Source organism: Micrasema longulum, unplaced genomic scaffold, assembly GCF_059751315.1.
Source record: "Micrasema longulum isolate JH-2025_06_02 unplaced genomic scaffold, ASM5975131v1 h1tg001554l, whole genome shotgun sequence".
Lineage (NCBI taxonomy): Eukaryota > Metazoa > Arthropoda > Insecta > Trichoptera > Brachycentridae > Micrasema > Micrasema longulum.
The window spans coordinates 1-528,777 of record NW_028278737.1 but is presented as its reverse complement, the minus strand read 5'-3'; the positions used below and the strand labels follow the sequence as shown (position 1 = coordinate 528,777).

The 528,777-nt window shown below is 30.0% G+C and overlaps 2 protein-coding genes across 2 annotated transcripts; one reads left to right on the top strand and one right to left on the bottom strand.

Annotated features, from left to right (window-relative positions):
• The first annotated feature begins 48,438 nt into the window (after positions 1–48,438).
• SK (small conductance calcium-activated potassium channel) lies at positions 48,439–148,434 on the top strand. Its single transcript, XM_088236391.1, has 12 exons — positions 48,439–48,465; positions 53,074–53,388; positions 101,901–101,996; positions 112,624–112,797; positions 120,569–120,816; positions 133,713–133,848; positions 137,427–137,537; positions 140,111–140,238; positions 144,411–144,480; positions 145,920–146,021; positions 146,537–146,694; positions 147,797–148,434. The coding sequence occupies exons 1-12, from the start codon at positions 48,439–48,441 to the stop codon at positions 147,966–147,968; spliced, it is 1,737 nt and encodes a 578-aa protein (XP_088092517.1). The 3' UTR covers positions 147,969–148,434.
• Positions 148,435–165,970: 17,536 nt separating this feature from the next.
• On the bottom strand, positions 165,971–453,337 carry LOC148274941 (gonadotropin-releasing hormone receptor-like). The gene is made up of 6 exons (XM_088236390.1): positions 453,282–453,337; positions 353,440–354,264; positions 180,048–180,231; positions 176,643–176,833; positions 170,199–170,314; positions 165,971–166,994 (listed from the first exon to the last, which is right to left on the bottom strand). The coding sequence occupies exons 2-6, from the start codon at positions 354,010–354,012 to the stop codon at positions 166,688–166,690; spliced, it is 1,371 nt and encodes a 456-aa protein (XP_088092516.1). The 5' UTR covers positions 354,013–354,264; positions 453,282–453,337; the 3' UTR covers positions 165,971–166,687.
• Between the last annotated feature and the right edge of the window lie 75,440 nt (positions 453,338–528,777).

The window sequence follows — 528,777 nt, the reverse complement described above, 5'->3', positions numbered from 1 at the left end:
TAAACTAACTGGTAAAAAAAAAGTGTGAAATATTTAATTTGTTAATTTTTATCTTTAAATATATAATTTTTCCGTACGTGTGATGTCACTAAACTTCTCTAAAACGACTTACGTGCAGTTTTCAGCGAAATGTAGATCTTTGCGCTGCGCGTGTTCGTAAATATTTACAATTTCAATCGAATTTGTAAAAAAAAAAGTTACAAGCATAATTTTTATTTCATCGACCTACCAGGGTTGCATTTGACGAGAATGCTTATACAAAAAAATGGAAGGATGTTGTTTATTTGTGCTTCAAAAATTTTTTTTTCAAGTTTACAAACAACATTTGTGTTTATAGATCCCAATCAGATTGTTACCTTACATTCCTTATAATTTCTTTCCATTTATTTCATTTTACTGGATTTTTGGTAATACTAAAATAATATTGCCTGACATTCAATACATTTTTGAAAATCACATTCATTAATAAAGAGCACTTTTGTTGGTGAGAAGAGCCAAATTTGACATTTGCAAACAAAATTCTATATTTAAAAAAGGATTATTTTATGTTTTGGAATTCAACCATAAACAAGTACCTACGTGCTTACTTAAATTCAATATTTGAATATTAATAATTTTCAGTTTTGGAATTTAATCATTAACAAGTTCTTAGTTACCTGCCTATCAATGAAAAGTCTTATTCCAAGGTAATAGCAGGCAAGCCGACGATCGAGCAACAAAACGTCTGCCGGGTCCGCTAGTACCAATATATATAAATATATATATGTTTGGATATTTTATTAACAATTTACATAAATGTTTAAGAGAAACGAAAAAAAAAACAATATTCCAATAATTTTGTAGATTTTTTAATTGCATCATCCATATTTTTTTTTCTTTTAAATGCTTTAAATTTTAAAAAACTAAAGGCCAGTGATACGATTTAATATTTTTTTGAATTTTCATAAAAAAATGAAAAAATAGGTGGTTTTAATTTATTTTTTTCACACAACTTATTTAATTCGTATTGACAAAAACGCCAAAATTATTTATCATTTTTATAAGTCTATTATATTTTTTATACATATAATGTTTGTTGTATTTCTTTTTCTCCTATGTTGCATCCATGTATTTTATGAGTAAGTTAAAACGACTCGACTGCAGGTCTTTATATTGGGCAGGATTACGTAAGCTCTCCACAGTTTATGCAAGTCCTTCGCTGAAAGCGCTTTCAGTCAAGCAGAAAACCTTAATCCTGATTTCACGAAAGCTCGATTCAAGCTTTATCGGAAGCTTTCGCCGTTTTAACGTTCAAGGAAAGAATATATACTTTCGAGTTTTCACGGTTATAGATATTGAAATAGAGTGAATGTGAAATGGCTTAAATGATATTATTTTTTTTATTTTAATATAAATCCATTATTCTGATTTAAATTGACATTATTGTCCGCCTTATGGTCAAATAGTTGACGCAAGTTGGTTTTATGTAGAGCTTTTTTAGAATCATATATTGATTCATAAGGTAGCCAATAAGTTTTTTCGTAAACGCAAAAAAAAACATAATTTATGTCTATTGAATAAGTCCATTTATATTCACTTCACAGTATCACATATAAACTCTCTCACACATAAACACATCCACCTTTTCTTTATCCGATACACTAACACACCTCTACACAATATTATAAAAACTTAAACTTAAACAGTATCACCATCATTATCATAATCCCAACAGCCCTGGATAGGCTTTTATCTGTACCCTGTAACCAGGAGTCTCCTCCAGTTTTGTCGGTCTGCTGCTCTTGGTCTGCAGTTCTTCACTTCCAACGTTACTGTATTCACGCTGATGGAGCCTAACTATCGCATTTTGCGCCTTTCAGGTCTTTGTTGTTCTTGTTGTATGGAAAAACTTCCTGTCATCATCCATTCTGATTATATTGCTAGCCCACCTCTAGCGCCCCTTTGTGATGGATCCAATTACATGGAGCACTTTGTTGACACCACCTAGCTGCTTGTTGTAGCAAAGACGCCAATGGTTGTCTTCTTTCATAGGGTCATGAACAACTCTGATGATCCTTCTCTTGAATGCTGCAATGATCCTTTAAATATTTTTTGTCATTAATCAGATTCCATTAGTGTTTTGTCCAGTATTGCCTAAGTTTTTCTGCGTGTTAATTTGCACAGAAGTTGTTTATAAAGTGCGTAGTAACGCCAATTGCCACAATTATTCTCCTCTTGATTTCTTCTTGTGTTCTGTGAACGAGTTGATTACCTCAAAATTACAGTTTTACCGCTTTGACAGTATAATTGATTGATAAGAGACTTAAAAAGTTGGATCCTATTTAATGCATCACTTTTGTGATAGTAATAAAATACTCATTTAACTATTTTCGATGAGTAGTACATAATTCAATAAAAGAAAATGGAAATCAAGTTGTGGTAGAGTGGGGTTCAAACCTTGGACCTCTGATCCGGGAGTCCGCGTCCTAAGCTGTGGGACCACAACCCAGTAAAGTGGAAATACTTATACTATATTGTAAGATATTTTCACTTATCGTGGGCTCCATGAATTAACTAGATAACTTCAAAATCAGCATTTTTAAATTAACCACTTAAGACACATGTTTGTGTCATTCTCCATGAATGCGTTAAAAAGACCACTGATGTATGAAAATCTTATGACAATGATTTAAATGGAATTCGTTAACTCAAAAATTCTGGTTTTAAAGTCTAGTTGAATCAAATATATTTTGTAATAGTGATAACATTGGTATTCATGTTGATCGGACCTGATACCACTACTGATGTTTTTCATATAAAATTATCTCTTGAATCCAAATATGACCTACCGCTTTCAGCGAAACCCTCCTTTCCCACTCTTTTTTATTTATTTATTAAGAAAAAAATGCGTTTATTATAAACCCAAATATTTCATTTTGGGGGCCATTTTCAACGAGTTGAAAAGTTGTTGTTGGACCTTTGAGCCGTGAGTCTGAGACCTAGCCACGGGACCCCAACCCGTTTTGACAACCACCCGCGATTTTGAGCCTCAACCTGGACTATCAAATGATGCTTTCACCAATTTTTAAGAGTGTACAGCTTATCAAACTCTTTATCATTCTTAAAGGCTTAAATAATCGTTTTCATCACTACAAATAAGATTCATAGCAATAAAATTATTAGTAAAAAGGTATAAAAATAGGGGTGGCTCCCCCGTAAACGTGGTGATGGGGCAAACGGAGATTGTATTCGGATTCAGGAAGTGATTTTAAAAAAGATCAGCAGGAATAGCTCTGGCAAATACATCTCTTTAAGTTGGATAATTGCCATTCAAACAATAAAAAATGTTACAAATATTTTTAAATAATGGAAGGTTTTTCCCCAATATAACCAAAATATTTCTCTAATATACTTAGCATACCCTAATTGAATTTTAATTACTCTACTTATTTTGGCTCGTATAGAAATCCACAAACATAAAATAGCAATTATTTTTAGCATATAGGAAACTTTGTAAATATTTAAGTTAGTTTGTTTGAAAATGTCCTAGCAAGACGAAACGCGTCATAATATACCCTTTGTTTATTTTATAAAAGTAGAATTATAATCCCATAAACTTGTTTAATTTTGGATACATTACCAAATTAAATATGGAATTCTACTAATTGTCTTCATACACAATAAATAATTAAAAATACATTAAAAAATACTGAAGTACAATTTTAAATGACATGTGTTTTGTTGTTTGTAGGAATAACAAAAAATAAAATCAACACACATTGTAATCGAAACAACATACATTATGTAATTCAAATATAAATGATTGTGTGTTTGAAGCTCCCCAAAATTTATCTTACATTTCAAAGAACAACTTCCTTTCTCATATTCTAAGTCAAATCTTAAGGGAAATCAAGTGCGAAGAGTCGAAGGTTATTTTTTATCTTCCGTTCATTTTTCCTCAAACTGTTTTATTTTTAAATAAACCTACATCTGTTTGGACTTTTTGCCAGAGGCCGTAGAATATTTTTTCAGTAAAAATGTATTAATCTAACCTCTTATAAAACAGCATTGAGTCTTGAATAAGAGCTAACAAATTAATATTGTAAATAGTTTTTTGCATCTTGTGTCCAGGTGAAATGAAAAATGCAGTTGTGCATGCGTACATATAGACTTGTATGCTAATGTATTTAACCCAATAACTACTTTCTTAAACAATATTTTTAGGTTGTTCAAATTTTTGTAGACACGGACTGGATTCAACCCCCAAGAGAGTTGTTAATAATAACATGATACAACAGAGATAATAACAATTTAGAGAAGAGAAATAGTAGTCTAGGCATCCACAGGGCTTATGATCTGTCATTGGCTAGTTTAAGTGGCCACTTTACACACTGTGAAACATTCTCCACTCTGACTATATTTGAACATCTATATTCCTTCGATTATTTTATCTGTTGACGTTTGCGATTGCATTTTCGAATACATATATTTCAAAAAATAATTCAAACGTATCAATCATTTTTTTAAAAACGTTTCGTAAATAATAATTTTTGAATGGTAAAACTAAATTATTACAAAACAGTATTCTCGAATAATTGCTAGGCGGATTAATTGAATTTGTGGCTTTACATATTAGAAATTGTCGTATTTCCTAAATTATTTTCAATTTGGAAAACGCATTCACTATAACATGATTCAAATTAAATGCTCAATACTTTAGCATCACAAACCGCTATTAAATCTAGCATGCAATCACCCTGCGGTGAACAAATAGTAATGAATTGACAAATTTATGATAACTGCCATAATTTCTAGGGTATTTCAACCCTTTACATGCCACTAGTGACGTAGTCACCATAGTAGGTAAATTCTGTACAATTCAGTAGTTCATAAATAGTAGATGTTTTTATTTTCTCTCAGAAACGACTTCTAGTGCATTTAAAAGCAAATTAATGTAATATAGTTTGTTCGCCTTAGGGTTTTTTTATGCAATATTTTTAATTATTAGCCAATTTCCCGTAGCACTGAACTTCCTCATTGCCATATGGTCATAAGAAATAATGACAATATATGTCAATAAGCTTTTAATATATTTTGCCGAACTCGCGCTGAAAAAAGCAATGAAAGAAGTGGTTTAAAATTCAATTAAAATGGTGAATTAACTCGTTTATTAAAAAAAAAAAATTTTCGTACTAACGAAGAAAACCGATTGGAAGACATGTTTTTTTCAAATATGAAGAGGGAGTGCTTTTAATGTTAATTTAAAGGACAGAAATAAGAGACAATCGGAGTTCTAGAGATGAAACAGAGTAAGAAAGTCATAAAAATATAGCAGGACTAATCAGATTTAATTTTCTTTTCACTATACGGATATATTAAATTAATTATACATAATCCAATCTATTTAATATATTATGAGGATGTTTAAGATTTTGAAGATGTAATTTAATCCAACTGACTTCTGTCAATATGTTTGTGTAGTGACATTAATTTTGAGAATGTTTTTGTAGGAATTTATTAGTGCATTGATTTTTAAAATAAATTGTAAAATTAACTTCGTCGTCGTATATGTAAGGCACTAATAATTTTAACAGAATTATAAGTTCTCTGTACTAAACGACATTCTTTATTGGTATCTAGAAGTTTGAAGCACATGTACATAATTTGTTTGTTTAATTTGTCTAGTTAAGATAATTTAAAGTAAATATGCATTGGTTGCCTGCAACATAATTGCATTCAAATTGTTCATTTTTTGTTATGTTAATAAAAGTTACCCTGAAACTATCCGTATTCACACTAGGAAAGGTTCTGTTACATTCTTGCAATTTACACGATGAAAACTTAATTACAATGAAAAGAAGAGCTCACAAAAACCACGCTCTAAAAGCTCTGTAGAGTAAATTCATGAATATCTATGTGGAATATTATATAGATAGTGTTCACATTAGTATCTTGTTGCGGTTAAGCCTTAGTCCGTATGAATTGACTCTGTGAATAGAGTGTATACAGTGTTAATTTAATGAACTTAATACTAACTTCGCCTTGTTTGAATTCAACTATTTTTTTCTTTTTTTTTTTCTTTTTTAGTGTGTAATTTTTAGTTTTTTTTAATGTGTTTTTGCTATACTAACATTTGTTATTTTTAGTTTATTTGCTATGTTTTGAACTATATTTCTTGCTTTTTATTTTGATTTTTACTACGTATCTACTGTGTTTTAAACAATATTTTTTACTATGTATTTTACTATGTTTCTTAAAATGTATTTTATTTTTACAGAGTATTTTACTAGATTTTTAAATACGTTTTTAACCATGTTGATGTTTATTTTCATACCATATTACTATATTGATGTGTCAAACATATGTATTTAAAAAAAAAAACATGTTTCTGACCTTATATTTGTGGTGATATACTCATGTGGCTGTATCAACTAATTTCTCGTCTCATCTCAACACAGGACCTTTAATCCCATGGAGTTGAGACTTATGTCTCAAGTAATATACAATAAACCCATATGTGTAAATAAATCAAATAAAAGCTTCGTTTTATAAATGTATAATTGTATATATGCATATAATATGATAATATATAAAATAAAATTTAGCAAACAGTTTTTAAAATGTCAGTAAAATATTATTTTTTACAATTGTCTGTAAATATAAACACCGAGTGGGCATTTTTAAGGACGAAATACATTATAAATAATATAAATAAAAAAAGAATAAAGCAGTTTTACTCGTGAACAAGAATAAAAATTTATTATCGTAGGGTAATTGATACAACTATAAGGTAATTTCAAAATCAGCATTTTCGATTCACCCACTAAAAACACATATTTGCAAATTCCTTCATGGATGCTAAAAATAGGCAAGTTACGATTACATACATGACTTGTCTGTTAGTTGTATTTGTTAAGGTGAATAAAACATGTATTTTAATGGGTAACTCACAAATGCTGATTTTGAAGTTATATATTTCTAGCATTCACCTCGCGTTATGATCATTGATAAACATTAAAAAAGAGATTTTTTATTTTTATTTTATTTTATTCAGAAAACATACAGTCATACATCATAAGTATTAAAAACAGCAATTTTTCAACATAAAAAGACCAATTAAGTTTTCATAAATTATGCAAAAGATATAAACATTAAATGTGACAAAAAAATTAAAAATAAATAAGAATTTCAAGTGAAAAAATAATAATTGTTGACATTTGCGTTTTCCGTGGAGGTAATAAATTGAAATAAATAAAAATACCGAAAGTACACTCCAAGCCATCCACAGACATTTATGAACGCACATATAAAACATATACATACAAACATATACATTACATGCGGCACATATACACAACATAAACCACTCAAGATGCACATTCAGCAACTATCCCAAATAATCGACCACATGAAGAAATTTTCTGTACAAATGCAACGTGCAGTTAAAAATGTCTACATCAATACTGAGTCCATTATAATTTCTACAGGTACGTCTAATGAATGAATTTGAAGTATAATTGTTTTTACAAGTTGGTACATAAAAAAGGGAATTCAATCTAGTATGGCGAAGAGGACAACGAGAACCAATATTTTGTAAAAGATACGGCGAATCAACTATATTATTGAGAATTGTGAAAAGAAAAATTAAATCACATGTAAGGCGCCTTTTTTGTAGTGATTCTATATTAAAAGAAATGGACCAAACATAGGCTTGGTGGGAATGGAAGAGTAAGAAAGATGGTTTTAGTTGAATTTGATTCTGTGATCGCATGAAAGAATACCTATAAATTGTTATCAAATATATCACGTCTAACCAACTGCGCCACGGCGCTTGTCTATTCTTTTAAAATCATTAATCTTTTTTGTAAAATCCAAAAAGTTTATTTTACCTTTTTATCAAGGTAGATCTGACAACTTTCTCATTATTTTTTGCCTCGATACAAAAATTTTTTTTAGATTTATAATTTGACTATTTACCGTTTTCAATGAAGGGAGTTTTTTTTTTTTTTTTCAATAAAAAACAAACGTTTCTGTAACACTTGTAGGCAATATGAGTAGTATTATCAAAGTTTAATGAAGTTATGGTTAACTCACCCCTATGGAAACACTTTAGAAAGATCAATCAGAAGTGGATAAGTACATTGTCTAATTTAGCAGGAGGATTGTAGAAAGCTATCATACTGTGAAAGGGTACATTTAAACTGAAGTTGACCTAAATTTTGATTTGAAGTCACTTGAAATTACTTTTACTTACAAAGGAAATTAGTTGTAAGACTACCAAAGTAAAATTAATTGGTTTCCATAGTGTAATGTCAAATATGGTAAACTAAAGCACTGAAGTTCCACGTTCTATTTTTGGTAGAAATAATATTTTTTTAGCCGCTTTTTCCATTGATTGGATATTTAGACTGCTTTGATTCAAACAATATCATGTAAATTTAATGAGTACATTTTTTATATAGCCATATAAAAAATGTACTCATTAAATGTACAGCACAGCATTTAAATAGCCATAAAATTGTGGTATTTAGGTCAATCAAAGGAACGCAAAGTTCATTTAATAAAAGGGAGAATCAATCAAAATGTGACTGGTAGTGAACAACGGGATTAAATCCCAACAATTATGTATGTTTTTTTTAATATGGAACTTAGGAAGGATGAAAGCAGAGTGAACGCAGTCGAAATGCAATCTTTTAGATGAATACGTGAGAAAGATTGATAAAACAGACATATTTTTGATTGTTTAAGCATTTACTTTGAGGACAATAAAACAGCTATGTATGGGGAGAATGAACAGTAACGTAAGACGTACGAGAACGACAAATAAAGACTTGGCATAATCAGAAAAATAAAAATTTTAAGTCTGGTTATGTCCAAAGTAGACACAACCAGAGGGCATGTATGACAAGATTTATGGTGGTAATTCATCATCTCTGCCTTGCTTATAGGGAAAATTGCGTAATGTTAGTAGTAGTAATAGTAGTAGTACCAGTGATCCCCAGGTATAAAAGTCGAGACCCTTGCCCCAAGTACGCGATTTCCAAGTTCAAATCCTTCATGGATCAATTTTCTTTGATCTTATTCTTATTCATGGAGGTGGAGGTCAGTTTTGCAAGCTGCTGACGTTACTGCAACCTATGAAGATCTATCGTGATAGGTCCCTGTAAATAGTTCATGCTTACAGATGTATAAAGAACCTAGCTACTGTTTCATATATGAATGTTCTCATTCTGCTAAATCTACCCTTTCCAAACCAAGATCATCCTCAGGTTTAACCAGTAGTTCTCCAATAGTGAGGCTCCTTTTATGATGTAAAACATCACATTTACATATTTTTTCAATTTCAATTCAATTCAATTTTCAATTAATTTATTTTAAATTTAACAAATACATTACAAACATATATTCAATACGTACATATTATAAAAAAGAAAAAAAATACACAAAAGAGACTCATGTTAAAGTAGTAGGAGAATTCTGCTCCGGAAAACACCTTTGGATACATGGAGCAGATCAATATCCAGAGCGATGTTGTTCAACATAGCGGTAGCCCTTCCAACAGGCATAACCATAAGCAGGTCGGTCCTAAATATCGGAATATGAAACAACTTATGTTGACGCTGTCTTAGGTTATTATCAGGAACATACAAACCAATGCTCATAGAAATCTCAGAGTAATCGATCATACCGCGCAACAATCGATACAAATGTGTAGTCAAATACACATTCCTTCTAGTCTCTAAACTGTTGTAGCCAAACATATCTTGGAGAAACTCGGTTGTGTAGAGTCAAGGATAATACCCGCATTCTCTCATGTAGAGATATCTCAGAAACATTTTTTTGGATTTTCTCTATCATAGGAGAGTACTTCAGTTCATGTGGCTCCCAAATCATCGAGCCACTCTCGAGTCTACTTCGCACCAAGGTGTTGTAAAAAGTTCTCAGTACGAGGGTATTTTTGAAAATCCTTGCAGTACGCAGAACAAATCCTAACATCTTCAATGCATTACCACCGATTGTCTCTATGTGTTCATGAAATGTCAGAATATAATAATGTGTTTGAGTGTTTCCTCATCTGCACTGCAAAACCTGCATCTAGAAGTTTCTAAAAGGATCATTTTAGCTAGTTGTTTGTTCAATCTGCAGTGCTCTGTAAGGGCTTGATCTTGGCGAGATCACAACAATTTTATTAAGGAATGTGATTTTTATTAAGACTGAAGAATATTAAATAATCTCTTCTCTATTTTAATTTGCGGCTCTTATTTGGACTTTTCGGCCTGTTTTTTGCATAAAATTTAAGTCAAATGCCTTACACAAAAAATACTATAATTCGTTAAGAAAATTATACGTTTTACATTGAACAGTGATATATCTTTTCACAAACCACAGAAACAGGGAATAGGGAGAACAGGTAGGGTATTTTATTTAGTTGATTTAAACACTATCTTGTTGTGGATTTACACTTCTGTTTGTGACGGCGTTATCACATAATTTATATTAAAATATTTATTTACGTATGCAATGAAAGATGTTATTTTCTTCCATAAATATCTCTGCGACCTTTATACGTACCGGAGCGTTAAGAAAAAACATTTTATTGCTGTTTTGGAAAATAATATAATAAAAGGCAATAAATTGAACAAGCGTAGTACAGTATAAATCTTTTTGTGACAGGGGTGGGTAGTACTTTTTATTCAAACGTCCTACGTGTTAACCATAACATCTTTGATATTTGCGTGATATCAGGAAATATATTTATTTGCCTATAATATTATGGGGTTTCATTACGTATGTATGATATTTTATAACAGCCACATAAACATGGCCTTATTAATACCTTATTTTCGGTTTTATTTTCTTTGTTAAACACAAATTTTGTCAATGAAATTTCATTACTCATAATTTCCATATCCAAACCCAGTGGTGTAAAAAGTGCTACATTAAAACTTACATTGCAGTGTTTTTAGATATTTGTTGCATATACAGTAATGTAATTAGTATTATGAATTCAGGCACCAATCCAGGAAAAATAATATATTTAATTTAAATACCATCTTAAAAACAAATCGGTCATCTCCATTCTGCCAATAATTGAACCCAGGGCATCAAACATGCTAAGCTAATGCACCAACCACTTCACTACGAGAGGGACTTATGTCCGCACGATTTGCCTTTTTTGAATTGTCCCTGAGACTAGCCATTGGCATCGAGTCAAAATAATACATCAAGATTTCTGCACATTTATACGTACATACTTTATTTTCCCCTCTTTCGTCGCATTTAAAATTTCCACTTACAAAATAAAGAAAATCGTGTAAAGGTTAATTTGTTATTATTATTAATAAAATATTTAGTCTTCGGGTTATTTCATAGCTTTTTGTGGTTTATGTAACAATAAAACGGTTTGCATCATATCCAACTTGCATATAATATAACACAAATAAAACTTTTCAAGGTTTCAGCTTTCAGTCAGAATAAATCAGAATATATTCATACCCTGAATCACGTGACCTTATAACATATATCATAAATATTAAAGAACCTGGCTGTTAAAGAAACGATCGATTGGATTACATTATTTTTTAAAAGTGTAGATATTGTTTTGAGGCTTAAAAACGTTCAAACTCAAGAAACATCACGCTGTCTCCACGGGGTAGGCAGAGAAGAGACAACTCCACAAAACTATGTGTACTTTCAAACTTAGTCAACTCAATCGATTTATGTATTTTATAGAAACATACAGTCAAAAACTATTAAATTTAAAAATAAAGCTAACGTTGAAAAACATACAAGCTAAGTTTCTAAATAATCACCATACATTAAATTATGGTACATTCTTCAATGTGTGCGAGCGTACATATAATATATACTCGTAAGTATGTAAAGGTGCAAGATAGTGGGCAGGTGTATGTAAGCGTGCGCATCATTAAAATGTAAGTGAGGGTGTATCGCAGTCAAATGGAATAAGTCGTAATTAATTATAAATTAAATTATGAGGCATGTTTAATATATAAATAGGTGAAAAAAAAAATTCAACAAGAACGATAAAAAAAAAAAAATTTGTGCATAGTAAGTGTTTTAGACTAACAGATGGGATAACTATTTATTTCATGTCACGCAAAAGGGGACATTTTGGAAAATAGGTTTAAGGAGTATGCTTTATAATTTTAAAATTGATATGAATAGTAAAATCCAAATAGTTAGTGCAAAGTATGTTATTGTTGTTATAGTCTATATATTTTAAAAATATATTTACACGTCTTTATTATTTGCCTTTCTGTACAATTAAACTTTCACACTGGATAGTGGTTTGGTTGCCTACAAATTTCAATTTCTTAAAATCAACTAATAAAATAAATGTGTTATTTATTTATACTTTTAACCCTTCATTTCAAGTTCATAAAATTTGATACATATCGACAAAATGGCCATAAAATTACTCAAAACAAATTATTTTGTAAAGTTGGGAATTGGATACAAAGCCAAGATATAACAAAAGAGTCGTAAAGGTCCGATGGCTCAGGTTCCAACATCTAAAGTTCACAAAGATGAAACAAGTCATTGGATCCATATGAATTCACAAAATAATGCTGCACATTGCCAGAATTCAAATGTCAATATGTTCTACAATTATGTTTAGCAAAACATAAACATTGTTTTCTTGCTTTGAATCAAAAAATGTAAGTAAAATGAAAGTAACCATCGAATGATGTAGCAAATTTGATACAAACGTATTTTTCCTAAAATTTTCTGTATATTTAAGGATTGTGATCCTATCTAGGATAAAAAAATCATTTTTTTATCCTCTTTTGGAGTGTAAAATATAATTTATAATAAAAAAAACCACTGAAAAAAAATATCGTGCAATGGAGGGAGGGTACGTATGTGAAATAAAATAGATTCTCAAATATACCTAGCTATATGTGTTAATTGAATCAATATAAGTCTTCACTGGATAAATATAAATAAAAAAATAATAACAAGTAATTATTAAAGGAAATAATAAGGTGATTAAGGAAGCAATTTATTTGTTTATTTAATACTTTCATGAACGGCGCGGTGATGTTACTCGCTGAAACTCCCCTTGGAGAAATGGCCAAGACGTTTGTTTCACCCAAGGACTAATTCGAAATTAGTTTTCGGTAATATTACTAAAATTACAAGGAATTTTTCTCGTGTCTTGAGCTGTAATGGACCACTGTTGTCTCTTGGTTCTTTGTGGTGCAGTAAAAATATACAAAATGAACGCATATCGATTACTCTGACATGTCACATTATAAATCTTAGAGTATTTGTTAAATTTGATAATGCCCGATAGGTCTTCTTGCTTTCTGCGTCCATCAATATTTGTATTTTATCGGTATTTTTTGACGATATTTCTTGATAAAACTCCATTGTTAAGATTCAGATGAAATTATAAATAAAATTATCAATAAAACTTATTAACCAAACAAAGAAGTTTTATCGATAATTGTATTTGAATCATAAAAATTCATTTTGTTTGTTTTGCCCTCCATTTGCTCAATTCAATTTGTTTTGTTAAAAATGCTCTTTTTTTTCTAAAAAAATATGTGTCTTTTTAAGGTGTATGAAACAGTTTAAATGAAATATTTTGTTTATCAGGATTTCTGAAAATGACAAAATATTGAATACCTTAGCACAAATATACAAAACATTCATTTGAGAGAAAAAGATGTAATCTAAATAGATATCTTACCAAGACACGCATTTAATTTAGTGAGGCATAAAGAGACAGTTATTATCAAGCTTTCATTTCCTACCCTCAAGTTATCTATGGTTAACCTAAAGTAACCTCAGATTACCACAAAGTGACTCAAGGATTTTTTAATTGGATTGGATCTTACCGTAAGTTGGATTCACCAGTCTAAAAATTGTCACATTTATCATACTCAAAATATGTTTCAATCAAATCATCATTTTAAATAATGATGTAGGAACGCAGATTGCATTTGATAATGCACTTAATGAAAATACAAACACAATTTTAAAAAATAAACTGTTGCACAGTATATTTCAATATATTTTCTAGCAACTGCAAAAATAGCGCTAATTAAACCATAACTTTTTTCATTTAACAGTTTGCTTTCGTGAGTTCTCAATTTAGCTTTTTATTGTGTCACATTTCCCCATAAAAGCACACACAACTTGTTTGCTCACTCGCTTGCAAAGCTAATAGGGCTACTTGACTCAATGACTCTCTGATATACCCGGCGACACTAACTCAAAGTAATACTTTTTACTTTTTTTCATCTCGGGTACTGAAGTTTGTTTCAAATTTCAACTGACATTAACTTTAAATTCATGGGTATTTTTTTAAATAAAGTACAGGCAAACCTAGTAATCACCTAATTGACGAAAAACCTAATTGAGAATGCTCCCTTATAAACATAATTTAATAAAACATTTGAAGATTATCATTTAAGTCATTCGCGGTTATATGTTTAGATACGGACCAATCAAAAATCGAGTTTGCAACGAGCAGGGTCAAAAGCTTTCAATAAAAAAGAGCACAGCTGATTTAGATATAGCATTTCAAACAACAATATTTGAATTTGTTCAAATGTTTGTAGACAAAATACTGGATTTTACTCCCTCGGGAGTCATAAAGATAAAAAAATAACAACAGGGATGGAAAATACCTTAAAGAAGGGAATATACAAGTCTACTCGTTTACAGGGCTTATGACTTGTCATTGGCTGGTTTTAGTGGGCATTTTACACACTGTAACTTTCCACCATTTTGCCTATGTTTGAACATCAATATTTGTTTAATTCTTCCATTTGTTCCTGTAAAATGTCTAGACTTCCATTTTTCCTTCTTTAAGGCATTCTCCATCCTTTTTGTAATTTATTAAGCCTTTTACATGTTCTTTCTAAATTACACGTCTCCACAACGTTTTCAAATTTAACGTCGCTGCAACTCGCCGTTTCAGAGGAGCTGCTGTGACGGACAAACAGACATACAAACACATATAAGTATTTTCAATTTTATAATACCGAGAAAGACGTGAAATAATTATGAATTACCTAAAATTCTCTCCTTGAATTATTTTTAAATATGTAAAAGCTCGCTTATCAATATGTTAAAATGGGCTTAGATGAAAAAATAATGATTTTTTATGTTGTATCCGGGTTTTCGTTTCATATCTTTAATAATACAATAAAACATTAATGATATCTGTCACATGAATGAAAAAAGTTTTAAAATCATTTTCCATCAATCGTTTAGACCATAAGATTTTTATCGTATCAGAAAAATATCGTTTTGTTAATTTTCAGATTGTTTAATTGTTGTAAGAAGAGTCTAAAAATTAGGTTTTATGTTTAGAACCATGTAATTACATTTTTTTTGCTGTTTAAAAAAGAATGTCATATTTTGCGAACTAAACTAGTTGCAAAATAATAAGAAAAAATGGAATTAAATTTTGACTTTAATTAAATGTGACTACTAGTAAAATATAACATTTTTCTTTATTCGTTAAATTTTTACTTTTGCTTTTTCATATTTATTTCACAATTGTATTTTAATCAACATCTATCGTATCTCAACCTGTTTGGTTTGTTTTATTCTATCTTCTTGGCATTATGTCTACTTTTGTTTTAATTGTCTTTCGTTATTTCATTTCAAAGTTTTATTCCGATGATTCATGTAAAAAGATCACAAAAAATATTATTCGGTTCGCTTAATTATTTCAAGTATGCCGATCTCTAAATTAACTCAATATGTACGTAGGGCCTAGCAAATATATTATAAGTAGATACTTTGTTTTTCTAAAGTGTGTTATTTTTTCACCATCTGAAGAAGTTATCAGTAAGTGTGTAACTAATCAGAAAACTTGCCAAATAATATAATTATGCAGCCGATCAATAGTTTAAGTTTAAGATTTTTTTTTGTCTCTTTTTGATTTCTTAGTTTTTCTTATCTATCACAATTTAACGCACCCATTTAGTATAAAGTCGACCGTTTATTTGACTTATTAATTCATAGTTTAAGTTAACTGTTTTTAATAAAAAAATATTTATATATTTTATTAAAAGTTAAATATACTCTAAATAATCTCAATATATTGATGTCTGGGTATATATATAGCATTGGTGAACAGTGATTTTATTTATAAGTAAGTTATAAAAAAATATCATTAATTTGTATCTACATCGTGCATTATCTATTTATAATAGTTTATTTATCATAAGTTACGAGATAGTAAATAAATATTCATATTTTTTTCTGTGGTTCTGTGTAATGCAACATCTCTCATTTATGAAATCAACTCAAATGACTATTATTATTAACTTCTTGATATTTTACATTCCGTAACTACATTATCTTTTACTGTGATTTACAACTAATATAAAAGTTAATTAAAAAAAGCACAATGAATTCAGTGGGTATAAGGTTTTCCCATTACGATTAAAATGTTAACTGGCCAATTTGTGGTTTTAGAAATGAATAATGTCATAAACCGCCACGTCGAGCGCCACCTGTCCTGCGATATGACTGCATAAATGCCACGGTTATTATATGTTCACTGTATAGTTTCAAAGAAAAATAGCTGTTAATAAATAATGCTTGAAATACTGTTTTCCAAACTGAAAGTCTTCAAATAATTTGTACAATCTGCAAGTTTATTCTAAGGAGAAAAAAACCGCGACTGGATTTAAGATGTTGAAAATATAAAAAAATACTTCCATAAATAAAGGTCTTAAATTCACGCAGCAATAAATGTTAATCAAAGGAATATAAATGTTTTAATATATAGGTAGATGGTGAATGTTACACAGTATGTAAAGTGGCCAATGACAGATCATAATCCCTGTGGATGCCAAGACTTCTATATTCCTTTCTCTCAAATTTTTCATCTCCGTTGTATTATGTCAATATATTTTGTGCACAAAACTGTTAACAGGCATAATAATTACTTATATTCATACACATGTAAGAATATGTATGAATGTAGAGGGAATGTAGAGGAAAAGCGAGGTCTCTATGCAAAGGTAGAGTGATATGGCGTTCTATTCTCTCTTTCTACCCCTACGGGGAAACGGCGTGATGGTTTGTTGTTGATGTTGTTGTTGTGTATTTTATGTAACCAATTTAATACGTTCAAACATAACGACTCGTCAAACTCACCACCCTAAAAAAATCTTAATGGTTTGTAGTTTTTTTTATTGCCTAATGTTAAATGTTTATTATGTCGGAATATAATGATAAATTATTATCACTGCTGCCAATAAAAGTAATCATTTCGTATGTTGACTGTAAACTTTAGTATCGTAATTTTAAAAAGCCCAGAATGAAGCCTCAGTAACCAGCGAAATCCAAACTTTATTTCTACGGTGTTTTTATTGAAAGTCATCATTTTTTTTATCACCCACTCTCCTTTGACTTACCACACTTTGAACATTACAAGAAACTTGTTTTCCATTTTCTTTGGGAGCCGGTCTACTTCAATTTTAAAGTAGCATCTACACGAAGACAATACTATACTGTTCTGTCCTAGCATCCGACCTTTTGTCCACGTGTAAACCGAAATTTGAAGGACAGGACAATGGACTGAAACACTGTACCAGAGACAGATCGGTGGACAATTTTCGCAGGACAATATATTACCCCTAACCACGCGGCCGCATTATCCTCATGTGAACGCGCAGGGACAGGGCCGTAGGATAATAACGACTTTCTCAGTGCGTGTGTGTCGCTCCCACGCATTTTATCTGCCGGAAAAAATCGTTTTTATTATTTATTTCGTCCTCCAATAATTCCAATATTTTTTTTATTTTTTATTTTTTATTAATACATTTCATAAAAGGTACATGTTTTTTTAAAAATTCTATACATATCTACTTTTACACATCTAGTAAATGTTATCACTGTAACTCTCCGAAAAAAGAGACTAACTCTTGTGCTTGGAGAGTGACTTATACTGTTGTTGTTGTTTATTTATAAGAGTTTATATAATTTTAAATACGAGTACATTCATATAATACATTCATACTAATTAAAATTAAATCTTTGTATATAATAATTGATATTTTTTCCGAACTTGCTTGAAACAAACTTCGTCGTTTATTCATTTTTGCAGCGCTCACGCGTGAAATAAAAAACCGTTTACACGTGGACAGTAACATATGACAGAACGTTGAGAAAATACGGAAATTTGGCCCCAATTCACGTGAGCGCTGCGAAAATAAATACAATACGGCAAATTCACGAAAAATGTAATTAAATTTATAATAAGATTTATTAAAAACGTTAAAGAAAGAATTGAATCGTAATAATGATTGTTTTCTGCCGCTAGTTTTAAGTTACAATTTTTTTTTGGGAGCGATGCGTTTAAGTGATGCAAATTGCTACTGTCACAAGGTTCTATCCGTGCATGTTCACACGAGGACAATGAAGCCGCTTGTGCTGGCGAGGGTAATCATTGTTCCGTGGAGATAGCCTGCCCGTCTATCTCGGTGGCGATGTTTTTTGTCCTATTAATTCTGTTTGGGCGTGGACAATAATATTCCTCGGTGAAATAACGCTTATTAGTTCATAGTTTACTGCTTCGTTTTCATTCTCAAAGCAACCTATTAATACCCCTCCACAATTCGTCTTTCTCGTTTTATTTATTTTGTTTTTTAATTGTGAAATTGGGCACATATTAAACATATTCTTACGTGTACTCTAATAACAATGTACATTTGTTTCACTCAATAGTTATTTAACACATATTTCTTCACCTTCTGCTTGAATTTTGATAAATTTTTTTTCATCCTTTTTTTTTCCATTTCAAGATATTTTTAACAGCCTTATATTTATTAATTTTTTTCTTTAAATTGAAAGCATAATATATAAAAATTCATATAAAATTCTCAAGGAGTTTTTTGTAAAAAAAAACTCGTTTAGGGACATGCAGATAACAATATTTATTTACAGACGTTTTTATATTTTAAACCATAACATAATTTACAAAACCAGAATAAAAATTAAGATACACTACAAATTAGAAGGGTATGAAAAAAATACAAAATATACATAATAAAAGGTATAAAATTGAATTTCGTAACTTTGATTTTTTTCTAAAAGATGGTCTGATTTTTACCTTTTCTCTTGTATTGTGATTATGTTCATGGTGGTTTTGAATTTTTTTTTTTCAAATTTCTAGATTTTTAAAATAAATAAAATTAAAACTTTACACAAAACATCATCGTATTGTAAAATATTCTTTGCTTTTATGTTAGTACTTTTAATTCATTTAACATCAAATTCACACTTGTATGTTGATTTTTTTACAAAATGCTTTTTAAAGCTTTGTTTTGTAACATGGTTTGTTTGTTTAAATTTTCTTGTCTTATCTTAACTTATATTGTGTTAATTGGCTTGACTTTGGAACCATCTTCTACCCTCTATCAAATATGTTACTACACAATATCTCTGTTTAAATTACGACATAAAATACATCTCTTTTCTCTTTCTTAAATTAATTGTATTCGAGTTGGCTTTAAAGAAGTTTTTTTAAAGTGATAATAATAGTACATAAACATAATTATTCTTTCCTTCAAAACTAGAAATGTGCCTACTGCTGACTGTGACACGGTACAAATTACTAGTACTTAAACACATACATTTCTCTATAAAACACACAGTTTTCCCTGAAGATGGCTCCTGCAATGGTAGCCGAAACGTCGGATCAAATCCAACATACACGGTATCACCCAAAAAAGATACATAATATTGATAATAATAAGTTTATATTTTAATAGTAAGATTTAAGTTAATATAAGGACATCCATATATTATGTTCTTACAATTTTAAGAATAATTTTATTTAAAAATTAAGAAATAAAAAAAACGTCATTGCTTCCTCTTTATTCCCCTTTCCCATTTAGTAATGTTATTGATTTAATGTTATATGGGGATAAACATTTAAATTTATTTTTATTTAAGTATATCTTTAGCTTTATATATATTTTTTTTTTTGAAAATGATTTGTAACATGAATTATATAAATATAACTTTTATTTTATTGGTTGGTTGGAAAAAAAAATGCCATTTGGCATTAAGCACACCAATGAACAATTGACATTTTCTACAAAAAGTTGAATAAATAAAAAAATACATTAGTCGAGTCCTGGGACATAACAATATTGTATTGCCAACGTGTAAACTGTCTGAAAGGCCGATTTTTTGAATTGTTCCGGTGTTGTGTCCTGCGTGGTCGAGGCTGTTCATGAAGCTGGGACAAGACAATATTGTGCTATCTACTGTTTTCGAGTAAAGACTTAAAATCCAATACAAGACATGCAGAGATACAGAGAACGAAGTTTTTTCAATGGATACCAACGCATTCCTTGACGCTTCCTCCAGCAAGCTCAAGCAGTTAGATCAAAACCAGAAATCTTAAAGAAAGGATTTCATCTCCCAGATCAGCGAAATCAATTTATTTTTTTCAAACCTTTCAGACATGATAAATATATTTTTTAATATTGCGTACTAAGAAAATTCTTTAAATCTACGATCAAGCAACAAAGTTTATAAAAAACATTTAAGTTTGTCGGTGAAAATTCTTGATGGAAGTTCATAGGAAACTATTATAAAAATAAAAGACGAGCGATACTTTAATCCACAAATTTGGAATATCCAGTGACTGGTTTCATCGCTTTCGCGACATCTTTGAGACTGGTAAAACTCGAAAATGTCGCAAAAGCGATGAAACCGGTCACAGGATTTTCCAAATTTGTGGATTAAAGTATCTTCCGTCTTTTATTTATATAAAAAACAAAATTTAATAAAAATATATTATTTTCAAACAATACATATTTATTAAGTAAATTAATTTGATTTTAGTGACATACGCTAAAAACTCGTCCTACGTATTATTTAAAAGGATGAAAGAAACTCGTTCCAAAACAAACAACCCAGAAACCAGCAGCTATCAAAGTTAAACACAAACTTTTCTATGTAATGCTGATTACCGACGTTTACAAGAAAAATAGAGACGTACTTTAAAGTTTTTGAATTTCAGCAGGTACAAAAATAAAAAAAGAATATTTATTTATATTTGAATAACGACCTGGTTGAAAAGGTCAAATAATTTAAATGAACCAAATATTATACGAACAATGGTTTACACATGATAAAATTAATTACAATCAAACTTTAGGTTGTACATAAAAAAAATAATACTATTTTTATTTTTAAATTAATTATCAAAAAAAAGACGTGGAATAACCCTATTTTAACATAAGATTAATCAAATCATGTACCAAATTTTCACTCTTAGGAAATCAACGCAAATGGAATCAATCAATCATATTCAATTAATTGTATGTGGTTGAAACTCGTAATTGACAAAAATCAGCATATATAAGAATAATTGAGGCAATGTACTTCTACTACTACTACTACCATCACGCCATTTTTTCCGTAAGGGTAAGCAGAGAGAATAAACCTTCACACACGTCTATCCTGGCATAAATTCCTAGCTTCTTCCACATTCATACATATTGTCATACATGCCTTTCGGTTTTGTCTGCTTGTGACATGACCAGACCTCAAATTTTGGTTTATCTGATCATGCCACGTCTTCCTTGGTCGTCCTCGTTTCATGTTACCGTTCGTTTTCGCCAAAAATACTTGTTTTACCATTTTTTCGTCGTCCATTTGTTTTACGTGACTAAACCATTTCAGAGAACCTTTCTTTTAGCAATATGGATATTCAAATATAATCAAAATGGTGAAGTGATCACAACAACTACCAAAGTACACGTATTTAATCCTAAGACTTTCATATTTCCTACAAAACAGTATATCCATGTGTTTTATAATACCATTGAAGCAGCAAATAATATATATTTTTGAATACGAGATGCTAAAAATATCCATCAATTACTTTTTAAAATACCCACCCCGTAAAATTAAGCGTTAACATGGCTTACAAAGTAAATACCCTATTAATTACACAAAACTGGAAGTACCACAACTCGCCAACGTACAAGCTCTGCATAAATATAACTCGTATCGTAGTGCAAACATAGTTTTGCGTGAGAAATAACCGTTAACTTTTGCGCCACGCAGTTGCAGAATTGCAATAGAAGTATAAAATTGTGTTAGTTAACACCGAGTCAAGTAAAAAGTAGGTCAAATTTAATATTCCTGTTTCAGAATACGCTAAAATAAGATAACTTTGATAGTTAATATGCTAGGATTTTAAATTAAAACCATTCTTAATTTTATTTTATTATTTATTACTCATGAATTAAAAAAAAAAACGTCAAATCCATATCTTAACTTTACTTGAACATATGCACTTAGAATAAGTTCAACTGATAAAGTGGCGTTTCATAGCGGGAAAATAACATTTGGCAATAAAGAAAGAATGGGTTCACCCCAACCTATTTTTTTAGGCTGAAAAGAGGTAGAGTATATGCTTGCTCACCATGTACCGCACTCCTCTTCTGAGAACTTAGCGTTGCCCACATACAAGGAATTTTTGCTCCCACTCTAGGAAGCTTTTTGTAATTTGGTTGTCTTGGCATCTTTATTTTGTAAAAAAGATAAAGGAAAAAAAGGATGTAAATTATTTTCTAATTGGTAAAAAATTGGTTTGACATGGTCAATTCGTTGAAATTATAACAAAAATTTCTAAACCCATTAAATATTTTTTGTCTGATATTTAATCTGATATGTTTATCTAACCAGACCTTTAACAAGGCCATATATAGAAGCAAGAAACTTCATTTGGTATTCGTGGAGAAGGGGAAAGAAACAAAACCACAGGATGTATTCAGAAGATGGGTTAGGATATCTGCAGCAGCACGAATGGGAATCAACAGTATTAAAAAAGGGTAGAGAATATTTTGGAGAGTATCAATTTTTATGTTCCTGATAAATATTTCCGAAACCATTAACACAGAACGTTCTATCTTTTAGTTTCCAGAACTAACCTGCATCCTGTCATGCCGATAGGATGAGCAGTCAAGCAGCTAAACATAATAGGGTATCTATATCCTTTACATCTGTGAATGTGTGTTTAGAGGCAAATACTTTTGATATTGAAGAATATCATGCCTTCATAATATCGGCTTAGAGGGTTCAAAAGATACTGGCCTGACATTAGTGCAGTGCGGTGAAGAAGTGAAAAAAAATATCTTTACTTAGTATTTGACGTCCATGTATACTGCGGAACTATGGAAAAATTATACGCAAGCAGCATGGAATAAGTTAAGAGTCACATATAATAACTCATACAGGCAATTATTTGGACTGCCTAGGTACTGCAGTGTCGCCGAAATATTATTAGCTGGACGGGTAAACACTTTCGCTGCCCTACTTTTCCAAAAAGACTGAATCCTATGGGAATACCTGAAAAGCTCCAACAACGCGCTTCTCCAAGCCACTGCAGGGTTAATCCATTCACCCCTGTTCGAGCGATGGCGAGATATGCTGAGAACACCATAAGTGCTTCAAATATAAAATGTATAAGACAATTTTGTTTTATTTGGTAGAATTGACTCGGCACTATGTTGTCATTTTACAGTAATAAAAAAAATATATAAACATTAGATATATTTTTTTTTTATTTCTCTTTTACATATTATGCCATATATATTATTTTATATTATGCTGTACTTATTTAACGCCTCAAATATTGAGTTTTATATGTAATGCTGTTTTGGTCCAACTAAAATGAATTTGATTTTTTAAAAAAGTATTTGTTTAGTTTTCTTTATGGGAAATGCAAATTCTAACAAACACTCAAAACCAGTTATGGAAAATGTTTTTTTCTCCAGAACCCACAAAATTTCAAATTGACTTCAGAAAATGACTTTACGCCTATTTTTTTTTTATGGCGCGGGCTTCGCATGTGGGGGTCATTCAAGACCACCAACTCAAGAATACAAATCAATCCTGCAAATTTGCAGTATAATACCTGCTACCTATGACGGGATTTTAAAAATAATGATAACTGGTATTAAATATTTACTTATTTATGCAATAAATTTAAAAAGAAATAAATAATTTTCTAATCTGAAGTTATTAATTCTCAATATACTATGACGGACATAGGCTTTTGTGATACCAGTAAATACAGTTTTTGCCACATTTTAAATTTGCAATATGGTCATTAAAATAGATGACAATATACAACAAAAGCCCTCCATTTAATGTTCTAACTACACAGTGAAAGAGGCAATGAAAAAGGTACAGTTTAATTTTTTTAAAATTGCGAAATATATTACTGAACATTTTAAAATAGTAAATCGGTTATTGACAAAAAACATTGCTTTTTTGTATGAGTTCAACCTTTCAGAAGACCCACGGTCTTTAAAATGGTTTGGGGCATGTGGAAGAATTAACTATAACTTAACTTATGAGAGAACGAGTATTTTATTACTACTTATACATATTAGGATTATTTTATTGTAAAAAGGTGAGATGATCAGTCTTACGCTTCAGGTGCCATTTGTGTGACAATGAAATATTAAAAATTACTTTTTTTTTAAACAAACGTTTGTCGAAAACACCAGGAATTGAATCCGAGACATCTTGCATGGTAGGCAAACGCGCTGATCATTAAAATATTAGGCGTATAATCACATTAAATGAACCCAATTACGCAATAACTATACCATTGAACAGAGCTAATCAATACAGATGTGGGTCAAATCTAAGCTACGTATCTAATTTTAATTTGGAATATAAATTATTTTGTACATTTCTAAATCTCTCAATAGCGCAATCAATATGGTCACTGGCTAGGTATGAATTATTTATGCAACAATGTTTTCAGTATGTCCAAATGTTTGTCGATAGGCTGGATTATTTAGACATTAATTTGTTGCAACTGAGAGGAAAAAAAAAATTCTAGAAAGGAAAATGGAAGTCATTGATTAGTTTCGGTGGCCACTTGACATCCTACCGAAAATTCACGATTCTGCCTACGTTTTTTTTTTTAAAAGATGAATTCTTAAGTTCTTATTATTTACTCAAATATTATAATTTCAGATCATTTCCTAAAGGTCGTAAATAACTTGTGCTGAAAAAATGGAAATCGAGTTGTAGTAGAGTGGGATTTGAGCCTCGGACTTGTGATTTTACAATACTACCATGGAATTTCAACCCCTTAACTCTTCAATTTTTTGACTTTTATTTATTTTACTTAATATAAGCAAACAACAGCCATTACAACAAAAAAAAATATTTACAAAAAAACCAAAATTTTAGGCCAATTATAGTTTTTTCTTACATTACTAAATACAATGTCAAAAATAATTAAATAGCCACTCCGCATCATCCCACACGTGAAAAAAAAATATAGGACAATAATAATGAAATAATAAATAAAATAAAAGAAAAAGTTTTTTGTTTACTCAACTTAAAAATCCTTTCGCCGGCGGATCCACACGGAGTAATATGGAGCAGCTATCAGTCCTCCATTTATTTCTTCTTTCTATCAAGAGAAAATAATTACAATATTAAAGTGTACAAAAAAAATTAAAATAAGTTAGATACAGTTAGATTAAATTATGATTATTACGTTTAAGTGTTCTAGCATTTTCTTTTAATTTGTTTAAAGTGAGGAAATATTTATCTATTTCAGCAAAAAACGTGTTATTATTATTTAGAATTCTTGGCAAAGATGCATTCTTATTATTATTCGTGCTTGAAATACCAACATGAAATAATGGTTGCAGCCAAATTGTACGTTGAGGAATAAAAGCTTAATTTTCTCAGGCAGTTGAGGGCAATCTTCGAATCGGAGGGAAGAATTTCGTGAAGTAAAATATCTGAAACCTTTATTGACGTTGGTGAGAGAAAGTTTCACTTATTTGGCAACGCCTGAATCTGTAAACGTTACACAGTGTGTAAAGTGGCCACTTAAACAAGCCAATGTCAAATCTTAAGATTCTCTTCTCAAAAATACACATGTTTTTTCAATCAAACTTTAAATTTCAAATGACATATTACAACAGAGATAAATTCTAGTCATCTACAGTACTTATGACCTGTCATTGGCTGGTTCAAATAGACATTTTACACACTGTTTAACCTTCATCATACTTGTGTGCAAAAATTTAGTTGAACTTATAACATTGTTGCTTAATCCACCTAAGACAGGAAAAAGTATAAAAATTTTAAAAAATGTTTCTTGGAGTTGCCTAGTAAATACGTAAAAACGTTTTTTTTGTAAATAAATCTCAGCTCATTTATTTAACAAACATCAACAGATAGATGCATTGAGGGAATATGGATGTTCATCTAGAATGGTAAATGTTACAAAGGGTGTAAAGTGGCCACTGAAACCAGCCAATTACTGGTCATAAAACCTGTAGATGCCTAAAGTTCTATATAACTGTTTCTAAGGCTTTCTTCATTTCTGTTGTAGTATGTTAATATTAACAGGTTTCTCGGGGGTTGAAACCAATCCTCGTCAACAAAAAATGGACAAACTCAAAACATCGCTAACTTTCAACTCTTGTGTGGCTGTGATGTCACACTAGTCGACATAGGACACAAGACTTAATGTATACATATATTTTTTTAAATTATGAATTTGTATTTTTTGTTATCTTCAAATGGACATTTTCACATCTGATTTGGAAAGTCAAATTTGTATAACTATGCTAAATGTTCATCCGAAAAATATTTATCCTTGCTACGCAAAGAATGAATGTCCCCTAATTCAGCAACACATATATACATATACCTTATACAAGAGAGAACATGAAGATAGAAGTCATAACAAGGAAGATAGAGACGTTGTTCTGCGGCGGATGTTGTTTAAAACAGATTCAGTCTTTATTTGGTTGATGACAGTGATAGAGGATGCACGCGCGTAACACGAGCGGCGTATTTTTGATATTCAATTTATTTTGCTAAAACAAGGCTTAATTATATGTTTGTTTGCATCAATTTTTGGAAAATCAATATTTAACATTATGTTTCCATGTTTTTTTTTTTTAATGTTTGAACTTTATAATATTTCGACTTTTACTAGTGGTTACACGATGTTACATCGCCGCGTGCAAAAGTATTATTTACCACAGTTTTTTAAGAGTTAAAGAGTTATTTTTTTATTTAAAAATAACAAAGTTCGTATTTGTCTCTTGCCAAATGCGTAAAACTTTTCATCACAAGATCAATTTGATGTTTTCAACACCTGAAAAACGTTGAAAAGTTTTACTGTAAAACTAACGTTTTATTACAAATCCGCTTTATGTTCTTCGTGAAACCTCTAGTATTTGGATAGGTATAATACTGTTCTACGTTTTGTTTTTAATAAAGTTTCTGTGTTGATAACTGCTTACGGACCCACTCTGTCATCACCCACTGATGTGTTACGTCACATCTGAAATATGTGCTGACAGCCTTGATTTATTCATAAGACTTTCGTTTAGAAAGGCGGGGAGATTTCAGGATAAAATTGTTTTATGTCAACTGTCACAATAACCCACCCCACCCCAGAAACGTACGTCAAAAATTGAATCAATTTGAGGATATAATTTACGTTTATACTATATTTTCTCACGGATAGTTTTTTTGGTTTATTGCCTGAATGTTGAAATTCAAGTACTTTTAAAATCAAAACGTAATAAAATATCATTTGATATTCACCTCTTAACATTTTTTTTGCTCTAGTTCTTTTAAATACTTTGGTTTTCTTTCTTATTGACTTGAATATTCTTGTCCTTATTTGCACTTGATGGCGTTTGTGAAACTATTATAATATACTCATTTATAAATTTTACTGTAATTCAATCAAATCAAAAAATTAGTATATCTTAAATGAAGGTTTTAAATAAATATTTCAGTGAAATGCGATTATAAAAAGCTAAACGATGATGTGGACTGATATTAAATCGAGATTAAAACCGTTGTCTATCTCACTTTTGTCCTAACCCTAACTCAACAAAGCCCTTATCCACCTATATACTTTCGAGAAAAAATTCAATGCCGGTCAGTTCATGGTTTACTACATATTTCGTTTAAATTCTCAAATCATCCTCTTTATACCCATTCACAATAATTCCTCTTTCTTCTCTTATTCATATAGTGTCAATGCAACTCGACTGTAGAATTATCTCCCACCCACTATCAAAGATGTTACTACAGTATGTATGTTTCAACAATATGTATGTTTCAACCACGTCTGAAAATTCGTAAATCTATCTTCCTTTCCTTTTTATTCCTTTTTGTCATTGAGTAATAGAATCGATTTAAATTTGTTTATATACAAATAAAGTAATTTCTGTTTTTTTTTTTTATGTTTTAAGCTTTTTTTTTATTCTCTATTGAATACGTTTTGTAAATTTAATAATATAAAGGCAACTTATATTTGATTTAATTGGTTGGTTGGAAGAAATGGGCATTTTGCAATAAGCCCGCCAATGTACAATTTACATTATATCATCAACATTATTCCCTTTCCACACCTAATCGTGCATTTAGCACTGCACCGGTATACCAATGGCTGCGTTTTATCATTGCTGTTACATGAAGATAAGATGATCAGTCTTAGGCTTCAGGTGCCAGTCTAGGGACTATAAAATATATTGGTATAAAAATACCTTTCAATCAAAACTTTAATGTCAACCATAATCGAACCCAAGACCTCTTGCATAGTAGACAAACGCGCTGACCACTACACTACTAGGCTTACATGATATTCATAAAGTTGAACAACAAAAAATCGAAGTTACTATTAATATTGGTTTTATATATAAATATTTTTTCATAAATTTAATATGTAAAGCTACTTTGTGGTTATTCATTATAAAAAAAAAATTAAACAATATTGTTTTTAAAAACTTTTTTTTCTTCCACCAACTGGTTTCAAAGAAAACAAGCTTCTTCAAGAAAAAAACAATTAATTGCCATATAAACAATATTTTTTTCAAGTCCACTCCAGTCTAGCTTTGAAAATATGCGTATCAAATTACCACCGTTTTAAGGTAACAAAGACTTGATTTATTGGCTTCTTGTGTAGTATTTAGTAAACATGGAAAAAAATTGAATAAGAAAAAAATCACTAGTTACGTAAGCCTTGACGAAAAAGCTTATTTGCTTTAAAACCGGTCGGTAGAAAAAAAAATATTAAAAAAAAAATAATAACTTTAATGATTATCGTAATATAAAGAATTTCAACTCTAAACGTAGCGATAATTATGATTAAGTGAAAATATTTTACTAGGCCAATAAATTTAAACATTGGCTTTTAATTCAAATAAATAACGCGTACATGTATGTTTATCATGTGAATAAATTGGTGTAGAAACATATTTATATACATTGTTTATAGCCAAGAAACAAAACAAAAGCAATCTCGCTAAAGGATTCATATTCACGAGAAGGCGTTTATGTCTGTCCGTAACAAGGATGCCAAAAAAATACACCGTTGTAAAAAAAACGTTATGTAATATCTCCAAAAACCACAACATTTTATTTTAAAATACCTTTTCATAAGTATGTGTGCTGGAAGTTACCCACTGAATTTGTTCTAGACGTCCAATATTATACATTGGACCCTTTATGTAAGACAATTGTCTTACGCGTCAGAATTACGGGCTTCTGATAATATTTGACTGATCGTGCACATTATTAAAGCTTAATAAAATTAAAAATATTTTACTACTTAAGAAAATTATTTTTTTTATGAGTTAAATACGTTTTTTAAGTGAAAATATTTATTTACTTTGAATATTTCAACACAATTACTTTTTACTTCCCTAGAGTTGAATAGGGAATAAAAAAAACATGCTTTTTATTTTTAATTCCATAAATAATACGTCCAAGAACTAGCTTAGTTCTAGCTTGTACTCTGTTTTGGAATAAACGGTTGCACATTTTTGGTCGTAAAATATTTTTTTTTAGTCTTCACTTAATTGTAAAAAATTTAACCGTGTTTGCCAACCCTGTTTCACAGGGTAGGGGTTGGAATGATCTAAAGCAAGATTCTATTTACTCATGTTTACCCGTTTTGTTTCCTTGTTAATGTAATTTGAAAACCGTATTCATACATAAATGTACATGTAACTGACGTTGTATTCATTATATCATATCAAAACAACTCTACACTTGTACTAATAAACCTGATGTCACTCATAATTTGCTCAAAGTATCTAAATATACACATCATACGTGTACATTTTCCAAGACTCCTTCAGTCTCAGTTGAATTTTGAACGTAAGGTATGAAGTGTGGTAAGGTGCATATCTCCGATGCGCATTTCCATAGAACTTGACTCATATTTTGCACCTTTGGGATGAAAACGACTTAGCACAAAAAAAGCTTAAAATGAGTTAAAATCATAAAACAACTTCAATGAACATTATCCATATTTCTGCATTTAAAAAAACGAAACGTTTGGGTGGAAATAGGACAAAACTCGGTCTCTTTATTACTCATAAAATTAAGATTCCGTGTCAACACGGAAGAAACGCAATAAGTGTTGTATTTACATTGATGTGTGAAGGATGCAATGCAGACAAACATATAACGACCGAAAGCCGGTTAAGTCGATTTTATTCCGATACAAATGGCACGTTTGTTTTATTTTTTTAAATGTCAAAACGACCAATCTAGTTTTGTGATTGTTTTGTTCCGACTTGCTGATAATTTTAGTGACTTTTTTAAGTTAATATCATTTTATTATTTAAATTATCGAAAGTCTAAGTGGCTTTTTTACCTTTATGTCATTTCGAGAAAAAATTAAAACATGTGTTTGGTGACCTGATCTGACCTAATGAAAATTATATCATTTTCTTATTAATCAAAGTGCTTTAGTTGTATTTTTTCAATCTCATAATGATTCAACAAATAAATGTCTCGTTTAAACTTATAATAAAACAAATTTATTTGGCTTTTTTTTCATATTATCATAGTTGAAAGCCTTAGGTATAATTTTCATTTCATTTAGTGCTTACTTCACAAAATGCGAAACAATCGAGGAAAGAATACGAATGTGTCTCCATTTACATTCTTCTTTTGCAATTTCTCAAAAAGTTGATTTTTTTAGTTAAATCGTTTTCGTCTTAAATTTCGTGCGATTTGTGTGTCTTTAAAAGTCAAAATTTAAAATTCTATTTAAATTAAAAATATCTTTACACACGAATAGTAAACTCGCTGAGATTAAGTGAGTAGTTCGTATATTTTTACCTCGATGGGTTTTTTTTTTTTTTTTAATTTCAAAATTTAATAAGAGTTCGTAAATATTGGGTTTGTTAGAAATTAATTTCGGTTTTGTAATGTAAAATGCCTTTTCCATTTTTCTTGCTAATTTCCTTTTTGCAAAAAAAATGAACCAATCGCGATTTCAGATCATTATTGGTGAATGCTATACCATTCAAAGGGTATTGCAAACTTTAAAATAAATGGTAATCAGATGGCACTAGGTCAGAGCTGCATATATGGGGGATTTAAAATTACTTTCTAACCGAGTTCAAATATTTTTACACGAGTAACTAAAGATGTGTGAGGCTTGGCATTGTCATGGTGGAATTCCATTCCTTTGTGGTTTGCTAATTTTGGTCGTTTTTCGTTAATTTTTTGAACCTGTTTTATTAATTGTTTACTTTAAATATCTAAATTGATCGCCTGGTTTCTGGAAAGCTGCTCAAAATACACGACACTCGTGTATTCCTACAAAACTGACAGCATTATGTTTTTATGATACAATTTAATTTTGAATGTAGTTTGTGCTGCTTCATCAAACAATGAAAACATGGCAATAGGTCAAAAAACCTTCTTTGTGCTTTCTTTTTTTTCTAAAATTTTCTAAAATTTTCCAAAATCTTCAGTTTAGATACTCAAAGACCATGACATAGCTTTAATTCTACAGATATGTGATTGAACTTTGTGTATTTTCTGCATGTATTTTATTTTACTTTTTGATAAATATTATTTAAACATTGAACATTCGCTTGTTTATTACTTTTAACAAAATTATTCAACCAATCAAAATTCAAGCTTGTAATAAGACTTCTTCGTAGCTTTGTAGGGCGCAAATAAATAATTTATTCATAAATAATAACCATTTCTTTTCTGCACCTTATGGCACTCCAGTTGTAGCGTACCAACAATTATTTTAAGTTTAGCTGCCATATTTTCAACGTGGGACCTCGGGTTTGATAGGCAAAGATAAAAATAACAATAAAGAACCTTATGCATTACTTGATGTGTATGAGATAATCTCGTTTTTTTTTTAATGTACATTTTAGTTATTAACAATAAAAAGATTGTGGAATAAAAAAAAATAATGCATTCTTATTAAGGACTTCCTCCGGACTAGATAAAAATAATTCCTAAAAGGTTAAGTGACACCATCATATCAAAAGTATGTGTAGACACAATGTTTTTGTAACATAGTTCTTTTGCTAACTCAAAGCACGATCTCTCTATAGACTTTCACGTTCTTACCTTATTTGGAATTTCCTAAACCTGGAAATTGGAAACTGTTCTTGTTTGTCCCAATGCCTATTCAGGATTGAGAAAGATCTTTAAGACGTGTATTGACATACTTATTTGTATGTAATATACTTATGAAACGGTTGCAAAAAATCTATATAATATTTGTCATTTTATGTCCGCTTTCTAATCTAAGCAAGAAAGCAATGGGTTTGTTTTTAAAAAAACAAAATGGTTTGTTATCTACACCATTCCTTGTAAATTGTATAAATGGAGTATATGACATCAGAAATAACGTTAAGGCCTCTTAATTGGTTGCTAACTATTTTGTGTCAGATCCACACGAGCTACCGATGAACTATCACTGTCCAAAAAGTTGAAAACCTGAGTCATTTTGCAGTAGGCCAACGTGGTTGAACTGATAATTCAATAAAACAAAATATAATTCGATACGTTGCAGTTTTGTGCTATAGTCAGGTGCCAAAATTCACAAAACGTAGACAAAAAAAAGACATAATTTGAGGTTGTGAACTACGTTTTTTGGCAACTTCCTTCCGAGCGTGAGTCAAAGGTTTCTCCACTACACCGCGAAGGCCACCAAATGTGTTTTATGTAGTGTTTTCATGTTTATTTTTCAAATAATTAGATTCAAGCTGCTTCGTAACGTAACAGAAGGGTTTGGCATTTTAAATTTATTTATATCCCGTTGTTTTTTTATTTTTTTTATAAAGTGTGCATGGGGAAGTGCATTGGAACCCCAACCGTAGCGTATTAGTTATCGTCTGAATGGTGCAGGATTCAAAGGATGAATGTAAAAAAAAAATGTTTTTAGATAAAACGTTTTTAAGTTTTCAACAGTTTCTTGGAGATTCAAATTAATTGTCCAATATTAAACAACTTATTTAAATTTATTTCAACACAGAGTGTAAACATTTTTGAGAAAGTTATATGGAAATCTAGGCATATACAGGGCTTATGATCTGTTATTGGCTTGTTTAAGTGGCCACTTTACACATTGTGTAACATTTACCATTTTACCCATGTTTGAACATCCACATTTCCTCAACTCTTCATTCTGCTGGCTTTTGTGAAATAAAAGAGCTAAAACCTTTATCACGTGGGTGAGATTCATTCGGCTGAACCAGCCAGTCTGCAAGCGTTTGGACATACTCAAAGATTGTTGATAAAATTACTTGTTCAATGTAAGCTGCTTAAATTTTTGTATAAAATCTAAAATGGTTATCATTAATATGAAATTATCGCTGTATTTTCACTACATAACTTCATCTTCTATCCCCTGTATGCATTTTTTTATTGTTCAACAATCTTAGAAAGTAGAGCGTTTATGTGAAATTTGAATCATGTGAGCTGCCGTCAGAAGTCATTATTAGTTAAAAACACATAATTATCGACATCCCCCCTTAATATCCTGTACCTTTTATTTTTAATAAGCTTCATCATTCGAACACTAATCTAGATCAGGATTTCGACATATTTTAGAAAAAACATTTTTTAAATTAAATATTTGACGTTAATCTTCCTGTTTAATGTATTCAGAACTGAATTGATTGATTCACACAACATTACAACGTGACATTGCGAGGTAGCCTTATATTTATTCAACTCTATATTCCGGAAATTGTGTAGCTTTCCAATATAAATTAGATAAATACTTGTCAAGAGTTTTGATTCTATTTTTCACTAGAAACTGTATTTTTACTTCCATCCGGACTCTAAAAAAAAGGTTATTGTCTTTTAAAAAAGAACACAAAATGATTTAATACGGTTCAAAAACCCCAGGATGAACATTCTAGATACGATTAGTTTCGTATATGTTTATGGAAAAATATATTATCTTCGCTACGTTTGTATGTGAAATTAGTTTATGGAAACGAAAACCTTTATTTTTTTTTAAACGAACGTACAAATTAATTAGTTAAGCAAATACCGAAATGTATTTGTACCGGAAAGTGCCAGATAAACAACATAAACATAGAATTTTAATATTTCTTCCGATACTAAACATGGATTTTATTAAGAAACATAAATTCAGACTATAACCACGAATGTTTATGGTCTATTAACTAGCCAAGAAGAAAATCTTTTTTGTATAAAGCAGCAATGTTATATTTCTTTTCGAGCAATTATTCGAATGACCAATTTCAAGAAAATATTTGCAAGCAAATAGTTGATGTTGTAGCGGAGAGCAAAATACTTAAATAAACATAATCGGGTTGCCAATATTGAAACGCCTTTTTTAGTTGCCAAACCTGATAAGAACCAAACTTAACTCTATACGATGTTCTATATGACACTTTTTTTACCTCACCTGCACGTAGGCCCTTGACCAGTTTAAGCTTTATTTAAATTTAATTTAATTAATTAGTTGTTATTATAAATTATGAAAAGCGAATTATTAAATAGTTTGTCAGTATGTGTTTTTTTTAATATCTGGACTTCAAAATATTATGTCTTTTGCGTGACGTCACACAATATTACAGCACCGCGCCTAAACGGTTTTTTTAGCGCAGCTTTTTAAGAGTTAAACTATTATTTTTTGTTAAGGAAATAACTATCTTTTTTTTTGCTCATAAAAAAACGTTTTTTGAACACTTTATATTGAGTGTAATAGGGGTTCTAGAACAACTAAAGGTTGATGTTTCGAATTTGATGGAAATACAGCGGTTTCCCATAGAGTAGCAAGTAACAATAGAAAAGCAATTTGTAACTCTTATGTTAGTGGCATCTGTTTAGCTTGTCGGCCGTGGTACTCGTTGTTAGCAGAGAAAAATGATTTATTTTGTTTTAGCCCTAGTTATTGCAAAACAATTTTCTCGTCCTATCTTTTAACAAAAACTTGATCGATGGGAATTTTTTTTTTTTTTAAGAAACATAATTGAAAACTTATAATGCAGGAGTATATAATATACTCGGGTCCCGTTCGCAATCCCAGTGGGGTGGTTGAGTCTGATATAGAGCGAGTGTGTGACATCTGAAAGAATCATTTCTGCGGGGTCCTTAATAGCCCACCTCCCTCGGACCTATTCAATATTTCGTCAGAGGTTACTCAAATAAACATCCCTAGAGCAGACAATATCCTTGTCTATTCTCTAACTACTGATAAAATTATCAAAGCGGAAAAATGTCTGAAGAATGGTAAAGCGCCAGGTGACGATGGAATTAGTCTCTAGTTGATAAAAAGTAGTTTGGATGCAACTGTTGAGCCTCTTTATTTTCAAAAACCTGGGATGAAGAACGTTGTCTGAAATATTTGATTAATGATACAATCATTGAACTTGACAAGAAAGGTGATCCTTTAGAGAGCAATAATTACCGCGGAATAACTCTGTTGAGCGTTCCAGGAAATATTCTTGCACATTTAATCTTGGGCAGAATACGAGCTCTTGTACTGCAGATTCTGAGAGTCAAACAAACTGGTTTTATTCCCAGTAAGTCGTGTGTGGACCATTTCCATAACATAAGATGCATTCTCCAACAGGGCAATGAAATGAACTCACCCCTTGCGTGTTGTTTCATTGACTACGAGAAAGCATTTGATAGTCCGCATCGACCATCTCTTTGAAAAATTTTCGATGCATTTATTATTTCTCCTAAGATTATTGCTGTTATAAAAGCGCTCCACATAGATAGCAATTGTGAGAATTGGTGAGAATTGGTAGCTCTTTAACTGATTGGTTCGGGGTCTCCACTGGAATGAGGTTAAGCTGCGTCCTTGCACCGTTCTTATTCATCATATTGATTGATTTTATCTTATGCAAATCAATACAACCTGATAGAGGTATAGAAGTGAACTCCCCTCTAAAATTGTGTGACTTGGAATATGCAGATGATGCAGACTTTTTTGAAAAGTCTGTTGGAAATTGTTGACACACTACAGGAAAACTCAACGCTTCTGGGTTTTAATATTAATACAAAAAATACTCAGATGTTGTGCAACAAATCCTGTCCTGACCCTTATCAGCCTCTCTATAATAATGGACAGAGAATCGAGAAAGTCGACAGCTTAAAATACTTGGGAGTTCACATAACTGTGGATGGAAGCATGTACAAACAGCTCGCAACTCGCCTAAGAATTGCAGGAGCAACTTTTAACACGATGCGTGTTGTCTGGAACTCTAGTCAATATTCGGTCAAAACAAAATGCTGATTATTCAACTCTTGTATAATGCCAGTTTTCCTATATGAGTGCGAATCTTGGCACCTTACCAAAGCTTAAAACACCAAACTTCTGAGTTTTGAGAGTAAGTGCTTGAGAAGAATATTAATTATAAGGTGTTTGGATTTTATAACTAACATTGAAGTCCGAGAATGGACGCAGCAGCCTTCTATCACGAGCGTCTTGAGGATGCGGCGGTTGACCTGTCTTGGACACGTGCGGTGCATGCTTTAGAAGAACCTAAGCTCAAGTTGCTTCTTTTTTAAACCTGCGGGCTCACACAGTCCAGGAAGGCTATCAATGACGATCTTTAGACTTTATTCGGTGGAATTAAGGGGTGCTGGATTGACGTGGAAAGAGGCAAAAATGCTGGTTGGCGATAGGGTCTCCTGGAAGCAACTGGTGTTGTCCACATGCTCCACTTAGGAGTAGATGTGAAAAAAAAGAGAATAAAATAATATTATAAGGTATTGTTTTATAAGCTTCCTTGATACACGTCAAAAGACGTGAAATAAAATGGGGATTTTCACAAGAATGAAACAAAGAGTGGAGGTGATATAAAACGGTATAGTAACTTTTTAAATACGCAACTCCTTTACGAGTATAAAAAAAAAACCGCTTGTAAACCCTTTTTTTTGTTTTTGCCTCACTCTTGCCCGCGACCTACAGGTTAGAAAACACTGCCTTAAATGTTTGAAAATATAAAATGGCTTGCTGAAAAGTCTTAGAACAGTCTCGGAGCATCTTCATTTTTTAAGCAAAAGGCTTTGTTGAGATAAGGATTGTTAGTAAATTTAAGTTAGGTTTATTTATTTAAATTGTTGATAAATTTACGAGAATTATTGTAAAATTGTAAATTTACGAACTAAATTAATACTAATATTTAAAAAAATAATTTTTGTTTGTCCAAATGTTTTAAAATAAGGACTTTTATCCCAGAAAAGTTATTAAGATTAACATATAACAACAGAGATGGAGAAAAATTGAAACAGGGAAATAAGACATTCTAAGCATTTACGTGTCATTGGCTTGTTTTATAAATAAACGCGTTCTTATAATTTACACAAACATTTCAATTTTGGTGGCCATCTTCAACAAATTGTGAATTCATCATTAGAATATGGAAATCAAGTTGGGGTGGTGGGGTTCAAACCTCGTACCTCTGATCCGTGAGTTCGCAATACTGGTCATGAGTCCGCAACCCGATTTTTTAGACGCTTTATACACTGTGAAACATTTATCATTCTGCCTATGTTTGATCAACCATATTCCTTTATCTGTAGATTTTTATAAAGTTAAAACTCTGAAATCTTATTTGAGTCAGATAAGATTCATCTAAATGAATTATTTCACCTAGAAATGCCTGAATTTTTTTTATGTAATTGCACTTACATTTTTCTGTTTGTCGACTGGTACCTGAAACATAAGTTTGATTATCTTACCTGCAAATTAGTGAAAATTTAGTGATATATGCCCTACTGGCTTTGCTATTACTATAATTTTTTTTAAGTAAATGATGGTGATGTTAAAATACCTATCAATTTTGATAAAATATTAAAATGTTAAGCAATACAACTTAACTACAAAAATGTGGACATGCTCAAATTATTGTTGATGAAATAATTTCGTTCCATATGGGCAAGTTATTTTTCAAGAACCTCCTGGGATTTTTGCAGTACTTTATATGGTAATTATTTCAGCATTGCGGATTGTGAAATATCGCCATTTCCACCCCTATTAGAGATGGGGTTGTAAATCCTAAATATGGGGCGGAATAACTTTACTGTTAGAGCCGACAATACTCACTACAAAGGGATGCATTGTCAGGAAGTAAAGCCACTACTTGCAAGATAACATTACATCACGACTGTCCCAGATAGCTGATTACATTTCTAGGCGTAGTTCGAGAAACCAGAACAATAACTTTAAGAGTTCAGTGAAGTCAATAATAACTCAATTTTAAACAAAGCAATGGTTTATATCATAACATTACTTTTCATTTGGTCTTGCTGAGTGCATATTTATTTATTATTTATATTCAAAGCATCAACTTTGTCGTCAAAGATTTTAATTAATGTTAGTAAATATTAGTATTTATCCACATACCAACATTTTATGCCTGCCAGTTTCGAAACGTACCCGTCTCATCTATAGTGAATGTCCTGACAAAGAGACGAGTACGTCTCGAAACCGGTAGACATAAAAAGTCGATAATCACTTAAATACAAACATTTAAATAAACATCTTCATTTATTTTTGTTCATTTATTCGTATTGCTTACCTATTTAAATTTAATTCAATGTCTAATATTTATTTTGTTTTATTTTGTATTGCATGTATTTACTTTTTTTGGCCAATATACGCCGTTTTTTGGCATTGAACCTGAACCTGAACTCTTAAAAGACTGTGGTAAAAAAATTCCTTTGCGCGATGTGATTTAACATCGTGTTACTAAAAAAAAAAGACGAATTAAACTAAAGCTCAGACATTCAAAGAAAAAAAAAATTGAAGGATACTGTTTAATTGAACGTAGTTATGCAGAAAGCAGCCAGTCCGCAATTATAAAAAAAAAAGAATTTGATGTTATCGGACAGAAAGGTGAATTCTATGTTTTGTTAAAAACGGCCAAACCGCTTTCATACAAAAAACTGTATTAAACACCTTCTGAAAATGCTGTTGATCACAAAAAAAGCACTTTTTAATTTGCAGAAAACACCCACATCTCTAGAAAAATATTATGTTTTTTTTAAAAATCATTAAAACTGGTTAAATCCGTAATTAGATTCTTGTTTGTAATATAAAAAAAACTTATGTATTCATTGTTTATTATTTGTTAAAGTCAAAAACATTATAACTGTTGTTTAGATTTTATAATTCACTCAATTTAAAAAAGTGCTATTATCTCAGTTTCATTTTTATATGGCTGGCTGCCTTCTGCATAACTACGTTCAATTATTTTTATCTCAAAATATGATCCAACGTGGGTAAAAAACTTTCTTTTTCAAAAAAAAAATTATTATTTAGACCTAAAAAACTATTTATAAAATTGAAATAGATAACATTAAATGATAATCAATATAAAGCTCTGTTACACATCAACCATGTTATTATTTTTTTCTTAAAATCTTTGTCAACATTTTCTTTTAAAATCGTCTCAGGAATCTTATTAAAAATTTTAGTTTTTGTATAAAGAAGTGTTCTTTGGCCAACTCTTGTGTGGTTAATTTACAAAGTGTTTTATTTTAAATAAATTCAAAATGTTTTTCCACAAAGTAAATGCTGAAACAATAAATAATATAATGGATTCTGCAAATATTCAAATATAAAAAAAAACACAACATGATAAAGCGTACCGGCCTTGGCATATGTGCTTAAAAAAAATATTTAGATCTGTTTTCACAAAATAACGAATATAAAACAGTAAAAAATACAGGTTCCACGTGTATTTTAAATGCCGTTTCTTTACTAAATAGCATAATTTATCAATAATGTTTCAAAACATTGCATGAGGTTGTGGTCATAATATTACTTATTATGTATGAATCAAATTGCACGATTCAAAGAAACTAGGAAATAGGGCAAACATTTGACTATTATAATATGAACCATGTTTTCATGTTTGAATACATGTATTTCTCTACAAATACATATGTAATCAAGTACCATGTAAAAGAAATCGAAGTGTGCTCTGTAAAAAGATGTTTTTGTGGTGATAAAGCATGACCTTTAATAAATAAATTATGTAGGTTTGTGATGTGAAATTTATTTTATGAAATCCGAATACTGTGTTTTGTAGGGTTTCATCGTTTTTGCTTCATCTTCAAGACTGGAAACAGTTTTAATCGTATCGTTTTTTAAAAAAAGTTTTAACCAAGCACTAAAATTAAAGAATAATCTACCAGAAAAATAAATTAACAATAGAGTTCAATAACTTTTACAAAATTTGTTGAAAATATTATCACTAACACAAAAATTAAATAAAAAAATTTATTTTTATTTTTATTTATTAATAAATTTCAAATAAAAAAACAACTTCTAAATGTTTTGCTATATTGTTAAGATGTAATACGTAAGTGCATTAAATTAATAAATGTTAATAGAGCATTTTTATAGGGATTTACTTCACTTAAACATGTAACATAATTTTAAAGGTCTAAATTAAATTACTCTATAGATTAAGTTTTTCTACTGATATTTCTTGGTGGAACTGCATTTTAATTATAATAAAAAAAATACGAATGTAGTTTTATTTATATTTTTTTACCAGTGACCGGGTTTCATCACCAGTCTGACGATGTCAGTCACGATGAAACCCGGTCACTGGCAAAAATTTATAAATAAAAGTGGAATAAAACTATAAACGTATTTTTATTATTATAATTAAATGATTATGTTTTTTTAACTACTTTTTTATTGTCACATCCGACTTGTTTCGGCAACTCGTGTTGCTCTCTTCAGGGTTTGTATAATAACTAAATATACATACATAAAAAAAACAGTAAACAGTGGGTGTGGATAAGGATAGAGGAGGTGGTATTGGTGTTTATGGTAAGGTGGGGGTAGGGAAAGGGGTAATTGTGTTTAAGGTAGGGTTAAACTTTACAAGGAAAATATTAAAAATAGGGCTTCGACTTATGTTAAATTGATTATTTATAATTTTTAAACTTTGTTTGACGGCTTGTTTTTCGAAAATTTCATTTTTTTTAATTGATGAGTTTTAATATTTAAATGTAATATTTTTATTCCATCTTCAAAATATGGTTATTTTTTCTAATTTTAAATTGTCTAAAATTAAATAAATGGTTATTTCTGTAATTCTTTAAAAAAATGGTTCATTAAACAAAGTAATTTTATTTATACCTTTAAAATATAACAATGAACTACAAAAAGAGTGCCACAAACATCCTAAATGTGAAACACAATTCTTCAAGGTTTTTTTGTTTTAGCAGCCATTTATTTAAACCAGTTTAAAAAACTAATTGGAAATTTAAAAGATAAAAATTTATTCTAAAAAAAGATGATAAAAGCAAAAACAGTTTTATTTCTGAATATCTGTCATTTAACGATTTTTACAATTAAAACTTCCGATACGTCTATCAAGTTTAACTTGCCTTTCCTGTGATGTAACAGGCATTGCATGTTGCGCTTAATTGATTTGTATCTTCAAGTTAACCTTAACGCATTTAAAAATTATATATAAAACATATTAAGGCATACTAAATATTTTAAATAAAATGTTTTGTCTATCAAGATCTCCGAAAACGACAAAATATCGAGTAAGTACCCAGAGACAAATATATAAAACATTCATTTGAAAGAAAGAGATGGAATCTAATTAGATCACTTAGCAAGACAAACATTTTTAATTTTGCCAAAATGAAAAGAGAGTGTGGTTATCAGGCGATTTTTTTCTAGCCACGGGTTATCACATAGTGACTCGATGGAATTTTTTCACTAAGTATAATAAATGTTTAAATAATTTTATTTCGTATCTCTTATACAAACAAACTTACAATCGGCTGTAAGTAAGGACAAAGAGTTCTAAAAGTGCTTGAACAAATCCACTGAGTAAAGTTTTCCAATAAATTTCCCAACCTGATCACGCACAGGCGCGCGTCTTCTATAAAATGTCTGGTCAATTTTATATCCAGGTTTTGTAGATTTATATGTAAATTACTAAGTGGGAACTTACGCACGCACGTGACTCAATCCAACACTGCTGTCGTTTTGTATGAGATACTAAACTTGCGTGCGCTTATTGTAACGAAGTTGTTAACGATCGATGATACGAAAGTTCGAATATGGCGCTTTCATTCATTTTTTTTTTTTGTTTTGCGTTTGTAGTCAACTGTTTTCGATATATGTATGACATTGAATTGGACTCACCAGAAGATCTGTTTTAAAAGTCGCGTGTATTAAAATAAAGGATTCATCTACATATTATGTGGAGTTTATTATTGATCTTAAAACCCAGTTGAATATAACAATAGTTCAAATATCAAAAATGAGAAATACAGAACATTTTTTAATTTTTTTTTTTGAAAAAATAAATATTTGCGTTCTTATGATTTACCCAAATATTTAATTTTGAGAGCCATTTTCAACGAGTTGTAAATTATTCACTATTAGAAAATGGAATCAGGTGGGGGTAGAATGGGATTCGAACCACAGACCTTTAGTCTGTGAGTCCGAGACACTAGCCACAGGACCACAACCCGATTCAAATTATAGACTCGTATGTTTATAAATTTGTACAAAACACTTTAATAAAGAGTTGAACTTTGACCGGTTTCAAGGTTTCTACTGGTTTTTGTTAAGACAATTTAGAACGATTAGAAATTAGTTAAGCCATTAATCAAAAACTTCAAATAATAAATAATCAATTAAATTTAACTTCGAGTCCTCTTCTAAAAATATCCCCCTTATGATTTCTTTTATCTCCCTTCTCTCTCTTTCTTTCATTTTTCTGACTCTTTCATATAATATTTAATACTATAAATGTCAACGCGAGTAATTATAAGTTAGTTTAATTCCTGACGATGAGGTAGTAACCTTAAAACCGGTCGAAGTATAGCTCTACATTAAAGTGTTTTATATAAGTGTAAAATGTCATACCGCAAAGTAAAAACAGTTTTTGATTACAATAATACATAATTGCAGAATCTAGTCATTAAAATGAACGCAATTTGAGTCAACCGGTTCCAGCGCTGAACGGAGAGAGTTTGAAATGCGTTTTCGTTTTGCGGCAGTTGGTAACGTTTCAGTTTAGTTTTTACTTGGTGTTACCAGTGCAAATTTGTTTTTGAACAACGAAACTAATGTCCAAACCAGTAAGATTCCAACATCAATCAAAACTGCTTACGAATTTTTTTCTCAATAAAATTATCAATCTATGGTTAAAAAAACTGTTATTAGCACTAACACGTAAATTTTATAAATTTTATTTTTATCTCATAACTTACTTATTTGCTGAGGTTGAATCAAACAGATTTCATTTATTCTTCATAAATATGTCAAATATTTTACAATACACTTTTTGACGAAGGTCAACGAAGTTAATTGTAAACATTATAGCTGCTTGCACTTACTTAAAAAAATGCAAAATTTCTTGCCAATAAATGTTAAGCAAACAGTAGTCCATAACTTACTCTTCCAATCCTTGATTATGCAGATGTATGTTATCCAGGCGCTAATTCTAAATGACTTAAAAAACTGGAACATTTGCAGAATGTTTGTATGTAATGTCCGTTTTATCTTAAATCTTCGCAAATTCGATCACATAATCGAATATCAAACGCAACTACACTGGCTCAGTACCAGGCATAAAAGAAACGTTCACATTCTATCACTTCTTTACAGTATGTTAAATAATCCCAATTTGCCTGTTTACCTGAGAAAGCTCTTCCAACCTATATCAAAGCATGGGCTAACTCTTCGTTCTGGTAACGAAATAACCTTTTAAACACCCATTCACCGCTCTAATATTTTGTCTCCACTTTCACAGTAGTAGCTGCTCGATTATGAAATAATATTACCAGTTTTATCAGAGATTAAATATATTTTTTATTTACTTTCAAATCACGTATAAAATGTCACTCCCGGAATATTTTAGTTTTTTTTCTTTTCCTTTTTGTTTCCTTTCTTCCTTACTCTCTCTTCTTTTGATAATATACTGTAGATATAAAGTTAATTTTTACTTCTTATAAAATAAATATATCAATCAATATTTTGTTTTATAAAGAAATTAATAATATACCAATAATTTGATCATATACCACTTATTTGATCAAATTGAACGGATTGGGTAGGTCGAAAGAAAATTCTTCAAGGTAATATGCCCGCTCTCTTACATATGAATGTAAATTGGATATGTACACAAAGTGTTCAAATGAATAAATCAATAAATTTACGGAAGAAAATTTATCAAAAATAAGGTCTTCTCAAACCAATAAATTCAAAACGTTTTTTTGTGTCTACAATATATCAAATAAAACAAGAAAAATGTACTTAATTTATACTCAATTTCAACAGTTTACCTTGCCAAATTGTAATAAATTTAAGTTTGAATTTTCGTTTTTTGTTTTTGTTTTTTTTTGCACCACAACAGGCCAGGAGGCCCAATTACATTAGTGAATTACATCACAGAACACCCAGGCTTGAGAAAAATCACATTTTTTTATTTTTGTGTTCTCACCGGGAATCAAACACGGAATCTACCGTGCGTGAGTCAAGCGCCTTGACCACTTAACCACGGAGGCCGCACACAACATCAGGGCAGGTGAGCTTCTTTCAGCATAAAATACCCAGGCTTTAGAATAACACATTTAATGTACGACCCTCCGTTCGTTTTTCACCACACTATGGGAGCCGCTTTCATAAAAAAAAAATTGCCTATGTGGTTTAGTAAATTTTTTTGTTAGTTTGATGAAATTTTAAGAAAAATGAATTGGATACGAAAGTTGACATTTGTGTTTTGCGCTCGTTCTCGGCTCCGCGCTCATGCTAGGTCACCAGAAATACAAAGTTTACTGCAAGAAATGTCTTTGGAATAAGTTGGGTAAATACAAGGTAGCAGTTGCTACCGGCATCATAGAGAGTTTGAGAAGTAAAAGAAAATAACCTCAATTTTCTTCCAGTAAAAAACAGCATCTAACGTCAAGGAGAATAAAAGTTGTCAAAAAGATAAAATAAATTAATGAACAATAACGTTGCTCTAAAAATGACAATGGAGTTATTCAGAACGAACTGAAAAGAACGGTTTAAATTTTAACTTTGGCCGTCTCATTTTAATAAAGACGCGGAAAGTTGTAAATTATCATCACTATTTCTCTATCCGCACCAAGTGGTGTATAGAGCACTCAAATTACACTATATCTATTCTTATTATTAGTTGTGGGAGTCAGTGCTATGCAAGCTCCTGACATCACTGCAACCTGTGAAGATCTTTTGTGACGAGTCCCCGTGAATAGTTCTTGCCCTCCAAGCCCAGGTCTGTAAAGAGCTTGGCTACTGTGTAAAAGGCGAGATTTTACATTTTACTAAATCTCCTCCAACAAGCCCAGATCCGTTAACTATCGAGCTATAAAATAAGGGACAAACTCTTTAACATCATTAGGTTTAACCAGTATTCTCCCGAGGTTAAGGCTCTTTTTATGATGTATAGCATCACATTCACATAGAATGTGAGTATGTGATTCCTCATCTGCACTGCAGAACCTACACCTATAAGTTTCGGAAAACTCAATTTAAGAAAGGTGTTTGTTCAATCTGCAGTGCCTTGTGCTCTCTTACTTTATATCGAGATCATTTTTGTTACACGGAAGGTGGGGTGATTGGTATTACGCCTCACGTGCTAGTCTAGGAACTCTAAAAAATTGCAATGAAAAAGCACCTTTAAGACCAATATTCTACGTCAGTTTTGACAGAAATCGACCCTGCAATATCTTAAATGCTAGTCAACCGCGCAAATTACTTCAAAACTAGATGGACTTATCTCCACTCGATTTCTTTTTTCCGGATTTTAACCCGAAAACAGCAATCGAGTCAAAATCGTCCAGGATTCTGGTTATTTTTCATACTCAGACCTGTATTTTGCCCAAGCACATACTAATTATTGCATTAAATGTAAAGTCAATAGGCATTAAGTTTAATTTAACGAATCTTGGCATTTTTAATACGTGAATTTATTGTATATACAGGTCTGCGCATGAAATTTAATCAGAACTCCCGACAAGTGCTTAAAATTTGTCAGACATTTGAGTTACTGAATTATTGTATTTTTTTCTTAAAACTTAAACAGCTGATAAATAAATAGGATATGCGGTGCCGATTAATTTTGATGAATAGGTATTTGAACATTTTTTTTCTGTCACTCTCTCGCAAATGCCTCCCCAACACTGTGCGAAAAACAAAACTGCAAGTCAGACAGATGAATTTGACTAACTTTAATCGATGTCTTGTGTCCCGTTTTCCGCACCCCAAAATTGAACAGTCTTTTTTTTAGAAAAAGCACCAGGATAAAATATTCAGTTCAGTATCTTCCTCATATTATAAAAAATATTTATTATATTAATGTGTATACTGTCCGAAGATGGAAGATAAAACTAAACCTTTTTATGGGGTTAAGAATGATTCTAGCTCCTATTTGAAATAATTTATCAAAAAAACAAAACTAAAGAGACTGGTAAGATAATGATAAAAATCCATTGTGTGTAAAAAAAACTCTGTCCTAGTGTCCAAATTCACGAAGAAAATACGGAAATACGTACAAACATTTTACTTCATACCAATGAAGTAAAATTAGACCGCATTTTCTCTTGACAACCCAATCAGAGTTCACAAGCCGTAATAATGCATAAACTCACATGTTTTGACTTTTGGAAAAAAAATTGTCTCCGTTGAAATAACTGTCAAGATTTTGATTTTAAATTTGCTCTAAATTACAAAGCCCAAATGCAAAACCACCACTGTTCATGATCACTGTATTTGTGAAGATCAACAAACAAGTAGCTAAATAACTATTTTTTTAGGTTCAATATGCCTATTCAACACAAATAAATAGTATTTTTGCTACATAATATACCACACATAAGTTTAACATTGAATTTAAAAGAAAAGTATTTTTTCTGTTGGTTTTATTAATTTTTTCAAAAACAGTGATCATGATAAGAGGTGGTTCTGCATTTAACCCTCTCAATTGTCGTGAATTTGATTTATTTTGATTATTTTTTCCTGTTTTTTAGATAATATTTAAAAAAAATGATTTTTTCACACTATGAACTATGTATTTAAATTTTATTAACGAATTTTAATTGCCTAAAGGAAATGTTGTTGTGTTTCATAAAAAACTCACGAGGCAAGATATTACCTCATGTATTATACAGGCCCGAGAATATATAACCTTTTCCCAGATTCATGGAAATGTGGTGGCATTGCCAGGCTAAGGAAGGTGTTGACTGCATTTTTAATCCATATTGGTCTGAGGGAGTCAGAGAAATTGTTATCCGATGTAAAAGGACGTAAGCTGATTTCTTGTTTTACTAGTAATGACATAGGACTTAGGATATAGAGATTTTGGTATTGTTTATGTTTTCATTGTATATTTATTATTTACTTTTAAGACTGAAAAAACACACATAATAATAAAACTGTAATAACTTTTTAATTTTACTATAAAAATAATAATTTACTACCTTAGAACGGGGAAGCTATCCCTAGTTAGGCAGTTTAGATGAACCACCAGCAAAAATATAAAATGTAAATGTTTACTTTTTCTACTTAATTAATTTGTTGTATAAATAATTCACTGTAAATTGCTGTTATAAATATGTTTAAAAAAAATTAAAAAGAAATTAATTATTAAATAAAATAAATAAATAACATAAAATGTTAGCGAAGGTTTGGAAAAAAATCTGAGGAATCTCTACATGAGAGGAGTATGATAGTTATCCGTGGCTCTATCCAATTGCATTTCTCTTCTGCTTGGCACCAACATTTTGTAACTTAGAAGGGATGGGTTTACTACACTGACCCATTTTTTCAGACTGATAAGAGTTTTTATCGATAACTAAACCATTTAAGAGAGCAAAAATTATTATTTTCCTTATAGTTATCTCCGACAGCGCCAGCACAGACTGTTTTACCTCTCGGCTTCCAGAACCAACCTGCCTCTCGTTATTTTTTATTTTTTTAAGAAATATTTGCGTTCTTATGATTTACCCAAATATTTAATTTTGAGGGCCATTTTCAACGAGTTGTAAATAACTCACTATTTAAAAATGGAATTTAGCTGGGGTAAAATAGGATTCAAACCACGGAACTTCGGTCCGTGAGTCCGAGACACTAGCCACAGGACCAAAACCCGATAAATTATGCTAATTGGAAGAGCAGTCAGCCAGGTAAGCTCACAATAGAGATCGACATCTTTAACATCAGTGAAACTTTGTTTAAGAGGCAAATACTCTTGCTATTAGAGAGTTTTATACTTTAATATGTTGAACCATTGCTTAAGGGTTTCTAGTTCGATATGTTGTTCCAACATAACGCCGTAAACATTATTTTTTATTTGTAATGGTATTTTAATAAAATTAATCAATTGCAATTTCACATTAAACTTCAGTGTCTTTTTTTTATCTATTAATAGACGAATATTATTTCAATTTTTATAAATCGTATTTTGTTTATTTATTATTTTATATATTTATTTAATTTTCTAATACGCCCAAGTGTCATTTACAAAAACAATATAATTAAGTATCAACATAGTAAGAAAGAATTTAAAAAATAAATAACACGTTCTTATTTTTTGTTTTTTTTTTCTAAACATGTTGAAACAGAAAAAGCATGCTACAATGCAAAATTAAAAGCGAAAAAAGAGAAAAAAATGAATATAAGAAAAATGTTAGAATAAAAAGCAAATTGTTAATAACTTGTTTAAAGTTAAAACAAAAAAAAAATATTAACAAATTAATATTTAAAATAAATAATAAAAGTTAATTAACAGAAAATATATAAGATAATAATATTTAACATATTTTTTTTTATATTTTCGTTCATTTTAAAGAAATTTTGCTTTACCATTTCATGCTCTTATTTTTACCGCGCGCAAGAAAACATTTTTTGTATCCAACCCCGTAGGGCTGAACCTCTTCATCATTTAAATATTAAAATTTTATATAATATCTTAACCTACCATTATAAAAGCACCTTATAAAAGCTCGTCTTTTAATGGCATTTTCTTGACGATGTTTATATCAAGTTAATACTTTTGGTTCCAAGGAAATTTAATGAGGTAGATTAAAACTTAGAATTTATGCAATCGTATTTATTGCTTTCTATGGAAATATTAATTTTAGAAATTCTCGTTTGAATATCTAGATACTTGAACATGAAAATCCAATTATTATTCAATCAACTAATGGAATAGCAAGTAAGTTATTTCTTCATTGAGATTCTCATTTTCTAATCTTGAACTGTACGATATTAACTCGATTAAAGTTCTTCATTCGATAAATATTGATGATAAATAACATTATACAGTTAACTCATTTATCGAACACTATAATAATAGTGTTCGATAAATAAGTTTATTAATTAGTAAAGCTTAAATAAATAATATTGTACTATTAATTTATTAAGATAAAATTTGAAATATTCAACACCATGTTTTTATTATGTTTTACTATACACGTTATGACAGTAAAATATAAATACATATATTAGCTCTAAATGTTTCCAATGGCCTTTATGCAATCGTATTTATTGCTTTCTATGGAAATATTAATTTTAGAAATTCTCGTTTGAATATCTAGATACTTGAACATGAAAATCCAATTATTATTCAATCAACTAATGGAATAGCAAGTAAGTTATTTCTTCATTGAGATTCTCATTTTCTAATCTTGAACTGTACGATATTAACTCGATTAAAGTTCTTCATTCGATAAATATTGATGATAAATAACATTATACAGTTAACTCATTTATCGAACACTATAATAATAGTGTTCGATAAATAAGTTTATTAATTAGTAAAGCTTAAATAAATAATATTGTACTATTAATTTATTAAGATAAAATTTGAAATATTCAACACCATGTTTTTATTATGTTTTACTATACACGTTATGACAGTAAAATATAAATACATATATTAGCTCTAAATGTTTCCAATGGCCTTTACTTAATAAATCCGAAATCAAAATTTACGAATATGTGTTCACGAATATAAATAGTAATATGTCGTTTTTAAATCCGGTAACGAGATGTGCAGATTATACATGATTGTACTTTTTGACGGCATATTGTTATGGTTTATAAAATGTATAAAATATGCATTTTAATACTAATAAAAACAATTCATATATTTTTATCACTTATGCACATTAAAATTTGGTTATTTTATACACGTTATTTTTTTTTTCATTCGAAAAACTTTTTTTTGTAAATATTTATTTTATATGTATGTAATTTATAAAAAAATCTGTAATGTAATTTTTTATGTCTGTTTATTCATGTCATTTTTAGTTGTTGTAAATTGAACGAATTAATAAAATGAATTAGAACAACAGGAAAAAAAAGGTCTTCAAATATATAAAATAGAATTCTCAAAATATCTTGCCAATCAGAAAGTTCTGTGGGACAAGAAATTATTTTTTTTTTCTCACGCGTGATTTTCTTACCTCACTGGTTGTCCGAAGTCAACCAATGTCATTGTTGTAATACATTTACGGTTGCCAACCCCCCAGCGGAGTGATTTCAAAATCCCGAAACTTCAAAAGTCCATAGCGCCAATAATATGATACATTTTTTTATATTTTTTTTAATAGGCATAGTTTAATAGTCGGTATTTTTAATTTTATTTTATGAACTTCCTAATTTAGGTAAACTTTAACTAAAATTTACTTTTTTAACAATAAAATAATCTGTCTAAGGTTTTAAAATCTGAAATTTAGTCATGGCATCTTACGCTGTCCAATTTCATAACGCAGAAAATATAACCACATGAATAAAAAATACATATATTAGTTAATGTTATTAAATATTTGTATATAACCACTTACCGACTTTTCTATGTCTACCGGTTTCGAGACGTACCCATCTCTAAGTCAGGACATCAATCAAACCAACATGCAACACCCACTATACACCTTCACTATAGTTGTTTCTCAAAAAATATAAAACCAACACAACATGCATTTTAATAAGCACATACACTGATTAGGACAAACATGAAAACCGAAACACGAAACATGAAAACATGAAAACATGAAAACATGAAACCGGTACACATAGAAAAGTCGGTAAGTGGTTATATACAAATATTTAATAACATTTTGTAAAATGTTTGATAACAAAGTTAAAGCTTTAAATATTAATAATACATTTATAAGTAATAGAAATCGATTCAGTTTAACTTAAAAACATAATGGAGTTAAAAATCAGCTTTCCGTTTCCATAACCAGTATACCAAGGAAGATCAATAAAATGCAATTACGTTGTGATGATACTCTGATAGACAATGTGATGAAAAATTGATAAAATAATTCAGCATTGGTTATTTTTACTTAACAGCCTTGCACAGCAAGGAAAATCTATGCCAACATAAATTGGTGTGAATGGCAATACTAGAATTACAAACGGTAATAAAAATAAATTGTCGACCTCGTGGTGTTATGGTCATCGTGTTTACCTACCATTTAAGGAGTCTTTGGTTCGAATTCCGACATGGTTGATATTAAATATTTATTCAGTTTCAGTGCTGCAGAGCAGTGTTTATTTCATAATTAAAAATACATATAAGAATTTGTTACCAACTAAGTCTAAAGACTTTTCGGTGGGACACATTTTTTTTTTTTTTTATGACAGGTTTATATTACATTTATTTTATTTATATTTTATAGATTTATTTATAAACAGGCAGTATAAAGAATCGAGAAGATATTTTTTCAGTTCTTTTTTTTCATTTGAAGATTTTTCATGTTAATGATGGTTTGTGGGAGATCATTGTACAATCTTGGAACAACGCAATTTATTATTCGGGGAACAAACAGGGAGCCCTTAGTTTTTAATCTAGTGTTGTGAGTGTGGGAAACTCTTTTTTTTTATATATTAAAGGGTGTTTTTAAACCAAAATATTTCATAGTCCCTAGACTGGTACCTGAAGCGTAAGACAGATCGTTTTACTTTCATGTGACAAAAAAAAAATTATATGTTGGAAAATATTTTTTAAACCAAATTGGCTTGCAGTACCTTTCCAAACCAGCCCACAGATCTATTAAAAAATGTACTGACAAGTTTCTTTTAAGGTAACCTACCTACTATTTTCTACCCGTTTTACGGGACTGAACATTTTTTTTCATTAAAGGGGTCACATAGAAATCGTTTTTTAGTTCCAAAAAAGTTTAATGAGGAATCTCCCATGAAACTTTTTCACTATTGAGCTGTTCAAAAACAAACATATTTGAAAATCGGGTTGGAGTCCTGTGGCTAGTGTCTTGGACTCATGGACCAAAGGTCCGTGGTTCGAATCCCACTCTACCCCAACTTGATTCCCATTTTTCAATAGTGAGTTATTTACGACTCGTTGAAAATGGCCTTTAAAATTAAATATTTTGGTTAATAATAAGGACGCAAATATTTATTTAAAAAAAAAAAAAAAATGTTTCAAACAGAAACCGAAACCTTCGGTCGATCACTATTATTTAGTCGCAAAATTAAAAAATGAATGTGCATTTTATTTCGAATGTGTAGTACTCGAACCTAAAGATGGTAGCAAAACGCAATCATCACTATATCATGAGAATGAATAATCAAAGTTGGAGAACAGATATATTTTTCGTTTAATAAATGCAATATTCTTTTGTTTAAAATGCTGGTAAAGGAATATTTTAGCTAGGTATTTCACGTTGATTTCCTGGTTTTTTTGAAAACCGATTTCACATTATTATTCAATCACGCTAATCTGAAACGAATGTGAAATTCTAAGCTGCCATATTTTATTTCAGCTACGGAAGCCCGTGTCGACGCTGTCCATCGCGGGCGGCGCGGCCATGAAAGCGGACCCCGCGCCAGAGGAGGCCGGTATCGCGCTGGTGGGCGTGCACGCCGAGTACCCGCGCTACACTGAGGAGCGTGCTCTCGGCGGAGGCGTTTATAAGGGCCCGCGCCACAAGCCCAACATCGGCTATCGCCTCGGCCGGCGCAAGGCGCTCTTCGAGAAGAGGAAGAGGATCAGCGACTACGCGCTCGTCATGGGCATGTTTGGCATCATCGTGATGGTCATCGAGAATGAGCTGTCGAGTGCTGGAGTCTACACTAAGGTCAGTGAACTAAGCAATCCGTTTTTTTTCTCCACATTTGCTTCTAGTGAAACAGTGGACATCACCAGATGCCTCCAAGAAACCCTATTGCTAGACGATTCTCTCATCTTCTCTCACGCCGATCCCGCGTAACTTGATTCTTTCGACGGCCGTTTAGGACGCTAGGAGCCTACAGTTGTAAAAAATATGCAACTTGGGTTAAGACTCTACCGAGGCATCTTTAGCTAATGTCTAAGTCAGGCTACCATTGCACCTTGAAAACGCTCATTATAGGAGGCTGCTTCGTTAATTATCAGATATCAACTCTGAAATTCAAACACCATGTATCTTATATTCTCCTCAAGCCTTTTATTTCAAAACTCGGAAGTTTTTTCGGTTATTTTCTTTCTTTATGGGTATTTCTATTTGAATTGGGTTGTGATCCCATGATGGTTTTCATGATGATGATCATTATTTTCAAATAGCATCTAGCAAAAAACGTTTTCTGTAATTTTTGTCAATAGATTTCGATCTTTGTTTTTAAACTTTTCTGTTCTTAAAATGTAAGTTAATAATTATATCGTACACAAACATTTACCGACTTTTTTATGTCTACCGGTTAAGAGAGTCTCGTTGTAAGGACTCTAATTGCACCAATATGCAAATCCTACCTTCCCACAAATCCCAACCTTGACCATACTATTAGTTGCATAAAAATATATAAAATATTTCTATGTTTAATTTCGTGGAAGAAATTGTTGAAAAAGGCAAAAAGAGGAAGGGAGGAGTATGAATTTACTATTTTCATTATTGTGTTGGAAGTAGGTACCTCTTTTACCTATGTACATACATATTACTGACTGACTGCTTCCCTAATTGAAAACCTCACTGAACGACCCTGACAGGCATATTTATTTTAATTCTTGCTATCAAAATCACAGGTAGAAACTACTCATATCACTTTCTACCGACATTGCGTCGCCATGTCGTTGATGCGATTTTCGATAATTCCAAGCCGATTTTCGATAGTTTCAAGGCCGAAATGTTCCGACCTAGAATTCTTCATAGTTGAGTACGCAATGTGTCTTAAATTAAATGTTGTACATAACTAGTTATAATAAGGATAATGTATAGTACAGTAAAATAGCTAAAAAAAGCGGAGTCAATTCTATCATAATAAAATACAGAAAATACGTATTTCATTTTCATATAATAATATGAAAATAACTACCTAATGTTTACAAAAAGTAAAAAAAAAAATTATCAAAATAAAAGTTAACATTTTTTTTTAGAAGAGGCAAAATAAATTATAAAATAAAGTCCTTATGGCGGTCTCGGCATTTGCAGCCATCGCTTTAACAAGAGTGAACGAATTCACCCTGCAGTGGTTGAGAGAAGTGTATTGTCAGAGCTCTTTAGGCGCAGCTTTCTGGCATTTATGGGAACCAGAGCCATGATGGAGTTTACTCGTTCAGCCGTAAACATTTTAGAGGCACTGCAGGTAGTCCTAGGCAGTCCAAACAATTGCCTACACGCGTTGTTGAAAGTGCCCATTAACCTATGTTATTTAATGATAGTTATTCTAAAAAACAAACCCGTTATCACATAAATTAACTTTAATATCGACAAAAGAGCAAACATTTCTTTTTATTTGCAATATTGTACGTATAAACGAAAAAAAAATTTCAAATTTCAAAGGATTTTGGAAAATATCTGCCAACGTTTTGAGGGTTTTATTTTATTGTTATCAAATGAACATTTCGGGGAACATTGCACAAAATGTGAATCCGGTCAAAAAAAGGGACTGTCAAAACGTTTTAAACAAGAACACAAGAGTGATCGCTCCCTTTTCCACGCTGACAACCTAGAAACTAATATTTGCCGTCAATCACTAAAGCTCTTGATTGTATTAAATATTGGTAAATAACTACGCACCGATTTTCCACGTCTACCGGATTCAAGACGTAGTCGTCTCTTCGCCAGGACACCAATTAAACCAACATGCAAAATCCACTATATACCTTCACCATATACATCTCGACAAAATTAAATCAAACCAGTTTGTCTTTTGTCATTTCTATTTAAAATAGGCTAAAACTTTTATTTGGTTTAAATTTATGCAGAAATTGACGCAGCCATTGGCTGGCGCTTTAGTAAATTTATAATAATCGGTCAGTAGACTCAATTTAGCAACTTGGCTAATCTTGGAAGCACGTATTTGTTTCCACTATTCTGACCGTACTCTGATAAAGTGGGCATAGGGCTAAGTAATGCTACCGAACCATACTTACGTAAAGATACTTGTAAAATAACCCACAGTTCCTTGCCGTACTTGGTATTAAATTTCACGGCCTTTTACACTTTTAATGGCGTTTTAAGCGTCATTTAATTTGAATAAACTCCCTCCATAATTTTTATGCGTTGAAGTAATTTTATTACAAATCCCCTTTATTTTTAAAACACGCTCTTATTTAATTTTCTGAATACTTTCCTTGGTACACAAATATTTTTTACATGAAAATACCGAAATACACTGAAATTTCGAAGCATTTTTTAATAAACTTTCATTATTATTCTCTTTGTGCTCCTAATGGTGTATACGACACTGCATTGGTACACCAATCGCAGCGTATTTTGATTGTTTTTGTTACATTAAGTTCAGATAATTAGTCTTATGCTTCAGTTACCAGTCCTGAGACTATGAAATATTCTAGTTTGAAAACACCTTTTTTAATAAATATTTCATTTCAACCATGTTGGAAATAAAACCCGAAACCTCTTCTATGGTAGGCAAACGAGTTAACCATAATACCATGAGGCCGACGGTGTGAAGTTTACTGAAATTAACACAATTATACATATTTTTTAAATTGTAGAAAACACTATTTGCGTTCTTATGATTAATCAAGATAAGAATGTAAGATTGTAGTAAATGGAGATAGTTTGAAACAGGTCGAAGAATTTGTATATCTGGGTAGTATGTTTACTAGAGATGGAAATATGGACAAGGATATTGAAAGGAGGGTTAGTGCCGGTAACAGAGTTAATGGTGCCTTAAAGTCTGTCGTAGCAAATAAGTGTCTATCGCAAGAGGCTAAATTAGCAGTTCATAATGGAGTTCTGGTACCAACCCTAATGTATGGAAGCGAAGCATGGAGTTGGAAAAAAAGGGACGAAAGTAGACTGAATGCTGTTGAAATGCGATCCCTCAGGCGAATGTGCGGAAAAACAATGTATGATAGGTGCCCTAATGTCGAAATTAGAGCAGAATGCAAGGCTGAGTTAAGCATTATCGACAAAATTAAGAAAGGTCTTTTGCGATGGTTCGGTCATGTGGAGCGAATGAATGATGAAAGAACGGCTAAAAAGATTTATGATGCGAATGTGTCTGGTTGTAGAAGTCGAGGAAGGCCGAGAAAGACATGGCATGATCAAGTACAACAAATTCTTGAAAGTGGTCATGTGAAAAGTCGGAATAATCGACGTGCGTGCATGAGAAGATGTATGAATGTGAAGGAAGCAAAGGAAGTGTACCAGGACAGAGTGGTGTGGCGTTCTATCCTCTCTTCTAAATGGCGTGATGGTTAGTTAGTTAGTTAGTTTTGTGATTAATCAAAATATATCAATTTTTCAGCTATTTTCAACGAGTTTATAAAAAGATAGTTATAATTATTTTTAATTTTGGGGGCTTAAAATGTATTATTTTGTATGCAAAATTTGTTGATAACATAAATGTTTCAGCGTAAAATGAAAGGTTGTGCAACAAAACTTCTTTACAAGCAGTGTTAAACATTTCCACTAAATTCGGGTTATCTAAAAAGTTAAAATGCATTTAACCCAATTAAAAATATGTATATATATATTTATATATTTATTAAACTTAATAAAAACTCATTTTTTAAATGACCGCAATTTTAATGGTCAATACTTACCAATATTTTACGTCTATCTTGTCAAAAGATGACCTTTAACATCGAAGGCGAACGCGCTTACCAAAATACAACAAGATGGACATTATTTTTTCTTTTTAGAAAATAGCTAATAAGAAACTCGTCCAGAAATCTGGTTGTAAAGGATGGTCCAACTATAACGCACAATGTTAATTGTAAATAAGACAATAAGTTTTCAGAGAATTATCTTTTTTAAAATTATAATAGAAAGATCTATGACAATTATGTGTGAAACAAAATATCAGCCAAATGCTTGCCACGGCTTTGGTGTGGCATACCTCTATCCAATGGTTCATATTTTCAATGATGCTTGGGCACAATTCAGGTTCAATGTCGTTAATGTACCAAGTTTTTTTATCCTTAAGCTTGTGAATTGCTCTTGGTTTATTGGCGTACACTTGTTTTTAATTGTTGATAAGCCTATGCATCCATAAATAGTGACTTTAAGGGTGCGGTTAAGGTAAAAGTGCGGGCTGGCGGCGTCATCGATCCTTACTTCTTCAAAAATGAGGTCGTCCAAGCAGTTGCCATGCATGGTGTTTGCTATTTTGAGATGATAACAGACTTTTTGTGGCCAGAAATTGAGGATATGGATCTGGACAATATGTGGTTCCAATAAGACGGTGCCACTTGCCACACAACCAACGAAACGATGCCTTTTTTGTGCAAAAAATTCAATGGCCGTGTTATCTCACGTCCTGGTGATGTCAATTGGCCACCACGATTATGTGATTTGACACCGTTGGACTTCTTTTTTTGAAGATGTTTAAAAAAAAAAGTATGCATCAATAATCCAAGAATAATTCAAGAGCTTAAAGCTGAGATGATTTGGCATATTAACGACATTGAACCTCGATTATGCCTCAACGTCATTGAAAATATGAACCATCGGATAGAAGTATGCCACCGAAGCCGTGGCGAGAGTTTGGCAGATACTTCAATCTTTCTATCAAAATAAAAAAAAAATCAGATAATTCTCTGTTTTTTTTTTAGTTTTATTTACAGCATCGTGTGTTATGGTTGGACTACCTTTTATTTAACATAGAACTAATTTTTTTATCTGCTCCATTACAGACAGATAAAAAGCCAACAAATAAAATGAAGAAATGTTTAGATTGATTTGATAGGAATAAAGTGTTTGATTTTGATGTCCGCTTCTTTGTTGGAGTATATGGTCCACGAAGAGTCTCTAGCATCATCTCTGGATGCCAGCTCCTATTTGCGTCCGTAGTTCTGACATTAACTGCAGACAAACAGTCGGACGTCCAGAATGTCGAGAACCTAATGCCTCGTTAAGTAGGTAAGCGTGGTGACTCCTCTCAGGAAGCATCCGCAGAAAATAACCCGGCCAATGTATCGCCTCCGCTCAATGACAAATCGCACCTTTGGTGCAACAAAGTCACAATTCAAGACACTTCTTATTTGTTACGTATTTTTTTAGGACTTTTTTTATAATTCAGAATTAGCTTTTGATGTTTAACCATAGCAAAAGCAATTAATTTATTTAAGATTAAAAACCTACTGCAAATAAAAATCGAGTTATTAGGCAATCAATGCGAAAAAAAACTTGAAAATCATCTCCTGTAAAATTAAAAAATATGCTGTTAAGCCTTTGTTGCACCGAAGGTGCAAAATGTCACTAGAGTTTGTCACAAAGTCAAGCCACCGCAAAACTATGAAGAGTGAAAGAAAATTAAATGTTTTTTTATCAATATTTCTACAGAGATGAGGTAGAATTTTTTCAAATTCAGGATTATCGATATTCGAGCGTTCACTTAACCCAGCCAATGACAGGTCATAAGCCCTGTAAACGCTCGAATATCGATAATCCTGAATTTGAAAAAATTCTACCTCACCTCTGTAGGAATATTGATAAAAAAATATATACCTACTCCCCCTCGGGAGAAATCCAGATTTGTGTATGTACAAAAATACACATACCAAAAAATAATGTTGTGAAAATTAAATGTCTTATTGTTACAACATAAAATAATAAATAAGTATAGTAATTTCAATAATTGTAAATATTAGTTAATGTACCAAAAATGTAATTTTAACTGGCAGAAGGAAGTTAAACAAATAAATAATACTTCAATACATAAAATTTATTTATTTATATAAAGATTCATATTACTTGAAGAAAAAAAACATATTCTTCTCTATGAGGCCAAAGGCCTTGTGTTGAGTTGGGATTTAGAAAAATAGAAAGTAGAAGCATAATAGTACTATTTATAAATCCATGCAATGTTTCGTAATGGTCTCTTCCTTTAGATAAAATCTAAACAAGCACACTTCTCTTAAAAACAGTTTTCGTTTTGGAGAAATACAATACAATACATATCGTGGGCATACAAGAGATTTTGACCTAGTGACAAAATCAATAATGTTCAGGGGAGCCATTTTAGTGTTTTTATTGAGTTCAATTACTTCTCAAAGATCAGATTTTTCAAGTAGGTGGTTGGTAATTTAACATGATGTGTACGGTACTTTCAACTTTAATTAAAACTAAAAACAAATTTAAAAAACATTGTCACATTTATTAAAAAAAAAAATAATTGAAAATTTAGTAAATTTTACCTGAAAAATTTGTCATGAAATTTGGCAGATAATCATTTTTGTTTCGTTCATTGAGGGAGGTAGTATTTTGCTTTATTTTATTTTACGTTAAAAATTATGTTTTTGGGATTTTTTATTTAAATAATTCATTTTCTTATATTTGTGAAGGTTAAACAAACACAGAAATACAAAATAAATTAAAAAGAATAAATAATTGAGAAGTGTTATGTAATAATCTAAAAAATACATTTTATTAATGAACTTTTTATAAAAAAACCGTATCTGTCAAATACAAAACGTAAACTAACTTACTAACTACTGACTTCTTACTCTAACTTACTCTTCACTGGTGATATCACTTACAAGTAAAATTTACTAACTGTTACTTAGTCAATTCTTTGGATCTTAAATTTACTAATAAACGTGACTTTGTGTGTTGGTCAGATTTACGTGTCAAAAATCTGTAAGTTTCTATCAAATGGTCACATATTTTACAAATTAAATTCTTTTTAGACTGTCGAATCGACATTTGTTCCAGTCAAGCATTATGCTAAAACGATGTCAAAAAGTCAATAATCTCAATTTCAAATCTTTTGGAAATAGTCACTTCTACTTGTATAACCACGATATTTGAATTAAGAAAGTATTTCAGGGGTGATATTCCAAACGCTCTCGTGGCCGTAGAAAACAGTTTTATCTCGCATTCTCAAACGGTTTAGAATAGCACTGCAGGTAGCATTATTAAAATGTAACGTGTCATTAATTATACTGGCTTAAAACATCACGTAAACCTTATTAAATATATCATTAACGCTTGAAAAATATTTCGTTCTTTGGGGAAACTGAATACTTCCTCGTATTTTTTTCCTTGTTAAAACAAATTTATCTTTGACAAGATTTTAGCTGAATGAGGGAAACATTTATCGTTAAACATGTCATAGTATCCAAATTGCCGCATGTTGGAAGTTGGGATATCGCATGACTACACTGGAATATCGTGACATGGGTGGGTTCATTGGACTTCCGATGGGTCAAACAGTCAGTGGATGAAAAGGGGTTTTAGGAAGCTCTTATCGCGAATACGTTTAGTATTCTTGCAGAATACATATCAAGTCAGTACAAGATTAATAGGAAAATACTGTTGACATCCAACGTATATTGATAGATAATTTTGCTTTTGAGATAGTATATTTTTAATTCAATCAGTGAACTTTAAAATTTTAACAACGTCGAATAAGGTACCTCATTAAAACATTTTAACAAGTATTTTTATTATTATAAATAAAATGCAGTTCCACCAAAAAATGTCAGTAGAAAAACTCAATATAATTTTAACAAGGATTAAATTGATCTTTGGGATTGGAGAAATCATCATTGTCGTTCCCTTTTCGCACCTAATAGTACAAAGGGCACAATATTGGTACATCAATCGCAGCGTATCTTTGTCATTTTTGTTACATGAAGGTAAGATTATCAGTTTAACGCTTCAGGTACCAGTCCTGGGAGTATGAAATAATCGAGTGTAAAAATTCCCTTTTAAATAAATGTTTCATGTAAACCATGTCGGGAATCGAGCTTGAGACCTCTTGCATGGTAGACAGACGCGCTGAACATTTAACCACGAAACCGGCAATCCGAGAAATAGGATATGCTTTCGTTAAAAATAAAGACAGTACAACAAGTAAAGTGGTTCATCTATATTATCAAACTGAAAATACATGCCTGTGACAGGAACTCCTCCAAAACGGTACGACGCGAAATTCGCACACGTCATTTAAAATGCAATTACTAGGTCAACGGTACTATATTATAGGCCATTTTTTTATCCGTATTCTTCTGTACGGAAACGTATGTTGTCAGGATCTGAAATTTCGAATCGATATGTAAAATGTAATTTCTATATCAGCCGGGTGGTTTTTAATCTGATTTTTTTTTAATTCTTTGGTTTATGATTAAACTTCTTGACAGAAAGAAGTAACGTCGTAAAATTTTAGATTAACCATAGTCTTTTAATGATTATTTCTCCCTGCCTTTTTCGGGCAAATCAAACTTTTTACCGGCATGTCATAGTGACAAGGAAATTTAGATTTAACATTTAAAATGCCTTTCTAGGTAAAACAAAGCCATTTTTTTTCGGATTTTTTATGTGAAATTGAAATTTTTAAGGGTTTATTGTAGCAGCGTAAAATTTAGAATTAACATGTCAGATCCTATTTTAAGATCACCTGTTCTATATTTGAGACATTTTTTAAAGCCTTTTTTATACAAAAACAAGTAACTAACGGTAAGTTGTAGCAACGTAAAATTAAAAAATAACATTTAAAATGCCATTTTTAGAGCTGTCATTCTTTTTTGAGAACATTGTTTTCTCCTGCTACTTCGGTTAAAATAAAAATCTACTTTGACATTTCCCAATTGACAACGATTTTTTTATGAAGTTGCCAAAGAAGTTATACAAAATAAAAATATCAGGATTTTTTAAATATAAATAATGAAAAATTATTTTACTTGATCCCGGCAAAGCCAGGTAAAAATGATTGTCCAGAATCTGTGGTACATTTTAAATAAGATTTGAGAAAAGATGGTCAATGAAAATAACCTTGAATGCCGGTTGCTTTTCTTTACAAAAAAGTGTTGGTAAAATATTTTTTTTTTAACCTCCACTCTGCGTTGAGTATCTCATCTCACATTCACAAAATTCGATACCAGGAGGACATGAAAATAAGGACTTAAGACGTATAGTAACGTGCCGGGTGCGAGTTACTACTTAGGCCTAGTGTAATAATGTATTCATAGGATAAGTTGTCAGCGGAAAACCTCCCCAGGATTCTGGTGCCCTGTGACAGGGAAAAGTATGAATGTCATTTGAGAAACCCTTATTATCTGGAGACTGTTCGCCTATCAACTTGTCCCATCCGCGTTTTTACACTCCTTTTCACGTCCTTAGAATTTATTTTTAGAAAATTTGAGAATGCTTACGTATTTGAGGTTTAAATCTGTGAGGGTGTGTATAATGTTTTGAATGATATTTTAAAAGTTTCTATTATAACGTGCTTATAGCTAAAATATGCAGGTTGAAAAGTTTTATTTTGTTTATTTAAATAACAAAGTATGTAATTTAACCGTTGATTTGCCGCGTTTTAAAAAACCACAAAATTAAAAAATAAACCACAATTTCGGTACAACCGATTTAAAATAACAAAAATATGCATATAAAAAAAGACATCAGATATTTTTTGATCAGACAAAATAATAAATGAAAAAACTTTTGTTTGTCTAATGAACCAACCATACATGAATGTTTATTGCTTCACAACAGGCCAGAAGCACAATTTTTAAATGTTATAAATTATAACAAATTACCCTGTCTTTTATGTAAAATAACATTTCCGATAATTTTTCATGTAAATTCTGTACGACATACATATTTGTCTTGTACAATAATGTTTTTACGCGTTTTTTTAAGGTTTTTTTTATATTTTAAAAGACTATGGTAAATAATTTGTGTAGCGTTCTAAAATTCAGATATTTACATAAATGAAAAAAAAAACATGGAAATATACTGTTATATAATTCTTTTTCCATAGTTTACAAAAAAAACGTATTTTTAAGCACTGTTTTAGTAAGAAAAAAAACACAAATACAATATTCGTTAAAATTTGGCTGGCAAAACTCGTGTGAAAATGACCATTTGAAGATAACAAAAAAAAGAGACATTTACCACGCCTTGTATCGAATAAAAGCTAGTGTAACGTCACAGCCACACAAGAGTTATTTGTCACTGATTGATTTGTAAAAACATACTGGACTTAAGAATAAATAAAACATGAAGATGAAAGTATCGGTAGATTATTTTATTTTCTTATTTTTTATCATGTCTGGAACTCAATTTTCTTAGCAAAGGTGGAATATACATTAGATCAAAGTGAAGAAATTTGTATGGTGGTACATTCTCGAGGAAACTTTGTTAACGACTCACTAGAGACGAACTTTGGCTTAAACTTTCACCTTTGTTTTTACGTGAAGTTGAGTGGTTAAAATATTAAGAGCCTTCTCAATGAAGATAATACGTATCCAAGAAAAGAGTTAACTTGTACCTTCTAACTGTGAATGTTCACCGGCTAGTAATGATTAATAATCTTACTGTTAGTAAACTAGGAAAATCGAATAATTTGATGCTACTAAATATTTTTTGTGAGTGTCAAAATGTTTTAACGCAAGAGTGCTGGATTGAATATTTTAAAAAGTCAATTAAGATTAACAATTGTTTTTAACAGACACAAATTTTTCGATAGAGAAAATATGAATTTTTTGTCATTTAAAGGGCTTTTGATTTCCAATTAAATGATTAAGGTGATGACTGTATACACTCTGCAATCTTTACCATTGTGTTAAGGTTTAGACCTGATTTCGAAGAAAAGAAAAATTGATTTAATAACTTACTGGTTTTAATTACTATCGGAGTTTGACTGTTTGTTTTTATAATATTTGCAGATTTATATACGAAGACGTCAAAAGTTTCCTTTTTTATGCCGATTACGCAGTTGTAATAATATACAACTGAGAGTTTTTTTTCATTTGATTTATAAAAAAATCTTCCTTGCTTGTCATTTAGGATTCAAAATAAGCATTGCGAAAACTCATTCACTGAATGCCTAGATGCTCAAAATCACCCAATTGTCAGGTCAACGAAAGGTCAAAAAAGGACGTTTTAAGGTATGTATGCACTACGTAGCAGAAAATAACAGCAAAAAAGTTAGGCTACAAATACGAGACACCGCTCTCTTATTTTAAAGCCAAGTCACATGCATTTTTTATGTCTTATTTTGTAAAACGTGTGTTTTTTTTTATTGAAACTAATGGGAATCGAACCCCAGTCACCGGTTTCACTGTTGGATATCTAACCGGCTGCGCCATGGCGTTTTAATATTTATATTTTATTTAAATTTCAAGTATCTTGATATCGAAATAACTGCAGCTTTATAATAAAAACCTGCGCAAAAAAAGGAAAAATGATGTCTGAAAATTAGAAGTTTACTCTGTTAAAACCATTTTTTACTTCCTTTGAGGGGTTAAATATTTGAAAGTTATTAAAAAATGTTTTTTAAAAAGACTCCTTCACAACACAACCTACGTGGCTTAATTATTTAGAAAGGCACTGAGGATTGATTATCACAAGACATATTTGTCTATTTGCTGCTTGATCTTTATCGGATTCCCTTATTTTCCAAGACCGCTACTCTAGCTCTTTGTGTCGCCAAGAAATTTATAACTTGCCTAATTTGCAACCTGGGGTTGAAAATAGAAACACGCGATGGTAAAAAAGAACGGAAGAAGAATTTGTAAAAACGTAAGCATTTCACTTTAGTATTGTACGTCTTATTCTCATTACTTTCGTGTTAAACAACTTTTAATGAATTTCTTTCATTTGCTTTTTTTTTACAAATATTTTTTTTTTATAGCTGCTAAAAATATATATTTTTTTTTAATAATATATATATTTTTAGAAATTTAATAACATTTAAATGCATGTTTTTTTAAAAAATATTCCATCATAAATGTTATCCAATTTATAAAAATACGTTGGTATGTTACATTTTTCATTAATTTTTTCGATTATTTATTTAATTTGTGAAATTAACTGGGTTGTACCTGTATGAAAAAAAGTCAGTATCAATCTAAATTAATAACACAGAGGGAAAACGGAAAATATGGAAGTCTAGGCATTTACAATGCTTGTGACTCGTAATTGGGTGTTTGATGTCCCTATTTTACACACTGTGTTACATTTACCATTCTGCCCATGTTTTATTCGGATAACGAAATAATTTCAATTAAGGTCTTGATAACTCATTAAGAAAAACAGCCTGCTTATATATATTTTGATATGTAGGATTTAGTAGTTGGGTGTTTGATTGGAGTTCCTACTTCAGTTAGAGATTGACAGAGAAGACACGAAGTTGCTGTTTGATGTTTATTTATGACATGGTGAATAAATAATGAATTATGTCGGACGAGTGTAAAGTCGATAAGGAGTTGAAGAAACTGCACTTGAACTACATGCTGGAACTGTGTGATGTCGTCAAGCTGGTATGACGTGAACTGAACTGACTGACTGACTGACCATATTCCTCTGATAGACCATATTCCTTTGTAGTTCATTTCTTCATAGTAGGGATTTTTTCATGGTAGGGACGATGTGAATGTACTGCAGGACGATGCCCTCCGATTTCATGTGAAATACTCAGAGTTGCATTATACGAATGTACAGGATTCGATTGAAAATTATGACATTGCATTGTCGGTGAATACTCTATTTTAGGTGAACTAATTTAACACGTGTGTGTCATCGACTATGGACTATAGACCCTACAGATATAAAGTACTCAAAATGTAGATCAAATAAAAATCATATACATGTAAAAATAAATATACAGCACAAAATCAACTTGCATTAGATTATACACATAATTTGAAGATACTCGTACCACGAGTATTTAATTATTGTTGTTTTTCTATTTAATATCCTTCTCCTGAAATGAGACATTCAGAGCTGCTTAGTAAAATTAAGGTCTAAATCGGGTTGTGGCCTCGTGGCTAGTGTCTCGGACATACGGCTCAGCCCGTGGTTTGAATTCTACTCTACGCCAGATTGATTTCCAATTACTAATAGTGAGTTATTTACAAATTGTTGAAAATTGCCCTCAACATTATTTTTTTAGGTTAATCATGAGCACGCAAACATTTATTTTATTTTTAAAAAACCTATTAAATTTGGATTATTTTTCAATTAAATGGTCAAATAGTGACTTATTTTTAGTTTGAAAAGGTTTATACCTAATTCCCTGCGGATTTTGGTTCAATACAACCGACACACATTTCTTTCTCAGCGTGTATCTTTTCTTGTCTCTACTAATATGAAATATAAATCCCTTTTTTTTATTTCCCTTATTAATATAGTTACATGAATAATATATGTTTTTTTTTCTATTAAAATATACTTTTATAATTTTTAAATTTAATCACTGTAACTTTCCAAAAAGGGACTAGCGCTTGTGCTTGAAGAGTAACTTACACTGTTATATTTATTTGGTAATTCGAAATTGTACAATTTTGAATATTCATGAAAAAAAAAATTTTACGTGAAATAAAAAAATGATAATGCACTTATACTAATGAATATACAATACTCTTCTTAGTTGGTTTAATTTTATTAAATTTAAATTGGCTTTTTAAAAAAAAAAAAAATTCATAAAAGGTACATGTTTAAAAAAAAAACTATTCATATCTCCCTTTACACCTCTAGTAAATGTTATCACTGTAATTCTAAAAAAGTGACTAACTCTTATGCTTGGAGATTAAATTACACTGTCGTAGTTGTTTATCGTATATTATAAGAGTGTATATAATTTTAAATACGAGTACATGAGAAAAAAATAAAAACGTAGGATATATAAAGAAAAAACAATAATGCATTTATACTAATTAAAATTTAATTTAGTTTTAACACGTGTTCAAAAAATTTCTTTAGATTTAGTTTAAATTTATTTATTGACATTATTTTCAATAGTTTTCAGTTCATTAGGAAGATTATTATAATTTTTTACACCTTTGAAGACAAAGTTTTTTTGACCATGAGTTGTGTGGAATTTAGGAATTTTAATATTATGTTGGTATCTAAGTGACTCATCTCAAATTCATTTATTTTTTCTTTTTAATATATTTGTATAATATAATTTATTTTACAAAGAGTGTCTACTCTAACCTTAAATATTTTAAATAGACTTTCCGTATTGAATGTCGAGGGTTTCTTTAGAATTACTTTAATAATTGATCTTTGTACTATTCTAAGAGGGTTTAATATATTGGCGTATGAACCACCCCACCCTACAATACCATATTGTAATAAAGATGGTACAATTGAGTAATAAGCTATTTTAAAATGATTGATTTTTAAAATATTCCTTGATCTAATAAATATGTAAATACATTTTTTAATTTGTTTAACTAGTTCACTAATATGGTCTTTCCATTTTAAGTTTTGGTTTATGTATACACCGAGATATTTAATTTTATCTGCTATATCAAGTACTGAACATGTAAGATCGCAGTTAGTTTTGTTGCAATTGCTTTGGTGAATAAGTAATTTTACAACTGAATCTAAATTGGTTTTGTTAATAAAAAATGGGATGATTTTTGTCTTTTTTTTTATTTTTTATTTATTTACAATTTTAAAAAACCCGTTAGGGTTACATTAGAAATGTAATATCGTATTTAACGATAATTTATTTTTTTAAAACCATAATTTCAATTTATTTATAACGCCATTAGCTACTAAATTTACTGAGTTCCACTTAACTTTAAATTTATTTACTGATATCATAATCATCGTTCGAAGGTAAGATGATCAGTCTTATGATTCAGGCACCAGTCCAGGGACTATGAAATATTATTGTGTAAAAACACCCTTGTAAATAAATATTGCATATCAACTATGCGGGGAATCGAACCCGAGACCCCTCGCATGCAAGGCAAACGCGCTGACCATAACACCACGAGGCCGACAACTTGATACTCATTTACTGATATATTAGTTATTAACATGTATTTTCCTTTAATTCGCCAGAAATCCTTATAAGGTTTGAATAATCAAAAATCACCGTTTTAATCGCAGAGGAAGAAGAATTTTATTTCGTTCATTTGGCACGTTTCTTTTAAACGAATATTTGCCATTCTTGTAGGTACTAGATCTTAAGTATTGATTTCCGATATTCTTTATGGATTCAAACTCAAGCCTCTTTCTTCTTTTAACTTAGAGTGCAAATCAACGACAATTTACTGCATCATTAGTCGGAGCAAATCATGTTTCGCTCTGAATCACAATCTCAATGGGCAGAGAACAATAATCAACGTCTGAACTTTTTGTCTTGAGTGTCTACAGATGTTTGGTTTATTTGATTTTACAACACTCATTTTTCTAACACATCCAGGCCAAGAATAAAGGATCTTCCGGGGACATATTCTTCTCAATATTTTATTATTAATCATCGTATTGATTTAATTTTTCGCATAATCAAACCCATAATTTTGAAAATGTATCAAAGTTATAAAAATATTTTTGTGCCTAAATCTTGTATTAATTATTGACATTTGTTTTTGTTTTTCTTCCATGTAAACAGTAATCATTACAATTCATTGCTCTACAGTTAAAAAATCTTTGATGGATTTGTCAATTATTTTGAATGAATTTAAAATCAATGTCGATTATCAGAAAGCTTGTTTTTTTTTATATTTTCATTGATAACCATTTTTAAACTAAGTTTATTTTACAAAATACTGTATATTATTTTCATTTTTTATCGTTCATGATTAATATTTGTTTTATTATTTTATTACGATTAGTATTTATTTTTATCTATCTTTTTTCAATTATTAAAAACGATATTTATGCTTTAATTTCAATTATTATTGGTATATTTTCTAATTTATGTTTAGTTTTTTTATTCTTTATGGTGCATTTTCTTTTATTTGATTTTAATTATTTATTGACAATTCTTGATTAAATCTCATTGTAATTTACATATAAGTTACTAATTAAAAATAGTTGCTACACTTCCACTTGTTTGTTTGACCAAATAATTGGTGCTTTCACCCTCTAATGGGCATCCTCAGACTGGTTAACATTATACAGTGTAAGGACTATTTATATAAAACTAAATATAATCTGTAATGTAGGTACATTAACAGTATATTCTCTTATTCATATTTATGTTTCAATTTTTGTTTTTATCGTTTTGTTTTCTTATTTATATTTATGTTTTATATTTAAGTATTAAGGGTATATTTTTATTTATGCTTCAATTTTTATTGTGATCATTGTGTTTTTTAATTAATGTTTATTTTTAATTTGTTGATATCAATATTACTTCTAATGATATCAACAATTATTTCTAATGTTTAAGCACCGTTTAATTTTTTTTAAATACCCATGTTAAGAACAGGCCCTGCTTAAGCACAGAAATTTTCTTGCCAGTCGGAAAGAATTCTCTTTGCATTTTAAAATCGTGAAATAAAGAAATAAAAAAAAAAGAGTTTTGTCAAGATGAAATAACAATCTATTTTCTTTTACTTTTTAAAATTCTAAATGATATTTTTGATTTGCCGTACTTATTAGAATACTCATATATTTGTTTTTATTGTCTTTTTAATCGAACAATATAAAATTATGGTTTTATTGACCAAATTAAGAAATGTATAGAATTAAAATTATTTGTTTATTAGACAAACTTGTAAAAATAACAATTATTTCCTTAGTAAATGCATATGTTTAGGAGATAATTAAAGGAAACCACTAAGTTAACTGATTTATTTTATACACTTTTGTTTTCATTGCCAAAATTTTGAATCTTTATTTGCCAAAAATATTTGTAGGTAGAGTTCCCTTAATATTAATATCCTCTTCAATAGACCAGCTGTAATGATCATTACAAGGCAATTAACATAAAAAGGGTGGTACCCAAAAAAAGGTTCTACATCACTTTAACAGCCTATCTGGATTACAGTTTTCTCAGTTATCGAATTACCATTATTAAACATAGCATAAATCATAAAATTTGAACATTAATTTGTTAGAAACAACAAATAAATAAATAATTTACTTTCCGTATTATGCTATTCTTTAAACACTCTTAAGTTATCATCATTAAAATGTTTTGCATACTAAATAGTATAGTTATATCATTAAGTTCTGTAAAACTCCGTTTATCCGAACCCCAGTCTTCCGGAATGCCAAAAATCCATTTTTGGATTTTCTCACTAGAATTGAAATTTCAACGGTATATCGTAGCAACATGATATTTAGAATTAACATTTAAAATGTCATTTCTAGATCATCCGTACTATATTTGAGCCATTTTTTTTAGGAACTTCTTTGGTATAAACACAACGGATTGTTATCAGGAAATAAAAAATAAAAGAGAAATATTTATATTTAAACTTATTGCAACAGAGAGGAAATACATTTTTGAGAAGGGAATATGGAAATCTAGGCATTTACAGGGCTTATGACCTGTCATTGGCTGGTTTAAGTGGCTACTTTACACACTGTGTAACATTCAACAATGTTTGAACATACACATTTTCCCAACTTCTCCATCTGTTGACTTTTGTGAAGTAAAGGAGCTGAAACCTTTTAATATGCTGGTGAGATTCAACCGGCTGAACCAAATCACCTACTAGGCAACACCTAAAAACAATTTTTCAATTTTTATACTTTTTCTTTTACCAGGTAGTTAATTCAACAATGTCTTAGCATTTGGACATACTCAAACATTGAGAAATATTTAATTTATCAATTTAGTAATTTATTTTGTTAATAAACGCCCAAATGGCATTTACAAAAAATAAAAATGAAATACATGCTAACATATTAAATAATAAACAGAATATACAGAAAAAAATTGTGAAATTAGTTAAAAAGGATATGATAAAAAGTTTTACAAAGTAAAACTAAAATTAAAACAATAATAACAAAGGTATGCAAGAAAAAACAGTAATCATATAAACAAAAAATGCAAAGATATAAGCTTATGAAATAAATTCTGTAAGGCAAACAATAAATAAAGTGTTACGGTAAGCAAGAAAGACATTTTTAAGTTAAATTAATAAACAAGCAAGCATATATTATCACGAAAAAAAAAAAAAAAAAAATGTATCTATGAAATGCTTATTTGCCAATACTACAGTGTAATTAGATATAATAGTAAAAAAATAAAAACAAGTATAAAGTAATAAAAATAAACAAGTAAGTAATTTAATTTGAATTAAATTGGGCAATTAACTTTCTTGGACGCGTTTAAGTATTTTTTGATAAGAATTCAATCCGCACTATAATTTCAATAGAAATAAAATCTGACACTCGTCAATATAGATAATTTAAGTTTAAATATTTTCAATAAACTCAAACTAAAAAACAAATAATTTTTTACGGGTGTTTTGCTTTAAATATTTACAGTATGACTTCAATTTTCCGGATCAATAAGTACCAAACGATACCCGAATATGCAGGATAGTTGGATTAACCATTAAATTAAGGATTTTTTTTGGAAGAAAACATAAAATTTACTTTAAGATCACTTTTTAAATTGCTTGAAATAATACGTGGAATCACATTCAAAACTTACAACATGACCGTTTTAGTTCATTGCTTACAGACAAGAATTTAACAAGAATGTTTTGAATGTCTTTTTCAAAGTCGATATTTCTTCTTGTTCCTGTCAACGCCCTTTTTTATTTGTTATTTTAATATCTTTTTCATTTTTTTATTTTCTAATAACGATCATAATGTTCAGCAATCTCGACGACTAGAGTTCGTATAAACGGAGTTCTAATGTATTATAATCAATCAAATACAAACGGTGAAATACATTACAAATGTTTTTATTTAAAGCTATTTGTAGTTGGTAAATACAGGTGTACCTTTACGTATTTGGGTTTGGAAAGAGAGATTTAGCAAAATGAAAACTCTCGCCTTTCACACAGTAGCCAGGTTCTCAATACCTGGACATGGACGGCGAGAACTATTCACGGGAATCCGTCACAAAAGATCTTTGTAAGTTGCAGTGAAGTAAGAGGATTGTAAAGCACTGACCCTTCCTCCCTCTCCTCTTTTTGTAATCGTCGTACTTTCAAATGTATTACAGCAAAAAATAAATAAATAAATACATTGGTAATATTACCCTTTATCAGAAAATAAAAATACTAGCATAAAAATAACCAAAAATCTTCTGATATCCAATACACCAGCCCCCAGTGGCGGCCTCCATGGTGTAGGGGTTAAGACGCTTGACTCACGCACGGAAGGTTCCGGGTTCGATTCCCGGTGAGAACACAAAAATTGAAATGTGATTTTTCTCAAGCTTGGGTGCTCTGTGATGTAATTCACCACTGTAATTAGGCCTCCTGGCATGTTGTGGTGCAAAAAAAAATGTAAATGTAAAATGTATGAAACTGTTTAATTTTGTTACATGAAGGTAAGATGATCATTCTTACGCTTCAGGTTCCAGTCTAGGGACTTTGAAATATTTTACACACAAACACCTTTTAAAATCAATTTTGTTGTTTCGTGAATTAAATAGCCTAATATTTAAAATTCCACTTCGTAAAAATCATCAATTTTCGTTTATTTTACGGTCAGTATAAAATTTCAGAGCTTATTGTGTCAGGCCTGTTTTCTAATATAAGAAGCCTATTTCACTCCTTTGTTCGACCAGTAATATGATTAAGGTTTATAGAGTAACCCTTTCTCATTTCTCCCTTATCGAAGCTTTCTCTGCAAGTTGCGGTTATTAGCTTTCCGTAAGTAGGTTCTCTGAACGTGAGCTTTATCAGAATATTTCATATTGAAGGGATTATAGTTTATCGGAGAATCCAGTTAATATTCTTTTAGAAACATAAGCCAAGGAAACAAAAATATTAATGATAAATTACAGTCATCATAAAATACTTAATTAATCTTGGTGTACATAGGATTTTTTTTTAAGAGGTTCTGCAATTCATTTATATTAATTACCATAATGGTAATAGATTTTCGCAACTAGATTAGTAATTTTTTTTGTGGTAAAACTCCTGATTATTTATTGGTAAGTTTTTTTCATTCAATTTTCAAGATTCAATTTTATTTTAGTTTTTGTAATTTCCAAAAGTAAACAATGTACGCGTTTCGTCTTGTTAGGACATTATCAAACTAACAAAAATGTGGTTTGATATCTTAACAATCTCTTAAATTTAAATTTTGACAAAACAAAATATATAATATTCAGTAAAACCACAGTGGGACAGCCTTAACAAAACCTTCAAATAAAAATATGCTCTAAAATACTTGAATCGGTACACCATATAAATTTTTTGGGAATAATTTATGATAAATATTTCAAATAAACAGAACACATAGAATATTTAACACAAAAAAAATAGAAAACTTTCTCATCTCTCGATAAAAATTTTTAAGAGCCTTGAAACTCTTTTTAGACGCCACCAGAGCTGTATATCCAACAGGGCCACAAATAGTAGCGAGCAGTTCCATTCGGCAATCATAGTAAGAGGAAAAGGGACAAGACCAAAGAATATGTTCAGAAGATTGATTAGGATATCCGCAGCACCATGAATGGGAATCAACAATATTGAAAGTGACATAGAGAGTAACATATTCCAGACATCTATATGGTCTAAATATGCATTGCTGAGGTTTTGCGTTCAATTTATAGGAGTATTAGATTAATTGAATAGAAATGAATGCAATAATATTAGTTTTATTTTAGACGTCATATCATTTATTAAAAAACTGTTGGTGAAGCCCTGGTATTTTACGTTTTCCTATATGGGGTTGAAACGTAGACAATGCGTGCCTACAAGAGGAAAAGGATAAATGCATTCAAGATTTGGTGTTGGAGAAGGTTGCTGCGTGTGCCTTGGATAGCCAGAAAGACAAATGCATCGATAATAGAAGAGCTCCATATTACAACTCGTCTGTCAGTGGTGTGTTTGAGGTGGATACTGTCTTTCTTTGGACATAATATTGCTAAACGTGAGCCAGACAATCTAAAAAAGGCAATAATGTCTGGCCTGGGGTAAAATCTCTTATAGATGGACGGATAATGTGTCGGTTCGTCAGGCTGAGAACACAGACTAATCAAAAATGATCATGGTGGTCACGATCCTCCGCATTGAGGGACCAACTATAGGCACTGTCTATAACAATGCGCGCAAAATGTTGGGATTTGTTCGCCGAATAGCTAAGGTGTTCTTGAATACACGTGTTTTAAGGATTCTTTATAACTCATTGGTGCGAAGAAGACTTGAGTTTGGATGTCTTATCTTAGCAACCCAAGAATTGTAGTACTTTCTTATGCTGGAGATGGTTCAGAAGAAATTTCTGAGGTATCTTTACTTAAGGGAGTGCGGATATTATCCGTGGTTGTACCCGTCTGACTTCATACTGAAAATTATGTATTTTTTCCAATTGGTCCGGGGTATCCAAACGATCAACATTGGTGTGATGGAGAGTATTTTTCTTTATGTTCCTAATAATTAGCTAAGACATAGACAGCTTAAGCTGTTTTATCTTCCTGCTTGCAGAACCAACCGACCGATAGTAATGCCAGTAGGAAGAGCAATGTCTTTACTCAACCGTATCTCTTCGGATATTGACATCTTTCATATTACTGAAAAAAAGTTCAGAGGAAAGCATTATTTTTCTATAATTGCTGGATATTTTTATTTTACCATATTTTAATATTTAAATTTTAGTTTGAATATTTTAATTGATTGTAATGTACATAAACGTTTATAAAATAAATTGAAATAAATTGAAACTTGAAAGAAAAAGATCAACAATTAGATTAGGAACTTTTATTCTTCTTTCAGAAACGATGATCATTGTTACGAGGTCCTGATGACAAAGCAACCTATGTAGATTTATTGTGACGGGTTCACGTTAATTAGTTTTCATTATACCAGTGAAAAAACAGTTATTGCTACTGTTAGTTTTATTTAAATTTAGTTTCAAGGAAAAATAGGAATATCCGACACAAGCCCATTAAATAGAAAGCAATGAAGTTAAATTCAATTTACATATATCATGGTTAATTATATTTTAAGTGTTAAGATAAAGTTTACCCGTTTTTTTCCAAAATAAAAAATGAGAACTAAAAGTAAAAAAAATGGTCAAGGTTAAGTACATTGTCATCTGAAAGCTTTTTTTTTCAAAAGGAACTTTATTTTTTCTTATCAAGGTATAATAAACTAATGAATCTTATAAAGCCTGTGTAGTTTTGAAACCGGTGGGAAGAAATAAAGTCGTTAAAAAAAAGTATGTTTTATTTATTTTATTTTAATCAGGATACGCTGCAAATTTAGTACAAATGCGTTGTTCTGTGCAACACTCGGTGCAAATAGGGATGTGATGATGATGAATTATATTTTTTGCTTCCCAAAAGGATTATCAAATTGAAAAATATGTTTTACGGTAAAATAAATTATAATTGGTAAGGTATCCAAAATAAAACACTTTGATTGGATTTTATTATATTTGCCTAAATAAAGGTTTCCTACTTCTAAATATTGATTTCATTATTCACTATATTATTTTTTTTAAATTCATAATGCAATATATCACCAATGGAGAAATTCAGATATTTTTCAAAAATACTTTGTAAATTAAATCAATATTAAAATTGAATCATAATAGAAACTCTAAAGTTTAATTCCTATAAATCGGTAGTCAAATGGCAGAAGGGACCATCTGTAATTTTCAAAAATGTTCAGAAGAGCTAAAATACGTCTCAATTTCAAGACCTTAATGATAAATTACCATACTAAATGACGCTGATTTTTTTTTTTTTTCTGTGTGTATTTACTGAAATATTAATTAAAACTTTTGGGAACTAAAACATAGACAAAAATACAAATGGTCCTATCTGCCATCTGACTACTGAAATATTTCAAATAATAAATGGACTTTTCCAATATACTCATATTGTACCTAATAAAACGCTCTCATATGAACCCTAAATGATTTTTAATTTCTTTACTTTTCTTGATCTATATAAAAATTCTCAATACTTTTTTACTTATTTACGTGTATGGTTATTTTTTAACTTACTTTTTAACTTAATTTTTTTTTGACAAAATAATTTTATTGTTTATTTTGTACCTCTTAAAGAAAACAAAAAAATATATTTTTCTTTAAAAATTTGTCTGCACGGATTATTGTTTTTTTTATATCTCAATATGTTCTTTATATGAAACTGCTGTGTTATAGTATTTATTTAACATTATACTTTTTAATTAGAGTTTTTATGTTTTTCACATTATATTGAAGTGTTTATATTATTTTTAATATAATATGAATCTTCGTAAGGTAAAACGCACTGCGTGCCGTGTATATAAATAAATAAATAAATGAATACTCCCATAAAATATTAGCACTATTATACACCTTTATCATTAAACAGCAATTATTGCTAGTAAATAAGGATTTTTTGTGAATATTTTAGTCCGTTTAATAATGTTCTGAGAAGACGAAACGCGTCACATTTATTTTATTTTTTTAAAAGTAAAATTAAATCCAATAAAAGTGTTTTATTTTAGATACCTAACTAAATTTCATTTTGAAATTCTACCAATTATCTGCATACGAAATAAATAAATAAAAATTAATGTTTAAAGCGCTTTGTGATTTTCCAATTTAATAATTTGAATTCGTATTTTAATTGGAACCTGGCGCAATAATCCTATACTATACTCTTACAGCATAGAATCTGTTAAAATAACAACAAAATATTAAAACCGCCTTTTCGACCGTTAACAAACTGGGTGAAAAAACTTTCTAGATTCACTGGGTGGTAACTTGAGGTTACCTTAGGTTAACCTCAGCCAACCTGAAGTTGGGAAACGATCGTCTGATAATCACTGTCTCTTTTCATCTAATTAAAATTAAATGTGTGTCTTGCTTAGTTATCTAATTAAACTGCATAAATTTCTCTACGATTAATATTTTAAATATTTTTCTCAATCTATTTTGACATTTTCAAAGATTCTGATGGACGAAATATTTCATTTTAAATTATCTAAAATACTAACAAATATGATAAATTGTTTTTTTAATGTGTTTAAGGTAGCTAAAATATTACAAAAATTTAATGGTTATATTTATAGTACTTGCAGATATATTTATTGACAAAGTGTAATTTTCTACGCCGGTTAAGTAACGGAAACGGGTGGGTAATAATGGAACTGTGATAAAATTGATATTGACTTTTTAGTCCTTAAACGACATCCAGAAGGAATAACACAACGAATTTCCGAGAAATAACCTTATTTACAACATGGGATGAATTCTACAACTGAAAACAACCCAAATAATACCCGTTTTCCGAAGACCCAAATAAACATATCAATTTTCTTCCTTAATTCGATAGCTTACGCGAGTTTGTTTGGCAATCGCTCTCTTAACCTAATAAATTCCTATTTCCTGGTTTCTCTTTTCAGTCTTGTCTGATTTCCTGGTGACTTCCTCCTATAATTCCTCCTCCTATCTTGCACCCCATTTTACACTCCACCCTTGAACCTATATAAATATTCCTTTGTGGTTTCCCTTTTTATGCTCAGCTTAACACTTTGTGCGTGAGGTGAGATTAGAAAGAATGTAAAAAAGATCGTTTTCGCGTGAACGGAGAAATTCGCTTTCAGGAAACATGTTAAGTTGATTTTAAACCAAAATAAATATCTTATTTACTCACGTATAATAAATAGACAAGGTATTCTTTTTTTGGTTTCATCTTAAATAGAGGAAATATTACGTTTTAACTGAATTTTACTTTGCTAACTCAATAATATTGAATTATTTAAGTTTGCAAGTAAAAATTCTTGATGGGAGTTCATTGTAATTTATTGCATAAATAAAAGACGAGTGATACTTTAACTTTGCTTTTTTCAGAAATCATCATTGACAAAAATCACACTCATGAAGAATGGGACACTAAAAATAAAATACTTAAACTCTTTGACTTTTAAGATAAAAATAACTTTATTTAATTTACTTTCATATGATTTTAAATTATCTATCCTTACCTCTGTTTTGTATAAATACTTTGAACTCCTTAATAAAAATACCAGTCTCGAAGATGTCGTGAAAGCGATGAAACCGGTCACTGGATATTCCAAATTTGTGGATTAAAGTATCACTAGTCTTTTACTTATATAATAAAACAATAACATTGAGTTTTTAAACTCATTTAATATGAGTTGATGCATTAAACATTCGATTCTAAAGGATTTTTTTTCACTACAGCGTCCAACACGAAATGTTCTTTTTTTTTCTCCATTTTTCCCATACAAAGCCATTTGGAATGGGAAAAGTTATAATTAATCATACTCCGCCATTTAGAACAAAGACGGCAAACATGATATTTTTGACATAAAATATTTAGATATCTTTCAATAGACATGACGTACCAATTTTAGAAATTAAGTAATTGTTTACAAAACAAGATATTTTTAACATATCATATTTTGCCATCAACAAAGACGGCAAAATATGGTGTATTTAAAGTATTATAAATTGTTAACCAGTACTCCAATTCTGAAGATGGAATGTCACGTATGTTGTCATGTTGTGTTTGTTCTTAAGTAACACTTTTTTATTTGGATTGGCATTTTTCCTAAGTGCCTTAACTAGTTTTAAGATGTTTATGTTATAATGCGTATTAAAGTAAAAAATTTATAATTTACTCCACTTTGGAAAAATAAAAAAATTAAATAATTTAAAAAAAGATTTTTTTTATTACTGGACTGGCATCTGAAATAAAGGACTGATCGTTTTATTCTCATTAACTTTAAAAATGTTGTGTAATAAATGTGCAAGAATTAATTTTCAATTCATGATTGGAAGCACTTATTGGGCCTTCCTTATAAACCTGGTATAAAAGTATGTCTAGGCATATTATGAGAATAAAAATGGAATACCAATCTTTACTCAACTATTATGATAAGTATGTTATTCCTATACTTATTCTAGATTTGTGCCCAGGATTAATTTTATACCATGCTTTTTATCAAGGCCTAGGTAGTTTAATCAACTTATTAACAAATACTAGTTGAGCTCATGTTTGTAATTGGAAACAAAAAATTAACATAGTTTATTACAAAAGTTACATTTGTTAGTACATTGTAAGTAACGGTTTTCTGGAAATTTTACTAAAAACCTAATTATGTATACAACACAATAATTGAGAAACTACCACAAAAAGTCATTTTCCAAATGCAAATTTGCTTACAAGCGCTGTTCAGAAAAGTTTTGTACAATTTCGTAATGGAGTTACGCAAATTCAATGGTGAGGTTCTTTTTTCTCAAATTCAATTTTTCGGAGTTAGGTGTGAAAAGGACGTTTTCATTGTGTTTTAGTTTTTCACATTTATTTTATACTTTTCAATGTTCGCATGGAACGAACATCCGAAATTTTAAACATTTTATTCGTTTTATTATAAAGATGTCTAAAAGTATTATTCTATTTAATAATACAATATGTTCTGAACAACAACGTCCACAACGACAAGATTTTCACTATATATAAGACATTTTTACATTTTTTATAACCCTGATCGACGCCCAATAGTGCAGAAGATACTTCATTGTAAAAATACATACAATACATCTCGATAGTGAGCTACAAGAAAGTAAGGTGATTAATTCTACGGTGCCTTATCGGGTCTCCCCAACGTTGACGATCACTGTAGCAAAACCTGTTTTGTCTGTTCGGTTCTGTTTTGGAGGCACCAGAAACACGCCTTTTATCCTCTCGTTACCCGCTGTGATCACACTATTTATACAATGATTTTCAGTAAAAATAAAAAGTGTTTAATTTTGATTTTCGTAATTGAATCATAATATTTATCTCCCCTTTTACTTATTTTTCTTTATATAATATTTATTCTCCCCGAAATCATAACATCGTATTTCAACAAATATTATTGCGTGCTGTTTATTTGTATATTATTCATTGTTTCATTCTTATATTTCAAGAATATTATAATATATGGTTGTTCGGAAGATAAATGTATTGAGTAATAATGCGTTTGTAAAAATCTGTTAAAAGGTGTAAAAGAATAAACATTTTTTTTTTATTATGCTGATGAAGGAAATGTTCGAAATATGAAACAACCCGTGATTTGAATTATATATTGGATGAAGCTTTTAAAAGCTAGGATATAAAAAGCTTTTAGCGTACAAACATATATGGACAACTTTGTTATCTTCAGTTAAATTTTCAGGCGTTTGAAAATAATTTTATTTATAAAAAATATATTCAATAAGATCAATCGTCATCATCATCATCATTATAATTATAATTGCCTTTACGCACCTGATGGTGCATAAGACACTGCATTGGTACTCCGATTGCAGCGTATCCTGATAATTTCTTTTGATACCTGAAGGTATGATGATCAGTCTTACACTTCAGACACCAGTACAGAAAAAACGCTCGTTTCAATAAATATTTAATTTCAACCATATCAGGAATTAAATCCAAGACAGCATGGTAGGCAGACGCGCCACGTAAAATCAGTTAATGAAAAAATATATTTCATTAAATCAAATGAATATTTGCGCTTCAATGATGCGTCGAAAATTTGATATCTCGTTTACAAAAAGATATTCAACATTTATTGAAAATTCGGTTCATAGTTTTTTCCAAGCTTCAAAACACTAATTATTGTTCATAAGTGGGGTTAACTTTAAACATACTGTATGAAAAAACACCCTTAAATATTTTTTTTAATCTTATAAAAATTGTATGTGTCTTGCTTAGTTATCTATTTAGAATACACCGATTTCTCTTAATAAATGTTTTGTATATTTATTTATCTCTGAGTAACTCTACACGATATTTTGTAATTTTAAGAGATCCCGATGGACAAAATATTTCATTAAATATTATTTGAAAAACTAAAATTTCTCATTTAGTTTTTTTCTGAATGTAAAAGTTTCTTAAAAGATTTTTTTTAAATCTCTTCTTCTGGACTGAAATGACTGAATTTAGTTACTTGTATCACAATTATTATTATTTTATCTTGCTGATGACATTTTTCATTTATTTGTCAAACTGGTTATTATTATAATGATTTAGGCACATTGTGAAAATGTATTTTTCAGCATCTCCAGTTGACTGAAATGGACTCATAATATGAAAACGTTTTTTTATTTTTATTTTAATGCAGAAAAACACGTTTTGTGAAGCAAACATCTGATTAGACTTAAAATTTTAGTTTTGAATACATATTTTATTTTAAATTTAAAGCATTTTAAAAATTTATTCTTGATAAAAACATTCATGTTTTTATGAATTAAAGGAATTAAAAAATTGAATATATTCATGACTTTAATATTCCACTGGAATAGACAATTATTTAAGGGAGTCAAGAAATATCTGGAAAATTCCAGAAAAGCGCTGACAGTTTATTACTCGGAAAAACAAAAGCAAGCCATGGAACGTTCTCATTAGGCTTTGTGCCAACAAGGGTTCAATTCATATTTATTTTCTTTCTGTGGACCAAATTTATTATTTACTGCTACAATTTATGAATCAAGGGCACCCAAGGCCGTGGCGGTGAAAATCCAAATGACATTTTACGACTTTCAAAACATTCATTTTTAAAGTACCTTATCGTTTTTCTTGCTCTATGCTTAAACTTTGGGAAGAAATTCATTTTCATAAATTTAACCCAAGCATTTAAAGTTTAGAAAAATGTATTTTGTTTGAGTTTTATATAGCATTCTGATTTTTTGTCACCGTGATTTTTATCGGGCTGCTATATAGCCGAGCGAGATGAAAACATTTTATATAATGGTGATATATAAAAAAAGCTTCTTTTTTTTCTTCTTCTTCTTCTTATCAGCCCGTTTCTCTCCACCACTGGCCTCTTCCAAATTTTTCCATGTTTTTCTGTCCTTGGCACTCTGTTTCCATCCATGGCCCACGAGCTCGACGACGTCGTCAGTCCATCTCCTCTGCGGTCTCCCTACTTTCTTTTTACTTTCTTAGGGTCTAGAGTTTAGTATTTTGGAGGTCCACCTATCGACTTTTTGTCTCGCCACATAACCCGCCCACTGCCATTTTTGTCTTCCAACTCTTTCTGCGGTATCGGTCACCTTTGAACGCCATCTTCTCATTCCTTATTCGGTCTCTTAAGGAGACGCCCAACATTTGTCTTTCTCAACTTCAAAATTTGCTTAGCAACAAAATTTGCTTCACTCAACTATAAATCACAACTTGTTTGGTGGTCTGTGATTTATTTTATAAACATTTTAATTTGAATTTCAACGACATTTTTGTCGGTTTGGGTCGTCAAAAGACGTTCAGAGCAGGGTTTGTCAATTAGCATTTTTCCTTTTTTAAAATGAGAAAACCAATAAAACACTTGAGTTATTCTCAAAATATCATATTTGTACACCGTAGTTAATGTTTCAGGAGTTTTTGTGCCAGTTTTCCTAAGCACGAAGCGAAACGGCGAGCGCACAAAACAACTGTCACTCACACTAGTCAAACGGAACCTTCTCCAGTAACGACATATGAGATTCTGACTGATAAAAGATAGTACATGATCTTATCAGCGAGTCCCGTACGGTTAAAACTGTGCCCAATACATTATTAGTTCGGTTTCTTTTGGGTACCCTCTTGTTTATATAAATATATACATTTATATAAGGAAGACCGGGGCTAGTGGACCCACTTTTTACTTAGTGATTTACAAAAGGGGAAAAAAGCATCTTACCGGCGGAATATAAATCAAATATTGTACTTCATACATTTGATTTTGTGATCATACAACAAAAAACTTAAGACATAAGGAAGCAATTATGTTTACATAAAACCCTGTTCGTTGGATCGACAAACCTCGGGTGTAGGGCTGTTGGACTTATTCCAAAATAAAATGTTGATGCAAGATAAATTAAGACATAAATATTAAAAGGAATAATAAATTTAAATTATTTATTGAATAACAGTTATGTTCTTACAGAGTGACCGTATAATATAACTTAACAATAATTTTAAACGTAAATAACAAAAAAAAACTTCCGTTTTGGATTAATAGAAAATGGTAATAGCTAAAATTTAATTTTTAAAAAAAAGTAGACATCAGATATAGGTTGGTTAAGGATATTTCAATTAGCAGTAATTGTGATTATGCGTTGGTTGTAAATGGGGTCTCCAAATTAGGTGAGTCGAGTAACCCCAATGCCACTGAGTCGTCCAGCCCAAGTCGTCAGTTTTCGTCAGTCGTCATTTGAAAGCATTATTTCCAGTAAACAACTGGTCCGACAAGAAAAACAGCCACCGCTATTCACCCACAAAAGATGCAAAATTTTCATTCATTATTCGTAAAATAATAGTTAGCTTAAGGGATAATAAAGAACAATGAAATAGAAGTAAGAAAGTTACTCACCGAAGTAAAATATTAATAATCAGCTCTAAGTTAACCTATTCATGCGTTGCAATCCAAAGAAACACAGATACTAATCCGCACCGGCCACATTCTAGATGAGAAAAACTAAGAACGCCCTCTTTTGAGAACCGGAAGAGTTATCACCGATGAGTCTACTGGGGCCTAAAGACTACTAACCCCGGTCTCCCCTACATTTCAAACGTGAAGTTGTTATATGTAAATGAGCAAAAAAATATTTAAAAATATTGTATTTTTAATATGATAACACTGATTTCGAATAGATAAATAAGTTATTTATTATCATTATTATTATTATTATATTATATAAAGTATTAAAAATATATTTATTTAAAAATGAAGACACGAAATAATTTAAAAATTAATAAAGTCATTGTTTATTTAATCTCTCCACTATAAACTTACTCAATTGATTTAAACAAAATTTTAAAACAATTTGCCATTTTAAATTTGGGCACACGTGAATCTTTGAATGTTTGAATTCCTTAAAAATGTACCTGATAAACTTACGCAGGAGAAAAGGGTTTCTCACTTCCCGATAAAGAATTTGTAGAAATCCAAAGGTCGAGATATATCTCATTAAAAGTCCTTCTGGATTCTGCATAGCTAAGCGACATCCTATGAACGTGACTAAGGATAATGAGATTTCTACGTTTATCGGAAACTGAGAAATTGGTTCCTGTCTAAACGACACAGCACATAATTTTATTCCTTGAAGATATTCAAAAATTAATTTTACGTTTTGCTCTGCGTTTAACAGTTTTTAATTTGCTACGTTGTCGAATATTTTTATTTTGAAAGAAACTAAAGTTGATGTGAAAAATGTTTTGGAAAAATTATATGTATAAAAGGCTTAAAAGATGAGAGGCAATCAACAAAAAAATAAAACCGATCGCAAAAAATATATTATATCTATTGATTGATTTGGTGTTTATTTTGTAGAACTCCATATTAAAACTTATAATTAGAAATCAAACACTGATTTGAGTCTACTGAACAGTTTATTTTATTTTTACAAATATAAACATATAAACATTTAAAAATAAAAACTTCGTGACAATTGTTTCGCCTTATTAGGGCATTTTCAAACGAATGTGAAGATATTTGGATTGAATGTCCTTATATAGTTATATAATTCAAGGTACTTAAGTAGAAAATAAAAATAATCTTATGAACTATAGCATGTACATTAATCATAATTGAGGGAAAATGCCCTTATAAGGCGAAACAATTGTCACGAAATTTTTATTCTTATATTTTTATATTTGTAAAAATAATATAAAGTGTTCAGTAGACTCAAATCAGTGTTTGATTTCTAATTATAAGTTTTTTATATTATATCTCTTATGTTTTTGGTTTGCAAATGTATATTCCCTAATAACACATATATAATATTTTTGTCAATAAAAATAAATACTTGCGTTCCCGTGATTTACCTTAATATTTAATTTTACCGGCTATTTGTACTTAAAATATTGTACACATCACTTGTAAGAAGCATTTTGGAGTACGATTTTACAATCTAGGCTCCTCATTATTCTAGGCACCAAAATTGTATTAAAAAGGTCCAAAATAAGTTTTTACGATTTATTAATTGTAAATTAGGGGTTGGTATTGAATATTCAATTTATAATTTGTTACTGTTTATTTTGAAATTATTAAGACCAAGTGATAGGAGAGTTTTAACTGATTTATTAAATTTATATAAAATAATCCATTCTATGTTTGACATCCCAGCAATTTTATCACTAATTAATTTCCATGTACCGAAAAGGACAACTCGGTAAACCTACCAATACTGTGGCAACAATACTTCGACATCATATGGTAAAAATGTAGTCATCAATAGACTTCACTCTCTAGGCAGTAAGTACCAGGACGTTAGTGACTCATTTCACATGAAATTTAGTACATATAGAACGGCTCTTTTTCTTTATTTCATTGGTAATAGTTATATTTGTTACTATTGTTAAGAGTTGTTTTAAACTTCTTTATTAGTGTTTTTTTTTCTTTTTTCGTCTCTTTTCTTTAATTGATTTATAAGTAGAAAATATTTTTCTTCATCATTTTTTTTACATCATTTATATTTTTATACATAAATATATACTTTTTACCTAAGTATTAGTTTTAAATAATAAAACATATATTTTTTAATTTTTTTTTGATGTTATTCGAAATTGTTTTCCTAGTTTTTTTTTAACTGGTTCAAAGTATTTCTAATACCAAATTATCTTTTTTTATCGATAATTCTATAACTGGTAATATTTTATTATTTTATATAGTTTTTCTTTTTTAGACTTTCTCAATTTGTTAATTAATAATATTGTTTTAAATTCTCTGTATTACTAATGCTTACATGTATGTATATTTAATTGTATTTGTAACTAATATGTAAAAGGCACTGAGTGCCGTTTATTTCAATAAAATAAAATAAAATTTTCAGCGAGTTGCAAATAACTCACCATTAGAAAATGGAATCAAGTTGGAGTAGAGTGGGATTCGAGCCACAAACCTTTGAGCCAAGTCCGAGATATTAGCCACAGGACCAAAACCAGTTTCATACTATGTGAAATTAAAATAAATTAATGAAGTGAATTAATAAATTATGGATTAAATTAATGGTCCCGTTGCGGACTCATGCATCAGAGGTGCAAGATTCGCACCCCGCTCTACCACAACTTGATCATTTTTTGATTGTGGCTTTTTTACAACTTGTTGAAAATGCGCCCCAAAATTGATAATTTGGATAAATCATAAAAACGCAAATATAATTTTTCTAAAGTATTTAAATCTTGTTTATATAAGTGGTAAAGGGTTCACAATGGTAAGCAATGATTTTATTAAAATATTTCAAACCACCGTGATACACGTTTTTTCTTTTTTGAGTTTTTTTTAGGTTTCTGTAAAGTGGATCATTCGTACTCTTTGCCAAAGTGCCATTTTGAATCTTTTCTAGCGTTTCTCATCAGCGTTAATGTCAACCACATGGATAAATTTATAAACGAAGGCAAAAAATACGGCATAACAAGCCAGAAAAAATCAAGGGCATCCGAATGGCAGTGAAAATCTAATAATTTTGATTGAGGTTATTTCATTGTCTTGTACTTTAACAAAAGAAGTATACATTTAATTGAATTTACGCATAGAAAAGCAAATAATCTATCTTTTCAATTTTTTGTTTTTAAACATTCGTGTATAATATTAGGCTTTTTCTCAATTAATAGCAGGCTTTTTCTTTGTGGTATTGTAATCAAATTACCCTGTTTACCCACAGGAGTATCGGGTTCATTTTCTAATAAAATCTCATTATCAATTTGTTAACTTCGACCTGTTACGGTACAAAAAATTAACAAATAATTCATCATAACAATAATTATGAAAACAAAGTAAAATACGAGGGGGTTTGCATTGTGTGAACTTCTTGCATCATCGATGTGCTCAATTTTCTTAGGTATGCACCTTGTAAGATAATATATAACACGTACATACCTTTAAGTGTTGGGCGAACAAACCTTTCGCTGTCTTGGGAACAGTAATTCAATATTACATAAATTGGTGTCATTCACATCATTTGCCATATATCTGATAAGTTGCTAGCAGAAACGTTTTGTGACGCGCGTCACCATTTATGTATTACAAACAGTTATTTATTAGTTTAAGCACTCCCTTGACATCTCCAAAAACCGTTTTAAAGACCAAGGGTCTTCCTTTCAGTTTTGCTCGTGTAAAAAAATATTTTTTTCTCAATAAACGAGTAGGTTTTAAAAGCGTCAATTCCACAAGCCCCTATTAAAATTTAATTGATCTCTACTGCCTTCATTGTCCCTTTTACTGTTTGTTTGGCAAATCGTATGAATGGCTCAAATATTGTATTTTTTACTCATGACCATATATGTTTATTTTATTGCAATTACACGAATGGAAACAAAAACTGCGCTATTTTACTTGTATTTAATTTGATTTGAAAAATCCATTTAAACGATGGAATTGTGAATAAATTTTAGATCATACATTAAGACAATTGTTCTATCGGGCGAATGTGTGGTAAAATATGTATAAAAAGTGCACAAATGTTGAAATTCATGTATCACTGTGACTAGCATTATCGAAAAAAACAAGAAAGTACTGCGTTAATTTGGACGTTAGAGCGAATGGACAATGCAAATGTTGATGAATACAGAGAACGTGTAAAATCGAGCAAAGACATGACATGACTAAATCCTATAAATACTTGAAGATGAAAATGTTAAAATTCGGAATAATAAATGCGTTTATTAGAAGATATATGAATGTTGAGGAAACGAGGTATGTTTACAAAGAAATAGTACAACTATTTTCCATTCTCTCTACCAAACCATACTGTAAAACGGAGTGATGGTTTGTTTTTTTGTTTTATTTTAAAATTTTCAAAATTTCGACAACCTTCATACAAGTCACTAAAACCGTAATTTCATAAACACGCAATTATTGTCACTTATTTTTAGATTATAAACCACATCACTTTTGTATTATAAATAAAGTTATTAATACAATCAGCTAAAACTGAAATAATTCAAATTACTACATTTGATAAAAACAACGTGAGAAAGGCACACACTTCTTCCTTTTGATGAGAAAAAACACAACCATTGATTTGCTCATTTCAAACCCGGTTGATTTTTCAAACATACCTGGTAGTGTTCAAAATAAAATTTAAACAGAAAACAGCAAATTTGAAAAAACGCTGGAAGTGCTGTTAGGAAAAATAGACGCCGAATTTAACAGTAGGTTATTTGAAAATTGGATATTTACGCATCGGAAACCAAGTTCCACCTACATAACGTCTGAATTACGCTTATTCTTTTCAACGAAAATAATACTAATTGGAGTATAACAACAAAATACTTGGTTTGGGGAGTAGGCGTCTTAGTGAAATCATGGGTTTGTGGTGATTTGTCTTTGCTAGAAATGAGGAAATAAAAGAATGGACGCCAAAAATTTTAGGTTTATGAAATAAAAAAACTTCTTTTGAAACCGGCTGTCGTTCGAAAGCGAAGGCAATACGGTTGGCTAAGCCATTTACTGCGGACGCCCCCTAAGAGAGAGCTCTAATCACTCGAGAGACTTGGGAGGATGCAAATGAGCTGCCACCTTACGAAAAAGCTTTAAGGGTCTTTTTGGACTTTTTCCACTTATTACGAAGTGAAAATAAAATGATGACTGTGATGATGATATATTAATAAATATTTCTTAGGGATAAGTTTTTGCAGAAAAAGCATATGTGTTTAATAATTTAATAATAATTCACCATACAACTTAGGTCAAAGCTGTCGTGTGATAATCGCTAGCTCTTTGACTGATTGATTAGAAATCTTCTTTGGAATGAGGCAAGACAGCATCTTTGCACCGTTTTTTTGCATCGTATTGAAGAATTTTATGGTATGCACATAAATATCACTAATAAATTTAACGTATACATTTTACATGATTATTTAGTTGGATGTTAATATTTTAATTAAACTGCTTTAAGAAATTTCGCAAGAGACTGAAAATGATTTTAATGGAATACTTAATTACTTAAAGATACTTTGAATTTGTTTGCATGATTGCAGATAAACTCACCCACCCTCTCACACACTTACACTAACACACTAGCATGTATTGTACGAGTATTTTATGTATTTCTGTGGATATCTGTCATTGGTTTTATTCTCTGTAGATGGAGAGAAAACATTTAAAATCAACAGGTTGAAGAATTAAAGAAATGTGGTCTTCCAAACATAGGCAAATAGTGAATAATACAGTGTGTAAAGTGGGGGTAAAAAGTTATGTGAATGTCCAGACTTTCATATTTTGTTTTACAAAATAATTTCTATCCCTGTTGTATTATGTTAATTAACAACAAAATAAATTGATTGGTTTAAAATCGTTAATTGTAAATTGAAACTAGTACATCTTTTGCACTGAAAGTTATCTATAAGACAGCAAATTTAAAAAAATACGAAGCAGGTTATTCATTTTCTAAGAGTAAAAACTCTTTCAAAAAATATTGGAGGCTTAGAAAATAACTTCATTTGTTCAAAAAAATTGATTTCACTTCAGCAAAAACCGCTCTACATTTCCGTACAGTAAATTATTTAAATTAAGTTAAGTAGATGCTTAGTAAGCGTCTTGGCTGACAAAATATTCCTATCATAAATTTTCCTGACAGATTTACATAACAATGTCATCTATCGTAATACGCTTCACGCTTAAACAATTGAAGCCTACAATTCAATTGGTATTTAAAATAGCGGCAACGGCAAATTTATTATGTAGCCTAAGTTTTTTATAATATAACGTCTCTTTTTTTTTTAAAGTATATACTACCCAGTATCAACATTCACATTCTATCACTTCTTCTCAACCATTTTAATAATCCCACTTTGCTGTTTACCGGAGAGAGCATATCCAACCTCTTATCAAAACATGGACTATCATTTCGTTCTAGTAACGAGGAAACCCTTTTTATACCCATTTATCCTTTTAATTTTATTTCTTTTTCTTTCACATAAGTAGCTGCTCGATTTTAAACAATATTTAAAATTCACTTTCTGAATACTTGAGTTTTTCTTTTCGCCTTCTTTTTTTCTTCTCATCTCCCCTTCTCTTTTCATAGTAAAGTGTAGATTTTTAGTTTCTTTTTTTTTCTGTTTCAAAAAATATATATAAATTTAATATACATTTTGTTTTGGAAAAAAAAAATCTGTACAGATATTTCTAGAATATGCCCGTATATTCCATTATTAAATGCTAAAATAAGCATTATCGACGAAATCAAGAAACGAATTCTGCCTTAGTTTGGACATGTAAAACGGATTGAGCAGTTAAATAATAACTTAAAATATTTGCGTTGCAAATGTTGATGGATGCAGAAATCGAGAAAAACTCAAAAAATATGGCATGACCAAATTCAATAAATATTTGAAGATATATATTTTAAAAGTCGGAATAATTGGCGTGCGTGCATGAATAAAAATGTGAATTTAGAGAAACCAAGATATGTTTATAAAACAAACTGATATGGCGTTTTATTCTCTATACGGCGTTATGTTTTTTTTTAAGGTTTAATTTTGAATAAGGTTTCTAATTATGTTGCTGCAGATAAAAATGCTGTCCTTAAGTATTGAAGTAATAAATTATTACTTAACCTACAAATGTTATTTTTGTTTCGATCTGCTTTTAAGCAGATCAGAAGAGCAGTAATTGGTATTTTAAATTTCAATTTATTTTTAATCCACCTAATAAAATGGAAAATATTTTGAGTTAGTCCAAATGTTTGTAGGCAAGACTAGATGTTACTCCCCAGGGAGTTATCAAAAACGACATTTATTGCAACTGAGAGAGAAAACATTTTTGAAAAGGTTATACATAACTTAAGGCATTTACGTAACTTACGACCGGTCATTGGCTGGTTGAAGTGGTCACTTTGCACACTGTGTAACATTCACAATTTTTCTTACGTTTGAACATTTACATTTTATCAATGTTACCACATCGGTCGGTTTTTTAAAACGGCTGAAACCTTCATCATGTCGATGAGATCCAGCTAATTGAATTGTTTCGAATAATGGCAAAATAATTAACATTACACAGTTTGTAAACGAAAAAGGACATAAAAGGAAATAAAAAAAAGAAGTGTGTAAGAAAAAAAATTAAATGTTTCCCTTTAAATTCCTATTCCTCAGAATTTCAAAATTTTATTGAGATATTTATCATTAAACAGCAGGAAAACTTTAGATGGTAATTATATTTATAGAAACTTCTTTAAAAATTTCGGTAAACTTAAAATCTTAAGTGCTTTGGTTCTTTTAACTTGTTAATTATAACGTTCATTATATTGAAATGCTTTTATTCGAAATCAAATAATCAAATTTTATTTAATGATAAAGTTTGCTGGCAGTATTATTTCAAACTTGACAGAAGAAATGATCAAATAAGTAATTATTTTGTAAATTTTCCAGTAATTGCTTTTACTGAATTCCACTGAATATTTGAAGTATCTACTTCAGTTAAATGAATAGTTATTTCTTAAACTCATTGATTATAAAGGTCGAATGAAAAATGAAAAGGTGATTTTATCGAAAAACAATAAAGACAACTTTTAATTAATGAGCAGTTTTAGCCATTTAACTTTAGAAAAATCCTAAAACTGCTGTAAATTTCTTTTAAATCTTAGAGCACTATCTTTTAAATCTTAAATCACATATCATTATATTTGAAAACAATGAATTAAAAAAAAACTTTAACTAATTTTCCTATAAATTTTCAAAAAGTTGACAAAATGTGAAAATCTACTGCTCATCTTTTACATGTTTGGATCTCAATCCAAGATAAGAAACAAAAAAGGAGAGGAAAAAATATTTATGATGCAAATGGCGATGGACGCAAAAAACGAGGAAGACCAAAAAATTGCTTACCTAAATTCAAAAAGTAGTTGAAGATGGACCTGTCAAATGTCAAAATAATCAACAAAAGGGTATAATACGATGTGTACATGTAGAGGAAGCGAGGATTGTATGTAAATACAGAAATCTGGCATTCTATCCTCTCCCCTACATCTGCGGATATACGGCGTGGTGATTTGGTAGAGGAAATCACTCTAAAGATACCGTCAAGACCTCTGTGTACCGCATAACCGTTCATTACGAGCACTATATATTGGCACCGCTTTCCTATGAAACCAGAGCTTTACTGTCCCAAAAACATACGCGCGTTACGGTATTTTGTAGTCACGATACATGCAAAAAATGAGAAATTTTAAATGGTAAACATGTATCTTTCATAGGCAGTTGCTTCAATTATATAAAGTTATATAATATTGTTTGTGTAATTTCTTAAAACATGAAAAAATATTAGCTCATGCTCGCAGCGCGGGCAAAAGAACCCCCCGTAACGAAACTCCGGGTGGTGCTAACGGGCGTCTTGGACACGTACAATAAACTTTACTGTTTGCACGTGTGACGAATGAAATTATCTTTCTCGTTTCAAAAAAACCTTTATTATGAATAGGGAGATGTAAAAAGTGTGTTAGGCAACTGTATGTTAGGATTACTATTTTATTAAATACTTCGCAACATGCGACACATTGGTAAACTTTCTAGTGTATGGGTGATAAATCTCTGATTTTTGATAAAATACTTTTTCTGTTCCCAATAAACATTTGTTATTGAATTAAAAATATAATTTATTGAATTAATAAAAAAAATTCAAACTGATACGTAAATGTATAAAAGAGGAATACTGAAAATCTTGACCTATAATTTATTGAGTTTATGAGATACTAAAGTTGTTACATGCAATGTGTAGCAGCTACACATTATCGGGAAAAGACAGTAAGAGAAAAATATTTTCTATATTTTTTGATATGTCAATCGCAAGCGCAGGCGCAAGGGCACATTTGGTATATATTTGACAGGCCTAATTTTAGAACGGAGAACGGACCGTAGATCTGATTAGGGTGGAAAAGCAAACATGGGATAAAAGGATTTTCCAGTGTACACTGAATAAATTAAACTTTATATGTCATTTCTTGCTACATACCCAAAAATATGCCTATCATTTTCCAAACAGATATTGCCTTCCTTATAAACAAATTTACCGATGAGATCTTAAGCACTTAAATTTTAACCTTTGTTTCAGTCAAAGCCCAAAAAAAACTATGTTTTTTATTAAGTACCTACATGATATTATTTTACGAGTCTAATACAGTTTATATATTTTTTTTTAGTGTATTTATTTATGTAGTAGGGCACACATAGCATACATATTCTAATAATAACATTGCAAATATATTTAATTCATAAATTGTTTATCACACATGTCTTGACCATTATTTTAAATTTTGATATGTTTTTTTCTTCATAAATATTTTTTTCCATTTCGTAATACTTTTTAATTGCTTTAAATAAAATTGAATTTTGTTCTTTTCTCTAGTATTGTGATCGTGTTCATGCTGGTTCCGATCAATTTTTTTCCAAAATTCTGTTTTTTTTTATTAGAGTTTATAATTTTATGAACAAATATCATTGTATTGTAAAATATTCTTTGTTTATATGTTAATAATTTCATTTCATTTACCATTGACTTTACCCTCGTGTATCTGTTTTTTTTAATGATTCTAAACGCTTTATTTTGTAATACAGTTAGTTTATCTATGTATCAAAGTGAGTGTATCAAAAAACAAAGTATTAGTTTTATTTCTCCAAATTTAATACAGTTAATCAGTGAATCTCACGCTCATCAAAAAAGGTTTAAACTTTTAAAATTCACAAAAATCAACCAATAGGATGGAAGTATTAAGGTAAAACGGATGTTTAAACAAAGGTACAAAGAAATTTTTTACACTATACTATGTCTAAAGTGTAAAGTGGCCAAAATCTTAAGTCTGGTCATGTCAAAAGCAGGCAGAACCGAAGGGCATGTACGACAAGATGTATGAATGTGGAAGAGGCTAGGATTTTATGCCAGGAGAGACGTGTGTGGCGGTCCATTTTCTCTGCCTACCCCTACGGGGAAATGGCGTGATGGTATTAGTAGTTATAAACGTCAATCTACATTATACAATTCAACAATTAATTATCCTTTATATAATAAATTGCCAATAATAATAAAAAAATCACCAATCAGTAAAATTAACTCGAAAAACGAATAAATTAAAATCAATAACACAATTAATATCAACAAACCATAATCAATCAACATGAATTCAATGCTAAGCGGTCTTGTCTAGCAAATATTTTTCGACTCTATAGTAATTCTTTCTTAAAAGTTTGTGCTTGATAAAATCTTCTAATTTTTTTTTGGCAAAACCCTAATTTCAAGAGGTACCTTGTTAAATTCAATGCAGTTTTAGGCAAAATAATAATAATTTTTTTGCTGTTGTGGGCACCACAAGCTTATTTTTTTGAACAATTAAATAATAAATAATACGATGCTTTCCAAAAATATACAAACAGGTGCAGGATTTCAATTATATGCAAAAATACAACAATCTAATTGACAGTTTAATCAGCTGTGTAGATTATTACACCTGCATTGTATAATTATAATGAAAATTTAATATGTGCGCTTACCTTACTTAGTGGGGATTATTTCCGTAGAAGATTGATTAGAAACCGCGGTTTCATTAAACGGAACGGTTTCTCTTCAGAAATGCATAATTTACTAGACATCCAATTCTCTCAAAGTGAAATGAAATTTCACTCAAACTATTTACTGCCATTGTCTTCACGATCCCACATACAAGATATTGGGAACGGTGGGGATCCACTAATCGATCCCAGAACAATTAAAATCAGAAAAGATTAAAAGAAATAACAAGCATTATTGTCTTACAATAGAAAACAGTAAATAACAACATTCAACTTTGCATTAAATAAATAATCACTTAAATAATATGTAATTTATATTTAAATCACTAATTTTTTGGTTAAAAAACTTTATTAAATGTTGATAAATAACTGCCCATAATCACTTACCGATTTTTTTTATGTCAACCCGAGACGCGTTCGTCTCTTCATCGGGACATCAATGAAACTAATATGCAAATTTCACTATACACCTTCATCGTAGTTATTGCACAAAAATATAAAACCAACGTACTGGCACGACACGTGCTTTTTTATTTATTATTAAATCAGACAATTTTTAGTACTCCAAAGAATAACAAAAACCTCATTTTGGGACAGAAAAGTATTTACATAAAAGTTTCGTAATAATATAGTAATAAGTGAAAATATGTTTATAAAACTCAAGTAATATAGCAACTTAAGTAAATATCATATAAAATGCAATGAAATTAAAACAAAACATTTTAATAAACATTTACAGTGAGTTAGAAATATCTAAAGTAAAACAAAAACTTTAAACATTATAATAAAATAAATAAAACAACTTTGTTTTTAACCATTAATTCAAGTGTAAAATTTATACTTAAAACATTATTTCACCTTCTACGAACCTCTTCAAGAAGTTTTTTTTTTTTTTGTATTCTTTAGGATAATTACAATATTAATTATTTAACATCCCTACCAGCAGGACTTTGCGACCTACCGGTAGGACGCATATTTTTTCGATATTTAAAGATTTTTAGACCTGCTGGCAGGATGAAATTTTTATACATTTTTTAATGCGTCTCTTTTTTTCTTAGCAAAATGTTTAATAATGTGCCTACGACCAGTCTAGCCAAAATAGCTGCGAATGTAAGACGTGACGTCTGCGTACGGGCAAAAGTTGCATTTTTCACGAACAAAATGGCGAAAACGCACATAGGTCATAGAAAATGCCATAAGAACGCCCTTATTTAGTTATGCAAATCGTACTTTATAATGACTACTGCTAGCGGGACCCGTTCCCTCAGGCGGTCCCTTCCGGAAGCACCTTACAGAAGGGGTTACCAATGAGGGATTTTGCTTATTGTCAGGGTTGGTCCTGTAAGATTTCCTGGAAGATCGTCGGGTCACCAACGTAAGATTTAGATGTTCGATGTTTGATAAGTGTTTATTACATGGCGAATAAATAATGGTTTGAATTATGTTGTGAGAGTGTTACGGCAATGATGTGTTTAACTGACCGGGTTGACTGACGTGACCATGCCTTGTGGTCTCTATGTATACTGCAATTCTTTTTTCTTAATGTTTTTATAGCCGAAACAAAGTTAACGCACTCAAAAACGTTCCTTTTATGTAGAAAAAAGTATGTTGTCCAAAACTCTTGCTCTTGAAGGATATATTGTATTGCATTCAATATAAAATGTTGACTTGCTTCTTAGGTCGTTGCTATATATTTCGGGTGAAATCATAACACGTATGTGTGCCATTGATCAATGAACTATGAAACCCACATACTTATGATTAAGATACCTACACATATAAACACAAACCGATCAACAACCTCTGAAAACATGATTATTGAATTGAACAAAGAATGATTATGGATATAAAATGTTGTTGTAAAAATGATAGACCAAAGCAATTAGGATGTTGCAGCATAAACAAAATGTTTGCTGCTGCTAAAATTCTCTACTAGGATGGTCATCTGTGACCACAAATAGCGGGCCTCAAAAAAAAGGCAGATTATACATTGATACATTTGAGTTTTTCCCCAACATTTTATTGAAAGCCTGCTTTTCGGTATCGCTACAGTCCGTTCCAGTGACTAATTCTAGCAGCAGCAAATATTTCACTCATTTTAAAGCACCAAAAAAACTTGTTTAGAGCCTATAAACTATTTTTACTTATTGAAAATACAATAATCTTTTCTTATTTTAAAAAAACGTTGAAATACGAAATAAAAAATAAATGTAAATAACAAAATTAAATGGTTTTAAATAGTTTTTTTAGATAGTGCGTAATAGGGTTATATGGTAGATAAAATATTATGGATTGTCCAGAAAAAAGAATGCAAGAAAAAGAAAGATAGTTTTATATTATAGGCTTTAACAAAGCTTTCAACATAATTACATTGTTATATGTTTCTGGTAACAATGCAGTGTTTTACTGTTCCAGAAATCCGCTTTTACCATGACTATTCCATTTTGTGTAGAGCTGTCTTCTACAATCACAATCGTATTAAATTTCATTTTCTTATGTTCTCTGGTAAATGACAAAGAATATCAGAGTTCTTTTACAAATTATATTACTGTAGTGTGTGCATAAAATGTTATATTTTTTAATCTAGCTGTTATCTTTTCTAAACCTAAAAAAATGCACCTGCGGTTTTATTTTAATCTTGGACTTTTTTTTGCGTTCATTATTGGTTTGGTTTTAAATCTCGAGTTTGTGATATTTAATTTCGGAATTAATTTGGTTGTACCTTTTTTTGAAATCCTTAACTTGAATGAATCTAATAAAATATAATAAAAAGCAATTCTACCAATATGTGTCAATAAAAAAAAAAAAAATTAATACAATGAAACTCATAGCATATGCTTAATCTTTTATTTTTGCTTTGGAATTTTTTCTCATTTGAATATAAAAAAAAACTGTCATTGTGACGATTTCTTGTTTTCAATAGAAAATCACATTTAAATAAAATAATGCATAAAACAAACGTTAATTCATTTTAAGATTTGAGACGGTGCAAATAAAAATTTAAAAAAACATATTCATGTATTTTTTTACCTTTTTCTTCAATGTGCAAATAAACTTTTTTTTGACCAGTTTGTTTTTTAATTGCTGAAAGATATTGTATTTAGCAATAATTTCACTAAGTTATATTTATTTTTGTACCTAAGATCTAAAATCTTTTTAAAGAATCTACATTATCCACAATTCTTAATGCGCTTCATTTAAAGTACGATGGTAAAATTAGCAAAGGCGTTTTAACCTCTTTAATTATACCTCTTCTCTCTTTGTAGTTTTAAAAAAGCTTTACATTAGTTTCGAATTAATGGAATATATATGTCAAAAAATTGGCATATATTAGACCCGTGATGTGGTCCCGCGCTAATGTCACGCATGGGTTCAAACCTCGTTCGACCTCAATATTATTTCCGTGTTCAACGTAAGTTATTTTTGACTTTTTTTAAATGGTCTAGAATAATTTAAATATTCAGGAATCAATATAAATTATAAGAAAGCAAATAGTTATTTTTAAAATATTTTTTTACTATGTAAAAAACATTAATTTTATCTATATTTATTAACTTTTGACTAAATCAGAGGTCTACACAAAAAAACTACAAAATAATAATTGTGATTTATGTTTTAAAATAAGGTTTTATAAACAACCAATAAAAATAAGAAACAAAAAAATGTTTTTTTTTACCCTAAACTAGATTATCATTCATTTTGGATTTGTACTTTAAATTTTGTAGGTTCCTATTTAATTATTTTTCAAGAACTAAGTAGGCCAATAAAAATTCCTAAGGCATAGATTTTACAAACAAATACAATTTATTTGAGATAAAGTTATCTTTAGACAAATCGTTTACACTAGAAAAAAGTTTCTGAAAATGTTCTTTAATAAAAAGCTCTGATTTCTAAGTAAAAGGTTTTTTTAAATAATATTTTGTTTTACGAAATAAGAATACGATTTAAACATTTTTCAAACGAATATAAAATTTTAAAAAATTAGCTGCATTATTGTTGGTTGGTAACTGGTTGTTATTGAAATATTAAAATTATTTAATTTAAAATACTTTTTTATTCTATCATTTATTTGCACCACAACAGATTAGAAGACCAAATTATCTTCATCATTATTACGTTTCCACACCTAATGGTGAATCAATTGCAGCGTATCTTGATCATTTGTACTACATGGAGGTAAGATGATCAGTCTAACGCTTCAAATACCTGTCCAGGGACTATGAAATATCACTCTCTAAAAACACCGTTTGAAATAAATATTTCATTTTAACCATATCGAGAATCGAGCCCAAGACCTCTTGCATGGTAAGCAAACGCGCTGACCGTTACACCACAAAGCTGACTTTTACTACTGCTTTCATAATAATTTATTTATATAATTATTATTGATAACCTTTAATTAACTGTGTGAAAAAACTCCCTTGAGTTACTATGTGGTAAAACTAAGGTTAAAAATTACGCTACGATGTCGAATTATAGAGGCCCAATTATGGGGGTGAATTACAACACAGAATATCTCGGCTTCAGAAATATCTTTTTTTTTTCATGATTTTATTTTATTTTGTAGGTCCAATGTAAATAATGTATTTTTATGCTGGAAAATACGACATAAGCGAAATATTCCTGTTATATGCATTAACGCCAAAAAAAAACCAGATTATATGCATTCGCATATGAAAATGCGTGTAAAAATGCAAATTAATGCACGTAATCTGTGAAGGTCATATTCCATTGATCAATGACACAAACGTGTAATAATTTCTTTTCAAATATAGAGTAACGACTGCAAAAGAAATTCTGCGTTTTCCATCGTATACAATACATTATATTCTGCAATACCAACAGTACTGCACATAAGACATAAGAATCCGTCTCATAAGAACAACGTCCTTAAGTACATTTACTTCGTTCTTACAATGGAGACGTAAAACACATAGCAACGCAGCCTGTAAAGAGACCACAGGGCGTGGTAACGTCAGTCAGTCCAAAGAGTCAGCCCAATCGAGTCAACGGAGTCACTCAGTTGCAGCATGTAGTTCAAGTACAGTTAGTTCCATTACGCTCGCGCTTTATAAAAAAGTGTAGTAACTAATTCAACATGCAATAAAGACGCATTAAATATTAACCTCGTGTGTTAAGTCAATCTCCAACTGGGGTAGGAGCTACAACACCCATCACAAATTCTACAAATCTAATGTCTTCTTATTAAAAATAGTTAAGGAATGAATTTCAACCAAATTTTCTGCACTATTTTTTTTACAAACGTTAGTATCCAAGAAGGAAATAGCTTTGTCTCTCCTTTCTTACGGTATAACCATTATCATTTTATACTAAGTCATGTTGTTTTAGTATATTTACAAACATGATTAATTGTGTGTACATATCTTTTATAAAATATTGCTATAATTGTATGCGGGTTTATGAAACCTTTGTCCTTCATTACGTTTGAACAAAATCAAACAAAAAACACAAGTGTTGCTTATTCTGTTAATTTTATTTTAACATCGTCATGAAAATGGACTCGTGTCATTTATTCAAACCGATACATTTTTATTTTTTTTAGCTGGTAAATATAGTACTGTTTTTTTACACAATTTGCAAAAGTTCGAAACAAAAAATATGATTTAAAAAGGCAGAAATAAAGAACGGTGATTTATTTTGTAATATAGCGATATTGCATCAATATACCGAGCCTCAAAAGTACCATTCTGGTAATTTTTACACCACTATCCTGTATTAATAACCCTCTTCATCGTACTCTAGCGTTTGAGAAGTTTCATAAATGACAGTGCTGAGTAAGATTACAAAATCTTTATGTATTTCTCTAGAGACGGGTTTCCGTGGTTATTACATTGTAAGACATATCCCAAAGTTTTGCGTCCGTACGCACATAATACGATTATACTAAGCATCTTTGTTGTTTGAGACTAGGAAGTTCACACTAGATCGTTTAAATAATATCCAATCAAGTTTTGAACGGATGAACGCAATAATTTAAATGACGGTGTCAAAAGTTCAAATCTAAACATAAATTAACATAATTTAAATACATGTCAATAACAACTATCACTTAGTATCCAAATTATACAAATTGGGATTAGATGCGTTGAAAGATTATCCAGATTTGATACAATTATATTATTTCATTATAAACATAAAAAAATATAAAGTTATGATTCGTAAATGATACGCGATGAAGATTATGTGGGATTTATTTTTCACTGAATTTAAAATGGTAATTATAATATTTTATCAAGAACTTCAGAAATTAGGGTTAGTAGAAGAGGATGTCAGCGTTAAATAGAAGGCGATCTGTCAGGAGTTCTTTGTTTCATAAAATTTTGACAGCGCAGTTGTTGACCAGTCTTCATTTCGAGAGATGTTCTGGCACATAACTTCCCCTCCAGCTGATGACGCCAGTTTTAAACACTTTTATTACTTCTTATTGCAAAAGAACTTCAAACCTGATTCATGACTGTTTACTCTTAAAAGGCTGTGGTACAAAATTATTTTACTTGCGAGGATGTAACATCGTATTTTCTCAAGCAAAAGACAGAATATTCTAAATTTCATACATTAAAAAAAAAAACAAAGACATACTCGTAATGTTAAATAAATTTTTATCCATTATTTATAACAATTGTAATGTAATTTAGGCCTGCTTTATTTTTTTACCGAATATGTCAGCAGAAAAAAAAACATTTTTTTTATTTAGTCGTGTATTCATTTTCACAGTGCTCGCGTGTGAACTGCGGCCAAATTTTCGTATTGTCCCAGCCTTCTATCCTACGTGGTCGAGGTTGTTGTATTTCCTACGTGTAAACGATATGTTTTTGATATGTTTTGTTATGTACAAAGTTTACGAAATAATAATATATTTTTCTTTTCTTTTCAGGCTTCGTTCTATTCAACTGCTTTAAAGACCCTAATTTCAGTATCAACGGTCATCCTTCTGGGATTGATTGTGGCCTACCATGCATTGGAAGTACAGGTATTCAAAAATACAAATTCTTAAATTTTTTTTTACCTGCAAAAAATACACTTTGTGACTTGTGACTTGTTGCGTCTTAAAATATTAATCAAACTAATTTCCTCTATTAACTGTAATGTGATACTTTGTGTGAGCTTAGCCCCTATGGTGATAGTCTCAGATGCTAGCCTTACACATGGATTGTTTTTGATCGATTTCCGGTGAAATCATAAAAAAGTAATTTTACTGAAGACTGGGTATTCTATGCTATCATTCACTTCTGAACTTTGGTGTCGTGGCTTGTTGTAGCTTTAGGCAAGTGCAGTGGAGTAGCCACATTCACGTAAAAGCAAATTATATGAAATTGAAATTTTGCATATTTCGTGTATATTTTTAAAAATTGTTTTTTGTCATTAAAATATTTGATAAACGTAAATGACATATTTTAAAAGGTTGACATAAAAAAAAAGATTTACAATGAAGTGTCTAAAGACATATCGGTTGATGTATTCCTACAGCAAAAAGAGGTATACAAAAGATATATAATTAGCTCACTTTTCGAATTATGATACTTACCGAGAGAGCAATATTTTGTCTTCTAAGATAGTAATAGCTACTTCTTTTATGTTATTTTTATATTAAATAGTTTTAAAAATTTTATTTTAGGTTGTTTTGAACCTGATAGTTAAAAAACACGCATACGGCATATAGAGTCGCTTATATGGAGAAAACCCATTCTATAATTATTAACCATGAAGTGAACTACAAAGTACAGCAATTTAATATGCTATAGGTATTCGGGTCAAAAATCGACAAACCAAAACCGTCCGTTACACGTTTGTTGTTGAACTAAAAATCAAACCAAAAACCTTACTTAATAATTGGAAAGCTTTTGTTATAGACAATAGAGCTCAAGCTGACTTTTGGACAGACGTTTTATATCATAAATTATTGAAATGTTTACATACTAATACATAAGGATTTATGTGATAATCTGTCGATTGGCTTAAAAAAAATCATTTTTAGGAGAAATTTAAAATATTGAAACCAATACATTTATATTACATTCTACGATCTCTTGTTATCTGATTTTTTGTATGCCTAAATGTTTGCAGTTAAGTACTGGCATAGTTGAAGAAATAATTCTGATAATTTTACTCCCAAAAATATGAATTTATTTACCTCAATTTATTACTAGTCCACCTCGTGAACTAATAATCAGGGCTTTTACCTAACATGCAAGTGGTCTAAGGTTCGATTTTTGAAATGTTTAATGTATAATATTTATTTAAAAATGTATTTTTAAATAAGTATATTAATTTAACCTAGACGGGTAACAGAAGAGTAAGACTAATCAATTTACATTCTTGTGACAATAAGTACTTTCTTGTAACTCTGGGGGTGGTGTATTAATGGAGTGATATATGCACAATTGTTAGCAAAAGGGAATAAAAATTATTACTTAACCAAACAACTACAAGTAATTTGCTTTGTAAATTTATTTTGTTGACAATTGCATTTATTTTTTTAACTATTGTAGTCTCCATTACTTTACGAGCTATTTAACCATCGCGCAATGCAGACTGTAAATATAAGTTAGAAGTTAATTAATAAATACCAAACTAGCAGACCCAATAGACGTTGTCCTGCCCAAACGTTAGCTTGCCTGCTATTAGCTTAAAAAATACTTTTTATTGATAAGTAGGTACCTAGGTAATTGTTTGTGATTCAATTTAAATACTAAAAATTGATAATATTCCAACATTGAATTAAAGTAGGTACCTAGGTACTTGTTAATGGTTGAATTCCAAAACATAAAATAAATATTTTTTTCAAATATGGCATTCTTTTTGCAAACGGTTTGCGAGGGGTATACTTATGTAAGAATACGATTTTTTTTAATGTATTAAATTTAATATTATTTTAGTATTACCAAACATCCAGTAAAAAAAAATGGGAAGAAATTATAAAGAATCTGATTGGAATCCATAAAAAGCAAATTTTGTTTATAAATATTCAAAAACAAACTTTTTTTATACACAAAAAACACCATCTTTCCATTTTTTGTAAATGCATTCTCCCCAAATGCAACTCCGGTAGATCGATGAAAAAAACACTTATGCTTCTAACTTATTTTTTACAAATTAGATTGAAAAGTTAAATATCTACGAACACGCACAGCGCAAAGATCTATATTTATCTGAAAACCACACGTAAATCGGTTAAGCCGTTTAGGAGAAGTTTGTTTAGGAAATTACATATTTAAAGATAGCTTTTTTACTACCAATATGTACCAAAAAACATTTTCATATTATTTGCAGAAGCCATATTAAGCAAGCGAACTGCCATAGGTATTTAGCCATCAATGGTTATGGGTGAATTCTGCCTTGCATTTGCACGGCTTTCGAGTATGTAAAACAGTGCATAAGATCTCGCTCTAGTATAATTATTGGAAACATACAAACTGATCTCTTTCAGTATATTTGGATTATCTAGCCTTCCAGAAATCAGGTTATAGAAATATTTTTCTAGAAAAGTTAGACGACGAGATTCAAAGGTGTTGTAATCCAGCATCCGTGCAAAAAAAATGATTGATACAAGAATAGATAAATATTATTTTCTCTAAGATATAAGCATCGCAAAAATTCTTTTTGAAACTTCTCTATTTTAAAGGTGTGATTTTAAAGGGTCCCATATTAAGGAACAGTATTTTAGTATGCTGCGGACTAGTGTTTTATACAATGAGCGAATTGCAGTAGTATAATTAAGATATTTAGAGTTGTGAAGTACAAATCAAAGCATTGTAATAGTTTCACTTGTTTGATTTCCTTCGACTAATTTTTTTCATAAACGTTAAGGTATTATTATTTAATTTTTGTAATATTTGAAGCACTAACTTTGTGGTTATTCATTATATGAAAATAAATAACACAGCTTTGAAACCGGCCGGTAGGAAAAATAAGTGCTTAAAAGCAAAGTAGTTTTTATTAATTTAATGTTTATGGTATTTGTCAACCGATTTCCGTAAAAATATGGTCTCTCGTTATACTGAGTTCCTTTGGGAAACTCCAAGTTAATTTATATGCCATTAAACTTCCGATACGTTCTGAAAATGCTTAGCCGTAACCGAGAAATATTATAGTCCACACATATTGAGAGAAGTTATTACCCTGTCCTGAAATACTGCAAACAAATAGTTTGAAATACTGGGAATAACCATTTTAAATAGCATTAATATCACATTGTGACCCAATTTACATTTTAACTACGATTAATTTTATACTGAAAATTTGATTTATGTTATTAACTAACACTTTTTGATAGAATTCCATCAAAATTACTCGTATATAATATCTCTACACAACTTATGCACAACACTCTTTTTTCTTTCGTTCTTGTTCAAATTATAGTTTTTTTTTTCATCTTTTGATATATTAAATATTCCCCATATTTTTTTAAAAAATGAATAAAGACTCTTTCTATCTATCTGCAAAACACTTACACTTGCTTTTTAATGATACACACTAGGGTCCTTATTTTCCGACTTTTAAAAAATTGAGTGAGCTCTCCGTCATATGATTTTCTACCTTAAAATAATGTTTTTTTTTAAGGATTTAGAAGTCGCTACCATAAGTCAAAAATTCAAAAAAAAAACATTGAATGGCCACTTAACTAAAGATCCGGTTTATTGAATCTGGCACGTTTATCACCCTATTTTTAAGTGAAAAAGCATACAAAAAGACTCATTAGCTCTGTACAGTTAACCCCTCTCCATTACCTTCCCCAGCCCTTATTCCTTCTCCAACTTCTTTCCTACGCCTACGCATCAAGATTCGCACCTCATTTTGAAGGCAATCATTAGCTAGAGCGCATGCATTTTCTTTCCCCAGCCATAAATTGAGTGATAGAAAATCTGCTGTTGTTGTAGCATCTACTTAAAAAAGTGCAGGACATGACCCTTAATAATTAAACATTAATAAATCTTTTATTCGCCGGCAGCGTTTAAAAAATCAAAAATCAATAGCAGAGTCACTTAAATAAACAGGTCAAACTTGATTTTCCATTAACGATTCATTGGGATCTCCAGTTAATTGAAGATATAAGCGTTCATAAAACTGTAGATCATCTGTCAATTTTGGTATCAGGACTTGGAGTTGTTCAGCTCTTATCGGTTCCAAAATTGGATCGTGGAACAGGCGAAACACGTGCGCCAGCCGTTAACGAAACAATAAATTCAAATGACTTGAGCGATAAAATAAAAAAAATATGTTTTGACACTACAGCTGTAAACACATGTTTGAAAAATAAAATTTGTGTTCTTTTGGAGCAGAAAATGGAAAAATAAATGATTGGCTGGCTTGTCACCATCATATAATAGAAATTATGTTAGAAGCTAAAGTAAGTCAATCGCTCGGTATATTGAGTTGCCCTGATATCCAATTGTTTAAAAAAAATATGATAAAAGTGATTATAAAACAGTAATTTTTGATACCACGTCCTCAAAAATCATAGAAAATGAAGCTTCAGACAGGATTTCATTTGTTCAAAATCAACTACAAGTATATCAACCTCAAGATTACTATAAAGAGCTGCTGAATGATACGATCATTTACTTGGGTGGAGTTCCAAAAAAAAGAGTTTTATTTAAGAGGCCTGCTGGCCTTCACCGCGCTAGATGGATGGCTAAAACTATGTATGGCTTGAAGATTTTCCTATTTAAACGTCAGTTTAAACTGAGGAAAAAGGAAGGGAAAGCAATAAATAAAATACGTATTTTCACAGTCATCATATATTTAAAATACTGGCTTCAAGCCTCTGTTGTATATTGACTCCCGAGAAACGACTTACAATTATTAGAGGACTTTGCGTCCTTTAAAAATATAAACCGATCAATGGCCAAAGTCTCTATGAAAAAAATACTGGGCCATGTATGGTATTTGTCGGAAGAATTTGTGTCCTTTGCATTTTTCGACAACGAACTTTACAAGATAAAAAAAATAATAGATGTATTAAGAATCAAAAGTAAAGAGGATTGCCCAAAAATAAAGAGCATTAATGTCGAACACACACCAAAAAAAGAATACAAGACTTTGTGACTAGCAATTCTTTGCATTTTTTCCAGATACTGGGTATCTCATTAGAGTTTTCGTATAAAGATGTTGAAACTTGGGAGGAAGACTCTGATTTTAAGGCTGCAAAGAAAATTGTCCAATATATGCGGGAAGTGAATAATATTGCTGAGCGCGGTGTTGCTTTATTGGAATAATATAATAAATTGATGACAATTGATGAAGAGCAAAAACATTGTTTTCTTTTGTTGGTAAAAGAGCACTGAAAAAAATATCCTGATACAAAAAAATCAACAGTTGAATCCTATATATACTCGTAAATGATTTTAACATGAGAAGTGTATCCTAATTTGTAATCTTAACATACATTTTACAGGTAAATGTTTTATTTTAATTAATAAAGTAAGTGATAATAACAGTGTTTAAATTTTTAAAAAGAATAATTTCTTATCTTTGTAGCGACCCTTTAATATATTGTTTTTTAATTGAATAAACATAGAAGTATTCTTTTAGGGTAGAAAATCGAATAAAATGGAGCCCTGTCAAAACTTCAAAAAAAATTGTTTGACCCATATAAGGACCACCCTAATGCACACGCTCACATACACTTGAACACTTACTCTCACACAAATACAAACACCCTCACCTGTAAACTTACTCTCCTACAACTACACACAAATCTACCCTTTTATATAATATAAAGTGTACTCACTTATTTGAATTGATTTAAATTCATTCCACTACGCTTAATAAAATCGTAGAAGCCCTAGAACTTTGCCCTCGCTATTTCGCACCCCACATCCACAGGGAAAATTCGTTTTCCCCACCGCAAATATTTAGTTTAATATTTTATAACAACCATATAGGGAATCGAACTTCAGACGTAGCGCGGTAGGCGTATGTTCTCACCATTATATCACTAGAAAGACAATGTACATACGAGTATACTTAAACCTTAATTTCAGAGAACTGAGTACATAAAATATAAAAAATTAATAGGGCTCTCTTTGTGTAATATAATATGTGACATATTAAAAAGGCCATGTATCATAAAACCTCTTTTATTCAATTTTACAAAAGCATTAAGGGTTCATTCTGTAGGCATCTAAGGATGTCAAGAGGCGGATCTTAATTAATCTCTGCCCCGGCGAACCTCTCCCTTGATCCGGTCCTGAATGACACCGCAAAGAAACTTCTAATGAGGCTCTGCCTTTTACGTGATTAATTACCGAGAAACAAATTATTTCACAAAACTGTAGACACCAATTAATTAGTTGGATTAATTAGCATCAAAACTATGTATTTTGAACTCGTCAGAATTATTTCAGACTTTCAAAGTGATTTGTTTTTGAAATGATTAAACAAAAGTTATAAAAATATTGCTGTAACATAATTATTTAAAAAAAAATATATTTGAAACATTTTTTTTTCCATGTAAAGTATTTAGTTTGTTAAATCTGTTTAATAAATATAAAATATGAATTCTGACATATACAAATACAATTCCAGACAACAATAACACAATCACATAAAAAAGCAAAGACAAACGCTGGACAGTCAAAAATATTATACGGACTTCAATACTGTGAATTGAAAAATAACACTGGAAACAGATTTAAAATCAACCTGAAACCACATAAACCACAACCACAAAAACCACCACCGCAAAACTATTTGATGACTACACTTACAAGACGAGACATTTTAAAGTTAAAAGTTAATCAAATAAATAAATTTAAAAAATAGGCCGGTTAATTTCAGAACAGAATGACCTTTGTCGTTTATTTTTAAGACTTGAAAAAAAAACAGTCGTTTTTTGAAACCAGCCAGTATATTTAATGTTTATAAGTATTTTTGCGCAAACTAAATAGTAAACTTTGTTGTTAAATATTTTTTCACAGAATTACGTAACCAAGTAAATTATAAAAGTATCTTAGTCGAGATATTTATTTATTTATTTTATTAACATTAACGGAAAATCTGCCTTTTACAATCAATTATAATATTAACATATTTGGCTTAATATATATTTTTTTTAAAACATGAATTTTATAAACAAGATTTATAAAAAAAAAAAAAACCAAAAATTATACAAGATTTATATTTGAAAAAATAGCCTAAAAATCTTCAGTAAAACAACAAGAAAATCATAAGTACTGTTTCACATAGCTAGTCAAAGTGAACAAAAAACTGGATATGAAATGCATGAATAAATAAATATAATTAGCATTCACCATCTTTGAAAAAGTTCCGAAGGTTTGTTCCATAGGAACAATACCCTACACTAAATATATCAGATACGTGGGAATAACTATGATTGATGAGTTATGATTGTGAGTTATGAGTTATGATTGCTTTTTAATATTTTTTTTAAACTCTTTATTTTACAATTTATATCTACATAACGGCGAGTATGTTTTCCTAAAGGAATTTCTTACTACCTCCTTAACTGTTCAGTTTGAGAAAATACACCGTAAAGATTAACATGTTCTGTAATTCCGATGAAAACGTGGAAAAGCTGATTGAAATGGTTATAAACGATCACCGAATCACAATCACAGAAGTCGCTGATGATGTTGGCATATCGATTGCCGCATGCCATGAAATTTTTTCGAATGTTTTGGGTATAAAACGCGTGTCGGCAAAGTTTGTTCCAAAATTGTTGAATTTTGAACAAAAACAGCGGCGAATGTTGCTCAGGGCTGGTATTCCGAACGCGTTTACAGCGCGCTATAAATGCGTATTTATTACGTAAAAACGCGCTATACCGCGTTATAAATTTGTTTAGAATACCAGCCCAGGTATCACTAAATGAAGGCATTGATGCAGGATTACTGAAACGTGTTATATCAGGTGACGAAATATGAGTTTATGGATATGACGTATAAACTAAGGCTTAATCGTCCCAGTAGGTGCATTCTGGATCGCCAAGACCAAAAAAGGATCGACAAGTGCTGTCAAACGTGAAAGTGATCCTTACTGTGTTCTTTGATTTTAATAGCATAGTGCATCATGAATTCTTGCCACGAGGTCAAACGGTCAAATAAAGAGTACCAACTACAAGTTCAACGCCGTTAACGTGAAGCAATCCAAAAAAAATACCCGGATTTGTGGCAAAACAATTCATGGCTTTTGCATCATGATAATGCACCTGCTCACACTTCATTGCTAGTTCGGGAATTTTCGGCCTTAAACAATATTGTAACAATTTCCCAGACTCCACATTCATTAGACATGGTTTTTTGTGACTTTTTCTTATTTTCAAAAATAAAAAAAAACCCAGGACCGTCGTTCTACAAGCGTAGGTGACATTAAAAGCGCATCGCTGAAAGAACTACAGGCTATCCCAAAGATCGACTTAAAAAAGTGTTTCGAGGATTGGAAGAAGCGCTGGCTCAAGTGCACATGCTAATGTGGACTTTTTTGAAGGCAACAACATAAATGTAGACGATTTTTTTTTTCTTTCAAAAAACAAACATTTATTTTATTAATTTTCTGAACACACCTTGTTTATTTTATTCATAAAATAATAAAATAAAAAAATTGTCATGTTATTATATTCATGGTTAAGTTAGGTTAGGTTAGGTTCGGTTAGGTTAGATTTAAACTGAGAACTTATGTCCAGGAATTAAACTGAGAACTTATGTCCGCTATGCAAAAGATTTTACCATGGATGGACACAGGAGCAGAGGGGACGCTTCTTCGAACTGCGTGCTGCTTTAGTCACTTCATCAGTGAACTTATTACAGCATTTAGCAACCATTTACAATTGAAGACAATTTTATCTCTGATTCAAATACCGGTGCCAGCTTGTAAACATAAAGTAAAAAATCAACTGAAAACAAGCAATTTTTTTTATTCTTTGAAGAAACATTTGCATTTTTATGATTTTCTGAAATATTTATATTTTCAGAGGTATTTTTAACAAATAGTATATAACTCAATACTAGAAAATAGAAATCCATTTGTCGCTAAGCGGGGAGAGCGAAGCTCGGACCTTTGGCCTGCGATTCCGCGACACAAAACCACTTCCCGACTTTATGCCAATCTGGTCAGGAATCAAAACTGGAACCAAATGAACTGGAGTAAAACGCAACAACAACTATATAAGAGGCTAAAGAATATTTTTTAATCTCAAAAAATAAATTACTCTCAAATATTTTTTTATGTCTTTTATTATATAGGTACTTGGTATTCTTTGGAATGTAAAAATTTGCTTCTGAATGTGACTTTTAAAAGTTAGTTTCTTTTATCAAGGTAATTTTAAAATTTTCAAGTGTTTCAAAGCCATGATAAAGTTTTTATTGCGTGGTTTCAAATCTTCAGTGAAAATTTCCAGATAACCATTTTGTTGAAGCCATATAAAATTTCTGAAAATCAGCAGTTTTTGTTAATGTCGGTTTTTCCGAGAAATAATAAATTTTGGTATTTTTTTTCGGAATAATCTTTTCTGATATCTTCACATCTTATGTTCCAAAAGTCAAAAAAAAAATTAAATTTTGAGTCCTCAAAACTTTTGGAGATTCGGTACGTCAGTCATTATTCCCTTATCCGCACCTAAAAGAGCATAGGGTACTACATTGGTACGACAATGGTATTAGTCATACGTTTAAATAAGGTCTGAGGCTTTAAAATATAACAGATATTTTTTTTTGTTTTTTTGAAAATCGAACCAGGTACCTTACGCATGGAAGGCAAATGCGCCAACTGTCACCCTGAGAGGTGAACTAATCGCCATTTGTTTATTTTTATTTTTACCTTGCTAGATAGATAAAACAAATACCTTGCTAGAATAAACCTTTCCGAAACTTCTATATGGAAGTTCCGTAGTGCAGATGAAAGAACAGTTATACTCATTATATGTGTATGTGATGCTTTACATCATAAAATGAGCTTTATCCTCCGGGGACCACTAGTTAAACCTGAGGATGTTAAAGAGCTTGCCCTCAACCTAAGAGTTTGGCACTTTATAGACCTGGGCTTGGAAAGCGAGAACTATTTACGGAGACCCGTCACTATAGATCTTCACAGGTCGCAGTGACGTCAGGAGTTTACATAGCACTTACTTTTACCTCTAAAAAAAGAAAAAAGTGCATAAAAATTTAGTACGAAGAATTACTAGGATTGTGATTGTAATTTAAATGAATTATTTTAGTCCAAACAAATAACTTAATATTACTGAATAGGAGAATAAGGGTTTTTTTTTTGTACTAATATTATCCTGGCTTTTTTTTATTAAGTCCTTGATTTTCCCATACATTGCCCATTACGACTTCTGAAAAGTAGAGTATCAATAATTAATCAATTAATGTGTTATAGTAGGTACAGCAACGGAGAATAAATATGAATAAGATGTTCATTGAATAATTTTACATAGGTAGTGTTTTTTTTTTTTTTTTTTTTATTTTAAATATTCAAAATTCATCTCATCTTTGGTATTTAGAAGCAACTTGATGGATTCCAATTTGTGCATAAGTTTTCTCGTTTTTTATTATAATAATAAATTACAATGAACTTTCAGCAATAATTTTCAAAAACAAATGAATTTTTTATTTTTATGTGTTTTATGTTTGTTTCAGTTATTTATGATAGACAACTGCGCTGATGACTGGAGGATAGCGATGACGTGGCAGAGGATATCCCAAATCAGTATAGAACTTATAATCTGCGCCATTCATCCAATACCAGGCCAATATTACTTCCAGTGGACCACCAAACTGGCCAACAAGGGTGGAATAATGGGCACTGAGACGGTTAGTAATTATAACCATTACTAATTACCAACATAACGTTTAGAGCCATAGAGCCGTTTAAATAATTGCAGCAATTTAAGACAACGTTTAATTAAGGTTTCAAAATACCACTTTGTCACAGTCAAAAAACGTGCAATCTGAAAAAAAACGGTGTTTTATTGTTTATTTATGTAATAAAATCTCTTGTACTTTGAGACCTCTGACGAGTTTATTTTAGAAATTAAAAATGTATGTTTTTGAATTCGAAATTTTAAATTTCTATTGAAAACTAAATCTGAATTATAATAATTATAATAATAATTATAATAATAATTACGTTTTTAATTTTTTTATTTAGTCTTACAATAGTACAAACATAATACATGAATGTCCTTATATTAACTTAAACCTTATTAAAATTATAATATATGCTCATTATAAACATTTCCAAACAATATATATGCACATTTGAAAGCTATCACAAAAAATATTGCAGAAATCGAAACATTTTAAAGAAATTCACCATATTACAAAAAAATAAATTTAAAATAATCCCGAGAGAAAAAATTACAGAGACACGAGGATAAAGTCAATGCCAAAAAGAAAACCCCTTCAATACAATGATTTTCGTTCAAAAAATCATTAAATTTTTATTTTGGAAAACCCACAAAAAAACTTATTTAAAGCCAACTCGAATACAATTGCTTTTAAAGAGCTAATTTATCTGTTTATTTAACTTACATTTGAATGAAATTATTTTTTTAATGTTCTCTTATTTCTTTTAATACTCTTCTTGTTCTTCCGGTGCCTTGTCGGGTCCCCCCGACGTTGGCGATTACTGCTGCAAACGCATTTTTGTCCCGCCCGATTATTATACATATTCCGCAGCTAGGACGACTGCTTACTGATGCGCTCGCTTTAGTAGTTTCTAAAAAAAATATGACCAGAGTGGTTACCCGTTGTCTTTTCTGGTAGATTTTTATGTTGAGGTCACCTTTCCTAAGCTGGTGGGTTCTGGTTCGGAGGCCCCAAAAACTCGCCCGTCATCCTCTCGTTATCTGCTGTGATGACACCGTTATGAGTGTGGTCTTATTGCTCAGAGTTTGCGATGTGGGCGCTAACGAACTGAACCGGTCAGCTGTGTTGCCGGCGGAGTGCAACTGGGCGTTCGCAGCAATGTATGGAATCACACCCTCCAGCAAGATGTAACTCACTGCGACCCTTCTGATAGTTTATACCCCTTATTTCATTTAAATGCATAATTTTTGCCAGTTTTCGGGTCTATTCGTGATTGACATTGATATACTGGTAAGAGAAATGTAAAAGTCTAGTAATAGTCTAGTGTGGCGATGTCGGTTACGGCAAAATTCAGTAACGGGTGAAAATTTAAAATAAAAGTGGAATAAATCAAAATACAGTATTTTTATTATTATGAGTAAAATGAAGTTCTATCAAGGAATTTCAGTACAAAAACTAACTTTTCTTATTGTAGTTGTAATTTATTTTACTCACAATATTTTCAAAATATTGATTTGCTTAACAAGGGTTCGACGAAATACTGATGAACCTCAAATGATTACTCTTTCTTGTTGTTTTAGGTTCAATCTTTTTTATTAGGTTTTTTAAGAATAAGGTATGTTTAAGTACAACATAATACCTTTTAACATTATAATACCTTTTGCCATTGAAATTTCCTATATTTGTGTGTTAATATTTTTTATGCAAGATCTAATATGTGGTACCTTTATTGCGGAAAAAGGTTTAAGCTTTAATGAATAATTGACTGTGGCATACCCTTCTTTGGTTGGTTACCTCAATTCTTTTCTTCTTTTAATTTGACCTGATCATTTTATCATACCAAAATTACAGGTCTAAAATTGCTGCAATTAAAAAGTATTTTTCCCTTATAATCAAATTATTCCCACATCTGACTGAAGTTTAAATAGATTCTAATTCCCAAATAGCTTAATAAATAAGTGTGACGCCATGCGATGAAACGGCATTGTTTTTGATAGATAAAAAAAGTTTTCTTATCATTTAAATCATTATTAATAAATTCATCACTTATTTTTATTCCGCAATCAAAGCATTGTCTAATAAATGATATCTTCATCTTTTTCTGCTTTTAAAAATGAGCAAGTCTAAAAAGCTTTCATCATGGATGAAAGTGCATTAAACGGTTGTGTTTAATTTTGTAAATGCCATTGCGTTTATGGCAATGGTTTTTGTTTTGCAATTGATACCAAATATTTACATCGACCTATTAATGCGCATAGACGCGTCCTGAACCCACAAAAATGATGACACTCAACTCAAACCCAAACGTTTTGTCTTGCGCAATGCGTATTTAGTTATTGTTTTACCGCCAACCGGGTGTGACGTGAGCTTGACATTTTGAATCAAAACCAAAATGCCTGCTTGTATTGTTATAGCATGTTAAAACTATTCAAATTAACATTGCAGAAAGGAAGGTGTTATTTTTAATTGGTAAGTATGTGTTTGTAAGTGATTAACAAATATTGAAATAATTCATAATTAAATATAAGTATTTTTTTTTTTTTTTTACTTTATTTTTGCACCACAACATATCAGGAGGCCCAATTACAGTAGTGAATTACATCACAAAATACCCAGGCTTGAGAAAAATTACATTGAATTTTTCTGTTCTCACCGGGAATCAAACCCGGAACCTTCCGTGAGTGAGTCAAGCGTCTTGACCACTACACCATGGAGGCCATGTCAAACATCGCCTACCGTTTCCTTACTAACAAGGACGCACTGGTAAGAATACGTTTTCAAAAATTTAATGAATTAATGCGAGTAAATGTTATTTAAGCATCCTCTAAAACCCAGTAAAAAAAAAAATGATAGAAATTATAAGAAATTAAAGAAAAAGTATGATTGAAATCCATAAAAAACTCATTTTGTCTGGAAACTATTAAATATATTTTTTTTATATACTTTTATAATTGTAAGTAGTACCTTTATGCACTCTCGTCAAATGTAGCCCTGATATAAATGAACAAACTGGGTAACTATGCGTACGTTTTCTAGTAACGACTTTTTTAATTATCTTACTAAATAGGGTGCGTTTATGTGTTTGAATAGCTCGATGGATATTTAAAATTATCATATAAAAAAAAAACTCATCTTATTTTTCATTTGCATTCATCTTCACCGTGGTATTCCTTTACCCAATCAATCATTTATGCATTTTTCGAAAACAAAAAATTAAAATCATATTTTTTTACACTGTAGGGAACCATATATAAGCAAATTCAGGTCTGTATTACTATTTGAACTCATGTTGTAGATTCTGTGTATGTATGCATGTGTTTGCCTGTTCATGTGTGCGTGTTATTTTTGGATGTGTATTTCCATAGTCTCTACTAGATCTCTGATACCTATCTAAGTTGTGTTTCTTCTTGTTCTGTATTTTACGTTGACACTTGCAATGTTTGTTTGTATCTTATTGCTTGGTTCATTATCGGTTGAAAATATCATGAGCAACTCCCTCTTCGAAAGTATCATCAACATCTCATATCCAATTTTCTATTTTCAAACAAAAGTTTAGTTTGTTTAAAAGCAAATTTAATTCCTCAAAAGAAATATATGAAAAAAAAATGGTTCAAAAATATTTATGGTGTGTATACGTTTTATTGGATATTCAATGTTGTGTTTTTGTCACACAAGTAAAGACCAAAAACTTAATGTAATTTTATGAAGTACGAAGGTTGTATGAAATGTTTTGGACCTCAACATGAAGATGACAGCACTTGTCAACAAAAATTGGGGATGTGTTTGCGCATGCGTTGAAGGGTACTCATAAAAATTTCGGCCGTTTTAGACGGGCAGTTATTTTTTGACAGTCGTTAGAGTGCGTTTCTATAAGCGTTTTTGTAAAAATTGAGTATTAAGCTGTTATTGAATATTTATTGTTGAAAGACAATACTTCTATGCAAATTAAAGACGAGTTGGACATAAGACACTGTGTGTGGGAACTCTGTTCCATTGTATACCACAGAAAAAAAATTGGCAGCTGAATTTAAATGTGGACGTACTAGCTTGAATGACAATGAACGTTTGAGACGACCAAAATCTGCAAAAACTGAAAAAACATCGCTCAAATTCACCAAATGGTGCTGGACAACCGTCGGATTAAGGTTAAAGAGATATCAAAGTCTATGAACATGTCCATAGAATGCGTTTGTTGCATATTAAAACAAGATATAGGTATAAAAAAGCTGACTGCACTGGGTGCCTCAATTTGGACCAAAAACGTGTTAAAATGAACATTTGCACCGCTCTGTTGGTGCAGTTAAGGCTCAATAATTCAGAATTTTGGCGCCGATTAATGATTAATAAAGTATATGAAATATGCATTTACTATGCTACTCCAAAAACAAAAAAATAATTCAAACAGTGGATTGCAAATGTAGAATCGACCCTAAAAAAGGCAAAAATGGTTTCTTCAGCTGGGAAAGTGATAGCGGCTATTTTCTGAGATAGTCATAGAGTTATTTTCATAGATCACCTAAAAAAAGGAATAACTGTTACTGGAGCATACAACGCATCATTAATTGATAAGTTGAAGACAGAAATCAGGGAAAATCGCCCACATTTGAAAAAAAAATGCTTCACCAAGACAATGCACCTTCTCATACCTCAGCGGTTGCCATGGCAAAAATCCACGAATCACAATTTGAGCTGCTTGACTACTCTCCTTACCCACCAGACCTAGCCCCAGGTGACTTTTTTGTTCCTTAAGCTGAAAATTGCACTTGGATGACAGAGATTGTCATCTAATGAAGAGGCCATCACCTTTGTAAACGACCATTTTACAGGGAAAGACGCTAACTACTATTCGGATGGGTTGAAGAGATTGGAGCATCGCTGGGAAAAGTGTATCGATGTAAAAGGAGACTATGTAGAAAAATAAAAAACAAATTTGAATTAATATTATTTGTTTCATTGTTAGGTCGGAAACATTTCGGACAACCCTCGTAAGAGGTTTTTTTTAAAAATTTAATTAAAAAATATTTGACATGTTGGTTTTTAATTTTTACATCTAAATATTTATTTATATCTCTGTAATGGAGCAAAATGCTCGTGTTTAGACAAGGAGGTCGGTTTTCAATGACACGGATGAGATTTAGATTAATTTTTTAATCGTTAAATAAAAGGAGCGTTTTTAAAATATTCAATAAAAAAGTATCCCTTTAATTTATTTAGTTGGGATTGTGTTTTTAATGCGTTTGTAAAAGAAATGATTTTAATTATATTTTACAACGGTACTTTTTCGGTGCAAAATTTGGCATTGCTTTTTTTTAATGCTTTGAAGATCTGTATTGCTTGGTAAAATTAAAGACACTCAGACACTTGGATTTACTGTGAAGAAACTTTGAATTTATTGTAATATGATTATGATATTAAAAAAACAAGTATCAAAATATATGTATGTGTTGATATTGGTGGTACTTTTGTATGTCAATCAGTTTGAATAAAATACCTAATGGACCAAGTGACATAGTATAGCTGAGAGGTTGAAACACTTTTCTCACATTTTTGAGTGAATATTTAAGTCTTTTAATTCTAAAATTTATATGGTTATGATTTTAGTGATGTAGGATTGTTAACTTCAATTTTAAATTACAGCATATTTTAATTATTGGTGTCGTGAAATAAGAGTAAATTTTTTGATCTTGCAACAATTAGATTAAACTATCAATTACTAATGTAATTTATTTGTAATTTGTATTGTGAAGTAGAGAGCGTCGTTAGTCAATGTTATTTGATTATAATTATTCATTTAAATCTAGACAGTTAAAAATTATTAAAACCCTATTTTGCTTTTTAATATCAAATAATGTATTTTTCAACTCAATGAAAAAATAATTTAATGAACCTCTATAGTTTGATATGTAGTGGAACAGTACTGAGTTGTAAATTAACTGTTTAAATAAATTTCCTAAAAAGAAACACAGTTTAAGTTATCATTTTATTCTTGTTTATTTATATACATACATGGTACTTTTTCTTTCCTTCTGTATGAACACTTTATTGAGCGTAATCGGTGTTAAGGCATTGATTTACACTATGATATGTATTTATTTACCGTCCTGAAATAATATATTTCTAAATATTTCATCAAATTGAATAATCATGAAAACGGAATTTAAAAAAAACTGAATTAAAAAAAATACAACCTTCTTCAAAAAGAGAAACAGTAAAAATAGTTTTAAAAATATAGGAATATAAAGATACAAACTAAAAAAAATGACAGGAACAATGCTACCGAATTTGCTATAATAGAGTGTTACATCTTGAGGCAGTTTTCGGGACTGAAATCATTCACCCATTTTTTAGCAAGAAAAATAAATTGCTCTTTCAATTAAACGTTATGGTGTTTTTCTGAGAGTGCCGTTCCAATTCAGTTGGCATGGTTCGATTAGGCAAGAAAAACGTTTTTTTTTTCTAAGAACGATGTTAGATAATATTACATTAAAATTCGTTTTATCCATCGAAAAAAGTCATAACTCTTCAAAAATCAACCTCTCTTCAATTTGTGTTAGTCGATTTACAAAAACAGGATAAAAAGGTTGTACATAATTATTTGAGGCTTATTCTAAAACAAAGGTGAAAAAGTATCAGAAAACTCGTATGACTAGCGAGGATCCAACTTTGCTTGCTATTTCTCAACATACCCTGTTGTTACAAGCTTTCCAAGTTCTCTTTAGTCCTTCCTAAAACGTCGTCTTAAACCTTTTGATTCAATTATTACTCAACTCTAGAAGACTTTTATACGTTTCCTGCTCCATGGGAGACGATTCTTATCTCTTGCATCGCGCACTCATATTAAAAGCACCAAGAAACTTTTAAGTCTTTACCTCCCATAAAACTTTTCCGGGGAGAAGTTTGAAGAGTTCAAATATAACAAATGCATTCTTTTTAGTGATCATAAGTCTTAATCTTATTTTTTTATGTGTATTTGATGGTTCATTTTTGGTGCTTAGATAACAATAATTGCATTTTTTACATAACAGAATAAAGGGTAACGTAATGCTTTATTATAAAAAAGTCGCATTTTAAATTACAAGTGAGAATATGATTTTGAAAAATTAAAACAGGTAATAAAATATGTGTATTTTTATTAATCATAAATGAATAGATATAACAAATTAATTTTCAAATAAATTTATTTTATTTATCAACAAGTTATTATATTTGTATTATTTCGATATTTTCATTCAGTCAAATAAACTAATATTAGAGCTGCTGTTACGAGTATAAGTTTTTTTAACCTTTCAGTATTTTTTTATTGAAGTACTTTTTTAGTGAAAAATGGTTAATTTTATAACAAAAATCTAATCTTTTTTTTATTTTTATATTGAAGAACGATACTACTTTAATGGAAAAATGGGAGTGAGAAACGCGTTTTCGTATTTTTTAAAACGATTTTTTTTTCCAATAAAATGACGTGAAATTAGTTTTTGTGCTGATAAAATCAGCTATTGAACTAAATTGTGAATAGCTACATCCATAAATATAGTAAAAAATGTATAATGCGTATAAATTATAAATATAGTTGCTAGCTATCTAAATAGGTAAAATGACCTGTTCTGAAATAGCAAGCAATTATTTATTAGATTTTTTTGTATTTTAAAATATATATTTTTTTTAAATCACACAAATAAAATACATCTAAATAACATGCGAAAAATATGATGTTTTTCATAGTTACGAAAATGTCGTTTTTAAACAATTTAAATAACATAACTAATTCCATGATCAGGTCCCTTATGACGTGACTCTCTCGCTGCCAATGTTCCTGAGACTATATCTGATATGTCGTGTGATGCTGCTGCATAGTAAACTCTTCACTGATGCATCGTCAAGGAGCATAGGAGCCTTGAACAGAATAAATTTTAACACCCGCTTCGTCCTCAAAACCCTGATGACCATTTGTCCTGGGACAGTTCTCCTGGTCTTTATGGTATCCTTGTGGATTATTGCAAGCTGGACTTTGCGACAATGCGAAAGGTAATTATCATATTTTTACAAATAAAATATTTTTTTATGGTGTCTATTAATGTTCTTTAAGATTCATCTAAACTCAGTCTTGTTTGCCGATTGCAAAAAATGCGTACAAAATAAAAAATGGTTATGAATTGATATAGGAAATCACCAGAGTATCAGAACTATAAAAAACAGTATTTATCTATTTAAAATATTTAAAAAAAAACGATAAAACTGCTTATAACAAATATTTTTAATAAAAATTAAATTAATACTGTTATTTTCAACCATAAAAAGTATAAATGTTAACAAATGTATTTTCATTCGTTGCCTAGTAAAAATAGAATCAAACCATATGAATTTCACACAAATCACTTTCCCTTTTCGCATCTAATGGTGCATTAGGCACTGAATTGGTACACAAATCGCAGCGTATCTTGATCATTTTTCTTGCACAAAGGTAAGATGATTAGTCTTACGCTTCATGTACCAGTCCAAGGACTATGGAATATTTGAGTGTGAAAACACCATTTAAAATAAATATTTCAAATCAACCATGCCGGGAATCGAACCCGAGACCTCTTGCATGGTAGGTAAACATGCTGACCATTACACCACGAGGCCGACTAAATGAATGAATATAAATCTCACGCACAGCAAAATAATTTTTGATATATTTTACTTTATGTAAGTCAGCAGATGGAAGATTTAAGGAAAATTCGATGTTCCAACATTACTTTACACACCATTTAAACGAATAGCGTATACCAACCAATGACCGGTCATAAACCCTAAAAATGATTAGACTTTAGTATTTTCTCCTCAAAAACGATATGTTTCTCTGTTACAATATATGTAAAGCTATTTATTCTTAAATTTTCGACTTTCCCATGGCCAGATGGAATGAAAAATACATTTTTGTGAAAAAAAACTGAAAAATCAAATCAAACAGAGATTTAAGCGCCTCGTAGTGAACTGGTCAGTGCGTTTGCCTACCATACATACCTGACGTCCTGCGTTCGATCTCCATCCGGAAAATTATAAGTTTTCTTGCAATAATAATTTCATTGCGATTGATGTTCTCTGATACTTTGTGATGGGAGAGCAAATATGCACCATTTTGTGTGGATGAGAGAATGACGATGATTACATTTGAAAATTAAAAAACAAGCTGTCTTAGTAATTTCGAATTTTTAAAAACAATTTTTCTCTCACTATTATCCGAATCAAAAAGTACTGACTTATGTAGCACAAAATAACAATGTTTGTAAAAAATCATGTTTTAATTCAAGTTTAAACAATAAAGGTATATAACATTTTTATTAGGTTCTCACGAACTAAATTAGTACATTTTTGAAGAATGGAAAATATGTTTTCAATATTGAAAATACTACCACACACTTTTACAATTTTAAACTTACAGCAAAGTAAAGGCAAATGAGATCTTATTTTAGAAAAATCTTAATTTTGAACCATAGTGATTTTTAGTAGACATATTTTTACAAAGTACAAATTGATATTTTAATGGATACATTTTAAAATTTGATACATGGAATTATTTTGTTGAGTTACATGCTATGTTTTTTTATTCAAATATTAAAAACATGTATTAAATTATTCCTGCTTGCTTTATGCAAATTTTACCTACCGTTGATTGAATGTTAAAATTTAATGTGACCATTTATAAATTATGTAGATTTGATTCAGCGATCAATGCATGATTGAAGAAAAGGATCATAAATAATTACTGTTGATAACAATTATTATAATAAATTTTATGTTACATATTTCTTCTTTCAAAGCAGTATATTTTATTATTTTTTCCCTCTCTTTCTTGTTAATATATACCCGCTTTTTCCAAAAGTAACTTATTCCTTTTTTTGTAGTTAGATTTTCATTAACAGTGTTTTATTGTTTTTTGCTTTTTGTATTAATTTGACTTCATCAATCTTTCTTCTTATATTTTATTATATGCATGACACTTTTATTTACTTAAATCAATTTTTAACACAAAATCGGACTTATTAATAAACAAACATAAATAATATACAAAAAAAGTAATTAAACGTACGCGTGCACGTAAAAAGAAATCGAATTAAATCTCTTTTTAAAGTTTTATAATATAAGGTTTATGCTACTGCGGGCGAATAAGTTATCAAAGACTGGATCTATTAAAACTGAAATTATAATATAAAGGTATGTTTTATTTTTGAAATATTAACAATTGTATTTTGTGCCATCTTTTGACCAAATACAGCGCTTTCATCACGACAAAGTTGAAGCAATGCTGAAGATAGAGGTAAAAAAAACATATCTTAATTCCTTGATACCAGTCCATTATTATATCCAAATCCACTCAGACAAAATCCTCTGTTATTCCTCTTATCCATCCAGTTAAAAAATACAGCTTGATGTTGAAACAAATTATATTATGTGTGTCAATTCGGAGTATCGTTGTGGTGAATCAGTGTTGTTCAAAACATCGTCCTATTAAAATGCAATATTCAAAGCTTTGCAGTTCAATCATTGTTGCTTGTGTCGATATTTCTTTATTATTTATTTTATTGTTGACAGTCGCTTTCACATTTCGCTTAAGCACATGTTTTATTTTATCTGCCACTACTTCTTGAGTTATTCACAAATGGACGTAACAACGTTGTACATCGGTACACGTTCCCAGAATACTACAACAATCAGCGCAAATTTACAGAACATTTACCAAACAACGTAGTTTTAAAACAAAACCTCGTTATGGCTGGAAATTTATCACGAAAATATCAGTATATTAAAAATAAACACACTTTGTATTTTGAAGCACTGTAGTTTTTAACAAATTTTAAAATATCAATATAAAAACGAATTATTAACCCTCTTAATTTCACTATTGTATTCACTTTTAAGCCAGTTTTAGTTGTTGTTTTTTTTATTATTCAACTCAAAAAGTATTATAAATTGTTTGGTTATATTTCAATTATACATTAAATGCAGGAGCAGGATACGTTTTTTTAGAAGAAGTTCCATTAAAAGCTCTTATTACAATTCTTTTGAGTAATTTTCATAATTTAAAAAATACATTTCTATTGCAAAAAAATATAAAATAATGCATTGAAGTTAGGACGGTGTGAGTTTGGTATTTTTTAGTTTGTAATTTATGAGCTGATCTGGTTATTTGTACATTGTGTAAATAACTGATATTTTTTTCTAAAAAACTTGCGTTATAGTTGCTTTGTAAAAAAATATTGTCGACTATAATATTAACATTAAACTCTTTACGTAAATACTAAATTAGATAGATGCATTCTAGGGTTTTTGGTCGCTGTTTATTTTTTTTTTCTGTGAAACAATCATTGAAATGAAATTTAATTTAAAGCATTCTCCTTCTTCTTAATTTTTATGCTTTTAAATTGATTAAATTACAAATAGTTTTTTCACAGCAAAACAAACATTACAAATAGTTTTTTCAATAAAACATTTTTTTACCTAACAAATTAATATTGACGGTCAAATGTTTATTTGCTGATGCAAATTTGATTTATATATACCACTTTTCTATTTGGCCGTCTATTTTGACGATTGATACTTAGAGTACCCGGGGTCAAATTCTTACCTCAATGCTCACGAGGCCCACTACTTCATAAACAGAGTGATGACGCACACAACGTTGCTTAAGCAATTCAATCAGATTAAAAATGGCAAATACTCGTCCGAAAAAAAAAGGAAACAATGCATCTGAATAAAATAATTTGTAATATAGCAACTGAAATTACTTTAATACATATTGAGTATTATGTACGTTATAACTAGGTGTTTAAGTTTTTTTAAACTATTTTCATAAATTTATTTCATTTACCCATAGAAGGCCAAAATAGTGTTAGATTTTTCATTCTTTCGAGTTTTTTTTTAATTAATAAAATAGATTTTCAGCTTGTAATGTGTTTTTATTTAAAAGCAACATAAAGTTTTTAGATAGAGAAAAATTAAACGTAACCTCCAATTCTAGGAACATGGTCAAAACATAGTATTTTGGATGAATGAGATCAAAAAAAAAAAAAAAGTTTTTTTAAAATTTGTATTGTTTTTAATTTATTCAAAATAAATAATAAACACGCTAATTTTTTATTAAAAAAAACTTACTCTCCTGCAACAATCATTTGAACGTAGTTATGCAGAAAGCAGCCAGCCATAGAAAAATTGAACAGAGATAACTGGACGTAGTTATGCAAAAAGTTATGCAAACCCTCAAAATGCTAAAAATGCGTAATGGCGATTTCAATAACATACCACGATATATCTATGTGATACTTTTTATGCCGATTAACGAAATTTCTAACCCACGTCATGGCTATCACTGTTATATTATTTTTAAAAGCATCAAGCAAAGTAGTTTGACTGTTTTCTGCAGCTCTTTTTTTTTTATTTCTCGCAAACGTTTTCAGCTCATAAAGATATCTATCAAAATCGGCATTAATTTTATTTTTAGCATTTTGAAAGTTGGTCGCTTTCTGCATATCGACGTCCAATTGCATCTTTGTAAAAAGAATAGATAATTTAATCTACGCAACAGTTGGAATATTTTTGACTTTGACAAATGATAAACAATGAATACACTAGTTTTTTCATACATTACAAACAAGAATCAAATTATGTATTTGACCAGTTTTAATGATTTTTAAAGTACTGTTAGATTTTTTTAGTGCTATGGGCGTTTTATGCAAATTGAGGAATGCCGTTTTAAAAAAAACAGACATAGTTGACTTTACTGCACCCGATAACAATAACATCTTAATTTTTTTTTATTGTGTACTGGCGGCTTTCTGCATAACTATGTATATTTTTTAGTCAATTATATTTTTTTCTATAAAAATAAAATTTTTCTTATTGTGAAATATCAGGGGTCTTTGACGTCGGTAATTACTTTTTATAGATATTCCGGAAAATAAAAATCTGAGTGCTTTCCTGTTGCCCTCTCTGATGGTTTTATGTAGGGGTCGCTTTTTCTCGGCTGGGTGGGTCCCGTTATTTGGAGTCGGACAGTCGTCATTTGCTCTCTCACTATCTGGTATGACGCTAATATTTATGACTTAAGATCCCTCATGGACGCTAGGACATGTTGGTTTCGTTATTAATTTTAGGCGGTTTGGTTTTTCGTGCCACTTTTAAAAGTATACCATCCAGCAAAATGTACCTCATCACGACCATACCATCTATAAGAAACAGTTCAGAATATGTATCAGTTTTTTAGTCATTTTTATTAAAACTGTAATTAAGGATTTTCACCTAATTGAAATTGAACTTTAACCTATCTGAAAATTACAATTACCCTGACAAACAATATTGTTGGCCTCAATAAACAACAGTAAAAAATCACCAAAAGCCAATACCAATAAACACGAAAAAAATCACACAATATTGCGTTTAAAATCTTCATGCAAGGAGCAATGGTCTCAGCCATTAAGAAGACCGTTTGTTGACGGATTTTGGCGTTAAACACATGTTTTTCTCCAATCGAGTTTATCTGTTAGACTTCAGTTATTCTTGCTAAATACAAACTGTAGTAATAGAATATTTACATCCGATTTTTTTATTTTCATTAATAAATTATTTAATTCTATAAAAAGGTAAGAACTATTTATTTAAGGATGATATTTAAATAATGTTGTTTAATTGTTTTAAAAATGATAATTGAAGGCATAATTTCACATCTGTTGGTGATCTTCAGAAAATTGTTTACAAACGACAAGAAAATTCTGCTCGTCTGGGTCATAATATGAATTCTAAAAAGACTCAGATTTTGTGGGACAAATCCTGTACCGACTCTGATAAACTTCCCTATTTTAATGGGCAGAGGATCGAAAAAGCTGACAGTTTGAAATATTTAGGAGTTCATATAACTGAAGATGGAAACATGGACAAAGAGCTTGAACCCACTTAGGAATTGGTGAAGCAACTGTTAATACGATGCGTGTTGTCTGGAACTTAAGACTAAAATTGGTCAAAACAAAATGTCAATTATGCAACGCCAGTACTTCTGTATGGGTGAATCTTAGCAACTTACCAAAGCTAAAAAAAACAAATTTCTAAGTTTTGAGCGTAAATGCTTGAGGAGAATATTAGGCATAATGTGGTTCGATTTCATAACTAACATTGAAGTCCAAGAATAGACACAGCAGCCTCTTATAACAAACGTCTCGGGGATGCGGTGGTGGACCTTGCTTAAACACGCGCTGCGCATGCCTCAAGATAAAACCAAGAAGTTGTTTTTTTTTAAAAATATTTTTCTCATAAAATTTTTAGAATCCAAATGAGTTTTCATTTGCTTTCTCGGACACTTTAAAAACGAATATTTTAAAAACTGCCCTTGCTTGAATTAAAAGTGAAATATGATAATTTTGTTTGCAAAGTTCCCCACGGTTTATCGAAAGAAAAGCACCATTCACTTCAATTATTCTATGAGATCCCACTTCACAACCCTCATGAGAGGTTTTAGTGTTTTTAGAATTTTTTTATTTGTCAGCTCAAACCCAACGAATGCATTTTCTTTATAATGAATATCTACCATTTAAAATACCCCAAATAGACCAAAAATAATCGTCATAAAAAATACGCGTACTTTATGAATAAGTTTTACCTTTTCCCCTATCATTTCAAATCATTTCAAATTAATTACATACTAATGGGCCACTTCCAAACGTTTCCACTTCTTTTCGTCTCCTGCTTTTTTATCCATGTTTTACCAGCTATCAAAACAATATCGTCAGATCAAATTTTTTGGCCTTCCAATATTCATACGCATAGTCTCCATTTTATTATTCTGGGTATCCTGTCATCATTTTGTCTTTCCAAGTATCTTGCCAACTGCCATTATAATTTTGCTGCACGACCCATGATGTCTACGACTCTAGTTAGGTGCCTGATTTCTTCATTTTTTTCCATGGATCGTTGCGTGCATTTCCGTTTCTTGCTTCTTTTAGTCCGTATGGCGTTATTGGCAATATACATGGTTCATAAACAAGTTTTTTCATTTATATTACTTTTACAAGTTTTTAATTCCCCACAGTTGAAATGGTTTGGATTTTTATTCTTAAAACTATGTTTGATTCTAATTAAAATCGTCATATAACGCCAGAGAAACAAAAAAATCAAAAAGTTAGCCCAATAATTAAAAAACTTTTGCATTTTATTATTTTTGTCAGTAATATCCGTTATGTTACGTAATTATTAATTTCCATAAAAAAAAAAGTTTTATGATTGTGCTAATTATTGAATGTTGTATGTTTGTGTAAAAAATATTTTACGTTCATTTTATTGGGTAAAAAGTATTAAATTTTAGCCAGATAAATTTGACAGTTGACTCAAATAAATATTTAAAAAAATATTTTATTTTTTGTGTTATCTCGACTACCAACTCCTAAATAAGAAAAGCTTAAAGGAATATGAAGCCAAAAGTTAAATTTATAGATTTTTTTTTCTGGTAGGTACTCGAGTAAATCAATTTTGAAATTTGTGTTTGAATGAACACCCTGTCAGACAGGGTTACCTTGTTAATTGGAATGGAACTTTTAATACATAAAGGAACTCTTATTAATTAACTGTCTCTATTTACTCAAATTCTGTTGAGTTCGCTTTTAATTCAATTCGCATTGATTGTTTATAATCGTCCTTTACCAACGCTTGCCTAAAATTTGGTAAATTATCATTTAGATATTAATCACAAACTCAAACTGATTTACTAAATAAATACAAGCCTGATGAATTTCGATCGTGCTCAGGCTGTTTGTATTTATTCGAAAATAAGATAAACCTACTGAATATTGGATCAAAAACAGAAACTGTAATTTTTTTCATAGAAACAAACAATTTCGGGTTATTTTAAACAAACGCTTGCGTATAAAACGTTTTTTTCTTAATAACATGAAAAAAATGACAAATACTAGAACTATTAATTCTGTACGTTGCAAATATGATTGTTTTATTTCATGCGTGTAATAAAAGTAATAACATATGCATCAATTTGTCTTAATACGTTTTTACAGAATACTTTCTACTCACTAGATTATACAAATCATTTAAAAAATCAAACAGGAATTCATTTTTGTCTGTTTTGCAGCTTTTTACCTCACTGTTTTGCTGTCGACGGTTCGAAGTAGATAAAATAAATGTTATTTTTTGCTGATTGTACATTTTACTTTTGATTTGCACGGTCCTGATTTTTATTTAATTTATTTAAACCTTGTACCCAAATCTCCAAAACCCCTTTTCGTGTTTCTGTGCCAACTATTTAGTGATTGTGTATTTGTCTAACAAAATTATTGAACCGGAATGCTTAGTTATAATAATGAATATTGTTTAATAAGCTTTCGATGTCAGTTTATTCTTGGATTCACAGTTTTGATGTGCAAACTATCTTTGTGTCTTGTTTTTTATTTCGTTCTTAAAATGTTAAAATTTTGAAAAATACACACTTTTAATATTTGAAATTCATTGTTTAATCCCCTTCGTTATAACACAAAATAGCGAAACATTTTTTTTAAATTAACCACAATGACACCAACTGACAATTCAACTTAAATTTCTGTATTTTTTTTGTACAACACATCAAGGGTCATTTTGAAACTACTAAATCTTTTTAAAAATAACATTCATCATTTTTGGGAACTCTCCTATACTTTTAAAAATAAAAAATCACACGACAAAACCACTTCTCGTTTTGACGCCTTGCTTACAGAATAATTTTTAAAATAGAATTCCCCTGCATTGGCTTTAAGCTCCATAAAAGCATCCTTCTGAAAGTTTGTTCTCTCTATTTCTCCATCTCATAGCTTCAAGTAATTTCATCCCCTTTATAACATGCATACAACCTTTGCTCGACTGATTTATTGACTATATAATGTTATCGTTTGTGGTATCCTTTTGCGTTGAAATTATTGCTAAAGGCTTCCAAAAATTAATATCATTTTGCAATATTTGATGTAATATTCTCAAGTTATTATAAAAAATGTTCAAATGATGGCTATAAAATAGTGACGTATTTAGTTTGTCTATTTCTAGTATTATAATAAGATAAAATATTCTATTCAATATTTTGTTACTCCCATATATTATTATGTTTTTAAACGATTGTCACCTGGTCAAAGTGGTAAATATTATAAATTATCCTTCAGTCTGTATGAAATAAAACAAATAAAATTTGTGTTAAACAAAAAAAACGTTACTAAAGAATGCTTTAAACTAAAACCAAAGTTTGAACAGCAATGTGAGAAATAATTTGAACATAAATTATCTAAATATATTGTATTATCTTTGTTTTTATGAATATTTATTAAATCAGTTTGTTTATTATTGAGTTGTGATATATGTATTCCAATGCCACAGTGTCACAGACTATGCACGCTGATATCCGGAGATCAACTCCTCTCTACCTCTTTGATTCCTGGCATTGTTATTAACGTCATGAAAATGTTAAAAATATTTTACTGAATTATTTTTTTTCAATTGTTAACTTTTCTTATAACCCTGTCCTAAATTAATGCAAATTTGCTGTATTTAATTTTTTGAATCTAATCTAAAAATTTTTTTCCCGTAAATATATTTAATTAATCATTTTACTCCACAGTTTAATCAAAGAACCCTTTTTAACATTTTTTTTATTTTTATTATGGTGTTATAACTGCATTTAACCAGTGTTTACTTTTTTTTATTGCCTTCTAATTTAGTAGCAAAATAAAGCAATTTTATTTTTTAACTAGCGTTATTATATTTTTGTTCGTCATTCAGATTATTTTACTCGCGCTCAATTTCAAACTAAGCGGTAATAGAAGACCTTTATTCAACGAGCCGGAATTTGTAAATTCATTTTGGCAAACTATATATCATCACGAATCTAATCTAAGTCATGGATTTGTATGTTCACATTACTTCGCACAATGTTCGGTGTTATTTGTTTTGTCGATGTCGGTCTGAATCTTTCCACCAGTTTCATTCCTTCCCAAGTTGCTTCCTTTCCCTTTCTGTGGACATAAGATCAGAGGATTGTGGACTGATGCTCACGGGCTGATCGCGCAGGTTCCATGATGCGGAGCACGCCAACTTACTTAACTCCATGTGGCTGACGGCTATCACATTCCTCTGCGTCGGCTATGGAGACATTGTGCCCAACACCTATTGCGGAAGAGGAATCACACTAACGTGTGGAATGGTGGTATGTAAACAGGGACATCATGACGGATTTGCTCCAAACAAGACCATTTTGTACTTAAAACAAGCCAAAATAAAATAAGAACGATGAGCCAAATACAATCGCGAAACATTATAAAATAGAAAATCTTGATAACGATTGTTTGCAATCAGTAGCTATTGAATATAACGTATAGTCAGAGCTCTGAGAAGTTTTTTAAAATATTAATTATAAAAACAACTTATCGTCCAATAACGTTATTTCTAAATGGGTGGATATGTACTTATTTTTTAAATTAAAAATATAGTTATTGTTGCTTATAGATATTTGTTTAACTAGGAAAAACGAATTTCTCCAAATTCACTATCAAAATAATGATTTAAAAAAAATTAAATGCTAAGAATAGCAACAACATGTCGTTCATAAAAAAACTTTAAATTAAAAAGAGCTTGAGAAAAAATCACTTATAAATTGAAAATATAAAATAGCGACAACAGGAGCGCTCTTATTTAGGTATGAAAATTTAACTCATATAATTTATTTATCTAAAACACGCTTACTAAAAATGTCTATAATAAACAAACTTGAAACATTTTTGAATAATGCTGTCTGGAATTCACCAAGAATGATATTAAAACCCCTTTAATTTTCTTCGCTTCAATTAAAAAATGTTATTTTTACTTTGTTATTTTTACAGAGAGTGCTATTTTTAAAAATAACATTTGATAAACTTTTTTTAAGAGCGTAATGAGAAACTTGTTATCGAGTTAAATGATTCGTATTAAAAATATATTGACTGACTTTTATTCTTGCTTGTGTACAATTGGAAGCGTTTGCAGTAAAACTGAAATTGCTTTAGTAGTTCATATGTGAAATAGTAGCAATCAGATCTAATTTGGACACAATGGAGCGAAAAAAAATGTTGTTTTCTTAACCCATCCGCCATCTATGGTACGTATCATGATCATTTAATAAGATTTCGAGAGAATCTCCAAAGAAGAACGTTCCAGAATATTGAGGTAAACTTAACAATTATTTAACGGAAAATAAATTATGCCCGACGAATAAACAAATATAAGTCAAAATGAAAGCTTGCACTATTCATTTTTTAAGGAAAAAAATAAAATCCACAATATAAGGGCACTACCGAAAAGTTTTTAGACTGTACCAAATTTTACCTCTTAAGGAGTTTATCGAGATTGACAAATTTAATTATTTAACAACAGAAATGGAGACGATTTTTGGGAAGGGAGTATTAAAGTCTAGACGTACAGGGTAGGAAAAAAAGAGCGTCCCAGTATGGAAGGTTAGTAGAAAATCAATTAAACTACATTTAGGCAAAAAAAATAAAAATCTTTGTACATTGCAGTTCTCATGAATGCTAGATCTAACAAGTGGCGACTATTATTGGCATGCCGATTCAGTCCCTCCCTGAGTTGTTTAATTTCTTCACGGATCATATCTGCCAGAAAAACAGCGACTTCACTCGTTTTTACGTCCTTGGCCCCTCCATTATTCTGGGACGATGCTGACAATGTCAAAAGTCTTTTTACACTTCGACCTGATAACTCAAGTCAGTCACAACTGCAGATTGGAAGCTCGCACTGTATACACATTCGCTGTTTTTGTTGCTGCGCGATGTCAGCTAGAAGATTTTCTTTTCAGTTCATAACCCTTTCCCCGAAACCACTCATCAGTGATTTTTTTTTATCTGGGGTGGGATCACGTCGACGAAGCTCAAAGTCAACACGAATTGCTCGATGCGTGGCGGTTGGCGAACCGCTATTTCCAATATAATCTTCCACAAAAATAGGACAGTGCCCATTTGACCAAGCCATGGTGTTAAAAAAAAACTGCAAAACCACACCTTCTAAATGACAACCTCTTTATTCCTGTACTCCCACTAAACTTCCTGCTACTTTAATTTAAAATTGGGGTAATATTAACACCCCAAACGACCGGTTTACGGGACTTATAAATTTATTATTAAAAAAATTATAATGTCACTTTACACGGTGGGCAACATTTATATTATCTATCTAGCAGTATGTTAATTGATAACTTAAACTCATAAAAGTTATTACTTTAAGACTAAGACTTCCATTATTATCTTTTCAAAAATGTTATCCATTTCTGCCGTTATATGTATGTATCCATATTTAAATTAAAAATATTTAAAAAATCTTTTTGAATCATTTTGAATGATTGAAACAAAATCGATACATAAAAAAAATTAAAATAATGAAAATTCTTCTATAAAATTTTTTTTATTTTTATTTTGCATGTTTATTGCATTATCTTTACTATTTTGCAATCACCACTCTTCTTTGTTTTTAACACAAGCACTTAAGTACAATGTCGTCAGCACTAGTATTTTGTTTATAAAAATAAAAATTTATAATAAAATGTAAGTATTTTACTAAAATATCATACTCTAAAACTTATGTTTATCTCTAAAAAAAGTTTTAAATCATTAACAATTTACAAAAACAGTTCAATGTGTGTAATATCTCTATCCCTTTTATTATCATTTTACATTAATTTGCTGAGATTTTTTTTATTTTGATCAACATTTTCTGTCATCTGTGGACAATAAACAAAACCATGGATTCTTTTTTCAAACGGTTACCAAAATTCTAGTTGAAATAAAATAACCGTACTAATTCAATTGTGTCTTTATTTTATGGACCATTTTTTGACAAACTGAACGTAATCCTAAACAAAATTGGCATTTTAAATTGACTAGATTTCACGACGAAGAGCACGCCAATCTCCTCAACGCGATGTGGTTGATCGCGATCACATTTTTATCCGTTGGTTTTGGAGATATTGTTCCGAACACATACTGTGGCCGAGGAATTGCAGTCAGTACAGGAATAATGGTAAGTCTACATTTTTTTATACCACTATTCATTTAATTACAAAAAAAGTAGGGAACGTTACCATCAATCACAATCGTAAAAATTGAGCATATCATAAGCATTAAATATTTATTTTCTTAATAAAAGCCTGTTTCTCAATAAAAGCATTTTGGTATAAATATTTTTGCATAAGTGTGTCTTCTAAAAAAGTTTTCTTATTTTAAAATGTTAGAATTCGTGTAAAAAAGCATTGAAAATTTCTCAGTTTTCTCAAAGGGAATGCAAAAACGATGAAACGCCTCACCTCTCTTAAGACAAAAAAAAAATAAAAAGAAAATATATTAAAGAAATATTTTTAATAGGGTCAAGTGATGAACAAAATTTATTCAAATATTGGAACCTGTTTAAATAAAGAAAATCAGTAGTACAGGATATAAAATTCAATATTAAATTTTAAAAAGTTCACAAAATACCTATTTAACTAAGATAAAAAATAATCTATGTGTTTTCTTTTATAATAGCTGTAATGTGGACGTTATGGTAAAAAAGATTATTTCAAAACAACATATTATGTTTGAGTATGTCCAAATGCGTACAGACTGGCTGGATTTCCTCCCTAGTGAGTTATTTATATTTAAATTCCCTTCTCAAAAATGTTTTCCCTCTCTGTTGAAATAAATTGAAACATAAAATGTGCAAACTGAATGACAACCGCACGTTGACATTTTAATGAATTTCGTTTAGGTACTACGCAACCTAGGTAGATTTTTACAATTGTGAATTTCCCTTACTTTTCTAAGAAAAAAACCAAAATGCAAGTTCATTGCTCCGTTCATTATCAAAGAAAATAATTTCAAGAAGAACTAAGAAATAAGAAAACCCGCATACACATAACCGTGAATTTTCTTTTTAGGTGTATTTATTAAGACCCTACAAAAACAAAATTAATATTCTGATTTTGACATTATATTAATGGATTCGTTTGCATGTCTAAAATATTCAAAAATTGATTACACAAAAGTTGGTCAGCAAAAAATTATTCTTGCGTCAAAAACAAGTATGGTAAAAAAAATTTTTGATTCCCATTCTTATCAACCTGAAAAACGTTAGTAACTGGAATGTTTTGGTTTAAATAGTTTATTTAATTCTACCTCGAATTTTTTAGAAAATCAATAATTTTGTAACTAATACCCGTATGCAGAGACAAAACTTAAGGTGAGGAAAGTACATTCTAATTTCAAATGCGGAGAATAACCCAAAGGTGGAGACAATAGAATGTACTTTCCTCACCTTAAGTTTTGTCTCTGCATACGGGTATAAGAATTACGAGTTGGATAAAAAAAAAGAATTCGCTCCTATTACTCAATATATCATCAATCTTACCAATATTGTTAACAGTTTATTAACAGAAAACATAAATAGATTATTTATTTATTAAAATCTCCAATAAAAAAGCTTAAACACGACTTTAAAATTCATTTGTTAATATATTTATAGATATAAATATATACATATTGCTCAAAATTCATTTTAAGCGTGCGCCCCAAGGTTATCAAATTTGCAATGCAAATTCTCTAACAAGCTTGTTAAGAGAATCAAAACTTCTTAATATCTCGTTACACAACGATATTGTAATCAAAGCGAATCTTTTGATCTATACCGCAGATTGCTCGCGAGCTCTGAAATTGAAAGAAGGAGGTTTTCTTTAACTTCTAATTTGGTAGAGGCCACATTATTTTTTTAATCAAAAGAAGACGACCGACTTGGTATTTGCGATTGGTGAAAACTTCACATTCCCTTTTCTCTCATTTCTTTTAACTGCCTGATCGCTGCGGTCAGAGTAAAAAAAGCACAGCCTTTGTTAGTTACTATCTGCCTTCAAACAATTTTATTTTGTATGTTGGGATAAAATAATCTAACTGGAAGAGGCGAAGGGTTCAAGTTTTCACGGATCAATTCGAACGCAATGGTTAATGCAGAGCTTTCAATGGCAATACAACCATTATTCATAATAGATTGTAGTTCTTAATATTAATATTAAAGATCAAACTACTTCCGCTTCAAATCAACCTTATCACTTTTAGAAAAAAAACAATACAGTTAGGTGGAAATTCAAAACAAGAATAAAGTTCTACTTAAATGTGTGAAAATATCGCAGTCAAATTTCAAATAAAACTATTGAAAACTTTATTGGGTAGCCAAGGTTTTAAACTTTAATAATTTGATAGGAAAACTTTGGGATGCATCGATATGACTTTTTTTATTTCTGAACTATTTCTGATTTTTACAAAATACAAATGCAAGTTCAAGAACATTTATATGTATTAATTGAAATCATTTACAAAATAAGCGTAAAAAAAATGTTTTATACACACATATTTAATAAAAACGTTTCCACCTCTCTATAGAGTAAAAACTCGTGTTGAGAAAGAGAGTTTGTGTAACATTCATTTTAAATATATAAAACAGGTTCCTTAAAATAAGTTATTTTATTATAAAAGCAACATATTTTTTTACTGTATGGACTTCAAGATATGGTGAGTCTAACGTTTTTTTTTTTAAATTTACATTTATATTTAAATAGTTAACAGCTTGAAATTGATTTTAAGATTTTTGAAATATTATTTAGATTTTTTCCCAATATCATACGTATACTGATATAAAAATGCAGTTGTATTGCATCGATTACAAAATAAATCATTTGGAAACCTAGGGTTTAGAGAATATTATTAATTATTGAGTTTTTTCCTGATTTTTTTTTTTTTAAAGTTAATAAAATGATTTTTTTCTTAAAAATTTCATCAATTGAGGGTTCACCTTGCTCTTTTGGATTCGAACAAAGAATGTGAAAATAATTGTGATTAAGGGTAATTAATTATTATGTTGGTTACAAAGTAATTCTTGTAATAATTGGTGATTTGAAACGTACAGTCAAAATTTGAATTTGAAAAATGAACAAACTGATAATGTATTTTTTTTTGGTTTTTTAATTTGAAAAGTAAGAAATCAAAACAGTATGAATTTACTGATTCTTTTTTATTTTCCTTCCGCGAAAATCTGATTAGATTGCGTATAATTTGTTGAAAAATGAGGGAAACCTATTTACCCGGGGTAAGAGGAAAAGCGAAGAAACATTACAGTGGGAAGAGAAAAATATGCCATCTTTCCTCTTGGATAAAAGAAAATCTTGTATATTTTGAATGCTTTATTTAGGCGAAAAATGCTTTCGGCGGGCGAAAATTCTAGAATATTAAAATATTCATTTTAAAAGCTATATTCTTTTTTAAGTTTGGCATAAAAGAAATTTCAGACAGAAGTGAGATTAAAGCTCTTATTATCCCACTTCAGTTTCCTTTTCATTATACGTTTTAAGACAAATAGCGTAGTAACGGAAAATATATGAACGTATTAAAAATCGATTCAAATCAGAACGTATTTCAGAGGTCGTTAAATTACGAAATAAGTGATAAAGCCCAGAAAAGTGCTAGTAAAAAATAAATGGGATAAATTAAGAAAGGCTTCGTCAAAAATATCAAAATATCATTTGTCAGTGAATCAAAATTTAATGTGATTGTTAAAATCTTAATGCTGTTTATTAGGGAGCCGGGTGTACAGCGTTGCTGGTTGCTGTAGTATCCAGAAAATTAGAATTGACTAGAGCAGAGAAACACGTACACAACTTTATGATGGATACTCAGCTTACAAAACGAGTAAGTTAATATTTTATGTATATTACGTAGTTTTAAAACAATGACGAAAAAACATTGACCTGAAATTATAAATGGAAGTGATCTTAGTATTTTTGTAATTGCTCATCAAGGTCTGCTGTGAGTTTTATAACTAGTTTTTTTACAAAATTTGTATAAGACAAAATGAAAAAAGTACTGCAACATTTATTAAGAATTTCCTAGCAATATTCGCACTCAATGGTGCATAGGGTGTTGCATTAGTACACCAGATGCAGCATATCATGATCGTCTGTCCATACACCAAAAAAATCTATTTTCCAGTAGATAGATTATTTAAATAAATATATAAAAAAAACAAAATAATTTCCTTAAAGTGAAGAATTAAAATTTTCAATGTATTGGATAATTCTTATCTGAAAAAATCATTTACGCCTTCTATGAAGATAATTATTAAGAATAAACAAAAATAACAAATTGCACATCCTGTGTCATCCATACATATACATTAGAGTTGAAAATAGAGATTTTTCTGTTGTGAAATTCAAACAAGGCTTAAAATTTGCATATTTGGATGCTTATTAGTGGAAAAACTCTGAAAAAAATCCTTCATTGCGCAAATTGTTAAACAAAAGCCCTTGGTTTTGAAAAAATAACCAAAATTGGTGAATTTTAACTTTTGGCTCTAAATATAATAGAAAGTTTGTTTTAATCGCATCTCAGAACTATTTTTTTTTTATTATTTCCTGATAAAATTATTTTGTCAGTATTTATTCGTTATGTTGTGATGTTTTTATAATGTGCTAATTTTGACCTCTGTTTGAATTCGATAATTTAAAACTTATTTTTGACCTATATGCAGACATGCATTATATACAAACGTAGTATCTACATACACAACATATACATGCATACATACACACATATAAACATAAACATGTATAAACACACACATATTATACACATACATTACATACCGTAGATAAAAAAATGGTTCATATAAACCACAGAATATTTGTTTTTTTTTTTAAAAAGTTATAACGAAGTGTGTACTCAGATAACAAATCAATACTGTATGGACCATTATAATAATAATGAAAAGTCATTATTATCACTATTACCATTTTTTTTATAGAAATTACTTTATCTTGAAGAAAACAGAATTATAAAATATGGTAGCAAAAAATAACTTTAAAAGATCTATTAACACATTTGTTTTCTTCTGTTGGTTATAAACATTGAATTTTTTTTAAAGACCGGGTTAATTTACAAAATCAAAGTTATTAAGTGATTTTAAAAGACTTGAAGTTTGTTTATGAAAATTTTTCGTCAAAGTTCATTGTAATTTAAAAGATATAAAAGACATAAGATATAAAAGAGTGATACTTAATCCACAAATTTGGAATAACCTATGACCAGTTTCATTGCTTTTGTGTAATCATCGAGACTGGTATCATTATTATAAAATTCAATGTATTTGTATAAATATGCAAACCCTTTTTTTTTATAAAAACAGATGAATTTTTTTTCAATTTATTTCTTCTTATTTCGTTTTTAGTTCTCTATTCTTACTAATTTCATGTAAATACTGTTGACAGTAAAAACTTTTGAATTTGAATTGAATTGAATTGAATTTTGGTAGAATTTGAATCCCGGGGTTTCAATTTTAAAAGCTTTGAAAGTAGGCTCTTGTTATAAAAAAGGAACATTACGGTTAACAAAGGATGCCATCTATCAAGTAAAATGTCAAATAGCTTTTCTCTAGAAAGCTGTTGGTAAGATGCAAATAGAAACGCATTAAAATTTTAGTTGTCACTACCAAAACTTTTCATTTTCTGAAACTAAAATTGTTATTTTTCTTTGTTTATTTGTCCAACCATATTTTAATTACCTACTTTATAACAAAAAGAGAATTAAAAAATGTGGCACAACTTCTTCATAACATTAATGTCAAAATGAGTTTTCTGCGCCTAAACATATATAAAACACTATTAAAAAATTATTTTCAATAATATTATCGTTTGAGTTTTGTGTTTTAAAACAATAGAAAAGCATATTTTCAATGTTTTAAATAAACTTATCGGTGTATTAACACTACCTCCTTTAACTTTTTATTTTCAATAAATTTTAGTAAATATTTTTATTTAACCATTTACAGACTTTTACATATTTCAAGACACCTGTCTCATCGTTAGGACACTAATAACACTAACATGCAAAGCTTACTATTCACCTTCACCATAGTTGTAAAACAAACATGCTGATGGGGCGTATGCTGAAAGAAACACACACCGACATCCACTGTTTTTTTATTATTTTTTTATTGTGATCAGTGCAGGTTGGTATTATTTTTTGCACGTTGGTTTCATATTTTTGACCAACTACTAGGAAAAAGGTGCATTGTGGGGTTTAGATGTAAGTGTCCTACGAGGAAAATTACATCTAAAAACCGCTAGAAAAATATTTACAGACATATTTACTAACGCTGTAGTCTAAGAGCGCTTACGGTACTTTTTCATACGAGTTTATGCGCTGCAAGTTTTCAGATGCCTTTAGTAACTTTTTCTTGTTTCAAATATTTGTTCTGTGATTTTCAGCTGAAAAACGCAGCAGCCAACGTGCTTCGGGAAACTTGGCTGATTTATAAGCACACTAGACTTGTGAAGCGAGTAAATCCTGGTAGAGTCAGAACACACCAGAGAAAATTTTTATTAGCTATATACGCGTAAGTATCCTTTTTTTATCACTTACTTTGTATATTATTATTATTATGGATAACTTATAAATCACCATATTCTTAAAATAATAACTCAAGGCCGCTTTTCAAAGTGATTTTATAATTAAATTAATTTAAGTTTTTTTTTTTTTAATTTGTAGTTTAAGTAAAACAATTAACTTTATTTTCACATGCTACGGATTAATTCAAACGATTGAAAAAACCCGTGGGTTTTCAGTTTTTTTTCCAAAACATCTCTTCACACAGTTTTGCACCTCTGTTGGGAGAGCATTTCGGGCCTGCGACCGCTAATGCGCGTTCGCCAAATTTAGTGCGCTATTTGCGTAGACGTATAATAACTTTTTTTATCGACGTAGATGCAGCTGATCTTAGCGTAAGACGTCTGTCAACTAGTTCATCTTTTATGAAAATTTCCCTTAGGTATGTAGGATTTAATTGCTGAGGGTTTGGTTGGAGTTCCTACCCCAGTTAGAGATTGACAGAGAAGACACTAGGTTGCTGTTTAATGCGTATTTATTACATGGCGAATAAGATACAGCACTTGGTTGTGTAGCACGAGCGTCGCGGCGATGATGGGTTGAAGTAACTGCACTTGAACTACATGCTGGAGCTGTGTGATGTCGTCAAGCTGGTCTGACGTGAACGGAACTGACTGACTGACTGACTGGTGTTGGCTGCGTCCTGTGGTCTCCTTATAGACCATATTTCTTTGTAGTTCAATTCTTCATAGTAGGGATGATGTGAATGTACTGCAGGGCGATGCCCTCCGATTTCATGTGAAACACTCAGAGTTGTATTTTACAAATGTGTAGGATTCGATCGAAAATGATGACATTGCATCGTCGGTCATTAGTCTACTTCGGGTGAACTAATTTAACACGTGTGTGTCATTGACTATGTACTATGGACCCTACAGATATTCTGGAACAGAGTGCAGTGACTTATACATATGCCAAGATATTTTGTATCCCACCATCTGTGAAAAACATAGCCAGTGTAATTACCAAAGTAGTGGAGTGAAATGACTGAAAAATGAGTCTCACTACCTCAATCAAAACAGACTCTAGGCGAATCACTTTATTCATTGGTAGACCTGCGTAGGTACCATAACAAAAATCGACTCTAGACAATACAAACGCATTTATTAATTGACGGATGGCGTAAATTTGCAAATTTTCATTTAATCTGTCTCAGCTTGTAAAAGCGCAAACCTATCGTTCAACTTATTTAAGCGTAAGGAAAAAGGTCAAAATTAAGAAAAACTGCCAGTAGTTTAACAGCGGGTAAAGCGGTACTCAGTTCTTCCGTTTTATATAGGTTTGATGTTAGTCTATTTTCAGCCATCCAGTATCCTTTTTTCTCAATGCATCCATAAATTAAAGTGACAAGCACATTTCTCTCTCCTGGTTTCATAAAAAAATAACACTTATCTGCGTATGAGCATTATCAGGACTTATCCTCCACCCGATGGTAAAAAGAAGACTGCGTTTTAACTATTACAAGTTAACTTTTCCACTATATCACAAAAGGAACATTAATACACTACCAGAAATGAGCTAGAGGATGGGTCATGGAGTCTACCACAATCTCTGATTTTAGGCAAAGAAATTTTAGGTATTTGGGTCCCAAAATATTTTATATGATGTACCGCCCGATCATTTTAAAATCATGACCCAGATCCAATGTTATACATTTTAAAGTAATATTACTGGATTTGGGTAAAGAGAAGTTAGAATATTTGATAAAATATATTTCATTAAAAATAAAAAAAAGGGAAATTAAAATTGTGAACTACATTCACTAGTAGGTAGTCATGTTTTGTTTATCAAGCTCCACAAAAAAAATGTCTGCATTAAAACAGGTTGTACCTAGTACACAAAATCCAGAGATATATATCACCATAAAAATGTAGGTAGTTAATAACGGAATTGTTATTTTGTTTATGAACTATTATTACTCATCATCATTTTTCCCTTTCCGCACCTAATGGTGCATAGGACACAGCATCGGTACACCAATCGCCACGTATCTTGATAATTTTTGGTTATATGAAGGTTAGATGATCGGTCTTACGCTTCAGTTACCAGTCCAGGGACTATAAAAATTTTATAATGTTAAAACACCCTTTTAAATAAATATTCTATGTCAGGAGTCAAACCCAAGACCTCTTTCATAGTAGGCAAACGCGCTGACCATTACACCACGAGGCCGACTATTACTTTTACTTTCATATTTTTTATTATTATGAGTATTAACCTTTAATAAACTGTGTGGAAAAACTCCCTTGGGTCACTGTGTGGTAAACCTGAGGTTAAAAATTGATCACCTTACTATCACTGATCTTTTCGTCTTATCAAAATTATATGTGCGCTTGCTTAGAGTGATCTAATTTGATTGTATCTCTTTCTCTTAAATGAATGTTTCGCTCATTTGTTATATATTTATTCATTTAACTTTTTGTACATAATGTTATTTGTACATTGGCGGGCTTATTGCCAAATGGCAATTTCTTCCAACCAATCAATAAAATAAAAGTTTTATTTTTTTAATTCAAGTTACAAAACATATTCAATAGAAAAAAAAGATTAAAAAGCTAAAAATATATATAAAAATAGAAATAAACCTATTTGTTTATAAATTAACTTAAATCAAAACTTTTGCTCAATGGGAAAAAGGAAAAAAAAGGAAAGAAGAAAAAGGAAAGGAGGAGAGATTAAGGAAGAGAAAATAGATGTTTCTTCAGGCTTAATTTAAACAGAGATAATGTAGTAACGTCTTTGATGGTGGATGGGAGATGATTCCACAGTCGAGCCGCACGTACACTATATGAGTTAGAGAAGAAAGAGGAATTATGGATGGGTATTAAGAGAGTGGCTTGAGAATTAGAACGAATAGGTAAACCATGAACTGATAAGCGTTGAAATTTTTCACGCAGGTATATAGGAGCGTTAGGACTATAAAGTACATTGAACAGAAGTGAGAGGCAGTGATAGTCTCTCCGCTGTCTAATTTTGAGCCATTTCAGTTGCCTACGATATCAGAAATGTGGTCATATTTCCTAAGACCAAAAATGTACCTTATGCATTTATTCTGAAGTCGTTCAAGTTTATCGAGTTGCTCACAGCTTAAATCAGTCATGAAAACATCAGAGTAATCTAGAATGAGTAGTAGTAATGCTTGTACAAGGGTGCATTTAGTATTAATGGGTAAGAATTTTTGCAACCTTCTAAGTAGACTGAAAAATATTTTGCGGATTAATTCATTAGTATGAGCTCTCCATCAGAGATGTTCATCCATTTGTACTCCTAGATTTTTTACGGATTCCCTGTATTGAATGTTGTTACCATTGACAATAAGAGGATCAAGTGAAGGTATGTCTTGCTTACTAAGCAATCTTTGACTACCAGCAAACATAATTTGTGTTTTAGATGGGTTTATTTGTAAACCATACTCATTTGTCTCAGGGTACTCAATCTTTGGTCATTTTCGGAGATCCTGATAGTAAAAATATTAATTCAAAAATAATATTATTTACCTCAACATGTAATTAATTATATATTTTTTATTATTTTTTAAGGTTCACTTGAAGATTCCAAAAAAATCGTGGTAATGTTCGAGTATTTTTAAGATATTTATTTTTTATTTTTATATTAGTGAATAAAGTCCAATTTGCAACGCCGAGTACATTACAGGAACAGGCGGGTTAAATAAATTCATTTTATTTTATTAGTTTATACGGCACAAACGCCTTTAATAAACATAAAAGTTTATACGTTAAACATAACAGTGTTCTGTTACAAAATTATGAAATGATACAAAATTACATTTACATCGTTTTTTCAACTTTGTATTATATTGTTCTACTATGCGATGTATAGTATACTTAAAATTATAAGTATACTTAAAATATCTTTAAAAAAAAGTAATTTAAACATAGTGCAATAAAAAATTTAAAGATTAAAAATATTTTTTAAAAAGCGTACACTCCCTCTAAAGCTTGGCCCTGTGTAGGGATAGAAAAATACATTGTAAATCAATAATTAATTAATATTTTTGAAAAACCCAGAAAAGTTGTTTTTAACGTGCTTAATTTTAATCAAAATTGATTATCTAAATTGCTTGATGTTTTTTAAATTTTATGTTAAATCATGTGATTACAGATTAAGAAAAGTAAAAATGGACCAAAGAAAACTGATGGATAACGCCAACACTATTACAGATATGGCAAAGGTAATATTAATTAGATCAAAAGCTCTTATATAGTACTCAAATTGCATTGCTTGCTAATACAAAAGCTTTGCATACCATATGACACATTGCTAGCTTACACGTGTAGAAAGTATATTCGAAACTTTAGGCTTATTTACACGTGGAAAACATTAAATAAGACGGCTCTCAAATTCAGATATTTGTGTTTTAAAATAAATAAATACTTAGTTATTTAAGCAATGTCTATATTCGTACTATTATTAAAAACTTTTCAAAGGGGTATTTTTGAAATAATTTTATTATCGTTGAATTCTGGAAATCAAATAAACGATGAATTTTTTGTTGTTAAAAATGTGAAATCAAATGTAAATAAGAATTATGCAGATAATTTTATTGAATTTAATTTTAAAAATTTTAAAAAAAAAATAAAATTTTGTAAATCACGATTTTTTTTCAAATAAATCAAATAAGCACCTATAGTTTTATTCAAATAGATAGATAATTCAACTTATTTTACTTTAAATTATGTTAACTATGCAACATTCTACTAGTTGCATTTAAAAAATAAGTATTTACGCCTTAGTTTTGAAATACACCACACCTTAGTGTAGCAAATACTGTATTTTAAAGATTATAATAGTCTTTTAGAAATATTTTTAAATGTGTACGTTATATTTTGGTGAGTAGCACACATTAATAACATTAGATTTTTAAACATTTTTTTATTCAATCATATATGGTAACTGTCATTTTCCGGACTCGGACGGTAGGAGGTTTGAGGTTTGGATCCTGCCCTGCCACAACCTGTTTACCATTTTCTAACGCGATTAACGTTTACCTGAAAAATGGCCCTATTATGGAAAATATTTCAATATTTAGGTTAATCAAAAGAACGTGAGCATTTACTGTTTATTTATTAAATCGTGTTTGTTACTTAAAACACAATAATTGTAATAAAAATATTCCAAATCTCCCTGGAAACATGGAAAAAGTAAAGTCTATACTCCAAAGATTTGTGCAATATTCTCAGGTGTCAACAAAAAAATATATGCTCACACTGAACATATGCTTAAGGTACTTGCAAATATTCTTAATTTACTGGAAACATGCTGAATGTACTGTAAATATGCTAAAGGTAAAATTATCGAACAAAGTCGCTACCGAAAACATGATAAAGATACTAACAACACATTACAGATACTGCAATGCTAATATAATGTATCATAAAGGTACAAACCACGTCATCATGAAAAGTTCTTGCTTGCTTGCTTTTAGTTATTGCGCACGCCGATAGAGGAATCAATTTAAGACAGCATAATCTTTAAAAATACAGTATTTAAGTTTCGTTACTCACCATACGTAGATCGACAAAATTACTGTACAAAACGTTCATGTTTGTAGTATTGCTCGCATATATCGATCGACTGTGCATCTCAAAACAGAACCCTATTCTTTTCCAGACGCAGAATACTGTTTATGAAATTGTGTCTGATATGAGTTCCAGACAAGATGCCGTAGATGAAAGATTAACGAGCTTAGAAGAAAAAATGGTGTCATTACAGGTAAAGCACATTCAGTTTTGGTTTTATGGGAAATTACTTTTTTGAGTCATATGGACTGTCGTGTAAGTATTAAAATACTTCATAACTATATTTTTTAAATGGAAAAAATAGAAAAAGTTATTCTTCTGTTTGAAAATATACCTTATTTTTAAAAATGAAATAAAGTTCATATATTTATGAATATTGTCTTAAAGTATAATGTGCATTTGGTCAATAATACTGTTACCAATAATATTGTAATATTATGTAATTGTATCGATTATTTATTTTATATTCACTCTTTTTTTAAATTGTTCATATAAAAAACTAACCACTTTTAAAGATCGGAAATATTCCATACTAATTGACATCTGAATACTTAACATCAATATTAGTGTTTTCTCTTGTTAGCCGAAGATTTAATAGAAACGAGTGAATTAATTTTTATAACATTCGTAGTGAAAAACCTCTGAAATTTGTTATGTATATGTTTTGTTGTTGGCTGTTTTCTGTCACAAATAAGCGTGTGGTTTCAGGAGCGGTTAGATGCCTTACCGGAGCTAGTGGTCAAGTCTCTTCAGCAGCAGCAGGAGAGATCGGAGCAGAGAAGACACTTCTTGCACCCTGATACCGCCGCTCTCCTACCAACCACTCCTGCCCTTAATGCATCTCCTCATATTTTACCCCACTCTAGGTAAAAGTAAATGTTATTACCAAAAAATACAGTGAAATCGAACAAATTTTATTTTTGAAAAATCTAATCCAAGAACATAACTCAAAATATTGAATCACAAATTTAATAAATAATATAAGATGTAGCCATTAGCTACTGTATTGGTTTATGGGCATGTTTCGTACTGTTGCGTCAGTGTTGTTGACATTAAAACTATTTAAAATACTTGAAAATCACCCACAAACTAAAATACCAAGTAAAATTTGGGCACAAAACAAAAATACACCAATAAAACGCGCAGCTAACAGAGTCTTCCGGGACTCAATGCTCAATATAATATATTTACTCATATATCCTGAAGTGTAGATTTTATGCAGATTGCAGTCTTCGCATTCAATAAAGAACAATGATCAATGGAAAAAATGTAAATTTAATGTTCAAATATAAGCTTCTTGAGTAGTTTAGGGAATGTCTACATGAATTAATTGAATAGTATGCGTATTCACGAAGCACATATAATATAATTTCTTAACACACGCGCTGTTTTATTGCCTTTTATTAAAACTTTATCAATACTTGAAACGCGTTAAAGAAATCATCATCATCATTCCCTTTCCACACATATGGTGCATAGGGCACTGCATTGGTAAACTAATCGCAGCGTATCTTGATAAAAAAATTGTTACATGAAGGTAAGATGATCAGTCTCACGCTTCAGGTACCAGTCCAAGGACTATGAAATATTCTAGTATGAAAACCCTTTTAAATACATATTTCAAATCAACCATGTCGGGAATCAAACCCGAGACCTCTCGCATGGTAGGCACACGCGCTGACCATTACGCCACAAGGCTGACAAGCTGTTAAAGAAATACAAAAATTTATTGAATAACAAATCACACACACACGTTCAATTTTATTTATCGTAGGGGTCATCTAGATTATTTTATTTCATATACCTTCATGGTGTAATGTAAATTAATTGTAACGATTTGTTAAAACTTTTAAAAGCTGTTACAATTTTTATTATGTTTGTATTTTTTGGCTCGATTCCTTTACACCCCTGTGGAAACACGACTAGAACACTATATATACATAATTGCATGCTTTCTCTTCCGCTCAGTTTGAACTTCACGGACTTCCATTGCCTCAACAGCCGGAGTGTCCCTGCGCCGGTTACCCCCGCCTACCCTTGGCCCTCTAGCCCAGTACTACCCCCGGTAGCGCAAAGGACGCCCCACCTCGTCCCCGAGTCCGTCGGGCCACAGGAGAGAAGGCCTAACCCGCCCAGCTGAGTAGAGGTTCTGCATGTCAAGAATGAGCTGCTTTGTTAGGAAGAGGGTCGGTCGCCGCGGTGCAAGTTTAATAATAAGATTAATCTAATCGTCTTAATAGTTATTCGTTTTGAGGGGCAATTATAAAAAAATATATATGTATAGCGCCATCTAACGAATCGCGTGGCAATTATTTATCAAGCAAGATTAACTTTTGGTTTACCGCCATCTATTTAAGCTTTTTGTAATCTGCCGTGTGAAATTTATTGAAAATAGCGAAGGCGCACACTAGTTCAAAGCGCAAAAATTGATTTATTTTTCCTGACACAGATATATGAAGTTAATTCCTTGTTCTGTGTTTCCTGATTTCATTTTCAGAAGTGATTATTTTTTCACTTTATCAGCAAAAAATGCAAAAATAATATATGATTCTTTAAAATGCCATTTTCACCCCTTATTTTATTTTATTTTATTTTATTTTATTTTATTTTATTTTATTTGGGATTTTCACAGCTATTACATAAACAAAATAATTAGAAAAATTTTAACAATACTAAAGCCAATTAAAAAAAAAAAAAAAAATTTAATACAATGTTCATATTATAAGGATAATCTTTGTACATCAAATCTTCAAATTCTTAAAATATTCACGTTGAATTTCTTTTATCCGATAATTCTCAATTTGTGTAATAATCTTTTTATACTTAAAAAAAATTGATAATATCAGCTATTTATTTAAAAATTTTTTTTTTTTTTCAGTTAAAATATATTAAATTTCGGTTTTCTTCTTTTTTAATAATAAATTATTAACATAGTGAAAACCGCACTAAAAACCATATCACTAAAATTAATATTTAATTTTAACGCACCGCGGTTGGCCCAACCTTGAACTTCATTCTATGACATTATATTTTAAAAACTTTTATTAAAATTAATTATACTCCTTTAAAATTGACACTTTAATGATGATCTTCGCAGTGGTATCGAAAATATTTGAACTTTTTAAAAATAATTGTGATATTACGTGTGTAATATAAACTACATTAAAACGTGGATAAAAAAATAGGTGAATTAAATTGACTTTTACGTGAACACTTATTTTTGAGTGATCTATACAATTAAAAAAATAATATGTATAAAATTTTGTGATCTGTGATTGGACTAATGACTTTCATTTATAAGTTATAAACACATGTATCAGATGCTTAATTTGACTAATGTTTAAAGATGTTTTTCTTATTATTTATTAACGTGGCTTTTATTTTGCAGAATGCCATATTAGAATCTTAATATTTAAATCAAGTGCACTTTTTTTTATTTCTCAAAAAAAAATACACAGAATAACAAGATTATAGTGTTTGATTTAAATACTAAGATTTTTGACTTTGTCAATTGCATTTTTTTTTTTCAAAAACTCTCGCTAAATGTTTCAAAAGATTTTCTTATGTAAAATGTAATAATATAAATTACTTTTAAGTAATGAATTTTAGTTTTAGGAATTATTTCACTGCAGTATAAGCGATAATATTTTGAATTGTAAATTACTTAAATTTTACATTTTTAATCGAAATATCTTGTTTGCTTATTGGGTTTTAAATTATTGTTTTTTTCTTAAATTTCGAATTGCTGCTTTTTCGTTTACGATATATAGCATTAGAAATTATAAATGAGTGCTAAATTAACCTTATATATTAACTTTAATATTTACATACACCCAACCTTATAAAGGTCTGGTTACTGTTGATAAACATTAAAATTTTAAATCTTTATATTGTAGCGGTGTCACTTCGTAAAGAGCAGAAATGATAGTTTTGATTCGTCCTTATGGATGTGGGATGAAGATGGATTAAATATAAAGATTATGAACTGACAAAGTGAAGTATGCCATAAAAATGAACTTGAATATTTTCTCGACATTTATCTTCTTGAGAGCAATTCCGACTTTTAGACGAAGACACCAACAGCAGTTAATGATATATATTATAATTATAAATTATATTGAAATAGAATAATTGTTATAAAAGAAACAAGCAAGTTGATAGAATAATGTTTGAACGTGTTTTATTATAACGTTGTCCTGAAATGAAATACCTAGTCTAGAATTACGACTATCATCGTTAAATTTTTACAATAATCCATTAATTATTAAATTGGTTACATCTTTATGTTTGAAAAACGAAATAAGTAATATATGTCACTTTTTATAAAATATGCTTTTTTTAGGGATGGAGATTGACAATTTATGATATGTCAAAACACAGTTTGTTTTGCCGTCATTTTTTAGAGGGCTAAATATTGTATGCCAAACATATTTTGTGTTGTCAACTATTACTCTATTTATAAAAATAGCGTGGCATGTCTGTTGAAAAATCGCTAAATATATGAAAAACACATTTTTTTTAGCGTCTTCGATATAACTGTACGTGATGTAGTTTATAAAAAGTGACATATACTTAGTCATCTTTCCACTGACATCTGTTTGCTGCAAACACAGAACCAAAGATTTTAACAAAAGATACATTCGGTTGTACTGATTGATTAAAACGATTTTTTTGGTAAAATTTCCCCGAATTACCGAAAAACTTTAAATAATATCCTGAGCGAAGAGTTGAATAATAGATTTATTAAGCATAAATTATCACGCTAAACATAAAACATTATATAAATACGAGAAGTATCTCTTTTAAATCATAAAACAATATTCAAGAATTTTACAAATTGGTGCATATTAAATGCATTTTTTACATTTGTGTTTTAAGGGCATTCGAGTAATTATAAATAGATCGATAAAATTTTGTTTTGTTTTCTTATGGATCTTTATTTGTTTTACTTACGTTATGCATAGAAATAAATGTTATTTAAACTTTTTTTAATATAGCCTGAGAAGTTTAAAAACTTGTTTATTATTGTATAAGTGATGTCATTTCTGAAATCAGGATTTGATTTTATGCATAAAAATCTTAATTCTCATAACCTTAAAAATGATTGAAAATAATAAACTGAATGAGAAAAAAATCATTAAAAATTTATTAGCCGACTCTGACAGTTGTTAATCTAGGTAATGACTACAATTACTAAAAAATCGGTTTTTGACTAGCATTGTAGAGAAAAGCGATCCTAATAAAAGTTGAATATTAGTACATAGTTAAAATTAGGCAAAGTTCTGCTCGTTTCTAATAAAATAATCTATAATTAATTATTTTATTGATTTAAACATTATTTTTTTAAACTTTTTACGACTATTTTCGGTTAATTTTGTGTTATTGTTTTACAAAAATCTGGATAAATCTATTTATTACTAACGTTAAAGAATCAATTATAATTCTGTATTCTAAAATTTGGTGAATACTCATATACTTGTAAATATTTCGTCATCTCATCGTCAACCTTAACAGGGTGTATAGTCTTTATTGTATTGTGTGAAATTTTGTCAAGACGGCCTTTGAAAGTTGTATCTCGTGTAAGAAAAGGACCATTTATAATTAAATCCTTTATGCGTATTATTTATTGTATAACTTTTTAATTCACTGCTTTGATCGATATATAACTGTGTTTTAGGGGTAAAAAAAACTTTTTGTTACATCAATCAATCAAAAAATGAAATATCATATATTATAATATTTGAAGTTACTTTTTTAATATTAAATATGATGTATTGTTAATTTTAAAACGCGATGCTTCTTAAAATAGTATTATTAAAACAGTTTAATGTAAATATTTAACGACGTGTTTAGATTCTCCACTTATTTTTTTAGTGGAACTGCATTTCAATTAAAATAATAAAAAAAAACAACAAACGTGTTAAATTATAGATTAATGATAAAAATAGCCCAAATTTTCGTTCAAGTGTACACATTTTTGTGCATAAAAATGTATTTTGTTTTATAGACAATTATTGGAGAATAGATAACTTCGTGGAATTTCATGGTAATAGGGAAATATCAGTTTTTTTCTACATTTTAAAGTAATAAAGATCTAAAAAATATTTTTTAGTAAAAAAAATCTTCCAATTATTAGCAGCATACAAAATATTTTTAAATTTATAATTTTGGATTCCCGCAAAAAACTGTCATTCGATACTCCACGCCCCTAATACGTCACGATTCATGTTTATTTGTTCCTGGCCATTCAAATTTGTTTTGAACATTATCGTGAATCTTGACGTCACAACTGTCAGTTGCGTTTTACTAGCGACGTACTTTTTTTAAAGTTCTTTTTTAAATATATATTGATTTTGAAAATTCAATTAATTTTTCTTAATCTGTATGTGATATTTCCCTATTGGGGCCCAGAATTAGGGAATTTAATAACCAGATCCCTGACCGCTTCCGTTTAATAAGATTCTAGGCATTCTGCATAATATTTTTTGTGATTTATTTACATTAAGAAATATATAAATATATTTATTAAATATATGAAAATTTCAATAATACGTTTTTTACCTCTACTACACAAATTTATATTGATTATCTTTGAACAAAAACTTTCTGCACCATGATGATTGTGTCAAATTATTTTTATTATTTATAATTTACACCCACGAAAATTGATCGAATCTGGGCCATAATTATACTTTTATGAAATAATAATATCTCATAGTACATAGTATTTTCTATATCATTAAAACAACTAATTTATTCCTTATTTGAAGCTCTAATTTGGTAACATAAGGGATTAACAGTAACACCAAAATTAATTCTAAGTACAGTATAGAATGAAAAAATGGATAAATAATTGTAAAGTTTATTACGTCGATTTTTTATTGGAAGAATTATAAATATTGTAGGTAGTGAAATTAAGGGTAATTACATTTACGGCTAATGTGAACACGTTTAAGAAATCGTAATATCAAGTCTTGGCCTATGTTTTTTTTTAAATATTTGTAAGTTATATTTCTTAAATTTTCATTGTACAAAAACATAACGAACTAAACAATTTTCATTTCGTTACTAGACTCTTGAGTAGTATTAAAATTCTTTTGAGATAAAATCTTCTTAACTTAACTATAATAGTCTTGATTTAAAACGTGTGCACAATAGCCAAGTAATATATTTCTAAATATTTTTTAAGTCGTACATTTTATAACCGCTCCATAGTTTTTTTTTAAAAGTAGTTATGCAATTGAATGAAACAAATGCTTACCGTTTGCTGCTACGTTTTATGCATACAATTGTTGATAATTAGGCTATTGAAAATCTTTTATTTTATACCGATATACTATTTTCAAAATATGAGGTATTTATTATTAAGGATTTTTCATTCTACAAAAAAACTATTTAAATGTTATTACCCTTAGCTAGAATGTTGAAAAGATAATAAAGTTTTCAGTGTTTATTTAAAAAACCTACAACTTTTGTAATTAAAAATTATTAGTGTAAGTGGTTTTATTAAAGTTATTTTATTTTTTTCGTACGCATGGATGATCTCAAATATACTTTCTTACATCGAATAAAAATGCCCATTTCTTCAGAACTAAGTTATTTATTATTCAAAAGTAGGTGGGTACACAAATCAAAACAAAATTTACGCATTTTCAGACACGATATAATATTTAAAATTTAATACATTAGAAGTTTATTGTTTGAGTGTCTATTTCAAAATGATATTTTTTTAATACACTTTGTTCATTTTTTATATTGAGAGAATAGAAAAGATCATGATGTTTATAGGGTTGTTTGGAGATTCATTAAATGATATTATATACATTTTTATATAGATTCTAGTGATTACTACTATGGTATGAGAGATCACCAAGTGATTGTTGGAAAGAAAAGAATGAACTTTTTTGCTTTAAGTGACAGCCTTATTTTTGAAAAGTGTTGGAGTTGATTTCAAGTTAATTGTTCATATATTCAGTTTTATAGAAAAAAAACATTTTACATTTGAACCCCTTATTCACTTTATACTGCCAAATATTTTTGAAAAAAATATTTAATATTCTAAAAAATATATAAAATTTAGAGCATTCGTAAATATACGCCAAAATTTATTAGAAAAATACTTAGCCAAAAGCACCAATTTACTGTCCTATGATAAATTAATTATATGCATATAAAATTAATTTTGATTTTTCAAGAAACAATACATAAGCTTAAAAATCAATTAAATTAGCTGAATTGCATAGCTCATTAAACGTTACTAACTTTTAGCTCGGAATTAGTAAAATATTAATAATTATTAAATAGTTTTAACTTCCTCTGTCGAATCCAAATCCTATTGATTGTAATATAATATTATAATGTTTAGAAATAAGTCATGACCAATTTTGTAGATCGTAATAATATATAATTATATTTCAAAATACCATATAGATAGGAGTCTTATATTGAATTTACTATTGAAATTTACCGATTAGACTTGTGTATATAAAACTTACAATTGACCACTTGAGTAAAACAATGCTTATTGTATAAAATTGACATTGCTGTATATAGATATATAATATCCATTGAGAGGGATCTAGATAGTCCTACATTTGTGATTAATACTTGTAAACATTTTCATAATTCACAAGTAGACACTGTTTTAACAAAAATGCATTTTATTTTCCCTTTCTGCATGAATAATACGAATGTAACATGAAATCATGAGAGTTTTCTTTATTTTTTCAGTGCAAGACATAAGACAACTACAATACACACGTTTAGGTTACTATCCAAATATACAAGAAACAGACAGACAAACAAAAATATTATTTAGTATGACATAATGGTACGACAAATACTTAAGTAAACTTTCAAAGACAAGAACAAATTTTTGGCACATTAAATATAGAACAATTTTATTACGGATATCGTGCAGGTGAGTGATTTGACCAATAATAAATTCTATACCCAAAATCAAAATTGGTAAGAGTTTTTTATTTATTTATTTTATGAAACAAGTGCCTTTTACAATATAACAATATACTGGGTTAGTTATATATACGATAATTTAAAAAAACAATATTAAAACATAGGTAAAAAAAAAAAAATATTACGTAAATATATTTTTATATATATACATGTATGTATGTCTGTTAAGTAAATAACAGCATTTATTGATACTATTTCTGGCCGATTACCTTTCGTTCCCATCTTTCCTTTGACCCATCCTTATGGTACCTACCTAACATCAAGATAGAACATATTCAAAATTAAAAGATTCGGATTTAGAACAAAAACAAAACAACATTTTTGACTTCGCATAAAATCGGATAAAAAGTGGTTGGAATCGTTGCGCGTCGTGGAAAACATTATTACATTTAATAGTTTGTTTTGTCATCCAGTGCCAGAAATTGAAGAACATTCAGACCATATTAAAGGATGGTATCCATTCCATATTCCTATCCTTTCTCAAATATGTTCCAAGTCACAAAACTGAATGGAATTCGATTTTCATTTACAGTCCGCCTTTTCGTTAACAATGTCAGCATACAAAAGATATAAAAATGTCGATCCATATTAAAATAAAATTAATTAACACCAAATCGTTAGCATAAGTAGCTTTTGCAAATATTTCGTTAATCGTGACTATAGAACATCAAAAAATATTTATAAAGAGATGATTTTAATTCACAAAGACTCAAGTTAAAAATGTCAATATGGGAGGTACATTTATTTCCTTGACTGTGTATACGCGGTATAGGTGAGTGATAAAGATAGTTAGTTTGAGAAAGGTGACAATAATATGAAGTATTTTGTCTAGTTCTACGTGTTAATATATTAATATTAATAAAATCCATGAGTTTGCAACGATCGAATTTAGAATTAATGATTTTATATAAAATTAGGTCAGTTATTGTCCTGCAATCAAAGATTAACAAAGAATTTACAAAGATATGTTTTATTATTATGAGAGAAAGCAGAGAAAAAAGCAGTATATTTAGTTATTTCTTAGTTTCTCAACACAACTTAATATTTGTAAACGGATACTGCATTTTCTAACTGAGGACTTTGTCAGGATTGACTAATACGCGCGCCCGAATTCTGAATTTAAAAATTACATTAAATATTTTTTCAACCAGGAAATGCAAATGTTTTTTGTAATTTCATTCTCAATAGCAGGTCAACGCGAATGCAAAATATAGTATTCGAAGCAAGCATAAAAATATAATATTAAAGTCAGCTCACTTAAGGCAGAATGGTTAATCAGTTTGTAAAGCGTTCACCCTAGCCGTAAACAGATTATAAGTCAAGACTTCCTTATTTTTAAAAACAACTTTATCTCTTAATTTGTTGCAACAGAGAGGGAAAACATTTTCAAGAAGTGAATATTGAAGTCTAGGCATTCACAGAGCTTATGATCTGTCATTGGCTGGTTTTTACTTAACATACTGTGTAACATTCACAATTCTACCTATGTTTAAACACCCAAATTTTCGCGACTCTTTTATCTGTTGACTTTTGTGAAGTAAAAGAGCCTTTATCATGTGGGTAAGAATCATCCAGCTGAACCAATTTACCTACTATGCAACGTATGAAAAAAAGGCATTTTTTATACTTCTTCAACTAGTTAATTTATTCAACAATGTTTTTGAATATGTCCAAATGTTTGCAAACATGCTGGATTTTCCCCCTAAGGGAAAGAAGTTTAAGCATTAGAAATTTATTTTCAGGCGTTGCCTAGTACATGAATTGGTTCAGCCGGATGAATCTCACCCACATGATAAAAGTTTTAGCTGTTTTACTTCACAAAAGTCAACCGTTGGAAGAGTTAAAGAAATGTGTTTGTTAAAAAATTTCGATCTTAGCAACTCCCTGGGGAGAAAATTCAGCCTATTTAAAAACATTTGGACATACTCAAAAAATTGATGAAGTTAATAAATAAATAAAAAAAATATCCTATGCTTTCGTTAAGTGTGATTCTAAACGAAAGCATAAAACTGGTTGTTAATTTTTTATTGAAAAATGCCATATTTACGAGTACATTTGTTTGAATGAAAATTTTACAAAACTTGGTTTTCGGAAACTTTACACTATATTGATACAAATACCAAAACAATATAATTTCAGTCATTTTTACAAAATGGTGAATTTACAATTTTACCAGAAGGCGATTTTTAACGAAAATATGAAACTAAGATAAAAAAATCTTTATCTTAGTTTCATATTGTCGTTAAGAATCACCTTAATCTCTTAAGGGAAAAAAAAACATGGACACACCCAAAATACTATATAAATCAAATCTTACATAAAGCTGTGTCATTGCGACTATTTTCCCGATTTGAACGTTGTATGCGGGTAAAAGATGTGTGAAAAAACTTTATAATGATGTTTTCTAGAATTGTAAAGTATCAGTGTACAGAATCCCAACCAATTTGTGTGCTTTACAATACTTTATTAAGTCTAAATTTGATCAGTTTTCAGACCAGTTTTCTGTTCCGTGCTTAGTAAATTATTCCAATTTAATTACAATTTATTTCTTTTATTTACGTTTACGTACATTACAAAAATATTTTAATGCATACATAACACGACATTACCATCGGCAGGTTGGTTCTGCAAGCAGGAAGATAAAACAGCTTAAGCTGCCTATGTCTAAGGTAGTCATTAGGAACATAAATAAATGCTACTATAAAGCGAAAGATGTCATTGAATATAATTTCACCCATTTTGCAAAGTGTTGATACGCTTTGGCATTTTAACCATAGATGGTGACGATTAAGTGAATTTGCAGAAGTTCCTTGACAAGACTACAGCCAACTATCCAACCAAATCGTCAAACAAAAACTGGGACAAATTTAATTATTAACTTATTTAAAAAATGAATACGGAGCGTCTTCTGGTTAGGATTGTCTCCATCTAACATGGCTCACTCTGTTCTAAGATGGAGATTTTTGTTATAACATAAAGTGTATCGTTTATAACGTTTTGTTCATGACTTTTTAACTGACGAGTTTAAAAAATATCAGATGTTTTTACTAAACGGTCAAAACAATTTTCAAAACTGTTCCAGTAATTTTTTGCCTACGCCAACATCACCAACAGGTTTTAGAAACAGTTTCACAAAACAGTTTAATTTGTGAAACATTTTCTGTTACTACTACTTTATATGAAAATTATAACCTGAACTTCTATAAAATAGTGTATCATCATCACCATTCCCTTTCTGCACCTAATGGTGCATAGGGCACTGTATTGGTACACCAATCGCAGCGTATGTTGATAATTTTTGTTACATGAAGTTAAGATGGTCAGTCCTACGCTCCAGTCCAGGGATTATAAAATATTCTTGTCTAAAAACACCATTTTAAGTCGATATTTTATATCAACCCGAACCCGAGACCTACTGCATGGTAGGCAAACGCGCTGAACATTAAACCAAAATCAATAAATATATACAACAATAAATGAACTAAAATTATACTTTGTTAAGGCCATATGCCTATAAGGCCTCAAGAGAGAAAAATAATGAGGATATTTAAAGGACAAACTCACGTTGTGACTGAGGTTGTCTCTCGGGAAATAATACTCTGGGCATCAGTGAGAAAATCTCGCCATCAGCTAATCACTACCGCAGCGATTCGGGGGCGGAGAGGAATACAGGTTACACTTACCACGAATATGAAGAAGAAAAATACCAAAAAAAAAGTTTATGACGTGAGCCTTCAATATTAGGAAGACATACACTTTGTGGCTCAGATAAGAAAAATAAAGGTTATGTTAATCGGGAGCATATATATCATCCTAAAGACGCGTTACATTGTCCGTACGAAAAAGGAATATGTAGTACACCAATTGAATGTGGTTATGCAAAAAGCAGGCCAGTCCACAATTTTGAAAAAAAAGATATAGGTGTTATTGGGTGCAGTAAGGTTACTGATAAAAAGAGCCAGACCGCTTTCATACAAAAAAAAACTGCATTGATCACCTTCTGAAAATAGAGTTGACCACAGAAACGGGATTTCTCAATTTGCAGAAAACCCCCAAAGCACTAGGAAAATCTTACGATATAGATGCTGATGGGTAGGTAAGTGCCTCCAAAAATCTAGTCTCTTAAATATTTTTGGTGGATAAACACAAAAGTATTTTAATATTATAGATTCATTAATTTTAGAATAGCTGTGAATGAATTTACAAACTATAATTTTTATTAAATACTTTGAACTTGTTGAAACTTACTGAGAGAAGAAAAATTGTATATTTACTGAATTTATTTAAGATTGTAAGCTTTACGTGGAATGGCCCAAATATATTAGCACTCATTAACTTCAAAATACCTGAACGAATGGCTCGTCAAGTACCTCCGTTTTGTTGCAACAATTCACGAACCGTATACTCATATAATGCTATTCTGAATCGACTTCGTGTACTCGGCAATGACCATTCCGACGTTTGTGATATTTTTCACATAAAGTATAGTTTATTTATATAAACTTTATAGCAACTCTTTTCAATAATTTCAAAGATGGTGAACGTTAATTGATATTTTTTAGATTATAGTGCTTTCTTTGTTTACTTTTGTATGGGTATAAATGTGTACCATATTTACGTGTATACTTATTAAAAAAAAAAATGTATGTTATTTTTTATATTTTTTGTTTTTTTCTTGAGACAAACGAATTTTATTGTTTTTAACATACTTATATTTTGAACCTCTTAAATAAAAAAATATTTGATTTTTTTTCCTTTCAAAATTTTATCTGCACACATTGTTTAAATTTTTTTTATTTCTAAATATGCTATTTATACAATACTGCTGTGTTATATAAAGTATTTATGTAACATTATACTTTTCAATTTAATTTTGAAGTTTTTCACAATATATTATTTTTAATATGTATCTTCTTAAGGTAAAAAGCACTGCGTGCCGTGTGTATTAATATATAAATAAATCAAAAAATATGTTTTAAGGCACAATGTCACCAGAGAAATTTAATATCTGGCTGTTTTCAGCAAAATGCATATATTGAGTTGTGTGGTCAGCCAGACTTTCAAAAATAAATAACATTCCTTTAACACATAATTAAATAATTTAAAAGGTTACATATGAATTGAGTTTTTTATTTAAATTAAATATCCACATTTAAATATAAATTAATATGTTCAATACATAATAACACAACATACATCAGATGTTTACCTGAGAAATTCAATATCTGGCTGTTTTCAGCAAAATGCATATATTGAGTTGCGTGGTCAGCCAGGCTTGCAAAAATAAATAACATTCCTTTAACACATAATGAAATAATTCAAAAGGTTACATATAAATTGAGTTTTAAAAAAAAAATAAGTATCCACATATATAAGTTAATATATTCAATACATAATAACACAACATACATCAGAGGTTTACTAAGACTGGCTGTTTTTTGCAAAATGCACATCTTAGGTTGTGCGGTCAGCCAGACTGTAAAATTAATTACATCACTAGGCCGACATATTTATACGGCTAAAAGGGGAATGAAACAAATTATTGTTTTTCAAAATTGTATTTATTTACATTCAAGGACATTAATTCAATTTTTAATTTACTTTTAACGTTTAAATAAACAGTATACATATTATTTATCAGTTCTTGAATACGAAAGCTTACCAATAAAAATACATTCAATTATATTGAGAAGTTAAACATAATTACGCACATACATAAGGAATATAAAAAGAAATGTATGTACCGTAACTAAATTTATAGATAAATTACAAACATGTTATTTATAACATCTTATTGGTTTACTTTTGTAAGTACATCTTCACACTTAAAAGTAGTTTACATAGCGTCAATATTGTAAAAAAAGTCATAAAACATCTATTATTTTTCTTTTATTTTCTGGAAATTTTTATCAGTTTTTTTGAGCAATGCCATACAATTAAATACACACTTTACAAAAGCAAAGTCATTTCAATAAGTCATTTCACTAAGTGGGTAATTGTAAAATACCACGTACTAAGAATACCGATAAAAGCATATTAATTGGTTTTAGAAAAAAATATTCTGTGTTCAAAATCAATATGGATATTATGGAAAAAAAAATTCATTTATGAAATCTTTATATATATAATTCCTCTCTACATGTGATGTCGCTGAACTCCTCCTAAACGGCTTAACCGATTAACTTGCGGTTTTTAGAGAAATATAGATCTTTGCGCCCTGTGTGTTCGTAGATATTAAAATATTTAATTAAATATGTAAGAAAGAATAAAGGAGCGTAATGTTTTTATTCATCGATCTACCAGGGTTGCATTCGAGGAGATGCAATTACAAAAACATGGAAAGATGTTGTTTTTTTGTGTTTAAAAAAGGTTTGTTTTTTATTGTTTACAAACAACATTTGTTTTTTGTGGATCTCAATCAGATTTTTTTCTTGATTTACTTATAATTTCTACCCATTTATTTATTTTTATTGGATTTTCGGTAATACTTTAATAATATTAAATTCAATACATTTTTAAAAATCGTATTCCAACATAAGTACACCCCTCTGTTGGTGAGAAGACCGGAGTTTGACGTTTGCAAAAATAATTCCATATTTGAAAAAATATATATAAATATTATGTTTTGGAATACAACTATAAACAAATACCTGGTTAGCAACTTAAATTTGACATTTGAATTTAATCAATTTTTAGTTTTGGGATTTAATCACAAACAATGACGTAGGTACATACTTATCAATGAAAAGTCTTTTTCTAATAGAATAGCAAGCAAACCATCAATCGGGCAGGACAACGACTATCGGGTCCGCTAGTTTAAAATAAAATTATTGATCGTGATACTCGTGACGTCGAGATTCAGTTTCATCGACAATATTTTGAATTTTTGCTTACTATTTGTATGAGCCGTTATTGTCGCGTGATAATTACAAAAATTTTTGACGTTCTGAATTACATATTCGCTGTGCACCTGGAGACTTAACCGTATTTATAACTTTTTTTTCCAGACATTATGCATAAAAGGTAGTTTTAAAATCAGTAATATCTGTAAATAAACGCGGATGAAATTATATACTACGGTCTACGGTCTCTTCATACAAAGTACGTACTGGAATGACAAAACGCCAAACTTTAAGGCGATTTGTAAAGTATAAGGGGCGTGGCCAAGGCAATAAAGCGTTTTCACGAGAATTGACAATGATGAATGACAAATTTATAAAATTTTTATACTACTAACAGCTACAAAAAAAAAAACTCAGAAGTATTTTATCAACCCTAATTAATTCAAAATTTGATTGATTAAATACGAGTAAATAAGCTTTAATTAAAAGTACTTTTTTATCATTCTAAAATAAATAAATAATAATAAATCGAGTTGTGGTCCCGTAGCTAGTGTCGCGGAATCTCGGATCAGAAGTCCAAGGCTCGAACCCCACTACCGCAACCTGATCCCATTTCCTAATAATGAGTTATTTACAACTCATTGAAAATGGCCACCAAAATTGAAATATTTAGGTAAATTTTAAAAATGCTTATATTTTTTTACTTAAAAAAAATAAAGCTGACGGCCGATGTCGCGACTCGCGACTATAGCAACAAGCTACGCAAGAAAAGTAATGATGCAAATATTGATTTCTCATTCTCACACAAATATTTGCATGTGTATTTTGATTCTTACATCTTTATTTCCAGTTGAGGACAATGCAAGTAGATAACGTATTGTTTGACTGTACTGACTAATTTTAATGCGATTTTGATTTATTTTCACCTTTTTTTCTAAACGGCAAACTGTGTTTTTTTTGCATTTCTTACAACATAAGATGATACATATATAATATTGATTAATACCACGTTCAGTATTTATATATTGAAATAAACATGTCTCAGTTACCTTCGCCATTTTTAAATGGTTGTTAAGCTCTTTTTGTCTTTCGCAAAATACTTTTGAGTATTAAAATGCAATGTTCAAATACTTTGCAAGTAAACACATATATTCTCAGGTAGGGGAGACTGAGGCTGGATCTCACATGTCCTAGTTGTCAATTATTCAATCATTTATTCCATATCCGCTCCCTTATTGGAGCATAAAGTGTCCACGAAGATCCTCCGGGTATCTCTATTGCCTGCCAGCTCCTGTGCATCCTGCCAAGTCAGGTTTCCGTTCCGTAGTTCTGACATGACCTGCCGACTAACAGTCCGTAGTGGACGTCCAGGACGTCGAGAACCTGATGCCTTGTAAAGAAGGCATTCATGGTTAAGGCTCTTAGGAGACATTAGCAGTGCATAGCTTAGCCAACCGTATCGCCTTCGCTTGATGGCAGTTGTCACGGGAGATTGCTGCATCCGTTTTTTTATTACTTTATTCTTTATAAAGTATCAAACCAACGCAAACCCAAAAATCTTTTGATTCATCTATTCCCGAAACTTAGTTGCCACAAAAGCAATATTTATCTCCGAACAATAATCAAATTCGAAAATACTTTTTCATGTTGTTTCCGAACGTTTGTCCATTCAACCAACCTCAGAAAGTATCATGGCCGCGGGTTCACTGTGTTGTGATATATTGTCCGCGAGACAAAAACGTTGGTATCAAATATTTTCGCAAACTTCGTATTTTCGTTCGATCTTGTATGTAATACTTGACTCCTTAAGGGTCAAACCGCACTGCAGGCGCTGCGTCACAAAATTTTGTATTACTACGACATAGTTTATCGTAGGTATAGAGTTTTTTGTTGTACCCAAAACAATGAAAACAATATTTTGTGTTCCTGCGATGCATTGCGCAGTGGTGCTCTAGTGCTGTTTTACCTTTAATCGTTTTTTATATAGCTTGAAGAGTAAGTACAGTTTTAAAGGTAAAAATTGATATTGCTGCCAGAACTAGTTGGAGCTAGTTTTCACTCAGACAACTCACAGTGAAAATGAAAAATACCTAAAAGAATAGAGGTGAAGCAAAAAGAGACAGAAACGAGTATAAATCGCTATTAAGAGATGAAGACAAATACGACAAAGAAACGTTGTGTTTGATGTGTTGTGAACCTTGGTCCAGCAACAAACCGGATGAAGAATGGGTTCAATGTAGCTTCTGAATGGACGACAAATGCGTTGAAACGAAGGATTTGTTGTATTGTTACAAATTGCGACTCAGATGATGAAAACGAAAACGACAGGGATCTGTAACAACTGGGACTGTATTTTGGGACTTATCCTTGGGGACGGAGTTAGTTGTATCAGTGAACTTGACTTTTTTATTTTCAATTTACAACGCCTTATTGTATTTATAAATAAAAATACGTAATTATTAAACGCTGTATTCTAAATATATATATATATGTGTTTATTTAATCAGATATTGTTTTTTTTAAATCAAATACTGTTGTTTTATTTCTTTAGTTACAAGAATTCAATGAACTTTTTTGACAAATAGTCCCAGTCTTCCCTTTTTCGCATATATAGATTTTAAAAACAGATGTTTTCAAAATAAATAAAATATGTTATATTTTGTACTTAAATGCTCAAAATCCTCTGACTTTACCAAGCCAAGTCAAGTAACGGGTTGAAAGTTTTGACTATCCGGAAGTGTATGTTAAGAAAATGGCAGCTTTCAAAAAGAGCTGAGAGTGTGGCCAGAATTAGCAGACGCCAGCGGTATTAAAACAGATAATTTAAACCAGCCAACGATACGTTATTAAGCTTTGTTTTTTATTCAAGTATATTTTATGGCCTTCCAGAAATTTAGTATAAAAACAAATTTGGTAAAAACAAATGGTAAAAAATTAATATTTTACCGTAATGATATAATTTATCAAAAACAATATTATTGTTTCAAAAAATTTCAACCTCTGCATTTTTCCCATAACTAAAATATTTCAGATTATTTTTAGACGCTTTTCATTAAGAATATTATGTTTCTAAATAATGTTTATTAACCTCGAAGCTGTGCTGAAGTAAATATTCAATTATTCAAATATGGTTTGATTGAACAAATCCGATTTCACATATATTGCGACATCTTCAGATTGGCGCTGTCGCGAGAACGATACAACTTGTTTCAAGCCTTATAAACGAGTTAAAATGCCAACCTATTAATAATAAATAAATAAAATATTATGAATTCCCGGAACTATCATCAACTTATTTGATGTGTTAAATAATTAAATAATAATTAGACATTTTGATACATTTTTAAAAAAGAAAATATAAAAGTCATTTAAAATTCCAATCATTTACAATAATTATGACAAAATATTTATATTTACACGTATTATTAAATGTATACATGATTCTTACAACTTACATATTTACAAGTGTAACATTGAAAATGAGGTATTTTTATGATTTTAGTATTTTAAATATTTTTATTACTTACAAAATTCAGAAAAATATGACAACCTAAAATCAAGTGTTAAAATATTTCAGTCTTTGGTTAAAATAAAGTTGCTTGCTATTTATTTGCTTAATCAGCATTTGCCAGAAGTGATTAAAATGTAGGATTTTTAAACCTTCATTAAGATTCGAGCTTTTAGGCTCAGGTCAGATGACCACGCGGTACCACGCGGTACCACGCAGAACTACTAACCGCGCGGTACAAGATCATACTAAATCGTCTACATGACCGCGCGCAAGATCTTGCACCGCGCGGGTCCACGCGGCACAAGTTCTACAAACGTGTACCGGCCTGTTCAGTTGATCCGCGCGGTTTGAGACGGACATGCGTATAGATCAAATAAAAATGTAATAAGATCTGCTTGTCTCTATTAATGTTGATGCCAGACTGCCGCGCGTACATATCCTGTCATGAACAGGCGCCGTGGCGCAGTTGGTAAGACGGTTAACTGTGAAACTGGCGTCGCGGGTTCGATTCCCGCCAGTTGCAAGAAAAAAATTCGAGAAAGATAGTTTTTTCACAATTGACCAATGTCTGGGTGTATTTTTCATTACCTCCTTTCATATACCCTCTATCCCACATGCTGACAAGCCTCTAAATAGAGGCTTAGCGGGTTATTCTTTAAAAAGTGTGAATGCGAATGCCACCCCCGTGCGTCGATGCGTGACGCTGCGCGGTCTTTTGAACTTAGCCTTAATGTTTAAACCATTTAATTATTTGACTTTCAAAATTATTCGGACAGTAAAAGTTCTGTTTCCAATTTTAAAGGATATTTTTACTAATTTTTGTGACTTGGTTTTTGAAAAAAATATTCAATAATTTACATTATTTTTCGATAAACATTACGATCCATTTATGCAATATGAACAATTTATTTCGAGAAATAAGTCATTATTATAATATATAATAAATTTACGGGATTTTTATTTTAATACTTAAGTTTTTAAAAACACAAATTTATTTAATTTTTCTTGATCTGTTGTTTTTAAAAATATAAGTGAAATAATTTCATAAGCAATTACAATGCAATTCTCATTACTGCTTTATATTTTACACGGCTTTTTATTTTCAATTTATATTGTATATTGGTAAAATATTGCAAGAAATAAAGGTTTTTTAATAAGCAATATTACATAACATTTATTATTATCCAAAAATATTGTTTTATACAATACAATAAACAACAAAGCTTTATAAACACGTATTTTGATTCTGATAAGGACAATATAATACGGATATTGAATCTGATCTTCATATTCAGCAATACGTGAAGCAGTTATAATAAATATGCAAGTACATAACAATTAACAATATAACTTGCAGCGCTAATTGTTCTGTTATGAAAGCAGTAAAATCGGTAAGAGCTTAAAATAATGCGGTCATTTTATATAAACTGTTTACGTTTTTTAATTAAAATACGCATATAATTGTTTAAAATGCACAATAAATACTGAAAAATCATTTCGGACCTTTTGATTTAAAAAGGTATGTATTCAATTTCATACTCTAGTAACAGCTCCGTTTATGCTGTGAGGCATCAAGTTATTGTTTTTATGGTTGTTTATTCCGCTTTTTTTGCAGGAATTGACAACTTTAGATGTGATGACCCTGTTTACGGACGACTGACGCCTCATGTCTCTAGAGTTGCGGCGAGAGTTGGCTCGAACCAGGGTCGTCTCTTCGTCGGCCATGCTTTCGGCATCATTCAGCTGACGGATCGGCAGACGATCTATGACGATACGCGTACTGCCTTGACGCATTATTGATTGTGTCATAGTAGAGCGATGGTTCATAATTGATCCCTCCCTGAAAAAGAAAAGAAAATTAAACTAAATATATATATTTTTTAAACATGTGAGAATTGCGATAGAGATACAACCGAAATTTGTTAACGTTGACTGACTTACTTATTTTTGTAATATTAACATCGATTTATATATTTTCCTATTTGTCCATTAGATTTTTTAGTTGCATTTTTTCCTTGTCTTTCTGGTGAACTGTATATGTATTATTCTTTTTATAAAAAACCCGTACAACTGTTCTAGTTTTCTGTTGTATGTACAGTTAAATATTAGTCAAATTTGGATGAATGTATAAGTTTTCAAAAACTTTTTGCCAGAGTCAAGTTGCGGAAGGTGTTGACCTCGCTCTTTCATGACATTGTGTCGTAGGGAGTCAGAAAGGTTGATGCATGCCGTGAATTGGAGATTCTTACTAGATGTTAAAAATAAAGTATGAAAATAAATAATGATTAAAAAAAAAAAATGCAAATGGCAATTATGAAGTTTTGCATTATATTAAATAAATTGTTTGTTTTATAAAGGTAAGTATGTGTATGCGCATAGGTGTATGTACGTGTGTGTGTATATGTATGTGTGTGCAAATGTCTATATATATATATATATAAATGTGTGTATGTATTTATATGTGTATATGTGTGTATGTATGTATATGTGTGTATGTATGTATGTATGTTTATATGTGTATGTAGATGTATCAAAATGTGAATACAAGTTAGTTTATATTTTATTAGTCTGTGCGTTATATTAATTTGTAAACTATTATCATGTATAAAAATGTAATTGCTTAGCTTGGAACGGGGTATGTACCCTTGTTCGCTGGGCAAAGTGAACATATAAATGTATTTATGATGAAATAAATAAATAAATAATTTTTAAAAAAAAATGAAGCCGTTAGAAATGTTTTTTTAAATCATGGTAGACATAATAAAAAAAAAATTGAAGTACGAGTATGTAAAATGAAAAATACTAATAAGCATATTTACACCGTAAAATACTCCAATACTCCAAAATCAAACAGCGACAATTTTGTTGATTTTATGAAAAAAATGCGCCATTTTTGAATTAAACAAGAAAAAACCAAAAGCATTTAAAACAAAGCTTTTTCCAGTATTTCCAGGACCTAGACGTATTTTTAAAAAAATGTAATTATGTGACACTAGATTTCCTCATCTTTTTTTTTTCATGAATTATTTTACAATTTTTTTAATAAAATTATCAATTAAGGAAATGTCGTGTTTAGGTTTTTTATCTTATTTTGATTAAATCAAAAATTTGTTTAGCAGTCTCTTTTGATATTTTTTTGAAACCGTTTGATATTTGAGTTGGGATTTTAGTTACTTGTTTTGTTCACAGAGCAATTGAAAAGTAAAATAAAAAACTTTTGTCTATTTTCCAAAGGATTATAAATATGTTAATATTCCCGATTTTGAACGAGTTTCATAAATTATTTGAAACCAGTTTGAACTTATTAGGATTTTAAAAATAAAAACCTTTTAACATCAGTAATAAACTAAATTTTTTTATGAAAATTTTTAGTTAGCTTTCAGTTTTATGTTTTAGTTTTATTTTAGTTAGTTCGGAAAATCGTCAACAGAGTTCATTGGTAGACTCATTCTCTTTATCAACAATATTTTGAGTTTGTCCAAATTTTTGTAGACTAGGACTGGATTTTCTAGATTCTCTATAAATGAAATATTTCTTTAATTCCCCTTTCCATGACTAATGGTGCATAGATTACTGCATTAGTACACCAATCTCATAGATAATCGATCTCCAGCTTCATATCACGTTAGTCGAGGAACTTTGCAATATTTCAATGTTAAAATACCTTATTATTTTTAAATCTTAGAAGCACAAATTTTTCGGAACATTATCATTTTATACATTCAAATGAAACAAGTTTACTAAGTATATTTAAAGAATAAACTTTGCTTAAACTTTGTGGTGAAACATTTAACTTCATATTTGTATATAACCCCTAACCGACTTTTCTATGTCTACCGGTTTCGAGACGTACCCGTCTCTTCGCCAGGACAACAATAAACCAACATGCAAAACCAACTATAGCCCCATAGTTGTTGCATGAAAATATTCTATCAATGCATCTGATTATTAAAATTCATGTCGTGTACTTGGTCACGCGATGATAAAAAGAGGTTCTTGTAAAGGTCCACAGCTCAATTTCCCTATTTTTTCCAGTACGATTCAGATAGGAAACAAATTTGTGAAATATAAACTTTGTACATCAAAAGCGTCATATTGTCACCTCGGGGTCGTGGTCGTAGAACAACTACTGATGTGCTAATAATGTGTTTTTTTTTTTTACATTTGATCTTAAAAATATGTTATTCACTGAATTCAGGGGTTTAAGATCGCAAAAACTAAAAAATACGTTTTGCAAGTCAAGCTTAATTTAAGTGATGCCCTTTTCATATTTCTTGGTTTAGGATCACAAGGATGTAACTACAAAAATATGGCTTTTGGATAAACGCAAATATCGATTTAGATCCTATAAAAATCAGAAAATATGATTATTACTCTATTGAAACTGAACCTTACTCACAATTCGAATTTTCGTACTTACCCCCCCTATGATACTCAACTCTCAATTTAATTTTAATAGAGAAGGAAAACATTTTGAGAAGGGAACATGGAAATCTACGCATTTATAGGACTTATGACCCCTCACTGGCTGGGCACTTTATATTAATTGTAATATTCACCACTCTGCTCATGTTGAAACCTCCACTTTGACTTTGAACAGAAACCTTAATTAATAAGAGTAAGATTCATTTGGCTGAATTTATATTTCAGGTTTTAAAAAAAATAAATGTATGTGTATCTATCCCAAGTATCAAAGTTAACTTTATTATTAAGTTATGGCATGAAGCGTCAAAAAAAATTTTGTAACCTCTCTCATGATAATCTGAAGAAAATCACTTGCGTCGTTGTTCTTCGATCATGACGATATGTTTTTTGTATTTAAAAAAAAACACTCAACAGCTCATTCTGTTCTTTTTTTTTTCTTTCTAGCACTTAAAAGTGCACAGTTTTGTCGTCAGTTTATGTCTGAATTACAGTACTCGGACTTGGTTTTTTGAAACCACACAGGAGTTGGCCGCCGCCAGAGATCTGGATCGTATTTACCGACGTTATATGAACATTTGGAAACGGACATGTAAAAATAATATGATTTGCACAATTTTACCTTTGACTTCCTCTTCGCCTGCCAGGCCACATTTGGAAAGCACCATAAATAACCGGATTTACGAGGCTATTGCTCATTCCGAAGAAAAAAATCCCACTCTGCAATTCTTCACTAATCTGAAATCAGAAATAAAAAGCTTTTTACCATATTTTCCCGACTAATAATCCAACCAATGACACTTTGATTTATGATAGGTATCCAATAACGTAATATGACATTTAACGAGTAAATAATGGAAAGTTATTTTTCCAATCCCACTCAGTGGCACATGGAACACTCTTGTCATTCGAAGAGCAGCCAATCGAGATAATTTTTGTTGCATGAAAAGGTAAGGTACGGCAGTCTTACACTTCAGATACCAGTCCTTGGACAGTGAAATATTGCAGTGTTAAACCGCACTTTATTTCAGAAATATTTCTCATCAACCCTCCCAGGAAACAAATCCTGAATCTTATGAATAGTAGGTGAATATGCCAGCTTTTACATTACGAGGCCGATCTTGTCCCACTCGATTTTATTTTTCACATACATAACTATATTTCACATTTGTAAAAAATAAATAAAAATATTTTAAGCCAATCAATAGGTTTAAGTAAGCCCTAATAGATTGACACTTATGAGTCATACTTTATCCAAACATTCTTTAAATCTACTTAAATTAACAAAGTGTATAATTAACAAAATGTATGTACATAGCATAATCTAGGCGAAATGGCAAGTGTGACATCGCGAGTCAGGAGAGACAACAACGCTTTCTTCTTTAATGCCTGCCCTTGCAGTAGGAACACATCGACAGTACCGTTAAGTGAGATTTCGTTCACTGTTCTTAGGATCCTTGGCAGAGGGGAAAAGAATCCGATGTTAGTTTTATAATTTCCCACAGCAAAGACAGGATTGGTACGCAAGTTAAGGCGAGGTACATTAAGGTTTATCTGAGCAAGGATATCATGGGCATCTAAACAGTTATTGTTAATTTGTGCAAGAATATCAAACCAGCCAAAATCATTCAGAATCCTAAACTAAAGATATGAAAGTACTCTAGACGATCATAATAGTTGATTTTGAAAGTATTTGATCTGATTCTAAATATTAACGATTTTAAAAAATTACGTTGCACGTATTCAATCCGCGTTATATGAATATTATAATTAGGAGACCATATTATAGAATTCCGTTCAAGAAAAATATGAACAAATAATTAATACAATGTTTTTGTAATTTTCGGGCTTTTGAATGGCTTAGACATTCGCAAAATACATCCACAGATTTTGGACGCTTTATTTGAAATGTGGTCAATGTGATGATTAAATTTACGTTTGTCATCAAACAGTATCCCAAGATCTCGAGTTGTCTCAACTATTATTATGACCAGTATTATATTGAATCAATGCAGAAAATTTTAAATATTTATTTAAATATATTTTTACGCATTGAACACAGACAGAAAAAAAACAGCGGGGCTGATTAGTTTCAGCATTTGAATTAAGTAATATTTTACAAAATAAATATGTCAAGTAATTTTGATTACATCGTCACCCCTTTTTTAGCACCCAGTGGTGAATCTGTGCTCTGGCACTGCATTGGTAAACCAAATGTAGCGTTGTTTGATCATCTGTTAAATGAAGGGAATGTGTGCAGTTTAATAAATTTTTATCAATATTTCATGTCCACTCTGCTAGGTATCGAACCCAGGGTATCAAAACTGATAGGCAAACACGTCAATCATCTCACAATAAAGTTACTAAAAAAGCGACTACGAAGATTCTGCAAAAAAAACAATTTGAAGATCTAAACCAAATGCAGCCTATTTTACACCTATTCTCATCTATGGATACGAATTGTGACACCTCACTAGGCGTAAAAAGAGTTTTGAGAACAGGTGTCCAAGAAAAATTTTAAGTGAGTGATTGTTTTACTTAATGAGAAAAAAATAAATAAGAAAGCAGACGCTGCAACTTCCGGCAATAAATGTTATCAACCGAAGGCAATATCGGCAAATGCCTTCTAAAAGCCTTCACTACACTTGTCTACTTTACACGGCGTCAGGTCGACGCGACGTCCTGCTGCGATTGTTCGTCGGCAGTTCATGTCGGAACTACGGAACGTGAAACTTACTTGGGAGGATGCATACATGCTGCTGTTTGTGGACACCTTATGTTTCAAATTGGGAGTGGACAGTGATAATGATTGTTTTATTATTTATCGCGCTAGTTTTATGAACATAAAGGTCAAGTGTCCTCCAACAACATTTCTTCTAAATAAATTAATACCATCTTTATTTATTTTTTTTATTTGGGAAACTAACAGTTCTACATAGATATTAACAGTTAATGTCAGAAATCTGTGCCTTGGGTCTAAAAGGGCTAATGTCGTAAATCACAACGTAATGTCAGAGAAATTTTACAGCTGTTTTGTGACATTATAATCAAATGTTTTAAGTGTTTGAACTTATTTTCAATAAAAAAAACACTTCCACGTATGGATGTGTTTTATTAATATTCTTAGAGGTGTATATCAGTTGAGCATTTTTTTATTGATATTAACTATATGCAAAATGTTAGCAAGAAAAAAAATCCAGTATTGCCCCTTATTGACTCAAGACACAGATATATTAAATGAACTCAGAATTAATAATAGGTTTCCACAAATCGAGCTCAGTTAGTAAGGAAATATAATACGAATTATATATTTTAACATACTTATTTATTATTTATTATTGATTCATATTTTTCTCTTAGAAACTTTGATTAAAAATAAAAATAATGTGACCTACTGGGGTTAACCGTGCCGAGGGCACTTAACAATTTACTTTTTTGAAATATTTTACATTTGAGAATAAACAGAAAAGACTAACTTAACAAACAAAGATAATTTATTAAATGTTCAGACAGTTTTCAATACTACGTATTTATGTTCATAATTTATTTATTATGTTTGTTACAAAACGCACAATGAAAGAACAAAAACCTAACATAAGCTATACATTTGTGGAGCAGTTGATTCAATATTTGTTTGGGCGAATGAGACAATCTATTTTTCTTCTACCTTGCTCCACTATTAATTTTTTAAAGCGTTTTTGAATATTTTCTCGTTACTAATTGTTTTAATAGATAGTGGAAGTAGGTTATAGATTTGAATTGAATTATACTCAAAATCCCTTTGTCCGGAAGTAGTTTTAGTTTGTATTTGTTTAAGTTGTTTTTGTGTTGAAGATCCAGTGATTTTTGAGGTTTTTGAGATTTGAGTAAGAGTAGTTTTTGAATATGTAAGTCAGTATTGTTTTAGCGTATAATTGTTTTGGAGTCATAATAATTGTAATATATTTATTCCTAAAAAAATACGGGCAAGCGGTGGGTGCATAAACTGCTGATGGATTACTCGCAAATTTTCGGTCCCCTAAATTCGACGGTTCTATTTATTGACGTACCCATAAAGTTGGTAGTGCGCCTCATCCCTAAAGATGATTTTTCGGAATAATCTCCATCAAATTGTTGATGCTCTATTACCAAATTGTTGAATGTTAGGCGCTGCGCAAGATCTGTTGTCTTAATTTAATCTTGTCAGCGTGCATGTGCAGGGCTTTAGTCAAAACTCGTTGCAAAAACATTCTGGAGACGTCTAATTTTTGACAATGATGACAAATGGAAATATATGGGAGTTTGCAATCAACCAGCACAAGGACGGCCATCTGTAGCTCAAACACAATTAACTATCGACGTGCTAATAAGCGACGTGATAACATTTTTTTACCATGGTTGTTTATCATATTCGCGATCACAATGGAACATCCGTGAATACCTTATATAAAAGGTCATAATATTTACGTTTCGTGACGTATAATTCTGCTGCATAATCACATATTTGAATTTCACCGGTATAAATATGGAAAATATTCCAAAACTGATATTTATATTAATTAATTTATTTATTATTTATCAAACTATTCATTCCATTTAGCCAGCGGTTGGCAAGCCAAATGTCAAGAAAAGCAGGCGCCATGGTAATTGTAATTTAATTTTTACTTTTTTGTAAAAGATACTCCTTAAATTTTTGCAAATACAATAAATTATATTATTTTTTATAGTAAACGCCGATTTTTAAGCAAATGAACTGTATTTATTTACGGGGAAAACTAAAACAAACCAATACGAACGTTGACTTAGAGATTGCACACGCGTCGACTTATGACTGCGGTACCTTAAGCATGTTCATTATTGTTTATTGTGATCGCTCATATGCTTAGCATGTTTTAAATCACGTCGATAGTTATTTGTGATTAAGCTTCTGGTTTAAATTCCTGAAAGGAGCCAAAAATTTCAAATGTATTAATTCAAATTTCCACAGCGGCAAGAGATGGTGCATAATAATAAATCATCTATGTAAAGTTCTCACCATTTCGGAAGTGAATTTCTATGCATTGTCCGACAGTTAAGCGCTACATGACTTAACCTCAAACCTCTTTGATGACAATTGCCGAATATCCGCCAACCGTGTATAATGCAACAAAAAATATTGGAAAAAAATCAATCGACACAATGATATGCCAATCAACTCGTTTCAGGATCATTCCAGGAGATATTTAAACTTAACTAAATAAACCGGGCTGTGGTCCTGTAGGGTTTGAATCCCACTCTACCACAACTCGATTTCTATTTTTCCAGCATAAGTTATTTACGACGTTTAGGAAATAGTATGAAAATTTTAATATTAGAGTATATCATAATAAGTATATCAAGTATTGGTCTTTTTTTTATTTTTAATAATAAAATTTTAATTCATGATTGATATACTATTGTTAAATCTTTTAAAGCACCTTGTTTGGTAATGTATAAAGTTTGCTTTTTATTGATCAATTTACATCATAACTTAGATAAATAATTGATGTTGTTAAATGGCGCTTGTAAAGAATACTGGTTTAGAACAACATCAATTTGCCTAAATTACAGCCGCTTAAAGGTCTAACTAATGTTAGCTTTTCATTGTTTTTAAAAGTATGCCATATAATATTTATTTCGCCACCATGATTTGGTCTGACACACGTTTTGTACATCCGAATAATGTTTCCAATAACCATGTGTTCATTGTACTATACGACATTTCTCAGACATTCAGATGTTTACTAACTGAAATAGATGTGTTCTCATTATTACTATGGCAGCATCATCTGCATTGCATGTGATATTAATGACCTTATCTCTTTTAGTAGATTCTCTACCTTTTTTATTCTTAAAAGCATTTTTTTTATTTATTTATTCTGGGGATGTTAGAAAAGGTTTTTTGGCGTATATATTGTGGTGCTATAATGTGCTAAACTTGCTTTGTTTCTTGGTTGTTCTCAATATGTGTTATTTTCTAAATGTTAATATTATTTATGTTTCGAATTGAGTTGTTGTAACTTCTGGGACTGTAGTTCAACGTATTATACTTGTAAAATACTTTGTGTTATATGGTTTATAAATAAATAAAAATATAAATAAATAATAATGAGGGTACCTACTGAACGATAATTTACAGTGATACCAACAAAAAATTTGGCGTTTTCAGCATATATTAAAAAACTCAATTTTCAATAAGGACATGAAAAAAATGGTGGTAAATTCCAAATAAATAAATAATATGAAAATTTTGTCTGAAAAACATCCAACCGCTCAATCACTAGAAAACGGGGAATAAATCATGGGTCCTGAAAAAGAAAACCCCGGAAAATTTTGTGTTTCTCGTATATTATATTACCTGTGCTGTTTTAAACGAAGCCAAATAAATATTATTTTTTTAAATTTGAGATTTTTATGATTTTTCAGTCATTTGATTAATCTTAACTCTGTTTCAATTCATATTTTTTTTTAGCACCACAAAAGGTCAAGAGGCCCAATTACAATGGTGAATTACATCACGGAACACCCAGGCTTGAGAAAAATCATGTTTTAATTTTTGAGTTCTCACTGGTAATCGAAGCCGGGACTTTCCGCGTGTGAGTCAAGCATCTTGACCACTACACCATGGAGGCCGCCTTTATTTATGAGATGCCTCTGATTTGTTCTTTTTGACTATCATATCTATAAAATTTATGATTTTCAGTAAAAAACTAAGGAGTTAGGTTAAGTTAAGTTAAAGAGAGAAAAAAAACATTTAAAATAAGTTTCACCTTACGAGCGTTTGTAAATTATTTTTCATTTAACAGGTCGATGCTCAAAAAAACTTATCTCTAAGAAATTGATTTAAATTCTAACTCAGGTCGAACAACATTTTTCATTGTGCTTAAAAAATTTAAATAATAGTAATTTTTTTTTATTTAAATGGTTTTTTTTCTTGATATTGTATTTGAGGGAATCCGTTATTTGGGTTTTTGTATGATAGGTCTTTATTGGCACAGTTAGATTTGATTTGTAAATTATTTATTTATTTTTAAACGTAATTCTAATAAAACACAAAAAGTTTCCTTACATGGTCATCAGGATCTACGAAGATAAATATTATCATCATTGTATAGTAAGGAGTCCACCAAATGACAAAGGCAACGACTATAACAACCGATATCCTTAGGGACTTCATTTTTGCTCTGTGGATCAGGCGTCTTCTATTTATATCAGGTCTTCTTCCACCGGCTACTTCTTCTCTGAAGACTTTTTCGCTTTCTGTAAATAATTTTTAAAATCAATAACATTTAAGTATTTAAGAATATTTGTTGATTAGTTTTTGTTTAGGCTCTGTTAATGCGTAGACATTTAAAGTAAATATTTTTCTTAATATTAAAAATTCTGTTGGGTTGTCTTTATATCTTTAAAAAAAATTAAAAACCAGTTTTATAATTTTTCATTTGCCCTTTTATAAATCAAAAATGATTTTTCAACTATTTTATTTATAAAACAAAAATAAACCTTTTCCTTTCAACTTACAATTTGTGTTACATCTCTTGATGTTTTTAAAATTCAAAATCAATATTTTTAACCATCAAAATTGTGTTTTGACGATACTTTATTAAATGAAACATTAGATTTTAATATAAACACTATAAATTTCTTAGAACATTCAGAAATAATCAAATGATACCATCATATCTTATTTTAGATTCGCAGATTTTGATAAAGCACATATTACTGCTATCAGATCTATTAAGTGAGCTCGGGTTTCTCAAAAGATCCTTTATAGAGAGCTTTCTGGTTCCAAGAATAGTATACTTTGTCCGTTATCATCTTACATAAATTTAATTAATTGTTCATTATAAACACCAAATTCTCAAACTGAATTATGTGAACGTCCTTATAATTAAAAATATGCATTATTTGCTATCTTAAATATTATAAAGCTGAGATAAAATTGTCGCGTCTGCGTTATTTTATGTAGAGTTCAAATAAATGGTCTACTATTTAACAAAATGAACTATAACGTAATATTGTTAGTAAATTAAAACTTATTTTAATGAACTATATTTTCAGTTTGCCCAGAATTTTTAAGACAAGGACTAGATTCAACCTCCCGAAGAGTTTTTAAAGATTAGTACATTATAACAGGTATGAAGAATGATGTAAATACTTATATTTACATATAAATTATTAATTTAAAATACTTGGTACAATTTCACTTAAGATGCCCATTAGAGGGTGAAAGCGGTAATTTGTCAAACAAATAAGTGAAAGTGTATCAAGTATTTTAAATTAATATATTATATGTAAATATGAGTTATTACATCATTATAATGGTATTCCATCAATAATTGTCTATAAATAATTTAAATTAAAAAATATGAAGAAGATTTAAGAAAAGGTTGTGTATAAGTCAAGGCATTACATGGCTTATGACATATCATTGATTATTTTTAGTCACCACTTTACAGGCTATGTAACATTTACAATATTTTAACTTCACAAAAATCATCACATTAAAGTTTTGAGGAAATATAAATGTTTAAACATAGACAAAATGGTGAATGTTACACATTAAACATAAAAACCACATTTACCAGCTTATAACAAGTCACGAGTATAGACTTCAATATACCCTTCACAAAAACGTTCTTCATTTCGGTTGTAATAAATTATCATTATTTTAATGATATTTTAAATGTATTAAAATGTTTCTATATAAGCAGATTACAATCAGTATGGTAGTTAAGTCTCGTATTATTGTCAAATCTAGGGACATTTAAACTTTGGTAAATAAAAGAAAAAAAAATCTTTTCTATCAAAAAACAATTTTTAAACTAAAAACAACATTTCTTCATAGCAAAAAAAAATTAAAATTCAATGTCGGTATGTACGAGTAAACTTATTTATTGATTTACTTTTTTAATGTTTAAAGTAAAAAAAAATAAAAAAATACACAATTAACGTTATTTTTGGAAATTGTTACAATAATGACACACGTAAATACAAAAATAAATAAATTCTCAACGGCGCGGTGTAGAATAAAGACATTTATTTATAAGGGTAAGCTTAGAATTTCCGATTTTTCCATCAAAAGAAATACCTATTTATAAAAGTTTCAATGTGACTTGAAAAAATGATTTGTTATTTGTCGGAGCTTTGAAAAATATGTTCGGTGTTGTAGAGTTATTTCTAGGAGAACCCTTTACACACATATGAGGGTATTAAAAGCAAACTTAGAAATCTCCACAAAAGCGGAAAATCAGTTATTGATGCCAAAATAAACTTAATTAAAAAACCATACTATCTTTACAATAGCGTATTTCAAAACCATCTCCTAATCTTGCAAACAGATTTCAAATATACTACTTGAAACCACAAACTTAGCATTTTCCAATGAGTTGGTGAAGCATAATCATGAGAAATCTCACAATTCTTTTTTCAAAGTTTTTCGTCAACATCTTAACAACTCCTTCAATGGTGATTTAAAAGTTTGCTTCAAACACCCTCATATGTGCTACTATAGTTAATGTCGTTTTAAATATGAATGAAATGCAAAAGAAGGAGGAATGTTCTTGTTTGAGAATGCAAAAAAAAAAAAAAAATGATTCTCTTTAAAATCCAGAATCGTTTTTTTTTTTTTCTTGAAAATTAATCAGCAACTTGTGCAATTTTAATAACAAACCTACTCACCCACTCACTCACTCACCCACTCGCTCACTCACCTACTCGCCCACTCGCCCACTCTCCCACTCGCCCACTAGCCCACTCGCCCACTCGCCCACTCGCCCACTCAGCCACTCACCCACTCACCATATCACCTACTCACTCACTCACTCACTCACCCACTCACATACTCACCCACTCATCAACTCACCCACTCACCATATCACCTACTCACTCACTCACCCACTCATCCATTCACCCATTCACCCACCCACCCACTCACGCACTAACCCACTCACTAATTCACCCAATCACCCATTTACCCACTCACCCACTCACCCACTCACCCACTCACCCACTCATCCACTCACCCACTCACCCACTCACCCACTCACCCACTCACCCACTCATCCACTCACCCACTCACCCACTCACCCACTCACCCACTCACCCACTCACCCACTCACCCACTCACCCACTCACCCACTCGCCCACTCACCCACTCTCCCACTCACCCACTCAGCCACTCACCCACTCACCCACTCACCCACTCACCCACTCACCCACTCACCCACTCACTCACTCACCCACTCACCCTTTCACCCATTCACCCACTCACACACTCACACTCTTACTAACTCACCCACTCACTCACACATCAATACAGCTACACACCCACTCTCGCACTCACCCACTTACCGAGTCACTTACTCAACCACATACCCAATTATCTAATCACTTATTCGAATCACTCAATACTAACTCACACACTCGCCCACTTATTTATTGACATATTTTTCAAACAATAACGTTTACTTACTCGATATGGCCTTAAACGTTGCAGCATACGTCACCGAGAGGACAAGCAGGGGTATGACAAACATGAAGAGCAGGGAGAGGGTAGTATAGAGTGGCTCCTGCCACTCTGCTGTGTATACTCCGTAGGTCACGCACTGGTAGAATTCCTCCACGAACGGACCTTTTGCCTCGTGGAACACGAGAATCTGAAATTAAAATTTTTAGCTGAATTTCAAAAGAACAGTAAAACGTGTTTTTTTTAGTAAATGCGTCATCCCTTTAAAAAAGCTCTAGTTTTATTTTCATTAGATACTCTTTCATATGAACTACACATTTTTGGCAACTAGTAGACAAAAAACATTTATTGAAAAAAAAGATTTATTCTGTACTACCCAAAAAACTTGAGATTTTTTTGTTGCATGATATTAAAGGTCATATTTATTAACTATGCTTTTAACTACCGGTGTTTTTATTTAAAGTGTTTTTTTTTAATCATATTTGATATTTTTTTGAGATTATGATATAATTACGTTTAATAAAACATGTTTCAAAACTGTATAAAATGTCTCCCTTAGCACGGAACACCACAGTGATGGAACAATATCTTTATTGTAAAATAAGTAATCCAAAAAAAGTTAAATAACAAATAAATAAATAACACATTTATCAAAAACCGGGTTGTGGTCTCATGGGTAGTGTCTCGGACTCATGGATCAAAGATCTGTGGATCGAATCCCACTCTACCCTAACTTGATTCCCATTTTATTAGTATAGTGATTATTTACAACTCGTCGATAATGGCTCTCAAAATGCAATATTTGGGTTAATCATAAGAACGCAAATATTTCTTAGCAAACAACTACTTGAATCACATAAAAAAACGTACTTAATGAAAACGAACCTAGAACTTTCATTCTCATATCGTTAGAAATATATAAACCATACGTTCAAAAGTTGTCGATTTACATGATTTTTTCAATAAGAAGACTATTGAATGTAAGTAATCAATTGTATTTAACCACTCACCGCCTTCTTGACGTCTGACAGATTTGAGACGTACCCGTCCTTTATTCAAGACGCTTTGTTAAGTTTTTTCACAATCATCTATCCTCCTTCTCATTTTTCTACTATTGCTCCCATAAGCATAAAAAAAAGTTATATATTATCAGTGCACGTTTGAATAAGCAAGTAAAAGCATATGTCCCATCAGCACGTTGGTTTTATATTTTTGTACAACTACTATGGTGACATGAGTTTTGTATATTAGAGTAATTAGTGGCCTGAAGAAGAGACATGTATATTTCAAAATTGGTAGACATAGAAAAGTCAGTAAGTGGTTATATTGGGTGGTTTAATATATCCAAAATCGGGTTGTGGTCCCGTGGCTAGTGTCTCAGACTCATGACTCAAAGGTCCGTAGTTCAAATTCTACCATACCCCAACTTGATTCCTATTTTCTAATTGTGAATTTTATACAACTCGTGGAAAATGGTCCTTAAAATAAAATATTTAAGTAATTCAAAAGAACGCAAGTATTTTTTTTCCTATTAAAAAAAATAAAGAGTATTTTCAATATTTTTATTATTTTTTTTTTGCTTTTTCCAACATATTATGTAACAAATACAAACAACAGTATAACACAAACAAAAAAAATACCAAAACATTGCCTGTGTGTAGGTATACATTAACGATTAATGACATGTTTAACTGCAAAGTAGAGGCTTAAAGCCTTCTCTTAATGTGGTTAAAAATTCTCATATTCCGGTTCTGAGTAGTTAATACAAATACAAAAAAGTTTGTTTTAAAATCTAAAAGTGGAACATTCATATGCAAGTCCTGATAATATTTGAAATACAATTGCTAAAATTATGTTTTAAATCTATTTGGTAATGCCCACATAAACTAACGTTAGTGGAGCTCCGAAAGCAACTGAGAGCAATTGGCGTTTTGTGAGAGTAGTACAAGCTGGCCTGCGTTACACATGAAATTGTCACTTTTGCTCGCAAATATGCCTGTAGCATCGAAAGTGAGACGTAAAAAGTTTTTAAAAAATAAACTAATTTAATGGCGTGCAAGGTGTAAGGTGGCGTAAGGTGTTTTGTTATAAACAGTATTTGAGACAATCGTATATTTTGTACTGTTTTACTTCATCTTTACGACAATTTGACACATCAGAAGCTTTTGACTGAGTAGGTGATTTATCGCCAATTTCTGATAAAATGCTTTCTCTAAACCCATTGAGTATTTATTTTTAATATCAAATTATTTCAATGGATACGTAAATACGTAACAAAAGGACAAAGAGTATTTACAGAGATATAAAAGTTATGATATACAATGTGTACTGGCGACACATTACTAAGAAGGGAAAATTTAATATCTAGGTTATATTTTAATTGTAGATACTTTTCATTTTTTATCAAAATACATAAAAATCTTAAGTTTGTGAATTTTAAATTAGTTCCCACGTCCAATATAATCATGAAATCGGTACATTAAGCAAGGGAAATTGTGGCCGAGTGACGTCATCTCTCTCAGGTTACGTCATTAAACAGAAATCTTCTTGCGAACTTGTCATCGAGTTTTCAACAAGAATTTTCCAAGAAAACTCCTTTTGAAATTGCCTCTTATTTTTAAGTAAAAAAATATCACTTCTGTACTTCTTGCTTCATCTGTGTAAATCTTCAAATTTATGTCTGTGAATTTTAATGAGCCTGCATTAAAATAGAGATAAATAATTATTTTCTTAACCTTATTGTAGTATAAGTGTCTATTTGATTGATGAAACGTAAATTTTATTTATTGCGTAGGATAAATTATAAGGTTTGCGTTTCAATGCTTGTTGACGTTATTTCATATTTTAATTTGAATTATAATCGAAAATAAAATGCAGCGTTCATAAAAAATATTCAATTATAATATTCTTTTGAAACACAATCATAAAAAATTGAGTGACAAGTATTACCGAACGGTCGCGGACTCACCGATCAAAGATCAACCGGTTTGAAACCCGCTCTGCAGCAAACGAATTCCCATTTACAAATAGTTTCTCTTTGAAAAAGCCTCAATTTGAAACATTTGGTAAATCATAAAAACCCAAAATGTTATGAAGATTAAAAAATAAATAGATATTTAAATATTTATTACAGTGCGTACTTTTGTTGGCAAACATTATGCGAACAATCTACCATTTTATTAATGTAAGGTCATGAAAATAGTTAGTATCAGGAGCTAGCGTTGGGGTTAAGGATTAGAGAAGAAATTAATATATAGGTAATTGGTACATCATAATAAACACGGCCCTTAAGAAATGAAAGACCTACTTAATACTTTATACATTTAATCAGAAAAGATAACAGTAATTTTGCATGTTTAGTAATAAATTGTACAAACAAATCAATCAACTTCACTACATATACCATAGTAAATAACTACTTAGTATTTTGAAGCGTTACATTTTATTAAATTTATATTCAGTGAAAGCGAAATAGATACTTTTTTGTTAAAAATCATGACTGCGGAAAAAAATTGGTCATTATTTGAACGAGAAAAAATCAATAAAGTAGATCATAAACCTTTTTTTCATGGCAAATAAACATTATAATTATTGTTATGTTTGAATTGAATTCTTCGTTTTATTTTTTATTCCCCATTCCTCATAAAAAAAATATTATAATGTTATATTTAGTGCAAAAATATCAAAATCGCATCGGCGTTGGGCGGCGCGGCGTTGGGTTGCGGCCGCATCGCGTCAAAACTACATGAAAAATGTACGAAAAATAATGTATTGGTATGTTTCGATTGCTTTCACATCTCTATGAACAGACCGCGCATGGTAAGTACATTTATATAATTTGAATGATCATTATGATGATAATGTTTTTAATTCGAATAACGAAACAAAAAACTGTATTCTCGTAATTTCACTAGAAAAAAAATCTAGGTTGAAAATTTATTCTAAAAATATGCCCGGAGTCAATTTTTTTGGATAAATAATGAATACCCTGCTTTTATTACGTTTGCCTTTTTTTGAATTGTTTACCTTCTAAAAGAATTACTTTGAACTGACAAACATAGCTAGCTGCTTTTGTAAAAATCCGAAATTAAATATTTTAAAAATCAAGTAGGGTAAAGCGGGACAAAGAGTGCGAACAACCAAATAGTACACAACGCAATATATTTGAAACACTTTTTCAAAGTTAAAAACGCTACTATTTTATTGGTTAACATAGTGTTTTTCAACCTTTTTGAATACGCTACCCCCTAACTAGTAAATAAATATCTGGCAATCCCCCCCTCTCCAGGACCAGCTTTTACCTTGTTAAGAGAGGTTGCAGTCAATAGCAATGCAAAGGTTTAATACAATTAAGATCCTGGCGGGGTAGTACCAGATTTCTTAAGATCTAGCCCTACCCCCCCCCCCCTCACCTTACTTTTGCATTCATGAATTCAATTCATTTATTAAAAATAACATAAAATTAAATAAAAATTAATAAACATACATATTGTTCAAAGATGAAGAATACCTTAAAGAAGGGAATATGGGAGTCTAGGCATTTACAAGGCTTATTGACCTGTCATTTGCTGGTTAAAGCTGCCATTTTACCCACTGTAACATTCACCATTTTGCATATGATTGAGCATACACATTTCCTTAATTCCTCATTTGTTGATTTAAATGAATTTAAGAAGCTGAAATCTTATTTTTTGTGAAGGGATTCATCTGACTGAATTATTTTTACATACTAGGCAACGCCTGAAAACAATTTACCAATTTTTAAACTTCTTCTTGGACCATTTGGATTTATTACAATATTTCCAAATATTTGTTTACATAATATTGGATGTAAAGTTTGTTAAGTGGCCACTTAAACCAGCCAATGACAGGTCATAAGCCCTGTTTATGCCTAGACTTTCATATTCTCATCTTTAAGGTATTTTTCATCTATTTTGTAATCTGTTAATCTTCATGACTTCCGAGGGGGTAAAATATAGTCTTTTGTCTACAAAATTTGAACGATCTCAAATATTGTAACCTTCATTAAAAAAAAGAACATTAAATAAATAATACTTTATGACATTTATAATTTCAGAAAAAAACGCATTGTGCATCTGAACGGCCGTGAAAATATAAAAAAAATAAAATATTTCTTTCCTCTCAAAACAATAACTTGTACGAGTATCTATCTAAAACTAGTAAAATTGGGGACTTAAAACTTTGTTTTGTAGGTTTGTTAAAGAAGCTCCTGATGTCACCGCGACGTATATGAAACTATTTTGACAGGTCCTTGTCAATTAATTCTCGCCCCCAAGACTTTCAAGAGCCAAGTTACCGAATAGAGGGCAGTTGTTAGGCAAATGTTCCTCCTAATTTATTTCTAGAATATCTTCAAGGAAGAAAACAGGTAACTAAAATAGACAACGTAATATCTGAACCGGTAGAAAATAATTAAGGAGTTCCCCAGGGATCAGTTCTAGGAACAATCTTGTTTATCATATACATTAACGACCATGGCCCAGACTTTAATACAATGCAAAGTGGAACTATTCTCAAATCACACAGTTATCTACATAGCGGGTGAAGATTTTGAAGAAACTATAAACAAATTGAATGAAGATTTAAACAGTTAATTAAAATGGCTAAAAATTAAAAAATTAAAAGTTAATGTTGGAAAAACTAAATACATAAAAATAGGAAAAGGAATAATTAATTTATCCATAAGAGAAATTGTAATACGAATTAATAAATAAATAAAAAAACAGTTTTACTTCTTTTCTTATTTACAGAAACAAACAGTAAACAATTATATAATAACATAAAAAAGATACAGTTTAAAGACAGACCAGCGAAGTTTCTAAATGAAAATCACACATATTACATTGTGGTACAACAAAAAGGTGTGTTTATGTGTATTTTTATGAGATTAAGTGTAGAGGTGTGGGAGTACGTGTTCAGGTGTGTGTAGGTGTGAACATCATTTAAAAGCAAGTAGAATCGTACCGCAGCTAGAAAGAATGAGTCTTAATTTATTATTAAATAAAATAAAAGGCGTGATAAATACATCAATATTTGAAAAAAAAGCATTATAGCTACGAGGAAAGAGTGTTCTACATTATAAGTACAACAGACTGGCAGATGGAATAAATAAACACGCAAAAGGGGACATGAAAATTAATTTTGGAGAGTAGGTTAAGAGTCTACTTTATTATTTAATACTTTTTATAAAGAGCATAATTCAGATACATTGCGTCTATTTTCAAGTGTAAAAAATCCATTTTGTTTGGCTTATTGGCTGTAATTGTTGAACATTTTCAATCCTTTCTATGTTTGTTATGTATTGTTAGATCCACACAACGGATGCAAACTCCAAATTACTGCGTACAAAATGAATATACAATCTCTTTGCCAATAACTCAGTGTACGATGAAGATGGATTGATTTAGGTTAGCTTGAAGTCTTATATTATATGTTGATCGTGATTTTTAATATATTGAAAACCATTATTTGACTGCCCTCATTTGTCTTTTCTGCATATTTTTATGTTTTTTTGGTTCAATTTATTGTACATACTTTTTTAAAACCGTTGTAATTTGTAAAGGCTGTTAATATATAATAAATAAATAAACATAAAGCTAAATGGGCTATAAGGAAGAGGACGTGTGCTCTCAAATCCTCAGTTTTAACCAATGTTCCTCCAAAGATAGGGCTTTTCATTAAATTTACTTAAAATATGCTGAGATGTTTTATCGCCTGTATAACATTACCTTTACCATGGATTATTAGAAAGATTTATTTAATCTGCAGTGTTTTGTGAGAGTTCTAGTGATAACCATCACTTGATTTTTGATTAGTTTTATCAGGTCAAAAGCAACCTTTTGCCAGTACCCTTTTAGTATATCCTTCGCATTGTGGCTGCTGACCGAGTGATATTTTCCAGTGCATTATACTCTGCTTCCGGATCCAGACACAGTTTTTTTTTTTTTATTATATTGAAAACATATTATACATAATTATATACAATATTCCCAAGGAGTTTTTTTAAAAAAAACTCATTTAGGGACATACAGATAATAATTTTTTTAGAGACGTTTTTAAATTTTAAACTATAATATTATTTAACAAAAGCAGAAAAATTAAAATTATGATATACTACAAATTAAAAAGGGTATGAAAAATACTTGAAAATAACAGAATAAACAGAATACTAGGCATGGAAATAAATTCAAAATAATGTTTACATTATGCAATCTGGGAAAGAAAATTGAAAAAGTTTAAAAATTACATGGATGTATATATACATACTGAACTAGTACAAAATAAAATCATTTTTTTAATTAACAAAATATGCGCACACCCAATACAGGTTAATTTTTTTTATCAAAAACGTTGAAAAAATTGAAATTATGTATACAAGCCAAAAAAAGTATATAAAAAGAAAAAAACACAAATAACATTTAAATAGTATTAAAAATTACATATACAAGCAAAAACGGTGAAATATTAAAAGGTATATGTTCAAGAATGCGCATTCTCTATAAACTAACATTATTTATTCAAAGTACTTCTGGAAAAAATAATTCTTCAATTCGCACGTCCTGTTTCTATATTTTGAAATAGGTACTTTAAATTTTTGTGGCAATTTATTAAATTCCTTGAAACCTATGTATTGTAAAGATCTAGTACCAAACTTCGTAGACTTCACAGATCCAATATATATATTGTTTACTATTTCAAATCAGAATAAAAGCATTTTTACCACCTTTAATGGAAAAAAACTTCAATGTTTTTAATGTTGCAAGCACTGAATTTGTGGAAAATTATAAAAAATAAGTTTTTTTTTCAGTTACACCAATGTGGTTTATGTGCCAATGAAGAACTTTAGCTCTACCGGAAATTGGATTGAAAAAATGTTGTCTTTCGCGCTGTAAAAATTATAGTATTAAATTAATTTTAAAAAAGGGAAAAGAATTGAAGAACAGTAAAATAATAAATATTTTAATAAAAACGTACTGCTTTGATTGACTTAACTGGTTCATATGAACCAACCAATGAAATGAGAACGGTGAAATCTGGTTTGCTTACCGTCAACGAGACAATCGGGAAAGCTGAGAAAAAAGAACTTCTAACGTCGGACACGGAGTTATTTCAGAAACACAAAACTATAAAAAATCATAGCGCTGATAAAACGATATGTAAAACAAATAAAAATCAAATTTTGTCTTAGTTTAAAAGTCTATTTACAAATATATATATTTTTTTAATTATGTAGGGATATTTTGTGTTTTAAGAGTTTTTAATCATCTGGTTACAGCAACACATTACCTTTTTTGGGCTTATGTTTGTGATTGACCCTGAAGAAGGTAATGCGTGGTCAAAACGAGTTGATTTACATATGAAAAAAATTGGTGCTCGACAAGGGGATTTTTGTTTTAATTCATTAATCTCATATGTATTTTTTTTGTATATTGTAATAAAACAATGAAGAAGTTCTGTGATTTGAAAATCTTTCTTAATTGTTAAAAGACAATAAAACTAAGTCCAAATTAAAAAAAAATGTTTTTGTTTATCGTATTATGATCGCCATGATTTTTAAAGTTTTACAATTTTGAAATTACTCCACTCGTGACGTCACGATTTCTCGTTGGTAAAAATACACTAAACGTTAAAAAACAATGGCTACCAGAAACTTGAAATCCATCACAACACAAAGCGATGCTCTAATTGATTGGTTGATTCTGATGAACTTGGAATGAAGTTCAAAGTAGTTATTTATTATTAAAACCGTTTTTTTTATTTTTTAGTTACTTTGCCCTACAATTAAATGGTTTTATTTGTACCTGTATTTGGAAAACTTTTTTGAATTCAATCTCCAATAGCACTAAACTTTCTTATAATTATCTCAATTTTTTATCACCCATGAACCTTGAGATAATTTCTTTTTAGAATACAATTGATTTTATTGATTATGTTGGATGGTGGCTGAAAGAGAATGGAAATAAAGAAAGGAAATAATTTAAAAGAAAGGGCTGAAAAACAATTTGTATTCCGCTGACAAGCGCGTTTCCCACTACTTCGTTCTGGAACGTTAAATAAACAGGGTAGGGAAAATGATGAAAATGAAAAGAGTCTTAAAAATTTCTTAACTACAAATTTGCATTCCTTTAAGTGATCAAAAAAATACGGATTACAACAGATATGGAGAATTTACAATGCTTATTGTCAGTTATTGTTTGGTTTAAGTGGCCACTTCGAACGATGCGTAACATTCGCCATTCTGCCTTTGTTTGAATATCCATATTTATTTTATTTTCATATTTGTAAATAAACACAATAAGAACATTATGTCAGTAAAAATAAATACTTTAAATAAGTCTTATTTAGGTTTTATGAGGATAAAATTTATTGAATGATAAGCTCACTACTTGTATACCTTATTGTATCCGTGTTATTTATTATTGTGCATGTTAATGAGGATGAGTCTTTTATGTATGTGTGTGAGGGTGTGTGCATGTATTTATGAATTTAAGTATGGTTGTGAAAATGTGCAGTGATTTTTTAAATGTTTTTTTAATTTTACAATGAAAACAAAACACAACACTACCAACATATTAAAAGAAACGTTAAAGATCATAATTCTTAGGTATTAAATGTCGTTTTAGTTGTATTCTAATTAGAGATTCAATTTGTTACTAAGTGTGTCAAAACCGTTAAAACAGGGTGTGTATGTATGCGAGTTAGAGAGCGTAGAAGTGTGTGCTTGAGTGAGAGAGTATCATAAAAAAATATGACGTTACAAGTCGTAAAATTATAAATGGACTTATTGAATAGTGATACTCAGAGATTGCTTTTCGTTTTTTTTTACCAAAACTAAGATACCAATCTAACAATTTATAAAAAAAAAACAATTAAAATTTCTTCAATTATTCAATCTTTGGATCAAAGAAAATTTTTTTACTATATTTCGGGATTCTTTGAGGAACAAAAAACTATCAAAATCTCGACAACTAGTGATAAAAAAATATATTCCCGCCTCCGTTCGTACATGACATTAGGGTAAAAAATGAGAGTTAATTATTTTACCCAATGCCGTCATTGTCGGTATCAAAATACACATTAAATAAAGAATTTTGCGTTAAAACTTTAATGTTTTTAATAAAATAAGTAAAACAAATTTGTTTATTACGACATTTTTTTTATTTTATCCACCGACCTGTTCCAAAGCAAACGAGCTTCTTCTTTAAGGTTTACGTAAGTAATGAATTAATTCCTATTTTTTTTATCCATGTTTACTAAATACTACAAGTGGTGCTAATAAGTAATTTTTTCCTAAAAAGGTGGTAATTGAAGATGCATATTTTTGAAATTAGACAGGAGTAGACTTAAAAATAAATTGTTAATTTGGTTTTAATTTTTTTTTTTCTTATTATAAATCGCTTTTTTAATTTCTAAGATTTCGAAAATATGCATCTTAAATAACCACCAAAAAAATATTTATTAGCTCCACGGGTAGTATTAAGTAAACATGGATAAAATTACATAGTAAATAATTCGTTACGTAAACCTTGACGAAGAAGCTTGTTTGCTTTAAAACCGGTAGGTGGAAAAAAATAAAAAATCAGTCGTTTAATACAAAGTTGTTTTATACATTTTATTATTATGAATAATAACCACAAAGTTAGTGCTTCAAATATAAAATTAATTTTATATTTTTATTCTGGATCCATTTTCGTTAAGTCATGATAAACCATGTTAGAAAATGGGAAACCAGTTGTGCTAGAGTGATTTGAACCTAGAATCTCCTGATTCGGAGTCCACAAAACTACTTACACTCACGGGACCGCAACATGTCTCAAAAGCCTTAACAGAGGAACATTCGTTAAATTTATTTTAGTGATTTTAAACAAACTAAATACGCGGTTACATTAGCGTTTTCAGAAATTGCATCACGAAATATTTTGGAGATTTTTCGGAAATCGCATCAAAAGTTTTTTTTCAAGTCAAGATCATTCCAGACATATTTTAAGAATAAAACATCAAATTGCTTATCGTTTTCTTCGGGTCAGATTTTTCTATTTCAAACAAGAAAACATTTGAAAATAGTTTTTTTTTTAAAACAACCAGTTTTGGTAACATTTATTTTTTTAAATAATTTAACGAACATTATTATAATATATTATATAATGTTATTTTCAATATTTTGTCGCCTCTTTTTTTGAAGAAGATAGCCCTGACTTACACTTAAAAGAAGGTTTGCAGGCAATATTTGAGTATAATATATAAAAATTGAAGCTCCAGACAGCATAAAAGCTGAAGAACTCTAGAAAATACCGCGGATAAAGAGATTTACGAAATTAAATTTTATCAATGTTGCTTAGAACTGCTGCCATTATTAAGGCATAAAAACGGGACACATTAAAAATGGATTATTTGGTTTATTACGATAGTATCAATTGAAATATTATGAAAAAAAATTGGTTGATTTGACAAAAATTAATTACCGATTATTCCGTTTTTCAAATATTTACTCGTTAAAAATAATTCCCAACACGAGCAAAGGCTAGCTAATGTTATGTAAAGCGATTTTAAAATATATCAGAAATGTTCTCATAAACATGAAAAAAAAAAAAACTAACAAGTATAATTTACGCTTTGGATTATTTGGTTTATTACGATAGTATCAATTGAAATATTATGAAGAAAAATTGGTTGATTTGACAAAAATAAATTACCGATTATTCCGTTTTTCAAATATTTACTCGTTAAAAATAATTCCCAACACGAGCAAAGGCTAGCTAATGTTATGTAAAGCGATTTTAAAATATATCAGAAATGTTCTCATAAACATGAAAAAAAAAAAACGAACAAGTATAACTTACGCTTTACATAATATCTAAAAAACCTAAAAATATTTAGTGATGCAATATCTGTCACCGCAATTGTTTTTTAATTATTTTTATAATTCGTAGACTATAAAATATAAAAACCACAAAATGTATTTCATAAAACAATCCCAAATACTAAAAGTTATCATTATTATCATCACACCCCTGTCCGATGGTGCAAATGGCACTGCATTGATACACTTAATACATCCTCCATCAATCATTCGTCACTCATGTGAATCCTTCACTCATCCATCAGTCACCTTCATAGGTGATCAGCCGTATGTTTCAGGTGCCATTTTTGTAACATTTAATGCTGCAATGTAGAATCACCTTCTTAGTCAATGTTTCATATCGACCATTACAGGAATCGATCCCGTGACCTCAATAATGATAGGTGAACACTTACCATTACAATATAAGACGGATTTATCACCACTCGATTTTCTTTTGAAGATTTTTATCCAAGAGAAACCCAAAGCACTTGTATTGGAATCAGATATTTTTTTTAATGCATAATCTTAATCCGCCAAATGGGCTCCTTTTTTAGGTCTCAACTAAATATAATCATGTTAATCTACTTAATACTAAGACATATTTTTAAAAAATTCAATAAATGTGTGTGTATTTAAAAGTGGTTTTCTCAATCAAAAGCAAACATACGATTGTATCAATTGAAATCTCTAATGAATTCATTTTAATAGTTTAAATGATACATTTACGTTTAAATAATCAAAAGAATCATTAAATAATAACACGATGTATTCGGTACGTAATATTTTTTTTGCTTTTCTTGAAGACATGCATGAATATAATATTATGACGTGTGCATAATGTGTCATTATGAAATCATAAAATATCAGCTCTAACTGATGTTGCATTTAATTTAAAAGTAAGAATAATAAATCATGTAAAACAAATAAAATATTCAATGCCGTTATTTGATTACAACAACAAAGTAACGACACACACAGTGTTTTCAAAATATTTTAATTTAAGAAGGGTGGTTAATGGTAAGATGACATATTATATCAACATTTAAAATATCACAAATAATTAGTAAATCAATATAATAGACAGACGCAGTTGGTAAAATGCCAAATGTTAAACCTAAGATTTTTTTTCTAAATTGGACTGGGTGTTACCGTTTGATTTTCATAAATTCCTTTCATATACGTTCTTTTCCATCTGTGGTCAAGCCTCTTTAATAAGAAAAGAGAAAATAAAAATAAATTAGTGGCCTCTGTGGTGTAGTGATCAAGATGTTTGACTCAAGCACGGAGGTTCTGGGTTCGATTCCCGATAAAAAAAAAAATGTAATGTGATTTTTCTCAAGCCTGGGGGATCTGTGTTGTAATTCAACACTGTACTTGGGTCTCCTGGTATTTTGTGGAGAAAAAAAAACTTAGTGGCTTATTACTTTTAAAAATATATACAAACGTTTATTTATGATGCTGGTGGCTATTTCATAGAGAAAAAATAGGTTTTTTAAAATATAAATTCGGATAAATTTTTGCTGTCCTATAATTTACAAGATTATTCAATTTAAAACTGCCATTTTCAAATAGCCGACAATAACTGTGCTAGAAAAGTGTTAGAGTAAGGTTTGAACCTCACACTTATGATCCTTAAGTCCTCGACACTATCACAAGACCACAAACCAGCACTAGATTATTACTTACTACTTTGAATGTAAAAACGTTATTTGGAAACTTTGAAATTTGAGTATTTGAAATAACAATTTATATTGAAAATCTACGCCGTAGATAAATTAATATGTTTTCAGTATTTTACATCTCTACTTTTTAACAATTGCAACGTGTATCTTATTCTATCAGCTCCTTTACATATTTAAATGCTGAGAAGGAAATTGTAATTTGTCGAATTTCCTCCATTTTCAACACTTCCGGCAATAAAGCCTTAAATCTCTGAGGATAAATTGAGGGCTCTTGATAAATTCACTCATGAATAAATTACGAAAAAATATACAATGAAACAGAACACACATACTATATATGTATATTTGTTCGGAATTTTCAAGCAGAAATTTGTATTGAATAGCCCTTTTGTTTTTTTTTTTTAAATCATGAATGTTGCATTATTTGTAAAACGCCTTGTTTTCAGGTAATTCAATATGAATGGATATTTTAAACAAGTTTAGAGAATTTGTCAGACTTCGTAAAAAAAAAGGTTATTCTGTTAAAAAAATGAAACGATCCTAATTCAAGGATAAAAAAATAACGCTTTTTTAATTCTGTTTTGGAGCAACATTAAGTCAAATAGGTAATCTGATAAAATTGAATTACATTGATATGCTTCTTCGCCACAGATGATATATCATCAAATAAAAAAGCATTTGATTACAATCGGTAGCACTGAGGTAACCACTCAAATTTTACTAAAAATTTGTTATCCAAACGCATTGATGGTCAAGCAAGGAATCGGAACACCAATCGCAGCGTATCTCGACCATTTTTTTCCATAAAGATAAGATGATCAGTCTTACGCTTTAGGTACCAGTCCAGGAAATATTAAATATTATCGTGTGAAAACACCCTTTTCAATAAATATTTGGATGATATCGCACCTTTAGAACGAATACGACTTAACTCAAAAAAAGTTAAAAATGAGTTTAGATCATAAAACGACTTCAATGAACATTATACATCTTTCCACATTTAAAAAAACCCAACATCTGGGTGGGAATAGAACAAAACCGTAAAACCCGTATCTTTATTACTCAGAGAATTTAGATTCAGTGTCAGTACGGAAGCAACCCAGTTAGTGTTGTGTTTATATTGCTGTGTGAAGGACGCAACGCAGACAAACATATATAGTGACCGAAAGCCGGTTGAGTCGATTTTATTCCGATACAAATGGCATATTTACTATATTTTTTTAATATTAAAACGACCAATTTAGCTTTGTGATTGTTTCGTTTCAACTTACCGATAATCTTAGTGACTTATTTACGTGTCATGTCGTTTCGTGAACATGTGTCTAGTGACCTACTCGGACTCAATAAAAATCATGTCATTATCCTAATATTTAAAGTGCTTTTGATTGTTTTCTTTTCAATCTAACAATGACTCTTTCAATTAATGTCTTGTTTAAACATACAATCATTCATTTTCATAACCCTTTTTTTACCATAGATTCATAGTTAAAAGCCTTTGGTAAAATTTTGACTTAAAATTTGGTGCTTAATTCAAATAATACTAATTATTAATAATTAATTAATTAATAATTTCCCAAAAAGTAGTTTTTTTAAGTTGGGTCGTGTTCGTCCTAAAGGTGCGATATTTGGATGTAAACACAGGCAATATGCTGCAAAGCGTACAACGCGATTTTTAAATGACATGTTGTAACAACTTTTGGGCTTAGACTAATGTATAGATGCGTACATATTTTCTTTTCAGAAAAATTCTCATTTTTTATAAGAATCTTTAAAATAACTTTTTTTTGTAAATAGATACATGAATTAATATAATGTATTTTCAAATGCCCTTAGGGTGTGTAAAAACGAAAAGTAAACAAAAGAACATCTTCTAGAAACAAACCTTTTTGTTTGAAAAAAGCCTTAGATCTTGAAATTTATATGTGTCTTTCGCATTTTGTTTCGTCCGATTTTTTTCTCACAAAACATCCCTTTGAAAAGAAATAACAATACACATACGTTCTTTTTTAAATCATTAATTCACTTTCAATCCAAAATGTCATCTTTTAATGATCATTGGAATGTACTTATCCAAAGAAAGAGCAGTATTACGCTTCGAAATCATTAAGAACTATCATATCATAATTTTTTTCCGATTCACACTCAGTGCTGCATAGGGCACTGATTTGTCTCTCGAATTGCAGCGTATCTAGATCAATTAAATACACAAAAGGTAAGCTAAACAAGGAGCAAATCGTGTATAAAAGCGAGTTTGCGCAGCTTACCATTATATTGGACTATCCATTATAATGTTTTATGGTTAATTTATTTACGGGAAAAATAAACAAACATTCATTTTTTTTTTTTCTCCAAATATTTATAAAGCGTGCCCAGCGCTGACAATGAGCCAAGGAACAAATTGACTACTTCGGTTTATTTTTTCATACAAATAAGTGTACTATATTTTAAACATCTAAAACCCAGTGGCGGGATTTTTCGCCTTAAGTAAACTTGCAGACTATACAAATTCTTTGAAGATTCTTGATTTGGAAAATAGTATTTCAAACATAATTTATTAAGGACTATTTTTCTTTGAGATGGTACTTTTGACATATGACTCGCAATACATGTGACGCTCGATGCGGCTATTTTTGAAATTATTCATTTCTAGAACAAATCAGCCAGTTGACATTTTGATCGTTATGAGAATACCTACGACTGAATTCATAATTTTTTTTTTGTAAATTTTTATATAAGTTGTATATGTGTTAAATTAATCTATAATATCGCTATATAATATTATTTATGACAAAGTTAAGTCGTTTGAGTTGATTTCATAAATGAAAGATGTTGTATCATACAGAATCTATATTTAACTTACATTATATTATGTACCTACTTTTTATGTACAAATAAAAAATATTTTTTTTTACATTACCTCTAAATAAAATCACAGTTTGCCACTGAGGGGAACACTGTAATTTTTTTATAGCTCCAATACCGGCATCTGAAGCGTAAATTTGATTATCTTACCCTCAATTTTCAAATTTTTATTTAATCTAGATTTGCTGCCATTGATAACATATGATCAAACATGAACGGCAATTTTTTATTTGAAAAACCCGCTTTGCCAATCGGTATTCTTCGGATTATTCTATCGGATGCTCAGTATTTTGTCAGCGTCTGTTTAAGTAAGTCGAAAAATTTCTGTGTGGAAATTTTTACGATAGATAAAAAATTGGCACAACGAGCGTGTCTCAAACTTTGTTTTGCTAATAAAATTTCGTGTGTCGAATCATTGAAAATGATGAATAAAGCCTTTGGAGAATCGTGTATGTCATAAATAATGGCATTTGAATAATATAAGAAGTTTTAAGACGTTTGTGAATGCTAAGATGATGAAAAGCAACGTCGAACAAAACATCGAATCAGCTAAGTAAATTGTGTTGAAAAATCGATGTGTACCAACCCGAGAGCTTGCTGTATTATTAAGCATCTCATAATTGAGATGTTTTGGGCATGAAACGCGTCACTGCTTCTCTCGTTCCAAAAACACTGAAGAAATGTGGAAGGATATTTCATGGATTTTACACCACGATAAAACGCTATTTCATACAGCGGTGATTGTTTCAGAGTTTTTGGCCAAAAATTCGACTAATCTCATCAGCCAAGCACCGTCCGTATTCTCCAGACTAGTCCCTGTCTGACTTTTTTCTTTTCTCAAGACTAATATTGCTATCAAAACGAAATGTTTTGAGACGATTGATGCTGTAGAAGAGAATTCGCTGCGAGAGCTAAAAGCCATACCTTTGCAGGCCTATAAAAAGTACATGGAGAATTAAATTAAGCATTGGCAACAATATACCGTCACAAATAGGTAGTATTTTAAAGAGGATAGTAGAAAAACTATAAAAAATATTTAAAAATGCGTATTTTTGCCGTATTTTCGTTTATTTTCGATCATAAGGTATTTCAATGAGGTGAGTTATACTCCATTAGATTTTGACTGCCAACCTTGGTGAAAATCCAGAACTTTTAGCACTGGAGACTTAAGCTTACCACATGTTTTAAAAATAAATAAAAACACATGATTCTAAAATGATGATTTTCAAATATTATGGTTATGCATTAAATTATAATTTAATTAATGTTTTTCATACGACTAGAATGTTTTAAAATAATTCAATGAGAATTGTTTTGTGCATATACCCCCAATTTAGTAATTAGCTCTGTGTAAGATAATTTTTTATCGTTAATATATTTTTCCTTTTATCAAGAAAATAAAGTCTAAATTTTCGTGCGTAAAATGTAAAACCGAACCCCGGACTTATGTTTTCGACTCCATGGCTGCTCTAAGGGCAAAATCTTTTTAAAAAATCAAGTTAATACATATCCGACTCGTAGTGTTGCATTCGCTTTTCGTGTTTGAGAGCCAGTGCAGTATTTCATTTATTTCTCTATTTTACTTAATTTATTCATATAAATATACATATCACAAAAAAAAAATAACGTATCGCTAACTCTATGAGGTCAAAAGCCCTGTGATGAGTTGGGATACAATAAAATAGAAAGTGGAAACATGCATATTTTTAATGATATTCTTAATGGACGTCTTGATAGTCCTGTTCTGGTTTCTAAGTTGGCCCTTAATGTACCTGGCTACCGTACCCGTCACACGAATCTATCTCTTTTCCATGTACCTACAGTTCGCACCAACTATGCACAGAACTCTCCTCTGATTCTCTTGGCGCGTAATCATAATGTATTTTTAAATAACAACAACATATTTAACTGTAGTAAACTCACTTTTAAAACAAAGATTAAAAAAAACTATCATATGAAAAAAAAATGTTTTCAAATAAAAAAAATATTTTTTTTACATTATAAATTTAAGTTGTTTCTATTCACTCATATCAAACACACACTCACCCTTTCCATAAACCCACCCTCACACATATATTCACATAACTACCAAAACCACACTACACTTTTTTACCCACGCATCCTCACATAAAAAACTCGCACACATACACTTCTATGAATTAAATCTAACTGAACTGGATTTTTATAATTGTATTTATGTGGAAAACTGATTTAGATTTATTTTACGTTTTTTTTTAAATGTTGTGTATATTTTTTAATATTGCTGTTGTTTTTCTGAATAAACAAAATATATTTATATTTATAATACTACAAACTGAAATTATCATAATGTTGTGTCTTATGCACCACTAGGGCATAAGTGCACTATATGCATTTAAATATTTTATTAGTTAGAATTAAAAAAATATTGTTGTAAATTTACATTTAAAAGCTCTCAACAAAATCAATTAATAACGAAGCAAATTTAAATTTGTACTGACGAAAAAAGTTTGGAAAATATGTAGTTTGAACGTAGTTACTAGTGAAAACAAGAAACGCACGGCTGTATAGCTTTCAAAGCACGTTGCGCATGCAATAAAAACTCCCGACTCTGTGTAAACTTGTCCAATTTGTTCTTCCGCGCTTTAAGCTGCCGTTGGCTATTGTAATGGCGTTTATGGCAGCCTGTCGAAGATTTAGTATGACAGTTGTATGTTATGTCGTCTCGAGTTCAATTTCGTTAAAGCTCGCGGATTCTCAGGCTGAAATCGAGTTTTTAGGCTGAGTATCAAATCAAAATAAAATTTAATGAAAATAAATTAAACCAAAATTGTTTGTTGCATTTATTTCATTTTATTAGTTTAATGACAAGAGCGTGTAACTGTTATAAATTGAATTCTTTGGTCAGTTTCTGACAGTTAATATTCCAATCAATTATAAAACCACACTTGCACCATTACTCTACCAATCCTGTTTCTTGGAAACGATATGTGGTTCAAAAAATTCAAGTTACATATAACAATTCAATGAGAACAGAATTGATTGTGATCATCACACCAACATTAATTTCATGCTAGATAAATGACATATTTTAGTCATTAAAAAGACTCAACATTCAATATTCTTACTTTCATTAACAAGTTAAAAACGAAAGTATTTAATATGATAAAAATTTCCGGAATCCTAAAGTGCACGGAAATTCAAAACAACCTGCATAATAATATTATAAAGGTTTGAAAATGTTTAATGTTTAATGAATATTTCAATTTTGCTGGCTATTTTACTCACTATTAGAAAATGAAAATCAAGTTGGGGTAGACTGGGGTTCGAACCTCGGACCTCTGATCCGTGAGTCCGCAACACTAGCCACGGGACCACAACCCGAATTTTTCGGGTTACCTCAGGTAAGCTACAAGTGTCTTTTTTTTAAAAGACTTTTCGTTTAGAATGCTTTTTTTAAAATTGGGAATAAATATATTATCCATATTTATAAATGATGTAGAATTAAAGACAAGTTCAAGTAAGGTCGATATATTTATTTTGATAATACATAAAGTGTAACAAAATAGAGCGAATTTACTATTGTAGATTAACAAGCTAAATAAATTAAGATATTACAACAGAGATGAAAAACATTTAAGAAAAGGTAATTTGGAAGTCTAGGGATCTACAGGGCTTATGACCTGTCAATGGCTAGTTTAAGTGGCCATTTTACACACTGTGTAACATTTAACATTCTGCCTATATTTAAACATCTATATTCCTTCAATTCTTTCATCTATTGATGTTTGTAAAATTAAAGAGTTGAAACCTTTGTTTATGCGGGTGAGATTCATCTAATTGAATTTTTTCACCTACATACTAGGTTACGCCTGAAAATGTTATTTTTTCAGTTTCTATACTATTTCATGGACCAAGTCGATTTATCAACAATATTTTGAGTTTTTACGAATTTTTGTAGACAAGGACTGGATTCAACTCCCTGGGGAGCTGTTTATATTAACATATTACAACAGATATGAAGAACGTTTAGAGAAGGTAATATAGAAGTCTAGGCATCTACAGGGCTTATGACCTGTCAATGGCTGGTTTAAGTGGCTATTTTACACACTGTGTAACATTCACCATTCTGCCCATATTTGAACATCTATATTTCTTCAATTCTTTCATCTATTGATGAACACCTCCCCAGGGAATTGAATCCAGTCCTTGTCTACAAAAATTTGGACAGACTCAAAATATTGGAGCTAAATAAATAACCATTGAGTATGGTCAAATGTTTGTAGACAGGCAAATTTCCTCCTGAGTGAGTTATTTAGATCAAAATTTGTTGCAACAGAGAGGGAAAACATTTTGAGAAGGGAATATGGAAGTCTATGCATTTACAGGGCTTGTGATCTATCATTGGCCGATGTGTTCATTGGTTGGACCTGCAAATGACCGTATAAGCCTTGTAAATGCCTAGACTTCGATATTCCCTTCTCAAAATGTTTTTCCTCTCTGTTGCAACAAATTCACATCTAAATGAACAAAAATTATCGTTTTATTTTCCACACTCATTGGTGCCTAGGGCACTGAAGATTGGATAGTCAGTCTTACGCTTCAGGTGCCAGTCAAGAAACAATGAAATATCGCTGTGTAAAACCACATTAAATACATACATATGTCAGTGGACTCGGCTAGAAATCTATCATTAGACATTTTTGCGAACTCGGGAAGATCGTAAGGCAGGAATCGGCCAGCAAGAGAAGACGAGACGTTTTAGTTGGTACGAGTCCGGCACTATCCAGTCAGAATGACTGGATGTCCATGAAAAAAAATAATTTATAGCGGTCAAAACATAGGCATCAGGTAGAATAATTAAATTTTACCTTATGGTACCTGTGTAAATCATGTTAGAAAAATAACTACCACAATTACTGAGGTCTACATCCTTTTCTTTTAGTTATTTCACTGGGCTTCTTCCTGTCTAAATCGCAGATTACAAAAAACACGATTTTCAAAATGCAAACAGTATACATTTTTAAAGTGGCAAAACTAAGGAAGATTCGTAATATTCCTTAACTTTATATTTATTTATTAATTTATAAATACATTTTATGTTTTATAAAATAGCACAAAAAACACTCTGGCAAATTCTGCTTGTACTAAAAGTAGGCTCAGAGTAATATGAAGGGTCGGCAATAGCGCATAATCAAAATAATAGTTTCATTGTTTTAACGATACTGAAAAATAGTTTATATACCATTATTTATGCAGTCCATTATTTTAAGTGTGTAACTTTATTAGGTATTTCAGAGAGCTCATGCTTCTAAAAAAAATATTTTTCTTCTTATATTTTTCACCCGGGATTCGCGTGCTGAGGAATTACTTTTTGAGAAAAAAATGGTTTTTCAAATTGAAATTATACACCAAACTTGTACACATCATATCTTTATGCATAACGCGGTTCCCAAATAAAAAAATAGTAAAATGTTTTGATTTTTATACATTATTAAACAATGCCCTTCTAACGATTTGTTATGCACACAATATTTCTTCAATTATCTTGGCAGGCGGATTAATTATTGACAAATGGAATTAAGTGCTTTCTTGTTGTAAACATTACTATTACTCAAGAAAATATTAATTAATATCAATCAACACTTGTTGAGTGTTAACGATTTTATTTATTTGTTATCAATAATATTTTGCCATTAGATTATTGGATTTCATCATTATTTCGACGTAATTGGTTTTATTACATCAATAAATATGAAAGATAAATCTCTCAGTTGTATTTGGGTTCATAAACCAAATTTATGATGCTGATGAAGAACTCTGTTTATTTTTTCAAAAAGGGTATTTTTTCGCTACTTATTTTTAGTTTGACAAATGAAATAAACTTGAGATAACTTATTAAATACTTTTCTTCCTGATTGACCGTCTCAATGAAATAAATAATAGAATTAAGTAATTAAGTAGAAATTGAGTAGGACGCAAAAAAACATAAATAAAAACAATTTTAACAATTCAATATATTTTAGAGTCAAAGTTGTTTTTTCTTAGAAAAAAATAATAATTGTGTTCTCATGACTAACTGAATAAAATTGAATTTTGGAGCAATAGTCAAAGAGTCAAAGAATGGGCTATACTTATAATCTTAGTATAAACTTACACCTTAGTATACTGGTATAAAACGGAAGGGAATACCATCCTTATTATAGTGTTAGAACTAAAATGGTATTCATTTCCTAACTCTCCCACTATGCCTAGGCGTAACTTTTTACTCGTGCCAGGTTTACAAGTAAGCCCCTATGAAAATAAAGTAAGGGTATAGTGAAGTTTAAACCTCGAGGTCTCGTCAATCCATGACACTGGCCACGTATTTTTATATTCAGCATTTTTAAAGATATAGTTTTAATCCAAAATAAATAGAACTGTACTGTTTTAATGAAGATAGAGAAAAACGTATCCTGTACTTTATAATTTAAACGATTTAATTTTTTGAACAAATTTTTTGCCTACAGGGTTCATTGAGTTGCTATAATATCTCTATTTTTTACTTAAAAATAGAATCATAAAATACAATAAGAAAAAATCACACGTGTAGTCAGCAAAACACAAGTTTCAGATCCATTTATATAACAAATAAATGTTTTTTTTACATCACTAAATCCAAGTCTTTCGTCCATTAAATAGTCATAAATTTGCTTAAAATAAGATTAACGAGTAGTTTTATGAAGATGTAAAAGCTTTCTACTACCTAAGCCATGTTCTAGCCATGTGAAGTAAACAGAAATGAAAAAAATCAAATAAGATCTTTCTCACGAAGATTTTTCTTCCCAGAACTTTTTTAATCTAGACAAAACTTCACTTCAACCTTGTGTTCCAATAATTGTATTTGGAAGGATGGCGACTTGTTAAAAAGTATGATTTAAATAAAATTCAAAATTTTATTTCGTCTCCTATTTCTTCATCCATTTTATGAATAATAATGACGAATTCAATTTGAATCACCAAAATGCTTTTTTGACTCAGCATTACGATGGAATAAAAGGTACGAAATTTCCTAAAATATTCATTAGGTGGTTACGATAAAAACAAAAATTTATCTTGAATTAGTTAGGTAATATCAAACTTTGTTTTTATTTCAGTTCTTACTAGTTTGTATTAACTAGAACATTCTTTGTTCTTAAAACAAAGAATCAAAATAAATTATTTTACCTTCTATATTACGAATTTATAAATTTTTATGAAAAGTGTTTTCCGCGCTACGCCTTTGGTCTTGGGCGCTGATTTGAGGGCATAAATTTTCCTATCATACCTAAATGAGACCATCAACCTGTCTCCTGGGAAACTGCGTCACCTTCTCGATTCTCATAGGAGTAATTCTCATTCGTGTCGCGGGAGTGGCAGGTGAAAGGTCACTTCAGTATGCCGGAGCGTTTGGATGAATAAGTTTGGATAGAGACCCAGTATTGCAGGATATAGTGGGATCCATTGCCCGAGTTTATGAGTGAAGACCTCAACGGCTGTTGTGGTGGAGCACTTTGTAAACCCAAGCATTGGGTTTGAAATAAATCACAACCCAATTCGCGAAAGCGTCTACTACGCATGCAGAAGGGAGACGAACTTCTCGGCGTTTAAGATTACATCACTATGATAGTCCACCGCTGTATTCTTCAAGTTCTGTTTCTTTAGAATTACTTTAATAATTAATCTTTGTACTATTTTAAGAGGGTTTAATATATTGGCGTATGAACCACCCCACCCTACAATAACATATTGTAACAAAGATTGTACAATTGAGTAAATTAGCTATTTTTAAATTATTGATTTTTAAAATATTCATCAATCTAATAAGTTTGTAAATACCTTTTCTAATTCGTTTAACTAGTTCACTAATATGGTCTTTTCATTTTAAGTTTTGGTCTATGTAAACAACGAGATATTTAATTTGATCTGTTGTATCAAGTACTGAACATGTAAGATAGCAGTTAGTTTTGTTGCAATTGCTTTGGTGAATAACTAATTTTACTACTAAATCATCGATTTTATTTAATTTATCATCGAATTGTCCTTATTAACCTTCTATGATTGATCAACTTCTTAATCGTTCTATATATTTCTAATATTTTACCTTTACAAATATAATACTAGAATTATAATTGTGTGATATATTTCTAAGCATTTATTTTTACAATTATCATACTCCGCTACCTAATATTGATCGCCTAGACTGGGTATTTATTAGAATTTGGGGTATGTACATAGGGCCTGATATGAATTATGTTGATGTTGATAAATTTGAATTTACGTGTTTTCTGATTGTTCCCTTGAACTGAATGGTTGCTATGTGTGTAACCTTGTGTCCTTTATGATGATTAATTGACATATGTTTGTGTATTTAATGAAAGCACTATTACATTAAGGGCGCTTCTATTTGAGTTTTGAATTCGGTTTCAAACATTGGTGTTATTCTTAAAAGAAATTTGTCTTATGAATTTACAATACCAGAAAATTTGTGAATTTGGGAAAGATGGCTTGCCGAAAAGTTGCTCGCTTGGCTTAAGCCAGCTGGGAGTTGATTTTTGAAATTTCAACGGTCTATTATTAATCCATTTTCTCAGGTATCGTGTACTGTGCTGCTGGCTGTTGGGCACACCGATGTGAGTTGCAATATTTTAGGAGAATTGTTTTAAACATACAAAGGCAACCTCTTCTGGCTAGAGCATATAAGACATGTTCGACGGATGCACTCCCGGTTCCAACGGGCTGGTTTTCGTTGGATCTGGAGGTCCAGCGACTTTATGCAAATTTCAACTTAGTAAAAAAGCGTTTCTCTCTCATTCCTTGCATCTGTCTTCTCCCAACTGAAGAAATCGAATTTTAAAAAAATGTCTCTTGCCTAGCAATAGCGATGGGAATTTTTCCTCTTTTGAGAGGGTTTTCGTTCTTTTTTTCCCTTCAATCTGTCAGCGCTTAAAATCTTCTTGGGTTATCCCTGATCACTGGCTAATTTACTAAAAGCTAATTTACTGTTCCCATGCAGTATTCTCGTCCGATGGCTGAGAGTCATGAGGTTATATATGAAGGTAATGAGGTTATAGAGTGCTGATGTGAGTAGATGAATACTATATATGTTGCAAGGTAAGTATTTAAAAGATAATCACTACAATACCAGCTGAGAAACAATAGTCAACGGTGGCATCCTCAGCTCCAGAGGGGTCTTGGCGTCAGGGCCTAGATTATGATGGGAAGATAAAGACGTCATACCTTCACATTGACGGTATAGTTGAAGATAAATTCTCTCTAGCGATAATAAAGATATACTACCGATCCCCAACCTTCAAGATTTGGATACAAGCTGCGGAATACAAGAGTAGCGCAGGACCGAGATGCTTTCGCTGTAGTGATTGCCAACGTTAATCAGCCTTTTCAGCGCTGTTGGCAAAATGTATGGAAGAACACTGATTGAGACAGTAAGAAAAGTTACAAAGGATAGAGTGTGGGATATTCAGAGCGGTTTTATGAATGGAAGAGTATGTATAGATCAAATATTTGCTTTGCGAAACATGACAGAGAAATTTCTTGCTAAAAACCAAAAGCTTTCTTGCGCATTTGTCGATCTGCAAAAAGCGTTTGATAGAGTTGACAGAGAAAAATTATGGAAGGTGTTATCGGAGTACGGAGTAAGCGGAAATCTCACACGTGCTATTGCTTCTCTGTATAAAGACAGCACAGCATGTGTTAGGGTACACGGATCATACACATCGTGGTTTGACATTCATAAAGGAGTGAAGCAGGGATGTGTTTTGTCACCATAGCTGTTCAACGTGTATATCGATAACTGCATGAAAGAACTGAAAGGCTTAAGAATGGGAACAAAAATGGGTGATTTAAATGTCAATCGTCTTTTCTATGCTGATGATGCTGTACTCCTTGCTAACAACAAAGAAGATCTGCAATTCTTGGTAACAAAGGTCTACGATGTATGCAAGAGAAGCGATTTGCTGATGAATGTCGATAAATCGAATGTGCTGGTTTTTGAAAGAAATGAAAGTATGACTAAATGTGAAATCACTGTGAATGGAGTTATCCTAAAACAAGTAAAGGAATCTGTGTATCTGGGAAGTATGTTCACTAGGGATGGAATGACTGAGAAAAAAATTGAAAGGAGGGTGAGTGCCGGGAACAAAGTGAACGGTGCACTTAAATCGACCTCGGCAAATAAATGCTTGTCACAAGAGGCAAAATTGGCTGTTCACAACGGAGTCCTGGTCCCATCCCTGATGTATGGGAGCAAAGTATGGACTTGGAAACACAGGGATGAAAGTAGGCTGAATGCTGTCATAATGCGATCTCTCAGGCGAATGTGTGGTAAAGTTATGTACGATAGATGCACAAATGTTGAGATTTATACATTATGTAAGGCTGAGACAAGCATTATCGACAAAATCAAGAAAGGAACTCTGCGCTGGTTTGGACATGTAGAATGAATGGACAGCGAGAGAACGGCTAAGAATATTTACAATGCGAATGTTGATGGATGCAGAAATAGAGGAAGACCGAGAAAGACATGGCATGACCAAATCCAACAAATACTTAAATATGGACATGTCAAAAGTCGGAATAATCGGCGCGCGTGCATGAGAAGATGTATGAATGTAGAGGAAGCGAGATCTGTATGCAAAGATAGAGTGTTGTGGCGTTCTTTCCTCTCTGCCTACCCTGACGGGAAAACGGCGTGATGGTTTGTTTTTGTTTCGATATAGATAGATGAAGATAAGGAAAAAAAAATGATGTACGAAGCCTATGTCAAAAGTAAATTGAGTTACATGATCCTCTTCTGGGGAACTGGTAACAAGACAGACATATCAAGAATACAAAGACAACAAAATAAAATTCTTAAACTAGCATACAACCTACCCTACCTGACCTCTACGACTGAACTGTACAAAAAAACATACCAGTTTGACATAAACTACTTGACGAAATTTGAGACCTTAAAAATTGTGCACAAAATAACACTGGGAAACATACAAGACGACGACATAATATTAGTCAAAAATGCTGACATACACAAATATAACACCTGACAACAACACTGTCATATTGAAAAAGCAAAGACAAACACAGTACAGTCAAAAATACTACATAATGGACTTAAACACTACAACGACCTACCTTACTACTTGAAAACTTTTACTGGAGACAAATTTAAAATCAATCTGAAAAAGTTTTAATAATAATGAGAAAGACTAAAGTGTTATTTTATTTTTATTAAAATCAATTTTTATGAGTAACATTCAGGACTGGATATAAAAAACAAACAATCCAAAGGGTAGTCTTCTTAATAAACAAAAAAATAAATTACGGTTTCGAAAGATGTAAGTCTATTAATATTTGTGTTCATTTAGTTTTATTAAACATTCCTAAATCTCTAATATTTCTTTCTAACTGCTTTATTTTAATTAATGACATACTTTCATCATTAATCGAGAAGGATAAAAATATTTTAAGACTTACGAAGTTTAAAATGTTATTCATGGTCCACTTCTTAAAGTCAAAGTTACACTCATTTTACAATTAAGGTGCGCTTGAGCGCGTTTATTACAACTCTGTAACTCAATAATTAAGTTTTCAAGACGTTATAAAGTTATTCGGAATGTAATTTACTGATTGTAATAAAAAGGAATAAAAAAATTGTATTCATATTAATAGTGGCCTCCGTGGTGTAGTGGTTTAGACACTTGACTCACACACGGAAGGTTCTGGGTTCGATTCGATTTTACATGGGATTTTTCTCAAGCCTAGGTGAACTGTGTTATAATTCACCAATACAATTGGGCGTCAATGCCTGCTGTGGTGAAAAACAAAAACTACAAAAAAAATATATAGTGTGAGCAGATTTTTTTTTTCGAAACACTATAAAACATGGTTATTTACATATTTTAAGATTAAGATTCGTCACTAAAACCACATTGCGTAAGAAAGCCCACGACAAGAATAATTCATTTCAAGCTTTCGGTTTATATTTCTGAAAAACATTACCTGAACGGGGTTCCATTTCAGAATCCTGCATAACCGGTTATTTACATATTTACAAACAGGTTTGTTCAAACCGCATTGGAAATAGTTCCGGTTGGTGCTCCGCCAAGTGCATAATGGTATTGAAAATGGAATTTGATACTCCTATTTCTTATTTCAAATAAAAGAGATTTATGACTGGCGAAATTGAGATTTACAGAAGTTCCACTTCACGTGTAATCTGCAAGGTTCGAAATCCACATTACAGGAGGCCGCGAATTGGATTTAGTCCAAATTCGTTGTATATTGAAGACGGGGTGAATTCGTATTAGGAAAATAATAGAAAAGGAAAAATATTTCACGCTGAATCAGGGAAACATTTGCAAACGTGATTAAACTTGTGAAAGATGTCATGAGAGAATGTGTAGCATTTATTCAGATAAATATTTTGAAATAATTGTTTTTTTTTTAACATAAAAGCTTGGCTTTATTTTCTTGTCTTGACAAAATGCATTCAGTTTTCAAAAAAAATAACTGGTTGAAACATTTGAGTTTGTCTTCTGGCATTTCTTGGAGAAATTGCATTACATTTATAATAATATGAAAAAAAACATATTGGGAGGACAAAGTTGTAATTATCTCCCTAGTTTTTTTTAAACTATTTCAACCAATATATCGCTAAATGAATTCAAAATAAATTTAAATGAGTTTTTGGACACCGAGTAAAAGCAGTTATTCTTTTTTAATAAGTATAACAATATTATTATTTTCCATATTTTCTCTTCAATTCGTATATTTTTTATTTTTTTATAAAGAAATATTTTGCGTTCTCATGATTTACGCAAATATTTAATTTTGAGGGCCATTTTCAACGAGTTGTAAATAACTCACTATTAGAAAATGGGAATCAAGTAAGGGTAAAGTGGGATTCGAACCACAGACATTTGGTCCGTGAGTCCGAGACACTAGCCACAGGTCCACAACCCGATTCAATTAAAAAATTTATTTCTCATGTGCTACCACTTTAAATTGAGTTAAAACTGATTCATTTACAATTTTATGTTTTTTTTTCTAAATTGCGGCATTGTATTCATGTATGTATTTTGGACTTCCTTATCAAAAATCGAAACTTTAAAGTGTAAAAATCTGTCAACTTAATTTTCCCTTTTTTCTGAATTCGCCGTGTTACTTTTTATATATTTTTAGTATTTATAGCATTATTTTATGTTAATTTGTTTTTTATGATAATTTCCTGTTATTTTTATTTTTATTAGAAACGCGTCAAAAAACTTTTATTTATTTTGGCGTGATCTAGATAATGTGAATTTTAGTATAAATTTCAATAAATAAATTAATATTCAAAATAAATAAAAATGTGTAGGTGTATGAATCTATGTATGTAATGGAAAATTAACTTTCAAAAAATAAATATGACATCGATGGTATTATAGACTTTTAAAATATATACGTCATTAATTTTTACAATTAAAAAATATATTTATATATTATCACACGTGCCTCTATCTCATATAAAATTTTATGAATTTTTTAAAATCGGCATGCGTGGGAAGTGTGCCAGAACATAAAGGTGTGGCGTTCTATCCTCTCCGCCTACCCCCTCAGGAAAATAGCGTCATGGTTATTGAGTATGTTGTTAAATTTGCCTAATCCGAGAAAGACTTTGAACTAATCCGCGAAATTTCTTTGTCTGAACCAACGACTTCTAAAATGTGTTTCGTAGAATCCAAGGGTTCTTCCGAAGGGTCACATAAATTCCATGAGTTCGGGAGGCGCGGGCAATCATAAAAACTGTGTTAATATTTCGTTTTTGATTTTCATAATTTTAATTCAAAATACATTTCACGGGTATTATTTTTGTCAATTTACATTTTTGCTGTCAACATGGGGTTCCACATAAAAAACTGCATACTATACGATGAGCGAATAAAAAAATATAAAAAATTTGACGAACGTGATTGCTCCCCGTCCATAAATAAAGAAGGTATCCAAAATAAATAAAAAATATTGGATTAAATTCTCCTTTTGTTTTTTTTTTAATATACCGGACATAATCAAACTATAGAGTTTATAAATATCCTAACAAGACGAAACGTGTTACATTTTATTCGCTCGTTTATGTTTTTATATATCTTTATCGGCCTCGCAGAGCAGTGATCAGCTCGTTTGCCTTCCATGCAAGAGGTCTCGGGTTCGATTCTTGACATGGTTGAAATGAAATATTTACTTAAAAAGGTGTTCTTACACTTGAATATTTCATAGTCCCTGGACTGATACCTAAAGCTTAAGACTGATTATCTTACCTTCATGTAAAAAAATTATAAAGATTTACTGCGATTGGTGTACCAATACACATCCCTATGCGGCATTTGGTGCGGAAAGGGAATGATGATAATGATATGTTTTTAAAAACAAAAATTTATTTTAATCCAATTATACTATTTTATTTTGGATACCTTAAAATGAAATTCTACAACATTCACAAATAACAAAAAAAAAAGTATTACATACCTACATGGGTTACCTACAAACTTATATTTACACTATCTCTCATCTTAATAACTATATTTTACATGGAATTTCTGTGCATTAATTTTCTTATCATTCTTCATACCTGTTGAATCATTCGATTTCATTATTTTTTATATTAAACTATTTTTCATGTAATATTTTTAAAAAATCGGATTTCTATTTTAGCCGTATTTTAAAATTCAAATCTGGTTGAAGTTATTGATTTATACGAATGGGGAACGAATTACTGTGATAAAATAATAAGAAGATAGTAAGGAATAAAATATAGCATTTGATAAATTCAAATACATATTCCTGCATATAACTAGTTAGAAAACGTATTTTAAAAATACACATATGTATATATATAATGATGACATAAATATTGTAAAACATTTGAATAAATCAATTTTTAAAATATTTTTATATAGGTACTCTAATAAACAAATATATCTACAGTGTTGCTATAAATACAGATGTTAGCAGGTGGAAAAGAAAATATACTTTCAAATGTCTTAAATCTGTTAACAAGAACAAAACAAAACTTATAGCCGCAATAAGTACGTCATTTAACTATGAATACCTTTGTTTTATTTAAGAATAAATATGATTTATTTTTGTATTTTTCACATGGTATCATAATCATAATATTATTATGATTAATAAAGATGTACTTTTATTGTTATTCAAATACGAAAAAAAAGGAAATATAAACAAAAAATAAATAACAATAGCAAAATATTTTTTACCCGAATAAAATAAAAAACAATAGTAAAAGACAAAACTATTGTTTAAATAAATAAAAAAGCATATTAATGACTTTTCTAAAAATGAGGTTTCAACAAAAACTTGTTTTTTTTATGTTAGTTTCGTAATTTATTTTTTTAACCAGATTTAAACTACATTTTTAATTATGTTTTTACTATGTTTCCAACTTTTTTATAAATTCATTTTTTTCTTCGTATCTGTGATGGTTTTTATATTTTGACAGTCTACGAGGTTATTTAATTAATTTTCACCACTATTATCCTAGTTAAACAGTCAAAGCACCTTGACATGAATGTTTAATTGTATGTGTTTGATAGTAAATAAATGTGTATACGTGTGTGTGAATATATATATGTATGTATGTATGTTTTATAATGCATTATAAGTGCTCTGACTTACCACGGGTTTCCTAGCGAGTCAAAACAAGTTCATAGGCATGAGTTATTTCTTGTTGTGTTACTTTAAACTGTGTTGCTGTGTTCAACAAATTTTTGTTTTATGAAATAAAAAAATAAGATAATTTATTGTAGAGAATCTAAAATATAAATACAAACACATACAAAAATCTGTTTTTTTTACATTTACTCAGTATTGAATTTTTTTTTTCACTACATTTACTTTTTGGTAACAAATGAACTATTATTTTCGAGAGATATTCTGAAAACACAAAAAAAAACAGCCCTTCAACAATTTGGAGAGAAAGCCTTGAGGGTTGGTTATTTGTTTTCAAGTAGTTCTCTTCTTGTTTCGAGTTGTTTGCTTGTTATATTCACAAGTAGTAAGTTCAAGATTTGATTCTTTTCAAAATCGTTTGATCTCAGACATCCAATGGTAAGTAAAGGGGTGATGTCTCAAATTGACTGAGAAAAAAAAACTTTTTTTGCTAAAAGATCGCAAGGTCATCAGACAAACAACTTTGTTATCTAATTTTACAAATTAATAATTTGTAATGTTATGATAGTGTATACCGCAAAAAACACTTGAAATTCAAAAGTAATTAACTTTGATAATGATCTAAGATCTGATCTCCTTTTGAAATATAACGAGAACCTAGAGATGAGTATTTTCGACTCTATGTCTGCTCTCTGGTAAAAATAATGAAAAAGATTATCGAGTTAAGATGAGTCCGCCTCTTAGCTTTATATGCTCGGGTCCTAGGTTTGATTACTGACATGATCGAAATAAAGTATTAGGGTGTGTTTTTAAGGTGATTCTACACTGCAATATGGACCGGCACTTAAAGCCTAAAACTCTATATAATACAGTGCCCTATGCACCACTTGGTGCCAATATGAGATGATGATTTATTTTTATATACCCTCAGAATACTAAACTCCCCATTTATTTTTATCCCTTATTCTTTCCGTGGTTCCTCTTTCTCTCTCCTTAAAAACTCATAATCTGATTCCACATTTCTCATCATTTAATATGTATGACATAATGTACTTTTAAAAAAATATGTCCCCATGCTTTATTTCCTATTTCAAAAACAGCTGTTTTTAAATTAATTATCTTATTTTTATTTTATGTATCTATATTTTCGTAAATTTTTATTGTTTTTTAGTTCAAAATTTTGACCAACTCTTCATTTGACCTGTTTCAAGATATTGCTTTTGCCAATAAGTCCGCCAAAGCACTATTTCTTTGTGCTTGAAGTTTTTTTAAATGATTATGATGTAACTAATTCAACACTATTTGTTAATGGAGAAGTTAGGTGGTATATTTGAATTTTATTATTTGTTAATAGATCAAACTAAGCAATACATTATTTTAATGCATGATTTTTTAAATGTTTTTTTATTTTGAAATTACTCCGCCAATGATGTAACAACTTCAAATTGGTGAGTTCTGTTAATTGATGACTAAGCTTCCAGGAAACTGGAAATCATTGGTTGATTTGGACGCACTTGAGACGTACCTAGTTAACAGTAGTCCATTTTTATTAAAAACATTTTAGTCAATTTATTCATACATTTTAAAGATTTTTCGCAATATAATCAAATACTTTTTTCCGCGTGTGACAAAACATTTTTACTGTACTTAACTTTCTCATAAGATGCGACTACTTTTTTAAATACATATTTAATAAATTATTATATACTTTATAATTTAAACATATATTGTAATCATTTATTAAAGCATTAGTTATAGCATAAGAACATCGTACTTGTGGTATAGCAGTCATCGTGTTTAACTACCTTGCCAAAAGTTTCGGGTTCGACTCCTGACATGGTTGACATTAAATATTGATTAAAAAAATGTGTTATTACACAATAATATTTCAAACACCCTTCTGGCATTTGAAGCGTTAGATTAATCATCCAACATGATTGAAATACGCTGCCATTGGTGTACCAATTAAATGCCCTATGGACCATTAGGTACCGCAAGGGAATAAAAATGATAATGACCAAATCAGTATTGTTAGATAATTGATAAAAATAAGCAATATTTTGAGAATATTCTCATGTTTTTAGACACTGCTGGATCTTACTCAAGTCCAAAATTAAACAGCTGGAGTGGTATTCCAAACGCTCTCGCAGCCGTATTATCTCATGTATTTACATGCAAAATACACGAATTAAACTGTTTTCTCGTGTCGAGAGAGTGGTTCAGAATAACACCCCTGGAAGAATCGAGAAAATGTTTTTTAACTAAACAAAATCAAGAGATTGAAGAATTGAAGAAATGTTTATTTGAACAAAGATATAATGGTGAATATATTAAACCACCCAAAGGCATGTCGTCTTATCAATGCTTAAACTTCCATATTTCCTTCAAAAAAATTGTTTCTCTCTCTGATGGAATACATTTTAAAAATTGATAATAATACTAAAACCGATAATTTGATACATTCATTTTCACTCAAAATGAATATTGGATATCAAACACTTTCTTAAACCTAAGTGGAACGTTTACGTGAGTTGGCAATTAGTGGAACCTTAAACTAAACTACGGAAAATTAGAACATATGTCGACTATAGCGAAATTCAGGAGCACAATGTGGGGTAAATGATACAGTTAAAAACCCATTACTGCTTGATGATAGTTGTGTATAGAATGAACGCGAGTGTTTTACGATATTAGAATAAATACAAGCTTTAGGAATGTGAGCATGTTGTTGGTAAACACAACATACCATATTTATTTGTTTATTTATTTATGCTTTATTAAGTTAGTTCATAACATCGTAAGAACTAAATAATATTACGCTTTTTTCATCAAAATTTCTCAATAACTTTTTTTTTCAAATTAATTTTTAATATTGAATTTTTTCTATTTCCTTTATTTCTTCAGGTAATTCATTGTACAGCTTCAATTCCTTGTACAATGAGTGTTGAGATTCTGTTTTTCTCCTCATTGGAAATTTTATCTTTTTTACCCCTTGTTTCATATGTATGACATTGTTGGCTAAATTTTATAATTGTTTTTATTTTATTAATCCCCTTGATTATTTTATGTTTAAATTTTTTTACATTTAATTTGATTTGTTGCTTTACTGTGAGCCAGCTTATTTCTTTGTGCATTATTTCTACAAAAGAATAGATATTTCTTTTGAGTATAATCCTCATCGCCTTATTTTGAAGAATTTGTGTATTTTTAATTTCTCTTTTATTGCATAAAAAAATAATGGAAGAACAGTAATTTATGTATGGACATATTATTGTTTAATATATAAGAATACTACTTTATAAATCTATTACATTTTGTAATCTTCCCAAAAATGATTTTTTTTTGTTACGTATTGAGTATGATTTTTGAAATTTTAGTATGATAAAAAATAAATGGGAATTTCTTATTTAAAATGCGCGCGCTGCACTGATTGATATTTTTTTGTAGCCACGTTGAGATCACTGTTTTTAAGAAAAAATCAAATTTCGACGGCTATAGAATGCTCTGCATTCTGTCAAAGTCTGTTTAAGTGCGTCGAAATTTTATTACTATAAATAAAAAATAAGCACGACAAGCGTGTCTCAAATTTTGTGTTGCCAATAAAATTTTGCGTACCGAATCATTGAAAATGTTGAATAAAGTCTTTGGAGAATCGTGTTTGTCGAAAACACGGGCATACGAATCGTATAAGAGGTTGTGAGACGTTCACGAATGCTTAGATGATGATAAACATACTGAACGTCCAGCAACGTCAAATACCAAAAAAATATCGAGTCTGCAAAGAAAATCGTGTTGAAAAATCGATTTATACCAACCCGAAAGCTTTCTGTGTCATTGAACATCTCGTCATTGAGATGTTTTGAGTATGAAACGCCTCTCTGCCCCCTCGTCCCAAAAACACTGGAGGAATGTGGAAGGACAATTCATGGATTTTTCATCACGATAAAACGCCGTCTCATGCAGAAGTGATTGTTTTGAAAGTTTTGGCCGAAAATTTGACTAATCTCATCAGCCAAGCACCGTATTCTCCCGACCAGGCTCCGTCTGACTTTTTTCTTTTCTCAAGACGAAAATTGCTATTAAGAGGAACGCGCTTTGAGACGATTGATGCCAAACAAAATAATTTGCTGTGAGAGCTAAAGGTCATATCTGTGCAGGCCTACGAAAAGTGCATAAACAATGAGATTAGGCGTTGATATCAATATATCGTCGCAAAAGGTAAATTTTGGAATATTTTAAACGGGTATGAAAAAATTTTTATTAAAATTTTGGCGTTTTTTTGCCAAATTCTTGTTTATTTTGATCATAAAATCAACAGTCATTCCATATCCACATACCTAAGAAAGCTCATTCTAGATTTTTCTGTCCTTGTAATCAATCCTTACCTAAGAGCCACATATTAAGTTTTTTTTTTTTAGAGCTATAATAACCCAAAAACAATTCTCCAGAGTTATTATTCAAATAGCTTTTCATAAAAAATATTTCTTAAAATGAGGAATCTATCTAAGATGTTTAGAAAAAATAACTACGTCATTTAGAGGATTTTTTAGCAAATCTTTGTTCGGTAATCTTAATCCATATTCTTATTCTTACCAGTATGCATGATATTTCACATCACAGGAACATATTTATTTATTTGACACTTTATATACATATACAATAAATATACATATAAGAGCGGGCATATTGCTTTAAGGCAATTTCTTCCTACCTACCTAAACCGTTCAGTTTGAGAAAATTATAAGTACATGGACATATTGAATCTTACAATTTTATACAAAAATTAAAAGCAAAGATTAACAAAAATAAATAAATATATATATATAAAAAAAATAACACTATACTATGAAGAGAGGAGAGGGGATGGGAAGGAAAGAAGAAGGATAAAGGAACAATTTAAATATTTAGATAGTGACATTTCAATCTTGACTTAAATTTAAATAATGAAGGGGCGTCTCTAACATTAGTGGGTAGATTATTCCACAATACATAGTATTGGTGCACTGTACCATTGGTTTCATGATGGTCGGTGGTCATTCTTAAGCTTCGAATGCCAGTTAAGGGACAAGAAATAATAACTTATGTTATTAAATATTAGTATATACCACCTACCAACTAAATTATGTATACCGAAGATATAAAATAAGAATCACGTTATAGTAGAGCAGTGTTCTAAAAATCTTTGAAACGTGAGTCCGCAATACCACTGTGAGGCTGCGATGCGACTTAATTTCATGGAATACCATTTTGTGCTTCTAAATAACTTGTTAAATATTATTTGTATCATTAATCGTATAATTTAAACGCGGTTTTGAATTGCACTTTATTTAAGACAGTTGAAAGTTTAGGAATTTGTAATGTCGTTAACTTATTGTAGAGAAACTTTAAAGCTTAGGAATTTAACGTTACGTACTGTCGGGAAATGCAATTTTCTTAGACAAAGATAAAGAACACGCGGTTGTTGAAGTTGTATTGGGTTTTAAAGAATTCTTGATATTCGCAAGTTTTCGGGAAAACTCCAAGAATTCTGAAATCCAGCCACATTTTCTTAAAAACAAAGCGAAATATATTTTTATACCGGTGCACTTGTTAGATTATTATTACGTTGAATTGAAAACATTATTTTCATGTATTCTGTTTTTTTCCTAATAAGAATGTTATTCTGATTCAGAAACTTCTAAACAAAGTACAGATTTTTATGTTAAAACCAATGTTTTATTTTATGTTTTAATTTAATCTGACACATTTTTTCAAAAGTAAGTTTTTTCGTTTTTAAAAATAATCACATAAATCAATAATATTTTCAATATATTTTTTTTAACTATGATGTTCAAGTTAAAATGCCGATTTAAAATTTTATGTTTATTATTGAATTCACGCATATTTAAAAAAAAACCTTTTATTTATTAAAAAACGTGTTCAAATGAAGAATCAGAAGTTAATTGAATAATGTATGTGAAGAGTTTTCAAATAAACTGTAAAACCTTATAGTTGATAAAAATTATAAAATTTTATTAAAGAGAGTTAGTGATTAATAAACATGAAAATTGACATTTTTTTTCTTTTGTTTTTATTAAATTGTGCACCCCACTTAATTAAAAATCTATGTTTATCAAATACAAAATATAAATGAAAAAATATACATCAAGGGTCTCTACGTGTACTATCAAATCAGCATCTTGCAAAGTTGACAGGAAAACCAAAGTTTGATATTTTTTTAAGAAACAATTAGATACTTTAAAATATATACTTGGAAATGTAGTATTTTAAATTATTAGATTTTGTTGTTTAATTCATCAAGTAAATAATAGTTTTGATATTCATCGAAAAAATAACTAGTCTCTATTCACCCCAATACTTGTCTCTTTTTACCCCATTGTCAAATAAATAGGAACAGGATTATATATACTAGTATATTTGTATCTATGAGTAAAGCTCTAGTACAATTTATGCGAACAGAAGTGTGCAGAAAAATCATTGATTGAAAAAGGGTATTTGACAAATGGGTCGATTTATAATGCTAGAAACACCAATGTTCATCCCAATTCACCCCGGATAACCGGGTTGTAATTAGACAGAAACACAAATGAAAAGTAAGTTAAAGTTTTTGATGGCTATTTTTTTGCTGAAAGAAGATGTAATTTCGGATACGAAACTTGATATTTAACTTAAGAAATTCTCGATTAGTTCATAATACGGCTTTCTTTATCTTCACATATAAACATGAAATGTTATCCCCTTAAAGGTTATGTTGCGAACATATATCATGTTACTTAGTTATTAGTTGAAGAAGCTTCAAATTTTAGTTTGTGGGAAAATGATATAGTTTCGGTAAATTTCTCTGCAAAATGAATTCAAGCAATACACTACAAGTTCAAATAAATAAAAATACATCGAAATTGAAATGTGACAAATATACACAGATTCAACGTAATATTTTGACGGTGCTAAATATGTTTTTGGCCAAGCATAAAATGATTGTTAACACAATCATTCTCTTTCTACACCCAATAGTGCATAGAGAAATGTATTATTACTCAAATGGCAGCTAGTATTGATCTGCTTTATGTCACATGAAGGTTAGACAATTAGTTTTTCGCTATACATGCCAGCTTCACGGGGACCATAAATATTTTTGAGTGAAAACATCTTTGTAAATAAATATTTCATATGTCGAGAATTGCATACGGCAGATTTTTATTAATTATTTATCTGTTATAATATTTTTATACGGTTAAAGTTGCGTGGAAAAGAGTATCAAATCAAGGGTGACTGCAATATACTCTAGGTACTCTGATTCAAGTAAAAATATTACCATAAACTTAATTTAAGTTTTTTTATCACTCGATGCTTAAAGTTGAGCAATTTAAATAAATTACTGAAAGAAGGATGAACAAATTAATTTATTTTTCTTTAATCACGATTTGCGGATTCCTGGAATAAAGTTGGGAAATAAAAGTGACTTGCGGCTAATTTAAGATGAGTTTTAAATTTTCTCACCCCTTGTTTTACGAGAGGAAAAGAAGAATATGGACTTGTCATAAATCAACAAGATGGCGTCGAGTTGGACCCAACTTCCGGTTCAAGAGATAAGCGGAAACTCGCTGCCGCCGTGAAGTTGCGTCCTTCCAGTTAATTAAATAAACTAGAAGTTGCTTAGAAGACAAAGCCCTTTACAATTCTAAGACTTAATTTTCGCTGCAGAACATCCTGCACTCGTTATAGTACATATGGTGATTTTTGTTATTTTATAACTATTAAATTTTATATTGTTTATTTCGTTTCTCATCCATAAAAAAATATCAACCCCCTATTTCAAAAGTGCTATAAGTCTAAATGTGTCAAACAAAATTTTTTTTTTTATGCCACGCCGTTTGTTTAAACTGTAATATTATATGAAAAAAATTTATTTATAAACGACTGGTGGACCCAACAGACGTTGTCCTGCCCGAACTTTGGCTTGCCTGCTATTATCATGTAAAAGTCTTTTCATTGATAAGTAGGTACCTAGGTACTTATTTACGATAGAATTCCAAAACTAGAAATTATTAATATTGAATTATTAAATTTGAGTAAGTACCTAGGTACCAAAGTATAAAAAAATATATTTTCAAACATAGATTTCTTTTTATAAATGTCAAACTAGGCTCTTCTCACCAACAGGAGTTCACTTTGTTCATTAAATTAATGCAATTTTCTAAAATGTATTGAATGTCTTAATATTATTATAGCATTACCAAAAATCCAGTAAAAAGAAATAAATGGGGAGAAATATTAAGGAATTTAACGACAAAATCTAATTTGGATCCATAAAAAGAGAATGTTTTTTGTAAACATTCAAGAACAATCGTTTTTAAACATAAAAAATAACATTTGTCCAATTTTTTTTTAAATGCATTCTCGTCGAATGCAACTCTTGTATGTCGTTAAAAAGGTTAATGCTTCAACCACTTGGTAAAGCCGTTTAGGTGGAGTTCAATGATATCACACGTATATAAGAATTAAATATAAAAACATAAATTTTCTTCATTTAAGTGACTTCATATTAACCTGATAATAATAAAAATAATAATAATAATCTTAGTTTATTAACAAAATAACAATTGCTTAATATACTACATATACACTTAGGTAATAGATTTATCTGGATCATGTCTAGTCTGCCTAACTAGGTACAACTGTTTAGGGGCAGACATTTTTATGCAAAAATAATCAATAACATTACTACCTACTAGTTAATTTACTATATAGTTATACAATATCAATTTACCATATATTATTTAAGAATTTTTTTACCCTTTGTTTTTCAGAAATCATTATTTACAAAACCACACTCACGAAGGATGGGACGCTAAAAATAAAATAAAATACTTAAACTCATTAAAATTGCATTATATCAACTCACTAGTTTACCCAAAGAAAATTTTTTGAAAATGATTCTTAAAATAAAAATAACTTTATTTAATTTACTTACATATAACTTTGAATTATCTATCCTTACCTCTGTTTTGTATAAATACATTTAACTCTTTAATAAAGATACCAATCTCGAAGATGTCGCGAAAGCGATGAAACCGGTCACTGGATATTCCAAATTTGTGGATTAAAGCATCACTCGTGTTTTATTTATGAAATATATTTAAGAATGCATGTTGAGAAAATTTTCCATTTTTTCTCGACCTAAACCCAGTAACCAATTCTTTACATTTTTTTTTTATGAATCCGGATCATGGTTTTACAATTTTCGGGTAACTAATTAAACATTTTGGGGCCCAGAAACCTGAAATTTCTTCACCCGAATTCAGAGTTTGTGATAGATCCTATGACCCATCCTCTAGTTTGACTTTTAGTATTGTGGGGGTGTTTCTTTTGGGATTTGGTAGAATAATTTTCTTTCAAAAACACTATTATTCAACAAATATATAATGACCTTATGTCTTAGATCACAAATTTCTCAAAAAAGTTGATGTTGGGGTACCTGAAATGCTTTCTAAAAATTATTTCAACTATATATATATAGGTGGTGCATATCATCATTCCATTGCCCTTTATAAGATCGGTGTACTTCCAAAATCTGTTACATCAAGGTAAAATGATTAGTCTTACACTTTTAGTACGAGTTTTGCAACAGTTAATTTAACCACAGATGAAACGAATAAAAAACAAATGTTTCACATAAACCCAGTCAAAAATCGAACACTCAAACATGTTAGACGAACGCGCAAACCGAGTTCTACGAAGCGGATATATCCCAAACGATTTCCATATTTAGGATTTTTACCTAGAAGTAGCCACCAAGTTAAAAATACCCGTCCAGAAATTATATATTTATTTGAAACATAATATTTGGTGTATTTATTTAGTTCTGGTTCTATTTCATAGATAGAACAGCATTTTTCATCAGTTTAGATACGGAATATAAGTGTACTTTATTCAACATTCTGTAAAATCTCAAACCATATGAAATGATTATTTTGTTTACTTAAATATTTCAATAAAAAAACAGGATACATATTTATTTCAAACAAAGGATCTGTTCTTACAATTCACAATACGTTTGTTTGTGTGCGTTGAAACTTTAAAAGCTAAGCGAGTCATGAAAGGCAAAACTTAAGGTGACGTTTAGCAGTCAAGATAAATCCCCTTAATAGTATTTCCAGTGCAGAAATTGCACTTAAAAACTTGACTCAAAAGATCGGGATGGAGTAAAAAGTTTGTATATAAATTAATAATAAACAATTCTATCAAAAAAATAAAATTAAGGAATGAAACACTCTAAAAGCCTTCTAGATACATATAAAAAAAATCAACTGATAATTCAGTGAAAAAAAACAGAAAATAAATGGACTTAAATAAATATAAAATATGAGGATACACGGGTAAATACAAGGAGTTCAAACTGTCATTAGAATTGCAGTGATTCACATATCTTTAGTTGGGAGGTGTAATTTTAGAAAATGCTGCGAACGCCCAGTTGCATTTCACCGAAAACACTACTGACTAGTCCAACTCGTTAGCGTCCACGTCGCAAACCTTGAGCAATGAGTTTATATTCATACCGGTAAGATCAGAGCGGATAACGAAATAATGAAAGGCGAGTTTTTGGCGTTTTCAAACAAAAACCAATCAGCTAAGTTAAGGTAACCCGGCCGAAAAATCCACCAGAAAAGGAGACAGGAAACCACACTGGTCATTTTTTTTAGGAATTCCTACGGTGCAGCAAATCCATTCAATAGACAAGTTATCCTGACTGCGCAATATAAAAAAATACATTTAGTCATTTGATTTATAATTTATTTTCTTATGAACGGTTTTTAATTTCAATCATAAAAATTACAATTTTTCAAATGTCCGTAAGTATTTTAATTAAGAATTTTACAATTTGTAAAATATATGAAAATATTTATAATCTTGAGTTTACCAAAATGACTCCTTAACGTAGTTATGAAAAGAAAATTGTCTCTCTCCATTTCGTTTATTTTCATTTAAACACAAAGATTTAAATTTTGTAAAATCAATAATTAGTTTGAATTTGCTTTACAAATGGTGAATTTCACTGCATAATTTAACACAAAAAATATTTCGGCGAGTTTGTTTGCTTTTAAAAGGTCATAATTATGTTAACACTTCACGGATTTTTACAATCCTCAGCTCATTTAAATTTACTCAAAAGAAATATTGAACAAAAAATGTTTTAACTATACTTATTTTTCAATATTGCGCCGATTGTTCGTTTTCATTTTTATCTTAAGGTGAATGAAGAGTACAATTTATTTATTTATTAAAATTTATTTAAATAAAATAAACAAACGTTAACTACTGTGCCAATTGATTATGAACTTTTATTTTGTCATTGCGTTTCTAATACAAACCAAAAAATGATAAATATTCAAAGGTACGTATCCCACTGTATCTAAGGTTTGCAGTTAATGACGCCATTTTATAATATTTTGTTTTATATTTATTTTACATTACCTATAAAACGTATTGTGCCTATTTACTTTTTATTGTTTCAGCATTTACTTTATGGAATAACATTTTAAATATATTTCAAACTGTTAGTTAACAATTACATCTGATGATGGGTAATCAAAATACCTGAAACTAGATAAGTTATAGTTTAAATTCTTTTGGTCTTTACACATATGTAAACAAGGTGCTGTATTTTGGATATATTTCTAACTGTTATTTAATAGTTGTACTTGACGATGGATAATAAAAATACCAGAAACTAGTGTTATAATATGTGTGGTCTATACAAACAACGAGTTTTATTTTAAATATAAACATTGTGTCCTTTAACATACGATACTATCGATTCCACCTTAAGTGTCAATAGTACCCTCGTCATACACTTGGATTTTATTTCAGACTTCACTCAGAGTAGTCATTAAGCCGTTAATATATACGAGGAAATAATTCAATGGGGATTTACGTAAAGACTTTTAAAAGAATACAGAAGTATTGAACTTAGATATTTATTTTTTTAAAATTATGTATTATTTTATCAAAGTGTTAATTTTAAAATTGATTGTTAAAAAGTATCCACGCGTTTTTTAAATACATAACTAATATCTGTACCTAAAAGGCAGACGGATGCAAATCCAAAATTTGGATTTTTGTATCTAGTTTACGATCATGTTCATTAATTTTTAAGAAACTTAAGTCTAATAATGAAAGAACCAATGTATTAAGATACTAAAAATACAAATTAATGCTACAAATTATTTGAAATCACTTAAAGAATGTAGATTTTTTTGGTTATCGAATTAAAATCAGTCTATGGGGGATTCGAATCCCTCTTTTCGGTCCGGCTTGGTTAAGTACCCGCATTGATTTAACTGCGGGAAACTATCATAAAAACTAAAAATAAAAAACGAAGAAAAAAAAATCGATGCTCAGAACTTGAAAAAGGAAAAATTAAAATTAAATTCAATGTTTTTACACATTTCTAGATTTTAAATAAAAAAGTATTTGAAAGACCGAGATAGAGGGGGTTGATGAATTAACACTGTGTCTTATGATAAAAATTAAAATGATAAAACATATGCACGGGTTTTTTTCACAATGTTTTTTTTTACGATAAATGTTTTATCTTTCATATACAGTTGTGTTCTCCCCTTTGTGTTTATACTTTCATTAGCCGATCAAGTGCTTTTAGGCATGATTTATGGATTCTATAAACAGTATTGTTTTGCCTGCAATATTACTCTTATAAATTATAATCTATATTACATAAATCAAAAAAGATAGTTTGTTAGAAAACTCTCCTATTATTATTTTGTATTAATTTTAAGAGGTTGACATTAAATATTGATTAAAAAGCTGATACAATTTACTATGTCAGTTAAACTTAGTTAGAATGTAAGTTTAAGTATACAATTGTAAAGCACCCTTTAGGTGATTTTTCACAAAAATGGAGCTTTATAAATCAGCAAATTATTATCGTTATTACTATTGATATTTCATGTTCCGCAAACGCCGATCACCACTAATTGTGTACCACCTCTGAAAGTTTACCCCCGGTCAGGTGGTATATTTTACACCGTCCAACATTACTTTCATTTCCTGATACATGAAGGAACTAAAATATAGCCCTCCCTTTTTTATTAAGATTTCTCAATTTTTATCAACAAAACTTGTGTTTTTCGTATGAGCGAGACCAATAGACATACCCTGGTCTTAAAAAGGGTTTCTGTGTCTGCGGGGGGAATGTTTTCACTAGCATGATAACATTACTTTGTGTAACTGATAATCAATGTTCGCAGCATTTACACCATATTTTTTTTATAAATACGTGATGACGATGATGATATATTACAACTGCTGTGAGTTGTTAGCACTTAAAGATTTTAAAGCTGATTGTGCTGTGGTAAAATGGTGTTTGTAGATATAAGAATTAATTGTTTTCACCCGATATAACATTTTTATAATGAGATAAATAATGAATAAAAAGGGGAATCAGGTAAGGAGTTTGGAAGTAGTAGTGGAGAGGATCCATGAAAAAGAGCTAATATATTGTAAAGTAAGTGTTCTAAAGATAGATACGAGTAGTAATATTTTAGGAGTTTCTAAAAGGTTATCAGCAAAGGTGGATTTTTTACAAAAGCCGTGGTTCATTCTGGGAAAAAAAATACTTTAAAAATGTGATGTTTTAAAGAATAAAAAGTGTTTGTGTGTTTCCTTACTGTTTTTTAATTGGGTGCCAATTTATAAAAAGCCATCTACTGAAAATATCATTTGAAAAAATCGTAATTTGAAAATTTGGTGACCAAGAAAAAACAAAATTAGTGAGTTTTGGAGGTTTTATGTAAAACACATTATTGATTTGTGTGTTTCAACAAATTCCGTTTTTTTTTTTTTCTTTCGGATACCTTCAAAAATATTTGGTAGGATTTTAATAAGGGAAGGCGGCTAAAATTTGGTTAAGTGACTTTTGCTTGTTTATAATCTGAACAATGCAAGCTTTAACAATTGGGTTATAGGAAGGTAATATGAGGAATAATTATTATAATTTTGTGGTTGAAAAATAATTTTAATTTTAGGAAATAATGCTGTTTTTTTTTATGTTTTAATTTATAATAATACGAAGTCACTTAATAAAAAAACAACAATTCATATTTACTTTCAACTAAAGTAAACTTGTTGACGTTTGCTTTTTAAAGAACATGATTTTACGCTTCAAATAGTACATTTAAACCAATACGGTTATTTTTAGGATAAGTGATTTTTGCCGTTACGACGACGATTTTTAGTTTTTTTTTATATAAACTACGAGCTGAACCCGGGAATGCTTTGCTATTGCTAGACCTGAGTTCTTGCTTAATAGATTAAATGTACACAACCGAATGTTTGATTTCAATTATTGTATTTAGTCCAGATTAGATATGAACGTATAGCTTATTATTTTTGTGTTTCGGTTTAGATAAATTATAATGACAGAGAATTTTGATAAATAGGTATTTGAACATTATTTTCCTGTCACTGTCTCGCAGATGACTCCCCGATACTGAGCAAAAAAGACAACTGAATTTCAGAACTTTTATTGGAATAGACAAAATCGACGTTTCGTTGTCCCGTTTTCTAAACCTCAAAACTGAACCGATTTGGATATTTTTTTAGATGAAGTATAAGAATAAATTTTTCTGTATCGGTATGTTTTGCGTTTTTAAAAAAAAGTTATATTTGTATACCGTGCGCCATGCGCCCGAAGACAGCAGATAAAACTGTGTTTTTCAACGGGTTTGGGTGGTTCTAGTTCCCACATTGGTTTTAAAACGAAACCATATTGATACACACCAATAGTAAATATCTTTAATCTGTAAAGAAAAGAGCTCTGCGCTTGACCTGTACAGCGAACATGGCATGACCAAATTTAACAAATACTTGATGATGGATATGGCAAAAGTAGGAATAATCGGTGCGCGTGCATGAGAAGATCTATGAATGTAGAGGAAGTGAGATATGAATACAAAGATTGAGTGATGTTGCGTTCTATCCGCTCTGCTTACCCTTACGGGGAAATGGCGTGATAGTTTGTTGTGGTTGTTGTGATCGAAAAAAAAACTCTTTTGCCATAATGCAGAGAGAAAATACGTTGATCCGTTTGTATGAAGAAAAGTCGGACCGTGTTTAACATATTTAAGTATACATACAGAACTTTACTAAAAAATGTTCAGTAAAAACTGTTCGGATAAATGTAAAAAATATGTTGTTACTTTTCATTGGTAAGTAGATACCTACGCACTTATTTGATTGAATTCCAAATCTAAAAATAATAGATATTCAAAAATTGAATTTCAGTAGGTACCTAAGTACTTGTTTATGTTTGAATTCCAAAACATAAAATAATCAATTATTTGTAACAAAAAAAATATTTTAGTAAATGTCAAACTCTGCTCAAGGATGCACTTGAGTCAGGAATGTGATTTATAAAAATGTAAAGAATATCAGTTGATATTATTTTGGTCAAACCAAAAATCCAGTAAAAAGAAATAAATGGGCGGAAATTATAAGGAATTCAATGAAATAATCTGATTGGGATCCATACATAAACGAATGCTGTCTGTAAACGTTCAAAAACAAACTTTATTTTATAAACAAAAAAAATACATCCATCCATTTTTTTTGTATACGCATTCTCGGCGAATGCAACCCTGGTGATGAATAAAAAAAACATTTACACTCCTAACTTTTCTTGTACTTAATAAATTGAAGATTTTATAAGCTTCAAACCTTCTCGTGGCAAAGATGTACATTAATCACACGTAAATCGGTCCGGTAGTTATTCAGTCCATTGAGGACAACCATTCGATCATTGTCTTTTATATATCGTGGTTCTACAATCAAAAGTAACCATTAATTGAGATTATTTACTTTTTGACATCGTATTAGCTAATGTTGGACTGGTAAAAATGCCAAGTAAATTAATAAAAAAAAAAAAAATTAAAATATGTGATCATTTGATAGAAACTCACAGTTTTTCGACAAGTAAAACTGACCAACACACGTCATTACTTTTATTAGTAAATTTAAGATCCAAAGAATTGACCAAGTAACATTTTACATATGGGGAGATGTCACCAGTGAAGAGTTAGTTAGAGTTAGTAGTCAGTAGTTAGTAAGTTAGTATACGTTTTGCATTTGACAGGTATGGTTTTTTTAATAAAAAATTAATTAATTAAATTTATTCTGTAGATTATTGCGTAACACTTCTTAATTATTAGTTATTTTTCATTAATTTTGTATTTTTGTGCTTATTTAACCTTTATAAATATTTAAAAGTTTCAAAAACATAATTTGTAACTCTAAAACAAAATACTACCTCCCTCAATGGACGAAACAAAAATGATTATCTGCAAAATTTCATGACAAATTTGACAGGCAAAATTGACTAAGTTTTCCGATTTTTTGTTATATAAAAAAGGGATAATGTTTTTGAAATACATTTTGACTTAATATTAAAGTAGAAAGTACCGTACATATAATGTATAATTACCAATCACTTACTTGAAAAATCTGATATTTGAAAAGCAATTAAACTCTAGAAAAACACTAAAATGGCTCCCCTGAACATTATTGATTTTGTCACTCGGTCAATTTTTCTTGTATGCCCCACGATAAATAGATAATTTTACTTAATTAAAAAAAATTAATAATTTTGGGTCATTCAACCCTTTTGTAATCAATGTGTTACAGAAAAGTCATTTTTTATTTATCACTATACCAGTTGCAACGTATCAAGGGTCCTTTGACAGACAACAATAGTGTTGTGGTGGTTTTGTTTTCATTAAATTGAGGGTACCAATTTTTCCATTTGGATCAATTTTCCTTCAGGTGGGTGGAATAAAAACTGGCATTCAAATTTACGATTAAATAGCTTAATACTGACTTATGAAAGTTTGCCCTGACGATATTTATGGCATTAAAAAGTTGGTATATTTATTTACTTTATTTTGTAGTTTTTAGTTCTTCTATGCATGTAAAAATTTATTCTCTCTTCCACGGGAAGAATGTATAGGTTGTTTTATTTTGGTATTTTTTTTCCTTCATTTTTTTAGCGTATCCACCTTTCTTTATGATACATATATTATGTTTAAAATTATTCTAAAAAAACGTCCCGTCTCTTGGCGTTCCATGCGCCCATTCTACCATGATGAATAGGCAAATACAATTTATGCAGACCAGCCGTTAAATTTCCCGCGAGATTTTAAGTTCCGGCTAAATTTTAAAATGAAGAAATAACTTCATAAGTATGTTTCATCAAAATGGTTACTTACGTATTCCGTAGAGCTTATTATAAGCAAACCAATGGAATATTAATGCTATATTTTACTGAAAACCTGATAAAACTAAAACTCCCGAGTTTTTAATATGTTGAAATTACAATCGTTAAAATACGAAGGAAAAAAATTTATAATAAGAAAACATAAAGAAATACGTTACGTTGAAAAATCTAATTGAGGGATTGTACGCAATATTTTCCGCAACAGCATTTTGTTTATAAATAAACTTGAAGATTATTCTAGTTTTATTATGTTATTGTCAACAATGAATATTTAAACTCATCCGGGTCTTAGAAGGTATCTTGAGTCCCTCAGGTTTTTTTTTTTAAACTTTTTCATTTATAATTATAATAAAATATTTTTTTGCATAATCCTACGCCATAATGTTGGAAATGTATAAAATTTCTAAAAAACTAATTATGCCGAATTCTTTCAATCATAATTTGTAACATCACGAATGGCATCACGCTACAAAGTGTGCCGAAAAAAGTACTTGCATACATAAAACTGCTCTATAATTTAGAAATCTTAAATACATTGGTCAGTTTTTATTTCCAAAAATAACCACAAAAATTCGGATTTCATGGGTAAGATTTAATTTGCATTTCCCCTCACAACTCCCCTCTGTATCACTACTCTCTGAGTTTGCGTGACATAAGATCAGTGCTATTTAACGTGTAATAAAGAGCGGACTGCGATGCCATATAAAATTGCAACAGCATTTTAACAGCATTTTCTAAAAAAAATATGAATTCCTTTATATCGAGGCTTTGTTTTTGCGAATGAATGTTAGTTAAATGATTGTTAATGTTTTCCGGTAAAAATGAATTTTTTAAGATGTGTCACTTTTATTCTTAAGATTTATTAAATAGTACATTTTAAATAATAAAAAAAACTTAAGTACATATTAATTTTGTGCTCAATTCTATTGCTTCCAATTTTATATTATTTTTCATGGGATTGCTCATTTTTTCTTATCTCCCCTCCTTAATCTAGAACTTTCCCAACCTAAACAACCCCATAAACAATAATGTATTAACCTTTCCGAGCCTAGGCGTGCAAAAAACGCGAGTTTTGGAGGGAGGTACCAGGAATACCCCTACTAAAGTGCTATAAATATGGAATTTAAAAATGGCATTATTATGGTTATAGTAGTATTTATTAAATTGTTTTATAATTTTTAAAGTTTCTTGCAAAATATATACTTTTATTCGTAAAATACAGTTGCCAAAAAATGATATATGTCATCGCGTTCCTCTTGCTGCTACGCGTTAATTTATGATCTAAAGTCACACAATCCGTTGGCGGGGAGGTACAACGGAGATTTGGAAGGGGGAATGCATGTAAAATCTAACACAAATTTGATTTAAATTAATAACTCAATAAGATTTAGATACTAACAAATATGTTAATAAAAGTTAATACATCATCTAACGCAAATGTTAAGGGGCAAAAGAAAATGAAATATTTTTTCAAAATTCGGCAGAATTATTTTTTAATTATTTTGATACGTATTCAGCAAATCGAAATTATGAAAAAATATATTTATTTATTTTAAACAACACTTGAATAAATTTCTGTGTAACAATTTACTTTCTTCAAATTGAAATACCTAAATAATACTGGGTTAATTAAAATTTTGTACCGTTTATTTATTTAAATCTGTATTCTAAGTATTTTTCGCAACGATAGAGATAAAAAAGTCATTAAGTGGTTATATACAAATATTTAATATTAATGTACTTCTTTTTTTGTATTATATGTTAAGTATTCCCATTTATTTTATTCCAATATGTAAGGATGGATTTTTTCGTATTTTTATTTTTATTTTTCTTCAAAGAATCATTTTTATTTTTTTGGCTTCTTCTGGGTAAAATACATGTCAGTCTTTATTTATATATATTTGTATGTAAAACATGTAAATGTCTACAAAATTAAACAAATTAAATAAAAATCAAAAAATAATAAACATCGTACGTTAGGATTATGCAGACAATTAAATGAATACAAGTTTTATACGAAATTATTTTTTTTTGTAAAAAAATGTTGTGATAGGAAGCTGTATGAAATTGCACTTCACTCTCTATTACACGTTGAGCAGTACTAGATCTTATGTCTAGCAAACCAACAGCGGGATGGTACAGCGGGGAGTTGTGATGGGGAATGCATTTTAAATCTTACCTACGAAATTCAGATTTTCGTGGTTATATCTGGAAACAAACGGCCAAATAGCAGGAAGCACATGTGCAAACTGACCAATGTATTAAAGATAATTAAATTATACAGTGAATTAAAGAATGAAAAATATGAATTATGATAGAAAGAACTCAGCAAAACTATTTTTTAATAATTTCGATACATTTCCAACATGAGAGTTAGGATTATGCAAAAAAATGTAATCATCATGATGGTTAAGAATAAAAACATTGAAAAAAATATACTATCTGGTCCCTATAGACCCAGAAAGGTTAAGATATACAATATTCTGTTTATATGTTTGTGTGGTTGCCAATTATCTGAAAATATAAATATTTTCTCTTTGACGTTTCGATTAAGAGCTTATCCTTTTGTTTTTATAGTGTATCGCCTTATGAAAGAAACAAGATAGAAACTAGTATTTATAAACCACAAATAAGATTTTTTCATCCTATTACACGGACAATTAGAAATAATATTTCAAATTAGGTATACTGTTTGCCGTAAAAACACAGCATTTTTCTTAAGAAGATTTTTTGCTTAGCAACTGTAAGAAAAAAATATTTTTAATATTTTGTTTACAGTTTGCCGTTGCAATACATCGGTATTTTTATTTTAAAGGTTTTTTTGATTTGCTTCTTTAAGATATTGTTTATTTTGTTATTTTATTTCCGCACATAATGGTGCATAATACACTTCATAAAGTGTGAAGAAAACTGTTCGAATTCAAATATTAGTTAAAATAAATCGTTATACAAACAATAATATCTTGTTTTTTGGTTGATGAAAAAGAAAAATAATTTAATGTATGTCAAGTCAGGTTTCTTAAAACGCAATAATATTCCAATTTGACAACATATGAAAAATCAGGAATGTTCTTATATATATTTATTATGTTCAAATAATATTTCATACGAGAAGGCAATTTGGACCATAAAAAGCTAGATCAAATTTGTAAAAATTTCATATAGGATCAAACGTGGCATTATATACAAATTGTTAAATTTGTTATGCACAGATTCTCAAAACTTGATTTCTGCTTATTCATATCGAGTTTAATACAAACACTAATTTCTTATATAGGTTATAATACATTTGACAGCACTCTTAGGGCATTGAGTAATAAAGCCCCATTCGTTGTATCTCAACACTAGTACTGGAAGGTAGGCAGATCAGACTAACGATGCAGGTGTAAGTACAAAGAAAGTTAAATATAACAGTGTTTAACCATAAAAAACAAAGTGAATTAATGATATGCTAATGGCATTTTGAAGTAAAGTATTTAAAATACAGAGACACAATTGAAAGTGACGTTAACAAAAACAAACAATACCTGTGAACTTGCATCGACTCGCAAAAAAAATAATTCATTCTATTTAAGGTATTTTCCTTATTCCCTTATTTAAGGTATTCTCCATCTCTGTTGTAATTTGTTAATCTTAATGATTCCCGAGGGGTGAAGTCCAGTATTTTGTCTACGAACATTTGGACAAACTCAAATATTGCAATAAAACCAACTGGTCCATGAAGAAGATTAAAAATTGAAAAATTGTTTTCAGGCGTTGCCTAGTATGTGAAATAATTCAGTCGGATGGATCTATTCACAACCATACAGGTTTTGACTCTTTAATTTCACTAAAATCAACAAATGGAATAATTAAAGAAAAATGGTAAATGTAAAGTGGCTAATTAAACTAGCCAATGACAGGTCATAAGCCCTGTAAATGCCTAGACTTCCATATTCCCTTATTTAAGGTTTTCTCAATCCCTGTTGTAATTTGTTAATTCATATTGACCTTGCAAAGCATCGAACCCAGAACCTCAAGCTTGTTAGGTGTATGCGCTAACCTCAATCTGAGGCGAACTTACCTTCACTAAATTTCCCTTTTCAGGTATGAAATTATTTTTTTTAATATTCCTTATTAATTTATTTAAGCGTAAAGCTTATCACCTTACCTTCAAGTAACAGTGAAAAGATTCACTAGATGTGGTGTTATACTTCAATGCCCTTTGCACTATTGAGTGCAGTCAAAGGTTATATTAAAATGTTGCTTGTAATTATTATTTTTATTTAATTCAATAGAAATTGTTATGTTACATATGTACGATGTACGCTGCATTAAATGTATTAACAGAGTGCATTATTTATTAGGGGTATGATGATAATCAATTTGTAAACAGGTTTTATATATGATGCAACTTTATGCTACGGGAAAATTCATAAAAAAATATATACCGTAATTTAAAAGAGATTTTATTTTTTTTACTTCCTAAGCATGTGATCTTCAATTAATGGAACCAGTTGCCACTGGCTAGGTTATAACAACAGAAACACTACAAGGTCGAATGAGTTTGAAACATTGCTAAAATACTTCAATCGCAGAAGTAATTATTATCTACTTTAAGTGGGTATTATCATACATAAACATTTATGGTGGCACGATCAGGTTAACGAAGTTAGTTGTAAACTTTATGGCAGCTTGAACTCACTTGAAAGATTACAGAATGTCTTGCCAATTAATATAAAGTAAACACAAGTCCAGAGCTTATTTCTTCCAATCTTCGATTATCCAGATGCTAACTCTGAATTGCCTAATAAGTTGGAACGATTGCAAAATGTTTGTATACGTTTTATCTTTAATCTTCTCAAGTTCAATCACATAACCGAATATTGAATGAAACTACACTGGTTCGATATCAAAAAAACAATAAACTCTCACATTATATTACTTTTTCACAATATTTTAAATAATCCCACTTTGCCTGTTTATCTGAGAGAGCTCTACCAACCTCTATCACTGCATGGGCTAACTCTTAGTTCTAGTCATAAGAGAGCCCTTTAATACCCATTCATCGCTTATTCTTTTCCCTCCTCTATTACATTAGTAGTTGCTCGATTATGGAATCATTTACCCATTAATGTCAGAGACTTATTAACATTTAAATCACGTATGAAATATCACCTCTTAAATATTTAATTTTTTTCTTTTTCCTCCCTCTTTTCTTCCATCTTAATCCCCTCCTTTCTTCATGGTCAAGTGTAAATAGTTAGTCAATGTTTATAAAAAAAAAAAACTTTTATTTTGTTTTATAAAGAGATTATTAATAAACCGACAATACGTTCAGATGCCACTGATTTTTTCAAATTGAACGGTTTGGGTAGGTAGGAAGAAATTGCTTTAAGGCAATATGCCCACCCTTACGCATATGTATGTTATCTGTGTATGTATATAAAGTGTGAAAATCAATAAATAAATCCAATTTAGAAAATCATTGTTTTTATATGTAAAGATGATGAAACTCGTTAACTTATTTTAATTTGAAAATTTATTTTTAGATTATTGCATTAAAGTCGATGATTCAAGCAATTTTAGGTTGATTCAGTTTAAAATAAAAACAAATTCTGTACAACTTATAGACAGAATTCGACAAAAAATCTTATTTTATGTTCTTATTTATTTATTTAACTTTTTGTACAAAATGTAATTTGAACGTTGGCGGGCTTATTGCCAAATGGCAATATGCCCGCCCTTATGCACATGTATGTAAATTATGCAAGTACAAAAAGTGTTTAAATAAACAAATAAATAAGTAGTATAATGCAATGAGATATTTGAAATGAAACACCGACGTTACAGCATATTTTGAATTTATTTTATTTAATTCGGATTTTTTACAGATATTACACAAAAATAAATAATATTCTTTTTCGTTTTTTTTATGGCCTTTTCACCTGTCAACTCGAGTGTTCTGGACAAATAATATGAAAATACTAGAGATAATGGTTGCTGAGTGTGTACTTACTTTCAAATATATGACAGTGGCCGAAATAAATTTGAGTGCCAGAATTGTGACGAATATTCAAGAAAAATTATATATTATCTAATCAGAATATGGATAAAAAGAGGCTGTGTGGAATTTCAACCAAAATTAATAGGATGCTTTATAGATCGGATAGATTTAAATTAATTAAAATTACCTACACGCGATTGCCGTAGCCCGTAGCGTATCTGTCTGGCTTTTTCAAAACGGAAACGAAGCTCAGATATTCCATTCAGCGTATTCCATTAAGCAAGTATTTTTAAGGGGGTTCTCTGGTTTGATGGGTTCAAAAAATTGTTTGTTTTTCCACAAATTGTTTTCATTATATATCTAGAATAATATGTTTTTAAAGCCATTATAAAGATACAGCAGTTAGAAGAGACAGGTATTCGGAGCGCTGGTAAGAGTTGTAACTATACTTGAAACTTCAAGCGTGTTTTTCTTAATACTTAGTGTTTTAAACATTCCTCTTGAGAACGGCTTGGCCGATTCACTTCAAATTGTAAGAGTCAAATTAACATATAAAGATGCACGGAACGGTTTTTATCACTCCAAAACTTAAAATATTTTTTAGTTTCAAATAAGCCAATCAGCTAATTTTGTGGAGGGAGTGAGCGTCCATTGTTTCAAGTGAGGTGTCTTTAGAGCGCTTTGGTTTTCATGAATATATATAGCTTAAAATGTATATTTATACACTTGAAACACTTTTGAATAAATGATTTAAACTTTAATGTTCTATTTTTTCATTGGAAATCACAAAAAAATCCCAAAAAAATGCTTTAAAATCCGACCGTCAAACCAGAGAACCCCTTTAATATAACTAGGAGCATTTTTCCACAAAATGTTACCCATTACAATAATACCTACAATTTCGCAAGTAAAAACAAAAACAAACAACATAATTATCCTCATCATATCCATATTCACTGCCATAAAGCACTGTGTGATCCACTAAATGCTGTGAATTTTGATTTTCAATTACATAAAGGTAGTCTTTCACTTTAGTTGCCAGTCCAAGCATACTGAAATATTCATGTAAACCACCTTTAACATGAATATTTGATATTGATTCTGCAAAAAATTGAACCTGGGACATAAATCATGACGAACTTGCCAACCGCTACACTACGAGATGGAATCACCTCTTCATCCTTATTTTTAAAGATTTTCATCTGAAAGCAGCCATCAAATAGTCGAAGTTACTCGTCCATTCTTCAGGTTCTATCGCATCCACAGAACTGAATAAGTCATTCACCGGGACATAAAAAAAATCTTCTTAAAAAATTAACATATTCACGCGGTTGTTAAAAAAATACCAAATATATTTAACCTCGGTTTGAGCGTTCAGTGAGAAATAATATTTATAGCACTTTATAAATTTAAATATTATATTTTTAGAACTAGTTTTTTTAAATTTGGTTAAATCAACAGTGAAAATAACTGTAACTGTATGAGAGCGTGGGCAAAATATTTTTTTACTTGTGCTTTTAAACACAGCCCTTTGAGTTTTATGATCCACCAAAATTTTAATTTTATTGCTTTTGCAAGTTATAAGATTATAAATAATAAAAAAATATGGTAGATAGGTATTCAAACCGTGTATTTCTAAATCAGAGTCCAATCCGTGACGTTATCAAGGGGTCACAGCTACGAGATTGTCTGTACCAAATACCATACACTTTTTATTGATTGTGAAAGCGGATGATTGAAAGAATTCCGTATTAAAATTTATTAAAGTATCCAAAATAAATCACTTTTAATTAAATTCAACTTCTATTATTTTTTAAATGTATGTCACGCGTTTTGTCTTGTAATGACATTATAAAAATGTTTGTGATTTTTTTTTTTTTATAATGTTCTTATATGACGAAATGCGTCACACATTAAAAAAAATCAAAAGCAGCATTAACTTCAAAAAGTGTTTTATTTTGCACATCTTATCAAATTTACCATACAATTTATCAAATAATTAAATAATACTTGCTCTATCCCCAAAAATTAACATCTCGCTACGTAAGACAGGTAACGATGTAAAATTGAAAATGTACAAAATTTATATGTCATCGTAAACATGTTGATGAAATAAGAATTGCATACAAAGCGTATGATTGTTCATCTTACCCTATAATATGTAATACATAATCGAGATACGCTGCATTTGTTATACCATGCTCTGCTATATGCACCATAAGAAGGGGATGATATAATTATGATAATGAATTAAGGCGTTGATTAACAAGTATCGATTTAATATCAGGGCCACGATTACAATTGGAAGTTCACATTTGTTCTCAATTTTATTTACAACGTAAAATTAATTTTTCTGTATGAAAAGCAGAATATGCTAACATTTTTTTCTTCTTAGCGTGTTCAATAATAAGTTACCGACAAAGATACTTTAAATGTTCATGTAAATATACTCATTTTTGTACACAAATACCGGTTTTTCTTTGACAGTTGAATATAACTCTCCATTATAATAATAAAAATACGTACATAGTTTTATTCCACTTTAATTTATAAATTTTTACTAGTGACTGGGTTTTGTCATGACCGACATCGTCAGACCGGTTGGAGACTAAACAAATTTCTATGTTATATACAAGTGCTAGCAGTGGTTGTCAATTATGATTTTATATAATGGAAATGAAAGAGTTTAAATTAAATTAATTTAAGTATAAAGTAATAACAATTTTATGAATTTAAGTTTTATTTAGATGTATGTAATAAAAGTTGCCGTAATTGCCGTAATTTAATGCAGTTTTAGAATGAGAATGTTTTTAAATTATATGTATTTAAATTTTATTAAAACTATAACAGGGGTCGCTGGTAAGTAGTCCCATCGACAGCTATGTCCCGGACCCGAGGTAGTTAAGTGATTCTCTGAAAGCAAAATTTCCGGCAGTTAATTTTTATCGATTATTTTTATTGTTTACATTTTAATGGCTATAATAATATTCATTTTCGTTCGATATAAATTTATCAGGGCAATTCTTTAAGCGGTTTATTTCTAAAATTCCAAGTTTATCTAATTGTTTACCTTTGCTGCATGTGTGAAAAAATATTCTCCCACTAGTCTGACGATATCGGTCACGACAAAATTTGGTCACGGGTAAAATTTAATAAATAAAAATGGAATAAAACTGAATACGTATTTTTATCATTAAAATTTAAATGCAGTTCCACCAAGAAATGTCATTAAAAAAACTCAATCTATGAAGATAACTCGGTTAACTTCCTATTGCAATCGAAACCCAGTTGATAAATATTGAAGTCTGTTAGTTGTTAGGTTAAAAATACCAATCTCATTTAAATATCTCTCTTCTATTATGTGAATACATAATGCATTCTGCATTTTCTTGAAAAATAAATGTAAATCAATAAACGTAGGATTTTATATAATTCGTAAACATATAATTTATATTTTTATGTATTTCATTGCTTTATATTTGTTTTATTATAAATTAAACCATATTATTTATGTTAAAATAATGTATTCTTGGCACATATATATATTTTATATTTGTATCTAATGATTTTTAATTTCTTACATTTGATTAGCTTGGCATTTATAATTAGTAATTTGAGGTTTTCTTTTTAATGTTATTGTTTTATTATTATAGGACTACTTACGCTCTAAAGATAGAATATCTCCATCTTAGAACAGGCTGTGCCATGTTAAATGGAGACTATCATAAACAGAGAACACTCCGTTTTCATTTTACATTAATTGGTTTTATACAGATTCCCTGTTATTAAGTATGTATATTATTTTTTTGCAATAAATTTATAAATAAAATAAATAAATAAATTAGTGAGCGTGTAATTTCCGGAATCATTTGAATTTAATTGTTTTATTTATTTATTAAAGTTAATGAGATCTTACTACCTAAATGTCACATTAAACACAGAAAATGTACAAATTTCATGATAAAATTATCATCGTTAAAAATATTCTTGTTCGACAGATTCTTATCAGAAAAATTAAATAATGTTTGATCAAAATCTGTTTAATTAATAAATATAACGTGATTGATGTCATTATTTCCGTGTATGTTGTTCATTGTAAATAATTTTGTATTGGCTTCTATTAAAGGGAAGTAGGTTCTTCGTTCCTATCAAACATGCAATTAATTAATTAGGACAAAGTGTCAGGGTATAACACAATTTCAGTATTATACATTGCTCGTCCTAGATCTTAAGATATCTGTGGCATATTGCCCATTTCTGTCAATGGTGTTTATAATACTTGAGCGAATTTAGATCCATTATAAAATTCTGACTTAAGATAATAGAACTGAGGCAACCTCATTATAATATTTATGACATATTAAAACACATTTCATCGCAAACAAATAAACTTTAAAAACCAATAAAGAAATATTGCACTAGATATAATTAATTCTTTGTTCTTCTTCTTCTTTTCCACATCCGCTCCTAAGTGGAGCATGTGGACATCACCAGTTGCCTCCAGGAGACCTTATCGCAATCCAGCGCCCCTCAATTCCGCCGAATGAAATCTAAAGATCGTCATTGACGGCTTTCCAGGACGGCGTGATCCCGCAGGTTTAATCAAGAGGCAACTAGGTAACTTAAAATTGAATGATTTTTTTAATATGTTGTGTGATGACATTTTGCTGCAATTACGGCTTGTATTTATCGCAGCATGCTTAAAATACAGTTTTTTACCGTGTTTCGCAGATCTTCGCTATGGTTCTAAACGAATAATAATCTTTCAATTAATTTTTTCTTGGTATTTATTACATTTTTAGACATTTCTCTTTTGAGAAGCTCCCAAACATTCCAAACGTTTCTTGACCATTGTGGGTGTTAACTTGGGTTTGTGTGCAGGACGACGAGAAGTCAACCCAAATTCTTTAAGGCGTCTCTGCACTGCGCGTTGTGAAATCTTAATTTTCCGTTCCTTTACTTGTTTGGTCAATAAATTAAAAGAATGTTTTCTAATTTGCAAACGTATCTCTACTTTTTCTATTTGTTTGTGGTGTTGTGATCCGTTTTACGCCACAAGCTCTATAACGAGCAGGTTCCAAAGGTACGCCCAAATCCAATTTGTTCGAGAAATTTGAAAAATCTCTGCTATTTTATACTGAAACATCTCAGTTTTATTCAATAATCCACAAATTTTCCCCAATTTTCTCGGAGAAATATCAGCAGTCCTTCCCATAGCTAAAAACATTTTTAATTTATTTAATTTATTTATTTAAAGAAAACAACAGCCATGCCAACAAAAAATACAGTATATACAAATAAACCAAAATTTTAGGCCAATTATAGTTTTCTATATAAAAACTAAATAGAATGTAAAAAAATTTAAAAAAGCGTACCTGTATTAAGCCACTCCGTATCATATCACTTGCAAAAAAAAAAAAAAAAAATAATAACTAAAAGTACAAAATTTAATTTATTATTATAATTTTTAAATAATTTAAAAAAAAAAATCATTTTACAGATCCCCACGGAGTAGCTTCAGATCAGCTTTTCCTCTTAGACATAAATACAAATGTACAAGCATATAACAAATTACAAATGTTAAATAGATAGTACTACTACATAACCTTACATATTATATAATGTAAGGTTATGCAATAATATAGTGAAAATGTATTACTTTCGCTCATCATTGTATTAAAATTACATAAAAGTGTGTATATTTATGTGCACATACCTTTTAAAATAAAAACATCTTATATAAGTTACCTAAGATTCTTAAAAATGGAATATTCCGACGAATTATTTTTTGTTAAAAATCACACATCACAACCCTGACCGCCAATAAATGTCATAAATAGTCACATAAGATAAAAAATTAGAGACAAACAGTGTTGCCATTTATAAATATGTGTTCAACGGTGCTACTAGAGTAAAAAATAAATTTATTCTACCGCATTTGGGGGAAGAACAGATCATTTTTTCTCAGATTTGAGATATTATTCCACTAAGTCTGTTTATATGGCAAGCCGCTGTACTTGTTATAATAAGTTGAATTCAATTTTATGTATTCGTTATGTATCCAAAACGAAATTTTACAGGCTCAAATACTGTAAATATGTGTTTGTTAATAAGCGACATGTAGTAACTTTACGGAAGAGCCAATTATAGTTATTTTTATTTTTTATTGTTAACTAAGAATATTTTGATTTATATTTATATTTTAATTGTGTAGGAATAACGCCAAAATAAAACGTTTGTACGAGATTTTTTCTTAAATATCAAAATAAAAATCGCTCTTCTGTAAAGTTGCCATGAGTCGCTTTGTAACTTTTCCCTTTCCGGCGGAGATATTGATAATGTCAACGCGTTTCGTCGTATAAGAACATTAAATTAATCTCAATCTGTACATATCATCCTTATATGCTAACAATACCCATTGTACATTTATTATAAATTAATGCCAATCCATTAGGACTGTCATAAACCTGTCAATTGGGTCCAATAAAACATGATTATTGCTGTTTTAGAATGAAATTGAAATTCAACAAGGTATCTTAAAGTAGTTTTCTAAAATAATCTTGTTTTAATTAATAAAATGAAAATAACGTCAGAAACTATTTTATTATTAGTATATTTCTATGAAAATAATATGAAGGTTTCATTCTTGCAAAAGTTTACCTCACAAGAAGGGGGAAGCTGTAATAACGTAGAAATATTAAAGGGAGCAAATATGGGAAGGTTGGAAGGAAAGCAGAGTTTCTAAATAACGCCTTCTCACAACAAGATATTATTTATTAGGAAGTTGTGAGTTTTCAATGAGATCCTCACGGGAGTTGGGAACTCCAAACTTGGCCAAGTCCCGCATACATTTTTAAATAGGATTATACATATGTTCAAAGCATGTTCACATAAGGTCCAAGTAAATATAAGCGAATATCCATCGTCCATTTTAAAATCAATGGACAATTCGAATTAAGTTATTCAATTTATTTAACATAAAGATACAAATATTTCATAAAACAGTAACGTATCCCAAACTCCTTGAGATGGAAAGCCCTGTATTCAATTCAGTCACACCATAATGGATATTATTAAAAAAAAATAAAAAAATCGTACTATAGACATAAATTGTGTGTAGGTATATATTTTATAACCTGTGGTGCCGTGGTAATGGCGCGCAAACGTTCCTTTCAAGCACAGTTTTATTTTATTTATTTCTTTAATCGTACTCATAAAAAGTTACATTATTTAAAGTTGATTTGATTGTCATACTAGGGTAAATCACTCCGTTTGTAGACAGTCAAAAAATATTTAAAAAAAAACAAAACAAACAAAGGAAATCAAAATTTATTTCAAAACAGTTTTTTTTTAGAAAAAAGTGGTTTCATGGTAAAAATAACAAAAGCATCTAAATTTCCATAAACAAAAAAAAAATTCAATAAGAATACATGTTGGTCACCTAACAGCCATCATCAACCTCTGTAGGTGACTCTCGACGACCCATCACTGAGAAAAGAAATTAGCACTTTTATAACTTAGGGATCTCATTTTCTTGGTTCTGGAATTACATTATATATTTTTTGTACTACATAGGAGTATTGTCTTTTTGCCAAAAAAATTCTAAGCATTGATTGGGAAATCATTTTATCATTGGAACGCCGCGTATGATGAGAAACCGATGATTGTGTTTTTCTGTTGGTGTGAGTAAGTTACTCTTGACTAGTTTGAAAAAGTCTCAAAGATTTAAGCAAATTGATGTTTATGTTATCAAAACGAGAGTTCCAGAAAGAATGCATCGTGTTAAAATATAATGTATATATATATGTTTGTTATTTCATCGTGATATATTTTGTTGCCCTTTAATAATAAGGATTATTTTTGTGTTATTTTAAAAATATTTTTATTTCCTTTTTTAATTTAAATAAAAAATGCCACATTATCTTATACAGAAAATTTTATTTTTTCTTTCATATGTTACACAAAAATATTATAAATATACATTTTTTATTATAGGAGCAAACATTCATTAACATTTTCTTGTAAACCCACGAACAGGCCATGCCTTTGTGGGATTTTTTTGTTTACTATTAATATGTATATCATTGCTATGTAATTGTGCGTGATTTTTTTAATACTTCGTTTTATCACTTATGTTTATTGTAAAAAAAACATAAGTATAAATAAAAATTTAAAAAAAGCTCTTTGTGCATGCTACCATCTTCAGTTATGTCAACTTCCAAGTATTTACAGCTGTCAATCGATCCTCCGCTCATTACTTTAGGGAAGCTGATCTGGGGCAGGACATAATGAGTGCATACACTCGGTGTCTTTAGGTTTGGATTTTTGAGAATATGTGCTCAAAAATTATATTAGGCATAAGGTGTTTCGATTTCATAACTAACATTGAATTTCAAAAATGGACTCAGCAACCTCCTATAACGAGTTTTTTTTAAGATGCGGGGGTGGATCTGGTTTGGACTCGTGCTGCAAATGCCTCAAAAGAGCCGTAACCTAATATGCCTCTTCTTCACATCTACGGGCTCCCACCATCTAGAAAGACCGTCAATGACGACCTTTTGGCATTATTCGATAGAACCAAGAGACGCGGAATCGACTTGGGAAGATGCGAGAGTACTGGCTGGCTATAAGTTCTCATATTGGCGTTTGGTGACGTCCAAGTGCTCCATTTAAAAGCGGATATGGAATTTTTTTTAGGATCTAAATACCTGTTTTTTTCAACTCGTGACCCTTCTTTGCCAGAGGTCGTGGTGTCGATTCTTGACATGGTTAATATTAAATATTCATTTATAATAGTTTATTTTAAACTGAAATGTGTTATTATTTTGTATTTGCACTGGCACTAAAAGCATAAGATAGGAACGTTCATTCAAACATGGGCAAATATTTCAAAAATAGTAATAACAAAGATTTAAAAAATATGCAAAATATACAGGAGATATTTATTTTTTTAAATTTATGATTATATATATATATTTTTTTTTTTGAATACACGTATGAAGTAAAACGGAGTATTAAAAAAAAGAAAGCAATGATATACATATTTACAGTAAGAATAGAGCCTAGACAAAACAAATCCCACAAAGAAATGGTTTGTGGGTATGCAAGAAATGTTGATAATTTTTTTGGTCCTATAATAAAAAGACATATATGATATTTTTGTATAATATAAGAAAGAGAAAAGAAAATACTTTGTAAATGATTAGGAGGTACTTTTTTATAAAAAAGGAAATAACGAAACATATTAAAAATTTTCTCATTATTAAAGGGAAACAAAATATATCATAGAAACAAGTATAATATATTTTAATAAAAAGTTTACATTTGAAGCACTAACTTTGTGGTTATTCTTTATAATAAAATAAATATAATTATTTTATTATAATATATTTTGTTTGAATTCAGGATAATTAAGAATAAGAATTAAAAATATATTAAACATTGGATTTGCGGCATAGCCTAAAGTATAACTAAGTATTTATTAAATATCTTATATATTCCAGGACAAATAAAATATTTCGGTATAGAACCACCTGTAAAACCGATGTTTTACGTCCACCTTACCAGGAATCGAACCTAGGACCTCAAGCATGGTAGCAAACGCGCCAACCTCTACACTACGAGTGGGACTTATTTCTACCCGATTTTTACTTGAGAGCAGTCATCGAGTTGAAACACTTATCCAGGGTTTTGGTTATATTTCAAATAAATAACTGTATTCTTCATCCTTACGGACACAGAAACGACTAAGGCTGACCTCAGTCAATTATAATTTAAGCGCCCTTCAAGTATATGTACATAAGTTTATGTCTTACGTCACTTAAAGATATTAATTTGTACCAAACAATAGTTCATTTTAATTAATTTTGACCCTGTCACACAGACATTTTGCGTTTGATGAGGGGCTTAATTGATACTTTATTGGTCTGCACAACCTTCTCATACTAATATTAGTCTCTATTATCAATCAAACCTTGATGAAACTTCTTTACAATATTGATTTGTGTTATTAATTAACAATTCTTGGTGGAATTTCATTGTAATTAGTTAATTTTAGTGTAATTCTACTTGTTGATTTACTTATTTTCATAAAAATTGAGATGCTGAAAATTGTAAGCAAATACAAAATTCCGTACAAATTTCAACGAAACAAGCATGTCGATGATCTAACAACAACCAAAAATGCTAAAATATGGTAATATAAAAGCATTTTTATTTGTAAGTAAAAATTCTTATTGGAAGTGCATTGTAATTTATGTGGTAATTTATTTTATAAATAAAAGACTAGTGATACTTTAATCCACAAATTTGGAATGTCCAGACTCTGGTTTCATCGCTTTCGCGACATATTCAAGACTGGTATCTTTATTAAGAAATTCAATTTATTTTTTCAAAACGAAGTCAGGATAAAAAAAATAAAATCATTTGAGAGTAAATTGAATATAATTATTTTTGTCTTAAGTATCATTAACAAAGTGTTTCAGGTTAAATAATGAGTTGATGTAATAATATTTTTAATTAGTTCAAGGATTGTATACATGTTATTTTTAACTATTCCATCCTTCGTGAGTGATTTCTGTCAATTATGATTTTTGAAAAACAAAGGGTTAAATGTCATTAAAATTATAATTTTTACCATTTGTTTTTCAGAAATCATAATTGTCAGAAATCAGACTCTCGAAGAATGGGACAATAAAATATAAAATATATATACACAATACTCATTAGAAATATCATTATTTCAGCTCATAAGTTAACCTAAAACACTTTGTTAATGATCTTTAAGACAAAATAATTTGATTTAATTTATTCTAATATAATTTTGACGACAGACGGGTTTCGAGACGAGTTCGATTCCCGACATGGTTGATATTAAATATTTATTAAGAAGGGTGTTTTTACAGAAGAATATTTCCTGTCCCTGGACTGGTACCTGAAGCGTAAGACTGATAATCTTATCTTCATGTAACAAAAAAATATCAAGAAACGCTGTGATTGGTGCACCATAGTTTGGGGATGGAACCGCAATGGGAATGATGGTGATAATTTAAAATTATCTATCCTTACCTCTGCTTTGTATTAATACATTGAATTTCTTAATAAAGATACCAGTCTCAAAGATGTCACAAAAGCGATGAAACCGGTCACTGGATATTCCAAATTTGTAAATTAAAGTATCACTCGTCTTTTATTTCTGAAATAAAATACAAATATAATACCAAACAACAACACTACCGTAAAAATTCAAATACAAATGCAGGACAATTATAAACATACTGGACTTATGCCATCCAATGACTACGTAAAATATTATATGGTAGATAAATTAAAATTAAAATAAAAAGGCTCATTCTGACTTTCTTACCAGACAAGACGTAGCATGACTTGACCACACCTTACATATTATGCTTATACAGAGTTCGGATTTAAAAAAAAATCTATTATGAAATAATATTTATTATTGAGTTTGTCCAAATGTTAGTAGACAGAACCAGCCAATGACAGGTCATAAGCCCTGTAAATGCCTAGACTTCCATATTCCCTTTTCTAAGGTTTTTTCTATCACTGTTGTAATTTGTAAATCTATTTAGAAACGTTGATAAAAAATCCAACAATGATTGTTATGTACTTGTATATTAAAACTTGAATAAGTTCTCGCTGTTTTTTCGTGATATTTTTTTTATATAGAAGAACATGTTATCATGTTGCCCTTCGCTTGTAACTATTTCCCTCCATCTTTCTGGCAGCATACGAACACTATCTCAAAAGAACCACGAATTTTTCGAGGGTATCCATAAATCGATACTTTTTTTGGCATCTTCATAAAAATGGAAATGTTGCTCAACTATGTCATCGATCAAAACAAGTGGTATTTGGAAGGAGCAATGTCCGAGAAATACGGCACGGTGAGTGGGGTAGGACTTCACATTTGAGCGTTTCTGTATATGTTTTGACTGGCCTTGCAACATGTGTCCGGGCGTTGTTGTGCTGCATTTTTTTAAAATTTCGTATCTCTTTTCGTATTGTGTTCTTAATTTTTTCAATGCTCGACTCAGACGCATTTATTGAAGTTGATGTGATTTTCCGTGATGGTTTCGTTGTATTTAAGGATCTCGTAATACATTATACCCAGCAGTTCATGGTACAGAGCAAAGATAATGTTTGGCGATGTTCTGATAAAACATTGTTATCTTAAGTATCCATAAGAATTCTTTGTGTTTCAGCTGCGGATTTAAAAAAAGTAATGAAGTAAAATTCTCCGCAAACACTGTTTTTGGCACAAAATATGACACGCTTAGCGCTTTAAAAGTGTCATGTTTTTTACACTTCGGCAAAATAATATAAACTGTCATTTTTTCATTAAACAGTAGAGCTTCACGATAAAGTTAACTGTGGTATTGCCCGATATAAATAAGTTGATATAACACCACCTGTAAGGAAAAAGAGAAATTTGATTTAAATGTCTTTTATTTTATTTTCTTGCAAAAAACAACACGGTTTTCGTTGTTTTTTTATTGACATTACTTTATTTTATACACCTAAAATCTCGCCCTAAAATTTCTCGTCACTAACAGAATCATTGCCTCTGGTATTTATGCAATTGCAAGACAAATATCATCCCTTAATTGGCCAATTTTCTTGTCTGTGGCTTGTTTATAGAGATTTCCGTCTTCCATAATGATCCGGTTTTCCTGCTGTGTCAGCCTACTTTAAAATGCTGACAAAAAAAACGTTGCATGGCAGTGACAAAGTCTTAATTTTTTCATTAATTTCTAATCACAAACCCACGATTCTCGCATTCCAATCCACGTCCTAATGGAAAATAAAAAGGCAAATGTCCGGGAAGTCGAAACAATGCCTAAACTTGGTCCATAGTGAACAGTGACTCTGCGGCTCTGATTTCAAAATGGGTAAATCATTCTGCCGAACCGTATTTAGGAACAGATTTTAAAATAATGAATTTATTAAGAAATTATCTATCAAAATCATCTTAATTATAAAACATGATGTAACAATTCAAGACAACACTTACGTACAAGTACTTAAATTTATGTACGTTTTATTCTAAGCCGTATATAAACGAACAAATTAAAACATTTTTATTGAATGTACAAAATAACAACAAAAATATTTCAATGGTGGGTAAATGTTGTTAACAAGAGATTTATCGAAAATTTGCTCTGCTTGTAATGTTGATTTTAATCCTTCAATAAGGCTGAACTAGAAAATCGAACATCAATGTGTTTATCTTTTTGATTGAGAATTACAAGAAAAAAATATTTAATATTACAAAGTGATTACTAAAATATACTACAAATGTACTTTTAAGTAGCAGGGCTTTAAACTATAATTATTTAAACCAAACCAACCTTAACTGTAACAAAATAACACGCAGCATACGAAATATCAAAAATTGTTTATGGGTAACAAATAACCGTTACGAATTTTGTTTATTTATTAAATAAAAACAGATGTAAATAATCACAATTATATTTGCAAGCTAAATTATTATTAGCCTAAAATATCATTTTATTATGTTATTTATGTGTTAATTGAAATTTAAGATTTATTTACCTATTCACAAACAAAAAGTGATAAATAACTCCCTTTTTTCTGTTATTGTAGTGGTCTGTGTATATAGCTGATAGATAGCTGGCTTCCGGTTTATTTATTTGATTTAGAGGGGATTTCCATATTTTTTCTAAATTATATTGAAAATAAATTTTAATTTAATTTAAAAATTAATCAAATGAAACATTTGCAATATTATGAGCTACTCAAATATTTCTGATTTTGAGGCCACTTTTAATGGGTTGTAAATAACTTACAATTAGAAATAAGGAATGAAATTGTGGTAGGGAGGGTTTTTTAACCTCGGATCTCTGATCCGTTAGCCCGCTCTAGCTACGGTATCACAACATGGACCTTTAAAAATATTTTGATTCAGTACATATTATATTGTAAGATACATAGTTAACATGTTTTATAAACTGTTCTCAAATTTAAAATTAATTATAAATTTGAGAATCTATTTTCATTTAAAATAAACGATAAATCAACCAATCAATTAAAGAAAAAAAATATTTTCGAATACATTTTTTTCAAAAGATCCATCAGTACATTTTTTTTTCTTATGGTCACATGCAGGTCTAAAAGGGTTAGTTTTTTACATCATTTTAAAATGAACTATAGTTATCTTAACAAAATCTCCAAAAAAAACATGATTATAATATATATATTTTAAACGTGGTGTACCTACCTGTATTTTAATTGAAGATATTTATTAATTAAATTTCTTACAGTTTGTTTCAATAACGTGCTTTGAATTCTCTGATGAGGATTTTCTGGTTTTCGTGACAGGGGTTAAACGATAAAACTACGGAGCACTCCCGAAGTGAAAATTTAATGTTAAGTTACATTAAAATGAAAAGGAGATAATTTGTCTTTGTCATACGCAAAATTTGAAGTCAAATACAACTATCTATCAAGTTTATTTCAATGCTTTAGTTCTTGCCACTTTAGGCGTTAAATTAAAGCTATTATTTCTAATAATAGTTTATTTTGCAAGATTCTTGTAAAGTTTGTATTCATCTCAATTTTTTAACAAAATTTTATAGACTGTTGAATAAGCAAAAAACAACTAAGTAAATATCTAGGAATTCATATTCCTGTATCATATAAATTTGAGATGCTTTTTAAAAAGCATGTTTTACTTCAAATTAAATTTTCAAACTCGAAACATAAACTTTGATTAAAATAAATAATAGGTGGCATAGCGGGGACTTTGGAGGAAGACAACTATAAAAATCTATAAAAAAAAAAATTGTTATAATTATTAACCACAACATACCTGTTACAAAAAAAATTAAGTTTGGCACCTCTTTTGATAAGCAACTTATCAAATAACTTAGAAATTACTTCTTTACCCAACTCTAAGAAAACCGCATACTGCCTGTAAAAGGCGTTCTAGATATGATACCCTTGCTGACATTTTTGTCCTTTGGTCATCGAGTAGTCCATGTGAGAATACTCTACGGGACCGCGAAACTGACTTTTAGGTAAGGATGCTCATCCAAACCTATCCCTTACTCCAAGCAGTATCTCAATGTCCTCTGCCAATTCAGAGTTGCAAGTGAGGGCCCTTTAGTCTCAGTTGGTTATGTGGGTTCTCAACAACATAAATCTGCCAAGGTGTCAAGTTAATTTTTAAGGGCTGCAAAAGATCCATCTACTCCCTTGCTCAACAAATGAAAAAAAGGCTTTTTACATTTAAGTATTTGATCAAAACGTCAAATGCATCACAAAGAATCATGGTAATGGATACAAAACTACACACATGGTGATAATTCAGTTATTAAACGAACATCCATTATACGCATGTACATTTACAATAATCTCGACACTTAATTTATAATGTTCGATTATAGGATACAGCTATTTTATTTATACAACAAGTTCATATAAGAACATGTCTGAGTAACAAGTTTTAAGGGTTAAATAATGATATTTGTCTAATAAGGTCTTGTAAACATGTGGTAACGTCATGAAATTTACCTTGTAATGTATATATAAATAACATATATATAACATATATGTAATATTTTTAAGAAGTATATCCACAATCGACATTTACGTTTACAAACATTGGTTCCAAATCGTAATTTCTCTTTATAAGTCTATCTAGGTAACATCACGGCATTCATCATTATGAATAAATTAAAATTATATTCTCGAACATTCCCTGACTAAGGATTATTCCTTATATTACAAAACAGACAACACTTCTTAAGTTAAATAAGTTAATTGGATATGTCTAAATATTAAACAGTACAATGTTACAACAATAGTGCGTCGTTGAGGCAGGTTATAATTATGTCACTTCAGAAATAATTTTGTTTGAGATATTCCATGAAACTAGCTGCATATTTTTATATAATGCCAATCGGAAAGGTTAAAAAGACAAGATTAGGACTTGAATCACATATACTAAGCCAACCGTCATTTTGAATGATGTGCAATTATCTCTACATATCGCAGGCACGAACGATTTTGATCAATAATCACCAATAACTATAAGTACTTTGTGAGTTTTTTTTAATAACACGTTGATAAAGTAATATGACAAATAACGCGTAGTTATATTGGAAAGTTCTACAGAAAGAGTTCTTGAAGTAAATCGCGTTTTTTTCACGGGAATGCTTACTAATTTCTGCAGTGGACACGTCCTTGGTCCTCTAGTTTATATCGCGACTGCCAGGGAAGGATGCGTTGTGGGGGGAGCGGGGAGGGGTGAGGGGGGATAGGACATATAAGGATTATAGGCAGGGACAGTGCTTGGGAAGACACAGGGTAAAATATTTAACAGAGTGATGCGATAATGAAGATATCTCTCTCACTTAAAAATATCTAGTTAAGACATCTAATAGATAAATAAAAATAATTAAAAAAGTATTAGATACAATACATTATTTTTGAAATATTTTTTGTATTCTTGGGAAATAAGATGAAATGCGGCGTAAAAATATATTTAATCCATAAAAAACTGCGCGCACTTTCTCCTTTGGTCACTTCCGTACTGAGGGATGAATTTTGATCTTAAATTAACTACCTTTGCAGCACACACCTTGCATTTATACTCCAGTTTGATCTATTTCCCATTGTGTTTTCTGTTTCTATAGTGCTTTCCTTCTCTCCTAGTGATTTAATTTCAGTAAAAAAAACAATTTCACCAAATAAAAATATGAAACAACACATTGCTTTTAAAAAATCTTAACAAACTTATAAAATGAATAAAGAGAGGTTTTTTTTTGTTTTTTTTTTATTTAACATAAAAAATCACAATGCCAGTGCCACAAATATTAATTTTATGCATTAATACAATTTTTCCAATACATTTGATTTTCATATTGAAAAAACAAAAAAGTATTTTTGATGATAAAAAATGGACGCCACACAGCAATGGAGCTATGTTTATGTATTTATAAATAAAATTTCGATTGAGCAAGTGTTATATGTTATTTATAGTGCAGAATAAAAATGAGAAAAACTTATTTTTCTAATAATTTTATACAGTACAACACCGTTTGCTATCAGGTTCCTAGCAAAACTATATTAATTTACTTGATGTTTTTATCACATTTATTTCTAAAGCTCGGTATATTAAGAGAGCGTACCGGTTTGCTACCATTTTCCTTTTCCTTAATGTCCGAAATATAAAAACTTTACCGACCTTTACGGAGCAAACGGATACATTTGAAATAATTACTAACTACGTTTATATCTGGAGTAGAACGTTAAATCATCGTTATTGAAGAACTAAGCAGTAAATCTCACACTTAAGTTTGCGTCTGAGAGCAGAAGAATTAATGGTGGAGTAAGATTTCTACCGTTATTTCACGAGTAATCAACGTATGTAATGTGTTCCACTCTTGCAGTCTATGCTCAATGTTCCGGGTTTCATTTCTAATTGCATTTGTTTACAAGAGCACTATATGCGCTCTTACAATGCGGTTGAAAATAATTGAATGTTTGTTGACAAAGAACAATTTAAAGTCAAAATTAAACTTATATTTTACAGTGAAATCCTATAGCATAATAGCGAACACACTTGACTTATAAAAAACGTTTTCAAGTAAGGCACCTAATAATATGTTTACTTTTGTTATGGTGTCTGATAAACAGAGTTATTTTGTATATTTCCTAATTGTCAGACTTCACTGGCTTGGAAATGAGTATGGTAAAATCAATATTTTTAATTTTGCATTGTCAGTTTGAAGAGTTAAAACTTTTACGGCAGTAAAATTGAAATAATTTGAATTATTCAAAATTTGTAAAAATCACTCTGACTTTTTTCGTTTTGCTTATCTACATTTTATCAATACCTTTTGTAAACTTCTTTTTTTTCCCCTAAAACTGTTAGATTTTCAAAAAATTGAATTATGTTTCTACTAAGTTATATGCACTATTGTATATTTATATATATTAATCAGAATGTCATTTGAAACATTGTTTTTACTGTTGTTTATTATATGAGTACGGACACACTGACTTGGTATATCTAAAATACTTTAATTTGAATTTTATACCTGTCATGTAAAAGCTCATTTGGGCGTTTATAATAAAAGTAATAATAAAAACTCTTTATTTATTATAATATGTTGAATGTGACTAAAATATTTAAAAAAACATACATAAACGGTATACATGCTTAAATGGCGGACTTATTTCCACTAGCAATTTCTAAGTCTGACCAAAAACAAGTTAAAAATTCAAAAACAAAAAAGCAAGAAAAGGGTTTTTTAAAACGAAATATTAATTTTAATAAATAAAGAGTTAAGAAAATACCAACAGTAAAAATATTATATTCGTTATAATGTCTATTGCTTACGTTATTTACATTAAATACATTTTATGTTATTTAATTGTATCTTCCAAACATTCGTTTTCACTAGAGAAACATTTTTTTATTAGAAAAACGTTTAACAATCTTTAGTTTTTTTGGAAAGCATATTATACACGTTGATTGCCGTGCATATACTCGTAGGCCCTCTTTAATAAATGATTGGTAATTCATTTGCTTTTATTCCTGTGTTATAAAAGTGTCTTTTTTATAATAGATTATTCATAAATAATATATCTGACAATCATTGAAATAGAGAGGGAAAACGATACCACACTTTCGTTGAATTTTGTGAAGTAAAAGAGCTGAAAGTTTTTTTAATGGGGGTTAAATTCATCTGAATGAATTATTTCACTTACTCGGCAACGCCTGATGATTTTTTAAATGTATAGATTTTTCCTTGGACCAGTGGGCTTAATCAACAATATTTTGAGTTTTTTACATTTTTTTTAGACCAAAACAGGTAAAGTTAAAGAGCTAAAGGCTTTTTTTATGTAAATGAGCTCTTTTACTTTACAAAAGTCAACAAGTAGAAAAATGGAATAAATGTGGATTATAAAACAATGACAAAATGGAAAATGGTTCACGTTGTAAATGTGGCTACATAAACCTGCCAATGAGGTTATAAAATTGAAAGTTAAGGAGTCGTGAAAAATGTCTCGCACGCATTGATTAATTGAATAAAAATATTTATTGTACCCTTTTTTGGTTTCCTTTCTTCCGTGTTCTTATTTCCGCTTTATATATTTTGATGTTTCGTTTTATTTTTTTATGTTGTTTTAACCTTAGAGTAATAATACGTCACTAGCTAATAAAGTCCCCCATACAGACAAAAACCATTCTATGATTATCAAATGCAAAGTTAGCTACGGTTTTCACTAATACAATGAACTCAGGTCGAGAATTGCAAGCGAAAACTGACAATGCCCGTTGTGTTTTATGGTTAATTTTATTTTATTTTATGTTTATTTTATTTTATTTGAGATTTTTACAGCTATTACATAAAATAATAAATAAAAATATATTAACAATACTAGAGCCAATAAAAAAACCACTGTCAATCTAATAATACATAATATACAAAAAAAGAGTTAACGTAATTGTATGTGTGTGACGTTTGTATTCATGTGTGTACGCGTGAATGAATGAGGGGGAGGGTGCATGTGTGTGTGGGAATGAATGAGGGATAGGGTGCGTGTGTGTGGGTGCGTAAGTATAAAAAAATAATAATTTAAAACTAGTAATTATATTGAAAAGGGATTATCAAAGACCAAACTATGAATTTGGAATGCTTTTGTTCTTTACAGTCGAGTTAATGAGGCTTCTCTAGCGAACTATTACTCTGAGGTTTCAACAGTTATTTTGTTACATCATTGATAACTTTAATTTGTACTATGTATATACTCGAAAACCATATTTAAATTATTATAACAATTACGTGTTTATACTATATTTTATTTATTTTAATATTATTATTTTTATACCGGTTAACGTTTGTTTCTTCATATGAATAATTTATTTTTAATAATATCATACGTTTTTCATGTTGTTTTTTTAAATAAAATAAATAAAACAACTTTGTTTTTAACAACCTTTTTTTACTGACTAGCTTCAAAACTAAACAACTAACTAACGAATTCATTCATATTTTATTTTATCAGTGTGCGGCCAGTAAAACTAATTAATCAAGTCTTTTTGTCTTGAAAATATCTTAATTTGAGATGGATACGTTCGAAACTAGACAGGAGTGGACTAAGAGAAATATAGTTTGTTTTTTTTTTTCTAACGATGAATCGCTTTTTTGATTTCGAAGAATTCCAAGTTGTTTAATTTTATTATTATAATTTTACTATGGGGAACTAATTTGTATTGTTATTTTTAATATTGCATCACATATTATTTTTATAAAAAGTATTTTATGATATTTTTTGTACTAAGATAGTTATTTTTAAATTTTTATATTTTACAATAGGTAATTATTCATAACTTTATGGCTTTACACTGGCACAGCCATAATATGTTGGTGAATATAGATACAAAGATAATTTGAAATAAATACATACATACATAAATGACAAAACAAAATCCCTGTAAGCGCCTCAACTTCCATATTCCCTTCTCAAAAACGTTTTTACTCTTTGTTGTACCTAATAAAACTTAAAATTTACGTGAAAATTTTATTTGAGTGTAGTAAGAATACACTTTTGCATTCACAACTTTTATAGGTAAAGGTATCAGAAATTTACTATTTTAAAGAATATAAAGTTAACCGCTTTGCTAAGAAATTCGAAGGAAATTATTTTGTTCTGGGTCACAAAAAGTTTAAAAGTAACACAAAGAGCGTGAAAATCTTTATGTTTTATGGAAACATTAAGTCCATTTGACAAATTGTTTACATCAATGCGAATATAAAACTGAATAAAATTTATTCAGGTGAAGACAGACATGTTACTCACATTTAAAAAATTATCTGGATATTAAGCTCCACTCATCTAGCAACAATGAGATTAAGAGATTCAAGATGGTTATTAAAATTACTTTAATATCTATACTTCCATGCGAAAATTAAAAAAAGGAAAGTATATTATTTGTTTTTATTTCCTTCGCGTTGCAACAAAGAGACCAATTAACGTGTTTTTTTGCAGTGAGATAGCTGAAGATAGGAGAAGAGAAATAGGCTACTTTTCATTCGAAAAAAACATCACTCTCTCAGGAAAATTATTGGTGTAAAAATGAAATCTTATTTCACGCCGCAAAGCAACGAAGCGATTGATTGACGTGGTTTTTTGGACGAAAAACCAATAAAAGTTTTTTTTTAATCTGTCGCAAAAAAAAAACATCTTGCTTCCTCAGAAAAATTTTCAGTGAAAAAATTAATAAATATTAAAACAGAATAACGATTCTACGTTGACAAAGAATAATGGACCGTTTTTTTTTATTTGGCATAGCGATTTTTGGAAAGCTGGCAATCAATATAAGCTACTTTAATCTGAACACTCATAACAGTGTAATTACAGCATATAACGAGAGGGTGAAAGTCAAATTTCTAGCACCTCCAAACCAAAAATCAACCAGCTAAGGGAAGGTAACCCCGACAAAAAAAATTCACTAGAGAAAGCAACAAAAAACCACTCTGACCATAGTTTGACGACCTGAAAAGGTACCGAAGAAGAAAAAAGCATTCGTTTAACAACAATAACAAGACATCACACCGCTTCTCCGGGAGGATAGGCAGAGAAAATAAAGAGGAATGCCCCTTTAGTCTGTCTTTGCACATACCTCGCTTCCTCTTCATTTACACATCTTCTCACGCATGCACGACGATTATTTTGACTTTTGACATGTCCGTATCAGGTATTTATTGAATTTAGTATGCTTGGTTTCACAAATTTGAGAGCCAGAAGGAGCATTGTCTTGCTTATGATGGCCTTTAAACTTTTGAACGGGGTAATTTACAATTCCAAAATTTTGGAGCGCTTGAAGTTGGATGAACCGAGCAACTATTTGGAAACTTGGCAACACAGACCATTTGTTTTTCCAGAATGTAAGACAAATTTTTCGTGCTTGTGGAGAAAATGATTGGTCTATTGAACAGCCTACCGAGAGAGGTGGATCTTTTCCATGCTGGGATTGTCAGTTTTAGACTCTTACTCTCTAGATATGTACCATGACGTATGTTGGTGACTTGTTTGTCTTTTTTTACTTTTGTTTTTATGGAACTTAATAATCCATTGTGCTTTTCATATTAACATGTTTTTCTAATTACCTAATTTTATATTATTAATGCACATTATAATTGTTAGTAGTGCTGAATTGGACATTTAAATAAATACATTTATGAGAAAACTAAATAAAATTTGGTCATCATACCCTTTCTTCACCTAATGGCGTATATGGCACTGCATTGGCACACCAATTGCAGCGAATCTTGATCATTTTGTTACATGAAGGTAAGATAATCGATCTCACGCTTCGGCACCAGGGAGGATAAAATATTTTTAGAGTAGAAACACGCTTTTAATTAAATATTTCATATCCACCATGTCGGGAATCGAACCCAAGACCTCTTGCGTAGCAGGTAAACGCGCTAAAAAAATCACCACGAGGGCCACAACTTGGTCATGCCATGTCTTTCTCGTTTTGTGCGTCCATATATAGCAAAATTGAATATAAGAAGAAATGCAACATATATTGAACTGCTTCAGGTTTTTTTTCTTTGCCTTATGTCTTAAGTTTTAACATTTAATGTTTGACCCAAAATAACAGTAAAAAAAAAAAAAGAGACTTGTATCTTTTTACCGAAATGTCACAGTGTTTGCGGAATTCGCGTTTGATATATACACGTTCAAAATAAAATGGTTGATCAAGCTCTTTATTCAAAGATTTTCAGTTAAAATAAATATTTTTTAAATCTACACAATTTAATGGAGTATGAAATGCTCAACCTTTTCAGATCTGAATAAATTTATGTTCATATAAAAATATTTTATTTTAAATGTGTAGCACTCATGCGCGGTTACATAAATATACATAGAAGCATTTTAACAACTTTCATTATTTGTGATTTGTCATTACTTATATCTAAAATAACATATTATTGACGTTTATCATATCATCATACCCCTGTGCAAGGAGACTTTATTTTTACACTAAATGCAATGTACATCAATCTTCTATCTAACGTTTCAGGTGCCGGTCCAAAAACATGAAATATTGCAGTATAAATTCATCTTTTTAGTTTATATTTCATATCAACTTTCACAGGAATCAAACCCGGTACCTCAAACATAGTAGGCAAATACACCAACCACTACAATATGAGGTGGAATTATCTTTTGATACCCTTATTCAGGATTTTAAGTTACAAATATAGAATTGAATATACACCAGGATTTAAGGGGTAAAAGAATAAGGGTGTAATAATTTAAATTTTAAAATTAAAATACACTTTCTCGATTCCACTAGAAAAATATCTCCCGATTCCAAATAACGAATATTGTTTCGATAAACTCCTGAAATTATATTTGAATGAGGGTTTACGAATAAACATGCGCCATTGCATTAGGATATGATCGCAAAATAAACAGAGGGTTGCTTCAATTGATTACACACATTCTTTTTTTCTCGAAAATGGTTATATTTTCACAATCAGAAAAAAATTGGAATAAAATTGTGATAGAACGCGGCGCAAACCTCGGACCCTCGATCTGTGAGTCCAGAATACTAGTTAATAACTACGGCACCGCAATCCGATTAAATTTGTTCGATAATTTAATTTATTTATATTGTATTTTATTTTATTTTGTTTAATAAATAGAAGTCATAAATTGTTTAAATATTACTTTATCAGTACATCTCGAGACGGTGTAAAGTAAAATTTATACTTATGTACGAAAATCTGTAGATTTGTAGATTTGAATGAAATTTTTTAAGTATTTTCGTCATTAATCCGTACTTGAAAATGCTTTGTTTTTTTTGCATGTATAATATTTTTCATTAGGAGAGCTTAATTTATTTTGTAGATAAAATTGAAGATAAATGTTGACTTCTTAGAATGCAGAGCTATCAAACCATGGGGCCGTCAAATATATTAGTAATATTAATTCGTGTTGCCATATTAAATATTAATATTTAAATTTATTTCAACAAAGAGGGAAAACATTTTTGACGAGGGAATATAGAAGCCTAGGAATTTACAGGGCTTGTGACATGTCATCGGCTGGTTTAAGTGGCCACTTGACACACTGTGTAACATTCACCATTCTGCCCATGTTTGAACATCCACATTTCCTAAACTTTTACATCTGTTGACTTTTGTAAGGTAAAAGGGCTGAAGCTTTTATCACGTGAGTGAGATTCATCCGGCTGAACAACATCACCTACTAGGCAACGCTTGAAAACAATTTTCCAATTTTCCAATTTTTAATACTTCTTTTACCAGCTTGATAATTCAACAATATTTGAGTATGTCCAGAACAGATGAAAGAGTTGAAGATATGTAGATGCTCAAACACAGGCAGAATGGTGAATGTTACACAGTGTGTCAAGTGGTCACTTAAACCAGACAATGACAGGTCATAAACCCTGTAAATGTTTCATTTTTTTTATTTATTAATTACATTATACATACATTTGTTAAGGACACAGTATAGCGACACAATCAGGAACGACACATGTCTGTGAACTTGCTCCGACTCGCTAGAAAATCCGTGTAAGTCGGGGCACTAGTAATGCATTCATAACTTTACATTCACACACATATATACACATATATTCGCACTTACATATTTATATTATATTTTATACAAACATATACATATATATTAAGTTTAAGTTTAAACAGATCATGGCCTAGACTTCCATATTCCCTTCTCGAAAATGTTTTCTTTTTCTGTTGAAATAAATTTAAATATGAATAACTCACTTGGGAGGAAATCCAGCCAGTCTGCAAGCATTTGGACGTACTCAAATATAGTTAAATATTTATTTTCAAAGGTTTTGAAAATTTATTTTATTTAAACCAAGGAATTTTATAATATTGTGCTCAAGTGCGTATGCAATATACTCGTAACTTCCATTCATATGCATTCTAAATACAAAGGAGTTAGAAGCTTTTAATACGGGGATAGAGTCAATTGCGTACGACCTAATTGTATTTATGAAATTAGAGCACAGCCTTAAACTAGATAACACATTACTAAATATACAGACATAACTTATTAATTCTTATATTTTTTTTGCATTTTTTCCACATCATACTCAAAAATATATTCTTTATCTGCCCCAACAAAAAATAACAAATTAATACTTATTTTTGTATTTTAAAAGAGCGTTTAATACCATTGACAGTAATACAATTCTTAATAAATTAAACAATATTGATATTCAAAACACCGAACTAAAATGGTTTGAAAATTATCTCAGCAATTGTACGCAAATTTAAAAATTAATAACAAAACGTCGGATCAACAAAAAAATATTTGTGAGTTCCACAAGGATCTGTTCTGGGACCACTTTTATTCATTTTGTACATATAATATGACATTGACATTGTCTGTCTGCCAAATTTGACTGTCTGCAGACGATATATTAATTTTTGTAACTGGTAACAAATATGATTTAGAACTAAGGAAATTAATTGCTGAATTGAAAACAGTCTCTAAATGGCTTAAAGCAAATAAGCTTAAACTAAATTAAGGAAATCAAAATGTTTGATGATGGGTATGTTTTAGCAGTAAACACAGTATTAAATAAGATAAAAAGGTTCTTAAGAATGTTGAAAGCATAAAATATCTCGGAGTTTGGATTGACTCTAAATTATCTTTTTACAAAAAATTAAGACTATGCTATTAACAAAATTCAGAAAAAATTATCCTTATTAGGATGGAAAAGAAACATGACCTTAAAACCTTTTCTGAAATTGAAAAGTATTACAGCTCCCCATATTGATTATTACTTCAGTATTTTATATTTATATATTTATTTATTTTGTTCATTAAGGCCTAAAAGGCATTTACAAAAAAATAAAAATGAAATACATGCTTATATACTCAATAATAAACACCAAATAAACAGAAACAATATGTGAAATTAGTTAGAAAGGATATAATAAAAAGTTTTACATGGTAAAAAAAAAAAAAAATTACAACAAAGGTATGGAAGAAAAAACAGTAAGCATATAAACAAAAAATGCAAAGATATAAGCTTATGAAATAAATTCTGTAAAGCAAACAATAAATAAAGTGTTACGGTAAGCAAGAAAGACAAATTTAAGTTAAATTAATAAATAAGCAAGCATATTTTATCACGAATAAATAAGAAAAAAAAAATATGTTTTTATAAAATGCGTATTTGCCAATACTTCAGTGCAATTTATTATAGTATTAAAAAAATAAAAAACAAGTATAATGTAATAAAAATAAACAAGTTAGTTTTTTTTTAATTTATGGAATTAAATTGTCAATAATAGTTTGACGAGCAGCTAAAATAAACTTGATATTGTGGACTTAGATAGTAGTATTGAAGCAATGAGGGAGATCTTAAGAGACTCCAAATAATACAAAACAAAGCAATGAGAATAATATTAAGATGTGGTAGACGCACGAAAGCTAAGAACATCTATGGAACATTTCTATATACATATTATGACAATTGATCAAAGAATCAAATTCAATGTTGCCAATAAAATTCACAAAATTATAAAAGAAACCGCTCTGGGATGTTTCAAAAACAAACAAAAAAATAATGAGTTTTTTCATAACTACGCAACAAAAATATATAATACTGAAAAATGAATAAAAAGCAATGTCCCAGAACTGCATTGTGAACAAGAAAAAAGAGTTATTTGAGGAAATTCTTGAAAACATAATAAATGAAAAAAGTATAAATATGTTTAAAATTGAATGTCAACAATTTACATGTAAAAACAAAATTAGGTTATGCATATTATAAATAGTAAATACAAACATAAAATAATATACGTTGTACATATAAAAAAACCGTTTGAGTGTTACAAATTAGGATAGTAAATGTACAACAGTTATAAATAATGTTCGAATAAGTACGGATGTAAATACATATATTGTGTTGTAAATATTATATTTGACTTCGTTTATCATATAATAAAATAAAATAAATAAATTCACGTTTGTTAAATTTGTACAAAGAAGAACGAGGCAACCATTGATACTTTTTAAAGCAATAAAACAAAAAATAAATTATGAGAAACACGAAAAGGTATTTATCGTTTTGAAAAGGAAATAAAAATGAATATTTATTGGGGGCGTAAGTATCATTAGCAAATAGCTGTTTTTATAATTATGGCGATTTTAAGTGCTCAAGAGAATCCCCTAATGGTCGTTATAAATTAGAGTTGAGATTTGAAAATGTTCATATTAAGAAGGTACATAAATAAATCATTGCGAAAATCAATTCAACCGAAATGTGGTCAGTTGCAGTCTTGTTAACCTACGGACAAGTTAATATTCTTCTATCATTCTTGTTCAAATTACAGTGTATAAAATAAATTATTTTGGAATATACTTTAAAAAATTAAATGAAAAACACATTTTCAGACGTTACAAAAAAAAACATTTATGGGACGATAAATATGATAGATACTAGTGTTCTAATATATAAAACAATGATATTATCATTATGGTTTTTTTTGGGTGATACCGTGTGTTTTGGATTTGTTTCGACGTTTCGGCTACCATTGCAGAAGCCATCTTCAGAGTAAACTAAGTGTTTTGTAGAAAAATGTATGTATGTACCAGTAATTTGTACCGTGTCGCACTCGGCAGAAGGCATATTTCTATTAGTTTTTGTAGTATGTAGTGCTGGGAACTACGTTGAGTTTAATTTAGGCCCGTCGTTTTAGTTAATGTAATTTTTGGGGCACTGTAATTACTGGGTTTATGTATGTATAACTGCCGACTGCGACACGGTACAAACTGTAAGTACGTGAACACATACTTTTTTTCTACAAAACACTCAGTTTGCCCTGAAGATTGCTCCCGTCGAAACAAATCCAACACACACGGTATCACCAAAAAAATTAACATATTGATAACAGTGACTGTGTAAACCTTTCCCTTTTTAATAATATAATCACAAAGAAATTACTGTTCTGCAAAAATGTTTTTAAACTAACTGTTGTTAATTTGGTTAATCAAAAAAAATGTTTAACATAAAATTTAACCAACAACGCCACGCATACGAGTTTAGAAGTAAACAAGATAATGTAACAATTAGAAAAAAAACAGAGTCTTAAAACTCATTGGGTTTAAAATGATTCAAAACCTGAGGAACAAAAGACATGTAAAGCCTTGAATTTTTCAATCAATTAAAAGAAATTGTGTTTCTGATATATTTTAATATTAATATAATATTATATAATATCAGTTCTTAAGACGTTATAAACTCACTTAATACATTATAAATAAATATAGTTTTTTTTTTAATCAAATTGACATTTTTCACATGCCCATTAATTCAAAAACACGGTGACTATCTGCTTTCTTTACATAATAATTGATAGTCATGATATCCCTGCTTGCATTTGAATTATGCAAACATACAACTAATGAACACTTTGTAAACTGCAAGACGCGGTTCCACCTTTTTCCATCGGTTAATAAATGTAAACAATAGAAACGGAGAACTAGAATTCCTAATGCTCATGTCCTCAGTAACTGGATGATTTTATAAAATATTTATTTAAAGTGATTTCCACAAACATATTTCTAACAAATTTTCCAAACCAAATTATTATTTTTATAAACATAACTTTTTACTAATACCATGGCAATGTTAGGGATTTTCTTTCTTAATGGTGACTGAACTAACTAGACTAGACGAGACATAAAATGACTAGACAATATTAAATTTCTAATGTAACCCTAACGGGTTTTTTAAAATTGTAAATAAATAAAATTAAAAAAAAACACTTTCAATATAATCGAAGCACCTAGCACAAAGCTCAAATAATAAATATTTGGTTACGTTGAGTTTTTTGAATAGATTCAATGGATTTTATTCATATCCCAACGGGACATTTTTTGCGTTTTATCTCATCCTTACTTTGCCATAATGAAAAAAGCCTTATTTGATTTCATGGCAAGAAATAATGTGGTTTTGTTGAATTCAACACAAAACAATATTATTTTTCCATAAAAAATGACAACCTTTTTATTTTGCCCTCTTCCTTGTACAGCCGCTTTTCAACAAAGGCGTATTGAATTAAGGAAATCAAGTTTAAAATGGCTTCTCATATTTATTTCGAGGAGAAGAATCGCCTGAGAGAAGAAATTCGGCATTTTCTAACGACCATATAAAGCAATTTCGAGAGGAGTTTATTCCTTTGCAAATGGACGTAAAAGTGATAAATTATTTGATGAAAAGGTCCGAATTACGGATAAAGGATACGTTATAACTTTGCAAAGATTTCACGTTGAAAAATTCTTTAATTAGTTCTACCCTTTAAATGTATAATGGTTGATTTTTTTAAATACTGAAATTTATACGGATAACTTTAAAAGAGAAAATTATTTTTCACATAAGAAATCTAGAAATATAAGCATTTATAGATTGTTTAACTTTTTTTGTGTTAATTTTTTTAATAATAATGAAATTTAAAAAAAAAATATATTTCTAATTAAAATTAAACGAAAATATACATTTTGGTTAAATAAATTTCAAAACGTAAAAAAAAAGATAATCTTATTAAAACTAATATCACAGTTGCGTCTTGCTTTAATACTGTCAACACGTGACTTAAAAGTCAGCTTCAACTAAATATTTTAATTTTACCAAAGCAAACACCTAATTTCTAGATACGATTAAAATTTTAAAAAAATATTAAGTTAAACCATATTTTATTAACTTACTATCAGTAAAAACTATACTTAAAATCTCTTATTGGTTTATTTATAACAGTTTTAATTTGTTGCTTTTTTAATTTCAAATTTTCATAATAATTATGTTTTATTATTTTTACAAAAAAATATATGGACCTTGTAATAAATGTATGTAATGTATTACATATCTATTTCAATTAACAATTTTACCAACGTTTAAATTTTTGCATTATTTCTTTTATTTTTTAGCTAAGCAAACTTTTTTTATTTAAAAAAAATGAGAAAACAATTATAAATAACTAAAAAAAAAAACGAAAAATACTTGCAGAACAATACAAGTATGGTTTTAAGGTTATAAGTACAAAATTATAATAGTTTACAAGGAATTAAGAACGGCAAAAAGCAATTTTTCATTTTACCAATCTGCGTGAGTGTGAAATTCACGGCCCCGTGAAAATACGCTTAACATTTTTCGTGAAAAATATTTTGCTTCAAAATATAAACGATACATAAAAACATACTGACACCGTTATAAGGCAGCACTCAGAAATTATTAAAATGCCTCGTAAACTAAAATTAATGAAATCTATAAAAGACGTTTTGATTTATCACAATTTAGAGTTTTTTGAGAAATAAAATCAAAAATTAAGTTTACTTAACTAGAAATTCAAAGCGAAATTAACTTTACTTTAATAATTTACATTGGGTTTTCGATTAACAAAATATTTGAGTTTTTATTTAAAAAAAATATATTTTAATATATTCACTCATATATTTGTATGATAAAACCGCAATAAACATTGTTCGATTTATTAAAGTTATGAATGATGAAGCTTCCTTTCATAGTTGACATTCACTGTATTTTTATATTAAAATGTATGTATCTATATATATGAAGCGTAAGTATTGTATACGTAGGTATGTACGCATATTCTGTTAATGGTAAATGCATACACATGCCTGCGTATATTAAGCAATTTTGTTTTTTTTTATTGTAAAACGTGTCAGATTTTTTCAATTTTTATTTGCAAATTTCACATTGTAAATGTGTTATTTTTATTCGTTTCCGTTTTTATATTATTTTGTTTACTTGGCAAACACAAGAACTTGACATTTTTTGGCAAGTTACAACCTGAATTGATATATTTAATATTTTTATGTTTTTTATGTGAACAAAGGTTATTTAATAAATAAAATAAAATGTTTATCAGTACCAATAAATAATGAAATCAATCGCCGTTTATAGTAATCTGTTTATAAAGACGAGTGTGTTTTTTTTTAGTCTCGCGCATTCGCTGTCAATAAAAAAAAAAACAACTAACCGACAATCTAATATTTCTTTCCGATCATGGTGCGGAAATAGTAAAAGATTACGTTGTAACCCTCACTCCAGTATTGTCAATATATGATCAAACCAATATGAATTGTGAGTACATTCGCCTAATTTTTGTTTCCCTCTGTATAACAGTGAAAGAATACAGCGTTTGGGTTAGTTAATTCCAGATTCCATGGCCGTACTTCCCAGATCCCGCTTCAAAAGGAAGAAAAAATTAGTAATACAAACCAAATAAACAACCAACCTTTATCCTTATACATCTAGTAAACATCATCAGAATTCGCCCAATACAGCGCGCACTCAAACAACGAAAGAAAATCCATACGCTCGCCTTTTCAGTTGAATACTGTACAGGCAAAACCCTTATCATCGATTCTCTTAGAGTAGACCTAATAGAGTCGCATGGAGAAAAATATAATTTGATTATTGAGCACAAAGTTAACTACAGATTACAGAAATACAAGGGGCTTGCGTTGGGTAAAGGGATACATCACGTACTAAAAACACCGATAAAAATATATGATTCGGATTAAGAACAATCAATTGTATTTTCAAAATCAATATGGATATTGTGGAGAAATGTTTTCATATTTAACTTTAAAAGGGACAATATAAAAAATATATCACTCGAAAAACGCGACATGTTTGGCATTGATAGTTGTGACGTCAAGATTTGTGACGATGTTTGAAAAAAACTTGAATGGTTTGGAACAAAACTTAATTTCAATTTTAATTGAACATAAATTAATGACATATTAGGGGCGTGGCCAATGCAATGAACTTTTTTGTCAGAATTAAATCACAAATTTAAAAATAATTTTTATGCTACTAATAAGTACAAGAAAAAATTTTGGACAGAGTATTATAAACCCTTTTTACATTAAAAAGATTGAAAAAATTGATATTTTCCTATTTCGAGTGCTACCGAAACCGTCCATTACACGTTCTTTGTTGACCTAAAAATTTAATTAAAACCAAACCAAAAATTTGGAAAGCTTTTGTTCTATACAATAGAGCGTAAGGTCTTTTCTAAAGAATTATTGCCATGAGTAATATATAATATGACCCTATTAATATAATATTAATATATCCAATATGACCCCATGGACCTTACCCGAAATTCCCGTTCATCATTTTGGCTTTGATCGTTCACAAAACCAACATCAAGCATATCTACATAAAAGTTACAAATTTAAAATACTTGGTACTTATTTGTTTATTTGCTTCACCAATTAACGCTTTTCCAGTCTAAAGCATGAAAAGAAGAGATAGACACGTTTAAAAAATTAAAAAATAAATTTAAAAAAAAAATATCTTTCAAATAATTTCTGGTTTTGTTATACCAGCATATGTTAATCTTGTTTTTCTATTCAAATTTATTTCATCCCATATTGAAATGCTATGAACTTAAAAATCATTAAAAAAAAGAATGGCTCACGCTCAGACGCTGAAGTCTTTGTGGGCATTTTTTCCAAATTATGTTAAAGCTAAATTTTAAGATATATATTTTATAATGTATTTTTGTTTTTAAAATTATATGTAAATATATGTACGGAAAAAAACAATAAGATGCCTATTAGTGGGTGAATGCGCTAATTGATCGAACGAATAAGTGAAAGTGTACCAAGTATTTTAATTAGGATCTTAAGTATATGTAAATATAGGTTATGAAGTCATTACAATAAAATTCCATCGATAGTTTTTAATAAGTAATTTAAATCCAATTAAATATATCAATAAACAATATTATAAGAAATAGTTTTATTGCATATTGAAACCGTTGAATAAAAAAGAGCAAATTTTTTAAGTATATAAAAGAGGCTTTTGAGATGTCATGCTACGAAAAAAAATTGAGAGTTTCCTGGAGAGATCACATCAAGAAGTGAGGCACCTAATCAAAAGCATATCAGAGAACCGAGCCCAATGGATCGGACACATTATGCGCCATGAGGGTCTCCAGCATGACATAATAGAGGAAATGGCTGAGGGGACTAATCACAGAGGGCGCCCCCGATGGGAGTGATTGGAGCAAGTGTGCGAGGATTTAAATTGCGCTTCATATATCAAGCTGAAGAGGGCTGCATAGAATACAGACCAGTGGATGAATAGAAGCAAGACTTCGCTGCAAACCAATCCCCAGGATTGAGATGGCGAAGAAGAAAGAATAACTAGCTGCCTTAACTTAGAAGCTATTGATCTTCAAAAAAGTAACCAACACAAGTATTTTTAACGTTGTAAACATTTTTTTACAGCATAAAAAACACATTATATGGATGTAAGTCAAGGATGAAATAAACATTTCGTCGACAAATTTATGTCAAAGTTATTTTTCACTTAATTTGCTTCAGAAGATTTCATTGGAGCCCATTAAATTTGCGATTTCACGCCAACAATAAATATTCTGGGCACCCAAAGCCAGTATTCATTTAATTTGAATACTGTTTCTCTTTATAATGGGGTAAGCGTGTTTTTGAAGCTTTTAAAATCACACCAAACGTCAAAAACGTGTTTGTTTTAGAATTACAGATTGTCATTTTATATGGCTGTTTGCTTCCTGCCATTTTTCATGCCTGAATCAAAAGCTTGATTAATGTGGTTTGCAAATAACATTATTTTTTTAGGTAATATTTAAACTTGCATAAACAAGTATCTTTATAATTTTATAAAAAATATATTTAACGTAGGCCCTGTTGTACACAATAAATGGTGACATGTATCCAAAGGCCCATTATTTGTTTGAATTCTTCCAGTTGTTGCTTTCATTGCTTAAGCCACGGATTATTAGTGCTCTGGAACTTAAAGCCACTAAGATGAGAGATAATAATTTACAAATATAACGAGAAATAGTTTAAATGTTAATTTGACTACCAGGCGCGTGCGGTCACTATGATTGGTGTTTAAAATTAGACTTATTATTTTAAGCGATGGTAAAAAAAAAAAATGTTTTTCTTAATTTATGTTGGTACTAGGTAGGTATGTCACATAAATATATTGATATCATTTAAACCATTGCCTGATAGATTCTTTAATATTACATTAAAATCGCTTATTTATCTACACTAGCAGGCAACAGACTGTTACATGCTAGGAAATTTGGCCTTTCAGGTTTCACTTTATGGGCCATGCGGGCCTCAGTTGATGAATAATTGGAATCTTGGGTACTGTGAAATTTTACCCCTTTGAGCCTCACAATTTTTTTTTTGCTGTTAGGAGCAATGTAAATATATTAATAAACCATGTTGTGATCAGAGGTCCGAGCTTCACACCCCACTCTGCCACAACTCGGCTTCCATTTCCTAATAGTTAGTTATTTTCAACTCGTTGAAAATAGCCCGCAATTTTTTTTGCATTTTGGTAAATCATAAAAAATATATATATTAATAATAATCTGTCACTCAGGATAACGCTACCAAAACCACACAGTAATAATATATTTATAATGGCCTCCGTGGTATTGATGTTAAGACGCTGACTCACGCCCGGAAGGTTCCAGGTTCGATTCCTGGTGAGAACACAACAATTAATTGTGATTTTTCTCGTATATAACTGTTATGTATGATATATCGGCTGTAAAATAAATTGTAATTAAGGGAAAAACTGCTCGATTAATTACATTTTTTGGTCCTTTGATTGCATAGATACGCATATCGAGGGGTACTAGACGTGTACCGTGACGTAAGCTTCCCCTTGTTACATATCGATGAACCTACCTAAAACTTTCAGGTGGTCGGTAGTGTATCTTCGTAATCGCTCTAGAGAATTTGTTTTTAACTATGCAGTCATGGTGAAGGTATGACGTCTTTAGCTTCTCATCATAATCGCGACCCTGGTATTGGAGGGCGAGAACTATTCACGGGAGCCCGTCACAATTGATCTTCACAAATCGCAGAGACATCAAGAGCTTAAAGCATAGCACAGACCCCCCCCCCTCTAAAAAAAAAGTATCCTCTCGAAACAACTATTTGGTTAAATCAAATATGCCAGAGCCCGAAGAGAAACGGTTGAGTAAAGATGAGACGTTTGACAAAACGTGATCGTGATACGCCGTAATTACCATAGCAATGTAGTGCTTAATTCAAGATTACGTGCAGATTAAGGAATATTGATGATGGTGATTAGAATTACTTAACGGATTAGACGTTTAATTATATCTACCGTAAAAAAGTAATAATTCAATTGTTTAAATAAACTCTACCTAACATTTCGAAAAATGAAGCTAAAAAAAAACAATTCAGAAATGAGAAAAATTACAGTCAATTAGGTATTGGTTGCTGAACCATTAAAACGAAACGCTTTTTTAAACTTCATCAATACTTGGCGTTAATAAGATTTCACTTATTTTATATAACAAAGGGATGAATTTAAAAATTACCTCTTCTTAACAGTCTACTACATTTGAATAATTTTTCAAGGTATAGTAAATAAAATCTAATTAAAAGGTCATTTTCATTTAAAAAGTCTAATTAAATAAAGGTAAAAATTTTTAATAACAAATTACAACAGGGATGAAGAATACCTTAAACAAGGGAATATGGATATCTAGGCATTAACAGGGCTTATGATATTTAAGGTATTCTCTATTTCTGTTGTTATTTGTTTATCTTAATGACTCCCTTGGGGGTGAAATCCAGTCTTTTGTCTACGAACATTTGGACAAACTCAAATATTGTAGTAAAAATTTCAGTTTATTTATTAACTCATTTCAAAACATATTGGAAACATATAAGCTTTAATTAACAAAACATTTTATCTTAACGTTTACATTTATGTCAACACTGACTAAAACTATACCCAATCACCGGAATCGCTCCACCACACATTCAACGAAGGACGGCTGTAGAAGCAGAGAGATGCAAACAAATCCCACGATCTTAGACATCCTTATACTACCATCAACTAATGGCTTTCCGTCTGATATCTAGAATCAGTTTTATCAAAGCCACCTCCCCTATTGAATCCTCACAATAAGGGAGAGAGAAACTGATAGATCTATACAAGTTGGTGAACATCTATTTTACTGTTTTCAAATTAAAAAATACCAAATTAATTCATTTGATATGAATTAAAATTATTTGTTTATTTCTAAGTCTTGACAAAAAAACAGTCATCTTCTGAAACCGGTCGGCATATAACATTTATTTAAGTAATTCAAAAGAAACTAAATACTATCAATATTTATATCATTTCTAAGAAAAAAGTCTTTGATGAAGGTAACGTAGAACTTAAAAGTGAAATAAGCAGAATGATACAACATATCTCCATTATGTGGAAAATTTCTAACAATATTTAATTGTAAGGAAATCGTTATCAGGTAAAGAATATTTATTTGGAATTTCGAATTATACAAAAGTTTTGTTGCATGGGATGAACGTGTATAAATTAAATATCACATGTACATGTACATGTCTGGAGTTTATTGTTAACCTAATAATTGACTATGACAAAGTAAAAATACAATAATATGGATGCCGATAAAACTGACTTCACCTAACCGTGATATATTGAGGTGATTTTAACAAAAATAGCGCTATATAAATTATCCAAACATATATATATGAATTTAATTGACGTTCAATGTTAAAAGTCGTACACAATGTCTTGTTGAAACAACCGAAATCAGCGCCAAGCGAAGAAGGTCTGGAAAAAGTTTTTCAATTATTGGTGACGTGTTGCGTTGCTCCGTTGTCAGGCTTGGCATCTGGTGTTACAAGTATCAAGTATTGCAAGTGCCCATACAGTCATACGTTACCTTACTCATTTCTGTTTTAACCTTTTTTTAAAAATATATATTTGTTTGTAATTGTCTATTTTAATTACTTTATCCTTTTTTATAAAAACAAAAAATATATATAGAATCAGGTTGTGGTTCTGTGGCTAGTGTCTCGGACTCACGGAGCAAAAGTCTGTGGTTCGAATCCTACTCTACCCCAACTTGATTCCCATTTTATAATAGTGAGTTATTTACAACTCGTTGAAAATGGCCATCAAAATTAAATATTTGGGTTAATCATAAGAACGCAAATATTTCTTTTTTGTAAAAAAAAGTAATAATATATTATTGCAATATTGAAAGTACACGTTGTTTCGTTCTTAAAAATGTTTTTTACTGCTCCAATGATTTAATTTGCTTTCAATTGATAATTTATTAACCTGTTATTGTAAGTAGTGTGTACATAAAAAAAATAGTAAGTCTTTTTATACTAGTACGACTAGACTGTCTGATTTTTCCTATAATCCAAACATAAAAAACTAAGCACCGGAAATACTCTACCATCCTTTGTATTTGCGAAACATTTAACATGAATTTCAACATTCTAGATTTACTATGAACTAAAAATAGCTATCAATTCAAGAATATATATTTTTTTTAAACCAACAATTCTTCTTAACACTGTTCTATATTTTTTTCTCTTTACATTGGATTTTTTTAAATTTATGTTTGTTATACACTCATCTTGTTATTTTTATTCTTATACCAACCATACTTCTAAACAATGTTCCTTTATTTTATTTCTTTATATTGTATTTTTTTTAAACTTTCTCTTTTTTTTATACCAACTTTACTTCTTTACACTGCTCTTTATTTTATTGTTTTATTAAATATCTATAAAACTGAATCATTACATTTCAAATTTACTGCAAAATCAATTCATTGTTTTAGTGATATCATTATTTGACATCAAATTGTCGAACAACATTGATCTAAAAACCCAATCGTCTTAACGGGGTTGTACAGCGGGGAGCTGGGAGTGGTAATGGAGGTTAAATGTAAATAAATAACAATATTCCCATTAATGCGGTTATACATGGAAATATGCACCCAAATAGCAAAAAACATACTTGCAAACTGACTAAAATATCAAAGATTATTAAACTGTTAAGCGATTAATTGTAATGTTTGCTATTTGTGATGAAATATTGTAACAAAAGCAAAGACAAATGTGAATCATTATTGAAAGAATTCGGTAAACAAATATTTTAAAAAATTTGATTCATTATTTACATAATGAAAAAGGATTACGCTAACGTCCTTGCACCGTTTCTTATTATATTTCTCATGGATTTCATCCTAAGTAAGTTAATTCCACTAAATCGAGGAATATCCATCTCCACCTCCAAAAATGCTGTGACCAAGATTATGCTAATTATGCGGTTATAATTAAACGTAGTTATGCAGAAGCAGCCCACCACAGAAAAGTAATACTGAGTTATTAGCACTTTTGTGAAAAGAGTGAATAATCAAATTTACACAATAGTTGGAATGTTTTTAACTTTAAAAAATCGTCGCATTGAGAAAACAAGGTTCTATCAAACAAAACATATTTATTTACACTAAACTTTTATTGTATTTAGATATAAATATCGGTTCTTTCTGCATTCAAATTTAAATTATTAAGTTTATTATGACAATATTAATAGATAAAATAATTTGTTCATTTCAAACATTCATATATCAGAAAAATAATGAATCTACATAGATTTTTGTTTCTCCAAGGCAACAAAAAGATAATTAATGTGTAAATTCGTTTTTTAAAATTATTTTATTATTTTTTATTATGTGTTTGACCAGTTTTGATTATTTTTAAAGGTTGGCTGATCACACAACCCATGATGTACATTTTGCAGAAAACAACCAGTCCTAATAAAACTCTAATATACATATGTTACGTCGTTATGTATTTAACCTATTAATTTATATTTATATAAGGATTGAATTGTAAATAATCACCATATTCATTCGTAAAAAAAAAACTTTAAAAGTAATTTAACTATGTGTTAAGAAAATTTCGGTGATTATTAGTCTAGTTGAACACACACAGCTTAAACTATGGATTTCACATATTTTTTTGCAAATCGTGGCACCTAACTCTAAAACAGCAAAATGCTAAGTTAAGGGAATAGGAGTCTCAAAATTGTATTGAGTGTTTGGTGGTTTGACTTTGCAAGGAATTAAATAATAAGAAAACGGACGCAGCGAAATCCTGTGACAACTATCATCAAGCAAAGGCGATACGGTTGGCTTGGCCATGTACTGCGGATGCCTCTTGAGAGCTTTAACTACGCTTATCTACACAAGGCATCAGGTTCTCGACGTCCTGGACCTCCACTGTTTGTCGGCAGTTCATGTCAGGACGCAAACCTGATTTGGGAGGACGCGCAAGACTGGCAGCCGAAAAAAATGTCTAGTGGACGCCATATGCTCCAAATTAGGAACGGATATGAAATGATTATGCAAAAAAATTCAATCAATCCAACAAATAAATCTCTACAATATTTTAGTTTATCCAAATGTTTTTAAACAAAAGGCTGGATTTCACCCCTAGGGAGTCATTATGATTAAGATGAGAAACCGATAGAAAAATTGAAGAAATATGGATTTTTAAAAATAGACAAAGGGTTGAATGTAACACAGTGTGTAAAATGGCCAATTCAACCAGCCAATGATAGGTCATAAACCTTGTCTAGACTTTCATATTTCCTACTAAAATGTTCTCCACCTCTGTTGTAATGTATTAAAATTTTTTTTGAAAAAATATGCTACCTGCGGGATCCTTACCTCCCTTAAACCCGGAAGCGGTATTAGAAAATAGACGTTTTGTTCTCTATTATTCGTCATCAATATATTGACTATTTTCTTCAGTAAAATGCAATTTCCACTCCTCCTTTCCTTTGTTCATTCTCTACTTCTATTTGTCAATATCTTAATTTTCCTTCCCACGACATCCGTTTCGTCGTTTTTCGTTTTACGTTCATTCGTTATTTGGAATACTGTTTTTTCACGGCACTTTCTATTAAACCGGGACAATGTGTCATGATCAAAATAAATATTTTTTGAAAATTCAATATAGATTTTATTGTTTTGAATTTTGGCTACATTTTCCATAGGGGAAAATAATATTTGCCGTTTTACAGCTCATAGCAGAAGGATATACAGATAATATATGATAGACGATGAATGGGATGTATAATATCATCATGGCTCAGGAAACATCACGAGTGGTTAGGAATATCAGGTGCAGCAATGCTCATCTGAACAGCCAAGGAGTATTAAGAAGGAAATACAGAAGTCTAGATATAAACTGGGATTACGATCTGATTTTAGTGGTTACTTAACAAACTGTGTAACATTCACCATTCTGCCACTATTTTCACACCAGATTCAGGGTTATCTCACAATCATCGATAAAAGTTTCAACTCTTTAACTTCGTAAGAATTCACGAGGTGGAAGAATTTAATGAACAAATATTTGCAGGAACAACAATACAATTATGTGTGCTATTTTATTGTTAGAATAAATAAATAAAAAAATGAAATATTGTTAAATATTCAAATATAGGAAGAATGGTAAATGGTACACTGTAAGTTGAGTGGCCACATAAACCAGCTAATTATAGGTCATAAGCCCTGTTCATGCCTTACCGTCTATAATTTCTTCCCAAAAAAGTTCGTCATGTCGGTTGTAGTGTTATTTGTTTCTTAATATTGACTGTAAATATAGACTACTAAGGTCTGTTAATTTATCTACAAAATGTTTTTTACAAACGTCTCAAATAAATAAATAAAATCCCTGGGAATGATTCAAGTTTTTAAATTAAAATTCTTCAAAGTTGTACACGGGGTCCGAGCGAATGAATAATACAATAATGTGTTTAAAATAGATTCAGAATCCTGGACGAGTGTTTCCAAATCGATAACTTCTTTCAAGTAAAAATCCTGAGACAGGATATCAACTAGAGATAAGTCCGTCTCGTGATATTGTGGTTGGCGCGTTTGCTAACCATGCTTAAGGTCCTGGATTCGATGCATGGCGGGTTCAATGCAAAATATTTATTTTGAAGGGGTTTCACTGCAATATATCAATGTCCCTGAGATGCCACTTGTAGTATACGGCTTTATACTTTACTTTGGTGTAACGGTTGATATAAATACGCTGCATTTGGCGTATAAATGCAGTATCCTTTACACCTCTGGAGGCGGACAAGAGTAGGATGATGATGATTAGATTGAAATATCGTCCTTTTAGTAAAGAAACCGCATAAGTAATTTTTCTTATTTTTGCAGGACGATAAAAAAGAGCTTATTTGATAAAAAAACTGATCTAAACTGCGCCTTAAATCCTGTTTAAAAAAGGTTATTTATAATCTGTCGCCTTTTAAAAATTTTTATGTCTCTTCAACTCAATAAAATAATGAGGATCGCCGTCATGTAAAAAGAAAAAAAATGACTTACACGGTGAATTTGTGGTTCGATTATAATGTGGGTTCTTAATTTATGTTTATAAATAAACCGTACATAAATTTTTTTTGGAATTCAATGACGGTACACTTTTTTTACGTGAAGAGATTAAAAAAAAACAAAAAAAAAGTTGATAGGTTTTCAAGTTATAAATAACACAATCAAAAAAGAAAACGTTAAAAACTCTATTAAATCTATGTTCAAGCATCAAAGGGTTAACTCTTTTGGACCCAAATTAATTCCTGTGTATATAGAAAATACGTTGTATTCTGTGTGGAAACTAATGGAAATATTTAAAAATTTGGGTTTTCAGAATGTTTTTTTTAAACTTTTGTACAAAATAAGTTATTTAACGTTCATTTTCTTTAAACAATGGTCCAACAACTTTTTATTATTTGACAAAATTAATTTTAAACTTGTTATTATTTTGTTTTTTTATTTATTTCTATAAAGGTAAATAAAAAAAATAAATTACAACGTTCCTCTAATTCTATGGGATCAAGAACTTTGTGTTCAGTTGGAATACAACATAATATAAAGTGGAAGCATGCATATTATTAAAGAATACTAGAAATAACAATTATCACATAAAGATAAATTTTAATAAAAATCAACACGCTAAAAAGTACTATAAATATATATATATATAAATCTACGCAATGTCTTGCAGCAGTCTCCTGCAACTATTTTACAATGTTTATGTATAAAAATGTTTGTGTAATCAAATCAATTTTATTTTACTGAAATAAGTTGAAAACTCGCCTTTCGTATTAATTATAAGGACTACATAAATTCGCTTCACAACAAACAAACCAGCCAAGTTTTTTTTGTGTAATGCTTATGTCTAACATACATAAAAAATAAAACGACGCTTTTGAATTTAAGTAGGTACGAGAGTAAAAAAAAACGTGAAATTCGTGGATATTTTAATAAACACCCGCACCAGGTCTGAAAAGGTTGAAGGACAATATCCATGCTCGAGCCATAATATATTAATTGTAAATTTTCCTTGGTATTATTGAAATTTAAATATGAATACTTTATTTTGAAACCAAACCATTGTAATATAGCCTTAACACCGTTTTAAACGTTTGAATGCTTTAGACATCTTTTATCTTGTTACAGTGAGTTTTATGGAAACTGCACAATGAAATTAGGAAGACATACGTGCTAAAGAAGGTCAAATATTTAGCTCCATTCCATACTAAAGTGACAATTTATTGTCCTTTATGTGGCTCGCGATGTTTCCTCGTTTGGACGGTTATTAGATATTCGACAAGCATCCGCACAGCCACGGAAAGACTACAGCATTGACGCAAAATAAAATGTTTTTATTGGTAAATCCCCCGTACCTTTTGAAGTGGGTTTGAGTTTGCTTGCCAAAAGGACGCGAATTAGTTATATCAGAATCGGGATAATGTGTTGAAGCTTGTGTGGAGAACGAAAGAGGGCGCTCGATATCGCATTACGCGGGAATTTTAGGCGGGAAATTGTTTAAATTTGTTTTACACTTTTTTATCTTTTTAGGGTTGTTTTTCAGAATGAAATGTAACAACCAACCCCCGGGCGATAAGAAAATAAGCGTGTAAAACTCGGAGTTTGATTTCAAAAGTGATTAAATATAAATAAATCTGTCAGTACAATATTTTACAGAACCAGAATAAATTTATTTCAATCTAAAAATAACACTTAACTTTTTTGACACTTTTATTGTAATAAAAATAAAACATTTATTCCAAATCCCGAGATGGCGAGTGCAAGTCTTCAGGGTTCATATCAAAGAAAACACACCGTATTTTAACAAAAATATCAAATAATAATTAAACGGAAAAAGGAACTAATTAATAATATTGGATTAAGTTGCTCTGCCGGAGGAACCTTAGAATCTGACGCAAATAGGCCTCAGCGACAAATACAGTTGCCCTGAAGCGATTATGCGCAGCTTAACATTATATTTGCCTAGCCATAATAATGTTTTACTGATACTTTATTTAAAGAAAAAAACAAATAAATAATTACTATTTATTTTAAATCATTTCCACCGTTCGTATTTTTATCCTTATATAAATATGAATATTAATAAAGCGCGCCCAGCGCCTGAAACGCCAAGAAAAGAGCCGATTATTCCAGTTTATTTTTTCATACACATAAGTACACTATATTTTAAATGTCCTAACCCCAGTGCGAGTTTTTTCTTCTAGATTAAACTTGCAGATTAAACAAAGTATTTAGAGATTCTTGATTCGGAAAACAGTATTTCAAACATTATTTCTTAAATCCTATTTTTCTTTGAGATGGTACTTTTGACATAAGATCATAATTACTTTCATGCGTCATATTGCAAGACATATGGCGCTTGACGCAGCCGTTTTTAGCACTTTTAATTTCTAGAACAATTCGGCCAGTTGACATTTCAATTGAATACCTAATATCGACTGAATTCATCGTGCTATTTTTAATGACTTATGTATTAAACTAATTAATAATATATCTATATAATATAATATATCACGAAGTTACGTCGTTTTAGTTGATTTCATGGATGAGAGTTGTTGTATCACACAGAACCACAGCACAATATCAATTTATAGTATATATTACTTACATTATATTATGTACCTTCTATGTTGGTAGAAATATATGATTTTTTTTTATAGCTTACCTGTAAATAAAATCACTATTCGCCACTGAGCGATGATCATAATGATATTGTAACGGTATAAAGTAGATCTAAATATTATTATAGTTAATGTTCTAATGTAAAGAGATGGGTACATTTTGAAACCAGTAGACATGTTAAAGTTTGAATGTGGTCATGTAAAAATATTTAGTAACATTTATTACCAAAATTATACTATTATCTGATTCGTATTCGTCGTACTAAATGCTTTTTTACTATTGTTGATTATTTTAAAACTTGTGATTTCCTTAAAGATGTAAAAAATTTTAACTTTTAAAAGACTGTACTGCAAATTTTCTTTAAGCGCTGTGTTTTCCAAGCACAAAGCATAATTTCAGACATTTAAAAAAACATCGACAGGTACTGTTAAATAAGTATTTTTATTTCATTGATAAAACAATGTGATAAAATTAACGCATTTTATAGCAAATAAATTAAAAATTATAAATAAACCGGTCTTTAAACTCCCGCTGACTACTATAATTATTATTATGTATAACTTATATAGCGCCATTCTCGTAATATAATACCTCAAGGGCGCTTAACATAGTGATTCTATAAATAAATAAGTTGAATTAAAGATTTTAAAGTTGTAATTTATTTTGTTGTCACATGCTACGGCCACATGCTACTGCCAATAACCGACTAATTGAACGATTTTATTATTTTGTTTTTGTCTCTTCCACACAAACACCGGCCACAGAACAGAGTCTATGTCTTCTTGGTTATAAGTTTTTTCTCGGGTTCTTTCTTATACAGTAACACAGATTTATTGTGGTATTGGCATCACTTTCATAAGTATAATGCTTCCTCGCACAGTAAGAATAAATATTTTTGGAATTAAAATCTAGCATACTTAATAAAAATAAAAATAAAAATTTCCATTCGAAAAAACAAAAAGTTAAACTTCACAGTTTAAATAAATAAATAAAAAATATAAAGTCCTGTATCCTATGGAGACTTACGTCAAATCAGAGCCACATAAAAGTTAACAAAACATTCGGCATCGTAATATTTATGTGTACACCATTAATTTACTTGAATTTTCGTCTTATCGTGGATATTACTAGCAGTCCAAATTATTTGGGTATTATATTATTGCTTTAAACTCCCGTGTTTAAGTTTTTCTTCCAAGTACGAAATATATCATGACTTCATCACAACGATAGTTTGTACATACATGTGACGTTGCAGAAACTTCCGGGTAAAAAATAACGTTATTATTTAAGTGAATATTTCGACATAAACTTTGACCTTACGGCGTAGAACCGAAATTGTATTAATAGATTCAACGAACGCGTATTTTGTTCCAAAAATATTACTTCCGACCCATTAGCGAGATGATAAATGAAGAGAAAACATTCAAAATGTGATTTGTCACAGAAATAAACAACAACAACAACAAACCATCACGCCGTTTCCCTGTAAGGGTAGGCAAAGAACATAAAATGCCACATTACTCTGTCTTTACATAAAGATCTCGCATCATCTACAATTATGCATCTCCTACACCGCACCGATTATTCCGACTTTTGACATGTCCATCTTAAAATATTTGTTGGAAAAGGTCAAGCCATGTCTTTTTCGATCTTCCTCTATTTCTTCATCCATCAGTATTCCCAACGTAAATCGTTTTAGCCGTCCTATTGCTGTCCATTTGCTCTGCAAGTCCAAACCAACGCAGAAATTTTTCCTTGATTTTGTCGATAATGATTATTTTAGCCTTATATAATGTACGCATTTCGACATTTATTTATTTACAATTTTTTGGTTTTTGGTTGTTAAATTTTTTATTACATAATATATTACTTTATTTATAAAAACAAACTATTCTCACATTGGCATGGCTTTTGGCCATTTGTGCATTCATCGTACATAGTTTTAGCTCACATTCGCCAGAGAGATCGCATTTCGACAGCATACCCTACTTTTATCCCTGTTTTTCAAAGTCCATACTTCGCTCCCATTCATTAGGGCTGGCAACAGGAGTCCATTGTGGACTGGTAATTTTTCCTCTTGCGACAAACATTTGTTTTCCAAGGTTGATTTAAGTGCACCCGTCTTTCAATATCTTTCTTAGTAATTCCATCCCCTATGAACATACTTCCAAGATACACAAATTCCTCTATTTGTTTAAGTACAACCTTGTTTATAGTGTTTTCATTTTGAGTTATACTTTCATTTATTTTTAAAACCATCGCATTCAATTTAGTAACATTCATGATCAAATTGCTTCCCATTTATACATCGTAGACTTTTAATACCAATAAATGCAGGTTCTCTTTATTGTAAGCAAAAAACACGACATCATCAGCAAACTCACTCATCAAATTTCAGTTAAATCATCCGTTTTTGCTCTCACTCATAAACCTTTCAGTTCTTTAACACAGTTATTTATGTATACGATGAATAACCATGGTGACATCACACATATTGGTCCTTTAGAAATGTCAAACCACGATGTGTATGATCCATTTTCCCTAACACATGCTTTGCTGTCCTTATACAGAAAAGCAATAGCCCATATAAAATTTTTGCTCACTCCATACTGCGATAACACTTTTCATAATTTATCTGTGTTTACTCTATCAAACACTTTTCGCAGATTGACAAATGCGCAGAAAACCTTTTGTTTTTTAGCAAATTTTATTTCTGTCATTTTTTTAAAGCAAATATTTGATCCTTGCATTATTTTTTATTTAAAAAAAACCCTGTAAACCCCACAATCTATCTTCAGTAACGTTTCTATGACAAAAATAAAAAGTTGGATAAATGAATAAAAAAATGTTTTTTACAACTTGTTTAAATGTTTAAATTAAACTTTTGGACACACTTAATATACAAAAAAAACGGGTTCGAATGAATGGTGTGGTTTTTTTCATAGATTTTGATACGAATTATATAAATAAAAATAAAAATATTAAGAAATCACTTTTTGAATGCTTGCTCTTCAAATAATAAGCAAAAATCTGCAACATATTTGAGGAGCATATTTGAAAAGTGATTTGGCACAGAAATATTTATGGTGTTTGAAAATAAAGTAAAACTTTTATATCATTTTTTGAAGAGGCAGATTCGTAATGCAATCATGAAGTAACATTCAATATATACGTATAATCGGGTGGATTAAAAATAAAGTTTTGAGTGTAAAAAAAGATTCAATTATTTTTTTTTTAAATATGTAAGCTTCTAACATAATGTGCCCTATCAGCACGTTGATTTGATATTTCTGTAGAACTACTATAGTTATTATTTTCTGAATCCAGGGAGATGAGAAATACAGTTATGCGTGTGAAATAGATCCAGAACTCTGGACAAATGTTTTCGACTAGTCGAAAATCGAGACAAGTTTGCCTGGTAGTGTAGTGGTTGGCACGTTCGCCTACCATGATTAAAATCCTGGGTTCAATTTCTGCAGGGTGTACGTTAATTTTTTTTTAAAAGGTTCGTGTTCATAGTTCGCGTTCTTATACCAGAAACATAAGACTGATCCTTTTACCCTCTATCTGACAAAACTTATCAAAATACACTCAAATTGGATTAAAAAATCAGTGCTCTATGCACCGCTGGAGGCGGATAGGGTGATAATGACGATATTGTTATTATGCGGAATTTATTCTTTCACAGCGCACCTGATTTTTGAATACTTGAAATATTAAAATAAATAATTAATTATGAATTATCGACTTTATTTTATTTATAAAAACTGATACTCATAAAGTAACATCTTTATAAAAAGTTTAACATTACAGTTTTTTACTTAAATTATTAGGTAAAAAATGTTTTAACAGACTGTACAATTGTAAATGCCAATATTTTGTTATAATAATGTAATCATATGTTTTGGATTATCAAGATTGAAAAATGTTTTAACCGCGTTTTAACAGAAACAGATAACTTTTTGTGATTGAGAAATATGAAATAATCATGTTTCTACCCTTCTCACTATAACAAATATAAATTCTACTACAAGGGTGTCGCCCTGTAAATACATAGTTTTCCATGCCTCAACGACGTTCTTCATCTCTTTATTAACGTCAATAATCAATATATGGATTTCCATCATGTTTATGTCTCCAAAAATGTTTATGTGAACAGTTATTCATATTTTTGTAGAGTTTTATTTTTAGTGTTTTCATACACATATACACTTAATAAAATTCGATATTTATTTTATATGAATAATTGATTATCTTGTAACATGATAACGTCATTTCAGTACTCCTGAATTCGTTAAAAACTTTTATTATTATTATTGAAAAAACAAGCCCCATGGCGCACTTAGTTTGACCGCCAACTGTGAATTTGTGGACGAGATTTTGATTGCCGCCAGTATTATTTTATTTATTTAATTTCATGAGACCAACACAATCATTTTAATGAACAATTCATACAGAATAACAACAAATTACAAGATCGATTCCGGGTTTCACAGAGGAATAACTTTTTCCAATTATGAACATATAATATATTAATTATTTAATATGTTGCCACTTGACATGAAAACATGTCATAATAAAAATAAAATTATGTTTTTATTACGAAAGTGGTTAGTAAACAAAACGTTCCTATATTAGTTTAATATTTATAAAAAACATTTTTTATCTCTCATTGAATACATTTTTGTTATTTTCTTAGGTTAAACTTTTCTTTTATTTCTTTTTTATTTTATTTACTATTTTTAAATTTTTATTTTAATAGGTACTTTTAATTTACTAATAATTTTCATTTTTCTGTAGATATGAATTGAAATTTTCGATTTACTTTGTTTTATTTTTTATCTTGTTTTGATTACATTTATGGGCACACACTATTTTAATACGCGTATGTATGTTTTTACTATATTTACAATCTATTCAAGTCAATGACTGTTATTTAATTTTAATTGTATTATTTTACTTTATTTTCTTACTTTAAAAAAAAAAAAAAATTATACCATTAACATCGGTTTTTTTAAAGTTTTTTTCTTTTCTGTCTTCTCAATAATATTTTTCAAAGCATCAAAAACAAAATAATAAATGCTCATTGTTTTATACGTTAACAGTATTATTTCTGTACTCTTTTATTTGATTATTAATTAAAACTAACGTCTAAGCACCCGATGACAACCTATTATTTAATAGTTCATTGGGACAAAATATGTTTGTAAACTTTGTTTTCTTTATAATGTATTTATATTTTTATAATTTTTATATTTTATTGAACAAAGACTCTTTGAAAAAAAAATAATTATAGGATTCATTGAATCTCTTATTAACGTAAAAAAATTATAACTTCAAAACACAATTCAAAAATTAGTAAATTACACCTAACAAACGAATAAATTTTAATCAACAACACAATTTAAATCAACTAACTAAAACCAATAGATTTTAATCAATAAACATGAATCAGATGCCATGCAGTCTTGTCCTGCTAATATTCTTTGACTCCATAGTAACTCTTTCAAAACAGCCTGTGCTTGACAAGATCTTTAATTTTTTTTGTTGGCAAAGCTGAAATCTCCAGAGGTACCTTGTAGAATTGTATGCAATTTGGGGCAAAATAATAAATAAAAAACGTATTCTAGTAATGTGCACAACTAGCATATCTTTAAATTTGTTGCAACAGAGAGGGTAAACATTTTCGAGAAGGGAATATGAGAGTCTAACCAATCCAGGCCATTTTACACACTGGGTAACAATCACCATTTTCCCTATGTTTGAACATCCACATTTCCTGAACTCTTCCATCTGTTGACTTTTGTAAAGTAAAAGAGCTGAAACTTTTATCATGTGGGTGAGGTTCATCCGGCTGAACCAATCTGCCTTCTAGGCAACGCCTGAAAAGAATTCTTTCATTTTTTTACTTCTTTTTTTTCCAGGTAGTTGATTCAACAATGTTTTGAGTATGTCGAAATGCTTGCAGACTAGCCGGATTAAAGGAAAAAATCCAGCCAATATCTTTATTCTTAGTGTTAAATCTATAGAAATCTCTGTTTCTCCAAATATTTTCAATATTTTAATGTACATAAATCAAGTTAACATAAATATATTGACATGTGACTGTGAATAAGAAACAAAAAGTACAGTTTGTTGGGGGTGAAAGGAAGGGGGATGGGAAAACAGGATAGGAAAATAAAAAGGAGGAAGAACGAGTAAGTAAATGTAAAACAAAGCAAAAGTAAATAACGATGAATCTTAATATACACATAGAACATACATTCATACCCTCACGCATTCATATACATAAATATATTTATACAGGCTGCGCCATATTTTATGTCAGTATGTGAATATAGAATAACTTTTTTCAGAAACACCTGATTTTTATTAATAAGGTATTTTTATTTAATTTGGCCATTATTCATTTATGTGAATGAGTTTTTGAATGTATCATCAATAAAAATGCCGCCTTTATTAACCAAAGCAAAATATGTTTTTTTTGCAGCGTTTCCCAAAACTTTCTTGAGCATCTTAAGCGGTATAGTGATGATTTCGGTACGAATGTTTTCCTTGAGCACGTCAATAGTCAGAGGCCTGCTGATACTTTGTTTTTCAAATAACCCCACAAAAAGAAGGCCAATAGGGTCAAATCTGGAGATATACGAGTAGGTGGCCAGTCAATGTGGTTTTTTTAAAACATTACACGTCCAGGGAATTTTAGTTTCAGAACTTTGTTTAGTTTGCAGTGTGGCACGGCGCACCGTTTCGTTGAAACCAGTAACCGTTCAGAGCTTTTTAATACATTTATGGGCAGGCATAATGAGCCAACGCCCACTGATATAAATCCCCAACGACTGTTTCGCCGTCTCTGAAGAAAAGTGGCCTAGTGATGGTTTTGACGCAAACTCCGACCCAAACAGGTCACTTTTTGGCCATACAATACTGTTTTATGAATTTTGTGTTGATTTTCCGTTTCCCAAATGCGGCTTGTTAACGGTGCCAGAGAGTGGGAAATGGGCCTCATCGGTTATTAAATTTTGCTTACAAAAATCAGGTTCAGTGTCAACCATTCGAGCGACTGTTTGGCCATATTCCAAGCAACGTGGACGGTTTGTTGGCAATATTATTTTAGTCGTTTTCATTTTACATGGAAAAAAATGCAAATCATCATTTAAAATGCACCGCTTAGTGGTTCCACTGACGCCAAAATTCTGAATGCGGTGACGATACGACACATGTGGGTTTTCGGCAACACTCAATCTTACCACTTCAACCAGTTCATTGAGATCATCATCTTAAGCGTTGATTAACAGCATGTAGACAAACTCTTACTTTCTTGTGATCAAGAAAATTCGACCCCAAACGACGAATATTGTTGTCAGACGGTGCTTGTTTGCCACGATATTTTTGACGATATAGGCACGTTGAGTTAACAGAATTGAACTACTTATTTTAATGTACAGCATCACAAATTCAGCGCGTTGTTTTGTTGAGAAGCGATTCATAACTTACATTGTACTGAATTGATGTTTCAAACATATGTTAACTCAAACCAATCGTTTGATAAATTTCAAAGTTATTCAATGTAAAATACCGACATTATCGTTAAACCAACATAAAAGACGGAAAATTTTTGTGCATATATATATATTTATATATATATATACAAAAATATATATGCATACACACATACAGATACATAAATAAATATATTTTATTTTTTTAATGCAATAAACAGGCTTTAGTTAATTGGCAGATTGGCATCAATAAGTAATACTTTATCTATATTTAATCTAAACAGTCTTTAAATGGGCATCTATACAATTAAATATTAATTTGTGCAAGAATACCAAACCAGCCAAAATCTTTCTGAATTATAAACCAAAGATATGAAAGTACTCTAGACGGTCAGAATATGCGCACATATAAGTAATAAAGAAAAGTAAACTAATAAATAAATAATAAAAAAAATAGCAAGTTATTTTTAGCGAGAGACTAAGTTCATTTTTTTTAAATCTTGAAATGTATCTAAATAATAAGGGCAGGCAGTTGTCAGTCTATTTATCGTGATCAACTGAAATACCTGTTTTACTTTCAATTTCAGCCAGAAAAACGAGTTTCGGCCTGTAAAGCGAGTTATAGCCACGGTTTCAATTTCTGCCAAAAACTGCCTGAAACTTTGAGTTAGCCGAAACCTGCGATCGGGATGTATCAGATTACGCTCGGCTGTAGTTGGTTGAAAATAAGCACAATTAAAAACATTGGATTGTTGTCCATTTAAATAGTAAGACATTTTATTCCCATAATTGTTCGACATCAAAAATAAAAGCGAGACTTATTTTCTGATTTGTTGACTACGGTAAGTAGTTATGAGATCTTTTATATATTGTTTTAGTTCCTTTATAGTTAATAAGTTAATGTTCCTTTGGCGTACGTTGAAACACTGTTACATATTAGTTATTTTATTTTATTTATTTATTTAAATTTTTATTCCAGTAAAATGGCTATAAAGTTCAGAGCCAATTCTACCATATGAACATATAAACATGAACATAAATATAAATAGAAACAAAAATATAACAATAAACATAAATATAACAATAAACATAAATATAACAATAAACATAAATATAAACATAGGTATTACATACCTATAAACCAAAAAGCGCTTAATATAAACAAATTAACTCATTAAATGTATGCCATCTATTACAGGTGCATTTTATTAAATATTTATTTCAATGAACTCTGAAGGTTCGGCAGTAGAAACGCCCTATTTTGGGCATTTTAAATCATAATTTAACTTGTTTAAATAACTTTTAGTTCCGGAAAAAAATCTCGTTTCAGTCGGTCAATACTAATATGTCCTTGTCTTAACTTTCTGGTATCTTCACTTTGTATTATTATTTAAAAAGCTGCATTAGAGATATAAACATGTTGAAGTAAAGCCATGTTATATCTTGTCTGGTAAGTGAAATCATCATTTTGCTTTTCAATCTTTATTTTTAATATACCGGTAAACGTCGATTTACGCTGATTTACAATTACGCAGGTTGGTGCCGGCGTGCGATTCCCCGGTTGGGCCGTCACCAGACGACAGTAGGCGCCGCGATTTTAATAGCAGGCACACTTTTACACTTTGTTTTATTCTATTTCCATGTATGCGAGCAGCCTATTAAGAAAAATAAAATGGTTTGAATTTCATGCTTTGATTCTGCAAGAAAGGAAGCAACAATCAAAGCAAATGAAATAAGATTTTTTTTTTCAAGTGTGAGAATTTGATTTCATACCTACCGACGAACTGGTGAGTAAGTATTTATTTTTAAAAAAGATGAGTAATATCAAGATATTATTGTTTATTTTATAAACGAATCTAAACTGTATTTATTAAATACATTAATTATTTATTTTAAATAAACATACACAGGATTTGTAATAAATAAACATGAAAGACTGTTCTTAGAATTTTGTCACGGAACCTAACCTTATATCTTCCATTATATTTGTGTTTATTTTACGCCAATTTTTTTTTACGCCGATGTCTCTCGGAACGGAACCTCCTCGTATAACGACATTTCCCTGTATATTTATTTATTTATTATTATAACCAACAGTCGTAGTAAATTTATACAAGACGAGTCTATATAATAGAAATAAAACATTGTTAATTGTTGTTTCCAGTAGTTTAGAGTAGTGTAGCCATACTTCTGTTTTACTTCCTATTAATGTCCAATTTATTACTTTTATTATTTAAAAAGTTGTGCAGTGACACTTCTTGAAGTAAACCATTCCACTCATCCATAAATTTCTGCAATTGTCAAAATTATTATCTGGATGAAGGTTGATATGTGGCGTCTCTTATTTCAATTAAACTTCAATTTAGTTAAACTTCACCAGAATACATTGTTTAATTAATTAAAAAACACACGGAAAACTCATGCTAAGAAATACATTTAACAATTTTAGTTTAGTTTCATTTTTATTTTTACACAAGTATATACATACGTATAATATACAATAACATACATGACATTTATTTTGTTTTATTTTATTTGGGAAATCAACAGTTCAACTTACATATTTATAGTAAACAAACAGACATAGTGTATAAACTCAGAACTTATAACAGATTTCCACAAAGTATACAAAGTAAGTATTGAATATATATTATATATTGAATAAATACATAAAAGTTTATACATATAAAAATGTAATTTTCATCTACTCATAAATATTTTTTAATAATCAAAGATTTTTTTTTATTTAAGAACATTAAGTTATTGTAAATTGGGCGGGATTAGGACAAGGATGCTTAAAGAGAGGATAAGAAGGAGAAGGAAGATGTATATATGTATTACTATAATGTCTACCAAGTTACATAATGCATTTTTAGTGTAAATTTTAAATCTGACTTTTAAAGAATTATCTAGTTTTATGATGGTATTTTTATAATTACTAAGCGTATTTTACAGAAATACAATTCAGTTTAGCATAAATATTTTATTTATCCAAACGGAAATTTTTCGTACCATAAAAACATGAGCACAACGTATGTACAATTAAACATATACATATATAGGATTATCAAGTAGAACGTCATTAAATGTGGTGGGTCATAATGGTTATTTTTGTTTGCAATATCACGCACGTGTAATGTGTAATTACACGCCATGCGTTACATCCCTAATCAGAGGAACTGTTAGACATTATAAGGGTTGAATTATGACGCAAAAGGATTTCTGAAACCTATAAAGCGAGTTTTAATACGCCGCGACTTGTCTTTTTTACGAACACGATGTTTTTTATTGTTTGCCATGAAAATAAACGGTGAGTGATATTTTCCCTGATTCTACACGGAACGAAGGAACATCATTACAATTGAAGAGGAATATTTTTTAAACAAAAACAAATAAACTAATAAATAATATAAATCAATAGTTTTTAGACCACAATTTGTTATTTCTCCACGTCATGGTGAATTTAAAATTCAGTATGTGCGTGAAATAGAACCAGAAACCTTGACGAGTATTTCTGACTACATGGCCTACTATAAGGTTTAAGGTTTGAACATAAAAAAAAGATAAGATTACCAATGAGAAGAAAAATAGAATCTCAAAACTCATTGTACAAGAGATTGAAACTGTACAATGAGTGACCTGAAGAAATAAAGGAAATAGAAAAAATCGAAATGTTTCAAATTAATTTGAAAAAATATGTTGTTGAGAATTTTTTATAAAAAAATTGTTATATTATTAAAAGTTTATATATATTCTTAAGATGTTAACAACTAACTTAATAAAGCATAAATAAACTAAATATAGAATACTTTATTAACTTAAATGCCAATATTAACAGATTAAATAAAATAAGTAGTTAATAAAGTCATAACAAAAAACATTTAAACCTTAAACTTAATCATGCATAACATAATAACAAAAAATAAATTATTCAGAGTGATTATTCCAACGTATCGTAATATTAACAGATTACAACAGGGATGGAGAATACTTTAAAGAAGGGAATATGGAAGTCACGGCATTTACAGGGCTAATGACCTGTCATTGGTTATCATAATGTATTGTTGTAACTTCATATTAAGGTTAATCAACGCCAGAGTTCACAGTTCAACACATAGTTAAAATATATTGATTTGAAAAGAAATGCTTATAAAAGATAAAATTTTAACAATATTTTGAGTTTTTCCAAATTTCTGTAGACGAGGACTGGATTCAACTCCTGGGGGAGCTGTTCATATAACAACAGAGATAAAAAACATTTTAGAGGTGGTAATATAGAAGTCTATGCATCTACAGGGCATATGACCTGTCATTGACTGGTTTAAGTGGCCACTTTACAACTGTATAACATTCACTGCCCTTCACTTCATTCTGCTCTTATTCAAACATCTATATTCCTTCGATTCTTTCCTCTTTCAGCTCTTTAACTTCACAAACATTAAAAAATGAAAGAATTTTAGGAATAAAGATATCAAATATGGGCAGAATGAGGAATGTAAGACATTGTGTTAAGTGGCCACTTAAACCAGCCAATGACAGATTATGAGCCCTGTAGATGCCTAGACTTCTAAATTACCTTCTCTAAAATGTTTTTCACCTCTTTTGTGATATGTTAAGATGAGTTTTAGTTTGCATATGAATTTATTTCAATAGTTTTTATTACCATGTCCGTTTACTATCATATTAATCCCTGTAAATAGTTTACACATAATACATATTTTAAGCGATTAATAATTACCTTTTAACACACGTAATTTTAATAGTTTTTTTTCTGATAAATAATTATATGTCCTAAATTGAAAAAAATACCTACGATTTTTCATGCAGAGTTTCTTACATTGAAAAAAGGGTGATTTTCGGCAACTCAAAAAGAATCAAACTTTTCTAATGCGGAAAGGCTTTAGTCTGTTTACTTCCGGATGATCCCATAAGTCTTTTTGTATACTGTTTGAAAGGGCTTTTGAAATAATGTTGACTTTCTTATGGTAACTTTGGTCGATTGATTTTAAGAGACATAAATTAATAAAATATTTAAACACTATTGTGTAAAAGTACTGATTCACTGACTACTGAATTATTAAAATATTGAATCAGTTCTCTAACTGAGCGTATTATCTGAGGTGCGAAAAAAAAATCAATTAGACATATGTGAATTAGTAGATAACGATATTGAATGAATGAAAACATTTTCGTTAAACGAGTGTATTTTAAACTGTATGTTAAACTTTTTTTTAAAGAATTTAACGTGCATTTTTTTGTTAGATTCCTGGAAGCATGAATGCGAAATGTACATTTTTTAAATACTCTCGCGCAGCAGTATTTTATTGTTCCCGAAATGGCACCTGACGTGTAAGACTGATCACCTTACCATCCAAACAATAAAAAAATCCATATTCACTACAATTAGAGTGCTAATGCAGCTCTTCAAATACCTTAAGCCCTTGAATTGGAGATGATATGCAATTAATTAAACAATGTTTGAGTATGTCCAAATGCTTGCAAACTGGCTGGAATTCCTCCCCTAAAGAGAGAAAAAACATTTTTAAGGAGGGAATATGGATGTCTAGGCATTTACTGCTCTTTTGACCTGTAATTGGCTGGTTTAAGTGGCCGTTTTACACACTGTGTAACATTCATCATTTTGCCCATGTTTGAACACCCACATTTCCTCAACTCTTCCATCGATTGACTTATGTTAAGTAAAAGAGCTGAAACCTTTATCGCGTGGGTGAGATTGATCCTGTAAATGCCTAGACCTCCATTTTCCCTTCTCAATAATGTTTTTCCTCTCTGTTGAAATAAATTTAAATATGCAATCAATTAATTTAAAAAATACAGTCCACAAAGTTTTATGTTTAAAAATCATCGTGTGGGATTTCAAAGTACCTACATATTTATCAAACCAATTCAACCTGCCACTGAGGTAATCGTTTCATTAAAAGCGTATTTTTGGGACAGATATCGAAAATTCAGGCCACATCAAACGGGCGGGGGTCCATTATACGTTTAAGGGCCGGGCCACATCACAAACATACGCGTCACTAATTTACGACGCCCGATGAGAGCGACGCGCGGCGCTGCGCCGACGCTGGGCGAAACGTAGTTAAGAGAAAAACATATTAGGCACTTCAAATAATGAACACGACTTTTGATAGTACTAAATCACACGCCTGACAAATGATGTATTGGTAAAAAGTAGGGAGGCTGTCTAAAAATAGGAGCATTATTGCAAATAAGAACCATATTTAAACCCTTTCGGCGACGGATCATTACCGTGATATTATTATACGTATATTTTTCAAAGTACATGTGTTATGCTCTGCGTCGTGATACAAACCAATCAAGTGAATCGATAAAACCGAATGTTTTTATTTGTTTGCTATTTATAAACTTTCATTTGGTCTAATCGATAAATTCATTTTATTTTAAAATAACATAAAAATAAAATCATTTCAAAATGTACAAAAATAATTATACTAGTACTAACTTACAATTTACGTTAAATTAAAGTAAACAACTAACTTGCATCACAATATTTAAGTTTGTCCAAATGTTTGTAGAAAAAAGTTTAAAAATTGGAAAATTGTTTTCAGGCGTTGCCTAGTATGTGAAAAAATTCAGTCAGGTGAATCTCTTCACAACAATAAAGATTTTAGCTCTTTGACTTCACTAAAATTAACAGATGGAAGAACTGAAAAAATATGGATGTTCAAACATAGGAAAAATGGTGAATGTTACCCAGTGTGTAAAGTGGCCACTTAAACCAGCCAACGACAGGTCATAAGCCTTGTAAATGCCTAGACTTCCATATTTCCTTATTTAAGGTATTCTCCATCCCTGTTGTAATTTGTTAAACTAACTTGCAGTTTGCTCATTTTTTTCAATTTTTGAAAACAAAGGTAAATATTTTATTTTCATCTGGCATATTTACACAAATAAAACTTTTCAAATCCGGTCTAAAAATGTCAATTTGAAGATTACGCAAAATACAACATCACTATTTTTAAAAAAAAAACAAGAGATATATATTTAGAAGTATTGTGTCGAAATTAGACTAGTGTGACATCACAGGCACACAACAGCTAACGAAAAACAAAAAAAAAACATTTTTAAAGTTCGAATAAAAAAGCGGTTAAATTGCAAAAACGTCTTACGGATTTTAAAAATATTTTGTATTTTTTATTATTTTCGAACGCGTTTCTTTTTATATCCCGTGTTGTATTATTACTTCTTCAGTAAGCAAGTAAAGCAACATTTTTTAAAACAAAAATATTTTTCATCATTTTATGTTCATTTGGTTGAAAAATTTAAATTGCGTTGTACAAAAACTTGATCGTAGAAAAATTTGAATAAGTCGGGTTTTGGATGGTCAAAATATTTTTTTTAAAAATAAAAACAATTTTGAAATTAACATCATTATTCCGGTTGTTAGTATATTTTTTTCTGAAAGGGTCAATGTAATAAGAATTATCATGGATAATCGTTCCAACAACCTGCTTTCATGCAATGATTTTATCGCGACCCTAAATCTTAGCACGAATAATATGAACAAGAACATTATTTCAATTTTTTTTATCTTTCTCCTGATCTTAAGTGCTTAAGGTTATTTGCATAATAGGTTACATATTATCGATCCGAGTTATTTGGTGGAAGTCAAAGGTCATGCTCATAGTTTTCGTGAAATATTAGCTAATGGATCCCATATTTTTTATGAATCGTTTCCGTGCTCTAAAGTGATGGTGTTTTACTGTGCAAATAAGCAAAAAATTACGATTGAGTAGGTGGTGGTTCTGTGAGCAATAAGATTGAAACAGGTGATTCTAAATGTAAACATTGCTTCGTTCATATTATATCAGGGGCGTTATTTTATGATACGGTTTGAGAAATAACTGGTAGACCAAAAGTAAAAGGAAAGTGCTTATAGTAAGCATACTTGTGCCTGTGGGTGGAATTACATTTTATTTTATGAAGAAGTTATTTTAAGTGAACGTTTAAGGTCGAGAAGAGTGATTAAACAAATAGTTTAAGAGTGGGATTGGTTTAAAAAATACATAATTAACTATTATATTTTTGTAATAAATATATTTAATATATTTTTTTTATTGTCTGTATGCTTAACAATTTATATTTTTTAATTACTAATGATAATTTTTCTCGTTTTAATTTATGCTTCAATTTTTGGTATTATCGGTATTTACTTATTGATAAAAATTTTGTCTCAACTTTTAATGGTATTATAATAATAAAAATACTTTATAGTTTAATTCCAATTTTATTCATAAAAAATATAAATAAAAGTGGTATAAAACTTTAAAGTATTTTTATTATTATAATTAAAATGCAGTTCCACCAAGAAATGTCAGTAAAAAAAATTCAATTATTAATAATATATTTTCAAATTTATGTATATGCTTAAATTTTTATGATTATCGGTTTGTTTTCAAATTTAAATTCATGTTAAATATTCTAATTAATAATGATGTATTTTTTTTATATATATTCATGATAAAAAAAATTTAGTACCTGCATGTTTTCTTATTTACATTTATTTTGAATTTTTGATGTCATTATTATAGGTTTTATTTTTTAAGCATCATTTAATGAAATAAAAAAAACCCACGTAAAAAAGAAGGTCTTTCTTAAACACAGGAATTTCCTAACTAGTCAGGACCTGAAACAAAGAGACTTTGTAAATTTTGAAAATGTAAAATACATAAATAAATAAATGTCAAAGTTAATTTATAGAACCATATGTACGACGCACTAAAGGCGCAGTTTTCATCAATATTTTAGAGAAAAGGTAACGCTTACGTTCCCTTAAAGAGGTTTAAAAAAACAAATAATAATGCCATAATTGCGATTTACTTTCATAATTAAAAAAGAGGAGTTAGAAATTTTGTATTGCGAAAAGACACATAGGCTTTTGATAACCTTTTTTGTAAGAGATATTTTATTATTACATTAATCTCAAAGACAATTCTGTCATGACATCAAATCTTTACAACAACCATTTTCAGGAGAAGCGTACAAGTATGGATTTTGTCTAAGGAAAGAGATCATTGCACGAGACTGCTACGAGACATTACAAAGATTTACATTATTATTTTGTTTTTTTAAGTAAGTCTTCTTTGTTTGTTCTCAAATGTAAAAATATTCAAAAAAAAGTATATTGTTAAGTGTCCTCGGCACGGGTAACTCCAGTGAAGTCACATTATTTTTATTATTAATTATAGTTTGTGAGACAAAAAATATGAATATACTATTAAGCGTGTTTTCAATTTTTTTATTTAAATGCTCAACACATGGCTCATGGTTTTATGAAGTGAGGAATACGTTTTTTTTAAATCCTAATCAATTATGTGCATCAATGCTTAGTAGCAAAGTAAATAATATTTTTTTACAGTAAATGAAAAGGTATTTATTAATTTTGTATTATGCAAAGAAGCAACATTGATTTATATATTTATTGTGCATCTTTCATATTTAGCCTTGTACATTAGGAGAGTATATTTGAATATTTGACACTGAAGGTTTGTGGAACATTATTAATCGAAGGATAAAAATTAAATAACTAGGTTTTTTTATGTACGTTAATTAATAATTTATTCATTTATTTATTTATTTAAGTTTTTGTACATAATGCTATCTGTACATTGGCGGGTTTATTGCCAAATGGCATTTTTTTCCAACCAATCAATAAAATAATAGTTTAATTTTATAATTCAAGTTACAGAACATATTTAATAGAAAATAAAGATTAAAAAGCCAAAGATATATTCAAATAGAAATAAACGTATTTGTTTATAAATTACCACAAATCAAAACTATTCCTCAAAAGGAAAAGGGAAAAAGGAGGAAAAAGGAAAGGAGGAGAGATTAAAGAAAAAAAAGGAAATGTTTCTTCAGACGTGATTTAAACACAGATAATCTAGTAACATCGTTGATGGTGGATGGGAGATGATTCCACAGTCGAGTTGCATAGACACAACATGAGTTAGAGAAGAAAGAGGAATTGTGGATGGGTATTTAGAGAGTGCCTTGAGAATTAGAACGATAAGGTAAACCATGAACTGATATGCGATGAAATTTTTCACTCAGGTATATAGGAACGTTAGGACTATGAAGTACATTGATCAGAAGTAAGAAGAAGTGATAGTCTCTCCGCTGTCTAATTTTGAGCCACTTCAGTTGCCTACAACAATCAGAAATGTGGTCATATTTCCTTAGACCAAATTGTACCTTATGCATGTATTCTGAAGTCGTTCAAGTTTATTGAGTTTCTCACAGCATCATAAATCAGTTATGAAAACATCAGCGTAATCTAGAATAGGAAGTAGAAATTTTTGTACCATAGTGCATTAAAATTTGTTTGCCTCGTGGTCACATGGTCAGCGCGTTTGCCCACCATGGTAATATTTCCTGTCCCGATTTATTTGAAATGTTTGTTTTAAATGTGTTTTACACTAAAATATTTTACAGTTCCAGTACCGAAATTTGAAGCGTAAGACTGATTGTCTTACCTGCATACAACAAAAATAAATTAAAGAAACAATCTCATACAGTGGTCTCTACCCCTCGATACAATCAAATTATGGATCTTGATCTTAAATAAAGACGTTGTTTTGGATAACTTAATATGTTCATCCAAGACATTGAACACTCTTGGAGCTATATATGAAAAGTGTCTCCGAGCAAACATCGTACGCGTTCTTGGTATTAAAAAGTTTACGTTACGCGAAAACCTCGAACGGGCATTCTGTTGGAACCTTCTTGCGTAGTCGCCTGACCAGAAAATTGTCAATACATTCTTGATATAGATTTGACGAATATCAAGAACTTTTAACATTTGAATTAATTACATCAATAAAATACCAATAATCTTTAAGGACTACAGAACATTAGGCGTTATGAAGTGCGCACTTTAAAAAACGCGCGTTTTAAGAACGAAGAAATCTATAGGTTCATACACACGTACGCACGTGCTTCTGTTAAAGCGCGCGTCAGATGCGCGGTATTGGATTTTGGCGCGGGCGTCAGCTGCGCGCTTCAAAATTCATGCCTCGCTATTTTGTTGTTCAATTGATCACGCGCTTTCGCGTGTGAAAGCGCATTGGCCAAAATAGAGAACATAAATTTCATACGTAGTATTTATCGATAAATTCAAAAGCGACCAGCTATTTGACACATAAAATGTCCATATTTTAAAAATAAAGTGTGGAAGAAACAAAATTGGAAGAGAAAGTTTAAATTTTCTGTGATTCTAAAGATTGTCATTTAACTGTTTTTAACAAACATTTTTTTTTGTTTGCGGTATATTATTATTATTTTCTCTTGTTTTAAAGGAAAAAAAGCTAATTTGTGGTAAATTCGTGTGGATTTGTTGACGAAATAATTTTCTTAAGACCGAGTTAACAACAAAAAACTTTTTCTTTCTAAATTTGTGAAGTTTTTTTTTTTCCTTTTTAAAAGTGTAATGGAGCGACTTTACACACGTACACGTTTTTTGGCTCTGATTTAGTAATATATAGATAACTTGAAATGGCCTAGATTTTTGTTTTATTAAATGATGTGTTTTTTTTTCTAATGGCTGCTGTTTTCTTGAAATAAATACATACAAATAAATAACGAATAATATTTTTTTTTTTAACTGTTCACTGTGCGCACTCTACTAAAACGTTTGTCGAGCGACGTGCTAAGCGCGCTGAGTGTAGGCTAATAACGCGAGCCGAACGCTATGCCCAGCATTCAGGGTTTACAGGTCCTAAAAGACTAAACCCAAAGAAATGTTCATATTAATTATTAACAATATGGTACCACAAAAATAAATTGCAAAGCTTAAAACTCTCTTATACGCAACCCCATATTTAAGGCGTTCAACGCCAGAGAAGAAAAAAATAATACCCATTTAAAATAAATGCTTTCTCTCGGGAACCTCTTTTTAATGTTGTGTTCTTCTTTTTTTGAAGTGACTCATGTCAGTCAGCTTATGATTAGATCACGGTCTTTTCCTGAATATTTTTTTATAAAGTTATTAAGGAAAATACATCATTTGATTTTGTTTTTAAAAAGATTTTTAAATATGAAACCCTAAAAATGTAGCTCGTAATTCAAAAATTTATTATATATTTTTTTTTATTAAATGAGCAAGATACATTTTTTCTGAAATTTTAATTAGATAATTTTTTTAAAGTTTTGTGTTCTTTACGCATTTTAATTCAGCGTTTTCACCTTCAAACTGGAACCATCCGATTCATCCATCACAAATACTATGTTATGTCAATAACTAACACAACTCGTATATAAATTCGTTTTTTGACTGCACGGTGCATGTTAAGCGTGTTTAATCATTTTGAATGAAATTCCGAGTTAGATTCCTGATAGTGTCCATAAGCAATAGTTTTGTAAATGTGTTTTTTTTTTTTACAACAGTGATTTCATGTTACATGTTCTGCAAGAATGGTCAACTTGCTTTCGTGTTATGATTATTGATTTTTATTGCTTTTTTTTTGCAAAACACAGTCCAAGTGACGCAACGATAGTTGTAAATAGCATAAAAAACTCAGATTTAAGAAAAATCATTTCAAATTAGAAAAGTTCGTTTGATTTTTAAGGCCAGCATTTTCTAAATATGTTTAAAAATATAGCAAAATGAAACTTTGATATCTTAATCATGTAACATGCTACCAAACAGTATTAAAAATAGTGAGTTATACACAGAAGTGAGACGTGTGTCTAAATTATGGCTGAAAAAAAAAAGTTTTATTATTATTTTTAATAAAATGTGGGCGGTGTACCCACTTAAATGATTTATGTAGGTTTTACTGAAAAAAAAATTTTTTTCTATCATCATCATCATACCCTTTTTGCATCAAATGGTGCATAGGGCACTGCATTGGTACACTAATTGTAGCTTATTTTGATCTTTTTTTGTAACATGAAGGTAAGATGATCAGTTTTACGCTTAAGGTATTATTAGTCCATGGACTATAAAATGTCCAAGTGTGACAACATCCTTTTGAATAATTATTTCAAATCAACCATGTCGGGAATAGAACCCGAAACCTCTTGCATGATAAACAAAATCATTAACCATTACACCACGAAGCTGACAAAATATATGTATTTTTTTAATACTTTTTTTGTTTTTACCCCATTCAATTTATTTTTAAAGGAATAAGTATTTTCAAACCTTATTTCAAAGGGTTTTTTCTTATTTATTCGAGGAAAACTAAATTTTTTTTTTGTTTAAATCAAAATTCAATAATATTATTTCATTTACGCGCAAGTAAGGTAAATATGAATTTATATTTTTAAATATGAACTGTTCGTAAACAGGTACGGTAACTAAGAATATATTCATAAAATATTTTCCTGTCGACATGCTTACTAATGTGGCCCCAGAACGAAAACTAACTGGCGTGTTGGCATGCAAATTAAATTATAAACTCAATGTATATTCTAATCAAATAAAATTGTGTTGTAATTGATTATTACCAAGAACATTTGTACGTAATCAATAATTTTAGTTTTGATCGTTAAGATATTTTTATAAACCAAAAAGGCCAAAAAAAGTATAATTTTTTTAAAATGTTAATGATTAAAAAAATATACTTCTTATTCTAAGACGTCACTGAAACCTGTAAACATCTACAATATTTTGAGTTTGTCCAAATTTTTGTAGACAAGAACTGGGTTCAACTCCCTGGGGAGCTGTTTATATTAACATATTACAACAGAGATGAAGAACATTTAAGAGAAGGTAATATAGAAGTCCAGGCATCTACAGGGCTTATGACATATAGGCAGAATGGTGAATGTTACACATGGTGTAAAGTGGCCACTTAAACCAGCCATTGACAGGTCATAAGCCCTGTAGTTGCCTGGACTTCTATATTACCTTCTATTAAATGTTCTTTATCTCTGTTGTAATATGTTAATTACTGTAAAAATCTATTAGGGCGGGTTTTCGTGAATAGTTCTCGCCCTCCAAGCCCAGATCTATACAGAGCCTGGCTACTGCGTGGAAGTCTATTTTAAGACATTTTGCTTAATCTCCCCCTCCAAGCCCAAATCCATAAAGTGAAAAGCTATTTTGGTAGGGCTGAGCTCATTAACATCCTAAGGTTTAATAAGTGATCCCCCCAATATGAGGCTCCTGTTATGCTGTAAAGCATCACATTTACATATAATGTGTGTAGGTGTTTCCTCATATGTACCGCAAAACCTATGTTCATATATAAGTTTCGGAATAATTCATTCTAGTATGGTGTTTGTTCAATCTGGAGTTTCCTGTAACGGCTCTAGTGACAACTCTCACTTGATTTCGGTTGAGCTTTATTAGGTCAAAAGCAAAATTTTTGGGAGTATCCTTTTCTCAGTTTCTTCGCATAGTGCTGACAAGGTACTTCTTGAGAGGGCATTACGCTCTACTGCCTACCCCATGACCAAAACTCATTACAAAGAGCACATTTAGGCAACTCACAGTAGGATTTGGAGCCTATTGGGGCTGTCTTAGCTCCCAGCCTTGCAAATTTATCAGTTGCCTCTTTACCGTTGATATTTGAGTGTCTAGTTACCCAAATTAATGTCACACTGTTACATCCACCGACACAATTAAACGCCCGTAGGCACTCATAGAATAATTTAGAATTAATCTCCACAGAGTTTAGTGCTTTTAGAGCAGCCTGACTGTCTGAGAGAGTAAACATTATTTTAACATATTACAACAGAGATGAAGAACATTTTAAAGAAGTTAATATAGAAGTCTAGGCATCTACAGGGCTTATGATCTGCCATTAGCTGGTTTAAGTGGCCAATTTACACACTGTGTAACATTCACCATTCTGCCCATATTTGAACATATATATAACTTCAATTCTTTCATCTGTTGATGTTTGTGAAGTTAAAGAGCTGAAACCTTTATTAATGCGGGTGAGATTCATATAATTGAATTATTTCACCTTCAAACTAGGCAACGCCTGAAAATGTTATTTTTAAAATTTCTATACTTCATGGACCAGGTGAATTCATCAACAATATTTTGAGTTTAGCCAAATTTTTGTAGACAAGGACTGGATTCAACTCCGTGGAGAGCTGTTAACATTAACACATTACAACAGAGATAAAGAACATTTTAGAGAAGGTAATATAGAATTTTATTTTTGTAATGTAAGAGTATGCGAAAATTTTCACGCGCGCAGGCAAAGGTGGCATACAGTTTTGTTTGGAAAACAGTGAGATAGAGCCCTATGCTAAACGGCTAATTTTGCGGGTCTTACTTTGTGTATCCCAGCACCTGCTTCTCCGTCTTTCTTGAGCGATCGGTGTACCACATAATCTGTCCTTCCCTATGGGGTAGGTTATCGCTGTATATAGCTATAGGGCAGCCATTATTCCGTATCACGTATGAGCACCATAAAATACTTTTGCAAGTTGAATTTCATAGTCATTACATCCTATGGCATAGATAACATCGTATTATTGATGAGGTATTGCTGCGAATTCCTCATAGTTTTGATTTACACTTGGCATTATCCGACTCCATCGCAAGTAGCACGGTCATGCTCGCCTTCATCTACACATGAATATGTAGAGGATTAAGACATAACATCGATTCTATTCCTGTAGTTGGAGTAGAGTACATTGCTATAGGCCATCTTTTGTAGGCTGGATAATGCACCACTGCATACCATTAAAATCGTTTTCCATATTTCAAAAATAACGTGGTAATAAAAAAATATGATTATATCAATCAATAGTTTTTACGTCAAATATATATGTTCGCATATTTGTATTTCATTAGTATGTTTTTATAAAAAAACGTATTTTAATAAGCTTTCCCTTTATTTTACTAAAAACTAGAATTCATCATTATTAATAAATTTAAACGTGTTACCACTATTTTTGTATTAAAAAATTTAAAAAAAAAATTAAAAATAAAAACTTTTTTTAATGTTTGGCTAGTTCGTCTACAATATTGCCACATTGCCGTTTAAAAATAAACCCGCCAATGTAATATATAATATAAGTGTATACTAGGTTAAACAAAAGTACAAGCAACGCTTACATAGACATATACAAAACACAAAATAACTAAACCAGTAATTGTGTATAACTTTCTACAGCATGTTATTATTTGACTTAAAGTACGTTGTTATTTTAATTGCATATTGATCTAGTTATTTATAAATAAGAGTGGAATAAATCAAAACCAGTTTTTAGTATTCTAATTAAAATGCAATTTTATCAAAAAATGACACAAAAAAAAATATTGCCGGCACATGAGCTACAAAAATCAAAAAGATAATTTTTTATGAAGTAAAAAATAAAAAAAATACTTAGAAATATGAACAGAACGAAAACAAAAAATAAGTTTCATTTAAAAAACAAAACAGCAAATTAGAGTTTTTCTGAGCGTCTTTTCGTAATTCGCAATATTGTTTACTCCCATTATAATGTAATTTACCATATTATTACAAGCTTATCTCTAGTTTTCCAATAACCTTGTCCAAATAAATACATCTTTCGGACATGTCAACGGAGTTATGTATTGGAGAAAAGAAAAAAGCTCACTAGTATTAAGTCTTGATAAATCTGTTTGTCTATTTGTCAACTATTTTATAGTGTTTTTAAGGCAGGGTTGATAGGAATCCGTGTGTGTTTATGGCAAGGGTGTAATAAATTATTCCTTTTTTGGTCTGTATAAAACATATCTAAGAGAAATAAATCAGAACATGAAAAATGGTTTTGACAAGATCAACAGTTCACGGGGACCCGTAAATGTGACTAAGATGGCGTCAGCAAACAAATGGAACGATATTTTTACGTGAGGGTAGCTATCGAGTAAAAAACAGTTATAAAGGGTTATGTTAACTCTATTTTTTTACTCTACTTGGACACGAAAATAAATATATACATATAATACTGACATAAAACAATATAGACGGCATGCAGTGACTTTTACCTTACAACAAAACTTATTCAATTGTGCATAAACACTTCAATCTAATGTGGAAAAAAAGTATTATGTTACATAAATACTATAACACAGCAGTTTCATAAAATAGCAAGTGGGAGCGTATTGCAGCCAGAAATAATTATTTTTTGTTTTGGCATGTTAAATATATCAATAGATGAAAAAAAAACATTATGGTTTGAACAAAAACGATAGAAAAAAGAGTGTTGTGCATAGCTAGTGCTACAGACTAGCAGATATAATAAATACTTAAATAATGTTAAAAATATCAACAACGTCAAAATAGTTGTTGCCGAATACATGGAGTCGATTCAGAATAGAATTATGAGAGTATACTGTTCGCGAATTGTTGCAACTAAACGGAAGTAGATATTTAACGAGTCATTCGTCCAGATACCTTGAAGTTGCTAAGCTGAGTGTTGATAGTTTTAGTATGGCAAATATTGCGTTATCCAAAAAAAATTGGAAACGTATAATTTTGTTCTTTTATTATAATACAATTTGTAACCATAGATTAGCTCATGTTTTCAAATTTTGAAAAATGTGTTTAAAAATACATATAATTACAAAAATTTAGTTTTTCCAAATGATTGTGGACAAAATACTAGATTTCGCCCCCTCGGGTGTCATCAGGATCTACAAATTACAACAGGGATGGAGAATACCCAAAAGAAGGGAATATGGAAGTCTTATTTAAGTAGCCACTTTACACTCTGCGTAACATTCACCATTTTGCCTATGTTTGAACATCCATATTTCTTCGATTCTTCCCTTTGTTGATTTAAGTGAAGTTAAAAAGCTCAAATCTTTATAGTTGTGAAGAGATTCATCTGACTGAATTATTTCACATACTATGCCACGCCTCAAAACAATTTTCTAACTTTTAAACTTTTTCTTGGACCAGTTGGTTTTCTTACAATATTTGAGTTTGCCCAAATGTTTGTATACAAAATAATCGATTTCACCCCCTCAGAAGTCACTGAGAATCACAAATTACAACAGTGTGTAAAGTGGCCACTTAAACCAGTCAAAGACAGGTCATAAGCCCTGTAAATGCATATACTTCCATATTCCCTTCTTTAAAGTATTCTCCTTCCTTGTTATAATTTGTTAGTGTATATAATTATCCACTTATTTCAAAAACTAGATTGTATTTTAAAAAATAAAATTGTTCATATGTTTTGTTTGTCACAGTTGCAGTAAAAAAAAAACTTTTTTATCACACACGTCTGATCATGACGAAAATCCATTAAAGAATGAAGAAACAAAAGGCAATTACCCAGAAATTAGAACCGCTCTAGTAAAGTCAATATTTAATTACACGTCATTCCTAGAATATACTTTTTTGCTTCGTTTTAAAGTCGATATAAACATATTGGTTTTATTAGATCAAAATATTTTTCATGTAAGTTCTAATTCGTTTTACGGACACAGTTATTTGTAGTTAATCCAGATAACACAGATTTAAATTGATTAATGTTCTTTGTTACTAAGATTGATTTATTTCAAGTTCCAAGTTAAACATTTAATCCCTTATTTGGGATCAAGGGTCTTATGTTAATTCACTAATTGATTAAATTAAATATGGTTAAACTTAATAATACACAACCTTTGAATTGTACAACATAATCTCTGCAGTATGAATATTGATGAATATTCCAATTCAAAATATTGAATTAAACAACAAATTTTACTCATAATATTAACCTTTCCGAGCCTAAGCATGAAAAAATTCTTGAGTTCCGGAGAGGGGTACCAAAAATACCTCAGCTAAAAAGCTATTAATACGATTTTAACTTATTGATAATATATGAAAAACTCTAGATACCTTAATCCAAAAAAGGTTAAATAATAATAAAGAATGTTTTATTTGGTTGTGGTCCCGTGGCTAGAGTCTCGGACTCACAGACTAAAGGTCTTTTGTACTTATTGAGTATATGACAATACATGAATATTTTTTTTATCCAGGCTAAAAATAATATAAATAGTCCAGGGTCAAAAGCTCTCTAAATGGAAATGGAGAAAAACCTTTGAGGAGAATAAATAAAAGTGAAGGCAATTACATGGCTTATGACCTATTATTTGCTGAGTTAAGTGAAGAAATTTTATAAAAAGTGTTCATCGCATCGAGTCAGAAAGATTCGTCAAGGGTTCGGGTTTTATTTTACCCACAGATCTATTGTACTAAGAAATTGACACTTATGATTTATTTTCGTGTTAGATACTGTTACAGAGATCATTTCAATTGTTGAAGAAATTCAATTATATATGTTTAATTTTTTTTCTTAAAATAAATATTTGCGTTCTTATGATTTACCCAAATATTTCGTTTTGAGGGCCATTTTCAACGAGTTGTAAATAACTCACTATTAGAAAATGGAATCAAGTTGGGGTAGAGTGGGATTCAAACCAGGGACCTTTGAGCCCTGAGTCCGAGACGCTAGCCACGGGACCACAACCCGATATCATTCAAATAATTTATTTTCTGTAAATATTCAGATACTTCATGTTCAATCTATAAAGCTTGGTATTGGTCATTCCAAAAACATGGTTACCTGTTTACCTAAATTTCGGTAATAATTATTTATTGACGTAATAAAAACAGTGTTTTCCGTGTTTTTTCTCTGCCGCTTTAGCAGGAAACATTTTCATCGTGTGTAACCTAAGCATTATGCCTTAGCGTTACTTTTGCTAATGAAAATATGGTTCCATCCATTCAGATGGCTTAATCAACATTCTAAGAAGGTTTGGAATAAATTATACAAACCATTAAGTACTAAGTACTAATAGCCGAGGCGACAAGTAAGAAAAGTTAATCTTTTTATCGATTGTATACGCACTGTGAACCCTTACTTAGAGCTGCCATTTTCCTAATTTTTTTTTCCATATATATATTCACAAAGAAATATAATTAAAAAAATACACTTAAGAAAAATACATCTTAAAATTGAGCAATAACATAAATTGGAAAAAATGCCCACAAAGACTTCAGCGTCTAAGCATAAGCCATTCTTATTTTAATTAATAAAAAGTTTATAGCATATAAATATGGTATGACATGACCATGAAAAGAAAAAAATTTAAAAAGCAAATAAACATACGCTGATATTACGAAAACATGATTTATTTGCAGTATGCATTTATTTTTAATTTTATTTTTTTTTTTTAAAGAAGGTGTCTATTGTTCTTTTTATGCTAATCCAAGACCTCAAACCTACTTTTAACTGTACCAGTGATTTTATGTTTTGTAGTTCCTAAGTTAGAAGATTGAAGGATCTTGAACCAACATGTAAGGAGTGCCTTTGTGTGAACTGAGTTCTGCATCCTGTAACTGACAGTACACGGTGATGTTTAAATAAAAAAAACGCGTTACTTTCTGACAATCTGCCATTGGGATTTTTAAAAAAATACGGTGTTAAACATAACGTATTTGACAAAATCATATTTAAAGATATTATATAAAGATTTTTCTGAACATTAACATTGTTTTTGGTATATTGATGAAGTTGACTGAATTATATTTTTGGAAAATCGTGTTTTAAAGAATGTATAGAATATTTGGTAAATTTTATTTTGTCAATGAAGCTTAGTGTCTTTGGGTATTAACTTAACAAAAATTTTGTTCAGTTTTTACCATTAAAGGAAAGCTGCGTTTATAAATCTTGCTGTTTAAGGTTTTAATTTCAAACATCTCGTGATCTCCTGGTTGTGTCTCTATTTCTTCAATTTTGATTTACATCAAGGAAGTTGTTTTTTGATATTGTTTAAACTGTAACTTCATTTTATTAAAATTAAGTGAATACATATCATTGGATGGCAGACCCTTCTTTGTATTACCCTTTTCTTGAATATTAAATTTAAAAGCTTGAACTACGAAATGTATAGTAAGTTTTGTCCCGTGGTAAAAGATTTTTAAGATAGCAAAACTGTTTTTTAATTTAATAAAATATAAGTAAAAAGGCTTTGTTTTAAACCATTTATTATTTTTTTAATTACCATCCGGTTTCCAAGCTACAGCTCCTTTATCGAGATATAATTCCCATTTTATAGTAAAAACAGTAAATTAGGTGTAATACATATGAAAATAATAAATGAAGTCCTTGTGGCATTTTTTGCATGGACTTATTTCATTGGTAAAAAAAAAAAAAAAAAAATTGTGTTCATATTGAATGAAGGGTGAGGATGGTTAAAATTATGTAGTTTGCATTTGTTCTAAAATTAGACAGGATTAAAATAAGAAAAATTTATACTTTTGTAATTATTTACTTTTTAGAAAATATTATTCATGGTTTTATAAACTTTTGAGATTTTTAATTTAAATCGTTTTGATGTTTTCTTTTCAACATGTAAAGTTTTTATCCCAAAGTCTACTAAAACCATGATTGATCATATTTTACCACACCACAAAGTTAACTAAAGAATTTATTTTATTTGGTAATCATCGTTAGCTACGTATATGATTATTTTTTTTATACCTATATTGGAGAACGTTTTGGACTCGTTGCGTTTTAAAAAAAAAATAATGCAAAACCAACAAAAACTTGATCAATTTAGAGACTCTCAAGATAAAGGTGAAACAATTACCCAATTGTGCGAAAATAAAAATACTTAGCTAGAGTAAGTGTTTGGTTCGAAATAAAGGCCAACTAAATAAATAAATAATTCCATATTAAGATATTCTGAATATCAGAAACAAAGAAACCTGTATTGGAAAATAAACCTTCTTTATGGACGTTTTAAATCTCAATTGTAAACTTATTTAGCAAGGGTTAGACCCCTTGCATAATAAATTTACTGAACCATAACAAAAAGGGTATTCCGATGAGCGCCATTTGGACTATCAGCGCTCCCGTAAAAATAACTTTTATTTCAACAAACGTTTACCACTTACGCTTGAAGTATTCAAATAAATACATTATTCCCACAGCAGTTTGAATGAGTATGCTTGAATATTTGTAGACAAGCTAGAATTTAACGACCTAGAAAGTAAATCGAGATTAACATTTATTAATATTGTTACACTCAACGGTCTATTTAAGACAAGTGACAAAATACATAATAATAAAGAAGGGTGGATCTACATAAAGGTGTTTTTTAAATTCTGTCACATCTGAAACCACGCGGATCAGTATGGGCAAGAAGACATATAAGCATATTTTAAAAAAATATTTAAAACAAAGATTTTTTTGAAAAAAAAAATATCAAAAAAACAAATGGTTGCTTACTTATGCAGGGGAAAAGCGAGAGGGGCGTGACCGCGCGGTTCATGGTGTATCGGACTGCCTCTATTATCGTAAACATTTTTTCGTGTTTTTTTTATAAACGCAGTAACAAGTACCCTATGAGGCCAACTGATTTTTACTACTACTACTACTACTACTACCATCACGCCATTTCCCCGTAGGGGTAGGCAGAGAGAATGGACCGCCACACACGTCTATCCTGGCATACACTCCTAGCCTCTTCCACATTCATACATCTTGTCATACATGCCCTTCGGTTCTGTCTGCTTTTGACATGACCAGACTTAAGATTTTGGTTTATCTGATCATGCCACGTCTTCCTTGGTCGTCTTCGTCTAACGTTGCCGTTCATTTTTGCCATATATACTTGTTTTACCATTCTCTCATCGTCCATTCGTTCTACGTGACCAAACCATCTCAGAGACCCTTTTTTAATCTTATCAATTATACTTGTCTCAGATTTACACTCTCTCCTGATTTCATCATTCGTAACCCTGTCATACATTGATTTCCCACACATTCGTCTGAGAGATCGCATTTCAACCGCGTTCACTCGGCTTTCATCCTTCCTCTGCCAGTTCCATGTTTCACTTCCATACATAAGTGTTGGGACTAAAACTCCGTTGTGCACTGCCAGTTTAGCTTCGATTGACATATTTTTATTAGAAATTACTGTGCTTAGTGCTCCGTTCATTTTGTTGCCCGCATTCACTCTTCTTTCAACATCTTTTTCTACTCTTCCATCTCTTGAAAACATGCTTCCCAGGTACACAAATTCTTCTACTTGCTCGAGACATTCGTTGTTTACATTACTGATTTTTACTCTATTTCCTATTGCAAATTTTTTACTTGAATATATCTCTTTAAGAAACGTATAGTATAATATAATATGTAAATGTCAATCCACCCTAATGTTTCTATGATTTGTAAATTTTGACGATACGTGTTAAATAGAAATGGATATTTTGTTTTTTTTTAAATAAAAGTAGAAATAACTGTTACCGTTTCACAAATTAGGCTGTTTTGTGAAGACGTTTAAAAAATAACAATTTGGTGCATTGTGCGACTTTCTACTATGTGCTTCTTCCTTGGAAGATAATAACACGAGTTGATAGGTATTAATTTTTTGAATTTGTGTGAAATGTTTTTTTTAAATTTACTTCTACTTTTGATAATTTAGTTTTGTTTTTAACGCTTCAATTTATTTTTTTACAATTGTTAATTTTTGTTTTTTTTATTATTTACATACAATATTACATTTTTATTATTTTTTTAAAATATTTTTTTTGTTTACAGGACTCACAAAGCCAATTAATATGGCTTGTCGGTAAAGTTCCTATACATTAAAACATATTATAAAACTACAAAGTTGTATAATAATAATTAGTACTAACTTAAATATAAGGAGCGAAAAAAAGAGTACATATAATTTATGTTTTCAAATAATATTTAGAAAAATGTAAAAAAAAGCAAAAAAATAAGTAAACGACACTGCAAAACCAAAACCACCCATAGTGTGAAATTGCCTAAAAGAAAGACGGTGAAAGGAATCTGTGTGCTAGTGACATGCTCTATTCAAAAATATTTATTTTTACTAATTTTACAATAAACTTTTTATCAGAACCATTGCGATTTAGTTGCTTGAAAAGTTTTTGCATTTTTGTCGAAAGTAGATTTTTCGAATTATGGCGGTCGAGAGATTGCACGGCGCGGCAGGGCAATGAACCACCTTTAAAATAAATATTTCATATTGACCGTACATAAATTGAACCTGCGACTAAAGCAAACATGCCAACACCAACGCCTGAAGAAAAAAAAGAATAATGCTGTAATGAAAATAAATGTGCTTTTCATACTTTCTTTTTTTTATTGCTGTTAAGCCATCGACAATAGGAATCGATTTTGATTTAATGTTGTATTCCATAAAACTCTTTTAATAAAAAATGCACCATACTTCGTAAAAACTTTAGGATTTATTGTAAAACTTTTCTCATTTACAATTGAATAACAACCAATCACTGTCGAACGGAAAAGATCATTTTTAATTTTAATCGAAGTACTTTTATAAAATCAATGTTTATTGAAGTTTTAATTGGTAAAAAGAATTCAGAAATCTTTCATCTTAAAAAATCAAAAGTCAGACAACCGACATCAAAGCCATTTCTTCTTAATAAAACAATCTGAAAAACCAGTGTTGATTACATTTTACATTTACTGGAATTTAAGAAACCGTTTGTAAAATAACGAATTTTGAATGAGCGATACTTATTAAACGTTGCTTAATGAAATTAGAACTATTTAAATAAAGCATCTATTGATCAACATTTGGCAGCCGTAAATTTAACAACAAACGTTTATTTTGACCGTACTTTTAGATTTAAAGATCAGAGTAACTATTTAAAAAAAAAAAGAATATTTTTTAAAGTTTCTCTACTTTAGCTCATGTACTTTAACAAAAAAAAATCTTTTTTGTTGTCTTTTGCTATTCTATCTATTTCTACCACAACAAAATATTTTCTAAGCCTAATTGGTGCATGTAAGGGCTGTTTATTAAAATGCATGACGTATTGGTTATTTTTGTGCAACAACTAACAACAATGGTGAAGGTGTATAGTGGGTTTTGCATTTTGGTTTAATAGGTGTATTGACAAAGAGACCTGTACGTCTCTAAACTGGTAGACAAAAAAATTCAACAAGCGCTTTTTTACAAATATTCAATAATATCAATAGAATTAAACAATAAATAATAATAATGCTTTCAAAGGAACATTTTTCTTTAATCAAATAAACAAAGAAAATAAAAAGTGCATTCAGAAAAACAACATATTTAGGAAAGAAGTTACAAGTTATGTTTTTTATCCTTTATTGTGTAGCACTGATTAAAACCCTTTTTTTGTTTTTTATATGTTATCCATTAAATATAAATATATATTTTTTTTAAATTAAAAAAAACAAACTATTGTTAGACGTCACTCCCCATAATGAACACAAGAATCGTTTTTTCTTTAACGTAATGGGAAACGTTTCTGTAAATACATGTATTGAATTAAAATAAAAAATGTATTAAGTATGTAGAGGTATTATAATTGCATTCTACTTGATAGTAGTTATTTGTTAGTCCATGTAAAACATATTATGATTGAATGAATTTAGCGGATTTAACCTCAAGGAATAAATAAATAAAATCATTTAAGTTAATTAAAATTTTTGGTTTATTACACACAAAAATACAAAGATTACATAAATAATATTTTAGAGTGAATTTGAATACTGGTGAAAACAGAGAAGGGTGAATGACGTGTTACGCGCCCTTATATAGGTCCATTGGGCACTGTGGCCATAGACAACAACACATCCTCGTCTCTCACTCTCTGGTCCCCACAAGTAGTTATATTGTATACTTATATTTATGATCTGAATAAAAAAAAATAAAAAAAACAATCTTTTCTTTTTAAAAAGATTGATCATGTGCATTTGATAAAACAGGATTTACTTTCGCCAAAAAAATGTATCATAATATCATCAATATTATTTATTCAATCGGATCTTTATATTGTTATAATACAGGATATCAAAATCGAAGGCTTTGTGTCTCAAGTTACAAAATCTTTTTATACGTTCTCTCAAAGAGTCTGTGAAGAACCACAGAATCCCAGAATCTCTGCCTCAATATTAAATTATTATTTATGTATTTGTCAGCGCCTAAGCCTATTAGTTATTATTCCATATTTTCAATAAATACGCTTGAATTCTACCATTGTGTATAAGATTGAAACCACGAACAAGTACCTAAATTTTATTTGAAAAAACTTTTCGTTTCATAAAAAATTGTCTTGAAATGTCCTAATATTAGGTATATATTTGTTTACAAAATAAGTCAATTGTATTTTTATGCAAAAAGGTGAGGAAAATAGGAAATTAGTCTGCGTAAATAATATGTCTAATTAACATTACCTTTTTTAAATAAACCAGTTTAAATGTTTTTTTTTTATTATATGCCATTTAAGTTTTAAATGGCCGCAAAGGTTCTTAAAACAAATTATAAAACTTGTTTCTATCTAAATCAAATTGTTAACGCTTTGTTAATATTGTCATTTGAAAACTTATGACAGTTTTCATTAAAACTTTAATAAAACGGATGAATTTAAAAACAAGTAATGTTAAAAGTTTTTGTTAACATTTTGTACACAATCTTGTTAAGGCTTCAAAAACTTTTTTAAAATTTGTATCTTTAATCAGAAAAAGTATTACACAGAAACACAATTTAATGCTTATTCATTGATAACCTTTACATGTATAAAGGTACCTATATAAATATATGCACATATTTTAACGGGTCTCATTACGAAACACATAAAACAACTGTATTTATTTACTTTAATAGGGAGTGACGTCTTATTATGATGTCTTTTCTATTTTTTTCCTATAAATTATTATTTTTTTCTCATGTTCTCATAAAAAAAAATTATATTAATAAATAACTATAACAGTATAAGTCACTCTCTAAGCACAAGAGTTAGTCTCTTTTTTTGTAGAGTTACAGTTATAACATTTACTAAATGTATAAAAGTTAATTTGTATATAATAAAAAAAACATGTACCATTTATGAAACATATTGATTAAAAAAATAAAAAAATTGTGTTGTTTTCAATGAAAAAAAGAATTATTTTTTTTTTTTTTATTCCTCATTTTTTGTATTTCTAACTGCTTTTTGCTATCTGGAAAATGAAGCGTAAGACTACCTTCATGTCACAAAAAATGATAAATTTTCTCTGCAATTGGTGTATCAACACAGTGTCCTTTGCACCATTAGGTGTGGAAAGGGAATGATGATGATGATGACATAATTGTGCTAGGTCTTGTTCTCGCATTTTATGAAACAGAAACATAATTAAATATTTGGTTCTTTATGATTTGACGTTAACAATAAATATTTTTTTTTTTTAAATTATGTCTAGAATCCAAAGTTTCCAATAGAGTTGGACTGTGAGAAAAGAAGACGGTTTTTTTTAATTCATCTTATGTGGTTAATTTTTGTAACATTATAATATTTATTTAAAAATCACCATATCCAATTTTTCTTTACTGTATTGTTTTGTATCGTCGGTCGGCGCGCATAACCGCCAATTTTGAATTTTGACAAAAATGATATTTTCATGTTGGGGGGTTGATAACTCTTATTAGACGTCCCCTAATCATACGATATGCGTGGAACCTATCCATAGGAGGTAAGCTTTCTGAAAAAAAACAGTACCGCAAATCGGGGTTAATAGTGTGTTAGATTTGATTTAAAGATCAGTTATTTCTGTCTTCTGGAAAAAGTTTATTTAGTTAAATTTATTTAAAATAAAGCATTTTGTAATTTAACCACATTAAAGTTTAAAATATTAAAATACATTTTATTTCAGGTATTCTGAATTACCCATCATGTAAAGATGTAAAGGTGAAGGAACTTTTAAAGATAAATTTTTATTCATGGATCAAATGATTTTCCCATTTTAATCAGTATGAAATCCGTTTTTTTTTCCATAAGTAAGTGGTTATATTTTAATTGTAAATATACAGGTTATTGGAAGATGGGTGCAAAACTTTAATGCAAAGATAGAACAGACAATTTTAAACCATTTAAACCATGGTTGTATTAGACGAAGCCTAAACAATTTTTTTGCCTAATATCCATGTTTCCTATCAAAAGTTCCAAAACTTTAAAGGAATTTCCTTTTTTATGGCCAAATAGAATGATAAATGATTTTTTTTTAAATTTAATTTTATTTAAATAATGTGTAGGCAATCCCACAAATCCTATGTTAGGCCTCTGTGTCATTAAACATTTTTTTAAAGACATTTAAGGTTAATAAAATTTCAAAAAATGTAATGATACTTTTTTTAAACCTTATTAAAAAAAACGAACGGTGCTATTTTTGTTTAAACAAAATTTTGAAAACATGCTTGATAATTGATCTTTCTTTTGAGGAATCACTTCCCCAGAAATCTTACAAATTATTGAAATTAGGACCCACAAACCAATTTGAGGGAGAAGCGTATTTGGAACCAATAATTAAATTTTAATTAATTATTTTTTTTGCATTTTATCTCTTATCCGCATTCTATTTTAGCCTGACTGGTTTTTGCAAGCCACCATTCAGTGGTGCTCTGGAAAACCAAGTTCACTAAATAAAGCCTATTACCGAGTAGATGATACGGGAAAGTTTGGACTGTAACATCAGTATGTAGATACGTTAAGTTTAAAGGGATAAATAACACAGTGAATTCCCTAAACGTAGTGTAAATGTTACATAATTGTTTTATCTACGAAAGAGGGTAACTTATATAATGCGTTTTTTGCATGACTATTGTAATAATATTTAATTTATGTTTTTTTATGCATTTCTAAAGCATGCTTACTAAAACAAATAAGTTAAAATAAATTCCCTTGAATAATTAATAGTACTGAACAAATTAAATGGTATGAAAATTTAAAGTTTATATTTGAAGCACTAACTTTGTGATTATTCATTATAATGAAATAAATAAAACAACTTTGTTTTTAACCACTTAGTTACGTAAACCTTGACGAAGAAGCTTGTTCGCTTTGAAACCGGTCGGTTAAAAATTAGTCGTTAAAAACAAAGTTGTTTTATTTATCATATTAGTATAAAATTATTCAGACTTTATTTTATTTGATTTAAGAAAATTTGCCAATTTCCCTTCGACAAAGCTTTATTTGGTCGTTTTTAAGAACGCAATAGTAAAATTATTTTTGAGTTATGATTATACTGCTTATGTTCATAATATTATTACCAAACCTTTATTTGCATGCAGTGGGGCATATAACACTTTAATGGAACACCAAATGCAACGTATTTCAATCTTTTGTTTTATGAAAGTAAGATGATCAGTCAAACGGTTTATAAACTAACTCAGCGACAGTTAAATATTGCATCTTAAAAACATTTAAACAAACGTCAACTCAACAAAAAATCGAACCCGGGACCTCAAGCGTCGTGGACAAGTTTACCAACCATTATTCAACAAAGCCGTCGTATCTCCATTCGATTATCTTTCAGTGGTTTTTGCTTAAGAACCGCTATCGAGTCTAAAAGAGCGTTCACATTCAGGGCTGTGTTTTTTTTTTTCTTGAACCTAGACATTTAGTTTAAAAATATTAGTCTCAGTTGAACGAAGTTATGCAGAAAGCACCCAGCCATAGAAAAGTTAAACTGAGATAATAGCACCTTCGTGAGAAGAGTGAATTATCAAATTTACACAACAGTTGATTCTTGTTGGTAAAACAAACAAGAATCTTATTATGTGTTTGAACAGTGTAAATAAATTTTAAAGTGCCGTAAGATTTTTATAGTCCTGTGGGTGTTTTTTTGCAAATTGAGAAATTCCGTTTTTGTGATCGACACTATTTTCAGAAGGTGGTTTTAACAGTTTTTTGTATGAAAGCGGTCTAGATGTTTTTAGCAGAACATCGAATTGACCTACTGTACTTGATAACACCAATATCATTTTTTTTCAAAATTGTGGACTGGCTGCTTTCTGTATAATCTTTCTTTTACCCCCGCCGCGCCGCTTCGCTCGCGAGATATTACCAAAAAATAGTTAATTTATTAGTTTTGTCGTTTAACAATATTTTTTTGGTATTTTTTAGAAAAATAATATTTATATATTGCCGGTCCTTTAACTATAGCTTTAAAAAAAAACAATGATTTGGTAGAATTTTCCCGAGAGAGTAATATTTTTTTGGGATGAAAAGTAGCTTGTGATACTTGTCAGCTTTTCAGCTATGCCAAAAAATCATGCGAATCAGTAGCTCCGTTGCAACTTTAAAGAGTAATCCATTCTAACACTAACAAATAATCCAAAGGAGTTATATTTTTCCGTAAGCAAAGTAGCTTATGACAATTTTCAGCTCTCTGGCTTTTGCCATGAAGCATGTCAATCGTGTCAATCGGCAGCTCCGTTGCGACGTGCAAAAATATTTATTTTGTTCACTCTTCCAATTTTTGATTTTCTCGAGGGAGTGATATTTTTCTTGGGAAGAAAAGAAGCGTGTTATAATAAAACAAAAACATTTATGATCAAAGCAACAATTAAAAAATAAAAAGTATTTCTAGGTCCAGTAATATTATAAAATTATGAATGTCTAAAGTAGCATTAGTGAAATACACTGCCAAAAAAACTACTTTTAATTATTTATTGTGATCCAGTGGAAACTGAACCCGAAATCTTTGTGCGTAAAACTGCTTAGCTGCCACACAAAAGATGGTTTATTTGGAAATATAAACAACATAAATAAAATATAACATAAGTCAGATAAAAATGCAAATAAACGGAATAAATATGGAAAATTCCAGTACTGGAATTTTCGGAAAAGATTTTTATTTGACCTCAAAGTCATTATTTATGCGGAAGTAAAGATATTTTGTATTTTTGTAACAGTATCCCTTTTTAGTGGTTTTAGTCAAATTTCGAAAATTAATGGATTTCGAGAAATATTTTTTTTGATGATCATTAAAAAAAGATTTTAAGCAGTGACTTAGGGTAAATGTAGCCTAAAAGGTCACATCAATCATCTTATAAAACACCCGTCCTTGGAGACGAAGTATATATTATTTTATTTCCAAAAGCACAATGAGACGGATTAGTACAATTTATTTATGAAAGGAAAAAATATGCTTGTAGAACTCAGTCAAATAAATGTGAATTAAATAAAATAAACCACGACAAACTGATGTATACAAAATATCAATCTACGAACTGCCTAAAAGTAGTTTTAATGATAGTGAAAATATAATAAATAATCTAGCTTTTTCAAAAATAAATATATAGCGTAAACCTAATTAAACCAGAATTAATGAGGTGTTTCATTCAATAACTTCTCAAAATTGAACAAATAGAAAATTTGAACAGAATTGTGGTCCTGAGACTAGTGCCGCGGACAAACAGATCAAAAGTTTGTTAAACGAAACCCACGTAAGGACAATCTGATTTCCATGTTCTAAAAGTGAGTTATTTACAACTCGTTGAAAATATTTGGATAAGTCAAGATAACGGATTTTATTTTTTTATTTTTAAAAATACAGATGTTCAAATATGGTGAAAATGCTTACTGTTACACAGTACATTAAGTTATATCTTTAAAAAAAATAAAAAAATATTGAAAACATTGATAATGATAATGTGTTTACTTGGTTTTAGTTATTTGCTTTGATTGGACCATTTTTATCAATTTTGAAAACATTTTAAACAAGTGAGAGTAACCTTGCTTGAGAATTTATTCAAAGTGGTGTTACGGAGGCTGAGCCTCTGATGCAAGAGTCCGCAACACTACCATAGGATCAAAGCTTGCTATGAACAGTTAGCTACATTTGAGAAATTTTAGATTCGTAGATGATGGGTGCATATAAAAAAATATTTTTTTTTAGTTGAGATAAGATTTATTTATTTTTGAAAAAATACATCGTTTTACTTTACACATAACATTATATTACTTATTTTATTCGTACAGTATATTCCTAATCAGCTGATATGAAAGGGTATATTATGTCATTTAGCTAAAGTTAATCAAATAACGTCACATGTTACTCGTCTCATAGTTTGTAAGAAAAGTTTTTTTAAGGTGTTATTTTAGTATGTTGATGTCTTGTATATCTCAAGGATTTAGTTCTTGAGGGTTGAAGTTCTTACCCCAGGTAGAGATTTACTGAAAAGACACGAGGTTGTTGTTTAATGCGTATTTATTACATAGCGAATAAGATACAGCACTTCGTTGTGTAGCGCGAGCGTAGAAGCGATGATGGGTTGAATAGACTGCACAACTACATCCTGGAATTGTGTAATGTTATCAAACTGGATTAACTGACTAAACTGAACTTGTTCGGCCGACTGACTGGCGTTGCCACGCCCTGAGGTCTCTTTATAGGCGACGTTCTTTTGTAGTTCATTTTATTATAGTAGGGACGATGTGAATGTACTGCAGAACAATGATTCCGATTTCATGTCCAATAATGATAGAAATGAATTGAATGTGATATTGGATTCTACACAAAATTATAACATTGCTTTCTTCAGTCATCACACTATTTTAGGTAAAACATTTAAGCACGTGTGTGTCATCGATTATTTACTATAAACTTTATGTATCTTTCAAATCATTGGAAAGTAAATTGTAAAGTTTTATCGCTGTATATTCAAAACTGTTTCTTTTTCTGTAAGTCGTAGATTGTTTGTTACTTAAATTATTTGACTCTCTTGTATTTCTTGGATGTTAATTGAACGTAGTTAAGCAGAATGCAGTCAGTCCTTAATTTCGGAAAAATAAGATAATGATGTTATCTGGTGCAGTAAGGTCGATTCTATATTTTGCTAAAAACAGCCAGACCCCTTTCATGTAAAAAAAACTGTATTAATTACCTCCGGAAAAAGGTGTGCATCACAAAAACGGCATTTCTCAATTTGCAGAAAACACTCACAAAACTAGAAAAACATTATGGTTCTTTGAAAATTGTTTAAACTGGTCAAATACACAATAAGATTATTGTTTGCAATACATAAAAAAACTTTTGTATCGTTTGTTAAAGTCAAAAACATTCAAACTATTGTGTAGATTTTATAATTTACTCTTTTTACAAAATGGCTATTATCTCAGTTTCACTTTTCTATGGCTGGCTGCTTTTTGTATAACTACGTTTAATTGTAGTTCAGCTTTAATTTTTTATTTGTTTTTATTGTATTATTATTCATCATAAATATCATCTTTACCTTTATACATTCATCCAAATTGAGCGTTTTTGTTATTTTATATAAATCAGTTGCTCTGGTATATTTATGCCAATTAAATGTTTAAGTTCTCTTATTTATTTTAACTATGTCTTTCGTTTGTTAAATTTAAAGTATCGTATTCAGTGCCGTATTACGGCATTATTTTATAATAAAATAAAACAGAATTTAATGCTGTCAGTATAAAGTAAAAAGGTAACAAAAAAAAATTGAGTTAAAAAAACTACAAGGAATATCTATTAATATCACTTTTTTTAAGTTAAAAAGAGCCCGTTTTAAATTTACGTACGAATAAAAAATATATGTTTTTATACCATTAAAACTTTTTTTGTAACAAAATTTTAAAAAAGGAAAATTAAAATACAAAAAAACCTTAACAAACAAAAATTTGCAACTAAACAATCATTGTATTTTATCCAAGTAATGTACTAAAAATCATTAGAAGAATAACGTATGTTTCGCAACATTTATATTGGTGTTCAATAGAAATGTTACGAAATTTATACCTTTAAGTTTTCAAAAGCATTTTCTCTAAAATTTATTCAAATTAAAGCAATAACGCCTTAAATATCCTAAATAAATCAGAATAACAGATATAAGTACCGATCAGGACAAAGGAAATAAGCTCTCAAATACTTTACCACGAATCCGCTTGCGAAATTCAAACACGAAAAGGATATTCAAATATTTCGCTCTAAATTAAATAAACATCTTATTCTAAAAAATAAATTAGAAACAGAAAGGTTTTTGTAAGAATGATATTAGTTTCGTGTATCAAAACTTATAGTCATATAAACTTGTTTGTAAACAGACAGTCCTTATTCAAATGCAAACAATCTTCTAGGTAATATAACTAGGATTGGACAAATTAATGTAATGGCGAACCAATTGTGACAAATACAACAATTTTTTAATTTTTAAAAAATGTTTAAGCCATAGAATTAAGAATAGTCCAGAAACCGCATACGCACATCAAACAGAAGGCGACTCAACTACTCATAAATGGGTAGGTTTACGTTTTGACCCATTAGTTTCTTTGTAGACGTCGCTCAGTACGCAACTCCTGATTCGAATTCAACCATGCCGTGTTGTGTCCTTTTAAAGTGTAGAAATACTGCTAGGATCTTGAAAAAACAGGATGCAATCACATTTACTGTGTGTGTTTGTCACAAATGCATTACTTAAAAATTTAATTATTTTTCCGTCTGTCAGATTGTCGAAGAAACAAAATGGAAATTTCGTAAGTGTTGCCAGGGTAGTAAAATGGTTTACCCTACTTTGCTCAAATAATAAGAGAAATAATGGAAAGTAAACCTCGGATTAAACAACGCCGTGGTGGACATTTTGCCGACATTATCTTTAAAACATAAAATATTATTTAACATGATATACAAATATCCGTTTTATGTAAAATGAAGTTGGTTTTATATTTAAGTTCAAAGTTCATAAATTCAATTACTAATATTTAATGACTCTTTACTTATCTACTTTGTTGTGTCAATCAATGTTTCCGAGTACACAATAAAATTTTAGAAAAATTTACAATTGTTTTTTTTTTACCTTGCATTTATATTATGGTTATATTCTTCGCGATCTGGCAATATTACTCGGTGACTTCAAGTATGCGCGTGGCAAAAGTGTGTCTAAGTGGGAGAATTATTGGACACAGTCCAATGTATTTAAATATGATTCTACGCTCCTTCTGGACTACTCTTAATTCTATGGTTTTAGGATTATTAACACAGCAGTTGTTAGGTGGCGTGTTAGTAACCCATAAAAAAAGTTTTTGTAAAGAACCCAAAGATAGGTGGATTTTAACATATTACAACAGAGATGAAGAACATTTAAGAGAAGGTAATATAGAAGTCTAGGCATCTACAGGGCTTATGACCTGTAAATGGCTGGTTTAAGTGGCCACTTTACACACTGTGTAACATTCACCATTTTGCCTATATTTGAACATCTATATTCAAATATATAATGTCAAATATGTAATTCCATGGGTAAGAACTTATTATCATCCTTCCTTTTCCGCATCAAATGTTACAAACGCACTGCATTCTTTCACCAATCGCAGCGCATCTTGTTCAAATTTTTTAAAATAATGTAAGATGATCAGATATACGCTTCACGTGCCAGTGCAGGGACTATGAAATATTCTCATTTAAAAACACATTTTTAAATAAATATTTCATATCAAATTTGTCGGAATTTGAACCCGAGACCTCTTGCATAGTAGGCAAGTGCGTTTACCAAAATACTTCGAAGCCGAAAAAAAAAACTTAAATCTTATTTCTTAAAATAATCACAATACAAGAGATAATGTAAAAATCAGACATCCATTCAGAACAAAGTCGAAGTCATAAAATTTATTTTATTTAAGGCAATAAAAAAAATTCAGGAAATGGAAAAAACATTTATGAATGAAAAAAATTATCTAAATTTTAACAGAAGGTAAAAAAATGGGTGTTTTATAACCAATAAATGAAATATTATGAACAATGATTTTATTAAAGCACACATCAGAATATGTTAATATGTGCCCTATTTCAAGATTCAAAATAAAAATTAAAAAAATATATAACGTGGATTTGTTCAACAAATACGAAGTAAAATTACTCAATGTTAGATAAAAAATGTTTTATCATCATCATTCCATGTCCGCTCTCTAGTTGGAGCATATGGTATCCACAAAGAGCCTCCATGCATCTCTTTCGGCTGTCAGCTCTTGTGCGTCCTCCCAAGTCAGGTTGTCGTCCCGAAGTTCTGACATAAAATGCCGAGGAACAATTAGCAGTGAACGTCCAGGACGTCGAGAACCTGATGTCTTGTAAAGTACATAGGCAAGTATGGTCAAACCACTGCACACCCAAAATTCTTCTGAGACACCTATTCTCAAAATTCAGTATTTTGCTGTTTTGGGCCCTAGTGAGGTTCTACGATTCGCATCCATAGAGGAGAATAGGTGTTATTCAGGCATTATAAAGTTGGCATTTCATTTTCACTGTGTAAATATCTCAGAGTAAAAATGCGTAACCTAGAGAGAAGCCCTTATCACTATGTTTCATAGAACGCAAGCGATGTTGGTTTTTTGGTTAGAAACCAATTGGTGGCCATTTTGTTTTATTTGACAACATAAACATAACGGTTCTATCGGATGCTTTTGTAGCTGTGCTTGGATTTGTTTGTAAATTACTTGGATATTTACGTTATAATAAGTAAAAATCGACCATGGTGAATTGCAGTATGTTTGGTTGCAGCAGTAGGAGCGTCAAATGCGTTTAAGTAGTCGGTTTTCTCAGGTCATTGATTCCGAATATTTTCCCATGATTGACATTAACTTTAAGCATTTATTGTCTCTACACGTATATTATGTTGCTTAAAAACTTCCTTATATCAACATATTTGCTTCAGATAATATTTTTTCTTAATTTCGGAGATAAATTTGTGAATTAAAGTATGTTTACTGTTGATAATGACAGTTTATTATAAGCAATATGTCAAGACTGCACTAGGCATACATATAAAGTTTGAATTTTATCGAGTGGAGATTAATTGAAATTTTACTCGAAAATAGCAACGTTAACCTAGAAATTGCATCTCAAATGAGGTGTCCAAATTTCAGGCCGCTACGACTAATAAAATAACATTAATATATTTGAATAAAATGAATAAATTATTTTAAAAATACAAACAAGCATGTTTTTTTAATTTTTTCAAAGAAATATAGGCGAATAATAGAAAAATAGATTGGAGTTACCCTGCAATGATAAATACACAGGTACATATTTTAAAGTAATTACAATGCAAATTAATATCCATTTGGCAATTCTCGACCTGAGTACGGCTGATTGTTTTGCTGCAAACTGTAGCTAACTTAATACGCAATAGTCATAGAATGGTTTTCCTCCTCTCTAGGTTACGCATTATTACTCTGAGGTAAATATCCGATCTCCAGACATCCTTCATACTAATGAGTGTGGCGCTTGCTACTCCTAGCTGCACTTCTAGTTCTATTTCAAATGAAATGTTACAAAGTGTTTTTAATAATCACTCAGCTTTATAAACGCCTAAACTTTCATGTAAAATTCTCAAAAAATGACTTCTAATCCGTTAAAATATCCATCGATTATTAATTTTACTAAGTTTCCAAGGAAATTATAACAAGTAATTTTCTAAAAACATTTGAATCTACTGAAAATACTGGTGAATTCCGAAATGATTTAACGTGTGTAAGTGTTTAATGTTTTGCCATGTTTTGATTAAAATCAACTAAAAGCTTGATTGAGTAAAGGTCGAAAATCATACGTAGAATATAATTCAAATCTATTCAAATATTTGCTGTTTAAAGTTTACAAAGGATATAACAAGGGTTCGGAGTATTAAATCATTGCTCGTATCATTTTCCATATTTAATTCAATTCCTAAATTAAACATATATATTTCGTGTTTTAATAATTGTCCATATTTTCTGCTTTATCAACTTCAACTTTTTTGTGTAGAGGAGGCCAGGGCTAAAAGTTTCGATTGTCAAAAAATACAAAATTATCATATCAAAAGAAAGTGTCGCCTTTGCAACTTAAACATTGATTGAAAAAGTATTTATGCATGTTTAAGGATGTGGGTTCATTAAAAAAAAAGTCATTTATCTTCTCTGCAAAAGCATTATTTATGAGAAAAACGGAAGGGAAAAATTGACCCTGAGGTGGGGCTGGTTGAATCGTTGTTAGAGTAAGTTGTTCCGCTTGCATTTTCGACCACAATAAACCAAAATGAGGTAAGTTTTTGTTGAATAAAATACAAGTATTTTAAACCTTAATAGAATTTAATGCTATTTGCTATCATACTTGATAAAAAAGTCAACTAAATATAAATTTCAAAGAAAAGGTAATTTAAAGAGCAAAAATAATCAATTTTACTGAACATAAACTAAATAATTTAAAAAATAAAAACTTTTATTTTATTGATTTATTCATATTTTTTCCATTATAAACTATAATTTTAAAAAAAAGTGTGACCTCACATAGGTTACCCTTGCCGAGGACACTTAACAAAATACTTTTTCAAAAATATTTGTACATTTGAGAATAAACAAAGAAGACTTAATTAATAAACAGAGATAATTAAAAAGATTTTCAGACAGTTTAAACATTACGTATTTATGTTAATAGTCCGATATATTTTTGAACAAAAAAAAAAAAATAATTATTGGTAACTCTCATAGTTTTACAATTTTGTTCTCACTATCATTATTGTCATAGAGATTTATCAACTAATAAACTTATTCATTTTAAACCGCTGCTTTACTATATTCATTTAAAAATAACTTTGGCAAAATAGTTTTGTACATCGTTAGGTACTTCATCAAATTCACAGTTATGGAGGTTGCTTATACAGGCCAAGCTGTTTCTTTCACTATTCCAGGTTTTTTGCATATTGAAATTATTTTCTACGTGTTGAGCGTCTTGGGTTTTGGAACAATATATTTAAAATGATCCATTTACTTCTCCCTACTCTGTCTTGTGTTGGTAGTTTCACATTCTATAATAATGAAAAATGTTTTAAAATTGTTAAATACAAATAAACATCAATCTGGCTGGGGGCTGGTTGTTCCTCGGAACATTCAGCCCCGTGAGAGTGGAACTTTTAACCCCGTCTTCCATTTTACAATACGGAAACATACTTTTGCACAAGTATTGAAATATAAAAACATGTAATAATACAGATTGGTATTTCCAATACGTGTATAGATCAACTAAGATAGACTTCAAAGTTCAAGCATGAAAAAATTTACTGACATGAAACTTTTGTACCCCTATCTACGCACCCACTTTTCCGCCATATTGAGAGCAACTAAAATGACCGCCATACTCTTTTGCAATGCATTTCATACGTTTTGCCATCTCTTTTTCTTTCGTATCATCGGAACAACCTACTCAGGGAACTTCCAGCCCCGTCTTTCCCTATATCTAATACCATTACGAAAAACTACGTTATGTGTTTTAATAAATTATAAAATAACCACGATCAATACATTTTTTGATAGATTGAATATTCTTTTTGAAACTTAATACATTTACAAAAAAGAATGAGTGTAATTTTTTTTTATTGTTTTCCTTGAAAATTTACAAATTGAAATCGAAGTCAGTATTGAATTTCTTCGTTTCATCCATCTCAAAACTCATACCTTGTAAAAATCTGAATATTTAATTATTTTGGTCTCTTACTACTGATGAGTCTCTCGTATTACATCTTTTTTAAGCTAGGTACTCAAATTGTGAACTTTTAATTTATATATATATTTTTTTTTTGAATAAGTCAATGATTAGGGTTTTTTAACTTAAAAGCTAATTAAAATTTTTCATAAGATTATGTTGAAAAAATGATAGAACATGCTTCATCGTAAAAACGATCTCAAATACTAGAATTTATACTCAACCTTTTACAAAATAATGTTTTTAACGAATGTTTTTTTTTTAAGATCGAAGAAACGTTTAAAGTTAGAAAACATCATACTGTATTAGGATGGTGATTCGATTTTTGCAAAAATTTAATTATTATTTTAAAGTTAATTCTTAGGGAATTATGATATATTTTTACATTATTTTATTTTATGTTATTGAAATAATTGCCACTTACTGTTTTTTCCATATAAGTTGCATATACAGTTTAATAAACTTATACAAGTATAATTATAAGTAATTATTTTTAAATGTTTGTTTATTTAAAAACCGCTCAAAAAATATTGGATTAAAAAAAAGAGTGTTATTTTTAAAAAGATTGTTTTAAATTAATGTTCCATATCAAGCACGTACCAAAAAATCGCTCTTTTACAAAGAATATTTTTTTACAGTTATGAGCCTAATTTAAAAAATATAAACATGCATTAGGGAAATACCTTCGAAACTAAGTGAAAATTATTTAATTGTGTATATTTGGTGCGCATTTTTATTTTATTTTTTGTGTTTTGAAAAATAAATAAATGTCAATAATATAAACCAGTTTTTGTTATTTAATTTTCATTACAGTTTTGATTTTAGAATATTTTTTTCAAATATAAATTAATGAATAATGTGCGTTCATTAACATTACATATAACAATTAGTGTTGACACTATATTTAATTTTTTATTATTTTGGTTATTTTACAAAAGGCACTAAGCTGTGTAAAATAAATTAAAAAATGATATTTAGTATCAACCCGGTTTAAAAAAAACTTCAAACTATCAGGACGTTATTTGTTTTTTTTCCAATTGTAAAATTTAATCAAAATAAACTTAAAGTAAAAACTCATTTAAGTTTAAGGAAAAAAATGTTCTTTCTTGCAGATGCCTCCCCAAAACTGTGTAAAAACGACAACTGCATGTCTGATCTATTTGAATCGACCTAGGTACTTGTTTATGATTGAATTGCAAAACTTAAAATAATTCGTTTTTAAATATTGAATTGAAGGAGGTACCTAGGTACTCGCTTATGGTTCAATTCCAAAACTTTAGATAATACATTTTCCGTAAAATAATTATTTTTTGCAAATGTCAAACTCTGCGCTTCTCACCAACAGGAATGCCTGTATTCAGAAATGTAATTTTTAAAAATGACAGTCGATTTTATTTTAACATTACTAAAAATCCAGAAAAAAAAATAGATAGAAATTAAAAGGATTTCAAAAAATAATCTGACTAGGATTAATAAAAAAAAAATATTTTGTTTGTAAACATTCAAAAATTTACTTTTATTATACACTGAAAATAGCGTCTTCCTTATTTTATACTATTTTCATTCTTATTGAATACAACCATGGTGATGGATAAAAAATACATTTACGGTCCTAACTTTTTTCTACTTAATAAATTGAAGATTTTAATAGCTCTCAATATGCTTGTGGCAAAAATCTACATTTCGCTGAAAACCGCAAGTAAATCGGTTCAGTAGTTATTTAATCCATCGTGGACACAAATACAAACATTGTCTTTTAAATATATAGATATGTGTAATTTCGTATGAAGTTTTAGTGAAACTTAAAACATCAAGCTATTTTTTAACCCTTACAAAAAAACATCCCTGTTCTGAAACCTATACATCATCATCATTCCCTTTCCAAAACTAACAGAGCATCTGGCCCTGCAATGGTACACTTATAGTATATTTTGATCATTTTTGTAAAATGAAGATTAGATAATCAGTCTTACGATTCAGATGCCAGTCCAGGGATTATAAATAATAATAGAAATACTTAGTGATTTAAAACTATAAGCTTGAATAAAATACCCGGTATACGATTTAACCTTTAACTTATTTTTAAAACTACAGCCAAATGAAATTTAATGTGCTAGTTTATAGAGCGTTAAAAACTTTACAAAACTGCATCATTAAGTCAAATCCGCATATTTTTGAGTTAACGGTTTTCGCCAGTATACTCACAAAATATTCTAGTCTAAAAACATAGTTTTAAATAAATAATATTGAATTAAAATTATGATATTAAATAAATTTTGTTGATTTAGAAAAAAAAAGCAGTTACTTAATTTATCCTGAAAAATAACATTATTTGTCTTTTAATTATAATTATCAATTCAATTATTAGTTTCTTATGAGATTTATTTACACGATCCCAACATGTAAAACTAAACAACCCCTCTGAAACGTACACTTACCCGTTATGATACCTGATAATTAATTAAATTAGGGAGAATTGCGTAGGTGCCCACATACTTGGGTTTAATTGCACACAACTTTATGATCTGTACATGAAGTCCATATTTACCGTACCTCTCTCAAATGGGTTAATCCCCTGAAGTTAAATATACCGGCGAGATTAACGACACAAATAAAGATTATATTTATGTTACTTTTCGTGACAATTTATTTAAATTATTTTGAAAACTCTACAGAGAATTTATTTGACTTACTCATAAGTTATGAACATAACATAACTTACAATACTTTTATATCCAAATGTTCGTTAACAAAGGCTGGATTTTATCCCTTAGTTGTTGAAAAAATTACGAAGCTTACTTTTTTTCTTTTTTTTTTAAATAAAAAATCAAACTAAGCTAAATATTTTAAACAATATTATTATGTAGGTATACATAATATATCGTATTATCAGCGCAATGATTTTTTAAATATATATGATTTTAAAATTACTCCGCGTGTGAAGTCATATATTATCTTCGGTGAGTTCTGCGGACTGGCAAATCGGCTTTCTATAAACCTGAAATCTATCACAACACTCTATCATTGGTTGATTTTAAAGAACTAATCATGTCGTTCAAAGTTTTTATTACAATACATTTTTAACATACATTTTCAAGAAACTTGGCCGTAAATGTTTTGCCTAACTTTTACTCCGTTATACAAAAAAAAAAAAAAAGATCAAATTTCCGGTAACACTGAACTTCCTCATTCAGTCAGAAAAATCGTAGCAAAAAAAAAAAAATTGTGAACTTTTGCTTCAAAATATTGAATATTGATTGAAATTTGAGTCAAACAAACAAAACATCACGACGTTTTCTCAAAGGAAAAGGCAAAGTGGATAGAACTCCATATCACCCTGTATTTGCATACAATCCTCGCTTCCTCTACACGCATTCCCGATTCCGTCTTTGATTTCTACTTTTGACATGTACATCTTCAATTTATTTGTTTTTAAAATTGTTGACTCCCCTTCGTGTTGCTACGGATATTTGAACCAATCTTTTGAACACATCCTGTGGTCTTGTCCCTTTCGCCTTTTCTATGATTACCGAATGGAGCTTCTCGCTACTATCCGTAGCCCTGTTATAGGTCCTGTCGGATAAACAGATCTGGTGGCTAACAAAAATAATTTCAAGGCTTTTAAAAAGTTTTGTTATCATTTCTGCGAATTGATCATGTCTAATCAATTTAATCCCAGTCAGTGAAGAATTCACTTCTCTCTTTTCTCAATCCAATGAAGTACACATTATGTACTTCTGGATTACTTTCTTTTAGCACAAAGCTGCTAAGGCTACCAGATGACAGAAAGCTCCTTTGGGCAGCTTTTCTTGTTCGACAAATGCGCAAATTTTCCGTGTATGTGGACACCGCCAAGGAGACTTATGTCCTCAGATGCGGTTTGCGGTATGTTGTGCGCAAGCTATCCACCTTCAAGCATTTGGATTTGGTCATGCCATATATTTCTCGGTCTTCTTCATTTTCTGCATCCATCATCATAAGCATCGTAAGTTATTTTAACCGTTTATTCTAAGGATTTGAGAATGATACATATTTAAACATAGACAAAACGGCAAAAACTACATATTGAGCAAAGTGTTCAATCAAACAGGTTAGAATACCTTTAAATACCTTTACTTTCGTTTTCTCAAAAGTGTTTTCTCCATTACGCGCAATAAATTTCAATAATTAATTCGTTCATTATTTATTTTAAGGAAATCCTGAGCAGAGGAAAATATTTGAGAATTTTCCTAAAACGTTTTTGAGGCGCAATTAAGTTAATAATAAAATTTCGGATAAATATGTTAGTGAAATCTTTTTATTTTATACACGCAACCTTGTTACAAAATTTCGGTTAGTCGAAATTTTATATAATTATTATTTTACACGAAAACCGTTTCACTGTTAAGGCTTTTCAGGCTGTACCCGTGTTTAGCCATAATAATTAACAACAACAACAAAATATAAATTAAATTAAAATAATTCATAATTATCCATGATGCAATACAAAAATTACAATCTCAATACAAGAAATAACATTAAATACTTATAAAACTAATAAAACATAAATAATAAGAAGTCAAAACAAAATTTAAATTTGCCACAACAGAGAGGAAAAACATTTTTAAGCAGGAAATATGGAAGTCCAGGCATTTACAGGGCTTATGACATGTCAATGGCTGATTTAAGTGACCACTTTACACACTTAGTAACATTCACCATTCTGCCTATGTTCAAACATCCACATTTCCTCAACTCTTCCATCTATTGACTTTTGTGAAGTAAAATAGCTGAAACCTTTATCATGCGGGTGAGATTCATCTGGCTGAACCAATTCACCTACTAGGCAACGTCTGAAAACAATTTTCCAATTTTGTATACTTTCGGCAGGTAGTTAATTCAACAATGTTTTAAGTATGTCCAAATGCTTGCAGACTGGCTGGATCTTTTTCCTAGGGAGTTGATCATATTTAAATTTGTTGCAACAGAGAGAAAAAACATTTTTAAGAAGGAAAAATCATCTTCTCAAAAATGTTTTCCCTCTCTGTTGCAACAAATTTAAATATGAACAACTCCCTAGGGAAAAAATCCAGCCAGTCTGCAAGCATTAGAACATACTCAAAACATTGTTGTCTAAACGAAAGACTTAGACAACCTTCACAAAAGATGTTAAAAACATTATCATCGGCGTACAAAATAAATTTAAATAAAGAAAAAATATTATGTTTAATGAATATAATCCGTAAGGGTTTATAAATTATTTGATTTCAAATAAATAAATTAAAAAATACAAAGAAAGTTACACACATAAACCAGTGTTTTAAATAAAAATATAAAAATTGAATTTAATATAGCACAAAAACATAATTATTGTAATAATTTTCAAATGGTATGTAAAGTGTAAATTAAAATAATCAATAATGTTACAAAATAAATGTTTAAACGAGGATAACATAAACCAGACAATTACTATTTAAATGAGATGAAAATGTCTAGACTAAATTTTTTCTTTCAAAATATCTTTTTCATGTTCTGAATTAACATGGTTAAATGCTTATTTGATATCTTAAAACTTAACTAAATAAAGCGTTGTCAGATTCCAAGAATGTGTATGAAATTCATCTGTTGGCACCTGGCAAATATAAAATATGCCCAACAGGTTACCAAGTCAATTTATTGTAGGGGATTTAAGGTAGATAGAGTTACTTAAACCAGTTGGGACAGAACCAAAACAAATATAACAAACGTTAGATTAATATCCAGAACAATGTATTTAAGGAAAATTAATTTTTAGCAAAGATCGACATTCAAGATTCTGTTGATTTTGTCCAATTAAATCAAACTTTTTTTGGAATTGGTCAAGAATTGATATTATCTTATCATCTTTTCATTTCTACGCCTAATGGCGCATATGGCACTCTATTTGATGTTTTTTCGTTACATAAATGTAACATGATCAGTTTTGAAATTGACGTGCCAGTCCAGGGACTAAGAAATATTCTTGTGTAAGAAAACCTTTCCAAAAAAATATTTAATTTCAACCATATTGGGAATCAAATCCGAGACCTCTTGCATAAAAAACAAACGCGTTGACCACTATACTACGAGGCTGACATAATGTTATAAAATGGGATAATCCACTTAATCTGCGTTGTTTGAAAGTTAATTTAAACCTGAAAAACGGAACATTTATTATTAAGCGATTGCTTCAATTGACTATATTTGAAGTCAAAATTAATATTTGAAAGAACGCGATGAAATCATTTGCTAACGCTCAGAGCCAAGTTCCGAGAGCAACTAGCGCTTAGGAACAATGGCACAGACGCCTGCATCACTCGTAAAATTTTCTCTCTCACTCGCGAATATGCCTGTAGTATCGAGAGAAAGACTTTGAGAGAGTGCGATACATCAATACATGCGGTACTCTTACTTCATACGCCGTGGCTTACGACCAATTGGTAGGCTTTTGATCGTATTTGTGATTTATCTCCAATTTCCGATGAAAAGCGCTTTCTGTGCCCAATGCGTATTTATTATTGAATCATACATTATTTCAATCAACACGTTAATACTGCGGAGGCATCCGCAGTATAAAGCGCTGAGTCATATACTGTGGGTGTCTCCAGAGAGCCTTAGCAACGCTTGTCTACTTTACAAAACATCAGGCTCTCGACATTCTGGACATTCACTGCTCACTATTTATCGGCAGTTTATGTCAGAACTACGAGATGCAAACCTAACTGGGAGGACGCACAGGAGCTGGCTGCCGATGTATATGCATGGAAGCTTTTTGCAGACACCATATGATCTAACTAAGGAGCGGACATGGACTGATGATGACGAGGATATGTGTAACATTCGTACTAAATACATTATTTATGCACATGATTAATGAATTTCTATACATTTTAAAATCGACGTATTTTAATCACAAATATTTATGACTACTAACAAATAAAAAAAAATACTAAGTTATAAAAAAAATATAAGTCCTGAATGCTTGAAGGTTAAATTTAGAAAAAATCTCAATAAAGTATAAAAATTGACATATCTCCCATACTATAAAAGTTTAGCTAGGGAAAGTAAGATCCAATAATAAATAAACGACCTCCTCTATGTGCGAATTTACTATGGTGGGTTCAGTTCCAGACACTTGTATATATCGATATGGATGGTCGGTAGAGTTCAGTTGTTTTTTATAAATATTTGGACAAACACAAAATACTTTTACTAAATAAATAAGCTTCAAAGTTAAATGAAAGGTCTGGAATTCCTTGGAATAAAAAGGAATGTAATACAAAACTTATGAGCAGTTGCAAAGTTGCTCCAGAATCACAAATTTGATAATAAACTGCGGTGACCATAAATACGACGAGACTCCGCGGGACTTTTCTCATTATACGTATACGTGAGCGCCTTTTTCTTGAATAACTTTGGAGCCTTAATCGGGTTTTCTACGGCAAACCATATATTCTCAAATACCTATGTGTGAGATTTAGTACTAATGGGAAAACGAAGTCTTGAAAGTGTACAGACAAAGAAAACTTATACAAACTATCATCATGCCATTTTCATAATTGCGTGTGAGTGGCTGACATGAATTAAAGATTGACAGATATTTATTTATTATTTTATATATACGGCCTAAGACAATAAAAACAGTTTTATGAAGAGATAAATGTAGTAAAATAAATAAAACAACTTTGTTTTTAACTACTATTTTTTTTTCATAGACCGGTGTCAAAGCAAACTAGCTTTTTCATATGTAAGTTCAAGAAACTGAACAAAAATTACATAAAACAACGTAGACATGACAAACAAACTCATTTCACAAATACAGGAGTTTCTAAATACTCCACCCTGATGCTGCAAAAACAATTTAAGAATAATACAACTTTTGGCCAAAGAGGATTGAACTTCTGCTCAGTAAGGATTTATGGGAAGATTACGAAATGTAATAGATAGGAAAAGTGGTATTCTTATATATGAAACAATTTTTATTTTTTTATTTTGTTAATCTTTGTTTTTAATTTTTTGTATAAGATTGTAAAATTCAATATGTCCATGTATTTTTAATTTTCTCAAACTGAACGGCTTGGGTAGGTAGGAAGAAATTGCCTTAAGGAAATATGCCCGCCCTTAATTAATTAATTATGGATAACTTATATAGCGCCATTTTCGTAATAAAATACCTCGAGGGCGCTTTACATGGTGATTATATTGTTAAGTTAATTTAATTGAAGCTTTTAAATTTGTTATTTAAATAAAATAATTTATTTTGTTGTCACGTGCTACGGATTTATTCAAATGATTTAGAGAACAAGTGGGTTTTAAGTTTTTTCCGAAACATCACTTCACTTTCACAGCCTCGCACCTCTGCTGGGAGAGCATTCCATGCCATAGGGCCTGCGACCGCAAATGCGCGTTCACCAAATTTCGTGCGCTGTTTGCGTAGAGGTATAATAACTTTTCCTCTCGCCGTAGACGTAGCTGATCTAAGCGTGACGCCTGTCAGCTAGTTCATATGGAATGCATAGTTCCCTTAGATATTCCGGAGCTGAGTTGTGCAGTGACTTATACATAAGCCAACAGAGTTTGTATTTGACCCTCTGTGGAAAACGTAGCCAGTGTAGTTCCCGAAGTAGTGGAGTGATATGACTGAACTTAGAAATTCCGAAAATAAGTCTCGCTGCGGCATTCAATACAGATTGTAGGCGAGTCATTTTGTTCATTGGTAGACATGCATAGATACCATTACAATAATCGACTCTAGACACTACAAACGCATTTATTAATTGACGGGCGGCATCAACTGGCAAATTTTTGCGATAGCATTTAATTTGTCTCAGCTGGTAGAAGCATGAACTTATCGTTCTACTAATTTGAGCGTCAAGAGATAGATCAGAATTGAGTAAAACTCCCAGTAGTTTAACGGTGGGTAAAGCGGTACTCCCTACATTAGGTAGAGCCGTATCCTGGATCAAATTCTGTCGTCTGGTAAAGGAGATAGAGAAGTGGTCCGAGTACTGACCCTTGAGGCACTCCTGTAGACACCCGAAAGTTGGTTGAGTTTTATTATATATATTGTATATGTATATAAAGTGTCAAATAAATAAAAAATAATATGTCCACACAAAAATTAAAGTTCTTCTAATCTTTTTTATGTAATGAAGGAGAAATTAAAAATACACAAATCCTTCAAAATAAAGCGATGAGGATAATACTTTTAAAAAAAAAAATACTCTTATGTAGAAAGAATGCACAAAAAAAATTGGCTTGCTTGCAGTAAAGCCACAAATTAAATCAAATGTAAGGTAACGAATCAAATGAAAACAATAATAAAATTTAACCAACAATGTCATACACATTTCATTTCATTTTTCTTTTTTTTTTTTCATTTATTTATTCATATATATGTACATTACAAAATAAAATATCTTAATTCATACATATATAAAAAAACACATTAGTATACATAATATCCAAAGAATAATATGTTAAAAAAGTAAGAGAATCTTGTAACGAAAAACTCCCTCAGAGACGTGAAAAATGTCAATGTCCAAAGTGATATTGTTCAACATAGAGATAGCCCTTCCAACAGGCATAACTATTGGCAGGTTGGTCCTGTATATTGGAATGTGAAACAGTCTATGTTGACGCTGTCTAAGGTAATTATCAGGAACATAAAAGCTAATGCTCCGCATAATTTCAGGGTTGTCAATAATACCGCGCAACAATCGAAAGAAGTGCGTTGTTAAATACACATTCCTTCTAGTCTTCAAACTGCTGTAACCAAGCATACCCTGGAGAAACTCAGTGGGATAAAGCCATGGATAATATCCGCACTCCCTCATGTAGAGAAACCGAAGAAATTTCTTCTGAACCCTCTCCACCATAAGAGAGTACTTCAACTCACACGGTCCCCAAATCATCGAGCCACTCTCGAGTCTACTTCGCACCAACGAGTTATAAAGAATTCTCAGTACTCGTGTACTACCAAAAACCCTAGCAGTACGCAAGACGAATCCTAACATCTTCAATGAACTACTACAAACTGTTTCGATCTGATCATGAAATGTCAGGGAACTCACAAAAGTGATGCCTAGATCTTTAACCTTCGCAATCCGCATAAGGAACATTAACATGAAACAAGGTATAAAAAAAAGATAAGATTACCAATGAGGAGAAAAGCAGAATCTCAAAACTCATTGTACAGGGGATTGAAGCTGTATAATGAGTTACCTGAAGAAATAAAAGAAACATAAAAAAATCGAAATGTATAGAATTGATTTGAAAAAATTGAGGAATTTTGTTTTTTTTATATACTATTAAAAGTTTATTTTAATTCTTAAGATGTTATGAACTAAAATAAACTTTTAATAGTATATAAAAAAAACAATATTCCTCAATTTTTTCAAATCAAGCATAAATAAAATTAGAATAAATAAATAAGCAATCTAATTCCATTGTCCATACGGACAATTTGTAAGTACTCACAATATAAAATTGCTATTAAGAAATGGATAGTGGAGGGGAGTTGCGCACGGATCGATGAGTAGATGAAGGCAAATAGGTAAAAATTTGTGTCCTGGTAATGAAAACTTTGTCAACAAGTCGATATTAATTTACTATGTATTTTATGATAATTTAAGTTTATTTTGCTTATTATGTTAACGATAATAATAAGGTTAATTAGATTAATTACGTTTTCATTTTCTTATTATGTTAACTATGTTAAATAAGTAATTTAAGGCATGTTTCATCGTACTTATTGTAAAATGTTTCCCTCGGCATGGGATACCCCAATGAGAAAACATTTATTTATTTATTTAACACTTTACATGCATTTACAATATACATACATAAAAGGGCGGGCATATTGCCTTAAGGCAATTTCTGCCTACCTACCCAAACCATCCAGTTTAAGAAAATAACAAATACAAGGAGATATTGAATCTAACAATTTTATACAAAAATCAAAAACATTTGTATTGAAGTAAGAAAATTAGTCGAATAATATATTATAATGTGCATTAAATAAGCATCTAATGGCGTCAATTAAACTTTGTCATACAATAAATGGGTCGCATTGTTTTATTGAGCCCTTATTTTCGTCAATTTTAACTATCTCGGCGCTCAACGAAATCAGTTCCGCGAAGTGTAAACTTTTTGAGTTTCGGTAGTTTTAAAACTTGTTCGAATTTTTATATTGATTAAGTTATTTTTTTACTAATGAAAAACTAATTTTATCAATATTGATAATTAACAAAGCACTAATTGGTCAAATTTATAAGTGGAAGTTTACCAAGTATTTTCAAATTAATAACTTGTATGTAAACATAAGTTATTATATCAGTATATGAATGTTTCTTTATTTAAAAATTTTGACCAATCTCTTCTTTTGATCAGTCTGTTTTTTGGTTGGCTGGAAGATATTGCTTTTAGCGATAAGTCTTCCAAAGTACTTATTCTTTGTACTTGAAGTTTTAAACAAGTAAACCTTTGCCATTTTGTTTTACTTTTGAAGTTAATTCTTTAATTTGGAAAAAAACCGACATTGCTAATGTTATTTTAACGCCAGACATATTAAAATTATTTTATTTTAAATATTTTTCCGTTGTAGAATTCATATTTTTTTAATACGACGGGGATTGCTTTTGTTTCCACCCTGCCATTAAATGAAAAATAAATTATAAAAACGGCAAATTTTTGAGTTTCATCTTATGCTGAAAACATTTTGATCTTTAGTTTCTTTGAAGCCGTATTCGAGAAACCATACTCGTAATTAGAAAGATGAGAAAAACTGTGTACATTTTTAATACAAGTCGGTCGAAGGAACCAAAAAAGGCAACTCTAAAAATGAAACATTCAAAGGTTCTTTAGAGGAGGTTCAGACGCTTTTGAGGCTTTTTTAAAAATGAAATAACATGTTTTATTACTAATTTATAGGAATGTTTTACGTGAACTTTCCAATCTCTTTCACAACACGGACTATCTCTTCGTTCTTGAAACGAGAGAACCCTTTTAATACCCTGTCATAGCTCTAATTTTGCTTCCTCTTTCACAGTAGTAGCCTTTCGATTGTGGAATAATCTACTTTCTAATGTAAGAGACGACCCTTCTTTATTTACATTAAAGTCAAGATTGGAATGTCACTATCTGAATATTCAAATTGTTATTTTATCATTCTTCTTTTTTTCAGATCTCCTCTCCTCTCTTCATAGTACAGTGTTAATTTTTTTTTTACATATTTTTATTTTGTTAATCTTTGTTTTAAATTTTTGTATAAAATTGTAAGATTCAATATGTCCATGTATTTATAATTTTCTCTAACTGAACGGTTTGGGTAGGTAGGAAGAAATTTCCTTAAGGCAATATGCCTGCTTTTAAATGTATTGTTTATAAAGTGTAAAAATAAATAATTTTTATTGTGATGTATGGTTTCAAATTTAGAGGGTTAATCTACGTTTACACAATATTTTTATTTAATTTTTTTTTTTGATATTTTTTTTAATAAATGAAATGCATAAATGGATACTCAATACGTTTACAAGATCTAAGATATATCAAATATTGTGATGCATGTAAACAAGTTTCAAATAGATACACCAAATACACTGGCAAACATTCAATTCAGAAATAAATACTAGTTTTTCCTTTAATAACATTTATTTATGTATCATTTTTTATTGAAGATACAACACAAGCAAACAGCTGTCAGTGATAGTATTTACGTACCTCAAAGTTGCAAAAAAAGGTTATTAAAAACATAACTTCTAATTCAGGTGGTTACAGATAATTTATTAATATTTATGTTTTATTACCCACACTAAGCACAAGAGGTTTCCTCATTGCGATGTAGTATTTTTTCGTCTTCTTCATTTATATTTTCGCTTTATCTTATATGTCTTTTGTGGAAATTTTGTAATTTGCTAAACATGTTAAAAAAGTAAATATATACCTTCATACAAACCTAAATATTTTAATGTGTGTTTTCCCTTTTTGTTATGTTGTTTCCCGACTTAACACGGAGTTAAAAATAATTCACTATGAATTATTTGAATTATTGCTTATTTCTATTAATTAACCTACCAACCATAGTTAGTCAAGTAAACAATTCATGGGACAATATTGTACTGTCATAGCTCCGTGGACAGAACCAACCTCGCAGAACAGAACTCTGGTATAACACGAAAATTCGGTCGCAAATCACACGTAAGTGCTGCAAACATGAATACACGACGGTTTTAATTTATTTTAAGCGGATTCAGGGTATTGTTAAAGGACGAACTTTACAGTAAAAAACATTATTCTGGGGACACTTTCAGCAGAAAAAATGCGTGAGAACGACGAACACACGTCGCGCAAATCGCTATTGTCATATGGTCCGGTCTGTGCACGTTCACACGGGAATAGTGCGGCCGCGCGTGGCGGTAGGGGTAATCATTCTTTCGCGTAGATAGTCAGCCTATCTCTGTGAAAAAGTCTCGGAACAATTTCCTCTCCTACAAATTGCTGTTTACACATAGACAATGATCTGACTTTGGAGAGAATAATACTGTATTTTCCAAGATACTTAAGTCCAGATTTAAAAAGGATTTTTTTTTTATCAAATCGGGACGTGAATATGAAAGCAGGTTCGTATATTTACTGTTAATAACCTATTTAAAAATAAAAAATAAATTACAAAATAACTTATTGACCAGAGGACGCTAAGTATTTATTCTCTAATCGAGTTTTATAAAGATTCCCTGGTATCAAATATGTATATTTTTTTATGCAATACACATTTAAAAAAAAAAGGTGTTGTATATGTTTTAAATAATTTCGCAAATAAATTTTATTACATAAGTTAACATTCCTTCCCTCTTTCTCACCTGCTGACAATCCTCTAAAATAAAGGCTTTCAAAAAATATATCGCTCAGCATAGAGTATATTTTATTTATTATATTAAAAATACGTTAATATAGTTTATTTCTCCTTTTATTTATCATTTTTACCAATGACCGGGTTTTGTCGTAATCGACATTGTCAGACCAGAATAAACCGCATACGTATTTTTATAATTATAATTAAAATTCCGTTTTACCAAAAAACCAATTTTTATATTGTACTTAAACTTTAATGTAAGCAACTCTTTAAAACGCATAATATTATATATACGCACGCGTGTATATATATATATATATATATATATATATATATATATATATATATATTTCGAATAACAATAAATTTAAAGGAGTAAAATTCCAATTTTAAAATACAATAGCATACTTCATTGCCTTAAAATCCAATACGGTACTGAATTTAATTAAAACGAAAAATATTCTAGGCTTGTTAGCAATTTACTGTAAATACAGGAAATAAATTTTACAAATTTATAATGCTTTAACGCCTTTATGCCTATCAGCTAGAATCCTCTTCAGAGCCTATTTTTCAAATAATGTTTTTGTTTATCACCTCATTGTTCTAATTTTTGGCATAATCTTACCCCATAATGTTAAAAATGTTTGAAAATTATTAAAATAGTTTTCTGCCAAATTCTTTGATATATAATTAATAATTTTTGTTGTTTTTCCTCATGCGAACATCAAACATTACAATGAGGAAGTTCAGTGTCTTTTTTTATTTGTTAAAAGAATGTTTAACTAAGCCAAATTTTCTTTTAAATATTTTTTAGCGCTATGATTTTTTAAAGTTTTGTATTTCTAAAATAACTCCCGTGTGTGACATCAGAGGTTGTTCTCTGACAGTTCTTCCAATTAGTTCGTTTACGGTAACCAAACCGGATATTCTTCAAAGCTCAAATATCATTAGGTGGTTCATATGAACCAGTGACGTCATTTAAAATAATGCTTCTTTATTAAAATATTTTTTTATTACAATATTTGAGTTTGTCCAAACGTTTGTCCAGAAAGACTGAAATTAAAGGTATTCTTCATTCCTGTTGTAATTTGTTTATTATTTTTTTGTACATTTTTAAGAGATTTTGACTTACAATTTAATGTTTTAATTTTAACGGCGCACAAGAAAACATGTTTTGTATTCAATTTCCCGTAGGTTCTTCATTCATTGCCCCACAGCAAAATTTATATCTTTGAAATAATGGTCGGTTTGCAAGTGTAGTTTTTGCTATTTTGTCGCTTTTTTCTAACGATAACCACTAAAATCTAGATTCCGTTTATTACATTTTTCGTGCATTCCCCCTTCCAACTCCCCACCGTGCCACCACGCTAATGCGTAGTTAGAATTTACGTCAGTGTTGTTCAATCGCTGAACTCAACGCGTCACAAAGAAAGCAGAACGATGTAATAAAGCATCATCTCGCCATAGTATTTTATGATAAAATGTATGAATTTCGCAGAAAAATTGAAATATTAACAACAACAACAACAAAGCATCCTGCCGTTTCCCCGTCAGGATAGTCAGAGAGGATAGAACGCCACATCACCCTATCTTTGCATACAGATCTCGCATCCTCTACATTCATACATCTTCTCATGCACGCGCGCAGATTGTTTCGACATTTGACATGTCCATCTTTGAGTATTTGTTAACTTTGGTCATGCTATGTCTTTCTCGGTCTTCCTCTATTTCTACATCTATCAACATTCGCATTGTAAATATTCTTAGCCGTTCTTTTGCTGTTCATTCGTTTAATATGTCCAAACTAGCGCAGAGCTCCTTTTTTGATTTTGTCATTTATGTTAATCTCAGCCTTACATAATTTACGGATCTCAACAGTTGGGCATCTATCGAACATAGTTTTACCACACATTCACTTGAGAGATCGCATTTTGACAGCATCCAAATTGCTTTAATCCCCGTGTTTTTTTAGTCCATACTTCGCTCCCATGCGTCAGGGTCGGGACCAGGACTCCATTGTGAACTGCTAATTTCGCCTCTTGCGACGTTAGCAAATTCCTTCCCTTGTATGCATCGTCGACCTTTGTTTTTAAGATTTGCAGCCTTTATTTGTTGTTAGCAAGAAACACGGCATCATCAGCATACAAAAGAGAATTATTTTGAATATTTACAGTTATATAAACACTAGGTACCATGATATTCATAATGACATTAATTTGAAGTCGTGTTTATAGCACTTAAGTTGGATTATTCCCGGTAACCTCAGTCCTCAGAAACTCAAGGATTTTTTTCACGTTCAGGCTCTGAAAGGTTAAAATGATCCCCAAACCTTATTTAATTTATTTATTCTTAACAAACGTTAATTGGGAATTGAAAATTTTGTTTATATCTCTACTTTAGAAAACTTCTGCTTTGAATCTAGATAAAATCTCAGCTAATCATTCATTTTCCGCTTATTGAGTGCCAAACCAACCCAAGGCAAGAAGGTCTGTAAATCGCACCTGCTTTTAAAAGCCCAAGAGAAAATCCATTGTTTCAAAATAATAAATATTCGAATTAAATTGGTCTTATTTAATTGAGATGGATTGGATGTTCTGTAAATCTTAAATGAGTTTTGTTTTGAATTTATTCATTATATTAGCATTGAACTTGATATATGTTGTAACTGTCTAAAACTGTTTTAACTACTCTTTGTTGACCAAACTACCCTTATTTATTTATTTATTTATTTATTTATTTATTTATTTATTTATTTATTTATTTATTTATTTATTTATTTATTTATTTATTTATTTATTTATTTATTTATTTATTTATTTATTAACGGACATTGTCCATGTTGTCCAATTATTAACTGTATAATATTGTCCAGTGGTAATTTTGCTTCCTAGTGGGCGCTGGATTTCATGTACTACTTCCTTGGCTGTCAGCAGTTTGATATCCATATGCATAAGCGATTTGGCATCGGGAATTTAGTTTTTCGATAATTAATTGTTTGAATACAGGAAACGTGTGATTTCGTTTCTGCACTGTTTTATAATTTAAAACGATAGTAGATCAGGTGACAATGAGAATTGATTAGCGGATGACTCCTCCAAACATAAAATTAAAAACACAGTAACGGTGTTCAAAAAAGTATAAAATCAAATTTAAAAAAACAATATTATATTAAAAACCGGATGGCAAATAAACGAATTTTGAAAAATCATTAAAATATTATACTTTTCTTCATTCAAATAAGTTTTTCTTTGGAAAATTCACATAACATTAGGAAACATGGAAAGATTTCGTAGGATTTTTATTAGATAAAACTGTAATTACCTAGGTATAAAGTAAACAATCTTTATTGATTTATTTTTTTTTGGATTTTAGAGCTTTGACATTTAAAAAAAGAGATATATATTGACAATACTAGAGCTAATTTAAAAAATCAATTGTTTATCAAATAATAAATATATGAGAAAAGAGTTTACAAAATTGTATGTGTGCAATGTCTGTTTTCGTGTGTGTGTATGTGAATGTATATGTATGTGCGTCTGTAAATGAAAGGGTGAGGGTGCATGTGTATGGGTGCGTAAGGAATAAAAATAAATTTAAAACTTGTATTTATTTATTTATTATTATATCGAAAATGGTATAGGAGAGAACTTGATCAGAGGATCGACTTTTGAGTAAAATAAAAAAAATAGTTTATACCTACTTTTGAAACCTTATTAAAAATATTTTTCTTAAGTAATATTCTGATGCATCGATTGTATTTTTTAAAAGTATGGTTATTTTTAAAACCGTTTATTTGTTGTTTCAATATGTTACTTTCAATTCATTTTATGTTACTTTTATTGTGGCTACTTTCAATTTGCCGTGAGTAAATATTTGTGTTAAACAACAAAAATCGTTTTGTGATTGAGTGATAATTGAACTACATACTTTTTTTGAACCTGACTCTTTAATTTTAGCAAAGAACAAAATTAATGTTCATTATCGTTTTTTTACTCTTAATTGTGTTAAAAATTTACACGGTTATAAAATAAAAATACAAGTTTCTACGAACCATTCTGTTTTAAATAAAGACTCGTAAATATATGTTATTAAAGCAGATATGAAGAAAAGTTTGAACCTGACAACTTGTTCAAAATTATAATGAATTGAACCATTTCATATTTTTTTTCTAGCTTTGTAATTTTCTTGATGATATATTTAATCAATGGCGATAATCTTACATTACCAGCTCCACTTCCCTACTTGAGTTAAAAATGAACTTTGTATTTGAGAATGTTTCCATCGTCACATTTCGACCTCTAAAAATGCTATTTGTGTCTACAAATTTGGGAAAAAATAATGTACTTGAATATTATAGAAAAATATTAAACAAGGTTGTTTTTAATATATTTATTCCATGTTATAAAAGCTGAAGTTCCAAAACCAATATTTTTATGATTTTGGACAAGATAAGGACTTTTTTATATTTTTATATACCAAAAGTCCCTATCTTGTCCAAGATCAGAAAATATTTGTTTTGGATCTTCAGCTTTCATGCCCCTAGGATAATTTTACTCGATAACGAGCATCTTTTCTTTGTACTACATATCCCAAACATATAATTTTTTATAATTAGGGTAAAGCATGCAAAAATTGCGCTCCATCAAGGACTACGCATTGTGATTTATTCGAAATACTTTTCCAAAGTTAACAATACATCAATTTTAATCAATTATCTATAGCCTAAACTATCAATCGGCGTATCATTCACATCACGTGTTGAATTGAATAAAAAAAAATAGTTTTTTAGTATTTTGGTGGTTTCGATCTAAAAAACTATAAAAAAAGATTATTTGTTACAAGACTAGGACAAATGTAGAAAATGATTTATTGATATCACTGACTATAACTTGCTATCTAATTCAGCCCATCGGGCCTCATACCATTAGCTCTGCGGGCCTAGTGAATTTGTTCCTAAGGCCTTGGATAATTTGGATCTCGGATGTTCTGTATAAGTTATCCATAATACAAAAAAAAAACATGTTTATGAATCACTTTGTAAAACGCCCTTGAAGGATAACATTACAATTATGGCACTTTATACGTGGCCCATATCAATAATATTGATGAAATACATGTCGGGCATTACTTATAGACCAAATATAAACTTATAAACGCATAGTGGTAGAAATTCTAAAACCACGCATAAAATTATACTCGGTATAGAGCTTTGAAAACGACCACATTTATTTATTCCACGATTATACCTGGGTTGAACGTGGTTAAGCGCTGGAATAAACCCGCAATCCGTCGTTTGTGTAATTTTTCCTGCGTAAAATGTTTTGTGTTTATCTCAAATTGAAAAAATTTTAGAACAAGGTTTTTTTTTAGAGGTTTTAAAGTAAAACATCATTTATGAGTCTAAAAATGATCATCAAATTAATTTTCATTTCATTCAAATATTTTTTTAAAAATATATTTTAACATTAAACTTTGTAATTTTTTGCCGTATTTATACTTAAAAGATTTATTGTAATACATATTGACATTTTTATTCATCCAATTGTCTAATCAATTGCATATTCGGGCTTGTAATATTTTTTTATGGCAATGTCGATGCTACTTTGAATAATTTGTGAGTGGTGTAATACTTAAGAATTTACTTTCTTTGTTTACATTTAATTAAACGTCTCATGACGCCCAAAATAAATTTATACTTTACAGGTTTTTATTTTATGACAAATTCCGAATGTAAAACACTTCAATTATCAAATAATACGTCAATAAATAAATATCGTTGTCCATTTTTATCGACTGAGATTTTATTAAACGCTTGACACTTGTGTAGTTTTTTTTTGTTACTAATTCGAACAACGCGTTAGTATTTGTAACTGCACATACGCACGCAGCTTGTTCATAAATGTACGCAAAAATTATGCATGGTTAAAAAATAAATAATGGAATAAACTAAGAAATAAATAACCAATTGAAAGTTTAGATATTAAATTGTACTTTTTTTAAATAGCTGAGTGTTAATTATCCATAAAAATAAAAATAATAGACAGCACATTATGGTTTGTATTACTGAGGTTGTTTCCTTTTTTTCGAAATGCATAACGTTGAATCGGGTTGTGGTGCCGCGACTAGTATAGCAGACTCACAAATCAATGGTCCGAGGTTCGTACCCCACGCTACCGCAACTTGATTTCCATTCCTAATAATGAGTTATTTATTACTCGTTAAAAATGGCCTCCCAATTTGATATATGAGTGTTAACAATATAAAAACTTATTAAAATTGTCAAATGTAAATATTTTATTCAAGAGAATTAATTAATAAAAAATATACAAAAGAGAAAAAGAACCTACTAAACTTAAAAAACTGATTCAGTATTATTGTGAATTATTGTATGTGTGTTAGTTAGCATATTAGTAAAATTAGTGTCCTGATGAAGAGACGGGTACGTCTCGTAATCAGTAGACATACAAAAATCGGTGAGTGGTTTTATACAAATATTATCTCACATTTGCCAGTAAAATTGTGCTATTAAATTCAGATTCGTATCATTCGTGTCAAATGCTTTTTTTAATAATTGATTATTTTATTACGTGCAATTTTTAAACAATTACAACAAAACATTTGACAACACAATAATTAATTCAAGTTTATAAGCGTTAAGCATTTTATTTTTGTTTGCCAATTAAACTTTGTAAAAACAATAAAAGTGAGTTAAGCTAAACTCAACTAAATTTCAAAGCAATTTAGTTTATTGTTTATAGAAAAATGTTGTATTTTCTAATAAATTTACCATCATGCTTTTAATACTTGTCCGATAAAAAAAACCTTAATAATATTTTATTATTTATAAGAGTTATGCCGACAAATAAAATGTGTGGCTAAATAAAGGAAATATTTTACCCATAAAAGAAGACAGTTATAAATTATCCAGCTGCTCTCCGTTCCTTTATATACAATGTACAAAATATATTACCGAATAATAATTTTAATACTTTGATTATAATTTTGTAGGTACATGATGGTGACTTATTAAATTTTGAGACCATCATACTTTGCTTGCGGAATCTATTAAATTCAATATATCATTTCAATTATAACTACTCCGGTATAGGACACCTGAATATTTTATTATTATAACTGAGTTATATATAGTATTTTTAAGAAAAATACCTTTTTTTTTATAGGGTATTTAAAAAAACATTTTAAGTTCTGTTTCGAAAATCGTAAGAGCTGAAGCTGGTTACTCGGTCACACACCATAGTCTCCAGACTCCAGAATGTTTAAATAAATTTTATAAAGCCATCTGAAGAGTAGGTAAAAATGCCTTTACCGTATTTGTCAAGTCGATTTTCACTAAAAAAAAGTTTTTTTTTCAGTTCTGATTTTTAAAATTTTATTTCTTTTAGCGCATATTAGACATTAATAAAAATACTGTATAAATACAGGTATTAGGGCTGTTACAATAATTACCCTAATCAAACTAGGCTTAAAACTGAAGTATTGGCATGCTATTTAACTAAAAAATCCTGTATTTTATTGCCAAAGGTCATTTTAAACCATCGAAGCAATAGGCATATTTTATAATATTTTTTTTATTGCTTAACCTTTTTTTAACAAACAAACAATAAATAAATAAATAAAAATCAGAATAATTCAGGTTGCACTAGCAAAAAAAGAGGTAGGTTTTGATTTTGGCATAATATAAAATTGAAACAAAAATGCAAAACCAATAAATTAACAATTAAGAATTGAAAAAATACAACACTTGAACAGTATTAATTAATTAATAAACACAGGTATACACATGTACATAATATGCATATTTATCTATTTAAATAATACGTACGAAACATATATATACTAACATGTATTTTACTATAAAAATAAAGTAAATGTTAATTTATCGTAGGAAGCTTTTCTTGAATTTATTAAATTATTTTTTTTTTTTATTATTAATTCTTCAATTTTTTATAATTTATTTCTTCCCCTAGATTTTGCAGTAAATTACTGAAAAGCTTCCTTACTATAATGGTAAAGTGATGTTTGGCAGTAGAAGTTCGTATTATTTGTAGAGCAAAGCATCCTGTTCTCAATCTTCCCGTAAGGCGCCGTGGCGCAGTTGGTTAGACGTGAAACTGTGAAACTGGCGTCGCGGGTTCGATTCCCTCCAGTTGCAAGAAAAAAATCCAAGAAAGATTTTTCTCAATTGGTCTTGGTGTTGTGGTGTATTTTTAATAGCTTTCTTCCATATCCTCTCTTTCCTACCTGCTGACAAGCCTCTAGAATAGAGGCTTAGCGGGTTATTCCTTTAAAAAATAAATATACGGTCCGATGGTTGGCTCTCCAACGGAGTCGAACATAACATACGTTGTTTATGCTCTAACAATTTTACGATTTATATCCATATTTGTATTGGCGGCTGACTTGTGACAACTGTTTGATGTTAATAAGTAAATGAAGGTTTATTTTTGACTAAAAATTATTTCTAGCAAAAAAAAAAAAATTTAAAAATGCAAAAACGTCCCTGAAATCTGGTTTAAAAAGGCGGGTGTTGCTAAATGGATTAAAAAAAGTCGTTAACAAATAATTTTTTTCAAGCCTTTTTTTTATCTCAGACAAATATTTTTTTGTATGGATTCTGACATCAAATTGTCATTTTCATTTTGTTTTGTTGTTTATACCTGTTTTAACCAATTGCTTGTTGCGACTATGTCACTGATGATTCCATCTTCTATTATTAAACCATTCATTTAGGGCTATCATTGAAATTTAACAATTTGATGTGATACAGTTGTTTTTGCTCACCAAATTATACTCAAAATTATTTGTTAGAAATTAATCGAAATACCCCCTGCTACTATTTATCTACTAGTAAAAATATGAAAATATTACAAAATAAACATAATGAAGAAACATAAAACATAAAAAACAATTGTAAACGTTAACAAATTTCGTAAGAAATACCCAATAAATTGAAAAAAAGACGACGAGATTCACTAAATACATTTCTAACATTCCAGCAGAATAACGGTTTTGGTAAGTAAATAAGTTTTTTGTTTGAATTGTAATAATAGATATATGGACATATTTTATTCAATTATATTCTTGCGATTTTCAATAAATAACGGTCAAAGTGATAGCGGGCAATCACTTTAGTATGTAGGGTCCATAGTCCATAATTGATAACAAACACGTGTTAAATTATTTCACCTAAAGTAGACTTATGACCGACAATGCAATGTCATCATTTTCTATCAAATCCAATACATACGTATAATGCAACTCTATGAGTATTGCACGTGAAATCAGAGGATATCGTTTTGCAGTATATTTACATCGTCCCTAATATGAAGAAAAAAACTACAAAAGAACGTCGTCTATAAAACGACCACAAGACGCAGCCAACGTCAGTCAGCCCGTTCAGTTAGTCAGCTCAACAAGTTCAGTTCACTTCAATCCAGCTCGACGACGTCATTCAGTTCCAGCATGTACTTCAAGTGCAGTCTCTTCAACTCCCTATCGCCGTTAAACTCGTGCAACATAATTCATTATTTATTCGCCATGTAATAAATAAACACCAAACAGCAACCTCGTGTCCTCTCTGTCAATTTCTAACTGGAGTAGGAGCTCCAACCAACCCTCAACAACTTTTTGAAAGAATTACCAATTTTACCCTATGTTTATATCTAATATGGGAACTCTGAATTACACAATTCACAAAAACTTAAGTGAGGAAACCACAGCAATGATGCGGGATGAAACAAGAGTCAGAAGGGGCGAGAACGAGATAAGCTTCTGCTTGATTAATTGAGCATCTAGAAGTACTTTAGGAAATATAGATAAGCTGACAATTTGGTCAGATAATTGGCCTCCTTGAAATAGGAATATGTAAATTGTATTTGCATATACCTGGCTTGTAAATACTATTTTAACCTTAAAAATCATAAATTCATATTTCGACACCAGACCCACAAGGAAGTCGACATTAAACACTGGAAGCTAAATGGTGTGCATATTTTGACTCCATAGAATTGGGTCCAATTTGCAAGAACATATTCAAGAACCAAGCATTTAAAAAAATTGAATATGGAGTTGTTTAATATGACAATATAATTTCTTTAAACGAATCATCTTCAGCTCTTTTTGTAGCTAGAAAAAAATAATACTGGTGGCTTACCTTTTTTGCTGTATGGCTGCAGCTTCGAGCAGATAAGAAACCTTCATCATAAGATGAATTTTAATAGAGAAAATTTCAAAGCTGTAGACATTTGCAAAAATAACAAGGACGCAAAACATTGTATTTTCCTTTGACTTTCTACAAGTTCAAAACACTTTTTACGTCCAATAAGCACGGCCAAATGCAAAGATCCACAACCTTCAAAACGGTTGATGCTTCGAAAAGCAAAGGAATCTTACGGTCTAATTCCGCATAATTTCTCATCAGCTCATGTTTTGGATAATGACTGTAAGAATTTTCGTATTTTGTTTCTCGGGCTATCTTTTATAACAAATAAATGCTGTTGTTTTCAGAAAATATATATTTATTTTTTTTTTAAATATTAGCTTATTCAATTTAATAAATAATAAATTGCTGTTTAATGAAAAAAAAAACAAAAAGTGTCTTGTGTTTTGTCTATAAGACAATTTTTACACGAAAACACAAAAGTCAATAAACTTTAAAAATATACATAGGTTGGGATATCTTTCTTAAATATTCCAAATATGAATTAAATTATTAAATTCACCGTTCACAAAACTCAATGATTGTAGTTATGAAAAAAGAGTTAAAAAGGTTTAAACATTTGGTTGATACAAAAATTAAAATGTGACTATTGTGGTTTATTCTTTAAGGTACAGATATCAAAAATTTTTATTAATTTATTAAGTAACATTTAAAAATAAACAAAAAATAATCACAATGTCATTAAACTAGCATAGCTTAAGTAATGAAAATTATAATGCTATAATCGTAACCTATACAAATGCGAGTCATACCTTATCTTACCGAACCGTTATTGTATTGTAAGCAAAATGGCAAATCGTAAATAAACCATTCGTCAGTAATTTAATATTTTTTGCCGATAAATATCCGTTGAAAACCCTAAAATATCCTTATTAGTGTGTTTTATTGAATCAGTTGGCTGCCGAGTTTTTTTGTAAACGAAGCTTTGAATGGTTGTAAATAGAGCTTCTTACTGTTTAAAATGGCGTTACTGACCGAACCAAGAGTTTGTCTGCGCCAATTTACTGAAGCAATAACTCGTAATTTATTGGAAACTGCACCGGATCCGGATGAAAAATGTTTCCAATACTAGTGAATGTAATAAATATTGTAACACAATCGCAACTCCTACCGATACCTACTACATGCATAATAAATTCATTGCGACATGAAATGTGATTTTGTATTTCTAACTGGTACTTTTTTGTCATCCTTACAATTTTTATATGATTTATTACGATCGACAAAAAAGAGTTGAAATGCGGAATTAAATGAATAATTTCGTAACCGATTTGAAGTAAAAATTTTTTAAACAACATTTCGAGTTTGTTAAAAATTTTATAGACTCTGTACTGTTTATCACCCCCTAAAGCCTAAGGTGCATATTTCCTTTCCTGTTTCCCTGATACTTCATATTGCCTTCTCTGAAGTGTTCACCATTTCTGTTTTTATTTTTTCTTCTTTTTATATTTCCTCTCCCTGATGAGGATGAAAAATCATCCTGGCAATTCTCAATTTGGCAACTGCCTTAAACACGGACCAAGTGCTGCAATGGAACCAGTCACGCAAATTCTTTAGCCAAGAGATGCGCCTTTTACCTGCACTTTTTCCTTCAATCCTTTGATGTAGAACGTCTTGAAAAATGACATATTTTTTGTCTCTCATTCCATGCCCAAAGTATTCAAGTTTTCTTTTCTCCATGTTTTTCAGTACCTCCTTATCATTTTTCATTCGTCGGAAAACGTCATTGTTTCAGACTCTGTACACTCAGAAGATTTTTTATGTCCTCTTGTAGCACCACATTTTAAGCTTAGTTTTTTTTTTAAAGTGTTTTGGTTACATTATATTATTTATATTATGAATAAAAACAATACACAAGAAGGTAAAATCTAGTCTTTTTTCAAAAATTTGAGCAAATTCAAAATATTGTAACTGAACCAACTGAAGCACAAAACTTAGAAAATGGTTTTCAAGCATTGCCAAGTATGTGCAATAATGCTATCAGATAAATCTCTTCACATCAATAAAGGTTTTAGCTTTATTATTTCAGTTAAATCAACAAACGAAAGAATTTAAGAAATATGGATGTTTAAAGATTGTCAAAGTGGTGAATGTTGCACAGTGTGTAAAATGACTGGATAAATTAGCCAATGATAGGCCGAAAACCCTGTAAATACCTAGACTTTCATTTTATATCCTTCTCTGAAATTTTCCCAATACCTGTTCTTATGAGTTTACATTTTTCAGATATTACGATAATTGAAGCCACTGGAAAATCATAATTTGTGAGTCAACTAGTTTGGTAATATCTCAATGCTATTAATAATGCCACTTTTAAAGTAGAATTGTTAAACTACGTATTAACTTTGAGTAAAATTACTAAATGAGAATTGAAACTCCCACCGGTTTTAGAAAAGAACCGCTCCTTTATAAGGGCGTTTAAATAAACTGATCCTTATATAGACATTCATATAACACATTGGTTTGGACATGTAAAGCGAATGGACAGCAAAAGAACAGCTTAAAAGATTAAAAATGAGAATGTTAAAAGATGCAGGAACAAAAAAAGATCTAGAAAGATATGGCATGACCAAATTCAACCAACTCTTGTAGATAAACATGTCAAAAATTGGAATAATTGGCGAAAAAATTGTCATGAAAAGATGTACGAGTGTAGAGAAAGGGAGACATGTGTACAAAGACGGAATAATATGGTGTTCTATCCTCTCTGCCAACCCTTACGGGAAAACAGCGTGATGGTTTGTTTGTTTGATGAAACATTTTTTTTTTTAAGTTATAACTATTATTATTATATTGTTTATTATAACAACAAACAATAATTTTCAATTAATTTTACAAAGATTTTAAATTTTATTCAGCTTGACTGAAAACTTGTGTATTGTATATGTACTTTGGTATTTAGTGGAAAGCTTTAGTAGGATTAAAAATATTTTTCAAAACATAAATACATGGGTATTTATAATAAGTATCTTACTTTCTCTTTGTAAGATTTTTTGCCTTAAAAACAATATATTTCGAAGCAATTATTGAGAAGCGCCTTTGAAGTATTTTCTTGATAAATCCCATAAAGTAAATTAAATTTTTAGCAAATAACAATGATAATACCTACGTTTGTATAAAAAGTATACCGGCATCTTAATGAAAAAACAACGAACTTATAAAAAGAAAATTCTGAGTTTGATAAATAAAATCTTAATGTGTTTGAGTATTGACACATTAGTATTATTCAAGGTTTTACAAATACATAAAATATAATAAATTAATAAATCACTCACCTGGGGTAGACTCAATATTGCACTAAGGATCCACATGAATATAAGAAGACTCGTCCCTCTTCTTGCTGTAGAAAGACTTTTCATTGGATACCTGACCGCTACGAAGCGGTCCACTCCAATCAGAACTAGCACAAACGTACTCAAATACAAGCTAAACATTTGAACGAACTTGAACAGTTTACACGCAGCGTTCCCCGCTAACCACTGCACAGTATAGCTCCACGCAGCTTCACCGGCCAAGCAAAACACAGTTACAAACAGGTCCGCGACAGAGAGCTGGAGGATGAGACTATATATTGCACTGCAAGATGTCCTGGAAAATCTCCTGGCCTTCTGGCTCCGGCGGATACTGACAATGGTAGCCAAGTTCCCGACGAGAGAAAGCAAGGCGAGAATACTGAGGACTATGACTTTGATCCATTTTCCGTAGCTCAGTTGAGGGGCGTGTTCCAAACAAGAAAAGTTTGTCCCATTTATATTCCACTGTCTGTTTGGATTGTATTTGCTAAGGGTGATATTCAATCCCATGTTCTCGCATTCTTCAATTGAATACACAACGTCAGTTGCATCCATTTTAATAAATTAATTGATATAACATTATGTTAGAAGTCATATAAAGACATACTCTATTTATTCAAGACCTATTTAACTTTTTATTTTTATCCCTTGCGAATAATTCCATATTTTTTTAAAAAAAACAAAGCTTTCATTTGTATTTTAGAATATTTACAAATATACACTTCAATATTTGAATTGAGAAAAACTTATTTTCTGGATCATTTTCCAATAAAATAAATGTGTTATTTTAAGTCACTCGGAGTAAACCTGAAACAAAAAAAAAATACCTTTAAAAATAATAATGACTTCCTTGTTCTATTAAAATGAATAACTCAATTATTCTAGCTTAGTCAAGAACATGCGTAATTTGTAATCGTCTGAATATGAACTTAAATATAAATGTTATTAAACCAAGCATAAGTTATCGATACTAATTTATACACAGTTTGTCTTAACACCTGATGATGTGTTTTTCAGAATACCTGAAACTAGTTTTAATATAATGTATTGATCTATATGTGAGAACAATTACAAAGTGTTTAATTTTCAATGAATTATTCACAATTCACTTTGCACTTTTTCTCTCTCTCTCTTTTTCATATCTTCTCTTAAGTGGAGCATGTGGACATCACCAGTGGCCTCCAGGAGACCCCATTGCCAGCCAGCACTCTCGCTTTTTCCCATGTCAATTCAGCGCCCCTTAATTTCACCGAATAAAGTCTTAATATCGTCATTGACGGCCTTCCAGGACGGCGTGATCCCGCATTTTTAAAAAAGAGGCAACTTGAGTTTAGGTTGTCCTGAGCCATGCGCAGCACGTGTCTAAGCCAGATCTACCGCCGCATCCTCAAGACGCTCGTTATAGGAGGCTGCTGCGTCTTTTCTCGGACTTAGTTAAAAAAATCTTTTTTTTTATTTTTTATGATTTGTACTTTTTCAGAACTAACATAATTGCTACGTACGTATTTTTTCAACTTAGATTTAAATTATTTTTTTTTATTTCTGATATTTTTACATATGAATAAATAAATTGTGAATCGACTCAAGTTACTAACTCATTAAATAAATTTTAACACGTGTTTACTAAGAACCTATTTAATTCTCCTAAACGTTTCGATAAATATTTTTTATTATTTCGGAAGCGTTGCAATATCCCGTCAAAATATTTTCCAGTTCGTTTATTTTTTATTTAAAATTATATAATATTGTCGCAACCGCCTTACGACAGAGAGATCTTTTCATATAAGAGGATTTAAATAAAAACACACTTGAGTAAATTTTGTGAAGAAGCGTGAAAAATTGTGAAAATATTCATCCATATTTTTACCTTTCCAGCCATTATTCTGGAGATTATTCTGCTAACACTGGAAAATATGACATTTTTCCTAAAATATCTTTTTTCGTTTTGCAAGCTTTGTTTCAGCCGATGAACGGTAAAATTGAAAACTTAAGACGTTCTGTTGAAGTATACTTGGATACATATAAATATGAACGTAAACTCCCATTTACTGAACCGTAAAAGCTATAAATTCCTACATTCGCTAAAGTTTCAAAGTAAACCTTGACATTATAAAATATTCTGCGACAAAAAAAGTTTTATTTTGTAAATAACTCTTCTCGCATTGAGGTTTATACTCCATTTAAGAATAAACTATGAACGAATGAACTCTCATTTTCATATCTTTATACGTAGCGCGTAATAGATGGCATTTGAATTCATAGATAAATACCTACCTTCCCTTCATTCTCATACGGGCTATAGTCGTAATCAGACGAGACGTTACAAATTATGCCGCCGTGCATGATGAGTCTTAATGACATTGTGACTGAAAAACCGTGCAGTTACATTTGTAAATAAAATTTAATTCATCGTAAAATCAGATTATTTGTTTACTTATTTTAATTTAAAATGATAAAATATTTTGGCAATTATAAAGATTAACATAATATAACAGAAATAAAGCATATTGAAAAAAAAGGAATATGAAAGTCTCAGCATTGATAGGGCTCGTCACCTATCATTGACTGGCATAAGTGGCCACTTAATACATTGTGTAACAATCACTACTCTGCCTTTGTTGAAACTTTCACATTGCTACTTTTCCGTCTGTTAACTTTCGTGAAGTAAAGGAGCGGCAACCTTAATTATTCGTGTAATTCAAATGAATCTAAATGAATTATTTCACCTACTACTAAAATACCTTTCATGAATGATTAAAAGGTTGAGTAGAGTAAATATCGATGTTTAAGAATATGCAAAATAGAGAATGTTATATGGTGTGTAGAATGGCCACTTAACCACCCAATGACGGGTCACAAGCCCTGTAAGTGCTTAGACTTTTTTCTAAATAATGTTTTTCCCATCTGTTGCAGCTTGCCCACCATAAACCGCACACTGCATCTGAGGACATGAGTCTCTTTGGCGGTGTCCACATACACGGAAAAGTTGCTCGTTGCCGAACGAGAAAAGCTGCTCGAAGAAGCTCTCTGTAATCTAGTAGCTTTGGCATATTTGTGCTGAAACAAAGGAATCAAAAAGTGCATATTTTGCACTTCATTGGATTGAGAAAAGGGGAAGTGAATTTTTCACTGAGATTAAATTGATTGGACATTGTCACGGATGGACCTAATTGTTGCAATAAATTTTAATCTTAATAACTCACTAGAGACTGAAATGCAGCTTTGTCTGCACATATTTAAGTACATTGGAAGTAACAATATGTTTCTTTTTTGGGTGATACCGTGTGTGTTGGATTTGTTCCGATGTTTCGGCTACCATTGCAAGAGCCATCTTCAGGGTAACTGAGTGTTTTGTAGAAAAAAAATGTGTGTTTAAGTACTAGTAATTTGTACCGTGTCGCAGTCAATGGTAGCCGAAACGTCGGAACAAATCCAACACACACGGTACCACCCAAAAAAGAAAAATATTGATAACAGTGTTCGTGAAAATCTGCGCACCTTTATTGAAAGTATTTTTAAAAAACGTATCAGTCTTATATCAAGAGACCAAGGAAACAGATAATTAGTTTTTTTCGAATTGAGTAGATAAGTGTCATTCTTTTTTTAATTAAATATTTATTCAGTGCTTAATAAGTACAAACGCCTTTTAAATGTTTTAAGAGCAAAATTAACATAATAAAATTAGATATTTTACCTAAACATGATGCATAATTGTATAGGCGTTCGTTTTCGAATAACGCAAACAACAAATCCTTATAGCAATGTTATTATACTAAGACATATTATCATTATTTAATACAATATATTCGTTAAGTGTTTGAGGCCTAACGACGCATTGTCAGTTCTTGGAAAATAGACAAAGCTTCTAGTTGAGAAATTTCAAACAATAGGCAGAACATTGTCATATGAGCCTTCTTAAAACATTGTCATAGGAGCTTTCTAACGAACAAATCTGCTTCGCGAAGGTTCATCAATAGTAGCAGTCACCTTGTCAAAGAGACACGCCTTGCAGAGATAAGCATATCCTACATAATGGATATTGGATATTTTAAACGGTGGCTGAAGAAATGTAGTTGTAATTTTAATTAATTGATGTTATTTTATTTTTTTATATTTAAATTGGGCACTCATAAACGTACTCTCATGTGTATTTTAAATAATAACAATAAAAATAAATTTCATTATAAATTATTTAACTCATTTTATGTTTGAACTATGATATTTTTATTTCTTCATAAATAATTTTACCCTTTTCATTATATTTTCTCACTGCCTTTTATAAAATTGAATCTTGTGCCTTTTTTTTTTCATAATTATTTAATCCTTATCCTAGAAAAACGATTTTTTAAAATACGTTTAATAATTGAAAGGGCTATTTCTTTGGTTAAATTAAAGATCATTATAAATTGAAGATCGTTTATTCAAAATACGATATTCGAAACAAATGGCAGTTAGAGATTAAAAAAAAAATTAAACACGTATCGAGACATCAATAATTTTTGTATAAACTCAACAAAACACGCCAAAAATCGGCTCACAAAAATATCAAAGTCTTAAACGTTTTTTTTTAACTCGATATTTTACCGTGTGTATTGATTTTAATAATTAATATTTTGTGCTCTTGAAATAAAAAACAATAATTTAAACTGTATATGAATTATAAATAAGATTACCTTCAGGCTAAGTTGTTTGGTGTATTTTTTTAAACAAAGATCGTTCTTGAGATGTTACTTGAATCACAAAAAAACCCAATAATAAATACGTTTTAAGAAAATGTCGAGTTCTCAAAAAAATTCGCAATTTCAAGAATGCAGTTATGAATGAAAAATATGGAAAAGCAATTTTAACTGGATTATGTTTTACTCGTGAGAAAAAATAACACCATATGTATCCTATGATACATTTCCAAGAAAAGGGCAAAATACATTACATTGAGTCAAGCATTTACTTGAATGTAAGTGAATAATTGTATATAATCGCATATCAACTTCTCTATGTCTACCGGTTTCGAGACGCACCCGTCTTTTTGTTAGGAAACAATTTACACCAACATGCAATACCTACCTTCAACAAAGTAGTTGCATAAAAATATAAAACAAACTTGTTGACAAAACACATGACGTTAGTAGTCAACACAAACGTGCACTGCTATTTTTTTAAGAAAAATGTTTGATTCTGTGAAAGAAATAATTAAAAAAATGGTTTATTAAAAAGGAGGGGAGAGAAAGGAAAGACTATGAAATTACTAGGGTAACCGTTACAATAGAACATCGTTTAATGAGCTATATTAAAATGCTTCTTAAATCGATTTTTAAAAAGGCGTCGAAAATGCTCACCTTGTCTACTTGACATTCCACTTTGAAGGCTCGTTATCAAATAAAATAACATATTTAACCTAAAAATAAACACAATATCTTGTAGATCAAAAAAAAACCTTTCGAATGACGTATATTTTTTTCATATATTTTTACTTTGAATGCTAATTTTACATTTGGTAAAAAAGGGACAAAACTATTGTTAACACATTATATTTCATTATCATCATAAGAAGCGCTACACCTTGTCTCCATTCCTCCTTGCACCCTGCGGCTCTTCTTTGGTATGTCAGGCCAATTACTCTCATGCTACTTTCTCCAGTTTCCAGCCATCTTAATTTAGGTCTGCCTCTGCTTCGCCTGCTTTTTGTATTGGTATGAATAATCTTTTTTGCTGTACAATTATCATTTATTCCGTGCACATGGCCCAACCATTTTAATATTTTTATTTTTATTTTTACGAATTGTGCAATGTCTGGTTTGCCAAACAGTTCCTTTAATTAATGATTGAACCATCTCCTCCACACTTCGTTTTGGTTGACAGCACTAAGTATCTCCCTTATTATTTTTCTTTCAAAAAAATTTCCATGTCTTCATCTTTTTTGGTCATAACCCAGCCTTCGGCACCATATGAAACACGGAAAGTTTTGTAAATAGTGGTCGTAGTTATTCTAGAGGGCAAATAAGATCCCAAATTTTTATTTTAATCATATTATATTTACAAATTATAAAAAAAATAAGTGAAAACAGTGATGTTTTACCACTTGGATAACTTTCGAAATAAAATTTAATTCAACAATATTTTGAGTTTGACATGGACTTGATTCAAATTCTTGAGAAGCTGTTAATATTTACATATTACAACAGAGATGAAAAACATTTAAGAGAAGTTAATAAAAAGGTCTAGGCACTTACAAGGTTTATGGCCTGTCATTGGTTCAAAAGGCACACCGTGTAACATTTACCATTCTACTCATATTTAAAAATCTTTATTCCCTTATTTTTTTATTATGTTAATGTTTGTAAAGTTACTTAAGTAATTCACTTCACAAACATCGACGTATAAAAAAAATAAAAGAATATGAATGTTCAAAGGTGGGCAGAATGGTTAATGTTACACAGTGTGTAAAGTGGCCACTTTAATCAAACTAAAGTCATAAATCCTTTAGATGTCTAGACTTCTATATTACCTTCTCTAAAATGTTCTTTATCTCTGTTTTAGTATGTTAAATTTAATCTCAAGTCAACATTTTTTGTGATACCGTGTTATATTACTTGTATTATATTTTTTGTATTACTTTCATGAGCATATTGTTCACTCAATTATATGGTTGCGCAAGTTCGACGGAATTGAGATTTTAACCGCAGAAGCAAAAATTCGAAACCCACTATTTCATATAAATAAATTTGCGCAAACCCACTGATTCGTTGATATCAAATCTTACAATTGTACACTTCGAAAAAGGCAATTTCGAATTTATTTTTCAGTGCTTTTGGTTTAAAAATAATCTTTAATGACTTAAAAACGAGGTGTTATATAAAAAGAGGATTGTAAATTATTTGTTTTAATTCCTTTGCAGTATTTTTATCATCTGTAAACATGAGACAGATCATTTGAACTTGGTAATGCAACAGTCATCTTTAGAAAAGTGAAACTGCGATAATTACACTTTTGTGAAAAGAGTGAAAACTGAAATCTCCTCGATAATTAAATTGGTAATTTACTTTGAAAAACGAAAAATAATTTATGGTTATCCCTTAAAAGACTTGAGTAAAAGGGTTTTTTCTAATCAATGTAAACACGGACATGAAACTAGAAAAAAAAAATAAGTAAGGCTGGTAAAAAGACAAACACACAAAACTCGTTAATGCACCGAACTGTAAAGTTATATTATAAGGAAACACCATTAGGAATAAGAAAACAAAACAAAACATTTCAATTAAATTTAAGTTCAAAAAACACGTATGAAACATATAAGAAGGCTTTTAAAAATTAGGCGTATCTGAGTTGGTTTAAAGATTTTTTTTAATGAACGTATATTGTTAACATTCAATCGGTACGTCTCGTAACCGGTAGACATAAAAAAAGTCGATAGGTGGTTATTTGCAAATATTCAATTATATTAAGTACGTTTATTATTTATTTTATAAATCTATTGCATAAAATCAAATACATATTTAAACATAGGGAATCTATATAAAACTATACAATAGAAAATAAAAACGAAGTGACCTCTGTTTAGGATAGTCTCCATCTTATATGGCTCAGCACAAGCTGAACATAATAAGTTGTTCTATTTCTATATATTAATAACAAAAAAAACTAAAACTACATAATAAAAAATGCCTAGCTAATCAAATGTAAGAAATGAATAATCGCTATTATACAAATATAAAGTAAAATAATGTGCCAAAAATACGTGTTATTTAAACATCAATAATATAGTTTAATAAATAATAAAAACAAAAACCAAGTTATGTCATACATAAAATATAAATAATATGTGAAAAAGATAAAAGCAAATTTTTCACTGACTGAAATTAAATTGATCGGAAAAGTTCAACTCGCCGAATATTACAAAACTTTTTCAAAGTCTTCAATTTTTTTTTGAAATTCACCAACTCTGTTCATTTGACAAGACCTATAAGAAGACCACGGATAGCAGCAAGAAGTTCTATTCGGTAATCATTGAGAGGGGAAAAGGAACAAAACCACAGGATGTGTTCAAAAGATTGATTGGGATATCCGCAGCAACACGAAGAGGAATTAACAATATTAAAAACAAATATTTTTTTATTCAATTGACCATAAACTCATAAAAACTGCATAGTCCGTCGATCAGGGATAAACCAAAAAGATTTAAAATGCCAACAGGTTAAAGGAAAAAAAGAAAGGTAACTGTCTCCGAAGGGGAAGATTCTCATCGCAATTGCCATGGATCAATAAAACACACGACGATAGCTAAACAATTAAAATGAAAAAAACTAATGGGATACAAATAACACCTTCATTTCAGTCATTGGTTGGTATAAACTAGAAACTTTCTCTACCTCTATTATGGTTTTTTAATCCTTATAACTCTTAAGAGGGCAACATCAAGTTTTGTAGACGAATTTTTGGACCTACCAAAAATATTGTAACCAAACCAACTGGTTTAAAAAGAAGGAGTATGTGATTCAATCAGATGTATCTCTTCATAAAAGGTTTCAGTTTTTAAATTTTATCCAAATCAATAAAAGGAAAAATCGAAGAAATGTGGATTTTCAAATACGGATGTTATGATGCAAAAAAGTGAATGCAAATGCCTGAAGTTCAATATTTAATATTCGGTTTTGAAAAATATAAATAAAATCTCCTTATTCTTTTTTTTATGATCGGTTATTAATTAAAAAATTAAATTCAATCACGAATGTAATAAATAATGGATTCAGAAAAAAATACAGAGAAAGAAAAAAATGTACCATAAATCAAAACATCGTTATACTTGGAATTCATGAAAGAATTTACAATTTCAAAATTATGAAGTTGAAAATTGAGAAATTTACATTTTTAAATTGGTCATTGTTTTGAGAAGATGTAAATATTTCTGCTGGAGTTTGTAAGTTTTTTAACAAATGCTCGGCTTACTCTGAATTCTCTTGCATTTTAGAAGAAGGGTTTCTGAATCCCTTAGATTCCTCGAGATTACCTTAAATTTGATGAGGGTGAATGGGTATCTCAAAGGATAACATTTATATTAAATAACCCTAACTATTTTTCTATGGGTAATAGAAAGGTATTATTTTTAAGAAAAGAATTTAATGGTGAATTACTTACCATATTACCAAAGTAACTATTTTTAATATTTATTTTATTATGTAACAGTATGTACAAAATACATTGTCATTATTTGCATTATTAGTGTAGGACACCCATGCACACACCGGAAAAAATGTTTACACTGAAGACAAAATAATTTAAGTTGTGTTAATAAAGTAAATTTAAAAAATCGCAAATTAAATTGATCGGTGTTTCAGGGCCAGACTACGAAACTTCAGAGGAACATTTATAATGGTAACCTTTATACCCTTTTCTACACAGTCTTCCCTTGTCCGCGTCCAGTGTCGCGGAGGTGTTGGAATTTGTAGAAGAAATGTTAGTCTAAGAAATAAAAGTTTTATTACATTTTCAAACCATAAAAAAATCCTTAAAAAAAGAGTTTTTGAAGGAGGAATTTTATGGTGAGAAATGTTTCTCTAAAGTTTTGCAATCTGATCCTGAAACACCGTGTGTAATGATATCAATTAAACTTATATATTTTAATTTAACAATATTTATATAATGTTTTAATTTAATTAACGTTTATTGTCAATTTCACGAGTTTCGCTTGTTAAAAAAGTGTGTAAAACGGCATTTAATAAGTATGCAGCTATTATTTATTGTGTTTTGCTTAATCAGGAGCCAAGTTGAGGACTTTTTTATTTATAATTATTCCTGTTTACACATTAGAGTTCCATAGCAAAACTGGCAACAGCCGTAGAGTAATGGCTTAGATACTTACATGTTGGTTGATAGGATTGGGTGGTTTGTGAGTGAATGGATCGCCAGTTGATGAAGGTCCACCTATCCTATCCATCCTGTGATCTCCCAACTTTCACTGCTAGTTTATTTTCTTTGTCTCTATGGCCATGGGTAGCTACGGTTGCTATGAGAACAATTGTCCATATCCATAGCAACCAATATAAACAATCACATTTTTTCCTATCGATAATTTGTTCTGTCAGCTACCGAATTTTATCTGCCCGCATCTGCTTGTCCTACAATCATCTTTCTGCATCTGCTCACCTTAACATTTTTTGACCGCTGCGCCGTCACATTCATTTATATATTTCCCAAAGAACTTTAGTTAATGTGCTGTGTTCACCAAAAAAGGGAAACACTATCCAGAAGCCAAAACTTGGAGATAGCATCCAGATTCCTGTCCCTGACCTCTTTTCCTGACTTCCCAAAGGTAGGATTTTTGTCTGCTGTAGTTTGTTTGGTCGCATACTGTTTTTTTTTGCATCTGCCATTATCGCGCAAACGCATATTTTCTTTCCCCGAAAAAAATATCACAGATCAACGATTTAGTCAAATAATACCCACGCAAAATTTATAATCGCCACCCCACAAACATTAAAAATAAATAAAAGTAGTTTTATCATGATTGTTTTGAATGTGTTCTATCATCAATATCACTTAAACATCTTGTTTAACAGTATTAATTAACATTTTTGAATACGCGACCCCCAGGATACCAGATTTTCATCGCTTACTTTTTACATTTGCCTAGCCTGTGAACGCACCCCCCAAGCAAGGCTTCCTGATTCCCCAGTTGATCGCCGGGGGTCGGGACCCACAGGTTGAAAAACAACGTTAAATAATAAAAAAATTATATTTGAAGAAGTTAATTTTATAAATTAAAATTTAAATAAAAATTTTATATCTTTGTTTTTAAAAAATATTTTTTGCCGACCGGTTTCAAAACTACAAAACCTTCTTTATTGAGGCATAATTTTGTAATGAATATTATGGTATTTTATTTCGAAAGTGTCGACTCAATATTAAATCTAAATACTTGTAGGTAAGAAGTCAAGTCTATTTGTCCTCTAGTGTTTAAATTTTGTAAGGTAGCAGTGGGAAGGGAGAAAACAAGATGAAAAGATTATAATTAAATTTGTTGCAACAGAGAGGAAAACATTTTTAGAAGTGAATAAGGGAGTCTAGGCATTTACAGGGCTTATGACCTGTGATTAGCTGGTTTAAGTGGCCGCTTTACATACTGTATAACATTCACCATTCTGCCTACGTTTGAACATCCTTTTTTTCTCAACTCTCCCATCTGTTGACTTTTGTGAAGTAAAAGAGCTGAAACCTTTATCATGCGGGTGACATTCATCCGGCTGAACCAATTCACCTACTAGGCAACGCCTGAAAACGATTTTCCAATGTTGTATACTCCTTCTTTTACCAGGTAGTTAATTCAACAGAATGTTACACAGTGTGTAAAGTGGCCACTTTAACATGTTAATTTCTTTTACGTAATGGGATATGTTATTGTAAATGTATATGTATATGATTAATGCAAAATGCAAACTTCAGTTGTAATATTGTATTTTTATTTGTTATTAATAAACAAAATTAAATTAAAAAAAACAACTAATGATAGATCACAAGCCCTTTAAATGCCTAGACTCGCATATTTCCTTCTCAAAAATGTTTTCCCTCTCTGTTGCAACAAATTTAAATATGAACAACTCCCTAGGGAGAAAATTCAGCCAGTCTGCAAGCATTTGAACATACTCAAAACATTGTCGATAATAATTAAATGAAATATTACATATATTCCTTACAAAATTTATACCTTGATAAGGAGGCTCGTGTAGCTTAGAAACCAATCATTAAAAAAAATTATGTTGATGTTCATAAATATAAGGATTTAACAACTTACTGACTTTTTCTGTCAACTGGTTTTGAGACGTATCCGTCTCATCGTCAGGACACTCACTACACCATTATGCGAATACTAAAATACACTTTCACCTTTACCATCACTGAAGTATACATAGTATTTACAAAAAAATACACAAATAACACGTAGAGTGAAAATGCAAACACCACCATGCCTAAACATGCACTAAAATTTCGTTGATAATATTTAGCCAAATGTTGCAGAATGTGTGGGGATCGGGGTACGGAAGGGTACGTCTCGAAACCGGTAAACATAAAAAGTCGGTGAGTGGTTAAGAACTTGTATTTACTTACAATTATTTAAATTTTTGACCACAAAATTAATGCTTTGAATATAAATTATATAAAAAGGTTTTAAAACAAAGGTTTTTTTATTTAATTATTTTTTATGAAAATTAACCTCGGAACGTCACTTTAAGAACTGTACTTCCTTGCTAATTTCAGTTGTTTAACAAACAGATGCGAAGTAGTTCGTACTTTTAAAAAACAGCTAACTAAAAATTTTATGTCTCTTTTGTTTTTAAAACCATCAAAAGTTTTAAGGGAAACAATCAATTTGTGCTTGTAATACATTTCTCTTTAAGATAAAAAGAAGCCTTTTTAATAACTTTTAATAAAGGTTCTTATTCCGTTGCTCAAGTAACGGAAATAAATGGGTGAATCCTGTACAGTTTTGATTTCTTTTAGGCTTTCTGCTAAATGCTTTCTTCCTAATCTTTCTATGGAAACTTTTTCAAATTTATTTTCTAACCTTTTTTTTCTTTACACGAACAAATACGTAATTTCAGTGTAGAACAAATACGTAATTTCAGTGTAAAACAAATAATTAAGGTAAAGTTTATATTTGAAGCACTATCTTTGTGGTTATTCATTATAATAAAATAAATAAAACAACTTTGTTTTTAACCACTAATTTTTATTTTTCACCGACCGGTTTCAAAGCAAACAAGCTTCTTTGTCACGGTTAAAGTAACTTAAGAATTGATTCCTTTTTATTTTATTTCTATCATGTTCACTAAATACTACACGTGGACCCAATAAATCGAGTGTTTTTTTCTAACACGGGTGGTAATTTGATATCCTTATTTTTGAAGTAAGCCAGGAGAGGACTAAAAGAAATATTGTTTATTTGGTTATTAATTATTGTTTTCGTATTATGAATCGCCTTTTCAATTTCTAAGATTTCTAAGTTGTCTAATTTTAATATTTTATTTCAACATGAAGTATTTTTAATCCAGTGTCTTTATTGAAGTTATGATTATTTTCTATCAGATGATTTGCGAATTCAGAAAAAATAATATTATTTAAGCATCTTAAGTGTTTTTTTAATCTTATATTAAAATTTCTTTTAGTTTTTCCAATGTATATTGAATCGCAATAACTACAATTTAATTGGTATATTCCAGATTGATTATATTTATGGACTTAGTCTTTGTGATTTTTTAACAATGTTCCAATATTATTAGTTATGTAGACAGCCGGTTTAATGTTTGATGGTAGGGAATTCAATAATTGTTTTGAAAAAATGTCATTTATAAAAAGAATCCGCCTCCATTGTTTACGTGGGTTTGCTTTATTTACTGTGGAAGTCGAATATAAATATTTGTTTATAAGTTAGCGTTTTTGTTTTTGATTTAATATTTTATCAAATAAGTTTTCATTATATCCATTATTATTTGCAATCTGTTTTATTGTATAAAGTTATTTTTTAAAATTAGTTTCATCTGGTGGAATGTTAATTAACCTTTGTATCATTGAATGGAATGAGGAATGTTTATGGGCAATTGGATGATTTGAAGAATTATGAATAATTGTGTCTGTATATGTTGGTTTACGGTATATATCGAAATCATTTTGTTTATTTTTTTTTTATTGTTTAAGACAAGTGAAGAAAGTTACAAAATCACTCGCAAACGAGTGGAGGCGAAAAAAAAAAAAAAAAAAGTGAAGAAAGCTAAATTTTTTATCTTTTTCTATTTCTAAAGTAAATTTTATTTCTTTACGTAATGAATTTAGGAAATTTAGAAATGTCCAAAGTTCTCGATCCGACCCTGTAAATAAACAAAAAAACATCGTCCTTAAAAAAAATAGTGGTTTAAAACAAAGTTGTTTTATTTATTTTATTAAATAATTAAGGTTTTAGCGAAACAGCTTATGAAAAGTGAAGTTTAAAGTTTCAATGGAAATAAGATTGATCAATACCATCGTTTCCAGAAAATTGAAAGGAGTCGTATTTATCAAATACTATGTACTTTAATAAAAAATTACATACACGTACTGTTTTTTAGCACTTGTTAGATTTAAATTGGCTTGGGAATTTAAAAAAATTGTCATAATTGTAGGTGCCCAATTTTTTTAATAGTTTAATTTTACATGGAAATGAATAACTAAACCATGTACCTTGTTACTCATGACTGCACATTTATTTGGATTTGTTACTGTTAAGTTGAAAATATTCAATTTGAAATTAGTGGATAACGTGGTGGTTTTATTTTTATGTAAATTATATTATTCTTAATATTATTGGTATAATTTAACAACATGTATTTTTTTTTTTATTAAAGTTTTGTATTTTATGAATGAATAATAATATTTTGCTATGATTTACTAGCCGAGAGAGTTATCTAAATATAAGTCTCCAACTTAAAGGTATCAATATTAAGAGAGTGAAACAGTTTAGGTACTTAGGCAGTATCATCACAGAAAATCTAGACCCCGACATTGAGATAAAATGCAGAATAGAAGCAGCCCGAACAGGATTTAACAAAATTAAAAATCTTCTTTGTGACGATAATATAAACCTATCCTTGCTACGCGAAGAAAAAATGTCCAGTTATTCATCAACACATCTATACAGATACCTTATACAAGAGAGAGCACGAAGATATAAGTCATAACAAGGAAGACAGAGACGCTGCTCTGCAGCGGATGTTGTTTAAAACATATTTAGTCTTCAGTCGGTTGATGACAGTGATGGGGGGCGCACGCGCGTACGATGAGCGACATATTTGAATTTTTTGATTTATTTTGCCATAATAGGGCTAAAATATGTGTTATCACATAAATTTTGGAAAAGAAATCATTAAACAGTATGTATCTCTGTTTTTTTTTTTTACTTATAGTAAGTAACACGATGTTACATCACCGCGCGCAAAGGGATTATTTACCACAAGTTCATGGGGGGTTAGTAAAAAAAATAGGCTTATTAAAACAAAGACAGCACTCTACACATTTTTTTATTTGAGTTATATGCAATCAATGTTTTTTAGTACTTTTCCCAGACTGCAAGTATAATTGTTTATTTTAGTGAATAATTGTTGCCAGAAGTTTGTCTGTGTATTTTTAATTGATAAAATATTGACTTTTTAAGAACAAATATAAAGTTGTGGTTTGCATTTTCGTTATTGTTCTGTAACGTAAACGAGACTTTTTTTCTTGTTCCGCAGCTAGATGCATTAAATTGAAAATATACGGAATATTGTCATGTATGGTATGGAACCTTTGCAGAACTCAGTAGTTTATAAGTTTTTTCTGAGTTCATTGTAATATTAAATTGGTTTTAGGCTAATAGTGGAGATTGCCATCTTTGTTTTGATACTCCTTAATTATTAAAATAAAAATAAATCATCGGTCGGCGTATATTATCAATCTACAATTTTGGCAAATATGATATTTATATATTAGGGGATTTTTAACTCCTATTGAAAATTCCCTCATCATAGAATATATAGGCCCAATAGTTGGAGAGTTTTAAAAAAAAAAAAACAGTCCCATGGCGTGGATTGGAGTAAATAACGCGTTTGATTTGATTTTTGAAATGTTTTTACTGTCTTCTGAACAAAGTTGATTGACTAAATTAGCGGTAATGCACGCTGACTGAAGATATGTAATCTTGCAATATAACTTTTTTTTTTAACGTGATTCATTAAATTATATAATTCGTTTTTCCCTTTAGTTGTTAGGCTAAAGACCATAAAATATTTATTTATTGAACAATATATTAGGTTTGTCCAAATCTTTATAAATAAATTATTTGACTGTCTTTGACGGTTATGAAAACGGTATTAGACATTTTTCAACATTTAGGAGGTTGTTGAAAATAAACAAGTCAAGGAAGTGACGTATCACAACATTGTTTTTGGTTTATTTCTGATTGTTAAATACTTTCAGTAAATAATATTAATTACTTAAAAATTCGCGGAGCCACACAAAAAAAAAATATATATATTTTTTAACTTCTTTCTTAAATATGTTGTATTCCTAACTGCACATTTTTTCCTTGTTCGTTTTACTACAGGAACATATTGTTCTGCGAGTAAATAGAAGTGCTTGAATTATTTTTAATTTTGGAATTAAAATGTTAACCAGTTGTTTTAGGTCACGTACATACTTACATTTGGTATGTGATGTAGAAATATTACTTTGTCTGTTACGGTAAAATAGATTAAATACGGTATAATATTTGTTTAAAAAGCACCACCACATAAAATCATTCCATATTGTAATATAGATTATTCGGCAAATGCATATAAAAAAATATACAATTTATGTATTCATTAACTTCATGGACTTATATATACTGATAAGTACACCATTATATTAACAAATAATATTATATACAAGTTTACTGTTTTTGAAATTTCCTGCCTTAACTATATAAATCAACTGTTTTAATAAATGTAAAATTGCATTTATACACAAAACCATACATACGCAGCAATGTACAGACCATTCACACCACACTAGAGCTAACACAAACAAATCCCTCACTGTTCCTAAAGTAAGGACCACATTGGCCCAGCGCCATTGTAGAGGAATAAAACTATAAAATAAACTACCTTCATCAATTAGAGATATAAAACCACTACAGAGGTTTTCAAGAACTGTGACAACGTGGCTCTTGGACAAGGTACAATGCCCTTGAAACAATTTCCATTCATTTCCATGCGAGTAACTTACTTATTTTATTGCGCTTTAAAAACATCGATAAATAAACAACATATTTCGCTTGCCCAAAATCTTTTCTTACTACCCTCTGATGTGAATAGGAATAAAATGCTAGTAAATTACGTGTATTTTCATTTATTTTTAAAATAAATATTTGTGTTCTTATAATTTACCCAAATATTTTAATTTTGGGGGGCATTTTCAACGTTTTGTAAATAACTCACTATTGGAAAATGAGAATCAAGTTCGAGTAGACTTGGGTTCGAGCTTCAGACCTCTGATCCTAGAGTCCACGACACTAGCCACTGGACTAAAACCCGATAAAAAATATAAATTTATGCATTCATAAACAATCGATTATCTTACTAACTCTCCATGGGACTTAAGAAATGCGTTAAGTAGGAATTAATAATATAATTCGAATGAAATAAACAAATAAACAAAATTTACATACAGATCTCGAATTTTCTTCATTCATACATTTTGTGTTTAATTATTCTGACTTTTGAAAGAAATATCCATTTGCTTAAAAGCCCACAAATATACAATTTGCGTTATGCACAAAAAGTAAAAAAAAAAAATCTTCAAGCATTTGTTGGATTTTCTCATGCCATGTCTTTCTTAATCTTCTTCGTTTTCTGCATCCATCAACGGTCATATTGTAAACCTCTTAAGCAGTTCTCTCGGCGTTTATTCGCCCTACATGTCCAAACCAACGCGTTACTTGATCCATTATTTTGTCGATAACGGATCGTTATTTAAAAAATAACACAAAAGAAATCAATGCTACAAGAATAAAACAAACTGGAACATTTGATTAGCACATTACATGCAAGGCAAAAACTCTTGCTTCTAGACCAAAAAGCATTTTAATTTTAAAATAAAGACCAAAAATGATCGTAGAATAAAATTGAATAAAGACCACATTCAGTCTAAGGGTTTCTCCATTTCTATTAAAACCACTGTCAATTTTTTTTAAAGTAAATTTTTGAATACCGATTCGCCACTTTATTTTTTTTACCTCCTCTTTCACAAAAGTATATCTTGTATAAATAAATGTTGACAAAGCATTTTTTCATACTTGTTTGGATTGTCTTCAGATTTCGTAATGAAATTAACATTGGCAGTTACCACTGACTCTTTAAACTCAAATTGTTCACATGGTCACATCATTAGTGATGTTATTTACAAATTTTTAAAACTTTCTGAATTTCTTGTATTACATCTGAGATTGTTGATTGTTTTCTTCAGCGTTAAATAACAATTAAGTTGTGTATAAGCAATTGATTTTTTAATAGAAATTCGGTCTAACGTATAACACAATCTAAACATACTAAAATGAATCAAAAGTAGATAACAGAAAAGTATGGCATTTCTTAAAGTGCAGTGAATAAGCTGATAATTTTTTTGAGATAAACTGGCTCAATTTTTACCTCATGGAAAGAAAAAAAATGGCCAAAAAAGAAATACCACTAAAATAGAAGATTCTTTTTCATAAGAAATCAGTAAAACAAATCCTGTAAAGATCAGCGACGACTTATTAACTATAGTTAGCTGTTTCTGGAAAAAGTTTACATGCCTCAACAGTGCGGAGTTGTATGTTTGAAGTTGGCCGAAAGGCTTGAAAACCCGTAAAGAAACAACTTATGGCTACTGTGGAAAAGAAAAAGAGGAAAACTTGGGCACAGAAGTACTTAGAATGGACACATGACGTTATTTTTAGATAAAAGACATTTTTTCGTTCATAGCATGCATCACCAGATCGTTCGCCGACCCGATAGTGAACTACATTCACAAACTTACTTTCTACAATCAGTCAAACACCCTATGAAGCAAATATTTTGGGGCTGTTTCTCTTTTTTTGGCCCAGGATTATAGTATCTACAACAAAAATGATAGAAAGGATAAATTTAGAAGTATTTTGCAAGGTCGAATAGCCCATGAAGCTTCAAAAATGAATTTCAAATCTAGCACCTTGCCATGCGTCCGAGATAGTGAAAAAGTTCTTTGTTGACAACGGTGTAACCGTTTGGATTGACTTAACAATTGACCAGACCTTAATTCAATTGATAATTTGTAGTTTAAGACGAGATTTAGGAATATCGATCGCTCAATCGAAATTAAGTTGCTCGAGTCGGAGGTTGATGTATGCTACCGAGATTCTAAAATCCATAATAACTGCAAATCATCGGTAAAATATATACCAAAACGCATTTAAGTTATGTTTCAAGCCAAGGCGGTACATATGAAATATAAATTCCTAAAATGTTTTAACATATTGCTTTTTTATATAAATTAAACATATTTGAAAAACTAATTTTCTTTTACAAATTAATTTGCACAAGGGTGTAGCTGTTCTCTAGTATAATTTACTTTCTAATGTCAGAGACTCCCCGTCCTATCTTTATTTACATTTCAATCATTGAAATGTTACTATCTAAATATTTAAATAATTTTTTTTCATCTTTTTCTTTTCTTCCCACCACTTATCTACTCTTTAAAGGAAAGTGAAGAGTTTAAGTTTATTTTTGTTTCAAATTTAAAATAAAATTAAAGATTGTGTTTTAAAATATACTTTAAGGGTATATCCATATACTTTTTAATTTCTCAAACTGAATGGCTTGACTAGATAGAATGAAATTGCTTTAAGGCAATATGGAAAATGTATATGTATTTTAATTTTTAAATAAATAAATAATTTACTCACCCAGAAGCTGAATGTTGATCTCATTAGTTGAATCTGAATCTCTATGTTCTCTACAAATCACATATTTTCATCCCTTGTTCAAATTAAACGAACCGTTCTGAGCACACACACTATTTTAGGACCATCAACCAGTAAACACCTGAGTTAACATGAGTTCTGGCTGTTTCATGGAGACAATATTATATAACATGGGTCTCAGAAAGCAAGATAAATAGGTCGTATTCGACAGACATGAAGAAACTTATGTAATTTTAATTTAATTCAATTCAATTTATCAAAAAAATAAGAAATGTTTATGTAAAGCACTTTCAGACTTCCTTGAAAGTGTTTTTTTTTTTATTTTTTACCTCTTAAATGCATATTTTTTTTTTTGCTATAGAAAAATAGTTTCATAGTGTGTTGTAAGGAGCGATTTTGGGGAAAAATAACTTTTAAAATCCTAATATATTAAAAATTGTTTTATTTTTTTAAAAAATAGCATGATTATTTTATTTTACGTCATACGGTTATTCACAATTACTTTATCAAATTTTACATTATAAACATTAAGTTTATATAATATGTAAATATTTTTCCTCCAAATTTTGATTTTCATTGCTTTTGAAAAGATTATAAATAAATGAGAAATTTAAAAATAAAAAAATTAACAAATCTCCAAAAATAACACATACGCGAGGTCGAAATTTCTATAAACATAAATCATAGACCAAAAGTGGATTTTATTTCCTTTTATCTTAAATCCTTAGACAAACTATCTTTATTATTAGGGTTCGATTCCCTGCAGTTGCAAGAAAAAATAAAAATAAGAATTTTTCTCAATTGGTCTGGGTGTTGTGGTGTAGTTTTCGTTACCACCTTCCATATCTCCTCTTTCCCATCTGCTGACAAGCCTCAAAAAGAGGCTTGGTGGGTTATTCATTTTTTTTTTTAATAAAATAAAAATTATAACTGGTTTAAAAAAGTACAGCACTACTTATGATTCTTAATAATTACACCTAAATAATTCCCATCTCCTGTCCTCTCTTCATAGTTTAGTTTTAATTTTGTATAAAATTGTAGGATTCAATATGTCCATGTACTTGTAATTTTCTCAAACTGAACGGTAGGTAGGAAGAAATCGCCTTAATGCAATAAACCCGCCCCTATATGTTTATAAATTGTAAATGTATATTAAGTGTAAATAAATTTTATGAAAAATGGAATGATGGAAATTTTCATCAGGATGCATTTAAGGGTTAATATCTTAAATTAATATTTTTATTTTTTTTAATAATGGATATTATTTGAAGGTTTGTTGGGATTCAATTTTTTTTCAATCGTTTAAAAGCATTTATTTATTATTGAATTACAAACTGATTTTTGAGCTACTATGCGCTCTTATATCAAGTTATTATAAGTTTATTTGACTTAAAGATTTAATTAAGGAAAATGAGTTTTTTTGTATAAACATGCTAAGGATTTATTCAAATATCATTGTCAGATTAAGGACTTCCAAAGGTGCGCATTGCAAGTATTTACCATATATAACAAAATAAATTGTATTGATTAAAGTTTTTATTTTATAGTTAAATTAAAAACAATGTTCATTTATTTTCAAAGCGCCCTTGAGGTAATAAATTACAAAAACGGCAAATTATAGAAATAATTTTAATTAATGATGTGATGCACATTTTAAAACTTTCTTGTTTGTAATGTTAAAAACATTATTATTTTGTGTCAGCGTGGCAAGAGTAATTTGCATTGATTTAATGAAGACACTACTCACATCTGCTAGGGAGGTATATAAAATATTTTTTATTAATACTGATTAGTAAAAAACGTCAAAACATCTCCATAGCACACCTTAACGCCTATCAAACTTCTCGACTTCGTGATTTTCTTTTATTTATTATCACTTACCGTCACGACGTCGGATCCTAAAGCAGTAATAAACCGCGGCATTTGCAAATGAAACCCAAAACTGGAAAAAAATGTACAAATTTGACCTTTTGAATACGCGTCACCATTGTGAATAAATTGACCTCCAGTAAATAGAAGAACAATTTAACGTAGTTATGCAGAAATCAGTCAGTCCACAATTTTGAAAAAAACAGATATTGGTACTATCGGGTGTAGTACGGCCGCTTTTATGCAAACAATTATAAACACCTTCTGAAAATAGTGTTGGTCACAAAAACGGCATTTTTCAATGTAGTTTCCCACACACATACTAGTATAGTTTAGCATAGTTATACAAATTTTACTTTCCAAATCGGGTGTAAAAAAGTCCATTTGAAAATTACAAAAAATACGAATTAATAATTTTAAAAAATAAGATAGATATTTCAAGTCTTGTGTCCTGTGTCAACTTGTGTAACATCACAAACACATAAGAGTTAAAAATAAAATACTCTTATATAAATACAAAATGGTATTATTAGTACATACATCAGCGTTTTACTAGGACAGGCTGTTTCCTTCGAAATGCACAAATTATGTTGTGTGGTCAGCCAGACTTTTTAATTCGTTAAAACTAGTCAAATATGTAATTCGTTTTTTAAAATTTAAAACATTCCAACTGTTTTGTACTTTTGATTATTAACTCTTTTCACAAAAGTTCTATTATCTCAGTTTCAGTTTTCCATAGCCAGCCATGAAAAAGTGCTTTATGCATAGTTACGTTCGTAATTCAAGCGTCAATGGGAGTTTCTTGCTTCAAATAAATTATATTCTTCACATATTTGAACTAAAAAATTTTTGATTCTAAGATTCCAAACACATAAAGCTGTTTGCAAAAAACATTTTAAACAATAAACCTAACCTCTAAATAACTTTTCAGAAACTATTTTTATTGGTAAGACTATTTTCACACTTAGGCGTCGATTTTTTGTATAAATTCAGTTAGGTACTTGATGTATTTAAGTAAGAGTTTCGTAATTCCAAAACTAATTATTATTTTATTAAAAATCATACAATATCAACAAAATTTACCTACCCGGCTTTCGTTTTGAACCCTTAATTTATTATGTCGTGTGAACAGCAAAATTATATACACCTAATATTACATTGGGTACTGAAAACGTAGACCTATCCATTCACGTTATCATTCTAAGTGCGACAGTTGTGCGAAGGACATATCATATAAAGTTTTGCGAACCTTGTTTTGGTTAACGGCCAGTGGCTGTTTTATTATTTACGCAAAATCTTAGGAGGAAGTAGAAACACAGTATATTTAATTCTTTAACAAAATAATTACTTTTTTGTTACAGAAAATATCAAAACCAAATAATTTTATGAGAATTCTTTTAAATTGTAACACGCTTTAATTTATCGAATAATTAATAATAATTGCAAATAAAAACAAACCGTAGTTTTAACAAGATAGTTAATTTCAAATGGATTCTTTTCGACATGCCGTTTTACTGGCTACTCATTTTAAAAAAAAATGTTGCTCATTGTTGATAGAATATACCGATTTATTTTTTTATTGCATTTTTTTCTAAATTCGGGATAAAAAATTGGTATCCAATTTTACTTCTTACCTCTTCGGCTACCCTTATGCAAAAAATACGTCAATCCGTCGCCCCGCCGTGACGTGAAGGAAACACAAACAAACGTATTCGTGTATATGTTACTAAAAATACTAAATAAACGCTTTTCTGCAGCGCTGAAACTGTAGTAAAATTTTTATCACTAGGTAAATGCTATATTTAGGGAGAGGACATAAATATTAGATTTAGTTAGCATAATTAGAAGTTTATAAATATAACAACGTACTTATTGAAGCATAAAAGGACATAAAAAAAGTTTCTCAAGAGCACTCCTTTCATCTTTGTGTAATACGAAACTAATATTATAAATACATTTTATTATTCAGAGTTTAATTACAGACTCTTTACCACAGTACCTATATTGTCATTCATCACTGTAATTGGGCCTCTGCAATTAATGCAATCCAGGCTTGAGGATAATCCTATTTAATTTTTTAAACCGGGAATTGAACCTGGAACTATTCGTGCGTAAGGCAAGCATATTAACACTACACCACAAAGGTCACCTTTGTTTGTATATTGTCAAAACAGGCGTTTTTGCAACTTTATCAGAAGTTTTATTTCATAGCAATATTCTTGATAATTTTCATTTAAACCAGAAATATTAACAATATAGGTACTATGGTGAAGAGTCTAAAATTATACTTTGAATATTAATATGTATTTATAAAATTAGTTTTGTATCACTCATAGATGGAAGTCAAAGTTCTTATAGCGTACATTAGAGGACTGTTACAAATAAATTATATGTATAACAAAACAATGAACCAAAACGCTTAAAATAAACAAATTAACCGAATTAAAAAATACATATTTTTATCGATTATTGCGCGGTATGGTCAATAATCCTAAGATTATGATAAGCATTGGTTTAAATGTTCCTGATAGTTACCTCAGACAGCGTCAGTATAAATTGTTTCATATTTGAATGTACAAGACCAACCTATAGATGGCTATGCCCGTTGGAAGGGCTATCGCTTTGCTGAACAACGTCGCTCAGGATGTTGATCTGTTCCATGTATTTGAAGGGGTTTTACGGAGCAGGAATCTTTTTCTAATTTGACAAGAGTCTCTTTTGTGTATTTTTTAATTTTTAAATACGTACGTCTTAAATTTAAGTTTGTTATGTTTATGTTATTTTTGAATAAATAAATTTTACTAAATTAATTTCATAATTGCCTTTTATTTCATTTCGTGTTTTATTTTGCACTTATTTTGATAAGTTTGAGCAGTTGAACTATAAAAACGCCTTCTTTTGGGCGTTTACAAGGGACTTATAACTTTGGCCAAAACTAGAACAGAAGCCAAAATTTGGTTTTGGTTTTGACCAAAAATCTTGTTTCGGTCGGTCACTACCAAATGGTAAAGTGTTTGAAGTCTAAGGAATGTGAAAGAAAGTTGATACAAAAAAATTCTTGCGAAATAAATAAACAAAGTCTCTTAAATACTACGGAAAGTAGCAGGGCGTTGAAGTATAAGAAGTCAGTTTCCCTGAGGATAAATCCGAAGGTTCTAGTTTCCTCGGAAAATAAATAAAAAGGACTCGAGAACGTATAAAGGGCCTACGCACAGGCATTAAGTATTGTGAGATTAAGGGGAAGACAATCAAAGAAATTAAACTACCCAATGAAATTCGAAGAAAATTAATTATATTATATGCGATTTTTTTATGTATATTTCTATTTAATTTCATTGTGCGGATTTATCGTAAGAACAAACATATTATCTCTTTTTATATTGTTGGTGAGAACTCTTATCAAGCTTGGCTGGGCCATATACTGCGGGTGCCTCATACTAGTCTAAGCCTCAATTGTCTATTTTTTAATGCGTCAGGTTACCGATGTGCTGGACGTCCTTTGCTGACTATTCATCCGTCGTTCACGTCAGAACCACGAGACGTAAACCTCCCATAGAAGGATACACAAGAGCAATAGCTAAAAAAGAGACCTAGAGGCTGTTTGTGAGCACCATATGCTTAAACAAGGAAGCGCACATGGAATTATGATGATGATGTAGGTAAACATATTTCAAAAACCGCTTTTTTTTTTTAAAAATATATTTTTTTTTACAAAATGTGATCTATGGTAAAAAAAAGATAAGCGCTTAGCCATCAAGGAAATCCGGTGATAAATGACTAAGAAATCGCTAAGGACTCATAAATATATTTCTAGACAGTAACACCAAATTACTCTGGTGTACGACTTTCTCTACCCTTCCGACGTTAGTAACTGGGGGACTTCTTATCACGACATTTTTTATTATGCTACTAACCAAAAATATATTTCTAAATCGGGATAATAGATACTTTACCATGAACTAGTAAACGACGTATCACATGTCTTTTTAAACTTTATATTTTTGTTTACACAAGCAAAAATGGCAATGACTCTGAAACCAACAAATCATGTTATTAATTGTGAAATGTGTTTTGTATTCTCTTTGAAAAAAAAGCTAAATGTAAATTTAATGTGTTTTTAAAATAAAACAAATTAAACATTTCTTAGTAGTTAATAATTTCATATTTCATTATAAATATGTATCTATTCACTCAAATCAAACACACAAACATATATTCAAACACAACTTCAAACGCATACTTCCACATACACACCCTTATACCCCAAAAACCATACACCACTCTAATACCCAGACACCCTCACTAACACACGCACAATTGATTATTTTTAATGTTTTATTTTCTATCTTCACTGGATTTTCAAAATTGTGTTTTTGCAAATCACTGAATTAGTTAATTTTATGCTTTTTTTATGTAGTCAGTTGGTTTTTTTAGTTAAAAAACAACACAATTATTATGGTTACAGAATTTAGAAAAAAATATAAGTCAGATTAACCCATTCACTAAAATAGAAACCACAAGGTTTTCTGTCGATTAGATAATCCATCACTCAATAAGTTCGTAGGATGACATAAAGTTTGCTCCACTATTAATTAATCCATAAATTAAGCAAGCACTAACTTTCAACTTATACGTGTCAAAATTTCGTAACAATCTGACGTTTAGTTCACAAGTTATAGTGGTTTTAGTAATGCTTCATTTGTAGGTTTTAAAACAATGTAAAAAATGAAAATTTCATTGGTGGAAAAACATCCCCTTTTTGCAAAACAATGGCTTAACAAGTGTTATTTGTTATTAAAACACTATCGAAACAAATGTCAGAGAAGTGGTTTGCTGATTTTAAACGATGCCGTAAAGACATCGATGATTCTGAACTTTCTGGTCGCTCAAAGTCAGCAGTTGTTCAAGAAATCAGCGCAAAAAAATGCGAATTAACTTGTGCTTCCGTGGCTAGTGCTGCGGACTCACGGATCAGAGGTCCAAAGGTCAAACCTCACTCTATTGACTCACATTTTCTCAGAGAGATTATTTACAACTCGTTGAAAATGCCTCCCAAAATTAAAATATTATCATAAGAACGCAAATATTTCTCATTCATTAAAAAAACATAAAAAAAGTTGACATAGTACTTTTGGCCGATGGTAAATTAACGTTGCGTAGGATATTTGACACCTTAAAGTTTTCAAAAAGCAGTATAGCCGCTCGATTGTGGAATAATCTACCCACTAATGTAAGAGACGCCTCTTTTTTATTGACATTTAAGTCAAGATTGAAATGTCACTATTTTAATATTTAAATTGTTCCTTTATCCTTCTTCTTTCCTTCTCATCCCCTCTCCTCTCTTCATAGTATAGTGTTAAGTGTTTTTTTATACAAATTTATTTTTGTAAATCTTTGCTTTTAATTTTTGTATAAAATTTTAAGATTCAATATGTCCATGTATTTTTAAATTTTCTCAAACTGAACGGTTTGGGTAGGTAGGAAGAAATTGCCTTAAAGCAATATGCCCGCCCTTATATGTATATATATTGTATATGTATATAAAGTGTCAAATAAATAAATATATTTAATATTTTTCGTAAACATTTGTCCGAGAAAACGCTTTGTTCTAAGTGGATACCGCGTTCGCTCACTTCTGATCAAAAACAACAACGATCGACACTCTTTAAGCATAATAAATGCGGTTTGTGATAAAACATAGATTCATCACTCCAGAGTCAAGTCGGCTTAGTTGACAGCAATCGGCGCAAATATCAGATGGTAAGGTTTCGGCCTCCGAATGTTAGAATGCGCGCAGTATTTTATTCATTAATTAGCGTACCCGACAGACGTTATCCTGCCCGAACGTTAGTTTGCCTGCTATTAGCTGGCTAAGGGTTAGTTTTTTATTTTTACCTCTTCATGTAATTCCTCATTATTTTCAAATCAAAATCGTCCAAAAATCAATGCTTAAGTTCCATAATCAAGGGAGAAAATATGTGAATGCCTGTTAATAAACAAAATTTAGACCACAGTTAACCCTAAACCCCCTAAAATTATGGCACTGAACTCATGCCTAACGTAAGTTTAGTCATTCTTTAACCGCCAGCCGGGTTTTGACGCAATCTTGACATTTAATTCAAAACCAAAAAAAAAATTAAAGAAAAATGCCCGATTCTGTCATGAAAGCGTTCAAAACTGTCCAGATAAAAGAAAAAATACTTTTCATTGATAAGTAGGTACCTAGCTACTTGTTTGTGATAAAATTTCAAATGTAAAAATTGACAATATTTAAATATTAAATTTAAGTAGGTACTTGTTTATGGTTGAATTCCAAAATATAAAATAAATATTTTTTCAAATATGGCATTATTTTTGCAAACGTCAAACTCCGGTCGTCTCACCAACAAAGGGGTGTACTTATGTAGGAATATGATTTTTAAAATTGTATTGAATTTAATATTATTTCAGCGTTACTAAAAATCCAATAAAAAGAAAAAATGCGTAAAAGTTATATGGAAGGAAATAATTTGATTGAGATCCACAAAAAACAAATAAAAACTAAACAAAAACAAACTTTTTTATACACAAAAAAACAACATCTTTCCATTTTTTTGCAAATGCATTCTCCTCAAATGCAACCCTGGTAGATCAATGAAAAAACATTTATGCTCCTTACTTTTTTTTTGCATATTCGATTGAAGATTTTAATCTACGAACACGCACAGCGCAAAGATCTATATTTCTCTGAAAACCACACGTAAAACTTTTTAAAATCAGTCTCATGTTGTTGAAATTTCACTTGTCAATGCGTTTTAAAGCTACAAGACTCTTTGTAATGTAAGCTATCGTATTATATTTATCATATTTCGTAAATGTAATCACTATCAAATATCTAAATTTAATAATTGGGGTCTAGAATTTCAACCGTTCATGCGCTCAGTAGCTGCAAGACTTGTTGTTATCTTACTTCTATTATTATAAATTTGCTTTTTATTTCGTTTTAAAAATATCCCTTAAACTTTAAACTTCACTGTTAAATAAAAAAAATGTAAATAGGGGCTAGATTTCATTCTGTCCATGCGCTTTGTAGCTGCAAGACGTGCTGTTATCTAGCTCCTATATATCATAGTTGTAATATATCATAATTAGAGACGAGGAACTAGAATCCCAACTCTCCATGCGCTCTGTGGCTGCAAAGTGTGCTGGGATATTTATTTATTGTACAGCGCCCTTGAGGTGATTTTCATAAAAATGGCGCTAAATAAATTATCCAAACATATATATATATATATATATATATATGTACAGAGGAATTATATATATGAAGATTACCTAGAGAAAGGAAGAGCCATCAATAGTGAATATATTATTTTTTCCAGTAGTACATAATATTAGTTGATCCAGAGAATGCGCATCTTACACATATTTTTATTTTATTTTTCCGTTTTAGCCTGTATATGTTATGTGTTATACTTTAAAAATAGTTTTTATGCTTTTCAGACTTATTTAGCTTGTTTTATGTACATGTAATTTTAATATGTACATACATTTTGTTAAATTTAAAAGTTTTTTAATTCTTCTAATTTCTTTTTTTTTTTACATATTATCGCTTACTCATTCAGCATCCATTATGTAAATCCATGTAACTTTTAAACTATTTTTTTATAAATATATTATTTAATGTATTATTTTATAGCTTGTGTTATGTGTTGATAATTTTGAATTCATTTCGTTGCCTTACTACCCTGTATTTTGTTTATATTGTAATTTTTGCAACTTTTTTCAAACTATTTTAGGTTGTAGTGTATCTTAATTCGTATTCGGTTTATAAAAATAATATTATTGTTTTAAAATATAAATACGTATGTGAATAAATATTGTTATCTGCATGTCCATAAATGAGTTTTTTACAAAAACTCTTTAGGAATATTACATAAAATTATGTTTACTATGTTTTTAATTTAAAAAATTAATAAATATATATATATGTACATATAATATATTGTTTGGTATTGGCGCGTTTAATGGAAGAAATTGCGGAAAAACGATCTCAATTAAAGAACAAAAAGTGTTCTTCCACCAAGACAATATAGTTATAAATGTGAGATAATATTTGTAAAGTGACTTGTCTTTTTTAACTAACTAACTAACTAACCATCACGCCATTTCCCCAGAAAGGTAGGCAGAGAGGATAGAACGCCACACCACTCTGTCCTGGCACACTTCCTTTGCTTCCTTCACATTCATACATCTTCTCATGCACGCACGTCGATTATTCCGACTTTTCACATGACCACTTTCAAGAATTTGTTGTACTTGATCATGCCATGTCTTTCTCGGCCTTCCTTGACTTCTACAACCAGACACATTCGCATCATAAATCTTTTCAGCCGTTCTTTCATCATTCATTCGCTCCACATGACCGAACCATCGCAAAAGACCTTTCTTAATTTTGTCGATAATGCTTAACTCAGCCTTGCATTCTGCTCTAATTTCGACATTAGGGCACCTATCATACATTGTTTTTCCGCACATTCGCCTGAGGGATCGCATTTCAACAGCATTCAGTCTACTTTCGTCCCTTTTTTTCCAACTCCATGCTTCGCTTCCATACATAAGGGTTGGTACCAGAACTCCATTATGAACTGCTAATTTAGCCTCTTACGATAGACACTTATTTGCTTTTTTAAAGGAATAAATAAAATTACTTTGTTTTTGAACCACTTTTTTTATTGTCACAACCGACTAGTTTTGGCAACTCACGGTACCCTCTTCATGGTTATATAATAACTTAATATACATACGTAAAAATAACAGTAAACAGTGGGTGTCGATAAGGATAGAAAAGGGGGTAACTGTTTTTATGGTGCGGTAGGGGTAGAAGAAGGGGAAATTGTGTTTAAAGTAGGATTCGATTTTAATTCGAAAGAAATATTGAAAAAAGGTCTTTGGCTTAAGTTTAATTGATTATTTACAAAATTTTGTTTGACGGCTTTTTTTATTTCGAAAATTTCAAAATTATTAAATGAATGAGTTTTATTATTTAAATTTATTATTAATGTTCCATCTTTAAAATTTGACAATTTTATTTGTTGAAATATGTTCACTAAATTCAAAAAAATTGTAATTATTGAGACATCACATGTTGAGTGGCCGAAACTAGTCAGTTGTGACATTTGAAAAAAAAATGGCTCATAAAACAAAGTGATTTAATGTATTCCTTTAAAATATAACAATGAAGTACAAAGTTAGTGCTACAAACATCCAAAATATGACTTGTCTATGCTTATCGGCTTCGAAATGTACCCAACTCTTCATCAGAACACTTATATAATTATACTAATTTAATTAAAAATGTATGAATTAAATTTAAATCTTAAAAAAATGTTTGCTTCCCTTATACATTTTTGAGAAACAAAAAAGAAAGAAAATAAGCTATTCCCTATGATAAAACCGTCTCAACTAACGATAAGAAAAATAATATTCAAAAACAAAAATATTATTTCTGTCTTTAACATAATTACGACCTTATTTTGACTCATATTGTTCATCATTTTACCAATATTTAAGTTTAAAAAAAATGACAATGATAGTAGGTTAAGAAAAGAAAAGTTATAATTAACGTTTTTAAAAAAAAAAACATGAACGCAAACACTAAACTTCATATTAAATAATTTATGTAATTTGAAAGTCATTTGAAGTCTTATTTGCTTATATTCTTTGCCTTGCTTCGTCTTATATTATAGAACCCTTTAAAATTTTTTTTTGTTTCAAAACATTTTCTTGTTTTTAAATACAAAGATTTAAAATTTAATATTTTCGATGGCCTGCGAAGTCACCTTGAAGGTACCTTAATCTATGTTAATGCATATATTCCGCTTTCGTAAAACAGAACCATTGTTTTAATTACAAAATAATTTTAAACACTTGATGAATAAAAAATAAATTATTTGAACGTTTGTGATGTTGATAGAATGTTTTTTAAAAAAACTTTAAAAGGTTTAATTCCTTAGATTGAAAATATAATCAAATATTTCCAAGAATCAAACCGTTCCTGACCTTTTAAAAATTTGCTTCGTTGCAATTTAATTATTCCCCTGCTTCCCGCTTAATCAAAATAAAATTAGGTTAAAAAAATGAGAGAGAAAAAGAGTTTTTAGAGATTTGTTCCCGAAAATTTTCATGAAACGTTTCAGGAATGTTCCTGAAATTTGTGAGGCGATGCAGTCAAGCCTAATTGGCGGAAATTCTCTGAAAATTGGACATAAAGAGAAAAGCTCGGAAATAAAACATCCCCTGGCGAAGAGACAAAATCATTTACGTTGTTCTCCCAGGGAAAGCTTGTAAATTATTGTCTTTGTTTGACAGAATTGATTTTTTCATACAATCGCTAACAAGATTGTCTAGATATCCTGACAAAGGTTTAAACTGTAATTTGAACAAGTTGAATTAAGTTATCGACGTAATTTTATATTTTTTCGGTTTTACGTAAAATCAAACCATATTTTTTTTTTGTTTCCTATTGTTATTGATTCGTTTGAACTGTAATTTATGTGTCAGTGCGGATGAAAAAGACACTTCGGTAAATTAAAACCGAAACCCCGTTTATGAATGTTTCGATTCGATGGCTACTCATAAGCAATGATCTTAAGGAGGAAATTCTTTGAGTGGCGATAAGTTTGCCTAGTTGTGTATTTTTACCTACCACACTTGAGACCCTAGATACCTTGCAAATTTGAGATAAATATTTGTTTTGAAGGTGGTTACGCTGCAATATATCATTGTACGCGTTACGATAATGCATTCATATATCTAGTATGGGTAATGATTGAAAAATACTGTTTTTATTTACTTGTGGGTTGCGTTTTTTACTAAACACTCAAATTTTCTTCATAAACTTTTTTAGAATAAAGTTTGTAAAGGTATAAAAAGCATTTTTTTTTAATAGGATTATTTAAACAATTAGTTTGACTACTATTTTAATTGATTTACCATGCTTAAGTATTATGATTTGGAAAATATTAAATTGTTGGTCTCCATAATGTAATTACAAAAATGCTTGACTTAAACGTGGAAGGCTACTGGTTAATTTCCCGTGAAGAACACTAACATGTGATGTGAATTTTCTCCTGGTTGTTCTGTCTTATAATTCACCACTGTTATTGTACTTCCTGGTACGTTGTGGTGTAAAAAAAGGATAGATTTCTTATTGCAATGATCTTATTTAATTACCCAAATAGATTTAAGTTTACTCAACATAATATATGTATCTAAGTAAAAATATATTTTTAAATATGTATTTTTTTTATACAAAAACCTTGTGTGAAAAAACTAAAAATGTTAAGTTAAATATTGACCTTAACCTATATTTTACTCATTTTTATATTCGAAATTATAAATACTTAACAAAACTGTAAGAATATTAACAAACGAAAATCACAAAATAACAATCCAAATGAGCATTTAATGTAAATATAATGGCTTATTTGAACAAATTCTGAAATGTTTGTACTCTTTCTCAACCTTTTCCTAGCGAAAAAGAAACTGATAATGTTGTTTAGTGTTTATTTTAAATTATCTCGTTTAATTCTAGCTTATCTTTTATTTAATCTCGAAGTAAATTCGATTTTTATCACAAGTCTTTCTTTATTTGTTTGAGACTTGACATTTATCTTACCCATTTGTAGTGTTAAAAGTAACTTTTACTCTATTTAACAGAACAGGTAGGAAAAAACCAACGCAATTTCTAGCAGTAAGATTTATTTTTTACCAAGAGGAAACTCCATTCAATTTCCATTTTTATTGAGGCTTAAATGCTCGTTTTTCTCATTTATAACAGTGAAAAACCGTCCGCAGTTTTATTTGAAAACATCCTTACTTAAAAAACAATTCGACCCTTTTCATGCATCACACTTACCACGGGTGTTGCAAAATCTAAACACTGAAGATACCTCAAAATCGACTCTAATTATGTTCAAAATACGAACATGTAGTACTAAAAATAATATTTGTCTTACCTTTAAGTTTAACCAACTGTTAATAAATTAAATTCCATTCGGTTAACTGGAGAAATTATTGATAATAAACTAAAAATAAATATCTCAATTTTATTTTTTTAAATTTTTGCCCAGAAAACAGTTTTGAGATGGTAACCCGATCCAAAATATTAATTTATTTATTAATGCTTTATGAAATGAGTTCATACATTTTAGGAACTAATATAAACTTTTGTAACAAAACTATTTTTTCAACATAACTCAAGAACGTATTTTTTCAAATAAATTTTTAATATTTAAATTTGTGAAAGAGAGAGAGAAAACATTTTTGAGAAGGGAATGTGAGAGTCTAGGCATTCTCAAAAATGTTTTCGCTCTCTGTTTCGAAAAAATAGAATATGAACAACTCCCTACGGAGAAAATCCAGCCACTCTGCAAGCATTTGGACATACTCAAAACATTGTTAAATTTTAAATAATTTAATTCCTTTTATTTCAAGTATCACTTGAGGTTACTCACTGTACAGTTTCAATCCCTTATGCAATAAGTTTTGAGATTCTGTTTTTTTTCCTTATTGATAATCTTATCTTTTTTATCCTTGTTTCATATGTATGACATTTTTGGTTAAATTTTGTATTTTTTTCCCTGTAATTATTGTATATATAAAATGCCAAGATTACATTTAATTTGCTACTTTACTGTGAGCAAGCCAATTTCTTTGTACATTAGAATACATATTTCTTTTAAGCTAAGTTCTGACGTTTATTAAGAATATAACAAAACATTGACTTTCTTTTACTCGAGTAAGGAATTTTTATTTAAAAATTGAATAATTGATTTTTAAAAAAAAAATAAATAACCATTTTGGAAAGTATTGTTTTTTCGCTATAAACAAATTAAAACTATCTTATAAAACATCGTAAATTTGAATTTTGTGACTTTGTTATTAATATACTCGTATCTGCATTAATTTTATTTAAAGTTAAATTATTGAAATATATTAATTATTAATGAGTATGACATTCTAGGCGTTTATAGGGCTTATGAACTGTCGTTTGATAGTTTTAGTAGTCAGTTTGAACACCGTTTAACATTTACCATTCTGCATTATGTTTGTGAATTCTACATCTCAACACTTTGCATACATTGATCTATTTAAACCAGGCGTGCTTTCTAATAAATTTATATGATTATGTTATTATTTAATAAAACTAACGAAAACTCTTTTGTCACTGGCTTTGGTCAGACTTCCTTGACACATGGGAACATGTACCGCACCTCTGATAAAAGAGCGTGCTTACAATTTTTTTTATTTTTTTTTAACAGTATGCAGAATTTGGTGTAGTGATCAAAGTTTTCAAGTGATCATTTGTTTACCATGCGAGAGGTGTCGGGTGTAATTTTCCACATAATTGACATGAAATATCAGTTTAAAATTATGTTTTTATACTAAATATTTTACAGTCCCGGGGCTTACCTTATTATTGTTTTTAGTGGTAAAAAAATGTTGCGATTGGTATACCAATGCATTGCTGTATGCACTATTATGCAACAAAGTAAATATGTCATGTCAAATTATTTAAATCACGTTTTTTTTTATTACTCTCACAAGCAGAAGAATAGTTTGTTCTTTACGATTCTTCGACAAACTAAAAATTAAAGGCCGTTTACACCTGGATGATACAATATTGTTCTGTCCCAGGACTCGACCATTGTCCACGAGTAAATAGTAATTATATTTGTAAGACAGAAAATTGATCATTGTGGAGATAGACGGGCAATAACCACCCCTACCACTGGCCGCATTGTCCTCGTGTTTACCCGCACGGACTGGGCCTAATGAAAACAGCAATTTTCTCGACATATGCGCGTTGCTCCCGTGCATTTTTTCTGCCAAAACAGTTTGCAAAAAAAAAAATTCAGCTCGTTTTTCAACAGCTCCAATACATTTTAGTATAAAATAATTCATATTTTTCGCAAACTCGCTCGTAATAAACGCCGTCGTATGTTCATTTCCGCAGCGCTCACTTGTGAGCTGAGCCCAAGTTTTCATGTTTTCCCAGCGTTTTTCCCTGCTGTTTTTATGTTGTCTCTCGTAAAGTTGAATAACGTTGGATTCAAATAAAGCGACGATGTCATTTTAGTTTTTTGTGCTTTTTTGAGTTATGACTCGATATTGTCAGATGTCCGATTTGCATCTACACTCATATTATGTGCACCATAGCGCTGTGATTTTAAGACAAGATTGCAAACTTAGAAGTATGTTAGTAAAGTATGTACAGTGTACATACATAATCCATGTTGGGTAGATTGCAGTTCGGTAAATGAAAAGAGAAGAACGGACCGAACGCTGCTCTGTTTGTCGTGGATTCAATATAAGACTCGCAAATCTCAATACATGGAACATTTTCAGGGTGAATAAATAAACTGCACGTACATTTCCGTCAACGAATGATTTGAAAAGAATTCTCTGGAACAACAAATAATGACGCAACGTTCAAAAGACTTATATAAATATTTTTTTAATTAAATTTTCTCATTTTTTTCTTTGACGAATATTTAAATATGAATCCATACTGATATTATAGATAAACGTAGTTATGCAGAAAGCAGCCAGTCCACAACTTCAAAAAAATGATATATTGGTGTTATCGGGTGCAGTAAGGTCAATTCTTTGTTCTGTTATAAACAGCCAGACAGTTTTTATGCATAAAACTGTAATAATCACCTTCTTAAAAAAGGTGTCGATCACACAAAAGGCATTTCTCAATATGCAGAAGACACCCACAGCACTAGAAAAATCTTATTGTACCTACTTCAAAATCATTAAAAAAACTGGTCAAATACAAAATTAGATTTTGGTTTGTAATATTTAAAAAAACACTGATGTATTTATTATTTATTATTTTTTCAAGTCAAAAACGTTTCAACTGATGTGTAGATTTGGTATATTTGCTCTTTTCATAAAAGTGCAAAGATCTCAGTTTCACTTTTCTAAGGCAAGATGCTTTCTGCATAACTACTTTTAAATGTGAAAAAATGTTTTTCTGTTTGTTTGTGTGTCCTTCACGTCGCAATGGAACAAATGAACAACCTGATTTTTGGATAAAAAGAGCCGAGAGCTGAGAAGTGTCACAAAGTTTTTTTTATCCCGAAAATAATATCAAACCTTCTGGATAGTCCTTAGTGGAAAAAATATTTTTTTACATTGAATCGGGTTGTGGTTCCGTGGCTTGTTTCTCAGACACGGCTCAAAGGTCCGTGGTTTGAATCCCACTCTACTCCAACTTGATTCCCATTTTCCAATAGTGAGTTATTAACAACTCGTTAAAAATGGCTCTCAAAATTAAATATTTGGGTAAATCATACAAACGCAAATATTTAAAAAAATAATCTTATATTTGAAGCGCTAACTTTGTCGTTATTCATAATAATAAAATAATTAAATACAACTTTGTTTTTCATTTTTTTTCCAAATCCATCACGTAATGCAAACTGTTAATATAAGTAGGAAGTTAAAAAAGAAGAAAAAATAGAAAACAGTTAGCTTCTAAATTGTCGATATATACAGAAAAAAAAACCATAGTATCCGCCGAAGCCGTATTCAGCAACCGAATAGCCGTATTTATGAGCGAATTTAGACTTTTACTTGTACGGCTTATGAGTGTGTAAAACAGTGGATAAGGTCTACTTTTTTATATATTCTTTTTTTCATGATTAACCCAAAAATTTTGAACTGTCGAAATGCGATCTCTCAGGCAAATGTGTGGTAAAACGATGTATGATAGGTGCACAAATGTCGAGATCCGTGAACTGTGTAAGGTTGAGATATGCATTATCGACAGAATCAAGAAAAGGGTGCTGCGCTGGTTTGGATATGTAGAGCGAATGGACAACGCAAGAACGGCTAAAAGGATCTACGATGCGAATGTTGATGGATGCAGAAAACCAGGAAGGCCGAGAAAGACATGGCACGAGCAAGTCCATCAAATACTTGAAGATGGACATGTCAAAAGTATGAATAAATGCCGTGCGTGCATGAGAAGATGTATGAATGTAGAGGAAGCGAGGTCTGTATACCAAGATAGAGTGATATGGCGTTCTATCCTCTCTGCCTACCCCTACGGGGAAACGGCGTGATGGTTTGGTTGTTTGTTTGTTTGTACCCAAAAATTTTAAGTTTTGGGGCTATTTTTAGTAAATAATTCACTTTGACAAAATACGAATCAAGTTGTGGTATCAAGTTAAAAAGTCACAGGACTGCAGCTCGGATCAGTAATAATTATCTCCTTTGAAACATTTTTTTTAATAATAAGCGAACTTTTGAAATAAAACCTTTTTCATATTCTCAATAAGTAGGTTCTTAAAGAGTAAAGAAGATTACATTTTCTCAATAAGAAACGCAAAAATCGTTTTGCGACAGAAAAATTCTTGGTAATAAAAAATACATTTTTCCTTTGAAACTTGAACAACGCTTCTTGCTAATGTAATTTGAAATTGGATGCCTTATAAGAACATTATTTTCAACTCAACACTTTTATATAGAAAGGATAATAATCGTTACGGAAATAAATTCATAATACCGTTACGAAAATGTACTTTAAAGTTAACATAAATAAAATAAAAATACTATTTCGTCGAAGGTAATTTTTTAAAAAATGACATTGTTCAGTTATTTAACTTTTTGTACATTATTTAAATTGTGCCTTGGCAAATGGAAATTTTTTACAATCGACCAACATAATAAAAGTGTTATTTATATTATTTAACTTCAGCTCGTATTCAATATCAAATAAAATAAAATACTAAAGATGTACAAACATATAAATATAATTGTTTGTTTATTAATGACCCTACATCAATACTTGTATTCAATGGCAAAAGGGAATAAGGAAGGAAAATGAAAGGAGGTAAATTAAGGAAGAGAAAAGAGATTTTTTTTTAACGCTATTTTAACAGTGATATTGAAAAAATATCTTTGATAGTGGATGGGAGATAATTCCACAGTTGAACCGCATAGATACTGTATGAGTTAGAGAAAAAGTATGAATTGTGGATAGGTGTCTTATGTTCAAAAAATATTTATAATTTAAAATAATTGACCACGTTGCTACTATATATTACTACCAATTTTACGCTGGTTGTGTCCGGGCGGATGCAGAATAAAATTATGTATTTGAAATGGAACTAGAATCCTGGACTTTTCGACTGGATAGCTACTGTTGGGTAAACATTCTGAAAAGGGAAATCGAGGGTATACAAGTCTAACTGGATATACTCGTAAGAAGTGTAATGATTGGTGTTGAACCTTCACCACTTGGGATCTCGGGTTCGATTCCTGGAAAAGCTTGACATAAAAAATTGATTTAAACGGAGTATAAACTTCTTTTTTTTTTAATTTTCATTACCCGCCCGAAAACTATTTTTGACGAATAAAACCTTCAAATATAAAAAAAAACTTGAGTAAATGCCTTCTTAGTACCATATAGCAGTTTTTTAATTGATGTTAAATATCAAAAATACGTTTTATATATCATTAATATTTAAAGCATTAACTTTGTAATCAAACATTTTACTAAATGAAATGAAATATTCGTATATAACCACTCACTGACTGTATTATGTCTACCAGTTTCGAAATGCACCCGTCTTTTCGTCAGGACACCAATTAAAGGAACATGCACAATCCACTATGCACATTCACCATAGTTGTTGCACAAATATGATTGTGAGTATATACAACTGTTCTAGTATCAAAAAACTACATTGAATATGTGTTACATTATTTGAAGCATAATACTGACCACCTTACTTTCAATGCAACAAAAGTTAACATGATACGATGCAATTTGAGTACCAATGAAGTTTTCGATGCACCAATGAGTGCGGATAAAAAAATATAAATGATGGTGATGAAAAACTTACGACAGGTTATGTTCCAAAATTGCTAGCCAAAGTGCATTAAGGCTATTGAATAATAAATATAATAATAAAATGTGTATATTTTTTTAAATATTTTATTTTTATTTTTGCTATTATTTAATTATGTACTTGCTTCCACTTTCCATTATGTTCTTTCCCTACTCAACACAAGGCACTTCGCCTCAGCATTTGTATAAATAAATAAAATAAAATAAATGAAAAAAAATAAAATGAATAAAATAAATAAAATTAATAAAATTATTAAAATGAATAAAATGAATAAAATGAATAAAATGAATAAAATGAATAGAAAAAATGAAATAAATAAATAATCAATGAAACCGTTATAATTGTATGGAAATAAAGCCATTTAGAATGCTACTAATTGATTATATACAACCACTTACCGACTTGTTCATGTCTACCGGTTTCAAGACTTACGAAGTACCGTGTCTTCGTCAGGATACCAATTAACTCACATTCAAATCCTACCTTTCTCATAACGGTTGTGATATGAGTCATTAATCAATAATCAATACAAATTGTATTTTCTAATAAAATAAAAGTAAATAACCGTCAAAATAAGTGTTTTTATTTTTAAGTAAGCATAGGAGAAAAAATCAACACCATTACTTTTCAAAATAACGGTTAGTCTTTTCGATGGCTTTAAAAATCGATGAGTTTCTTTTACGCATATCGACAGGGCCCCAGTCACAATGAAAAATTCACCAAGTTAAATACTTAAATTTTCTTCAAAGTAAAAGCGAAATCTCTATGAAAACTTAAGCAATAAAATAATTCACATTTTAAAATTTTTAATTAAAGTTATGTAACTGACGAAGTTACTTCAAATTTCAATAAAAATACAATTTTATAGACAGTTGAAGATAACTCTGTTAACTTACCATTGTATTAAGGGCCAGAAATATCTCATAAAATAAACTCACATAAAAAAGAAATGTAAATCACCTACATAGTTGAAAAGCAACAAGGATATTATTGAGGTGTTATTTGAGAGGTCATAAATCACGTGTTACATATTCCTTTGAAATAAACTTGTTTATGCTCTCACACTAGAAAAATCTTCCTGTAAAAATAGTGTATTAAAAGGCCAACGAACTCTTTTTGGAGAGTTACTCGGCAAAATTTACAAGTCATAAAACTTCAGTACGAAGAGATAAAATGAAATTTTATGCGGTACAAGTAGTGTACTCTTTTACATACTATAGTATGTATGCATAAATAATTATGTCATTTTTTATTATCATTGATTGTTTTTAGTACTCAATTAATTAAGTTTAATATGAGTATTTATGTTAATAAGAAATAGATGATTTAAAATCATATATTTTTTTGCATTTTTTGAGCATCGTATTTCACGATGTAGTCAATTTAAACATAAAACTAAATTACGAGTATTATGAAAATAATCTTTATTATTAGTGTTACACAATTTTTATTATTTTACAGAACACTACTACAGTTTCGAGAGAGCACTCCTCTCATCGACCGGTGATATAAAACTAATATAGTAAACACAGAATGTTGTTCACAATGTCATGGGGTTTTAAACACCTTTGCTCTTAGTTTCTCTGATTAATTTGTTTATTTTTTGGTTAAATTTTATGACATTGTGAAGAATATTCTGTGTATACTATATTAGTTTTATATCACCCGTTGATAGGAGGAGTGCTCTCCCAAAACTGTAGTAGTGTTCTTGTAAAAGAATAAAAATTGTGTAACACTTATAATAAATATTATTTTCATTATAATATATAATGAAGTGTTACAAAGTAAATGCCGATTCAATTAAAATAAATATGAAACAATCGTTATCTTGCATATAAAAGCAAACAATATTTTTATTAATATTATTAAATAATTAATTTACAAGTTAAAATCAAGGTTAAATATTGAATTAAGGTAAGGATTTATGTATGTGTTGAAATACGAATAATGTCGAGGACTAGACGAAGTTTGAAGAACGCTTCGTCCTAGGGAGAAAAATTATAGAATACTGTATTGTTGGGGTTGAAAGATTGCACAACTCCTCTGACCTGCTGATGAGGCGTCACGTGCGCTGGAACCTGGCGGATAAAACTGGCAGTTGTGAGACACTGACACAGCTTGTATGTATGAATCTGGCGGTCTAAATGATCGCTGGTACAGCTCGCTTGATGAATGATTTGTCAAACACTTCACTTGGTTGATGTTAGTTTAGTACTGTTATTTTTAATCTTGTTACGAACACTCACATGTTGCATTATTGTTACATGGAGTGCGCTAGGAAATAAAAAGGACGGGTAGGTTGATATGGATTTGTTTGAATGTTAGTCCGAACAAAAAACGTTATTTCACAAATGGTTTTAAAAAAATAATTTCAACAAAACAAGTGTAAATTTGAGTTTGTAAGTGAAAATCCTTGATGGAGGTTAATTGTAATACATTATTGAAAGAAAAGATGAGTGATACTTTAATCTACAAATTTGGAATATCCAGTGACCGGTTTCATCGCTTTCGCGACATCTTAGAGACTGGTATTTTATAAAGGAATTCAATGTATAGGTATTTATACAAAACAGAGTTATGATAGACGATGCAAAATTTTACAAATGTGTATTAAATTAAATTATTTTTGTCTTAAGGATCATCAAAAAAGTGTTTCGGGTGATAATTGAGTTGATATAATAATTTTTTAATGAGTTTAAGTATTGCATTTTGTTTTTACTTTCCCATACTTCGTAATTTAGGGCCGGTTGCATCGACAAAAGTTAAGTTAAAGTCAGGGCTAGAATCAAATAAGAATCAAATTACTCAAAAACGACAAAATATGACTTCCTACGGTTTCAACTCGATTTCGCACGGCAGTATTGTCAAAAAAAAAGTGTTTTTTTGTATGAGTGAAACAGATAAGAAAACAAAAGTCTTAACTGTGTCGGGTATATGGAGAAATGTTCCTTTACAGAATGTCGTTCTCAAAACCAAACTTTTTTACCATATGTATGTATATTCACTTAGAGGTGAACTTAATGCGACATCGTTGAGCAGACCTCAGAGTAAGGCTAGAGAAAGTCTCAATATATAATCAGCCAACTGGTCAAACACTGCTGGGAATCCAAGTCGTGACGACATGAAGCTTGAGATTTTTAAACATGACTTTTTAGTAAAAGGGACACACTACTCTTCTTATCGAGCGGAAATAAAAATATTGTTCACGATATAATTTTTAGAACAAATAATAACTGTATCCAAAAATACTAAAAAATAACCTGTATTTTTTTTATTAGTATACTGCGAACTTTTAATTCGTAACAGAAAAAACCACTTATAATCATATCTGATATTTATTTAAATTATTTGTAGTCATTGATTAAAAAAAAACTTTTTTACTTAGTTGCAGTTGTTAGTAGTAGTATTATCTTAGAAAATAAACTTTTTTTTTTGTCAATTGTCTGTTTAAGAACATTTTATTAATCAGAAAAAAATCTTGAAACTCGTAAAAAAATATTTAGTAGGTTACTGAAATTACTGACAATTTTTTATCACGAAAAATATCAACGAGGATAGTCGTGAAAATGAGTTTTTATGGCATGGTTTATTTATTTACTTCAAAAATAATCTTAAATGTCAAATCTTTATCGTTTTTAATATTTAACTTTCATTGTGATTATTCTAAGAGACAGTTAAAAGGTTTCATAAGAAAGCAGTTTACGTATTTCTCTCGAGAAACGACCAGAATTCCTATGAATTATTCGATAAGCAAATTACATAGTCCAACACACTATTTTGAAAAATCTTTTTGTTTCTTCAAAAATGGCTGACTATTTTTAAGTGAAATACAATTAATTGACTTAAATATTGTAAACACACGTATCAATTATTTTGTTCTTCATAAATTATTGTTATAATGCCCGTTGACGCTTAGAAGGAAAAAATTACAGAAGAGCCAATGAAAGTTTAAAAAAATAAGAATAATGAATTTCATATTTTTAATTTTTACTTAAATTATGTAGAAATCACGCCAAATTACCAAAGCATGAGAATTTTTTACTATCTAAAAAAATAAATACATTTTTGTTAGTTCTTGTGTATGTGTTGCTCTATGTTGTTTGGAAACTTTTTCCTTTCCAACGTCGACAAAATGATTATTAGTTCTAAATTTGTTAAAACAGAAGGAAAACATATTTGAGAAGGAAATATGGAAGTCTAGGCTTTTACAGGCCTTAAGACCTGTCATTGGCTAATTTAAGTGGCCACTTTACATATTCCTTCTAAATAATATTTAAATAACTTCCCCAGGGAGGAAATTACAAAAGACGCCACGCTTTCAGTCAACGAAGATGACAAAAATATTGTATATATGAAACGCCTAACAATCCGGATCCTCACACAGGTATTTTGTTTAATGTCTCAAATATCAGATTAAAAAACAGTTATTTCTTTCGATTCATAAAAGAAAAATAATATCAAAAATCCTAGCTTTTATATTTTAACGTTTCGCAGATCAGCCGCTAGAATGCCCAGCGATCGGATCCTCACGCGTGTTTTTTTACATTTTATTTTTCAAAGGGTAGATAAAACATTTATATTTTGATTGCTACATAAAATGAATATTTTTTTATGTTTTTTCATATGTACTTTAATTTTTTTTTTTTTAAATAAATATTTATATTCTAAGCGTTATTCTGAATGGCAGATTATTCTATTTTTATTATTTTTTTAAATAAATATTTGTGTTCTTATGATTTACACAAACTATTTTTTTTTCGGCCTCGTGGAGTAATGGTCAGCGCGTTTGCCTACCATGCAAAAGGTCTCGGGTTCGATTCCCGACATGGTTAATACAAAATATTTATTGTAAAGAGTGCTTTCAGACTGAAATATTTCAAAGTCCCTTGACTGACACCTGAAGCGTAAGACTAATCATCTTACCTTCATCTTATAAAAATTATCAAGATACGCTGCAATTGGTGTACCAATGCAATGCTCTATGCACCATTAGGTGCGGAAAAGGAATGATGATTTTTTTATTAGAAAATGGAAATAGAAAATACCAACTTGTGGTAGAGCGGGGTGCGAAGCTTGGTTCTCTGATCCCTGGGTTCGACACTAGCCACAGGACCACACCCCGGTTCATTAATGTATTTAGATTGCTCCTAACGGCAAAAAAATGATGATGCTTAAAAAGAGGAAATTTCACTGTGCCCGAGATTGTAATCAACCAACCGAGGCCCGAAGAACCAATCAACTGAGGCCCGCAGGACCAATAAAGGGAGGCCCGAAAGGTTGAATTTCTTAGCATGTATCAGTCGGCGATAGCTGACTGTTGCCAGCTAGTTGTAGATTAATATTAGTATTTTCATGAATATGATTAATATAATGATGGACTGATGTCCATTAGTTTAACGTATATAATATGTAGCAGTAGCAGAAAAAAAACTTACATTATAAACCAGAAATCTTCTAATCCATATTGAATATCAAAACATTCAAATTCTTATTCAATAAAAACACTCAAGCCTCACCCTATTATGAATTCCATACAACAAAAAAGCATTGGTTTTTAAGAATATTATATCTTAGGAATCTGTTTAAGATAAATATAAATGTATGTTAAACGAACTCTCTCTCTCTCTAAACACAAATTGTTACTGTATTTAATAGATTGAAAGTTATTATGAATTACGTATGAAAAAAATATTTTTAGTTTTATGCTCATTTTAAAATATATTTTTTAAAAAAACGTGTCTACACACAAACAATTGAAAAGTTTTATTTTAATTTTCTATCTTGTGTTTATTTGATATAGCTGCCATTTTATTTTGTAGATATAAAATTATCTTATTTTCCCATTTGTTTTCCAAAATATGTAAAAAAAACATCATCAAATAAGCAACATTGTTTTATTCTACTGAACAATTTTGAAAGTGTAAGCGGTATTTCAATATGCAAATATTAATATAAAAAAAATTTAAGACTTTTTTTATTTTAACTCAGATAGATAACATTTAAGAGAAAGCAATACGGAAATCTGGGCATTTACAGGGTTTTTTCGTTAACCCGTCCGTTCCTGTGACGTGACCGGCATTGCAGATTGCACTCAATTAATTACATTTATACTTAATTATGACTATTTAATTTTTTTAAAGTTGTTGTATTGTAATTCAAAGTGTCTGACCAAATTTAATATTGTATCATATTTGAATTTTGCAAAACATTTTAGCTCAACACAGATTTTTCCCTAAAATATACAACCAAATGTAGCTCAATTTCTGGATTTGAAAATAAATTAATTAATTAACAAATAGATAAAAAAATAATTTACATCTTGGCAATAACTAGAATATTTTAAAATTTTTTTAGTTATTTTCAAGTAAACCTTAACACAAAAAAAATATATTTACCACAAATTTTAGTTTATCAAATCATTTTTCATTAAATATCAGGATCTCTGAAAATAACAAAATGTTAAATTTTCTGAGACAAATGTAAAAAACGTTCATTTGAGAGAAAAGCGTGTAATCCAATTACATCACGTAACAAGGCAAACATAATTTTAATAAGATTAAATGAGACAGTGATTATTATCATTTCCTAACCTCAGGTTATCACACATTGACTTGAAGGAATTATTTCACACGGTATGTTAAGTTGTAAAACAAACATAATTGTTTTAAATAAATAATAAGTAATGAATCTGCACAAAATATCTATTTCAAAAATTTTATTTAAAAAAGGCTGAGGAACTCATTCATTACTTCAAGGAACTAAAGTCATGTGAGTATGGATAAATAGAGTATTTAAACAACTCAATATTAAAACATATCGCATAATATCAGGTATCCGAAATGTAAGTCAATAATTTAATATATTCGTTAACTAAATTTGATTTTTTTATTCACGGCAACATTGATAATTAATTAAGTGTATACACAAAAAATAATGGAATCTTTTATATGGTATTTAGATATTTCAGAAGTAGGTTAAGGAATTTAATCTGATACTTAAGGTTTAAGTTTTGTTCCGAAGCATCTTAGTAAGCTTAAGCTAAGGGTTGTGGAGTGGCCTTGTTGGGTAGGGGTTAGCTGGAGAATGCGCCAAGAGATTGAGTCAAACATGGGATAAGATTACGTTGAATGGAAACGGTCTTTGAAATTCGGTTCGTTTTCAATTCCAATGGGTAAATATGAAATCCCCTTTTCCTAAATTATTTCATTAAGTTGCAACGGATTCTTTTGGTTGCATTTAAGTGCACAAAATACGTATTGTATATCTCAATTAAATATGTATGGTCATGTACTCTGGAAGAGTTTTATCTACTCGATGGCTTGACTCAGAGCCGTGATAACAAACGCTATCTTTATCGGTACATATCGAGAGGTATAAAGTAAAATCGATATTTATGTAGCAAAATGTTTATATTTTTACAAAAAAAAATAAAATACCATCGTCGGTTTACTTTAATTAAACATGTTTAGAAAAATAAATTATACACAAATTCTATTTTTTTACAGAAAATTTAATTTATTATCTAGGTAAAATTCAAGATAAATCTAAACTTTCATCGTAATACGGGCCCAAGTGAAAATCCTGAAAAAATGAATAGAGTTTACATTTTTTTTCCTCAATTATAATGGTAAGAGTGTTTGTATATGACGCAAGCGGTCTCGGGTTCGATCCCCGACATGAATGACATAAAATATTTATTCATTTAATAAGGTGTACTTCTTCACTATCATCATTATCTCCCAGTCCAAATGTTACATTAATCTTACCCCTTAGGTGCCAAAGCAAGAACAGAGAAATATTACGATTAAATAATACGTTTTAAAATAATATGAAATAAATAATAATTAAAAATTTAAAAAAATTAATTTTACACTTTGATCTGGCCAGAAATTGAACCAAGGGTCTAAAACATGGTTGATTTAGTTCGATATTTTTTACAAAGTTTTTATCTTTTAAAATATTCAGTAATATGCTGTACATATTTTGTGAGATATTATTTATTTATTTTTACGCCTTATTGACTTTTACATGTAAAAACAATACATTCAATTGCAGCAGTGTACCATAAAAATATAAATGAAGTTAAAATAAAAATAATGACTTATCTCTACATTGTTATTTAAAAAAAAAAACATTTTTTTTGTACATGGTAAAATTGGCTTTGCACTATTTAGCCATATTACTGAAATATTTTTTTTGTAATTTTATTTCTTATTCTTACTCTAACGGCCTGGACGCATCAACACGGCACGGCGCCGCACCGTGTTACGGCGCGGCGGCGTGCCGCGGTACGGTGCCGTATACGGTGCGCCGCTCCGACTCAGGGCGCACCCGCTCGGCAGTTAATGTTTTTCAAAATATTCGTATTACGGTTCGTACTCAAACTTGCAGTTTTTTGTCTAGATATGGACCGCGAAAGACAAATTCTTCTCGTGTTATCTTTATATATATATGATTCCTCTGTACGTGTGATGTCACTGAACTCCTTCTAAACGGCTTAACCAATTAACGTGCGGTTTTCAGAGAAAAATAGATCTTCGTGCTGTGCGTGTTCGTAAAAATTAAAATATTTTATTATATGCGTAAAAAAAAGTGATGAACATTATTTTTTTATTTATTGATCTACCAGGGTTGCATTCGAGGAGAATGCATTTACAAAAAAATGGAAAAATGTTGTTTTTTTTGTGTATAAAAAAAGTTTGTTGTTGAATGTTTACAAACAGCATTTGTTTTTTGGGGATCTCAATCAGATTTTTCCCTTTATTTTTTTTTATTTTCTACCCATGTTTTTCTTTTTACTGGATTTTTGGTAAAACTAAAATTATATTAAATTTAATATTAAAAAAAAAATCGTATTCCTACAGAAGTACACCTTTCTGTTGGTGACCGGAGTTTTACGTTTGCAAAAAAAAACCGTATTTAAAAAAATATTTATTTTATGTTTTGGAATTCAACCTTAAAGAAGTACCTACTTAAATTTAATATTTGAATGTTAACAATTTTTAGTTTGAAATTGAATCACAAACAAGTACCTAGGTACCTACTTATCAAAAAAAAAATTTTTTTAAGGCAAGCCAACGTTCGAGCAGGACAACGTCTGTCGGTCCGCTAGTAAAGTTTATAAGACGCGAAAAACGAATTATTCTCTTCTTATTAAGATGCGCCGTGAACCGACGCGGCGCATCGTATACGGCACCGTACCGCGGCGCGGCGCCGCGCCGTGGTGATGTGTCCAAACTCTAACTCTAACAGATTTTCGTAAATAATATTTTTTTTATAAAGTAAGTAGAATAATAGAAATACCGTCCTTATTATTCCACTGTTATAATAAAGGAATTTCCATCCGTATTCTACTACTAACTTGGGCGTAACTTTATACCAAGTTTATGAGTAAGACCCGTTCTATGATTTGTTACCCGTCTAGATTTGCGTACAACATTTTAAGGGCTTAGTAAATTTAGGGAGGATTTAATCATCTCCTTATAAATTCTGATTAACAAAACGTTAGTTTAAATTTAAATTAAATTTAACAAAAAAAACAGATTTCAGCTTTGATATAACGCTTAATCAATCTTTCAACAATTTTATCAAGTCATTCGTTTAGCACCACATCCGCGAAAAACAATGACTGCGAAAATCCTTGCATTTGTTGTCAAAAATTGCGCATCTTTCAAAATCCACATCCACACGAAACCTAACAACTCCGGCATTCCTCGGTTATTACGTTGAATGTTTTTAGCTTTCATAAGTTTAAGACATAACGCAGTATTTTATATACATTATTATTATCATTTTATGTATAAAGAGACCATTTAAACCAGCCTATGATAGGTCATAAGCCCTGTGGATGGAAGGACTTTTATATTTCCTATTGTAAAATGTTCTTTATATCTGTTGTAATATGTTAATTTTATATGTTGAATAATAAAAGTGATAATCTCTAATCCTTTTAATTTTCTCGTGTTTGACTATGCAAAAGCCAATAAATAATAAATCGCGTTTGCAATTTTTTTTTAAACCATTTCAGTTCTGATGTGACTTTCGTTATTAAGGGGGCAAACTTTTAAAATTTACTTTTTATGGTGTTTAGGGTAATGTATACATAACGTTTTTCGTTGTTTTCTTTAGTTTTAGTATTTATTAATTTTCTGTTTTGGTATTTTCTTTTAAGCTTTTCAAACGTTTTATTATTTAAAGTGATAATAATCATGTTTTTTTTTAAACATAAGTTTATTTTAGTTTAATATGTCAGTATGCATACAATACGAACAAATTTAACCTGGAGTGGATGATTAAAGTCGATAACTGATAGTCTTGTCGTCAACTGTCAAAACTCGAAATACAACTTAGCTAGATTATGAGATAACGTTTTCTTGAATAATGTTAAATCGTGTTTAATTGAATTTTGTTGAAAGGATACCAACCAAGTTTACCAGAATATATTGTATTCTCACCTATTTATTAAAAATCTTTATTTATTTATTTTAAAGGAACACTGCCAGAAGTCAAACAAGAGGATGGGTTATATGGGGTCTATCATAAACTCTGAATTCGGGCAAAGAAATTTCAGGTTTCTGGGCCCCAAAATATTCAATATGTTACCCAAAGATTGCGAAACCACGACCCGAATTCAATTTCATAAATTTGTTAAAAAAAGTTACTGGGTTCAGGTCACAAAAAATTTAAAAATTTACTCAAAATACATTCCTCAATAATAAATTAATAAATTAAAACTGTATGGTAAATTAACTAGTAGGTAGTAATGTTATTGCTTAATTTTGCATAAAAATGTCTGCCTTAAAACAGTTTGTACTTAGTTAGGCAGACTCGACATGATCCAGAGAAATCTATTACTTAAGTGTGTATGTAGTAGATTAAGCAATTGTTATTTTTGTTAGTAAACCATGATTATGATTATTATTATTATTATTATTATTCATTTTATTTTTATTTATTTATGAATACAAAGATACATGTAATACGTAACGTAACCCCAACTTAATGAGGCCAAGAGCCCTGTATTGAGTTTGGATACAACAAAATAGTAAGAAGAAGCATGAACGATTTTCAACGCTATAAAATTTTGAGCAAAGCTATCATAACGATAACGCGGTCGACGCCATTTTTAAACTTAAATGCGATTTAGCAGGACATGCAAGCTAATCAAGATTTAGAAAGAAATGCGGTAATACCCCCTTATTCCAAGCATTTGTAGTAAGGGTCAGTGCTACGCAAGCTCCCGACGTCACTGCGACCTGTGAAGATCTATTGTGACAGGTTTCTGTGAATAGTTTTCGCCCGTCAAGCCCCGGTTTATAATGAGCCAGGCCAAGAGAAGGCAAGAATTTACATTTTACTCAATCATTCCTTCCAAGCCTAGATCCGTAAAGTATCGGGCTATTAAATAGGGGGCGAGCTTTTTAACATCCTCAGGTTTAACCAATGGTTCTCCGAGAATAAGGCTCTTTTTATGATGTAAATCATTATATTCACATATAATATGCATTTATGTTTCCTCATCTGCAGAACCTACATCTAGAAGTTTTGTATAGGTTAATTCTAGCAAGGCGTTTGTTCAATCTGCAGTGCCATCTAAGGGCTCTAGTGATAACCCTCACTTGATTTCGGCTGAGCTTTATTAGGTCAAAAGCAAAACTTTGCGAATACCCTTTTATCAGTTCCTTCGCCCTTATTCCCCCTTAGTGCCATTTGAAGTGACGTGGGATTAAAAAAGAATCTCACCTTAATAAATAAAGGTTTCGGCTCTTTAACTTCACAAAAGTCAACAAATTGAAGAGTTGGGGAAATGTTTATGTTTAAAAACAGGCAGAATAGTGAATGTTACATAGTATGTAAAATGGCTACTTAAACAACCCAATGACAGGTCATTAGCCCTGTAAATATTGTACTGTACTAGTCCCGGTACTGTATTTACCGGTAATGTCAATGTGTTCCTACAGCAAGGGCAGGCATTTGAGAAGCAAGCGGTGTTGTCTCTCCTGACTCGCGATGTCACACTTGCCATTTCCATTTGAATTATGCTTTATACATACATACCTTTTGTTAATTATACACTTTGTTAATTTAAGTAGATTTTAAGAGTTTTTAGGGACTATTTGCTGTAAAAACATACTAAAAAAAATAAAAATAGTTCATGTTAACCTATGTCAGGAATCGAACCCGAGACCTCTTGCGTGGTAGAAAAATGCGCTGACCACAACACCACGAGGCCGACATTACTTCCATATTCCCTTCTTAAACATGATTTTTCTGTCAGAACAAGTTTTGATCTTGATCTACGTATCTTAATGAGTTATAATGTAACAGAATCAACTTCATAAATACATCGTCATGCATGCGTAGTATTTCTACTGAGCTTTTCATTCAAATAATGACCATCATCATTATTCTCCTTTCCACCCAGTGGTGCATAGGGCACATTATTGGCTAACCAAATGTAGAGTATTTTGATCATCTGTTACATGAAGGTAAGGTGATCAGTTGTAGGCTTCAGGTGCTAGTCCAGGAACAATAAAATATTGCTGATAAACAACCTATAAAATCAATATTTCACATCCACCACTCAAAAAATTGGGACCATGACCTCGAGAATTGTAGGTTCACACGGCAACCACAAAACAACTAGGTAAACTTATCTTAACTCAATTTCCTCATGCAAGAATTTAATTTGAGCGCATTTCGACTCAAAACCTAATTTACACACAAAAGTGTATTCTTCATTCGTCTGGACACAGATTTCGAATACTGATACGAAATCAAAAAAAACATTTGAAAAGCAAATTTTTTGTCCCAAAAAAGACAAACTTGCCAACCACAATTATCAAAGTCTTTTTTCTTAATTTATTTATTCGAGATTTTTTACGTAAGAGTAGCATTTGAATTGAATTTTCTATTTGAGTTGAACCATTCACCATTTTTTTCCTAAAAAATCTTTGAAACATCGCTGCACGTGCCTTTGGCATCATTAAGTCATTCCTTACAGAACTTTATGTTTTCTGTACACACTGTACCCTGTCTATGGTATTCCGGTGTTCATGGGTTTCAATCAAAAACAATATAATATAAGATTTTTTAAGTTTGTAAGTGAAAATTCTTGATGGAAGTTCATTGTAATTTATTATATAAATAAAACACGAGTGATACTTTAATCCACAAATTTGGAATATCCAGATATTCCAAATTTGTGGATTAAAGTATCACTCGTGTTTTATTCATATAATAAAATAATATAAGATTGCCTTACGTCAAGAACTCGACTTTTGAACAACTCTTTACTCAGGAACAAAAATAGATTTTAAGATTTTATTGTGGTGGGTCTAATATACTACGATATTCAATCATAGGCAAAATGGTGCATGTTAAAACTTTTTTAAAAGAAATTACCTGCTAAGTCTCTATCTTGAAGCTTGTCAGCAGATATGATAGAGAGGATATAGAAGGAGGCAATGAAAAATACACCACAACACCCAGACCAATTGAGAAAAAAACCTTTCTTGGATTTTATTTCTCACAACTGGCGGGAATCGAACCCGCGACGCCAATTTCATAGTTGGCCATATAACTAACGCGCCACGGTGCCTCTTAAATAAAGTTATATTTAAAACCAAGCAATGATAGATCATTAGCCCCGTAAATGCCTTAACTTGCATTTTTACTTCTCTAAAAGATTTTCCATGACTGTTTTTATCTGTAAATTTTTTGTTACAATATGATATTGTTGAATGGGTAGCAGATAATTAAATTATAAAAAATAAAAAAATAATTAGAGAAAAATATTAAATTAATGTTTGTGTAATCGCTTTTGAAAATGCATAGATCCGATAAAAATTCCAGAGCTTTTCACAGCGAGAGAAATTTAAGAATTCACAATAAAAAAGTGGCATAACTTGGTCAAGCTCTCTGAAATGAAAAATGCCTTAACCCGCAACCAATAATGAGAGACGGACGGGGTAAATGGCGACACGGTAATTGTATTGGCAGAAGAATGTTGGGAATGATAAGAAGTTAGATTCTCACCCCTTCCACCCTTTGTTCAAGCTGCAGATGACAAAAGAGGTGACAAATGGGAAAACCAACGACCTGATTGTTGAAATTCCGACAAAAACTTTGAACTATTTGAAATATTATAGTTTGCATAAGAAATAATATTTAGGTACCAATAAAACTATGATTTTCAAAAAAAAATTCATACACACAATATCCTTATTTGCACAAAACTACAAAAGCAGTTGTTTGACAAAGATTTCTATCTTTCAATTTTCAAAATAAATGTAATGGCAAATATCGACTGCAAATAAAAAGTTAAAGAGAGAAAATAATATGCTTGCTCTTTTTATAAAACGGTAAATAAAATAAAAAACTTATTTATTTTTTTAAACATTAATTAAACATAAACAGTTAACATACATATGAATTAGGGCGGGCATATTGCCTAAGGGCAATTTTTTCCTACCTACCCAAACCGTTCAATTTGAGAAAATCTGTAGTATTTGAACATATTGTTGGTTTATTATTAATTTCTTTATAAAACAAAAATTCATAAAAACATGTTTTTTTAGAAGTTAAAATTGACTAAATATCTCAAGTATAAAATGAAGAGAGGAGCTGGTAGAGAGGAAAGAAAAGAGGTAGAAAAAAGGAAAAACTTAAATATTTAGGAAATGAAATTTCATACGTGATTTGAAGGTTAAATAAAAAAGGGGCGACTCTGACATTAGTAGGTAGATTATTCCATAACGAATCAGCTACTACTGTGAAAAAGGAGGAAAAAAATTCAATCAGTGAATGGGTATTGAAAGGGTTCTCTCGTTATTAGAACGAAGAGTTAGCCCATACGGCGATAGAAGTTAGAAAAGCTCTCTCAGATAAACAGGGATTATTAAAAATATTATGAAGAAGTGAATGTGAACGTTTCTTCTATGCCTGATACTGAGCAAGTGTAGTTGAGTAACTGAACTAATGATACTGTTTATTAATAACACAACAAGATTAAATAAATATGTATTTATTAAATAAATGCCTTGACACGGGTTGTGCCCAAGAAGTGATGATTCCGAAAAGAAGTTTTATGTATTAATATAAAATAAATGTGTCTGGGCGGTTGAAGAATACATGGTTGTATTTGACGCGACGGCTTTTTTTGGGTAAAACTAATACAAAAGAAATTTAGTGGAGATAATTCCGCATTGTGGTGTGGTGGTTTGCACATTTGCCAACTATACTTCAGGTCCCGGATTCGATTCCTGGGAGAGTGAGCCTGAAACGTTAACTTTAAAGGTAGTACTGCACTGAAATATTTTAAGAACCACAATATCCGACATTAGCCGTCCAAATAATTTGCCAAACTTACAGTTTAAGGGATAACTAAAACATTTGAGTAAAATTCAATTAAATCGGGGTTCAACAAATGGACATTTTTCAAACGTAACTCCTTTTTTGTCATTTTTTTGATTCTAATATAAGATAAATCGATAAGAAAACCCACGGTCTTTTTGAAACGGTTTTAAGGTGTGTGAAAAAAAATATTTGACTGTTTTATTTAATTGTTTCTACCTAAACCTAAATCATAAAACTGATCACCTAAACTATTTTGTAATAAAGTTGATACAAATGCACCACAATAAAAGTATCAATGCACCATTGTGTATAGATAGGGAAATTATGATAATATGAACGTAGTTATGCAGAAAGCAGCCACCCATAGAAAAGTGAAATTGAGATAATAGCACTTCGGTAAAAAGGGGGAATAATCTAATCTACACAATAGTTGGAATGATTTTGACTTTAACAGATGATAAACAATGAAAACACTAGTTTTTTTTTACATTACAAACAAAAATCTAATTATATGTTAGACCAGTTGTAATGATTTTTAAAGTACTGTAAGATTTTTCTCGTGCTGTGGGTGTTTTCTGCAAATTAAAAAATGCCATTTTTATGATCGACACAATTTTCAAAAGATGATTCATACATTTTTTTGTATGAAAGTGGTCTGGCTGTTTTAGCAGAACATAGAATTGACCTTACTGCACCGGATAACTTCAATATCTCATTTTTTCAAAATTGTGGACTGGATGCTTTCTGCATAACTACGTTCAAATACAATAACTTAATAATTGTGTCAATATAAAAAAATTAAGAATATGCAAAATACATAACAAATATCTTGCTTTAAGGTGACTTGAAATCCCCTAGTTGGGCTGAGTAGAATTAGAAACATTATTTTATAGTCGGATCTAGTATGAACAACTTAGTTAACTGTTAAGTAGTTACGCCTAACTATCCAAGTATTGAGTGTGTGGCGGGCTCACAATGGTTTCCATAAATGCTTAAGCAATGAAGAATATTCTCGTTAAACTAATTGTAGCAGTTGCCAGAACATTACTTCGCTTTAATACCTATTCTCCAAAATACGTGCTTTTACAAATTCTCGTAAATTAAAAATATTTCACAAAATGTTATTTGTGACGTCTACGATAAACGTTTTTATTTATTCATTAAAAATATATTTAAAAAATTGATAAGACGAATACATGTAGGTACAAGAATTGATAAAAAAAAAATGGTTTATCACTAAGGTATGATTAAAAAGAGAAGATGTTTCATAGAAAAATAGCATGAAATTATGTTCTGAAAAATGAGCGTTGTTGCATCAACGTTGCCGTGCAAAACGCGTAGTAGAGTAAAAAAGACTAACTGCCTATGCCAGTTTACTGCGAATTCAAAGCAACACGTCGCGCTTTTTTAAGCTGCTGCACATTCACCGACAAGTTCCAGAACATAACTTTTTTTTTTCTTTTCTTCTTCTTTAAATTTAAATTTATCTTATTTTTATTTACTTTATGTTTATTACTGTACTTAAATATATGTTTTTTTTTTTATTGGCAACTTCTAATTGCCTAACATTTCTTAATTGTTAAATTGCTTTTATTTTAATACCGATAATGTACTTAATCAATAGCTTACACCACTGTGAAAAATTTATATTGACTGTTTTCACAATTTTCGTTCGTAAATATTTTTATTTTCTATATACGATTTATGTCAAAACTGTTGTTTTTTTTTCCAAATAAAAATAAATAAATAAATAAGTTAAATATAACACAAGACGTGTGTTTAGTGCAACATTTAGTATGTTCATTTATATCATTGCACTGAATATTCAAATTTAGAATTTTTATACTAAATTTTGAAAGTTTAATTATTTCTAAAATTAATTCACTTATTTGTCATTATTACAAATGAAGTAATCTGTAAATGTTTGACCCAAGTTGGTGACATAGTTACTTTTCAACAGAAAAGCTTATAAATCGTATTTTGCCAGGATAAGCGAATTTTCAAGATTAATCCAGGTAAAAATCGAATCTCCCCATCTAGACTGCCACAAGTCTAATAGATGGTTGCATAAAATGAGGTTAAATGTCATAAAGTTTTTGGTCTAATAATTGTTGCGTTTTTATTAAATTCGACAAAAGAGTATGAATGAACATTTTGAATAAAACAACTTATTTTGGCAAAGACGCAACAATAATTATTTATCTTTTTTTTATGCAACTGACCATGCAGATGCGTCAATCTGAGAACGATGACTTTGAGAAAGATTTCGACACTAGAAATTTTTTGACAATAGATTTATTTTAAACAATTTTTTTTAATGTAAATTTTCTCTTTGCAAATTATAAAAGATTAAAGATCAATATATGATTGGATAATTTATAAAGCGCCGTTTTTGTGAAAATCACCTCAAGGACGCTGTACAATAAATCAATATCCCAGCACATCTTGCAGCTACAGAGCTTAGGTTATCATAAACTTTTTTGCCATGGCAGTTTGGCAGAATGTACTTCATTTCAAATTTTATTAAATGTCATACATAACTCAAAACGCAGTTTTTTTTTTAACTAATGGCACGCTTGATGGGAGACGGGGTGTGAAATGACTAACACTTTCTCACGCTTTGTGGCTTATTTGTGGATTATTTATATATATTTTTTTGCTAGACTGCATTGATTTACCAGCCATGGTATTCACCGGACCTGATCTCGAGACTTTTTTCTGTTCCCGAATTGAAAAAAAACAATCATGAAAACACGACTTTTCCCAACCATGGAAAAGATAACAACGAATTATAAACAAAAAAAATACATCTTTATGTATGTTTGTTTTACAGTTTTTCTGCAAACAAATGCTCGAAGCAATCGTTTACCTCTACAAAATGAATAATAAAATTATAAACATATATTTTCCATTGTGTGTCTTTATATTATTATCTTGGGAATACAGAGCTGTATACAAAGTTGAATATAACTAATGATGCAAAGAAGCTTGTAGCTTGTTTCTGCAATTTGCGTGCACTGAATAAACCTCGGGATATTATTGGGAGCAATTATTTAGGAAACAAAAACAGTAAAAAAAAAACCATTTTCACTTTATGAAGTAGTGTTATTATAATACTCAAAATATTTTCGGCTTCAATCAATAAGCGAAAAATAATCTGCTATAACTTATAACAAATTAAAAAATAAACTGTTTATTTCTTTCTCTGATCATGTACAATCTATTACAAATTATTTGTTTGAATTTTGTTAATTTTGTTTTAAGATAATTTTTTAATAGACATAAAGTTCTTGAGAAAGTCTAGACATTTACGGAGATAATGATCTGTCATCAACTAGGCAGAATGGTACAACGTTTGCAGTTTTACATATTGTAAGAAGGCGTTCCTGTACATTGCAAACATTTTCCTCTCTGATTATCGGTCATCCATGTAAGAATACTGTACGGGACGCCTTAATTAACGTTCAGGCAAGGTTGTTAAATCAACACTCATCTCTACCTCCACACCGTACTTCAATATCCTCAGCCAGCTAAGTTTTACAAAAAAGACCTCTTTAGTGGGTTGGGTGGACTCTTAATGTCAATAACATAACCAAGATATATAGCTTATTTTAAAATATAAAAATATATCACCAGACTTGTTTTCCCAGTGAATGAAAAAGGCCAAAGACAGTTAATCTATTCAATCAACTTAAATATATACATTACAGCAAACTCTGGGAAAATGGATCAAGCGACAATCATAATTGATACATACATATAATACAGACACGGTCGGCCAGAATAACAAATGTCTCTTTACTGGAAGAACTCAACATAAAAGTTCGCTTATCGGCCATATGCTGCCAACGTGTGCTGCAGTTCTTGGGTCACATGACTAGACGTTACCCAGAAAATTTGGAGAAAATAATAATTACAGGCAGCGTGCCAGGATGAAGAAGCAGAGGCAGAGCTGCGGCTCGATGGATTGACCAGGTGAAAAAAATCTCACGGGCGACCCTATCTGGAGCTGTGGAGAGGGCGCAGAGCCGAAGAGAGTGGAGATGCTTTGTCAATGGAATGGCTGGTGAGAGTACCAATGATCACAACCCTCAAAACTGAGGAACGACAGAGAAGAAGAAGATAATACAGAAAATTATGACAAAAGGTATACGAGAACGGTGGTAAATGAGAATTCAGTCGCAAATAATAACAATAATTGATAGCATGTAAATTCGTAAATGTTAAAATACAAAAAGCCTGTCGAGTTCCATTTTCAGAACAAGGTACTAACTAATCTTATAACAAGTATTTTCAATTTTGGAATTCAGAGAAATAATATTATTTGTTAATTGTAATGTTACTGTAATAAAACTCTCAAGACAGGTTATAAACATTAATAATTAATAATAAATGTACTGAAACAGGTATATTAAGTGTTGAACAGATCAACTTTTGGTTCGGAATTATATATTATATTTTAAAGAAGGTTTATTTAATACAAAGTTAAGTTATGTTTAAAAAATGCCGCAACGGTTCATTTTTAACGAAATAGTCAAATAACTTAACCTTAGAAATAGGAATATAGTTTGAAAGATCCATAATTCTGTTTCTATTATTTTTATAAATTGAAAACAGCGAGGATTGTTATTCGTATTTTTTTTTGCTCTTATTACTAAATTAAGATGACTTATACTGAGTTAACCCATGTCCATTTAAAAAAAATAAACCAATAGGATATTGATGTCAATTTCACAGGGGAAAGGGTTGTTTAAAAAACGCTTTCTATGGGACAGATTTTTTTTTTAATTTGCAATTTATTTCATTGCTTAAAATAAATTAACTTCACATTTTTGAGACATACGTCTCAACTCCAAGGGACCAAAAGTCCTGTGTTGAGTTGAGACGAGTAATTAGTTGACACAGACATACGAGTACAGAAAGTCTAACATCACAAATATTGTATAAGGTCAGAAACATCATAATAATTTTTAAAAAATAAATATATTGTACATCAATATAAAAATAGAAATCAATTAGGATATAGACACAGTTTTAGTAGAGAAAGTTTTTGATGGCACAAGTATATCACATAAAAAACCATTTAAACAATTTACTAACCTTGGCTTGCAGGACACAAACGTTGTCGTGGATCAAAAGTTGTATAATGACAAAACTTCTTTTAGTTCTCATTTAAAAAAATATTTTAGCCCGCAAAGGTCGTTTAAATACATAAAATAAAATGAAATTATCACATACCTCCCTATCTCTTAGTAGTAATAATAATAAGCTCCTTAATTATTTATAGATCAAAATGATTTTTTCCAAGATGGTACATGTAGGAATAAACAAATTTTTATTTTGAAGATGTGGACTTTAAGATGATTTAGATATTTTAAAATATTTAAAATATCTTTTAAGTATTATTGAATTGGTATTCACTTCATAATACTTCGTTATAAATTATTGTGAAAATAAAACTTTATTATATCACCCGTCGATGGGAGGAGTGCTTTTAACAACGTTTTATTTTCATAATAATTTGCTTTTGAAGTACTCAAGTTATTAATTTTAAAAAAAATATTTTTTATAGCTTTTGATCTATTATTGGCTAAATGTATAAATATCATTTATATTATTGTATATTTTATTTTCACCTTTAATATTTCAATAAGTTGATTTGACGTTTACGAACCAAATTATAACGCAAAAAGATGATCCCTGCGAGCAAATAAATAATAAAAAAGGAACATTTTCTTGAAATCACGGTTTTTCAATTTTTTACTAGTCATATGTTATTTTTAGCTGTCAAAACTGAAATGGAAAGCGCTTTCTCCAATTTATGAGTGAAATTCCAGGTTTAAAATTTTTTCACCGTATGTTTTTAGCATTACCAATATTCGGGATTTCCGTATATTGTTTGGTATAAAAAGATCTTAATTGAGTGTTATTTTGCTCGTTTTTTCTGAATCATTTGGTTGTTAGCGTACGGAAGGCGACAATTTTAGATTATCTACGCAAAAACAGGACGAAAAGGATACCTAATAAACGTTACATTTTAGTGCAAACTCTCGTAGGTTTGCAAGGATCTCCACATTAACCAGATGTTCAACTTTCGCATTAAAAATAAACCTTATCTCGGAGACGATTTCCTAGAAACTTATTTTGTACTTGGTGGCGATGTCTGAAGCGACAGCTCTCAATTCGACCTGATTTTAAAACATATTGAAATGGAAAACTTTATTGTTTAAGTTTATGAATGGAAAAAGCAGTTAAAGAAGGTTTTTCTTATTCCCAAAACTCAGTGAGACTGATTAAAAATTGAGTATTGTAACTGATGGGGCATGAAATAAACAATTTACTTTTACAGATAATAAGACATGGAAGTATTTCGTTCATAATGTGAAAACATTACCTTAATAGGACTTACAGTAAAAATGGAAGATAAAAATTATTATCGTCGTCCGGTTTGGGACCATAATAAGGAACAACTCGAGGGTAAATTAAGGAATTGTGTTTTCGGATTCAATGATTTCAAACGACAGAAACTATGAAGCAGAAACCAACATAACAATTCTTTTCCTTCTTTTTCTTCTTCTTATGTCGCTCCTACCGGAGGATGGCAACAATCGTTAAGAATTTATCACGATCTTGGGCCTGTCTAACCGTCTATACTTTTACTTATTTTTTTCATTATTTAAATTATGGTAAATATGGTTTTTTATCATTATTATTATTAACCAGCACTGCGCATCCAACACACCGAACCATTATCTAAAATGTCTAAACACATGATGTCCATTTCCGTCCCATACCCCGCCTGGCCAATATCTTTCCTTACATGATTAGTTGAAAAAGGGCATACTTCTCACTGTGAAATACGTGACCCTTTTTGTTCATAGTGTTTAAAACCGCTTCATTGAAGACATGAGATTTGAATTATTCTTCTCCACAACCAAAGCTCGAAGGCCTCAATTTTTTGTTTATCGTTGAGACTTTGAGAGTATAACCAATAACTCCATACAGTAACACTGGCAATACAGAAGCTATTATTTCTCTCTATCATGTGATTCGTCTTAGATAATGATTGCACAAGAGTTTCTGTATTTTATAAATGGTTGATCTCGCAATCTTAGTCCGGCTCTTAATTTCTGAATCAGGATTCCACTCTTTATGGACGGTAGTGGGGTGGATTTGAATACCTCTCTGTTTGCTGGCCACCACGGTTTTGGTTTTTAGAGCGTTCATTTTGAGTCCGAATTTTTTGCCTATATTATTTACTTTGTCGACATGTTGCTGTTGATGATCAGCAGTATCAGTTATAACGGCAGTATCATCAGCGTATTATATATTATTAATTACTTAACCATTTATTTTTATTTTTATGTCAACATCTTGCAAGGCCTCTTTTTTATAAAAATGCGGGATATAAGATAAAAAGCATCAGCGGAATTATGCAATTCTGCTTTATAAATAATAATTGAAATGTGACATCAACGATGTTTAAGTCTGACAAATTTCAATAATTCCAAACTAAAAAATCTTTTTTGTGTTTTTTTTTGCGCCCGCGGTAAACTTTTTTTGCCTATTTTGCTCCCTTAAAGTGATAACTGAAAACACTAGTTAGTGAAATACCAGAAACTATGTGAATTTTTACACATAAATTGAAATAAAATTGGTTTTTATTTGTTCATGAACGTGTGGCAGCTCGGAACAAATTTAATTTCAAGTATAAACTGCAGTTATGTGAACTTGCACGAAACTCAGTTCTATAAAATGGAACTTAAATGTATATCTACATACATAGAATAATGTTGAACTTTAAGTAATCATCATTTGCATGCTGCCAGATACCCTTAAACTGTTTTGTCTGGTGTTTAAATGGAAATTGCTAGACTTGACGCATCACGCTACAGATATCAAATTCCCTTTTATGAATCTTTACTTAAAGACTTAAGAAAGATGGTTCATAGGATGAATATTATGAATCCATTTTTTTAAAGATAAAAATAACTAATCACCAGAGATGATAAATTAAAAAAAAAACATATGTACTTCTAGTAATTTACTGGACTAATGACGGTTTGACACTGTTATTTAAGACTCTGATTTATTCACGTCCATGAGTCCTTATTCTGTAACACTTCGTTTCGTAAACTCATTCGTATCGTATGTAGCGGGAATGAGATCGAAATACAATTTTGATTGAGTTAGAGTGAGATGGATTTACGAGAACCGAACTAATTTCAGAACCGCAATACTGACAGAATAAGAGCTCTGCTATTTGCCAATGGAACTGGAACTGAAAAATTAATATTTTCTATTTTTTTTTTTATTCGTTAACCTATAATATTTATTTAATTTACATTAACACCCGGGGGCTTTCACGAGTATGGTACATAGATAAAATATAAAAAGTAAGAAATAAAATGTAGAGTTTATTACATTTGAATACATTTTCCTACATATAACTTGTAAGAAAACATAATTAAAAAACACAAACATATGTATATTAAAATGACATGATACACATTTATATTGTAAAACATTTAAATAAATCAATAAACCTTCATTCGTTTTACTTAATTTTACAATTAATCATATCTTTTACATTTTTTTTCTGTATATTTAGTTATTTTATTATTTGTATTTTATTATTCAGTACGTTAGCATGTCTGTTTTTTTTATAAATGCCTCTTTGGCGTTAATGAACAGAATCGGGTTTTAGTCCTATGGCTAGTGTCTCGGACTCACGGCTCAAAGGTCCGTGGTTCGAATCCCCCCCTATCCTAACTTGATTCCTATTTTCTAATAATGAGTTATTTACAACTCGTTGCAAATGGTCCTCAAAATAAAATATTTGGGTAAATCACAAGACCGCAAATATTTATTTATTTTTCTAAAAAATAAATAATAATAAAAATACCATGCATTCTGTATTAAAAGCAATCTTTGCTTCAATGTTTGGATTATGTCGCTGATAAATTTATTTCTTTTTAAAGTCAATTTATTTTAAAGACCGCAAAAGCAAAACAATGTTTTTTTTTTAAATCACTCGTGGTATATTTTTGCCTTTATTTTTTTTTTCAGATTTTAAACAGTGATTAAAAATTGTCGTATTGGATAATTGCTTCGGTTCTTGAATAACTAACTATATAAAACAAAAAAATGGGTATTTATATTGTATGTTGGTAAATGTTTTTATATTCAACCCGGATTGTTCATAAACATGGAATTCCATACATTCAAAGGGCTTATAGCCTGTTATTGGCTGGTTTAAGGGGCCACTGCATAACAATTACTTCTTCAAAAATGTTTTTCTTTTCTGTTGCAATAAATTTAGATCTAAATAACACCCTGGAAAGGAAATCCAACCAGTCTGCAAACATTTGGATATATTTAAAACATTGTTGAATAAGTCTACCTTGTAGAATATTGCTGACACGTTACCATGTTTGAGGTTTCGGTTCAATATCTGACAAGTTTAAAATGAAATATTAATTAAAAAAGTGATTTTATACTGCCATATTTAAATGTGCCGGACTGGCGTCCGTAGCGTAATACTGATCACCTTACTGTCATTTAATTATTTATTTATTTGAAGTAATGATGATATCTTAGGTATTATAATTTAAAAAAGTGTTTTCAGACGTTGTCTAACTTAATCCATGTCCACTTCCTAAATAAATAATATCAACGGCTCAGCTCCATACAGCGATAACTATAAATTACTAGTTTTGAGAAATGGATGACCAAAGTTTGCACTCATCTAAATTGACTTGCAAAAAAGTAACTTCTAAATCATTCATGTTATCTTTTAGATAAAATATGTAAACAATAGTTAGTAGTTTTAGGAGAAAAGTTGTTTGTGAAAATTATCACACTTTTTTAAATAGCCTAGAGTAATTTTCAGATATCTTTGGAACTGATAACTACTCACAAATATTTTAAAAAAAGCTCTTTAGAAATGATAACTACGCACGAATATAAAAAGTTATTAGATAATATTATGGTATTTACGAAATCTCTCCAGGCTTAATTTTATGCGTATTACACCTGTGGGTAATCCGCGGATCTAAAGCAAGTCCGCGTTTCGTAGTTCAAACGTAAACTGCCAACGAGCTGACAGCTGTGGGCGTCCAGGACCACGAGAACCTGAACCCATGTAGAATAGCAAGCGTGGTTAATACTCGTTTAGAAAGCATCCATAATATATGACTTAGCCAGCCTTATCACCTTTGCACATTTTTATGTAGATGAAATCGAATACTTTAGTCAAATAAATCTTAGACACATCAATTAATATTTTAGATATTTTACAAAAGTCAACAAACTTAATGCAAACGTTTTCTTTGTATTTTTTTTATGCCGTAATGTAGAACCAATCGACCCATTTTTTTGCACAGAGATAGCCAAAGAGCTGATAAGTGTCAGATATTACTTTTTATCCCAAAAAACAAATCACTCTCTAGGTAAAATTCTAAGCAGAAAAATGAATTCACATTCAAACAGAATAACGACTTTTTGTCGCCATAGATTAACAGGTGATCGTATTTATTTATTTTATGTGGTTTTAGTAGATTTTTTTTCTTTTTGATATATTTTTCTTAATTGTTTTTCGATTGCTCTGAATAACAAAAAAATAATTGTAAGACTCAAAGGTCAATTTTCTAAAATATTCCATTCGGTGACAACAGACTGTTTTCTGCGAGTAATAAAATAAATATGGACGTTTAAACATTGATTGAATGCTAAACCAGCCAATGAGAGATCAAAAATTCCTTGAATGCTTAGACTTCCATTTTTTTTCTTCTCAAAAATATCTCTGCGTCATATGTATCAAGGATTCTCATGAGTATAAAAAAACATATTATGATCGTATAGTTTGTATAATATCTAATGTTTTTTCCACATTGTCGTACGTTAGCCAAATGTAGGGAAAAACAACATATAAGAAGTGGATGATTTTAATTCTACGTTAACGCGAAAAAATAATAAAAGACATAATTTGTTTGTCCTTATAGCCAAATATTTTCCAACGCTACATATTTTTTTAAGATTCTTACATCTCAGTGATTCTAGCCAAAAACGTTTTTTCGCCTCATATATTAGAAAAACGACAAAGAAATTTTTCGGACGAAAGTTCTTAGTTTCGAAGCATTTTATTTCAGCAAAAAAAGCGATTTTCAAAAAAATTTCCGCTTTACCGCGTCGCTTGAAAGCAACAAATGGAATGAACATTAACGTAAGTGGCGTAGAGAAATTCAAGTAAATTTTTATTTCACTTTACTCGTATTTAGAGAACATCTGTTGATTTTTTCCGCTAAATAATATTATTTTTTCTAAAAACTACGTACCTGAACCAACTTTCGTAATATTTGAGTCTTGGCTTTTAAGCTTATTTAAAAATTCTAGCTTGATTTCCAAAATGAATATGTTAATAGTTAAAAGACAATGTTAGTAATCGATCCGGAATTTGATAATGTTTTAGTAAAACGAATCGAGTTACTATGCGCTGATTCTGATTATGATTTTAAAGCTTAAGTGTTTATTACTATACGCAAAATATTATACAGAGCACCAAATACAGTAATTACATGTTTCAATATTAATGCTTGTGTGAAAATAAATTATTTGAAAGTATGGCTCTAAATTTGTTGCAACAGAGATGAAAATCATTTTTGAGAAGAGAATATGGATAAGTTTTGGTTTTCAATGTCTAAACTTCAGAAAATTATATCTTTGCGCGAGGTAACACGATGTCACATCACCGCGTGTTAAGAATTTATTTTTGAAGGTTAATATACAATTTGTTTTGAAACTCTTAATTTCATTGCACTTTCAAAAGCAGGAGTATTTAAACAGCGAATTAGAAGTAAAATGTTATTTAATGTTTTCTTTGTGTTGAATCTAAACAATGTATTTCTTAATCTAAATAAAAATATTCTTAATTGAGATGAAGAAAGCTTTAAATTAATAGTAATGCTGTTTTAATGGATTTATGTCCATTAGCTACAAGTTTATTTTAAAAGAATAATATTTTATAACTATTTGTTTACATTAAATATATTTTAATGTATTGTTTACATAAACATTGTAAAACATAATTAAATAAACAAATTGAAATATAAAGTTAAAGCAGATAACAAGACTGGTTATTTCATTAGGAAGCATTACATACAACCAATTGGATAAAAAGTAACGAAATTGGGTACGAATTTTTTTAAAATAAAATATAGTTTAAAAAAATTAACAATGAATTATTTTGTTAAAAGCATGCACATATGAAATTAAAACCAATTTTAAAAGTATTTAAATTTGCTTATTCCCGCACAAGCTTATCACCAAAAATTAATTGGGAATATTTTTCATTTTTTTTTTTAAAAACGCTCCTTAGATATTTTTTTTATTTTGAAAAGGCAACCTCAAGGTTACAATTTACAAGTAATATCCGTATATTTAACAGTAATTGTTTTATTTAAAAGTAATTTTCATTAAATCTTAATTCTCGATAAAGATTTTAAAACACATTTTTTTTAGTTAATGGTAGAAAAAAAAGCATTAAGACGTTATTACAAAACCGTTAAAAGAATAAAAGAATAAAATATCGTCTGTGTTTATTATTTTCTTGTTTACATTCCTTCGCAGCTTTCTAAATTATATTGATATTAGCTGTTTCATTCTACAGCCAGTCTTATTAAAGGACCTTCAAACGTCTTCTCTGTTGCAAAAAAGCCTATTTATGAAGGAATTTTTATATTATCGACTTTAGGAGTTTTACGGAGGATATGAGGCTGAAGCTTCACCTTAGGCACATATTGACAGAACGTGTCATGAAATAAGAAAGCTTTACCCAAACAGTAATAATTTCCTGAAAAATAGTTTGGCGCAGAAGGCGTGAAATAGATATGGCAGCCCCAAATACTGAAGCGTCGTTTTATTTTATCTAACGTGACTCTTAAAAACAGGTTTAAAAAAAACGTATCAGCGCGATGGACGAATTACATTTTTTATTAGAAATATATATCATTCCTTTAATACAAATACTTATTTCATTATTTTTCACGAATAAGTCTGCATGAAGTTTTTTCACACAATTTTTCGGGGTCATACCGCGAAACTTCAAAGTTATGGTTTTTATGAAATAATTTATTTGATAAAAAACGTTTTTTACCGACGAAACATATGAACTAGGTGCGGACTAGATGAGCGTAAAATTACTTTAAAAAATAGTGTAATGCACAAAAATGTAATTTTTTTCAAGTTTTTCATAAAAAAACAGGTTTGAAAACAAACATTGCAGCTTAGTTTTGCAGCAGAATATGGATAATTGTAATTTTGCAAATTAAAAAAATGGACATTTTGTTATAAAACACCATCACCTTGAATTGAACCCGGAACTTTCCACGTGTGAGTCAAATGTCTCAAATACCTAATATTATTGTTTTTTTCTAAGAACCTGTTATTTTTTAATTTTTGCCTTTTAAAAAATAAGTCATTACGGGATAAAAAATTAAAATATTAAATATTTTGATCCCTATGTCACACAGATATTTGATATTTCTTGTCATTTTCCCATCAGAAAATAAAAATCCTTTAAAAAAAACTCATTTTCATTAATATTTTAATCTTTTCAAAGTTCAAAATTGGCGAAAATTGATTAATCTGCTTTTCTTCTTTACTTTTATTTGCTTTTTATTTATCTCGATTTTTTATGTTTTTTCACTACTTATTTTTGTATTATTTAATTTAGTGCTCACTGTTATTTGGCATATTATTTATTTCTTTCATTTCTTTCTACAGTTTAGTGAATTTCTAGAAACCATTTCTGAACTATCGTTTCAATTATATATTTATTTTATTAGGTAAACAAACAGTATGTACACATATATTGCCAATTTCTTTGTTTATTAGTGTAAGAAACTCATGCACACACCAAAAAAATTGTTTACACTTAATACAATAATTCAAATTATGTTCAATATAATAAATGTAAAAGAAACGAAATGAAAAAATATTTATATAATAATAATAATAAAGTTAAATGTCTGCTTCTCTCAAAATTTCTATAATATTTGACCTAAATTTACTTACATTGTCACAAAAAATATCAGCCTCGGTAAATATATTGTTATATTAGTTGCATATTCTAGGTATTGTAGATTGTTTAAAATAGTTTGTTGACGCGTTTTCAGTGTAAAACAAAAGATTTTGTCTTGTCGGTCTAGATGGCACACGGAATGGAAGTCTTTCAAGTAGGTTTGGAGAATCAATTTTATTATTTATTAATTTGAATAAATATTTTGAATAATATTTTTATAGTTTTTTTTCTTTGATTTCAATGATACTATTATTTTGTATAATTGATTATGCGTTAATCTTAATCTGTATGATTTGTATTTTAGTATTTATTTGTGATTTTTTTTTTTTACATTTTCTTCATTGGAATTTTACTATTTATACTTTGTGTTTCTCGATTGTCATTCTATTGCATCACATGTCATTATTATTTAATGTAATTAATTTTACTATGTATATTTTATTGTTAATTTAATGGCTTGACACGGGCATAGCCCAAAAAAACTTAATATGTTCATTAATATTTTAACAAATATAAATTTAAATGAAAAAAAAAAATCAATTTAAAAATTTAAAAATTTAATTAAGAATTTAAAGAATTTTGTAAAAGTAAATATTTATTTTTGCAAATCTTAAACTTGTGTTTTTTAGAAGAAAATGCCCACATATTACCAAATTTAAGAAAAATAAAAATTTGTACACAGGTGCATTTTATCTGTAGCAAAATATCATTATTGCTTTTAAGGTAAAAATAATTTAAATACTATTAGAAATACATAATTCTAATCTTAAAATAAGGAATCATGTATGCAACTCACTCTATCATAATATTCATACTGTATTAATGGTATTTTTTTAATAAACCTCTTAGTTTTAATATTTTATTTAATGTTTTTTTGAAAAAATATAACAAACAAACGTTTCAAATAAATAATGGTAAAACTTACTCCCTCTCTTAACCCATGCATCACGCTCTATTAGAGAGGTAAAAACGTTAAATTTAAAAGTTTAATGTATGTGCTATGTGAATAAAATTTTTTAATCGGTTAACTATATTATGAAGATCCTTCTACTCCACTCCTCCACTCTATTTCGTCATTCTTTAACCTTCTTACGTGCTCTTTTTATATCTTCTCTTATTTATTTTATTATTTTTTTCTCTTTTCAAGGTAACATGTTCTCCAATTATATTTCTGAAAAACTTTTACGGGATGAATGTTTTATTTTTTTAATATTATATTCTTACATAACTGTTGTTTTTCCTAAATAAACAAAGGAATTTTTTTTTGTTATATTGCGAGTTGCTTTATTTTAATTCCCTAAATACCTTAAGGGAACAGGGCGCATATCGACAATTTTATTGAATTATTTGAAGACGGGAAATTTAATCAAAGTAATTTGATATGAAAACAACATCTAAAATTCATTGTTTGCGTTATGATATTTATTTACAAATAAAACCACCAACCATTTTGTCAATTGTTCCAAGTTCATTTTTTTAAGAACGTTGAAATTAATGCTAGAATGTGATCAAGGTGTATTTTAAATTGTTAAATTAATATTTAATTTTGTAAATTAAGATTGAAATATCACTATCTGAATATTCGAGTTTTTTTTTGTCTTCTTCTTTCTGTCATGCTTAAAGCCCTTTCTTTTTTCAGCAAATAATGAAGATTTTGACTTTAATCAAATGCTAAACTTATTTTCCAATCAAATTTTAATGAAACAATATTTTGAGTATGTCCAAATGCTTGCAGGGTGTTTTCCTCCTGTGTTGCAACAAATTAAAATATGAACAACTCTTTAAAGAAAAAATCCAGTCAGTCTGCAAGCATTGGGACATACTAAAAATATCGTTGAATTAAATATCTGGTAAAAGACGAAGTATACAAAATTGAAAAAAAAATTCCCGCGTTGCCCAGTAGGTGAATTGGTTCAGCTGGATGAATTTCACCCACATGATAAAGGTTTCAGCTCTGTTACTGCTCAAAAGTCAACAGGTGAAAGAGTTGAGGAAATGTGGATGTTCAAACATAGGCAGAATAGTGAATGTTACACAGTGTGTAAAGTGGCCACTTAAGCAGCCAATGAAAGGTTATAAGCCTTGTAAATGCCTAGACTCCCATATGCCTCTCTCAATTTTTTTTCCCTCTCTGTTGCAATAAATTAAATCTTTAGTGATTTTATTTTATAAATAAAAGGTAAGAAAAAAAGTTGTTTTTTTACAATATTTTAAATTTGTCTAAATGTTTGTAGAGAAAAGACTTTCACCCCCTAGGGAGTCATCGAGATTAACAAATTACGACAAGGATGGAGAACATTTTTAAAAAAGAAATATGGAAGTACACTGTGTGTACATTGCCAGCTCAAACCAGCCAAAGACAGGTTCCAAGCCGTGTAAATGCCTAGACTTACATTTCCCTTCTCTCAAATTTTCTCCATCCCAGCTGTTATTTTCTAATCTTAAAGTTGTTTGTATTTATTGATTACCTTTTATTTTATTTATGTTTAAAGCATTAACTTTGTGGTCAAACAATTTTATTTTTAATAATAATAATAATATTTGGCTGATTTAAAAGGGGCGTTTTTGTAAAAAGTCTCCTCAAGGGCGCTTTACAGTTGTTAACCTAAACTTATATTCTAACTAAACTAAAGTGTCATATTATATTTCCAGATTTAAAATTGAGGGTATGATAGTCTAAAGAAGTGGGATTTTAGTTAAAATCTGAACTGACTGGGACTGTCGATGATTCGTAAGTTTGAAGGCAATTGGTTCCAGGCAGAGAGGCCGGCAGCGGTAAAAGCACGATCTCCAACTCTAGTGTTTGGGGAGCGCCGGATTTTGACAAGTGTTCTTCTTCCTGAATCAAATGCTGACCTAAGAGTAGATTTTCTTTGACATGTATTTTCCCTAATACAATGGTCCGATAGGTATTTTGGAATCATTTCAAAAAAAGATTTAAATACTGTCCAGCAAAGCTTGTATTTTATTCTCTCTGGCCTTTTTAACCAGTGCAAATCTCGAAGATGTGAGATGTAAGAATATTTTTTTACTCCCGTCATAAGCCTTGCTGCTGCATTGAAACAGATTGAAGTTTATAAGTTTGATATTTTAGGAGATTTGCATATATTTCATTAAAGTAATCTAGACGCAGAACGACATAAGCATTTACAAGAGCTTTAGTTGCATCTATAAGAATACTTTTTCGCACGGATTTGATCTGTCGGAGATGGAAAAAAACCAGCCCTTACCGTTTTATTGACCTGAAAATGAAGAGAAAGATCTGAATCTGAATGAACACCCAGTAGTTGAACATTTATACTAGGGATAAGATCACAACCTGTGATTGAAATCGGAAATCGGTCTAAAAGGTGTTGTCGCTTTTTTTCGATGTCAATAGAAGCTCAGTTTAAGATGGATTGAGTTTGAGTCTGTTTGATGACATCCAGTTGTTGACGGTTGGGATGCATTGAGACACACGATTTTTTAAATTGTTTATATCCGTATGTTTATATATGTAAATATAAGTTTATAACCACTTACCGACTTTTAATGTTAAATGGTTTCAAGATGTACCCGCCTCTTCCTCAGGACACTCACCACACCAACAAGCAAATGCTAAAATAGTATTTTCTTTTTACTATTACTATAGTATGTATAATATTTACGAAAATTAATATTAGTAGATTAAAACTACCAGTGATGTGTTAGAGAATGTGTTTCGGATTGAGTATGGTGATTGTAAAAGTGAAAGCGCATTTTGGTAGTTGCATGTTGGTGTAGTGAGTGTCCTGACGAAAAGACGGGTACCTCTAGAAACCGCCAGCTGTTAATATTAACATATTACAACAGAGATGAAGAATTTTTTGGATTTTTTTGACAAGTCATAAGCCCTGTAGATGCCTAGTCTTCCATGTTCCCTTCTCTAAAAAGTTGTTCATCTTTTTTGAATATGTTATTACAAACATTAGATTATTTTATAATTAATCTTCATATTTGTAATGTAGCTTTTCAATTCTTTTGATGAGCACTAAGAAATTCCCTCACGATTTTATATGGATGATCTTTAACACAAAATAACATTACAAATTTCTTAACGCGTATTTTTTATTTATTTCTACAATATTTTTATGCATCAAAGTCTTAAATAGACTTCCCTGCGTATTTTTCCAGAGCATTTATATATTTACCTTGTTTAACAAAGGTAAAAGATTAAATTACATTTGAATAATAATGTTCTTAGTATTTTTGAGGTTTATTTACTTTCAGATTTATGTCTGTTTGCCACTCACGGGCTTTAAATATTTCCATCCACCTGTAAAATGTCAGGTAAATTTATTTCTCAAGAAAATTTCTTGAGTTTTTGAAGAAAGCGGAAAAGTTGAAGAGAAAGACACGTATTATATTTTGAATGGCAGATAATTACTGGAATTGACCTTTGAAGAATTTCATCAAAATTGTCAAAAGGGTTTAGTAATGTAAATGATCTTAAAAATATTATTAGTATTACAAAGTTTTACATTGTTATTTTTTAACTCTTTTATTAAAAAATCAAAACATTCAAGAATGTTATTAGTATTTAAAGTATTTAATTTTTTGGTAAAATATTTTGCTAAATGTTATTAAATATTTGTATCTAACAAGATACATGAGTTAAAATCTAACATAAATATAATAAAGTTTGTAAGTGAAAATCCTTGATGGAAGTTCATTGTAATTTATTATATAAATAAAAGACGAGTGATACTTTAATCCACAAATTTGGAATATCCAGTGACCGGTTTCATCGCTTTCGCGACATCTTGAAACTGGTATCTGGTAATGTAATACATTGAACTCCTAAATAAAGATACCAGTCTCGAAGATGTCGCGAAAGCGATAAAAGCGGTCACTGGATATTCCAAATTTGTGGATTAAAGTATCACTCGTCTTTTATTTATATAATAAATTATTGTTGATATATTTCGTTACTCATTGAGCATATTCAAGACCAAAGTACTACAGGCGACTGACGCGACGGAGTCTAGTCAATAAATCTTCGATCGTATTTATGTATACTTAAAAGTTAGCTCGTGTTAAGTTTTATATTTTTAGCTTATAAAACCCTTTTCAGTTTTCAACATTTTGGATAACTTCACTTTTAGTTTACCGGTGTAAAAAAAATTAAAATAACAATAATTATGTTTTATTTTAATCCTAATATGTCTTATATTATAAAAATAATATAATGTATGTATAATTATGTCTTATAGTGTATAATGTTAACTGTGTAACTTTATTATTAAATTTAAAAAATATTTTTTTTAAATTTTTATATTTGATAAAATGTTAATTATGTTTAATGTGTAACTTTTTTTTATTATATAGTATGTATAATGTAAAAGCCCCATGGGCGTCAACAAAAAGAAAATATTAAAAAAATATTTTTAAAAAAATATAATAATATTATAGTAAAGGATTAAAGTAAATACAATAAAATATACAACATTAAAAAAACTTTAAAAAATAATGTTCCTTTGATCAAAAATATATCCAACAATATTTCAAAATAGTACATTATACGATGTTCCATTTAAATGATCAGCCCTAATTATAGATGTTTGTTTTTTTTTATTGTTTGTATATATTTTGTAACATCTTCGTTCATTAATGAAAAAATATTTTTCAGTATTTTATTAATGTTTTTTTTTATGCATGTTAAAAACAATAAACACAATTATTATTATATATTATTTATGTTTAAAGCAATAACTTTGTAGTCAAACTTTTCAATTAAATATTAAATATTGGTTTATCACCACAAACTGACTTTTTATGTCTACCGGTTTCGAGACTTTCCCGTCTTTTCATCAAGACACTCACTATACTAACAACCTAAATACACCTTTTCCGTCACTTTCTTGTAACTTTAAACATTGTAGCTCCTCTCTTCCCAAACTTCTACACCCACTCATTCTCCAACATAGCACTAAATATTCTAATCTAATTTTAGTGCATGTTCGGACATGGTGGTGTTTGCATTCCCTTTTACTCCAAATGTAATTTATGTATCTTTGAGTAAATACTGTGTAAACTACGGTGATGGCAAAGATTTAAATGGATTCAAAGTGTGTAGTGACTATTAGTTTTATGTATTGACTGCCAAAGAAACATGTACGTCTTGGAATTATTGAAAGATATGGAAAGTAGGAAAGTGGTTATACTTATGTTGGTGGCCTCCGTGGTGTAGTAATCAAGACGCTTGACTCACACTTGGAAGGTTTCAGGTGCAATTCCCAGTGAGAACACAAAAAATCAGATGTGATTTTCCTCAAGCCTGGGTGTTCTGTGATGTAATTCACAACTGAAATTGGGCCTCCTGGCCTGTTGTTGCGCAAACAAATAAATAAATAAAATATTATTCATTTATTTAAAATAGTGAATGTTACACGGTGTGTAAAGTGGTCACTTAAACCAGCCAGTGACAGTTCATAAGCCCTGTAAATGCCTAGACTTCCATATTCCCTTATGTAAGGTATTCTCCATCCCTGTTGTAATTTGTTATTAATAATGACTCCCGAGGGGGTGAAATCCAGTCTTTTGTCTTCGAACATTTGGACAAACTCAAATATTGTAATAAAACCAACTGGTCCAAGAAGAAGTTTAAAAACTGGAAAAATGTTTTCAAGCGTTGCCTAGTATCTGAAATAATTTAGTCAGATGAATCTCTTCACAACAATCAAGGTTTCAGTTCTTTAACTTCACTAAAACCAACGGATGGAAGAATTGAAGAAATATGGATGTTCAAACATAGGCAAAATGGTGAGTGTTACACGGTGTGTAAAGTGGCCACTTAAACCAGCCAGTGACAGGTCATAAGCTCTGTAAATGCCTAGACTTCCATATTCCCTTATTTAAGGTATTCTCCATCCCTGCAGTAATTTGTTAAATAAAATATTATTAACAATAATTATATTTAATCAACGTCAAAAAGATCTCTGAAAAAACAGACGAATGTCATTCGTACGTCAGCAGGTTAAAAAGATAATCGCCGCCAGAGCGGTTTTAAGAATAGATATATTTATACATATAATTATTTCAAACGCGTGATGTCACTGAATTTCTTCTTAACGGGTTAACCGATGTACGTGTGGTTTTTAGCGAAATGTAGATCTTTGCGCTGCGCGTGCTTGTAGATATTATAATCTTCAATCTTTTATTTTTTTAAAGTTGGGAACATAAATATTATATTCATCAACCTACCAGGGTTGCATTTAACGAAAATTCACTTACAAAAAATGGAAGGATGTTGTTTTTTTGTTAAAAAAAATAATGTTTCTGAATGTTTACAAACAACATTTGCTTTTTGTGGATCCCAATTATTTATTTTTCTTAAATTCCTTCTAACGTCCACCCATTTATTTCATTTTATAGAATTGAAGAATCAAATGGAAGAGTTTAGTAAATGTGGATGTTTAAATAAAGGCAGAATAGCACTTGCCTTGTAAATGCGTAAAGTTCCATATCAACTTCTCAAAAAATTTCCCCGTCTGTTGCAACTAATTTAAAGATAAAATTGATTTGACATAATCCGTTCTGATAATAGTTGCGCGATATGCCACCATTTTTTTGATATGCCATCAGTTTCGAATTGTGACCGACCAAAGTTTCGGTTTTAGCCAAAAATTGGCCAAAACTTCAGGTCAGCTGAAACCTGCGGTTTGGATGTGTCGGATAACGTTTGCCTATACTTGGGTGCATCTAATGGCTCGTGACTTGGCCGCGTGACCCTTCATATTTAAATTTTGGTAATTCCTTTATAGATAATAAATTAATGTTTTTACAGTGTTCACTGAGGAATTGTTACATAAAAATTGTATATTTGTTAAAACAACAAACAATAAATAGCTATAAATAACATCATTTTTCTATTTAAATTATTCCTTATTTTCATTTTGCAGTTTATTTCACACTTATTTTAATAAATTGGAGGGACATTTTTTGTATTTATTTTTATTTAAGAAGGTTAACATATATGGAAAAAATATAAATACAAATGAGCCGTTTAATTATTTTTCCTTAAAAGTTTTGTTATAATTTTCTTTTTAGATCTGCTTAGAAATCTTATTAAAAATTTAAGTTATTGTATCATGAAGTGTCCTTTGGCCATACTTGTTAACTTACTTCGGTACTGACAAACTTTTACGTTGTGCTAGCCTTGTATTGTGTGTATGTATGAACCTTTTCTGGTAGTTACTATCAAATCGATATCTTTTAACAAATTTGAGCCAGATAATATCATTAACGGACAGGCACCCTTACATAACAATAAAAACGCATTATTTCAACCTTTTTGATGATTTTTAATTTATTTAAATACATTTTGGTTTTAATTTTGGCACAAGCCAGAACAGAAACGAAAATCCGGTCTCGGTTTCACTTGAAAATCGTGTTATTGCTTTATTTAGTTGTCCCATCTTAAACGTTCTGCATATTGTTTCGATGTTTATTGCGTTGCTTTGTTTAAATGGTTCGGTTACCAGTTTTAAAAGCCTTATACGTTCATACGAAGCCTTTCAAATTTATATTGCAAAATACCCTCAGTAATCTTAAGTTCACTTCCTTCTCATAACTCAGAAAAGGAAATTAGAATCAAATTGTTTACTTACAACTTTGAAATTTTCAACAAAATATATTGAGAAATCTTTATTTTGAAGAACACTTCATGCAAGTACAAAAAGGGGTTCAATTAAATTGTTAATTTATACAAAATAACTTGAACATCCTTCAACTTGAAAGAATAATACTTCTTTTAAAATGATTATCATAACAGTGAGCTTTAAAGTATTATTACAATTTATAAAGAAAAAAATCAATATATTTATTTAACGTTACACAATATTTGAATACGTCTGAATCTCAACACACAGGTACTATATTTAATGTTAAAAAATAATTTGTAAAGATACAACAATTAGCTGATGGAATTAATAATTGAGTTAGTGATTTTTTAAAATCCATTCATATAAAGTTAGCACGTTTGTCCACCACGCTTGGAGACCGTGGTTCGATTCCTCTAAGGGTGGATAGAAATATTGGTTATAATGGTGGACCTTCTCTGCAATGTTTCTCAATATCATAAACATGACACAGATATAAAGTATTTACTTGAAGTAAATTTAAAAGCGTTTTAATTTTTTAAGTATATTTAAAAAAACAAATGTCGTTCTATCGTTGTCTCTAACCGATAGTTTTCTGAAAACTCCTTGAAAATATCATACGAATTGTGCATTTTACTTCTTTTTCTAAAAAAAAATAACAATTAAACAAGTTTCCCTAAAGAAGAAGGAAAAAAACTTATGATAATTAAGTTGAAGAAAATAATTCCAATAGCTTAAAGTGAAAACTGTGGTTTTTACCCGTCCCGAAATCACATTAAAAAAATCGAATTTTCTCACCGCATAAGAGAGCAAAAGAATGGGGATTTTAAGGGATTTTCCCACACATCTTATCTCCCGAATTTCTGATTTAGTTGGGCAGCGCAGTCATTTGATTTAAGGGCGTCTGCTTTTTCAATGTACCCTCAAAAAAGGTCTGTATGAACAAGCCACGTAATTTACCGGAATTAAAAAAATACCACCCGACCGGAAACAAGAAACCGATTTCTGTATAAGCTTTGGCTAACGAAAAAAAACAGCGAGGTTCTCCATTTAGAAAAATAACTTTAGTTTGACCTAACATTTTGGAAAAAAACTGCGAAAAATGTAGCATTTTGCTCTGGTTTTGGTTGTTTAAAATCTTAAATAAATTCAAAACATTTCGTGTGATTTAGATATGTATGGAATGAAATGCTTAGTATTTTTACTTTTTCATTAAAACTTTTAAAATAAACGCTAGCGACAATGATTAAATTACTTCTTATTTTTCTTCTTTAGCCTAGTTTTTTTTCCACTGCCAGACGAATGTATATTTCAAATGTCTCTATTTCTTTCTATCACCTGCTTTTGTCATCCATGTTTTACAGGCTATCGATGCTAGATTAAAGACCCATCTTTTTTGTAGCCTAATGCTTTTTTTGTTTGCTCATGGTCTTCACTTCATTATTCTGCGTGTCTACCTGCCATCATATTGCCTTGCCAATCTTTCAGTTTTCCAGATCCATAATATGTACGACTCCAATTCGGCGCCTCAATTCATTTATTATTCTGACTCTTAGACATACACCGAACATCTGTCTTTTTATTGATGGCTGCGCGCAGTTAGTTTCTGTTTCTAATATGCCGTATGTTGTCACTGGCAATATACGCAATTTTAAATTTATCTGTTTAAGCATAAAAAGACTTGTTTATTTTCAAAAGTATACTTTAGCCTCCAAAAGGAGTAAACTTAGCCCTTTTGTTCTTGGCAACTCTGCTATTCGGTTTTCTCAACCAAATGTTATTAAATATCTATATATAACCACTTACTGACTTTTCTATGTCTACCGGTTACGCAACGTGCCCGTTTTTTTGTCAGGACACCAATGTAACTAACATGCTTAACCCACTATACACCTTCACTATAGTTATTTCACAAAAATATAAAACCAATACGACATGCATTTTAATAAGCAACTGCACTGATTAGGACAAACATTAGCACTTAAATCATAAAGTGGATAATGTAACATTATATAGTTCTTATTCCTAACGACAGGTTGCTAAATCTACACATCTGCGTACTCGTCGACCTATAGTGTCTTATGAAAGCTTCTAAAAATGTTCATATGCTACACTTAAAAACGAACGACGCGACGTATAAAAAAAGAACTTAAGGTCAGAACCTTAGAAATTTGTACTAAAAGCGTTTTTATTTGTTTAGTTGTCACAGAATAGACTTCTGTGATAAAAATCTCAAAGATCACGTGGTCTTATGTATGCGCTATAATAACCTCGAGTTTTCAAACCGAACGGCTAGACACTGCTATATGTTAATATAGCAGCATCCAGCCGTTCGGTTTGAAAACTGAAAATTACTTCAGAACTGATTTGGCTTTCTAAATTTACTTTTGTTTTTTTTATTGTTTTTATAGGCTTTTAAGGAAAAAAAAAACACCAAAGAGCAATTTGAAAATTCAAATAGATTGTAATTAAAATAAAAATTGCTCTGTGGATAAAAAAAAATCATTTTTAATTCGTAGATAATATCATATGGTACGTATTTGCATATCGATTTTCCTTCCTCAAAACTTGAAGATAAAGGGTCGGTGGTGTGTCTTCTTAATCACTCGGTAGAATTTATCTTTAATTATGCCGTCATAATAAAGGTATGTCACTTAAGTGCGTAGATATGTGTACCGTGGTATATGCGAACCCTAGGTACATACTATGCGCGGTCTGTTCATAGAACGCATGGAACCATTGGTTCCCCTACATTTTGGCAAATAATGTTTATAAAATAGCATATTTAATAAATGAATTATCCGTCATAATACCTAACATTAAGATTACTGTAAACAAATTATATAATAATAATTTGATTAATAATCGCGATAAATTGTAAAGGAATTTTACTATCGCCTTAAAAAAATATGTTAAAAAGAAACGTAGCCTCCAACATACCCATTTACCAGCGCTGTCAAGCGCATACTGATCGGCAAGTACTTGTTACTGGCTAGCTGGGTATCGATTTAAATAACGATCGCGATGAGGGCAAATTCGAAATTCCGTTTCACAACTTACTGAACGCGCAGTTCAGGCGCAGGCGCAGACTTCAATTCTCACTAGGCAATGTAAGCAATCGAAGCATAACAATACATTATTTTACATGTGATCCAAACGCAATACCGCGCCGCGCCGCACAGCACAGAGATGCGATTTTGGTATTTTGGCGCTGGACATAATAGTTTAATAATTATTTTGTGGTAGAGTAGGAATACAAAATTAAATCTAGAGTTTAATTCAAACATTACATCAATATAATGTTGATTTGTTTGAAAAAAAAAGTTAATAATCTACTACATATATTGATTTTTTGGGTTCAAATAATGACCAATCAATTTTCGTTGAAAAGCTATGTTTTTTAACAAGATAATATTTATTTTGGTTTCACTGCATTTCAGTCAAATAAAATATAATTCCACAAAATATTTCGTAGTTTTTTATTATAGTTTTATAGTGAAGTTGGTTAATTTGTTATTGCAATTTATTACTAGATATGTAAAATTAATGTTTTTATTTTTTAATCACACGTATAAAATATTTGGTTTGTCTCTAATTTTTCAAGTGCAGTGTATATTATTATGTACCAATTACTAATATATTAATTGCTTCCCTAATCAAAAACCCCACCGCACGCCCCTGGTACATGCAGATGTACCTACCCAAAACTTGAAGGTACAGGATCGGTAGTGTATCTTTGTAATCGCTCGGGAAAATTTATCTTCAATTCAAATATACCGTTATGGTGAAGGTATGGCGTTCTTAACTTCCAATTGCGATTGCGGCCCAGGTGCCAATCACGGCACTAGGCGCTAATGTTATCGCAGTACATTAACACCTTACAACATGTTTATAGACATTTTATATTGAACATACTGAGAATTGCGGGATATTGTAGTATTATTGTTTTCTATTATATTGTGTTGTGTTCCAACTCAATGCAGGTCACAGATTAACTTTTTTTTTCAATAAATTAAAAAAGAACAGTTAAAGATTTTAAATCAGTTTCTTCCAAAACTTTGTATGTATCTCTTGTAAAGCATACTAGTATACAATTCCAATATCTGGAGCCGATTTTACAAAGTTCATTCGTTAAAACTTGAGAGAGTGTAGAGGAATTTTTTTCGCTTAATACTAGTATATTACAAGCTGTATATTCCTTTTTAATTTTAAAACCATGACTTTTTAATAAATACACTTGATTTGAAAAGTTTATCCAGAAGACATAAATTGAGTGATTTAATGTTTTTCTTGATGATTATAAAAACGGGCAGGTTGAAATTTCCCATATTGCTAAATATGTTTCAATTCCAAATAGTGTGCCATTTCATGAAGAAATTTTTGCTACAAATTATGCTATTAATTCAATTATTATCATATTGCACTGTCTATTAAACCAGATCAATTTTATTAACATTTTTCACACTAGCCAAATCAAATTTAAACATGCTTTTAACGAAATACATATAGCTGAGAATTCTGATTGCTGTTTAAATATCTTAGTTATTTGTAAAAAGAGATAAAAAAAGATGTAAATAAATAAATGATAAATATATATATACGTTTTACAAGAATTTGGATTTTTATGGTTTTCATTAACATTATTTTACTCAATTTTTTGATACGTGTGAAACGGGCCCCTGCGTGACAGATACAATCCATTATTTTTGGGATAATAATATTTAAGATACTGAACTTTGTATGAAAATAAAATTAACATTTCACTTACTATTGAATAAAATAGCTCAAAGCTACGGTGACGAAGGTGTTTAAATTTAAGTTCTTATTTTAATAAACATCAAATTGAGAAGGGAATATAAAAAAATTGACAATGACTGGACTTATAACCTTTTGTTGGCTGGTTAACGTTTTGGTAAACGTGAGTAAATTCCACTCAATGAAATATTAACCATTATTTTCCTGATATAATAGAACACCTATCAAAAATAATTCTTAATTTTGTGAAGTAAAAGGGTGAAACCTTTCATAATATTATTATTTTCTCACTCAAAACAATCATCAAATAGGTAGTAAATTTATCAGAACTCACCTGTTCTGAAAATGTTTCTTAAGTCGAAAGGGGTCGTTGGTCAAATTTAAAAAGGTAAATTAGAAATATATTAAATCAATTAAAATTGATAGATACATTTTAAAATATAATCGCAACAAAATAAAAGCAAAACGCAAGCCATTATTTGTTAGCAAAACTCTTCTATCAGAAAAAAATATCGAGCATTTAAGTCAGTAAAATAAAAATAAATATTTAACAAAAACTAAGTAATACATTTTGTATGGTGTTCTGATTTTAATGCTATCATATCGAAGAGAATAAAAACATCATGTTTCTTTTTATTTCGATTCCAAGAATCAACGTTTTAAAGAAATTACAATAAAGTTAAGGAAATGTTTGCACTTGTATCGAGAAAATCCATAAAATGCATTAACAACTACTATCGTTACATGCAGTGTCACGCCTTATGCAGTATAATATAAAGATATTCTTTTGTTTTATAAACTTTACGTCATTTTATTAGCACTTAAGTGCAGCTAAGTTATATGCAACAAGTCGTAAGTGCATAATAGACTGAATGAGCTTTTTAGGTTAACTTAATATAATTATAGTTATAAATATAGTATATATGCATATTGTGTTTATGTACATCAGAACAGTTCAGTGTATTAATTTTTCATTTTGGTATTTGACTCATATAACAAAATCATTGTCTATGGAAGTGCATTTATCACTTATTATTTAATTGTATAACTTGATTCAAGTTATGTATTTATAGTTTTTGATTGTTTTCCATAGTTATAAGGAAAAAACATACATATTTCTATAAATCATAAATAAAAATACTTGCAGTTCTTAATATTATCTACTGGTTCATCGTAACTTTGTAGAAAAATATTTTTAATAATTTTTTGTGTTAAAGTGTTTTATTTTAAATAAATCCACTTATTTGTTTGACTAATTATCGCTTTCTTCATTTACAGGCATTTTTAACATTTCAAATATGTTATTACCTATTTTATTAAGTAAAATTCAAAATGTCCATATACTTTTAATTTTCTTAAACAAAACAGTTTGGGTAGGTAGGAAGAAATTGCCTTAAGGCAATATGCCTGTCCTTATATGTATATAAAGTGTTAAATAAATAATTTTACTTTACTATTATTTTAATAAAAAAAACCGTCGCCGAGCAGAAAATATATTTTTTTTGTGAAAAACCACAGATAAAATAAAATATTTGTCTTCAACCACGCCGTGAATTATATATTGGATTAATTATATTTATTTGTATGTTTTATGTTAAAGTGACTTAAAAAAATCTTAGTTTATATTTACGATTACCTGTATTTCGTACTTATCTGAAATTGTTATTTATAGTTTTATTCAATACGTAATTTATTTGTAATTGACTAATTTAAGGTTGTAACTATGTTTTGATTATGTCCAAATGTTTGCAGACTAGCTGGATTTCCTCCCTGGGAATTATTGAGATCTAAATTTGTTTCAACAACAGCGAAGTCAACAGATGGAAGAATTGAGGAAGTGTGGACGTTTAAACATAAGCAAAATGTTGAATGTTACAGAGTGTGTAAAGTGGCTACTTAAACCAGCCAATGACAGGCCATAAGCCCTGTAAATGCCTAGACTTCGATATTTCTCTCTGAAAAGTTTTATCCCTCTCTGTAGCAACAAGTTAAGCTTAAGCTTTATCTTTTGGTTTAGGTTTTATATAACGATTAGCAAAAGCTGTCAGTTTACTAAATTCATTTGGAATGCAGTTTTTTGCATTTATTCGTAGTAATTTACAATATAATTCCACATTTCTGTCTCCATTTTAAATGTTTCACCAATATAAGTTAAAAATAGTTCAACGTACATTCTTAAGATATATAAATTTAAAACTATCGATTCCTTTTGAGCAATTTGATTATAATTATCTTATGTGTAAACTTAACTTAAAAATATTATCTATTAGACAGACAATAAATGATTCGATGATTTTTTATAAAATTTTATATGGCTGTTTGGATGTCTTTGATTTAACGAACCACATAACATTTAATGTACCTTTAACTCGGACCCGTCAGACTAACAAAATGCTATTTTATAAAAACAAATATAGTTGTAATTATATTATACACTCGCCTATTCAGAAACTACATAAACATGGAAACAAATTTAGCTATATTGATATATTTTGCTGTTCAATATCCAAATTTTAAGAAAAACTTTATTCATGATAGAAAATTTTATCCGGTCATTTAGCCATTTTGTGTATAAATCCTTATTGTTTTTACTTTATTTTTATTTGAATTCTATTCTGTCAAATTTGTATTCTTGGATTTATAATTTGTATATTTGCTATCACTATGGAGTTTATAGTTTTTAATTACCATATCTGTGTATTTTTGAAATATCAAAGCCCATTGGGGCGTTTAGGTTAATAAATAAAATAAATAAATATTGGTATTTATACTTTTGTGTAGCTGTGGTGTAACACAATTCTTCAGAAGATTCATGACTTAATATTCAAATTGACATTTTCATAAATTTGTATAAATATGCTGGATTGGATTTCAAAATTATTTAACCTATATTTAAATATGCGAAGAATAATTTGACCAATAAAAGTAATGTTAATTTCTCAATACATTTGTTTTACAGTGTAAGAAAGGGCACGATAATATTATTTATAACAAGGAAGACAAATAATTCTGTGTCCGGTGTTGATGTGAAAAAGAGATAAATAAAAGATTGAATTCGTTCAATCAGTCGTTTATTGGCAGCAAATGGGAGTGCACGCTAGTTATATGACAGGCGTACTTATGATTTTTAATTAATTTTTCCAAAACATAAGTTATAACATCATTTTTATAAATTACTGAAAAGGAATTATTTAACGGTATGTCTCATTGTTTATGTTTTTAATTATTTTTATCTAAAACTTATAAAGCACCATTTTCGTAATAAAATACCTCAAAAGCGCTTTACATAGTGATTCTTAAGATAAATAAATTCAATTGAAGCTTTTATATTTGTAATTTAATTAAAACAATTTATTTTGTTACCATATGCGACGGATTTATTCACACAATTTAGAGTGGGTTTTTAGCTTTTTCAAAAACCTCACTTTACTGACACAGCCTCGCAACTCTGCTGGGAGAACATTCCATGCCAAAGGGCCTGCGACTGCAAATACGCGTTCACTTAATTTAGTGCGCTGTTTGCGTAGATGTATAATAACTTTTTCTCTCGCCGTAGACGTATCTGATCTTAGCGTAAGACGCCTGTCAGCTAATTCATCTGGAATGCATAGTTCCCTTAGATATTCCGGAGCAAAGCAATGTCTGAACTTCAGAATATTCTGTCTTTTATTTGAGGTAAAACTATGATTTTATCATTACGTATAAAGGAATTTTGCAGCACAGCCTTTGAAGAGTGAACTAAACAATTATTTAAGATTTAAAATTTTAGTAAATATTCGGGGTGAATTGGTTTATTTTGCTGGTCTTATAGCAGAGTACTGTTCTTTGGTCGATTAATACTCCCAGACAAAAATCTTAAAATGGAAAATTGAGTAGAGTTGACATTGCTTCATGGCATGTTGGTCTTAAATCTTATAAAGACTCGTGTTATAGCATAGCCACGCAAGAGTCCATCAGGGAATAAAAACTAAAAAAACTCGATTTAATTTTTAATGTGTTGAAACGGTAAATAGCTGAACACTTTATATTGATTAATTAAAAAACATAAGTTCTTATGGTGTATTTCAATTTGAATGGCAGATTTTTTTATACTTCTAGTAATAATATTTTTATTCCAGCTGAATTGGGAGGGTAATGCAATAGACCAGCCACAATTTCAAAAAGTACAGAGTTATGCACATTTTTTGTGCTTTTTAACTATGAAAACAAAATTGTTTATAATAAAAATATTTTAATAAAAAAAATTGTATTGTATGAAAAAAAAATTGTATGAAACTAGTATTTCGTCTGTCAGACTACGAAATATAACATGTATATGTATATTTTCAAAGTTTTACTTTTTATTAAAAATTACCTTATACAGAAATCTATATTTTCAGGCTAACAAAAAATTGAAATATTTTTGAAAGTGACCTCTACGGTACAGATATTGCACATTTAAACAGTGTGTTCACCACGAATGGCTTTTTTGCAGCAATATAAGAAGCATTTCTTCATTCGACTTTTTTGACAGATCAATAACTGCAATTTCTTTTTTTACTCGGTACTTCTACTTATTCGTTGACAACAGCCTTCTTGGGAATCTTCAATAATATAAATGTTTAAATTTTACAAAATTAAGTTTCAGGAGCACTAACCATGCGTAATAAGCGTGCATCCGCGACCAATGCGCGCGGGTGACTAATTTCACTATTTACTAAGATTAAAGTAGGGGGCGGGACGGCAGGCGAAGGGAACCCTCCGAAACAGCAAAAGCGTGGGTTGCCTGTAGCCTATCTTAGTAATAACCATTGTTGGAGACCAAAAAGTAATTAATAAGCGTCCTGCTCCATTGCAATACGACAATAACCACTATTTAAAGCTTCGTCATGCTCTCGCAATAGAAAACATATCTTAAATACGAATAAAGTGAAATCTTATAATTATATCCATGGTGTAGTGGTCAAGACGCTTGACTCACGCACGGAAGGTTCCGGGTTCGATTCCCGGTAAGACCACAAAAATTAAAATGTGATTTTTTCTCAAGCCGATGTTCAGTGATGTAATTCACCACTGTAAATGGGTCTTCTGGCCTGTTTTGTGCAAAAAAAAAAAAAAAAAAATTTTATTTTTTTGTCTGCAAAATCTTTATTTCATACAGGAATTCTTTAAACCCTGTCACACCCGAAACCACGATGATCAGTATGGGCAAGAAGACATACTAGCATATTTAAAAAAAAAAAATGAAACAAAGAAAATTTAAAAGAATAAAATATTTTCAAAGATCAAATGATTGCTTACTTCTGCACGAGAGAAGCGAGAAGGGCGTGGCCGTACGGTTGAGGGTGTATCAGACTCCCCCTCTTCGTTTTTTTCCCTTCAGAAGTAAGCAACCATTTGTTTTTTATTTATTTTTTTGTTTTAAGATTTTAGTCGTTCTAAAAACTTATTTTGATCTGCCAATATCTCTTCTTGCTCATACTAATCATCGTGATTTCGGATGTGACAGGTTTTAAAGAACACCCGTATTTGTAGACTAATCGTTATTATTTAAATTAATAATGTCCGTACTTTTTTTTTAGAAAAACTAATTTTTTTTTTTTAAATAGCCTTCAATTATGAAAAAAATATTCATATCACGTCTAAACATAATTTGTCTGCAAATTATTGGTATGTGTTAAATTTGTCTATTACCTACGTACGTGTTTTTTGCCTCCAGCCAGAAACAAGCCTGGAATAATTAATTAACTAAGAATAATAAATTGAAATCCCTAAATTACCTAAGGGCCAAAAAAAGCGCAATAAGAAATAAATCATTTAAAAATTAATCATATTTTGTACAAACTAAACATTAAATTCAGATACGATAGACGTTCATTTATTATTTTAAATTCCATTTTCTTATTATCTTTTTAATTTAAATTCAACACCGAAAAAATCCTCATCGTCGACCCACTATCGCCACCTCATGATGCATAGGGCACTGCAATGGTAATGTAAATACTGCTCAATAAGCATATACATGGCCTATGACCTGTCATTGGTTGTGTTCAAACACCGATTTTCCTTTAATTCTTCCATCCGTTGATATTTGTGGAGTTCAAGAGCAAAAACTTTTATTGATGCTGGTGAGATTTATCTGATATAATTATTACACCTACATACTAGGCAACGCCTAAAAAAATAATTTAATTATAACACATTTTCTTAGACTAGGTGAATTCATTTGTATAAGGTTTTAGCTTCACAAACATCAACAGATAGAAAAATCGAAGGAAAATAGATGCAGAATTGTGAACATAAAGCGGTCATTTAAACCAGCCAATGACAGGTCATAAGCCATGCAGATACTTAGACTGTTATATTTCCATCTCTAAAATGTTGTTTATCTCTGAAGTAATATATTTAAATGTAAATAATGCATAAATAAGGTATTTAGGATTACATAGCAATTAAAACAGTATATTTTACAATGTTCCTATTGGTTGCGTCCATAAAGTGAATAATGGAATGCAGCAAAATATCAAAACAAGATATGTTTGCAATAAGCATAAACTTTAGCGAACCTCAAAGTAGAACTGCCTTTTTTCAGATGCATATTGCAGTATTGAGCCCCAAGTTTTTAACATGTTGTTCCCTGATACAAAAGCTTTAAGTCAGATACAATGTGTATAAGGTAAACAGGTAGATAAGGAGTAGACCTTTTCATATTCTGTAAATGATTTATGTGACTAAAAATTGTGACTATATTAACAACAACAACACACCATCACGCCGTTTCCCCGTAAGGGTAGGCAGGGAGGATAGAACGCGTAAGGGTAGGCAGAGAAGATAGGATCACTCTGTCTTTGCATACAGACTTCGTTTCCTTTACATTTATACATCTTCTCATGGACGCACGCCGATTATTCCTACTCTTGACAATGACTATTTTAATTTTCAAATGTTTCCTTATTTTTTTTATGTAAATGTTTTTTATTCTTGTTTTTTTTAGGAATTTTAATTTATATTTGTTTTCATTTTCTTATTTTGATAAGTATTAACATAAATGTTTCCTTTTAATAAAATTATTTATGGTCGATTTTCTAATTTCTATTTATGCCTAATTTTTTACTACTTTCGATATGTTTTCTAATTTATGTTTATATTTCATTGTTTAAAATAATTTGAATATTTTGACGTGAAATAAATGGTTTTTCCTTAACGCAGGAATTTTTTAGCTAGTCGGGACCTGAAACGAAAATCCTGTGCATATTTTTAAACTCAGAAATAAATCAATTGAATATCAAAAATTAAATATAAAAAATACATGCCTTTTCAACCTTTGTGTTTGATTTACGTTTAAAAGTTTAGTTTTATGAAGTAAACCGTAACTTGATGTTATTTTTGTATGCTTTTTTCCTGTCTTTGTACTGAAAAAACTTACGAAGCCCATAAATAATTCGGGGAAAGCAGAGCTCGCATTAAGTTCTTAAAGTTTTTGAATGACAAACTAAGGAAAACGGGTTAAGTATGCGTAGTTGCAAACGGAATTTCGTTTCCGATTTTCGGTTGCTTAGATAATTCAAATTCTTAACATGTCCTGCTATAAAATAATATATTATCCTGTCTAGGATAGCCGCCCATGAAAGAAATTCACGATCAAAGAAAAATCCTTTGAGCTTAATCGCAGTTTTCTTTCTTCGTGGTCTTAAATACTGTTTAACTTCGCAATACCATAGAAGCTTTTCTAATAATTACTTTTAGATATCGTTGAATGTAACGGAATATAGAAAGAAACTTATATTTGAAACACTAAGTTGTAGTTATTAATTATAATGAAATTAATATAATTCTGTCTGCATTGAAAAAATAAGAAGAAACTCTAATATTATAATATAAAAACATTTTAGGTGCCTAAATAATAATGTTTTTTTCTGAATTCGCAAACCATCTGACAGAAAATAATCATGATTTTATTAAAGACACTAGATTAAAAGTTCTTCATGTAAAAAAAAATATATTAAAATGCGACAACTTAGAAATCTGAGAAATTAAAAAAGCTACTCATAATAAGAACAAAATAATAAATAATTAAATAAGCAATATCTCTTTTAGTCTACTCCTGTCCAGTTTTGAAAATCGTACCCATCTCACTTAACGCGATTTATATTTACAAGACAAAAAGACTTGAATTATTAGCTCCATAGTTTCGACTTAATATTTGTTAAACATTATGAAAATAAAATAGGATAGAATTAATTACGTAATATAGAAAAACAACTTTTTTAAAAACATTTTTAAAGAAATACAGGCTTATGAAAATTCTGCCCAGTTAAATTAATATATTTTTCATGTTCATAGTTTTTATGAATATACTGTCTACTATTATTTTACAGTCCTTATCTGTCTTTGCCACAGAGTTTTGTGTTATTTTTGTTCAGTTTCTTGTATTTATATACGTTTTTTCATGTAGCTGTAGTAATGGTCCTAGGCCGTATATATAATATTATAAAATAAATAAAATGAATTATTCTAATGATTGATGTATTATATCATCGTTACTGTAACTAGTTGTTTTCAATGTTCCTGGATCAGCACAACAAAAACTATTGCTTGCATGCACCAAATTCCCAATTGTGTCGCATTGTAAAAATATTGAGACAAGATCTGGGCTTTTTAAAAAGTTTTTCTAGATTTAAACAATCTCTTAGATAGACCGGATCTTATCTTGAGGTAGTAATTTTAATAACATTTGTTCAAGAATTTTATATTTTTGGTTGTATTTTATTTCAATTGTACTTATATATCCGTAAAAAATAAATCAATTATATATATTGTAAATATATTTTCAACAGTAACAAAGATATTGAGAATATGGGAGCTTGTTTACAGAGCTTTTGAGCAGTCAGCAGCTAGGTTAAACAATCACCTTACACAGTGTGTAACTCGTTCTTTCTATGGGTAGATTATTTTTCAATGTTTTACTAGAATACATGTCATTAAAAAAATAAATTTACAATTTATTCCTCGCTGGGAAAACGAATACCAAAAAAGACATTGTACAAAGTATTATATATAGCCTGCCAAGTTTTTTTTTATTTAAGAGGCTAATCAGCAGGTGGGAAAGAGGGGATTTGGAAGAAATTTATGAAAAACAAATCACAACATCAAGACCAATTGAGAAAAAATCATGTTTCGTTTGATTTATTTATCATTTACAAATATAATAGTTTTTTTTTGCGTTTGTCGTTTTTTGACTTTATGTTTGTATGGTTTAAATATTATATTTCGCATGCATGTTGGGCCACTGTACAGAATGAATGATGGTGAAATCTAGCGACGTCTTTTATTGGAAATGTGTAAGTATTTTAGAGAATCAAATAATAAGGAAAGTAAATATGGAAGTCAACTACCTCCAGGCAGCATGGCGAATGTGATACAGTTTGGAGAGTGATAATATTCCATGAATTTATATTTTTTACAACTTCGTTGCAATTAAAAAAATATTATATATACATGAATCCAGTTAGGGAAAAATTCAGAGTTTGTCTTCAAAGATTTGAATATACCGAAATTATTTAAACACTTATTTCATTATACACTTGTCATTTTATTTTCATAGAATTTTTGTAACGCAAGGTGAGGCATGTCAACGTTAATACGGAGTATATTCCGCTTAGCCGACAGTTACATAACCCGAAACTCTGAAACGACTTCAGATTACACGCATTTGGTATATCTTTGGTCTTTGGAAATATGACCACCTTTCTAACTGCTGTAGGCAACTGAAATAGCTTCACAATTAGACGCCGGAGAGACTATCTTTCCTTCTGACTTCTGTTCACCGTACTCTATAACCTTAACGCTTCTATATACTTCTGTGAAAAATTTTAACGCTTATAATTTTGTGGTTTACCTCTTCGTTCTAATTCTCAAAGCACCATTTTAATACCCATTCACACTTATTTTTTTGTCTTTAACTCATAAAGTGTCTATGTGGCTCAACTGTGGAATTATCTTCGATCCACTATCAGAGATATTCTAATAGTACCACTGTTTAAATAACGTTTGAAGAAACATCGCCTTTCTATTCCTTAATATATCCCTCTTTTCTTTTCTCGCTTCGTTCTTTTTCCCGTTAAGTACTAGTATTGATTTCAATATATTTTTATGAAAACTAACACGCAAAGGTCATCTACCGCTGACTGTTAATTAAAAGAGAATTCGGTCCATCGAGCTTCATGTAATCGGCCCTCCGGGCCTACGATCTCGGTCACCTGAAAGTATCGTCCTTTTGGGCCTCACTTTTTTTTGTTGTTCCGAGTAATCTAAATGGAATTATGAATGATCTTTCATTCAAAGTAATGCTCACACAAACCACAAATAATACATTTATATTTAATATCTACATAATAAAGGCGGTAAGTCGGCGATTAAATTAGAAAAAAAAAAGAATGAATCATTTAAAGAGATAATAGTCAGCTGTAACCGACTGTAGCATGCTGAAAAATTTTGATATAATTAAATCGTCCCTACGAGTCTCAGTTATATTGATACAAATATATACTAAATATCTAGATGAAAAATTTCGGTTAGGAAGCTATTAAAATTAAGAAGCAAAAAATCTGTAATTTAAAATAATTATAATTGTTACATGCTATTAAATTCGGTATATTTAATCGGCCCCACGGGCCTTAAGAAATCTGTTCTCATAGCCCTATTAAATCGTTGATCAACTCTTATCGTACAGACTTGGTTAACCCATTATTGGACACTTTTTTTAGTTGAATTACTTCTTGCAAGCAAAACAAAACATGTTCTTTTTTAAGATATATTGCATTTGAAAAAACCGAGTGAATCTACCTGATCTACCTGATACACTAGTGAAATAAGATTAATTATTAAAATGAAATATTTGAAAAAAAATACTTGCTGATGGTATCTTTATTTAGCGTTTTGTTATAAGTGTCCTTTAAAAGGTAGGAAATCTTACTTAGATGCACTATATCAGTTATCGATGTAATCGATGAAATGTATATAATCGATGTAATTTATATAATCGATGTAATTTATAAGAACCTGCTGACAAGTTGTATGTATGCAACTCAGCAGGACTTTAATTCAAGACGATTTTGAGAATATTTTTGAAAAATAAATTTAAAAAAAAAAAAAAAACATATTTCAAATTAAAACCAATATTTACGAATCTTGGCAATAAATCCGTTAACCACAATAATAAAAAAAATAACGACCCATGTTATTAAGGATACAACTCAATTATTTTTACAATTTAATTCAATCAAAGGGAATCGTTGAGTCATTGAAACTCTGTCATACTTCATCCAAAGGGATAGAAGAATATTTTCTCGGCTTTAAAAAAATAATGATTTGGAGTTTAACGGTTATGTGATAATATTGAAAAAAACGATTCTCGTAGATAATATTGAAAAAAACGATTCTCGTAGATCATTAAAAAAAATTAGGTTAATATCATTGTGATACTTGTAGTTGAAAATATTTATTAATCTTGGTTTATTTAAAAACAAATAATGGAAAAATTTAACAAATATAGAGAAATATATTATTTTGTTAGAATATTTTATTTTAACAAACAAAAATGGCACTGATTTAGGGTTAATATCACGATTATAAGGCTCAAATTCCTGTGCGTGAGTATAGGGGACAAATGTAATCAATGAATTCTAAATTTTTATTATTATTATTATGGATAACTTATGAAGCGCCATTTTTGTAATTTAATACCGCAAAAGCGCTTAATGCTGTATTACTAATATTTTACATACTGTTATTTTCGTTTTGGTGTATCTATAGTTTTTTGTTTTATTTTCTTTAAATGCTTTCTGAAGCTTGGATAACATAAATAACACTTTTATTTTATTAGTTGGTTTTAATAAATTGCCATTTGTCAATAAGCCCGCCAATATAAATAATAAGTTATGTTCAAAACGTTAATAAATAAAAAATTTCAATTCAAAAATGGCCTTGACCGTTTGAAATGGTTTTTTTTTCTGAATTGATTACAAGTAATTTTATATTACAGGTAACTCTTCTACGACAAGGTCTCAAAAAACATGGTTTTGCTCTAACACTAGTAAAATTAAGTGGAAACCCTCCAAGAATACGGTTTCTTACAACACGGTTGAAACAAAGTTGAAGAGAAAATTTATTTCTCTTAATGTAAAAATAGAAATTTTAGATCGCATTTTAAAAGAAAAACTGTCAGATATTGCGAAAACTATCAATTTAAACAAATTAATGATTTAAATTATCATCATATTAAACAAAAAACTCTGAAAATACCTAAAATAAAATAGATAATTTTCTGTCAATCCAAAATGAGTGGCCAAAAAAAAGTGGAAAATTTTGAACAATTTCAAAAACATATTACTATCCACAGCATTAAACTACAAGACAAATCTGTATTAACTTACCACAAAACTCTCCAAAAAATTAGCTTATTTGAAATAAGCACTAATATTACAAGTGTTTTTTAAATATACGCAAGTTCTTAAAATAATAATGTTATAAAACATAACTATAAAAATCTACCTTGGGAAAATAATATTATTTAAATGAATGCAGGTTAAAAAACTCTAACGATCGAGATATTTTACAAACTTTTATATCATATTTCAGGATTGTACGCTTAAATACCATACGTATTTCAAAACATGCGATACTCACACGTTAAGGCATATTTACTTGATGATGTAAGATAACTTTCCCGGAGTTAAGGATACGACAAGGATATTTTGTCACAAACGATAACATTTTGCTAGAGTTAAGCCTCCCCTAGCTTAAGGCTTATACCTGAAAGGCCTTAATGGATCTTAATTAATCGTTCTTCATAGGATAAAAATATGTTTTCACGTTTTTACTTTTTGATTACTTCTCCTCTTTTGATAAAAAAATGTGATATTTCTCTAAGGATTAAGATCATATAATAAAAATTTAAGAATGCGAATCTGGCATTTTTACAAAAATTGACTTGGAGACGGGTTCGGCTTCATTTTCGAGGTCATGGTTTCAATTTCTAACGGACGGGACGTACAAAATTGATTTGAAAGGTGGTTGTTCTGTTCTGCATCGTTTTTTGTTCTCGGGCTGGCACTTCTAGCGTAAGAGTGATCACATTACTATCCATGCAACAAAATGATCGAAATGCGCTCCAATTGAAGAACTGATGCAGTAAAATTGTAATAAATCTTAGAGTAAGGTTTCCTTAAAAAATGGCGCCGTCATCTTACGGTCGACATATAGCGGTAGGTGACGCTATTAAAACCTTGCCTTTACAAACCAAATAGCGCAGTTGAAGTTGGTAAAATAAACCAAAGTAGGGCACAAAATATTAAAAACTTTTCTACTGACAAGGAAGGCCATGATTGTCAACAAGCTGGCTTCTGCTCAAGAGTTTTAATTGATTTTTTCTTCACAAGAGCACGAGTCGCTTTTGATTAGCTCACTATAAAATATTCCTCCTGATCCCGACACTTAAAAATAAAATAGATGCTTATTAAAAAGAAGAAAAATCCACTTTAAATGGAATAAAAACCTTGTACATATTTAGCAAGGAAAACAATAATGCAATTTTCATAAATAGAAGGGCAAATAACGCTGGTTTCCTGGAAAATGTTGAGTTTTGAGAATAACAAAAGACATCGTTATCGTCATTTGCGGAACGGCCATCATAGCGGTACAAACAAAAATAACTAGGAGTTAGAATTTTATTTGTACAACTTTCTAAATAAATATGTTACATTGCAAACAGTTTTGAAATAATTATTGTTTAGTTTAGGGTTTTGTGTGTTTAAATAAGTGAAAGATTTTGTAAGAAAAACTTTGAAATTCCTTCGAACGATAGTTTTCGACATCCAGTATTCCTTGTCTTCCAAATATACCTATATTTAATGCTTAGTTTCTTTAGATTGTCTTTTTTCCGCAGCAAAAGAACTAAGTTTTAAAAAAAAATAATAACGTTGGTTGATTTGTTAATAAAATAAGATGATTACGGCAGTAAGATGACGGGACCGCTTTTTTAGGAAACCATAGCTTTACGTTGCGATTTGTTCTCGTTGTTTTTAGACGATGTCTTTTTAACATTTTCGTTTAAGTTTTGTACTCAAATCATCATTTAATCCTTATTATTGAACGTAGTTATGCAGAAAGCAGCCAATCCACAATTTTGAAAAAACTGAGATATTGATGTTATCGGGAGCAGTAAGGTCAATTCTTTGTCCTGCTAAAAACAACAAGACCACTTTGATACAAAAAATTGTTTTTATCACCTTTTGAAAATGGTGTCCATCACAAAAACGGCATTTTCAAATTTGCAGAAAACACCCACAGCACTAGAGAAATCTTAGTGAATTTTAAAAATTATTGAAACTGGTTAAACATATAATTAGGTTCTTCTTTGAATTTTATGAAAAAAAACTAAAATATTCATTGTTTATCATTTGTTAAAGTCAAAAACATTCCAACTGTTGTGTTGATTTGTTTATTCACTCATTTCACAAAGGTGCTATTATCTCTGTTTCTTTCTATAGCTGGCTGTTTTCTGAATAACTACGTTGAATTTGTATCTATCTTCATAAAGTTATTTTTTTTATTATAATTTTTCGGCCGTTTTAAGAAAATTCAACACAATTTTTTTTCGTCAAATTTCGATTGGACTATTTCTCACGTTTTCTTTTATTTACCGTGCTACAGATTAAATTCAACCCTTTTTTCTTTAACCAATTGTAATTAGGACTCTATTTTCTGATGCGAAAAGATCACTCTAGGGATTAGTCTTGAAGACAAATCGAGAAATCTAGTGAAAGATTTTGTTTTACAACAATTTAATTAAATTGACAGGAATGTTAATTGATGCCAGATTTTCAGACAACTATTTAACTATCCTTATTTATCAATAACGAATTTATAACGTCAAGATCATTTTTTCAGGTAAATTTTATTAATTGGGTTTCAGTCCCTTGAAAGTTTCACAAACTTTAAAATAGAAGTTTGGGATTTGAATCTACATTCTGACGCAGTTGTGGATAAGTAGTTGAAAGCGACTGAGGATGTAAATATTTGGATTAATTTAAATATCATCATTTTCATATCCATACCAGAGGCGGTTCCTTAGTATGTGCATAAGTGCCAAGCAAAAAATTGTGTAAATAAAGTAGTAATTTTATTGCTAGTAAAAATACTTTATAGGTAGGTGCAAAGAAACAGGGATTCGTTCCAATATTATACTCGTCAACATCATAATGTTCAATACTAGCGCCAAAAGATCTAGCAAAATCGACTCTAGCGAACGATTTTTTCACTTGTCTACGCATGCGCAATCGTCCCCGTGCATATTGTGTTTTGCACAATCCTTTACCTTGAATGTATATGAAATATACCATATCTCCTAAAATTGTAATTTAAACGGTACAGACAATGCTTCATACCGAAAAATTGTGCGGTAGAGGAAGAAGATAATATACATATTCCGGGCATTGCCAACGCATGCGCAGATTTTGAATAGGCAGTCACTTTGAATATGCGTAATGACTTGATATTAGTACGAGTTTTGTTACCTATAACGTGCGTATTATGTTAGACGCATTAAGCGTTTCTGGTTTCGATGCGCGGGCTGTCAACTTTTTGCTCGTTTATCATATTATATTATTATAAAACTTAATATACAGTTGACAAATGTATAGAAATGCACTGCAAATGTTTTCGGTCAGGAGCCGCCAGTGATCTATACCCAGTGCTGCAAAAGACGTTGCACACTTTAATTGTAGCGCATCTGAGCCATTCTCGTTACATAGAAGGTACGATGATTAGTAAAATTTGCTTGTCCAAGAAAATGAAATATGTTTTACCTCCATTTAAACCTTTTTTATAACCAATAGTTTACATCGGATCAGCCAGTAATCAAATTTAAGACCGCAAGCATTGTAGATGAATGCGTTAATCAATACATAGTATAATATTTTCATTTCCTTCTTTAGGATTTAAACAGGGTCCAGGTAAATTGAAAGTCCGGGGTTTTGGTTGTATTTCACTCTCAGACCTCTATTTTCATTGGTTTTAACATAGAACAAAAACTGCTGAATATTTATTTGTGCTTACTTAAGTGCGTATTTCATGATTTTAATAAATGTGTGCGTTATAAAATTTAAAAAAAATAAAAAAATATATTAATTAGTTATTTCAGCAACGCAATTTTCTAATAACAATGTAAAATATTTATAACCATACTTTAAATTTTTTTTGGATACCTAAAACAAAGAGTTACCTACATTAATATATCACCAAAATTGAGGTCTATATAAACTTTATTTTTTTTATGTAATTGAAGTTCTATTACGAATACTAGAGATCGGTTTACCACTTGGATTTTCAAATAAATGTAATGTGATTTATTATCTTAAAAAGGAGTGAATTGAACTAAGCTGCGGTGCCTCGGAATAGGAACCGACCAAGGACAAGAGATCTGCAAAGTTGGCAGCCTTGAAGATCAGTGACTTGACAAGACTATATAAATGCTACGCACTGGTCACTTTTCTTTTTTTCTTTTACGTCTTGTAACAAATATTCAAGGTCCACGATCCTCGTCATAAAGCTTTTTTGAATGCAATCGTAGCCGAAATTTGTAAATTTAAGTTCCGAGTAAATTTCATTAAGTTTATTCATCAATCATATTTATTCGAATTGTAAATAATTTGTGCGTAAATAAACAGTGTACTATACTCATGTTGGTAGCGTCTTTTTAATTTTTATCACCAACGCTTTAATGACCACTTTCAAAAATACATAAACACGCCTAGATGCCGAAAAGAGACTTCGATAGACTTCTTATACGTATCGTTCTAAGTATAGAGCAGGCTAAACACATCCGCGAGAGAGTTCATAGCACAGACGATCAGCGGCATAACTACAAAACGTATGGTGACGTCACGAAACAGTAGACACCACATACGAGGTGACTCCACAAGATGCTGGTCTCACAAGCTGGTGCCCCTTATACCGAATACAACCTATCACCACAATAGCTGACCGTCCTCACAAGCTTTTGAAGACGTAAATAAAAATAAAAATGTGTCATGTAAAGGGCAAATTGTGATGTTTAGTTGTAAACAACAATGATTTTGATAAAAAGATCTATAAAATTTACCAACGAGGGCTTTTTCCTAAGTAGGCATCTTAAGGAATGGAGGGTTATTCTGTCGAAATTTCGATTCGTAAGTTCGTTCGTTCGTCATATATTTATTTCACCAACGCAATCTAACGTATTTTGCTCTCTTTCCCTCTCGTACGATATGAATGCATTTGCGAAATGAATTAGCATATTATGGTGACAAAGAAAATTGTTTTTCTTTGATTAAAAATTAAAAAGAGTTGAAATAAAATGTATTTCTTTATATAATCATTTTGTAAAGCGCTCTTGAGGTATTACATTACGAAAATGGCGCTTTTCAAGTTATTCATACTAATAATAACAGTAACAGAATAATGCAACTGGTAAATCGTTTCCAAATTATCATCTTCTTCACTTTTTTCCAAGGTTTTGAGAGATAAGAACATCAGGTAAGTATTTTATATGGGGACAAACAACATAGTCAATGTACAACTGGTTGGCAAAACAGTTTATGTTTTTGTGAGAAATGTTTATTATTGAACTGAAATTGGAAATTCCCAGTCTTAAAAATGTCTACTTAGGCGATGCCTACTAACCATCCACATAAATCTTTATAACAATGTTATTTTAAGAAATAATAAGTAATTTACATTACCTTATACAGTTTTCATCGTGTTTTCAATTGCATCAGAATTTTCCTTTAGTTTAACCTGAAAAAATGCAACGGTTCAATATTAATTGATTATTTTAAACAAAACAGTTAATTTATTTGTAAACTTAACGATGGTATTGGTATGAAAATATTTATGACCAAGTTTCCCAAAAAAAATTCGCAGCCGTCTTGTCTGTTGAATTTTAAACAATTTAAATAAAATGAGTTGTAAGGTTATTAGCATTTTACCGAGTTTTTAATCATGTTTTTTTCACTTTGTTTTCATTACATTTTTTGCTATGTTTTTACTTCATGTTTTACTCTGTTTTTCACTTTGTCCACTTCTTTTTAATTGTTTCTTTATTTTGACTGTAGTTTTTTTATACATTTTTTGGCTGTCTCAGAACAAGGTCAATAATTTAAATTAGAAAGTAAAGCAATTTTGTATAAATTGTTATATTGTGTATGTAATAATATATTATGATTATAAATAATAAAAAAATATATAAAAACACCTAAAATTAACTGGTTTAATTCTACTAATTCTTTCATAATTCATTCTGTATTTGAAGATTTATATTACTTTGAATCTTTTTTGTGTTGATTTATGCGAGATTAAATAATAATTTATCTTAATTGTTACATTTTCATTACATTACAACAACAAAAAAGCTTTTTTCGTTCAATAACAGTGAGTTTTAATAATGAAAATGATATTTTATTAAGCATAAATGAATTACGACCAAAGTAAAGTTTACTTTTCTGTTAAAATTATCTTCTAAAACAATTGTTTTAATTAAGCAGATAAAAAACACTATGTTGACAAGTGAAATGAATTGAAATATATTTTTATTTTAAAACTCAAAGCGTAGATTATGTATTTGATCAAAAAATGATTTTTTTTCATTCATTTTTTCTCTGAGGGTTTTTTTTGTTTTAACCCACGTCTAGTTATTGTTGTAAAATTAAATATTTTCTCTTTAGTATTAAAAGTGTGTTCAAATGTTTGTTAACAAGGAAGTTTATTACCTAGAGAATTATCAAGATTTAAATTTATTGCAACAAAAACTAAAACAGTGTAAGCCACTCTCCAAGCAAAAAACGAGTCTCTTTTTTGAAAAGTTACAGCTTTAACTAAATAAATATAAAAGTAGGTTATAATTGATAAAAATATGTACCATTTTATATTCCACAATTAAAAATAAAAGAGAAGAGAGTAAAATCATTTTTGAGAAGGTAATATTTATGAGTCGAGGCATTTACAGGGCGTAAGGCAGTCTGAAAAAAAGTAAGGAAATCATTAATTGTTTTCGTTTTAAAACGCAATTCTTGCATAACAGTACCGCCACTTTAAAAAAATATTCGTTTTCTTAGCTCTTTTCGATAAAAAAAATTACTTCTTTAGTTTGCTGTAATTACTTATTATCGGTAGATTACGCCTTATGATATTAAGACATTTTGAAATTTAGACCGAGTGCGTTAGTACTCATATAGAGGCAATATTCGTGTTTAAGTAAAATTTATTCCTGGGATTTGAAAATTCAACGAGAAAGTTGTAAACAAAAAAAAACAAATTTCATATTTGAAGCATTTACTTTGTGGTCATTCATTGTTTTAATAAATTATAATAATAATTTGGGCATAATAAATTATTGGTTAAAAAAATAGTTGTTTTATTTATATTTTTTTAAAATATACTGTTGTAAAAAATAATGTCATTTTAAATAACACCAGATTTGTGGTATTTTTTTATTAGATTATTGGTTAAACTATGCGTTCATCTAATAATAAAACATTTTTAATTTCTAGAATATGTTATTAGCAAAACTTCAATGCTGTCGAATCGCCGATAAGAACATTAAAATTTTGCTAAAAACGTACTGCAGAAATTGATTTGAATCCCCTCAATTCAACTCAACATGGTTTTTGGCCCATCATTCGATTTAAAACAAAATAACACTGAATTCACTTACTGCCGACTGTGACGCGGTATTAACTGATAGTACAAAAATCGTCGTTTTAGTTTTTTTTTCCAAAATACCATTTTAAACGAAATTAATTTAAGCTTACAAAAGTTTTAAAAGAGCTTTAATTTTTCCGAAATTCAAATGAAAATTTGGTTTTTTAACGAGTTTCGTCTTATATTGTGGCCATTATTTATGAGTATTTTGTTTTAAAATTTTTCAAACTCTATTTTTAAAGATTTGTGTTTTGGTTTGTTGGACAAAAACAAACTGAAGTGACGAAATAGTGAATATTTTTTTCTACATATCACAAAGTTTACCCTGAAGATGTGAAAATTTCTGTCGCAGTAGCCAAAACATCGGAACGAATCCAATCTACACGAGATCATCCAAAGAAGACGATACAATATTTTTACATTCCTCTTTAAGTTTATCTATTTTCATTTATTTACTTTTCAATTACGTACACCCGCGGTCTTAACTTTTAAAATATTTAATTGATTAAATTTCTTTATTTTCTTATTGCGTCTCGTTATCGATAAGCCATTTAGGTCACCTGTCCAAATAAGTATCTGCAAAAAGATTTATTATGGTCACGCGCCATGTAAGGGGATAAATAATTTATAGGCAATTAGAGCTTGGTTATTTGATTCAGCGGTCCAAATTATTTCATTGTTTAAAACTAATTTCTGGTGAAAGTCCTAAGTTCCGCGCGTTGGGAGATCAAGACAATATTACGATTTGCCATCAAGTTTTGGGTTCTACATAAATCAAGATTTCAATTTACGAGCGGTGATGTTAAAACACCCGTGCAATGAAAATATCGCGGAGAATCAGCTTGAATTAGACTATTTTATCATCGTTCTAAATTTATAATTGGATGTAATTACGCGGAAATTATTATTAATATACCGGAAATTAAAAAATACGCACGACATCATACAAGACCAAAGAGCCCAATAAAATTACAGTTACCTGCTTTACTAGCAATGACTATATTAAAAATATTTTAAAAAAGGATTTAGGTACCTAGTGGTATATAATTGTTATCAAAAACATTTTTCACTTTGTGGTATGAAATTTTACGCTTAAATGTTGATAATTTTCGTTTGTAAAAATGTTTATAAGTTTCGAGGTTACTACCCCATCGTCAGGAATTAAACTAGCTTATTATTACTCGTGTTGCTATTTATATAATAAAAAATGGTATGAAAGAGACAGAAGTGAAACAAAGAGAGAGAAAGATGATAAAATGAATCAAAACGGGAATATTTTTTAAAAGAGGACTTAAATTTATTTGTTTATTTATTATTTGAAGTTTTTGATTAACGACTTTACTAATTTCTAATCGTTCCAAATTGTCTAAACAAAAATCATTTTATTGACATGATAAAAATTTTACACCCGTTTCTTGATTTAAATCATGGTTTTCGGATATAAGATGATTTGCAAATTTCAAAAAACTATTATTACTGAGACATTTTAAATGTTCTTTGATTCTAATTTTAAATTTACTTGATTTTTTACCAATATAGAAATTTGGGCAATTTAAATGATTTAATTTATAAATTTCCGAATGATTTAATTTATTATCCTTATCTTTACAATTTGATATTATTTGACCTTTATTAATATAAGTTTAAAAAGCTGACCTTATATTGTTAGGTAAAATTCGAACAATATTATTAGAAAATGAATTAATGTACAAAATTCTTTGCCAATTTTCATTATTGTTAGAAATATTTTGGGAACTATTTAAGTAAGTTTTTTCCAAAAATTTATTTTTTATTTTTTATTCAAAATATTATCAATATAATTTGGTTCATTATCATTATTACATTTTGGGAATTGAATTGAATTGTTTAAATTGCCCATATTTCTTTATTGGTAAAACTTAACGTAAATTTAAAGTTAGAATCAAAGAACATATAAGATGTCTCAGTAATAATAATTTTTCAGAATTCGCAAATCATTTTATATCCAAAAACCATGACTTCAATCAAGAAACGGGTGTGGAAATTTAGCATGTTAGTAAAAATGGTTTTCGTTTAGACACTTTGGAACGATTTAGTCAAGCCATTCATCAGAAACTTCAAATAATAAATAAACAATTAAATTTAACTTCGACTCCTCTTTTAAAAATATTTCCGTTATGATTAATTTTATCTTCTTTTTCTCTCTTTCTTTCATTTTTCTGTCTCTTTCATACAAATATAAATAGCAACGTGAGTAATTATAAGTTAGTTTAATTTCCGACGATGGGGTAGTAACCTCGAAACCGATCAAAGCATAACTCTAAATTATAGTGGTTTATAAAAATTTATAAACATATGAGCGTAAAATGTCATGAGATCAAGAAAACTTAATTCAAAGACTTGGTTTCAATAAGACGGAGGGAGCTACCAGTCACACATTTTTTTTTTTTTTTTATATTCAGATAACAAATATGAATACACTGTTACCACTGAATACAATTTTTACATTAATTAAATACATATATTAACATAAACGTTTAACATTACGTAAAATAAAAAAAAACTATTTTTGTGTATATAATTCTCGTGTACATAAATTTACATCAAATGAACGTAGTTATGCAGAAAACAGCCAGTCCACAATTTTGTAAAATGTGATATTGGTGTTATCGGGTGCAGTAATATCAATTCTGTGTCCTGCTAAAAATAGACAGACTGCTTTCACACAAAAAATTGTAAAATTACCTTCTGAAAATAGTGCCGATCACAAAAATGGAATTTCTCAATTTGCAGAAAACACCCACAGAACTAGACAAATCTTACGGTACTTTAATTTTTTTTACACTGTTCAAATACATAATAAGATTCTTGTATGTTTTACCAAAAAAACTAATGCGTTCATTGTTAATTATCTGTCAAAGTCAAAAACATAATAACTGTTGTGTAGATTTGATAATTCACTCTTCTCACAAAGGTGCTATTATGTCAGTTCCATTTTTTTATGGCTGGCTGCTTTCTGCATAACTACGTTCAAATGACTCTATGGCGGGTGTGAGACAGATGTTCCCAGCCAGACTAATTTCTAAAAGAGGTGATATCCCAGCTCAGATCTAACGCCTTCTGACTTTTTCTCGTAGGGACTCCTCAAAAACAAAGTCTACATCAACGATCCGAGAAACATCAGTCAGCTGAAGGAGAGTATCCGTAGTGAAATAACAGCAATTTCACCAGCATTACTGAAGAGAGCTTTTACTAATCTCTACTCGCGATCAGAGGAGTGCCGTTTCAGAGAGACATGTCATTTAGATAATTTTATTTTTAAATCATAATCAATTAATTACCTTATAATTCCTTTATTTTATTTCCACTATCCTTATAGTATATATTTTTTTGCATATGTTTAAAATATACACGTTCTTTTGCGCCACCTTGTATTATAATATAAGTATTATATTAATGGATTTGGGGCAATTAACATAAATAAACATTCAATCCGAAATATGATTGGCATTCTCTCAAAATTTATACTATCATTGATCTGGTGGGTTAAAGGATCCGTATGTGTCCTTATTATGAGTCTATTTTGATCTGAATCAAGTCAACAGAATAATCATATAAACGTTTCAATGAAATGTTGTTTATACGTTGTAATAATACTTAAAGAAACCGACATGAGCAATTAAAAAAAAGAACATACTTCTAAATCAATTATCGAAATTGTTCCAGTTACTCTAAACGTCATTAAAAAATTCCATAAGACAATAAATACTGACGGTAAAAAAACTAAGTAACTAATACATCACTTTATCCGAAATCATTTTTTTAAAATTAAACAGCGTCATATGAAAAAAAAAAACAACTTATTCTTCGCTCATAAATTAAACGAATATTTTTGAAAATTGTCGTGTAGATTAACAATAAAATCCATGTTTCGTATTTATCATAAATGGTTCTATTATTAATATAAAAGTGATCAAAATATTTAAAGTTTTATGCATTTTTCATTATAAAAACTCTTTGATTGACTCTACAGTAAAAAAAAACAGTATTTTCCTACAAACTGCAAAAATTGAACCTAGGGTCTTAAGTCTGCTAGGCGTACTGGCAAACTTTTACTCTACAAGACGGATTTGACTTAACTCGATTTACCTTTTTGGGGATTTTTCGTTGAGAATATCCATGGAATTGGCAACTCTAGGTTTATGGTTGCATTTCACACTTGGAACTGTATACTGGCGTAGACTGCACTGGCAACGACAAGTGCCAGGTAGCTCACAACAACAAACTCAACACGCCACCAGCCGCTACAAAACGGAAATTAACAATGCCAGACTTTCTCCGATCTCAGTATTGGACGTCTAGCACAAAGTTGGAACCAAAACTCATTAATATATTTAACTCAACTCAGTGTTGTTTAAATGCAAGGTTCTGTGCTGAGAATCGGGTTGTGGTACCGTGACTAGTGTTGCGGACTCACGGATCAGAGGTCCGAGGTTTGAACCCTACTCTACCCCAACTTGATTTCAATTTTCTAATGGTGAGTTATTTACAACTCGTTAGGAATGGCCCTCAAAATTGAAATATTTGGTTTCATCATAAGAACGCAAATTTTTTAATTAAAAAAAATAAAAATGTCGACTTCGATAGTACTAGATTATATTAACTTTTTTGAATTGTTTCTCTGTATCGATTCAAGAAATTAAATATGTACTTTATAACTTGGTCCAAGTTATAAAGTACATATTTAATTTCTTGAATCGATACAGAGAAAAATTCAAAAAAGTTAATATAATCTAGCTTAATATCCGAATAAACATATTTTTTAATGAAAAATTTGCGTTCTTATGATGAAACAAATATTTAATTTTGAGGGCCATTTTTAACGAGTTATAAATAACTCAACAATAGAAAATGGGAATCAAGTTAGGGGAGAGTGGGATTCAAACCACGGACCTTTGAGCCAGGAGTCCAAGACACTAGCCGCGGGACCATAACCCGATTCGAATATGATAAACTTTAAAGAATTATGATAAACTTTATGATTAACTATGATTAACTATAAGGGACAAAAATATGATAGATTATGAAGAATTACAAGCAGAACTTAAACTACGTTCATTGTATTACTGAAAAAAAATGTTTACCGAAAAATTTTTGTTAATATAATTAATTTTTTTTTTATATAATTTGTTTAACTTAATTTTGTTATCACGTTTATTAATGTAAAAGGGATATTTAATTTTGTAATATTGTTAACATTAAAAAAGCGGCAAGCCGTGTAAAAAAAACTTGTTTTTACCACAACAACGATAAAATTCATTCAATATTATTTAAATGTCACATTAACATATTTAAACATTTATTATCTTTAAATTACATTATTAAATTGGTTATAAATTCTACGAAATAAATTATTTATTTGAATATTTTCCTGTGCAATAAAACTACTGGGAAATTTAATTTGATCCATTCAACTTTTTACAAAAAACATTCACTACACTGCATCCTAATATAATAATAATAATAAATAGTTTAACAAAAAACTCTTTTGTTGTCTAGTCTGTTTATTGGTTAGTCCGCCAAAGTATTGATTCTCTGTACTTGAAGATTTAAAAAATTTAATCAATCCGTGTCATATTAATTAATTAATAAGAAATAAGCAAATTCACTATTCTTGTTTTTCTGGTGACGTAAGAACGTAAGTGGCCTATGAGTTTACGCAATTTAGGCTACTAGGCTAACCCCCTCAAATAAAAAGCTGTTAACTTAACGTAATATTCACTGACAGAATACCGTTTGCAGCTTTTACAGCATCCGCATCCCTTCTATAACTTTGTATTAGAGAGTCGGAGGAAGCTACGTCTGGCTTTTTCATTTCAAACGAAATAAATTGAAAAAGTTTACTTTCTTCTTCCTTCTATCAGAGATGAATTTCATGCTGGTTATTTGATACACTTTTGCATAATTTCATCGCAACGATTCCAATTATTTAATCATCGAAAATACTTATAAACATACTTATTTTTTTTTTTTTTTTAACTTTTAATTTTTACGCTCACAAGCAAACACTTTATTTTGTTTATCTTATATACAGATCGGGTAGATCCATTTGTAAATCAATATTTTTAGTCAAACTTGTAGGGAAAAAAACTCAATACTTCATGCATGATATGCTCATAAGGGCGCCAACCATTATCATTCCCTCATCTTAATCTTATTATGATGTCTGAATTTGAATTTTGTTTGTTACTTTTTATAAAACATTTCCCAATCTAAATTTTCATTGGTAATAACAAAATAATTTGATTTTTGTAAGGAACATAAAATTTTATAGATGTCAATCCTATAAATCATAGACTTTATTATCTTTATTATCTCATTCTCTCTATTTTCTACATCCAAACAAAAAAAACATCATCAGATTTTTGCGTTTTAAAAAAACAAAAAAATAGGTTCGTTATGTTCACTTTTAACTTTGGAAAAGGGAAAATTTTCAGATTTTTCAAACTAACCAGGTAAAATATTGAGTCTGAAATTGGAATGATAAAACATCAAATTTCAAGTATTCAGATAAAGCATGTAATCATTTCGAATCTTCCAATGCTTTATAATCTGAATAAAATGATAATATTTAGTTTCATCGAGAAACTTGTGTAAAACTTTGTTTTTTCAAATAAATATTTTTTATCGTTCAACATAAAATTTAATATTTACTCAAACGATATAGAATCCATTTAGTAAAAAAAAAATTACCGAACCAAAGTTCTCAAACACGTGAAAACTATGTAATTGAAATAACTTTGACATTAAAATGAAGTTTCAGAAAGCTGCTTAAGAAACAATATTTAGATAAACAATTAAAGGAATGAAACCCATTCTACCATATTTCCTAATAATTTGAACCACGCCCATCACTTAACGCGGAATTAACAAAGAGTGAAAGAAAATGTTCTGTCAACAAAGGTCACTTTCTTAAATTATTCGTTTCCTACAATTTGAAAATTTACAGGTTCAAGTAAATATATATTACGCTTTGATTTGTTAAAATATATTATTGTTTCCATGTATAGAACATACAAAGATCCACATATCTCTTTTTGTTTTGCAAATTTTAGAACAATCACATGCACTCGCGTATCCATGGGCTCCAAAAACATGGTAATCAGTATTAAGATAAGGCTGATATATTCAGTTTTGCACTTGATAGTTATAAGATGTATCTGTTTTTAATTTAAATTCCTTTTTTTTTCTTGCATGTTAATTTTTAAATGTTTTTCTATGTTTGAAAATGTATTTTTCTTTGCTTGTTCATATTTATATATTTTACTTCTTATTTTTGTTAAAATTATGCGATTTTACCATTTTTATTATGTATTTATACATGTTGACATATATTTTTTTAAAATTTATGTTGACATATATTATTTATATATTTAAGTCAATTTAATATAAAAATAAATTATTAGTATACATAGAGAAATTAACAACATTTTTCAACAGTACCGTTAATCCACCGTTCAAAACACTACAAGTTTATTACAATAAAAATACGTATCTAGTTTTATTCTACTTTTATTTAAAAAAAATTACCAGTGACCGGCTTGCGTCGTGACGGACATCGTCAGACTGCTCTAAATTATTTTTACTGGTCTGACAGACTGGTCAGCTTAGTCTGACGATGTCGGTCATGACAAAACGCGGTCACTGGTAAAAAAATATTTAAAAAAATAGAATAAAACTAGATACGTATTTTTATTATTACAATTCAAATACAGTTACACCAAGAAATGACAGAAAAAAACTGAATTTATCACTACAAACTTATTAAACTTTTTTCTGGTTACCTTCATATTATAAAATGAACAAAAATAAAAACCAACTACATTCGTGGAGTGAGTGTTTCAAAATTGGTTTGGCCAAATGACAATATCTATTTTACTTCTACTTTTTTTGATCATTTTTTGTAACTTATTATTTCAATAAAGAGTGGAAGTAGAAAATATAAATTTTGAATGCTATTCCTCTACCCTAAAGTGGTGTAAATTTGTGTTCGTTTAAGTTGTCTTTGCGTCAAGGATCTCGTGATTATATTATTTGCATGTGGTGTATTTTTTGAGTTATATGTGTCGTTTTATTATTGCAAAGTTATTGATTAAGGGTAGTTTTTGAATGCTTACGAGTGTAAAATTATTGTTATGGTATCACAATTTGAGATTTGTAAAAAAAAAAAATCAGTAGATGTCATTACGTTTACACATCTGGACCCTAAATACTATTTGAATATTTTCTTCGATGAATATTCAAAACCGTGTCACTCACACCACCCAATTCGATTATACTGTACTGCAAAATTGATTGTCGCAATGCAAAATACATCTTCGAAATTTCCTTCATTTATTGTATTTTGAATACCAATTTTACGTACAGCAACAGAATTACATATTCATCAGAATTTGAATACCTTGTGATTTAACACAAAATGTTTTCTTAAGCTTAATCCGGTGAAAGCATAATTTGCAAAACGTATTTAAGATTATCCACCGCAAATCTGCTTCCTAGGATATACGAAGCATATGGATGATAGGAAAATGTAATATTCGTACGATATTTTTTGCAATATTCCCCAGTTTACAAAAAAGTAGGGTTGATTTGACCCATCTTTTCGGTATTTATTGAAGACGAGGGATACGAGACACATCATGCTTGAATTTCAGCTTTCACTTGCATGTAAAAAAATAATGTCCAACTTCACTTAAAAACGTGTCAAGGAAATGTAATTTCGTATAAAAATGAAACAATTTCATTTTTTTATTTTTTGATTTAGGTACTAGAATAACTTAAGTCATTGGTATTTTTGACAGTGATGTAGGTAACAGATATAAACCTATTAGCCTTTTTTATTACCCTCTCATGGCTGTATTACTTGGACTAAAAAACTGAGCAAGAAATTTCTGGATGACTTTTTTGGGTTGTAATATCGGTTGTCGTTCGCAAGCTTAAGCGAAGTTTCAGATCGCGTTACAGCGTTGATGTGCATGATGGTGGACGCTGTTTTGTGATCAAAAACGTTGGACAAGAGTGCAAACTACACATGGAACAATATCCTAAAAAAAGTAATTGTGCATCTGGACCCCCTTTTAAAATGTATAATTAGTACATTTTATTACTTTAAAAATTATACTTTGAAAAATGTTGAAAATAATAAAAACACATTTTTATTGGTTAATTGTGACAGTTTATTATAAACTAGTATACTGCGTGTATTTTTTTATTGGAAAATTAATAAAAAATAGCAAAATAAATGTGACAAGATTTTTGTTTTTTAATTCTGAAACATATCAATAAAAACTATTTTAATTGGATAAGATACCTCTAAAAGTATTTGTGTCAGTAGAAAATCCCCCTCGAGTCAAGTATAAAGTAGTTCACAAACTTAGGTAAATGAACAATATTCAAAAGTTACCGGTAAAATATATCTTCTGTCAAACACAACGGCGCGAGTTATACCCACAGAAAATCCCATAAATGTGAACCCAAACTCCTAAAGGTAATGCCTACCACTTCATTTTACCTTTAGATTTTAACACAATCTTATCTTATACCACACCCTTTATTCATCCGTTCTTCGTTTGTCTCTTGTCCGAAAACCCTTTTTGGCTGAAGGTGAATTCTAAGGATTTTGATTTTCTTGAGATTTTCTCGTTTGATGTTTTACGTCACTTTTTCAAATAAACCAGTAATGGGTGTATTTTTAAGAACTATAAATCGCTGGATTATTGATCCTGTCCTTCCATGAATTGCCTCCATTTAGACCCTGAGACAGGGTCTAAATGGAGGTTATGGGACAGCTCATATTTCTGACTATTTTTTACTTTATAACTTTTCGTCTTAAGATTTGTGGTATTTCTAAAACAATTTAAAAAAATATTCTCTCGTTTTGCTCAAATCATCATTAAACGAAATGTTTTTTTTACCATTGTTAAGCGTTTTTTTAATAAAATGAATGAAAAATTATCATATTTTCATACAATAATTTGTCCTTAAATTTATGTGTGTCTTTTGGTAGGACGATTTTTTTGTTTGTTTTTTATTTTGATTAAAGTAGGTATAAAAGTGAATTTAAGAATCAATTTCAAAAAAAGTCTTAGGCCGACAAACGAAAGAAAGAAAGCGTAAGACTTATTCATCTTCACATAAAAATAAAGACCTTCATAAAGTTGTTTAAATAACAATTATTTTAGTAAATAAAATATATTACTTCAGAACGTATTTTATGTATGTAAATATTGTAGTTCTATAAAGCACTAATTTCATATTTTTATTTTCAGATAAAACCAATTTAACGCGATTCCTTACAACCGGAAATTCGCAAAATTATTTGGAATTCAATTTTGAAGGAAATACTCTAAATAATTAAATCAAAACAACACATTTTTTGTCATTGCCTTGGTATAATTCAATTTAGAAAGCGATTTGCGTGTTTGATAGACAAAATATGGAATAAGTATTATTTCCACATTTTCATAAAATTTATATTTCCAGAAGTTTTGTTTTTATGTGTATCATCATTAAAATTTGGACAATTTTTATCTGCTATTCTTGCAGCGTTTACTAAAATAAAAAAAATCAATACACTATGCACCGACGGATTGAAGAAAAAAAAGATAACCCTCCCTGAAGGGAAAAATTCCCATCGCGATTGCCATTTTTATCATATCCACTAAGGAGCATCAGTGGTAGAATGCTCCTAAGTAGAACATTTGAACATCACAGGACGCCTTTAGGAGACTCAGTCGTCAGCCAGCACTCTCATATCCTCCCAAGTCAATCTCGCGCCCCGTAGTTCCGCCGAATAAAGTCGCAAATCGTCATCAACACCCCTCAAAGACGGCGAGAGCCCGCAGGTGTGAAGAAGAAATAACTTAGGCAAAAGCCCTCCTGAGGCATCCGCAGCACGTGTCCGAGCCACGTCAACTGCCGCATTCTCAAAATAGTCATTACAGGAGTTGATGTATCCGTTTTCAGACCTCAGCGTTTGTTGAAAAACCAAACCATTTTACACCTTATAGCTTTTCTTCAAGCGTTTACTCACAAAACTCAGTAGTTTAGTGTTTTGAGTTTTAGTTAGGTGTCACGTAACAAAACTGAACCAAAAATAATCAATATAAATAAACAGTTTGTTTTTTTTTTTGAAAATCTAAGGAAGCAAAACAAGAGTTTAACTTGTCAAGGCTGTGGTCTGATAATAGGTTAAGAAATCATACAAATTCGACACATTAAAACGTGGATCTTTTTAAGACGCACCAAAAAAAAAAAAAAATATTGGGTTAAAAATAATTATTTTTAATGCAGCCAAATGGCCTATGTAAATATTACAATTTCAATAAAAAACACACTGTAAAACATTTGTATTCACAGCCAAAATGTTCCTTTGAATAATTCAAATGGACACGAGGACAAAACATAATTCTATGAAAAACGGTTTTAACTACAATAGTTTAGCAATATATTTTTTCAAACGATTATTCAAGGGATGATTTAAACAAGAATTTGAAAAACGACAAAATTTTTGTTTTTCAAAATGCTTGCATTTCTTTCATAAATAAAATTTAAAGTTTTTACTTATTAATTTTTTGCTCTATTTATAGCTTTCAAATCATTAAAATATTTTTTTCTAACGTACTTTGTAGTTCTAACGTATTAGTACTTATAAACCTAATTCAGATCTAAATAATTTCATAAAATGTAAACTGCCGGTGGAAAAGTAATTTATTAGTTTTATAAAACGTTGAAGTGTGTTTGTGTATTATTTTTAAGAAATATTTAGAAGAAATAGTTGACGTAAGTAAAATAAATAAATAATTAATATAACAAATAAATATATCATTCTTAACTTAATTTTTCAAAAACAACGTTTAAAAATCGCGAAATCATTGGCCTTACTTATGTTTTATCGGTATTTAATATATCTGTGGTTTTATCAAACTAAAGTCTTTAGTATAAGTTACGTACTCGTATTATCATGTAATGTGTTCCAAGTTTTTGAAATAATGTAAATTCTATTAATTAAGTATACAATTATGTTTTTAATAAAATAGTTAGTTTATCATGTTATCGTTAGTGCATGGTCAAATGTTTGCCAAAATAAATATACACCCAATCACGTGGATAAGACAGCAACCAAACTAAGAAAAATGATATATTTATTTAAAAACATTGGAAACATTCTAAATAAAACAACTTTAATTAATGTATACTATGCTCTCGCACAATCAACTATTAGTTACGGACTAATAGGATGGGGAGGAACAAATAAAACCACATTAGAGCCGTTAATGAAAGCACAAAAAGCCTTACTAAGAGTAGCCAAAAAAAAGTCTTACTAATACTCTACAGACAAACTTTTTTCAAAATTTCCAGTACTAGACATAAAACATATATACATAAAGACAATTTTAAGACATTTCCATCAAAATCCTGACAGACATAATGACGGACTACAAATTTACGACACTAGGCAAAGACAAAAGACAATACTTCTGCTCCCAAAGAAAAAAACGAATTACGGACAAAGGCATCATACTTTTCTGGCCCCTAAGCTATAACACTTTTTAAGCGAGGACATATTGGAAAACTAAATGAAAAACAATATTTTTAAAGCTAGAGTCCATAAATAGATTGCTAAAAAGACTAGACAAGAAGCTGAGGAATATGTTTCATATATAAGAATATAATTTTAGTTTCTTGAAAATCCTTTTTCGTTTTGTTGATGTAGATATGTTTTTATTTTTTTCATTTCTTTTGAATTTTTACAAGATCGATGTGAAATAATGTACAATTATGTATAAAATAAATAATACACTGACACTCCGGAACGTGCCTGTGGGCCAGTGAAGTGGCTACATCCATAAATAAAAATATATTGAATAAACCGTACCTATGGTATAAACATTTTTGTCAACCATGTATTTGTATTTTATTTTAGATTAAATAAATAAAAATCAAAAAATTTAAAAAAAAAATCAAATGATATTTGCAAATTGCTAAATATTTTTTTCAAATCAGTTAAAATCAAACATACCCTTATCCGTACCCGACGGTGCATGGAACACTGTACTACGACACCAAATGCGGCGTACTTCGATCATTTGTTTCATAAAGAAGGTGATCAGACTTATGCTACCGGTACCAGTCCAGGGTTTGTTATTATCGACAATTAAATAAACAATCTCTTGTAGACTGGTACACAATAAGTCTTTAAATATTAATAATTGTATTTTTTACACTGACAATTTCACAAATTTCAGCATTAAATTTGTGATCCTTGAGAAAGATATAATATTTTTCGATGAATCAATAAACTATTATCAAATTAATCCGTCCTTAACTTGATTACTCCAATATGGGTGAATTCATTCATTATTATACAAAAAGGTTCATATTTAACTACATGAGGTATTATTCATCATCCCTTAGAAAACCACAAATTGTAATCCCGGGTCATCATACAAATTCAAATCATTGGACCTTTTCTGCTAGATAAAATCATCGGTCATGTTATATGAATCAATATAAATTAAAATCTTGTGGTTTTTCTATGCTAGAAAGGGTAGTCATTTTGTAATCTATCTCATATTCTTTATTGAATTTTACATGCATTAATATTCATACAGGATTAATTCAAATTTTAAATCAAATAAAACGTTTTGTGATCTTGTATTTCTTTTCTTTTTTTCCATATCCGCTCCTTTGTGGAGAACGTGAACATCATAATACGCCTCCAGAAGACCCTCCCATCAGCCAACACTTGCCTACCCCCTGTCGATTCTGCGTCTCTGTGTTCCGCCGAATGGAGCCAAAAAAGTCGTCATCGTCACAGAGTTTGTAGGTTTGAAGAAGCAGCAACTTGGTTCAAAAGGTCTCCTGAGGCATTCCCAGAACGTGCTCAAGCCAGGCCAACTGCTTCACCCTTAACCGCTCGTTATATGAGGCTACTGCGTCCGTTCTCTAACTTCATTATTTGTTGTAAAATCGAACACTCGAGTAAAATATACTAAAAATGTATAAGATGCTTTCATCTTAATGTATATAATTCCTCGGTACGTGTGATGTCACAGAACTCCTTCTAAACGGCTTAACCAATTTACGTGCAGTTTTCAGCGAAATATAGATCTTTGCGCTGTGCGTGTTTGTAGATATAAAAATCTTCAATATAAAATGAAAAAAGAAGTAGAGAGCATAGAGGTGAATGCATTGACAAAAAAATTAAAAGTTTTTTTTTTAAATAAAAAAGTTTGTTTTTGAATTTGTTTACAAACAGCGTTTGATTTTTGTAGATCTCAATCCGATTCTTTGCTTAAATTCTTTATTATTTCCATCCATTTATTTCTTTTTACTGAAGTTTTGGTAATACTAAAATAATATTAAATTTCATTAATTTTTAAAAATCGTATTCCTACAAAAGTACACCCCTCTTTTGGTGAAAAGACCAGAGTTTGACGTTTGCAAAAAAATACCATATTTAAAATAATATCTATTTTATGTTTTGGAATTCCACCATAAACAAGTAACTACTTAAATTTTATATTTGAATATTAACAATTTTTAGTTTTGGAATTTAATCACAAACAAGTACCTAGGTACCTTTTTATCAAGAAAAAGTCTTTTTCTAAGGCAAGCCAACGTTTGGGCAGGACAACATCTGTCGGATCAACTAGTTAAATATAAAAAATCAAAAAAACTTATTTAGCTCAAGAGAAAGACGTCTGCTGAAAATTTTGCTTTTAGAACGTGGTTTTCATATTGAAATTTTTTTGTGTTTTTCTTTTTTACTTGGACAATTCTCTATTTATTTTTTTATTTTCGATATACTTTTTTTCCTTTTTTCCGTAGTATATATATTAGAACTTAACTAAAAGCACCTGCTGACGAACTGCATTTTGTGCAGTTGAGTAGGACTTTATAATTTATAAGTTAATTTATGTATGCCTTTGATAAATAAAAAAATAAAATAAAAACTACCTTATACCTAATAAACTCAATTTGTATTTTCTCTTTTAGCCTAGAAGTTTGGTTTTACGATTTGCACCCATTGAGGAAAACCAACTAGCATTTTACATATAGGATCTGTATAAAATTTACACTAACTTAACTGAAGCCCAAGTTTAAGGGGAAATTACGGAGAAAAAGTATCATTACGTTTTTTTACAAATAAATTTAAATAAATGACGATATTTTTTTATTTTTTTTATTCTCAATATTTTGAGTAATAATGTAGACAGAATTAATTTCCTCGCTAGGGAGTTGTTAAAATCTGCATAGTAGCATTTTTTCGTCTCACTTCACGGCATTTTGCTGCGAAATGAGTCCGTTTAAAAATTAATGCAAGCAAGGCAATTATCTACCCTGTAACGTAACTCTTTCATTTTTTTGATTGCTCACACGATTTTGATTTAATTTCAAATTGAAAACTTTCATTTTTATTCTGCCAGGGTATGAATAGAATAAAAATAACACAAACACCTTTACACAAATAGTTCATCTTTTGATTTAAAACCCTCATATTTTCTAAAAAACAAGAAACTAACTAATATGAAACATGGTATTTGTGTCTCAGGGGTATATAAAGCATATATATTATGTCCATGTATGTATAAGTTATGTGTTCATAAACTTTAGCTGGGGCAAACTTTACCAGTTGAAAATGTATGAGTGTGCCAGTTCCAATCTGTCAGTTTCATACATGTTGGATTGGTTGGACCGTAAATTATGAGTCAGTGACCAAACGTTACAAATATCACAAGTTAAATAGTGACAAAAGTTTTGTCTACGGACACTATTTTTAATTATTAATTATCATTTAAAAAAAAAGGACTTACCCGCTTAGCCTCTATTGAGAGGCTTGTCAGCAGGTGGGAAAGAGGCGATATGGAAGGAGGTAATGAAAAATACACCACAACACCCAGACCAATAGAGAAAAAAACTTTTTTGAATTTTCTTCGGCAACTGGCGGAAATCGAACCCGTGACGCCAGTTTCGCAGTAAACTGTCTTACCAACTGCGTCACGGCTTCTATAACATGTATTGTTTTATTACTAATCAAAGAGCAGAAAGTGATATTTTTAAGTGCCAATATTTATTTAAACATCCACGTTTCCTCAATTTTTCTATCGGTCGACTCAGTAAGGTAATCTCGGTTGTAATTTATTAAAAGTAATTAATCTCTAAGGGGTGGAATCTTGTATTTTGTCTTCAAACATTTGGAAAATTCAAAATATGGTAGCAAAGGTTTAACCATGTAAAGATTCAAACAAAGGTTGGCTTAAGCTTATTTTTCTTCTGAGCTGACGGTTAGTTATATGTATAATATTTATATATTGAAGTTAATACAAAGTTTATTTTATAATTTAAATAATTCTCATATTGATGTTAGACCGACTTGGAAGGGAGTAATAAAAAATCACCACAACACCTAGACCAATGTACAAAAAAAAACTGTCATGGTTTTAATTCTTGCAACTGGCGGGAACCGAACCCGCGACGCCAGTTTCGCAGTAAACTGTCTTACCAAAAGGGCGCTGACAACATCATTATACTTACAGAATAATATTTTTTTATATGAAATGAACAAAGATAATAAAAAATACAGTCAGAAATACAATATATTTAAGAAAGAAGTGAAAAATTGCATCTATAATTCTTCTTTATGTAACACTGATTGAAAACATAGTTTATATATTTTTTGTAAATTATATATGTTATCCTAAAAATATTATTAATTCATATAAAATAAACTATTCCAAGACTCAGTCACACAAGTCACTCCCGTAATGGGAAACGTTAATGTAAATATATGTATTTGATTAATGTAAAAAATTGTATTTAGTTGTAATATTGTATTTTATTAGTTATTAAAAAAAAAATTAAAAAATAAGACCTTTCAGATATTATGATATGTGTATTTTTTTAAAAACCAAAAAAAAAAAAGTTTTTTAACGATTATATCCTGCAGTATATTATTTTTCACCTAACTTTCATGATTCAAGCAATTGTTATACGCTTCATTATTGGTGTACAACTTCAGTTCTATTAGCACCATTTGGTTCAGAAAGGGAAATAATGAAGATGATGATTTAATATTTTACACTATTTAGCTGTGAAACTACATTTACTTTAGTCAATCGAAACAAAAACCGGCAACCCTTTTAAGGGCCGAAATGGTAATTTACCTATAAGAAAGAATTCTCGGTACATATTAAAAGTATGAAACAAATTTTATTTAGCCATAATGTTCGCGAAAGCATTAAGACGTAAGAAAATGTTCCTTACAAAATATTATCTCTTTGTTCTACTGAGAAAATGAGACCAACTGAAACAAATTCTTTGTAAAAAAGTGAAAAGCACGAATTCCTTCTATTAAAAAAGCTTTTAGCCCAGTATTTGTAGGTATTTGTCATAGTCTTTGTTTAGTTTTAGCGAAGCCTTTTCACTACGTCGTACAAACAGCTTGTTGCTTTAAAGTTGAAAGAATGCTTTACTTTAAAAAAATAATGTTTTCAAATAAAAAAATCTGCATTTTTCCTTCCACTTTTAACAACTATTTGAATCCAGATTTAAGTTGTTTTTATATTTAGTAGGGAGCATGGGAGTCTGGGCATCTACAAGGTTTGTCCTGTCATTTGCTGCTTTAACTGGTCATACGCACTGTGTAATATTAACCATTCTGCCCATATTTAAACATCCACGTTTCCTTAACTCTTCCATTTGTTGACAGTTGTGAAGCGGCGTTTGCTTTCGAAATAATTCGTAGTGTTTTCTCTTTTCTGTTGGATTTACATTAGATTACTCTTAATTTTATTTTCGAGAATATTTTATAACTAACTGTGATGCTACTTGTGAAAATCTGTAATTGGCTTATTTGATTTTTTAATAATAAATAAAGCTTTTGCTTATCCGAAAAAAAAGAGCAGAAAACATTATTATGTGGGTGAGATTCGTACGGCTGAACCAACTAAGCAACTTTTGAAAACAATTATTCAATTTTTATATGTTTTGAGTATGTCTAAATGTTTGAAGATAGATAGAAGAGTTGAAGAAATGTGGATGTTTAAACAATGGTCAATGTTGCACAGTGTATGTTCTTCATTTTGCATGGCGACAGGAGCTCTCTCTTACTTTTTCCGTTCTTCCGTCATTTCGTTAGCAATTAGGATTATTGTTGCATACCTGCTATTTATTATTTATCTTTATATCCATAGAAATTTCATATTATCATAAAAACATTGTTGTCTATGTATATAGGTATTTGTGCGGGTGCTGAAAGACCGGCAGCTGGCCGGTGCCAAATATGAGCCAAATAGTCCGCGACGCCAACGCGACGGTGGCATGCTTCTCAGCTCAATGTTTGCACAGTTTCTATGAACGAGAAATTCGGTAGAGTGTTTTCAACTCAATGGCTGCTCAAATGTAGAAAAAAAGGTCCCGATTAAAGGAATCGAGTGGAAATAATTCCGCATCGTGTTTAATGGTGACGGTTTGCCTACGATTCTTAGGGTTATGAGTTTGATTCTCGATAGATGGATGCTCTTATTTTGGCTTGTATTTCTTTAGCAGTGTTAAAAGTGTAACCCTCTTTAATGTGTTTTATCTCCCTACAAAAGCTTCTAAGAAACAGAATTCATTGTGACGGATTAAGGTACTAAGCCGGCGTAGTAACCACGAATATGCTGCTTTCTATTTCCGGTAACATTTTTTATGCGTCCATAAAACTGAAACCATGTCTACACCCTTAACTTATTCCTTAATGGAAGGCGCTTCGGAACCTTAAGGAACTTGTTTTATAAAAACAAAACTAGCTCGGAGGTTATCAAACTTTCAATTTTCTATTGAATACACTGCGTATCTAAAAAGAGCAGAGCTTTTAACAGCCAAATTTAGACTTAGGAGGTGCAATATCTGTCAGTTTTTTAATTAAACAAGACAAGCAAATTACTTATTCTGTCACATTTTAACGCAATAAAAAGAGATGAACCCCATTTTTTAATAAAGCTATTTCGGAAAAAGTATAGAAAATTTTCATATCAAAGAGCAGCAGATTTTAGCAAGTTTTATGTAAATTTATATTCCGGAAAGCGTAACATATATAATTGTTTCCCATCACACTACCAAATTATTTTGGTATTTATCAATTTCTTCATCCCTATTTGCACCTAACGGTGCATAGTGCTTTGCATTTGTATACTTATTGCAGAGTATTATGATATTTTTTGTTACACAACGGTAAAATTGTCAGTCTTATGTTTACGGTGCCAGTCCAAAGAACTATGAATTATTCTCGAATAAAAATCATACTTCTCACAGTAAAATTCTGAGGAAAGCTGTTTTATATATATATATATTGTTTCTCTTTTAGGCTTTACTAACAAATCAGCCGTTTCAGAGCCGGGTTTATAAATAATTTATTAAAGTAGTTCTTACTATCTTATTGCATACGCATTCAAATTCTCCGTCTATTTTCGGAAAAACGGAAAAACGAAAATTTAGTTGTGCTGGAGAGGGGTTTGGACCCCAACCCGGTTAAAGTAAGTTAACAACTAAATTTATTGTTAGTATCAGTAAAATTATACTAACTGTAATTGTATTGTAAATATTTAATCATCTAAATAATATTAAAAAAACTTCCAGAGTTGGCGCCAATGCATCGAGTGAGGAATACCTTACGGAGTGGGAGAAACGTAAGGTATATATGTGTGTCGTACAGTTTCAATTATATTTTCACAAATCACATTTGAGCCCTATTTCAAGATTTTTTATAAAATTATTAAATAAATAAATAAACAGATGACCAAACAGTATATCCAAATTCTAACTTTCTAAAAACAGGAGAATTATAAAAAACGTATTATTCATGCTGCATTTTTAAATGTCTTGGATATTATGTGTATGAAACGCAGCATTTTTAAAGATTTCTCTTCAAAAAATCGAAATGATTGGAAAAAATTAACTTTGAGCCGAAAATAATTCCAAGACAATCACAATGACAACACAATCTCGGATTGTGCTGACTGAGTTGAGGTTTATATTATTAATGCTATTAGTGAAACAACTTTGAGTCCTCTTTCTTGATTTAATAAACAGAAATTTTAGATTGCTATGTAATGTAATTTGTAATTAAAAATAAAACGGCTTGAATATTTTTTTTATGTTTTGTTTTGTAGTCTGACAGACGAAAAGTTCGTTCACCGTTTCTCGAAAAGAAGTTAGTGAACTAGAGTCAAAACATTATGACAATTTTTTCGTCCAAGGTATGGGCGCAATCTTTGTACCGGTTGTATGTTTCCAGTTGTCTTCTATTTTAAATCTGATTAAAGATGCATAAATAGAGGTGGTTTTCTAACGCATATAATGTTCATGCGGCTTGACTGTGAAATTTTCTCCCATCTTCTGTCAAAATATTTATACAAATCACCCCTGAAAAACATTCTCTTTATTTTTCTTATTATCTTATTGATTAATGTATCAGTATTCCATTAACCTATTAAATACAACTAAGGATATTAATGATATTTTTTTACTGTTTTACTATCTCTCTAATACATTTGTAAAATTTTTATTATTTTCTTTTCCACATCCGCTCCTAGGTGGAGCATGTGGACATCGCTAATTGCCTCCAAAAGACCCTTGGCCAGCCGGCACTCTCGCCTCCTTTCACGTTAATCCAGCGGCCTTTGGTTGCGCAGAATAAAGTCATAAGATCGTCATCGACGGCAGTCCGGACAGCGTGAACCCGCAGGTTTAAAGAAAAGGAACTTGCATTAAGATTCTCTTGAGGCATTTGTAGCACGTGTCCAAGCAAGAATCAACCCCGCATCCTCAAGACGCTCGTTATAGAAAGCTTCTGCGTCCGTTCTCGGACTTCAATGTTAGTTATAAAATCAAACCACCTAAGGTGTCAAGATTTGCACCCATAAAGGAGTACAAGCATTTTACAAGAGTTGAATAATCGGCATTTTGTTCTGGCCGAGTATAGACTAGAGTTTCAGACAACACGTATCATGTTAAAAATTGCTTTAGCAATTCTTAGGCGAGTTGCGAGCTCTTTTTGCATCCTTTCATCTTCAGTTATGTGAACTCTCAAGTGTTTGAAGTTGTCGACTTTTTCATGTCTTTGAAGGAAAGTTTGTAAAATTTGAACGATATAAATTAAACATTTCATTTTAGTAGGAAGAGATTACCATTCAAAAATTAACCAGTTAATGAAGAAATACGTATTATGTCTTCTTCTTTTTAGTCTCAATCCTGGAAATTGGTTTGCAGCAAAGTCCTGAATCCTGCATTATGTATAAAAAGTTGAAGAATGAATAAATTATAAATAAAAATAAGTGAATACTAGACAAACCTAGTACGGGGAACTATCGATAATTTATTTTTTACCATTTTAAATAAGTAATTTGAATAATTTTATAATTTAAAAGCGATTTTGTGACCAACAAACAATGGCCGAAGAGAAAGGTTAATTATGACCAAAAGAGAGATTTCTGAGATTAGAAACACTAAGTATTAAGTCAAGGGTTATGAAGTTAAGTAAAAAAAAGTTTTATGTTCCAAAGCTCTATATTCAAAGCTTATTCTTAGCCTCGGTTGATATCTTTGGTATAACAAAGCATGGAAAATAAAGAACTTTCATTGACTAAAAGCCTTAAGTAAGCCTTTTCGGGGTTCAAATGAAAATCCCTGCCGTTCCATTGGTTTATTATTCTAAAATTATCATTTGATTGAGATTACGTTTATAAAAGATATAATTTCTTGTATTTGAGCGAAAAATACAGTTCAGTGGGTAAAATAAAACCTGAATTCTAAGCTTGTATTTTTGACTCGATTTCTACTCTCCTTAAAAAAAACATTTAGACAAAATTGAGGCATTTTTCATTTCTTCCGAGGTCGACGTGAAATATTTATTCAATAGTTGTTTTTTTAACTGCAATGTTTTACTATCTATAACTAAGATTTATAACTATTTCTTCATGTCTTCAGACCTACTGCACCAGTAGATTACACATGTACGGGAGAAATGAATCCATGCTAGTTGAGGTGTGGAACTCATGTCTATGCTGTCTTTGTCCCGATCTAAGGGAAGGTAGGGGTAATTAATCCTCTACTAAACAGGAGTCACTGGACGTGTCTGGGGCCTGAGGTTTTTGATTGCGGGTGCCCCTGTCAGTGGACATCTTTTGCTGAGGACTTTCCTGAGCACGGAATATACGTCTCATTTATTTATTTCGCTTGATGAGATAAAATTTTTCAATTATTACAGTTTGAGTAGGTAAGAGTGCTGGCAAAAGTTGGTTTGCAACCAGTAGTCTTTGGGTAAGTCTGCTGCTTTTGGGTGCGCTGCCGATGACTGGCCTTAAGTGTCGCCTGGGGGCGTTCTGGTGCTCCAGAGAGTAGTAACTAACGTTTTCTATCACTATCGACATAAGGAGGTTTGAAATGGGTGAAAGATTTATTTATTTCTTTTATTTATACTTCCCTTTGTCCTTACTTTGTAGACAATGAAAGGTGGTTTTAGAGCAACAGTGAAAGAAAAATTGAAAGGAACATTTAAAGTTGTAAATTTAAATAGTGTTTGCGTTTTTTCTTACTGAATTTGGTTAGTAAAGGATGAAATAATCAGTTCGTAATGAAAAAAAAAATTCCTTGCTTGTATGAGAGAATCCGAAGAAAGACATGTAGTCTTCAAAACGGATTCGGGTATGTGGTGGATGCTTTTAATGTTTCTTCATGTACTAAGCAAATTATTGCTGATACTCTATGATTAGAGTATCAGTAGGAAACTAATCCTTAATAATATTATAATTACGAAAGCGTATTTTTTTATTTGTTTGTGTTCCTTACACGTCCCGACGGAGCGACCGATAGTCATTTTTTGCTTTTGATTTATGCCGGAGAAGTAATATGTAAAATAGGATACTTATTTTTCATCCCCAGTTAGAAAAAAATGCGATGAAAAAAACGCATAATTTATCAACAATTAGCAATATTATTTGAAAATTGGTAGGCGTTAAGGTGGGATGTCAAAAAGAATTGATTTTAAATTAATTTTGAGATTTTGATAATTGACTTTATTATGGTAAGCTTGGTTTGCTTTTTGTTTTAGTTTTGTAGTAAGATTTTGAATTTGTGAACAGAATAACGATGTTTTTTCACTGAAAAATAGCTGATCATCGTATTTCTTATACAAAACACGAAAAATTGTAGCCGTGTCAATAAATTTTCGTTTATAATGCGATAGAAAACAAAAAAAATGTGATGAGTGCATATTTGTAAAGAAGAAGGTGTATTATTATTTATTTATTTAAATCTTCGAGTAAAAATAAATAATAATTTGGCGGACTTATCGGTAAAACTGATATTTTCCAGCCATGCGAAAAACAAATGAGTCAAATGAAGAGTCGGTCTGAATTTGTTATCTTTTTCAAAACGGGAAACGTCAGAAAACGCACATGAAGGTGATTATTTTATGTTTTTTTGTATTTATTTTAATAAATAAAGACGAAAAAAATATTAATATTGAAATACAACTAGGAGCCAGTTCCACAAAACATAATTATAAAAAGTTCATAGTTTATTTTGTCAATGTCGACAAAATGCAACAAATACCATAAATTGTACTTTTTTGAATTTATCAAAATTAAATAAGACTAGCCTTACGTAAGAATTTTATTTAAAAAAAAATCTTAAACAGTAGTTTTGAAAAACTTTTGAATCATAACAAGAAATGTTAGAAAATGACTCAGATGACACCATCAATCCTATTTTATAGAACTTTTTTACAATAATCATTAAAATAAATGATTTCATCAAAATATGCTACGCAAGTTTACAAAGTGCTCTTGTTGGTGCCATTTCTTACGCCTTTATTACGACCCTAAAATTTACGCAATACTTGGGAGCACCACACACTTATTTTCAGGAACTGAAAACAGAAGTAAGAGCGCTGAAAAGGTTAAGTAATGGGCAATACCAGTCAGGAATAAACAGGATTCTTCTCAATAGTTAATGGAACATAAAATTCTCTTTCTCTTTAGAAAGGGCGTTTTTGTACCATTACTGAGTAGATATTATGATCGAAAACCATTTCAGTTGTGGTTAATCCATCGCCCCGTAGTTTTTTTATTTTGTATTTATTTCTGATATTTTCATTTTTGTACCAAATCCTTTTTCTCAAAAATTTTAATAATCTTGAAAATTATATAATGTTTGAATATCATAAACGTCAACATTGTCAAGTACTACCGCAAAAAGTGTCAATTACTGGCACAAACACCTTTTTGCTGTGTCAACTACTGGTACAAAGGCAACCTTTAAAATTTTAATTGTGTAATAAAATAACTATTTGTTTTTTTTTTTCATTTCAAATTCAAACACTTTCTCCCACCATAGTTTAGTGTAGATTTGATTTTGTGCTTAAATATTTTTTTCATCCCTTTTTTTACTATACTAGTATATAAAAAAATACAATAATCTCCCCAATGACCTCAAAAATTTTAAAACTAATATATCGGTAAAAAAATTCTAAGTAAATTTTAATCATTTTTTGAACTCGAGTAAAAACAGCTTTTTATTTCATTTTGAATAACTGTATTATTTTTTTCTGTTTTTCTTTTTATTTTGTATAGTTCTAATTATGTTCTCTTGTATATTTGAGATTATATAACTTCAAATGACTAAATAAGTTTAATTTTAAAGAAATAAACTCGTTAATGTAGATTTTATAGAACAAAAAAACTTGTTTTATTTATGCAACTGTATTAATCAATAAAAACTTTATATGTATATAGTTATGTATAAATATATACATATATATAAATATATACAACTAATATGTGGTTTTTTATTCATTATAAATTGTTTGTTTTTTTACAATAAACATAAGAGGTAAAACAGAGTAATAAGCAGTAAAAATAGTAAACAAAAATCCCACAAAGGCATGGCCTGTTGGTGAGTATTCAAGAAAAGCTTATGAGTTTTTGCTCCTACAACTCCTCCTCCTCCTTATCCGTTCTTCAAGCATTCTTGTCCTTATCCCGCCCAATTGACAATAACTTACTGTTCTTAAAAAATATGTTAAAAAAATATTTGATTATTGAAAAATATTTACGAGTAGGTACATGAAAAAAACATGTAATATAATATAATATAATGTAATATATTTATTTACTTTCTTTTTATATATATACTTTATGAAAATATACTTTACTATATATACTTTGTGAAAAGCTGTTATTAGTTCTGAGTTTATACGCTATATCTGTTTGTTTACTATAAATATGTATGTAGAACTGTTGATTTCCCAAATAAAATAAAATAAAAACAAATAAATAATACAAAGACAGGTATGATATCGTTGTCAATCTGTTTTACAGTACGCTCGTATTTACTGTGTATTTTTTAAAATTTAAATGAAAATTTCACTGAATAAATAAGTCTATTATTATTCCTCTTTCCGTACCTGATGGTGCACACGGAACTACATTGTAAAAATGCAGTGTACTCGATTGTCTGTTATATGCGGGTAAGGTTATCAGTCGTTTGCTTTAAGTACCGGTCCTAGGATAGTAAAATATTACAGTATTTAAAAAGATTCAAGACAATTTTTTTACGTCGACTCTACTAAGAATTGAACTCGGGACCTCAAGCATGGTAGGCAATCTCGGCAATCTCTACACTACGAAGTAAATTTATCTCCACTGATTTTTCCTTTATTTGATTTTTAACTAAGAGTTGCGATCAAGTCGAAAATACTCGTTTATGATTCTGGTTCTATTTCCCAAACAGAACTGTATTCTTCATCTGCCTAGACACAGAAAAAAATATGTTTATTTTCTTTTATATGTTATTCAATTGTTTATGTATCGGTCAAATAATTAATAACAATTCCTCTATTTATTTATTTTTTTATGTTTTATTAAGTTAGTTCATAACATCTTAAGAACTTTTATAAACTTTTAATAAAATTACATTTTTTTATCAAAATTTCTCAATAACATATTTTTTCAAATTGATTTCTAATATTTCAATTTTTTCCATTTCCTTTATTTCTTCAGGTAACTCATTATACAGCTTCAATCCCTTGTACAATGAGTTTTGAGATTCTGTTTTTTTCCTCATTGGTAATCTTATCTTTTTTTATCCCTTGTTTCATATCTATAACATTGTTGGTTAAATTTTATTATGGTTTTTATTTTATTCAACCCCTTAATTATTTTATGTAAAAAATTGCCACATTATATTTAATTTGTTGCTTTACTGTAAGCAAGTCAATTTATTTGTGCATTATTTATACATTTGAATGAATATTTCTTTGGAGTATAATCCTCATTGCCTTATTTTGAAGAATTAGTATATTTTGATTTTCTCCTTCATTACATAAAAAAGAATGGAAGAACAGTAATTTTTGCGTGGACATATTATAGTTTTAGATATAAAAATAGTACTTTTTTAATCTATTACATTTCGTTATCTTCCTATGAATGTATTTTTTTATTTTTTTTTTGTTACATATTGAGTCTGTTTTTGAAAATTTAAATATCCTTTTAAGTAGACCCCGAGATATTTTATTTCGTCCACATAATTTATATTCAATGGAAAGGTCAATCCACAAAGTAATAAAATTTGATTCAGTATTTATCCGCAAACATTTTTACCTACTACTTACAAAATTGTCGAAGACGTTTGCACTTAAATATAACACTTTTTATTTGCAAACTAGCACAAAAGTAAATAAAATACTACCTTTGCGTTATTCAACTCAAAATATAAATTTTATTTTCATGATAAGCTAATTTAAAGTTCAACTGCTGTAAAACTCTTCTTATGAAAAGGGTCAAATACACTTATTTCAAAAAACCGCGATAGGTGAAGGAAAACTCTGTGGCATAGCATTTGCAAAACTTTAGCCAATATTAAAATACTCAGGTTGAATAATAATTTTTCGTTTTGAAACCATTTTTTCCTTGAACCCCTACAATTTTCGATAATGTTTAAGCTAAGTTGAATATAAATACCCCTTTCGTTGAAATTGTGGCAAAGTTCTGACTGTTTTTATCAAAAGTAAATACATTATTTTAAATACAAAGAACATGTCATTAAAAGTTTTTTTTTTCGCTAGCGACTACTTTCTCCCATATTTCTAGCGGCATACAAATACCATCTCGAAAGATCGACTCATCTTTTAAAGTTAACCATAAATCTTACCATTGTTTGGCACTTTGATAAAAATGTAAGTGCCGTTCAGTCAGGCCATTAGTCATCGATCGAAACAAGTAATAATCAGGAAGAGCAATGTTCGGTCAATACAGCGGGTGGAGTGGGACTTCTTTTTGAAATTTTTTTTTGTTGTTTTTTTACAATTAACAAAAGTGATATTACAGAGTATTAAAAAAATAAAGAATAATTGCATAGTATTGAAAAACATATTTATAGTAAAAATAGTAAGCAAAAAAATCCCACAAAGGCATAGACTGTTCGTGGGTATACAAGAAAATGTCAATGAATTTTTGCTATTTAATAAATACAGTTATAATTTTTGTGTAACATAAAAAAGAAAAGGTAAAATATTCTGTAAAAGATTATGTAATTTTTTTATAGTAAGTAAAAAGGGAAATAAAAAATATTTAAAAAAAAACACAAAAATAATCCTTATTATTAAAGGGCAACAAAATAAATCATAGAAAAAATCTCATTTGAACTTTTCCATGTATCATTTGAATGGCATTTTTCTTTAATGCTCGGCTTAATGCATTAATTGTGGTCAATAGCACTTTCTCGTGAAAGTTAAGCGGGGTTTGGGGAGTTCATAATATACACAGCTGATCATGTTGCAGAGCAGAGATGATGATGATAATCGGTGATGTTCCGACAGAGTATGATCACCATAATTCTCTTCAAGAATTTTGTGTGCTTCAGCTGCAGATAAAAAAAAGGAAGGTAAACCGTAAAATTCCCCGCAAATACTATTTGGCACGAAATTCGACATATTTAACGCAACGAAGAAATATGTCGTTTACACTTCGGCGGAATAACATATACTGTCATTTTCAAGCCTAATGGTGAAACTTTACGATTAAATTGGCTGTAATAGTGATCAATTAAAAAAATACTAAGATTACACCATATGTCGGAAAACAGCGAAAAATAATTGAAGTAGCTTTTATTATTTCACCATGTATGTTTATATTTTACTGAAAAACTGTAAAAAGGGTAAAAAAAAACTGTTAAAAAACTTATCATAAACAATAGAATGGGACATTACTTTATTCTGCAATCTATTTCAAAATGAAATAAGCTTTCAATGTTATCGTGCGAAAAACGTATATTGCTACGCGAGTAATGATATACTTCGTCACTCGGTTAGAATCTTCTCCCCTCGTACGTATAAACATTTAAGAATCTTCTACTCCGTGATGCGTTTCTTTCCTCTCACTTTCTGATATTCCATGTTCTTCTGTCATGCCAAAACTTCCGACGTCGTTGGACGGACTTATCTCACGAGAAAGCCAGATCTTCTCGTTCAAAGCGTGACTCTGCTACCCTGCCATGTGTTGCAAAATTTTACTTTCTATTTTTCGGTTTTAATGTCATTTATAACGTGTGAATATAAACATTCTTAAAAATGTACGATAACTAGTGCATAAGACTTCATTTTTCGTCCGGACGCACCTCAAAATCCCACTGCGCAGTTCTGGTAAACGACAGTTACTGTTGGATGCGTGAGTGCAAACCTTGTGCGCATTACCGGTAACGTGTTTAATGTAAACCTTGCGTGATAGTATTAAGACATTTTAGTACGTTTGTAACGTTATCCTAACGAACTTTATCGCTTAAGTCAGTAACGTTTTTCTACAAAATATGTCACCAGAGACAAATAACATAATTGAGTGACTATGATATTAGACCCTCGTGTGATAACCCGTTATTTTTATACTAAAAATTGGGCCCGATCATGGTGTAAAATCGATCAACGCTCACATGACAAATTCGCTTTGCATTGGTCTGCATAAAACGACAACTTTGTGTATCAACCCCGCTGTGAACATCTGAACTTCTATCCAAGTTGGTGATAATACGATCTTTTCCATATTTAATTTGGACTGCCGTACGTACGAATTTGGACTTCCGAAATATCTGTAAAAGGCGTTGTGACTTTCATATACTTTAAAATACGAACGCGTCGGTAACTTCACGTTATTTGCTTGTTGCCTTAGAACTCGCGCCAATTCGCCTGGTAACAGTTCGTGCAAGCGGGAATATGTACTAACATTACCCCCTTTTTCTTATGTTGACTGTCGAAGCTTCTCGATACAACTCCCGCTGCATTCGTTTGTCTTAGCAAGGGTGCCTAAGTGCTAGAATCGAGACTGACTTCGCGTCATTTTGTAACGTCACCGAGATATTCAAGCAACCGTTCTTCTCCTCTGCTTTCGGTACAACGTGAATTGAAATTACACATCTCTAATTTTTACCATTGGCTTAATTTGATAACAAAACCAGTATTGTTGATCTCTTAAACAAAAGAGTCATCTTTTAGGTCAAATGATTTTACTTTGTCATAAGAATGAATCATTGTAGTGCTTGGTATTAAAAAATATATAAAAAGCTTACTTGCATCATTAATCATACCTTCTTTTAAATAATAAATTACAATTCCGAGTCAGAGGTTATTCCAGAGTATTGATCATAATTTATTTCTAATTTTTAGTATTGGAAAAGTTATTTTACAACAAATCAATAATTGACCATCTTAAATTGAGGTTCGAGATGCGAAAAATACAATAGAGAAATAACACATACTATGAATACCGGTAAAAATATTTTAAATGGAAAAAGAAAAATTAATTTTATTTTTTAATTCAACACAGATATTGTGGAAAAATGTTTTCATTCATAATTTTGATAATAAAGTTGTGAAAAATATGTTTTCACGAAAACGCGACATGGTTGACCTTGACGTTTGCCCGTGACGTGAAGAATAATAAAGGACTGTATTTTCATACTGATATGACAAAACGTCAAACTTTAATGCGAATCGTGACCATTAAAAAATGTTCAATATTTTTTATGTTGCTAATAAAAATAAAAAAAATTCTCAAAAAGTCTAAAATGATCTTTGTTTTATTTTTAATTATTTAAAAATATTATATTTCCCAACTTTATAAAACTGTATATTAATTAAAAGCATTTCTCAAAACTATCTTTAAGTCATATATGTTTTATTTACCGCGAACATATACTGAATCAAAAATTGAAACAACTGTTTTTAATTAAAATAAAATTGACAGTTTTATGTGTAATGGCAAAACCATTGCAAGTTCTTTAAATAAATTTTATGACGGAACAAATGAGACTTTCAGAATTGAGAAAAAGGAAATGCAATAATAGTATTACTACCAGACGCCATGCTGTTGATAAAATAAAATTAGAATTGGTTTGTTCTACTACAGAGGTTCCTAAAATGTGGCCCGCAAGCCTTGTATTTGTGTAGGTACGTGGGGCACATCAAAAAAATTCAAAAACATTTAAAAAAGTTGTTTAAATTTTGTGATCCAGAAGATATTTATTTATTAACGGACTAAGTCTATTAAAAAAATGACAAACACAAATTTAGTTTAACACATATGCAACAAATAATATGTTCAATTTGTTACCAAACAGTTTTTTCAATGGCACTACCAAAATAAAAGAGTAATTATTCGATAAGAAGTTTATATAATATATGAATAAAAATAATTTATACCTATAATGTACTCTTTTTATGTTATTATTTGATTTTTCTTATTATTAAAAATGCAGGTGTCTTTTTCTGTCAATAAAAGCAATGTCAATTGATTTAGTGAATTTTCTAACCAATAGTTTTGCATTTGTTATATATTTTAGGTAGCTTTTTTGTGAAACCAATATTTTTATTTGAAATAAATAAACCTCATAGAATATAAGTTGTCCATGTCAACTTCACCACGAATCAAAAATCGAACCTAAAACATTTCAACCATTGCTTTTGAATGCCATTTTTTAAACACTGTACAGTCCTCCTAAGAACAATTATTATAATCCTCCTAAGTGTGGAGAATTTCAAAATAAATTTCGTGTACAAAGTATTTTTTTAAGTGTAAGAATAAAAAATGTTTCAAATAGAAGAGTAGCCATTGGAAACACTCGCCCGAGAACCTGGTTTTATTTCACATACAAAACTGTATCCTTTATCGTAAATAACAAAATTGCGGTATTAAAATTGTTTATAAATCCCTAACCAATGACAATCAAATTGTAAGGACTGATGAAAATTTATTTGTTTTTATGTAGTTTAACATATTCACTTAAATTTACTAACAAGAATAATAATACGATAAATTCATAATTGAATTCCAGATAAAACACACATAAATGAAATATACCTTAAAAACTACATAAAGCATAAATTAACTAACTTTATCCCTAATATGCCAATGGGATTGAGTTTTGCTTTAGAAATGAAGATACTTCCAGGTTCCCTGAGACTTTCTGGCAAATCATCAAACATTTTTAAACCTTAAAAGAAAAAAAAACTTTGCTAAACGCTGTATAAAACAAAATACGCAGCAGCGTTGGGAGGATCGTTACCGCGCTTCTTCTGCAGGTAAAATCACTAAAATGTTTTTCCCAACGCTGGCTGATGCAGCAAACTTCCGTCATCATCACCAAAGTACTTTCGAAACGACCCAAATTTTTACCGGACACGGAGCTATAAGAAGTTATCTATATAGGTTTAAATTAAGGAATGGTGACTATTGTCCATGCGATGATATTTCTTCACAGAGTATAGAACATCTGTTATTTCAGTGCCCATTTTTCAGTTTGCAACGCCATAATCTTGAAGCAGAATGCAGGAAAGATGGAATATCCTTAACAGATATCCACACTGTAGTAAAAAGTAGTTATCACGCGCCATTGTTCTTAAACTTTGCAACAATGGTGATTGGACTCATAAAGGTAATAAACCAAAATCAGTGATCGAACATCCCATTTCCAAGACAAACAAAAACTTTTTTTTCCGAGTACCTTAGCCTTGTACATGACACGTAAGGCTACTAAATACAGGGGTCTAAATATATTTAAAAAAAATTAAAAAAAAGAAAATGTTATTTTGAATTCAGTCAGTCTCACCTAAAGAAGCCTAAAATTACCTCCACTTCTCGTTTTATAACTGCAAAAATATTTATTGTATTGTATTATTTTCATAGCAGAAAACAGAGCATTTTTCAAAAAAAATATTTTTTAAATATCAAGGATATTTAATTTCTCTAACATTAATTTAACTTTTGCTTATGGACTACAACACTCGCATTGCCTTGTTCTGTGAAACTTGATTTTTTTCGATTCCGTATCGCTCCCTAGAAACAGTGGCCTTATTCTGTCGGTAATTCATTTCGTAAATTAAGTCGTATCATATGAGAGGAAACAAAAGCGAAATACGATTTTGATTGCGTTAGAGTGAGATGGATATATGACGAACTAACGAAACGAAATTGTGACAGAATAAACCTCCAACATTTCAAAAGTGGCATTAAAATGTAGCTATTGAGATAAAAAGCATAACTATCACAGTTTAAGTACAATATTGAGGTTCCGATATTTTCAATGCGGTTTTGCCAAGACCTGAAAAATCTTAATTTTTAACTCAAGATGGTTTGATTTTTTTACAAATTGCAAAAGCCTAAATCGTTATATTTTTATGCAAAGTTTTTCATCAAATTCATAGGATATCATTAAAAGAAAAAATGAATACGATGAATAATATTATTTTATTGTCTTTGATCAGAAGTTGAATACAAATTCAAATGAGAATAATATGCGGTAAATTTTAAGCAGTCGACAAAAGATTTCAGTGAATTCGGTATTCAAATTTCGAATTCCTGCAATTTAAATTCCGATATTTTTTATTTGTTTACCTAAAATACATGAATTTACTTCTCTTCTGTGAAATAACAATATGTTAAAATTAATTTGCCATATACTACAAGTACCTTTATATTTCTTTAAAGATATATTTTACTAACTTTTAATTATTTATTATAAAAAAAATATCATTAAACATCAACAGTTGTTTTTTTTTTTTCTACCAAGCCGTTTCAAAGCTACAGACTACACAAACTTCTTTATAAAGACACCATTAACTTATAAACGTAATCAAATTTTATTTACTTATCAACAGAAGACATGAAATGTTAAAGATTCACACAATAAGAAAAATATGAGTGTAGTTAAAGTTTTTCACAGTTCAACACATTTCGTAAAAATGATTTCAACTTTTTAAAAGACTGTGGTAAATATTTTTTTGCGCGCGGTGATGTAACATCGTGTTACCATTAGTAAACGACGGAATATTCTTAAGTTCAGACATTTGAAAAAATAACATGTAGACATTCTGTTTAGTAATTCTTTTTCCATAACATATAATTTAGCCCTGTTATGGCAAAATAAATTAAAAATCCCAAATACGCCACTCATCTTACTCGCGTGCGTCCCTCATCACTGTCATCAACCGACTGAAGACTGAATTTGTTTTGGACAACACTCGCCGCAAAACAGCGTCTCTGTCTTTCTTGTTATGACTTCTATCTTCGTTCTCTCTCTTATATAAAATATATGTATAGATGTGTTGCTGAATTAGCGGACTTTCATTCTTCGCGTAACAAGGAAAAATACTTTTAGTATTGACATTAGCATAGTTTTACAAATTTTATTTTCCAAATCGGGTGTGAAATGTCCATTTGAAGATTACACAAAAACCGAATTCATAATTTTTAAAAATAAGGGAGATATATCAAGTATGTGTCTTATGTCGACTAGTGTGGTATCTATGAATGTGTTACAAAAAAATAATTACGTTTCTAAGGCGTCAGGAGGTATGATAAGAAAAAGGAAAGAAGATAATTTTTGCCTATAAAAATGCCAATTATTTATTCTCGGTATACTTGTTTACTTATATACCTTGATTTTATTAAATTGTATATAATATTATGAATTATAAAGTCGTTTCAATATAATCTTTCTTTTTTCAGGGTAAATCACTCTCAAAACGTTTTTTTTACTATTCAAATTTCATGTTTTAAAAAACAACAAGATATTTCAATTGGTTTTGATGTTTTTTTAAAATTAATTGTTAAACACTGTACCATCCATCACTTAAACTTTTTGATTAGTTGAAATATCATGAGTTCCAAAATATTTTTTGTATTATAATTATTAGAAGTATATAACCTCTTGTGTGGTTATGATGTCATACTAGTCTACATACGATACAAGACTTGACATTTATTGTTATTCTATTTTTCAAATGATTTAAGTTGTATTTTTTGTAATCGTCATATAAATATTAAAACACCGGATTTAAAAATCAAAATCTTTGTAAAAATGCAATAAGCTTTTTTTTCTATCAATGCTTTGTTTATTTTTTTTATATTCTGTTTATTTCAAATACAAAGAGAGGAACAGGTTGAATCAAAAGAAATAAAATCTATAAAAAATGTATAAATAGTAGGGACTGCCATCCAATTATATGTATTCACTTAATAAAACGCAATAAAGTGACAACGAACGGCTTAAAATTTAACCCTTTAGGGCGAAAAAATCATGTTCAAAAAGCGTATGACCCCACGGTTGGGGCCAAGTACTTATTTCTTCATAAAACCCAGATACTGTATAAAATTTTATTGTTATTGACATCCATGGACGATTCGGCCGAAAAAAATCGTTTTTAAAATATTTATTTTACTGACCGAGTTACAGTCATTTTAAAATGTCAATAATATCATACTACTGTAGAGGTTAAACAGTATAAAGAAAAAATAAACTTTAAATTAAAATAAAATAAATACGAACAAAACTAAGAGATAGTGGGAAGTAACAGAAGGAAATTGATAAAGAGTGGTGAAAGATGATTGAAGGAAAGTAAGAGTGGGAAATTGTATTTAATTAATAATACGATGAGTAACAGTAATAATTGCGTCTACCGTACTTCTGTCCTCTCGGACACCAAACTGGAAATTTGAAAGAGCATTGCCACTCTCAAAAAATTTCAGGAGTCCTATTTTAACATTCTTATCAAAAGTTTATGTTATTATACAAGAAAGAAATAAGGCAATAATTTGATACAAAAAGATGATAAAGATTTGTCCACCAGCTTTATAAATAGGAATAAAAGAAGCTACTTTAAGGCAGAGCAGAAAGTATCCTGATTCAAAGCTGATATTTATGATGTGTAATAGGTAAGGAAATATACTTTTCAAAATATTCAATAATGTTTTTACTAAGACCATTTATTCCTTAACTGTTCGTATTTTTAAATGAAGATATTGTATATATATATATATATTACGTCGTTTGTGCTTGCGGGCGAAAAATTATCTAAGACATTGATTGAAGCTATCGGTGCAAGATAACTGTCGGTAGTTTAAGAATACGAGTGCATTAAATATTTTAAATATTCAGATTCAGTCTGTTATTCGCAGTGATTGGGGGTGCATGCATGTAAGATGGTCGGCATATTTACAAAAAAATGTACGCTTTAACAGGGCTTAATTACTTTTTTAATTTAATAAATTATGGACAAGGAATTATTTAACAGTATTTTTCCATGTTTTTTTTCTTCAAATGTCTGAACTATTTCTTCTTTTGCTTGTGGTAATACGATGTTACATCACCGCATTCCAAGGATTTTTTCACCACAGCCTTTCAGGATAATAAACAGATTTCAGAAAAGAATTTGACAAAAAAATATGAGTTTTAGGCATTTACAGGGATTATAACTTGTCATTGGCTAGTTTAACCTAGGAACTAAAGTAAAGAATATTTTTTTTATAACAAACGTAAGGTTACATGATGATTTTAAACAGTTGGATAGAAAAAACATATTTATTTGAAAGACAAAGTCTTTTCTTAAGGATTTTGTTTTTTTTTTAAATTCATCTTCATTTTAATAATTTATTTTTGGAAGAAATTTTGTTGACAAAGTTATTAAACGCAAGAAAGACAGCAATACATTCCCCTATGACAAAAATTCCTAGGTTTTAACAAAATATCAAGTTATATCTTTGGGGAATACAAAAGTTCGGATAAACATTGAACAAAATATTTATTTTTGCAAATAAGAACATACTTTTACTGTCAAGATTTGATTGCTACGAGAATATTTTTTTCTAAATGACTTCAAAAAACATATTTTAAAATAACATATTACAACAGAGATGAAGAACATTTAAGATAAGGTAATATAGAAGTCTAGGCATCTACAGGGCTTATGACCTGTCAATGGAATACACACTGTGTAACATTCACTATTCCGCCCATATTCAAACATCTATATTCCTTCAATTTTTTCATCTGTTGATTTTTGTGAAGTTAAAAAGCTGAAAACATTATTTATGCGGGTGAGATTCATTTAATTGAATTATTTCACCTACATACTAAGCAACGCCTGCAAATATTATTTTTTCAATTTCAATATTTCTTCATGAACCAGGTGGACTTTTATATTACCTTCTCCTAAATGTTCTTCATTTCTGTTGTAATATGTTAATATAAACAGGTCTCTAGGGAGTTGAATCCAGTCCTAGTTTATAAAAAATTTGACAAAGTGAAAATATTGTTAATATTTTATAAAGTTAATGATTATTCATTATTTTTTTGTCGCAATCTACGGGTCAGCACATTTGCATTCAACGAAAGATATTATAAGGTTCTATAGACCTTTTCAGCCAGGGTGTATATTAATACTGTATATTCAAACACACATAAATTTAAGATTTATTTACCTACGTACCAAAAAAAATCCAAAAGCGATCAGATCATTTTTGAGTTGCTGGTTTCCAAAAGGATATTTTTTTTGGTTATGTTGGTAATCGGCTTTATACAGAAGAGTTCGTTTTTAAGTTTAAAAGCTGGCATCTAGCTAGTTTCTTTGCTATTAATAATCTAATACACTCTCGTACAAGCATTACTACTACCCATTCTAAATTACTCTGATGTTTCCTTGACTGATTTAAGCTGAGAGCAACTCGATGAACTTGAAAGACTTCAGAATACATGCATAGGGTATGTTTTTGATTTTAAGAAATATGACCACATTTTTTTCTATCGTAGGCAACTGAAACGGCCTAAAATTGGACAGCGGAAAGACTACCACTCCCTCTCACTTCTGTTTAATGTATTTCAAAGTCTCAGCGTTCTTATATACCTTCGTAAAAAATTTCAACGCTTATCAGTTCATTTTCCCATCCACCGATAGACACCTTTTTTTTAAAAAAAGCACATACTGCAAATAAATCTTGATTTTATTAAAGCACAATATGTAAATCGTGTTTTTCTTTTCATGGTTATGTCATACCATATTTATATACTATAAACTTATAAATGATTGTAAAAGGAATGGCCCACGCTCAGACGTTGAAGTCTTTTTGGGCAATTTTTCAAAATTACGGTATTGTTTAATTTTAAGATGTATATTTTAAACTGTATTTTCGTTTAAAAATATGTTTGAAAACACAAAAAAAATAGAAATGAAAAAAAAGTGTTACTACAGTATCTTTGCTTAAATCACGTCTGAAGAAACATATCCTTTCTCTTCCTTAATCTGTCTTCCTTTCCGGTTTCTTCTTCTTTCCCTTTTCCCATTGAGTAATGGTATTGATTTATGATAGTTTACACACAAATACATCAATTTTTATTTTAATACATCTTTGCCTTTTTTAGTTTCTATTGAATATGTTTTGTAACTTGAATTACAAAAATAAAACTTTTATTTTATGGGTTGGTTGAAAAAAATGCCATTTGGCGATAAGCCCGCCAATTTACAATTAACACTGTCTACCAAAATTCAAATGTATAAAAAAAAAAATATATTTATTTATTTAACTTTTTGTACATAATGTTATGTGTACATTGGCGGGTTGATTGCCAAATGGCAATTTCTTCCAAGCAACAAATAAAATAAAAGTTTTATTTTTAAAATTCAAGTCACAGAACATAATCAATAGAAATGAAATTAAGAAACTAAAGATATATAAAAATAGAAATGGACGTATTTGTGTATAAATGACCTTAAATTGAAACTATTACTCAATGGGAAAACGGAAAAAAGAGAAAAGAGGGAAAAAGAAAGGAGGAAAGATTAAGAAAGAGAAAGAAGATGTTTTTTCATACGTGATTTAAACAGAGATAATGTAGTCACATCTATGATGGTGGATGGGAGATGATTCCACAGTCAAGCCGCATGGACACTATATGAGTTAGAGAAGAAAGAGGAATTGTGGATGGGTATTAAGAGATTGCCTTGAGAATTAGAACGAAGAGGTAAACCATGAACTGATAAGCGTTGAAATTTTTCACACAGGTATATAGGAGTGTTAGGACTATGAAGTACATTGAACATAAGTGAGAGGGAGTGATAGTCTCTCCGCTATCTAATTTTGAGCGATTTCAGTTGCCTACGATAATCAGAAATGTGGTAATATCAGACTAAAAATGTACCTTATGCATGAATTCTGAAGTCGTTCAAGTTTATCGAGTTGCACACAGCTTAAATCAGTCACGGAAACATCAACGTAATCTAGAATGGGTAGTAGTAATGCTTGTACAAGGGTGCATTTAGTATTAATGGGTAAGAATTTTTGCAACCTTTTAAGTGAGTGGAGACTGAAATTAATTTGCGGATTAATTCATTCGTATGAGCTCGCCAACAGAGATGTTCATCCATTTGTACTCCTAGATTTGTAACGATTTTCCTTGAATATTGGTACCATAGACAATAAGAGGATTAAGTGAAGGTACGTCTAGCTTACTAAGCAATCTTTGACAAACATAATTTGTGTTTTACAAATATAATAGAATACTAAACTTAAAGGTACAAACACGTAGTCCTTAAAAACTATAAAAACAAAGACAGTCAAATCACCAACATACATTACGGTACCTAATACATATCGTTATGCAGCAAAAAAATATCGATATGATAGTTTTATTTCAAATATCACACTAAAAAATCATTTTTCCTACTGTGCTATTTCGAGTACGAAATATTTTTTTAAAAACAGTTCTAATATGTTACATTATGTAAAAGGTGCCAAGTATGTTTTATAAAGGTTTATCAACTATTTTACAGTCCTTTGGCTTGTGTCGCAGACTCACGGATCAGTGTTTGAGGTTGGAACCCCGCTCTATCACATTTTTATTCCCATTCTTTAATAATTAATAATAAGAGTTTTTTACCACTCGTTGGAAATGGCCCAAAAAAAATATGTTTCATTGTATGAACGCAAATAAACATGTAAATATACATTTACTTATAAATATTAAAAAAAAAAAAAACTCAACCATTGTCTACATATAAACAGCAATTTGTGAAACAAAACATTGGTCCAAAACTTCGTCATCGAAACAGACGGGTAGGCTATCCTCACAAAACAATGATTACCCCCACAACCACGCGCGGCCACATTGTTCACATGGACCTTGTGACAATAGTGATTTGTTAGACGTAAACGTGTCGCTCCCGCATATTTTTCCTTCTGAAAACGGAGCAGAAAGAAATCATTTTTATTGTTTAGTTCGTTCGTTCACAATTTCAATACATCTTGGCATTATAATAAATAGGATTTTTCGTGAACTCGCTCGTAATAAACACCACCTTTTATTCATTGTCGCAGCGCTCATGCGTAAACAGCGGCCAAATTTTTGTATTGTCCCAACATCTATTGTAAGGCATTTTTTGTATTATCTTTAGATACTTAATTCTTTTTACATAAAAAGTACGAATTACTAATTGTGAAATTGCTTATTCCAATTAAATCAATTTTGAAGCTTAGTGCCAGAAGCTTAACGTTATTAATTTTAACTTGCGAAGATACTTATAAATTTATAACTGTTTCCCTTCAAAATATCGTACTTAAATATTAAGTCGTAAACTTCGATTCAAATTTTTAACATTAACTGCGATTGAATTTTATTTGATAATAAATTAGAACGAATTTATAGTAGAAAACTTTCGTAATATATTCCAATTTCTTGTGAATAGTTTCATTGAACTAACACTGTGAAGATGTCACTTTTTGATTTACCTCACACAGTGTTTTAACCCTTTTTACCAGGGTGACCAGTAAAATGTTTACCATTTAAGATTTTTTTAGCAACGTACCTTCTGAAATTCAAAAGCGGCAATTTTGTTATTTTAATTACTGGAACGCTTAAGTACGTTTCTGTTTTTTTTTGTCGATTGGTAATTAAAATAACACAGAAAAGTTCGTTTTAGAGCAAATTTCAGTCATCTTTATAAATGATATATAAATAAAGTTTTAAACACATTTCAGCATTGACATATCAATACATAGACATGCCTTAAGCTCTTTAAAATTATGACACTTAACTTATGCTCAAACGCAAAAGCGTATTTAGCTGTTTTTTGACCGCCAACTATGCGTGACGTTTAGAATTAGAACAAAATTGCCTACTTGCGTCATGAAAACGTATAAAAACCATTAGTATAAGGGTCATTAAACTATTCATTGGTAAATATTTGTTCATGTGTGATTAAAAAAAGCTTAAAACAATAAACATTAAAATATAAATATATTTTTTGCTAACGTCAAACAACACCTAGCGGCGCGTTTGAAAAGCTTTCTTAGTAACAGTGATGCACTTATAAGGATATTTATAAAAAATATAATTAACGTGAGTTAATGTTGTCTTTCTGTTTCTAAGAATCCAGTGAAAAAAATGGGTATAAATTTTAAGGAATTTAAGGAAAAAATCTGATAGGGATCCACCAAAAACCAAACGTGGATTTCTTATGTTTAAATAGAAACTTTAAATTTTTATGTACCAAAAATGAGTATCCTTAAATTTTTGGTAACATATGCATGCTTGTTGAATGTAGTTCTGGTCTAAGAAACAGTATTTAATAACTATGGGTACGTTTTTGTGTCACTGCTTTTTAAAATATTTTACTCTATAGGGCTTGTTTATGTATCATATATCAATGTATTTCAGAAAAATCGAATTGATGATTGATTGAACAAGCATACGTTAATTGAGCTAATTAGAAGCAAACTGAGAAATCTTCATTGAAGGGAGTGTCTGAGATATTCGCGAACAACTTTGAAAAAAGTTTTTTTTTTATTTTTTTATTATTTTATTCAGAAATCATACAGTCATACATAATAAGTATTAAAAACAACATTTTTTAACATAAAAAGACCAATTAAGTTTTCATCAATTATGCAAAAGATATAAACATTAAATGTGACAAAAAAAAAAAAAAAAGAATTTTAAGTAAGAAAAGAATAATTGTTAACATTTGCGTTTTCCATGGAGGTAATAAAATAAAATAAATAAAAATACCAAATGTACATTCCGAGCCATCCACGCACACACGTGAACGCACATATTAAATATATATATTACATGCGGCACATATACATAGCATAAACCACTCAAGATGCACATTCAGCAACTATCCCAAATAATCGACCCCATCAAGAAATTTTCTGTACAAATGTCACGTGCAATTAAAAATGCCTGCATCAATACTGAGTCCATTATAATTTCTACAGGTACGTCCAATGAATGAATTCAAGGTATAATTGTTTTGACAAGTTGGTACATAAAAAAGGGAATTTAATCTGGTATAGCGAATTGTGAGATTTCTAATTATGCTTCACTGACTCAATGGAGAATACTCAGTTTGAAAGTCAAATTGTATATTTGAAATCCGTTTTTTGCGAGATTTAGAAACTATTTTGATTCCGCTATTATTTAGGTAGGTAGGTTTTTATGCTGGTTTATGTTGGCATCAATAACTGATTTTCTGGTTTTGGTCTAGATTTTTAGTTTGCTTCTAATACCCTCAATTGATAATAGATAACATAATAACACATTATAATATTGTCGGTTAATAAATTTTTGAGACACATTGTCGATTAAAATAAAGTTTAATAATTTCTTAATTGTAAAAGTTGAAAAACATTAAAAATTAATATTTTTATTTAAAATATTTCTCTAAGTATACACGGAATATTTTTTTTAAATGTCCACAGGATTAATTCTGGTCTAAAAGGATTAAACTGTGGCCAATACGGTTTTGAAATTATGAAATTTTCCCCTTTGTATATAATGTTTTGTATGTTGTCACAATACGCTAACCGGACATTATTTTCTTTATTTAAGTCACGTCATAATAACACGCTGTTATCTATTTGTCAAAGATTCTCCCTTATTATTGCAAACGCAATCAATTGGCCGGAAAATCCCCTATCTTTGCATCCCCGTGTTACATCTTCCCCCGTTTTCCTGTCCATACCGCATCCCCCGCAATTCCCCGACCAGGTCGCTGGTGCGGCCTACGCCCAATCGGTTTTGATTGACCAGCCTGCCTGGTAAGCTCACGACTCTCAACAGACAAACAAAATGTCCGTCGCGTCGATTACCCGCCACTTACAATCGCGATCTTTATCTTCCATGTTTTGTATAAATAAATAAATAAATAAACAGTGTAGTACAAAAAAATATCAATTCAGATACGCGTTTATTACCAATTCGTATATTACTCATTAAAATGATAAACCGTTTTTAGTTTTAAAGCATACAAGTACCTACATAAAAAAATAATTCAATTTACCAAAAAAGAGTCAAGCTCTTGTGCATGGCTATATGTAGTATTTAAATAGAGACTAGAGAAAAGGATGCTAGACCGAGATATTATGGATTGTGTCCCTTTTCAAACTAAAATAAAAAAAAAAAATAGCATACGCTTCCATATTTCAGTTTCAGTGATGCGGAGCAGCGTTTATTTTTTATTGAGAACACTCAGACATCGGAAAATATTTAAACTGCCTTTGTTTTCAAATAATGCTACATACCACACACCTATGGCCCGCATGTGTTGGGAATATAATATATACTGCCGAAACAATAAAATTGACATTTTTCATGATACTCTCTCAGCTTTTGCGAATAATCTCTTAGGAATAAATCTTATTCAATAAGTACACACGTACAACTTATTTTTTATTGCATTGTATCCTGTATAAACAAAAATATTAAACAATATGTATTACAACTTAACGTTTAAATCTATTTTGTGTAATTCTATAATTGAAGATATATATGCATGTTAAATTATTTCGACGAATGCTTTAAATTGTATGTTTTCTAGTATGTACTCGTATCTTTGTTGAATTACCTAATAAAATAAAATAAAATAAATAAAATTTAAAAAACTTAGTCTTAGGACTTTTAGGTGGGACACATTTTTTTTATGACAGGTTTATATTTCATTTATTTTATTTATATTTCACAAATTTATTTATAAACAGGCACTATAAAGTATCTAGAAGATATTTCTCGAGTTCTTTTTTTTTTATTTGAAGATCTTTCATGTTAGTGATGGTTTGTGGGAGATCATTGAACAATCTTGGAACAACGGAATTTAATGTTTGCTCTCCGAAGTAATTTGTAATTCGGGGAACAAACAGGGAGCCCTTAGTTTTTAATCTAGTGTTGTGAGTGTGGGAAACTCTTAATTTTCTCCGGATCAACAAAGTGATCCACAATCAATTTGTAGTCACAAAGTTGTTTTACCGGCAGGTCATTACAGAATTTAAAATAAACACCTTTTCCCATATGTTTCGCCTCACGGATTATGCTATCCGATACAATCCCCCTTAACAGTCTCGCCTGTTTTATATTTATATCTCACCTTTATTTATTTATTGTTGTTGTTCTTCATCTCTGTTGTAATATATTTAATTTAGCATAAGTTGAGAAATAACATGTTTTTGTTTATTTTTTATAATAATTAAAAAAACCTAACGGTCTTCGCCAATCTTTTTACATTTGTAAAAGCCATTTGCTAGAAGATAAGTTGACTTCCATCAAATCCATACTCTTCATAAAGGAATCCTCAACTCGAGTTAGAAACCTAGCAGAGAAAATTTGCTGGTCACGGAAAGCAATTAAAAGCAGTTTCCAAACATCTGGAGAGCGGAAAAGCGTCAAAGAAAAACGCTTCGTCTCAACTGGTTCTTATACTCTCGTTGAAATATAATCTCCTTTTCATGAAACATCTGAAAGTGAACTTTTGTACCAGTGTTCAACTAAGCGCCGATTAATGCGGTGTTTTTTACATCAGAAAATGAGATAACGAAGCGATACGAAAGCATTACAGCCGGAGGAAATTTATTACATCATTTTTTTTATACTATATACAGGGTGTGGCGTAATGAACGGATAACTTTATACCTACAGAAAGAGGACATCACGATGGTTAAAAAAATGTAAAATGGTATTGTGTAAAAATCTCATGGTTTTTGAGTTATTCATATTTTTTTTTAAATTTTTTAATAATTACCCCCTTTGACACTCTTTCCAGTGGTAAGATTGCAAATCAACGAAAAAGATAAACAAATTAACGTAGTTATGCAGAAAGCTGCCAGCTGTAGAAAGTTGAAACTGAGATAATAGCACTTTTGTGAAAAGAGTTAATATTTTTTTTTAATATTTTAACAAATGATAAATAATGCAAAAGTTTGTTATTTTATAATCCAAAACCAAATTGAATTATGTATTTGACCAGTTTGAATGATTTTAAAGTCTGTCTGACCACACAACCTAAGATTTATATTTTGCAGAAAACGTATAAAACATATTATCATGTATTGATATGATGGTACCTTATTGAAAAGAATCACTTAATCAAATTGTGGCTATACACAATTTGAAAGTATGTGTCAAAGGAATTTTGGTGATTTTTAAATTCTGGATGACTCCACAAAATAAAATACGCATTTAGCAGAAAACGGCCAGATTTTATATTGAATGATATACCTCATTCAACATTGAATGTACAAAAATATATTACTTTATTTACAGGTATTTTTCGATTAAAGAATTGATAAAATTAAAATACGTGCTTATTTATCCACTTTAATTTATTTAAGAAAACTAAATTTCGGAGGGTATTAATCTTTCCATCAGCATTTATACTGTGAGATTTTCCTAGTGCTGTGGGTGTTTTCTGGAAATTGAAAAGTGTCGTTTTTGTGATCGACACTATAATCAAAAGATAATTATAGCTTTCTGTATGAAAACTACCTGGTTGTTTTTTGCAGAACTAAGAATTGACCTCTTTGCACCTGATTACACCAATAACTCATTTTTTCAAAATCGTGAAATGGCTGATTTATTCATAACTACGTTAAAATCGTCTATCAACTCACCAAAAATGATTGCACAATAAATATTATACGAGAAGCCGGATACACGAGCAGGATCAAACGATCGTTCATTTGAAGGTGTAAGGCGTGTAAAACTCGTGGTGGTCTTTTTCAACACCTGTTGAAAGTTTAAATGTTGTGTATGTAATTTTAAAATTATTATTCAATTTCATTGTCTTACTTTCATTAATTCTTTCGTTGTGACATTATTATTTTTTAATGAATTTCAGTTAATGAAGTAAGTTTAATTTACTTACTTAACTAACAAGTAACCTTTAAATTGAAAAATAGACCCTGATTTATCTTTATAAGGATATTATTTGTATGTAAGCTGGAAAAACCTTATGTTATACTATTTTAGAGTCTTAAGAAAGTAGGCAATTTCATTTTTTGTTAATTAGTCACTCTGGTGACCGTACTTAGGTTCAGCCACAAAAAGACAAACCTACAAAAAAATTTAACAAAAAATTTCATTTTCTTTAAGCAAAAACTGCTACCGTGACACAAAAATAGCACATATATCTCAGACAACTTCCACAAATACAATAGTTACTAGATACTCCACTTTGACGCTGCAAAAACAATTAAAAATATATACAACCTTCGGTCAAAGAGGATTGACCTACTACTCGGTTAAAGTGTACAATCTACTTCCATTATCTATAAGGACAATTAGTAAGTTCTCACAATATAAAATTGCTTTTAAGAAATGGATAGTGGAGGTGGATTGCGCACGAATCGATGAGTGGATCAAGCCAAATAGGTAAAAATTTGACTACTGTTTATGAAATTTGGTCTACAGGTCTATATAAATTGGTTATGTTTCTTGGGATTATTTTAGTTTATATTGATTATTATTTTAAGGATAATTATGTTAATTAGAATAATTATTTTTTTATTTTATTATTACGTAAACTTTGTTAAATAACTAATTAAAAGGCATGTTTTACTTATTGTAAAATGTGTTCCTTGGCACGGGACACCGTGAGGGGAAATTATTATGTATAAACATAAAACAGAAAAGCATCGTTAAAGTATAAATTAATTAATAATTTAAAAGACAGTTGGAGAATTTTTATTTATTTGCAATCTTACTACCAAAAAGAGTGGCAAAGGGTGTAATTTTCTTACAATTTAAAAAAATTACGAATAAAACTATGAGACTTTCACGAAGCACAACTTTTGATTTTCGGAACCACGATAATATCCCCTTTAAGTAGGCATACGGTTATTCATTTATTACACCACATGTCAACACTAGTGCAAGTAGTTTTGGATTCAATTTCTTTATGAAATATTTATTCGAAATGGTATTTATATACTAAAATAGTTCATAGTCTCTGGACTAGTACCCAAAACGTGAGACTGATCGTCTTATCTTCATGTAACAAAATTGATCAAGATACACTGCAATTGGCATTTCAAATAAGAAGCTCACGTTATTATTTCAATAAACTATGTTTTTATTTGATATTTAGCATATTTTCAAAAAGTTATTGTAGTTATTGTATTTAATAAAAAGTGTCACCGCAGCCATACATTTTACAGACTTGCATTGTTATGGTTAACAATCAGGAAAGTTAAGCGATAGTAACAAGCAACAAAGACAGTCGAGACTAACACAACAGAGACTGAAATTTTACGGAAAACTACCAAACAAAACTAAACAAAAGATAACCCTAAAAAAAAGTATAAAAAAAATTATCATTAAAAATTTTGTATGCATTTAAAAAATATATATTTTGTCAAATGAATGTTATTCGCAATAGTTTAAATTATAAATGAATTTAAAAAAATTATCCTTTTAGTCAGCTTTTGTTTAAAAAATAATTGAAATTAACAGTGTCACCCAATGTCAAACATTGTACCAATAAATGATTAAAAATCTACATTGAAAAAATATTTGTTATACTATTTAATTATGCTTGATATTTTCGCACAAACATGGCAATATGTAAAAAAAATAATTAAGAAATGCGAATGTATGGATTTACCATACCAAAACATGCGTTTTCGGCTTTGACAAATAAATCACTATTTAAACATGATTTTCAACAATTATTATGTCACTAGTGTATTTCAAACTAAACATTGTGATTACTTTTTTATTATATTTCAAGCTCTTGATAGATAAGTCGGAAAATGGTAAAAGATCTTGCGCAAGATCTTATGCAATTTTTATATTTCTTAAATTTAAATGAAAATAAAAAAGGTAATATTTTGGTAAAAAAAATATTCATTGACAAACACAAACTTAATGAGCACATTTGTGTTGTTTCAACGGAAAAGATCGGTAGGTATTAATGGTATTAATATATACAGGAAATTTTGTCGACAAACAATTATCGCTTGACGTTTTTATACGTTCAAACAAAAGATCAGTTTAGATGCTACAAAAGTCGTTTTGAAGGTAAATTTGTACAATTATTATTTATAATATAATAAAAGGCTAGAAAGCAAAATCACTGATCGTCAACAAAGTGAATTTTGCAGAAAAGCCAATAAAATGTTTTTAAAATGAAGAGCTTTATTTTTTCAAAAAGCAGCATTCCAAAAAAAGGAGATGAACCTCGTTTTATATTGGCTAGAAAACGGCACAACTTGCGCAAAATCTTGTGCCAGTATCTAGTTTTAAATTTTTTAAGCCATTTTGTGCCCTGTTATACCGCACAGAAACCGGTTTAGAACACGACTGTTCGTTTGCCAAGGTTTAAATATTAACTAAAAGATTTTTTTAAATCATATTAAATGACAATCTAAAAGGGGTGGGAATATCAAAATTATCATTAGTTGTTTTGCACAAAGTAGTCATATTTGGTAATAAATTACTCAGACTTTATGAATGGAAATCAAATGTTGGTAATGCGGAATTTGAACCTCGGGTTCCTGATCCGCAAACCAACCTGGTAAATACAGCCAATAGACAGGTCATAAGCTCTGTGAATACCTAGATTCCTAAATTTAGTCTTTTTGTTGAATATCTTTCTTCAAGAATAATTTCGAATGAAAAAGAAGTCTTTGTTGGTTGTTCGCTGACAATGATAATTTTCCTTTCCAAGATCTTAATCATAATAAGAAAAGTGTTTGTGTAAATATCTGACATGTAATAAATGTGCTTCGTTTGTATCCCTTTGTTGCATGTATCTTCCCTTTCTTTATTACAGTGACCCTTTTTCTACCCTATCTGACTATTCTTAATATTGTCATCTACCCTTTTAGGAGCCTAGATCTTTTATATGGAGAGAATCAAGATTATAACAAGTGACAATAGCGACAGAAGCAATAGTGGAAAAATGTGTTATTGCGACACATAGAAACCTTTGTTTAGCATAATGTGTTTTCAAGATACCCATTTAAGGAAATATATATGAAAGTGTCCTTTATTTTCAGTCCACGAGTTTGAGTTTTCGACTAATAAAACAATATGTATATTTTTAAAGTGATAAGTACCTTTTTATTTTCAGGCGTCTTGAAGTATTAAAATAATTCGGATAAACCGTATTTAATCATATATTTTGGCTTCTTTGCATCCCCAAAAAAACAGTAAAAGCACATTTTTTACATACCCGGAAACCGGTTTAAAGACCAGTTTATTATCGGTTTTTCTTATACTCAAAACAATGTTTTTGACATAATTTGAGGGATGTTTGTATAGTACATACCTCGATTTATGCCAAAAAAATAATAATGATCCGTAAATTTCATTGAATCCAACTATACTATTTTAATATACAGATAGACACATTCTTTCGAAAAAAAAAAAAAAGGAAATAGATCATGTTTTCGTAATATCAGTATTTGTAAATTTAGTTTTTTTTTTCTTTTTCTTATCTTTTTTTTTATGGTCATGTCATACATATTATTATGCTATAAACTTTTTAATAGTAAAAATGGCTCACGCTCAGACGCTGAAGTCTTTGTGGGCATTTTTTCCACTTTATGTTATAGCTTAATTTTAAGATGTATTTTTGTAATTAAATTTCTATGTAAATAATATATGCATGGAAAAATAAACAAATAACTTTATTTTTTAAATGGCACATTTTACTCTGACTTTAACAACTAATAAAAGAGAATATTTCAACAATGTTTGATTATTTCCAAATGCTTGCAGACTGGCTGGATTTCCTCCCTAGGGAGTTGTTCGCATTTAAATTTATTTCAGCAGAGAGGGAAAAAGCTTTTGAGAAGGGAATATGGAAGTCTAGGCATTTACAGGGCTTATGACCTGTCATCGGCTGGTTTAAGTGGCCACTTTACACACTGTGTAACATTTAAAAGTAGGTGATTTGGTTCAGCCGGATGAATCTCACCCACGTGATAAAGGTTTCAGCTCTTTTACTTCACAAAAGTCAACAGATGGAAGAGTTGAGGAAATGTGGATGTTCAAACATGGGCAGAATGGTCAATGTTACACAGTGTGTAAAGTAGCCACTTAAACCAACCGATGACAGGTCATAAGCCCTGTAAATGCCTAGACTTCCATATTCCCTTCTCAAAAGCTTTTTCCCTCTCTGCTGAGAATATTTTACTTTGTAGATGCCCATGATATCTTCGCTCAAATTAACCTTAATGTACCTCACCGTTACTTGCATACCAACACTGTATTTGCCGTATAAAATTTCAGAACCAGCGTCTGATTCTTGCCACCTCCGCCAAGAATCCTCAGAAAAGTTAACAAAATCTTACTTAACTGTACTGTTGATGTGTTTGTACAGCAGAGGTAAGCATTCGAAAAGCAAGTAGTGTTATCACTCCTGACTTGAGATGACACACTTGCCTTTTCTGCCCAGATCATGCCATGATCATACCTATTGTCTTCATAAATAGATGTTTATTTTGTTAAGGTTAAGTTGATGCATTGTATTATATATCATTAATGCTAATTCATTAGGGTTTCATCTTTCGATTGTTTTAAAAATAAATTGTACGGAAAGTGTATGCCAAATATTGTCATTTTTCTTTATGACAATATTACAATTGCGCAAACGGAGCAGAAACTGTGTTTATACAGTTGTAATTTTATAATCCAGTTACAAAATTACATTTTCATTATGGATCGTTTTGGATTATTTTTATCATTATTATAAAAGATAAATTTAACTCTACTGACGCTCTTCATACAAGTCACCAAAGTTGATTTCCATAATTATAAAATTAAAACCACTTATTTTTAGTCATTCAATTACTTTAATTTAATATTGTGCCTGTGAAACAATTGTTAATACTATATAAAAGAGAAAAACTTCGAATTGCTAAGAACGTGGTGCTGTTATCTAGCGGCCGTGTTATGCCGTAATGCACTGGGCGCAACAATATGAACGTCTAAAAAGCTAGGGTTTCTTAGGACAGCGGTGCCCGAATCTTAACGGCCGTAGTGAACGGTGATGCGGTAGACAGCCGTCGTAACGGTGACTAGAGAGTGGTTTTCTAGAAAAACGGTGTTAAACGGTTTTGATTACACCGTTTTCCTAAAAAAACACTCTCTAGTCACCGTTACGATGGCTGTCCACCGCATCACCGTTCACTACGGCCGTTAAGATACGGGCGCCGCTGTCCTAAGAAACCCTAGCTTAAACGATGATCAGAAATATCAACTTAAAGAGAGCGGTGCGGCGCCTCACTTAATTTATTAACTTATTGTAAAGACGTACTGCCAGCTGCGAAAAATTAACAATCAAGATAAACAAAGCATTATAATTTATTATATTAGGAAGATAAAGAGTTATCTAAAAACGTACACTGTTCGTTGGAAGAGTGTGCCTTTCGAGTTTTCTTTTTAATTTTTGAATACAATCATGATTTTCTTACAAAATAAACAAAATTTCATCATTTTTGATAGTCCACATGACGTTTTAATTCATTTTCAGACACGTTTTACCACAACGCGAGAAAAATCGTACCAAAACTTGCTATTTGCGCCGATTTGACGTCACAATCAACGGTCTCTACGAAACCTGCGCTATCTGGTTTGTACATATCACGTTTTAATCACGTCATCCATCGCTACATGGCGGCCGCTAGATGTCGACACCGCTCTTTTGGAAAACCATAGCTTTAGACTAACTGAAGAATTAAAAATCTTCAAACAAGAACAAAATGTTGAATGGCGAATACTCAATGAATAAAATAAAATTTTGAGAGAAATGAAATGTTTTCATTTAGATTTTCCATAAGTTTGAAAACTATTAAGAGTTGAAACTCCTCAATGGTTTTCAATGATTGAAATCGATGTTTGGTTGAATCATTATGTTGGTAACCAATTTGTTTCTCGTTTAATTATGTTGAATTATGGGTATTATATTTCTTGTTTTACCAGAGAATTTTAATAAAACTAAAGCAGTGTTTTTCTGCCTGTGAGTGAGTTTAAGCAAGGCAAAAGTTAAAAAAGGAAGGGCCAGATCTTAAGTAATCTAGCGCTAATACCCTGCGGGACCTTAATTTTATTTAATGTTTGCATTGCTCGTGACTGCGACCTCCCTAATCAAGGCAAAAGTTGGTCCTGGGGGAGCGGGTCGACAGCTATTTTTCTGCTCGTAAGAGAATTGCTTATTCAAAAAAGTTGACACTGGACTACAGCATTTCAAAAATAATATTTCTAGTTTTGAATAAGCCCATTCTTAGATTGGTTTAAACATTATAAAAATTGTGCCGATATTGACAGACAGTTATAAAATATACCATAAGTACTTAAGCATAAAAAACAACTATCGTAATAAAATGTATTAATGAAATCATTTTTACTAATTTTATAAATACGAATGTGACATGGTTTGTTTGTTTATTTATGTTCCCTTCAAATATCAACGGAGCAACCTACTGACATTTTTTTTTTGCAAAAAGATAGCTAGAAGTGTAAAGTAAAGTATGATGCTTATTTGTTATTCCGAATTGAAAAAAAAATACATTAAAAAAAAAATGTAACGTTTCAAAAATAAGCAACATTATTTGAAAATAAGAACGTGCCAAGATAGGATGTCAATAAGAATCAAATTGAAATTGATTGTTTAAATTTCTAAAATTGACGTTGATTTGGATTACTTTTTGTTTAAGCTATGTAGTAGAATTTTGAATATGTGAATATAATAATGATGCTACATCGCAATAGACTAACGGATCGTCATGTTTTTTTCATAGAGATATTTGGAGGACCAGCAATCGAAACAGGCTACTTTCTATCTCGAAAAAATATATAATTCCATCCAGAAAATTCCTTTTGACAAACAACAAAACTAATAAATGACTTACTTATTTATACCTTATACTGAGCGAGCGAAGCCGCTGGCGGGTAAAAACTAGTATTTAAAAATAAAAAATATTTTTAAAATGTAGCTGGTCGTAAATTTATACTATGAACACATAATGTAGACATAATGAGACAGTTTGCATTATACCTAGGGTATTCAATATAATAGGTATTTGTACATTGCAACAATTCCCACAATTTGAGAATTTGTGATTTTTGCTATTTCTGGTTGAATGCGTTATCTTCATTTTTTACCCGAGTACTTTAAGTATAATAATTCGCATAATTATAAACGAAAATACTATATAAAACAAGTGTGTAATATGTAAAAATGTATTGTTCTTGTATTATTTTATAATGTTGTAAAAGAACAATGCTAAGTATAATGTATTTATGTTCATGTTTATAAAAGGCATTTCTGCCGTGTACACTAATAATATAAAATTATAAATAAATAAATTACATTTTTTGTTAGTTCTTTATATATCTTAATGCTTTGCGCATGATATTATGGCGCGACATATCTATTTTTAAAAAGTGTTTTAATGTACCCATGCACTTTTCGCCCCAACGCAACACAAGACTTTAGTCCCACGGAGTAAGGATTCGTGTTCACATAAGGTAAATAAATAACTTCAGAATTTTTAAATGATTACAAAGGGGTAATTATTCTTATTTTGAAATAGAGCAATCTCTTAATCTGTCTTCATTGGAGAGACGTAGAACTGAGATGGACCTTATATGCATTTTCAAAATACCTAATGCTTTAAGTGATGTCTCATCTCTGTTGCAATCAATTTCTTTTCATGTTCCCAACCATGTCACCAGAAGTCAAAATTTGCTATTTAGAAAATCTTCTAAGAACAACTTTGGTTTTTATGCCCCTATGTCCAGAATGTTTAGATAAGTCAATTCATCACACGACTTGGAATTTTTTGGGATAGATCTTCCGTCTTTTCGTAGGTCTCTTCGCGACTAAACAGTGTGGGATGAAGTTGGATTGGCATGGTTTAGCTCAAAATTTTTGATCTTTGGTTTTTTAAAATATATTGTATACTATTATTGTTTTGCCCCGGTTTGTCTTTGCTAAATAGTTAAATGCTCTTTTTGTTCAGTTTCTTGCATTTATGTTTCTTCATGTAACTGTTGTAATCGGCTTAGGCCGTATATATAATAAATAAATAAATATTTTATTTCCTTCATTTTTATTTCTACTTTTGTTTCTTAATATTAAAAATCATTTTTTTATTTAATAAACCTATTTTTATAAATACTTACTTTGTGAAAAAAATGCCGGAATAGGTGTCTATATTTTTAAAAAAATCACTAAGGCGAAAACTGCAAATGAAATTAAACGAAACGAAATATCAAATATGCGAGTAGGTTACAAAAATGTGCTTAAAATAAATATGAAGCCAATTGCCGACGAACTGTCAGCGGTGGAAATTCAGAACATCGGGAACCTGATACCTTGTAAAGTAGGTAAGCGTGGCTAAGGTTCTCGAGAGGCATTCGCAGTATGTAGCCCAGTCAACCCAGTCAGCCTCCGCATGATGACAATTGTCACCAGCGCTCGTATTACAGTAAGAAGCCAACAGAGATAACTTCACTTGTCTATAAAGCAATATCCAATATTGCGCAAATGTGTATCATCTTCATCATTCTCCTTTACGCACCCATTGGTGCAAAGGATACTGAATTCGTACACCAAATGTAGCGTATTTTAATAAACTGTCACATATACATCATTTTTTAGTTTCAAGTATTTACATTTTCGAATACCTTTAAAATCAAAATTAATTATTTACCCTGCTAGAAATCGAATCCAGGACCACAGTATGGTACTCGAAAGCGCCAACCACTATACAACGAGGTGGACGAATCTCATATTTTTTACCTTATTTATATACACTTTGGCCGTATATATATAATAAATAAATAAATAAATAAATAGGTTAAATTAGTTAAAACTAAAACAGATAGAATAAATGAAATTTTTTCAAAACAATTATTTAATTCCCTTTCATCAAACATTAAACCGGCTTTCTACACAACTAATAATTAAAAAATCACAAAGTCCATAAATATAATAAATCTGGAATATACCAATTAAATTGTAATGATTGCCATTCAATCTACATGGAAAAAACTAAAATAAACTTTAATATTAGAGTAAAAGAACACTAAAGATGCTTAAATAATAATATTTTTTCTGAATTCGCAAATCATCTGATAGAAAATAATCATAACTTCAATAAAGACACTGGATTAAAAGTACTTCATGTTGAAAATAAAATATTAAAATTAGACAACTTAGAAATCTTAGAAATTAAAAAAGCGATTCATAAAAAGAAAAAGATAATTAATAACCAAATAAATAATATTTCTTTTAGTCCTGTCTTGTCTTACTTCGAAAATAATGATATCAAATTACCACCCATGTAAGGAAAAAACGACTTGATTTATTGGGTCCACGTGTAGTATTTAGTGAACATGATAAAAATTAAAAAAAAGGAATCAATTCATTAGTTACGTAAAAATAAAAATTAGTGGTTAAAAACAAAGTTGTTCTAATTATTTTATTAGAAAAATAAATTTTTAATAAAGAATATTTTTTTATTCAATTCAACTACACAGAAATTTAGTGTCATAAAAAAAGGACACACGATCATTTTTCTTTTAAAATAAGTTTATAATTGTAAAGCGAATAAATTAATTGCCATTTATTTGCATAGACTACCATAATAAATTATCTTCTTTGTTTTCCATTCCCGTTGAAATTTCTTTTGACATGTTAATGACTCAACTGGGGAACGAACAACAACTCGCAAGAGTATTTTATTGAACCTTTGTCATATAACAATCTATTTACGACTGAGCAAGTTAGTATGCTTCACCATGAAGAATAAAACGTTATTTGGGCTTTCAAATACTCCTTTATCGAGTCCAAATCAATTTCAAGGTTCTGAAATAGGAATCTAGAATGCCATATCGTAATTTCTAATAAAATGTTAATATCGTGCGTGTGACTATTCTTGATTATTGAATCATCGTCCACAGAGGCAATGAAGATTTTCATTACCGTGATTAACGACTGTGGAATCATCTCCCATCCACCATCAAAGATGTTACTACATTATCTCTGTTTAAATCACGTCTGAAGAAACATCTCCTTTTTTTTCCTTAATCTCTCCTCCTTTCCTTATTCTTTTTTTATCCTTTTTCCCATTGAGTAATAGTTTTGATTTAAGTTAATTTTAAAAACAAATACATTTATTTCTATTTTTAAATATCTTTAGCTTTTTTATTGTTTTTTCTATTGAATATGTTCTGTAACTTGAATTATAAAAATCAAACTTTTATTTTATTGGTTGGTTGAAAGAAATTGGTATTTGGCAATAAATATAGTACAAATAACATTTTGTACAAAAGTTAAATAAATAAAAAAAAAAGTTAAAAAATCTCTATTTCTACTTTCGATGATTTCCTAGCTTCTGTGATTTCAAAGTTTAATAACGTACTTCAAATTCCGGGAATCCATGAAAACAATTTTTATCATGCGTTATACAATACAGTTCAATCAACGTGCTTAAAACCAAAACCATAATTCTGGACGAATGTTTTTGACTCGATGGTTAGTATTGGATCTCAGAAATTAAAAGCTGTCTATGTGATGACGAGATACCCCAAGATGTCCTTTATGTGTTGATACATTGTCCCCTATTCAGAGTAGAGCGTATGCAGCTAAAGATACAATGTAGATGTCTAAATAAGGATGTTTGGTAAAAACAGTAATGGTAATTGTTGAAATAAATGAAAATAAGACACAAACTGACATACACTGTCAAGATGGAATGGAAGATCAGTTGTCGTCTGTCTCTAGTCCGGTTTCTCCTGAATTAGTTTTCGGTGGTTTTCTCTTCAATAAACAAATAAGCAGAAGTTCCTTAACAAAACCACATCCAGTTATCCCGCCAGATCCTCACACAATAGTTTGACCAGTTGAAAAAAACATCCATATTGTTATAAATAAAAGCCTTGTGTATATAGTAATAAGCAACTCCTATTGAAAAATTGTGGATAAAAATCTTGACAAAGGAAATAAAGTGGAGAAAAAACTGCCTTACAGCAAAGTGCTTAGAGCCTTAACCTTACATACTTGTTGATATCATAGATTAAATTCTGAGGAAGGTCAATATAAAATATTGGTTTTTCACTGCAATGTGAAATGTCTTTACATTATTGTAACAATAAAAATCAAGATATTCTGGATTCGGTTTATAAAGCCGGTTTTTTATACACCACTGAGTAGTGATAAAGAAATAAAGTGCCCATATCCACGCAGAAATAAATGGATATTTAGTTCTTTGCGCGAAATAAAACCGGGACCCTGGACGACTGTTTTTAACTCGATGACTACTCCTGGGTAAAAATAATCGAAATCTGAAAAATAAACGATTTAAGTATATGATTTTTCTGATTTGAGTCCACGTATTTGCTTATTTTATTAATTGAAACAAAAAACCGAACGATTGTTTCGCCCTGTTAGAGCATTTTCAAACGAATGCGAAGATGTAGTTGACTGAAGGTTCTAATATTATTATTAACAGTATACAATCTAGATACCTATGTAATAATTAATGGAACTTTTAATGTTTGAAGCACTTACTTTGAGGAACATTAGATAATAGTGAACATATAAACATAAAAAAAACACTTCGTCTTTTATGCAACACAATGTTTTTTTAACAGACTAGTTTCGGCAACATTATTAAGGGTTAATCGCGAACTAACGTTATATATTAAATTGCTAAAATTAAATTATAATTATAAAAAAAATAGTTTACATGGACACAAAACGAGAATATCAGAACAATATCATATTAACAATATTGTTAAACGAGACAAGGACGGTCGAGACTAATAAGCCAGAGACTAAAATTATTCAATAAACTACCAGACAAAACTAAACAAAAGACTCGGACAACCTTCACAAAAGTGATGGAAATATTATTAATAGCAATAGAATGTGAATTAAAAAAAGAAAAATTATTTCGTTTCATTCAGTTTTCGATTATAAATATTAAATTTATAATTGAGTATTTATTAAATTAATAAAAAATAAAAAAACATGAAGGACTAGACGGAAGAAACATATTCTATCCACATTTTTTTTTCTCTTTCATTCGTTTTTATTTTTGACTAATCAAGTTCCATCCGCCTTATCCAATACTTTTTGTGGACTTTGTTGCTGACTGTCTATGTTTATTAAGTTCAATGGATAACAATAGTCTGTGCTGTTAAAATTTATAGATTGCTATATTAAGCGCAAATTGTGTTTCTTATTAGGCAATTTCCTCATTAAATTTGAGTTTCCCAGTTGATAAACAATAATGTGTACAAATAGTACACATTATGTTCTATAACAAATGGTCTGAGATGAATTATTGTATTTCCCAAATGATTTGAACAACTTGTAAATAACAATGTTTTGGGTCATTTTACAAGCAATAAATTGATTAAATCACTATTCCTAATAATCTACGTGTTTCGGTCGGTTCCTTCGATGGCAATATCGTTCCAATCGGAAATCTAGTGATTTCACCGGTATACAAACAAATTGTTTGGTCGTCCACACTACTCTTCTGCGGAGATTCGAAACATGAATACCCTTTCAAACAGGTTTAAAAAGATTTATCTTACAGGTATCTGCCCAGAATGTAAGTCCATACTCTATCAAAGATAAAAAAATAGAAGAACCATTTTCATCGGCTTAGCATATTATACTTTCAAAAATTCTTTTTGGGGTCCATAAATACCACACAAATCTTTTTTATTTTTATTTGTGCTGGTATTGAAAAAAGGTAAAATTTTGACCAGTAGGCTAACACAAGACATAAAAATTGAATCACCATTATAATAAAATCAAATATCCTTCACATGAAGAAAATCACAAAAATAATAGTTTAAACATGAAATCTGTTAAATGTTTTTATTTGTTTGGATTTATTCAAACGAACATTTATAAATTGTTTGTTTTGAAAATTGGGCCGGCTAGTAAATATTATTAAGAAATATATAAATAATTACCTAAATCTGTCATAAACCAGAAATAAACCATGTAAATACCTAAGCTTCGTTGTGACCCTTCAAAAAGGTTATTCTGTATTTCGGTTGAAATATCAAAATTATTATTAGTGAATTAAAATCTGACGAAGACACCCTTGCTTATAACATACTGTCTCTTACTTAAGCACATGAAATTGAAAAAATTACAACAACGCCTAATTAAATAATAAATTATAGATTTTTTGAAAGTAAACACAGCCACTGGTCCAGATAAAATAAATTAAATTGTTATCAAATCAAGTAAAACAACTAAAGCAAAACCATTAGCAAACAAATATTTAATCTTTGTTTTAATTTAGGAACTTTTTCGAAACTTTCGAAAGAATCGATTTTTATACCAATTTATAAAAGTGGTGACAAAAACATATCAAAAACTATAGGCCTATTTCTTTGCTCAATACCGTTTTCAAAATAATTGAATAAACTGTCAAACTTAAACTTAATAACTTTATAGAAAAAAAAATTTACTCTCCAAAAATCAATACGGATTTTGGAATGACATGGGCATTAATATGCAAAAGATTAATTGACCGAAACAATAGCCAAACATTTAGATAATAAAAAAAAATACATGGCTATTTTTTTGGACCAAGCAAAAGCTTTTGACACAATTTCACATAAAATTATATAAAACATGTTATATAATTTAGGAATCCAAGGGCAGTAATTTAAATGTCTGAAAAGCTTTGTATGTGAAAGATTTCAGAAGGTGAAAGTTAAAGGGGATTTAAGTAAATCTGATCTACTCTCATTTGGTGGTCCACAAGGCAGCACTTTAGGACCACTGCTGTTCTTGATATATATTATTAAACTATGAAACAAGCAGTCACTTGGACAAATGATTTCATTTGCTGATGATACAGCTATAATTGATAGTGCATTCATTTGGTCAGAAACACATACGAAAACAAGTAATGACTTAAATAACATTAAAAAATGGCTCTACAAAAATCTGTTGGCGTTAAATTCAGATAAAACAAAGTTCGTTCGTTAAGTTCAACCTCCGCCAGACAACCTAATAAAATTCACGAACTACAATTATGTAGATAACTGTTCGGTGATGGTAAATTAGAACGTCAAAAAACCGAATAGTGTTCATAGAATAAAATATCTGGGAACGACAATAAACCAGTATTTGAGGTGGGATGAACAAATTGAAACTTTAACTGCAAAAATAAAGCGCTTGATACATTTTTCCATCCCACTCAGAAATATACTTAAAGTTCCAGTCCTAGAACACCTATACCACTCACTGGAATTTTTTTTGTTGACCAATGGTCTTATTGGATACAAGATACTCCATTATTAATTAAAAAAAAAAAAAAAATTAAGGATCTGATACTAAGTGAAGAGGTCAACTATGTTCTTTTTTTTATTTTTTTTTATTTAGTCTTAAAATAGTACAAACATAATAAATGAATGTCCTAATATTAACTTATATCTAATTATTATTACTATTATTTGGCATATGATTTATTGCTGTTATTTCATATATTTCGTACTATATTTTTCTGTCCCAAAATGAGTTTGTTGTTACTACTTCAGTTGTGTTCCGAAACATTTTGAACGTATAACGTGAGTATTTATAAAAATGCACCCGGGACCTAAGGCATAGTATGCGAACATGCTAGCCACTATTCTGCTAGGCGAATTTCTCTTAAGACTAGCCATCAGGATGAAAATTATTTTATGAGCTTGTGCTTCTATTTTACTCATTGAACTGTATTTTTATCCACCCGGACACATAAAAATCAGTATTTTAATAAAATGTATGTGAAAGTACATATAATACTTTTGATTTTTACACTGCAGCTATTTTACAATATTTCCTAAATTTTAAAACCAACAGTCTTTTAACCCAATATGAACTTTGGTTTTTCATTAAAAGTTTGCGCAAAGCTACCAGTAGAACATCGCAATATGAAAATGCATCTCCATTTTACTAATTCATCACTTTTAAAGTGTTGACGCTTTTTAATCTATTTTGTTATAAAATTTTCCCGCTGAATTGTGAAAAAGAAAATTTTAATTTTATTTAAAAAAATGACCATAAACATGTAATTGATAAAATTATTCGTCTAAAAGAGAATCAAAACCCTGGACGAGAGAAAACGACTCGATAGATGCTCTAAGATTAAAATTCTGAATACCGTAGAATCTAGTGGGGATAAGTTTGCTTTGTTAAGTACATGTAATGAATGGTGCATTTCCTTATAATTCTTGAGGTCCTTGGTTCTATTCCTGGTAAAGTGGAGGTGAAATATTGATTTTGTTTATGAAAATATTTTGTCGGCTTTGTGCGTTTGCGCGTTTGCCTACCATACAAGAGGTCTTGGGTTTGATCACTTACATAATTTATGAAATATTTACTTACAAGGGTTTTTTTACACTAGAATATTTCACAGTCCTTGGCCTGGTACCTAATCATCTTATCTTCATGAAAAAAGAAACAAGAAAACAAATCAAGACGAAACAAGAAAACTAATCAAGATGCAATGTGATTGGTGTATCAATGCAGCACCCTATGCATTATTGGGTGTGAAAAGGGAATGATGATGATATTTTGAGTTTGTTAAAATGTTTGTAGACAAATAAGTGTATTTCACCTCCATGAATATGCATAACAGGAAATATATTTAAATTAACAAATGACATAAGTGTTGGAATTCATTGAAAAGAAAGAAATACGTAAGTTTGGGCATTTTTAGAGCTTATGACTGGTCACTGCTACTTTACACATTGTGTAACATTCACCATTTGAACATCCATATTTTTTTTATTTTTCCATCTGTTGACTTTAGTGAAGTAAACGAGCAGAAACCTTTATTGTTGTGAAAAAATTAATCGCATCTAATTCGTATGTGTAAAGTGGCCACTTAAACCAGTCAATGACAGGTCATAAACCCTAAAAATGTTATACTGCCGTATTTTCTTATCTTAAATGTTCTCCATCTCAGCTGTATTTTGTTTATTTGAATATGTTTTAAACTGCAATATTTCAATGTTACTAAATTGCAGCTGAAGCAAAGGATCAATCACCTTACCCTCATGTGAGAGAAAATCAAATTGCCTTTCAAATGTAGTGCTTTATGAATACTAATGAAGTTATTGACAATATGTTAGAAAAATAACTTCCCCATTACATGACTCGACTGACTAATACATTGTTTTTATTTTATTAATTCTATGAAAACTCACAAAGGGCACTTTATTGAGTCGTAACAATTGTCGATCAATTGACGTTTGACTTTAAATATATAAATGCCATTATTAAGATAACGAACGATAGGTTCTTAATTTTTAATGCAAACAATAACAATGATTCACATAATGCATCAAGTAAACTATTGTTATTGTTTGCATCGAAATAAACATACAATGTCACTATTGCAAAATACAATATAAAAATAGTTCTATCAGCAATATTTTTTTCCTTCCTCCTTTTTCCCCCCTCCTCTCTTCATTGTAAAATGAAGATATTTAGTCAATTTTTTGTTGCGTAAAAATAATTATTTTTATTAATGTTTTGTTTTATAAAGAAATTATTAATAAACCAACGATAAATTCATATACCACTGATTTTCTCAAATGAAACGGTTTGGGTAGATTGAAAGAAATTGCCTTAAGGCAATATGCCCGCCGTTCTGCATATGTTTGTTAACTGAATTTGTTCATAAAGTGTTTAAATAAAACAATGTTTTGAGTATGTTCAAATGTTTGTACCGTCTGGATTTCCTCCCTAGGGTGTTATTTATTTTTAGATTTGTTGAAATGGAGAGGAAAAACGTTTTGGAAAAGAGAATATGGAAATCTAGATAGTTCAGCCAGATGAATCTCACCCACATGATAAAGGTGTACATAGAAGAATTCAGTAAATGTGGGTGTTTAAACATAGTGAGAATGGTAAATGTTACACAATGTGTATCACTGAACGATGAAATATTATCGTCTGTGTCTAGTATACGAGATTTGGGTATTACACTTGACACTTCACTTTTTTTTATAACTCATATTGAACATGTAATCAACAAATCCTTAAAACTCCTTGGATTTATTAATAGAAGCACAACTGACTTCAAAAATATCAATTTTTGGTCCCTGGTTATCTGGTCTCCAAATAATGATGTTCAAATCAAAAATATTGAATCACTTATGTGCTTTATAAGTTATCCATAATAATAATAAAAATTTTGATTTCTTTGATAAAAAGTTGTCTTTTATAAAATTACTTAATCAAATTCAATTATGAACACTTCTCTCCCGCTTCCACTCCCACCAAATCTACTATGTACCGATGTGTCTTTCTACTTTCTTTTTAATAATTTTCTTCGTTTACATATATGTCCTTAAAAATACCCACTGGGCGTATATATAAATAAACCTTGTTAATTTCTTGACTTCTATAACCTTTCTCAAAAATGTTTTCCCTTTTATGTTGCAACAAATTAAAAAGATAAAAATATTTCAACTATCTTAAAAATCTAGAAAAAAAAAGAAAGGCAAAGACAAGAACCAAACCGCACTTTAGCGTCGGTGCTCTTCATTGGCACTGTTCATCAAATATTTGTTAAAAACAATTGTAAAGGTTGTACGTAATTCGAAAAAAAATGTATGCTCTATAAGGTATTGTGTTTGCTTTTACGTTACATACATTATTTTATTTTATTGCAAGCCTTCAAAATGGAATGTCAAGCAGACGAAAATAAGCATATTCGACCTGTTTCTATTCGCATTTAATCGTGGAAATAAAGCTGCTCGCGATATTTGCACAGTGAACGGTGAAAATCCTATAAATTATTGACTTAATCGTTTTTTTTTTTTTTCTTTTGGACTCAACAATTTATTTTTTACGATACCGTACGTGGATGCCAGGAAGAAAATGAAAATAAATAGTTTTTTTTCTAAAGTAAAAACTTTATATTGTTTAATGTTTATGTAACAATGAACCAGATTGTGGTTTAGATATATGTATTTAAATAACCTTCACGAAAAAGCTCTCTATCCTTATTTACACTACTAAAATATTTAAATTTACTAGTTAATCTTGTCAAAAATCAAACTCGAGACTTCATTAATTCAACCCGTCATCACCGTTCATTTCCATTTGCGCACCCAGTGGTAAATAAAGCATTGCATTTTTGCTTCAATTGCAGCATAGCTCAATCGTTTATCTCTGAAGCGTAAGTCGGGGTCACTACCACGAGGCCCACAATCTCGAGAAAATGGTTTTTAGAGAAAACACATGTTTTTTTAGGAAAACGCTCCCGGTTGAATAAATACAAACATGGAATACAATTTAATGGTTGAGTTACGTCTGAAAATTCGATCAAATTAGTTTCGGTACCAAAATTTTATTTGCTTTTGGTATCTTTTTTCAGAATGGATAAATAAGTTAGCCTATTTGTAAACGAAAAGAAAATATACTGTGGGTGGGTTGAAATCAATGTGGCATACATATTACTGATCCCGTATACATCTGTAAGAGTGAATTTCCACTAACCCTTGCCTTTAATATAATGATTTCTACGTGCAATCGCTTAACTGAAACCTATTGACGAATCTCGCAACCGAAAAAAAGATTTTAAAAGGACGAAATAACCATTACGAGACGTACGTGACACTAAAACTGATGAAAATTCCTTTGTACACGTATTTTTTTTTCAAATGTGCGCTGTTTTTTACGTACGAATAAAATAAACAAAGCTCTTTTAATGCTATCATGAGTTAGCGCGTTTTGGCATCATTAGTTGAATAATTTATTTATGTTTACGGGTGTTTTTGACTGAACGGCTGCTCTCAAGTAAAAATCCTGAATAAGGTAATCACGTGACCTCCTTGTGAGTGATCGCCTACCATGCTTAAAGTCATGAGCTCGATTCCTGGCAGAATGGATGTAGAATATTGGTTTTGAATGTGATTATATTGTGAAAAGACCAAGAAGCACGATTACAGTAATGAATTACCGCAAAGAAAACCCAGATTTAAGAAGTCGTTTTTTTTTTGTTCTCATCGGGAATCGAACTCGAAGTCTTCCAAGTATAAGTCAAGCATCTAAGTCATAATACTCACATTCCAATATACCACGTTAAGATATTTTATTTAAATAATTTATGTGTTATTATGTTTTGGCTACCGCTATTGTGTGTATTTATAATTAAATTTGATTACGTCGAATTTGGTTTCCTGCATAATTTATCATTCTTTATTGTTTGGGCTTTAATTTTATACCAGTCCAATTAATTAAATCAATATAATGCTTTAGGGTGTTAACACTTTGACTTTTCGAAGGGTGAGAATAAATTAACGGCTTTAATTAAAGGTCCTTTATAAGGACGCAGGACGCGATAAGAAAATGTCTGAATACAAGCAACTAAAGAATGTTTTTAAATCCAAGAACAGAAGTTTTAGTGTAATTTTTTTATTTCTCACAAACTTATTTGATTCAATAATTTGTATACGGCATTTTTGCTATTCCCGTGATGATAAGTGTCCATTCGCAGTTGCTGCAAGACTTGTTGTAATCTAAATTCTATTTTTGTAAATTGTTTTTTTTTTGGATTTGCAAATTATCACTTGAACTCTAAACTTCATTGTAAACTAAAAAGTTTAAATAGGGGCTAGATTTTTGACTGTACAGGCGCTCTGTAGCTGCAAGACGTGCTGGGATATGTTTATATTGTACAGCGCTTTTGGGGTGATTTTCACAAAAATGGCGCTATATAAATTATCCAAATACATATAAAAACCAAGAACCGTAAACCTAAAAATCAAAAATAATCAGCAAAAAACTTTTTAGAAGAATTTAAAGAAATTCGGAATTTTTTGATTCAAAATACAGATATTACCATTTGAAAAATACATTTTTTATCATAAAAATCGGTGATCTTTCGCAAAATCTGTAAAAATTTAATTTAAAATTAAAATATTTGAAATCTGACGCAAAACAAAATATCACTTGGAATATCTCACTTAACCCGATTAAACGAGCAAACAAGCATATAGGTTTGTAAAATATTCATGTTTTTTGTGTATGTTTATATTTTTCACGCCCAATCAACCCTTTTCAATATCAACCCTTCGATGGATATAGCGATGGTAAACTGACAGCTTAAACATGACAAAACTGTCACTTTAATGTAAATTTGACGGAGAAAAATAACGAACACCACATTTTCGAGGGTTTTATTGCTTTTTTTAATTTCATGTTACAATTACAATTTACTAATTTGAAGCCAAAGTCTGTTTTTTCATAGCGAATTAATTATTTGTCAAGCATTTACGCAAATTAAAATAAGCGCATTAAAAACAAAACTAATTAATGAAATTATAGTAGTTTTATTTTGAGTATGTTCTAGTTTTTGTTTGCAAGAACTGGATTCAACCCCCTTTAAATTAAAATTGATTTATTTTATTCATATAAAGACACAAATTACAAAAAAAAAAAGTTTACCTAACTCTATCAGGCCGAGAACTTTTTTTAAAGTTAGGATACAACATAATAGAAAATGGAATATTATTAAAGAACACTTTAAATTAAAATTTTAACATATACATAATTTTAATAAATTTCTGGACAACACACTCAATAGTACTATATATAAATCTATGCAACAACTCGCAGCAGTCTCTGTATTACATGAACAACATTTTATAGAAGGGAATATAGAAGTATAGACATGTCATGTATGTACAAATAATATAATATATATTTTTTTAATACGAGAAAATGTATAAAATTTTTAAATATTTACACATTAGCTACTATTTATACATAAACTTTTGATCGAATAGCCACTAATATATTTTCCTCTTGTTAGATTATGTGTTAAATCAACTTTTTTCGGCAATGAATTAAAGATGCAACGTACTAAATATTTTTGAGTTCTATAACCATACTTATTACATACTTTTGATACTACTAAACCATCACTATAGGTAAAGCGTGTATTATGATTATGTTTGAGAGGAATTTTAAAAGTATTACTATTAAATTGTTCTAAAATGATGCAAAGTCACAGTAATCCTCAAACAGGCCGAGTTTTAAGTGTTTTGTACAGGAGTACATCATCACTTAATTATTAATTAATTGAACACAAAAATAATAAAATAAAATATGAAAAAATAAATATTATTTTTGTCATACACCATAAGCTTGAATTTTGTAAGTTACGCTTGCCATTTATTTAGTTCGTTTTATTTTGTTAATTAAACTTATAAAAATAACGTTTTTGTATTTTATGTTACCACACATGCACACCCAAATTTTGTACGCAGAAATTTGGCATGGTCAAAAAATAAACGATGAAATAAGGCAAGAAGATAAAGTTATACAGGGATATTCTTATAAGTAACTTTTTTCTTTTACCGGGTATAAATAGTTACACCGAGTATAGTAATTATTAGGAATTGAATAAGGAAATCTAATAAGTAAGACCCTAAAAATTACATGTTGATTTTTTTACAGTTTCAAAACCATTTTTATGTTCTATTATAAAATACTAGATACCAGAAGGTAAATGAATTATACCGTGAAAAATTTATAAAGATATATAACAAATCCAAATAAGTAATATCTTTTTTTTATTTTTTACGTTTGACTTTCTTATAATATTATAACTCATCAAAATAAAAACAAGTAAATAGAAGTCCATAACTTTGATTGTCGACTGACATATTTGTTTATAATTTTACTTCATATATAATAAAATGTAAAAATTAAGAAAATGTAATACGAAGAATGAATTCATCAAATATTTCAAAAAACATTTTGGTCTTGAACGTATTAAATATTCGTGAAATAAAATGATAAAATTATGAAAATTAATAAATGTGCATAAATAAGATTCCATTAAGAAAAAAATGTTTTTTTTTCAAAATCATGATAAAATTAATTTTGAGTCAGTGTTTATCGTTTGATTAACGGACTGGAAATTAGTTTATACTGACATTTTGGTTTGTGTAACAATAAATCACACAGATTAACGCATTAAATGGACTAAAATGTAGGTAAAAATGTCCAATTTTGTGCAAACCGCCGTGACATTTAAATTATTTTACATCCTTCATTAAATTTTATTGCGTTCCAACCCTTCCCACGACTGTCCTGTTAATTTAACCGTAAGTTTATGCGGAAACTTTCATAATTATCAAAAAGCTTTACGGTGAATTGGAGTAATCTGATGCGGTAAGAAGTCCGACTTTCGGTTCCTTCAGAAACTTGGATATTATCTTGAGAGGAAATGCCTAAAGGCATTCTGATACTTACGATCAGCTGGCAATTTTTTATGTTTGCAAAATTTTTACCCCACTTAATGTACGCCGTTGATAACAACTGTTTCAACTAAACGCCAACGCAAGAAATGAAATTTGGTTATTTATGAATAACTTGAAAAGATATAAGTTCGCCATTCTTAAAAACATTGCTGGAACGTTAACTAAGCTTGTTAGTATAAGTTAAATGTCCTGAAAGCAAAAATATTTTTGGAAATGTTGGCTATTTTATCTTTGTAATAGTCATTGATTTTTGTGCAAGAAAAAAAATCTGACAAAAAAATAAACTGATAATTAAATTTGAAGCATTTATAAAACGATTTTTTATTATCTGATAATAAGTGAAGGGGTCAACACTGTTCTGGCATCAAGACAACACTATTACGTAGGCAAAAAGGTCCATAACCTTTTGCCAGAATCGTGGAAAGACGGGAGTGTTGTCAAGTAGTGGAAGGTGTTGACCTCGCTCTTTCATGACATTGGTCGTAGGGAGTCATGCCACGCATGTATTGAAGATTCTTACTGGATGTCGAAAATAAAATATAAAAATAAGGAATAATTTAAAAAAATATATTTATAGATGGCAACCGTGAAGTTTCGCATAAATAAATTGTCCATGTTTTTTATGAATGAATGTATGTGTATACGTATGGTTGTATGTATGTGTGTGTGTATGGATTTTTTTTTTGCACCACAACAGGCCAGGAGACCCAATTACAGTGGTGAATTACATCACAGAACACCCAGGCTTGAGAAAAATTACATTTTATTTTTTTTGTTCTTACCGGTAATCGAACCCGGAACCTTTCGTGTGTGAGTCAAGCGTCTTGACCACTACACCACGGAGGCGGCTGATGTGTATATATATATATGTGTATATGTGTATGTATATGTATCAAAATGTGTATACGAATAAGTTTTTATTTTATTTGTCTGTGCTCTCTATTAATTTGTTAACTATTATTATATATTTAAATGTAATTGCCTAGCTTGGAACTAGGTATGTACCCTTGTTAGCTGGGGAAAGTGAATGTTAAATTGTATTTTGATAAATAGTGTAAATAAATAAATAAAATAAAATAAATAAATAAATATAATGAATGTTAATAATATTCTTGTAATTTGCAAGCTGCACAGAGAAGTATTGGACGCGTTACGCTTGCAATAAGAAAATAACTGGATCCGCAGTCAAACTATAGCATCTAATGTGGAGGAAAGAATTGGTCGAAATGTGAAAATGGACAAGCCGTATCGCTCGAATATCTTATGACAGATGGACGAAGTATGTTTTTAAGTGGAGATCGAGGAATACGAGGACCCAAGGATGCCCATCAATTGATGTTTATCGAAGGTTTAGCGAGAGATAATGGATGAAGACGACGCAGAACCGCGATTAGCGGGAAACGGGAGGAGGTCTTTGTCCTGGAGTGGACCAACATGGGCTGATTATAACGTAGATGATGGTAAATATTGATCTTTATATTATTCACCAAGGTATTAAATATTATACATTAAGCTAAATATTAAACAAAAACAAACACTAACATCTTGGTCGATATGTGAAGGTTTAACTGTGAATAACATAATCAATTTCAAATCAGATGATACTTTGTTACGTGCATTAAAAAAAACAATAAATTAACTTATTAATTTTTAAGGTTAGTTCGTATTTTAATTTGTACTTTAACTTAAAAATATACTTGCTTTAATTGTTTACATCATCTTACAGAAAATATATCATTCCTACTAAAATTGTGGGCATGTCTTAATATATTTTTAAACCTTTATACATTATGCACTTTTGGGATTCTGTTGTTTTCTTAATGGCAGCCTTATTCATTTTTTATTTCTAGTAATAAACTCATAACGTTTTTATTTAACACCATTATATTCGGGCAGTGGATTGTTTAAACATTCAAATACGTACATAAATATATATGCATACATAAAATCAGTTTCTGTTTATTGATACCTAATTCAGTTTTTCTGTCGTTATTTCTATTTTATTATATTTACCTTTCTATAAAACTGTTTTCATGGCTCTAATTTGAAATTTTTTAATTTGTTTAAATTTCCGTCATTGGCTAAAATAATACTGTAGAGCAATAATCTATATGTGGAATATTTTTGGTTTTATGTATGAGCTCTGCAGTATTTTTTTCTAATTTATTTTTGAATCTACCGAGAAAGAATTTTTTTTTAAAGCATGTTCAAAGTTTGTTTTCAAAATTTATTTCGAGTCTGATGTTTTACACAAATACTTCATTTTATCCACATTTTGAATAGTTTCACAATTTAAATATACCTATACATTCATCATCAGGCTTGTTTTTTATTCCTATTTCTATGTATTTAGTTATTACAACATTCAATGTAAGTTTGTTGATTTTGTGCCCCTTTTAATGCTGTTTAAGCCCTCATTGAATGTGTTGATAGTTTCTTCATTATCTTTACTAGCTCTATAGATTCATTAATCATATACCTATACATTCATCATCAGGCTTGTTTTTTTTCCCTATTTCTATGTATTTAGTTATTACAACATTCAGTGTAAGTTTGTTGATTTTGTGCCCTTTTTAATGCTGTTTAAGCCCGCATTGAATTTGTTGATAGTTTCTTCATTATCTTTACTAGCTCTATAGATTCATTAATCATCGGCAAAAAGTTGCAAGTCAGTATTTTATTATGTGGGTTATGTTGTTTATGAACAAAATTGGTCCTAGAATTGATTCTTAGGGAACCCTTTAATTAATTTTTATTCGTTCAGATATTTCATTTTCTGAGTTACTTGTTTTTTTCCTTGAAGAAATTATTTAAATCAATCAAGAAAATCATTTGAACGTCCCATTATTTCTAGTTTCTTTAGTAATTGTTTCCTATCTTTTGTTTTAAATGCTCTTTTCAAATTTGAAAACACAGCCAAAACAAACTTATTTTTATCCATTTCCATTTTTCATGTATCAATGATAAGAGTTATTGCTGTTTCAAATGAATTTTTCCTCACAAAGTAGATAATTTTTTTTTTAATATTTACCTAATGGTCATATAATAACTGATTATAATATGACCAATAGAGAAATGCTCGAATTTTGATTATGTGTTAATTAGTCATAATTTTTGGCAGTTTTTGTGTTCACTCCTTTTGGTCTAGGAATTACCGTGAAAGTTTTCCATGTATTTGGAAACTTTCCTTTAAGTAGAGATTCGTTAATGATGCTTAATAGTGAATGTTTATGTAATCTGTATCATGTCTTTGATTATTTGTATTGTTATATAATGATAAACTCCATTTAGCGTTTTATAAAGTACATTTTAAAAATACATACTGCCCCCAAAAGTTATATTTTAACTGTATGAGTTGAAGGACTGTTGCATAACTCTGTTTTATTTTAAGGGTGGATTATGAGTGTAGTTTTTTGAACATATGATTTTTAAGTACCCCTTCACATGCTTTTACTTTTTACAAACTATGGAGCTTGATATAAAAATAACGTTACCAACGTAAATTGGTCATGTTTGGAGCTCGTTTGGTTTTAAGAATAAAATTTTGAATATCAAAGGTAAGAGGTAAAATTGTGAAAATATATTTTACAAAACTGCGTCTCATTTAGGGTTGTATAGTGGATTAAATTTTTTCTCACACATCACAAAAATTAAGATTTTTGCTTATATTCATATTTTTAAGAATAATACTATACGCAAAGTAAAATGTACGTTTATTTTTTTTTATTACATAAACATCAAAACAAAAGAGCTAAAATCTTTATCAACTTTTCTTACTGAAAAACGCCTGAAAATATTTTTTATTAAGTAAACATCTCTTTAAAATTAGTTGTCTTCATAACAATATTCTTCCAAATATTTGTGAACCTGTACCTATTATTCAACCTTTTTCATATTTTATTAACTGATTTATAAAAAAATGTTTAAACAATGATAAATTTTTAATTTTGTGAACTAGAACCAGCTAAAAACCCTTTCAACGAACGGTATACAAATGTCATAAAGATTTTTGAAAAACGCAGTGAATACTGATATTGAAAATTTAATTGTGATACTGTTTCTAAAAAATATAACACAATCGGTTCAGTTTTGAGGTGCAAAAAATGGGTCAACGAAACGTAGATTTTGTCGATTTTCTGTTAGGCATAATCAGTCTGACGTGTAATTGCCAATTTCGCACATTCGGCATTCAACTACACATCAATTAAGGAATGCAATTAATGAGTACGAGTCGATTTAATTTACCTTTTCTTGACAGGGAACAACAATCGCGTAAATTAAACCGCTGGCCAAAACAATCATCATCGACATTCCCTTACCGTACCTAATGATGAATAGGGCAGTTCATTGGTACACCAATTGATGTATTATTTTTTGTTACACATAGGTTAGATGATTAGTCTAAAGCTTCAGAGACAAATTCAGGGACTATGAAATGTTGTGGTGTAAAAACACCCTTTTATTTATTTATTCATATTTTACTCTTACAAAATATAATCAATAATAAAAATAATGTGACCTCACTGGGGTTACCCGTGCCGAGGACACAAAACAATATACTTTTTATAATGTTTTTACATTTGAGAATATACTAAGACTAAAAAAGAAGACTAACTAAACAAACAGAGATAATTAACAAAATCTTCAGACTGTTTTAATCAATATTTATATGTCTACATCCATATTATTTATATTACAAAAAGCACAATGAAAATAACAAAAACCTAACAAAAATCCGAATCTCCCAATGATTGTCTTCTTTTTCAACATGATATTATTTGTTTTAATGAATGGTGCGACATCAATCGTCTTCAACTTAACATTTACAAATGTAAAATAGTATATTTCTCGCGACGAAAAAAACCTATACAATTCAACTGCAAACTAAAAATTCTTCCCCTACATGGTTTCGTCAATAAAGGATCTTGGCATTACTTTAGAAAGTAAACTTTTCTGTCGTGAAGATATTGATAATATTGTAAACAAATCTCCCAAACTTCTCGGTTTTATCAATTAGAGTGACGGCGGACTTCAAAAGTATTAATACTATGTCGGCACCTAGTTGGTGGCCTAATTTTGTGATGTACAAAGTTATGTGGGTGCACAGAATGAGAGCAAGTAAAACAGGGTACTTACGTTTTACACAAAGATTTATTCACGAAACTAAACTACTGAAGCTAACACATTGAAAGAAGGATTCTAATAACTATATTAGGCAAAATAAAATGAAGTTGGTAAATCTAAATTGGCGGTAATTTTGTGCCTCGAAGACGCGTGCGGTGAGGTCGGAATCCGGTAGTATTCTCCTAAGCCGGTTTGGCCTGTTCGTACGCTCTACGTCGGCGTTCGGCAATGTTCGGCTCGTGCCGTCGTTGTCGACCCGCCACACAGCCCCCTTCCAAGTTTTGAAATCTGTTTTTCAAAACTGACGCTGTATCCCCCTCCTGCCGCTACGCGTTGTGTATGCCGGTTGTTCTGTTGGTGTTTCCGTTTCTGCTGGACTGGCTCGTTCTTCCGCTGTCTGGAACGCCGGCTTGCACCTGTCCAGCGAAACCTTTTTATGTTCGCCATCCACGTCCAGTGTTACCGTCTTTTCCGCCCTGGTGGATGACA

Coding starts and splice junctions, on each gene's coding strand:
- LOC148274941 (XM_088236390.1), bottom strand. CDS start 354,012: ATGGATGCAACTGACGTTGTGTATTCAATTGAAGAATGCGAGAACATG. Junction 170,315..176,642: donor TCGTAGATCCTGATGACCAT/GTAAGGAAACTT, acceptor TTCTGATTTCAG/ATTAGTGAAGAATTGCAGAG. Junction 166,995..170,198: donor AGGCGAAGAGGAAGTCAAAG/GTAAAATTGTGC, acceptor TTTCTTTTTCAG/GGAGGGATCAATTATGAACC.
- SK (XM_088236391.1), top strand. CDS start 48,439: ATGCTAATTGGAAGAGCAGTCAGCCAG. Junction 133,849..137,426: donor CAGTCAGTACAGGAATAATG/GTAAGTCTACAT, acceptor GCTGTTTATTAG/GGAGCCGGGTGTACAGCGTT. Junction 146,695..147,796: donor CATATTTTACCCCACTCTAG/GTAAAAGTAAAT, acceptor TCTTCCGCTCAG/TTTGAACTTCACGGACTTCC.